Source organism: Marmota flaviventris, chromosome 3 (assembly GCF_047511675.1).
Source record: "Marmota flaviventris isolate mMarFla1 chromosome 3, mMarFla1.hap1, whole genome shotgun sequence".
NCBI classification, from domain to species: Eukaryota; Metazoa; Chordata; class Mammalia; order Rodentia; family Sciuridae; genus Marmota; species Marmota flaviventris.
Window position 1 is genome coordinate 162,844,885 of NC_092500.1, and position 558,777 is coordinate 163,403,661.

Below are 558,777 nucleotides of genomic sequence, written 5' to 3' on the forward strand. Positions count from 1 at the left end.
GACTCCAGATAGAAGCAAACTAGATGGGCCCTGACAAGTTCTGAAGAGGGAGAAAGAAAGGTGCTATGGTAGGGTGGGGAGGGGTGGGGGAGGGTGACCTGGGAAGCAATAACACAGCTATTTCCACCTAGGAAAAAGTTTAATCTTGGGGTAAATCAGAAACCTTAAATACAACACAAATAAAGATCCCTGGTATTTTAATCTGAAGCTTTTAGGTTGTACAAACACAGGGAGATGTTGGTGTGGGCCTGGTACGGGGCCTCAGGCCACTAGGATCTCATCAACACCATGGCTGCTCACAGCAATGCATTTCTGAATGGTGATGATGCTGTCCATAGGTGTAGGGATGGGGAAAAAGACCTAACTTTAAAAAGAGAAAATATTCACTCTTATTACACATGTGGTAAAGTCACTCATTTCATGTACTCTTCTTAGATTTCCTAAGTACAGCAATAATAAAATTACTAAAACAAGACTGATAATGCCATTGAGAACAGAGGGGATGAAGGTGGAGGAAATGGTAGAATTTTTCAAAACAAAGGCTCTCGGGCTCCTAGTTGCACACCAGAAAAAGCTGAAGTCCTTCAGCCATTATTCAAAGTTCCATGGAGAAAATGTTATTTAGAAAGAGTCAAAGATCAAAATTTCTTTAAAGTTCTTATCGTTTCTATAGCTTCCCCAGACACAAATACTAGACCACCTCATTTGTTTAGAAGGTTCCGGAACCACCACCTCATTTGTTTAGAAGGTTCTGGAACCTTTCTCTGGAACATTCTTAAGCATTTTGCAACAATTTAGGATGCTCAGTCCTATTGCTATGGCAATTCTATTCTTTTTTTTTTTCTTTTTTTGTTCCTGGGGGTTGAAACCAGGGGCACTCAACTACTGAGCCACATTCCCAGTCCTTTTTAATATATTATTTAGAGGTGGGGTCTCCCTGAGTTACTTAGGCCCTCATTAAATTACTACAGCTGGGTTTGAATTCATGATCCTCCTGAGCTCCTGGGATTACAGGTGTGCACCACTGTGCCCAGTGCAGTTCTATACTTTAAAGAAGAGGTAAGAACGGACTGCTGAAAATACCTTCCAAGTTTGAATAAATGTATTATTATCATATTCATTTCCCCCCTCTGCCACTCTCAGACTAGTTGATTGTAAATATCAGGGTGGGGCAGGATAAAGGACCTGGGCTGTGAAATCAGGAAAACTTGGATTCAAATCCCATCCCTGCCATTTATCAGCTGGATGACTTAGGCAATTTTACGCACCCCCCGTGAATACTGAGTTCCTCAGTATTCCTAATGAGTTCTTCTTATGAGTCAGGACAGTAAAGGAGAAAGCATATGATTCAGCCAGTCTGGTGCCAGGCCCACAGACGAGGCCAGAGAATGAGGATGACGATGGTCCCCAGGAAAGGTGTCAAAAAAGGAAGAAATGTCAATGGTCTTCTCTACTGTGCAGGGCAGACATGGCCAAAGAACCAGGAGAGGTCAAGGGACATGCTGGGCAAGCGGTGGCACACAGACCCAAAGGGCCACTCACTTCGCAAGCTGCTGGCAAAAGTGAGGGCCACACAAGATGACATCTCTGGGAGGCTATTCTGGCAGTCACATCGTCCTTCTGTGCTGTCCCCGAGCCTCCTCAAGTGTCTCATAACAGGCCAAGCTCCCACCTGGCTCTAAAGCCTGGCCTTCACCCTGCATGCGCTCACAGCCTCGTTGAGGAGCAGGAGGGAAAGACTAAGGTTTGAAGAGCCAGGGTGGAGGTGAAGACCAGGGCCTCAGCCATCTGCACTGAACCAACCTGTTTTCCTGGTGTCCTTTCAGGCAAATCATGACGCCCAGGGCCTGGGAGCTATTCAGGGCATACCTGTAGAAGGGATTCTCTGGTCCCAGGCAGAAGGGTGAGCAGAGACCCTCGCCCTGGGCAACTCTGTGCTTCCTTTTTGTCTGGCCTCCAAGATGGCTGGAGAGGCAGTCTGTGCCCTGGTCCAGCCGCCTACCAGCCGGGGGATCCTGGGCACACAACTTAGCTCTCTGAGGCTTGGTTTGCTCCTCTGTAAAGTGGGGACAATGACTCCATAGAGATATGGAAAGGATTATACACGACATATATATGATATATATATATGCATGCATATGAATGTGTATATATACATGCATATTTGTGTGTGTGTGTGTGTGTGTGTAATCAGTCCGATATATTTATGTTGGCTTCTTCGTATATCCATCCAACCAATTGTGCATTGAAAATATTTGAGAACAAATTCTGTCTATACAGAATATATATGGACTTTTCTTGTCTTTATTTCCTATACAATATAACAACTATTCGCATAGTATTTGCATTGTGTTAGGGTTATAAGTAATCTGGAATGTTTTCGAGTCTATAGGAGAGTGTACCCGGGGTATATGGAAATAATGAGAAATGATGATATCTATCCATCCATCCACCTATCTTAGAGTGCCTAGCAAATAGGAAAAACATAATAAATGCCAACTGTTTTAGTGTCATCTTCATTGTCATGCTATTATTACTATCACTGTCATTCTTGCTTATGCTGATTATTAAATTATTTTAGACCAGTGGCTTCTGGTTTGGGGCTCCCAATCTCAGGGCACTATGATCAGTTCTGAAGACAGAACACCTAGGATGACTGTTCCAAAGCTTCCTCTGTTGTCTCATGAGTGGTTCCAGTGGGTGCTCAGTATGTAGCGTGAAAAGGAGGATCTTTTGGTAGAAGAACGCCCTCTTCAGGAACCTACTCTCCCTACACCATGTCCATTCAAAGTGGCTTCTGTCTCTTGGGACTCCTGGGTCTTTAAGGCCTGAAATTGTACTGAAGCTGCTATGTGTGCTATCCGGGATTTAAAAACATTTTTTGAAAAGGGGCTTCTGTGTGGAACAATTTCTATCTAAATTTTTAGACATGCAAAGTTCATACTCTATTTTCACCCCTAAATTTTAAAATCCTAAAAATACCAAGTGGCCACTTGGAGAGTGACGTAATTAAAGGCTTTTCGTTCTATTTCCTTGTCTTTACAACCCCTGTGCTATTTTTATTACAGACCTACTGTTTAAATTCGAGTATGTGGGGCTGGGGATGTGGCTCAAGCGGTAGCACGCTCACTTGGCATGTGTGTGGCCTGGGTTCGATCCTCAGCACCACATACAAAGATGTTGTGTCCGCCTAAAACTAAAAAATAAATATTAAGAAAAAATTTTCTCTCTCTCTCTCTTTAAAAAAAATAAATTCGAGTATGTACATTGCTATCAGAGTTGAAGACACAAAATGTGCCTCAAATAATGCAAATCATTCTAAACCATTATGAACTTATTCCCTGAGTGAAAGCATGGAGCTGTGTTCTCAGGTGCAGTTGGTAGTATTGCCAGATGGAATACAGGATATGGGTCAAATCTGAGTTTCAGACAAGCAACATTTTTAAATTTTTTTTTGCATAAGTTGTCCCAAATGAGCATGAGAGAGATTTATACTAAAAATCATTCATTGTTTACCTGGAATTTGAATTTAACTGGAGATCCTGTATTTTAATTTGATAAATCTGGTGAGCCTCATTGGGAGATTTCTGAATTCACTTTCATATCGAATTCAATATTCACAAAAGCTTAAGCAACACACATGTGCTCATTTGAAGCTTTCACATGTATTATTAAAATTCAGTAGTAACCACAACAGCTGTTCGGAATTTAAACCATGACAAGAATTTCCCAGGGAACAGTATTTTATTGCTGACATTATTTGGCTGCAGAACAGTGATAACAGAAAGGAACCAAACTTTTAGCTGATTTTATAATTGTCTTAAAATTCTTTACAGACAACGCAAGCTTTTACTGTCTGTATATTGACACACCCACGGTCCTGCATTTGGTGGAACACTGACTGTGCTTACATTAGCAGAAGGCTTTGCAGTTTCTGAAGCCCTCTCTCACACTTACGATTTAATGAGATCCTTGCAACAGCTCTTTGGCTAGACAAACCTGAGGAAAACAGTTCTTTAAATGAGCAAGCTGCCGTGACTAACCTACCCAAAGCCATGCACCTCCTGCCAGGCAGGGCTAGGACCAGCCGCTGTCAGATCCTCTATCACAAGCTCCTTCTCCCTGAACACCTTGGCTCCAGTGCTGGTTTTGTCACAACCTGACCTGAGTCATGCCACTTCATTTTTCTTGGCCTCAGTTTTCTTACCTATGCAAAAGGCCCAGGTGATTTTTCCAGAGAGCCTTCCAGCCCTGAGTTTCCACAGCTCAGTCCTTGGTTGAGGTGCCCTCATCCATTCATTCATTCACCATTGGCTGGGAGCCGGAGAGGAGCCTCAGGACAGGATACAGCAAAGGGGAAGGGAGGGCGGGAGGTGAAGCATCACAAATTTGACCTTTTTCACCATTTGGCCCTGGAGCAGCAAAGTGCCCTGCTGCCAACATACACGGTTTCTCCCTGGGGCCAGACAGTGGAGATGAGGACCTGAGCTAGGAGCACAAGTCTCACAGCTGCACATGTGCACACACACAGCCAGGGGCTGAGACTCTTTCAGGTAATACAAGACACCTCACTGAGGATGCTCCACAGTCCTCACCACAAGCCAGTGGACTAGGAGTCTGTCCACCCAATCCCAGGGTGTACGACTCTATCAGCACACACGTGAATCCCACTACTCAGGGTGTAACACAGAGCTTTACTTATGGCTGCATGCCCTTGCTGTCTCTGCCACTCAGCTATTGCATTTAGTTATTTCCATCATGAAGTGTTACGATACACAGAGGGTGAGCATGCAGATAAGGACTGGAGGGTATGCTGGGCTGGGAGAAGACAGAGGGCAGGCAAGGGGGAACACAGAAAGAGACGTGAAGGGAAAGGATATTGTGGCCCCAGGCACCCTCTTATTGCCTATATTATATATCATTATACAAACATACATACATATATATAAACATGAATATATGTATATACATAGATATGTGTATATATGTGTGTATGCACATATATACACATAATACACATATATGCATTTTAATACCTATAATTCACATACAGCAAGATAGTTGCAGCAAAGGATATATTTCTTAATTGCAAGACTAAATGGAGTAACACATTTTTTTCTTGTTTTCATGTTTTTTCTCATTTTCTGATCAAATACAACTCAGAATCTACAGGGATACTATGAATCATACTATCTTCTACCTCAGTGGTGGCTTTGCAAATCAGTCTGACCATTTGGAAATTCAAGTTGATGACATGTGTGAAGAATCATTAAAAAAAATCAAAGTTGTTTGATCTATAATTCTACCTCTGGGAATCTATCTTAAAGAAATAATGAAAAATGTAAGAAAAACCATATGCTCAAAGATACTCACTGGATACATATAATGATAAAAAAATTGGAAGCAATTTAAATGCTAAGTAATGGAGAATGTTTATGAAAAACCACAGAAGAAATATTTTGCAGATATTAAAATTAGTGCACAGGAAATAATGTTAAGGAACAAAGCACAATATGAAACTATTGTTAGTGCTAGTAAAAAGCATAAAAGCAACTGTTAAAAAATACTACACTTTATGAGTTAGGATAGTAGATGACTTTTTTTCCTGTCTGAATGTTCTGCAATTTTCCTGCTATAATAAAAGTAGACATAATTGAGTTTAAGAAAAAAGTCTATCTTTTTTTGTGACTCACTAACCACATCCAGTGAAATGAAGCTTTGGCCGGCTGAATATTCCTATCACCTGGTAGTTTTTTTCCTTAACTGCAGAACAGTACCTGATGAGAAGAAGAAAAATATTTATTGGAATATTAGTTCTAGAAACCAAACTGACTAAATGACAGCAAACATCACGTCTCTGAGTGACCACTGTGAGAGCAGGCCAGGAGCACAGGCCCTGGGTGATGTCAAGCCACAGAGCCACATGGGCTCCTCTCCTAGGGTGGGTAGGTGGGGACTCAGGGGAAGACAGGGCTCATGAGGACACCTGGCTCATGGAATCTGAGGCTTTGTTGTTCTGGAGAGGATGCTGTGTGGGAAGGCCCCAAAGAAGAAGTATAAGATTGTATTTTCAATCCCTCGCTACAGTATCTCCACCAGGACATTGGTTCAATGTCCAGACGATCTCTGTGTATTTTTAGAAGCCTTCTTGAATTCCTATTGGAGCAAGATGATTGTCTGCATAAATAAAATAGCCAGATTAAAAGAGCAACAGGAAGAAGCTACTCTATACCCCACACCGTGGCATTCTGGTTCAGGAAGTGGTTGGTCAGAACTTTTAGACACGGTGCCCTCCTGAATGGGGCCAAGCGTGTGGTACGGGAGACCTGGGGGTCAGGGGGAATATGTGAATGAGGATATGGACAAAAACAAGAAATGAAGTCTAGAGTTCTACTGGATGAGAGGGAAGATGAAGGTAAGGGAAGAGAAGGGACAAGAAACTGTGGGGCTGGGAGAGATCCCCAGATGGCAAAAGACATACTGAGGAAGACAGGCTGCCTGTGGACCACAGAACATGTTAAGACATATCAGCACCACTAGAAAATAAATTGCATTTTGGTTTGGCTTCATATTCCTGTGCTCTACTTGAGGTGCTAGGAAACCCCATTTCAATTCAAGTGCAAACACGTCTTGTTCATTTTGATTTATCTGAGAAATTTCAATCAAGTCTCTGAGCGCGGCCCAGTACTCAGGCTGTCATTTCTTTGAAAGAGACAGGTGAAGGATGAGGGCAGCTGACTCAGGGTCTTCTGCATGCTGAGCTTTGCTGCCATCCTGCCCTCTCAGGAGCCCATCAATCTTGGCTCTTGGCTCAGTTCAGCCTCTATTGTTAGGTTGCTGAATATGGCTTTGGTCCTGATCAGAAGATTATTCGAAGCCTTAAATTGACGCTGAAATTATTCTGTTTTTCGTTGCTTGAGTGATGAACTAAGAGATGGTTCCTGAAGTGTATAGCCTGAGTTTTCATTACTATGCAGATAAGCTAAGGCTATTTCACTCTGCTGTCAGATTAGAAAGCTGTGCTCTTTCCCAACAATTCACATGATACTGGTATGGGAACATCAATGACTTTTTTTTTTTTTTGGCAGCAAACTGAAGGCCAAATGGGAATTTCTGCATCCATCAATCAGCATCTACTGGGAATCGACCTAATGCGAGGAACTCTGCCAGATAAGGCAAGTTAAAAAGATATATGACATGAGCCTTGCTCTCAGGATGCTCAGAATGAGCACCTCAGAGAGATCAACCAGAACATTTACACAAGAACCGGAGCTCAAAAACAGTGTGACAAGACATCAGGAGCAACTCCATCCTGGAGCAGGAAATTCACCAATAGGAGTTGATTGCAAGCCCCAGCTGGCCTGCACCCAAGCCCCACCCTTAGCTCTTTGGCCTGGTCTCCTCTGGTTCTCCCTTCACTCTGCTGCACTCACACTGGTCACCTCCTGGACCCCAAGCATGTCCTGCACACTGTCATCTACAGGTTCTTCCTGGATGTCTTCACAGCCTGTTCCCTCACTTTCTTTGGGATTTTCTCATATTTCTTGCTCAGAAATATTTCTGGCCACTATATCTATATTTGAGCCCTCCCTTTCTGTCCTACTTCCTGCTTTATTTATTTTTTATTTTTATTTATGTGGTGCTGGGGATTGAACCCAGGGCCTTGTGCATGCCAGGCAGGCACTCTGCCAACTGAGCTATATCCCTAGCCCCTCCTGATTTATTCTTGTATTCAGCACTTACTTCTAATAAATGACTCACCCATATGGTTTATTATCCTACTTCCTGTAGAAAATAAGCTCCATGAGGACAGGAAATTTTGTCTGTGTAGTGCTCCACCCAAGGTCGGCATTCCTAAATATTTACAAATGATGAAGAAATAGCCTCCTGGGTTCCTCTCACCGTGAGAAGGTTGCCTGAGTCACGTATCCATTTGACCACTCTCTGCAACCCCACCAGGCAGACATTATTTGTAGAAAATAAGAATGCTTGTCCTTAAACCCATGATGATATTTTGGAGTCATCAGGAGGGCAAGGCCAATAGGACAGTTCCCAGATCTTTCACAGGGTAAAATCATTGCCTTGGTAAATTGGTCTGGACCAAGGTACTTGGGCCTTGCAGGCTCGGAAACAATTTTTGAAACTGCCAATGTCTTCATTCACAGTGATAGAGAAAACTCCAAGCACTGCCAAATCTCCCTCTGCCCTGGACAGTCCTTGGAGGAAGAGAGCATCCCTCCCCTTGTTCCTTGGCTTCTGTTTTAGTCAGCTTTTTTTTTTTTGCTGCTGTGATTAAAAGACCCACCAGAACAACAGAGGAGGAAAAATTTGAAGGCTCACAGCTTCAGAGGTCCCTGGAAGGCTGGCTCCATTCCTGGGCCTCGAGGTGAAGCAGAGCATCATGGTGGAAGAGTGTGGAGGAGGGTGATGGCTCACATGATAATCAGAGAGCAGAGAAAGAAAGACTCCATTCTCCGGATACAAAATATGTACCCCACAGTCCTGCCCCCAGTAAACTACTTCCTCCAGCCACACTCCACCTGCCTCCATTCGCCACCCAGTTAATCCCATCAGGAATCAATTCACTGATTGGGTTAAGGTTCTCACAGCCCAATCATTTCTCCTCCAAACCTTCTTGCATTGTCTTACACGTGAGCTTTTGGGGGACACCTCACATCCAGACCATGACAGCTTCCTTTCTCCTTCCTTTCTCCCTGCTCTGTGCCACAAGAGTGTGACTTTTATATATCCCCACCCAAGAGTCTGGCCTTTTTATACCCCACTCCACCCCGCTCCCCTGCCCTCTGGCTTCTAGTCAGATGCAACTGGATGCATCAGCAGGACAGGTGATAGAGAAAGAGTCAGGGTATTTTCCCAAACTGCCCACTGCAGGGCCATCAGTTGGCAGTGGCTATTTTTCTCTATAGCCAAGCTCATGTCGGTCCCACATGTCATTGTTCCTCTCTGCAAGCCTCCGGGTGTTGCTGGCTTCTCACGGGTCTAAGTCCCTTGTGGCTTTACCATCTTCTTGTTGGTGTTCAGCCTTATGACACTTTCATAAATAATCTCAACTTAACTCTTCAATTAACAATTAATAGTGTGCCATCTATTCGTGCCAGGATTCAGGCTGATGCAATGTTACTGCCAAAGTTTGACTTGAAGGCTTTCCAGTCGCTGTACTTCAAAGGTTAATCAACTAACCTACTCCTCTTCAAATTAACCAGAGTTTTTGTAGAAGAATATCATCCAGTAGAGTGTTCTGTGGTGATGGAAATGTCCTTGATCAGCTCTGTTTGGCACAGTAGCCACTGGCCACATTGTCCTGTTGAGCACATGAGATGAAACCAGTAAGACAGTGGAGCTGAGTTTTAAATTGTATTTAATTTTAATTAATTTAGATTTAAATAGCCACACATGGCCCCCATATTGAATGGTGCACCTCTAGCCACTTAATGAGTCCAGTTCTGCTGGCCTAGTCATTATTTTTCCTTCAGATGCACTTCTATATCTTATCTCTTAAGGGAGTAATCTTCCTAGTTCCCAAATTTTTGTTGGAAAATTTACCTGAGCCCTCTGGGACTTACAAGCATATTATTCAGAAAGGTTAGACAACTTGCCAAAGTGGGCAGGACAATAGTTAAGAGAGTTTTAAACAAGGGAACCCTGGGCCTCCTGAAGTCAGGGGATGCTTAACAGTGTTAAGGTCCCTGTTTCTGCTCTGTGTCTGTATGAAAGTGGAACAAAATCCAGATAGCCAAGAATTCAGCAACAAGATAATAATACAACAGCAGCAAGTAAATTCACGGAGCAGGTATGACTCCTGGTTGAGAACTGGGGAGGGAACTGGACAGGCCTAGGCCATGCTTCATCCTCCTCCTAGGGCCCCGCTGACCTTGGTTGTGAAGGAAGCATGCATTCTGCTGGCTCCTCCACCAGGGAAGGCTGCCCGGGGGGAGTCTGAACTCACCCAACAGGTATGCATGTCTGATTCTGGGGCTCAGTTTCAGAATGCTTCTCTCAGCAAATATAAATTGTGCCTTAGCCTTTATCTTTTATCTGAGATGCTTGGAAACAGAAGTGTTGCTGATTTTGGATTTCTTTTTTCAGATTTTGGAATAGTTACATATATATATATATATATATATATATATATGTAAAATGAGATGTTGGGAATGAGGCTTGAATCTAAACACGAAATTCATTTATGTTTCTTGCACACCTAGTACATATTGCCTGAAGGTAATTTTATACAACATTTTAAGTAATATGGTGCATAATACAAAGTTTCATGGTGGAAAAGTTTCCATGTGAGGCATTTTGTTTGTGCTCAAAACATTTCAGATTTTGGAGCATTTCTAATTTTAAAGTTTTGCATTTTTAAAAAATATTTTTATTTGTAGAATATATTTGACATTTCATACATACATAGGGTATAATTTTCCATTCTTGTGGTTGTACATGATGTGGGGTAACACTGTAATTCTGAAGTTTTGGATTAGGGATCAACCAATGATAGAAGAGTCATTTAAGTCTCCAGTCTGCCTTCATCTGTCTTTCTTTCTTTCTTTCTTCTTTTGGCACTGGGGATTGAACCCAGAGACACTCAACCACTGAGCCACATTCCCAGCCACTTATTGTCTTTCATTTAGAGACAGGGTCTTGCTGAGTTGTTTAGAGTCTCACTAAGTTGCTGAGGATGGCACTTGCCATCCTCCTGCCTCAGCATCCTGAGCTGCTGGGATTATAGACGTGCGTCACCATGCCTGTCCTTGTCTTATTTCTTGGTTGATTAGACATTGGAGAAGAAAGACTGGGGTTACTTTTTGTGATTCTTAAATCAGTCCAGTTTGGGTTTAGCAAGTTCTGACAATGGCAATGCCATTTGGTTCAGCAGGGAGAGAGAGCTATCTCAGGAATGTTGCAGCCCCAGGAGGAGGCTCAACAAAGGAAGTATGTACAAGAAATGCAAGAGCAAGAGCACAGGACAAGACCTGACATCACTGGGCATCTGTATCGAGCATTGTTTTCATTGTTACTTTATAGCAGAGGTTTGTGGTTGCAGGAGAGAAAGCACTTTGTCCTGCTCTTTGCTGAATCCTTAGCACTCAGACTTCTCTCTGGTACATAGTTGCTTAATAAATAATTTTGAATGAATAAATACAGTACAGTTGTTAGTGGTAGAATCATGGACTTCTTTTGCAGGTGACTATACTAAGGTCAAAGGAAACTGATTCCCATAGAGAATTGCTGATGCATGGCAGAATCCAGTGTCCTTGGTCCCTACTACAATACTCTTTCCATTGCCACAATTTGCCTCTCTCCCCTCCAGATGTCTCCCAACTGCAAGCCCTTGACAAATTACCTCACCTCTCATCTAATTCATCTTAATGCTCTTCAGTCTCCAACCTTAATTTTTTGGGTTAGCTAAGCAAAGTGGGTGCTCTCCTCAAAACGTGACTCGTTTCCTCTCTTAAAAGCTTTCTCACTGCCTAGAACAGGTGTTGACTTCAATGTCCCCCATTTGAACCTCTTCCTGATCACTGGTATTCAGCCTTAACAGTACCATTCAAAGCATTCATTTTACTTACATGAATATCTTTTTGTGTTACATTATTTTAAGTAGAACTTTAGGTTGAACTGAAAAATACTGACAAGGGCACCCAGTTTGTATCCATTTGCTTTTCTCTGGAAGCTGTCATGCTCTGGCCCCCTTCCCACCCCAAAACACAGGGTGGACCCCAACTGCTGAGTTTGTACTCTAAGATCCAATCTACCTGGTCATAGTGATTAATCCGGGTCTGAGCAGCAGAACCAACCTGAGCTAGTTCCAGGAATTTGGAGTTTTGTGACACGGAGTTTTGGAAGGTAGGGAGGGCTTTAGAGTTAATTAATCTTGCACATAGCAACATTCTAGAATGAAAATCCACAAATTCCAGCTGCTGAGCTTTCTGGTTCTTGTGGCTCCAAAAGCCTGTTTTTTTCCACTCCTCCTGGGATTCTACACACTCCAGATCCTTCCAGTACATTCTTGTGTTGTAATAACCAGCTAGAGTTAGTTTCCAAGGATTATCGTCCAACTCCAGCTCATCTGAAGCGAAGAGGCCTGGAGACAGCATGCTCCAAGTAGCTTTCTCCAGGCCTTTAGGGGTAAGTCTGTCCTTTCTCCCCCACTGGCTTCTCACGGGCTTCTTTCCTGTTTGCTTCCTCACCTGTGGTCCTGCATGCTGCCCCTGGCCCCGTGCTTATCTGCTGGTTGTAAGGCACACCTTATCACAGAACCCCATCCCCTTCAGCAAGGTGTGTGCCACATCACTCTTCTCCTCGCCTGCTTTGACACGTGCTGCCTTTGTGGTCCTTTTGCCCTTGTCCTCCCTGTGGCACCCATCACTGCTCATTCATCAAGGTCATGTTCACCAGCCTCCAAATTCAAGTCCAGTTATGTGTAAGGCATGATTTAACAACAGTTGTTGTCACTATGCATGCTATTGGCCATCTATCATAGCAGAGTCTCAAGAATTAAAACCTAGTCTAGGCACAGAGGTGCATTCTGTAATTCGAGCCACTCAGAAGGCTAAGGCAGGAGGATCACAAATTGGAGGTCAACCTGGGCAACCTAGCAAGATCCTGTCTGGAAATGAAAAATAAAAGGGATGGGGTGTAGCTCATTGGCTCTGGGTTCAATCCCCAGTACCCCCCACCAAAGAAAACCTGTGTTCTAGATTCAGTAATAGAAGGTGATTGCTGATACTTCCATATCAGAGGTTTAGAGTTTTCTTGCTGCTTTGCTTCTTTAAAGGACCATGGCAGGACCTGGGTTGTGCTTAGACAACCCTCTGGAAAAGGCATTCAATGCTCCCAGCTCCTCCAAATTTGGGGAGCAATGGCACAACGTGGATGGCAAGAGAACCTGGCTTCTTTATTAATAATAATAAAATAATAAAAATATAACTCCAGAGTATTTTATTTTAAACTATACTGTGAGATGGGACTGCAAATTGGTGCAGCCACTTTGGAAAGCAGTATGGAGATTCCTCAGAAAACTTGGAACGGGACCACCATTTGATCCAGGTATCCCACTCCTGGGTTTATACCCAAAGAACTTAAAATCAGCATACTACAGTGACACAGCCACATCAATATTGATAGCAGCTCAGCTCACAATAGCCAAACTAGGCAACCAACTTAGGTATCCTTCAACAGATGACTGAATAGAGAAAATATGGTATATATACACAAGAGAATATTACTCATCCATAAATAAGAATGAAATTATGGCATCTGCTGGTAAATGGATGGAACTGGAGACTATCATGCTAGGTGAAATAAGCCAGTCCCCCAAAACCAAAGGCCAAATGTTATCTCTGATATGTGGATGCTAATTCACAATAAGGGGGTGGGGGAGGAAGGAATAGAAGTACTTTGGATTAGACAGAGGGGAGTGATGGGAAGGAAGGGGAATGAGAATAGGAAAGACAGTAGGATGAATTAGACATTACATTCCTATGTTCATATGTGAATACATGACCAGTAAAACTCCACATCATGTACAACCACAAGAATGGGATCCTAATTAGAATAAATTATACTCCATGTATGTATAGTGTCAAAATACATTCTACTGTCATGTATAACTAAAAAGAACAAATAAAAAATTATACTGTGAAAAAGCTAGTATATTTGTTTATGTGATTGAATCTGTTTTAGAAACTCATGTTGTTTTGTTATATTTTTAAAGATACCATTTTTGGGGAACCAGTACCAGGGATTGAACTCAGGGACACTCAACCACTGAGCCACATCTCCAGCCCTATTTTGTATTTTATTTAGAGACAGGGTCTCACTGACTTGCTGAGTGCTTCAGCGTTGCTTAAGCTGGCTTTGAACCTGTGATCCTTCTGCCTCAGCCTCTTGAGCGGCTGAGATTACAGGTGTGGGCCACTATGCCTGGCTTAAAGATACCTTTTTAAAATAACTACTTCATTATATTCACAAACATAGGTTGTTTAACTGTAACTTTAAAACGGAAAGCTTACTCCTCTCGGGGAGTAAAAGAGAACATACTCTTTTCCAAAATGAATTTTGCAGTTTTGTTTACCATTTAAGACTTTAGCATTCAATGAAAATTCAGTACCCTTATTTTCTATTCAACTTAGAAACTGTACTCATTGTGCTGATGTCCTTGAGGAGTTTAAAATCTAGATGTACAGACAGGATTTCCACGTGTGAAACAATCCAACAACAGCTTAAGACAGAACACATTTGCATCACGGCGAGGGCAGGAAATCAAGAAATGGAAGGTGAGTAAGTGGTTTTCTGAGAATTATTTCTCTTTCCAAAGCATTAGACTGTTTGCTGACTACTCAGAAATCCAAATTATGAAGTATAATTAAGGAAGGCAGTATGTTCTACAACGACTTAGTAGTCAACCTGCTTCATTAATTACATTTCTAACTATGCAAATCAAAGAAGAATCATTTTCAACACATAATTCATAACCACTTAAATGCCACCATTATTAAGGAAGTTAGAAAAAAATACAGGGACACCTTAAAAATTATTTCCCTGTGTGATGTAAGTTGAAAAGCCAGTTAGACAACTTCACTTGCAGATAGGCGGGCTGGCTGGGAAAGATAGCTCCAGCCACAGGGACAATCACCCATGGGACTTGCTTGCTGCTTTGCAGGAGGCTGGGATGGCAGATGGAAGGTTCTGTGCATGCCAAGCATGCTTTAAGATTGCACTTGCTTGACACAAATCCAGGAGGAATGTGAAACGTGGCGAAGACGACTTCCAGTCTATTTTTCACTCCAGGAAGGCAGGATGTATGGATGGTGAAGGGTACGAAGTTGTGAGTGTGACAACCTGGATCGGAATCCAAGATCTGTGACTCTTAAACTGTGCAGTCTTGGGCAAGGAACTCCTCTGCCTATTTCCTCATCTGTAGCAAAAGGTTTTTTATGGTGGTTAAATGAATTCAAGACTTAGAAATGACACGTGGCCCAGAGTAAACATCAATGGAAGCTGTTTTCCCATCAGAAACGATTTGAATTTTGTCTTAAAGGATAGACCAGTCCACACAGAGCAGTGGTCTCTGAACCCCTCCTTCACAATCACATCCAGTCGTACAAACCAGCCAGAAAAGAGAAAGGGTGAGGAATGACAAACCCCAGGTGACCGGGTGCTGTGTCCACTTGACACAGTCCCTGTCTGCATGTAAACCTGTATTCTGTTGCCCATATGGGCTGCAGGACTCAGAGCCACCAAGTTTGAAGGTTGGAAGCAACAAACTACACTATTCAGTCTACTTTTTTCAATTTCAAAGTTTACATAGGTAGGGAGAAGGTCATTTAAACTTTGGATGATCTTTTTGCCCAAGAAATCCTGGTCTTCGGCTATGGAACCCTGGTGGAAATCTAATGAAATCTTTGCAAGGTCAGTTTGGAGAATGATACCCTTTCCTCCCGCTCTTTTACATGGCCCCCTTTGTAAGCACTGTGTTTATAACATACTGGTGCTCAGCACATGGTTTGTCAACTGCTGAATTAGGTTCCAAGAACTTATAACTAGAATAATTCAAATAGTTCAGGACCACTTGGGTGCCCTTGCATTTGTACCACTTATTTTGGAAATACTGGAGGACCAGCTGGTAACATGCAATGAATATGGAAAGGCTGCCCAAATGTTGAAATCCCCTTAAGGACTGTAGTGTCCAAAGCCTCATGTGCCACCAGTCTCTGACTGGTCACCCTGTATGATGGGAGGTGTATCTGACCTCATTTGACCTTTGGCAGATGGAACCATGGTTTTGATATTCAGCTAGTACATCACTGTGAGAAACACCAAGAGGAACTCTATGTTCTCCCAGATATAAAGGGAGGACAGAAATGTCGTAGTGAGGCTCCTGCAAACTGTCATCATTGTGACACACCTGGGCCATCTGAGTCTGTTATATCAAAACACTTGAGGCTGAGTACTTTATAAAGTAAAGAGGTCTATTTGGCTCATGATTCTGGTGTCTGGCAGATCTTAACAGCATGGCACTGGCATCCTAGTGAGGACCCTTGGGATGTGTCACAATGTGGTAGAGAAAAAAAAAAAGGGAATTAGTCACATGCAGGAAGGGCCAAGCACACACCATAGCTTCTCTTTATAACAACCTGCTCCAGAGAGTACTAATCCATAGACTTGACCCAATCCCAGAGCAATGCATTAATCCCTCTTGAGGGCACAGCCCCATGACCTAATTATCTCCCATTAGGCCCCACCTCTTAAAGGGTCCCTCACCCCCACACTGCCATACTGGGGACCAAGCTTTCAGAATGTGGAACTTTGGGGTTCCACAGAAAATGTTCGATATAACCACCCAAAATGCTAAATATAACTGGCCTGCCTTTAGGTTTCAGATTGACATTTAAGAGAAAAAATAAGTTGAATGATTATAGGAACACAGCTCCAGTCCTACCAACACAACCAGAATTTCTAGTCCTGAGTCATTTCACACTAAAACCTTGAACCATTAGGTACCTGCTTTGTGAGAGAGAAAAGACAGATAGACAACTGGATAAATCTTGTCATGGGCTGGGAGAAAAGCAAGTTATTGGTTTTTTTCAAGATTTTTCCCATTTTTCTTTTTTCTTTTTAAAGAGAGAGTGAGAGAGGGAGGGAGGGAGAGAGAGAGAGAGAGAGAGAGAGAGAGAGAGAGAGAGAATTTTTTAATATTTATTTTTATTTTTTTTATTTTTCGGCAGACACAACATCTTTGTTTGTATGTGGTGCTGAGGATCGAACCCGGGCCGCACGCATGCCAGGTGAGCGCGCTACCGCTTGAGCCACATCCCCAGCCCCCCATTTTTCTTTATTATAAGTAAATACATGTAGATTTCTTGTTGGAATGTAGGAAATTTATTGCCTATGCTTTTAATCATATTTCCTTGGATTCTTAGACCAATTGAGTTGTCTGCTTCTCAAAATGCATGGAATTAGAATTTTTGGACTTTGAGACCCTTTTCACTTTTTAGGGGGGTACCAGGAATTGAACTCAGAGGCACTCGACCCCTGAGCCACCTCCCCAGCCCTATTTTGTGTTTTATTTAGAGACAGGGTGTCACTGAGTTGCTTAGTGCCTTGCTTTTGCTGAGGCTGGCTTTGAACTCAGGATCCTCCTGCCTCAGCCTCCTGAGCTGCTGGGATTACAGGTGTGCACCACCATGCCTGGCCAAGACCCTTTTCTTTTAAGTCTTTCATTATATAGCTAAGGAAACTGGGCTGGAGAGAGGTGTGGCTCTGTCCCGGTCTTGTTTGTTCTGTTGAAGCCAAGAGAAGCCTCAGGGCTGCAGGCCTACTCACCCCTCTTTCTGTTCTTCAGTTGTTCTCTTCTGTTCCATGGGCCTTCTGGACAAGAGAAAAGTGTTCAAGGCAAAAGGATTCATTTCTGGCAGCTTAGTCATGAACCATGTTTTGGTTCATGACTAATTCACGATCCCAAAAGTGGAGCCACAAGAAGTTTCTTTTGACCTCTAAAGAAATTAGTTCCCCACTAAAGAAAGAAATTGAAGAAGACCTTAGAAGATGGAAAGATCTCTCTTGTTCTTGGACAGGCGGAATTAATATTGTCAAAATGACCGTACTAACAAAAGCACTATACTGATTTAATGCAATTCCAATAAAAAAATCTCAATGATATTCCTCATAGAAATAGAAAAAGCAGGCATGAAATTCATCTGGAAAAATAAGAGACCCAGAATGGCTAAAGCAATCCTTAGCAAGAAGAGTGAAGCAGGTGGTATCACTATACCAGACCTTAAACTATACTACAGAGCAATAGTAACAAAAACAGCATGGTATTGGCACCAAAATAGACTGGTAGACCAGTGGTACAGAATAGAAGACACAGAGACTAACCCACATAATTACAGTTATCTCATATTAGGCAAAGGCACCAAAAACATACATTGGAAGAAAGATAGCCTTTTCAACAAATGGTGCTAGGAAAACTGGAAATCCATATGCAACAAAATGAAATTAAACCCCTATCTCTCACCATGAATAAAACTCAACTCAAAGTGGACCAAGGACCTAGGAATTAAACCAGAGACCCTGCACCTAATAGAAAAAAGTAGGCCCAAATCTCTATCATGTTGGATTAGATTCCCAACTTCCTTAATAAGACTCCTATAGTGCACGAATTAAAATCAAGAATCAATAAATGGAATGGATTCAAACTCAAAAGCTTCTTTTCAGCAAAAGAAACACTCAGAGAGCCTACAGAATGGGAACAAATTTTTACCACACGCATATCAGGTAGAGCACTAATCTCTAGGATATATAAAGAATTAAAAAATCTTAACACCCCCCCCCCAAATCCAATCAATAAATGGGCCAGGGAACTGAACAGACGCTTCTCAGAAGATAATATACAATCAATCAAAATATATGAAAAAGTGTTCAACATCTTTAGCCATTAGAGAAATTCAAATCAAAACTACTCTAAGATTTCATCTCACTCCAGTCAGAATGGCAGCTATAAGAATACAAACAATAATAAGTGTTGGCGAGAATGTGGGGGGAAAGGTACACTCTTTCATTGCTGGTGGGGCTGCAAATTGGTGCAGCCAATATGGAAAGCAGTATGGAGATTCCTTAGAAAACTGGGAATGGAACCACCATCTCACCCAGCTTTCCCACTCCTTGGTTTATACCCAAAGGACTTAAAAATAGTATACTACAGGACACAGCCACATCAATGTTTATAGCAGCACAATTCACAATAGCTAAATTGTGGATCCAAACTAGATGCCCTTCAGTAGATGAATGGATAAAGAAAATATGGTATATATACACAATGGAATATTACTCAGCATTAAAATAGAATAAAATCACGGCATTTGCTGGTAAATGGATGGAGTTGGAGAATATAATGCTAAGTAAAGTAAGCCAATCCCCAAAAGCCAAAATACGAATGGTGTGACTCTACTTTGAATACAACCAGAGACATGAAAAACTGTGCTCTGTTTGTGTAATATGAATTGAATTGCTTTCTGCTGTTATATATAACTAATTAGAATAAATAAAATTTAAAAAAAATTTTAAATAGTCACTGTTCTCCACCCCAGCTGCCTGTGCTGTGGGTCCCAGAACCTAACTGGACAATGAAGCAAAAGAAAAAGGGAAAAGATAGGGACATGGTGCAAGAAGCCACAGCAGCATCTGATCCCATTTAGTTTTTGATCAAAATATCTATGAGAGGAAAGGGAGGGGATTGAGGGAGAAAAGCTCTAAAAATACCCCCCAACACATATAAAAAAAAGAAAGAAATTAGTTCCATATCAAAGAACACAGACACTCCAGATGCACGAAAAGGGAAGCCAGGCCCAAGGGTGCCTATTGTCACACTGAGACCCACCAGGAAGGAGGGGAGGCTGGCTTCCTAGCAGGGATGAGTGCAGTACCGCTGTACCCGCCACAGTGGCAGGCAGGGTAACACCTGCAGGCGGTGCAGGGGAGAGGGTGGTGCTCAGGCCACAGCAGCATGTGCAAGCAGGGAGGCAGCTGTTCTATGGGAGTTCCGAAAAGTTCAGCAGAACAGCAGGAGCCAGAGTGTACATCATCGCACAGGATGCCCTAGAAATAGAACTAGGGATCCCCTCATTTACAGGGCCAGTGGATGTAGTCATGGCTCTCGTTGAGAGTGACCTGATGAGCTACACAGCTCATAGATAAGAATAACCCACCCACCCTTTCCATCTTAACAAAGGCCAACTGTATGCTTGCAATTCAGACTTGACCAGATGAATTTCATGACTGCTTTTTCTGTTTCTATGAGGAATGTCATTCGTGTCCAAGAGAGTTATTTTCTGCACTGTAACACAATTTCGTCATCTTTGTTATACTGTCATTCCTATAGGCAGCAGCTATTGAAGGAGACAGTTTCTTAACTAAAGAGAAAAGGTCTTTTTACCTGGTGACACTTGTTCTGAGAGCAGGGATTCCATGAATGAAGGACTTTTTTCCAGGGATCACTTGAGTACAAATGAATAATGAAAACCTCAACCTTTTCTGTAATTAAAAAAAATAAACACACAACTTCCTATGATTCTTGGCTTTTTGGTCATTGCAGGAGTCTGAAAGCATTTATTTTTAATGGCCAGTAAAGTGATCTTCTTGTTCTATTATCAGAGAAGGATGGAGCAATCGGGTCCTTATGAATCCTACTTGCTGTACTGGTATTCTGGTAACTTGCGTAGGATTTCAAAATAACCCCTCAAATAAGGGTTAGGCCATTTAAAGGCTCAGCATGTCAATTCAAGGAAACTAAAAATCTTTAAAAGTTGTGCTTCTGCATTGCCTGCTGTCTGAACTCCCTTTGCTTTTTTGAACGCCAAAAGGAAACATTCACCACAGGTTTGTATTTCTTCTACTCTCCCTTTCTAATGATTCATCCATCATGGAGTTTAACAACTGATCTTTTGAACTCTCACCAGCTCTAATTTCAGCACAAAGATTGCAACACGTTGATATCTGGCTTTTCCTTGGCATGGTCTTCCTTCCTGTTTTGCCTTTCAACCTTGAACGTGCTCTGATGATCTAGTGAGGCCCAGGGGTCAGTGTTAGAGTTGCTTCTTATTTTTCCACAAAGGGTAGTCTTTATTCTGCCAGGCTCCCGACACTGGTGCTACAGGGGTGGGAACAGCTTCTAAAGTGCCACTAAAAATGTGCTATGGAATAGAAGTTCATCAGATTAGACAAAAGAGGAATGAAGGGAGGGGGGGTGGGATTAGGAAAGACAGTGGAAAGCATCGGACATCACTTTCCTTTGTTCCTATATGAATACTTGACCAGTGGAACTCCACATTGTGCACAAGCACAAGAATAGAGTCCTCATTAGGATAAGTTATGCTTCATGTATATATACTATTTCAAAATACACTCTGCTGCCATGTATATCTAAAAGGAACAAATTACAAAAACTAAAAGAAATGTGAGTCAAATAAACCATTTCTCTTTATAAGTTAAAAAGAAAAAGTCAGTCGAGGCTAAAAGTCTGTGATTCTGTCATCATCTAAACCCATATACTTTATTAGTGCATAGAAGTCAACATTCAAATTTATTTAAATTTTAACTGGGTATATGATGACCCTCTGCATACACTGTCAAATCGCTAATTCATCCCTATTTCTGAGTAAATCCATTAGCAAATCTTTAAAGAAAAATGTGCTCCAGTGGCCGTGTAAGTCTTAACCACAAGACTACAAACGGCAGGGCCATTTTCATATGCTAGCAGGGTGGTAACAAGGGACCATGAGATGGTTACTGTCTTGGCACCAACATCTGACTCCAGGGTTTGCAGTGATAGTCGGTTATTTTATTCATCTAGCAGTTACTAGTAAAAAGTGCCATGTGCTTTACTGGAATCTGGTTACAACAAGGAACAAGGCCAATTTTATCTTAAGAGATGTACAGCATTAAAATCTATTATAACCCGCTGTTATAAAATATTGAGCAAGTCCTTCAAAGAGTAGATAAGAGAGGATGTGGGAGAGCTCAGAAGGGCATGCAACTTTATAAGGGAGGAGAGAAGAGGTCAGGAAAAGCTTTGTGGAGGAACCAATCCAAGTTGAGTATAAAGGATGAGAATAGCAAGTTTTTATTTTACATGGAATTGGGGTGGCACTATAGAAAGGAACAAAGGAGGAGAATCCAAGGCAAAAGAGATGCAAGCACAAAGAACAGAGGAGACAAGAATGGCAGGAGGTGCCAGAAACTAGGTAAGCTATTGAGTGTTTCTGAAGCCAAGAGCAGGAGACAGGGTAAGGGATGAGCAGCATAAGGAGACAGGAGCTCTCTTGGGAAGGTAGAGCTCGACTTGATTCCCTTAGCGATAACCTGGGGATGCAACAGAAGAGCTGGCTCATCATTTTTAACATGCCCTTTCTGGGACTATGAAGAACATGGATTTGCTTGTGATCAATGTCATCTTAAAAGGTGACACTCAAAAAAAAAAAAAATCAAACACAATCCTCCAAGTCAATCATATTTAAGGGAACAGGTAGAGTATCTAAGCTTCCTTTTTTACAGGCTGAATTACCTCACTTGAGCTATGAAAAGACCCCACCCTCCCTGTCTGTGTGGCCCTCTTCTCTCCATCCCCTTCCAATGGATTTGTGCCTGAACAGAAATGGGGTTATGGACGGCAAGGAGAGCAGCATGGGTCATGATGGTGTGATGAATAAGCTCAGAGCAAACTGTGGGTGACAGGTGTCTCCTGAGCTATCACTCACAAGGTAGGTGATGAGCAGGGAGCTTGTTTTGTTTTTGTGTCTGTTTTTAACCTGATATATATGTCACACATACATGAGACTTGCTCAGGGACCTGCTAGCCTAATGCCCGTGCTTCCTGGGTTAAACCAGGCAGTGTAATTAATCTAAGTGTCAATGTGGCTTCCAGAGATGCCTAACTGATTCCCACATCATGGCTCATACACTGGGAGCTTCTGACTCATAGAAAAGACAGCCTAAATTCTCACCATCCGTCTCCTGCTTGGCATTCTGGTTTGTTCCATTATGCCCACAGGCTTCATGAAAAACACAGTCTGTAAAAAATGTACCTTGAATTCACTTACAGTTACAAGTTGAGATAGGTTCCATGCCAACTGATTGCCTCTTTTCTGAATAAACAATTCAAATTCTCACCTGTGAGACTATCCTCGTAGTCAGATTGCATGCTAAAACCAGGTAAGCTAAAGTTAATCATAAGAGGTACACATAGGTTGGGGGACATGTCTGGTCACTGCTATCAGATCGGGTTTGAGGCCATTTCTCTTTAGCGTCTCTAATGTTAAGTTAAACATGGTAAAAAATGAAATTATTTTGAAAGTCTTAAGTAATGAGAGATCAACCATAGCATTGAGAAGTAGTGAATGTGTCAAATAAAATTGCTGAAAACATGGAACACTGGACAAGGAGTCCCCAAACATTTAGCTTAAAATAAACAAAGGCACTATACAGTACATGTCCACAGGGCTGAAGAGGAATGCAATGCATTTGTACAAAGTTCGTGAGGGTGACACTTGGGAGAACTAGTCTTTAATGTCCCTGAAGTCTACAAGTATCCAATGAAGGGTTTGGAGGGAATAATCCTAAGAGTCAAATGATTCTGTGAAAAAATGCAATGGGAAGGAAGAAATGGGAGGGAAGAAAACAGAAGGGAGGAGAGGAAGAGAAAGAAGGAACAAGAGAGGTCTTGAGCTAATACCATGGTGGTTTAGTCTAGATAATCACTTATCCAGATCCTTTGCATCTACAGAAGTAGGTCACCCCAGGACCCATGGGAATCAATTCTTATACAGTGTTGGGTCTCCAAGGGCACGTTGGTCATCTTCTGGAGAAATTCATGATGGACCATGTGTTAGAGCATGTGAACTGCAATGACTCACACCTGGTATCTGTGCCTCTGTACATCCCCCAACATTGACCCTGGACTTGGCCATAGGGATTGGCTCAGTCATTAGGATATTAGCACATGTGCAGAGGAGCTTGTCTTCATGAAAAGTTTCCATTTCCATGTGAAGAAGTCAGACTAGACCTCTTGACAACTAATGACCACCTGTAGGGAGAGGCCCTGTCATTCCAGCCTGTCCCAGTTCCAGCTACTCCATAAGAGTGAGCCCAGGAAAGACCATCAGAGCAACCACTCAGCTGTCCTCAGACTCATGAGAAATATTCAATTGTTATTATTTGGAAGATATTTGTTGTTTAGCAAAAGATACAAGAGAAGATCAAATCAGAAGACTAAAAATTTCAAATTAAGAGAATATTTATTAAATCCTAGAGTGTGTGTTCAATTTTACAGACGAGTCCAACTGCCTCTGTGACTCTGCCCCATGAATTTCCACCATTTTCTTACCAGTATGATGTAAGAAGGGAATTTAAAATAAATTTTACGTTAACCATTGGGGTTTGCCCATATATGAGATAAGGGGAACAATACAGAGCAATGTTAGGACAAATTTTGGTGTTCAGGTTAGATTTCCTTCCGGGACATTCCTTGTTTGGAGAGTTGGTTTTGGGGTTGTAGTCAGAGACTCTAAAAGAAGCTGAGCCCAAACAAATATATCTAATTGAGGGCCAAGAACTGCTGAATCTCCATACATGACCGACTCAGTTGGGCCTGGAATCTTCTAAGATTTATGAGGCTGTTCTATGCCTGGACAAGTGAGATGACTGAGTTGGCGGACAACCGAGTCAGGTAATTGCTTAATAAATTTAGCAGTAGCATTGACACAGGGTCACCTCACTTGGTAAGAGGCCCCTAGCATTCCAGAAGGATTTCACAAGCCAAAATTTCACAATTTTTCTTACACAGGCTCACATTGCAGGGATGAAAGATTTATACCATTGCTCGGCATGAATGATATTCATGCAAGAAAAAAAAGAGAAATAATTGTTGGTCACTGGTTAGCTCACATGTATTGCCCTCAAATGCTAGGATAATTTAGTGGTCCTACAATGCAGTTCTGGAACTTTCTACCATATTCACTTAAAGCATGTGGGCTAAAACCGTTCTAGTGTTTTTTTTTTTCTTACACAGGCTCTCCTTCCCCTCTTCTGGCTAGTGCTGAGGCACAGTGATGCCATCCATCAATGTCTTTTGTACTCAACCTCTTCCCTCCATTCCTGCTATCCTAATTGAAGTCCATATTACCTTGATTTGAACTGTTCCCCCCTGGTTTAGACTCTCTCCTTGTCCACCCACTGTCAAATTAATCTTCCTATCACACAGCACTCTCTGCTAAAATCTTGTTAGTAATTAATGGAAAAAAGTCTTTGACTTTGGTCTTTAACGCTTCTAGCTTACCTCCGTCTAGTCCCAAGATAACCCACTGCTGTGGAAACACCATTTGAGGGTGTGCTGCTTACTGCCAAGCATGGCTGAGATATGTGGGATCCCCTTGCTTCCTACTGCTGCTTGTCCACGTCAGAGTCCTTCTTTAAGATTCATCAGAAACACTGTCCACCATGGAAACTACCCATCCCTCCAAGCTGATGTGCAGCTTGGTCTCTGCAGCCTCTGTGGTAGTTATACTTCCCACCCTTCATTAAAGTGACTATAATTCTTTTTATTCACAACATTTCCTCTTTTTTTTAGGTAATATGCTCATTTCCATCAGCATCAGATTCTTTTCATTATGCCCCAGAGATGACCTGCAATTACTATGTGCTCGATGAACAAACAGAAGCAATCATTCATTTCCCTTTCACTTCATCCATGGAAGCTACACACCTGTAGTTTTTAAGTACACTGAACGGATAACAAAGGAAACAGGAAGTTGCTCTCTCAATTCTGTTCTATGTTTATTGCCCTATTAACAAAAAGTTTCATGACAAAACAATTATATACACATATATAATTCTTAGGAAAGACTCTGATGAGTTAGATCAAACAGAATTCCATGCCAGCTACCATACCTGTTAAGTTGGACCAAGAGAAATTAAAAAGAAAATTCTCTCATGAGCATTTTCAAATCATATAAGAGCTGTGTCTCAAGCATGCTGAGCTCTGATTTAATTTGCAATCAGAAATTTGTCTTTAGGCTTCGCTGTTCATTTGTCATGAGAGAGTTAGAAAATAAAGAAGTCACACAGGTCACCATCTAAAGGAATTTATAGTCTAGTTGGGAGAACAAGAACAATGACTGTTGACTAATAATTTAAACTGGTATTTTGCTAAGATCGTAAGACCAATCATGTAAATGATCATTGTTCTGGATCAGAGATCTAGAAATGCTGTATTTCAAAATGCAATATTTACTCAAATGTGTATTACTCACATTGTAGGGATGACAGATTTATACCACTGCTCGACATGAATGATAATTTGAAAAATAATAAAACTTGCAGAAAAAAATAAAAATAGAGGCATGTGATTCTGTGACAGGCTAATAATATAATCTTCATGAGATCACCCCCTCCTTTCATACAGAATAACATCCCATCTTAGAACATTCAAGTTACCTCAGTCACCTGTGGAGTTTAGAAAATTCCACAAAGAATATTTCATTTCTTAAGCTACAAAGCCACTTAGGCTTAATTTCTAAAAATGGGTTCATCCAGACCATTCAGGGAGGCACTGTTTCTTTCTGGGCTAGACCAAATTTAGATTAATTAATTTATTCAACAATGTATTAAGTACTTAGTATACACCAAGTACTGAGCCGGCTCTGGTTATACTACCATAACAAGGCAAATTTCAATCCTTCCTGATACATGCATTCTAATAGCCAGGGATGATGGAGCACAGGATGGTGACAGTTTGGGGCAGCAGAAAGAGCTTTGGACGAATCCCAGATCTGTGCCACCACTGTCCAGGTTACTGAATTGCCTTGTACACAAGAGTTCTCATTTATCAGTTAAGATCAAAAGGACTGAATGAAGTAATAGCTTGAAAATGCTTTGCAAGTTAATCTGTACAGATTTATGGTGTTCTTGTTTATAGTACACTCAGAGGCCTAGAAACCATATCTGACCTTGAAGGGTCTTCTCTTCAGAGTCCAGCTGGGGAATATTATTTAAAAAGAACAGTTGAGATTTGAGTCTTTTATTCTTGGGCATTTAATTTGACTTTTTAAAAAAAAGTCAATCTAGGAAAGCTGTTAACTCTAACCAGCAATAAATTTCATGCTTTAAACCCAGTATTCTTGTTCCTCCATTAAAATTTTTCAAAATAATTTCAGCATCAGGTGGATTCTCCTCTCCGTGTCAGCCACTCCCCTCTGAGAAAGGAGGTTGGATCTGAGACTCCCAGGAATGTACCCTTCAAAGACAAGGTAAAGCTCATTTGAGAAACCAACTATGTTACATATTTATTTGGTTAATTCTCTTTGCTCTCTTGATTTTTCTGGTCCCTTCTGTCCCTTCTCATCTCCCCCTTTCTCTCTCTTCCTCATTACATTTCCTTTCTTGGTCAGAATTTGACCTGAGAAAATACCTGGGTTTGATTGGTTGTCGTGGCCTTCTCTGACTGTCATACTAAAAGGCATCACAAGGCCCAGGCCTGGTTTTCTGCAGCCAGACCCTCTAAGCTGGGTGTGTGACCTGCAGGTCTTTAAATGTGAGCCCACGGCTGTGAGTGCAAGAGATGGCAGTGCAGTCCTGTTCACCTTCAGCTGACCTTGAACCCGCCCATCCTTGCATAGCTCTGGTCTACCTCACCAGGAAAGAAGGGTGCTCTCTGTTCAGAGATAGCCCAGAGAGTGACTGTCCCTACAGTCAGGCAATAAGCTAGTTGACACAGTGTCACGACCATGCCAAGATTGCTTGTCAGGAACCCTTTGAATTCTTTTATTGCTCTGTGGTAGTTAAACTTCCTTCTCCATTTTTTTTTTCAGCTGCAATATAAGTCTAGATGATGTCGAGATTCCTCCTAACCCTAAAACATTGTATAATCGATTGTCTTTTAAATGAGGACTTGTGAAGATATAGTGCTCACTCCTAGTGAGGATTGGCCAATGTGGCCAAAGGGCTCAGAGTCTGCCCTCTCCAAATTTCTCTATTTGTGAAGCATTATTTGTCGTTTATCAGCCATGTCTTTCCGCTAGCAGGAACACTGGATGTTGAATACATTTCCCTGTCCTTTAAATACCCACAAGCCAATAAAACTCAGCTCCAAGTTAAACAAGAGCCCTTACCCTTGAGGCCATCATCTGGTTCTGGCTCACACCTTACACTTAGCATCTTTCTTTGCCCAAAGGTGAAGTCTTCAGGCAAATGTGGGGAAATGCTTTGGTGCAGATGGCTGGGGCTCTAGGAGTAGGATTAGAGATACCCCCAAGAAAGAAAGTAACTGAGGACATCTGGGGCCACTGAGTGTGGTGGGAGGTCACTGGGGCCAGAGAGGAAGCACCTTCCCCCATTAAAGGGCCAGAGGAGAGGTCCGAGTTTCATAAGCAGCAAGCAGCCCAAGGAAGAAAAGTGGCACAATCGACATAGAGGGAGCATCCCAGGCGCCCCATTCCCTTCCTGCCCTATTGAACAACAGGCTGAGCTTGGCCTTCTGGACTAGTTCTGGTCCCTTGAAGAGCAGAACCAAGAAGATGAACACCTAGCCTCATTATATTTTAGAAAAGTCCAGGGCTGCATTATTACCTCCAAATTCCTCCTGACCAGTTAATTTTGCTTCCATGTATTTATTGGTTCTCAACCTTCACCCCACACATTAGGACCTTTTTGGATGCTTTGAGAAAATGATGATATATGTGCACCACTCCATCCCAATCAAATAAGAGCACGTTGGGGGAGTAGACAAATGTTTAAAAGTTATTCCTTAGGTTATTTTAAAATTTGCTCGAGAATGACTGTTGTACTTACTTGTAGTCAACCCATTATAAAAATGACATGACTTTGCATAGATTTTCCATATTAGAGAGCTGTATTTAGGAAATTGAAACTTAGTTCTGAATCTAATCCAAGGAGGAGATGAGACTTTTTTTTTTTTTTTTTGGTACTAGAGATTGAACTCAGGGCTGCAAAACCACTGAACCACATTCCCAGCCATTTTTATTTTTTATTTTGAGACAAGGTCTTGCTAAGTGGCTTAGGGCCTCCCTAAATTGCTGACACTGGCTTTGAACTTGTGATCCTCCTTCCATAGCCTCTGGAATAGAGTCGCTGGGATAATAGGTGTGTGCACCATCCCTGGCTGGAAATGAGACTTTGATAGTATTACCCCTGGTAGACCTACTTGAAGTTACCAGGGAAGATCCAAGAGTCAGAACACTTCGGGGACCTGCTTCTGCTCCTTTCCCAAGGTTTGACCTGGAGGCTATTGAAAGCCTTCTCCTATGCCTTGGAGTAGAAGTTGAGTAATTCCTCCCCTAAGCCTCAGATCAGCAGTTCTTCTGGGCCACAGGGTTTTACCACTCCCTGCAGAAACACAAGAAACTAGAAATGTCTTCCCAGCAGCCCAGAGTGGATTTGGAGAAAATGATTTCAGGAAGGTAATTCCTGGAAAAACGGAGTAATCTCATCGATTCAAAGGTGACTTCTCTTGGTGTATTTATGAACATGAAGAAATAAAGACCCACACACAGAGGAATATAAACAACTCAAAATAAAATCTAGCTGCTGGCAGAAAGCAGAAGACATAGTGGATCCTCAATGCAATTTTTTTTTCATGATTGATGAATTGAATGAGATGTATTTTGAAATCTGATCAGTTTTTGGAAGTTTAAATATTTTTTCTTTCATATCTACCCCACATTCACTATGCAACAAATGTACAAGTTACTTCTTAAAGAGTTAGAGTGTTTTGATGCTGATAATAAAACATGACAGGAAAAATATTGCTTCTTATCCTATTTTCTTTTAGAAAGAGAAAATATGAAGGTAATTTACATTTTCTGGAAAAATTAAACATAAATCGACCTATAATTTGGAAAAGGTGCCAAGTGGCCTCTTTTACCTTCCTGGCCTTGGCTGCTTGCTGTGTGGCACAACTCCAGGAGGTTCTTACACCAGCAATCTCTGGTGCTTGCTCTCCACCCCCAGTTGTACAAATGTATGTTGTGTGACGCTACGTGGCAGCTTTGGGCAGCGGGGCTCCCAAGGAGCATTCCAAAAAGAATGTCAGGGAACACACTCATTAAAATGTGGGTTAAATTCACAATAGCTAAGCTATGGAACCAACCTAGGTGCCCTTCAACAGATAAATGGATAAGAAAATGTGGGACATATACACAATGGAATATTACTCAGCCTTAAAGAGGAAAGAGATAATGGCATTTGCCAGTAAATAGGCAGAACTGGAGACTACCATGCTAAGTGAAATAGGCCAATCCCAAAGAAACAAAGGCCAAATATTCTCTCTGATATGCAGATACTAATATACAACAAGGGTGGGGAGGAAAGAATAGAATTTATTAGATAAGACAAAGGAATGAGGGAAGGGAGGGGGTGGGAATAATGCTTATATATGAGTACATGACCAGCGTAAGTCCACATCATGTACAACCACAAGAATAAGATCATAGTTAGAATAACTTATACTCCATGTTTGTATAATATGTCAAAATACACTCTACTGTCACGCATATCTAAAAAGAACAAATAAAAAATGGTTTCTACTGGGCACGGTGGCGCATGCCCATTATCCCAGTAGCTGGGGAGGCTGAGGCGGGAGGACTGCAAGTTCAAAACCAGCTTCAGCAAAAAAAAAAAAAAAATCAGGTGCTAAACAACCCAGGGAGACCCTGTCTCTAAATAAAATACAAACTAGGGCTGGGGATGTGGTTTGGGGATCGAGTGCCCCTGAGTTCAATCCCTAGTACCCCCTCATAATGGATTCTGCTGTCATATAACTAAAAAGAACAAATAAAGAAAAAAATGTAGGCTCTTTGCTTCATATCCCTTACTACAAATAAATGACAAATTAAGAATCTTTCGTATATAGTAAGTAGATATCTAGTCCTCTCTTTGAACACTAGCAGAGGAGGGCAACGGGGCACCCCTGAACATACGTGCTGGTGACACCAGGCTTCCTTGTCTCTGATTCACCAGTTTCCAGCTCCTCTCAGCAGTCCTACCCGCCTTCTTCCCCACACTGCGTTCTTGATCACAGAGAGGGGGAGTATGTTCTGGCCAAGGGAGGGAAACTTGGTTGAGGCATCTCAAAGAAGTAATAGACCACTTGATTTTTTTTTTTTGCGCAATATAAAACATTCTAGCTGGGTGTGCTGGCACACGCCTGTAATCTCAGCTACTTGGGAAACTGAGGCAGGAGGATCTTGAGTTGGAGACTGGACTGGCAACTTAGTGAGTCCCTGTCTCAAAATATAACAAAATAAAATAAAGGGCTGGAGATACAGCTCTGAGGGTGACACTTGCACTGCATACCCAGAGCCCTGGGTTCAATCCCAGTACTGCAAAAAATAAAAACAAAATAAATAAAACATTCTAATCAAGCCTCCCCACTGAAGAGGAGATAGATAGACAAGAGACAGGGAATGAAAATGTGGTAGAGAAGAAGGGGGGGAGAGAAGTGGAGAGGATGGAGAAAAAGCTACAGAAATACGAGGAACATGGAAGAGACAGGAAAGAGGCACGTGACAAGAAGGGGACGGTGAGGGAAAAGGAGAGAGTCTAGGGTGAAGGACTGCACCATCTATACAGCCGCATTCACCGCATTCACGGGGCTAACCTTCATTCACTGACACTCACTGAGTACCCAGAGGCCTAGCCAAGGCACCGGGTAGGACTCAGATGTGCCTGTAGGGTATAGTCCTTGGCATCGAGGCATTTACAAATTCAAAAGGGGCCTAAAATACACACACAGCAGCAGGGAGCCACGCTGTTGACTCTGCTGTCCCCCAGTCTCATCACGGGGCCTGGCGCCTACCAGGCATTCATTAAAGTGTTCTTGGGTGGGTTCATTGCTAAATTTTGACATTTGGGCTGTAATCAAGGATGAGGTGGGGACAGGAGAGGGAAGCAAGGTTTTTCTAGAGAACGATGATTGAGGGGTAGGTGGGGGTTTTCGTAAGCCAAGCTGTGGGGCACGACATTTTAGACAAAGGGCACCGTGTGAAGCCACAGAGTCTGTGTGGGTTTAGGGCTTGGAAAATACCAGATTATCTGAATGTAGGGTTTGTGTTGGAAAGATGATAAGACCGAGAAAGCTTAGTGTCAGATTGTCCCTGTCCTTGAAAGTCGGCAAGCTGTTTAGTCTTTACTCTTTGCTTATGGGCAGGGATGGGGGTGCAGCAGGATACAGGGTGTTTTAGCAACTGAGTGGTGGTCAGAGGTAATGTTGTAAAAGGTTAATTTAAAAGTTGCATTCAGACATGTCTGACCTGAAAAGCCTGGAAGAGAGTTTCTAAAAGCAAGATCTGCTCCCCCATCTTTGATTCCACCACCTGGAATCCTTATTCAAAATGTAGGTGCTGAGGCTCCACAGATACCAAATTTCTTAGCTCTGGGGTAAGGTCTGAGGTCAGTTTTTAAATATGCTATTCAGGTAATTTTCCTATATGTCAAAGCTAGCTAAACCATACCTGTGCCAGTGAGGAGGTACATTAATTTGCCTATGCCGTGTAACAAATCAGTCCACATTTAATGGCTTGTTACAACAACACTGTACTATCTTGAAGTTGGCTGATGGGGAATTTGAGAATGGTGGAGTTGAGTCCATGTCATGAATTTGCAATGAAGCAACAGGCCAAGGCTGTAGTCGTCTTGCAGCTTGCCTGGGGCTGGACGAGCCACATCCAAGCTGGTTCCTGTGGTAGTGGCTTCAGTGCCTCTCCAAGTAGGTCTCTCCATGTGGGCCTCTCCATGTGGGCTCTCCACAGGACTGTGCATGGGAAGGTAGCTGACTTCTCTCAGAGTGAATGTTCCAAGGGTGTGGGAGAAGTGGAGACAGAGAGAGACAAAAATGGGGCGGGGCGGGGGGGGGGGGGCGCAGAGACTGACAGACCAAAGCAGCAGCTACAGGGTGATTTTTAATCTAATCCCAGAGGTGACATACCCTCACTTCTGCCATTGTTCTATTGGGCACACCTACCAACCCTAATACAAAAAGGAGGGAGCTATTCAAGGAAGTGGCTTCTTAGAGGCTGGGGTGATTGGGGTGGAGCCCAGATAAAAAGGGAGACAAAAACTATAGCCTAGGTTTGAGGTGGTAAAAACGTAAAAATATAGTATGTGGTGTGAAGTGACACGAGCCAATGTGTTTGAACACTTGGTGCATGCCAGGAACGGGAATGAGTTATGCACTGCTACTCTCTCTGAGGTTCAGAGAGGTTAGTAGCACGATGAAAGAGTTGTTATAAAAAAGGGTTTGTAAGAAGATGGAGAGAGAGACTGGGTGTGGAGAAGGGTAATGACCTGTCATCAGTGTCCTGTGGGATTTTTATTGGTTGATGAACCAAACACCTTTTGCAGTTCAACTGTGCCATCCAGGAAGTGCTAGGATTCTCTGTTGGCTGGCCATAGCAGCGGACCAGAGACAAATCACACTCCAGCTGAAACCATCCCACAGGCCAGCATTTAAACACCAGATCTTAGACTAGAAATCTTCACCTGATAGGATTCCTAGAAATGTTCCTATACAGCTGGGTCTCATTTTCTAGTAATGTGAGGACTGATTTCTGTTCCAAGGCTCTCTCCAACTTTGAGCATCTTCTGTGGTCTGGAGGTTCTGGGAACGAGAACATATTTTTTGTTAGCGCAGCAGGTCTGGCTCCTGAATAGATCAGGTAGGCTGTGCAGAGCTACCCCGTCTCCCTGTTTATTATTACTTTTCCTTTCAACACGGCAATCTGGGGCTCCCCAAATCTGCCATTTTTCTAAAACGTCCTCCGACCTTTCCACTCTGCTTCTGCTGGACTGTCCTTCATAAGGTTCTTATGCTGTCAGCTCCTCCGGCCTCTCAGCCCACCACCAGACCTGCTGGAACTGCGATCCACAGGATTCCTTTACCTTCTTCACTTTCCTCCAGTTTTTTTCCGTTGCTCCCCCTCATTCTGTTGCCTTCAGTCTCCAGATGTCCAGTCTTGGTCCTCCTTGATCTTGTCCTGTAAAGCCACGCCTCTATTGACAAAGGTCTCAGAGTTTGATAATTTACTTAGTGTCAACAAAAGTGAGGGAAAAACCCAGCAGAGACGCAGGAGCAGAGCCTGAGAGGTGAGCCAGCTCGGCCTGCAGGACCCAGAGTAACCAAACAAGGCCTGCCCTCCTCCGCAGCTCCGCCTTGCAGGATGCCCAGGGCTCAGAGTTGTTGCAGGGGCTGGGCCGCTGTATCAGTAAGGTCCGCGGGCGAGGAGGGCCTTCGGGACAATCCAGCCCAGCCTGCAGACGCCAGCTCTAATGAACTAAGAGGGGAGGGTGGTGGCAAGGGCCGCCGCGGACCACGACAGCTGTCCCGAGATGCTGCAGGCTGCCAAGCCTTGCCGGCAAGTGGCCCTGGAGCGTCTCCAGGCGCCCGGGTGGGGCCGCGAGCGCGCCCAGCCAGTCACCCGGACTAGTGGGCGCGGCGGGAGGCAAGGGCGGGCCGGGCCAGGGGCTGGACGCCTTTCGCCCTCTCAGCCTGAGTGTTTGTGCAGCCAGCTGCAGGGCTCGCCGAGCCTCGGCCTTCTCTCCTCTTTTCCGACAGCTTCTGGTGGCCCACCTGGACGTGGCGGTGCTCGGGTCACTCTGCCCAGGCGAGCCCAGGGCCCTAAACAGGTGGGTGGGTGCAGGGGTGCTGTAGGGGACCCGGGAGAAGGGCGCGTGTAGAGCGGAAGCGGGTCCTCGAGGGGGAGCGCGGGTGGTGCAGGGACAGGGGCAGGCGGGCGCCAAGGCCTTGGTCCCTGCAGCAGCCGGCCGCCCCTCCTTTTGGTCCCTCCTCCGCCGCGCCGGGGCGGGCTCAGGTGCCTAGCTGAGCCGGCGATCGCGGCCCGGCGGGCGGCGGGTGTCCGGTGTCGGGTGTCCGGTGTCTGGAGCCGCCGGCTGGGTGAGCGGCGGTCCCCGAAGGTGGGGTGCTTTGGATCGAGGCAGGGAGTCTTTAGGGGGAAGATGGGAGGGGACTTCTGTGTCCTTCTGGGAAGTTCTGGGATCCAGGCGGGGATGCGGTGCCGAGGGGTGTGCTCACACGCACGCGGCGCGCGGTTACGCAGGCGGGGAGCAGGGCGCTCCGCGGGGGTCCCGGGGAGGGTCTGGGCTGGTCCAGTTTCTGGACTTGAGCGGTAGCGCCGCGCCGGCGCCCGGGCAGTGGTGGTCTCCCCTGGCTGCTGCGTCCTGGGACCCGCCCTCACGCGGACGCCCAGCGCCTGTGCAGGCAGTTGCTCCCCAAGACCAGCCTCGCACAATCAGTGGGTGAGGCCGAGAGGACCGCCTTTGCCTGGAGACCTGGGCGCAGAGCGCCGGGGACCGGTTTCAGCTTCCGCCGCACTCGCTGGGCACCCTTCCCCGTGCGTCCGCACCCAGGGGCGCCCCCGCGTGGGGCCCTGCTATGTCGCCTCCCTGAGTCCTTGGGACCAGAACGCAACCCCTGTCAGCTGGGCTGTGACCTTCCTCAACCTAGTGAGACCCCTGGGGGCTCCTGACCATAGGTTTATGGGCGACCAAAGGCGTCACAGTTTGCAGTTTTTCCTGAGTGGTCTCCCTTCCTGAGAGTCTCAGAAAAGTAAGCCTAGCACCTGCCTCTTCCTAAACTTAGATTCTCTTCGCCTCCCCAAAGGTTTTCTTGTTAAAAAGAAAATCTTTGATTGCTTGTGTGATAGAACAACTTGGACCCAATATTTGAAAATGGAATTAATTAATGGGGAGCATATTTGGACATAGATTTGGCATGATTGGAGTTTTCTGGGCAAATCTGTAGGTACAGTAATTTGACACTTCTGAAGAATGGTGCCTATTTACAAAATGCCAAATTGCTGTTATCACTCTTAATTCATTTTATCCTCAAAAACAGCCCTTTTGCAGATAGACTGGTAAGATAAACCTGAGTAAGAGAACTGAAAGTCTGAAAACAGACTTGGATATTAAAAATAATTAGAATTAAAATTATAAACTGCCCATTTCACAACGTTTTTATGATTCATGCTGTACCTCAGGCCTTTTTATTTTTATAGTGTAGGTCTCAGAGTCATTGAAAAGACAATGTATTGTAGGATATTGTCTGTGGAAGGTGTGAAAATCAGAACAGATGGATGAGTAGCCTGGAAGACTTAACTATTCCTATGTATGACCCTTTAGAAAGGCGCCTTTAGAAATGGACTTTTGGGATAAAGAGTAGGTGTGGACTTGTTGCTGCTCATTTCTCTTCTTTTAAGAAAAGTGCTGTAGAAGAAGAAAACCGAGTTAGATGAGCCTTTCTTTTTATTGGATCTCCAATAACTGGACATTTGCTACACTGAGTGTATCAGAGAGGGGAAAGTCATTCAGTGTGAATCAGTGTTAGCAACTGCAGCTTGTCCTGGGAGTGAGTGAGAGAAGGGAAATCCCTGGTTTGTTAATTTCCTCATTTCTGTTTCCTGCACCCTGGCTCCACTTATCTTGATAATTTCTCACTAGATTATATTACATAATCCAAAAGTTATGAAGATTCCCCGGTTGAACTGACCTTCTGATTTCACAGGCAGAGAAATGGAGTCCAAGGACCCAAAGTGACAGCCCAAAGCTACCCAGCTCATGAGAGGCAGAGCTGTGCCTCCAGGCTGGAGGGCTGTGGGTTATAGGGGAAACCCTTGGGGTGGGGGGACAGTTAATTTTCACCAGGGCCAATCAACAGCCGCAGAATGGCAGGCATACTCAACAGCCTGACCACCCACAGTTGTCAGCTGGGTTGTCTTCCTGTTCTCTGAGGACAGGAGGAAACCAGGGTCCTCTACGCAAGATTAATTGAGTTCTGGTAGTTAACTGCTACAGGACTATATAGGAGTTCTTCTCACACATGAGGGGCTAGACCCTTTGTGCTGCTCCCAGGGGTCTTTTGGAAGGGCATGTTGGGGAGGCTGAGTACCTGGTAAATAAAGGCCCACACCTGGGCTGATATGGCAGTGCTGACTGAGTGGGATGTTTCCTGTATTTGGCCTTTGCTAAACTTCTCGACAGTTGACCTGGATGAGGCCTCTGTACCATCTTCCTCATCTGTGAAATGGGACCAAACTCAAAGGGTTGTTGTGATGATGAAGGGAGTTAACACATGCAAAGCTCTCAAGAGAGTGCTGGTACTGGGAGTGTTCATTTTGTCATCAGGAGTACTCTGGGCAGGGGTGAGGGAGCAGTGTGAATTTGGCCCTTTCACAGCGTTAGACTTTAACTACTCATCCCACCAGTAAGGATTCACCCTGTGCAAATTGGGGATCAGGGCAGAAACCTCAGACCTCATGGGCCCTTGTTTTCTACCATGTTTTATTTCTGTGGGAGTTGACCATTGCAGTCATGGCTTGTGCCCACATAAGGACATTCCTGGAATGTCAAGGGGTTATTCACTTTGGTTTCTTTCCACTTTATCTTGGAGCCTTGGAGTCAAATGTGCCAGGGAACCAGATTCTTTCTGTGAAGGAAGAGTATCCACTACAAACCTCTCCTTCCGTGTGGACTTAGTTGGTTCCACCCCATGAGAAGCTGCTAGAACCAGAAAGCCAAAAAAATTATTACAAGACATCAACTCTGCACTATGAAAGCCTTTGAAGGTCAACTCAAAGCAAAATCTCTTAGCCAGGGTACTGGGAGGGCATGCCTGGTTGAGTTCTGATTGAGTTAGAGTCAGTGGTAGTGCTTTTGATTCTTTTTTTAAAAAATTCTTTTAATTTTCTATTCCATTTGAATTCTCCATGCTGCAGGAGAATATAGGGTGCAGGTAAGTGAGAACAGTTATAGCTTCAATGAAGGCTCTTGCTATATTAGTGAGTCAGTGCTTTAGATGCAAGGTACTGTAGTATCCACCTGTTGAACATGCTTATCTCAAGCTCTAAGTCAAGTAGCAACTTGGTAAGAAGGAGAAGGATGGGAAGAAGGGGACTCCCAGGAGATGAGAAGAGCATTAAAAAATCCAGCTGTATGAATAACAAAACAAAAGAAATAAGAGGAGCTGAAACCATTGTGGTCATGACATAGCCAAGTGGCCAGTCTCAAGTTTAAGAGTGCTTGGACTTAGTATGGAGAAACAAGATATTTGAGAGGGCAGATGGTGAGATTATTGAGGTACTGTAAGCACCAAATTTGTGGTTTCTTACAATCTAGGTGATTATGAAAAACTGTACAAAGAGTTTTATACTATCTATGACATGGAAACAAATGTCTTTTTTTTTTTTGTTTCAAAAAAGGAAATATATACATGATTTCTTTCTGATGATAAAAGTATAAAGGGCTGGCATTTAAAAAAATTCAATCAAACAGATATGTGTAAAGTAGTTTAAGACCTAGTGGAATTTCTGCTGCCTAGTATTGCCTCTGAAACCAATGTGCATGCATGTTAGAGTCTGACTTCTTTCAAAAGAAGATTTTATAAATCAAAGATCCTTTGTTATAAACCTAGTGACTTCATTGCCCTACTTTACCTGGTCTGTAAATTTAGATTTTATTAAATTAGGTTATCTGGAAAAGGTATGCCTAAAACCTGGTGACCTTCCAGAATGGTCAAGAGTGTTCTCTTTTGCACCTGTACTGTTCTCATGGCTCTAGTAGGTTGTCTGGAAACTAGATTGTCCTTTTGTGATGGCTGAAGTATTTATTTAGTGCTATGTTCAAGGGGAAATGCAAAAATTGCATGTGGTCTAACTTTTATTATTTATTCTTCCTTGAGCACAGCTGTTTTGATTTGGTTTGGGGTGAATCCGTCTGTGTGAAATCTCAAAAGTGGCATTTTCTTTTGAAATAATTTGTTTAGAGAAAGCTTTTTAATTTCTTCCTGTGACTTTTTTTTAAGTTCTTTTTTTTCAGTCATACAATTGGTGGTTTGGCAGCTCTGATGTAACAATATGTTTGCTTAGTTGGGAGAAGGCCAAACCTCTGCTGAATTTTTATTTCTCTGACCTGTATAAAGTTAGTTTTTTTTTCCACACGATATCTTTGGAAATTATGGGGTAAAGGTTACACAAACTCTTAACACAGATACCTCAACTTTCCTTCTCTCCTGGAATGAGAAATGGTACTGTATTTCTTCCAAGCTTTGTTTATAAGCCTGCCACTGCCCCGTCGTCACATTTTAATGCGACCCAATTTGGCTTGTTGCTCTTTGCAGGTTTTTGCTAACAGCTGCGAGGAGACAATTTGCTGAATTCCTGTCCCACTCAGTGGGGATTTCTGGACCTTGTGCATTTCTGAGAGGGTCTGTGGACACCTCTAGGTGCCAGCCTGGTGGAGGTACACCTGTAAGCCATCTGCAGGAACTCTTGCCACAGGTGTAAAAGACTCCCGCACTGCAAAGATGCTGAGACAGATACTGTCAGAGATGTACATAGATCCTGACCTCCTGGCTGAGCTCAGCGAAGAGCAGAAACAGATCCTGTTCTTCAAGATGAGGGAGGAACAGATCCGACGATGGAAAGAAAGAGAAGCAGCCATGGAAAGAAAGGAGTCCTTGCCAGTGAAATCCAGACCAAAGAAAGGTAACCCTGACCTGGCAGCCTCTGCTGCGAACGTGTTAGCTGGGTGTCTGAACGATTCACGCCGTTCAAAAGCTCTCCTGGTGTGAGCTGTAATTTGGTGGGTGGATGCTAAATGTTGAAATTCTGATAGTGTGATTTATCAACTTGAAACCTGCACCCATGTGTGAGCATGTGCACGCACACACACACACACACACACACACACACGTTCACACACACACACAGCACTTACCATGGAATTGTATTGTCGTAAAGCAAGTCTCTTACTGAAACCAGACTGACCTTAAGCTGCCGTTAAAGGTCACTCCTAGGGACTGGAAGTGTTGCTCTGTGGTAGAGCAGAAGGCTAGCATGTACCAGGCTCTGGGTTTTACCCTCAGCACTGAGGAAAAAAAAAAGTCATCCCTATGGTGTGATTTGAGGGTTTTTAAGAAAGGACTCTGTCCCCTGTCCCCCTTGTTGTGACAGAGGCCTAGTATTCTACCATTAGCATACAAAGTACTGGTATCAGCATCTTTGTAATATCTGTGTTTGTACTTCTTAGATCTCAAGAATTTTTTTCTTTGAATTATTTTTCAGGAATGCTTCCTCTTAAAACGTAAGGAATGGCCTTGAGGAAAAAAAATATCATAATACTATATTTTTAATGTGAGTGAATTTTTCAAATGCACTGCTTCATGACCAAGGACTCCCTCACAGTTTGGGAAGTTCTTTTGAGACCTTGGGAGAAGTGATTCTTTGTAAGTTAAGACTTAAAGAGTATACATACGCAGACACAGAGAAGCACACACTGCTGTCACCACACAGATTCTGTCATGCATGAATACCTACTTTATTTAAAAAAGCACAGTTTTCAAGGTGACTTACAGAGGCATTCAAAACCAACTTCTTATCATTTTTTATTAAATTAGAAAAGGTACAGATATAAAAAAAAAAAAAACACTTAGCATTTCAAGCGTTGAGAAAACGAGGCTCCCTTGCATGCCAATAGATGCACAGATTCAAAGTGAAGGTCATTTCAGTGACCTTCACCTTATGCTGCCCTTCACTAACTCTTTTTCAATGAAGGCTTTATACTGATTAGGAAACAAATGCGAGTATCTCATTTGTTATTATGTTAATATAATTAATATAGCACTAAGTAAACAGCATAGTACCAGCTCTTTAACATACATTCTGTCTAATCTTTACAACTTTTTTGCAAAGTTGGCATTAACTGTCCATTTTATAGGTAAGAAACTCAGGACTCAGAAAAGATAAGTAATAGTTGTTAGGTCACCCATTCATAGATGCCCAGCTCTGTGGATTTCACATTGCACTACCCCAAATAGAATTTTTTTTTCCTTCAACAAGTAGCACCGACAAACTGAAGCTTAACCCCTTTGTCTTTCTGAACTGGTTTACACATCTCCTTGCATTCCTTAGCTAGAGTTTAGGATGTACAGCTGGGCTTCTTCTGCACATCATGTCCACTGGGAACATAATTTGTTGGTACAGTGAGTTTGGGCCTGGAGAGAGCTGAAGGGCTCTGACCAGTGGCTGGACCTTTTATTTGGGGCTTCTCATGTTATGGAATGACTCTCCTTGTGATTATTGAAGACAATAGTGTCAGTTTCTTTGCTTTAATTTCTCCTTGTAGAGTTTCAAATCTATCTGTCAGAAAACCTGTGTTATTTTATTAGTTAAATGGCCATGAAAAAGTGTGTTAATAAACACAGTGAACATTGTCAGTATTTCATCTCAAAAGTTTATTACCGCCTTAAATCCTTTGACACTTGGAAAAATGTAGTTGGCTTTAAATCGGTGCCTCTTCTGACTCCAGAAAAGGGAAAAGTTTCTCCCACTTCCCCTAAAAACACAGCAGTTCTCTTTCTTTTTGCTGTGCTTTTGAGAATAAAGCCACAGATGGCCCAAGGCAGTGTCATCGTGCCCAGTGCTGCCTGGAGGTGCTGTCTGAGTTGCAGACCTACTAAGCCTCAGGCCCTTATGTGCTGAGACCACCCTGAGCCCCCCTCCTTCCTATCTGTGCTCCCGGCCTCCTGGACCTGCGTCAGCCCACCTTGCACTGAGTTGAATGCTATTTTTTCTTGGCTGTTTGGAGTCAGGCTTTGGCTTGGTGGAGGCTGCACTTTTCATCACAGATATCCTGTTCCTGCCCCCATTTCATTACATCATTCTGCCCATCAATTAGCAGGCTTTCATTATCATCTGGTCTTTATAAATACACAAAACACACAGCCTGAATTGCGAATCACGGGAACCTGTCTACCACTTAGTAATCCGAAGGCTTAAGTAGAAGGGACTGAAAAATAACCAGAAGTATGGATTCAACCAATAATAGAGCAGATCACTGCTGATTTCTGTAGTGAGAAAACGTGATTCTTATAGCAGGAGAGAGTTGTGGACCTGCTGTGCCTGCTGGAGTATAACTAGATGTCTAGAGGGGTGCTGTGCTGTAGTGTCAACAGAAGCCACATGTGGCTGTTGGTCACAGGGCATGAGTCTGTGCTGTAAGTGCTAACTACCAGATGTTAAAGATTTGGTAGGAAGAAAATAAAAAACACATTAATAGGGCTGGGGCTATAGCCCAGTGGTAAAGTGCTTGCCTCTCTGTGTGAGGCACTGAGTTTGATCCTTAGCACCACAAAAAAATAAAGATACTACGTGTCCATCTATAACTAAAAATATTTTTTAAAAAACACATTAATAATTGTATATTCATTATATATTGAAATCATATTTTGGATATCCTAGATAAAATAAAGTGCATTATTAAAATTAACTTCACCTGCTTTTTTCTTTTATGTAATGAATGAGGCTTGCATTTGGACAGTGTGTCCCTAGACTCTACGAGCAGCCCCAGCCAGCATTTATTAAGTGGCTGCATATGAGACTCTGAGCTGAGTGCTTCAATATATTATCTCATTAAATAATAACAACCAAGCCTGAAGCATGAATTGCTATTTACATTTTATAAATGAGGAAAGTGAAGCTCAGGCCCTTTAACTAACTTGCCCCGGGGCAAACAGCTAAGAAGTGAGAGCTAGAATAGACCTGGGTCTGATTCTCCCCATACTGGTACTATGAACAAATGTGCTTCATGTTAATCTTAACCGGGGCTTAATGACAGTTACTGTTGTTTGAAGGTGCATGTGTCTAAAACATATGCTTGCATTGGGGACCTGCCATGGAGCCTTTTTCCTGTGTGATTTTTTTTCACTATTTATTTATTTATAAGAATTTTTGGAAAACCTGTATTGTAGTGGTATAACTATGATTTTTTAAAATTTATATATGACAGTGGAATGCATTACAATTCTTATTACACATATAGAGCACAATTTTTCATATCTCTGTATACACAGTATATTCACATCAATTTGGGTCTTCCTACCTGTACTTTGGATAATAATAATCATTACATTTCACCATCATTAATAACCCCCATGCCCCCTTCCTTCCCCTCCCACCCCTCTGCCCTATCTAGAGTTTGTCTACTCCTCCCATGCTCCCTCTCCCTATCCCACTGTGAATCAGCCTCTTAATATCAAAGAAAACATTGGGCATTTGGTTTTTTGGGATTGGCTAACTTCACTTAGCATTATCTTCTCTAACTCCACCCATTTACCGGCAAATGCCATGATTTTATTCTCTTTTATTCCTGAGTAATATTCCATTGTGTATATATGCCACATTTTTTAAAATCCATCCACTGAAGGGCATCTAGGTTGGCTCCACAGTTTAGCTATTGTGAATTATGCTGCTATAAACATGGATGTGGCTGTGTCCCTGTAGTATGTTGTTTTAAAGTCCTTTGGGTATAGACCGAGGAGAGGGATAGCTGGGTCAAATTATGGTTCCATTCCCAGATTTCCAAGGAATCTCCATACTGCTTTTCATATTGGCTGCACCAATTTGCAGTCCCACCAGTAGTGTCTGAGTGTACCTTTTTCCCCATATCCTCGCTAACACTTATTGTTGTTTGTTTGCATAATAGTTGTCTTTCTGACTGGAGTGAGATGAAATCTTAGAGTGGTTTTGATTTGCCTTTCTTTAATTGCTAGAGATGATGAGCATTTTTTCATGTATTTGTTGATTGATTGTACATCATCTTCTAGAAGTATCTCCAGTGTGATTCTGTCCAGAAACAAAGAGAAGACATAGTCACTTGGCAGAGGGTTTCCCAGCACTTGTTTGATTGAGTGTCCATCATGAGGGTGGGATCTGGTCATTGCTCATGGTGCAGGAGGGTCTCTCTCATGTGCCCTTGTGACAGATGAGAAAATTCATTTGCCGGATTCTTATTGTTACCAAAGGCAAGTTCCTTTATTCAAAGCCTTCCTTTTTCTGAAATAGCGACAAAGCCATAGGTTTATGCCACCACCACGGGCATTGCCTACTCTTCCCTTCCCTTGGCCCCAGGGTGTTCAGTAAGACTGCAGCGTCCCCCACTGCCAGGTTCAGTTCACTGCTGGGTTCAGCGTCCCCCACTGCTAGGTTCTAACAAATCTAGCAAACAATGGGGAAAGCAACAGTGTTAAGTCATTTCCAGAAGTCCCATAGCAGCTGGCCTTGGCCTTCATTAAAATGAGCACGAGGCTAGATGGAGCATTTTGCATCCCGTCCTGCCCTGCGGGGATAGGAAAGAACAGGATGACCGTGCTCAGCCTGCCTGCAGAATCCTGTTCACATTTGTTATCCTGGTGTCCCTTTTGGGTGGTCCCCTTTTGTCCTCAGGGTTTCCATTTGGACTACACATAACAGGACCGCCCTAAACTCAGGTTTTGCAGTCATGGACTCTGGTTTTTGAATTCTTGTCTCTACACAGTGCCGCTCAAGTTATTCACTTCCCTGAGCTCTGTGCCCTCGTGGTAAAATAGAGTTAATAAGAGTAGGTATTTAATGATGGAGATGGCATGGGTTTCAGCCAGTCAGCAGGGACATGGTCATAGCCCTGGGCCCCCTACCAGCCTTCATGCAGCTTTTGATTTCTGGATCAGTTGCAGGCGGGGCGGGGGCGGGGGGCTACTGGACAGAACCGAGTGATGGAGGATTCTACATGGGACATTGGGGCAGCAGCTTACGGAGGGATCTCAGTATTTCAACAACCTTGTTATTGGTAGGTATTCTGCTCATATTGCCCTGGTAGGGCCCCCCTTGTATTTATAGTCATCCCCCTTAACGGTAGGACCTGAATTTAACCAACTAGGATTGAGAAGATCTTTTAAAAATTACATCTGTACTGACCATGTGAAGACTTTTTTTTGAGTCATGATTCCCTAGACAATACAGTATAACAACTATTTATGCAGTATTTATGCTTTATTAGGTTTTATGAATAATCTAGAGAGGATTTAACATATACCAGAGGGTGCATGGGTTCTATACAAATATTGCACCATTTTATATAAGGGACTTGAGCATCTGTGGGTTTGTCCCTTTTAAACATTTCTTTTATTTTTTCGTAGTGCTGGGGATTGAATCCAGGGTTTCACACATGCTAGGCAAGTGCTCTGAGCTATATTCTTATCCATTTATGATTTTTGTGTCCATAGGGGGTCCTAGAGTCAATCCCCCATGAAATAATGACTGTAATAGTAAATATGTTCCTGGGGCACTATAGGAGGCTGTTGATTCTCTCTGGATTCTGTTCACCCAGTAGCTTGTCTTCCCCCTGGGGAACAGAGGACACAATCCTCTCCCTCTGTCTGTCTTCCTCTCTCCCCTTTCTCTCTCTCACACAGATTCCACGAGGGTCCTCCTGAGCTGCATCTAGTCAGGGTGGAGACCAGGAGCTGACTCCCCGCAGCGCATCCTGCCTTCAGAGGGCCTGAGCTTGGCCTTCGCTGCACACTGATGCCCGAGTCTCTCCCTCCTGCACCCCTGCTAGACCTGCCACATGGGGATAAATCAGACACGAGGGCGTTGTGAGCAGTCTCATGCTGTCATATAGATGGAATATTCCTGGCCACCCCACTTTTATGTCACATTTTGTAACATTGCTTCCTTAGAGGTTTTGTGTGTAGCTCCATCTCTGACTTGAGAGACCATTTCCCTGCAGAATATGGTGTGGATACTTGCCTCTGCTTGGAAGTTCTTTATGGTGTGGTACTGCGCAGGACTGATCCTCTTTTCTAGAAAAGCTGGTTAGAGAAGATGATTTCAGGAACCTCTGAGGTGGCCACATCCCCCTGACTTCCTCCCTGGCCTCCTTACTCTCTTCCTTTCCAAAAACTCGGGGACAACCCCTGCCCATGTTTCCCATGCCCAGAGATCTTTTAGCTGACGCTGCTCCTATGCTGTGCTTTCTGCCCCTTAGTTTGGCAGCGCAGTGCCTACGTGTAGTGACATTAACTGAGCCGAAGGCTGACGTCTCTTCCTCTCCAGTGACAGACTTCTCCAGAGCACACAGCCATGGCCTGCACCAGCTCTCTCCATCCTCCCTCCCGTCTGAGAGGCCTGTCCCCCTCCTGTGGCTCTGAAACTACCTTCTCCCAAGTCAGAGGCTGTTGTGATCCCCTCCTTTCCTCTCTTGGGTACCTGTGGTGGCTTCCCCCAGTCTCCTTCTACGTTACTTAGTTATTTGGGGACCGGAATCCTCTGCCTTTTACGTTTGTTTACATGTAACCAGGGCTCTCTTTCTCCCCCTTTCCTTCTGTTCCTGATGAAGCACAGGCTCTTCCAAGCTTCCCTCTGGACTTCATCCTCTTCGTGAACTCTGCTATGCCAGTGGCTTCCCTGATAGCATCTATAAGGTCATTCTCAAGTTCATGCTGTCTCCCGCCTTCTCAGCTCCAGAGGGAGTCCAGAGATCTACTGGATGTCTCCACAGAAGTTTCTAGTAAAACAAAATGTTATCCTGCATTTCCAAACAGCTCCTTATTTTGTTCCCCAACAGATAAATGTTCTTGATAGCCCTGTTTCTGGCTACCACCCTCCCGGCTGGAGCATCTCAAAGCTCTGGCATTATATTTGAATCCTTCCTTGAATCCAGCCACATGGGCCGCCTGTCCTTTGTAAAATTGTCCAACTAGAATGTGAGTCCCTTGGGGACAGGGACTGGTCTTTCTTGTCATGAGTGCTCACTTGTCTCTTCCTCAGTTCCTGGCGTGTGTAGGTAGGTAATGAAAATTCACTAGGTAAATAGCCTAATCCTGGTCCTTTCCCCCTTAGATTCTAGGTTTCTTGCAGGAAAACAGACTCGTGTGTGGGTTTCCTCCCGGTATCCCCTGCAGCATCTAGCTCTCCTGCTTGTTCATAGTAGGAACCCAGTTTCTGCTACATGGAATGAGTGACCGAGGGCAGCCACCTTGATTGGCATCCCTCATCTTGGTAGGAAGCCGAAGGTGTCGGAGTTGGTTGGACACCCATCCTGCTAGAAGAACTTCCTCACCCTGCAGCAGCTTCAGGGAGTTGAGTGACACCCTGGAAGCGCCTCCAGTCTCTTTGCTTTCTGACCCCATTTCTGAGCCCCTGGAAGTGATGAGTTGGAATAGAGATCACTGTCAGTGCCGCTCTGCTGAGAGCCCAGTTTTGAACATCTGGCAAAATCTAATATTTTACATCTACTTCTCTTCCTTCTTGCTCATGAACCATTACTACTACTACTACTACTACTACTACTATTACTACTACTACTACTACTACTACTACTATTACTACTACTACTACTATTACTATTATTTTTACCATACTCTTAAGACTCCCCTCCTTTTGAAATTCCCAGACTCTAGTCCTCTACTTTGCCTCTCTTCTTTGCCTTCAGTCCCTAGGCACCTTTCCCTGCTCACCTGTGATCCTAGATTTCTTTCTCCCACCTCAGAGCAAGGACTTCTTCCCCATGAGTTGTTGCTTCTGCCTGCAGCCTGTTGTGCTCTCCGGGGGCTGGGTTTGGGGAGAGACTGTGAGGGCTGTCCTAGCTGAGCTGCAGAATCTCTCAGCTCTCCCTCTTGGCCTCTCTTGGCAGACTGCCACTACCCTCTTTGGTTATCTTCTGCTGTCAAAAAAAATATTAGTAGAGAGTTACTTGGGTGAGGGTTGAGATGCGGACATCGTAAAAATATTATTAGTTGCCCCGAGTGGGTGTAATAAAAGGAGTTTTATGAAGTATGACGGCTTTCTAAGGTTAATGAACCATGTGGCATTTCCTGAAGCATCCGGAGTGCTTGGGCTGGCACTCCCCCCCAGGGCACATGGATCCATCTTCCCTCCCTTACCCGGGTACCACCGGCACTGTTGGCTCACTTGTGAAAACAGTGTCAGGGCAGTTTCCTGCTCAATGATACTTTTGAATCCTTTGGTAGAGAAGGGTATAGGAGTCTGTCCTCCACCCTACCAAGCGGCTCTGTTTAGAGCTTTCTTAGACTGCAGGCAGCATCCTTTGCCCCAGGAAGAGTAGAAAGTGCCAAAATAAAGATGGAGTCTGCCTTTGAGTAGCCTGCTTTTCTGAGGTAATGGTACAAAATAAGTCAACAACACAATGAGACTGTAACTGGAAACCTTCTTCCACTGGGTGTAAGAAGACAGTGTGGACTTCTGACCCTCACAGCATGGCTGGGCTCGGTCATGTTTCCGATGGTGCCCTCCCTCACACACTCAACACCACTGAGAAGTTTGGGGTCTTGTCTAAGAACAACTTTGGACCACACTGTGATCCGAGGAGGGCCATAGACTTAGGGACTGTACCTCTTGGCTGGTCTCTAGGGTCATGCCCAGTGTGGGCACATTTCAGGAGCACAGGAACTGGAACATAATACAACCTGTGAGACCAACTGTAAGCAAGGGTTGTTTAAGTCTCTTCATCAAGTGTCACACTGCCTGGTGGTATCATCTTCTCACAAGCTGGTGTGGATCTCGAGGCAGCCGTATTAGTAAATAATAGGCTGGGTGGCAGCATTTAACCTCTATTGAACTCCTATTATGTGGCAGGCACCAGGGGAAGGACTTGGCATCCCCAGCCTGCCTACCTTGCACAGCAATTCTGTATAGTAGATGTTGGTCTCACCATTTGTAAAAGAGGAAATAGAGTCTTCAAGAGATTAGTGTGTCCAAGTCACACAGCTGGTGAGTGGCAGAGCCAGGATTTGAATGCCACTATCTAACACACCAGTGAAACCTATGAAGACACTAGAGGCCCCCAACCCTTGAGCATCTGTGTAATTTGGGGTTATAGGGACTGTACCTCTTGGCTGGTCTCTAGGGTCATGCCCAGTGTGGGCACATACTTAGACTTCGGAGGCTATGGTACCTGACAGCAACTGTTACCCTAAAGGATAAGGCAAACCACAAATGCTTTTTACCATTCCTGCAAAATGGGCATGTGAAAAAACCATGGCCATAATATTTTTAAACAATTGTGACAATGCTGCTACTCTGTCACTCCTGTCATTGCTACCCATGAATGCTGCTTATTCCTGAGCAGGTTGGAAACATTTGCTTTATTTGTCCCCCCCCACACCCCCACAAAACCCTAAATACTTTACTGATTGGGGAATCATAGTGTCCCATGATTCAAGGTATTTATTCAACCCACATTTTGTCTCATTTGCAGAGAATGGCAAATCTGTCCACTGGAAACTGGGAGCGGACAAGGAAGTGTGGGTCTGGGTGATGGGTGAACACCATCTGGATAAGCCCTACGATGTGCTCTGCAGTGAGATCACTGCTGAGAGGGAGCGGCTGAGAACCGAGCAGGAAGCTGAGGAGCTCAGGTAGGAGATCCGCACGCCCGTAAGAGACTGGCTAGGTGTTAAGACGCTGCAATGATGCTTCTTGCTCACAGTGGCTTCTGAAGATTGTAAGCATCACTTTTGATCTTTCTGGAATGTTTCTGTAGATGTTCAGTGGTTCCCTTCATTCCCACAGTGCTGTCAGATCAGGTGCTGCTGATCTGCACGAGGATGTAGGTTCCGAAGCCATCAGCGGAGGCTTCACTGGGGTTGTGGTGGAGCAGTGCGGGCGCTGTGGCTGTGGTTGAGAGGCTGTTCCGATGTCAGGCCTTTGAGGAAGAAGACTGCTCAGTTGCAGGCAGCTGAGTGCTCAGGCCCTTTTGGTCATTCCACTGTACCAGGCACTGGGAATTCAAAGAGGAACAGGGAGCTTCCAGTGTAGGAGGAGGCACAGGCTGACACACCACCACCTGCAGCCGATGCAGGCCACGCTGTGAGCTGTGGTTAAGGCATAAACCAAGAATTAACCAAGCCCAGGGAGGAACCTGTCCTGACCCACAGAGGAGGTGAAATCTGACCGAGCCTTGAAGGATAAGTTGTTTCCAGCTACAGAAGGTCAGGAAGGAAGGTGAAGGTGGAGGGCATAATCAAGATCCCCCACTTGACTTTGAACGGCTCTTTGGGGAATGAGTTCTTCTGAGTGCTTGGGATGTATCTGGGTGAGTAGAGGGAGATGGAGGGCCTTGCTCTAGGGTGCCTCGAAGGCCCCTTGGATCTTCTGTGGAGAGTGAGGCCGTTTTGAACACGCATTGGCACAACCTGGGGAACCCTGAGGCAGGCGGTGATCCCCTCTGCCAGGTGCACAGGGTGGCCTCTGGGAAGCCACCCTCTCTTGGTTGCCTTCCCCTAGCTCCGGGCAGTGGTGTTAATAGCCCAACTGAGTTGGTAAAATGGATGTTGGAATAGACGCGAGGACCTCAGTTCAGCCCCCAAAGGCTGATGACGCCATCTGCCAATCTGTGGGACATTAACACATAAATGCACAAGGGAGTATTTGCCGACTGATCAGAGCAGGGAAGTGTCCTCTTGCAGCCTGACTTCTGACCCAGGAATTGGGCAGACTTAAATTTAAATCCTGGCTATGCCACTATGTAGTCTTGGATGAATTATAAGCTTTCTTTGAGCCTCTTCTAACAAAGCAAGGATAACAATCCTTCCTCCCTGGGTTGGTACAAGGACTTAGTTAATGTCTGTAAAGTATCTAGCAAGAGGTCTGGCAGATTATAAGCACTATAATAAGCAATCTGTTACTGTTTTTCACATAGTCTGAGTGTAGACATCTGCTTCAGACAAGCTGTCCACGTTGAAGGATGCTTTTGATAATTTCACTTTTGCTTCTCTTCAGAAAAACTCAGTCTGAAGAATTCACCAATAACTTGAAAACAAAATCACAGTGCTCTGATCTGCAAACACCAAATAACTGGAAAACACAGAATGCCTGCAAGAAAGTGGCAGAAGAGGAAGAAGTGAGGCAAGAATCCAGATCAGCACGCATCCTGGAAGAAAAGAAAACCCAGGTGAGTCTTGCATGTTACAGATGTGCAGAATTCCCAAACTGGGGGAGATGTAGGTACTGGGGCCACTAAGATAAATGTAGCCATGCATCAGGAACTTAAACTGGCTTTCTTGGGGAAAACACCTCCCACCTTTCAGGTCCTGCTAGTCATTTCACTGGGGGGATTTGTTTAGCTTCTATTTCATGAAGAAGGAATAAAATGAGGTCTTCCAGGGTTTTCTTTCCCTGGTGTCTTCTACAATAGATGTCCTCAATTTTTTTCTGTAGAAGTCCACATACCAAACAATGTAGGCTTTGTGAGCCCAATAAGTGCTGTTGCAACTATACACAAATGAATGAGCATGGCTGTGTTCCAATAAAACTTTATTAACAAAGACAGACAGAGGGCCAGACTTGGTACATTTATGGTTTAAATGGTGTTCTGTTGAGTCTTTCCCTTTTTACTGCAGACTCCAAATCTCAATGCCTCTTTGGCTTCCTTGATTCTGCCTCTGATTTCAGGGATAGTTATTTCCCCAACACAATAGAACTTTTTACTCAGAGCTGGTATGAATTCTCTTATGGCCCAGGTGGTTTAAAAAACTCAAACATAACTTGCTGCTTGGATTATAGTTTGGAAGAACAATAAAACTCAATTTAGGAAGTACTTTCTTCTGCTAGAAGTTTAATTATACTGAACGTTAACAGGGGATTTGCAGTTGTTTGATTTCTATTTAGTCCCTAGCCCTGCTTCACTGTATGCTCTTGAATTCTGTGCCACAGTCAAATGGGGATGTGGCTATCTGTTCTGACTACTTCTGGGTCCTGGTAATACTCTAATAATTAACAGCAGTCATGGGTGGTTATAACTGAGTGTCTCATTGGGTCCTCACAGCAGCAGTCTGAACAGCATATTGCCCATTTTACAGGTGAGGAAACTGAGGCCAGGTGTGGTTCAGCAACCTGTCAAAGGTCTTCTTCACCCCCAGTTCTTCAGGAACCCCAGCTCATTCTGTAACTATTAGCTCGTGTGTTTGATTGTCTCACTAATATGAGGAGCATGATGATGCTTTATAAAGAGCTACAGTTGTGAGGTTCAGAATATTTAGGAGTACAAAATTCTAAAATTTGTGCCTGTCTGCGGGTCAGTTCTGGGCACTTTCCCCACATGCCCAGTGAGGCACTGGAGCCTTTCCAGGCCAGGTTGCTGTCAACATGTTTAACATCAGCCTCCCCTCAGGTAGCTTCCTTTCTGAGACCCACTTGCATGAAGAACAAGAGCAACCACAAAAATCTCCTTCAGGAGCTTAGTGTAGGCCTGCTTAGCTTTATGCTTGAATGACAGCATTTTCCTAGAGATTTTTTCAAAAGATTAAAATATAAACTAAAATAGATACCATGGTTATTATTCTTGAAGCATGTCATAAAAATTACAAGGAAGGGTGGCACTGTCCCATCCCTCAGATATCTGTCAAACTGTCATATAGAAAGAGATGGGGCAGGAGAGAAGGACACACTTGTTAGGCACAAGGAACAGGGAACTAGATGGGTGACAGGTTTTACGTTTCTGTTTTTCATCTTCCCCTGGGTCAGAGAAGATGCTCTTGGGGTCTCTGTGATGTTTTCTAAGTTTGCTCTGACAGTAGCATGCTCGAGGTGGCAGATGAGCTTTATGGCTGGTGTGAGCATTTAAGTGTGGCAGGCCATCTTCCACCAGTGTGCAGTCCACTTAGTAACACACTTATGCCTTTTATAAGCCCTGCCTGTGTTGAATAGTGTCCTCCCCAATTCATGTCCACCCAGAAACTCAGAGTGGGAGCTTATTTAGAAATAGGTCTTTGCAGATGTAATTAAGTTAAGGATCTCAAGATGAGATTGTCCCGGACTCAGGGTGGGCACTAAATCCAGTGGCAGGCGTCCTTATAAAAGAAGTGCAGATGGAGAGTTGAGAGACAGGAACACAGGGAAGAGGCCAAGTGCAGACAGGTGGAGTGCAGGTAGGCTCCACCAAGCCAAGGTCAGATGCTGGAAGAAGCAAGAAGGCTTCCCCTGGAGCACTTAGGAGGAGCGCAGCCCCTGCCGACACCTTCATGTCCCACTTAAGGCTGTGGGAGTGTGAAGAATAAGTATCTGTTGCTTTAAGCCACTAAGTTTATGGTAATTTGTTGCAGCAGCCCTGAGAAGCTAATGCAGTTCCTTTAGTACACCTTCTCAGAAATGTTTCCTCACGCGATCTTAGTTATAAAATAATGAAGCAGCAACCACTTTAGTGAGCCTTTCTGAACTATGAGACACCATTTGATTCTGCATCCTTCATCTACCACCCAGCCTACCTGTTAGGCAGAATAGTGGCACTGACATCCATCCAGACTCCTAGCCCCTGGGGATGCATTGCTTTCCATGAGAAAAGCAACTTTGCCTCTGTGGCCTTAAGATGGGAGATTACCTGGGTTCATTTCAGTGATCCCAACTGGCAGAGTCAGAGGGAGATGTGGCATAGAATAATGGCCAGAGAGATGTGATGTTGCTGGTGTTGATGGTGGAAAAAGGGGTCAAGGAAGTCAGGCAGCTTCTAGAAGATTAAAAAAGCAAGGAATCAGGTTCCCCTTCAGGTCTCCAGAAGGAACACAGCTCTGTTGAAACCTTGGTTTTAGGCTAATGTGAGATTTCCAGCCCACAGAAATGTAAGATCATAAATTTGTGTTGTTTTAAACCACCATATTTAACATAATTTGTACCATGGTCATAGAAGGCTAGTACAATTTGGTATAATTTAATAATGAACAGATGAAACAATAAGTACAAAGCACTTATTTAAATGCCTAAATATCTAATAATATATTAGATATTTAGTTAGCTCACTTTTCTCTCCCCTCTTAATTAAACTTTTACATTTAGGCAGTGAGGAAAGGATCCCAAGATTGATTGACTTGCTCCTTCCTTTAAAAAGTATTTTAAAGCTAGCCACGGTGGCTACAAAATACTTTTTAAAGTATTACAAGCTGTAAATCTAGATACTCAGGAGGCTAGGCAGGAGGATCACACATTTGAGGCCAACCTGAGCAATTTAGTGACACCCTATTTCAAAATAAAATAAAAAGGACTGGGGATGTAGCATAGTGGTGGAGCACCCCTGGGCTCAATCTCCAGTATTTTGAGTCCCCATTGTGTGCTAGGCCTTGAGTTGACAGTGTTGGAGTAAAAACAATTACTGCTTTCATTAACTTTATGACTGGGAGGCAGGGAGATTCTCCATGTGACAGGTTTCAAATGACATAAATGCTCCTTAGAAAGGAATAGATTTTTCAACCAAAACGTACCCTATTCCTTCAGGACTTGGGCATTGCCAGGGGGTCCAGGGTGGCCTTACTGAAGACATAAGCTTGCGATGATGACCAGAGGACCACTGGGGCCAGTGGTTCCACTCCAGTGTGAGAAAAGGCTTTGGAGGAACCATGCAAAGGGGGAGGAGAACATTGGATTAGGTGGGAGGAGGGCGAGACCAGACACAACAGGGACTGGGGACGACTTACATGTTTTAGCCCTTTTTTAAAAAGAATAATTGGAAATTGTCAGTGATTTTTGAGCAAAGGATTGGCCTGATCAGATTTGTATTTTGAACTTCTTTTCCCCCTTCATTTTTGCAGTGGTGGGGATCAAAGGTGGGGCCTCACGCATGCTAGGCTAGCTTCTTCCCCAGGCCCCAGATTTATATTTTGAAAGGAACTGAACTTTCTTGGATCACACTTGGTGTATGGACAAGGCAGCAGGCCCAAATTCCTAAGTCTGGGTCCCTGGGGAGAGGGAGACCAGCAGCCTGAAGAGGAGCCTTTGGAGGAGAAGCTGATGGGGGATGGGGGAGATGAGCTGGTTGGAGCTGCTCAGGTGGTAGTGGTGGATGGAGGCTGATGTTATACATGAGAAAAGAGAAGTCATATTCCACATATGTATTGTGTGTCAAAATGCATTCTACTGTCATGTATAACTAATGAGAACAAATTTAAAAAATAAAATAGAAAGAAAAAAAAAAAAAAAGCACGTTCAATCTGACTCAGAGTTCACAAAGCTTTTTCTCCTGTCATTTCTGCATTTTACATTCATTTCACAACACTCCTGAGAAGCAAACAATGCAAGTATTAGCATTTCTTTTGTACAGATAAAGAGACAGATGTTCAAAGAGATTACATGATTCGCCTCCAAATCACAGACCTGGGTGTCCTGGATTCCACATATCTGCTTCAGTTCCCACTCATCAGAACTTTGACATATTTAAAAACGAGCTCACTGCCTAGCCGAGACCATCTCCTTCAGAGGAGAACTCTGATGAGGAATCCAGGCTCCAGCTTTGAGTCATCTGATACATTTCCAAAATGCAATTCTGGTTCCTCGGTGAGGATTTACAAGTTTCAACTACCGTTTTTTAACTGTAATATCTAAGGAATGTTGTCTGCAGCATTCCAGTGTCATGCAAGACCTAAAACCTATCGTAAAAATCTCCAGTTTCAATTGAACTTAGTGATGACATAACCGTGGCAGGATTTAAAGAGTCATCAGTCTTCCAGGATTATAAAAAAATCTTCAAGGAAAATCAGCCATAGATTTACTAAAGTAGTCTGGTTAGATTTTTGATAAATTTTCCCATGACAGATCATCGCTGGAAATGATCATCGTTGGCCCAGATTCTAATAAAGTACTGCAGACCTGAATCTGAAAGTCCTGTGGAGAGTGGGCAAAAGTTAGATTCAACCCAAACCTCGGTGCACACTCAGCACCGCGGAAGCTTTTGTGGAAGAGTGGGTCACTTAGAGTATGCAGTGCTTTTAGTTAACCTTGGTTCCTTATATTTGTACGGAGACAGAAGAGTCCACTCTGTTCTGATCATCTCATAAAAGGATGGGGGCAGACCTGGAGTCAGGGCCCTCTTTGGCCCATGTAGAGTTGGGGTAAACCCCCCAGTTTCTTCTTCATTGTCCTTCCTCTTTACCCACGGATATTTTTACCTCTTTACCCACGGCAGGCTGTTTGGAGCAGTAGTGGCTAGGGTGAGGAATTGGGCCTTTTAGATACCTATAGCTCTGCACAGCTCTCAAAAGACAGATAGGCATTGTTTCATCTCATGCTGATCATAGGAAGTGTAAAATGGATATTTTGGTCTCTGATTCGGGGAGTCGAGGACAGGGCAAGCCCAAGGTAGGGATGGAGCTGGGACTGCCCCCTTCCTTTCAGGGTCCATTTCCTTGTCTGCCAGGGAAGGACACTGCATCCATGTCTGAGTGGTCACACTGCCACTGCAGGGATCAGTTTAGTTTTGGGCCTTTTTTTTTTTTTTTCACTCTTAGTAGGATGCTTTAGTCCAAGGTGTTCATTGCTTTAAATTAAGCAGAACTTCCTCAGTAGAAAGTCGTGGAGAAAGGGAAAGAAGAAGGCGTGAGGAAGCCATAGAGAAATAGACAGGATTAAGTCTAGCTGCCTGGAGCCGACGGCCAGGCAGATTCACACGGAAGGTGGGTGGTGTTTTTCTCAGGCCACCCTTCTTGCTGGTCAGTTTCTCCCTGCATGTGCCTTGAGTCTTGAGCACAGCCTCCATGTCTGTCTCTAGGGTGAGAGGCCGAGTACACGCTGCAGGGTTTGTTACTGGGGCTAGTGGGGCAAGTCTTAGAACCTTCTGGAGCCTGTTTTCTAGTCCATTGAAATGGAAAATTAAAAATACCTGCCTTGTTTACCTCATGGGTTTTGGGGTAAAAATCACAAGAGGCAATGCATTTGGAAATGCTCTGAAAACTACAAGTCCCAGTACAAATTGGAGGAGTTGTTTTAACCTGGAACTCTGGAGGGTGGCCTCTGCTGCCTTCAGTCTGTTCACATGGGTGAATACTTCACCACCTTGCACCGTCAGGCTGCTGTGGCAGAATCAGTCATTCCCCCAGAGAATGTCGAGGGTCCATACGGGCGATGACAGGTGTTATGGAGGGAGGCATCAGACAAGGTCTTCATCCTTAGGAGTTCAGCCCTCTGGGGAGAAGAGAAGCAGAAGCATTGACTGAGGCAGGGTTTAACCAGGTTCCAGGAGGGGATTGGGCGGCTGGTTAGGGAGGGCAGGATTGGAGAGAGGTGGGCATGTTAGAAAGAGACACCTTGGGGAAAGAATCTTTAGTCCTGGAGAGCAATCTGTCAGTGGCAAAAGTGCAGAAATTATCCTAAATTCTCCCTTAGGATGATCCAGGATAATCCCATTTTTAAGATCCATAGCTTGTAATTATCATATGCAAAATTCCTTTTTCCATGTAAGATAACATGTTCACAGGTTCTGAGGACTCAGGCATGGATATCTTCGGGGGTCTTTCTGCCTACTGTACCCCTGTAGCAATAGGCAGGGGTACAGTACAGGCTTGCCATCTCTTATCCAAAACCTCTGGGCCAAGCTGTGCTTCAGATTTCAAATGATTTCAAATTTTACAAAAGAAATGCTGTGCCTCTACTAGAAAACATATATTGATGAATACTGCAAGAGCTGAAGCAGTATTCCATAATCAAACATTACAAATAGGGTAAATAGCCCCATGTTAGTTTAAGTCCCCCTCCATTTGAGTAATATATTTTCAGAGCTTTTGAGTTTCATAATGTCAATAAAGGATTTTTTTCTTTTTTGAGTTAGTGTGATGTCATGAGAATAAGATTAAGTATAGTCACAAGAGCTCTATTTTCTTCCTGACTCTGTCTCTGCAGGGCTTTATTTTTCTCATTTACAAAATTAGAGATTTTTAAGGTGTGTATGAGCTACAGAGAACAAGTCCAGGAACTCTGTATGCCCCCACCCCAGGCAGACATCACTGATCACAGCACTCTTCAAGAGAGCCAGATGTGGCCTCACATCTCTGTCAGCAGAGTGCTCCAGGCAGCCATACAGAGTCCCAAGAGCTCACTGTTGAGGTGGATCTGATGGCTGAGATGATTTCCTCATAAGTTTCCTTCTAACACTGAACATTCATATCCTAAACCAACACTCATGCCTGCAGAAGAAGAATATTATCTCATATACCACTGGCTGTTAAGTAGGGTTTCTGTCCAATTTCAATGGACAAACCACACCATGAGGTCTAGTCTTGCATATTCAAGCAGCAGTTAGGTAGGGATGCATCGGGCAAGGATGATACATTCTTTTTAAAAAAGTCTTTTGACAAGACTTTTTTAAAAAGTGTTTCTGGGAATGGAGCCCAAATGTTGTATTGTTTGGTCAAGAGGCTATCCGGTCCAGAGCTTCTTTTTGCCACAGCACCCCCATCATCCAACTCAAAAACTGTATCTTTTAGCTCTTTTGGAAAATAGCTGATTTTCTTCTATGGGGGTTCTGAGAAGCTCTTTGATCTCTGCTATGAGATTGAGAAAACTCAAGGTCTAGGCTCAGGGTTCCTTTCCACATACTCAAGATAATCTTGTCAAAAGACTTTTTTAAAAAGAATGTATTTATGTTGGTTTAAAATTTTAATTAGACTAAATAAATATCCAAAATGAAGACTGCCCAATTAAGTACCAGCTACCTGGAAGTCATGCTCCTAGCACATTAGAAGATGCATAGTCTGGGAATGGCAGTTTCAGTCCTTTTAAGCAGCACTGTGACTTGGGGCAGCATGCTGCAAATAATATTCCCTCTACAAAATAAAATTCACATATTAAATTTAGCAGTACTGTTTCTTTATAAAGGAGGCTGAAAACATTTCTGAATATGAGAATGCTTTCCCAGTCTCACTGATGGAAACAGCAAGAATTGTCCCCTGAAGTCCTTCAATTAAAAGATGCTGTTTTATCTTGAGCCCAAGCTTGGTCTTTCTCATTTCTCAGATGATGAGTTGGAGGCAAAAGGAGGCTGGCTGGTTTGTCTACGTTGAGGAGGATGTGGACATTACACCTCCATTGGAACCAAGTGTATGGGTTTTTTTCTGCAGAGCCATTATCCTCTATGAAATACACATCTCGTCCTTGTTTTTGGCAGGGGTGATGCAGCTCAGAAGTCTTGGAAATGATGCTCTGCTTCATATTCCGTGAGAGTGCTGTTGTTCTGGGTGGGCCACCGTGTACAGTGTTACTGGGTGCCTGTCACTGAACCGGAGGTGGCAGTCAGTTGTAGAATTCAGTTAGCATCTAGCAAAGTTCTGAGACATGGAGGTTAGGAAGCAGGTCCCATTCCCAGGTGGAGACAAATGTGATGGGAGTTCATGGGATACAGAGAAGATGGCAGGTGTTGCACCGTGTGAGCAGAATCACCCCTGCCTGGAGGAGTTGGAACCAGGAGTACCCTGCAGCTGTGGAGACGTCCTTAGGGACCCTCCGTGTGTGCATAGACTGAATGTACCCAGTGTTTCTCTCCCTCTCCTGAAAGAGAAGTGCTGAATGTGGCTGGAGAATGGCAGAGAATGCTAATTTAAAGATAAGCCACTTTGTGTTTCTCTCCTTATATGTAATTTGTAGTCCAGGAACTCATTAATCAGGAGACCGACTGTCCTTGCCCCTGAAGGGGACCTTGAATAAAACTGTATCTGCTTACTTTTAGATTTTTATCTCCAGGGAATTATTCCACTGTTTTTTTTTTTTAACAGAAATGGCCTTCAGAGTCGGCCACACAGCAAAACAGGAGATTAAAAGAGTTAGAACACAAACATCTGGGATTCAAAGCATTATGATAAAAAATTAAAAAAAAAAAAAAAGAAAGAAAAAAGACCTTGCTCAGCTGGCAGTTAAAAAGCCCTGAGCAAGAGGCTTCTCTGTCTCATTCTCCTTAACTCAATGGAGTCAGAGATGAGACCTCGGCCTCTCCACCCCGCCATGCACACCCCCGACACAAACACATGCACACCTTTCCACACTTGCCGAGGCTTGGATACTTGCTTTGAAATCTGCTATTTCACTATAACAACTAATGATGTCAAAAACACCCTACTAAAATGTGCAGGTTCATGGTAGACCTGGCATTGAGCCTGTGATAGTTTTCACTTATATTTTTAAGTGTTGGAACTCGGCAGTATGTTCCCATTAGTAGATAGCAGTTAGGGAGCCACCTGGAAAATGATGTTGATAATGAAAATATTCACTTAGTTTTTTTTTTCTTTCATACTTCCCTTCCAAAGCAAACTTAAGCTTGTTATCTACTCTGAAACCAGCAGTCCCCCACAAGTTGATTTTAGTTGTTTGCTTTTAAAAAAGAGGGATTCAGAAGTAAGATCCTAAAATCAGACCATTTTAGTGAAAGAACAGAAAGGAATATGCCAAGTTGTTTTTTTTTTTTTTGGGGGGGGGGGTTAGTTATTCATCTCAAAGTGCTGTTTTGTAGCAACCAAAGTTTGGGTTTCATGCAGCTTGGGCTTCGTTAAAGGGCGAAAAAAACTGTTTATGGTGACTAAGCAGAGGCCAGCCTGAAGCCTGGTGTGGAGCAGGGTGGAGATGCCCTGGGCCTGGGGTCAGTGTGCCCTTTGTGATGTTACTTGGGTCCTTTCTGCAGACGGACATATTGCCAGTCTCTGGGAGGTGGGAGAATCAGGTGCACACTTATTATAAGGAATCCCACTGGAAGCAGAATGAGATGGTTCATTTCTGAAATGCAAGCCAGAATTTTGAGGATTGAGTCAGTTCTGAAGAAAGAAGGGGGTTTAATCCCCCTCCCCCCAAACTAGTGACTGTTTCCTTTGATATATATTCCCTTCCAGTTGGTGTACATGAAGGAAGCATCTCAGTATTGTTTTTATGAGAGAGAAAATATTGGGTATTCCAGGTAAGAACATACAAGGAATAATTGTGCTTATCTTATTAATTCAAGAGTAGAGCTGTAATCAGACTTACATAATTACTTGAGTAGCTTCCATGTCACTGTAATAGAATTTCATGGTAGCTTGTAGAATAAAATTTTAAGTAAGATAGAATCACCAAATGATAGCAGTTTAAAAGCCATTTAATCTGTTGGGCCTTTTTAAAAACAAATAATTAAGCTTAAATAAAAAGCTTAATATCAAGTAAATTAGAAGAGAGAAAACCAGATTTCTGGACTTGAGGATTGTACATGATGAAACTGGGAACTCAGCTTTGTTTGGTTATCAACTTCCTGACACACAGCTACATTGGGAGTGATATTTGCAAAGACTCACCTGTCCAATGAGGGATGGCAAGTGATATTTGCAGTGATTCACTTATCCACCTCATTAGAAGCAGCTTTCGGGGAACAAAGATAAGGAATCCTGAGTCAGGAGACTCTTGAGGTCAAGCTGAACTTTTAGAGGTCATTCATTCAACTCTCTGGGGCTGTTTCTTGACCTATGAAATGGGGATTATAGTAGCTACATGTCATTGGGCTAATGTGAGAATCAAATGAAATAATATATATGAAAGTATTTTACAAAGTATCATGTATGATATGAATATTATTTTCTATTACTATTTGCATTTAGGTTCCTTTGTCCCATTGTATCAAGACATCCTGAATCAATCAGGTTTTTAAGACTCGGAATGCTCTCTTAATGATCCTTTATTACTTTTTACTTACACTTTATAGTTTACAATTCCTTTATTTTCTTGCTTGTCTTTTTTTTCCTTTTTTCTTTTTTGGCACTGGGGATTGAACTCAGGGGCATTCAACCACTGAGCCACATCCCCAGCCCTATTTTGTATTTTATTTAGAGACAGAGTCTCACTGACTTGCTGAGTGCCTCAATGTTGCTGAGGCTCGCTTTGAACTCATGATCCTCCTGCCTCAGCCTCCCAAGCTGCTGGGATTACAGGTGTGAGCCACCATGCCTGGCTATTTTTCTTCTTTTCTATGGATGGGATGTAAGTGGCTTTTCAAAGTTTCTGAAATGCTTTGCCTCAACTTTTCCCAGCTCTGCATTATTGCATTTTCTGGAGAGGTTGCTGTCTAGTTCTATCATTTTGTGCACTGCTTTATGGAGCTGTAGGGGAAGGTGCAATAGAAGTGAACAAATGTTCATCTAATATGACAATTTGATGCTTTAATGTGTTGAAAATAAACTCAGTAAAGACAATATATTATTTAAAGGTATGCCTTTGAATCATGCATCATGTTTGAGTCTGATGTTCTTTTAAGTCAGAGTACCCAGTAGTCTCTGAGCATAGATTTTGCTAGGAACAATACTAGAGAAATGGGGCAAAGATTTCCTCGGGTCTCCATCGTCCTGATTCATGTTTCAGTAACATCACTATAGGGAGCACGTACTGTGTTTTCAGCAAGAAAATGTATTCTCTCACTTCTCATCTTGTTAATCCATTTGCCTTAGGAAAATATTCTCTCTCTCTCTTTCTGTTGTTACTCTTTGTAACTTTATCAAAACACATCATTATTTTACCTCCCCTTATTTTAGAAGAAAAATGCTAGGTCCTGGTGTGCTCAAAAAACAATATTAGAGTCATCATTCAGAAATTTCCTTTTTAGTTTAAGATGGTTGGGAAGAGGATGATCTGATTATGTCAATGACCTGGTTAACAAAAGGAGTGAGTTCTAGATCACTGATTTTCAGAGTACTTGAATTCAGGTTGTCTTGATTAATAGTAGAACTAGATTGAGTATCTGTTAATCATTGAAACGGTGTTCCATGAATTTCACGTGTGTTCATTCATTGAGCAAAATATATTGAGGCCTTACTAAGTGAGGGGCCCTCTTCTGTTTGCTGGGGATCTGGAGGCGGTGAGCGATCTGGCACACTAGCTCCACATGAGGAGGTTACGATTCTAACCACCATTCTATTAAGGAACACCATGGATTTAAGACATGCAGGAGAATAGGCTGAGTAAAAACTTAGTAGTATTTTTCCAAAAATAAATTCTTGATTTTATCCTGTCAATTCATCATTTTCATCTTTAGTGCAGAAATGAAATGCCAAAATTGTTGTGTTTACTGGAGATTCTGGGTTTAGTTGAAGTTAAAGGCACTTGGCATTTGTCTGATTGCTGAACCCTACTTTGAAACAAAGCAAATATTAATTTAAAAGCCAGAATTCATGTTTTTTCAAACCAGTTTAAAAAGTGGATATACTAGGATAATCCTTCTCATAGGACACCTAATCCCTGGGGGGATGTACTTCATAACCATGTAATATGGATATTGTCAGCAGCATCTATTTGTTACTTGATTGTTTGTGTAGATTGAATTGCTGTACTTCCAACAGCATTTTGTAGTTATTTTAAAAAGACTATCTTTTGGCCAATCTGGGTGGACTACACTCCTAATCTAATCGGGATTTTCATTCTTACTTGGTATCTGCAGTAGGTCCATTAGCTTCTGATGTTGTTTGCTTTCAATTTCTCTATTTTTGGGGAGCTTTGCATAAATATTAATGATGGTGTTTATTTTAAACAGAGCAAATCATGCAGACAGGCTTGCTTCAACTGTGCCTGCGTTTCAGCAGCTGCTGAGGTCTCTTTGAGGTAGAAAATGGGAGGTGACTGCAGAGGCTGACGTGCACGAGAGGGCACACATGTTCTCCCTGAGAGACCCATGGGAGGAGCAAGCTTTAGGCATGGAGATGACAGGGACTGCAGTCTTCACCCTCTACCTATGGACAGGCCACCTTACCTCTTTGGAATACTATCTCCTCTGATACCTGATCTGAAGGTCAAATGATGTATTAGATTTGAAAGTGCTTGATAAGCCAAAATTATAGAGGTAGAGTGGCTTTGATTCTTCTTTTCTTTTGTGTAGCAATAACTAATGAGTGTATTCTCTGGAACTCAGCATCCTAAGGAAGCTTTGGAGAGGGCTGGGGCCCTCTCTGAGAAGGCTCTTCATCTTTCTGGGGATGCTGGGAGTGCTTAGAGGTAGTCTCCCTCTGCTCTTTCCATCATAGGCCATCACTTTTGAGTCTATTAATCTATTTTTTTAATAAAGGAAATTTCTTTTGGATGACACTACTTTTAGTCTATTCCACTGTACTGGGTGTGTTTCCTGGATTTGTAGAAAATTAGATTTAGCAGATGAAACTTTTCTATGCAAGTCGTAAGTTCTTCATAGTATTTTAACACTTTGGAATAATGGCAAATCTTACTTCACCTTGAAGAGCTGAATTAAAAAATTTTTTTTTAGTCATAGGTGAACATTGTGCCTTTATTTAAATTTATTTATTTTTTATGTGGTGCTGAGGATCGAACCCAGTGCTTCACATGTGATGGGCAAGCGCTTGACCCCTGAGCCACAACCCCAGCCTGGCCATCAGAGGCCTTTGTGACTAGTAACTGTTTGTAGAATTAGGATTAATTATACCACCAATGATGAATAAAAATCATCTCAGCAGAGAGCTTCAAATGTGCCACCCATAGCTACTGTGGCCAGTTTTATCAGATAAGATAACTAAAATTTTGAAACAAATAGACCCAATACAATGGACAAAACAAAATGGGAAGTTACTTTTCTCTGTTATAACAGTCCGGGCTGCATTGCCACAGTCTGGCTGGGCACAGATGCCACAGTCTGGCTGGGCACACAATCACGAGCCACCACACAGCTTGTAGATTCAAACAGCAACTCTTTATTCCCGAACTCACACCAGCCATCTACAAACACGTTCTGGGGAAATCCACGTTCTCTGCCCAAATCCACCTCCACTGGGCTTCTATCTCCAAAATATACTGTCTGAATCCCCTGAGAACTCAAGGGGAACTTAGGCAGCAGGATACGCCCTATTCCCAGCAGGCATAATCTTAAACCTTAAACCTGGAACCTAAACCAGGAACGCCCTAATCCGCCTTGGTCCTTGAGCAAGGTCACCTACATTCAATGTCACTGCAACATGGGGTACGCTGGCAAGGAAATTGTCATACCTACTTGGCTAATGGCTCCCAGCATCTCCCCCCTTCTGATTAATTAAACAACAAGCAATGTGGCTTAAGGACCGTGCCTGGTAGGTTGTCCAATTCAACATATGGTTCTTACCCGTCATCGGAAAACTGACCTTTAGGCGTCAGCCTCCTGTCTTAGGTTGATACCACTGCAATTGGATCATACCCGTCACTGACTACCGGTCCAGCATACAGCCATTGGCCCCCAAATTTTAGACCATCACTAGCAGAAGGGAGGAGAATACAGAAATGCCACAAGACCAAGCCAATTGACGGCTCCTTGGGAAAAATTGCATCACTGGTGACACCATCAGCAAAGATATGTCAGCACTACCACAATTAACATGGAGTGCGCTGGCAAGGAAATAAAAATTATATCACTGGTTAATCACTGTCGCAGATGTAAGAATGGCCAAGCTGGAGCTCTTGGATATCAGCTGTTATGGATTTGAGTCAAATCATCTTCTTTTCCATCTGTAGAAATTGTTTTAGTTAATCTCTCTGGAATCCAAATCAGCTGCTGTTCTCCCTGTGGAAAAACACAAACAGAGCCCCGACTCCAGACAATCACTGGGTCAGGACCTTTCCATTGTCCTGTTAGAATATCTTTCCAAAGTACCTTAGGCTTATGTACATTTTTTGGATACATGTGCCTTTCCGCAGCACTAAGTCCTGATGAATCCAAATTTAAAAAGTTTAGAGTAAAAAGTGTTATTTTAAGTTTATCTTTGGGGGATATATACCCCTTTCCAATTCCCTCTTTTTGCTTTAATAAGTATGTGTCTGTATCTAATAGTTGTCTTAGCTTTTTGCATTTTCTATCTGAAATACCTTACTTGACATTTTCAACCATTTTCTATCTTATTTCTACCTTCTAGTTTTTTTTTTTCCTAAGGTTTTTATATTTACCCTTAGTTGCTTATTTTCCTCCTAGTTTTTTTTTTTTATTTTGTGTGTTTAAAATTCTTGTCTTCCTACATTTTTTATCTTCCTACATCTTTTCTATCTTTTTTTCTTTTTAACTTTCTATTCTTCTGTCTTTAAAGTTTTTCACTTTAAATTTTTAATCTTCTTCATCTAAATATCTTTTATCCTATTATCTTCCCATTTTTTTTAAGTAATGCCTTTAAGATTAACTAGGCTTCGAATGATGCAATAAAGCAATCTTTTTTCTGCCATGAAGTTATCTCGACCACCTTCAATTTTAACCTTTTAATTATCATCTATACTGTACTTTTAAATGTACTTTTTCACCACCTACAACTTCACTCTTTTAAACGAGGCTTAGATTTTGTTTAAATCGCTTCAATGTTAGTTTACATGGCTGCCCTTCAACCAAAGGCTTTTTTTTTTTTAACTCCATTGAGAAGCTTTGTCTCAATCTGCCATGTACAAATACCTTTTTTCTTCTTTTTTCCTTTCTCAAGCTTATAAAGTAAGTCTAGTTTCCTCAAAATCTCTTTAAATGACATTTTACAACTTTTTACTTTACCACACAGAGATTATCTCATCTAGAAACATTTCTTTCTCCTTTAACCTTTTATATTAAAATATATTTCCACATCTTGAATCTTTTTCTATCTCTTTTTTAACCGTTAACCCTTTTTATTCACATTTTGAAACAACTCTTATAAAATTTCTGATTTAGACAAATTACTCCACTTTAATAAGATGAAAGACTTTCATGTTTTTTATGATACTATGATACTATAATTGAAACCCAACTGAAAATTTTTCTACTCTTTGTATATAAATTACACATAATAGAATCTTAACTCTTAGTAACCTTGTTTTAGCAAAGACACAGACACAAAGCAATATTAAACATTTTTCCATTTACCAATTTATGAAAACACACATAATGTTTAAATATATTACCTTATGGAACTTAATAAGTAAAGAGTGGTTGCTGTTTCAACATTTTAGCTTTGTAAATTAATCAGAACTTTGTAGAAACCAAGATCTTAGACAAGTGTAGCAAACAGAACTAGCCCTCTCTTTCTTGTTGAAGAAAAATCTTTCTACAGGATACCATGATGGTCCCATTGATATACTTAATAACTTGTCTTTAAAAAGCCATGGGCTACATTTTTGTATTGTATCAACATATGCCTTAACTGTTCTTGGTCTCACTGGGGTGCCTCCTTTCTCTAACAATTTCTCTTCCTCGGAGGCGAACAACTTCAAACCTTGAGTCAACCATTTTCCCCAGTTTGCCTGAGAAAGTTCTAGGAACAGGCAACTTGAAATAAAAACAAAATAAATCAAAACAAGAACGCATTGTTTTTTGAATTGGTCACCCATTCTTTCGCTCTTCCTCAGGGGCGAGCAATTTCACTTACCTCCAAGCTTCAGAAGTTCCCAGTACGAGCCGCCAAATGCCGCAGTCTGGCTGGGCACAAATGCCGCAGTCTGGCTGGGCACACAATCACGAGCCACCACACAGCTTGTAGATTCAAACAGCAACTCTTTATTCCCGAACTCACACCAGCCGTCTACAATCACGTTCTGGGGAAATCCACGTTCTCTGCCCAAATCCACCTCCACTGGGCTTCTATCTCCAAAATATACTGTCTGAATCCCCTGAGAACTCAAGGGGAACTCAGGCAGCAGGATACGCCCTATTCCCAGCAGGCATAATCTTAAACCTTAAACCTGGAACCTAAACCGGGAACGCCCTAATCCGCCTTGGTCCTTGAGCAAGGTCACCTACATTCAATGTCACTGCAACATGGGGTACGCTGGCAAGGAAATTGTCATACCTACTTGGCTAATGGCTCCCAGCACTGCATGTTCTGATTCAGGAGGGCTCAGCTCCACACAGTCATTCAGGGCCTCAACCTTCGGGGGTTCTGCTATCTTTAGGGGAAGCATGGCCACTGTTAGCATTCTGGCCCAGAGGAGCAGGTAGTAGCCTGGAGGAGTGTATGAAGAAGATTTTGAGGGCCTGGATGGAAGAGGCAAATGCCAGTTATCACCTGCCTAGAGATCACTTATTTGCCTCGGGACATCTAACTTCTGGGGCAGTTGGGAAATGCAGTGTGGCTGGGTAGCCATATGTCCAGCTGCTGTGAATACAGAACATGATTAGGAGAGCTGGCAGTCTGTGCCACACGGGTTTATTCCATGGCATGGTAATGACCCTGCAGTATCCTTATGAATATCAGCATTGACCTTTTGATGAAAATTTGCTGACAATTTCTAATCTGTGCCAAAATTTAAGAATGAATCCTCAGAAACAAGTCATGTAAGTCACAGTCATGTGGCTTGGGGGGTGGCTGTTTGGGGCAATACAGAGCATGTAGCTACTCATGCTGGGACTTGGCTTGGGCTCTGCACTCAGGCCAGGGACGGGAACAGGGCCATGAGGTCTTAAGAGCAGTCTATTGTGATTTGTCAGCTCACTCACAGTGCCAGAGGGGTCAGCACATGGTGGGCAGGAAAGATGCTGGGGAATTCAAGCAATGGATCTGGAAAGTTGCCTCTTGGGAAATCCATCTAGAGCCCCAGAAACCTAGATACTGGATAACCAGGGCAGGGAAGTGAGGTGGCATGTGAGCCAGGTAGGGCAGTTGGCAGGGCTCCGTGGCAGCAAACTGGTGCTCCCCACACATCTCCGGTCCTGGAGGGGCAAGGCATCCTGCAACTCTGTGCCATGGACAAAGGCACTCCTTTTGTCTGAACTAAAGCAGAGGATGGGATACAGAGATGGAGCAAGAAGAGGATTTAAATTAAGGAGTAAAGTTTTGTCTAGAAATCATCTCTGGTTCCCCAGGGCCAGATGGGAGCAAGACACACCAAACTATCAGCTTCTGGCTCATGGGGCAGGGGGATGCTACGCCCTATGGGGGAGGGGGATGCTAAGGGAGGCCTCCTGTGCTCAGTGCTAGTCAAGATTGGCTCAGAAACTCAGGTGCCACTGGAAGGGAAACTGGTGTCAGGTTGGGGGTTGCATTAGTGAACAATGACACCAGGGACACATTGACAGATTAGCTTCTGAAATTGCATTGCAGCTCTAAATGCTATAAAAATGTATTTCCTTTAATTTTTAGTCATCCTGCAGTTCATCAAGAAATATTCAACAAATGTTGACAGATTCTATCAATCGTATGAAGGCATATGGATTCTACCAGGTAAAAGACTTACATTCTGTCTTCAGGGAGCTCAGCGCATAGCCATTTCCACTAATGTTTCACAAATTAGTTAATTAGTCTCATGCAGGAGTGAAATTAAGCAACAGAATGTGAAATCTGTCTTGAAAGCTGCACACACAGCTATTCATCTTTCCCCCGTTTAATCCCGAATTGGGAACGTGTTGAATGTCATGGAAAGAACAGATGCCAAGATGTATCTGCTGAACCAGTCACCGATGAGCCAAGGCAGAGGCGATATCCTGGGCTGCTGCGAACACAGGAGGGTGGGAGGGGGAGACAGATTTCAGAGCGTGATAAATGGCGCGCCACCCTTGGCAGCAGCAGTGAATTCCAGTGCAGTCACTGGTGTGCTCCTTGTTTCTGTGAGCCTGGCTCTGGAGGAAGAGCAGAGTCTTGTGCTGTCCCTGTTCACTGAGCCAGGAACCCCCGCAGGCACTAGATTACTCCCCATCGTCTAGAAGCGACATTCTCCCTCCTGACCAAATTCCACGTTGCCCATCACGCTTCATTGTGAACAGACCATACATTGCTCAAAATAAATGAGGCGTAGATTGGCATTTGGAAACTGAAGTAGAATTTGACCCACAGATAGTCTGAAAAAGCAGGGTAAGATACCAGTCTATGAAGGAAAGTTACCAAATTGCCCAGGCCTGAGAGATTGGGCTGCGGAGGAGGCTGCCCAGGCCTGTGTTCCTAGGGACTGTGTGATCAGTTCCCTGACCCCTCTACAGGACAGGCATGAACTTGGAGAGCTCAAAGTTTTGAGACTTCAAGAAGTCATGATGAGTGGCTGGGGTTGTGGCTCAGTGGTAGAGCGCTTGCCTACCATGTGTGAGGCACTGGGTTCGATTCTCAGCACTGCATATAAATAAATGAATAAAATAAAGGTCTATTGATGTCTAAGAAAAGTTGTGATGAATTTTTGGAATTCTGATCCCTGCATGCATAACAATGAAGTAATACAATTGGCGCTCTGTATCCATGGGTTCTGCACTTGTGGATTCAACCAACTATGCATCAGAAATATTTGGAAAAAAATTGCATCTTTGTTGAACATATACAGACTGATTTTTTCCCCTCACTATTCCTTAAATAATGCATTATAGCAACTGTTGACATTGCATTAGATATTATAAGAAGTGGTTTAAAGTGTACAGGAGCATGTGTGTAGGTTATATGCGAATACTAGGCTATTTTACATAAGGGACTTAATTATCCAGAGATATTGCTATTCACTGGGAGTTCTGGGATCAGTATCTAGGGGTACTGAGAGATGACTCTGTGCACCCTTGACCTAAACAGCTGCAGTAAAGAAGTTTTCAGTAGCACTGCCCAGATAACATTACATCATCTTAAATGATGACAGTTGAGAAAGGCAAAGAATCCTTGTATTCATTCAACATTTATTGAGTACCTACTGTGTGCTAGGCACTGGTGTGGAAATTGGGGACGCATTCTAGGAACAAATTAGATAAAATCCTTGCCCTTGGGGAACTTGTATTTTGAATGGAGGGCACACATGTTGAATTGCTGATGTCAGGTCACCCTGTGGGTAAGGAAATACCGCAGGATGCAGTCCCTGAGACATGCTGGTGGGGTCAAGCTGTTATTTTTGAGAGGAGGTCAGAGAAGGTGGCACTGGAGCTGAGACCTGAAGGAACAAGGGAGGGCTCGATGTGGGTGAGTGTCTGGGGGAAGCGTGTTCGGGGCAGAGGGAGCTGCAGGGATAAAGGCACTGAGGTCACACTGCACTTGACCTGGCTAAGGAGTGGCAGAGAACTGGAGAGAAAGTGAGCAGGCCCACTTCCCAAGTTTCTCTGGAACAAGGGTAATGAATGGCAGCGTCCTGCTGTTAGAGTAACTCAGATGAGTTTTGAAGTCTTCTGGCTGCTTTGAAGAAATAGAGAGGTCAGGGCCAGACCTCATCTGCTGTTAAGTCTGTGAACTGGCTCATTTTGTCTCCTTCCCCACTGGGCCTGTGTAAGTGTGGTGCAGATAATAAAGGAGACTTACTAAACACAGCATCTCTGTCACCTGAGTGTCACCTATCAACCAAGTGCTACCTGTGCTTATTAGTCACTTAATAATTTTCCTTCAGGGTTCTCATGTCTTTGACTTCTTGCTTATCCTAAGCAACAATATCCGTGACAATCCTGATTGGATGTTGGAATCATGTTTCTAGTTACTTAGAAATAAATACATATGCATGTGAAAGAAGAACAGAGCTCTTCACCTTGGGGTTTTTTTTTTTTCTTCTGTTTGAGTTTGGAAGTGGCTGGCAGCACTTATTTATGTATTTCAGTCTTGTAAACAGCTTCAGTTCAGGATGGCAAATTTTGACAGTCATTGCAAACATCAAAAGCGGTTCCTTGGTTTTTATAATGCATGTATTGGCAAACAAAAGGAGCTTAGCTCGAGGCAGGAAAATAATGTAAGAAAATAAAACAGTAGATGGACAACTTTAGTTACATCTGAAGTGCAGTTTATGAATTGTCACTACATTAACGGTGCTTTATGATTTCCCAGAGTGATCAAAAACAAGTTTCTCAACATCAAGGTTTATGTATATTTTAGTTGTGGAGCAAGAATTTTGCAGCAAGGAGATCTTTTTTCTTTCTAGAATCCACCCCTTGTGATGGAGAAGGAAGCTGGGGAACAGGAGGAGGGAACGGTCCTCTCTGGCCTGTTCAGCCTGCTTTATTACTTAGTTAACTGAAGCTTCATTAGTTCATCAAAGTTGTAAATTCAGTTGTATTATGAGCACTCAGAAGGCCGCATCCAGATAATCAAAATAAAAAAAAAATACTTTCTAGGTCTTAGTGATTTGGTTTGTTCATTTCTCTTTAGTTTAAAATGAATTCCCTTGATGACACATCAGGCCTCGGAATAGCGTACTTAAAAATGGTGAAGAGAGTAAATTTGTCATGTGTGTTTTATCACAATGAAAAAAAATGAATCCCCTTTTTAGAGAAATACTAACATTTATTTTGCGTTTTCCCTTCTCCAAGGATGCTTTTAAAAATATCTGTCTGTTTTTTAAACAACAACAAAAATATTCCTAAAATCACATTTTGGAATGTGGTTCGAGGACAGGTGAAGACCCAGTGAGGTTGCTCCGGGAATGTGCAGTTATTCTGTGGAAACTGTCAGCCACTGTAAAGTGGTGTTTACTGTGGTTTCCATGAAATAGTGTGTTTGTTTTAGGGAAATATATTTGGAGCAACTAAGTGCTATGCCTGAGAGAAAAGACTGTTTATTGAAAGTCTGTATGTGTGTGTGTGTGAGTGTGTGTGTCTGTCTGTCTCTCTCTCTCTCACTGGGGATTGAACACAGTGGTGCTATAGTACTGAGCTACATCCCCATCCCTTTTTATTTTTATTTTTTAATTTTGAGACAGTCTTGCCGAATGGCCCAGACTGGCCTCAAACTTGGGATTCTCCTGCCTTAGTCTCTCCAATAGCTGGGATTATTGGCATGCACTACCATGCTCAGCTTACTGAGTTTTTATGTGTTGTACATTGGACTGCGCAGGCACTTTAAAAAGTTTAACCCTCGGGGCTGGGGATATAGCTCAGTTGTTAGAGTGCTTGCCTCGCATGCACAAAGCCCTGGGTTCCATCCCCAGCACCACCACCAAAAAAAAAAAAAAGTTTAACCCTCATCGCTGAACACAGTGGTGTGTGCCTGTAATCCCAGAGACTTGGGAGGCTGAGGTGGGAGGATAGTAAGATGGAGGCCAGCCTAGACAGCTTAGTGAGATCCTGTCTCAAAATTTAAAAAGGGCTGGGGCTGAAGTTCAGTAGTAGAGTGCTCCTGGGTTCAATCCCCAGTCCCCCCAAATAAATAAATAAATAAATTTAACCTTTACTATAACTCTGTTTTCTCCTTTTTGTTTTTGGGAAAGAGCCTTTGAGAGTTCAGTGACTTGCTTTGGAATTCCACAACCAGGTAGCACTTACACCTGCTGCACGTACCGCGTATACCAAATCGCCTCCCTCGTGGGCCATAGAGGGTTCAACAGAAGTCAGGTGCCTACTGCCCTCTCCTCACAGAGACTGTTGGATTTTTTCACCGATGCTTGTTTCTGTTTCTTTAAACAGAAGAAAGAATTGGTAAAGGAAAAACAAGACGAAGAAATAAAACAAGTGGAGGAAGACAAAACCAAGCAGATTTATAAGAACTGGAAAGAAGATTCCGAGTGGCAGGCCTCCCGTGAGTAGCGAGGCCCCAGTAGCTCCTTTGAGTCCCTCAGCTGCATCTTTCACTTAGTAAAACTATGAGTCCAGGAAGCACTGAAAGTGGGTGGTTGAGAGATGTCGTCAGGCTAAATTGTTACTCAAATGTCATTCCTAAGCGATGACTCAAAGACCTAGGAGAGCTACTTCTGAATTGCAGAATGATTTTTCAATTCTTCTTTATACCATCAAAATGATGAGCTCTCTTGATGATGGGATGGCATGTAGCTATGACAAATGTGCTTTGGAAGAGTGTCTAATGACCTCTTCAGCTCAGAGAAGAAAAAACATAAAATAGTGTGAAAAATATCACTACTTTAGAAAGTCTAAGTTACGAAGGAAAAAACTATAAGATTATTAACATATTAATAGTAGTTTTCTTGAGGAGGTGGGATTTAATTTTCACTTCTTTTATTATTCTTTTGTGAGTTTCCTTTTTCACTCTACATTTTCAACAGTGAATGCATTTTAAAAGTCTCATCTTGCCTGGCACAGTGGTGCACACCTGTAACTCTAGAGACTCTGGAGGCTGAGGCAGTAGGATTGCAAATTTGAGGCCAGCCTCTGCAATTTAGCAAGGCCCTAAGCAACTTTGAGACCCTATCTCAAAATAAAAAAGTAAAAAGGGCTGGGGATTGACTCATTGGTTAAGCACCCCTAGGTTCAATCTCCAGTACCAAAAAAAGCTTTATTCTTTATTGACCCATAACAAGTGTTCTTATGGGGTATAGTGTGCTGTTTCAATGTGACATAACTTTGTAATCTAAAGAACACGGAATAACAGGCTCGATATATTAGTATCCCTCTGACCCAACTCTGACCCCCTTTTGAGCTGGCACTGCCAGAGATAAGCCCCATGGGGAGAAAAATAGCCAATGCAAATGAAGGCCAAGCAGTGGATGCTCAAGGATGAGGATGAGGGAATTCATGTTGGAGAAGGGATCAGGGTTTCCATCTGACATGCACAAAGAAGTCTAAACAGCCAGATCATCCCTTGAGGCAGGCTGAGCAGGAGTGGCAGTATTGGCAAAGTGTTGAGAATCCTAAACTGGTCTGCAGTCCCATTACAACAAATGCCATTAAAATGATAATTTTTGTGAAGAGAAAATATTTGCAAGATCCAGTCAGTAACCACCTTCTGCTGGGCCCTGAAATCCTAGTATAATGAAATATTTTTGGTATCTCTTTGAAGTCAACTATAATAGGATTTGACCAATAAAGCCTGAAGTGTAAATATACTCAATAAAAATTATTCTTTCATCTCATGTTAGAGTCTTTGACATTATGTGGCTGAAACAAAACACTCTCTCTTTTACAAATAATATTAAAAGACAGTATTGGGGTATTTTGACATGTTCTAACATGTTCTACAATTATCTGGAACGTGTGTGTGTGTGCGCGTGCGTGTACACATGGACACACAGCAGTTTTCCTTCAGTATCAGCAGGGGATTGGTTCCAGGACCCCTGGAGAGACCAAAATCTGAGGATGCTCTAGTTCCTTATATTAAATGGTGCACTATTTGCATACGGGCACCTCCTCCTGTATACTTTTAAGTCTTTCCTAAATTACTTATAATACCAAGGGTATTTCTGCCAGGCCAGGCCACATGTGGTTCAGTTCTGGGCAGGCTCTGAGCATGACTTGTGGCAAGCTGTGCTGCTCCTTGCCTCCTCTGTGGCCACATGCCCCCAGGGGTCCTGCCTCCTTGGTCTCCTCTGAGGCTCATCACCTGGTCTTGCCCACTGCAGGGAGTTCTTGCACAAGTTCTCCACCTCTTTTCTCAGCCCTCCCTGCTCCCCAGTGAAAATCCCCCAGCTCCCAGATGAAGAGAGGGAGTGAGCGCTGGGCTAGCCCTAGGAGCTAGGCAAGGGGCATCCCTGTTTCTCAATAGAACCAGGTTGACTAGCTGCTCAGACCCTGCTCTGTGCACCCTGATGTCTCCTCCTGTCTCCGTGGGCTGACGTGGGCCTTTCTCAAACCTCATTCTTTTTTCTAGTAAGAAAATCCAAAGCAGCTGATGAGAAGAGACGCTCCTTGGCTAAACAGGCGCGGGAAGACTACAAGAGGTTATCCCTGGCAGCCCAGAGAGGAAGAAGCGGTGAGGGACTGGGTGTTCCTCAGAAACCCAGAAGGCCTCCCCTTCCACCCAAGCCTCAGTTCCTACCCCCAGCGGGACACCCCCCAAAGCCTCTTGGGTAAGAACCAGCAGGGGCTCTAGGCGCAGCCTTGGGATGGGTTAATCAAAGCTCAGTCATGTGATGGGCGTGGGCGACTGGCTGGAGGCTGGTGGACTCAGCCTCACCTCTAGCCCTGCTTCCTGACCCAGCATTCATCCCTCTCTTATCACAAGACTGTGATGAGGATGGCTGGGAGCAAGAGGACTTCCTGCGCCCCACCCAGCAGCGCAGGAGAGCCAGCACCTGGGTCTCTGGATGCTCAGGATGCCTCTAGTGATAAAAGGACAGTAAAGTAGGACCCTGCGGGCTGGTGGACTTCGATGTCATCACCACCGCTAAGTTTCCACCGCTGGGGATGGATAGCAGTTCTCCTTCTGAGATCCCTGGCTGATTTCATACTTTGGGAATTTGCACATGTTCCTTTTTTGAATAAACACTTTATTTGGTAACAATGAAAACTTTGCCTCCTAGGCTTTGGGGGCAGTAGGAAGAACAATTGTTTTGGAAAAACTCTGAAGAAAAAGGCAATGATACCACAGTAGAAGACCTCTCTCCCTCATGTTTACTGATTACAAAATCACTTTTACCTGGCTATTGACATCGTAGTATTTTTTGATATTCTAATATTTATTTAATTCTGTGGTGCTGGGGATCAAACTTTGGGCCTCATGCATGGTAGGTAAGCTATATTCCTCCCACCCCCGGCCCTAATATTCTAATATTTAGAAAGAAAATGTTTAAAGTTAATTATGGATCGAATGAATCAGAACTGTCTTTAGCCTTGCCTTCTGAAATAAAAGCTAAAAACGCTTCTTTGTTAGGAGGGTGGTGAAATGAAAACCAAACAAAATCTCCCTTGACCTGGAACTGGTCGTTATCATCAAGGTTTTTGTTTTCATTTTGTTCCTTAACAGGGATGATGACCTCAGAGGAAACACAAAGGTGGACCTTTTCCTCTGCTATAATTATCTCTACTTACTCAACTGAAAAGTTCCATTTTGAGATGTGGGGACCAACACTAAATGACCACGTTCTACAAAATGACAGTTGGAGGAATGATCTTTTTTCCTTATGGACAGCAAAACAAGAGATAGATGTCCCCTTAGTTTTGTGATCAGGCTCCCATGTGTAGCCCTGTCCACCATGAGGCTTGTCTGTGTGCACACTGGTCACAGAGCCTGAGGCAGGGCTGTCTGAGTGGCTCACTCCTGTGCTCCAGTGTTTTCCAAGGGTGGCATGGGAGAAGGCCTTGTAATGTGTCCCTTCCCTGCAGTATTTTTAGAGCACAGTGCATTTGATTGGCAGCAACGAAGGTGGACTTTCTAAAAGGGCAGTTCTTGTTGTGAGCTTTGCTCAGCTCATTTTTTCCAACTTAAGGTACTGCTTGAGGTGCCTCTTGCATCAGGCTGGGTGGGGTTGAGCCTGGGGCTCTACACAGTGACCAGAGGTCATCCAGGAGCCAGCCCAGAAGAAGACAGGACCTGTGTCTTTAGAATTTTGCTCCATCTTCAAGGATTTTCTGGAGAAAAAGAACCTCACTTAGAAGCTAGTAAAAGAATATATCATACAATCTCATGTATGTATGGTGGCTTTCCAGTAAAATCAAATCTTATAGCATATTTTTTCTAAAACAGTCTGAAAATCATGAGGAATAATATATACATGTATAAGCAGATATACATGTATGTATGTATATCTAATACACATCACATGTGACTCAGTAATGCACATTATCATAGAAAGCACGAAGAGCCATAAATTAATTTACATTATAGGAAATTCCGGCGGCTCACCAAGATTATTTGTTGTTGTTATTTTTAGGTGAATTCTTCTCAGGATAATTCTGCTATTAAGTAGGATTTTAAAATATATTTATTAATTGCAGCATTGCTTTTTGTATTGGAAACCTGTTTACATACCAGAACTCAAGTCCTACCACTGAATTTATTTCAAAATGATCCAGTTGTTTATTTTTTCTTCCAAATCTTCAAACCATCTTTTTCCTTTTACTTTGTGTTTTTGAGACTGTCTTTTAGTACAACTAAACCTCTTCAAAATAGGGGAGAGAAGAAAGCCAGTCCGGGAGGTTAGTGGAAACAGAGAAAAATCAAATAAAGAAAACATTAGGAAAGAATTTATCTATCACATGTGATTTCTTTTGTATGCAAGTAAATGCTCTCTGGGAAAATAGTGCTGGAAAATAGTGCTTTTCAACTTTTCAAAAAGTTGAAAAGTATATTTCAACTTTTTAATGGTTATTTTCTGAAATTTTAATTGGGAGTTAATGGTCCTTCTAATTCCCATTAAAAATGAATTTAAATCTAGGTTTTAACACAGCAGTAGCTCATACCTATGACTTTCCCTTTGGTACTGGAAGGACAGGCGATGGATTTGTGTTCTTCCCTCTGTCTACCCTTGGGGAGTGTATAATGGTGGTATGCAAGGAGTCCAGCCGCTCATTAGCTCAGCCCATGTAATTAGATGTTGAGATGTATATAGTTGTGTGTGTGTGTGTGTATACACAGATGGCACACACATGCTGTCCCTCAGTATCTGTGGGAGAGTAGTTTCAGGATTCCACAAGATAACCAAGATGCTTAAGTCCCTTATAGGAAATGGTGCAGTATTTAATACAACCTTGGCACAGAGTCTTGTATACTTTAAATCATCTCTGGGTTACTATAATACCTAATGTTACTTGATCCTAGCTCAGAAGTCTGACGGTGGGATGGGTGGGTCCCACATCTAGCCACTTGCCCCAAAAACCAAACAGAAAAGGTAATATTAAATTCAGGAAAAGATTATTTAAGAAGTGCCAAGAAAAATTAGAAAAAGAACTTTAGTCAAGATGTCCATAACTGGAAGGCAAACTGGGATCCAGCATCTCAGCCCCGTCTTTGGAGCGCTGACAGGAGTTTTAGGCTTAGAGGAGGAATTGGGTTGGGGGTGGGGTGGGGGTGGGGAGCTCTGCGTAGTTAAAAGCCCTGGTCAGACTGGTGTGGCTGATTCTGGGGGTGGCTCTGGAGAAATCCTTATCACCTGAGGGAGCAGTTTCCACTTTTTGCTCAGAATGTTAATCAGACCTGCAGTCCTGCGGGGCAATTCAGGTCTCCTGCTCAGGGGTCATCTCACCTCAGGGGTGATGTGCTGCCTCCTGCTTCCTGGAAGGTGTAGGACAAGGACTGAGGACTTCTGGGTGTCACTCCTGGGGTCGGAAACAGTCTGCGGCACATCTTGCCTCAGCCTTGAACGGGAAGGGCATAGGTTAGGTAAACTCAGGGCTAATAAGCCTCATATTGTGAGCTTTTAGATGAACCCTCCTTAAAGGATTAATGCATCTACATGCAGAGCTGAAGAGGGATTGGACCCCAATATTAAGGTAATAAAGGAGACAGATGCAGAGTGAGGCAGGGATGCCCAGCTGGATCCTGCTTTCCTTCACCATTGAGCATCTGCACAGGCCTAAGGAGTTCAGTGCTTTGCCAGGTGGGTGACGCACACCTGTAATCCCAGCAGCTTGGGAGGGTGAGGCAGGACGATCATGAGTTCAAAGCCAGCCTCACCCACTTAGCCAGGGGTTAAGCAACTCAGTGAGACCCTGTCTCTAAAGAAAATACAAAATAGGGCTGGGGATGTGGCTCAGTGTTAAGTACCCCTGGATTCAGTCCCTGGTACAAAAAAAAAAGAGTGCTTTTAGCAAAAGCCAGCATCTCTAGCTTCCTGTTATATAATACATACATACTACATAAATAGTCGTTCTACTGTATTGTTTAAGGAATAAATGACAAAGAACAAAGGTCTGAACCTGTTCATCACAGACAAGATGTTTTTTCTTTGGATATTTTTGATCCTCCACTGATTGAATCCAAGGATGTGTGGAATATTTGGACACGGAGGGTATCACACACACACACACACACACACACACACTCAGGATATATAAAATATTTTTGAGGATATTATTTTCAAATTAGTTGGCTCTAACTTGGAAACTGTTTCACAAATATCAGCAATCAGGGCGTGACCAGGACGGCTTCCAGCTCGGCCCAGGAGGACATCATCCGGTGGTTCAAGGAGGAGCAGCTGCCCTGCCGAGCAGGCTACCAGAAAACCTCAGACAGCATCGCCCCCTGGTTCCATGGTGAGTGAGGAGGAGGTCTTTGAAGGCCCATGGAGCTGTGCTAATCCACCAGGAAGGCAGAAAGAATAAAAGCTTCCTTTCATTTGTGCTGCCCCAAATGCATCTTTCACACCATTTCCACAAAGCGGGTTTTCAGAGGTTGCTCAGCGAGCGGCCTCCTCACGCCTGTTTGGGAAGCAGTCCACATTCAGGGTGACTGTGTGCGCTCCGGTTATTCAGCCCCACACACAGGCGCTGGGGGCGGGTGGGCAGAGCAGGGCTTCCTGCTGGCTCACACGAGGGCACTTGGTTGTGATTCCATCAAATGGCACCGTCCTCCCTGGCCCAAGGGGTCGGGTCGGCAACTGCCGGTGGCCATGCTAGGGTGGGGAATCACAGGGGGAAGGTCAGGCTCTGACCAGCTCCCTTAAGGAGTCCAGGGAATTTATGCAAACTATTGTCTTTCTCTGTATCCGACCAATTTATTGGAGACTCATTTTTCTCATCTTTTAAATGAAGAGATTAAACTGTGTGATCTTTAATTTAAAAATTCTGTGACTTTGATTCCTTGTTTCTGGTGTAGTTAAGGATGCAAGGTGGATTTGTTGGGTCCTGAACAGGTATTAATGAATCAATTGTTCCATATTTGACCCAAGAGTTGTGATTAATTGAAATACCGCCGTCTACTCAGCTTGTGCATGCTTCACTAACCTCTAATTTCTTGGATTTTAAGACCAGGGTGTGGCTTCTAGAAGCCCTTAGTTGGCTTCCATGAGGTCTATGTTTGGGGCTAGGGGCGGGACTCACAGACGAAACCCTTCTGGGTTGGATCCCCAGCACCTCCTAAAACAAAAACAGAAAAACTGTGACCCAGTTGGCTAAATATACAACAAAAAGTGCTTTCATACAAAAATGTTAAAAGCTCTCCCACTTAGCATGCTTGACCTAGTGAGCCTAGTTTGAATTATGTTTAAGTATGTTTAAGGCATCTTTCTAAAAAATAGCTGCCTAACACATAGCATGACAAATCTCCTAAAAAAAAGAACAAATTCTTTGTGACAGACTTTCTCTTAAAGGACTGATTTACAGTCAGAATGTTACAGAACTGTGTGGCGTCAAACACGATTGTCCATTGCTGGAGGAGTCCCCTCCTGCTCCTGGGATTGGGTTGAAAGCCTCCTTCCTTTCTGTGCTGCTTTGAAGATGTTATCAAAGATGAACAGAAAGCACCCTGGCCAACTGCAAATGTGTTCGCTATGGTTATCTCTGCTGTCCTGTGTCACTTTTTTTTTTTTTCCTTATAAGATAAGCGCTGAGGAAATTGGCCACTTTGTAGTAGTTTCTGTGTTCCTGGGCAGAAGATGCTGTTATCCCTAATTACATGGGCGGTGGTCTGTTTCACAGCAGGCAATAAAAAGTTGAAAATGTTGGTTGATGTTTGTCATTAAAACTTCTGGCACTTGACCCACAGTTCCATTTGAAATACTTGCTGAAAGCTGGGAAGACCTAGTTGGTCTAATAATCTAATTCAAGCTTTGGTTAAAAAATAAGACTCAAGTTCTTCTGCATATAACATGTAAATATGCTGTTGTTATTATTATTTATACGAATACTTGTCAGTTATCAGCAAAATCAATAATACAATGACAAATAAATACACAGCCACATAGTTCATATAAATTCTTATCTTCGGCTTTTGGAAAACACATTTCATGTTCCCACTGTAGAGAGATGATGGTCAGGCCCTACATCTTGGAAATACCATTATTGATTCATCAGGAGCCCTGTTCTGAAATCTTGGGGTGGAAGCTCTGTGCTGGCTTACCATCTCCTCTGTCCTTGACTTTGTGAGTCACCCTTCTCAGGACACGTTCTGCCTTCCTAAGTATTGGGTCCTTGTAAGTTCATACTGTCATCCTTTTCTCCTGATGGGGACTGGCGGGGGAGGGGAGGACAGGGAAATGAAGACTACAGGATCTCCGGCTTTTGTGGCTGGGTGGAAGGTAGTCATGATGTCAGCCGAGAGAAGGGACCCAGGGGATACGGACGAGGCTTAGGAAAGTGACAAGAGGGAGGAGAGTGAACTCATGTGGGATATGTTGAGTTTGAAGTGAAACTCGGGGCACTCATGAAAATATCCACTTGGCAGCTGGGTGAACGGATCAGCTGAGGATGAGTCACCAGCATGTGAGTGAAGCCATGGGAAGGGATGTGAGTTTCCAGGGGTGAGTTAGGAAGCATGACAAGAGAAGATGACCAAGGACATCTGATGGCAGAGGAGGCCCCGCAGAGGTGCTGTGAGGACCGACCGGCATCAGGCACCCAAGAGCTTTTGGGCTCAGGCCTTGTTTCCTACTTGGGTTCCTGATGAGGCAGAATAGCATCTGGCCTCCAAATATCCTATGACAGTGTGTGCTCTACACGCAGGGCAAGATGGTCTTGTCTCTGAACTCCTAGATATAGGATTTTGATGAAAATCCAAAGACCAATAGATTCTGGAATGAAGGTCCTAAGCATCTAGATATGTAAAATCTCCTCACATCTACTCTTCTCCCAGCATAAATTTAAGCTTTTTGAATGTACATTCATAGAACCAATAGGTCTCAATTTTTACTGGGCTTTTGGTTCCACAAGGGATGTGCGTAAGAACCCTTAGACCATTTTCTGTTGCTATGACAAAATAGCCAAGGCTGGGTAAATGATAATGAAAAGAGGTTCATTTATTTAACTCACAGTTCTGGAGGTTCGAGAACATGGGGACAACAACTGCTCAGCTTCTGGAGAGGGCCATGTGCTGCTCAACTCATGGTGGAAAAGAAGGAGGGGAATAGGTTGCCTGCAGAAGGGGCCAAGAACATGGAGAGGGGGCCTCACTTAGTTTCAACCGGTTCTTGCAAGAATTATTCCAACATTGAGAGCGAGAATTCACTCTGTCCAGTCCCAGGAGAGAGGCATCAGTCCTCTTAGTGACTTAATCACCTCTGAGAGGTCCCATCTCCCAGTACTGCAGCCCTGAGGGGTTTAGCCTGAATATAGGTTTTGGTGGAAACAAAACTAGATTCAATCCATAGGAGTCTAAAGTTTGTTTTCACTTTCTGTTAGTTTTCCTTAGTGCCCAAACACGCTGGTAGTTTTCACTTGGATTAGTTTGGTGTTGGGGTCCAGATGCAATCAGGCAGGTTGGCTGGCTGTCTTTTGACTGCTTCTCGTCTTCTAAAGGGTCGGGACCAGGGTCCTCATTCTAAGTCATTCCCTGATTCCTTCTCAGGAGGCTTTTCTATCTACCCTTGGAGAGGACTCCCTGCAAATTGGTAGCTTCCCTCCCTACATTGTAGCCACCGAGTCATGAGTACATAAACCTTCAGCCATGTGGCAGACGCCTGAGGAAGGGATTTTACAATTTGTATTTTTCTCATTTAAAAAATATTTTCAAATGTAATTCATTTTAGTTTTGGAAATTTCCTTCCCGCATGGTGCAGAGTAGCCAACCTGCTTCACAGAGTCCACCCATTTAATTATGAATCTCATCCAAAGCAGGGGAAAGACCCATCTTCACAGAAATAGCCATAGTAATTTTTGACTAAATATCTGGGCACCGTGGGCCAGACATGTTGACTCATGTTATGGTTTAAAGATGAGGTGTCCCCTAAAAGCTCACGTGTCAGACAATGCAAGAACCATTAGATTGTGAGAGTCGTAAGGTAACCATTGGATTAATCCACTGATGGATTAACTGGGTGCTAACTGTAGGCAGGTAGGGTGTGGCGGAAGGAAGTGGGTCACTGGGGACATGACTTTGGGGTTTCTATTTGTCCTTGGTGAGCAGAGCTCTCTCTCTCTCTGCTCCCTGGTTGCTGTGTCCTGAGCTGCTTTCCTCTGCCACACCCCTCCACTGTGACCCTCTGCCTCACCTCAGGCGCAGAGCTATGGAGTTGGCCACCATGGGCTGAGACTTCTGAAACCGTGCGCTAAAATAAACTTTTCCTCCTTTAAGTTGTTCTTGTCGGGTCTCTCTGTCACAGCAACACAAAACTGACTAAAACAACCCCTAACATTAATCACTACGGCAGCCTTCTTGGAAGATTTTCTTGGCCTGTGAGAAGTAGACCACATTCATATTAAGAATCAGGCCTGATTTAGATTCTCAGAGTGGAATCAGGCAAAGAATTCTCCAAACCACAAGCATGAAAAAAGACTGTACAAATTTAGTTTTCTTCTTCCTTTCCTCATTTAAAAACTGATGTTTTTTATGAAATCCTTTAAACATAGTACAGAAAAAAAAACACATAAAGAACACCAATGATATAACAAATGTTAGATCTGCTCTCCAGATGAAATGAACGTCAACAGTCACATGTACTTCATGTCTGTTTAAAAATAAATAAATCTTACAGAGAGAACTTAGGGCTCTCTTCTACTCCATTTTTAATTCCATTTCCTTCTGTTCTCTCCTTCTGCAAAGGTAAACCTCTCTCCTAAAGAGGTACTTTCCATTCACATTTTATACTACAAACATCTTTGTTTCTATGAAATATGCAGTATTGTGTCGAACATTTAAAATGGTATCATGTTGCACATATTTTCTATCAACATCGTGTTCTCTAGATTTGCCTTTGTTTATAAATGTAGACTGCTCCCATTGTGGGGTGTTTTATTATATATAGTGTGCACACATGTATCATTGCTCCTTTATGTCTTTTTCTACATTTGGTATAGTTTTCTTTTTTTTTTTTTCTGCTGTTACAGAAATGAGGTAGTACACTCTCCTCTGGTCTCATATCTGAAATGCTCTGAAACTTGAGCTGATGTGTTGCTCAAAAAGTTTCAGATTTTGGAACATTTCAGATTTTCAGAAATCTGGGGAAGTTTATGCTAATATTACAAAATCCAAAAAATTACAAAATCTGAAATAATTCTGGTTCTAAGCATTTCAGAAAAGGGATGCGTCACTTAAACTAAATACAAGTGCCTCCCAGAGTGATTCTGCCCAAACATGTGCTCCTGCAGCCGTACTTGAGGACTGCTGCTTTCCTATTTCCTTTCCAGTGCTGGGTAACGCCAGACTTGATTTTCCATTCATCTCATGGGTACACAGTGGGTTTCCTCCTATTTGAAATCTCATTGATCTGTAAGGCTTACTACATGATTGCTGGCCGGCTGAGTGTCTACCATAATTACATCATAATTACATCTGCATAATTACATCTACTGATCTTTCAGCCATTTTCCCAGTGAGTTGATTTTTTATACTGATTCATAAGATTTTATATATCCCGGATGCAAATCCTTTGTCAATTACAGGGGTTGCACATAGCTTCTTCTGGTCTGTGGTTAGTCTGTGACTGAGTAACTTTCTGGCACATTTTGAAGCACAGAAGTTTTTCATTTCGATGAGATAGAGATTAGTTCTTTTTTCTTTATGGATTTTGCTTGTTGTCATGCACAACCATTTGTAATTTATTTTTTGCATATGATATGAGGTTTGGAGATATTCATTCATTCATTCATTTATTATTGTGTTAAAGTGTACATTATGTGAAATTTTCCATCTTAACCATTTTTAAGTGTAAAGTTCAGTTGTGGTGTTTGTTTTTTTCCAAGTTCATTTATAGTCTGCCTCTATGGCAACCTTCATCTTGAGGTGCAAACTTGTGGTCTTCTTGGGGCTTTTCTGAACCTGTGCCTTTCTTTGGGCTTGTGTGGTTGCTTTTTGATTTTTACAGTATTTGCAGTTGTTTTTTAATGGACCAGTCTTTTGTGTCTAGCTCCCAAAAGGGAAGAAAGAGAAAAATGAATGGGGGTGGGGATGAATTTTAAAGTTTCATAACTAGACCATTGAGACTTGAGTTGTTTTCTTCTCTGTGTAGGAGGGGAACGAGAGTATATGTCATGGGTTGTTTTTACCAAGCAAAACAGCTAATAGGAATGAAGTGCTCTGAACAGAGCCAGGCATGTAGTGATTCTGTGATGACTTCTCAGAACTGAGCAACTTAGAAGGTGCCCACCTTCCTGTCCTTGTGTAGCCCTTCACCACAGTCCTAACCCTGCTGTAGAACGTCATTGTGTTTTGTGGTACTGGGGATTGAACCCACGGATGCTCTACCACTGAGCTACATCTCTTGCCCTTTTTATTTTATTTGTGAGACAGGTCTCAGCTAACTTGTTGAGGCTGGCCTTGAACTTGTGATCCTCCTGCATCAGCCTCCCGAGTTGCTCAGATTAAGGGCGTGTGTCACTGTGTCTGGCTACACAGAATATAATTTTAAGTAGCAGTGTCATATACAAGGAATAAGTGGCACTTCAATAAAACAGATCTTAATTACTGTAAAAACCGTCACCTATGCTATGTTCACAAGTATTTTTTAGGAGCTGTTTGGGAAGTTAGCAGGATCTGTAGATAACCACGGAGCTCGGGGTGCAGGGAGGCACCCGTGAGACCTGGAGTCGCCGAAGCAATGTCTTCTGCTTTCTGGATCGGTACTCTTCTGGACATTGTAAAGTCCATTTGGTTTCATTTCCTTAGGAAGGACTGCTTTCTTCTGTCTTTCTCTCTTCTCCTCCTGTTGTCCTGAACACCAGTTTTCAGTTCAGGACTGTCATGACCCTTATGTACAATCCTTGTTTTTATTAATTTCATTTTTGCATCTGGTGACCATATTATCAGTTAGTCTGTAAGACGGACCTAGTAGTCTATGAGGTCCTGAAGGAATTGATAAATGACAGAAATTCCCTTGGCCAACAGTAGTGTTCTGCTGACTGACAGTTGTCCTACCCTAATCCAGTTCCTGATTGGGATTCTTCAAGGTATGTAGGAATATAATTAATCACACCTACTAACATGCTTTGAAATCTCCTAAAGAAATGGTCAATAAATAAGTAAAATTGAAGTTTGAAGGTCTGCACAGAAACCCACAGGTTAACATCTTCACTCTCTATCAACGCTTCCCCACTCCTCCTATCGGACAGCCATGTGTAGGAGCTTAGAAATTGGCAGGGAAGGGGAGAGGGAAGGTGGGTAGAAAGACAGAAATAAATGTATAACAGATTTCTGGTTAGCACATTTCCAGTTGTTTCTGTTGAGAAGTCACATATTTGCTCTGTGCATCGTGGCTGATCATTATTCCACCAAAGTATAATTAACACTTTCTTTATTCAAATACGGTTTCAGCTAGACTGTTGATGAAGTGGCTCCATCTTTATTTGCTTCTTAATGGATGTCTTTTGCTGTCACGGCCTGTAATTGAGCCTGCCTTCTAAACGCTTTAGTCTTCATAGTATATATTTTAGGCGACTTAAAAAGCAAATCCCTTTCTCTTCAGTGGGATACCAACAGAGCTCACACTGCAGCTCTTTTAATTGCTTTCATTTCTGACACATCCTGCTGTCTCGTTCTCCTTGGGAGGTAAATCCTCTCCATCTCAGTGGACGCAGCTGTCCCCTGGAACCTCTGTTCCTAGAGACCACTGCCAAGGTGGCTGCCTGTGTTCTTTCCCTCCTCCCTGCCTGGCAGTTTGTCCTTCTGCGTGGGCACCAGGTCCACCCCGGCCTGAGCATCCATAACTGAATAGGTCACATTCAGAGAGGCCCGGAGATGCTTACCACGGCGTCTTTCACGCTGAAACCTTAGCGAAACTGTCAATCAATGCCCCTCAGTGATCTTTCTGTCGACTCTCTTTCTGTGGAATAGAGATTTTTAATCACGGGGCCATCAAAATTCTGCCCACCTCTCACGAAGGGGTTTTCAGGCAGCTGCTGTGTTCATCAAGCACAGATTACTGATTTATGTGTCTTCTCAAAGCCTTGTTCCCAAGCTGCAGATGATGGTGCACGTCCGGCCTCATTTACATACAGGATGCACACATTCCAGGGAGCACATAGGCTGTGGTCAGCAGCAAGAATATTCCACCACCTGTGGGTGGCCAGGAAGGGCAACTGGAAGCCCATTCACTGGCAGTCACTTGCGAGGGACCCAGCAGAGCTCCTTTTAGCGTGAAGGCTCTCTTACATTAATGGCTCCAAAGCACTCGTCTGAATCTTTCTCTCCAGGTCTCCTCTGAGACTGCCACGTATTTGTTCAGATTGCTGAAGTAACTGGGGAAGATGAAACAGAAAGAGGCTAAAGCGACGCACATTTATTCCCAGAAGAGCAAAGAGCGAACTTTTCTGCAGAAAATACCACACACGTTGCTTTTTTTTTTTTTTTTTTAATCTGGAAGACTCAGACTTGTTGGATAAATGACTCAGTACAGCAGACTTCTCACAAAAACTGTTACTGATTTACTATGAGTGTTGAGACTGGTAGAGGCTTGTGGAGTGGGTACATTAGAGGCCAAGGAGAGCCTCTCTGCTTTGGGGTGCTCCTTAGAATTTTGTAAGGAAAGGGGGGTTCTACTATTTAGAGTAAGTTTTCTTAAAAGTCACGTTTTTGCCGTCAGACCGTCTTGGTCAGCGGTGCTTTCTTGATGCCTTCTCCACAGCTGGACGGGGTTGGGCACTCTTCCTTTACTCCCTGGGAAGGGAGGCGGCAAAGGGAGTCAGTAGTGGTTGGAGTCCCCAGGCAGCTAGCTGGCTGTGTGGCCAGGGACAAGTCACATGGCTTCTGTACTTGTCTCTGCTTTGCATGGTGCAGATCATGACTGAAGATGGATGAGTCAATGGGAACAAATCACTCCGAACTGAGTGTGGTGCAGAGTAGTTCCCAGGAGTGTCAGCCATGAGGTGGTGAAGGAAGAACAAACCATGCGAGGAGTTCTCATCTCTGAAGGGTTAAGTCAACCTTTTGAGGTGACCAAGGCCTGAGACCTCCACGGTGAGAGCTTGCCATCGTGATTCATCTTCTAGATAGGGCCTCAGGCACGTCCCAGAGCCTCTCCCCGAATACTCCCCTTGATGCAGAAGGAGTTGAAGAAAGCATTGAGTAGAAGGCGCCATTGGTGAAGGCAGCGCTGCCTCCCCCCCCATCCCCCCAGTACAAGACTTCCACTGGATACTCTGTGCACTCGGGGTCCCACAGGCTGCCACTTGGAAGCTTGGTCTTCTAGAAGCCTTTTCTTCCTTTATTCACTCCCTTCTCCAGGCAGGAGGCCGTGTAGGACTTTGAGATCCCTGAGCTGCAGAGCCACGTCCCTTTATGAATGTGGTCTTTTGCCCCTTCTCTTGCCATGTTCTGGGGGTGGCTCAAGAGGCAGGGGATGCAAGACACAGCACAAAAAGAAGGGGAGATGCCAGGGCAAAGTGGGGAGGGGCAGTCCTCAGGCACTGGCAGCTCAGCAGGAGCTATGAGGTGCCACAGCCTGAAGTCTCTGGGTCCTCAAAAAATGAACCCCGAGCTCAGGAGAGCAGGAGAGGGCCCTGGGGCATCATGCCACGCCCATCCAGACCACACAGAAATATCACTGAAAAATGCACACCCTCTTTAAGTCGCCAATGGAAAAATGAACACCTGTGTACCCACATTTTGCCCGTTCCCAGGAAATGGCATGAGCCCAGTGGCTTAGAAACCACTAGAGTGGGAGAGAAGGACCCAGAGCCATTGCTAACTCACCCTGTAACCTTGGGCACCTACCCTTTGTGCATTAGTTTGCTCATCTACAAAGTGAGGATGATGCCAATGGTGAGTGACACTAAGAAGCAACACAGCTCTCCATGACACGGGCTGGCAGGTTTTTTTGAGGATAACAACAGCATCTTGTTGTGGGATTGCCGTAAGGATTAAATGAGGCAATACATATTTTGAGTTATTATTTGTGATCTTTCATTTGATCTTTAAATACACATTTTCCAGGTGCAGGAAGTACATGTTACAGACGTACACCTGGTGGTACTTCAGAGAAAAGTGACACGTGTCCCTTGTTCCCGTGTTAGCAGTTCTCAGACTAGAGACTGTGGCTGCACAGAAGTGTCCTAGAGAAGGAAGCTTTTGATTCAATTGTAAGAAAAGCATCCGTTAGAACTTTTTGGGGGTGTATCTTCCAAGTGGTAGATGCAAAGGGTGTTAAAGAAAATAAAGGTGGTAATCACCTTCTGGGATTCCCAGGGGAGCAGAGTAAGGAGAGAGTCACGGCAGAATGTACAGGGAATCCAAGGACAGAGCTGGCATCATCCAGGTGAGTGCACAGGTGGAGGCAGGAGCCAGGTACATGGCATGCCCAGGGGAAACTGAGTCTTACTCAGATACTTCATGCTGTGGGGTTGAATCTTGGAGAACCAGCAGTTTCCCGGGAGGAGCTGTGGAGAAGGGCACCCCACTGATGTGCCCTCTTCCTGGGTAGCATTACTGTCCCTTGGATTTCCTGCTGGGGTTTCTGAGTTACTTCAAGTCTCTTGGGGTCATAGTGTGAAAATTAGTTCTCCTAGGCCTTTCCTGGGCAAAACCATCACTCCAGAGAGGTCTAGAGCTGCCCAGTTTAGTGCAGTAGCCTCTGACCACTTGGTTTTTTCCTATCAACATTAATTAAAAACAAATAAGATTACAGTTGAGTCCCTAAGTCCCACTAGCCCCATTTCAGGTGCTCAGTAGCTACATGTGGCTGGGGGTTACTATGTGACCAGTACAGATGGCATTCCACCATCGCAGGCGTTGCTGTTGAATGGTACTGTTCTAGGGTGAGCCCTGGTGTCACGCAGAGGGGAGGGAATGGGACATTTCTCTCTGCTCACCCTCAACTCTAGCTGTTATAAGCCTCTGTTCTGGGGTTCAGACCTCCAGGAGCTGGGCCTCCAGCTCTGCCCTAGGCTCTTCAAGGTCAGGTGCTGTCCCTGAGACTTTGCGCCATAGCCCCACCACTCTCTGCCTGGATTCAGCTCTAAATTAGACAGTCTTTTCCTGGGTGAAAATCTGATTCATCACAATGACGAAATAAAAGAAATTTCTCATTTACCCCTTTCCTCTAGCACGGAAATCCCCCGATGACCTTGGGTGGGTTTGGTTCCTGTGACGTGTAAAGAGCTGGTAGAGGGAGGCTGTGGGAGTGCCTTGGCCGTGAGCTTGTAGGATGAATTCCACTGCTTCAGAATTCACAGTCATCCAGGGGGCAAATGAGCGAGCATAAATAGTAACTGCAGGGAGCTCGCCTGCACCCACAGCAATTAAGACCTGACACTGGAGTTGGCATTGCACTTTATAACTCCCAACCTGCTCAGGCATTCGAGTTAGCCACTGCAATACCCTAAATGCACCCACAATTTATGATAAATTGTCCATCAACCTGTGTCTTCAGATGTGCCAACAGAAGGTGCTCCGTAGGAGTAGAAACCCTCTCATAAAGCAAGAGGAACTGAAAGAAGCCCTGCTTGCATCATTCAAAGCCTGGTCCCTGGGGCCACTCACCTTTGAGCTGGCCCTCTCTCCTGTGGTGTACCAGGAAGCTCCTTTCTGACCTGGGATTTGCTGCAAGATTATTTTATTGTGTTCTGGAATCTCGGGAGATTAGATAGTGCCAAGATACTGTGTAACAGGTGATAATTACTGAGATTAGGGGGCTTACGGGCAGTTTGATTTACAGTTACTGTGTGGCCTGATTTTAGGAGGAATTTGACCTTAGCCCAGGCGTGGTTATCATTTTCCAAAATTGCTTTCATTTTAGGAGTCCAAATCCATCTGGATGACATCCAGATGTTATAAATTACGACATCTGCTCCATCTGCCAAAGGAGCTTGGGTCTTCAGAGTTAGCTTGTCAGAACATCCGGGAGGAGAGAGAGAGATGATTTCCAGGGGCTTGTCTGCCCTCTCATCATGGTTTATCAGGTCCTCCATTCTGAAGGGAGTTTTTTTTGTTTTGTTTTGTTTTAATGTCAGTGAAAAATATCCCTGCTCTCTCAATCTAATATGGTGTCTTCAAACCTGTGTCACATGCAGTCCCTGTACAGGCTGGTCACCTGTCACCTAACTTTAACTTATGGTTGTCATTTGTAACTTATCAGTGGAACCAGCTGTTTAGGGAGGTGGAAAGGACCCACAAGAGCAGCAGCTATGCACGTGGGGACTCAGCTGTCATTGGAGCCCCTGAGATGGTGAGCTTCTGAACCAGGAGGCTCACTTGGTGTCAGCGGGGCTGACAGTTCCCAGTGGACCATGTCTCATCAGGAAAAGATATGGGATGGATGGGTCTTGTGCATTGGTGGTCCTGCTGGGAGTCAGTGCCACAGAGCTCAGCCTCTAGAAGAGAGGCCAAGGACCTCCTTTTCAGGGCTCTTTCCTTTTAGGCCTTTCTCCATCCCCAGTTCTTGTCCTGAGCTTTCATGCTGGCTTTGCCTTGGGGACCTTGACCTGTGTCCTCTGGGATGGTGCATGGGAGAAGAGCGGGTGAGAGAAGGGCTGGTGGGTGGTCTTGGTTGGGGGGCAACAGGGAACTCCTGCACCTCTCGTTAAAGGTCAGTGTACAGAAAGGAGAGCAAAGTGGTTTTACTTGACCTTGTTCTCTGGACGATTAGGGTTCACTTCTTAATTAAGTCCACTACTAATCAGATCACCCATTGCTTTTCCACGAGGAGGAGAGGTTTTATTTGGTTTCCTAATAATAAGGGGCTGAGAATCCACAGGGAGCTGACTGTGGAGCAGGAGAAGTCAAAAGCTTCTGTCTCTGAATTGGAAAAGGACACCGGGGAACACTGCTCCTCCCTCCAGAGTCAAAGCTGAGGAGCTCAGCAAGCAGATGTGTTGGCGCTGCTCCTGTGTGTTCTGAACAGATACGACATTATCTGCTCACCGAAGAATTACAGTAGGAATGAGAACTTTGGGATACGAATCAAACCTCATGAGTTTGGACTAGCTGGGGAAAAGATGGGAAAAGAGAGGAATCCATTAGGCATTTAAACTGTTTTTCTCTATAAAACCTCATATATGTGCATACACACATATATCCATACACACACGAACATAGATATATACATATATACACATATAAATGTATATAGAATAGGTTATTCCTTTGGGTATATATATATATATATATATATATATATATATATATATATATATATATATATTAGCAAGCCCTCTTCCGTTAAATGTCAATGGATATGTACATTTAGGAGTGGTGACAGTTTTTTCCCATTTTCATTATTTATTATTATTTTAATTGTATATATTTATATGGCATGTTGTAATAATTCAATATACACATGCAAGGCATGATGATCCAATCAGGCTAAAAGTTTTGCTTAATGTGTAAATATTTATGAGGAACAGCATGACACGTATACAATATGTACTGATCAAATGAGATAATTTTTCTGTCTCCTTATCCTTACTTTGTGTTTGGAATCTTTGAAATATTCTCTTCTAATTACTTAAAAAATATATCATAAGTGGTTGTGAATTATAGTCACTCCGCTGTAGCTTTAGAACACTAGAACTTGTTTCTTCTATCTGTGTTTTTGTACCTGTTATCCCACCTCCCCCATCCCCCTTCCCTATACCCTCTGGTAAATGATTCTTCACTTAAGTCAACATTTTTTAGCATCCACACATGAGAAAAAATGTGTGGTATTTGTGTTTGGATGCTGGACTTATTTTATTTAACATTTAACATATTCCTCCAGTTCCATTCATTTTGCTGTAAATGATAGATACCATTCTTATCATGAATACTGTTTTGAATAATATTCCATTATATTTCGGTTTTTCTGTCCATTCACCCATTGATTGACATTTAGGTTGATTCCATATCTTGTTAACTTGACCAAATTTCAGTTAAGTTTCTCCATTCCCTGAAGGGCGCTGAACTTTGACTTGCCCACAGGTTAAACAAACATTGGAACACAAAACACTCTCCCAGCTAACCTCAAGGAAAGGGACTTTCTGCTGAAAGGCTTGGTCACAGTGCCATACTTGATTCTTTTTTTTTTCTTTTTAATTTTTAGTTGTAGATGGACATAATACCTTTATTTTATTTATTTATGTGATGTGATGCTGAGGATCAAACCCAGAGCCCCACACATGCAAGGCAAATGCTCTACCACTGATTCACAACCCCAGCCCACCATATTTCATTCTTTCTAGACTTGTTAACTACTTTCTATTAGGAAGAATTTCTAGAAGCCGGACATGTGCAGATCTTATGGTCAAGGTGTTCCCCAATTGCAACAATCTTTTTGAGACGTAATGTTAGGTTGGTCGTTTATTTGTTGACTTTTTATTTTTTTAATGAATGAGCTCAGTGCAATGAACTTTCCTCTTAACACTGCCTTCATAGTGTCCCAGAGATTTTGATATGTTGTATCAGAGTTCTCATTTACCTCTAAGAAATATTTTTATCTCCTCCCTGATGTCTTTTGTTATCCATGCGTCATTCAATAGCATTTTATTTAGTTTCCAGGAGTTGGAGTAGATTCTATTTTTTATTTTATCATTGATTTCTAATTTCATTCCATTATTTCTGATAGAATACAGGGTAGTATCTCCTTTTTATTTTTTGTATTTGCTAAGACTTGCTTTGTGGCATAACATATGGTCTATTTTACAGAAGGTTCATGTGCTGCTGAGAGAAAAAAAGTGTATTCACCTGTTGATGGATGAAATATTCTGTATATGTCTGTTAAGTCTAAATTATTGATTGTATTATTGAGTTCTTTGGTTTCTTTGTTTAGTTTTTATTCGGAAGATCTGGCCAGTAGCGAAAGAAGTGTGTTAAAGTCACCTGGTATTATTGTGTTGTGGTCTATTTGATTCTTGAAATTTAGAGGAGTGAGTTTGATATACATGGATGCTCCATTGCTCAGGGCATAGATATTTATGATTTTTATATCTTGTTGATGTATGATTACCTTAAGCAGTATGAAATGACCTTCTTTATCCCTTCAGACTATTTTCGGTTTGAAGTCCACTTTATCTGATATGAGGATGGAAACCTCTGCTTGTTTACTGGATCCATGTGAGTGGTATGTTTTCTCCCATCCTTTCACCTTCATCTGTGGATGTCTTTTCCTGAGTCTCTTGAAGGCAGCAGATTGTTGGTTTTTTTTTTTTTTTTTTAATCCAACCTGCCAGTCTGTGTCTTTTAATTGATGCATTTAGGCCATTAACATTCAGGGTTATTATTGAAACATGGTTTGTATTCCTGGTCATTTTGGTTTATTTTTGGTTTTTAACTTGACTTGGTTTCTTCTTTGATTGGCTTTTCCTTTAGTGTAGTTCCTCCCTTTGCTGATTTTTCATTGTTGTTTTTCGTTTTCTCCTCATAGAATATTTTGCCGAGAATGTTCTGCAGTGCAGGCTTTCTTGCTGTAAATTCTTTTTTTAAAATATTTTATTTTATTTTTTTAGTTTTCGGCGGACACAACATCTTTGTTTGTATGTGGTGCTGAGGATGGAACCCGGGCTGCACGCATGTCAGGCGAGCGCGCTACCACTTGAGCCACATCCCCAGCCCAGCTGTAAATTCTTTTAACTTTTGTTTATCATGGAGGAATTTTATTTTGTCATCAAATCTGAAGCTTAATTTTGCTTCAGATTCTTGGTTGGCACCCATTTTCTTTGGAGCTTGATATATGTTGTTCCAGGATCTACTAGCTTTGAGGGTCTGGGTTGAGAAATCTGCTGAGACCTGAATTGGTTTGCCCTTATATGTAATCTGAAACTTTTCTCTTGAGGCTTTTAAAATTCTATCCTTATTCTGTATGCTAGGCATTGTCATTGTAATGTGACTTGGAGTGGATCTGTTGTACTTTTGTGTATTTGATGTCCTGTAAACCTATTGTATTTGATTTTTCCAATTCATTTTTCATGTTTAGAGAATTTTCGGATATCATTTCAACTGAAGAGACTGTGGTGCATTCCTTTGGTTTATATCTCTGTGCCTTCCTCTATCCTGATAATTCCTAGATTTGGTCTTTTCATGTTATCCCATAATTCTTGGATGTTTTGTTCATGGTTTCTTACCATCTTCATTGTGTGGTCATCTTTATTTTCAAGATTACATATTTTGTCTACATTGCCGTAGGTTCTGTCTTCCAAGTGATCTAATCTGTTGGTGATGTTTTTTATTGAATTTTTCTATTTATTTTGATTTATTGTTCCCTTCATTTCAAGGATTTCTGTTTTTTGTTGTTGCTGTTGTTGTTTGTTTGTTTGTTTAAAGGTACTAGGGATTTAACTCAGGGCATTCAACCACTGAGTCACATCCCCAGCCCTTTTTTATATTTTATTTAGAGACAGGGTCTCCCTGAGCTCCTTAGCACCTCACATTGCTGAGGCTGGCTTTGAACTCTTGAACCTCATGCCTCAGCCTCCTGAGCCACTGAGATTACAGGCATGCACCACTGTGCCCAGCCCTATCTCTTTCTTGAAGTAATATTTGCTACCTGTATTTGCTCTCTTATCTCTTTGTTGGAGTGATCAATTATTGCCTGTAATTGCTCTCTTATATTATTCTATGCTTCACAGATCATTTTAACTTTGTACGTTCTGAACTCCTCTGACATTTCATCTACTGTGCTGTCCATGGATTCTCTTATTGTATCATCTTGGTTTGTTTGGGGCATTTCCTTCCCTTGTTTTTTCATGTTGCTCATGTGTCTTCCTCTTTAGCTGTGTGGGTCTGAGGTATTACAGTTTCTACTCTATAATCTTGTAGTCCCTGAAGGTTATCAATGTCTCACCTCTGGTGTAACCAGGTCTGGAGGGACCTTGGTGATGGTCTTCCTGGTCCTGGCTATTCTGCCTGGACAGAAGCTGGCAGGACAGCCACACGTTGGTAGATTGAGGCACTGTAGGGTGGTTGGTCTCCTTCTCCGCGCATCAGGCTGGGGTTGGTCTGCTCCGCCTCCTCTGCGAGTGGGGCCAGGGAGTGGTGACAGTTTGAAGCACTTACAGATCTGGGCCTTCTGGTTGTGTCTCTAACTTGATGACTCTCCTTGACCAGGCGGTCTCAACCGCAGCACTATTAACACTTTGGGCTGGACAATTCTTTCTAGTGTGAGGCCATCCTGTGCATTATAAGCACCCCTGCCTCTACCCACTGGATGCCTTATAGAACCCCCACCTGTCACAACCAAAAATGTCCTCTCAGACATTGCCAGATGTCACCGTGGTTGAGAACCACTGTTTTAGGTCTATTCAGGTCTGATCACTCCCCAGGCCTCTGAGTCCTCATCAACAGGCTGTGGTGGCCTGAGGAGAGATCTTTAAGTCCCCTCCAGATCTGACACTGCTAGTACAACCATCAAGGTATCCTGCCAGACCCTCACAGGCTGCTATAAGTAAGTCCCTAAATGTGCTTTTCCTAAAGAATGCTCTCATTTATACTGTCCCTTTACCTTATGATGTATCCCTGTCCAGTTACCAAATACCGTATTCCTAAGATGCCCCAAACACACATAAAATGGCTCTGATTTTTATCCAACTAAACTTTATCCACACAGCTGCATTGAATAGGGGAAAGCTTGGGAAATGCTTTGGCTGAAATACCTGCTTCTCTTCCCTCCCACAGGAATTCTCACACTAAAGAAAGCCAACGAACTCCTGAGCACGGGCCTGCCCGGCACTTTTCTGATCCGAGTGAGCGAGAAGATGAAGGGCTATGCCTTGTCCTACCTGTCGGAGGAGGGCTGCAAACACTTCCTGATAGATGCCTCTGCCGACTCCTACAGCTTCCTGGGTGTGGACCAGCTGCAGCATGCCACCCTGGCAGATTTGGTGGAATATCACAAGGTGAAGTGATTCAGAAACTTAATTCGCCTTGTGAATTATCTTCCCGCAGCAGCTCTAACCAAGCAAGGCAATTACCAGGGGAAAAAATGATTGAGACAAGAAACGTGGGGATTAGTCTTTGATAACTCTCATTCTTAATTGCATTTCCTTTATCGTGGAACCAAGTTCCTCCTCAGATACTCGGGGAGACCCCCCTGGGCAGAGAATACAAGAGATGCTAACAAATTGTGCACATATCGATCATATCTCAAGAGTCTTAAGTCAGAATTCAAACCCTAAAGGGAAAGAGTGTGTAGATGAGAAAAATCTCTTTTAAGATCATCATAAACTAATGAAGCTTTGTACAAATCAAGGGCAGAGGGGTGGTGTCCCCTGAGGAGGTAGGAAGGGCATGTACCTCATAGCCCAGCTTAACTCTGTGCCTTTTGATTGACAGGAGGAGCCCATAACTTCCCTGGGGAAAGAACTGCTGCTCTACCCTTGTGGGCAGCAGGATCAGCCACCTGACTACCTGGAGCTCTTTGAGTGACACTGTCCATCTAGGTTATCCTACAGTCTCTGACTGGGCTTTCCTGAACAGACACACTGAAACAGACATTTGTGTGTGAAGCCAACCCCGCAGCAGAGCCAATACCGATCAATGGAACATGTCCCCAGAGTCCTTGTTGAAATCTCTCTTCTGCACAAATGCTGGAGTTTAATGTCAAGGGAAAATTATCTCTGCCTTATCTGCACTCTAAAAGGAACAGGAGATGACGTACCATGAAGGATATGATGTCCATGTCTGTCAGATGAAGTGAACAAAGAAGAAACTGAAACCTTTTAGGAATTAAGGTGTACTTCAAAAAACAGTAGCTCCTATGAACTATTTTGTGACGTCTACATTCTCTCTTTGTATAATCTCAAAAGATCTCAGGGTCTTGTTTAATGAAGTTCCATCTTAGCTTTGGAATGCTGGCCAAAAAGTCCTTACTGATGGCTGAGAAGACAGTCAAAACACATCTCCTTACCATGCACGTTGGAGACTGAATGTAAGAGACAGAAAAATAGGAATTATGAGTGTAAATTGAATAGGAAAATTTAAAATGTAGGATGAGAGACTTAGCATGTATAAAATACATCTGGACTATAGGAAAGTGAGCAAATTTCTGTGAGTTTGTTTCTGTATTCTGGGGACAAGGGACAGCACTTGCTCTGCCTGCTTTGGCTCCGAGAGTGCACTAGAAAGAATGAAGCACAGTCACATCTAAGTTGTCATCTATTGATGGTGCACAGACAAGAACAGAACACGTGAGCTATCTGGATACTACTTGAGGATACTACTCCTTCTAGGTTAAAAGAGAAAAAATTCAAGACGTAAATTTTTACAGTTGCCACCTTCCATAAAGGACTCTTTCCTAATGAACTTGAGTTGGAACATTTGGCCTTCACACATAGCTATATTGGGGCTTCTGCCATTTGGTGCAGGGAAGACACAAAAATTATTTTGGGTTATGTTGGTATATATAGCCAGGGGTCTCTTTACTTTCATTTTTGTCAAGTACACAGTAAATGCTTTCATTGCAGGCTGCAATGCACATGTCTTTCTTAGAACACAAGTTTTCCACAATTGTATCTTTTTTTACAATTGTATCTTTAAACAACACTTCTGTTTGAATTGTGTTGTTCTCTTCCTTAGGAGTAGCTATAAGTCTTACTTAGATTTCTCTTCTTTGCCTTCTGTTTTTGTGACTACTCCTCATTGTTTTTATCTGTCTCTTCTTTCTGGTGCATTTTAGGGGAGCTGATTATCTGTCCTTTCTACGTGAGAGACTGATTTTTCTGCAGTGTTAATTCTGCTGTGTACTGCATCCAGTGTGGATGTTAGTACCAGGACTACATTTCCTGGTTCCTTGCTATCCTTCCCTCTCTCCCTATGCAGGGATCTTTAGACTTTATACCACTGCCCTAGATTGAGAACTATCAAGAGGCTGAAATGATCAAAGTATTCTCATTTTAATGTATGATATAAACATTAGAGAGACCCCAGCAGAATTGGGTTTGGCTCCTGCCTATACCATTAACTAACTGTGTGGAATCTTAAAGCAGAAAATTTACTAAGTCTGGACTTCAGCTTCTTCATTTATAAAATAGATGTTACTAAAGCCACTTGGGTTCTGAGGATTAGAAGAAAAAATATGCTATGTGCCTGGCAGAGAGAAATTGCTGCATAAATGGCAGTTATTCCCAGTGAATTGTGGATTCAACAAAGCCAGCGTCCATGTGCTCCTGGCCTCCCCTACATTAGCTCAGTTTATACCACCAGTGGGCTCTGTATCCTACCATTTCCTGGAGTTTCTAGGGTGATATTAAAGGGGAGAGGGAAACTTAAAGTGTAAGGGATGTCCTGATGATCTATAGAAGACCTTAGCTAGTCGATCTGCAGAGAACGGCTCATACAGTTTGCATCTGCAGTGGCAGGGAGGTGGGGGTGTTTTCTTTCTTTTTTTAAAATTTTGTACCAGAGATTGAACTCAGGGGCACTCGGCCACTGAGCCACCTCCCCAGCCCTATTTTGTATTTTATTTAGAGACAGGGTCTCACTGAGTTGCTTAGTGCCTCACTTTTGCTAAGCCTGGCTTTGAACCTGTGATCCTCCTGTCTCCGCCTCCCCAGAGGCTGGGATTACAGGTGTGAGCTGCTGGCCCAGCAGAAGGGTCGTTTTCTAATGTTTTTGACAAGGCCCAAGTTAGCAGGGACCAGTGTTCACCCCCAAATTGGCCATTAACAAACTGACTCAGTTGCCCAGGGATTCCTGATCACAAACCCCCGAGTGTCTGTCTTCTTTTTGAGCAGGAGGCATTACTTTGGGACTTATTCTTCCTGTCTTCCAACAGTTCAGGCAGTACCAGGGCTAAGTCTAGTGACCAGAAATGGGGCAAGCCCCATCACCTGTCAGCTTTTCTTCAGTTGAAAGGACGTTCCTTTAGGTAGTCTTCCCACCTCGTGAGTTAAGATCCCAGTAACGCTCCCCATCTCTGAGCCTCAAGAACCAGGCAAAATGGCCAATGTCTTTTCTTTGGGGGGCTATCCTCATCATGTGGCCATAGGCCACTCCTACGATTGCTGACAGCCCCACATGCTAAGGGTGGAGTTTTACACAGTTCTGTTTGAGGCTTGTAACTAGAAGAAAGAAATAGTTGTTAAATAAAACTTTCCTTCAGTTTTTGGATTTGAGTGTCTTTCTGGATTTTTTCTTTTTATAATTTTAATTTTTAAAATCCTTTTCAAATAAGCTTTAACACCCTAGCAGGCAGATGATGTTTATTGTTGTTTTTAAACATGGCTGAAGGGTGGGTTTGTAAACTGCAGAAAGTCAGAGCCAAGGTGGAGGGAGCTTCTTGGAGTGTACTTACCTTTTGTGTGTGTGTGTGTGTGTTGGGGATTGAACCCAGGGCCTTGTGTATGAGAGGCAAACACTCTACCAACTGAGCTATGTCCCCAGCCCCTGGAGTATACTTATCTTCTTTCAACCTAAAGTGTCTGGCTGCCAACTTGATGAGGAGTAAGGGCTACATTTAGTTCCCCCAATCACCCACACCAGGTGGAAGGACACTGGGTGAGCCCTGGGCAGAGGCCACTGTGGGTGGCCCGGGCCTCCCAGAATCTAGGCTGACAGCGAAGGAACACAGCCCGCTTCTCTCCCCAGAGTGTCCTCTGCCTTCCATGGCTGTGACTGTCCCCTGGCACCCTCCTTAACCCCTCCCCACGGTCCCTGTCTGCCTTCTTGTTAGAGTTGCCCATAAGCCAGAAACAGCCCAGGGGACCCTGGGTTTGATTCAAAGGCTCAGTAGAGCAAAGACATTTTGAAAGGCACCTCTGCGGACGGGAAGGAACATATTCTGTGTTGGAAAAAAAAATACACACACACACACACACACACACCACCCCAAACCCCCAACCAACTGGCACAGTCCCCACAGTTTTTGGCAGGAACAGCAAAGCCCTAAGCCCTGCCAGGAGAAACAGCTTTGAATTAAAATATAAAGGTAATCAGAATATGGATCACACAAAGCTGCCAGGTATTTGATGTGTGCTGGGAATAAAACACACCTACCCCACTAAAGAGCAGCCCAAGGTCATTATCTCTAATCAGCACCTCTCACAAACAGATCAAGTCTTTTTTTAAAAAAACAGAAGTATTCCCACCTGCTCTCCCCTCTGACTCAAGACCGTCTTCAAATTTCACCTCTTGGAATCCTGCATGAGTGCTTCAGTCCCAAGTGGAGCAGAGATTACTGCAGATAGATGGAGGTGCAGGGGGCTTGGCTACTCAACTGTCCGGACGGCAGATTAACAAGTTTCATTCCTCTCTAGGTTTCTCAGGTGGGGCTGAGGTGCAGGTAAAGGTGGGATGGGCTCTGGACTTGCCCCAGGCCAAAGCTCCTCCCCGTGGAGCTTCAAGCCCTTCTGGAGCTTGAGGTGGGACACCGACAGGGAGTCCTGGAGGCAGCTGGTTTGTGGTGGGGCCTCTGGGGAAATTCCTCCATGTTTCTGAGCCTCAGTTTTCTGCCCCTGGAAGATGGAAGTCATGATCTCCCTTACCTTAGAAGGTTGGTATGATGAACAGAAGGTTCCTGACTGAGCTCCTTGTTTCAGAAACACCAAATGCATCCAAACTGCCCGGGGGGAACAGCAGCTCCAAATCACCCCATGTGGAAGTCGAGGTAGAAAGGATCCATTATATTTTACATTTACATTAACTTTTCTTCACACACATGGATACAGTTTTCACAATGACAAAAACAAAGGACCACAGCATACATGATGTTCTCATCATCCCCAATGCATGGCCTGTAACGTCTTATTACATCCAAGAAGTGCTGGGCATCGCGAAAAGCTTAGCAGACACTTGCCAGATACGCAGTTGTAAATAAGGGGTGTGTGTTGAGTACGAGACCTAAATACCTGCCGTGTGCCTAACAAGTCCTACTGCTTCATCCCTATGGACTCACCAAACTTTACAAATGGATGACATACTCGTGATAGCCTTCATCACCCTGAACGAGGAAACAAGATATGGGAGACTTTGAGTGACTCGCTTAAGATCATGTAAGTTGCAAGTGGAAGAGCTGGTCTTTGAATCCTGGTTATCTAGCTGGAGAAGCCACGATATTAGCTACCACACTGCACTGAATCCTGGTAAGAGTAGATAAAATTAGATAACAGAGGATTTTTCCTGAAACAAAAATTAGTAGTTAGGTTACGTGCAGCTAGGTGCAAGTCCTTCATCTCTGACGTATGGAAACAGTAAAGTTGACCACATTTGTGAATACAAGGGGGCAGGGATGGAAAGTAGAAGGTTGGAGGGAAAACAGCACAAGGAGGTCCAGGTGTCACCCAAAGGCAGTGGTGTTGGTAAATACTTAACAACTGGCTGAGACTGTCATGGAGGGAGGAGCTGAGAAGAGGTACCTACTGGCTCTCTCACGTGGTGCATGGGTACTGTTGCTTGGAGGAGACCCCCCAGCTCAGCGACATGCAGGGCTGGTTACCAGGCAATTGACAGGAAGCAGGAACAGTGGAGATGCAGAGTTGAAAGGGGCCTTCCACCCAGTGCCTCCTGGTTCTGCAGGCCAGTTTCTTGACTGCTTTCCTTTGTTGTGTAAGTTTAAATTCCTGTCTCCTGCTCATGCTCCAATGGGCCCTTCTCCAGCCTTCCTGATCCATGCCTTAGGCAGGCCAGGCGGATAGATCATGCACACAGATTCCTTGGTGGGCCTCTCTTCTTTTATAAAACCGCACTACCTAGCTAAGCTTTAAAAATTGAATATATTTTCTCTTCAGCCATCCTCAGAAACTTTAAAAGCCTAATTCATGAACACTGTCCTGGGCGTCTGCAACATACAGTGTAGTCAAGGATGAAAGTTTGTTTAGCCCACAGAGTGCAGCCTACTCTGCACCACCCGAGGCACTTAAACTTGCTTAATTCCATGACCAAGTATTTGATCACCATCTTTGCTGGAAATGTAACCTCCTGCCCCTGGGAGAATATGGTCAAGAGGATACAGGTCCATCAGCACCCATCTGGCAGGACCACTGCTGAGACAGATGTGTGTGCCCTGAAGTCTCTGGTATCACCACAGTGTGTGAAAATACTCAGGGTGGAAAGGGGCCTTGGAAATAAACTCAAAAGGGCAAGTAAAACATATACAGAATCCAGGCTTTTCAATATATCCTCTTCTCTCTCTAGTCTGGTGGTTCTCAATCAGGGGTGATTCCCAGGGGACATTTGACAATGATTGGAGACACTCTGATTGTCTAAACTGGATGGGAGATATTGGTGGCATCTAGTGGGTAGAATCAGGTAGGGACACTGCCTAATATCCTACAATGCACAAAACCTCCTCCCAACCCAGAAAAGAGTTATGCAGCCCAAAATATCAGCAGTACCAAGGTTGAGAAGCCCTGATCTACATGTACAATTTTCCCCCAAACAAGATATGGTATTTTTACTCCAAGAAAAAAAAATCAAATCCACAAGTTGTGTTTTATTAGCTGTTCAATGCCACCTTCCATTCATATCTTGTGTTTTAATGAAATTTTATGAACTACCAGTACAAATCAATACAATTTTTTTAACACACTAACAGCTTGAATGTTCTTGAAGCCTTTAAACAATGAGTTTACTGTGGGCAAACAGAAGGCAAGGAATCAGAGAGATAATTAGCTCATGCATCTGGTGCTGGCTAATAAATAAATAATTCTCACATGGATGTAGAAACCACTCAATGTTAACTGTATTTATTTTTAAAAAATAGTTTGAAACTGTAATCAAATGCAATTTTCAGAAGCATCTTGGTGATTGGGTAGAACTGCTTAATTTTAAAAATAATTAAGTGACTTCCACCTAGCCCGGGGTGAGTGAACATGTAGCAAAAACGTCCATCTCGCTGGGTTCTGGCAGATGGATTGATCTTTCACAAAATATATATTTCTGTATTTCTTCTTATGGAATCCAGAAACCAGGAAAAGCACCCTGCTTTGAAAAGAGATTGTTTGGTTCATAACTTTGGTTTATTGAAACAGGTAAGAAAGTGGTCCCCATTTCCCCTGTGGAGGAAATGTGTCCTCTGACTTTTAGATATCCCAAGATATCATGAGTCTGAGTGAGTTTCCTTTTCCATTATGGTGAAAGTGTCCTTCAGTTTTCCTCCAGTGTTCAGTTGCTCCTCTTAGGATATACTCTTCAGATAAAATTTATGCCTCTTTCTCTCAGTAGCCCCAGACCAGGCCTTCCCAATGTCTCAAGGCCTGCCGCCCCGTGCCCGACAGGACCCGCATCTGAAGTCCCGGATGTGTTGTCAATCTCTGAACTGAAAAGTTCTCCTAATGCATCTCAAAATATCTTCTCGAAAATGTAACATATGCTACTTTGTGCTTCCTTAGTAAGGCTTGCAAGTCGGTAATTAAATTAGCAGAGTATAACTTGCAAGCAAAAAAAAAGTGCATTTGTAAATAAAATAAACAGAGATGGTTAAAAGGACATCCAAAAGACAAGCAGATTATTTGGGGTTAATCTTGAGGGGAAATGATATGATATTTATGGTTTCTCCTCTGGTTCTTTTGATCTTGCTCACTGTTCTCATAAGGGAGAGCAGAGATCCACATTTCACAAGGTCTCCTCTGCTGCCTTCCAATACTCCAGCCTCCGTAGAAACTAGAGCCTGACTAGTATAATCATTCATACGAGGAGAAATGTGCCTTTCATTCTAATAAACTTTTTACAAAAGTGGGCTTAATTCATGAATATTTCAATGAGCAGAGAAAACAACAGATCTCATTTTGTTGTAAACATCATCAGAACCTCCACACCAGCAGGCTTATCTTCTCATAACCATTCTGCCTTTGTCAGACACTTCTCAGGGTGCATCTGGGCTACATTTGCAGGCAAAGTAGTGATTGGAATTCCTGTTGCATAAAGCCAAATAGAGAGAAATTGGAGGCTTTCTCCTCCGGTCTCTTTTGCTCATCAGATTCTTTCTTTCATCCTTTATGGAAGTCTCTTCCTTGTGCAGCCACTCTTTGGGGGAATTGCAAAAGGAGAAAAGAAAACGTCTCCCACCATCCATCCCTGGAGTTCATGTCTTCTTGCTGCTTGTCTTCTGTTTGCGAAGGTGAGCCTCTATCTCATGCCGGAAGACCAGCATCCCCAGCTGCCCGTGCGACGCCTCGTTCATGGCCTTGGACTGCATGCACATCTTGTACTGCTCGGGGGTCAGCTCGTCCATACAGCGCTTCTCGTGCCAGAGGTGGAAGAGTCCCCGCACGGGCGTCCGCACCACTATGAGGTTGCTGTGGAGATACTTCCGGTACAGGTGCACATCCTCTCCACCCCAGCCTTTGATGTCCAAATCAAATCCACCTGTGGGGAGAGAACACTCTGTTCAGGCATGGGCCGCTCTGATCTATCCCGGCTTCCCTGAGGGGCACAGCCACAGAACTTTGCAAGAAGAGGGGTGTGCTTCACTGCCCCTCCAAGTTACCAGAGCACCCATCTGGGTCAGAGGCCCTGGAAATGCCCAACAGGGAGATGACCTTCATGGCAGACAGCACCAAGCTCTAGAGATAACAAGACCTGCAGCAGAATCTCGAGCATCTGTCGGCTTGGAAGAGCCATCAGCAATACTGATGAGCAGCCAGGATGAAGTGCTTCAGCTTTCCAACTAGAAACCTCCCCTGCCCACACAGGCAAGGTGGAGTGAACCTGGATTGCAGTGTGGAAAAACCAGGCCCACAAAAGCACTCTTCCTTTTCCTGGGTTACGGTGGCCCTGACCTTCCCTGTGATTTCCCCTCACGCTGGGGATGTCAGTCATCTTGAAAGGGCCGGCCTCACAGTTCCCAGTTCTTCTTGAAAATATTGTTTTCACGTATAAGGAATGCCTTTGGCAAAGTCTGCCACTATTGGCCAAAGCCTCACCTTTCTTAACCTATGACCCGCCCCCCATCCCAAGCAGGAAGCACTGGCCTTCTGTCTTGGTTCTTGTCTCACCTGAGAGATTTACTCACCTCAAATCTCACAGCAGAGACGGGATCTCAATATCCCTTCTCAGACATTCTCATGGAGCCTCTTTATTTCCTGTTCAGGGCTATTGCTGGAACCCCAAGGTGGGGCTCAGGTATCAGGTGGGGAGGGTAGGGAGCCACAACCAACCACCCCCTGGCTGTGTTTATGAGTGACTGTGACCCCTCAGTGGGCACAGGCAAAGGAAGGGGACCAATGATGAGTCGGGGGGTCAGAATTTGTGTGCTGATTCTCTTGGAAGCTGCCACTTACCCTCTCGAATTTTAGATTTTTTTATCCTTAAATGAAATAAATATCATAACCAAATAAGCTAGTAATGTAAGGGGCTGGTAGCTACAATTGATTTATTACTATTACTATTATTATTTGTTAAATACTAGGTGCAAAAAAAGACACGGGAAAGTTCAGGAAGCCATCTGTGAAAAATCAGCTTGTAACCAGGGAGATTTTAGGTTTAACCTTGGGAACTATCTGTGGCATTCCCACGCAATAGATTGCCCAAGGCACATGACCCCTATCTTCACTCTGCTAGGAAGACCTCTCATGGTCGCTCTGGGGATGGGTGTTGGGAACTGGACAGCCCACTGTTAGCCATTTTTAGAGAAGAACGTTCTATGGAAGGACTTTGATGTCCCCTGATATAAATAAAGCAGGTGTGGGCTCCATTTTGCCATAGTACAGAAGCTCGATCCCTGTGACCTGCTAGCCCGTCCTGTCCTGCCCCTGCTTTTTGAAATTATTTTCTGTGTCCTGGGGTTTTCTCTTCATTCTATGTTTCCTAGGTTTTATTTCTCATCCAGCCCATTCCACTGAGGGGAGCCCCATTTCCACTGCCCACGCAGGACGTGGGCAGGATGCAAGTAAGTACAAGCTTGCCAGGAATGGGGTCTCACCAGGTCCCACAGGCTCTGAGGTTACAGGGGTGGCTTCCGGAGGAACAGCACCCTCCCCAGCCTGCTGTGCTTCCTGTTTTTCAAGCTCAGTGATGTCCATCTTTAGGAGAATCCAAAATGATAAACATATACTGAGTCCAAATATGAAAGATCCAAGAGGAGAATGCAATATGATAAACGTATTGATATGAATCCAAAATAGATACACACGTGCGTCCACACAATCATCTCTGTATACAGTGCGAGGAAACAGAGTTCCTTGGAATGGAAATCTTTAGCTACATTCCCAAAATATCATTTTGGGGGATTTGAATGGACACAATCAAAAAGACACCAAAGAACACCTGTTGTCAGTTGCTGAGTATCCTCAGCAGCTGCCACTCAGGGACCAGCACCTCTTAGGGGACGTGACTTCAGATGGTTTGGTTTTATCACTTTTTTTTTTTAATGCTAGGGAGGGAACCCAGGACCTGTGCATGCTAGGCAAGTGCTCTACCACCGAGCCCCACCCAGCCCTTCTTTTAAACCTGATGGTTTCTCTGGGTTCTAGGGTCCCTATAGCCCATCAGAATCTGCTCTGAACAAGACAAACCTACAAAACAGGGGCTGCTCCTGTACCTTGGTTTTAAAACAGGAAGCTCTAGGGTTTGGGCCTGAGAGGGAGGAGACTGGGAGGGAGAAAGACAGAGCTCCGGGGAGGACTGGGGGAAGGACCCCAGGGCCAGTTTCTGGCCTGCTCCTTCTTAACCTAGTCATCTGTAACCCACATTCCAGTCCCTCCAGAGGCACATGTGAAAGCACCACTAAGGGGGGGGGGAGGTATTTCCAAGGGGGACAGGACACTCTGTGTCCTCATCCCAGCTACATCCCACTGTGAAACCCCAGGAAGTCCCCTTGCCTCTGGTAACTCTGGTCCGCACAGCTGGAACCTGAGGGCCTTTCCTCTCTGTGCTCTGGAATCCCACAGGTGTGTGTGTGTGTGTGTGTGTGTGTGTGTGTGTGTGTGTGTGTGTACTGTACACATGTGTATGAGCATCTGTGTGACTATGGGCTTGTGAGTCATGTGCAAGTGGACAGCAGCTACACACTCTGTCAGGGTTTGACGTGACATCTGACATCTCTAAGAGTTCAGCAGAGAGAAACCTGGGTCCCTTCTCGCAGGATTTTCCTAACTTTCTGGTTTCCCTCCGGCCCTTACCAGAGGCTCAGGAAGTCAGTAGGAGAGGTGGGGCACTGCGCCCAGAGGCCATGTGGGAGGGGGTGTGGGACAGCCTGCCCCAGGGCTGCTTCTGTGCCACAAGGACAGACAGCCAAGGTGCTGTAGAGACTAAGGGGCCTACGGCTGTCCACCCTCAAGCCTGACTTAGGCTAGCGGGTGAGGACGTGGAGAACACATTGGTTAAGAAAACCACAACACTCTTCATCACCAGCTCCTAGGCTCCCAGACAGGGGCTGTTCCCTCAAGGCCTGTGCGGGCAGTGGCCTCCGGGTGGCAGCAGAGACGCAGCTTTGCCTCACCTATGTTGATGAAGTCTGACCGATACTGACAAGTCATCCCAAATCCGAAGTCTCTCCAAAATCCAGTTTCCTTCTTTATGACCTACAAGGAGAGCACTGTCAGATACGGCCCAGAAAAACAGTCTTCACACGCTCCTGTGAGCAGTGCTGAAGAGGGAGCCCATCCCACCGCCCATAAACAGCCCCAGCCCCAGGGGAGACAGATGGGTCTGATCCTCACAGACAGGAATACAGTAAGCTCACCAGTTCCAAAAAAAACGGGGCCTTGTGATTTTTGGCACCTCTGGGTGGAATGTTTCTAGGGTGTAGGCATGAAAACACACACACACACACACACACACATACACACACACAGGCAGGAGAGCAAGTTTTTGAGCAGTGCCATGGAAAAGCCACCTACGTGTCTGGCCCCATCCCAGTGCCAGAGAGAAGTTGAGGCCTGGGCCTCTCACACAGGCCCCGGGCGGGGAGCCAGCAGAGGGCTCAGAAAGTTGAGAAAAGGGATGGAGAGAACAAGTCGGGATTCAGCCGTCCTGGCGCAGCCCACAAACACCACTCCCTCCGGGAATAAAAAGAAACTTCGCTCTGTTCCAGGCTCCCAGCTCCGAAACCTCTCTCTCGCTGAGGAAAAGGGCGCTCAGAGGCCAGGCCCTGCAGGAAGACGCTGCCCACTCATCCAGGCTGCTCCAGGAAGGCCACCCAGAGGTGCCAGCCTACAGGGCTGCCGAGAGGCCATCCAAGCTGCGACTGTCTAAAAAAAGTGAGACCTGGCTCTGCTCAGTCTCTTGCTTTGCAGTAAATATCCAGGAGATTTGCTGAGGCAGCAAAATGTTTTGAAAAATTTCTCTCTCTCTATATATATATATATAATTTTTTTGAGATCTTTTTTAGATTTGTTTTTAGTTGTAGATGGACACAATACCTTTATTTAATTTATTTATTATCTTTGTGTGGTACTGAGACTCGAACCCAGCACCTCACACATGCCAGGCAAGCGCTCAGTTGAGCCCCAGCCCCAGCCCCTGTTTTTGAGGCCTTCATAGTTGATTTTTATGATTTACTTTTGCAGGACACATAGGTACTTAAGAGGACAGCAGTCCCCTCCCCAAGCCCAAGAGGCAGCAGGTCCCCTTTTGGGACACGTGACTGTGTTGGCCACTAAATAGAAACAGTAAGTGAATGGGGAGGAGTGGCAGGGACTTGTCCCAACCTGACCACTGGACGGCCACCTCAGCTCAGGCAGCTTCCTTCATTTCTTGGGGCCTCTATTTTCTTTTCGATAAGATGACGGTGTTGAACTAATCACCCCTAAGGATTCTTCTAGCTCTCACATCCAAACCTGTATCTTATCACTGTTAGTCCATCTTCCAGAAGCTTCCCAGAGCCTAAATTATATTTGACAAATGGTTTTTAAAGGGATTCATCACATCTTAAAATTCTTTCCCTTGGAACCCATGAGACCATCTTATTTGTACGAGGACCCACCTGTAGGGGTCGTCCACTCCACTACGAACACGTCACAACTGCCTGAGGGAGAGGGGGACCTAGGGAGGTTCTTGGGCAAAAGCTGCCCCCGTTGGATGTTCTTCCAAACCACCTCAGGACCAAGGGCTGCCCTGAAACACCTCCAGACAACAAGGACATTTTATTAACATCAGCTGGAAAGATTTTTTTTTTTTTTTTGCAAGGCAGGAAATTCTGGAAAAATCTCCACTAGGTCATTTTTTAAAAACGGGATTTTGCTCCATCCCTGACACCCCAGGTAGAGATTTCTATTGCAGCTGACGGCTTCATGGCCCCTTTGCTGGCCAGGATGCAGACCGTCCTCTAAGTTTCTGGATAAAAGTGGAGTTGCAGAGAAGAGCCAGTGTCCACACTTCACACATTTGGCTGAGGTCTACGTGGGATTTAGAAGAAAACGCTCCCAATGGGGAAAGCCGTCAGAGTCCATGTAGTGCCCGACAAGGTGGAGCAAGGTGAAGGGCGCCCTTCACCTGGGGACAGCATGACGGGGACAAGCTGATTTACGACCAGACCAGGGGAGTGAGCTGTAGAAACAGTCATTGAGGTCGGCAAGCCACAGAAAGCCACCAAGTGAGGAGCTCAGTGAAATGCAGCCCTTTGTGGAAACCGACTTGGTTGTGCCCACAGCACATAATTCCAGGGCAAGATGGAGTTCACTCATTAGAGGTTCCCCCACCACAGCGGGCTGCGGCAGGGACTGGAAGGGAGCCCTCAAGAGCAGCCTGGTGGGAGGGAGCGAGTGCTCTCCAACACCAATTACACTCCCAGCAAAAACCCTGTAGTATCCCCCCAAAGCAATCAGAAGAGAATCCACGGGAAACCTCTGTCCCTCCACTACCTGGCCTCCCCTGCTTCCCCTCCACCTCTCCTCCCTTCTCCCCGGTACACAGTCCTGCTTCCTGCCCCACAAACATGGATGTCTCAGGCATCCAAGGCTTGGAAACTGCAGTCTTCAACCTGCTCACCCTGCCCTGCTCACCCCTGGGCTCTGCTCCTATCCCATTGCTCAGAGCGGCTGTCCTGACCCTCCTGACTAGTGGAACAGAATGGTGGTGCTTCTTACACCTGAGGAGCCATCATTTCTTATTAGGAAACCCAAGGTAGCATCAGATCTTTCTCCAGTACACCTGCCACCCCGTCACACTCCGTGTCGTCACCCTGGTTCATCTTCTCCATAACACGCCTGACTCTCTGAAATGGTCCGCTGTCACATTCATGCCTCCGTTTGCTGACAGTCGTCACCCACCACCATGGGTGAACCAAAGTCAGGGCCTTGGTCTCATTCAGGGCTATATCTCCAGCACCCAGACACTGTCCAGCACACAGCAGGCACTCCATAGATGCTCCCATGAGTAAGAGGGGCACAATCCTAGGGTAGAGACAGTTCCCAGCAGCCAGTGGAAACAGACACACTCCAGGTGGCAGATACTTGTCAGCAAGTGACTCAGCAAAGGCCTAGGAAGTCCAGTGGTGATGCCACAACCCTGTGACCCAATGGAATATTACTCGTCCATAAAGAATGAAGTTATGGCATTTGCCAGTAAATGGATGGAAATGGAGGCTACCATGCTAAGTGAAATAAGCCAATCCCCCCAAACCAAAGACCAAATATTCTCTTTGTTATTGCAGATGCTAACACACAATAAGGGGGTGGGAGGAGGGAAGAATATAAGTTTTCATTGGATTAAATAAAGGGAGGGGAGGAGGATGGGAATAGGAAAGACAGGAGAACGAATCAGACATAACTTTCCTAAGTTCATATATGAACACACCCCCAGTGAAACGCCACACCATGTCCAACCACAAGAATACTCCATGCATATATAATATGTCAAAATACATTCTACTGTCATGCATAACTAAAAAGAGGAAAATTAAAGAAAAAAAATCCTGTGATCAACAGATAAAAGTGTCTTCCCCCTCCTGGGACCCACAGCGGAGGGCTTGACTGACTTCTCAAAAACTCTCAGACATATGCATCGATGGTGTCTACTGCCCCGGGGGTGGTGGTGGGGAGAGACCCTAACAGTAAACTTCAAAAGAGAAGCCTTTCTTGCATTTCACCATCTGTCTACGCAGCCACCCTCGTTTAACAATGTCTCTCCACGGCTGGCCTCTCATCTCTCCCTGCAGTGCCACCTGTCCCCCCTGAGGGCAGGCTCAGCACCGCAGGCCAACACACCACGCCAGGACGTGGTCAGGCCTGCTCTCCCGCAGGAAGTTCCCAGAGCCGCTGCTCTGTGGGCGATCCACGTGACGGGGTGATTATTTTCTATTAGGACCCAAACACAAAGCAGAAATCAGCATCTCTCCCCAGGCTGGGGAAGGCGGGCGCCCCGCCCCGCAGCTGCATGGGCACCCGCTGGCAGGCAGCGCCTGTCTGGTTTACGGTGCCGCCTTGGACCTCTGCCCACGAAGCAATCTGGACCCAAACATAAAATAAATAACAGATACTCAGGCAGAGTAGCTCCTCCAAATCGAAGAGAGTCTCCCAAGAACCAAAGCTGGTCGCCCAGCCTGGCACTCACCAGGAATGCCTACGGCAGGATGATGGGCATGTGAACCGCTGGGCCCCACACCTGGAAGACCGCGTGCTTGCTGTCGCCATCTTAAGATCCCCAATGCCTTTGGACATGCTCCTGCATTTTCATTTTGCTGCTACTTAGGTAGCAGATTCTTCTCAGTGAGCATGAGACACCCTGAATGGCAGCGGCTTCTAGGACTGGGTTGGATACCCCACCACACATACCCCTTGTGCTGTGTATTCCTTATTATTTGGGGCTCAGGGATCAAATTGCAAAAGATTCCAGGAATGTCCTCGTTTTTGTGGCCTCTGTGTATGGAGGCGGAATGATGTGGCCAAGTTCACTTAGCCTGCGGTAGGCAAGCCCAGAGCAACGCTAGGATTGCTGGGACAATCCCAGTTCCATTGCTGGAGCAATAAGGTATTCTGGAGCCACCACTTTCAAAAAATTCACTTAAGAATGGGCTCCAGTGCCATCTCCTCCCAGGTTTGCACTAACTCCCATTTTCCCACAAGCCTTCTTTAATCAGCATCTGCCCTCCCCCAACCCCTCAAAGAGACTGCCTCTTCCAAGGCCACGTTCTGCCAAGGGATCACCCGGGTTCTCTCAGCTCAGGAACAGGGCTCTTTCCTCTCCTGAAGCACTTTGAGGCCAAAGGATGTGTGCCCTGCCAATGGCACCCTCAGCCCAGCGTGGCACTTGAGTTTCTGCTTTTGTCACTCAGCAGCTGTGGGAGTCTGAGCACGTGTCTTAAATTCCCTGAACCTCAAATTCCTCATCTGCAAAGTGAGAATAATCCTTCTAGAGCATCCCATGAGCTGATTTGGGCACAGCATGGACTTGTGAAATGGTGTCCGCTAATTATTTTTGTTAACTCTGTGAGTGTGTATTTCCCTAATAAATAAAAACACACTGCAAGGATGCACTCGATGTGCTGTGCTCAGCAGGCAATTTTTAAAAGCTAAAGTGTGGGTCTGCATAAAACACTGTTTGAAAGGAGTTAGAGAGGTAGGGGTGTAATCTGAGGGAGGGTGGGGATAGGAGCCAGCCTCCTTCCTGTGCTGAACAGAATGGTACAAAGTCCCTGCATTTAAAATTTGGGAGTGGCTGCACAGCGGGCAGAGAAGCTGCATCTGACACTGAGGACATGAGAAATGGTGAGCAGTTGTGCCATTGGCAGCGCGTCGGCCTGGGTGTTTCTCTTGCTGGTACCAAGTGCCTGATGGCAGGGTTACAGACACACTCTCTGTCATCAGGTTAGAGTCAGTTTGTGGAGGACAATTAATCCCAAGAGGGGGGTCAGTCTTGTAGTGTGCTAGAGCCACTAGGACCAGCTCCCAAGGACTGTGCCGTCCCTTTGCAGATCTCTGTTCATGCGACATCACATTGGTACCCTGAAATAGGCCGCAGTGGGAGTATTTACACATTGGAAATTGGCACACCCCATCATCAGGGCCTTTCCCCCCTTTCCCCCCCTTTTCAGAGAGTGGGTTGTTAAACATTTACCAGCACACCACTGGCTTCATGCCATGAAAGACTTTTTTTTTTTAAAGAAAAAAAAAATGGAATTAATCTGTGTTTTTGAAACACATCCCTGGCAGAGGGTGAAGAAAAGACTAGAGAGTAGGGGAGGGTCAGGATCTAAAGATAGAAGTGGTAGGAGGCTCCTGCAGGAACCTAGGAAAGAAGTAGCAAAGCTCGAGCCAGGAAAGTGGAATGTCTCAAGTGAACATTTATTTAAATGATAGTCATTCCTTTCTCAGCGAGGTGTTTCTACAGGAAAGCATCAGCCCGTTTCATCTCGCGGCCGAAAACTCAAAAAATTAAATATTGGTATAAAATCCTGTGATGTCACTTATTACTTATTCCTAATGGCCTGTGCTCAAAGGTGAAGAAACAAGTCGTCTGAGCACACATGCACCCTCATACATTCAGTTCCTTGCTTTTATCTGCAAGCAAAATAGAAAACGACAGTGGCAACAGTCATGAGGAGTAATAACTGACACATTGACAAACGAGGTCATATTTTCAGGGCTGCTGGGAAAGGTTGACTTGTGTGCATAAGTAACTTTCATTACAGCTGCATTCTGGACCTATGTCCCCCCTGGCCTGTGATACCGAGGTATTCCAGGGAAGGCTATCAAGATTTGTTAATGGATGTGCAACCACTTCTTCCTAGACTGAGCCAAAACGTCCCCTCAGGAGGAGGTCTTTCCTAATTTATCTATCTCCAGTCATTATTTTTTATTTTATACCTCCTCACCACCCACACACTCCATCTCCATTATATTGATTTCCCCCAATTTGATGTTTGCCTTGGGGATTTTTGTCAGCAGCCTACTGCTTTCACACTTTGGCTCTTATCCTGAACCTCAGCAAATCCATTTCCAATGCACTGGAGGAAGGAAATCCTGGCCTGAGGCTCAGCTCTGACACTAGAGGCTGGGCAATCTTGGATCAGTCATTCCACCTCTGCAGGAGGAGCCGGGCGAGATCTCTCACAAACACTTAGGAATACAGGGACCTGCTGCAGTCCTTCTGACTCACCTGGGCCAAGCCCTTGGGCAGCAGCAGGTACTTAAGACATGGCATGTCCAGTAAAGAAGGTGACTTAATTTTTATTTTGGTGGATGGGGAACTTTTGGAGTGTCCTGTTTCCTCAGATTAAATAATCACAAATATTAAACTCCAAAATAGCAGAGTCATGTGCTCTGGGAGAGGTCAAAATGTTTCTGTAATTAAATGTCAAAGGCTTCAGGATATTTCAGCCCTTCTAGCGGTGGACTCAGGAAATCTGAGCTGTTTCTGTCTTGACCACTGCGTCTGAGGTTCTGGGAGACCAGCTTAACTGTGCTGACTGTAACATCGCTCTGTACCTGCTTCTCTGTTGGAATAATAATACAAGGATAAAACCTTTAAATTGCAAAATGAGCAGAACTCCTTTGCAAGCAAATAAGGTCTTTAAGAGTTTGACCTAACGAATTAATCACATTTGAAACTAAAGGAACTTTTATTCTGATTGGCTGAAATAAAATAAACTCTGTGCCCTACTTTTCCCTTAAACCTTATTAGAAGGTTAAAACTCTTCAGGACAGAAAATGAGAAGTTTGTCTTGATGGGGGGAGATTTCACTTGTAAGCAAATGAGAACTGGCTCTTGGGGAGTAAAAATGTATAGTTTGTTTGTATAAAGCATGGTTAAAGGTACTCTACATCAACAGACATACAATGGTGCTAAAGTTTCATGGGGCACTCTCTCTCTTCGTGTGTCTCCTGGCTTGAACCCACGGAAACCACACTAGGACATGGGTGAGAAATCTGTGTCTAGCCTGAAGATCCTCAAAGCTGCCACATTTTGGAAATGATCATACCATCAGCTGCCAGAGGTTAACCGGGGAGGGAGGGAGGGAGGGTGGGTGCAGGGCACAGGATGGGCCTGGAGACAATAGATTTGCTACTTGCAGAAACTAAACACAGAGGTAGTCCTCAAAAGAATTTCACCGCACGCATGTTTTCTATGGAAATTCATTCACTTGCCCTTGCATAGGGGCAGGAGAGACTCTGTCACGTTCATGAACCAGATTTCCTTCCTTCCCCCTCAAGGTTACTCAATGGGAAGAAACTTGCTTTGTCCCAACAGGAGGCGGATCTACATAGGGCAAGGGAGAACAGTACATCCCCTGGTCGGAGCACCCCAAAGATTCAGCCCCAACTAAAATGCAGCTGAGGACAAGATATCTCACCTCTCTGAAGGGAGGATGAGCAACAGTACAAAAGCCACCCCCTCCACCTCTTTTAGTAGGTTCAATACCAGAGCCAATACTAGTCCAAAAACATGAAATGGAAGATTCTAGAAATAAATATGTTTATTATAGCATATTGTCATAATTATTCTATTACTAATTAATTAATCTCTTACTATGATTTATAAATTAAACTTTATCATAGGTGTGTATATATAGGGGAAAACAGTCTGTGTAGGATCTGGTACTACCCATGGTTTCAGGCATCCATTGGGGGTTTTGGAACATGTCCCATGGATCAGAGGAGACTAAAGCAACAGGAAATGCATTCTTGGAGGGGCAGCCTAGGCTCAGTGGAGATCTTCTTCCTGTTTGCCCCCTGCCCCCACCCCATGCCTGTGCTGCTTTTCTGCTGAAGGGACCAGCAGTCTGTCATGACATCTGGCTTCGAGAGTCACTGGCCCATCACCTGTGTAGCCACGATCTTAGCAGAGAGGTCTCTCCACTCCTCCTTCAAAAGCCACCTTGCCAATGACACCTCTGATGCCAATGTCCACCCAGGCCTGCTGATATGTGGGAACTGTCCTGCCATGAGGAAGATCCAGGACTGGGGACCTGGCTCAGCCCTCGTTCCCCAACGGCTAGCCCTGTGCCCCGTGGTGAGCCGCCTCTTTCCAGTGTCTGTTTTCCACCTGACCAATGGAAACATTAATCTCACCTTTGTCATGTGGCAGGATTTTATAATAATACAGAGAAAGTATGCTTCAGTCACCACGCAATAACACTCGTGCCCCAAAATCATAGAAGAAAACTATGAAGGTGTGAAATTACCCTCCTGTAAGGTACCGTTCCTATTTATTTTCCACTTTTAAATACTGCAAACACTTTCAATCAACAAGGCGCTGGGAGCAAAGGCCAGAACATCTGCTCAACTTAAAAACTACTGAGGGAATCCATCCACAGATCCCCACTAGCCTTTCCTCACGGTCAGGCACCCCTGGTAATGAAAGCCACAAAGCAGCCGCACAAAGGGATCCGCGGGGTAATTACTCACCAGCTGCTGTTCCAGGGGAGGGACCGCATCGTGATGGCCGTAGATTATGCCAGGATTGTACTGGCTGAAAAGGACTGGGTAAAATACCTTCTTCCCTGCAAACCAGAAAACAAGCATTTGCTTAAAGGGACAGATTCATTGACATTCAGCCTCTGGGACATCCTGGATATCTGCACCCACTTTTCTTTTTTCTCTTCTCTCAACTTTAAATAGATCTGACAAGCACAGCCCCAGGTAGACCTGTCAATCAGATGCTCAAACATTTCTGCCCTCCCAGAGCAGGGATAATGTTCAAGATCTCCATAGTCTGTGGCTCTAGCACTGGGTACCCACCAAGGAGGTGGGTATGGAAGAAGAGTCCTGGTTCCCCTGCTTGGCAAATATTAACCCTTTGATGGCTGGATCCAGGGCAGTCTCAAGGGTTGCCAGGGAGCCTGAGTGACAGGGCAGCAGCGGGTAGAGAGCTCAGAGTAGTTGCTCTTTACCAAAGTATAGGAAATACAGGAAATCTTCCCCAAAGTAGGAAGAGTTTCTATATTTTAACAACTAATATGCCATGCCAATAATTCTTAGCTGATTATCATTCCTGCCCAAGCAAAGTCTATTGAAATAATTTTCATAATGTGGGTTCCTTCTGCTCACAGCCCCCTCCCCTGGCCTTGGTATCTGCCCACAGATGCCCTTTTCCCTTTGGATTGGAACAGTCCCTGTCCTCCTCATCACACCTTCCCCTGTGATGGCCACTAAGGCTGACCTCCCAGTAGAACATGGATACGGGGTTACACAAACCAACTCTGGACTGAGTCCCAGAATTATGGTGTCTGCCAGGCCTGCCTTGTGGCACCCAAGAAGAGACCAAACCAGATGACTGTCCCTTTCTGTGTCCCTGGGGTAAAATGAGCCTGGTGAGGCAGGACATCAGAGTGAACTGCAGAGCATGACACCTGGGGGAGAGGGCCACACCTGGCTGTGTGTTCAGCCTGCACGTGTTGAGGAATTCAGAGGTGAAGTAGATGTCCACGTCACAGAAGAACAGCAGGACATTGCTTCCCTTCCAGAAGCGGGCTCCCACATCCAGTCCCTTTCCCCGGGAAAACTCGCCATTCAGCTGGATGAAGGTGAAGTTCCTGAAGTTGGCGGCTCTAGACGGGAAGATGAAGAGACAATCAGGGACAGACGTTCCCACGCCCAGTTTCTTCCCAGGCTGACAGAATTCCCAGGGGAAAAAACATGGCCAGGACCATCCACCTCTTGCCCTGTTTCTTCTGTAACCCGAAGGGTGCAGGGAGGGACCACCCAGGCAGGTACAGACTCAGTGGAACCCTTGGGATGGAGAGGACCAAGAACACATAGCAAACTTTTGACTTGATTTTTTTCCTCCTCTTGTGTGTCTGGCAATTTCCCCACGTTGAAAACTGTGCTGTCATCACTACTGACGATTTTTTTTTGTGAAGGAGAAAGCCTGAACCAGCAAAACTACAAACACACCCCATGGGAAATCTCCATGCTTCCTCAGTCACCCAAATGAATCTACTGAGCCGAGGAAATTAAATTACCATGGAATGGGCCCCTCCTGGCATCTTCTCATCTGCATTTAAATCCAGGAGCTAGGCAAAAAAAAATATTCTTGATGTGTATCTGTCCCCAAACGGACTGAAACTTGGATTCCTTCCCCACCCTCAGGTAAAGCAGTAGAGGATGGCGGAAAACAATCCCAGCTTGGAGCCAGAAGACTGGGACGGCCTCAGACCTCCGGCACATGAGCTCTGAGAGGCAGGCAAGCCCATTAATCTTCCTGAACCTCGGTTGCCTCATCTGCAAAGTGGGAATAATAACACCTCCCTTGACTGTCTCACAGAGTTATTAGTTATCAGATAAATTAGTTATCAGACAGCACAAGGCACTCTGGAAGCAGCGCTGTCATTAGCTCCCGAGGATTCCCAGGCCCCGGGTGGGGAAGTCAAGATGGTTCTTCAGTTTGCTGTTCTTATCCAGGCACAGGAGAACCTTTGGAAGAGGCATATGTCGAGCAAAACAGAATTCACCATTCAGCGTAAAGCAGGACAGGGACTGCCTCCCTCCAGGAAGGAGGGGCCCACCTTCCAGTTCCTGTGTGTGCAGGGCCTGGCATTTGGCGGGTCCCCCTCTTCTTGCCAACACCACCCTTCTTTCATAGTGGATTCCCCTTCCCCAACTCCTCACCCTCCCTCCCAGGCCCACCATTCCCCAATTTCTCTCTAATCTTGACAGAGTTAAAAGGTAGGGAAGCCAAGTTCCATTTTTTTAAAAAAGTCTCTATTCGAAGTCACTCTCTTGGTTAAAGGTCAACACAAATACAGAGTCATAAGCGCTTCCGATGCTAAGTTGTACTCATATCTGGTCATCTTATCAGTGAAACCAGTTGTGCTTTTCCTTCTTGGAGTTACCATCTTCTTTCAGATCTGAGCGGGGCTTGGATTTTTATCTGAGGAATCTGTGGGCCCAGCCTTGTCTGAGTCTGATGCCAGACAGGGCATTTCAGATTGAGATCAGGGCAGAAGGCCTCATGGTGGAAAAAGCCCTCCTCTGTGAGTCAGGAAACCTGGAGCCGTGCCTGGTTCCCACCTGACGTTCAACAGACATCTGTGAATAAACGTGTGGGTATATAAATGGTTCTGAGCCCTGATCTGCCTCTAATTTATTAAAGGCCAGTCACTTCGTCTTTCTTTCCTCAGTTTCCTTATAACAAAATCCAGCAGGTGCAGAGCTGCAAGGTCCCTTTAGCCTCCAAGTTTTCTTTTTCCTTAATTCTGCATTCAATTCAGCCCTGCTCTACATTTGAGGGACTCTCCTCCTCTTAGAACTTTATATGTAACCTTTGATCTGGATACGGGACCTCAGTCCATATTTTCTGTGAGTAGCACCGTAGTTGGGCTCCACAGCCTTCTCAGTATTAGGTCTAGCACTGTTAAGGACAGAGCCACATCCCTGTCTCCAAACACACACGGGTGATGTGAAGGTCTGGCAGCCAGCTTCATGTCTGCTGGGGTTTCTACAGCCCTAGCTTCCAGAAGTCAGCACAACCAACTTCCGGGGAAGACTGGATTTTCATCTGTTCATCTAAGAGAGTGTCCAGCCTGGGGCCTGTCTTGCTTTAGCATCCTGTAATAGGTCTTTTTTTTTTTTTTCATTTGTTTCTAAGTTTATGCTCTTTGGAACTTCTGCTCCCTTAATGTCAGGGAGGTCTGGTAGCTAATCTGCAGAGCAGAGAACACTGACATTTTCAAACACAATGAATGAGCTCATAATTCAAATACCTCCTCCAGGAGCATTTATAGAATCTATCACAAGAGATTTCAAATACAAAGAATGCATTTTATTTGAATGATAGCAAGCAACTTTTGCAAAGGCAAGAGGCATGTTGCTCCTTCATATGCTGCATTAGCCCCGTGTGGAGGCGCACACCTGTAATCCCAGCGACTTGAGAAGCTAAGGTAGGAGGATCGCAAGTTCGAGGCCAGCCTTAGCAACTCAGTGAGGCCCTAAACAACTTATTGAGACCCTGTCTCAGAATAAAACAAATAAATAAATGAAAGGGTTGTGATTATAGCTTAGTGGCAAAGCTAAGCTATGGGTTCAGCCTGGGTTCAATCCCTGATATCAACCAATCAATCAATAAATAATTTTTATCAGTTAATCAATCAATAAATAAGCTGCATTAAAAGAACCACAGCATCAGGATTTCCCTCCCTAAACAGTCTACAGTCCATGTGTACCGATGTGTCACATATTTGGGGGAAGTTAAATCACATTAAACAATGAAGACGACAAGGCAGCATTTGAAAATGAGCTCACAGTGCTAAAGATACAACCGGCCCGTGGGTGACAGAGAGGCAAATGAACAGTGGACGGCTGAGTGCCACCAAGTTCAAACAGAGACTGGTGACCTGGTGTATATGCTCACCCAACCCATAAATTAATATGGCTTCTTCTGCACAAAAGTTCCCCAAACTCTGGCTCGAGCTGCTGCTAATAAACGCTGCTCTCTACTCTCTGCTCCATGGAATAGAACCTGGACTTGTAGGACAATCACAATCACAGTGACTGGGAAAGGGGAGGGAGAATTCATGGCACCTAAGATTTGAATGACCTTAATTTGGAAGAACTTTTTTTTTCTTTTTTTTTTAACATCAACCTCTGTGCTTCAATCTACTGCTTCCAGAGAAAGAGAATTCAGGGAAGTGGGTGCTGGGGAGCACTTGCTCTGGCCCAACCAAAAGGCACTTTGCTTCCTTTCTGTCCAGTCCATCTCTCTATGAGGATGAGACAACCCGTGTTATTTTCGTGGCACGGCCCATTCCGAATGTGCATTTTAATCCACTCTCTGGAGCACACATGGCTGCAGCTCCCTCCATCAGGACAGATATGAAATGCGACAGCCCCAGGACAGGCCCCCTCTGTCCCATGAATTGTTTCCCCAGGGACTTGTGAGGTCAGTGTGCACACGGCACTGACAACCTCTGCCCATCCCCTGTGCCCGCAGCGCTCTGTGCCCTGCGGCTCTGCTCGGCTCCCTCAACCACCCCATGCAACGCGGCAGGACGCAGAGTGCCACATGATTGCTGGCTGGCCTGGCAGCCTGGATCCATGCTGGCCCCTGTCTGAAGCCCTGACAACTCACCAAGCCCTGACTGGGAGGCCGGATGAAAGCGTACACAGGAGGCAGGGTGGGGACAGAGTCATCGCTGGCGTGGGAAGCACTGCAAGCCAGTCACAGGTGCTGGAAAGGCCCCTGAGTGCTAGCTCCCTGTGAGCCACACGACTGTCAGGCCATCCAGGCCTCTAGGCCTGACTGGGGATAATGGCACTAGTTTCCCTTGTGCTTCCTCAACCCATGCTGCTTTTAACTAGCCAATAACCTGCAGGAGCCCCTCCTTGCCACTGGGCCAGGCCCCTGATATTTATTAAACACTCTTGAAGAAAGAGGGATGAGCTGGAAACAGAAGGAGAATAATCAGAGCAGCTCAACTTCCTTTCTTTCCCAGAGCAGAGAGATAAATACATCCTCAAACCTTCTGGCCTGGAAGTGGGACCCCTCCCCAAACTTAGCTCCAGCCGTGGGCCTCTGAGACACAGCTGCAACGGGATGGAGAGGAGGTGGCTCCTGCCAATCAGCGGGGCCTGTGATCTTCATCTAGACAGGCTGCTCATCAGGTGGGGGACTGCCTCTCTAGACGAGAGCGCTCCCTGCTCAGCAGGGTATTAACAGGCATGCCAAAGCAGTGACACATTTCAGCTCAAAACACTGATTTTCCCAAGCAAGTGTGGTGGAGTGGGTTTGGGGATGAGCACAACACAGACATGAGGCTACACTCCCAGTGCAGACCGTCATGGTTCAGAGGCAGGCACTGTACCATGGTCTTCTGTTCCCCCAACCACAGGGACCAGTCAGGAGTAGATAGAGGCTCACCATAGACCAGTTGCCAAGGAGTGGGCATGGCTGGGCCTCCTGTCCTTGCTCCGTGTTCCCTCCCCCCAACAGGCTTTTTCACCCACTCCCGTGACAATCACACTCATCTCCAAGGCTCACATCAGGAGTCACCACTTCTCAGACTTCACTGCAAACTGAAGTGCCCTCTCCCGGCCCCCAGGCCTTTTGCCTCTGCCTCTCCCTCATGTCTTGCTGCCTTCTTGTGCCTTTGCTTGTAGGAGAACATCTGGGATGCTCTCAACTCCAAACCCTTCCAGGGCACCAACGGCCTCACTTCCTTTTTTCCCTATCTTCAGAGATTACCCAGCACCATGTAGTTGACGGCACACACAGGGACACGGGGGATGATCCATTAACACTGGGGGAACAAAGAGATGAGCACGAGGAAAATACCAAGGCGCATTTCAGATCTGTCTGGAAGGAGGTGCCTACCTCTTCCCAGGAAAGTGCACACAACTCAGGGGGCCACCAGAGTCCCCTACGTTTTGTACAAGCCCACAATCCACATCAGAAAGATGCTGTGGTCAATGGCTTCTGCAGGACAGGCCCAAACCCTAGCTCTAAGAAGATGGCAAATATGGAAATAACAGAAAAACAGAGCTGAGAAAGCTAAGATGCCATTTGGTTCCAAATATTTAAATTTACTCATAAAGAAATGTCATATTGAGTGACATTCCTATGACAGTTATGGCCTAATGAGAAACGGGCATCTATCATGGTGGACACTACCTTTTATATTATGTAATTTTTCTATTATGAATCTGTGTACAGAGTTTTAAAAGACCTCATGACTTGCTCATAATTATTTCTTCTTTTCTTCTTGAATTACATTATTAACGGATGCAACTCTTGAATGTCCCACGCAATTCCTTTCTTTAATATAATAAAATCTCGTGTGTGGGGACTCCTTGGTTACAGTCATTTTTATGCGGGTTATAATGACTGAGAAAGCTACTGTTTCTACTGGAGATTTAATTTCCCTAATTGACTTGCATTTCCCAGAAATGCTGGGTTAAAAATGATAAAAGATCTTGCTGTCTAATATGATTTACTCAAATACATACTTTTTCCCACAACTGCAAGGAAACTGTCTTAATGTGACAACTTCCCAAAATAGCCCTTAAAATAAAAATAAAAGGCAAATTTTAAAAATGTGCATAGAAACAAGTATTATGTCCAATGTATAATTTTTAATTTTAAATCTTGTAGCTCTAAACATCAAAATGTTTTATGAACTCTACCTACTGAAGACACTTGAATATAGTGAAGAATTTAAAACCAAACATGTTATCACCCAGTTTTTCACAGTAAGCACTTTCGGCAATTAGAATTCCCTAGATCCTGAGCTCATGCATGCCAGTCTTAGCAGGCTTCTTTAGGGAACTCATGTTCGCCTTTCCACTGGCTCTAAAATTTCACAGGCAAATAGGCCACAGTCCATTAGGAAGAGCAAGTGAATGTGCCTGAACCTCATAGTGGCTGCAGTGCAGGCTGCAGCTAATTAGATTCGCCTTCTTTCAGGCCAAATGCTGCCTTTTCTTTTTCACCATATGCATATAATTTTTTGTTTATTTTGTTTGGAATGGGGAAAGCAAAACCAGCTTCGGCAGGTGCCAAACAAATTTGCTGATACCCAGAAAAATAACAAGATTCAAAGGTCTGATAGGAGACCTCTGCCATGGAGTCTTCTTTGAAAAATGGAGGGTGAACGCAACACCAACCTTCGTGCTTCTGCTCCAGGGTGCGGGGAGCAATTGTGAACAGGAGAGAGTGAAGCTTTCTTTCCAATCAGTCGGATTCACCCCCTTCCACGAGGGGCAGTCTCATTGAAGGTGTGGGACAACAATCTCACAGAACCCAGGCTGTAACCTCAGGCTGCAATCTCCAGGAGGACACAATCTTTCATCTCTGCTTCTGGGGCCCTTGAGGGGACCTCAGCTCCTGAAGACACAGTTCCCAGATCTGCAGCCTCTCTTGTGCTCTGCAAGATGTGGATATACAATTCCTCTCTCCTTTCTTGGAGTCTACCCTGATGATGCAGGCTTCCCTGCCCTGCACATCACCGTATGTATACCTGAGCCTGGGTCTTTCCTTGAGCTGCCCAGCACAGCATCTGGCACCCACCGGGCACCATGCTCTTTCCTTTCTGTCCTTATCAGCTGCTGTCCAGCAATATATCCCATTCCATTTTGCAGAGTACAGGAGCGCCTAGCTCTGCTGGGGCATGTAAGGAGTACCAGGGAAGATCGTTCTCTTGGACAGAGCTTGGGAGGGATGGATGCACATGGAGGAGTGAGAGAGGAAGGAGACACCATCTAGACGGCCAGATCAACTGAATGAACTCTGGCAATCAGCTGTGTGAACAGTGTCACAGTCAGATCCTTCTCACATCCAGCACAGAAGGAATAAGAGTCACTGTCTGATCAGAAACCATGTATCTATGTATGTGTGCACACGTGTGTATGTGTGTATGCATGTGAACATTTTATGTATATATTTTATTGAGATGAAATTCAAATGATATGATAATGAACCATTTTCAAGTGTGCAAACTCAGAGACATTCATTACATGTTGTACAACCTTCCAAATGTTCCAACACATTATCACCCCAAAAGGAAAGCCCATACCCGTTAAGCAGTCATTTTCCCTTACCCTGCATCTCCAGTCCCTACAGCTAATACTCTCCTTTCTATTCCTGTGATGATATTTCACATAAATGGAACCATACATTATTGACCTTTTGTGTTTGGCTTCTTTCATTGACTATAATGGTTTTGAGGTTGAGCCACACTGAAGCACGGATCAGCATTTCACTCCTTTTATGGCTGGATAATATTCCATTGTGTGGATCTACCACTGTTTTATCCATTCATCAGATGATGGACACGTGTGTTGTTTCCGCCTTTTGCATACTGTGATTAATGCTGCTGTGAATATTCATGTGCAGTTATTTGTTTGAATATCTTTTTTCAATTAATTTGGGCATTAATTGTATCTGGAAATGGAACTGCGGGGTCAGATGATAATTCTGTTTAACCATTTAAAGTACTGACAAATCATTTCCCAAAGTACATTTATATTCCTACCAGCAATGGACAAGAGTTCTAATTCTTCTACCTCTTTAGCGACTCTTGTGATTGTCTGGGTTTTGGATTTTAGACATCCTAGAGAGTATGATTTACATTGTGACTTGACTTGCATTCCTCTAATGACAAATGATGGTCACCAGCTTCTCACATGCTTCCTGGCCATTTGGATAAATGTCCACTCAAATCTTTTGTGCATTGTTAAAATTGGGTCATTTGACTCTTAACTGTTGAATTATAAATGTTCTCTCTTATATACTGAATATTAGACCCTTATCAGATTATGATTTGCAAACATTTTCAAATAACACTATTGATACTGTTTTTTCACTTGCATAGTTGCACAAAAGTTTTTAATTTTGATAAAGTTCAATTTATCTACTTGCATTTTTACTTGTTTCGGTTCTGTAGATGTCATATCTATGAGAAAAGTGCCTAAAGTGATGAATATTTATACCTGTGCTTTCTTCTAAGAGTTTTACAGATATAGCTTCTTACATTTAGAAATATAATTATTATCCTAATTTAACTTTCAAGTTGTTTATTGCTACTGTATAGAAATACAATCAACTTTTTAATGCCCATCCTGTACATACAACATTGTTGATATTATTAGCTCTAACACATTTTTATGGATTTCTTATAATTTTCTGTATTAGAGAGAGATCATGTACTGTGTGAATAGAGAGAATTTTACTTCTCCCTTTTTGGTCTAAATGTCTTTCTTTTTCTTCCCCAGTTGTTCTGGCTAAACCTTCCAGTAAAACGTTGAACATTAATGAAAGCAGATGTCTTTCCTGGTTTCTGATCTCATACAGAAAGCTTTCAGTTTTTCATTGATGAAACTTTTATAGACAAGTGTTTTTTTTCCATCCCTTTAACAGGTGGGAGAAATTCTCTTTATCATGAAAGAGTGTTAGACTTCCATCAAGTGGTTTTGCCATGTGTACTGAGACAGCCACATAGTTTTTGTCCTTTAGTTTATTTTTATGGAAATCCATCCATTGACAATGGATTTTTTTTTTTTTTTTTAACGCAGTAAGCCAATCTCATGTTAGTGGGATAAACTCACTTGGTCATTGCATATAATCATCTTCGTACATTGCTAAATTCAGTTTGCTAGTATTTTAATTAGAATTTTTACATTTTTATTCACAAAGGATATTGGCTTATAGTTTTCATTTCTTGGGAAGTCTTTGACTGGTTAGGGTTTCAGGATAATTCATGCCTCATAGAATATGTTGGGAAGTGTTCTACATTTTTTTAAAGAGCTTGTGGAGAATTGATGTTAATTCTTTAAACAGTTGGTAGAAATCAGCAGTAAAATAATTTGGACCTTTCTTGTTTTGTAGAAAATTTTAAATTAAATCAATTCATTTACTTGTTACAGGTATAGTCAGGTTCTCTCTCTCTCTCTCTCTCTCTCTCTCTCTTTTTTCCTTGAAAATATGCTTAATTTCACTCAACAGTACACAAGATCCCATTTCCTTCTTCTGGGCTGCTATTGTATTCAAAATTTCATCTTAATTCATTATGTGTCCTTCAATATAAATTATATCATTTTTTACTTTATGAAATAAATGATTTAAATCTTTTCAATCAGCAGAAAAAGAGATACAAAGAAAAAAGACGTTCTATGGCCTTCTATGTTTACCCCATGGTGACTGACAGTGGCGTTCTTTAGTAATTCATGTGGATTTGAATTACTGCCCGTGTCTTTTATTTCAGCCCCAACGACTCTTCTTGGTATTTCTTACAAGGCATGTTCACGAGTGATAGTGTCTAGTTTTTGTTTATGTAGGAATGTCTTAATTTCTCCTTTATGTTTTGAAGGGTGGATCTTTCTAGTAATGAAAGAATTATTGTATGACAGTTTTTTTCCTTCGGGACTTTGGATATGCCACCCCACCTCTGGCTGGAGACATGGTGTCGCCATATCTTCACCGAAATTAACTACTGGTCTGTCTTATCAAGGATCCCTGGTGTGGCCAGTTGCTTCTCTCTTGCTTTCAAGATGCTTTTCCTTTCTGACCTTTCAATAGTTTGATGATGATATGTCCAGTGTGGATTTCTTTGAGTTTATTCGATTTGGAGTTTGTCATGGTTCTCGGATGTATAAAGTAATGCTTTTCATCAATTTTGAAGAAAACATTGGCCATTATTCCTTCAAATATTTGTATGATTTTTTCCCTCTGATTTCCGTGCTTATAGTATCCCATAAGTCTCTGAGATCTGTTCATTTTCTTCATTCTTTTTTCTTTCTGTTTTTCTAGACTGGGCCATCTCATTTGACTTATCTTAATGTTATTGATTTTTTCCTTCTGCTTCTTCAAAACTGCAGTTGAGCACCACCCTGCTTAGTGAATTTTTCATTTTATTTATGGCACTTTTCAACTCTCTCCAGAATTTATTTATATATATATATATATATATAAAATCATTTATACCTCTTTATTGATATCCCCTATTTGGTGAGAAAAGGTACTCTTTTCTTTAGTTCTTTAATGTGATTTCTGTTACTTCTTGGAACACATTTTGTGCATCTGATTGAAAGTATGAAAGTAAGTACAACCCCCCAGCTTTCTCAGGGACAATTCCTAATGACTGAATTTTTCCCCCTGTGCACATGCCCTAGTTTCTTGTATCTCTATATGCCTCATAATTTGTGTTAAAAACTGGACAGTTTAAGTATAATATAGGGGCGACCCTGGCAATCAGAATCTTCCCCTTCCCCCAGGTTTTCTGTTGTTTGTTTGGTTAGTGAGTTTCCTGAACTAATTCTATGATTGGACAAAATGTTCCTTCAATGCTCAGAGCCAACAATTCTCCCAATCTTTGCTGATAAACTCGGTGTACATCTTCAAATTCAGCTCTGTCTGCACAGAGCCCCAAGTTCAGCCCCAAGTGAAAGCCTGGGACCTGCTCAGATCTTTCTGAAGCATAATCCAAAATTCAGAAATGGGGTTGGCCCTTTTCAAAACCCTGGTGGCATCTCATTCCTCAGCTTTACATTTTTGGTTAGTCTGTAGTCCACCACCTCGGGCAGCCACAAAATTAAACACAGTGTTTACAAACACCCCTCACTGTCCACCTGAGAAAAGGCATTTTGTGCTGGAAGATTTCTGAGTGAGTCCAATAAAGACCACCTTGTGAGTGGGGCCTTCCAGGGAGCCCCAGACAGTTCAGATGATGCCGGTTCTCTAGCTGATACTTTAAGGACTCTCCAGCCCCATCTGGACCCCTGCTTCCTGCGCTTGTGGTCTGTTGGATTTCAAGGTCACCGCAGAACTGGAGGAAGGAGATGGGAATGGGGCAATGGAAAGGACCACACAGCTCTCTTTCACCCTGAAATTCAGCCATCTTTCTTGGATAAGCGCTCTCCAGATTGCTGCAAGCTTCAGTTAATTTGCAAAGTTCTGAAAAAGTAGATTTTGACTACTTTTATAAAAACCCATTCAACGTTGCTGTTTATGGAGGAGCATGTTTGTGGAGAGCTTCACTTCTCCGTTCTCTGCCGATTCACCCTTCTTCTTTTAACTGCTCTTTTATAATTCATTGCATAAACTTAATATGCTTGCCTTTTTTTGGTACTTTATTTTACCAAATTTTTATTTGGAAAAATTCTAAACCTTCAGAAAAGTTTCAAGAATATTATAATTAATACCCACTTCCCCTTCCCCTAGATTGACCAAGGGTTCACATTTCACATTTGCTTGCTTTCCTTCTGAACTCTTTGAGAGTTAGTTACAGATACCACGATGACTTCATCTTCAAAGACACATACCTTCCAAGACCCAGGATGCTCTCCTTTATAACATTCTAAAAATATAATAATCACACTTGGAAGATTTAACATTGCCACAATTCTATGATATATATGTCATGCTCAGGTCCTTCAAAGAACAACTGGGAATGCAGGCAGAGATCCATAGAGCTGCTACACCAGGCAGAATCATGACTGGCACCTTCCAGCAGAGCCAGGAGAGCTGACCACAGGCCTGAGATGGTGCCTGAATCAATGCTAACCCCTGCCTGTTTCTCAGAGCCCAGGACTCTGTCTGCTTAGGAGAGATGCACTGTGCAGCTTGTTTCATTTTAGTAGATGATTCTTACCTAAACATTCACTGTTTTAAAAAAACTTCTTAAAAATGATACTGCTCAAATTTTAGTGAGAAAAAAGAAAAAACAAAACTTCTCTTCCAAATTTTCTTCTAGGATGTCTGATGAAATCTTCCTGGGGGTATTTGTCAAATAAGTCACTTCAAAGGGCCTTGCACACTATGTCAAGGTCCCCCAAAACCACAACAAACCAACAGGCTATCATACCCACAATGGCAGAGCAGTGTCTAATTACTAGTACCTCAGTTGTTCACGTGATTCCTCTGGAAGATGCCTTTGCAACCTCATGGCTGGACAAAGATGAACTTGCAATGTGTTAAAGGTCAACCCATGCTAATTTATCTACAAGTTATCATTTTTTAAGAATTTCCTGTTAGCTCCAACCAAATATCCACCTAGCCCAGTCTTTGTATCCCACAGATCACAAAGCATCACACATGGAACCGGTTCAAAGAGTTAGCTCTTGGGTTTCATCTCAAGCCTAGTGACTCAGAATTTCTGGAGTGGGATCCTAGGAATCCACATTTTAAAAAGTAACACCCATTATGCCAAAGTATATGAGAACCAATGAGCTCAGTTTTCATCTGAGATAATCTGAAGATGATAAAAATTCATAGATTAAGAATTGCATACTGAGAACTGATATGTATTATTTTCTATAGAAGAGGCTTATGCACATTTTAGCCACAGTCCTCACATAGGAATACGTCATATATTGTAATGCAGTTCATGCACACACGTGACCACACACACACATACACACACACACAGGACTGTTCACTGAAATCAAAATTCCACGAAACAATATATGTCCTTATGACCTGTGATTCATTCTGATATTTTCTATCATATTCTATTTCACTTTTTAAAAACACTGGACATATCCCACGAAATCAATTTCACAATCCTCTAATGAATTACAAACCAGAGTTTGCAAAACACTCATCTATTGCAATCAACTGAAATGTAGAACTCATTTGAGGAAGTGTAAGCCTAGGAAGAGAGAGAGTCTAAAACACTGCAAATTAGTCATTAAACAAGGTTTTATTTTTAGATATTCTTAAAATGTATGCATTTAGCTGGATTTAGAACAGTTTAATCACAATACCAATCTCCAAATAAAATAAATTTCATTTACTCTGATTACAAATCTTATTACCTTCAACTAATAATTATGGGTTTTAGGAGGGGGCACCTAGGAATGAAAATTTGATTCTATGTAAAGACTGAGAGTCCTGGCCTTTACCGATGAGGTTCAACTCCAGGCTTTCCCACGTGCCAGGGGTGACAGCTGAGTAATAACCTCTGCAAGCCCCAGTCTCCTCACCCACAAAACAGGGCTAATAACAGCATCCATCTTAAAAGGTTGCTGTGAATATTAAATAATTCATGCAACTAATAATGATGCTATTATTATTCAAAAAGAAATTACCATCGAACAAAAATTTTAGCACCCTAAGAGAAATATAAATGTTCTTAAAGCCTCCCATATTAAGTTTACATAAAGATTTCAATTTGTCCAAATTTGCTAATTAACTGACATTCTTCTGCCCTTGAACAAAACATTTTCTATGTGTGGCAATGCACTCAATGTTGGCGTTACCAAGAGGCATGACATGCTATCATTTATTGAGCAGCTTATAATCTAGTTAGGGGAATAAAAAGAAATGTGTTTAGCATCCTATGCCAAGTGCCAAATAGAAGAGGTGCTGAAAGTGAGGATGGTCAGGCAGGAGAGAACTGGGACTTAGGGAAAGTTCTGTGGTGGGGCTTTGGTGGGGATGGCAGCAGGGCAGGGAGTACATGGAAAAGAGGGTGGAGGGAATCTCAAGAGGAAATTAATGGGAGTGAGGATAAAGGGGTGCTCTAGACCCCCCAGTTTGGCTGGAGAGTGCTAAGTGGTAAAGATGAGGTTAAATGCCAGAGCCAATTTGCAAGATTTATCTGGAAGGTGGAGTTTGGTGCAACTGCCCAGAGCTCTGGGGATTCCCATGAAAATCATCTGATCAATCCAACACCATGGGGATGCACCCCAAATCATCTACACTAGACATCAACTATCCACAGAAATAGGATATGAACACAGAAAAATGAGGCTCAAATTAATTTTGCAAAAGTTTGTGTAGTATTCATTACTTTAAAGTACCAATCAACTCTTTCATCCAAAGTTCTTTGTATGGCGTAAATTGATCTCTGGATGTTTTCTAAGGTTTTGGACAAACCATCCCTACCATTCAAATGAATTCACTTCTCTTGTTCTGATTCTGTGCATTCTTTGTTCACCAAGCAACCTTCTGGTTGAGAATTCTGCTTGCTGGGTAACTTGGCACTGAGAAAAATCCCTTGATAAAATTATTTAAGCATTCTAGTCACTGGAAAGGGCATTTCCCATAACGTGTTGAAACGAGCCTTCTACATATTCAACAGACTAAGTGTAACCATCAGAAAATGTCTGAACACTCTTTGATGTGCTGAAAAGGTGCCAGACCTCATAGGACGGAGCTTGTCGTTGCTGGCTGCACTGCAGAGTCACCTTGAGAGCTACTTATAATACACTGGAATGGGGCAGCTGGCTGCAGTGAAGGGCGCGGCCCCAGGTACAGCACTTCCTTCCCCTGGAGTGGTTCCCAGTCAAGGATGCACGTTTGAATCACCTGGGAAACTTAAAAGAACCGATGTCTAGGAATGGATTTTGGCAGAGATGTTGAAACCTAGCTACTGGGCAGAGGACAAGAATTCTATCATTTACGCTCTTCATTCCTAAGCAGAGATGAGAAGGATATTGCAACACATTGGAGTATAGAGATTTCTATTTTACTTTCATATAGGATACTCAATTATTTTTTTCTATTTGATCTCCTTGAAACATGGACCTTACTTAACTTTAGGCTGTTAACTACTTTTATAATCTTAAAAACCCCTGTTGCTTTAGGGGTTAGCAAATTTTTCCTGTAAAGGACCACATAGTAAATGGTTTATGTTTTTTAATAGTTTTGGTTATAACTACTCAATTCTGCCTGCAGTTGTACTGCAAAGCAGCCATAAATAATATGTAAACAAACTGAATGTGCCTGTATTCTTTTAAAACTTCACAAAAACAGGTGGCCAAATTTGACCTTTGAGCTATAGTTGGTGTCCTTTGCTTTAGAATGTTTGAAGAACTTTAATTAGCATTCTGATCTTGTGTCCTTTAATACAAAACCACTAACAAGCATGAAAATCAACACTAAATGCTCTCAATCCTGCAATCTTATCCTTCCATATCCATTATCATGTGACCATTTACCAGTAATAACAGAGGGTCCTGATTATATCTAAGCAAGGTGGACCTATTCAGACTATTTCTGACACTGAGTACTGCTGACCACCCTCAAAGCTTCATGTATTTGTAGAAACTACTTGCACAATCACTCAACTAAGCCCTACAAACCTCGGTGACCAATCAAAGGGGAGCATGGTAGTGCCATTGGTACATGATGGGCCATTTATTTTGTTAGTGAAAAAATCCATTGGTGTGGTTTAGATATGAGGTGTCCCCAAAAGCTCATGTGTGAGACAAAACAAGAAAGTTTGGAGGTGGAATGATTGGGTTATGAGTTTTAACCCAATCAATGCATGAATGTCCTCAAAGGATTCACTGGGAGGTAACTGTGGGCAAGTGGGGTGTGGATGGAGGAGATGGGTCCCTTGGGGGCATGCCTTTGGGGTATATATTTTGTTTCCTTGTGAGAGGAGAAGTCTCTCTCTGCTTCCTGGTGCCATGTCCTGAGCTGCTTTCCTCTGCCACACTCTTCTGCCATGATGTTCTGCCACACCCTAAGCCCACAGCCATGGAGCCAGTCATCTATGGGCTGAGATCTCTGAGACTGTGAGCCCCCAAATAAACTTCCTTGTCTGGTCTTTTGGTCACAGTGGCAAGAAAGCTGACTAAAACATCCATCTGTGCTGCTCTGGAATACAGGTATTCCCCCTCAACTGATCAGCGAAATGTAAATACACAACCTAGGTCTTAAAGTTTTGGTTAAACCATTTCTGTTCGACTGAGTAGGTTTAATAAAAAACCCTGCCATCCCTCTGGCTTCCCCTTAGCATCTCTGAATGCATAAGAAACGGTAGGCAAAAGGGTGAGACCGCTTGCTACACAGGCAAGCTCTGAGCACAGACATCACCGTGGCCTTCTAAGCCAGGGCAGAGACAGAGCTTGGTGCACAGCTGAGCTCTCCCTAAATCCTGCTCTGCACAGTGCAAGTTCTGAATCTGTGGTGCAGAGTGACCACCTCTAGTCATGCTGCAGCTCACAGAAGCCTCTGCTGCCCACTCTGCTGCTCAGTACAGTTCATCTCCTCTGCCAAAATCCTCACCCCTGCCTGATAAAGACCAGTGTCAGACAGGGTGGCCTCCTGGGGAAGGAGGCTCTGGGTTTCCCTATACCTGGCCAGCGACCAGTCTCCCAGTTTGCCCAGTGTTAAGGAAAATAAAACTAAGCAGAAGTTTCAGCGTGGGGTGTGTATTTGTGAGCTCGGTTACCATGACTCCTGGTCCCAGCTCCAGACGGTACTCACTTGGAAGTGTTTTCGAGTATCCCTTTGACTTCATTCATTTCTTCTTTCCCAAAGTAAACAACAGTGAGGTGAATTCTCCCATCCTGCTGGATACACATCTCCCTGGAAGACAAAAGGATGTCTGTTTCCTGTTTTCACATCAACAGGCAAGGCACAAATACTACTTCTTTTTTTTTTTTTTTGTAAAGAACAAAAGGGTTTTGAAGGCGACTAAGTAAACTTCCAGAAGAGAAGGGATGGGAAACCAAGTCAGTTCTAGTTGGCCATCCCATTTCCGGAATTTGCATTTATCTTACTAGGAAAACAAGGAAATTTAAAAATGCAGATCTGACAAATCAAAACTCAGATGCAAAGCATGATAGGTCCAAATTGCCATATGCTTAATCCCACTGGGGCCACACTGTGTCACATGGGGTTCTTAACCCCATAAGAAGTCTACAGAGTAAAAAAGATACGGATTCTGTGTTGCAGACAAAAAGCTAACCTCTAAGAAGACAAGACTAGAATGTTTGTAAACATTCTAGCTTCTTTACTTGTGTGCCTCCACCCAAAAGCTCTTCGGCTGAGGGTTTACTCCATACATACATGTGTGGGTGTAAATGTGTGTATATTTGTATGTATGTGCATATATGTGAATATGTGTGTAAAGAGGTTTCTATATGTACATATGAATAATTTTTCAGGTATTTTCTAGAAGCAAATTCCATAAAGATTCTACCAGCGAGACGGTATTTTGTGATATTCTGATATTTTGCATTGTCCTTACATTTTGTTCTTTTTGTCTCTGTGTTGATCACTTTCCTTAACCCCCTCCCCCAAATAATCTACATCATAAATTTTCAGAAATCTCTGAGCTATAGTTACAGAGGTCAGATTAATCAATGGTTTTTATATTGCCTTCAAGAAGGAGTGAGAACCTTCCTGGAGTTGCTGGTAGAAATCCAAAGCAATAGAAAGGGTGGTTCTTGCCCTCAAAAAACCTACATGGAAAGTAAAAATGAGCTCAAATGAAATAATCGGGCACCTCTGGGCACTGGTAAAAAGAATATGGGATTCAGGAAGCATGGCAAGTCATAGGGGCTGGAACGGCTGGGCCCTGAAGGGCGTCCACTGAAGTTCATAAAGGCAGCGAGAAGGACGGGAATTCAATGGAAGAACTGTCAGGGAAGATGATGCTAAACTGGGCAAGGGGCATGCAGGCCCACCTTGGCGGCAGGCATGGGTCTGACAATTCTGTTTCTTTCCTGTGAAGAAAGGAAGGCGCTGTCTTGGGAATTCAGGATGATGGCAGAGATCTCAAAAGCAGGTGAGGAACTAGGGATAGAGGCCTGGGTGCGACTGTGTGCTTCAAAAGTGAGAGCTCCCTTGTAGCCACGGTCTCTGCTGACTGAATCTTCACCGACCAACAAAAAGTCTCTGTACAAAAAAGATCCCTTTGGCAAATGTGCCAGATAATGCTTGAAGTTCCTTTGCCAGGGTGGAAGAAAGGCGTGCACACAGGGCCAAGCACAGGAAAAACCGTGCTTCAGAATTATGTGTGCAGCTGGAAAACGCCCATCCCAGAATCAGGAGGAGAGTGTCACCCGCTGAATAAAGGCATTCACACAGGGCACAGTGGTGCATGCCCTAATCCCAGCCACTGAGGAGGCTGGGGCAGGAGGACCTCAAGTTCAAGGCCAGCCTGGGCAACTTTGTCTGTCTCAAAAAAAATAAGGACTAAGGATGTAGCTCACTGGTACAGCGCCCTGGGTTCAATCCCCAGATCCCAAAACAAAAACAAACAAAAAAGCCTTCTCAGTTTTCCAGTAACATCTTTGCTGTGTTCCTCTCTGGCATTTTAAAACCCATTCAAGGCACTTCCTGTTTTTAAGAAAAGTGACCTTGACACTTCCTGACCAAGTGAGGCTTTCAGAAAAGGCCAAGCAGAATTTGCTGAGCAGTCTCCCTCCAGGCCATCCCAGCATTCACCTGTTCTTTCCTCCACACACTCAACAACCGTTTGTGGACAACACACCACGCGCCGAACACCCCATCAGGAAATCCTAAAAAATGAGTAAGACGTGTGTGTCCTTCTCAAGTTCTCCACCTACTATGCACAATGAAGCTTGCCACTGGAGAGCAGCGGCCGCCCAGGGAACACAGGCTGGCCCTGAGCAGACAGGGCTCCCTCCCTGTCTGATGCTGTTTTTCAAAACCATTCTCACTCGACTCCATGCCCTAGAAAGATGTGTGTGAGAAAGACAGTGACAGAGAGAGAGAGAGAAGATGGGGTGATGGTATATGTGGGTGTGTCTTTGTTTTGGAGGGAAAGTTAAGTTCAAAAGTTAAGTAGGACAGATGAGAGGAAGGAAAGCGCCATCCACAGCCTAGACAGACTCCTGGCTTTGTGCTGTGCATTATTTTCACCTGGGCACAGGCTGCCTGGATCCCCCTAGGTGACTTCCATGACTCTGTGAGCATGTCTTCCGGGATGCCAGAGCAGAGCTGCATGCAAAGCCTTCAGGACCCTCTCAGGAGCTGCGGCCTCCAGGGCCCCTGTGGGAGGGCTCCATACTGACTTCTGCTTAGGCTCACTCCGCGGCTCCACTGGACATTCCCGTATCTTAACCTGGAAGCTGCACATCTTGTTTCTGTTTCATAAAGACCTTATCTTTTATTTTTTTCTGGAAAATAGCAGTTCTTCTCCCCCAGGATATTTTAGCACAGATTGCTCAGACTAATTAGGATGAATTTTCAGTCAGAACATGTATTGCAGTCACTTATATACACCTATGCTTCTCATTCCCAAGAGGCTCAGAGCACCTCATGCCCCAGAGGAGGGGTGAGGGACCCTCGTTCAGTCCTTCATGTGGAGGTGAGAAACCAGTTCCAAGGACTATGGAGGCAGCTGGAGCATAAGGCAGTTTTCCCAAGGACCAGCCTGGTTCTCATCCGCCCAGGTCACCTTAGCAGTATGAGACATGTGACAGCTCAGGTCTTGCTGTCCAGGACTCCACCGCTAAGCTGAGAGGTTTGTGTGGCCAGATGGAGGGCAGAGGAAGCCTCAATAAAATCCCAAATACAAACTGGGAATTGATGGTTCCACCTGATTCCTGAGATGGAAATCAGTCAGGTGTGACTGGCAGATCTTGGGGACTGGACACCCACTGATCTCAGACCCATTTGGAGTTGTGCCCTTAGGGGACAACTCATCCTAACAGGGGTTTCTCTAACTCAGCACCATGGACAATCTGGTGATTCCCTACTGTGGTTGGGGCTTTCCTGTGCATTACAGGATGTTCCCCCATGTCCCTGGCCCTTGCCAACAGCCTGCCAGTAGCATCACCCCAACCCAGTTGTGACAACTGAAATCTCCAGACCTTGCCAGCAGTCCCAGGTTGGGAGGCTGCAAAATGGCCTCTGTCTGAACCACTATCTTAAGGAGGAATCAGGCTCAGTAACAACATCTCATTAGTCAAAGGGGTAGAGATTGTAGGAATGATGCCCATCCCAGAGCCTGTCCTGCACCCCAGCTCATTCTTGGGAACTCTCATGCGAGTCCTAGGAAGAGATGGAGCTACTAAAATCTCAGACGCTTTCTTTTCAGAACCAAGGGGTGTTGGGAGCCAAAGCCAGGGGAATAAATGCTGGCACAGTGGAGGTGCCGGAGGTAGGTATGGTGGTGGTGGCAGCCTCTGTGGCCTTGGTGAGTGCTAACAACTTTGGCTACCATTGCAAGCAGGGAATGCAGTGTTTGCAGTGATCCCTGGGTAGCAGGGAAGGTGAACTTATGTTTGGACCCTGTCAGGCATCCCAGGGGACACCTAGGAAGACTGCAAAGAGCACAGAAGGTTGGGGATCTGCCATAGCAGGTAAGAGAGAAGGAAAACCGCTGGGGATGTCTGTCCTATAGGAAAACATGGTGCTAGGGTTTGGATGTTGTTTCCAAGGGTTCATGTGGAAGTTAGTTCCGTGTGATGTTGGGAGATGGCAGAACTTTTAAGTGACGAGTAGATGTAAGGAAATTAGGTCACTGGGACTGCTGCCCTTGGAAGGAAACTGATTTTGTTTTGGGTGGACCCTGGTTAGTTCTTGCAAGAGGATTGTTATAAAAGAGCGAGTCTGGCTTCTGATCTCACCATGAGCTCTTTCCCAGCCACTCCTACCACCATGCCATTTGCCACGAGAATCTCATCGGAAGTGGAGCCAGTGCCAGCACCTTGAACCTCTAAAACTGTGACCTACATCTCTTTTCTTTATATAATACTCAGTCTTAGGTATTTTTATAGCAATGGATATTAGACTAAAACACACAAATTCAATAATAAACATTCAGTGAGTCCTTGTGCATAATTCTCATTGAAATAAGATTTAAAAAGGATGATTCTGTGTGGTCTTTGAAGGGGGACAGCCACCTAGGTTTGCTGCTAGAAAATCCCTTGTTCCCAGCAAACTGGGACAACTGGTCACCTTACCTACCTCAGGAGCATCTTAGCTTATCACAGGAATGGACAGCTGAACACTTATAGTTAATCCTGAAGGAGTAACTCAGTAACAGGTATCACAAGGCAGCAGGATGCAGAGGAGGAAAGGTTAATTTCTGGTGAGTGACAGCGGGAGGGCATCAGGAAGAGGGAGCGTCCTGGCTGAGCCTTGACAGGTGAGAAGGCCCCCACAGGTGGGGAGGAACAGAGAAAGGCTTTCACAGCCCAGAAAAGGCACAGCAGCAAGGAAATCACATCGCCGTTCTTTTCAAAGTCAATTTTCGACTCCAATGTGTCAAGTATGAGAAGAAAATCTATCTAGGCTTTAAGGAGTGTCCCTTCAAATGAAATGATAAATACTAGCCCGTCAGTTCCAAACTCTACCTATGGTCTGCTCTGGCAACAGGAGGAAAAGTGCTTGGCCACACAGGGATTGGAAATGAGCAACAGGGACATCGCTGGAGGGGAACAGCAACTGGGGCCTTCTGAAATCTGTTTAAGAAACAAGAAGGAGCATTATCCCTTGGGTTTGTTGTATTCTTCTGCTCTCCTTGTGTCATGATGAATTAATACATTATTATACTCTCCTATTATTTGAGTAGTCTGATCACTGGTAAGAAATGAGAGTGAATTCTGACTCTCAACCAAGCAAATGAGACCTGATTGCCTGTTTTAGAATAGAAAACAAGATAATTTTACAACTGTCCATTTTTTTTAGAGTTGGATAGATGTTTCTATCTGACCTGCGACTTGAATTAAACCAAGACCGACTTCTGTTAAGCCTCCAAAGACAAAGCTTTATCCAAACAAGGTGCATGATCCAGCTCAGTGTTTCTCAAACACAGTAGCTATACAAACTTCCTGGAGCTACACTGGTATATGAATAGCGGGCCCAGTGTATAGGGGTATAACCAGGTATGGGGCCTGGGTAAGGTAGATGGCTGTATCATGCGAAGTCGGTTACTTCCCTTTTACTGGGAACCCACCTTTAGCGCAACTCAATGCTTGATGGCCTGGGGCCTATCACCTAAACTGGCCCAGCCAAATGCTCAAGCCTTATTTGAATCTGAGATTTTACAATTAGTGCTTTACATGTTCCCCCAGAAATTTCCAGAACCATCTTAAAGGTTCTAGGCCAATAAGGGATAAATTCAAGTAAAATACTTTTATAAGATTGCATTAATCTATCATAAAGGCCTTGAGAAGAATGAGAACCCAGACAGAGGGAGAACATGAAAACAAAAATAATCTGCCCAGTCTGAGGAGGAACCCAGCAAAATAAAATAGGTTCTCAGCTGGAAGTAGTCAAAATAAAAAGCGAGCAAAGTTGAAATGAATAAATAAATGTCTTTTTTTTTTTTTTTACAAAATCACAAAGAATATTTTATAGTATAATACTTCTTTTTTATAATCTTGGAGAGGCTCAGATAAAGATCTAAAGAAAATCTATAGCTTTGAGATTATGAGATTCTTCCTGCTATGAAACAAAACACACAATAATGGATCAACTTAAATTCTATCACATGGAAGCTGAGAGAAACCCAGTAGCCAAAAACAAGTGAGACCCTAGTTTTGAAGGCAAAGAGGAGGAGGAAGGGGGAGGGGAAGGTAAAGTAGTGGGAGGGGGAGGGAAAGGAGGAGGAGAAGGAGGAGGAGGAGGAGGAGAAAGAAGAGCAGGGAGGTTTAAGCCAGTACTCCACCGATCAAAATGGCAGCACATACAAACAGGACTTAGATTTGCAGCAAGCCCCACTAGGGGAGCCCATTGCATTCCTGGCCACAGGTAGAGGAGTCCTAGGATCCCAGGTGAGGGCGGTGGGACATTCATGGGAAAGGCAATGGAAGGTGGCATCTGTGTGGTTCCCCCATGGGACAGGAAGACAACAGCGAGGGTGCAGGAGTCTGCTTTAGTGACCAGCCACCTGATCCCCAGGACCAGAGATGGGGCCATACAGTGTGTATGCAGCCTGGGGACACCAGGAGCAAAGTCCTCCTCATTGCTCTCGAGGGGTGCAGCAGGTGGGGTTTTTATTCTTACTCAGGGAGATGGCAATACTGAAGCTTCAGTGTCATGATTTTTGTAAATCCTAGAAATGTCATTCATGCCGTTCATTACCTCTTAAAAATGACCCTTCGGGGGGCCGAGGTTGTGGCTCAGTGGTAGGGAGCTTGCCTAGCATGCGTGAGGCACTGGGTTTGATCCCCAGCACCACATACAAATAGAATAAAGGTATTGTGTCCATCTACAACTAAAATATATATTTTTTTAAAAATGACCCTTCGTTCCATTGCTAAGAAACAAACTTGTCTCACTTAACAACTGTCAGGCTTCTTCTCATTGAGTAAGTACTAAGGGCTGAAGTAAAGTAGCCTTGCTTTTCCTTTGTCTTGTCTGCGGGGAAGTACAAAACCTGCCATTCTGTCAAGTCTTGATGGTTTCCATTAGTTCCCAGGGAAACTTATCCCCTTCCCATTTTGTGATTGAGCCCCTGACCACTGACTTTCATAAAAATGATTTTTAAATTTGTATTTTCATAAATGCAAATAATTTTAAGATCGGTGACCATGATTATAATAAGGCGACAATGAGAATAAATACTTTAGTACTTCATATACCCAGGAATCCATTTTGTCCCCAAGGCACACAGTTCTGGAGCTTGAAAACTTGGCCTTCTGTTCCTGGCAGAGTTCACCCCAGGCAGGCCATCACCCGAGGTGAGCCATTTTTATAGACTCAGCCTTCCCAGGGGCCGTGCTGAATCTCACGACCAGGCCTGCTCTCTGGGAATTCCAGGTTCCACATTCGTTATTTCTGGACAAGAACAAATGCAGACGTGTTGTTCTAAGTCTTAGCCATGTGAGTCTCTTGTAGATGAATGACAAGGGAATTTATGCTGAAGTCAAAGGCCTAAAGCTCCCTGTTGTGCTCAGCAGAGAGCTGCCTGGGGCCCATCTGGGCCAACATTTTCACTTTCTAGAAAGGGCTACAGCTGAGGTGCATGAAGTGACACGAAAGATTCCTCAGCCAAGGGCTGTTGATGCTTGAAAGGTGATACCTAGGAAGGATGATGCTTTAAATAACCAATCTCAAATAGTGGTAACTGCAAGCCATTTGCCAAAATTAGTGGAAAATGTCAAAAATCTGGCCACCAATAAATAACCCAGTGGAAAGGATGCTCTCTTTTGCCACCAAATTTCACAAAGAGGAGGCCAAGGAAGGACATGGAAGGTTCTATTGTAGCCTCCTGTGGCTTCAGCTTCAGGCGCTGCCCCCAGAAGGGGTGTGTGTGAGTGTGACACCCAGGAGGAAGCCTGATGGCTGAGGAGGTGCCAAGGCAGCCCTGGAGCATCAGGGAGACCACAGGAATCCCGATCTCCCACCCCAGGACCCGGGTACCACCAGCAGCAGGAAGAGCCACGGCAGATTCTGGTTTTTTTTTTTTTTTAAACATTGTAAGGAAAGTAAGGGGGCTCTACCTTAGTTATGCGCTGTGAACCAACCCCTGCAAAAATAAGTGGATTTGAGAGAAGCAAAGGAAAAAAAGAGAATTGCATGTACTCAGAATCCTTTGTCAGAGCTGGAAGAGAAGGGCTGGGACACAATGAGAGCCAACTATCTATTTGCTATGTCTCTTCCCCATGCCCCACAGGATCATTCAGAGAAGAGCCCAAACTTTTTTTTTTTTCCTCTTTTTTTGACTTGTAGAAGTGGAGAGCACTATTGAAGACAGAGTGAGAGAAGAGAGGGAAACAAACAGGGCTGACTTTTTCGGAAGTTCCAGCCCTCACCTGAGAGCCTGCTGTGCCAGCCAAACACACCGCACCCCAGGAAAAAGGATGCACCCCCAACCAGACCAGTAAGCCTGGCACAGCTCACATGTCCATCCCAGGGACTCCTCGCCATCACCCACTCATTCCCACCGTGAACAGAACAATATTCTGTCCTCAGAAGGCAACTGGGAGCGGATGCAAACGGCTCTGATCAAGATGAGGAGGGAACCCAGGAGAATCCACTCAAACCATGTCAGAGCAAACAGGAAGCCGGTCGCCCTGCACAGGACTCAGAGGAAAGATGGAAGAAACACCATGGCAACCGCACCCCGGGGGTCCGAACACAATTAAAGGAAAAACCTGAGATTTAAGGAAGAAACAGAACTCAAAGCAAATGAAAGTGTTGCCTTGCAAGAAAACATAACTCAGAAGAAAATTCCTTACAAGTGTTTTACCCTTTTTACAAAAATGTGAATTTGATTTAAAAAAAAGATCAAAGAGGAAATGATAAAAACTAAAAGGCACATTATGTACTCAGGAAATAAATCAATAGCCAAAATAAACAGAAGTATTAAGTTGGAAACAGCAAGGTACAGAATGAATACATCAGAAAATCAAATTACTGACATAAAGGGAGGGCTTAAGTGAACGCAGATAAAAGCCTGAGACATTGAAAATCAGGGAGACGCTAATAAAGGGAGATCTTGAAGTAGGCAATTGTGCCCAGCACAGAACCCAATAAATGAAGAAGTATTTGAAAACAAAACACCGGAAAAGTCTCCCAGAAATGAAGGAACCCACAAAACAACCAAGCCCACTCTATTCCAGGCAAATGGCTAGAATAACTGGAACTGAGATAAGATAGATCCTAATTAACTTATTATGATTCCAGACTACAGAGGGATCTTCAGGCCACCAGGCAAAAGTCAGGCATTTGCAAGAGAGACAAAAGAAAGCTCCAAGTCCCAAGAAAGTGTGCCCTAGGAACTTCCAGTCAGCCAAGCTATCTTTCTCCTACCAAGATCCCAGGCAGAGATCCTGGCTCAGGCACGGGTGACCCTTCTCCAAAAACATCCTTGTCCATGGAACAGAGCTGAATAGGGAGCAGGAATGGAGATGCTATTGTGAGAAGACTGGATGAATACACTAAAGCTACTTAAATACAGAACCCTGCTTTACAAAACAGGATGTGAAGGTTGCAAACTCAGACAAGATCAAAACAATGGATGGCTAACAGAAATTGGAAGATGGAACACAGAGAAAGCATAGATGGTGCTGATTTCCTTTTCTTACTGCAATTTTTTAGACAATCCAGTCTAAAATTAAAATATGTCATAAAAAATACAGTCATGCCAAATTTTCATTTTGTTTTGTCAAATACACAGTCATTCCAAACTTTGGTTTTGTTTTTGATTTGCAAAATCACTTTATTTTTAAACTTTAGAAGGATCACTTAGGTACTAATATCTCTTACTGTAAAGAGATGTTTTCTTAATGTTCAGCAATTTCTTCTGTTATGCTTCAGATTCTCTTCTATAAATTTAAGAAAGGTAAAATTTGATTATTTAATTAGAGATAGAATGTAGAGTATATCTCATGTCACATTAGAGGATTCCTAGCTAGCAAGCTATTGGTCTGTCTATCGAGAAAGAAAGGTGCTTGGAATGGTGTTCAACTAATGTTAATAATAGTTAGTTCTAGACCTGGAGTCACTTTGTAAACAATTTATTCTCTATTGCTTAAACATCTTATACCAGCCAAGGATCACTTCTATAAACTAGAAATTCATGTTTAAATTAAAAAAGCAAAACCAATTTTCATCAAAATGTAAAACCTAGGGAAACTACATAAAAAGTTATAGAACAGATAAAAAAGAAAGAAATGCAGATCATTCACAGTGTCCTCCTCAGCATCAGCCAGTTCATAGTTTCCAATCTCGGGTAGGAAAGGACATCATAAAGACAGGGTCAAATATTTGACAAATAGCCCATTGTCATTTTCTCCCAATAATCCATGATCATGATATCTGCATCTAAATATTTAGTCGATCAGAATTTACTTTGTTTTTTGGTGTGAAATAAGAATTAATTTTTTTTCCTGCTGTTTAGTTAGTTGTCGTAACGCCAGGTCATGAACAATCCCTTCTTCGTGATTCACGATGCCACCTTTGCTAAGTTATTAACTGGAGTTAAACAGCGGCAGGTATTCACCTCCCACATCCCAGTGGACTCAGAAGCCCTGGACTGCAGAGCCAACTCCAGCTTGGCCTCCTGCCCAGTGCCATCTGCTCAGGGAGCCTCTCTAGCCTGAATCCCCAGCAGCCTGTTCTGCCCAGTGGGTTCTACTTTCTGCGAAGACAGTTTCCATATCTGGAATTCCTCTTCTCACCTCTCACATCTGGATAGAGTGTCTGGGACATGTGACAGGTTCTCAAAACATCCTATCTGAGAAACAGTCTTTCCTCCCACCCCTTTGTGCAGCTGAGGACACACGATCAGTAAAAGTCAGGAAATGAGGCCTCGGGTTTTTGTGTGTTTCGTAAACATTCGCTAACATTACAGTTCACTTTGCCATCTCTGTCCTGGAGACCCATAAGTGATTACTTTTACTTTTCTCAATAATACTTCCCTTCTACTTTTCTTCCTATGTTTAATGAGTTGCAATTCTTGTGACATGAAGGAAACAGCTAGGCAGATGTAACCTAGAGAATCCTGCCATTTCAGGTCCCCTGAGGGCTCCACTGAGGAGCAGCTTTGTGTTGAAACTGGTCCTAGGTATGGGCACACCAGCTGCTATGAGTAATGCTACTATTTGATGCCCAGGGCTGACCACAGGGTCACTGGTTCCCAGGACATCATGTTTAATCAGCCAGTGGCACCTGCTATTCCAACACAGAAACACCACAGGAAGGTGGAAAGAAGCTCAAACACATAGACCCCTCAGTCAGAACCAGGAACAAGGAGAACTGCTACACCTGGAGAAGACAAGGGAGGGTGTGGCAGCTTTCTTCAAATGCCTGAAAGGTTGTGATGTTGAAGAGGCAATGGATTTGTTCAGTCATTTCCCCAGATGCTAGAACTAGACTCACTGCGGGGAAATTACAAGGCAGCAGACTTGAGGTCCAAACAATCAAGTGCTTGCTGTCCAGAGCTGGTCTGGACAGAGTCAGCTTGTGAGGTGGTCGTCTGGAACTCACCCTCCAAACCATAGGTTGTGGGTGCTGTCGAAGGATTCTGAATTAAGGAGAATTGGACTAAATGACCTCAAAGGTCTCTTTTAAGAGTATTTTATCCTGATTTTAAATAAATGAGTTAAATATAAATGAATTACCATTTAAATTTTAAAAACCCAGCATATTTACAGATTTTGAGAGGTACCAACCACATTCTCATAGGGAACATGACTGCATTTAACAATGTGACTGTAATGATGAAAGATTAAAAATCAGCTTGATCTTCTGTGATTAGATAATATGATAGATAAAATTATATTCTACCTTTAAAATCAGCAGACTAAATATGTTAGCTGGTTTACCTCAGTCAATCTATGAATTTGGGCCATAAAAGCTTATTAGACCCAGAGTGAAGGGCTTTAAGTCAGACATGAAAACTATCTCAGAGCATCTGAGAACAAAACCTCACTTAGTCTTATTGAGTAGCTATAAAAACGAATGCTTGAAGCCTTCCTGGCTTGGTTCTAAGCTTAATCTCTTAGAGGATAAAGCTTAGAATAAAAAGCAGTTTCTGATTCATCCCCTCCCAGGGGTAGCTAGAGCCAGACAGTAGGACAGTACTGAAGTCAGCCCTCCACTGTGCAAGGGCCTGGGCCAGCAAGGGTTCAGTGTCCACAAAGGCTCTGTCACCAGCCAGCTCCTCCCTGCTCCTTAGGATGTAGAATGTCACCCTCTCGCCTTTGAGAGTCTTATTTCCTGCTGTCCCCAAGCAAGAGCACATACTCCTGTCAGAACTGAACACAAAGGGCACGGGGTCATCTTTGGAGGCGCTGATGAAAACCCGTCCTTCCTAATTTTCACTTCTGAAGGTAAATGTGCTTATCCGGGGATTTTTCTCATTGTGTTGGGGAAACACAAATACCAGTGATAAACTTCATATGAAGAAGACAGAGTTGAACAGCCAGAGAAAGGGGCCTTTGTACCTGGCAGGGGAAACGGAGGGGGTGACAGGACGTGACCTCAGCATTCTGACGCACTGTTCCAGGGGAGATAAACGTGTGCAAACAAACCAACCTGAAGTTCTGCATGAACTGCCGGAACTTGTCCACTCTTTTGGCAAGTGGCACGATGACATTGATGAGCGTGTTGGCCATGTTGAGTTTCTCTTTCTTCACTTTGATGATGGGGCCAAAGGGCCGAAACAAGACCAGTCGTCTGAACTCGTGCTTGCTGTCCCCTCTGAAGGTGAGCTCATACAGCGTGCCTTTGTCCCTTTCTGTCCTGTAGATCCCTGTTAACACAAAGACAAGGAAAGACCGTTTCAAGAATTATTCTTGCTGCTGAGTTCTTTTTTTTTTTTTTTATAACGGAGACCTCACACAAAATGCCTTTAAAAACTAATATTGAATCTCTACAATTATTAGAAAATTTCAAAATGCTCCAAATTATAAATACCAAGAGAAACCCAAATGCCATCAATTCAGAAAACCCAGTTGCAAAGAATTCAGGAAAAACATGGGGAAAAGCGTATAATGCTCTGTACAAAACTATATTTATATTATTCAGAGGCATTCATAAAAGGACTGCTAGGAAATATGCCAGAATAAGACTGACTGTGATGTAGAGTGGGATGTTTTTTTTTTTTTCTGCTATTATTCACATTTTCTGCAATATGATTAGAAGAAGATAAAAATGATTATGTTTATTTAATTTAAAATGTATGTGTTATAATTATCTCTTAGGAATTATGGCCATTTCAAATACATTGACCACAGTGATCTATTCAGGGCATCGTGGAGGAGCTCAGGGCTGGACCTGTGGGCTATGTGGCCCTTTGGAAGCTTCTGGAAGCATCAAAGCAGATTACATATGGGGTACTCAGTATGACCAGCAGACATATCCTATTTAGCTTCACATCTTCCTTCCTGCCCCTGAGCAGCGTGGCTCAAGGCTTCACAGCACATACACTCAAGCCAGAAGTCCTGGGCTCAATCTTAGCCCCACAGATTTCTTGTATAAAATCACAAACTTTCTGTGCCTCATTTTCCCCACAGTTTGCTGCGCAGGGTATGTGCTTTGATACATGTCGACAATGGTGCATGGCACACAGTAGGCCCTCAATAAATGTTGGCTACCATCTTTCCCCTCCCTTCTTCTGCAGCCCTACTGTGGCAGGGCACAATCAGAAGACACAGAAGCAGAAGAGATGGCAGTTTGTGTTCCCTTCAAACTGTGTCCCACCCTAGGCCACCGTGACTGAAACTCCACCAAGTGTGGCTTGTCAGCTCCAATCTCAGGAGGAGCCTCTCTGCAGCCCACATGATACAACTTCCCTGCCCAAAGACCTTAATGTCTAGGTTCCAGTTTCTTCCTAAGATCATCAGTTATGGGAGTTTTCTTAAAGTCAGAAAAAATAAGGAAAACTAGTCACATTAAAAAAATCACCAGAGAGCTTTTATCCTTGACTTACGTCACATCTTCTGCTCCCTGTCTCCTTCTTCCTCTTAATCTCATTGGCTGAGAATGCACCTTCTAGTCTCTGAGTAGCTACAGAAATAAATCTGCAGGGAAAAATGTCTGCCTATGGTGAGTCACTGGTTGTCCCGTGGCTCATCAACCCCTTCTCTTTCCTTCCTCATTCCCCCTCTTCCCTTCTTCGGTGGGAACTATACCTCTTCACAAACGTCGCCAAGTTCTCCTCTCTATTCTTTGCCTCATAGGGGCTTTTCACCCTCCAGCCCTGGTCTTTCAGCTCTTTGATCTTCGTGAGGTTGGGTGAGAAGAGCCAGGTGCTGTGTATGCTCAAGGTGGCTTCCTACCCCACAGCTGTCCCACGGGCCCACCCAAAGACACAGAGGCATAATCCACTGGCTGTCAGCATGGTGATGGAAGGACCCTGGTGCCGAAGGACAAAGACTCAGTCCTCTTTGGAAGCCTTAGCTGGTTCCTTGGGAAACAGGGCACACTGCTCAACTGCCTTCAAAGTCAGGGAGGCTGAGAGGGTTCTACTTGGCTGATGTTGGAAAGGAATTCAGAGTCTTCCAGAGATGGAAGAGAAAAGATTTATTTCTCTGGAAGCTCACAGGACTTCTTTGAAAACATTAAGTGGTTCCCTTCAAAGTCTGTTAATTCTTTCAGGCAATTAGTTCCCATTGAGGAAACAGGCTCTTTCCCCAGCTCTAATGATGACCAGAGCAGCTGGTTAAACCACCAACTCCCAGGAACCAAAGGAGGCTGGGCTGAGTCAGAGGAGTCCCAGCGGGTCACAGAGGGCAGATCTGCACAACTGAAACCGGCCTGCCCAGTCGGGTCTGCACCTTGTCAAGCTTCTCCCACGCCACGTCAGCTGCACGGCTTCTCCTTTCACTAACGACACAGGCAAAGGATGCAGGTGGGCCAGGGTGTTTTTTTCCAACTGACCCCTCTTCTTTCTCAGCATCAGGCAAAGAATCATCAGCTTTTAAAAATCTACATCCACATAATTGAAAACACAGATAGCAGTGTATTCAAATCCGTCTCAAGAGATAGACACCTATTTATAAAGGACCCAGAGAATGCAATAAATGTTATGAATAGCAATTCCTGTAACTGTGGCCTACTAGTGGTCTTTTGAAGCCCCACACATCATCAGCCCAGGGTGACAGTGATCCCAGTCTGCACAGCTGTGGTGACTAGTGGCTCTGAGCGAGGGAGGCCCCCCCCATCAGGATGGCCACAACACCGTTTGAACTGCTTTCTCACTACCTTCCACAAATTGTGCCTTGAAACAGTTGTTACATCAACTTTTGAGTATGTTTCCCCATACTCTAATTATTTTAATTATGTCTTATCAATCTGATTTGAGATTCCCTTAATTGCATCTCTTTTAAAGATAAGTTATTTAAAACAGTCCACCAACGCCCACACACCGCCACCACACCCACACTTACACACTTAGACACCTGCACAGAGAAAGTCCTCCCAGGTGGTCTGCTACGAACACAAAGGACAGCACCTAAAGGAATTCTTTTGCTTCCTGAATCTTTATTTTAGTGGTGGGAACTCAAAGGAACAGAAAGGAAACAGACAGATGCATTAGCATTCGGGGTGGCCTTCTAGTCTTCGAGGTGGCATGCACTCATGGCAAACACAAAGCGGGTCAGCCACGCCAACACTTTCGTAATATTTTATAGGATAATATTATTTTATGCACTAGACAAATGAAAGATCAAAATAAGAACTTTGTAGCAAGCTTGGATCTTCTTCAGACACCCTAACTGGCACCTCTTTTCCTTTCCCTCCCTCCATAGATGCAGTGAGCCTGCGGGGCCACCCTTGGAGAAACTGGAGCCCTGTGCACTGCTGGTGGGAATGTAAAGTGGCTGAGCTACTGTAGAAACAGCCTGGCAGTTAGCTCCTCAAAAAGTTAAACCCACATTCAGAGCCACATTATTCACAAAAGCTAAAAGACAGAAGCAACACGAACTTCCATCAACAGATGAATAGACAAACAAAATGCAGCATATGCATACAATGGAATACTATTCGATCTTAAAAAGAAATGAAATTCTTCTAATTTCTACAAGAATTCATGTCCTTGAAGACACTGTGCTAAGTGAAATAAGCTAGGGGATTAATTAAGCCAGGGGTTGCGGGGAGCAGGGCATGGGAAGCTAGTGTTTAATGAGCGTGGAGGTTTTATGTGGGGAGAGGAAAATGTTCTAGAGATGGATAGGGTGTTGGTAGCACAACAATGTGAAGCTCCCGAACATAACCAAACTCGACACTTAAAAATGGTTAATGGTCAATTTTATGAAAGGCACATTTTCCTCCCTCCGTAACTGCCCTCCTGTGGAAAGGCCTGGCACTTTCTCAGAGACACACATACCCCACTAGTCTCCTTGTCCCCCCTCTGAGACTGCTCTTCCCACTTTGGGAAGATGCCCACAGTAGTCTCAATCCAAAGTGGTCCATCCTCCTCCTGACACTGTGTCTCACAGCATTTAAACTTTTTTTGTCCCAAACCACTGGTTTTGGTACTTGAGAACATCAAAGGACCTTGAATTACCAGACAGGCCCACTGAAATCAGAGAAGCTGTGATTTCCCCACTTCCACCTGCCTGGTTACTGACTGGTGGAACAGTGCCTGGCTCAAGAGTTTACTCCCCAGCATCACCCTTCACATGAAGCACTGAATCCAGAACACAGAAGAGAAGCAGCAACCTGGAAAGAGCTTTTGAGAAGTCAGGATAGACAGAATAAAGTCTGCAGTGAAGCCCGTGGTACTGGGCTTGCTGGCCCACATCTAAGCCTCCCATGGACCTTTACAGCTTTTGCTCTTACTTACTATATAATCTTGACAGTTGTCAAATGAGTTATCTGTAAAATGTTGCAAGTAGTAAATTTTGAAAGGGAGGATTTTCAGGGGAGATGGAGATATTTCCCAAAAGAAAAAGAATATATTTGTCCCTGAGTACCTATGGGGAATTGGTTCCAGGATCCCCCGAGCATCTCTAAATCCAAGGAGGATGCTCACATCGCTTCCATAAATGGCATAGGATTTGCATATAACTTATATACATCCTTCCATATACTTTCAATCCTCTCTAGGTTGCTTACAATAGCTATTACAAGGTAAATTCTATATCAATAGTTGTTATACTCTATTGTTTAGGGAATAATGATGAGAAAAAAGTCTATATGCTTTCAGTACAGATGTAAATGTTTTTGAACATGTTCAATGCAAGGTTGGCTGAATCCTGGATGCAGAACCCATGGATATGGAGGGCTGACTGTCTCTGGGAAAAGAATAACTATAACAAGCAAAAATGCTGATAGAAATAAACCGTGACAGGCAAACTCCTGATAGCAGGACAGGAGGCAGAACATTATTTTAAAAAATTATCTGGGTTCATTTAATATTAAAAACACCCCACTCATGTAAATTGTCCTTGAAGACATCCTTGAAGGAGCACACACCTGCTTGCTCTGTGATTCTGGAAGAGCATATTCTGCTGACCTTTTTTTTCAGGAAGAGAAAGAAGTAAGTATGTGAGAAAGATTTTATTCCCCTCCCCCCCAAAAAAGTACTTTTTTAAAACTATGGTGCTTCAGTTACTTAGAAAGTTTTGCCTAGATTGTTATGTCTGGATCCCAGGCCACCAGATAAATGAGGCATCATTACAGTGCTGTCACTTGCCAGCCAGCTCTGATGTCGCAGATCAATAGTAGACACATGGTATTTGTGAAAGCAATGAACAGACTGCCTTGGATCCCCAGGGTCAGGTGCTAAAAAGTCAACAAGCAATCAAGGAGCCCCACAATGCAGCTTTTGCTTGTTGGCTGGGTCATGGAATGTCCCTTACTCTCAGGCCATATCCTCACTCAAATTTAACCCTGTTTACCATGGAGAATTTCTTTCTTTCTTTTCTTTTTCTTTCTTTCTTTCTTTTTTTTTGTACTGGGGATTGACATCAGGGCACTTAACCACTGAGCCACATCCCTGTCTCTTTTAATTTTTTATTTAGAGTCAGGGTCCCACTAAGTTGCTTGGGGCCTCGCTAAGTTGCTGAGACTGGCTTTGAACTTGCAATCCCCTGCCTCAGCCTCCCAAGCTGCTGGGACTACAGGTGTGCACCATGGCACACAGCTCTGAGAATTTCTTTCACTGGATAAAAAATGGTTGAGCCCACTGTACTTGCTGAGGTGATTCATAAATGATCTTTTCTCACTTCCATAGACTGCATTCGGTGTGTGCTTGTTCCTGTCATTGATCTGAGCAGACAAACCCAATATTTAGTTCTTACTCTGTTAGAAACTTCTACGAACCTCACTTATTTAGAGCTCCTTCTTACTCCATCACTAGTATTAGCAGTCGACTTTCTTTCCCCCACCCCACAAAACTACAACGTACCTATCACCTCACAAAGGCCTCGGGGATATCTAACAATAAGTAGGAACCGAAGGCATGTAGGATTCTGGAGCTGCAGTGGGCTGGGCTCCTCACAGGTGACTTGCCAGCCCCACATCATCCATTTTCAAGTGATGCGATTAGTTTTATCCTTGATATTTCTGGTGGATACCAGTATTAATTCCCGCAGATCACGTTCTATATTAGAGGTGCAGAGATGAACAAGATAAAATAGCGGGGCTTTCAGAATTCACGTTCTAGGGAAGAACACACAAAGGTAAGCAAGACGGCACAAGTAATCTGGTAAGCACCTCCCAGAGTCAGCCCCAGTGAACAGACGGGGAGGCTGCGCTCACCTGGTAGAGGGTCTGGGTGGTTAGGTAGAAGATGTCTCACCAGAACTGAATACTGAGTGGCTGTTTGCGGGGCCTATAAAATCAGAGAGTCCAGGCCAAGGAGGACAATGGCGTGTAAGTGAAGTTGCTGGAAACAACAACAACAAACGAACACCAACCAGCTGGATGGGTTTGGCCGACTTGCAGCAGTGCAGCAGGCTGGGTGCAGTAGGTAGGTGTGGGAGATGAGCCTGAGGTCAGGGGCGGCCATGCCACCTGGGCCAGCTAAGTCATCCTCACAGGTGTGACTTGGTCCCAGCGCACAAGAGCACCAGGTGGTTTAACAGGCAGGATGAGGCGAGAGGAGGATCACATCCCAGCAGGGCAGAGCGTGGGCGGATGACAGGATGTGAGCTCAGAGCAAGGAGGAAGGAGTCACCGGGTGCAGCAGGAAATGACAAGGGCCTGAGCCAGGATGGTAGCAGTGGAGATAAGGGGAAGGGGGAAGAGGCTGGTTAGAGAGCTTGGTCAGAATGTGGTTAGAGACTGGTCGTCAGCAGAGGGAAAGGGAAGGATGTGGGGGTGACTCCAGGGAAAGGGAAGGATGTGGGGGTGACTCCAGCGGCAGGTGAGAAAGGGGATGGGCATCAAGGTCTGCATATGCTGATTTGAGGTTTGCAGTCAGCAGACAGAACTTTTTAAACATAGATTTGGGCATTCCCACCAAACAAATTGGAGCTGTGGGTATGGGTGAGATCCACCAGGGAGGGTCTGTAGACCAAGAAGGAGGCCAGTGCGCTCAAGATCTGTCTGCACTCCCACGTTCACTGGACGTTATTCACAAGAGCCAAGATGTGGAAGCAATCTCAGTGTCCTTCAACAGGATGGATAAAGAAAATGTGGTGTGTACAAACATGGCAGAATACGACTCAGCCTTTAAAAAGGAAGAAATTCTGTCATTTGTGACAGCATGAGTGGAGTTGGAAGCATTATGCTAAATGAAATCAGCTAAACACAGGAAGACCAATATTGCATGGAATCTAAAACAATCGAATTCACAGAAGCAGAGAGTGGAAAGGTAGTTCTCAGGGGCTAGGAGGCTGGGGGGGGATGGGAAAAAGGAAGCTGCTGGTTAAAGGGTATAAAATCTCAGAGAAGAGGAACAATCTAGCAGCATTGTGTGGCGACCACGGTCAACAACAACGCATCATGTATTTCAAAACTGCTATCATAATTTTTTTTAACATTCTCATCACGGGAAAAAAATAAATTGATGAGACGATGGATATGTTGATTTGCTCAATTGAATCTTTACGTTCAACGCTGTGTAGTTTATACAAAGATGAACACATCGCATTATTCACCACAGCATACATAATTTCTATTTGATAGATTGATGGATGCCCAGCTGGGTGATACTTTCTAAGTAAGATGGAAGAGAGTTTGGGTGCAGGCCTGGTTATACCAACCCTCCAGGTACAGAGGGCAAAGGAGACTAAGAAGTCCCAAGGACAGGAGGACTCAGAGACAGAGGACTGCGGTGTCAGGGAGCCCAGTGAGGAACACGGGATTGCTTAACAGTGCCAAGCAGTGAATCACGGCTCAAAAAGATGGGGAGACACTGGCCTGATGGATGGGGCAAGATGCTTCAGGGTCTTCCCAATAAGGCTTCAGAGAAACATCAGGACGCGAGCCAGGCAAGGGCGCATTTGAAAGTGGATGGAGACCAGGCGCAGCCGGCAGCCATGAATTAAGTGCTTCTCTTTCATTTCCTTGCAGCTGTCAAGTTTCTTCTTGCAGAAGGACCTGCCCTTGGCCAGGGGTTTCCCCTGGGTCCTCGCATGGCTGGATCCTTCCCACCAAGTAGGTGGCAACTCAAATGCCACCTCCTCAGAGAGGCCTCTCTACTCTCACTCCTGAACCCCTCACCCCCACCCCAGTCACTTGTCTCCCCTTTCAGGTCACCCCTTTCTAGTCTCCTTAGAGCCCACTATCTGAGTGTGTTTACCTACCGACCTACCCACCTATTATGTTCCCTCCACTGGAAAGTCAGCTCCGTGGAAACCAGAATGTTTATCCTGAGACTCCAATGTGTACTGGCTGCACAGAAGGGAGGGAGGGAGGGAGGGGGGCAGGGAGAAGAAACTGAAGGTGCTGGACGGACGGAAAAGGGAATGGACACCACAGGTTAGAAGGTAAGGAATTCATGGCTGACAGAGTGCGGTCTCTTTTAAAAAACTGGAAGGGGAACCATAACTCCTTTCAATGCTGAGAGGAAGGAACAAACAGAAGTGGTCAATGAGAACTCATGAACGGATGGAAGGAGGGAGTGAGAGGTGGATGGATCTACAGCCCGGGAAGGACTTGGAGTGGACAGGGAGAGTCATCTGGTCCCCAAAACAGCACAGGAGAAGGAGAACAGGGATTCAGAGTTTGAAGCCACAGAGGGAGGGCTTAAGGATGGAATGAGGGGCCTGACAGGAGCACGGGAGGTCTGGGATGGCGGCGGTGGAGAAAGGTAGGTGGACCTGTGGAAGAATGCAGAGAAGCATTGCCAAATAACCCCAGATGAGATGCCCCTGGGCTGGGCCGTCTCCACTGACATCGGCACACTCAGCAGCCCTTCTCCAGCCACTGGAAGAGCTCAGATGAAGGAGGAGACAAGATGGCAGACCAGTGATCCAGGGATGAGCACCACAGGACAGGTGTGGAGGGCAGGGCAGCGTCGCTCCGGAAAGCAAGCAGTGAAGGATGACAGTGTGGGGTCCAGGCTGGAGCAGGGAACCGTGAAGCCCAGGAAAAGGCAGTGATAAAGAAGAAGAGAGGGTCAAAGTGTACCTGCGATGCGAATGAACAAGAGAGAACGAGACTGAGATCAGCCTAACAGAAGGAATGGGGAAAAGATGGATTCTGAGGATGTCTTAAGTTGAACGTGATTCAGGAGGCAAACAGGTCCAGGACATTGGGCCTCTTTGTGCTTTTCCGCTGGAAAATGGGGCTCTTCCCTTTCCCCCTCATTACTGCTCAAGTTTGCCAGACCCAGGCTACAGGCTCCTGAGGACCCCAAGTATGTGGATCTCTTCTTCCCTCTCAGTTCTTATGATTCAAGAATTAGGGGTTTCTTAGGAAGAAAGACAGACCTATCTCTTTCCATCACCTTATTTTAAGAAGCAAAAAATGACTAGAAATTACACAAGCTAGATGTCTACCCTGGACTAAAGAGAGTTGAAGAAATCGGGCAGGACAGGAGAGGTTCCGACAGCGGGAGCTCTTCAGGGAATCCAGCACAAACATCCGAGGCAGGAAAGTCAGGGCAGCCATTATCAGGAAAGTTTCCGAACAGCTGCCAAGACTTCCTCTCAAAACACAGTGGAGCCATTTATCCGGGACGCTGTGGGACAGCAGATACCTTACCATACAGGCAGCAGCAATGAGCAGGAGTTAAGGGGTCAAAGATCGAGTATTGTCCCTGGCCAACCATGACACTTGTCCTCACACAACTGTCAAACTGACTTGCCACCAAAATAGGACATACAGCCTAACTGAAACTGACATTACCTCTGACTCGTATCTCTCTCGACCACATTTACAAATATCATCTTGATTTTAAAGTTATTCTTCCAAAGAAATAAGCCATTCATTACTTCCTGTTATAGATGGAGGCCTTTGGAGAAATTTAAATAAGTAACTTGTTCCAGGTTACCCACGACATGATCAGACTGCTGTGCATGTGACTGGATTTAAGAGCAACATCATGTTTAAGTTCTTCTGGGGCAAATCAACTTCATTAAAATGGATGTTAATCCCTTTTTTCTGTTTTCCTCTTTTCTTTGAAACTGACATTTGAGACAGAAAAACATCATAAAAGATGCTTCAAAAAGTTAATCAACTTTCCAAAGAATATCAGACAAGTCAATCTTAAAACTCATCTTTGAGGAATTGATAATGTAATTTTTATACCTTTATTTTATTTATTTTTATGTAGTGCTGAGGAACAACCCCCAGTGCCTCACACATGCTAGGCAAACACTCTACCACGGAGCCACAACAGCAGCCCAACATATTTTTTAATCAACATTTTATATGCTTTATGGAAATCTGACAAGTACAACAGTTAAATTCAGTGACACCTTACAATGGCATAGTGAACATGCACAGGAACATTTGCATATAACGACCACTCAGGTAATCTGCAGAACACCCTACTGAGAAATTCATTTCATTAGCTAAAACTGATCATTTTTCGAAGTCATCAGCCAGCTCAATCCAAAGACTTCACTGAACAGCAGCTAGATTTCTGATTACATAGAGTGACTGTGCCAAATTCTTAAAATGTCTTCAGGTGTGGTTTTGTCATGTAACGGTCTTTATGCAGATCTCTCTATAAGACAATCCACACCTCTTCAAGCCAGCCAAGAAAACGATCTAAATTTCAATCTGTGCAACCTAAATGATGAACGAAATAGTTACACTACATAAACAGGTTCACAATAAGCAAAACAACCTTCATAGTAAGAGCGTAGGTCCCTGCTACCTGCTATTGTTTTATCACTAATAGTTTTGTATCTTCTGCTGTTTAAGAGGCACAGTACTTTTTTTTTTTTTTTTTTTAATGGACTTTGGTGACAGTCACCAATGTGGAGAGTGAACTGTTTTCCCCTCAGGCCAGTCTTCTTTCTTGACTCCCTTTCAGGTTCCTCAGGGTGGGGGCAGGTAGAGTGCAAAGTCCAGGGAGGAGCTCCACTGCTTCCTAACCCTGAGGAGTACACTCCCAGCCAGCAGCACTCTGGGAGTGGGGTAGACAGCGGGAAGGGGTGGAGAGGCACCCAGCTCCTCAGCACCACTTACCGCCTTCCTCAGATATCTGCCAAGCTGCACAGGGTCCATCCGTGCTAATTCTCTGATGAACCTTTAATTCACCCAACTAATAAATTTATTCAAGCCAAAAGCAAATGAGCGTTTAACACTGGGAAAAAAAGATAACGGCATATTTCAGTCTCACATCTCTTTTGTAGTTGAGCAATGAAATGGGTGACTGTGGAGGCCGACTCTCCCTAGTACATCTTCCCGATGTGGTCAGTTCAGACAACAGCAGCAGCCAGTTCTGCGAGGAAATAGGAGGCTGTGAGCTTGGTCCTGAGTCCTGGGACACTGGCTGAGCTGGGGGCTGTGTGGTCTCCTGTGGCTGCTTGGTGGCAGGAGGGGAGTCAGTCTGCAGCTGGTCTAGAAGCTGACTGAGCTGCTCAGGACTGGCCAGTGTCCTCAGCCGAGTGTCTTCCTGCTCCAGCTGGGAATTTTTCTCCCTTAGTTCTCTGATTGGCTCTTTGAGGACTCCACTTCTTCTCTAACTGCAAACATCAAAAGGCTTTTTACGCGATCTATAGCTTGCTTGATTCTGTTGTTGGCAGCTACCATACTTGAACCAGAGGAGGTTAAAGGGAGTCAGACCCTGTCCCTGGAACAGCCAGTCCTGGCAGCTGCTCAACTGACAACACCTCCTATTTGTGGCCAGAACCATTTGATCTTTGAATGAGGTCTTACAGATTGATTCACTGTTAGCAAAAGAGTGCACCAGATCTGATCTTTGTTTTTCAGATATGGGATTAATAATAACTTCTTCATTACGCTATTGTGAAGGTTAGCCTGGCACACCAGAAGTACTCAGAGATGTTAGAAATAACAATAATAATTGCCATTGCTGTCACCATGTCATCCACTTTGCTCCATTCATCATTTAATGTATTATTGTTCTTGGTCAAATAGGCCAGGACTCAGGGTAAGTGTCTCTACTTGCTGTACTGGCATTTAATATGCTTGAGAGCAGAATACAATTAGTTATTGTTTTTTAAGTTGCCACTGTGGAACTAGAAAAGGTGAAGATTCTTGTTATTCTGGTCAAACACCTTGTGACAGACATATTAGCATATGTAGTATTTGAGTAAAGGTCTTTTTTTTTGGTACAGGGGATTGAACTCAGGAGTACTTAACCACTGAGCAACATCCCCAGCCCTATTTTGAACTTTATTTAGAGACAGGGCCTCACTGAGTTGCTAAGCAACTCGCCATTGCTGAGACTGGCTTTGAACCCACCATCTTCCTTGTCTCAGCCTCCCGAGCTGCTGGGACTACAGGCATGTACCACCAAGTCCGGCAAGTCAAGGTCATTTTTAAGCAATAATGCAATGCCTTTTTTAAGATGCAATACAATTTTTAAAAAAATGTTTTAGTTGTAGTTGGACACAATACCTTTATTTTATTTTATTTATTTTTATGTGGTGCTGAGGATCAAACCCAGCAACTCTCAAGTGCTAGGCAAGTGCTCTACCACTAAGCTACAACCCCAGCCCCGAAGATGCAATACAATTTTTTAAATGTATGATATCAACTAAAAGTTCCAAATCATTGACCCCAACATCCTTCTCATCTATTACAATCTTTTATCTGACTACACCTACCTCTGCTTTCAACCATCCAAACTGGTTAGCAAAACAGTGCACCAGATCTTATCTGCACCATCCTCCACAATGTCTAATATAATTAGAACAGCGTCCTTCCTCTGCCAGACACACTGACTCTCTTGGCTTTTGCATGCAGGCTTCTGTGGTTGGCCAACACCCATGCCAGACACTCCTGGTCTAACCCTGTCTTCACCACCTTAAATAAGACATTCAATGGCTCAGGGTTCCTATTCCTAGTTTTAAGAATAGGACACAGTGTGCATTCAAAGCATCAACATCAACTACTTTGTGCTTTAGAGAAAGTCATGAGATGTGTCTCTTGTAAGCACTGATTTTATTTGAATGATTCATCTAATTAGTCAGTGGTGGGAATTCATTTTAGCTTTTTGCATAGGCTATAATATTGAATCCAAGGGACATTTGAGGAAAATGCATGCATCTTTCTGAGAAACTTCTAGACCACAGATAAACCACAGACTGCCAAAGATCAAGAAAAAATAAATATGTCTATAAAACAGGTTATAATTTTTTTTTTTTTTTTGCCATAACAGGCTTTAGCTGAGCTGCATTCGTCTCTGCCAGTAGAAACTGGTAAGCTTGGGAAATACAGGTTTTTGGACCCCACACCAGAACTGTTAAACCAAGGTCTGAGGACCAGCTTTTGGGAACTACAGGTTTACCCCGAAATGGTACATGTTGAGTCTTAATGAAGAATTAACCATTGTAATAAATAATAACCAATGATGGTCCAAATCAGTGGAGTGTGATTGGTTTTGTCTCTGTTATTCCATGTTGATCACAAAAAGAGAGATGAACTGATGCCCTCATCAGTATAGAAAATCAACATGAAAAGCACACTTACAGACCCAGCTCTCCCCCTCCCCTTCGAAATACCTCCTCAATTAGAGAAAATCTAAAGCTATGGCTCAAACATTGACGGCATGTTTAATGAAATCTGAATAAAGTAGCATTTCTTGCAAATGTTTTAGGACCACAAGGACATTAGGTAAAGCTAAAATGATAATGAGTAGAAGGATATGCTTTTGTTAACCCATGAGTCCAGGAACTCATTCACGTCACGAGGATGGGCCTGTCCCCACACTCCTTGGGATCTGACTATTTTTGATAATAGTCTAGAATATACAAAGAAGAATAAAGCATGCACCTTCCCTGGAGGGGTTGCAAATTGTACAGAAACAGAAATGAGCAGCTACAGCATTGCACTTGGGGGTGGGGGTGCTAGGAGACACTCTCAGCTCTGCTGTGGAGACAGGGAAGTATTTAAATTAAGTTAAGGAGGCGGCGCTGGGCAGCAGGCAAACTCAATATGTATGGGTGAGGAGGACTTTTTGTCTGAGCCAGCCATGGCTGTGTGTGTGAGCTATGGCATTTGAGCGCATGAGGGGACTGGACTGACGTTGCTGCTCTGACTGGGCTGTGTGACGTACGTGTCCCTTTTGCTTGCTCTGCCTATGATCGCCCCACAGCACCTGAGTTGGGTGTGGCTTTCCAAGATGTCAGTCAATCTGCTGACCAGAAGACATTGCCCAGCAACCCCCTGAAACCCAATCCCTTGCCTTATTTGGGTTGAACTTTCTCGAATGTCTTCCCCTCAGTAAATAGGAGGGTTTCAGGCAAGCCCTCTCTCTCTCTTGCCTGCCTCTCTTGCTTGCTTTGTGGGAGCTGAGGTCAAGGAGCCATCACTGAACCTCCCCCCAAAAAGATATTTTCTGTCTCCATGTGGTTATTTAGTAGCCAGCCCAATTCACCTGGAGCCACCCTGACCGATTCAGGGCAACTTTCCAGGCCACGTGACCAGAAAATGTAAGAGTAAATACGGTACATTCAGAAAACTACCCAAGTCCAGGACGGCTGGGAGAGGGGGCAGGTGAAGAATATAAGGCATGGAGCACAAGGGCCAGGTGGGTTCCAGATCAGAGAAGGCTTTGTGAGGATGGCTGAGAGTTCTCACCATTTGCTACCACATAACTGTGATTTTGTTTGAATCTTGGTTTAAGGGTTTTCTTTTACTTTTGGAGAACCTACTATAGACAAAACAGAATCTATAACACTGTGAATCTTGAACTGTAAAGAGAACCATGAAGTCTGGGAGAAAACCCCCTAGAGATTAGCTTTTGGTAGAGGACTGAGTCCTGCACCACTCCTACCGCCACACCCTTAGACACATACAGGGACACAGATGCACCTCCACTGATCACCAAGGGAAAATATGACTCGAAGGAGAAAGCAAAGAATGCTCTTCCTTTGGGGTGAAGAACACACTGGGAAACAACTTGAAAACTGACTGCTGGCAGCTGTGAGGTTTGTCCACCCCTCGGGAACACTCTTTTAAGTGGAACAATCTGCTCAGAATGTCATGCAATGTCTCAGTTGTGCTAAGCCCCTGTGTCGTGCCAAGTCATAAAGTGACACCTTAGGCAACAAAGCCAGGGAAAGTTCTTTCAGAGATGACCTGTGTGGGGAAAAGAGAGACTTGAATTTTCATTCCATTTTACCATTAATTTGCTCTGTGGCTTGGGTGAAGTCCATTCCCAAAGCCTCAGTTTCCACAACTGTACAGAACAGGCACTAAACAATGACAGCCTACCTTGTCCATGATGTAGGAACAGACAAGAAAGAACACCATTGTCATCTCAGGATTATGATAGTCACTGTCTGCACAAAATCCCTATCATGATTTCATTAACTTCTTAACGGACGCATTCTCCTGTGTGCTTCCTGAATTCCTGACCCACGGAATCTGTCAGCATACAAAAATGGTGGTATTAACCCAATCCCCCCGAAATTCTAGGATCATTTATAATGCAGCAATAACTATACTATTAGTATCTGATGGTTATTGGTGGGTAACGGTTTTGATATTGTGTTCTCTGAGAAGCTCACGGCATGTGAGTTTGCAATGTTCCTCATGAAGAGCAGATGCAAACATCACTGTGCTCTCAGTATTTCTGATAACCTCTTATGATACACACAAGACACGAGGCAGAACACGAAACCATCCCTCCCCTGTACCAGGAACTGGGCAATTCAAGTTCCCTGCACAGAACTATGATTTTCCTTGGAGAAAAAAGTCCCAATATGCTAAAGACAGGGATAAGTGGGTAGTTAAGACCCCAAAATCCCATACAATTGAGGCTTGTCTCAAAAAATTTAGCCTAGAGTGAAGCAAATGTTTAGTGAAGTACCCATTGACAGCTATTTCTAATTTCATCTCTAGGTGAATTCTCTAATAAAAATGGACCTTGGTTATATTTCTAGTTAACTTGGGAGAGACATAAATTGTATCATATCAAAAATTATCCTAAGTCTAAATGGTTTAAACATACCAATTAGAAGGAAGAGATTAGCACCGTAGAGTAAAAAAGAAAAAAAAAAAAACCTTTATTTTTATTTATTTTATGTGGTGCTGAGATTGAACCCAGCGCCTCACATGTGCTAGGCAAGCACTCTACCACTGAGCCACAACCCCAGCCCCAGCACAGTAGATTTTTAAAAAGCACAACTCAACTCCTGGCTGTTTATATGAATGTATTTAAAATTCAATGACCTGAATAACTTGTGTGGGAAAAAAGATGGAGGAAGATAGACTATGAAAACCATAATTTTTTTAAAGTAGAGGCTATATCAAATCAGATAAAGCAGATCAAAGAAAATTATTAGAGATAGAGAAGGACATTATAAAATGATAAAAGAATCCATCCACCAGGAATACATGGTCTTATATGTATATGCACTAAACAACAGAGCCTCAAAATACATGAAACAAAAACTGATAGAGCTGAAAGAAGAAAAAGACACATCCACAATCATATTTGGGAATTTTGACACCCCCCTCAATAACTGACAGAACTACTACGTATAAAATCAGAAAGGATATAGAAGTCATAAAATCCAATCAATGAATAAGATTTAATGAACATTTATAGAGTACTCTACCCAGAATTAGCATAATACATATATTTTTCAAGCGATATTGCAACATACATTAGGACAGACTCTCTTGGGTCATAAAACAAACCAACAAATTTTAAAAGAATAGAAATAAATAGAATGTGTTCTCTAACCATAGTAAAATCAAACCAGAAACCGATAATAGAAAGCAAGAAAATCTCTACATATTTGGAAGTTAAACAACATACTTATAAGTAATCTATGGGAAAAAATAGGGAATCTTAGATAAAATTTAAACATACATAAAACTAAATAGCTGACTTGAGGAATTGGATGCAGACGAGTTGGGGTTATAGGATATCTACTGAGAATATTTTGAAACAATTGATTTTAAATCATTTTTCTGAAAGTAAATACACGGGCCTGTCATTGACAAGCACCCCTAATTCATAACAGTAAAGTAAGAGAAAACATGCTTGGATACCTAGAACTCTGCCCAGCACTGCATGGGTGCTCGGTAACTATGTATTGCATGAATCCATGCTTGACTTTCTCTGTGTGTGTGCAAGAGAGAGGGCAGGAAACAGGAACCCATAGCACCGACTCTTGAGAGCCAGGGAGCCTGGGTTCAAGTCCCAACCGAGTGATCCCCATCATGGTACTTAGCTGTTCAACCATATTTCATGATGTTTTGACAAAGAACATCAGCATTTCCAGGGATTCTAGACCTTGGAAAAGTTACAGACATGGGCACTATTAGCTATGAGCCTATTTCACCATTAGGTCTGGAGATCTATAAAGTGGTGGTTCACAACTGTGGCTGCACCATGGAATCCCCTGGGGACCTTTAAAAAGACTGATGCCCTGGCTCCACTCCTACATATTCTGATTTAATTACTTTGTAGTGTGGCCTGGGCTCCCCAAGAGATTGTAATGTGCAGCCAAGGTTGGAAGGCATTGCTTCAGGGAACATGACTTCAACCGTTCATAATCTGGTGATTTCCATATGGAGGCAGTCATTTGCAGGAAGTCTCACGGCACCGGTGCTTGGCCAGTAACATATTGTTACTCTTGAAAGCAAATTTAGGAGTTAAGTTATGACAAAAATAATGTCTCCCCTTTGTCTACTGCAGAATGGCTCCATTACTATAAACTGTGTTAGTAAAGAAGTGTTCATGTTGCTGAGATCTGGGACAGAGATATTTATCCTTCAAAGGCTGATATTCAAATGAAACAGGAGTGAACGACTCTGAAATCAAAAAATGCTTCCAGACCTCTGTGTTCTTCATTCCTCTAAAAAGACTCCTTAAGTGCTTTCTGCATCATTCCCTTGTGTGTAACAGTAATGGTCTCAACGGGCTCTGGTTTTGCCTGTATAATAAATCCTCACCATCTCAGAATAATAATGTTTGGATGGCGGAAATTTCTGTGAGAGGAACATGCAGAGGAAATACAGGGAAATCTTGAAAGTCTGGTGAATGATTTAGGCAATCGTGTTATAGATGTGGGATGCAAAGTCGAAACCTCAAAGGGTGAGAGGTCTTACAACGTGCCTACCATATGTGGGTTGCTATGATGGAAGGAAATGGAACTGGAAGAAATAAGAAAATATTACACTTTGGAGCAGGGATCCATGTGGAAAACTTGTGTAAAATTGTTTTCTGGATTCAGGGCCCTTTCTATCCACATAAATCTTGGAACTCTATCAGCCCACTAACAGCCAAAGGTACTTCAAGGATAGCCAAGATGAAAGAACTAAAAAAGCATCCTCGGTCTCTTTCCCTCCTTTGTGTTCTCAAGGTAACCCAGGGGAAAGGTCTCAAGGACTGAAGACTCAATCCATTGTGAGAATCAGGCTTCTCAAAGTGCCACCCGGGGGGTCAGCATCCACTTGTCCTGCAGGCTGGCCTATGGATTTTATCAGTTTTAACCTGAAACAGCTCAATTTATTGTCTTTCTTCCATTATTAAGTTGTAAACCCTAGATATCACTTCATTTTTCTTTTAATTCTGTCTTATTCTCTTTTGTATATTTATTACATCTTCACTGTAGCTTTGGGGGCCTTCCAGGTAAATACCCAGAATTGAGGGGTTTTGATGAAGATGCAGATAACAAAGACCTGAAATATTGGTATTTCTTACCAGGTGCCTTCAGAAGCTGGGAGATTTAACCTAAAAAGAGAGCCCTATTTCCTGTCTTAAGGAAAGATCCCACTCCATGGATCATATGAATGCCTGTCTTCAGGAGAGAAATTTACACACTGGAACTCTGTTCAAGAACCAGATGTGGTATAAACTGCAGGATGACAGACACCTCTTTGTAGAGTACACAGCCCTAAAAGAATACTTATCAACATAGTATGCTTGTTTTCACAGGCTTGAATTATAAATAACTCCAGCCAAGCATTTTTCAGTTTTCTCCATATTTAAATTCCGAATAGGAAACTGGTAGTACACTTCATACAAACATAGCCAAGAGCACAGGCACAGGAGCATCCCTGGAAATTTCAACTTCTCTGAGGTTCAGGGATTTGGAATATGTTGCACAGAAATAGTAAGATGTATTATCTTTGAGATTAGATCCAACACCAACAATGTGGACGGAAAGAGGTGGAGTCTGTATTTTCAATAAATAGTCACAGACACAACTGCAGGATGGACCATCACAGCCCACCATAGGGCTCCCCTGTGCTGGGTCTCCTAGGCAAGGGAGGGAGTCTACTCCCTGCACATCAGCAAACTCCTGTGTGCATCAGGCCATGTCCCTGCACAAGTGCCTGAAATATGCTCCACTGCTGGAGACATCTCATTGAAAATCTTTTCCAAGATTTAAAGGCTGTCATTAATCAGACAATAGCCTTATAATGTGTGGCTGTTACATTTTATTCCTAATTAAACTTATTGGCCACTATGTCAATCCACTGGGCTCCTTCTTTCCCCCATGAATTCCTGGCACTCTGGGTGTTTATTACCATAGTCACTTACTAAACTCTGTCCTGTTATTACCTTCATATGCTTAAGGTGTCTCATTTTTCCAACTACAGTAGGAATCACATCTTATTTTAAAATCTTTACAATATTCTAGGACTTAATAAATGGGTAGGCACTTAACAGGAGCTCAGTAAGCACTTGTGGATCTTCAGTGTGCCATGTAGTTTAGAATATGAAGGTCCCAGGTCTCTACCTACCTCTGCCTGAGGTCTTCATCAAAGATTACCCAAACTTCCTCTTGTGTACAAGACACACCCAAGCAGAACTAGAACCACCCTGGGGAAGAGAATCCCAAACCGGAAACAAGAAAACATGATTATAGTCGAAATTTTATAGTAAAAATTATGTCATATTAATTTCTATATCCTCAATGCTTAGAATTGTAGTTGGAGCAGGAAAAAGTGCTGATCACATGTTGCTGTGTGAGTGTACAATTAATTGCATTCCTAGAACATTGCTGTCCCAAGAATAATTCAGAATTTAAATCAACAAGCATGAATCAACTCCATTTGGGGGGGGGGGCAAAGCTAGAAATTATGGAGCTAGAGATCAAACAAATTTTCTCTTTTTCAGTTACTTTTAAACACACTTAGAAGTAATTATAATAAAATTTTGAGTTTCAAAGTGCTAGCAGGAATGGAAGAGTCTTTTTTTTTTCTCTATACACTATAGCTTCTTGATATGTCAGCAAACACATGCATACATCCAAGTACGAGCTCTTTCCATCAACTCTAAATATCTTATGTCTCTTTATGAAACACACACACACACACACACACACACACACACAGACACATACACTCCTTAAAAACATGCTCAGAGAGTTCGTCATATCTATTGTTTTATTTCCTTCACTACTAAGCACCTAGCTGAGCACTATCAAACAGAATTTTCTGTGCTGTCAGATAGTCAATGGGCACTTATATTGTGGCTAGGAATACTGAGGACCTGAATTTTTAAATTTTATATGATTTTACTTAATTTTAGTTGTAAATAGCCCCATGTGGTGAGTGGCTACCACGCTGGGCAGTATCGCTTTAGGCTATGCAGTCTATATCTGAGGGCATCACCTCCTTTCCTTCCTTTCCTCGTCCAAATAAAATAATTCCTGCCTCTGTCCCTCCCCAACAACTCAGAGGTCATCAACAGCTTGTTCATGCAAAATCCTGTCAATCAACCATGGGAACCACCTTTATTCAGAATTCAAGATAAATGGCCACTCTCTCTGTCTGAAACTGCTCTCTTTCCTTGGACCATCGAAGGTACCAAGTCCTCCCAATGTTTTTCCTTCCTCTCTGGCTGTTCCCTCATAGTCTTTTTCACATGTGTCTGTCTGTCTGCTTATTCCTTAATTTTGGGTGTCCTTAGAATTCTGATCTCAGATCTCTTTTCACTTTGAACAGTTCCATAGAGAATCTCATGCATCTCCACAACTTAAATTTGTTATCAATACCTTAACAATGTCTATCTCTATTGCTCCAAACTAGACTTCTGTCTTGAGTTCCAAGCCCATGATCCAACCATCTTGGCCATCTCCCTTAAGTGTTTCTGGACACCACACTCCCAAATTGGGCAGATCACTTTCCCTGGTCTACAGAGCTTTATATAAATACTATTATTTTTATCTAATCTTCATTAAGCCCAGCAGTAGCTGGACCTCCTGGGATCATGGCTGAGCATGGTGAACCATCTTCCTAGCTCCCCTGTATGAGCAAGGTGCCCCCATTATCTCTTTCCAAAGGAATTTTTCCTTCTGTGACCTTGAGCCTGTACTGGGTGTTTTCTTGCAAATTCCTGAGGTGGCCTCAAGGCATCTTTCTATTGTTTCCCTCTCTTTTTTAAAACATATATTTTTAGTTGTAGGTGAACACAATACCTTTATTTTTATATGATACTGAGGATTGAACCCAGTGCCTCACATGTGCTAGGTAAGCACTGTACCACTGAGCCACAACCCCAGCTCTCTATTGTCTCTTTGCAAAGTACTTAATATTTCTTTAGTGACCATAGTCTCTTTAAATACCACACCTTTTCTTTAACTGCCACAGCTTTCAGGAAACCCTTCATATGGAAACCATGACAGTACTAAAAACAATTGCTGTTGATGAGTATGTATAGAACAGCCTTTATTTCAATAAATTGTTCATTAACAGACTTATATTTTAATCTGATATAAGCAATGTTATTAACATGCTCATTTCAGGATTTGCCTGGCTGCCAGACAGTCTAATTGTGACACCCCCAAATTCTCAGATAACAAAGATGAATGTTATGAACAGAATTGTGTCTCCCCCTCAATTTTTAAGTTGAAATCCCGACCTTCAGCACCTCAGAGTGTGACTGTGTTTGGCGCCAGGCCTTGAAGGAGGGAATTAAGTAAAAATGAGGCTGTTGGGATGGGCTCTCCCCCAATCTGACTGGTGTTCTTGAGAGAAGAAGAAATTTGGACACCCACAGAGACAGGAGGGATGTGCTCTCACAGAGGAAGGACCCAGTGAAGGCATAGCGACAGGAGGGTCATCTACAAGCCAATGAGAAAGGCATCAAAAGAAATCAAACCCGCTGGCACCTTGATCTTGGAATCCCAGCCTCCAAAATCGTGATAAAATAAATTTTTGTTGTTTATGCCATTCAGTCTGTAGTGCCGAGTTACGGCGGCCCAGGCAAGAAACACAACCAAGAACCATCACATCAGTTAGCCAGGGTCTACCATCCCAGAAGATACAGTGCGTGTTCACACGCGTTTTTATGTTACACGCACGTGCACACATGCACACACACACACACTCTTCCCATGTCAGTCAATAGCGGGGTACTCTTGCAGTTGTTCAAACTATCACCACCAAGCATCTCTCTCTCTCTCTCTCTCTCTCTCTCTCTCTCTCTCTCTCTCTCTCTCATCAATCCATGAACTAACCATGCTGGTTAAAACCAACCAAGCTCTTCCGCTCTCACTGAGGGTAAGAGCTGAAGTCCCTCCACTGGCCTACAGGGCCCACGATGTGTCCCTCCCCTCCTGTTCTCTCACTGCTCCAGCACAGTGACAGACTCCCCGGAGTGTCACAGCAGCTGTCCTCCCATCGGGGACCTCGCCTGCAGGTGTAGGAATGGCTCACTCCCTCACTCTTCAAACTTCTGCTCAGGTGTTATTTTCAGAACGAAACCTGTCTTGTTTACAATTATGATGTCCTGTCAGCCGTCCTACCCCCTCAACCTCCTATACTCCCCCTCGGTGAAGGGAATCACCTTTCTCAAGCTCTGTCCTTTACTTACTTAGGTCTATATTTATTGCCTCCCCAACTAGAATGTAAACTGCACGAGCCAAGTTTTTTGCCCAGGTTTTCACTTCTGGATCGTCAAGGCCTGGGATGATACTTGGCATGCAGTGGGCACCTGATGATAATTGCTGAAGGAATGGTATCGGAGAAGGCTTTCTATTACTTAACGTCTGCATGAATGGATGTCGGGATTTACTACATGTCCTCTTAGAAAGCTGGCAAAGAGAAATCCTTTAACCATTATTTTTGGGGAAGAGAGTTAACCTAGATTCAGATGCCAACTCACACTTTTATACAACGCTTCCCTTTTGAAGAATTACCTCAATGTTTTTCTCCAACAGACAACTCTAAAGAGCTTAAATTTTACTCCTGAAAGCTTTTTCTTGAACATTTACTCATATTCTGCCCCAGAGACTCATCTCTCATGTTAATATCCTAAAACACAGTATTGCTTTGAAAAGAAAATGTTCCTCCATCCACCACCCCAGTGAGAACGTTTCACCTCCCAGCCCCAGCCAGATGTCTGGAAATAAGAGAATAAGTGTCTTTTATGGCTGCTTTTGCTTAGTCAGAGTAGTTCCAGATTTTAAGTGCCCTGGACAGACTGTCTTTGTGACAGGAAGGTCTTGGACACAGACTGGGGAGGAGAAGGGGCCGCCATGTGTAAGGCCATGGTGGAGCCTCCATCTAGAGCAATGGACAGGGCCACTGAGCTCTGAGTTGGAGCTAGAATCTAGCAGTAATTAACAGGACGGATGGAAAGTCAACAAGAATAAGGGGTCAAATTCCAGAGAAGAAAAATGGTTAGGCTTTCAGAGACTCAATTTTGGTAAACCCTAACAGGGGAGAAGCCATATCCTAGGAACTACGCCAGAGGCAGGGGACAGTGAAGGTGCCTGGCCATGTCAGCTATTCACAGTGTCTCAGCACAGAAAAGTCCTTTCACATGCCCCTGGGACATCTTCTATGCCATCCATCTCCTAAGAGAATTCTAATTAGAAAAACACCACAGGGAGCATGAAATAATTGGGCTCTCTCATCAAAGAAGGCCGAGAGTTTTAGAACGGAAACACAGCCATCCAAACAATAAAATGAGAAAACAAAAACCCATGTTCCATGATAGGCTAAAAAAAGTAGATGAACATTAGCATTCACCCTAAATCCCAAATTCTCCATGTTGTAGCCTTCCCAAAAGATACTCTCTTACCCCAATAGATAGTCTATGCAGCAAAAATAAGATGAATATGCCACAGACATTTCAATAATGACCACTGATGATGATAACATTAACACAGGATTAGATCACAGTTCTAATTTCTCAACAAATCTTCACTAAAAAGTGTTTAATTTTGTTTATAACAACATGATATTTTGGAACTGGATACAGAAATGGAAATGAGCCCTCCACTAGTCAATGGTAGGTAACTATAAGAAGAAAATAAGCTAATAAGCTATATTAATAGGTGGATGTGAGAGGCCAGAGAAGGAGCTGCAAGATTTCCAGAGCTATAAAAACTTCCCCCAAAGCCTATCAGTAAATAATCCAAACAGCAATAATTCATAGAATTTATTGTGCCATGCACTGCCCTAAAAGTATTATGTATATTAACCCATATACTGCTTATAACAACTCCAAAAGGTGGGTATTAATGTTATTAACTTCAGCAGAGAGGTGAAGCACCATCTATACAGAACACAGTAGTTAAATAGTTCAGGTGCAATTTAAATCCAAGCAGCCTGCCTCCAAACTTGTGAGGATCAACAGGATCCTATTGTCTAATAAATTTATCTTCCCAGTCCATGATTCAGAGTATAACTGAGGGTTTTTGTTTCATTCAGACCCAGGATTCTTGAAAATTAACTACATGCAGTTACAATTATGTGCAATGATGTAACAATGGCCCCCAATGGAAAGGCGAAGAGTGTATTTCCTGCAGGTAGAAAATGCAGATGAGACAGGTAAATGGGTCACCTCAGAAGAGTTGGAAGTTTCAAAGGGCAGCATGAACATGCAGGGGGATGCATCACTGGGGACACGGGGATGCATGAAGAGAGAGAAGATGAAAAGTGAACCAAGTGAGAGAATCAGAATGATTACTAAAATAGAACACCAAGCCTACAATCAACCTCGCTCTCCACTTTAAAGGGTCAAATTAAAATATATGGAGATCTGCAGGAACAAGATTTTTGGGTGAAATCATTATTGCCCAGCATTTATTACTGCTTAGACTTTAAATTCCCAGTCTTTCTCTCAAAGAGAAAATCAAATAAAGAAAAATTCACTCATCTGCAGAGCCTCAAAAGAGGCATTCTTCTTCCGCCTTTCCAAGCCAGTGCTTCCAAAACTGTGCTCTGGCTTCTATTCCCTCTGAGTTCATTCATTCATTCAATAAACCTTCAATCAAGGTCTATGAACCAGGCACTCTGCTCAGCGTTAGAGCTACCCCGAGTGGTGTGAGGAATGATCCCTCATCTCAGCCTAGCGGGGGACGAAGGTAACAGTTAACAATCACAGGACACAAATGCCAGGGAAAGGAAGTGTGTGGAGTCTTGGGACCATCAAGGGTCCCATATTGTATTTTTACTGACTCCCTTACAGGGCTATCTTTCTCTGGCTCTGTTAAACATAGCATAGGATTCCCAGTTTTAAATGAAAATCGAAAAACTCCCCTTCAACCTTTTTGCTAGGAATCCTTTACTTGGTAGTCAAGCAGAGCTAACATCTGGGCTGCCACCTTTACGCACCTCTTTCTGCCCTGTGCATCATTCTAACCAGTCTCTTCCCACACCTTGAATGGCACAAACAGAAGCACATTTCTGCTCCAAGCCCAGAAAATGACCAACTGCCTCTGTGGGCTAATTACCACATGGGCCAGCTGCCTTCATGGGCCATCTGTTCTCTGGATGTCCCCAAAATATCCCTAACTTCTGGGATCAGAGGATAAGAGCCAGCAGTATTCAGAAGCCAGTCCCCATCAATGGCCTTGCTCTTGCATCTGACTTTCCAGCCCCTTTCTGAATAGCACGCGGAATGCTACTAATTGAGGCATTCTAAATATACGGTGTAGAATACAGACCAGGCTACAGATGGAAGGCTGCAGAGGACAGGCTGCGGCGGCTCAAGCTGGTTTTCACAAACCAACTGCAAAGCATATTTTTGGGAAAGAAGGGAAAGCAGAGAAACAGGCTGCAGAATAATAAAAATAAAAGGCACTGTTGACAGGAGGGTCTTTTTTTTGAAGGGCACGAAGAAGGGGTGTTTTGTTCTCTTTTCCTTTTGCCATTTAAACTCCTCTTCATCTCATAGGATACTGGGAAGGCTGAAAAAATTTAGGAAGCATCCTAAGATGCCACAGGAAAGGGTCTCTGACAGGGACAGCAGAGCTGCTGGTGCTGCCAGACTGCTGTTTAGGGACACAAGGACGCAAAGCCAATGTCCTTGCCGTGCTAACTGGTAAACCCACACCTGCTCAGAGCTCTGCATGCTGAGATTCGTCCAACCAGCTGGAGATCACTTACCTCCAAATAGCTCTTCTGCTCATCCTGACTCCTCCAGTCTTGGTACTCAGGGTAAGGTCAAGGTCAAGACTGAGAAGTGACCTGTGCCCTTGACTTTGCTCTTCTGGACTGTCCATGTGGATGGAGTAGGCAGCGTGATGGCTGTGGGACACCATGGCCTTGAATTCTTTGTCTATTTCTACTACCCCCTTATGTCATATTTAGGGAGTCAAGCACCATTTTCTTTTTAGCCATGCCCACATTATTCAAGCATTGGCATAACTTATTGGAAAGTATAATGACAACAGATTTCCAAAATAGATTAGAAAATGCGGCATCACTCATAATTCTACCACTTAGAAAAAACACTACAAACACTTTACTATAGCATTTCCATTCTTTCTTTCTTTTCTCTTTACATAGTTGCAATTTATGATTAATTTTATAATTAAAAATATATTTTTTTCATTGCAAATCTTTGCCTCATATTATTTAATATTTATTGAATAAATGACATTTAGTTGCAATATCCCACTGTAAAGATACTGCATAATTTTACCAGTCTCCTATTGTTAGTCATCTGGGTTGTTACTAATAATGATTAACATTCTTGATATAAATATGCATGGACGTTTCTGAGAATAAGCTTCCAGAAATTAAAATACTGGGGAAAGAAGTGAACATTTTGGAGGCTTTGATACAAATTCCCTTTCTGAATGGTTGTACCAATTTATACTCTCATTACTAAGTATCAATTTTTATTTCACCCACCCTCCTCAATCCATACATTGCCACTTCTTAAATTGGGGTGAACCAAATTTTGTTTTAATTTTTCTTTCCTTCTCTGTTAGGAAAAATTGAACACTTTCTCATGTGTATAGCAGAGACTTATACTTCTTTGTTTATAATCGGTTCATAACTTTTGTCCGGTTATCTTTCATGAGTTTCTCTGGGTTTAAGTAAAAACTCAAGCTCGCATGCATTTTTAACCAAATGAAGTAAGGTCTTTTTACACTTCATTCTTAACCTTTCATGTATGTCTTGGTGTTAACCAATAAGTTGCAAAAAGTATGGCTGATTCTGAATAATTTTAGCACATAACTGAAGGGCATTATGACATAATTTTTACATTCTGTACACTTTTATAAGAGGCCATAGAGTCTGCAATTTTTCATGAATTCCAGTGCAATTTAGTTTGTGAGTAGAGGTTACAGAGATTAATGATTTCATTAAACATGAGAGAAGGCCAAAGTACACTCTGCACTATGCATAACTGTACTCATTGACCATAAACATCTTCATCACTCAAGGAGGTTCAGCCATGAACTTGAAAATGAGTAGTGTGTTTATACTGTAGCCTTAGAGGAACACTGGCGAATAGTGATCATCTTTTAGAAAATATCTAGAAATTTATGGAACTTATGTAACAAAATACTGTGAGAAACATGAAGGCTCCTTTTTTTTCAGAGATGCACTAATGTATGGTCAAAAGCGCACAGTTCTTGTCCTGAGATGAACCAGCATCCCCTTGCACTAGGCCTGCCATGTAGTAGGATTCAGTGTATGATGGCTGAATAAACAATTATCCCAGGGCAGTAAGACCCTTTGTATCTTCAGGTCCCAGCACACTGCCTCTGCTTTCCTGATTCAGACTCCATCTGATTCCTGTCTCCTAGTGTCTAGTTTGGATCACAAACCAGAAATCAGTGGATGGCCACTTGAAATCTATGCCACCCACCCTGCTGGGGCTGGCCTGAGGCCTGGTGCCAAGCCTTATTCATGTCAGGCCTGATGCCCCCATCTGACTAGGGGTTTGCCCTAAAAGCTTTCAGGATAATGGCAGAGTCCACTTCAACACCAGCTGGAGGCCCAGCTGCATTTTGGTCTTGTAGCTCTTCCCCCCGCCAGCTCATTCCTGGACCTCTGTGCCAATAGACACCCACCAAGCAGGGGCACACGTGCTTCCCATGACTATGCTGGAGGGTTCAACTAGTGACAGCATATTGGGTAAACTACTTTCAAGTTGCAAATTCATCTTTATGGTAATCAGTTGAGGATGATCAGGAGCAATGCAAACAGAAATTTTTCATATTTTTGCTTGTTGAATAATCTTATAGTAAGAGTAAAATTTGGGTCTTCCTTCGTGTAGCCTCTGCCTGCCTCCCCCGCCTGGTGTCTTACAAAAGGGTGTGATTCAACACTTACACAAATGGGAAAGAGACTTGACATCAACACGTACTGTAGCTGCCTTAATTTCTTTTTTGAAAAACCATCATATAAATATGTTCATAATAGCTTAACACTATTGTTGAACACTCTTGAGACATATCTATGGGAAACCCCATGGTTAAATATGAAGAACTGTGATCTCCTGAGCACATTTAGCATCCCTCCTACACGTCCACCCATTCAGGGTCCCTTCAGTCACCTTCGCTGTTTTAAAAAACCTTTCAATCAGTCTCCTCATTTCTACTCTCTTTCTTCTTTTCTTTTTTTTGAGAATGGAGATTGTATATTTTTATTTTAATTAGTTAACTTTCTGAGATAAAATTCAGACACCATATGATTTACCAGCTGAAGTATGCAAACCAATTTTTTAGTAAATTCGTAGAGCTCTATGACCATCACTACAACTGAATTTTAGAGTATTTCATCTCCTCTGGAAGAAATTCTGTAACCATAAGCAGCCCTTCCCACCCCACTTACCTGCCTGGAGCCCTAGCAGCCACTAATCTGTCTCTGTCTCTATAAATTTGTCTATTCTGGACATTTCCTATACATAGAATTCTATAATATGTGGTGTTTTATGTCTAATTTCTTTCACTTAGCACAATGTTTGCAGAGGCGATTTATGTTGCAACATACATTGGAATTCATTTCTTTCTAATGCTGAATAGCTTTTGATATACTATTTTGTTTATCAGTCCTTTATCAATCCACCCACCAATGGGTGTTTGGGCTGTTATAAACAATGCTACTACTAACACTCGTGTACATGTTTTTGAATGAACTTATGTTTTCATTTCCCATACACCTGGGAGTGGAACTGCTGGGTCACATGGTTACTCTGTTTGACATTTCAAGGAGTTGCCAGGCTATCTCCCAAACCTGCCTCCACTCCAATCCACCTAGTATCAGTGTGACCCAGCAAGAAAGTCAATTGAACACATTTAAAACAGTCCATACTTGACATGTCCTTTAGAAGAAATGACAAACACTCAGCATACAAACCCCAATAACCTTGCCCATGCCTAATTCTTCAAGGTTGTCCCCTTGCCATACCCTGTCCTCCCACTCCAACCTATTTTGCTCTTACTTAACCCTCCAGCATGATCTAATACCTGTAGTTCTCCACATATGCCAACCCACTGTACACCTCCATGTTTTGTTCACATTATTCCTGTTGCCTAAAATTCTCCCCTCCCTCACAACACACTCACGCCCCTGGGCCTGAACCCTTCATACTCCTATTTCAAAACCACACTCAAGGGTGATGCCATATCTGGCCATTCCACTCTCCATACAGTGAATTCTCTCTCTCCTCTATACCATTTTGTAAGACTGTGTTGCGGTTACCATCTACTTGGGTGTCCCTTCCTCTAGGCTCTGGAGCTTGGGATGGAGCAGGAACTGCATTCTCCAACTCATCTACCACCAGCACTGACAATACCTAAGGCAGATCTAATGAGTAAAGACCACTGAATATCCAAGTCTTTAAAAATATCAGAGCACACATCTCACTGTATCCCATTATACATCTATTCCTCCATTTTACAAGCTGAGAAGCTTCCAGTAGCACTTAACCTAATTACCTCCTCCTGCAATTTAATTTCCCATGGTTGTTCTCTGAAGTCAGTATCCTCCCTACAAAAAAACCTTTAGATGAAGTCACCTCCTCTCAGAATTGCGTTTCCCATACCAATTGATAAACTGAATAACTTTCCAAGATTGGAAAGGTCTACTTCTTCCCTTTATACCTACGATCAAAACAGGTCACTGAGGGCAGAGGGCAGAGGGTAGGAGTCAGAGGAGTTAGGGGGGGGCACCTCCATCATAGAGCCTCCTTGGTTTACCCTCCATGTACCTCAGCTCCCACAGGCCCTGGAATGGGGACAAAGCCACCTGGGCATGAGCTCAGCAGCCCTTTCCCTAGATGGCGAGGGAAGAAGGATGGACCCTTTCCTTGCTTACAGTTTAAATCATCTCATTACTGCCACTCATAGGCTCCCTTTATCCAGCAAACCAGACAGTGCAGGGAAACATTGGCTGCGGCCAACGCAACCCGTACAGCACCAGGGGGTACAGGGAGGTGGTTCTCTCTGTACGCATGGGCTGCATTCACTCAGAAGGCACAGAAGCACTAGTATCAGTTGTGGTGAGGTCCTCACACCAGCCTGGAAACTTTAACCCGTTGTGTGCCCACGGCACAGCATGTATGGTGCTATATACATCCACCCAAGCATGTACCCAGAGTGAACTCCACTTCCCACTGCCCTGCACAGCTAAGCCAAGGAGCTCTGAGTAACAACAGGTCACAGCAGATAATGCTGGAGCGCTTGTGACAGTGGAACGTTGCACAGGAGAAGGGCCCAGAGACCTTCTCTGAGACTCGGAGAAAAGGCAAAGTTCAGTTCCAGAGCTGAACGGATGGTGCTCAGGCAAGACAACCTGTCCTAGACAAGAGGTTATCACTAAAGACTGGGAGAGTGTGGTGCGCTAGGGGTCACCACCACAGCAATGAACCTGCAGCCTGGCTCTCACCTGGACAGCCCTGGTGCAGGATGGTTTTAAAACTGACACTGTTTTGTGCTCACCAGTGACAAAAGTGCACCCACACCCCACTGTTTCCCCCTTTCAGCACAGCAGTCGATAGATTCCTTGAGACAGCTGACACTTTTTTATAAAATAGACCTTGCGTTAGTTGACCACACAATTTTAGGCTCATGGAAGTGTTTTGAGCATGTTTAAGGGAAGCTAGAATATGCTATGATTTTGACAGACGTATTAAATGCATTTTCAGCTTATAGCATTTTCAATTTTCAGCGGATGGATTTACGGGGACATGACCACACGGTGAGTCCTGAAGCATCTGCAGATGACCACCCCCCTCCATACACACACGCCACACTGAAGGAGCAGCCATTCCCACAGGCAAACACCATTGACCTCAGGCTTCACCATCTACACAAGATGGCTGGCTTTCAACAAGTTATGAGGCTGAGGAAAGGCAAGAAAAAAATCCCAAGACACAAAGCAATCATCAGAACCAGATTTAGATATGAGACAGTCTCTGGAACTACCTACCAGGGAATTCAAAGTACTAGGATTAATATGGAAAAAGTAGAAAATGTGTGCAATCAGATTGGCCACTTGAGAACAGAAATGGAAACTGTTAAGAATCGAATGGGAATGCCAGAAATGAAAAATCCAGTAACAGAGATTAAAAAAAAAATGCCTCTTAATGGGCTCATCAAATCTACCAAGGAGACTTTGTGAGCCTGAGGTAGGTCAATAAAAACGATCCGAACTGAAGGACAGAGAAAAAGAGTAAAAAACAATCAGAACCCTGTTTGACACAAGGTGAAACAGTGTGGCTACTCCTCACTGGGATTCCAGAAGAAGAGAGAAGGAACAGGGCAAGGAGAGCTCTTCAATAGTCCTGCCCCAGATTTTCCCAAAATGAAGGACAGACACCAATATGCAGACTATAAAGTTCAGAGAACACCAAGAAGGATAAACCCAATAACAACACCAAACACAACTTAGGCATAAGTTAGTTCACATTATCGTAAAGGAGTCTCCCTCCTATCCTAGACGGAGACCTTAGTCAACAGCATCAACCCTACATACACTGTTTATTCCTAGACAGACAGACAGACCTGTGGTAAAGTTTGATTTATAAATTAGGAACAGTAAGAAATTAGCACCAGCTAATAATAATAAAATAGAATAATTACAACAATATTACTATAATACAATTTATTTAAAACTTATGAATGATTTGTTCTGGAATTTTCCAGTTAGTATTTTCATACTGCGGTTGACTGTGGGTCACTGAATCTGAGGAAAGCAAAACCACAGAAAAGGAGGGTTTATAATAACTGTATCAATGCTATTCTCCTACTTTTGATCTCTATACCATGATTGTGCAAAATTCTGGCATTAGGGAAAACTGAGTAAAGGGTATAAGAATTCTGTACTATTTTTGCAAGTCTTTTATAATTTTTAAATTATTTCAAAATAAAAATAAAAGGTCATATATATATATATTTTGGTACCAGAGATTGAACTCGGGGGTACTTGGCCACTGAGCCACATCCTCAGTCCTATTTTATATTTTTATTTAGACACAGGGTCTCACTGAGTTGCTTAGCACCTCGCTTTTGCTGAGGCTGGCTTTGAACTAGCGAACACCCTGCCTCAGCCTCCAGAGCTGCTGGGATTACAGGCGGGTGCCACTGCACCTAGCTAAAAGGTCTTTTAAAAGTGATTTAATTATTAGATTCTAGATTGAGAATAAACTAGTCATGCCTAAGAAAAAGAAAATAACTTTCTAAGGATACCCTCCATACTTTCTTGTCCCCAGCCACTTGGCATTTGTATTCTTCAGTTTAGATTTGAAATCAGAGGACCTAAGCCTCAACTCTGGGATTATTTATATGAAAAATGTCCTCCTATCCAAACAACTGATTTCCAGTGGAACTGTAAGAGCCCAGTAGATCAATAATGTGAGCACTGTGTGTACTTTGAATTTCCTATAAACTTTTCTTCCAAAAAGTTTCAGGCAACTTTCTACATCTATATTGATTGTGCTGTGTATACAGTGAGGTTCAGCAGCTGAGAGCTGAGTGAGCCCTGGATCCAGCCCGCAAGGAGGGTACTGCATAGAATGGTGATTAGAGGGTCAGAAGTCCAGGCAGGCAAGTGAGGCTTACAGAACCTCACTTAGCTCAGCTCCAGATGGGATGATATGGATTGCAAAGACTGCCAGGAGATCTTTGCAATCAGTGAAGAGTGAAACCTGCTTTTTCAATTACTGTTGCTAGAAGTTCTCAGCAAAGACTGGTTAAATTTGAATGAAGGACTGTGAAACTAGGTGGGGAAATGAGACGTGCCCTCAAGCACAAGATGCTACTTTGCAAAGAATGAGAGACCTTTCAACTGGAAGAACCGGAAAAGATTTCAGAGAGGAAACAGAATGTAAAACACAGGATGTACAGACAGCCAGGGCATCCCTAGTGAGGCCGGCTACAGAGGAGAATGTCAGGGCACAGGCCAGGAAGAGGCATGATTGACAGGCAGGAGGATGGGGGGGGACAGGCAGTAGGAAATGAGGCTGGAAAGGGAGGTTGGGATCCAATCATGGAGTGCTCCAGGACTGTGGGTTTATATAAAATCCCAAACATACATATAATATTACATTTTGGAGAATATGACAGAAATTTTAACCTTGTCTCTGCCCTCAAGGAACTGACGAGCATGCCAAACAGCTCTTTAAGGGCACACGACGAGGTGTTTTGAATTCAATATTTTCTCCTGACTCTTTCAAGTCCCTTCCTCATTTTTTCCCCCATAATGCAGCAAAGATTCTGAAAGAACCGCAGCTTCTGAGCAGTTTAAATAAAGCTTTTCATGCTAAAGGCTTATAAACACTTGCTGTGGTTTGACTTTCCCCTCTAAAACTCATGCTGAAATTTAATTGCCATTATAAATGTATTAAGGGGCAGAACCTTTAAGAGGTGATAAGGTCAAGAATGGATTAAGGCCTTGTACAGGGCACCACCGGGCACACCTGTAATCCCAGCAGCTCAGGAGGCCAAGACTGGAGGATCACAAGTTCAAAGCCAGCCTCGGCAACTTAGCAAAGAGACCCTGTCTCAAAGTGAAAAATAAAAAGGGCTGGGGATGTGCCTCATTGGTTGAACACCCCTGGGTTCAATCCCTGGTACCAAAAAACAAACAAAAAGGATGGATTATTGCCATTACCTTGCAAGTGGGTTCCTGATACTGGAGGAGTTCCACCTGATTTCTCTCTGTCTTTCACATACTTACCTGCCCTCCTGCCTTCTACCACTTTATGATGGAGCTTGGAGGCCTCATAAGACACGAGCCCCAGGCCCATACCCTTGGACTTCCCAGCCTCTAGAACCATGAGCAATTAAACTTCTACTGTTTATAAATTACCTAGTCTGTGGTATTCTGATAGAGCAGCACAAAAGGACTAAACAATGCTACGTGTTCTTCGGTTGGTGGAGTTAATCAATCTGTCTTAACCATCTTCCTGTGCCTGTTTGTCTTTCCCAAGATCTCATGTTTTTCTTTCTGATCAAAACTTCTTCCCCAGAAAGTTTGTACAACACTGCAGAGTAGGCCTCCTGCAAGGGTGTTTGTATGACTTGGTTATGTTTGTAAGATTTCCTTATATCACTCTGGGACCAGAGAAGAGCATATTTAGTCAGAGGCCTTCAGAGCAGGAGAAGTGGCAAAGTGAAGGGCTGCGTTCTAAGGTTAAGGCAGACACAGGCTTTGGAACCTTGGTCCTGTCAATCATTAGCTGGCAAACCTTAGGGGATGGATGTAACTTAACCTCTTTGAACTTCATATTCCACACTGATAAAATGGAGATAATGAGAGTGTCCACTGTGCTGGTAAAGAGGAGATTAAATAAAACCATGCTTGTGAAATATCAGAAATAGTGCCCATTGCAGATGCACAGACATAAACCCTAAGCAATGGCCTCTCTTACCACTGGGATTGCCAGGATGCTGTTCCAGGACTCTTTCAGGACCCACAGCAAATGTTAAGGGCCCAAGAGCTGGGCTCTCCATCTCCTAGGAAAGGAAGAGCTTCTAATTGTAGCACATTTCTAGATTCAGACCATCTTGTGTCTGGCTCCAAGGCCCTCATGAGCTACATGTCCAATGACTCTCAGGTCCTCTTTGCTGGTAACACTGGTCTTCCTCCTAATCCTACCCCCAATCCTGTTTTCAAGTCGCTCTGTCTTCTGGTACTCTGCCTCTGCTGCCATTCTGTTCCCCACTAACTTCAGGACCAACTTAAGTCCCACCTCCTCCAGTTTCACCCCTGATCATCCACTGGCATCCAGTCACCAATTCTGAAGCCCACAACACTAACGGTGAGTCTCCCCATTGAACCCTCACTCACTCAGAGTTCTGTCTTCCTGCACAGGCAGCCTGACACCTGGCTTATTCTCCTGTCTTAGCCCTCCAAGTGGTGGAGACATTGCACACAGAGCAGGGATTCCACACATACACGCTGATTAAGCCTCTCTGCAGGACTTCATCCACAGCCCTGAGGAGAGGCTGGAGGCCTGATTAGAATACAATTGATCCTTCCCTTCAAATACCACTTCCTGCCCAGGGTGGCAGAGAAAGTTGAAATCTGAATAGTGGCACTTGTCATACAAAGGGTCTGAACCAGTTGTGTGAAGGTGGCCCTGTGCCTTCCTCTTCCCACCCAACATCTACTCACACAGAGCACCATCCCCTTCCAACTAGTGTGAGACCCCAGTTCAGGTCCCCTCTCTTCTCTGAGCCTGAGTCCTTCCTAACTACTTCAGCCAAAGTCAAGTTCCTCCATGTTGGTCACTCCATAGCATCAGAAATTCTGTCTTATAATATATTATTAATATGAAACCTAAACCGGGAAGTGACACCTCAACTAAAAAAAAAAAAAAGAAAGAAAGAAAGAAAAAGAAGAAGAAGGAAGAGGAGGTGGAGGAAGAGGAGGAGGAGAGAAGGCCCCTAGGAAATAAGTCACTTAAATAAAAATAATGAAATCACCAACCACAAAATGATAATACAAACTCAGACTTGCCAGTTTCTCAATCTTGCAACAAAATACTCCATACACAGGTTCCGTCTGTCCCAGCCTGCTGAAGGTCAATGGAGTGGATCCTTGGTAAAGGTGTCAGAACTGTACAATTAACCTTCTAATTCTATTGCCCTTTTCCTTAACTATTTCCTCCTGCCCTCCCCGTCTTGGAGGCAGACTGGCCCCTAGCAGGCAGGTCCCAGTGCAAAATGAAAATGTGGAGTCCTGTATTCAAGAATTATCAAGAATTTCAAAATATTCTTTAATAGAAGAGTATTTATTCTTACAGGGATGCTCCTGCTGGCCAGGCCCTGATGGAGGGCCTGGGGTGCAGATTCCTGTCCACTGGCTGAAACCAAGGCTGGGCTACTTTCTTTCTCATCATCACCATAGAAATACTTTACTCTTGTAAGTGAAATATCAAGCCACTTATTTGCATTTAAGCCTCTTAATTCTAATTTTGGAATAAAAAGCATCTCTCCCTCCTCAAAGGAACTTAAGGCATCAACAAACAAATGGGTAGATGTCAGACAGGGAAAGGGACAGAGCACACAGGCGAGGTGACACAAGAACCATCTATCACACAGGCTTTCTCACTCACTACTTAATGGAAAACCAATTCCACTGAGTTCTGCCACTTTCAATCCCCTGGAGTCACTGGCAGAGAATTTAAGCCCTAAGTCAAGACCTGAACCTCTACTCTTCCTTATTTCCACACCAAGATCTCCCAATGCCCAGAAAAGCATCCAAATACCTGTTTTACCATTTCTACCTCATGCCATAAAGCAGCCGACAGAGAGGTCCGAATGCACACTGAGAAAAGGGTCCATTTCCTGCCCAGGCACATCTCTCACCAATGGATGACTCTAGATTGCTCAAAGCCAGTCCTGGAACTGGATTTGATTTGTCTGGATACGCTTGAGCAAGGAGGTCAGTTACAGAGTGTCCCTTAGAAGTCACTTGGAGATACACAAACAATGGAAGTCCAAAACTCAGCAATATCTCCCTAAGGTTTTGGTTGTGGAGTCCAGAGCTTGGGAACAACCATACAGTCTGCTACTAATTTTTATAGTAATTTCTATATCCTCTTGTCTTAAAGTGTATCTCACCTCTTATGGTATGTTTCGTCTTTTTTGTTTATTTTTAAGATAGGGACTTGCTAAATTGCCGAGGCTGACCTTGAACTTGAGATCTTCCTGCCTCAGCCTCCTGAGTAGTTGGTATTCAGGCATAAACTACCATGCCCAGGTTGTACCCTCTGTCTTAATCCATTGTGTGCTGCTTCAAAAAACAAAAACAAACAAACACACCACCAAAACTGGGTAATTTATAAAGAATAGAAACGTATTTGCGCGCAGTTCTGGTGGTGGGGGGACTACAAGATCAAGGTGCTGATAGGTTTGTTTTTTGTTGAGGGCTGTACCTCCAGAGGGGAGGACCACCGTTTCCTCACCTGGCAGACGGTGGAAGGGCAAGCTACTGAAGGTGGCAGGAAGACTTTTTTATGAGTCTTACTCCCATTCACAGGGAAACGAGCCCTCAGGACCTTTCAAAGGTCCCACCTCTTTTTAATACTGTCACATTGGCAGAACCTGAGTTTTGGAGGGGATATATTCATACTACAGCACTCTCAAAACCTCCATTTCCTTGCAGATCATAGCTTGCCTTCACCTCACTCCAAAAAAAGAGTCTTTGGGCATCTGACCCCCTGTCATCACAGCTCTCCCCCTGGAGGAGGATGAGCTGCACAGGCCGGTGGGTGACATTAGGGCAACCCCATGGAGACAGCAGACCCAAATGCTTGCCCACGAGTCCCACTGTCAGATGTCTGGATTGCAAAAGAGGAATGACTCAGAAGGCTAAATTGTTTTATAAGATGATGTTAAACCAATGTCCAAGAGTTCTACTGAAAAAACATTAAATCAAAGCCAAATGCTGTGCCACTCAGATTTCAATGCCTGGGTGTATATCCCATACCGAAGGAATAACTGAACTATAACATGAAGGAAGGAATTGTCTGTTTCCTTGAGCAGATCAAAAGTGAGGCATCCAAGGCCCAGGTCCTGACCACACTTCCTTTTCCAGATGATTGTAAAATGTTAGTGCAACTATGTAAGAACACAACACAAAAATAAACGCCAATGAAACATCTGGGGAAAGGAGGCAGATATTGCTTCCCCGTGTTTGGAGACTGATAATAATTAAATCATATAGATAACAAAATAGAGAGTCACAGTGTGCCATGCTCTCTGGAAGCTGCACCCGTTGTAGAGTTGCCACAGCCAGACGAGACCTCCTAGGTAATCTGTCTGAATTCATCCTTTTATAGGAGAGTACCCCAAGTGTAGGTGGCTTGTCCTGGGTCACTCAGCAGAGTGGATGATGGAGACTCCTTAGAAAAGATAGCTTGGCAAAGTTGTGAAGAAATGGAGTCCAGGATCTGAGGCTGGGGCTGTAGGGGTCAGGGATGGAGTGCACATGGAGTCTCTTATTCACAGAGGAAGAATCTCAGTCCTGAGGTCTCAGTGCCCCATGCTTGGGCCATCATGCCACCTGCCTCACAGTTACCTTTAAATTTATATATCTATTACCATCTGGAAGCATTGCAGGGGCTTTTATTTATCCCTTTCTTTTTTCACAGAGTCTTGGTAAACTGCTCCAGCTCTTGGACTAAGGAAACCCCATATGCAAAATCACTCTCTTTAAGGTATGTTTGGAAATGCAAATAAGTTACTTTAAAGGTCTATTTCATACTTCCAAGGTCTCATCACTTGCTCCAAGTCACTATAAAAGACAGATCTGAAATCCGACCTTCTCCACTCCCTTCTTTCTCCTTAACTAGGTGTGGATGGAAGACTCATGAGCCAGGATTGAAAAGATACTTCAGTGCAATGCAGTCTGGCCACCAATCTGAGGCAAGACTCATGATTTATAAACTCCTGGCCAAATGATCCCCCACTTAAGAGCAGAATTCTTATAATAACATTAATCCCACTTCTTCTGAAACATTGCTATTTTTCAAAGTTACTACTTATTGAACTTAATTCTACTTCCCTGCTTCCTCTGATTTGTTGAATCTTTCACAATACCCTGCTTCCTAGGTATATAAAAGATTGTCTCCAAATCTTTTGCTATGACTAAGAATTTTAAAAGTTAACCTCTGTTGCTTATAACTGTAAAATCTACGTAAATATATTTTAAGGGTTTAACTTTATTTACACATAGGAATACAGTTGTCTAGACTTTCACCAAATACATGTGGAATGATTTGCATTAAAATATCAGCCATCCTCTGCTCATGAAAACAACACCAGGCAGCTTTTGATGAGAGTGTCTCCTGCAAAAAGTCAGCCAGATCTCAGAGCAGATAAGCATGGGGACAACAGGCTGGTGCCACTGCTGATTGAGAAAGATGGGCCTTACATATTAAGATACTATATACAGAAAAGCAGACAGACTTCAAAAATGAAGGCAGATTGCAAATCACAAGGGCAAACATTCCAAACTGCAGGCATTGATTTGCAATCAAGTTCTTTAGAAATTGCTTTGTATGTGGGCAGCTCTATGTAGCACACTTCAGGGACAGTGGCAACCAGGATTTTGTAAATGATGTTTAATGAGCTTCTCCAGGGATCAGCTAGTAAGATAATATATGTGGAAATGCTTCATAAACTGGAAGGCACCATAAAATGGGAGGCTGCATCACCATTATATTTTGAACTCTTACTGAGTGCTCACCACATGCTTATCATTATACTGGTTCGTGGATGAACACTCCGGGCATTTTTCATATCTCATATAAATGAGAAAAAAAATCTTACGCAAAAAGCTTGATCTTATAAATGATTTCTTTACCTAGGTATATGAAAAATGATGCTACATTAAAACCGCATGAATTTATGGTTCACATATAAAATGGAAAAATCATAAGACAGGAAAGTGCCAAAGAGAACAGGCATAAATAACAGCAGGAGGGTTTCTGACAAAAGGGAGTCTGTCTTGCCTGTAGGCCCGTGAAATGTTGTATAACAAAGCATGGAGTGAGCTTAGGTGGACACAGCTCCATTTCTGGACAAGTCAAAGCAGATTACAATCAGAAATGGGGGGAAGAACTGGATGCCCCTGAAGACACCACTTCCCCCAAATTATTAGTTGATTTTGAACCAGAAATAATTTTTAAATTAATTAAAGGCTACCAGTGAACCTAAAAACCGGACAAGGCACCTGTCTTCTAAAATTAGACACAAACACAGGTTAACACAAGGCTGTCTCCTGCCCATGGAAAAAGTTGAGTCACGTTCTTCATTTCCACCTGCTTTGACGATGTGCACAATAGACCTGGTGATAAAAGGGTAGGAGTTCTGGACTCAGGACTCGCTGCTGGGTTCACATTCTGGCTCTGTCACTTGCTAGCCAAGCAATTCCAGGCACTTAATTAATCTATAGCTCCATTTCCTCCTCCCCTAGTGGGGTCCTTTTGAAGAAAAAGTGAATGGATAAGTGCAAAGTATCTCAGACTGCCTCTGGTACATGTAAGGTTCCCAGGCCTGATACCCAGACCCAGTTCCTAGACATGCCGTATGGGAAGGAATAGAATGAAAACTGCCTATCACAGTCTATTGGACTTCAAGGTTTTATGTCTATATTTTGTTTGCTTTCTTCCTTCTTTAAAGGAAAGTAAGACATTCTACCTTCATCTGCCAAGGGGAAAGTGCACTTAATGATTGTGGTTTCTACCAGAAACTAAGTGGAAACAGATGTTTCTGAAAAATAAAAATCCACGGCACATTCTTTGGTGTCCATCGCATCAAACTTGCCACCAGCCACCCCAGAGCCAACTGCTGACCTCCTGCAGCTGGAACCTGCCTGGTGGCCAACGGGGACCCCAAATGCCTTTTTGCCCACCCACCCCCAGCTCCCATTCACAAACACACCAACCTTCTATGAAATCTGAGGCCGTGTAGGGACGCTGATTTGGGCTGTTCTCTCCAGGGCTGTTCAGGCTCTCCAAGGCCGACTCAATAGCTTCCACCAGTTCGTCGCGCTTGTCTTTCCTCACGGGCTTCTCCTCGGGGTGGCGGGTCAAGCCCGTCTCCAGCTGGTACACTTTCTGGAGGGTGAAACTGTCGAAAGGCACCGCTGCGTACTCGGTGGCCAGCTTGACGCCGCTGTGCACCTCGGCCTTGTCCACTTGGGCACGCAGGAAAGCCAGCAGGTCGGCCTGGGCCTTATGCATGGGACCAGGACCGGGACCGGGACCGGGGCGCAGGCCCGCAGGGTCGCTAGCCTGGTCCTGCCCGCTCCGGAGCTGCTCGCTGCGACCCTGCAGCTCGTCCTTGAGCTGCGCGATCTGCCGCTTGAGGCTGCTCACGTAGTTGCGGTGCTGCTCCTCGCGCTCCTGCAGCACGGCCTGGTAGCCCTCTTTCCCCGTGGGGCCGTTGGCCCTGGGCAGCCCCAGCTGCTCCTCGTCGCCCCTGGGGGTGCAGGCCAACATGTAGAGGACGGAGATGGCGCAGCAGAGCAGCACCAGCAGAACCACCACCCGAGAGATCCACCCCAGCAGCCCGCGGCGGACCATCGTCACTCAGCGGAAGGCCATGCGTCCAGCATGCGCGGCATCCCAGAGCGTCACGGTCCCCTCGGAAGGGCTTCCCGGACTAGACCACGGGAAGCGTGCGTCTGGGCCGCCCTGCGCTGCCGTCGTCCATTTCCGTCTAAAACGTGTCCCGCTCCTTGGAGTCAACAGCCACCGGAGAAAGCTCTCCCACGTCTAACGGAAGATCTTCCAGGCAGAAGCGGTACATTAACGGGATCCTCCAGGCTCTTCCATTCATTCCCATCGTAACCCTCCTGATGCACCACTGAGACCACTGAGACGTGGGGACCTGGGGAGACACAGAGGGCAGGTACACTTAATGAAGACGGTAACACCTTGTTTTCATTCCCTGTGGCCATCAGTGAACGAAACAGGCCTCCTCTGACGTTTATGGAGAGATACCATCGATGGTTAAATATTGGTAAATATTTGTAGATCAGGACACAAAGGTGCCTCTGCAGTGTAACACAGTGACGAACAAAGGACACCGATAAATGATCAGAGGAACACAGGGCAAAATGCAGATAGTCATTTTCTCTGGGTAGAAGGGTTAAGAGCATTTTTTCTCCTTCTCTTCTATTCTATTCTGTTTATTTTTATATCTTGTACATTCTCCACAATGGTACATGTTTTGATGATTTAAAAAGGAAAAAGCAAAACTTAAAAGATATTGAAATTGTGGCCAGGGGTCTTTTCAGCCTGGGCCTGGACAGTAGGTCCAGGGGTTCAATCAGGTGAACCCTGTGTGCTCATCGTGTGCATTCACCCAGGGCAGGCCAGCAAGTTATTAGAATGGATCCCAAGCTTTCTGATAGAACCTGCGACAGCACCTGGAAAGTTCAAATGTGCAAGTAATAAATGTGGATGGTAATACACTCAGAGGGATCAGGACAGTTATTCCCCTTAACTATCCAATCCTGCCTTAAAGACAGAGCAATGAGTTCACCTTAGAAAGGGATGAGGGTGGGAGAAGAGAAACCAGAAATACTGTCATGTTGAGACTCCAGTCCAGACATGTCTCTATTCCATTGTCTGCAAACAATACTGTGTCCTGATTGTTCATAGTGACTCTCAGTCAGATGGCAGCTCTGAACCTCAACTCTAAATCCCTGTAACAAATAAGGAGCCAACCTAACTCAGTGGCTCCCAGTTCCCCACTGGGACATGGTAGATGATATTTCCTTGCACATTTCTTTTTCAGTGTTCTTCTTTCTTTAATGCCCCTTTTATATCTCCCACTACGCAACCAGAAAAAAAAAATAATGATTAATAGAATGTAGATCAAATTAAATTTCTTGTTTAGGGACATTTCTGTAAAAATTTCTTAGCTGCATCTTCCTGTATAATTTCTCTTAAAAATAAGCTCCTAAGGGCCCATGTGTTTTACATTTTGTGAAAACCTGACATTTTAAACAATCCCTGAGATGACTGAATTTTCTTTAGATCCTCTCTATTGCAATCCAGAAAGCCAGATTCTAGGCCACTAATAGTCTCACTGTTTCTGTCCCAGTCACAGATGGGAATCAGGAATTCAGTCCAGCCAATTAGCACCTCCAGGACCCGGGAGGAGATTCCACTGTTATTCTCTCCATACTAAAGCCACAGTAATAATCCTAGGCTCACTGAACTGATTGGAATGTCACCTGCTATGTTCTGCATCCACATAGAAGTTTTCTTTCTATCACCAGGATATGTACCCTTACTGCTACCAATCTACCACCAAAATAGTTTATTTCTCTATTTTCCTTAAATGTTCAACACATAACATTTTCTTTCTAATATTCTCTCTAGTACTTCCTTTGGCCTGAGGAGTCTACTATAATTTAGAACAATACACAGTTATTAGTGCTAAGTTTAAAGTGCATGTTTTGCCCTGGAAGCCTTTTCTGACTGATGAAAATCCATGGATTTGTATAATTACTATAATTCTGTGATTAAAAACATCTCAGCTTTGGTGTTCAGGCACCTTGCTGTTTTTAATGGAATTTCTCAGATGAACTCATTATATCCAAGTATTAAATTACCAGTGAAAACACGCTTTATCACATTATTCTGCCATTTTAAAGACATTTGCTTTCAATAGGTCATCATTAAAGATAAAATAAGCAAATCAAAAACCAAACAAAATGGAACATTTTTGCTGTGGAACCTTAACATATACAATCTTTCTAACTAATTTTTAATGGAATCATTGTCATATTTGCATAATTGAAATCATGTTGGTTAATTGAAGCAATGTATTCAGGCTATGCTTAAAGAAACTTAAAACTGCAGAACATCATTTTGTTCTGTTCTATAAGTCTCTTTAAAGTCTAGTCTGGCTTTTGAAATACACTAGTATACATTTCAAGGTTATTTGGTATTCTACTCTTTGGAGAAAAGGAATAAAAGGAGAAAAAAGCCCTAGATCTTTAGGAAAAATTAACTTTTAAAACGAAACACACACACACACACACACACATACACACACGAAAAAAGAAACAAAACTGTTGCCAAAGAAGCAGTGATAAATTTTTCCTTCTAAATGTCAGGAGCAGAGAATGTATGTCAGAAAGAAAACTCTGCATCCTTTAATAGACAAACTATTTCTAATGATCTCAGCAATCTAATCTGTAATTAAAAATAGTAAGTGGTATACTATAGGTCCTAACGTACTGGAGAGGAATATCTGCTTGCTGAAGTCAGAAGACGCTAATCCTTTGGAGACCTTAGGTCTTTTACTTGGCAGCACAGAAGGTCATTCTGAAGAGTGGGTGCCAGCCGCTCCGCCACCTTCAGGAAAGACACCTGAAGAGACAAAACTAGACCAATGCACGACTGAGTCACAAAGGCACTGTGTAATCTCCCTGTCTAGGCAGAGGGGTTGGACAATTAGAATTAACATTTATAAAGTGTTTACTGACTTGCAGATGGGAAGCACCATGTAATTACCAAGCACTACCACGAGTTAGAGATGACAGTGAAAATATAGCCTTATGTGCCCACAGCAGCATTGTGCCACTATCTAAAAAGCTTAGGAAAAGCACCCAGATATTTAGACTAGCCAGTCTCTTAGGGTGGTTGGGGTACAGGGAAAAAGTGGAGAGTGAGGGAGTTCCCTGGCAGAATCAATTTTAGGACTCTTCAGGGAAGAGATGCATATTTCTGGAGTAACAGAAAATCAGGATTCTTGTCACCTTTAAAAACATTCATCCTTACTGACTGCTCTGCCCAATACTTTTGTATCCCTGACCAAACTCCAAAGAATGAATGGTTCTGCAATGCACCATGTCTGGAACCCTGGATTTATTGATGAGACTGAAGGGGACATTCAAGCACCATGGCTTTACTACCATTCTGGGCAACACCATGATGGTGTGAAAGCTTCTTTATGGTCCTTTCTAATAGATTTTTACTGAAATAATTGTCACATTTGCATAATTGAAATCATATTGCTTAATTGAAGCAACGTATTAAGGCTATGCTTAAAGAAATTGCCCCATGAAGTCAAATCACTGCTATGGGGCACTGTTTTCTGGTGCTCACTCTAGTCTGAGCCCATACAACAGGAATAAAGATTCTCAAACCAAAAAAAACCCACTTCTGTGTGGACAGTGTTCATCATCCACATGTAAGAATAATTCTAGGAGCTTTGGGGCTGGGATATGCAGATAAAGGCTTGCTTAATAAATGTATAGCCCTTCCTGGGCTTTTAAGGCTGGGAATCAGGGAGATACAGTGGACCCATGTCAAAGAGTCCAGTAATGGAAGGTTTTGCAAGACTCCAGGAGAAAACTGGGTTAACAGCCTTGACATCCCCCCCAGACCAGGAAGCATCCTGGACCTCCCCAGATCCCCAACAACATAACAGTAACCCAACATTGGATAAGTCACAGTCCACACCATCTGGGATCCTGTCTTTATTCATCCCTATAACAAATAGGCATTGAGTACCTACTGTGCTCAGTGCACAAATTCCAACCTCAGCTTGTAGAGGAACTCAGATATTCTCAAAGAACTATACCATAATTTGAGCCCCCAAACAATCAATTTGACATTAAATAGATATAAGGTGTGAATGCCATGTTCCTATCTACCATTGTAGAGGTAGGGGGAGGCAGAGGAGAGGGTATAAGAAGTATATAAAATTTAAAAGAACCAATAGAAGATAAATGCTGTGAATCATTAACATTTGTTAAGATATACAAGTGGCCACAGGTGCTGTTTACCATTTCATCCTCAAGTGGAAGCTTCTGGAAGATGCAACAAAGATAGGTCTAAGTTTGGTCCAGAGCTTATGACTCCCCGCTTAGAGGTGGTCAATGGATATCAGAATTTCTATGGCTAGGACAGAAACTGCTATTAGGATAGGTGCTAGCATTTTACTCTACAGATCCCAGTGGACATTTCAGCCACAAGACATGGAACCTGCCAAGATGAGTCTATTAATGTTCACAGGAAGCTCATAAATCACGAAGGACTCCAGGACAAGCCCTACTGATGAAATGCTGTCAGGGTCCGTGGCCTGCAGAAGGGGGGGGTGGCTTCATGGTGAGACCAGGTCAGGCAGCCCTACACACTGCAATCAGGGGCCTTGTGTGTGATAGAGGAAACTTTCCAGGGAGTGGCTAATCCTACAGGCCATCTCTACCTCATGGGCAGGCACAGCTAAGAGAGGACTGCAAGAGGACAGAACCAGCAGTGTTTACTGGGTCTGGAAGTGGTGCACCAAAGCCCTACTGCCACCATGAGAGCCCGCTCCAGTCTGGCACATACAGGCAGCTCTTTGACAGTAAGCAAACAAATGCAGCTTCAGTGAAAGGACTGGCTGTAGTGATAGGACACAGACCGAAGCCACATCTCCTGGATAAACATGTCATCCTGGGTGTCTGTGGAAAGGGCATCCTGCAAGGGTTCTTATTCAGAGAGTTTTCAAACGCTTTCCAAAATGGATATAAAGTGAACACTGTAAACTTTATTTGAACACATGGCTTCATTTAGAATTGCCTCTACTTCAATTTAATTCTTGTGCACAGGGTGTGGTAGTCAGCATCCAAGATGGCCCTCAATGACCTGGCCCCCTGGTATTCATATCCCTGTCTGTTTGCTCAATGCGTGAGCTTGATGTGAGTGACGAACAACATGGCAGAGGAAGTGGTAGCCACTTGTGAGAAAATATGATAAAACGATGGCAGCTTCTTTCTTGAGTGTTTCCCTCTCTTTTTCTCAGCCAGCTGCCATGTTGTGAGCAGCCCTGTGGAGAGGCCCATGTAGGAAGCAACTGATGCCCACCCCCACTGACAGCCATTGGGAACTAAGCCAGCACTACCAGCAACTACCTGAGTGAGCTTGGAAATGGATTCTTCAGCCACAGTCAAGCCTTGAGTTGACCAAGACTAGACAGTTCAATTGCAACCTGTGAGAGCCCAGAGCTGCTCCTGGATTTCTGACCCTGAGATCCCTGGAGACAATAAATGTTAGTAGCTTTAAGCTCTTACATTTTGGGGTTTTGTTTTATGCAAAAACATAACTGATGTATAGGGTTATAGACTTTAGATTTAGGTGAAATACTATACCTACTACCACCCAAACAGCTGAGTACTTTTCATTTCCTAATATGTTTTAACATGTCTTATCTCCTCTGATACAAGAATCTTGTGAGAACAGAAAGATGTCACTATAATCAAATCTCAATTTGGAAAAACTGAGCTTCAGAGAATTTATGTGACTTGCTTCACAACCTAAAAGCTGTAGAACGGGGACTCAAATTTTTCTTTGACTCCATGTTCAATACACTTCCTATAATAGCACATCTCCTCTAAGTTTTTACTCTTGAGCAATACACTCTTTTTTTTTTCTATTAATGTCAAGGACTTTGTGAAAATGGTAAAATTAAGGCAAAAATGTAATTATGTTTTAGGGGAACCCTGTCCAGAGGCCTGGAGCCCATAGTGGATCATTGCTCGGCAAGGTTGACTATCATAAGATGTGGACCACATAACCCAGAACTGGTGAAGCACCAGTTCTGCCTCTCCCCAAGTGGTCTCATGGCAATTAGTGGCACCATGCTCCACCAAGCCACTAAGGTGAGATACAAAAAACATTCCTAAGCCTTCCTGCTCTGCCATTCTTTGCCATTGACCTATCACCAAGCAAACATGGCTCCACTTTGAAATCCATCTCAGGTGAGCTTTCTTATGTGTACCACCAGCCTGGTCAAGGCTCCATCATCTCCTAAAATGATGAAGTGCAAAATATTTTTAGTAATAATTTCTTGTGCTGCTGGGCACCTCCAGGGACTCTGCTTTAGATTCTCAGTAACTGACCTCCTGATGGCATTTCAAATTTCCACAGGATGGAGGTCCTGCCAGGACTGATTCTAGAGCCCTAGTGCCTTTCCTCCATTCCTCAAGGGACCCCAGACTCAGGATAATGTTCTTCCTACTCAGCCTTACTATCTCTATCCAGGACCCCCAATATCCAGGGCCCCAACCATCATCTGGCCTCTGCCAGGAACTCACTTCCCTTCCTTCCTAACTGGGGAAACTAGGACTTGGCTTCAAGGGTCTGCTTGGTGAGGTCCCCCTAATAACCAGGCCCCCATCAACATGTTCTCCCAAGACCAGCACAGATGCAGTCCAGTGGAACAGGCTGATTACTTCTTAGTTGGGGATTTCTTAGCTGGAAGGTACCTTTCAGCCCCTCAACTCCATGCTGGTCTTCTAAAAGAATTATTCTGATGAGCTAGGCATGGTGGCACACACCTGTAATCTCAGCCATTTGTGGGGGCTGAGGCACGAAAATCTCAAGTTAAAAGCAAGCCTCAGCAACTTAGGGAGACCTTGTCTCTAAAGGGCTGGGGACTCGGCTCAGTGGTTAAGCGTCCCTAGGTTCAATCCCCCGTATCAAACAAAAAAGAATCATTCTGATGCTATTTTCCCTAGTTGTATGCAGGAAAAGAGAAATGTGGCAAAAAGGAATCAGGGCTAAATAATTTTGAAAATGAAGACAGAAATTAATCTTTGCTCTTCTCATTTTTTGTTTGTTTTGGTTTTGATTTTGAACTTGCTGGTGGATCGTGGTAGAGAAGCTCTATAGAGGGAGTCTTCCTCTCTGTGCTGTCTCTTCCATTTCTACCCCTCTTTAGGAAACTCTGAAGCTATTAGTCTGCAGAGGTGGCAAGATGGAGCTAGAAGGGTGCAAAGAGAGGGCACTGGCATACAAAGGCACTACCCAAGTAACCCAGGAAGAATCAAGAACCTTCTCCCAGCAGTTGGCCTTTTCAAGCACAGATACAGGCTGAGTCAGCTGCCAAAGCCCTGCAGGGAGACCTGCCTACTCACCGTCTCCCATGAAGCCCTTGGAGACAGGGAGCCACTCTGCATCACCAAGTGAGAGCCCTTAAAACAAGGCTTCCAAACCCTCCCATTGCTCATAATTACAATCACTTAGTGAGCATTTACTTGGGCCAGACTTCAGACTAAGCATCTTACAAACATTATCTCATTTAATCTGCAAAACAATTCTATGAGCTAAGTCTTATTATCCCCATTAAAGATAAGGAAATTGAGGCTTAGAGCAGTGTAATGACATGTCCCAGATGCATAGCCCTGCAAATGGCTCATCCTAGCTCCTAACTCAGCTCTGGCTGACATTGAACCCCTGCTAGGCTAGACTGTCCACCACCCTTTATAATCTGAACTACTTGCTGAGACCTGCTCCTCTTTCTTCCCCTAACCTAGCCAATTTTTCTCCTTTCTGAATTCACAATGAACTTCTTATTTATGAGTTTTACTGGTCCCTTAAATGTGGCAGGAAGCTCTGTTTCTCTAGCTGTAATTTTTTGCTTCTCTGTTTAGCTGCGATTTGCATTTCCACATCTGTCACTAGCTATGCAAACTCACACTCTCCTGACACATGATGTTCGTCGCAGCTGTGCCAGTGTGAGCCCTGCTCTGAACCCATAATTGGGGCAGGACCTTTGCAACATTCTAATCAGAAGCCAGCAGCTTATAGCTACATATTGGGTCTAAACATCTCAACTCAAAGACACCCTGGCTGGTGACATTTTCATCAACTGAGAGATATTTCTTCTTTGGAATGGAGAAAAAGAGAACATCTCTAGGCCAGTCGAAATGATGGCTGGCATTACTAGGGAGTTCTCTCCTGCCAAGCGGTAAGTCCCTTCTTTCCTCCAGAGCACTGCAAAACAGATGCCCATGGCCATGGCCATGCACCGTGTGTCCGACTAGCATCCTTCTGGGCAGCCGCAGTCAGCCTGGCCTTAGTGCAGACTTGGGGAAGGAGCGCCTGGGGAGAGCAAGTCCTGAGGTCATGCGGCACAACTTCCAGGGAAATGCACACTGGCAATTAGCAAGGAGGGCACTAATTAAAAGTGAGCAATGCTCCATGCCTTCTAGCTAAGCAATAAACACAGGGCCCTGAACAGGTTGCAGGCGGAGTTGCTGAACGGTAACTATCAGTTACAAAGGGGAGGTCAGAAGTGTGAATCACACACACTGCACTGTGAGGGACACGGTGGCTCCTGGTGGCCAGGACTCAGCTTCATTTACAGTGAAAAGCAATACAGAGAAGGGAAAAACTGGCTCCTGCCTTCTGATAAAATTATCTATGTTCCTTATTAGCAGACAGGAGAAGGGTCATAGAGGATAAGGGACAATGGTTACCAGAGGCCTCTGATGTCCCTGAACAAAGAAGCTTGGAAAGCCTAATTCATTGACAGATAAAGGGAAAAGTGCTCACTCTGAGTCAGTCAGAGACAGTGGCCCAGGACCCTTTTGGGCAGCCCTAGAGGGGGCTCCACAGAGCGGTGTTGAGGAGTGGCTGGGCCTCCTATAGTAGCTTCCTCCTCCATCCTTAGGATAACCTCAACGGGAGTCATCGATTTCCACTCTGTAAGGCTAGGAAACTGGGGTTCAGGAGGACCAAGGGACCTGCTGCTCTAGTTGGATCTGGAATTGTCCCCCACAGGTCCTTGTGTTAAAGGCTAAGGCCCTACCATGGTGCTATCAGGAAGTGATGGACCCTTTAAGAGGTGTGGTCTAGTAGGAGGTCTCCAGGGCACTGGGGGTGTGTCCTGGAAGGGAACTATAGCTTCTGTTCCCTTCTTCTTTCTCCTCTCTCTCTCTTTTGCATCCTGGACACGAGGGGAGCAGCTTTGCTCCACCATACGCTTCCGCCGTGATGTTCCGTCTCACCACAGGCCAAAGCAATGGGACCAACTGATCATGTATTCAAACCTCCCAAACTGCCAGCCAAAATAAGCCTTTTCTCTCACTAAGATGACCATCCCAGGTATGTTTTATAGTGATGGAAAGCTGGCTGACACACTTGTCCATACAGCCGGGGACCCCCAAATCCTAACCACCAACCACCATGACTGCCTTCAGTCAACCTTACATTTCAGAGAGCAGAGAGTCACTGAGCACACACAGAATAAAGCAAAAGGAGCAAATGGGAAGGCGGTGCTGTGAAACAGGGCAAGAATGAAGAGCAGGGAAGCTGGGGGTCACCTGGAAATGAGCCAGACAAACAGCCTTGGAAGAGAACCTGCCGATGCCAGACTCGAAAAGGGCAAACTCGTGCCTTGAACTGAAAGTGTCAATTGGGGGTGGCACCCCTGACCCATCTCAAGCTCCCCAAGGAAGGACACTCTACCTGGTGCAGTGACAACCTAAAGAGGAAATTCTGTCTTAATGGGTGCCTGTAGCCAACAAAGGGCTGTGTGCTCCTTCTCCAGGAGTGACATTCGGGCCTCCAAATCCCATCCTGGGCATCAGCCAGCAGGATGGGGAGTCTGTCTGCCCCCATTCCCCTGGGGAAGGGGATCCAGCACAGCTGACTGTCATCCTCACTGCACACCCCAAAGAAAGGACCTCTGGGAACATCCTAAGTCAAAGGGGGATGCCCACCCTGGTGAGTGCTCAGATGGGTTTTCTTGGCCACCGGAGGTGAGAGGGGCTAAGAATGAAACTGCCACTTTTAGTCAAGACAAAATAAACAGCCCAACTCCTCTCAGCCCTCCTCCTCCTTCCCACTACAAGGCAGACATCAGCACACAAATGAGGGGCTTTCTTTTAGAAAGCGGTTATTATATAACAGGACTAGGGAAAGCATGTAGTGGGCAGAATTATTTTAGAAACCCCATGAAGCTAGATCAACAAAGCCTTCTCTGTTTGCGCCATCTCTCTGAGTGTGGAAACAAAAGTAAAACTATGGGAAAATTTAATAATTCATTAAGGAATTATTAGCTATTGAGGAAGCCCCCATAACTAACAAGTGCATGATGCATTGTTATTTAAAATAAATAAATAAATATCATAAATATTTAAAAAATAAATATCATAGACAATATTTCTAAGCTTCTGGTTGCAGCCCACCCTTGCAGGGGTATGTCAGCAAACCCCTCTGAGCTTTCCCTACCCTTCCTTGCTTCAGTTTCTTACTCCTGACACCTGGGACCAATCCATGAAGTCAACTCAACCTGCCAAGGGGATGATTATTAAGGCAAAAAGCATTTCAGGATATTATACCTATAAAGAAAACTATATATACTCCCTATTTTCTGATGTCTGTCTCCTAGAAGGCAGGTCCTATTATATCAGCCCTATTTTGCAGATTAAGGACACTGAGACAGAGGCTAGGTCCTTTTCCAGTGACACAGTGTGTTCATCATTTTTTTTTAATCATTGTGACTGAAATACCTGACAAGAACAACTTAGAGGAGGGAAAGCAAATTTTGGCTCATGGTTTTAGAGATTCAGCCAAATCCATTGCTCTGGGCCCAAGGTAAGGTAGGACATCATGGTGGAAGAGCACAGTAGAGGGAAGCTGCTCACCTCATGGCAGATGGGAAGTAGAGAGAGAGAGCGGGGAAGGGCCACAGGGAAGATGCACCCTTCCAGGGCATGCTCCCAGGGACCCACCTCCACCAGCCACACCCCACTTGCCCATAGTGACCACCCAGTAGTCCATTCAAACTGGGCTGGACTGATTAGGTTACAGTTCTCACAATACAATTATTTCACCTCCAAACATTCTTGCATTAACACAGGAGCTTTTGGGGGGACATGTCATATCCAAACCAGAGCACCCATCAACTTGGGTCTTGGGTTCTAGTACTGCCAAGTCCAGGTTTCCAGTCCAGTATGCCTCCCCATTGCCTGTGTTCTTGGTCATTCTGCCATTACTTCTCTGTTGCTGGCTACGTGCTTTAGCAGAGGTGCACTTTGTAAAGGGAAGACAAAGAGGAGGACGAATGAACATGGAAATGCACACAGCCTACTCAAGGAACAGAAGCAGAGTTTAAAGGGGCAAGAGGGAGGTGGTGGGAGAGGTCTTATAGCAAAGACCCTTTATACTGTGGAAGGGAATTTAAACCTTAATTCATAAACAATGGTGAGTTTGCATCTGAGTTTTTAAACAGGAGAGTCCGCGTGATCAGAAGTGAATTTTTAGCAAGTGGGCAGCACTGAGATCGATAGACGGGAGAGGAAAGACTGGCATTAAAGACACCAGATTTGAGGCCACTATAGTGTTAAAAATAAGAGACCAGGAAGACCTGAATCAAGGCCACAGCACTAAAGATAGAGGGGGAGGTGGGATTCAGGAACTGTTGCTTAGATACCATCCCCAAGACTTGAAGGCTTATTATACAAGGAAAGGGAGAGCGGCCGTCCAGAATGGGGCCCTAGTTTTGGCTCATGTGACTCAGAGGATGCAACATGCACAGGAGAAGATTTAGGAGAAAGTCCTGTTTGGTCTTGGACGTACTGACTTTGCACTGCCCGCAGGAATGCCAGATAGAAGGTAGAGCAGCGAGGACTTCGGCAGGAGGCCTCTCCCTGTATTCTTCAGATAGCTGCCCAGGCAAGCCTCGGCTCTGCCAATTCCCGAGCGTCTGTAAGTCTTCCTGCGTGGATTTGCTGTGACTTTCCAAAGAGTTTGCATATCTTATGTTCAACCCCTGACCCTGTCTCCACCCCGCCCCCAACTGCTGGGGATCTACCATGCTAGGCAAGTACTCTACCACTGAACTACACCCTAGCTTTGTATCTCCTTTTATCCTGGTAGTATAGTTCCGTGGCCTAGACCGCAGGTTTGGGGCCAGGCATGGGAGCCCTACATTATTTGGTTTCCTCCAGCCTTCATCTCCCAAACACTGGGAGCACAGCAGGGCCTTCCTTAGAGTTGTTGTATTGAGGAAACGCGACAGTACATGTGAAGTGCTCAGCATAGTGCCTGAGTTAATACCCCATCACTGTGTGCCAAAATAAGGTCTAAACCCAGCAGAGAGACAAGCCCAGCATCGACATCATTTTACTGATGAGACAAGTAAACTACCAAGAAATAGCTGATGTTAATACAAAGTTATGAGCTAAATTAAATTAGTTAGTGCTAGAATCCAAGACCCAAGAATCTGTCTTTTCCTCCAAATTAAACTCTCAAAAGTCTCAATAAAAGCACAGTTGGCTCTCTATATTTGCTGATTCCACATCCATGGATTCAACCAAACATAGATTGAAAACAGTTTTTAAAAACTGATCTGTACTGAACATACACAGATTTTGCTTTTTCTTATCCTTATTCCCAAACGGTGCACTATAGCAACAACTTACACTATAGCAACTACTCTGTACATGGTTGCATTAGGTATTATAAGTAATCTAGAAATGATTTGAAGCATAAGGGAGTACATAGATATGTTATATGTAAATACTAAGCCACTTTATGTAATTGACACGAGCATCCATGGATTTGGGGATCAACTGAGGGCCTGGGACCAATGCCTTATAGGTAGCATAACTCTTTTATATTATTGTTATCTCCCAAAAGCCCAGTTAATTAAGAGACAGAGAGGAGGAGAGGAGAAGAGAGGAGAGAGGTGAGGAGAGGGGAAGAGAAGGGAAAAGGGAAAAGAAAGAAACAAAACAAAAGTATAGTGAATTTGAAAAGTTCTCCCCAAACTACTATTTGAACAGAGTGGCACGGATCTCATTAGGGTGCTAGGAGAGTCCTTGCATGGAAGGGGCAGTTCATGGCTGTAGACATGAGACCACAAGTAGCAAGCAAATTTTCCAGCACCACAGACTTACCAGGAGGACCCCAGGAACGACTCTATGTTCTGACCTGAAGAGTCACTATTATATGGACAGCAGGTGCCACTTGGGAGAACCTCAAGACCTCCTCACATATTTGGGGATTATAATTTTCTAGTAGCTCCCATGATACAATTCCATACATTGCAATTGCAGCTGATGGTATCAGATATATTCCTGGGGTTCAAAAAAAATTTTAAACTACAACAGAAGATGTTTCCCACCTAAGCTTCAAGCATCTTTGGAGAGGAAGGAGTTCCTTGATCCCCTCTTCCAATTGCACATCATTATCCTGTTGGATAACGGGTCTCAGTTCAAAGCCCTTCAGGTGGATATAAAATGCCTCCACCTGAAAGATGAATTGAAATACGATCCTTTTGATTTCGCACGTGAAGCTGCAACAATTGCTGAAATTACTACAACTGCTTTAAAATAATTTCAAGGAACAAAGTAATGAAAGAGTTCTATCTCATGCTACAGAGACCCGCATCGCAGCAGACAGTAGCTTCTGAAACCACCTGCTCATTCCACACCCATCACTTCCCTGGAGAGGCAGCCTGTGGGAAGCATCCAAGGCGTACTATGTAGTACCGCAGTGTAGCTGCTTTGTTATAAATTTTTCTGAAATTTTGTTAATATTACAGAGTCAACGTGAGTTTTATCCAATCATCAAATACGAATCCAATGTCTAGTATCTGGGAGGGACCAAGCCAAGGGGATAAAATAAGAGTCAGCCCAGGACCCTGTCCTCACAAAGGTCATGGGCAGTGGGAGGGACAGATCTAAAAATAACGGTGTCAGGGGAATGTGATCAATCATTGGTGATATAAACAAATGTCACTGCAGATCAGAAAAGAAAAGGACAGTTTCAGGTTAGAGTAATCAGAGAACTTTCAGCAGGTTCTTAAAAGCTACACATTATTTATTAGGTAGAGATGGGGACGCTTGGAAGAACACCTAACTGATCCTGAATAGAGAATATGCAGCAGATCTAACTGAGTGTTCCTTATTTCCATCCTCATTTCACTATTAAGGATGCATACTGTCTTAATAAAAAAAAATAGAGAACTATAAACAGTCACCATGTTATTGACTATACCTATTTTCTTCTGGATTTTTGTATGCTAGCCTGACTCTTTCAGTTTTCAACCTTTTTTTTACATGCCTCGGAAAAAGTGAAAATACAATGTGCCTTGTCATAGTCCTTATTTTATTTTTATTTTTTAAAAAATTATTAGTTCCTTCCATGTAGAAAGAACAGTTGTTGTTTTTTTACTTAAAGCCAAGCTAATGGGTCTCGAGATTGATATAAATGCAATTATCCTGTGGAGAAGTGAATCGAAGGTGGGTTCAGCTTTTAATGCTTTATAGCTATTAAAAACCTTGTAATGAGATACTGTTTTTTAGGAGTTTCCTTAGCTATTGAGGGCTAACATGCTGCTTGCCAATGCTCCTCAGTTCTTTCTTTCCTACCTTCTGGCTCAGTGATATGACTGATGTAAGCAAAAACATAACAAAACTTACTTCTGTCAATCATCCCACAGCCCTAGCTTATGAATCAGTCAGTCGATGTTGCAAAGAATAAGAGGAGACCCTCTCCACTGCAGAAACTTGTGAACCAGCACTCACAGGCTGGGAAGACCCAGCCAATCTAGAAATAGTACAACACAACCTCAGGCATAATTCACTACTTTGCTGCTTCTTTATCTCTAGCATTCAGAAAAGCATGCATGCCTCTTCAGTATGGACACTATGTGTTTTTCCAGTTTATTTGCCAGGCCAAGGTCTCCTTCCAGGGCACAAATCTTAGTTGCAAGGTTGATGAAAAGGTGATGTCAATTTTCTTCAAACAAATGATCTCAGAGTTCAAATCCAGTGTTCACTATGGGTGGCAATGCTGCGGCTTTTATCATCCCCAGGACTAGGAAACTGCAGAAATTGCAAAGGTGTTTAACTTGAGAAAGTCAAATTAGTGGTGCTAATCAGGCAAAAATAAATCCTTGCTTACACAGGAATTTCAGTTTCAAACAATGATATGTTCTCAGACTGGAAGACCAGCCTTCCCCTCCGAGCTCTTCTCTCTACTGCTGGGTCCCTTGGCAGCACCCCTTACACACACTGCCCATCTCCCCTGCTGTGCTGGGTGTACTCTGAGAAGCCTTCCCTGCTTGTGCCCTGCTCAGTGACCCTCGCGGGCCCCAGGTGGCTTTTCTTTGCTACCTTCCCAGGATGACTGTCAGCCCCATTAAAGAGTCTCCATTGCCTACTTCTTACGTATAGCTATAGTACAACATCAAAACCAGGACATTGGCACTGGCGTACTGTGTGTTAGTTCTAATTTTTAATGTGTGTAGGAACATGGAAGCGGGTGAGGGATATATGAGACCAACTCCCTGTGAATCTATAATTATTTCTAAATAAAAAGTTTAAAAATAAAAAAGATGATCAATTCACAAAGACCATAACTGTCAAATCCCATCTTCTCCTCTGCTTCATCCCAAATCACATTTCTCATAAGCTCCCAACTGGGTTCAGGGAAAGAACATGGGATTGGGAGGCAGGAGTCCTGGTTCCCAACCAAGTGCCTTGCATTTCCTTAACTGGGATAATAGGATACCCGTGATTGAGAGATAAAGATGACAGAGAAAATGGATAGTGCTTATTTGACTGATCAAGATATTACTGCAACTATGGAGACAGAACCCAATGGCAATCAATCAGAAATGAAAACAAACCATTTCTGAAAATGACATGTAATTTAAGAGGAAAATGCTTCATACTGTACCAAACTTCAATTTAATAATACTTTTCTGAAACATATCCAGATAAAGTATTTGCCTTACTCTTTCAATACTAAAATGATCAAGTCCCTGGTCATCCTAGGACTGGAAAAATGCTAACAAAAATCCATAGACAACAAACAGTTTAAATGAGTATTTACAGAGCACCTATTATGTCCCAGGGGTCAATCAAGACATGTGATATCTCTATCTGTATATGCATCTCTGTCTACCTACATATCTATAGCTGACTATTGATAGGTAGATCTCCAAAGTCCTGGCCTCCAGGAGTTGAAAGTACAGTGGAGGAGACAGCCCCCCACCAAGGGATAAGTAGACCCATGAGGTAATTGCTATGACCGAGAAACCAAAGTGAGCAAAGGAACACAAGGAAGGGCGTCGTTCAAGCTAGCTTAGAGGGCTCAGGGAAGGCTCTCTGCAGAGACAACACCTTGGTTACTTCTTGGAGGAGACGTTCAGCAGGATAAACATCTGAGAGGATAAAAGAGCTTCTCTGACAGAAATAACTGAGTAGCAGAGGCAGAGATGTTCCTCGAATTCATCCAACCAAAGTCCAACCCGATGTAAGAGGTCTTCTCACCCCCTTTCCTGAGGCACCTCATGATTCTGGGTGGTGAGTTTTACCCTCAGAGCAACAAGCAATAACATGTTTGTCCAACCACGTCCTGGTCCTGCTATTCTTTCACAGAACTGGGATGTGGAAGATAAACGTATTTAGTCCTGAAACCCCATAGGCACAAAGGTTGGGACTGGAGTTATTGCCTGGGAGGGGAGAAGTGGAGTGGGACTGGGCAGGGGAATGGAGCCCTTGTAAATCTACAGGGGAATTGTTGTTCAAGTTAAGAAGATTTTATTTCTCAAGCTGACTGGTGAGTATACGGGGCTGTCATTGTTAATAAAATGTTTAAGCCGTAAGTTTTTAGCAATACGTTTTTTTGCAGGGGTCCTGGGGATTGAACTCAGGGGCACTCAACCACTGAGCCACATCTCCAGACCTATTTTGTATTTTATTTTAGAAACAGGGTCTCACTGAGCTGCTTAGCGCCTTGCTAAGTTGCTGAGGCTGGATTTGAACCCACAATCCTCCTGCCTCAGCCTCCTGAGCTGCTGAGATTACAGGTGTGTGCACGCCCAGCAGCAACACACTTTAAGAAGGTGAGTGCAGTATCCAACAATGTCAGATGTGGCTGAGAAATCAAGTGAGCTAAGAATGAAAGCTGGCCTCTGAGTTGAGCAGCATGGAGACCACCCGGTGACTTAGTGATAAACTCCTGTGGACTGGTGAGGGTGAATTAAAGAGCCAGTGGGAAGGAATCAGACAGAAAATACATGAAACTTTTAATAGAAGCCTAGCTACAAGCCTAGAAGACCGAGGGGAGAAAGAGTAAGTAGGTAATAGCGGGAAAGTCTGGAATGAGGGAGAACCCGGTCCCAACTGCGCAAGTGACCAGACCTGCCGGCCATGGTCATTGCTGGGTAGCAGCTCCTCCCGCTGCCTCCTGAGTCCTGTTCAAGACTGCTGGCAAGTGGGTGGCAGCTAAATCAAGCAGAGGACCTTGTGTTTCATTTGACCTTAGGAGATGGGCTCTTAATAATATACAACTGATCATTACTGCAATCATTACTTTCCCGTTACTAATAAGTTTCAAGAATAAGAAAAAATAAAAAGGGAAAAATAGTGCTTATTTCTACCTCCCATATACATAAACAAATGTGTATATGTGTATGTGTGTGTACACACAAATACATATAGATAGATCATGAATATATCTATGTGTGTATATATATACATATAATTTCATAAATCTGCTCTTTCCTTAACATAGATAAGTAGTAGACTTTGCACTTATGATTCAGTGTCTACTTTTATAAATTACCATCATATGTAAATTTTGCTAAAATGAGTTGCTAAACTCTTGTTTCCCCCCCTCCTCAAAAAAAAAAAAAAATTGTGGAACCAACAGCAAAGCAGGAAAAAGTCAACAGCCTACAGAGTTAGCAAGACTTTCCATCTCACTTCATGCTAATGAAAAAGTGGCTGGTGAGGAGAAAAGAGACACAGAATGAGCAGCAGGAGCAGTTTCGTCCAACACGAATACATCACCATGATCCGGAACCTGAGGAGTTCCCAGCACGTTGTGCTGGGGCCGCAGGCACACTCTATGCCACTCCCCAAAGCCGCTCACGTCACATGCCTACCTGCAGCTGATCTTCAAGCCTGGAACTCCGGCCTGAACTTCTGAGAACCTACATCAGTGGTTAGTTGGTAAAGCTGACATTACCACTACAGGAGAACATGGTGGTGATCAATTTAAAGAGTAAAGCCCCGAGACTAATCTCCAGGGAACTCAAAGTTCTTCACAGAAAAGACTAAATCCTCATTACATCCCACTCTGGGAGGCAGGCATCTCTCATCCTTAACTTTAGAGATTAAAGAAGCAATTAAACCTCCAAAATACCAGCTCTCTAGATGAATATAAAATAATTAACTAATTAGTCTACCAGAAGCTCCACTCCTCCTACACATAATTTATAAAGCAACTGGAGGTCAAATGGAATGGACATTTAGCCATGCTGGTATCCTGGACCAGCTAGAAACTACAGATCAAAGGGCAGAATGCCCAGCTCAGCCTCAGCTATATATGCAGCTTTGAGTGGACTCCTTCATGTACTTAAGTGTTCTCATTTGCAAAAATGCAGTCAAAATTTACAATTCCGTTGTATCTGTATGTCTGGTTTCCAGCATGCAATACTAATGAAATAATCTTGGTAAGACTGGTCCCTTCTGGTCAAGTTTCTCAACTGTTAGTAAAATGGAGGTAAAACCTTCCAACCTTCAGACGGCATCACAGAACATCTCACCTCTCCACCGTGTAGCCCAGGTGAAATTCTATATCAACTAGACTTCTCTGGAAGAAAAGAACTTTATAGTCTACATCTGGAATTACTTGCTCTCACAGTCTGCTTGCAGTAGACCACCCATCCTATCTCATTTTGGCGCAATCTCTGCAATCCAGTGACCCTTTCCACCAGACTCAGCATATCCGTCTCTTTCCAGTCTGGGGCTCAATGTCTTTCCAGCAGAGAGCACCTCTCGTTTCTTCTGCCTGCTCTTCTCATCTCCCCAGATGCACAGGACCCCAAAAGGGACCAGAGGAGCCTGTCCCTTCTGAATCTACCTCCTGCCTCCGGCTTGAGTTTTTCTTTTCCACTGTCGGGAAAAGAGTCCTGATAGCAGATCCTGCATGAGGACCAGAGGGCACATGAACTCTGTGCTAGACTGTCAGCTTCAGCTTGCAGGAAAGGGCGGGCTCTTTGGGGTTTTCTCTCTTAACAAGTCTAGCTTTTGGAAATATAAACCAAGCTTGCTTTCAGATGAGTGCTTCACTCTGGACTGAAAATTCCTGTTTGGTCCTGGAAGCCCAGCCACGAGAGCTTCGCCCAGGCTGCATCTACCCTCCTCCAGAAACGAGCCATCCCAGACCCAGGGGATGGCCAGCTGCAGGGCACTGAGGAACAACTGGGGGTTACTGGGAGTCAGAACTTATGAGTGTGGTATTTTGAAAAGCATTATCCATATTACAAAAGCCTTTTATATCTGCCCTCTCTTTTTCTATTCCCTTAAACATCTCTCTGCTTTAGGCTCTCATGACTACAAAAGAGCTCCCTAACTGGTCTTCCCACTCCAAATCCTCCTCCACACCTGCCATTAATTTTTGCTAAGTCAAAGCTTCAGTCATGGTTTTTAAAAAAAATAAGTAACTGGAAACTCCTCATGCTGATCCCGAAGTCCCTATAATGTGGCCTTCTCCTCTCCTTCCAGCCTTGCCTCCCACCCAGGTATCACCGTGCTCAGATGACAGAAGGTGACTGAAGAGGTGATGAGCTCTCTGTCTCCACAGGTGCACGTGGTCAGGCTGGGTAAGCCCTTGGCAGAGATGGTGTAGAGAGCTAGGTGTCACCCAAAACACCCAGACCCAGCACAAGCTGGCCCTGGGGGGGACAGTATTTACATACTCTCCACTTCTTTTTCCTAAAGCTGAACTAGAAACAAGCTCCCTGTGAATCACAGGACCTTCCGAGGGCCACACCTTCGCTCTCATTATAACTTTTGTCTAAAACAGTCTTTTCTCCCCCCCCCACTTTTTTTTTAAAATTTATCCACTTCTAAATCCTACCCCTTCTCTGAGCTTTATCTTAAATATCAAATTACGTGTGAGGCTTTATTTTCCTACTCTATTTCCATCCAGGCTTCAGGCATTTTGATTTCATCTTTCTCATGAATCATCATCACATATTTTTTTCTTACTTTTGTTGCTGCTGTCTTTTGTGTGAATTGAACCCGGGGCCGTGTGCGCTCAGCACATGCTCCACCACTGAGCTGCATGCTCAGCCTGATTGTACGTTTTCATGTACTTTACACCCTCCTAAAAGCACGTCAGTGCAAACAATGGATCTTACTCGTTTTGTACGTCAACAGTTTAGAGGGTGCCGAGTAAGGCCCAGTCTCGATTTGTTAAGCTTCTGCAATATTCTTATCCTAATGCTCTTTGCTGGGGGTGTATGGAAGAAATTCTTAAAGGTCCTTATCTTCAAGGAATATGCAATCTATTTGGGGAGAAAAGATAAGATACATGGCAAACAAAGCCTAGCCAGAACTTCATCAAAAGGCCCAAATGATAAAGTATTTAAAATCACAAGGAAAAGAAACTCAATCTTCAGTATTCTATCAAAGTTCAGCCTCCTCAAGTTTTTGGTTAAGACCCCCCTTACCTTCTCCTGAAACCAAATCATTTGCTTTGATGTGCTCAGCTGTAGCATTTGTCTTTCTTTTCCAAAGTCTAAATTTAATTTAAAATAATACTGAAAATATATCATGTTCAGAGACATATGAAAGTAGAATAAAGCATGAAAAAATGCTTGATATTAACAATCACATTACTGGAGGTGATATGAATCTGTATCAGAGAATGATGAAGCCAGTTCTTGGGGTACCAAGCACCCATCCTCTGCCCTGCTATAGATGTGGTGTGCAGGTGGGAAAACATACCCATTATGACCCTTCAGCAGCCATTAAGCCAGGAGCCAGAGAAGATTAAATGAATTCCACCAAGAACCATTTCTTGGCAGGACTAAAAGCAGAAGGAATAGAAAATTGAATCAGAAATGGAAAATCCCCCAGTGACCTAAACTCTCTCACACATGTCTAAATTGCACAGGGAATGGCAGTTTAAAGAGGCATAAAAAATGCCTGGGAGAAGTCAAATAATAATCCTAAGGAGTTTATTAGAACTGATCTTGCATTTGGCAGTATTTTTTCCTCTTCAGATCAAGTGCAGGAGTTTGTTATCCAAATAGTCCTGATGATTAGCAATATATTTGGTATATATTTGCGGCACTTCCAATATTTCCTCCCAGGAGAGGCTTCAATTCCCTAAAAGCTGAGGAAAGACACATAGTGGCCAACATAGCCCCAGGGTGCTGCTGGCTTAAAGTGGATGAGAGCATAGAACTAGCAGCCAGGACCAGGGGAGAACTCTCAAGGGAGAGTATCGAAGGCATAATGTAGAACAGCATAAGACCATCTGTGGATAAGGAAAGAATGAGGAAAGAGACAGGTTTCTAAGACATTTTAATATTTTTATCCTACTTCCTAATTATAACCCCTGCACCTATTACTGGCTTATGGACAATGTTAGGGGAAAAAAATAGAAAAGCATCATTGTCTCCCATGTTTAACTTTATGGAATTATTAGTGAAGGTTTTCAGATCTCTAGAGACCTTCAAAAAAAAAAAAAAAGGTGAGGGTGTTCTTCCAAAACCTCAAAGAAGGATTCATCATCCAAGATGCAGATTAAACTATTTCCAAACCAATGGTCCAAGATAACTTAGTAATTTGCAACTCCTGTTCCAATGACAGCAATAAAAAATGAGGTAAAAGTTGATCACAATTTAAAGTGGACTTCCTGAAATGGGTGATTCATCAACTGAGTTCTCTTGATTATAAAGAAGCTTTAGTAAAAATATACAGCTATATACTTTTATTCTCAAAATCACTGGTTCAAGTAAATATCTATCAATACCAACAATAAAATAGTCCATATTTAAAATCACTTAAATAATGATTAATAGAGTCAGATAAGAACTGAAAAATAAGATTTTGTTTCTCATAATGAGGCAAAACACTCCAATTCAATTTCTGAAAAATTTTAAAACTAACATGATTCCAACTGCAAGACAGTGAATCAATTCATGCATTTATTCCAATGTAATACACATATTAACAGGCAACAAAAAAAGTCACAATATGAATTGATGCAAAAGAGCATAAACTGACAAAATTTAATGCTCATGTATAATTGAAAACTGTAGAAATCAGGAATAGAGTGAATTTCCTCAAATTGATATCTATGCAAAACCTACAACTAACATTACACTTACTGCTAAAATACTGAATACCTTCTTCATGATACTGGGGGACAAGCAAGGATGTCCATTCTCTCAACTTCTGTTAGTAAAAGAAATTCTTGTCATTGCAATAGGCAAGAAAAGGAAATAAATGTATAACTATTGTAAATGAAGAAATGAAGATGTTCACATTTGTAGCTGGCATGATTATCTACGTAGACAATCCCACGTAATCTACCCAAAACTTCTAGAACAGATAAGTGAGTCCAGCAAGGACAAAGGATGCACAATTAATATAAAAAAAACAGTTGTGTAATGTACACCATGGGCTATGGGTGAACATGATGTGCCAATGCCGGTTTATCAGCTCTACAAATGCACCACTCTAGTAGGGGATGTTGACATTGGTGGAGGCTATGCATGTGTAGGGTCGGGTTATGTGGGAAATCTCTGTACCTTCTTTCTTTTCTATTTATTTATTTATTATACATGACAGTAGAATTAATGTATTTTGACATATCACATATATCTGAAGTATAATCTCTTGTACCTTCTTAACTTTACTGTGAACCTAAATGTCTATAAATAAAGTTTTTGAAAAACCTAAAATAACTGCATTTACCTTGACTTAAAAACTGAAATATTAAGGTATTAATCTAACAAAATATGTATATCACTTAGGTATTGGAAACTACAAAACACTAAAGAAAGAATTGAAAGATCTAAAGAAATGGATTCAAGAAATGTAAAGTGTATTCACATACTGGAAGAGTCAACACAGGGAATATATAAATTCTCCCCAACTTTGATATACAGATTTAATAGAATTCCTATAAAAAGTCTCAGCAAAATTCATATGAGAAAGCAAAGGAATTAGAACAGCAAAAATAATTTGAAAAAAAATAATGTGGAAAGAATTGGTCTATCCATAAGAATTATATAATCATTGTGAAAGGACTGTGTGGTATTGGTACGTGGATCAGTGACACAGGATAGAGAACCCAGAGTCGACCCAACTAACATGCCCAACTGATGTTTTAGGAAAGTTCAAGAGGAATTCAATGGCAGATGGAGAGTCCTTTCCTGTCCTTTCTGGAGCAATGGAACCTCCAAGTCATAAGCCAAATTTAAATCCACTTTAAGAAAGAGCCTTAACCTAAGTACCAAACCGTATCTAAGAACTGACTCGAAAATGGATCACAGATCTTAATGCAAAATAAAACTTAAAAAATTAAACTTACAAAATAGTTAGAGAAATAGAAATTCTTTGGGACTTAAGACTAGACAGAGTTCTTTAATGTGGCATCAAAAGCGCAACCAATAAAAGGAAAAGTTGATAAATTAGACTTCATCAAATTAAAAACTGTTGTAGTGTAAAATAGTTTGTTAAGAAAATGAAAAGATAAGCATCAGACTGGGGAAAATATTTGCAAACCACATACCCGACAAAGTACTAACATCTAGAATGCATGAAGAACCCTAAAAACTCATCATAACACTCACACACACACATACACACCATCCAATTAGAAAATGTGCAAAAAAACAGGAGCAGACATTTCACCATAGTGGAAAATCAGCCAGGAGACTGAGGGGATGATATAGGCAACAGATAACGGCCCCTGATAGTAATATTACACAACGTTGCACAAGTGCTGAACCATCTCACGGCACCCCACAGGTATGTGTAATTTTCATGTTCTTCTGATCAGTTTAAAAATAAATTTAAATAAAATAAAATGATAAATAAATAAATAGTAATTAAAGATAAAGGTGACTTTAATGAGATGGGGCAGTGCATCTGGAGAGACATGAATGAGCTTGAGTTCTGTGTTGGATGGAGGACTGAGGACTGGAAGTTTGAGTGGGAAAGTGGGGAGGAGGTGTTAAGGGTGACCTGAACCATTATGTGTGTGATGGTTTAATTTCCTGGGCAGAAGGAGCCTGGAGGAGCTATAGCAAAGGAGGAATAAATGGTGAGTTGTGCTTCGGGCAGGGTCTGCTGCAGATGACGGAATATCAGGGGAATGGCAGGGTTTGTCCTCTGTCCTGTCCCTCTGCCTCCTGGATATCCCCAGGCTGACCTGTGGTGTATTCTCTGAGTGCACCAAGCTCACTCTTGCCTCCAGGTTCATGTGTCTTTTCTCTGCCCAGAATATTCTTCCTGAGTTTGGTCTTCCTGACTCTTCTCATTAATTGAGTGTGAATTGAAGTATTTTCCCCTAAAAAACCCTGAGCTGGTCACAAGCAAGAAACCAGAACTTGATCCCCAGGCACTCTCTGTCCTATTTCGTTTCATTTTCTTTCTTAAATTTTCAATTTATATATTCAGGATGTATTACATGATGTTTTGAAATACATAATAAAATGACTATGACAGTCAAACATATAAATAGACCTCACATAGATTTCCCTATGTGTGGTGAGAGCATCCAAAATCCACTTTCTTAGCAAATTTTCAGTATACAATACAATATTACTAACTTAGTCCTCATGTACCTTAGATCTCTACATTTATTTATCCAATATAATTACAGATTTGTACCCTTTGATCTCCACAGAAAAAAATATTCAAAACTATCTCATGATGGATGTTCTTATTTACCATCTGCCTCCATCCCAAGAAAGGTAAGTCTGCTTGAACAGAGAGCATCTGTGACATATTCCTTGCTGAACCTTGGTGCTTGGGACGAGGCCTGCATATGCAAGGCCTTGGGTAACTAGTTGTTGACTGTGAGAGAGGAAGGAAAGGAAGAAGTTTAAACCAAAGGTTCTGTAAGTCATGACCATCAGGACTGTTAGGTGGAAAAAGTGTCTTCTTAATGCTGAGCAATGTGAAGACATGCTGTTCAGGGCACAGGAAGTGGCAGTCCTCCCAAACACCACAGTCAGGCCGGCCAGGAGTAGCCTGATGTACAAGTGAGCCATGTCCATCCACCAAGAAGTGCACCCCCCACCCCTGCTGGCTGTGATAAGACTGTGTCCCTCCTCCAGCCCTGCGGAGGGGACTAGGGACCAGTCTGCACTGTGCCAGTGACACAGCCTTGGAGAGGGGCAGGCAAGCCCCTGTGAGGTGACCTGCAACACAGTTTGGTCTACCCAGTAGTGGACGTGATTGGCCCAGCAGGCCCTGCCCCCTGGAGTGAAGAAATACTGAACACTAGTCAACTGATGGGTGAACTTACATACAGACACGAAGAGGGTAGCGGAGCCACAAAACATGAGCTTATCACCAAGTACCCGGCTTAGCCACATCTCTACAGTTGTCCTCCATCCTGAGAAATGACTACTCCTGGTTCCCATGAGATTCCTGCCTCCTGCATGTGAGTCTTTACAACATCCCAGCTCCTCCTGCTCTTTGAAATTTTACTCCTCGCTAACAATATAGTCTTAACAATCTATGCTGGCCGTGGTGGCACATGCCTGAAATCCCAGCGGCTCTGGAGGCTGAGGCAGTAGGATCACAGGTTCGAAGCCAGCCTGAGGAATTTAGTGAGGCTGTAAGCAACCTAGTGATACCTGTCTGGTTAGGCGCCCTTGGATTCAATCCCTGGTACAAAAAAAAACACACAAAAAACCACCTAAATATGCAACTAGAAAATCAGGTACCATCCAATTAAGCATGTTCCTTCTATCTTTTGAACTATTTAACTATTAAAAGGACTGTCTGGTAAAATGGAAAAATGGTATTTGTGCCTCATGTTACCTGGAGCAGATTATAAAGCAAGTCTTTGGCCTGTCCCCTGGTTCCCTGTACGGACACACTGGCTCACTGTACAGACGCAAAGATGTGAGTCTGGCACATAGTATATGCTTGCAAACACTTCTTTTGAATAAATATTTGCATTGCGATTGCCAAAATGAGATATTCCAAACTTGTCAACCTGGTGGGCAGGATTCTTTGTGAACAGAGCTCTTCCTACTGCCCCGACTTTCAGCCCCAGCTTCTTGGATTCTCTGCTTCAACTGCCCTGACTTGGGCTGAAGGAGCTGCAGGTCTGTTAGTGTGTCTTGCTCCCTTCTCACCCTTAAGGCTTTGCTGATCTGTTCCCTTTGCCTGGGAAGTCTTTCCTTGGAATAATCTTTTCCCCTTTTGCCTGAACAATCCCTATACATCCTCAGCAGATGCTCTCATGTCACCTTCCAAAAAGGCTTGTGTGGGTCGAAGCTAAATGCCCACCAGACCTCCTCATGGTGCATTGCAGCTGCCTGTTCACCAACCCTCTCCATCTCTCCTCTTACCTGTCCCCAGACTGTAGGTCATGTGAAGAACTGTGTCATATTCATGATTGCCTTCCTGTAATTGTATCTAGGGCTCACAGTTCTTTATTAAAGAATTTTTACTGTTATTAGTTCAGCTCTTGTAAGTTTCAAATGTCGATTTTGACAAACATGCATTTAGTAATAAAAATACATCTAATTCTTGAACGTTCCCATCTTCTCTTTCCTTAAAATAAGTGTCAGCAATGGAAGAATGGAGGGCCACCTTGAAAGCAAGCCCCTTTAGGCTTGTGTCAAACATTGCTTTTGACAGTTCGCATTTGAATCTCATAACATTTGACAGAAAAGGTCTCTGGTTAACAACAAATACTGAGACATGTTTATACAAAAGAAGAGGAAACTTTGGCCCAGGTACAAATTATTATGGAAGCTATTCCCTATCCAAGGAGGTTGTCTAGTTTTTGATGGAAGGAACAAGAGTAAATGAGAAGAAATCATCTTCTAAATCTCTCCTCTTGAGCTACTTGGTTTCGACAAGAATTTCATTCCAGGTATCCAAGAAAGAGAGGACAAAACACAAGGACCCCCCCCCACACACACACACAAGCACACCCATGCACACACACACTCACACGAGTTATTGTTTACTGGATCTGATGAGCTAAGCCCAAAGGACAGCCATTTAAATTCCCTGTGAAGAAAGCCTGTCAGTCAAACAAGAGCTGTGTCACTCAAGCCATAACAAGAAGGGAAGAATGTTCATTTCACAGAATATTGAAGCTGGGTTGGTGGCAAAGAGATCATTAAATCTTTCAGTCACAAGGCTCAAGGGTATGGCTCCCGAGGACAGTCTCTCCCAAGTCCCAGATCTCTCAACCTATTTTTCTCCTCTCCTCCACAAAGCTCGCTGTCCTCCCCAGGTTCTGAATGACACCCTGTGAAATCCTAGTGGAGTTACAGAGACAAGAGATGATGATTAATTTGTACAGGGGAGTTTTGAGATGGAAGAGGAACAAAACGCATTTTGGTCTTTCAGGGTAAAGGCGTTCAGGTGGCCACTTCGGCTAGGCCCTTCTTTGCCACCCAGAAATGTTTTGTTTTTTTTTTCCTACTTAAAATCTCTTAACTTATTTGATTTTTAAAAAATAGTTGTTATTCAAAACAAAACAAGAAGAAAACACAATTTATAAATTGTTTTAAAGCCCTTTCCTTGATTCCAGTTTTCTTTCTGGATAAATCAAATTTGATATTCATACTTAGATAATGAAATATCAGAGAGGTCTGAACTATTCCAAGAATATTTACCCTCTTGTTCAGCAAGAGGCAGATAGAACATTCTAGTCTAAGCTACTGGCAGTAAGACCCAATTTAACTGCATGATGTACAAGTCAGAATTTCTAAAGCAGCCATCTACAATGCAAAACGTAACCCAGATTATGACCAAATTGTAATTAAAAATATTTGTCTCATGAGATTTTTATAATAAAAAAATTTATTATATACAGAGTCCTTAAACGTACTCCTCTTAGCTCCAGATATCTTCATCAAATGGTAAGTCTAACCCTGATAGTAGCCCAGAGAAACAATTGCATTTATCACCCCCACCCATCACCATCATTTAAGGATCAGTGTATTTTTGCAAATTATTTACAAAAATGAAATGCAAGTCTCTGCAGGAGTGTGAACCCTGCAAGCCCAAGGCTATTGCAACCTGCAAGGTTGGCCTTGGCTGCCATCTGGGAACTTGGCTGGTAAAAAGTTCCCTACGTGGGTAAGAATGGTTTCCTAACCAATAAGGTTGTTTTACTGTGGCTAGATTGTTTGTGCAAACAATGTGATTTACGGGATGCCTGCTTTCTTTCTAAGAAGCCTGGTACTTAGCAGGGGTGCTAGGCAGAGAACACCTATATGACCAGCTCTCTACTAAAACCCCAAACCTCCAATCTCAAATGGGCTTGTCTGGGCAGAAACACTGCATACAGGTGGCTGCACATTTTGCAGTGGGGGTGGGTGAGCTCTGTCTGACCTTCATGTAAAGGGCACAGGAAGTTGCAGAGGGATTCTCCACCTATAGACTTCACCAGTTCCTTTCCCTGCTGTCTCATTGCAATCATCCTACAGTAAGTGTGACTACATACTGATCCTGAGTCCCCATGAATCACTAAATGCATGAATAGTCTTTCTCTCCCCTCCTAAAGAAGGCCTAAAACACAATGTTAGCTTTTACTGGGTAAACTGTTAATCTTCATGAAGGGGAAAACAGAAAAGCCACCATGAATCCTATTTAAGCTCAGTTTGGAATTTTAAGAAAGAGACATAAAGCTGCTCTCCTTCTTTCTCAAAATACATTATAACCTGTGCTAAATGCAATAATGCAACTTTGTTTTTTTTTTTTTTTAATGGAGAAACAACTGTAACTTTTTTACAAGTTGTTTTGTTGCTATTTAGTTAATGGAAAAAAGAATACTTTGGTGGCCACAAGGACAGAGCTGCCAAACTATAAATTTTAGACAGGGCCCAAATAATAAATCTGCTCCTTGCCAGAGGCAACAAAATAAAGCAGAGGACAGTTGCAATATGTGCTACCACTGTGGAGCCTAAGTCTTATTTCTCTAATTCAATCTTAAGAAAATACAATTTAATAGCACTCATCTCTACTTTTTTAAAAAATGTATAGCTTAATAGATAGTGGGGACAAGTTATCACTGATTAAATTTATTACTGAAACAATGAACATATTAGATGTGAAAATTCAGATGTTTAAAATAATAACATGAAAAAAATAAAATATAACATGAAATATTAAATTTTGTCTTCGGTGGTAAAGGAAAATAACTATACAGCTCTCTGGTTACTCTAGAAGAGGAAAACCCTGTGCTGTTTTTTAACTACTTTAGAAATATATCAACCTAAATCAAAGCTAACTCTAAGTAGATATGCTCTTGATGGAATGTCCTTCTTGCCTTTTTAACCTTTCTGAGGTTGAGAGTTCTAGAGAGGATCTGAAACTGACATACCCAAATGTTTTGTTGCATTTCTTAGAGAAATAGGGAATATGGCCCCACAGGTATGCTGGGGAAATGCCGGGGGTAAATAAATAAGCCTTTAGCCCAAAAGTTCACATGATCCTTGCATAGCGTGTTGATGGTATGTAGGTCAGATCTCCGTTCCTCTTGGGGGGATCCTGCACAGGCATCTCCTCCTCCAAATGGAAATTGTGCTCAAGAAACAAAAACCCACTGAAAAGACAGCAAAGAAGTCGTCTGCAGTTCACGGAAGGAGCTTCCGGCCCCTTTTCTTTCAAAAATAGGAGATTTCAAAGACAAAGGGTGGGAACCAGGGGAGCGGTCTGTCTGTTCTTTCAGAGTCTCCTCTTTTCAGTAACTTAGCTGAGGAGGACAACTACTCAGGGACTCCGGGGAGCAGCTCCCAGGCAGGGCAAAGCCACTCCCATGCCGTCACACACGGTGCTCCCATGAAATGGTTAAGATCCCATTTCTGGACTGGATCAAGTCCCTCCTGGGAAGGGGGCCGCTCCCAGCAGCTGAATGGCAGCCATGGTGGTTGGCATCTCCTGTGCTGCAGCTGGATCTAGAGTGTCCTCTGGGAGGAGCAGAGATGGGTGAGGGCAAGCCCAGAAGGAAGACGTTTCTACGGAACAAGCAACGTTGAAATGAAGACTTCAATTCGTAGGTGAGCTCTTCATGGAGAGGAGCTTGTGAGGACTTCCCCGCAGCCCCTGGCCTGTGCCTTCCTTCTCTGATTTAACCAACTCTGAGAAGCCTCAAATCCCATCAGTGATTTTGCCAGATGAGTGACGGGATGGCAAGCTTCCTGACAGCTGGGACTTTGTCCTATTTATTTTTATTCCTCTTCAATGCCTGGGATAGTGCTTTCAACATGATAAACCCTTGACAAATGTTTCTGTATGAATGAGATGGGCATATTAAAAACATAAGGTGTTCCCATAGGGTAAGGTCTCCAGGTTCGTCCATGTTGTCACATGGTGGTTATATTACATATGAAAACATATTGATTTTTGCATATTTAAAAATTGCTAACAGTAAATTTTACATGTTTCACCACCACAAGTATGCAAGGTGATGGATTTGTTAAATAGCCAGATGTAGTCATTCCATATTATAAATATTGATCAAAATATCACATTGTACCCCTATATAATGATATGATTATTATTTGTCAATTAAAAATAACTTTTAAAAATAAATTCAAAAGTTTTTTTTTTAAATTAAAAAGTAAGGTATTAAAACAATAGAGAAGAAGAAACTCTGAAGAAGGAGATAAGTCAAATTATCAGACTGAACTAGGATACTGTTTTCCTTCCAAAGTCTCCAGAAAGCTAAGGGGGAGAAGATTTTGAGAAGAGCTGGTAAATAAAAGATATGGTAACTATATTTTTCTAAGGAGCAAAACAAAAACACACAAGGAAAGATAAATAAGGTACACAGTCCATACATTTCAAGCACAGTTATTGGGGCTGTGATAGAGTTTGAAACCCAAAGAGAGAGAAAAATCCAGGATATGCAGTTGCTATCACATTCTATCAAGTCTCTAAAGCACTTTTCCCTTAACACACTAAAAAGGATTTACAATGAAAATCTCAACACACTTTACATGTTGAATTCAATTGTACAAATGGGAGTATGCAGATCAATTCAGTAGAGTAGAAGATTTTAGTATGCTTCACCCAATTTCTATATGGGTCAATATTTGAATATCAACATTAAAAATATTTTTCTTTCATCACATTTTGGTAATTGTGCATAACATGGCTTTGATGTAGGGGTTGTGTTTCAATATTAGGGTTTTCATTTTTCCCTTCTCAAAAAAAGGCTTCAAAATGGCCATATGTCCTTCTCATTCCCACTATAACTATCAATTTCTGTGGAAGTTATGGTTACACACCTGTGTTAACCAACATGCTTTCTAGCAGTAGCTCTGCCACTACTCTGCGGAATATTAAGACATTTGTGACCACAGACCTCAAGAGAACTGTTAGAATGTAACCCGTGCCTCCTTCCTCCTCACTGAAATGGGAAAGTATGGTTAAGAATTAAACATGGGTCCTACAGCCAACCAGAGTTTTCTTAACCAAAGATGGCACTATATTATTTAGAAAACAAATATTTGGAAATTGTCCGATGATACATAGTCACAGATTCTCCCAGTTAAAGAGATTCACAAAGTCTTTCCCTACTCCTACCCAATCATTCCTGGAATGCCTGAAATATAAAGTAAGTACTCTTGCTACAGAGTTACTGGAACAGAAAAGCAATGAACAATAACAACAACAACAACAACAAATACCCTTTGGAGACCTCTAGATCCCAGTACTTCCCAAATCCCAGACTGCTGAAGTCCCCCACTGGCCTCTGACTCAGCTATCTGTCTGTTTTCTGGGTGGGGTTACAGGCAGGTCTCGACGTGGACTGACCAGAAACTAAGGGTCGTGGAGACTATTGTCTAAGCCTGGTGTTCTGCTCAAACCTCAAACTTTTAGCAAAAATGGGAAAGAAAATAAAACATAGCTATATGTGATGTTCTTTTTTTTTCTGCTTGTCACCACCTTCTCCCAAGTTTCTACAATCATTTTTTTCCTTGCAGGACAAAGTTACTCCCTTCTTATACTCTCTTCCCAGTGAGACCTGCGACCTGCCTGCATCTTTTACCACAGAGTCCTTCTGAACCCCGTACATTCCTGAATAATAGAGAAGGCAAGTGAAATTCTGTTTTCCTGTCTGTTGGGTTATAAGGGCTTTAAAGAATTAGCTAGAAATTGCTCTTTTGGATTTGATACTTGATTGTCAATAGTCAAACAGGAGGAACAACCAAAATGTCCAATAACAGATGAACAGGTGAACAAAAGGTGGTAGGTACACACAACAGAGTATTATTCACCCATTTGGAAAAAAAAAAAAGGGATGAAATTCTGACACACACGTGTTAAAATATGGATGAACCTCGAGGATAGAATGCTAATGAATAAACCAAATACAAGACAAATATTGTATGATTCCTCTTATAATAGGTGCCTAGAGTGGTTAGAGTCATAGAGTCAGAAAGTAAAGTGGTGGTTTCTAGGAGCTGAAGGGAGTGGCAGAGAGTATTATTAATGAGTAAGAAGCACCAATTTTAAAAGATGAAAAGAGTTCCAAAGATGGATGGTGGTGAAGAGTACACACATGTGGATGTACTTAATGCCAACAGACCATATCCTGAAAAAATGTTACGGGGGCGAATTATATGCTATGTGTTAAAATAAAATGGCTAAAAGTAAGTGACTTTAGAATGGCAACACTTTAGAATGGCAACATTTATTAAACTGTGCAATAGTTTTAAAAAATTTAATGATATAATATTCTAAGAACATTGAATTGTACACTTGAGATGATTTTTATATGAAATGATGCTCAATAAAATTGTTTTTCAAAAAGAAGAAATTGGCCCTCCCAATGTGATAAATTCCCAATTTGATTCAATCAACTGCAACTGAGGTTCCCTGGAGAGATAATGCTGCACTTGATGAGCGAATCCTACTTGATGGTGCAGATGGTTACAGAGTCAAGCTGCTGAGGGACTGGACAGTCTCCATGTTTCTCCTGACCTGACCCTCCATCTATCCTTGTTCATCATGCAATCATTTATACAATCCCGTTAAATCGTAAAAAACCTAATATCTCAAGAGTTGCCTTGCATTTCTCTCCAAACTCAGATGAGAACTAAAAAGCACATACGAGGAACTGGGGATACTGTTCTGTGCAAACGACTTTGAATCTAGACCAAGCTGAGGTCTGACCACTATGACCGAGGTCCCTGGTCAGTGTCACATAAATTCAGGGGTACAGAATTAATCAACTGTCAAGATGCTCTTCCCAGAGTGAGCTGACAGTAGCTGAATCATCAGAAGCCCAGAAATATCTAGTGCTGATTTTCTGGAAACACCTTCTAAGAACTTACCAGTGCCTCAGAGTATTGCTACACTCAAGAATTGACAACAGACATAAAAAGATACCACAATTCTTACTGTGAAGAAAAAGTACTCAGGAGATGAAGGGTTTCATGAAGGATGCCAAAGGATGATGTAACAATAAAATCAGTGGTTTGTTGAAAGTCTGCCCGTCACTTGCTGGTGCTCTGAGGTGTAACCTAACACATACTCTAACAAGGAACAGATGTAAAATCTCACTCCTTATGTTCCATGCCATCACCATTTGGAGTCAGAGATGCACTTAAGTGTTTAATAGAATAGAGTACAGTGTATTCCAGGGAGTTTCACTTGCATCAAGAATAACAATCAAAACCTCCTTAGAAAAAGAGAGATGGGATATCTGATTTGTAAAATCAATTTATGAATGGCATGTAATAACTAAGGCGTGAAGGAAACAGCAAAATTCGGATGAGACAAATACGACTAGACCCTAAAGGACTTGGGTTTGATGCCAGGTGGATGGTGGACATGAAAGGGGAAGGGAGGAGAACAATTAGCATTCTACTAGGCTTCTACCATATTCCAAGCAGTATATTGGAGAAATTTGTATGCATGATCTAACACACTGCTCACACCAGCTCCATGAGGTTGAAAACCTATAAGTGTGCAAAGCTGGAAGTAGAGTCTTACAGGAAGTGTTTCAAATTATATTTGAACATTTTTGAATTATATTTCAAACACTAAGCATTATAATGAGAAGAGGGAAACTACCTGCTTCATTACAACTGTAATTTTCCTCAAGAAAGTCAAACTGGGATTCCAGTGATTCTAGCAACTTTTTCCAATATTTAATAAATATGAAAGAAAAGTTGAATACCACCTGTGTGAATAATAGTGCTATTATGTTCTCACAAATTCCAATTTCAAATATCAAACCAACCATGACTCAATTCACAATTCATACCAAACTAAAACATGTCACCTTTTTGATAAATTTCAAAAACTCATCGCTGTTAGTTATTCTCAGATACATATTAATTAAAAAAATATTTCAGGAGGCTGAGATGGGAGAATTGCAAGTTCAAGGCCAGTCTCAGAAATTTAGTGAAGCCTGAAGCAACTGAGTGAGACCCCGTCTCAAAATTGAAAGATTTTTAAAAAGGATTGGGGATGTAGCTCAATGGTAAAACACCACTGGGTTCAATCCTCAGCACCAAATAAGTAAATAAATAAAAATGTAAATAAATTGTGGAATACATAACAATTTTACATGTGAAAATACACTGTTGTATAAATGTGTTTATTTTACATTTATCAAAATAATACATGCACATAATTTTAAAATCAAATAGTATCATGAGACTGATAAAAATAGCAGTTTTTTTCCTCTCTACTATCCCATTCTTGAGACCAAAGGCAATAACTTTCAACTCTTTCAGGTTTTGTTTAGTATTTACTCTCATATTTCAAATGATACTCTTCAACATCTATCTATTTTTAGCACCTATTGCCTTCCTCCTCATCCTGTCTTCCACCACACTCTCCAAAATTCTCTCAGTCTAACTCTATCACAATTTTGTTTGTAAGAATACTCAGTACTTACACCACATTATATTGTCTATTTGAATACTGTTCATAATTAAGCCCAATGGTATATATGTCTTTCTTATACAACCCTTTGGGTTTTTTCCTGATGTTAATAATTGCCACAGTTTTTCATTTGACTGATGTTTGCCTATCTAACACAATTTTTCTTCATGGCCTAGTGCAGAACTGGAAAACATTTCATCATTCAGAAATACATTAGGTGATCTTTCCCAGTTGTTGCTTTGTTTTGCTTTGGCTTGGTCTTTCCCCCACGCCAACCCTCTTGGTCTCTCCATCCTCCTGTCTCCTGGAGAGGTGGTTCTCCAGCCCAACACGGTGATGTCTAGCTGTCACCCAGAACGTCCCTTTCTCTCCTGTGATGGCTAATTTTAGGTATACCAGATAGCCGGTAAAGTATTATTTCTGGGTACATCTGTGACAGTGTTCCTTCCCGGTGGAAACTGGCATTGGAATCAGTGGGTTTGAGTATGGAAGATTTGTCCTCATCCAAGCTGGGTAGGAACTTGGACTGAGAGTTAGACCATCGGCTTCCCTGGGCTGAAGCTTCTGGACACCTCTCACCAGGGAACTTCCTCCATCTCTCTATATACACTGCATATTTTTTTGGCATATTTTCATTTGGGGACTCACAGGGACTTGCCAAGAATGGGTGCTGGGAGGCCAATTTTTGAGACCCTGCATTCTGTCTGCAAAGATCCTTACTCTACCCTTGGGTCTGGTTGACAGGGCAGCCAGGTATGGGACACCAGGGGGTCCGTGCATTCCCTCCCACTTAAAGGGGTGCACTATTCCTCAAGGTCCAGCTCTGTTTCTTCTAAGTTCCACTGTTGCCGTGGAGACAGCAGTTACCAGCTGGCCTCCTGAGCCTCTGTATGAAAATTACTTTTTTCTCTGTTAAAACTTTTAAGGAAAAAAATATTTTTATTCGCAGACTATCAAATGTGACTTGGAACCGGTCCTGGTTTCATCCATTGTGCTGAGCACTTAATGTGCCTGTTCCATATGGAAATTCAAGTTCAGTTCTTGAAAGGAGTTTTCTATCATTTTCTCTCCTGCATTTTCTTTGTTTTTTTATTGAAATTCTTCTTGAACAGATTTTGGATTTCCTAAAAGGAGCCCCTTCCTTCCTTCCTTCCTTCCTTCCTTCTTTCCTTCCTTCCTTCTTTCTTTCCTTCCTTCCTTCCTTCCTTCCTTCCTTCCTTCCTTTCTTTCTTTCTTTCTCTAGAGATTGAACCCAGAGGCACTTGCCACTAAGCTACATTCCCAGCCATTTATTTTAAGACAAGGTCTCTCTAAATTGCTGAGGCTGGCCTTGAACTTGTGATCCTCCTGGGATTATAGGTGTGTGCCACTACACCTGGCTCTTCTGTGTTCCATCTCCATCTATTCATACTGTTTTCTGGGAAATTTCATCAACATCCAAACTCCTTTTAATTTTTAATTTCTGCTAATACACTTTTTACTTCCCAAGTGCTCCTTCATGGATACAGTATCTTCTCTAATCTCTCAGAGAGTATTAGCTATGGTTAAATTTTTTCTCTTCCCTGGTTTTTCTGTTTCCTCTCAGCCTCCTTTTGTTTGTTTCCTTGTTGGTCCGTTTGTGGTCTCACTCTTTGTGTTGGAGACAGTCCTCCAAAGTGTGGTGACTGGTTGTCTCCATGAGACCTAGAATAGCTGAGCTTATGCGTTATGGCCGGGTGAGGACCCAGTCATTGTATGGGGGGATATTCAAATGTCTCTTATCTTTAATTGATTACCTTCCCAGAAAATAATTCTCTACTCCTGTAATCCAAGGAGGAGGCATATATAGATAATTGTCAGAGTTCCGGGGGCTCAGAAGGAAGAGGGCACTATTCTGTAAACAGAGTTTTCACTTAATGCTCCATTTCTCTTCAAAGTGTCTTACCCAAATTGTCTTGTGATCTGTGTGCTTCGTGAGTGTGTGTGTGTGTTTTGCAAGTCCAAAGCATCTTTGTTCCAATTTTTCTGGAAAATACACCTACCAAGAGAATTTGTCCAGCCCCTGGGGACGGAGTGGGGTGTACCTACGCCTACTGCAGACCTCACACCAAGGCCTTGTCCTTTGTTTCTGTGACCAGGCATAGAGAGTGGTTCCAAGTCTGCAGCCTACCTGGTCTCTGCCGTGGGCTGGCTTCCCTCTCTGCGGGCACGTGGCTTTTACTTTTCTCTCCTTGGTTAGTGCATTTCCCACTTATCCATTTATTTCCCATCTTCCCCAAACCTGTTCACATCTTCCCTCCACAACCCTCAGAGCCCATTTTCTTCATTCACATGGATTCAAATCCTTTAAGAATTTCTAGTCTATCATTTTGAGTAGTCTTAGGAGGAGGCAGAGGAGAAACAAGTGTGTTCCAATGATCACATGGAGCATAAGTCAAAAAATATTTTTATTATGATAATAATTCGGGTAAGAGGTCTCAGCTAGAGAGCTCCCCAGGACGAGTTTCATCCTTAGGCTTAGCTAGAATTGAGCGGACCTTGGCAGAAGTATTACGTTCAATTTTTGAGCTTATAAATCTTAATTTATAAATCACATGAAAGATATTTGAATGGGGTAAAAAAAAAAAACAATAATTAGAAGATTTGGAAACTGGCTTAAGGGAAAGAGATAAAGAAATCAGACAGATCTGATGGAGATTAACAGAGGCCAAGCCCCTCGAGGATGGCCCATCCAATTTTTCCAATTTCCATTTCAAACAGAATGAGAAAATAGACTTAAGACAAAGCATAAGGAAAATCCACTGACGGTGAAGTACATTAAATATTACCAGGAGAGAGTGGAATTTTCTCTTCTGGAATTGCATTAAAAGTGAGAATGGTCTACTTCCTTGAGGTGAAATACTGCACAACAGCCTCCCAAATTCCTTCCAGCTGTATGTTCCAAATGCAGAAAAGAATTACTGCCATCCCAAGCTGCTGCTCCTGATTCTCCTTCTCCTTCTACCTATTTTGCTTTTTCCTAGCAGAAACATTTCTTCTATGAATAAGGAAGATTATTCCTAAAGCAAGTTTGGTTCAATTTCAAGATTCACCCTCCCAAGTTCCAACAACTTTTCAGGAAAATTAAAGGCTGCCTTTCTACACATTGAAAGCATGATGACATTCAAAATGTGGTGACACTTCAATATTGAGACACACAAGGGCTGCTGATGTTTAAAAAATTTCTTTGCATTAAGTAGTGCTTTAAAAATGTATTAGTTTCTTTATGTAAAGAGTTTCATGAAAATAAAGACAAACTCTAACTAAGCAGAATACTGGTGAGATCAGCAAATAAAATATTTTCCCTTTCTCATTCACCTACCTGAGTAAAATGCTAACAGCTGGCTGGGTGTGGTGGTGCATGCCTGTAATCCCAGCAGCTTGGGAGGCTGAGGCATGAGGATTGTGAGTTTGAGGCCAGCCTTAACAATTTAGTGAGGCCCTAGGTAACCCAGTGAGACCCTGTCTCTAAATAAAATATAAAAAGGGGGCTGGGGTGTGGCTCAGTGGTTAAACGTCTCTGGGTTTAATCTCTGGTGCCAAAAAAAAAAAAAAAAATGCACCCACTGAGAGCAGGAGGCAGGTGGTTGATGAGGGGCCACTGAGAAAACCAGAGGTGGAAAAGATCTATGTAGGACAGAGGGGGACACACTGAGAGGACATGGCAAAAGTATCAGCCACAAGAGGTTGCCTGCTTGATTTTTATGTCATTGCTGTTGTTAAAGAAATGCAGCTTTGGTCTACAGAAATTTAAGCCTGACCTCACAATACACACACGAATCACTTCCAGGTAAACTAAAGACCTAGACAAGAGGCTTTTAGAAAAAAGTGCAAGATAAAAGCTCTTTAACTGCTGGTTAGGAAACTATTCCTTAAACAAGACAAAGTACTAAACACAAAGACTGATCAATTACTGGATCATAATAGAATTAAACAAAAACCCTCTTGTTTATTCAGTGATCTTAAAGGAAGTAAGAGACTGATGTCCTATTCTGTGTTCTGTTGCTGTAACAGAATACCTGAGGCTGGGTGACTTAAAAAGGAGAGAGGTTTATTTGGGCTCGCAGTTCTGGAAGCCTAAGAACACAGTGCTAACATCTGCCTAACTTTTGGTGAGGACTTCATGCTGCTTTAAGGGATGGTAGAAAGTGGAAAGGCAAGTGGGCACATGTGGAAGAGAGAAAAGGGGGCCAAACTCCTTGGATAGTTAACACATTCCCACAAGAAAGACATTAATCCATTCACAAAGATTCTACCCCCATGACCTGAAGCCTCTCACAAGGTCCCACCCTCCAACAGTGCCACATTGCAAAATTAAGTTTCCAGAGCACATGAACTTTTGAGGGACACATCGAAGTCACAGCAGCAAGCCAGAGTGACAAAGAATGCACCTCCTTATCACGAATGAACTGAAATTCGGTGAAGTACTCAGTTAGTGGGGAGCTAATACCTGGAAGAAAACCCCAACATTCCAGCATCTAGGAATGCCAAAGTGTAAGGGCTTCCCCCCTCACCCTGCCACACAGCTCCAATCTCTCAAAGGCAAAGATGCCAGGCAAAACCTCCAAGTCATCTATGGACAGCCTCCATCTCCTGCTTCTTTCTTATGAATGAGCAGACAATTAAGGACAATTTAAGGCAGGAATCGGGGATTTTAAATTTCCACATAAAAGACAAAAAATCAAAGAAAGTCCCAAAAGTGATAGAACGTTCAGGAAAAACTAGGAACAAAGTTTTTTTAAATGTCTTTTGTTATTCTCAGAGAGCTTAAAAATTATCGCATCCCTAAAATAATTATAGAATATATATTTTTTTATTTCTTGTTATTTTTTTAATTATTTATTTATTTATTTTTGGTTGTTCAAAACATTACATAGCTCTTGACATATCATATTTCATACATTTGATTCAAGTGGGTTATGAACTCCCATTTTTACCCCGTATACAGATTGCAGAATCACATCGGTTACACATCCACTGTTTTACATATTGCCATACTAGTGACTGTTGTATTCTGCTATCTTTCCTATCTTCTAATATCCCCCCTCCCCTCCCCTCCCATCTTCTCTCTCTACCCCATCTACTGTAATGCATTTCTCTCCCTTGTTTTTTTTTCCCTTTCCCCTCACATCCTCTTATATGTAATTTTGTATAACAATGAGGGTCTCCTTCCATTTCCATGCAATTTCCCTTCTCTCTCCCTTTCCCTCCCACCTCTCGTCCCTGTTTAATGTTAATCTTTTTCTCATGCTCTTCCTCCCTGCTCTGTTTTTAGTTGCTCTCCTTATATCAAAGAAGACATTTGGCATTTGTTTTTTAGGGATTGGCTAGCTTCACTTAGCACAATCTGCTCTAATGCCATCCATTTTCCTGCAAATTCCATGATTTTGACATTTTTTAGTGCTGAGTAATACTCCATTGTGTATAAATGCCACATTTTTTAAATCCATTCATCTATTGAAGGGCATCTAAGTTGGTTCCACAGTCTAGCTATTGTGAATTGTGCTGGTATGAACATCGTTGTAGCAGTATCCCTATAGTACGCTCTTTTAAGGTCTTCAGGGAATAGTCCTAGAAGGGCAATAGCTGGGTCAAATGGTGGTTCCATTCCCAGCTTTCCCAGGAATCTCCACACTGCTTTCCAAATTGGCCGCACCAATCTGCAGTCCCACCAGCAATGTACAAGTGTACCCTTTTCCCCACATCCTCGCCAGCACTTGTTGTTGTTTGACTTCCTAATGGCTGCCAATCTTACTGGAGTGAGATGGTATCTTAGGGTGGTTTTGATTTGCATTTCTCTGACTGCTAGAGATGGTGAACATTTTTTCATGTACTTGTTGGTTGATTGTATGTCCTCCTCTGTGAAGTGTCTGTTCAGGTCCTTGGCCCATTTGTTGATTGGGTTATTTGTTTTCTTATTGTTTAATTTTTTGAGTTCTTTGTATACTCTGTATATTAGGGCTCTATCTGAAGTGTGAGGAGTAAAGATTTGTTCCCAGGATGTAGGCTCCCTATTTACCTCTCTTATTGTTTCTCTTGCTGAGAAAAAACTTTTTAGTTTGAGTAAGTCCCATTTGTTGATTCTTGCTTTTAACTCTGTGCTATGGGTGTCCTATTAAGGAATTCAGAGCCTGACCCCACAATATATAGATTGGAGCCAACTTTTTCTTCTATCAGACGCAGAGACTCTGATTTGATATCAAGCTCCTTGATCCATTTTGAGTTAACTTTTGTGCATGGTGAGAGAAAGGGATTCAGTTTCATTTTGTTGCATATGGATTTCCAGTTTTCCCAGCACCATTTGTTGAAGATGTTATCCTTCCTCCATTGCATGCTTTTAGCCCCTTTATCGAATATAAGATAGTTGTAATTTTGTGGGTTGGTTTCTGTGTCCTCTATTCTGTACCATTGGTCCACCCGCCTGTTTTGGTACCAGTACCATGCTGTTTTTGTTACTATTGCTCTGTAGTACAGTTTGAAATCTGGTATCGCTATACCTCCAGATTCACACTTCCTGCTTAGAATTGCTTTTGTTATTCTGGGTCTTTTATTTTTCCATATGAATTTCATGATTGCTTTATCTATTTCTACAAGAAATGCTGTTGGGATTTTGATTGGCATTGCATTGAACCTATAGAGAACTTTTGGTAATATTGCCATTTTGATGATGTTAGTTCTGCCTATCCATGAACAGGGTATATTTTTCCATCTTCTAAGATCTTCTTCTATTTCTCTCTTTAGGGTCTGTAGTTTTCATTGTATAAATCTTTCACCTCTTTTGTTAGGTTGATTCCCAAGTATTTTATTTTTTTTTGAGGATATTGTGAATGGGGTGGTTTTCCTCATTTCCATTTCAGAAGATTTGTCACTGATATACAGGAATGCTTTTGATTTATGCGTGTTGATTTTATATCCTGCCACTTTGCTGAATTCATTTATTAGCTCTAGTAGTTTCTTTATAGACCCTTTTGTGTCTTCTAGGTATAGGATCATATCATCCGCAAATAGTGATAATTTAAGTTCTTCTTTTCCTATCTTAATGCCTTTAATTTCTTTTGTCTGTCTAATTGCTCTGGCCAGTATTTCGAGAACTATATTGAATAGAAGTGTTGAGACAGGGCATCCCTGTCTTGTTCCAGATTTTAGAAGGAATGCCTTCAGTTTTTCTCCATTTAGAATGATGCTAGCCTGAGGCTTAGCATATATAGCTTTTACAATGTTGAGGTAAGTTCCTGTTATTCCTAGTTTTTCTAGTGTTTTGAACATAAAGGGATGCTGTACTTTGTCAAATGCTTTTTCTGCGTCTATCATATGGTTCTTATCTTTAAGTCTATTGATGTGGTGAATAACATTTATTGATTTCCGTATATTGAATCAGCCTTGCATCCCAGGGATGAATCCTACTTGATCATGGTGCACGATCTTTTTGATATGTTTTTGTATCCGATTTGCCAGAATTTTATTAAGGATTTTTGCATCTAAATTCATTAGGGATATTGGTCTGTAGTTTTCTTTCTTTGAGGCGTCTTTATTTGGTTTGGGAATCAGGGTATATTGGCCTCATAGAATGAATTTGGAAGTTCTCCCTCTTTTTCTATTTCCTGAAATAGATTGTGGAGTAGTGGTATTAGTTCTTCTTTAAAGTTCTTGTAAAACTCTGCTGTATATCCATCCGGTCCTGGGCTTTTCTTGGTTGGTAGTCTTTTGATGGCTTCTTCTATTTCCTCCCTTGATATTGGTCTGTTTAGATTGTTTATATCATCCTGACTCAATCTGGGTAGTTCATATGTCTTAAGGAATTTATTGATGCCTTCACTATCTTCTATTTTATTAGAGTATAGGGTTTCAAAATAATTTCTAATTATCTTCTGTATTTCTGAATTGTCTGTTGTGATGTTGCCTTTTTCATCCCGTAAGCTAGTAATTTGGGTTCTCTCTCTTCTTCTCTTTGTTAGCGTGGCTAGTGGTCTATCAATCTTATTTATTTTTTCAAAGAACCAACTTTTAGTTTTGTCAATTTTTTCGATTGTTTCTTTTGTTTCGATTTCATTGATTTCAGCTCTAATTTTAATTATTTCTTGCCTTATACTGTATTTGCTGCTGATTTGTTCTTCTTTTTCTAATGCTTCGAGGTGTAGTGTGAAGTCATTTATTTGTTGGCTTTTCCTTCTTTTAAGGAATGATCTCCATGAAATGAATTTTCCTGTTAATACTGCTTTCATAGTGTCCCAGAGATTTCGATATGTTGTGTCTGAGTTTTCATTTACCTCTAAGAATTTTTTAATTTCCTCTTTGACGTCTTCTGTAACCCTTTGTTCATTCAGTAGCATATTGTTTAATCTCCTTGTGATGCAGGATTTTTCCTTTCTCATTTTATTATTGATTTCCAATTTCATTCCATTATGATCAGATAAAATGCATGGTAGTATCTCTACTCCTTTGTAATTGCTAAGATTTGCCCTGTGACATAATATATGGTCTATTTTTGAGAAGGATCCATGTGCTGCTGAGAAGAAAGTGTATCCGCTTGATGTTGGGTGGTATATTCTGTATATATCAATAATTATAGAATATTATGGAAAAAACAACCAACGAATAAGGCACACACAAAAAATTTTAAAAATGAATAAAAATTTCAAAGATAAGGTTGAGGAAATCTTCCAGAATATGGGGGGGGGGGGAATAAGAAAATAAAGTCATCTGAAAGATCATTTCTAGTTTACACATTGCTCAACAAGACAAAACAGAGAGATAAAATGGGAGAAAATTAGTCAAACCCAAAGTAAAACTTTTATAAAGCACACACCCGAACACAACATGGAAAAATTTTAGAACCCCAAAGTCAAAGAGTCAAATTCAATGTTGTGTGTCCTTCTCCAAAGAGAAAGAACAGATCCCCTGGAATGGATGGAAGATTGGACGGACATCAGACTTGCCATCAGCAACACTGGATGCCCCAAATCAATGGAGCAATGTCTTTGAAGCTCCGAGGGGAAACCAAGGGATCAATGTGTCAAATACATATAATCAATTTTAGTAACTAGAAACTCAGTATTTATGGCAGAAACAGATGGGGAGAGAAGCTGTAGGAAAGGGTGGGAAGGCCAATATCCTCATCCTCTAAGCCAAGGACCAAGAGATGCCATCCATGTACAGGCAATGAAGCAAAATAAAAAACAGACAAAATAGAGGAACTAAGAATCATGGTGCAGCTGCACTGGGTAAAGGGGGGAGGAGAGAGAGGAGAGAGCCCCAGGAAACCAGTAGATGCTGCCCCAAATTGATAATCAGGAAATAACAGCGTAAACACAGAACTCAGAGATAAGATGATAACTAGCCAAAGAAGTGGTTACGGAGGTGAAAAGTGGTTCCCTTTGGCAGGAAAGAATAGGGGTGGTGAGGGAGGATGGGGAAACCCTTGTTTTTATTAACTAGAAGCCGTTCTGCAGGGTTTGACTTTTTAACCACAGGCATGAGTTGCTGTGATAAAACATTTAAAAGGAGATTTATTATCAAATGTCCGGAAACAAAAATAGGGAGGATTTGGCTGTGGATCTTCTATTGCAGAGAAGATTACGAGGGACTTGATGGATGAGTGGGGCCACCAACCAAGTCAGCACTCAGAGGAAGACCAGGCCGTGGGGCAGGATGAGGAGTGTGGTTTGGAACCGTCAGCGTTCGAGGTGCCCGTGACACATGCAGGTAGAAAAGGTGAACCGGGATGACTCACGATACAAATCAAAAGCTTAAGGCAGACACGTGGGCTGGAGGTGACAGTCTAACAGTCATCTGTCTATTATGAGTGAGACTGTCCAGGAAGAACATGTGGATTAAAGCCGTGAGCTAAGGATGAAACCCTAGAGAACAATCAACACAGAAGGGAGGGAAGAGTTTGCAACAAAGAACAGGAATGTCCAGTGCTATGGAAGCCTAGGGGGTCAAATTTGAAGAAGGAAAAGAGAGAGATTCAGGTGGAACAGTGAGGTCCACTTGGGAGGGACATAACTCCCTAATTTTTCAAGCCGAATACTCTCTGACCTAAGTATCTGAAGTCTATCCAATAAAATGAAGCAGGATTCAACACATCTAGCAAAAAATAAATAAAAAATCAAATAAAACAAGTCCTTGACATTGGCTCAACAGGAAACATCTGTGAGCACTCAAAAGCATCTCTGGAGTTCCAGCGCTGTGCAGGGCTCCAACAGTGCGTTTTAGACTTCACTGAGCATGTCACAGGTGGTTAGGCTCCAAGGGAATTAAGGCCTATCTCTTTTCATATTTGCTACCAAAATGGAATCTATGGCCATCTTGACAGCCTCAGCCTAAACGTATGCTCTATCTGTTTTGCAGGAAACATTCAACCTGGCGAGCAAACCACTTAAAAATGCAACTCGGTGGAAACAACCAGTGCCACACATTCATCCCCTTGGTAACGTGGCCGCCGGGGGAGAGGCTCAGAAACTGCAGAAGTAAAATGCTTGTCTTCATTGGCCTCTGGAGTCCCGTTTTAAAAAGAGCCATCTGGAATGGGTGCTCTGTGGTGTTCTGTTCCCCTGGAAGATAAGAACAGCAGCCGCAGCCCTGGAGGTTGTGACGATCAGCAGGAGCAATGTCCTTCATCAACAATTTACAGGATAAGGAATATTTCGTTACTGAAGAAGATCCTGCTTTAACATGGGCTCCTTTTGTTGGAGAGAGGAAAACCGCGAACGGCAATCAGTACTAATGAAATCCAATGGACTTGCCTTTGGCATCGATGCAGAGTCAATAGTCAGTGTCCCTGTGCCACGGCAACGGGGACTGCTGACCAATCGTGCTGTCCTCCAGGCAGCTGAATGAGCTGGCACAGGCAGAACTCAGCATTATTGGGACTGTTCTGTATGCAAGCTTCCATCTGCTGCAAACAGCCACGAGCTCATAGATTCTCTTTCTTTCTTTCCCCCAACCCAGAATAATTTCTTTAGCACCAACACCCAGAGCTGCCATCGTCTCACTCATGTATCATCTATCTTGAAACAAATCTAGCCTCAAAAAAGCATATTCTGGTCAGTTCAGAAACTAACGTAAAAGACGGTGATATTCCCAGATGTAAATTAACATTGAAGCAGGTGCAGACCGTTTCCAGTTAATCCAATCCAAAGTTAGAGTGGGCAGGGGGCACAGTGAACAAACCCACCACTGAAGATCAGAGGGGTCATGTGCCTGGAAGACTGACTCTTGAACCTGAACTTGAACACCCTTCAGGGAAGAAAAGCAAAATAAAATCCTAGGAAAATATTAGTCAAGTAAGAAGGAATAGACATCGTTGTTGGGTTCCTGGGATTTGCCTTTTATCACCTTCTGTTTCCTCTGAAACCCTTCTTGCCTTCACCTCTAAGACATGACAAGCAGCCAGCAGCTCTCGCCCTCTCTCGGTACCCGAATTCTCCCACCTTGGGTCTCTCTGCATAAAAATGCAATAGCCCCTGACTGCATCCTTCTTCCATTCTTGTCTGTCCTCAGACTACTCAGTCTGACTGAAGTCAGATTGTCTTACTTCCCAGTCCGAAACTCTCCAGGGTCTTCCCATCACAGAAATCCCAGAGTCCTGAGCCTGCCCTGCAGGCACCTTAGTGATCTGGCATCTTGCCTCATCTCCCACCTTGTGACCTACGCTCTCGCCATGTGGACCTCCTTGCTATTCTTGGAGAAGTGCAAAGGCTTGGGGTTTGGGTCAGCTTATTCACTGCTTGACTTAAAGACCCAACCAGAACAACTGTAGAGGAGAAAAAGTTTTTATTTAAGGGCTCAGGGTTTCAGAGGTCTCAGTGCATATACGGCCAGCTCCATCATGGCGGAAGAGCATGGCAGAGGGAAGCAGCTCACGTGATGATCAGAAAGCAGAGAGGAAGACTCCACTCCATATGTACCCCAAAGCCACGCCCCCAATGCCCACCCCCTCCAGCCACACTCCACCTGCCCTCAGTTGCCACTCAATTAATCCCTCAGGTGACTAATTCACTGACTGGGTTAAGGCTTTCATAACCCAATCATTTCTTCTCTGAACCTTCTTGCATTGCCTCACACATGAGCTTTGGGGAGACACCTCATATCCAAACCTTAACACTTGGAAAACATTCTTCTTTGTTCTTTATTCCTAGAACATTCTTCCTCCAAAAATCCATAGGGTTCCCCACCCCCCATTTCATTCAAGTTTTGCACAAAGGTCAACATCTCTTCACTGACCTATTCTTTACCATCCAACCCAGAACAGCACTCCTGGTCATCCCTATTTTCTTCCATTATTTTATTTCCTTCTTGATGCTAGCTATGGTTGGACATGGTTTGCCCCCCAAAGGCTCATGCATTGGAAGCTTGGTCCCTAGTTTGGTGGTATTGAGGGAGCGGAACTTCTAATAGGTTGGGCTTGGTGGAGGACACGACTCTCAGAAGGAATCAATGCTGGTCTCTCCAAATGGGTAAGTTCCCACAAGATTGGGGTGTTATAAAGGGAGTATGGCTTCCTCGATTCCCTCTTACTTCCCGACTCACCACGTGATCTCTCCCTCTCATACGCACTTCTACCATGATGCCATTCACCATGGTGCAATATAGCCAGAAGGCCCTCACCAGAGCTGAAAGAAGTTGGTGTCGTGCTCTTGGACCTCCAAAACTGTTAGCTAAAGAAATATCCTTTTCTGTATAAGTACCCAACTTCAGGTATTTTGTTATAGCAACAAAAAAACATACAAAGACATCACTTGTCAATATGCTCTTTTTTCATTGTGATTCTCCTACTCTTTGTTCATTGTGATTCTCCTACTCTGGAATATAAATCCCATGAGAGAAGGACTTCTTTTGTTCACTACTCTAATCCTAGTATGTAGAACAATATCCCACACATAGCAGATTCTCAATAAACTTGTGTGGAATAAAGAAATAAACAAGTAAATACATGCAGTTCCAACTCTATGTCTTTCTGATCTTAGGGAAATCCCTAGTCTTATCCTTTGGACAAGAAAAGCAGACTGCATGGTTGCTAATGTCTCATCTCCTTCTAAATTCTTAATAAGCTTGTCACACTCACAAAATGCTCAGAAGCTGCCCTTTGAATAGTATATCCCATGTTTATTAGGCTATATTAGTAGGTCAGATGTGCATTGAAATTACCTTTAGCAGAGCATACTTTATGTTAACTTTCTTTTTGTATGGATCATGTTTTTTAACATATTCAATTTGTTTTAATTGTTGGTATCGTGATGTATATATTTATACATACTACACAAGGTAAGGAACCCTTTCTCAGGCTGACCCCTAAGCTCTTTGCCTTTCCCAACATTGACTCAGAAACTTGATCATTATATTTAGGGACCCAAAAGTTCCTGTAGCTAAAAAATTTATACCATGGGGTTTTCCAAGTGATTTCTCAACACTCTTGAAAACAGCATGTTAATATAGAAAGAGAAATATATGTGGACCTAAAATCAATTAATATCATAGATTTGACATTATGTAGCTTTTACCTAGATTTTTACTTCTCTCTAACTTAAGATACTTGTTTTTCCTTTCCAAAGTGAAAACCATTTTTAGAATATACACTACTCAATTACTGAGTCAACACTCAAACTGTCAGTACCACAGGCTATCCAAGACAAGAAAAATTCTTTCCATATGACATTTAATTTAGAGATTGAAATAGAATATTGAATAAGTTTTAAAAATATTGTTGTTTTTAAAATTGTTTCATCAAAGGATGAGGCCACTAGATACATGTCACCAACATTCTTGTGAAGATATCTTGAAAAGGACTCTTTTTTTTTTCCATGAAACAATTGATATAAAGGAATTTTCTCACTATTAGCCAGACTGAAAACATTCTGAATTTGATTTGAATTTTTCCAAAGAAAGAAAGTTTCCAAATATTTGATATTCCTTGAAGCACATGCATTGGTAAATAGTTCTATTTCAAAACTGTGCTTTTAACATTGGAAAAACTTAATTTTTATTCTTCAGGGAACTACAGAATGAAATGAAATACTTCAATGCCCAACTCTGACAACAAAAATGGAATGAAAAAGGAAAATTACAAAGTATTCCTCTTAATGAATATAGATCCTAAAACCCCACTCAAAATTTTAACAAATTAAATCCAGTAATATATACATAGTATCACAACCAAGTAAATTTTCTTAGATACTAAGTTGATAATATGTTGAAATCAGGGATTTCATTTCTCACAATAATAGTTTAAAACAGAAGAATCACGTGATCATCTCAATGAATGCAGAAAATATATTTTATAAAGTATAACATCCATGGCTTAAAATCCTTAGAAAAGTGATAATGGAAGGTCACTTATTTTTCTACTATTAGATTATCTACTCCCTTCTCCAAATATTGTAACAATGTACTTACGGGTTAAATGTTAAAAATTTCCCTTCCAAAGCAGAAGCAAGAGAAGGATGCCTGCCTTTTGCCATCAACATTAAACTGGGGGCTGGCCCAGTACAGGAAGGTACAAGTAAACAAATGGTCGTCAGAATCAGAAAGGCAGAAACAAAGCCATCATTATTCATGAATGACATAATTATGTTTGTAGAATATTCAAAGGTATTTCCAGAGAAGCTGTTATAAAAGGAGAGGATAACAATAGAGAAGGAAGGATCAATTAGCAATGTAGGGAAAAAAAATCATTAGATTTCTGAATAACAGCAAACGGAAAATGAAATTCTAAAAAGGTACCATTTGCAACAGTATCTAAAAGTATGAAGTGTGCTTTGCAATCAATCGAACAAAAGATATGCCAAGTCTCCAAAAGAAAAAACTATAAAGCTTTATAAGACATTTAAAAAGACTTAAATAAAGATTCAATATTGTAAAAATGTCAGTTAGCTCCAAATTAACTTACAGATTCAATGCAATCCCAATCAGAATCCCCAAAATTTAAGCGCCGGGTATGGATACTTGACTAAATTGTTTCTAAAATTTTACATGAAAATGCAAAGGGCCAGGAATAGTCAAGACTCTCTTGAAGACCAAGAATGATTTATCTGATATTAAGGCACATTTACAAAGAAAGATACGGTGACTAAACCAGAGTCCTGACGTAGAATAAATAAATAGAACAGACAAGTATACCCAGAAACAGGCCCACACTTATAAGGATATATCATAAATCACAGAGTATGAAGGACAGTCTTTCTAAGAAATGGAACTGGGACACTACCCATGCAGAAGAAAATTAAGTTGACTTTTTTTAACCTCATACTACATATAAAAATCAATTTGAGATGAACTTTAGACCTCAATGTGAAAGGCTAAACTCTTTAACTTTTAGAATTTAATATCGAAAATTTCTCCATGACCTCAGGGTACAGAAACACTTTATAAATAAAGCACAAAAAGTAGCAATCATAAAGGAAAAGATTGATATGGTTGACTATATCAAAATTCAAATTTTTCTGTTTATAAAGAAACACCAAAAGAGTTACAAGACATGTCACAGAGTGGAAGAAATTAACCATCTGAATAATTAACAGAAGCCTGGACCCAGAAAGTCAAGCAATTCTACAATTTAAAAAAGGTAGATAGCACGATAGAAAACTTATCTGCTTCACAAAAGAGAAACTCCATATGGCTATAAACATTAAAAAAAAAAAAAAACAACTGATCAACCACACTAAAAAATGGAGAGAAAAAAAATGAAACATATCTCTGTTTAGCAAAATCAAAAATAAAAGTGGTAATACTGAGTGTTGCCAAAGATACATGACCATTTGGGAACACAGTAAAGATGAAGAGGGGTCATATCCCATGAGCTATCAACTCCCCTCCTAAGCCGACAGAGATACACATGCTTCTATGCACTGCGATGCAAGTATGGAAAATCTTCACCCTGTAGGATTTGGATTCCTTAAACTGCTAACAAGGCTAATGTGGGGAGGCACCATGTTGCATGTTCATTTGCTGGAATACTATACGGCAGCAAAATGTAACAAATTATAGCTAACCATAGTGAAATAAATGCATCTTACAAGCCTAACAAAACAAAATAAGATGCAAAACAACACGTACAGTCTGAGCCCATTTATAAACAATTCAAAATCAAAACTAAATACTATTTAAAGAGTGGTGGGATTATTTTTAAAGTATATATATATATATATATATATATATATATATATATATATATATATATATATGAGAGAGAGAGAGAGAGAGAGAGTAGTTTCCTGTGGAAGAGGAAGAGAGGGTGGTCAGGAAGGGACCCGTGGAAGGATCTGGCGGGCTGACAGGGCTCGGGATTGCTCAGGTGTTTATGTTCTCATTATTCATTAGTCTACACGTTTATGGAATACTGAGTTTTTTGTACACATGTTGTATTTTGTAATAAAAATGACTAAAGCAAATGGGTACATTTTAGAGTTCCATTTGGGGATATATTGGATAAACGTTTCATTACCATAATCAAGCAGAGCAAAATCAGAGAATGATAAGAAACACACTAAAGGTAACTGTTCCCTATTAGACCCTCTCCGAAGCCTCCATGCTCCTCCCTCGGGAGTCCTCTGGGCTACCCCAGATCCAGTGAAACATTTCAGATCTTGGCGCTGCTTTCCTCTGCTGAAGTTGGCCTCTGTCTGTTGCACTGTAGGCCCGGCGATTAGGAGGTACATTCAGGTCTTGCCTTCTCTTTCAAGGGCAAATAGATAAGTGGAGAAAGGGCAGGGAGCGTGCAGAGAAGGACTCTGTAACCCCCACTTGCCTTGTTACCAGCAACTTGTCACAAGGCCAAGAGCAAAAGGAAAATCTGTGAAGCTATTTCTGTAGGCAGTGAGCCAGGAATGAGGCAGGTCAATGGAAGCAACAGATGGCTTCACGGACAAGAGAAGACAGCGGTGTTCAAGGGCAAAGAGGCCCTGTGTCAATGCAGGGCCCAGATGTGTTGGAGAGGGGTCACTTCTCCCCATGAGGCCCCTTAATTCCCACATTTCTCCTCCTGATCCCCTGCAGTGTTGGGGAGTTCCTACACATTCCACCCCAGGCCTCCACACCCCTGTCCCTCCTTGCTGGAGTCCTCCAGGGCTGCACTTCCCTGACAAATGGGAGTGTTGGGGGAGAGAGCTGTGGCTGCTCTCTGAGGTCTGCCATCACCACTAGCCTCAGTCGTCCCACAGCCAGGTCAGAAGCTGGGACACTGATGAGCTGTAGCCAATAGAGCCCAACTCTAGGATATTCGTGGGACCTTCAACCTTGAAAAGGCCTTTCATGGTCACTGAAAGCATTTTTTTTTCTTATTAGGTCAAATTATTTCATAAAAATTCCTAAGATTCATACCAAAAATTTCATTAAAGTTCCCTTTAAACAGAATAGTAGTGACTTAAAAAAAAAATCTTTTTGGCCTACAGAAGTAAGTAGATGGGCGCAGCTGGCCTGCGGTCACCTGTAAACTGTTCCCACACTGTCAACACACCCTTCAATCTGTGTCGAAAAAGACTAGCCCAACCGTCACCTCCACCTCCCTTAAATCTACTGCCCTCTCTCTCCTATGCCCACCACTACTGCCCTTCCTGCAGGTCCTCACTCATGGGCTGCACTGACTTACCACTGTGGCCTCCTAAGCCATCTCCCTGCCTCTCTCATGTCTTGAATCCACCTGTCAGTCACTTGATCCAGGCTCCTAACCCCAAGTCTGCTCAGATCCTTCTATGCCTCAGAGGTCTTCAGGAACTCCCAGCAGCTCATGAAGAAGGCTAGGCCTCTGTGCATAACACTCAAAGGCCCCAGCCTGCCCTCTCAGGCTCTCCTCCAGCCACTAGCTAGGGTCTTCCTTTCCATCAGCCAAGTTTACCTCCTTAACACAATTCACAGAGTAGCTCATTCTAAACCTGGAAGTCTACTCATCTCCACCGCTTTCCACATCTGATACCTCTTCCTTCAACTGCGACCTCCCTGTGCAAATTTGGTCTTTCCACTCCCAGTGCTCCCATAAGACTTTGGATGAACATTAGTTAAAGCATGAATTTCACTTAACGTATCTACAACTAAACTCTTAATTTTCTGAAAACCACAACCAACTAGGTAACTGGCTCTCGCTCCCTTTCTAACCTCATTTCCCATCACAGGTTCTCAGCCACAACAGTCACAGGAAACCAAAGGACACTTCATGGATTGCTTAATATGTGCGAAGCATTATGAAACATGGTGGAAGAAAGTTCACCTCAAAAAAAAAAAAAAAAGAAAGAAAGAAAGTTCACCTCTATCAAAAGTATTTCTGTTTTTCAAGGAAAGTAAATTTCTTTAACATTTACATTTTAAATAATTAATATATATTCAAGCTCCACTTTGTAGGTCAGGTCTAAGACATGACATTTCATTTTTGTTGATTTGAAATCACTCACGTGATGTCTCTGTAAGGTAGTTCTCCATCTGAAAATATAAGATTAAAATCCTTAACTCCCTTGGAGTAGAAGGGATAATGCAAAAGAGGAAGATATTGGTCTACCCTTCAAAAATCTGTGGAGCCTTAGAGCTAAAACAGGCCACAAAGGGTATTTAGTGCCAAACCTTTATTCTAGGGATGGGAACAGAAAGACTCATAGGGGTGAGGACCTTACCATATGAGATCCAGGAAGAACTCTGGGCATCTTGATTCTGGTTCAGAGCCCTCTGCACAACTTTGTGCTGCTTCCAGAAGGATCAAGATGGTATCCCCAATTAACCCACACTCTGGTTTCTTCCTCTAGTAAAGGGTGAATTAATTTTCATTGGTTCAATGTAAACACTTCATCTTTAGGGCTAATGGCAAAATATACAGTTGGAAAATCAATTGTTTCAACTGAAAAGACTCAATCTTAGACCTGAGGGTGAAGGGGAGATAATAACATGAATACCCCAAATGTACTATGACAATGATGAGCCATTTCTTGCTCAGAACCAGATTTTCATCAGAACAAATAAGGAGACATAGACAATTATAAATGTCAATTCTTCCAGCATCACTTAGCCAGGAAAGAGGGTAAAAGGATCAGCCTGAAACCCAGTCAAAGTAATGACAATTTTAAAAAATATAAAAGATCATGTCTTAATGAGAACAGTTCAGTATTGTTAAGAACAATGTGATAGACAAAGGGTGTGATAGGAATCAGCATCCACTCAGAATAACTAATTCACTTGGAATAGGAGGCAACTTCCTTAACCTAATAACTTGTGACAAGCTGCTAGTAGCAAGGCAAGTGGGGTTAAAGAGTCCTTCTCTGCATGCTCTCTGCCTTTTCTCCATTTATCTATTGGCCCTTGAAAGAGAAAGCAAGACTTGAATGTATATCCTAATCGTCAGGCCTATATTTATAAAAATCCTATAAGAGGTATCAGTGAAATGTTAAAAGTTCCACAGTTGGGATCTGGAACAGTATAAGAATGCCCACTACCACTTCTCTTCAACTTTGCACTTAGAATCTCAGCCTATGCAGTAAGGCAAGAAAAAGAAATAAAAATTGTAAGAAACAGAAACTGACATTATTTACTGAAGCATAATTGTATATGTAGAAAATCCCCCCAAAAAAGCACAGATAAAGTATTAGAATTCATAAGAGAGTTTAACAAGGTTGCTGGACACAAAACTCAATGTAGGAAAATCAATTGCATTTCAGTGTGCCGGCACAAAAAATTATAAAATAAAATATTAAAAAAACATTTCCTATATTATCAAAAATATAAAACACAAAGAAATGAATTTAATGAAAGATGTACAAAACCCATTCTAGGGAAATGATACAAATTTACTGAGTTTTCCAAAGTAACACAGATAGGTTTTATTCACAATAAATGAAATAAAATTGTATTAGATGTAATACAATATCTTCTGAAACACTGTTTGTTTGTTTTTTTTTTTAATACAGAAGTATCCTGATGTGTTACATAAGAATTCTGATTAGATGAGTGGAATGCAAGTTCTGATGGTGGACCAAAATTAATATTATTATTCCATGTTTTAACTAATCATTGAAGGAGAGTTTAAATTTCCATATAAATACTGTGTTAACTTGGAAAAAAACAGACTTTGAATTGTTTAATTTCATAATGAGTATACAGAAAAGTCTGTTATTGTATAAGATCTAAACTGGCGGGCTGCGATGGAGCTCAGGAGTGGAGCTCTCACCCAGCATGCCCTGGGTTTGATTTCTGGCACAAAAAGAAAAAAAAAACAATAACCCTAAACTGGCAATATATATATAAAAGTTAAATTTAAACAGATCTAAGAGTCTACTCAGCCAATCTATTCAGAATTAAATGGTTTGAAACTTCTGTTTTATTTTTCAGCCATTACACTGTTAGAGCTACCTTTAAATGTACGTACAGTAGACAGCTTCTTTTATGGTAACATGTATACATATGACTTCTCAAAATTCTCCATTAGCCTGAAAACAGCAAAAATGCAATCCTCAATTCCTTGGAGCTAAGACATTATGTCTCCTAGAATCCATTATTAAAATGAAAATATTTCTGGGAAGAGGTAACATAAATGAGCCACTACACAGTTTTAACATTACAACTTAATTTACCTGACTCAGAAGCAAGATTTTTGGAATCAGTCCTGATAATCATACAGAAGAGAAAGAGAAATTCCAAGGAGATAAATCTGGAGCACCTACAGCTACCATTAGCCAGATGGGTTGGTGCAGTGAGGTATCCTGGAAAATACAATGCTAATGACATTAGAGTACTAAAGAAAAAGTAAAAAGATGGTAGAGACAAGAATAATGTATTTGACAATGTAATGGAAGACATGGTCCTGCTGTCAAGATGTGTCTTGAGTTAACTGTTGGATACAGCACTTTATTCTACTAACTTGAACCACTAAAGGGCTGTTCTCTATGGCACCCTATGAATTAAGGCAAACTTAGCAAAGCGTAGGTTGTGTTTTATTCTCTTATAGACTCCAAGGCACAACAAAGCACTTTGAACAGAATAGGCACTCAATAATAATAGCACTTGTGATTTAAAAAAAAAAATTATTTTTTAAAAACAAGTGACCGAACTCTAGTGACACAAAAATTGTATTTTTAAATTAGAGTTAGCCATTGTTTAAATGTTAAAAGTTGACTGTTGAAAATACAAGTGTTGGCAAGGATATACATCTACTGGAACTCACATACTTTGTTAGTGGAGTCTAATATGAGACAACCAATTTGAAAAACTATCAGTGTTTTCTAAAGATAAGAACAGACCTATTTTATGACCAAGTAATTCACAAATAGACACGTATACCAGGAAACACATACATGTGTATTCAAAGCTTTATTCAAAATACTAAAAAACTAGAAAACAGGGGCTGGGGTTGTGGCTCAGAGGTAGAGTTCTCGCCTAGCATGCACGAGGCACTGGGTTTGATCCTCAGCACCACATAAATGTAAAATAAAAATATTGTGTCCACCTAAAGCTAAAAAATAAATATTTAAAAAACCCTGGAAAATAAACTATCCATCAGCAGTTGAATGGATAACTAAATTGCAGTATATTTATTCAATGGAACATGGCATCGTAGTAAAAAACAAAAACAAGCTACTGTTTTATGCAGCAACATGGATCAATCTCACAGACACAGGGGAAGAAGCCAGACACAAAGGAGTACATACCTAGTGATGCCATTTGTATGAAACTCAAGAACAGTCAAAATTCATCAGAGATGTTAGATTCTATTAGAAGCCAGAATAGCAGTTATCTTGGAGGGAGGAACTATTAGGTGTGAGGGAGGAGTGGGTAGGGAGCCTTTGGTGCTAGAGTGTTCTCCATCTTGTCTGTGGGGGGATTACATGGGTTTATTCACATATGAAATTTCATTGAGCTGTATGCTTAAGAGATGTGTACTTTGCCTTATGCAAAATCAGACCTCATTAAAAAGATAAATAAGAAAATGAAATGTTGGCTATTTCCCGATGGTTAAAAATTGTTCTGATTGCTTTAGTTATGGAAGCCAGTTTTATTTAAACACATTTTTGTCATTGGCTACAGTGAGTCTGAGCACTGTAAAGGATACTTCAGCTAATCGAATAAGGAGATGTACTCTCTCCCTATACAGGTGCATAAACCATTCCTACTGTCTCAACAGCTTGCTCCTCATTAACATCCAAAGGGAGCCTCAACTCAAATCCAGATGTTAGCAGAGAGCAAGCAATAATGAGGACAGGCACAGAATGAGTGACATCTCCAGTTCCATGAATGAAGGTCTCCAAGGTACTCCAAGTGTGGCCCACACTATCACTAAGTGTTTTTTAGCAATTTAATAAGACATGTATAGAGATGTCTCTGGTTCCTGAAGTTCCAAATCTGATATGCATAAGACACTCATTTGCCAAACCTTCTATTGCATCTGAGCCAGTCTCCAGCTAAGACCTATCACATAGGGAGTCCTTGAAGTCCAGAGTGGGAGACATGTGAAGATTATTACTGAAATAAGTCTGGTGTCCACATGGGGGAAGTCCCAAAGGCAGCTGGGAGCAGCCAAAAATTGGGTCCAGGCAAAGAGCGACTCCCAGCCGCCTCCTCTCTTCTGCAGGGACTAATCTGACTAATAAGGCCATTGCATTAAAAAGGTGCTAACATATTGTAGGTTAATAACTAAAGCAGACAGGAGCTCCTCTGAAAGTAACTCCAAGTAAAAATGACCAATATCTGAGAAAATGTTACTGAAAAGTCACAGAGAACCATGTTACCTTCATTTTTCACAGCCAAAGTCCCTTAAAAGTGGCCTCAGCCATTTCAGTAACTGACTTTTCAGAGGGTGTTAAAGCAAACCTATGATACTCCCAACCCCATAATGAAGCAAAACAGAAACAGAACCCTCTGCCCTCCTTGCTACCAGACAATGGCTACTTGAAAGGCCTCCATCTCCTAAGGGAAGATGCCGTGAGGTTCCTTGGGCCCTACATACTCAAGGAAGATTCATTTCAAAATATTTGGATTACCACTGCCTGCCTCCCATTCACTAACAAACAGGTCATTCTTTTCCAGGGCCCTGACGCTGACTTCCACATGAATGGGAACATTCTTATCATAGGCTATATCGTAATTTCATATTTGCAATGGCTAAATAAAAACACTCACCAGCAAGTGCTTCTCTCCTATTGGAAACAGCAACATCCACCCGTCAGCCAGAAAGATATTGACAACAACCACAACAAAAATTTGAATGCTTTCCCTTAAAATAATAATTATGCTTCCGTAGGCTTTTTAAAATTTTCGAGCTCCATTCCCCCACCCTATAGCATCCCACAGCCACCTCCCCCAGAGACAGACCTAAATGTGTGTGTGTCTATAAAATTTCATCTCCACAGATGAAATGGATGAAACCCTTCAAAATTCATGCCATTTCTTCTCTCGCTTTCTTGTCATTCTTGATGGATATGATGCAGAGAAAGAAGAGTGTCTGAAGATTAACACTGATTCTAAGAGCAAAATCATGGTCGTTTTCAGAATAGGTCAACACAGGAAATCAAGAAACCAAAACACGAGATTCAAGAGTCTCTTCCAGGAAACCCGCCTTCCTGATGGTTAAGCCCTCAATACCAATAAACAGACAAAAGATTTCATCCAGCAAAGGAGTCATTTCATGTGTCTATACTATTCCCAAAGATCAAGTTTTAATTCAGCACATATGCTAAATTATTCCAGTAGTTCAAACTAACTCTATTTACTGAACTACAAATAAAATTACTATTTCACCTTTGGGTGGATAATGTTGCAAGGTATATATGTTTCTTCTCATACCAAAGGAGGAAAACTGTGTAGCAGATGCTAAAAACGGCATTTCATAAAGACTCTCATGTGTTCAACACTTACTGTTAGATTATTTGGAGTCATTTATGATAATTCACATCAAAATCTTTCATAAAACACGAAAGACACTATTTTTAAGCCTTTCCCAGTGAAGACAAATAAACCGTAGCAAGAGATAAGTACTTTCTCCAGAAAATTGACATGCTATTAAGATATCATATTTAAAAAGTGAGAAGAGAGGATGAGGAATCCTGAATCAAAACCGTACTTGTTACATGGGGTGGGGACGACACTAAATGAGAAATACACCAGGACAAAGGATGCAGTGGCCTGAAAGTGAGTTCACACCTCCCACCACAGCTCCTCTAAAGGACACTCCCTCTGGATGCAGTATTCTGATGCTTCCCTTTGAGTTCAAGACATGACAAAGGTGCAGTCAGCTGGATGCATCCTGCCCTCACCTGCCATTCCCACAAGTTGGCCCTCACCAGCTCTTTAGCCCAACCTTAGCGCACTGTCTGGGTGACCAGAAAGCCAAGCAAGCACACCTACTGGACCGTGAGCAAAACACCTTATTTTCCCTCTGCACCATAAAACTCCATCAGAGGGTTCAGGGTGGCCTTCCCTTGCTCTGGATGAAAACGTAGCAGGTGCCAGGACCTTTCTCTTCACTCTGAGGTCACTAAGTCACTTAAAGTCGTAAAATATTCCAGTCCCTCTTAAAACTCAATATTCAGAGTTCCATCTCTCCTTCCAGGGCTCCGTTGGTGTCAGGCCAAGTCCTGGGGAAGGGACTTTCCAGCTGCTAATCCCCTCAGGCGCTGGGATTCCAGGGAGGTTGAAGAAAGGGAAGGAGACAGCTCTTACCAGGACTGGTTCCATCATTAACTGGCTGCCAGTGCTCTGGGCCTGGCAGATGTTTGAAGCTCATTTTGTCCTGGCTGAGCTGCTTGAGAGCAGCTTTAACCTCCCTTACCTTCTACCAGTCAGGTCAAAAAATCATCCTATTATCTTTGTAATAGACAAGGCTATCAGTTACTTCTGCCTCCTGCTCCTGTGTGGTAGTTTCATTATACCTCTTACAGTTATCTGACCCCTAACAGGACAGCCACCTGTGTGGTACCAGTATCAACATGGCAGCCAGCTCAGGAGCCCAGCCCCCCATGCGGTGCTCCTCTGCAGCTCAGAGAGTCATGGAATAGCACTCTGTGGAACCCTGTCCCACCCCAAAAGGTTCCAGATAAGAGGGCAGCCTGCGTCCACAATCTCCTCTTTATAGTCCGTCTCTCCTCCACAGTCTGACCATTTCAGAGCTGTGGGGTTGGTTTTCAAAACTGTCTCATCTGCCAACTCACACATCTATTTAATTTGGATCCCTGGTGGAAAAAGCAATTTAAAAATTCCATTACACCTCTCGCCTATGACCAGAATCGCTGAAGAGGCCCAGATTGTTCAACACAGTGGTTTCATTTTTTCCAGTAACTTTGTCTACTAGCTGCACTCTGGATGTTACCTCTTCCTTGTGGGGAGTGAGCAACCTTGTCGGGAGCCGCTCTGGATAGGAGCTATGTGCGCACCTTTAAGTCCCGAGTAAAGGGGTACTGAACAGTTATTGTGACCCGCAATACAATGGACTTTACCTCTGCTCAGATAAGGAGGTGTGGCTCCAGGAGTGAATGTCACCAGATGGGGTTGAGGTACACCCACCTGTTCCTTTGTAATCCTACCCCTTGCCCTTTTGGGGGTAGAATGTTCCATGGAATAGAGTCCCCAATAAAAGGCAAGCCTCAGAACGTGCCCCCTCTCTCATCAGCCTCTTGCCTCTTCTGTGGGAGACTGAGGCCAGGAGCCGGGGAAGCCATCCTGAAACTCAGAAAAAGGTCTTCTGTGTCTGCGTGGTCTTTTCTTGTCACCTCAAATTCATTTGAGTGACTTTGGTTCAGTAACCTGAGTTGGATAGGGGGTGCACAATCTTAATTCTCAGGCCATCACAAAACATTTTAGTCTTTTTGCTTATTAAAATAACCCAGAATACACAGCACCACTTAGGAAGTATTCTTGTCAAAAAAAAAAAAAAAATTGAACCTGAGTCTAATCAAGCTCCTGAATCTACCCAGCAGCTTATAGGGACTACCAGGGATAGAAAAACAAGTTAAACGACACCATTGGGAAGCAATATTAGTCTATAGGACAGATGACCTGCTACTCCGTCAAATCAGTGTCATAAAAAAGAAAAGAAAGAAAGAAAGAGGGGACAAACTACATAATAAAATAAACTTACAAAACATAGTAATCAAATGAAAAATGTGGACCTTTCTCATAAAAATCTGAAAAGAAACAATTTAAAAGTTACCTTTGAAATAACTGGGGAGAACTGAATATGGATTATATTTTATATATTAAGGAATCAACATTAATTTTGTTAGGAACAAGAATAGTTTTTTAATAAGGTCTCTTCTATGTACTAGAAATGTATACAAATGAATTTACCCATAAGATGGCATAATGCCTGGGATCTGTTGTTAAATTATCCTTACTAAATTTTTTAAAATAAATAAAATAAAAGTTTGGGAGGGACAGATGAAGTAAGATTGCAAAATGTTAATAATCAGTGAAGCTGGGTGTGAGGTCATGAGTGTTCATTATATTCTAATTTTGTGTATAGTTAGTTAAAGATTTAACAATAAAAGGTTTTATAAAAGAAACATATCTAAAGCTCATGCCCGTCTCTAATTCTCCTCCCTTCTACACGGAAGGCCAAACTGATGGTCTAATGGCTCAGATGGGAAGAGGTGGGTGGGCAGAGGGAGAGGAAGAGGTACGGTCTGCCCCCCACATCTCCTCCTTCTTTTCTGTGCTTTCTCCTCTGGCTACAGAACAGAGAATAAGCTGGGTGGTTTCTCCTGAGTAGTTAGTGATCATTTGTTCTATGTGATTGATCACCACCACACAAGTGGTAAGATTGCTGTTGTCTTTCTGTTGGTCATGACAACTGATACAGATGGAGGTCCAACAAGTCTCCTGGGCAGGACCTCATCCTGAGTAGCTCTCCTGGGCACTGAGAGTCTCTTGACAGATCTGGTTGCATCTTCCACTTGACCCCCAGCTGGCAGCACCAAGCCATAATGCGTTGATGTGATAGACCTTCCACCTCCCTATCCCCTTCCTGGTGATAGCCGAAGCTAGTCTCATATCTAGGAACAAGGCTAATACTCGGGCCTGCCCATGAGACAAGTATGATCTTACCTGCATTTCTCTCAGAGGCCATGTATTAGAGGGGGCTGCCTTGCTTCTGCAACTGGTTATACCACCATGATATCTCTCCCTAACTGTGCTCCATTAGTGCTGGGGTGGATGAGTAAGCAAGATGGCTTAGTAGATCTGTTCAATAAGAGCACACGAGCTGTGTTCCCTTCTTAGAGAACCCAAGAATTATAAGACCGTGTTTTTGCCCTCCATTCTTACCTCAGCTCAGAAGCATGGTGTTATGGTTTAGATATGAGGTTTCCCCTAAAAGCTCGTGTGTGAGACAACACAAGAAGGCTTAAGGTGAGATGATTGGGTTATCAGAGCCTTAACCCAATCAGTGCATTAATCCCCTTATAGGGACTAACTGGGTGGTGACTGTAGGTAGGTAGAGCATGGCTGAGGGAGGCAGGTCTTTCAGGGTGTGCCTCTGGGGTGTATATTTTGTCTATGGTGAGGGGAGCTCTCTCTGCTTCCTGGTGCCATGTCCTGAGCCACTTTCCTCCTCTACACTCTTCTGACATGATGATCTGCCTCACCCGGGGCCCTGAGCAATGGAGTCAGCCATCTGTGGACGAAGACCTCTAAAATCATGAGGCTCAAAATAAAATTTCTCCCCTTTAATTATTCCTGTCAGGTCTTTTGCTCACAGTGGCCAAAAAACAAAATGAAACAACAACAACAATAACAACAAATCCTGACTAAAACACGTGGAAACGTCCCAAATCCCTCAGCCTCTGCTCTTCTAGGGGAAAGAGAGAGAAGGTCAACTTTATTCACAAAGATTGTACTCACAAAGAGAAAGTCCAGCTTCTTCTCTATCCCAGGCCTCCTCTTACCTGTCATTAGTGAAAATTGGGCTAATTAGTGCCCCTTCTTGGACCTGGAAGTGGACTGGGAGTTGTATTTGGCTTTGGAGATTTAATAGCTTTGTTCTCAACAGAAATACCACCGCTGCTGTTGGAATTGTTAGTGTGGTGCACAAAGATAGCAGTGAGCATCTCCCACCACTGTGCTGCATCTACTAGGAGGCACGTTTCCATGACAGGCAAAGAAAATACGAAAGTGAGTAAGACTCACTCCCACTAGGCTCAAAATAATAGGAATGGGTGTCGGTCCAGGATCCACCACTTTCTGGTTGTTTGAGTGAATAAAAGGCTGGAGCAGTGTTTGAAGTTAAGATTTTGTAACTTTAACTATAAAATGAGAGAGGTGGCTGAGATGACTCCCAGATCCCCTGGAGCACTTGCAGCCCATGACTGAATGAAGCTCCTGGCATCACCTCACAGGAGAGAGGAGTCCAGCCCCCTGCCACAGCTAATTCAAATGTAAAATAAAGAGCTCCATGGCACCAAGATAAGTGGATGCTGTAGGTGTGGCTGCACTGAATAAAGTGGTGGAAAAAAATGATGGCAGTGCCCTGGCCGGCTTTCACGCCACAGATGGGGCGATGCAGGTTCCAGCTCAGCTACATCCTCCACGGTCCAGGTGCAGGCCGCCGGCACTGGCCATCCCCGAGGCACAAAGCAACACGTGGGCTGCAGATGCCATGGTGAATTCTATTCCCCTAACCTGTCACTGTGCCATTTGCAATTTAGGATAAGAATCTGCCATAATTTCTACATTATCTTTCTCAAAAGCCCAGCCTTCTTATGAGAGCTGGGCCAGCACCGAGCCACAGAGAGGACCACAGGGATAACCTATCACAGCGGACATGTGTTGTGCTCTGGGACTTTGTGTGCATCCTTCCTGTATTGAGGAATCAGCTTCCTGTCCCAAGGAGGAAGGCATTTTTTTCCCAGCCTCTCTAACATTTAGAGTGTACCAACATCTGAGGTCTTTATGTAAAACAACAAAAAATTTTTGAAATCACTGTATGGGGAGTTACTCGGCCTGTGTTCTAATACACAGGCGACATGAACACATTCTGTGATATAGAAATGCAGGTCCTAATATCTCTGTTTATCTATCTATGGACTTTGCACGTGTGTGTGCATGTGTGTGAGAGAAAGAGAGGAGGAGGAAGAGGATGAGGAAGACAGAGGTACTGACTCAGAACTGTGTTGAGCACCTCTTTGGTTTAGTCACATTTCTCAAAACAGTGGGGGATCTAGCTGTCTCCATTTTATCACCAAGCATTCCTCAGACTGACACCCAACTTCTGCCTCCATCTCTCCACTCAAACTGTCCCTGCTAAGGTCACCCCCTGATTTCCACATTTCCAAATCCCAAAGCCAATTTTGCCTCTCCCTCTTACCTGACTTCTAGCCAACCAAGGTCGACACTGCCTAAGACTCCTTCCTCCCTTACACAACACTTTCTCTTGGCTTCTGGAACACCACTGTCACCTGAAGACCTTGGATTCTCAGCCGCTCCTTCACTCTCCTCCACTAGCTTCTTTCAGATGGTTACATGTTGGCAGTTCCCCAAAACTCCCCCCCGTTCTCCTCCTTCTGTCTGGGCAAGCCCACCAACTCTCTTTAGTTCATTCATATCTTCCCTGGACCTAAACCTGCCTACACTTCTTTCTGGCTTTCAAGCACTTTTACCCAACTTCCTACTTGACTCAGATGTTCAACAGGTTTAACAAATCCAAAGCTGAACTTCTGACCCCAGTGCCAAATCCCTCCTCCCCTGTATTCTCCTGATCAGTAAGTGGTACCTGCTGTCACCCAGGTGTTTATGCAGAAACAAGGCCTTGTCCTCAATCCCGCTCTCTCACTCCCTTCCATCTATTCCAGTTCCAGAATCTGCTCACTTGCTCCTTCCTGTCATCACCCTTGTCTAACCCATCACCATCCTTGTCTGAACCACTGCAATAGCTGCCTAACTGGTCCCCACGCCCGCTCTTGACATGTCTAGTGCATTATCCACACAGAAGCCAGAACAATTGTCTTATACAATGAAACTGTCCGAATCCCAGATCATGTAATGGCCTTCAACTGTATTGAGGAGAAATTACAAAACCCTTAGCATGACCTTAAACATCCATCAGGATCTTGTTCCAGCTCCAAATTCATCTCATGTTACTTTCCACTGGAATTTTTTAGATTACATAATGTTACTGCCCACTGCCCACATACCCTCTCCACACTCCTGAAAGGCCAGATAAGACACATTGGCATGCGTTCATCAGTTCCTCAGATGAACTGGGTTCTTGGTTCTCAGGGTCTGCATTTGTGCTGCATATTCTCCTTCCTTGGCTAATTCCTTTTCAGTCTGCGGGTCTGTCATCTCACATCCAAAGGGGCACATTCTCTAAATCCTTCCTCCTATGCTAAATCAAATTACACTTTTACTCTCTTTCAAAATGCTCTTTACCTCTCCTCTGAAGCAGTTACAACATCTTATAATTATATATAGATGTGGATAATAGATGTATATAGAGGTAAGGAGATAGACATACAGGTTATCTGTCTCTGCTACTGCACTATAAGATTCCCAAGGGCAGCAATTATGTCTATGTAATGTTCACGGTAATATCTCCAGTCTCTAGCATGTTCAATAATGAATAAAAAGGTTAATGGACAAATATGAATAGGGTATTTAACCTAAAACAGTTATAATATTTTGCATAACATCTTTTTCCTGAAGTCAATACTACCATACATGCTGCATTCTGGAAATTTTTGGATTACATAAGAATTCCAGTGTGTAATGGACATCTCACTGAGTCTCTCACTGAGAACAACTTCAAAAGCCAGATGAAGAAAAAAAGAGAAAGGAGAAGGAGATGGTCAAGGAGGAGGAGGAAGAGGAGGAAGGCTGCTGCTTGAGGCCCTGGTCTTCAAGAAACACAAGCAGACTTGAGGGGCCGAGGAAAACACAGTGGTATGAGAGCTTCCTTTGCTACCAATTGTTCCTATGGAGACATTCATCAATTCCTGGTCTTCCCACAGCTTAGAGCAGTCTCACTGAGCTGTGGAGACAGGAATTGAATTCAGGACTGCTTGTGTAGTCAGAACTTGGGGCACTAATATCCTGGTGAAAATAGAACCTTCAAGACATGAATCAACCCTTCTTCTCAGCCCTTGTGCCCAAGGCATTTGCTAAACCCAAAGCCGAGAGTTGTAAAAGGAGAGGTAAATAAGCAGAAGGCTGCTGCTAAGGGGCTAAAATGCCAAGCAGAGCTTTGGACAGTGTCACTGTGCTTGGGACTTGAAGTTTAAAATCTACCGTAGGAAAAGAACCCTGGTGAATACCTCAGGCTTTCAGTTGAAGCACCAATGGGCTATGTCCAAGGACATTTAGGTTATTTTTTTCCCCCAGTAGACGGTAGAATATAGTTGTTCACATAGAGCCAATTGACAATTATGTAGACTGGAGTGGAGTTTCAGTCTGATCTCTGTTTCCCCGACTCTTAAATTACTGGGGTCTCAACTGATAGCAGGCAGCAAATCTACAAATTTTCATATATAATGTCAGGAATGTGGTAAAATTACAAAGTACCACAGAAAGAAAGAACAAATGACCAAAAGCCAAGAGAAAGAAATTGATAATACATAGATGAAGAGGTCTTTTAGATACTGCAATGATGGAAAAGAAATTTTACTATAAATACATTAAGAAGACAGATTAAAGATGGATAATTTTACTGGATACCTGGAATGTATGTAAACAAATTAGTGGGAAATATAAATTGAAGTTGAAAACTCAATATATGAATGCAATAGAAGGTTAGATAGCAAAAGAGGGTTTTGCTAAAGTAAAATAAATATAATAGAAAATATCCAATCAGAAGTATAGAGAGAAAAAACGAATTGAGCTTAACTGATATTTGAGGCATGGATAAAAGTACCTGGAATCCTAGAAGAAGAAGAAGACAAAGATAATGACAAAGAAGCAAGAGTATCAGAGCTAGTCACCTAGTTTCCCAAAATTGATAAAGATATCAAACCCCAGATCCAAGAAGCTCCAAGAACTACAATTACAGAAGAGAAAACACACCTAAAGCCCATCACAGGAAAACTATTGCAGATCAGATATAAAGAAAAATCTTAAAATAAGTCAAGATGGGGAGAAATAAGAAGAAGGCAGCAATAGAGGAAATAAATAGCGTATTTAGCCTTGCTCATATGCCGTGCTCAATTATGGAACTATGATAGCTTCTGTCACCCATTTTGCTATTGAGTCAGACTAAGGATAAAATTCAGGTAATTTCCTCTTAAAATCATAAAATCAAAATCTTACATTCACTGAAGGTAAAATTCTGCCAATATCAATTTTGCCATATAAAATCTGTTATTGTTCTAATGTGTTGTAAAAACCTGTCAATTACTCTGTAAAAAGAAAAGGTTTTTTATTGAAGTCTGATACTTCTTTAATTAATAAACTGAACATGAAATATACTTCTGGGGCTGGGGATGTGGCTCAAGCGGTAACATGCTTGCCTGGCATGCACGGGGCGCTGGGTTTGATCCTCAGCACCACATAAAATAAAAATAGAGATGTTGTGTCCACTGAAAACTGAAAAATAAATATTAAAATATTCTCTCTCTCTCTCTAAGAAAAAAATAAATATACTTCTGCTAGTGATATCAACTGCATACTGATTCATATGCATTATTTCACTTTTCAGGGTCCCAGACCCTTAAAGTAGGGGATAAAAATGAGTTATTATCTTGGTGTAGTTAGATGGACCTCTTATCACGTAGACAGAGGTTGCTTTTGTAGATAGTTAAGAATGATGAGCATGGGGCTGGAGCTGTGGCTCAGTGGTAGAGCACCTGCCTTGCATTGGTGAGGCCCTGGGTTCGATTCTCAACACCATATAAATATATATATATATATATATATATATATATATATAAATATATAAATATATATATATATATATATATATATATATTTGAAATTCTGATGAATTTCAAAGGATTTATATGTTTATTCTGATTTTTCCCAACTTGGAAATTTATTTATCTTAGCAAGAAAATAAAGCTTAAAGATAAATTTCTTTAAAGGCAATATCTACCAGTCAAAGCTCTATTTGAATAATCTCTCTAACCCAAATGAGTCCTGGAAGTTCCGGTACAGAAAAATAAGACTTGAAAACAGAAGTGTTCTGCAACTTGTCACTATTCCAAGAAGACCCTGGATGCCACTAGACATGGTGAGTGGCAGTGTGTCCCCATTTAACTGGTATTTTTAGATATCATCCTAGTGAAAAAGAACATGAAGACTATGATTCAAGTTTTCAGTTGATTTAGAGAAAGCAACAGGTGAACTTTATGAGGGAAAAATCAACAATTCCACATAAAGACTAACTCAAATCTACAAGGTGCATTAGTTATGCTATAAGACGCAGCATAAAAAAATGAACTTGTTACTTATTTCCCCTCCAAGTCCTGACATTTGAAAGAGCCTGAAAGCATCTACCTAAAGCCAACATTTCCTATAGCCTTATATGCGAAGGAAATTGTCTGGCATTAGGAATGATACACATAACCAGTGCTCAGCCTCGTTGATCTGAGTCCTCTCAAATTCAAAGTCAGGGCAGGTGGCCAACAGATTTTGGAAGCTTACTTAAATTCTTCAGTCACCTCCCTCCTACCCACAAGTCACAAAGCCTCCATGTTGGGTTTGAAACTACCAACAAACCCAGTCATTTGAGTGTTCAGACCCCTTGACCAGGAACTGGCTTCGAGATGGACCCATGACCCAATCCCAGCCACAGGAGGACAAGTCTTGAACTCCTCTGGGAAGACTGAGACAGAGGTATGCCCACTCTTCAGTTAGACTGAAATTTAGAGGTGTTTTGCCTTTCCCCACAACCTGAAAATGAAGCCAAGGTAAAAATCAAAGCAAAGAGATCTGAGTTCCTAGATCAAGGCATCCCAGAGTCAGATGCCCCTGTATATTTTTATAAGCCACTATATTCCCTGCTTTTCGTGAGCTGTGCTAACAAGAGTCCCAACTCATAGGCTCACTCTGAAAAAAAAGTCATTTTAACAGGTACCATTTTTGAGGTGCCTCGAAAGATTTCCCAGGTAAAAGTCCTGCTGAGTGGGTGGGCCAGTAGCCAGACTACACCTGAAGGGCAAGCCCTGGCCAGGACACACGAGCCCTGGAGAGGGAAAAAATTCTAAGTTGCACTGGATATAGTACCAAGCTATCACCTATTGATGGTATCTGACCAGCCTCCAATATGAAAACAAAAGTAAGGTTATTTGATTTCATTCTAGGGGACCTTGTCCCCAAACTTACCAGGCTACCAAATTTCTTAGCCCACTCTGATAATAATAAACAGGTATAATTCAAACAACATAGCAGCAGAAAACTACATTCAATTTTTATTAAAATTATCAACCGCTATACATTTAGTTGCTTTGATATTAGCCCTTGCTGGGATTATGTTCATTGGCAGCATTCAGTTTCAGCTTACTTAAGTGCTTCGGTCACCTCCCTCCTACCTATGAGCCATAAAGCCTTCATGTTTGGTTTGAAACTGCCAACAAAGAACCGAGCATTAGCCTGCAATCACTGAGCAACTGGAATAATATTTCAAAAGCTTCCCAAATCTGTGGGCCACCTGCTCTGACTTTGAATTTTGAGAGGACTCAGACCAATGAGGCTGAGCACTGACAACTATCACTCTATGCAGCCTGCAGCTTCTGGGGTGTGTTTACGTGGCTCAGTTGTGATTAAATGACACATCAGAAGCACAAACTGGGCCAAACTTAATAGGCTGCTACATTAATAGGCCTGGCTGAAGTGTTTCTTAAAACGACTCCAACTAAAAGCAATACTATCTACAGTGACCAAAGAGAAGAAGCCATGTCTGCCATCCACTAGCCTTGTGAATTGTGAAAGATCACTTGCCTGTTTAGTTTTTTTTTTTTTTTTAATCTGTAGAACATGAATCAAATTAAATGATCGCCTTCCAGAACTAACATTTGAGAAGTTTTGTAATGTCTAAAGCTGGTCGCTTAAGAGTCATGTGCCTCCCAAGCAAAGTTATTTGGTATTTTGCAATTAGGTTATGAAGCCAGTTAATATTACTCATAGGGCACTTTTGCAAGTCTGTGGTGATTTTCCTATTTGAATGTCAAACTGAGCTAAACTACAGTACCTTTTATTTTCTTTTGACAGAGTAAGGCTTAGCTTGGAATCTGAATTAAGAGAAAGCTTAGGGGCTGGGGATGTGGCTCAAGCGGTAGCGCGCTCACCTGGCATGCGCGGGGCGCTGGGTTCGATCTTCAGCACCACATAAAATAAAATAAAAATGTTGTGTCCACCGAAAACTAAAAAATAAATATTAACAAATTCTCTCTCTCTCTTTAAAAAAAAAGAGAGAGAGAGAGAGAAAGCTTAGGCCAGTATTACCCTTGGATTAATATTTATTTTACTAATGTTAGCTAGATCACACAGTGATATTCTATGTCCTCCAGAGAACTGTTTATGCCATTATAAAAATTCTAGTTAACACCACTAAATTCTAGACATAAGACACACTGCTAGTGAACACCATTCACTGCCTATTCAAAAATTCAAAAGAATCAAAAGAAGTGTAACTGAAGTATTCTTGTTGGAAATAAATGTATGGATACTTTGACTTAGCCCCCAGTGTGACTTTTTGCTTTCAGAGTGTATCCTATAATGACTGCTGACAGAAAGCAGCAATAAATAATAAGTCTTAAGACACTGGTTTTAGGCATTTCTTTATTTTTTTAAATTTCTACCAGATTATGAGTTTACTATCTAGATTAACTACAAAGGAGATCTTCTGAAGCAAGACTGATAGCGATACTGACATGACACCAACTGTAGACAGCAGGACAGGGAGGTGGGGACTTCAGGTGGACTTATCACTTATCTCCCTAAGGCTCCACCGCTCATCTTTATTTAAGGAATTAATGAGACGTACACTTTCCAGGACTGTTGAAGAGAACAAAGGAGGAAATTGTACAGGTAAACTGGACCACACAGTTCTTGGGCTACTCTACAGAAATGAGCTTCCTTGGCTGTTAGAGTCTGTAAACAAGTCAAAATAACACCTGGCATTTTGCCAGGGGAATGTTAGAGTTCGTAAACAAGTCTGGATGGTGCCTGGCAAAATGCCAGAGGGAGTGGTTTGAGAAGTAACAAAAGTAAGTCATTAAGTGTGGAGATTGCTGATTGGTTGACTGATGTATCTAGTTTATGCTAATTAGATAAGCTGTGTGGAATGTATAAATACTGCTCTTGTCCTGCAATAAACGGCTCCTACTCCTGCTGTATCAACGTACACAAGTCGTTCGTCACCCCCCGGTTATTTTGCCCAGCCAGCCGGGCTGCGGCAGATGGTGGCCCGTACCGGGAACCCCGGGACACTCGGGGGTAAGTGATGAAAAAAAAAAAAAAAGCTGCCCGTCCATAGATAGGACGGGAGCAAATCTGCTCGTCCCTAGGCAGATAGGGCGAGAGGAAAAATGGCCATTTCGAGAAAATGGAGAAGATTGATACAGTATGTTTGTGTCTTGTTTTGTCTCAGTGTATTGTATTGTCTTTATGATGAAAATATGGAAGGGGTGAGAAGTAAATTACTAAGGGAAGAAGGCACCCCAGTGGAACCAAGAATAGTTAGGGCGTGTGTTGATAGAAGCCCAGGAACTCTAGTCAGAAAGAAACAGAAAGTTCAGAAGAAGAAAGATTATCAGAGGAGGAAGGATTATCAGGAAAAAAGTTGCAGCAAAAGGCTATTACTGAATACTTTTCGTTACCGGAGGGTGCGTGAAGCTGAGAGGCAGCTGCCGAGTGTGCAAGCCGGTCACAGGGCAGCAAGGATTTTCCAAGAGGCGGCGGCGACTGGCCCTTCCCCGCCTCCTGGCCGGGGAGCTGGCTCTTCCACTGCTGCGAGCCCAAATCTAGACCTGACCTGGAGGCACAGTCTCGCAGGCTCTTGCTCCCTGTGCCCAGTAGCAGTTTGAGTCGGGGACACTCCCCAGGGCCATCTGGGGCTGCCCAGGCACTACAGCCAGCAGAAGACGCTACTGGTGTCCCTGATGTTTGGTCATTTTCAATGCCAATAACTAAGCTACAATGGTTCTCCCACACCTGGAAGCTGATGAGTAATGAGCACTATTAATACTTATTTCAAATGCAAAAAAAAAACCTTGAGATAATGTACTAAATTGTTCAGAAGGTTGTTTTCTTAGTAGAATACTACAGGATTTTCTTTAGCCATCCGGAGTTCCTGCCTTTGTCCCATGCCGGTAAAGACCAAGGTGGAAGAATTTCCAGTGTTGCTGAAAACCGGATGAAACTTCGGCTGAGAAACAGAGGAAACTTCGGATCAAGCTAGCTGCCTGCAGAACTTACCTGGACTGTGATTTAAGCTAGCTGCCTGCAGAACTTACCTGGACTGTGATTTACCTAGACTGTGATTTACCTAGACTGTGAGTTAATCTATTGAGACTGCTTTACCTGGACTGAGACAACAAACTGTAATCTATAACAAATTGTAACTCGGTATCTTTGCTAACAGTGTCATTGCTGGTATAATTTTTCCAAGGGCTTCTTGCATGGAGCCATCAATTGGCTTGGTATTGTGGCATTTTGTATCCTTCCTTTCTGTTTGTAACAGGTTATTTATGGTGTTTTTGTAAAAACCACTATGGTCGTTATTTAAATTAAACAAAAGGGGGAAATGTTAGAGTCTGTAAACAAGTCAAAATAACACCTGGCATTTTGCCAGGGGAATGTTAGAGTTCGTAAACAAGTCTGGATGGTGCCTGGCAAAATGCCAGAGGGAGTGGTTTGAGAAGTAACAAAAGCAAGTCATTAAGTGTGGAGATTGCTGATTGGTTGACTGATGTATCTAGTTTATGCTAATTAGATAAGCTGTGTGGAATGTATAAATACTGCTCCTGTCCTGCAATAAATGGCTCCTACTCCTGCTGTATCAATCTACACAAGTTCTTTGTCACGCCGCCCCCCCCCCCCCCCCCCCCCCCCCCCCCCGTTATTTTGCTGCAGCCGGACTGTGGCACTTGGCTTTTCTTCTGGCCCATGTGAAGGCAAAGCACTTCAGAGAAAGTGAATGCAAAAGAAGAATGCAAATCAGCATAGGAATGCAAATCAGCACAAGCAGGAAGAGGACTGCTTTCCTACTGAGCTCACACTCTCTAGTAACTACTGGCATACTGCTGCGGCAAGGACACAACCTTAGCCCATTTTCTGTTGTTCTAACAAAAATATCTGAGACCAGGTAATTTATTAAGAACAGAAGTATTTGGCCCATGGTTCTATAGGCTGAGAAGTCCAAGAACATGGTGCCAGCATCTGCTCTGCGTCTAGGGCCTTCTTGCTGCATCATAACATGACAAAGGGCATTACTGACAAGACAGAGTAGGGGTGTGTGTGTGTGTGTGTTCTTATAAAGCTACCAATACCATCATAGGGGCCCCACCCCATGACCTCATCTAATTCTGTTAACCTCCCAGAGGCTTCACCTTTAAAAACCCTTGACCTGACTTTGGGGGCTAAGTTCTCAACACATTCACTGTTGGGGATCATTCAAACTACAGCAGCCAGTGAGCCACTGTGACTGCAGAAGGCAAAGCAGGACGACTCTCATCAAAGCACCTCTTGGGCCCCTGAGCACATGCTTGATTCTCCAGTCCCTTATGAAACATTTCATTCTGAGCGTTTTCCAAAAGCGATGATAGAACACTTGCAACATGGCTGATGATTCTGACTTGGTGTCATTGTCCTCTGTTTCTACCTGTGTCCTCACTGGGTAAAAAAGACCTACGGCTGGGCCACACCACTTCCCCATACCTGTGTTAGTTCCCTAAGTGGCACTAGAAAGGCTGCCAATCACACTGAGCTACAGCCCGCCTGGCTTCTCACCACATGACACCAAGGAGCAGAGATTCTAGGGGGTGTTGGGCCATGGGATGGAAGATGAGAAGAACCCACAGCAAAGCCCACTTCTCCAAGAGAATGGCCGGCCAGTCTCCAACGTTCCAAGTCATGAGTTGTGTCCACAAAGCTGAGTCCAGTCCAGGGTGGCCTGCTTGGAGGAGCCCCTCAGCAGTGGTCTCCCTCCTGACCACTTCTTTACACCTGCCAGCAGCCTGCCAAGTCCAGACCTGCCAGGGATAGTGTGAAAACCCAGGCTGGAAAGAGCAGGATGGGGCCCAGGGAGCAGAGGACCTTAGTTTCTTTCAACACGAAACAAATCCCCTAGGAAACAGGCAAAATGGAGACACCTATGGTAGCCATATAGAAAAGAAAGAGAGCTTAGAAGCCTCTTCAGATACAGAGATTCTCAGCCTCTAGAACATATATGGGCACCTGCGGTGCTTTTCCAAGATGTAGGTAACTGGCATCACCCTGGCCATACAGAACAGAGACTCTGGGGAGGAGTCTGGGCATCTGTAGCTGTTGACAGATCCCAATGAAAGGGAGGGAAACACAGGCTTAGTCCACTGGCTTAGCAAAGTACAGATCAACTGGGCAATCAGGTTTTCCCAAAAGGCACTGTGGGCAGCTTCTCAAAGGCTAGTGGGTGGAACGCTGTTCTTAAGAAAGCCAAGAAACGTCATGTTGGAAAAGGACCATGTGGAGATGAAAGCTGGGAACCCCAAGGTTAAAGAGAACATATATCCTTACTTTAGAACTCCCACACCCTACCCAGGCCACTTGCCACAAGAAGGGAATTCATTATACAACATTTTCCAAACTTATTTGATCAGAAAAGTCTCCTGGAAAACATCTTACAGCACCAGTTATGTCTGGAACACACTTTAGGAGATGTGGTCTAATATAATTGTCCTTCATTCACCATCTCTAGTTTCCTGGAAGGACAGCATGGTAAAAATCATCATAAAAGCATGATGCGTTCTTGCCCCACGTGTTTTCCTGACTCCTCACTGCTGGAGTCCAAGGAAGAGCAATTGTTGAAAACCAACTTCCCCTGTGGACTAGATTGGAGTCAGGTAATGAGAACCCACTTTCCACATCTCCCCACTTGGGAAGTTAAAGTTACCCCAGACGACTCTGCACTTTCCTAACACAGCCCTCCTACAAACAAGGAGTAAGTAACAACAACCGAGTTGTTGGTGAAGATGAAACTGTGTACACATGAGTCAATTTCTTGGAATAAAGTGGCAGACAGCAGTACTGAACCCCCACAGGTACCTCCTTATGTAAAGATGATGTCACAGAAGCTCTGTATGCCATTGCTGTACTAGTGAATGGTAAGGGCATTCATGGCCCGGTATTCCGACAGAGTGTTCAAGGGACCCTGAGCTCATACTATGTCCCATATTTCCCCCCATCCCTCCCCACTTTGGGAAGTCAGATTTTAAAACAGTCAACCATGTGATAAGCTTCTAGCTATGAGGGGCTTTATATTTGTACTCCCTTTGGGACCAGCATCACAAATATCTAACAATATCAAAAATGCCTTGGGCAGGTTATTCGATTAATGACGACAAAACTACTAATAACATAGTAATACTCTCATACCATATTCTATCTAATGGGAACTCATCGCAGACGTTAATATTTCCATAGATTATTATTTGGTTCTTATGAACTAATAAAATAAAAGTTCATGTAAGCAAACTTAGATTTCAGTAATTGTTTTAAGTCAGCTTTTCCGCTGCTGTGACTAAATGATGTAATCAGCTCAATTGTAGAGGAGAGAAAGTTTATTTGGGGCTCACAGTTTCAGAGGTCTCAATCTACAGACAGCAAGCTCTCTTCCTTGGGGCTTGAGGTGAGGCTGAACATCATGGCCCAAGAGTGTGGCAGAGGGAAGCAGCTCACATGATGATCAGCAAGCAGAGAGAGAAAGATCTCCAATTGCCAGACACAGAATATATACTTCAAAGCCACGCCCCCAATGCCCACCTCCTCCAGCCACACCCCACCTGCCTCCAGTTCCCACCCAGTTAATCCCATCAGAGGATTAATTCACTGATTGGGGTAAGACTCTCCCCATCCAATCATTTCTCCTCTAAACCTTGCATTGCATTGTCTCACACGTGAGCTTCTGGAGGACACCTCACATCCAACCCATTAGTAATTTATGTCTTAAAAGAACACTGATTGCCTAAATGTGAATGTTTTGCATAAAATTACGCATGGATCAAAGCGTGCCCAGGCACTCGGTTGACAAACATGCTGAACGTTTCTGAGACACCAGGAAGTGCACAAGGAGTTGGAAATAAAGCAATGAACAGAGATAAAATCCCTGCCCTTATGAAACGTCATTCTGGGCCTGGGAATCCACATACCTGACACTTGTCATTTCAGTTTTCTTGTGGGGCTTCATCACTATTTGAACTTCTCTATCCCCAAGATCACAAGAATAATGAGCTGCTAAACCTCAAAGCACGTTAGCAGTCCTGTGACATGAGTTCCAGAGAGGTGGGCAGGGAACTTGGGTCCCAGCAGTACTTGTCCATGTGGCCTTAGATGATCACTTTACATTTCTGAGCTTCATTTTCCTCTTTTATTAAACAAGGACTGAATTAGAGTCTCGCTCAATCGACAGAGTTAGAGGGCTCTGGGAACACATGGCGGAAGGAGGACATTCTGGTTGGTGGAACAACTGAGTGGGCCAGGAATGCTGGACATCCTGCATGTCACGGGATCAGCCTAGCCCAGGGTCATGGTGACCTTGAGAGCCAGGATCTGCTGACACTCCGGTGGGGCCTTTTCTGGACATTCTGCCATTCCGTGCTTTCAAGGATTGCCTGGGTGCTATGCAACCTGTTTGCTGTTCATTTGCTCAGGCTTACGAGTGCCTGAGGTGGAAAAGCAATCCACCAAGATCCTCGCTGAGGACATTCCACTGAGTGCAGACTGTAGCTCCTAGTTATCACTCTACAGCTACCAAAATTTTCAACTATCCTGATTCCTTTTAGGAAAGTGTTTTTTTTTTTTTTTTTTTTTTTTTTTTGTAGCTGAAACTCAAATCAATAAAATTAAAATTATCATGTCAACCAGATCTAATTTCTGCTAGGATCTAGCTATTTTGCACAGCTATTGTGTCTTGTTACAAAGAGAAGGAAACCTGATTACAATCCTAGTTTTCACAAGATTTATAGCATTCTTCCAAAGCCTGAGGTGGATCATGCTAAAATATTTTATAAACAAATCATTAATCTAGAAAAAATAGGCAGATTGTGGAGAAAATAACAGGCGAACCAAATCAAAAAGGTTAAGTAAGAAAGTCAACACATAAACAATGTGGTTCAATGGCAATTCTTTTCTTCCCTGGTAAACAGGATGAAATACTGTATTAAAAGACACTAGTCAGGCCTCTCTAGCTGACACACAGCATATGTGAAAGGACTTTTTACCTTCTGCTGGTTAGGTCAAAAATCATCCTCTTATCTCTACAATAGATAATACTATTGGTTACTTCGGCTGCCTGCCCCTTTGTGGTAGTGTTATTATATCTCCTACAGTCATTTGACCCCAACCTGCCCCTAAGATACATATTTGGGTGACTGAAGACAACAGAAAGATGCTAAAACATGCCCAGAAAGATTCTTTTGCCTAAATCAATAGTTCTCAAACTATGCACTGAAGAACCCTGTGGTACCTAAAGGGTGTTCCAAGACATTTCAAATTGTCAAACAAATTTGAAATGGACATCTGCTGCAAAATACTAGGTCAAAGGAGTTCACACTTCCCTCATTAGATGGTGCAACATTTCTCCTGATGTATCACAGCTTTGCAAAACTGCTTTTTCAGCAGTTGCTGTAATAAAAGGCAATTAATCGTGACACAAAATGGGGTGGTGGGGTCCAATTTGATTTCAAGGTTTGCAAGGCTGTGCTGAGCCCAAGAGATGCAGACATATCATTACTCAACTACTGTGGTTACAAAGAATGAGGTAAAACTATTGTTTTCCTTTCACTTTATAGTATTATTATTTTTTTTTCAAATAGCTATGAAGTTGTTAGGACAGAAATAATCAAGCTGCCAAACCTAACTACTTAATTTTAAAAACTGTTAGCTGTTTCTTTGGGTCAAGGGAGTGCTACAAAAAAATTAATGAGATGCTAATGGCACCATGAACTAAAAACACTGAAGAACCTCTGACCTACATCTCTTGGTCAGTCTCCAAAACAAAGCAAAATAATAGGAAGGTTTCTTTTTGAAAGAGCTGACATTTGGAAAAAAAAGAGACCCCTTCCTAGACTCACCCTCGTGGAGTCACAGCGGCAGCAACAGCTGCAGACCCTGCAACCAGCAGAAGGGTCAGGACCACCAGGTGAGCTGCACCCCACCAGGAAGGTCTGCTGCTACTTTTGTTTTGGGGGGACTCAAGGGTGGAAGAAGAACAACTGGCGTGTACACTAAACACTGCTTAAAAGCTAGGGGTACATATTCAGACACTAGATTGCATGTTTTCATTATGAACTTCAAAGGGTGGGCTCTTCAGAATTAATCACCAGGATACAAAACATAGCGTTCTGGAAAACATCAGTGATGGCTACTTTCGCTCCCTGTTAGTCGCTTATTCATGCATCTTCAATTTGTCTACCTGAAGCTCTCATCACAGAGTAAGATTAGGTGGCAGACTCCCTCTGAGCTGACTTTCCAGCTATACAGAAGACACTTTAAGAAGGCTAATTGCACAGTGGGCTCATAATTGACTGACAGGTATCAAAAAGGAAGGGAGAAGAATAAAAGCAACTTCTTATTAGTTTAAGGAAAAAAATAATAACAGTGAAGAAATCGAACATCACTTTGTGTCACCATAACGAGGGACAGATGGACACCAGGTGCTCTAGAGGTGATACTCTGATAAGCACACATCCATCCCCACTCAGGCAGACTTCATGCCAGAAATGTATAACCTGCATCCAATCAAGAAAATTACTCCTCCAGCCCAAAATAAAAGATTCTTTTTTTTTTTGAGATTTAAATGTGAGTTTTATTTGAATGGAATTTTTGCCGTTTTTACTTCCAAGTAGCATTTGATAATAAACCATATTTATTTTTATGCATTGATTCTTTTTTTTTTAATTTTTATTGTTGGTTGTGCAAAACATTATATAGTTATTGATATATCATATTTCATACTTTGATTCAAGTGGGTTATGAACTCCCATTTTTACCCCGTATACAGATTGCAGAATCACATCAGTTACACATCCATTGATTTACATATTGCCATACTAGTGTCTGTTGTATTCTAAAAAATACATTTTTTAGTTGTTGATGGACCTTTATTTTATTCATTTATTTATATGTCATGCTGAGAATCAAACCCAGAGCCTCACATAGGTGAGGCAAGCACTCTACCACTGAGCCACAACCCCAGCCAAAGGATCCTTTTTTTTTTTTAAGTTGTAGGTGGACACAATGCCTTTATTTTTACTTATTTATTTTTGTGTGGTTCTGAGGATCAAACCCAGTGCCTCACCCATGCTAGACGAGCCCTCTACCACTGATCCACAACCCAGCCCCCAGGGATACTTTTTAAAAGAATAGAAGCTTATATTCTTCAAACACATCTTTTTCATGAAAGATAAAGAAAGGCTATGAAAATGTTCAGATTAAAGGAATAAAGAGACATAGTAACTAAATACAGTATCTCATTCTGTGCTGGAGGGAAAATGCTATAAAGGTCATTATGAAATAAATTTATAAGACAAGAATATATACAAGAATATATAAGATAAAATTAAATAGATGCTAAATTTACTGATGTTGATATCTGCACTGTTGTTAGTACATGAGAATATCTTCATGTTTAAGAAATACACACTAAATTTATGATGTATGAACCTGTTCTCAAATAGTTCAGAAAAAATATTATGATATATATTTTTGTATGTGTGTATAAATAGTGTATGTACACATATATATGCATACACACACACACACATATTTTAGAGAGAAAGAGTCAAAGGGAGAAAGAAAGAGCATAAATAAAAAACAAATATTGCAAAACATTAACAATAGGTCAATCTGGGTCAAGGGTGTATGAGTGTTCTTTGCACTATTCTTATTTTTTGCAACTTTCTAATACTTTGACAATATTTCCAAAAAAAAATCAAAAAATAAAATCCTATACAGATGCAAGAAGCCAAGTGCTTAAGTAAACTGGATATTTGCACCACAGATCAAGAAGGTATGTGTCAGAAATACAAGGTCTGGTGACAGGAAGTTCACTACAAATTCACTGTGTGAAGGAACCTTAGGCCTCCGCCTGTGGCAGGTGCTACAGTACAGGACACATAGCAAAGAGGACTGAGGATGTCAAGCAAGAAACAAAGAAGCTAAAAGGAGCCCTGACTGCAGAGGTGTGCCACCTGGGAGTGACATGTTGGCGTCACTGTGTGGCACTCCTGTGGGAGCTGACCACAACACAGAGCTTCCCCAGAGATTCTGTTCTGCAGGTGTGGAGTAGAGCTTGGGGACCCTGAATGTTACGCCAGTGTCCTGCTGCAGGTTGATCCAAAGACCACACTGTGGGCTGCACCTCCCAGCTGACTCTTCCGGTGCTGGGAACCTCCAGCCCCCAGAGCCATACTTTAAGGACAATGGTTTGTTCTTTTAAAGGAGGCTGCAGATTTCTCTACAGGGTATGAATAAGGAGAATAGTTTTCATCTTAAATCAAATGAGCTAGAGACTCACCCCAGAGAAAAAGGATGCCTGGCATCAAAGGGTGTCTGCGGCTCCTCCCATCAGCCTCCCTAATTACTCCACACCCTTCTAGACTTTGGCTCAAGCATCACTCTGGGGGCTGGTTCCTGTACTCCTTCCCTCCAGGAGGGGCCAGAAGCCCCTCTTCCTGCTCCCAAGTCCCTCTTCCTCATGCCTGTTCTCCACCTTGTGCCCAAGATGTCAGTTTCTTCCCTGTTTCTCCCTCCAGGCTGCTCCTTGAAGAAAAGGATTGTGTCATCCCTGCCTGAATCTCCAGCATCTAGAACAAGATCTGCTCATGGTTGATATCCAAACCATGGTTTGTTGTTTAATCAATTAACCCACTAAGAAGCAATTGCAGTTTTCAATTATGTACCCTGGTAAAGGAAAAGGGAGGAAGGAGTTATCAAATATATATATTTTTTCCACTTTAGAGAAGTGCAAGAGTGTATGTCATGTTGTATGTATTGTATTGATAATGACTTACTGAATACCTACTACGTGCCAGGTACTTCATAATCATTCATTTCAATCCTTACAACTTTAAAAGGTAACTTCCACTTCCTTTTCCAGTGGGAAAAGGGCAAGGGGTTGATAACATGAGCTGGCTCACAGAACCGATAAGGGTGTGGCTGAGGTTTCTAGAGCCTTTGTCAAGCCAATGCTTCTCGGCTGGGAGAGCTCTGCCATAACCACACCACCAAGATGCCCAACAACTAGAGGGGAAAAGGGCTGTAGGCACCACATGTGCCCCTAAACTAAAGTAGAAATTCCTAGATGACAGCATGGTCTGCCACCAAGGGAGGAAACTGCATGGGTACATCTCATGAAGACACTGACAGTGCAGACTCACTGGTATCTATGGATTTCTGTTTCTGTTCCCCAAACCGACATGAAACAATTTGATAAGGGAACTAGAAGTGTAACCAACAGGATAACCAAGAGTTACTTCTTTTTTTTTTTTTTTCTGATGCACTTTTTACTCTCTCAACGTGAATTGTTTTCATTCATTCGTGTACATTTTTATCTCCAGTTTCTCCCATGATTTATTTGGGGGAAAAAAAATGAGAGCCTTCCCTTGAGAGGGAAGGCAGACCTGAAGCCAAAGAGGTAAGAAGAACAGACACTGTGGACTGACAGCTCAAGTGGACTGAAGGCTCCAAGCATTTCGCCACCTCCCTTATCAGAAGGAGGTTCTGCTCCCTACCCACACCCTTATCACCTACTTACTGAACATTTGTTGAGTACCTACTGTGTGCCAGACATCATGCTAGGCACTGAGGATGTAAACGGCTGTACCCAATGGGAGCCAGTACACTGAGAAATCCCAGCAGATGGGAAAGAAAAGCAAGAAAACCAAAAGGCCACAGCATCACTGCTAAGTGCCACAAAAGGGGCAAATTAGCCCAGAAAGTCAGCCCAGGGAAAGGGTTCAGGAAGAAGGGCTTCCAAAGCCTGTCTTTGAGAATAAGTAGCAACTGGTCTAGCCAATAGGCTGGAAAAGACAACCCAGGTAGAGGTCACAGCAAAGCCATCAGCTAAAGGGAGAGGGGAGCGGTGTTAGGGAACTGTGTAGATTTCATATCGCTGAACAGCAGAGTAGGGAAGAGGGAGGATGAGTAGCCTTCAAGGTCACCCTGGAGGAGATTCTGACCAGGGAGTGGATGAGCACAGATGCAGTCTTTAAAGGCCATTGTGATGGTGGGGTGGAGGAAGGTGACTGCAGGAAGATTGAGTTCAGGAGAGCATTGTAGAGTCCAAGTGCAAAGTGATGTTAGGGCCTGAACCAACCAGAGATGGTAGCAAAGCAGAAGAGACAAATGGAAAGTAGAAGACAGCACTTGGCAACAGGCTAGGTAAGCATGGTGAATGAAATAAAAAGGGATGTTGAGGACACATCTGGACTTCTGGCTTGTAGATCTAGGTGGGAAGGAAAGTAAGAAACCAGGCAGAGATGTAATGAGTCAGGGACACGTGGTAAACGTGACCCAGAGTCCACAGTTCAGAGAAGTAGTGTGAGCTGGGGGTACAGTAAGCACTTAAGGGATCAGAGTTCACTACTTTGACTAAAAGAAACTATGTAGATGAAATAGATGAGAACAGTCTTGAAGCGCTAGAGAACATCTATAAAGGAGACTACACAGAATAGCCAGAGAAGTAGGAGGAGAACTGCTAAAGGAGCTTATTATCACATTATATAAATAAGCCAAAAAATTGACAGTTTCAAGGACAATGGTCAAGGTGTCAAGCATTGAAGAGGTTGGGGAACACCTAAGATGCATAATCTGTATATCAATCTCAGCTGCTATAGACAAACACCTGAGCCAAAGCACTTGTAGGCACAGGTTTACTTAGTCCAGAGTTCTGGAATTTCAAGGGATGGTGCCAGCATCAGTTCAGATCTGGTGAGGATCTCATGGAGGATGGCACCAGGCAGGAGCACATGCAAGAGGGAGAGATCATACTGCCTCACAGGAAGCCAAAGGGGCCAGAGCATGGCCAACCAAGAACTAATCAAGGAGTCCAAGAAGGATCACTTTAGTTCCTTCCCAAGACACGCCCCCAATGACCTAAAAGCCTCCCCTTAGGTCCCACCTCTTAAAGGTTCCATCGCCTCCAAACATCGCCACATCAAAGACAGAGCTTCCAACACATGAAACTCTGGTGGACAAAGCCATCCAAACCATAGCAATCTGATACCAAATCTAAGTACTCAAAAAATTAGTTAACATGCCTTGAGTCAAATTATGATGAGATGAACAAAAACACTGAGACTGAAACACACAACAAGGACTTTAGGGGAAAAAAAGGTAAATGACCATATAACATAAAAATAACCAAAAGGCCCACATTAACCTAGCAAATCTATACCTAGATATACTCCTCATTTTAATGTAACTAAATTGGGACAGATGTGAATTTTCCAAAGCTATAGGTAAGAGTTTTAATTTGCCTTCCTAAAGAAAAAGTCATCATAAAACTCAAATGTTATAAATCATGTGATGGCATTTAATTTTTACTTAATTTTTTTCTCCACCCATCAAGACCTCTACTCCTTGGCATATAACCTGTACATTGAGACATGGTTGGCTATTCACATGTTTTCTAAAGTTAGAAAACACATTTTATGATTCCAATATCCCTGGCTGCAAATTTTTATTCTGAGATTTTAATTTTCCAGCTTTCCCTTCAATTCTGTGGAAAATACTTCTAATAATTCCTTTTCTGCATAATTTAGACTAGTTGATTTTTGTTTCTTGCAACCAAGAATGCTAAATGACATTTTATTTTGCCAAGAAATATAATTTAAAGCAATCATTAATGTAATTAACAAACCATCCTAAAAGAAATTTTAAATTTCAATAAATAAGAAAAAAAGCCAGAACCTTAAGGTACAAGTTATTCTTTGAAAGGGAACATCAGCTCTTTGAAAACAACACCCTATTTTTCTCACTTGTCTGTGGATGACTGAGACCTTCACCTGAGCCTGGGTTCTAATCCAGTAACTAGAACATGGCAACCACATGGTGCATTTAACACTTGTAAGCCTTGGTATGTTTGCTGAATTGAAAATATGTAGCACTATATTGAAACATTTAGGTGTAAACATTAAGCCCTATTTCTGATTACTGAATATTTTTAAAGAAATTCAGAAAAAGATATAAAGTATCAGCTTGGATTAGATATTTGCCCAGTAGAAGAGATGAGTTTAATTTTTCTCAGGGAGGCTTGCCAACATGATTGTGTTAGTAAAAATGTTTATAAACCTAAGTAACATTTTTATAAACCAGCAGTACATTTGCAGCAGGTACGTTTCCTCTGCCTGCCCTCCTACTCTGTTCACCGCATGCTCAGCCCAGACCTTCCTCCCTCAGGACCTTCTTTCGGCTCCCAGCTCACCTGTCCCTGCCTAGTCCAATTCCAGTTTCATTGTAAATTCTTCAGAAAGATAACAACTGTGGGTCAGAACCTTTGAGTAGAAAGAGAACCTAAAAAGTCAGCTGAACATTTTGAAACTGCACTCTTTCACACATTAGAGGGTTGTACACTTTTAGAGTCATGGTTTTCCATCAGAGAGGTCTGTGAGGGTAATGAGGGGGGAGAAAAACAAAAAAGACGACAGTTGATGGCTTCCATGAGCAATCCAATCAAACTCGGGAGTTTGCCAGGCCCTCGGCTTGTGACAGAACAAAGATTTCTGCTCTTAATCATGAAAGTAATTTTTAAAGTGTCATACAAGTATTTCTGGATGAGCAATAAGATCCTATTATCTTTTTTTGGAGGAAAAAAAAAAACAGTTAGGAAATGAGTAATTCTGAATCAGGTTTTAACTGCCAAAATAGGCAACAATAAGAAAAGGTATAACCAAGGTCTAAAATTAAATTCCAAAGATCTTACCAATATAAATACAGTTTATTTTTATACATAATACATTTAAATTTAAAAACAGATTTATTTGTTTTTCAAATAAAAAGTGATATTTAAAAATATCTGAGCAAAGGAGAAATGGAGCTCAAAGAATAAAAAGTCCCCAAATCAAAGAAATTCTTTTCAACTTTTTTCTCATTTTAAAGGATAATAATGATCCTTATAAAAGCAAGCACTTTGACTTTATATTTAATTGTGGTAAAACATATAAAACATAAAATTTACCATCTTGGCCATTTTTAAGTATACAGTTCAAAAAATTTACCATCTGAATAATTATAAATTCATGGTCCACAGTTCAGTAATCCTAAATACATTCACTATTGTGCAACCAATTTCCAGAACATTTTCATCTTGCTAAACTGAAATTCTTTATCCAACCAACAAATCCACCATTCTCCCCACTCTTGTTCTCCCACCCTATGCTACTTTGTCTCCATAAGTATGACCACTCTAGGTCCCACATGTAAGTGGAAACACAGAATTTTTCCTTTTGTGATTGCTTATTTCACTTAACACAATGTCCTCAAGGTTCACCTACATCATAGCATGTATCAGAATTTCCTTGCTTTTTAATGTTGAATAATATCCCACTGTATGGATAGACCTGTTGTGTCGATCCATTCATTTGAAAATGGTCTCTGGGGTTGCTTCCACCTTCTTTGACTTACTTCCAAAATTTTTATTTAACTAAGCAGGTGTGGCTTGCCAGTGTCAGATTGGCTGGGTTCAAATCCCTCACCTCCACTGTGGCCCAGAAAACACAAGGTTAAAGAGAACGAAGGAGGCAGAGGCAGAGGAAAGGCAGGGACAGAAAATGGGAATGCTGGTATTGCCAGGTGATGAGGAGGGTTTCAGAAACCAAGAGCTCAATCCAGCACTTGTCAGTGAATTCGACTATGGACGGACAAGTGCTTCGTGCTAAAAATTCAGAGACCATGTCTCCTTTGGGGACAATGATGGTCAAAGGCTATCTACAGGTAAATAATTGCAGACAACGGGAGAAGATAAGGCAACAGAGGGGCACAAGGGACCAGCCTAGCACAGGTTGTGGCTCAGGAGAGATGCCCACCTTGGCCCCTGCAGCCCCAGCCTGAGCTGAGTCCCAGGGAAGGAAGGAGAGGTTGAGTGAGGGTAAGGAGAGAGGGAGGCCCTGGATAGGGAAGGCTGAAGCGGAGGCTAGAAGACAAAAATGAACTCAACTTACTCAGACAAAAGTATGAAAAATGTATCTCAATAAGCAGAGCCCTAAACCCGATTAGGAAAGACAAGAAACAAGACCTAATTAAGTATCAATCAATACGAAGAAATGAAAACCTGCCAGAAAGCACACAGAGAAAATACCCATTCTGGTGCCAGCACGATCCTCCTGGGATCGCCCCCACTGCAGAAAACAAACCCGTGGCTCAGGAGTATAAATTAGAATTGAGGCGGTCAAAGCCGACACTCATTAAAAGCTTACAGACTTTATGTCGCACCTCATTCCATCAAATGAAAATATCTTAAAAGTTGAAAACATGTCCAAAAGACGTCCACTTCATAAAAAACAAGCCGCTCTGTTTAATTCTTTGGCTTTTCAAATATAAGCAACTTGCCAAAGAGACTACATTATATTTTTCTATTAGTATAGGCATGCCGTGGCTTTAGGACAGGGACAACTTCTGAGAAATGCATCGTTAGGTGATATCATTCCTATCCAAATATCACAGACTGCACTTATACAAACCGAGAAGCTATGACGTCACTAGGTGATATAATCTTATGGGACCACCATCATCGTTAATGAAAACGTCGTCAAATCGCATATGGCTGTATGTGCTTATAACACCTGTTTTGTTCCCCCCAAAGATTGGATCAGCTACATTTTATGTTATGTGGTAGTCATGTTTCATGAGCTTGTAGAACTGCAAGGACCTACAAGGTTATGTATCCACAAACAAATCTCTACTTCCCAGACGCTACTGGAGGAGCTGGACCACCAAAATGAAAAAGAAGGTCTGCCTGCTGCTCCAGGATGTGTTCAGAAGGCCACCCTGCAAACAGTAGTGACAATGTGATGGCCTGAGCCATGCAGAAGAAACCAGAAGGGGCTGGGGGATATAATAAGAGGCAGCACCTTCAGAAATGAGAGGCACCCCTTTATTCACTTCTCCATTGTTCATCCATCCATCTCCCCATTCATTCCTTTACTTGGCACTTCTCAGGAGCCAGGGGCAGGTTCTCAGGGCTAAGCAGCATCTATGAAGCAACGCCTGCTTCACTATGGGGATTGCTATGGAGGTGAGTTCAAAAGACAAGTTCTGTGGGGAGCCGTAAGGAGAAAGTATTTCAGGTAGAAAGAAGAATGTGGAGACCAACAGAGCTCCATGCAGTCTCCGTGAGTTAGGGAGGAGCAGGAAGGGAAGGGATCATAAGGTAAGGAGATCAGAGCAAGTGAGACCAGAAGTACGGGGAACCGGGTACAGTCCTGAGACAGAAGCACATCTCTCCCTTGACAGGAGGAAGGGAACTAAGGATGTGGGAATGTGGATACCTTTCAAGATAGAGAGAAGAAGGAAACACATTAAGGAGCTGTCACAAGTTACCGAATGAAGATTAACAATAAGGTGAATAGCAATTCACTGAGTAGCAACCATGCTGATACAGTTTCTCTAAAGTATGTGTGCAGGACAGGAAGATACCCCTACTGCAACACTGTTGAGGCCTAGTGCTAGCAAATATTTGAATCAAGCAATGAACTCCTCTTGCTTGGGATTCCATGGTTACCAAACCCGTGCCAGTGTGGTACATCGGTCTACCAGAGGGAGAACACAATCACTCACTAGGTTTTCAATTTACACTTTGATTTCTTGCAGGTCTGGGGGAGGTACACTGCTGAAGAATGTTCGAGACTGGAGTCCATAAAAGTGAGGTGCAGTCCCAGGGAAAAGGATCCCTTTCCAAGCTCACAATGCCCTGGAGTTTTGGCTCCCTGGCAATGTCTCCTGTCTCTGTACTAGGATTCAACAGCCTTATGACTATCGCTCAAATTCAGCCTACGCTGTACAGCCTTGCCTTTCTTCTACCAAATATTGCCCTGTCCTGCTAATCTAAACCTTAACTTCAGACCATAAATATGCTGTAGCTTTGCCTTTTCCCAAGTAGACCTCAATCAGCCCTTGGCTGCTTCTCTAAGTTTACTTTGACTCTTTTCTAATATTATCTCAAGGTTTGGACAATTATGATCTCTAATGACATTGTGCTCTTACACCTTCCAAGTCATTCTCAAAAACATTAAACTTCACAAGATCCAAGAAGAGAACAAACAATTCCACATGCCCCTTGAATCACTTATGCCTCTTGGTCAGTTGACTTGCTACTCAGAAAAGAATTTGTGAAGAACTATTCAGCTATTTTTCCTTATATTTTAACTTTTGGTTACAGTTATTTATATTTTCTCTATTATTAGTAACTCAAAAGCCATCCCCCTTAAAATTGCACACCCTGTCATTTTAGTGGAAGGCATTTCATTAATGCCAAACCAAATGATTTGACTTCTACTCTTTTCTCTTTCTCAGGATAGCAAAACACACAGGACCATGAATAAAAACTCTACAGACATTTGTTCAATGAAGAAGGAAGACAAAGGACACTTTTTGTAGGTATGTGTATGCAGAACACAGCTTGCCTATTTTCATTTTTATGTCTACTGAATTATTTCTAGAGAAAATGAAAAAAAAAAAGTATTGTGCTGCTAAAGTTGAGAACCATCTATACAACTTCCCAATTCAGACTGTTGCATTTCAACACTAATGATGTCCCAAAGGTGTTGGTTTTGTTTTCGTTTTTAAGTTTAGTCCTGCCAGATGCAATAAAATACCTTATTGCAAAAAAAAATACTCTCAAAATTATAAGTTATGAGAGCAGAATTGAAACAATGTTCCAGAAATTTACATTTGTCTTCAGCCAAAAACTCACCATATAACCCATTAGGGGGCTCTTCTCAAAGAGTTCTAGCAAGTATGCCCCTGAGATATTGTAAGTTAGAAAAGAAAAAAAAAGATTACTCTTCAATTTCCTAAACGACTTTCTTTAAATCATTATTTTGTAGCATGGTCAAAATTATGATACCCATATGATTGTAGGTAGGGTAAATATTTTAGAAAGTTTAATACTCTGTCCCAACTTCTAAAAGGAGGGGGAAAATTCTGCTTAAGTGAACTTTAAAAAAAAGAAGAAGAATTATGTAGCTCTTCTAGCTATGTTATTGACTTGCCAGTCTGAGATGAATAACAAAAAAAGTTGGGTAAGTTAAATGTAGATTATATCCTTTACAAAGTGAATTAAAGGATTCAAAGTAAAGTAATTGTGCTACTTGGAAAAAGAAATATTTTGAAATAATGTCTTGCCATTAATCAAGTTATTGAAAATAAATGAAATTTAACACATTTCAAACATATCCAGAATGCTGAATACAACTCTGACCAAACATAGCTTTGCTTTTTAATTCATCTATGTTAAATAGACTCACTTACCTGGAACTATAAGAAAAGGTTAGGATCTACATTATTCCTCCCCTGGGTAAAAATCACTTAGACTTCTCTCCTTGAAATGCAAAAGAGCCTATAAATAAATAAAAAATAAATAAGAAAAGGAGGTAACCCCTGTAAATTTCCATGTCTTAAATTCAGGTGCAATTACAAAATGGTAAAATACTACAGGATTTTGTACACAAAACTCAATTCATCTGAAAGTATTACTCCAAAAAGCAGGATGATATTCCCCACCCCACCCCCCATTTTAATGAGTACAATTCGAATTATTTGTTTTAAAATAAAAACAATCAAGGTTTCAAGAAGTGGAAGCCATGCAGAAGATGATGTTAGTCAAAGCAGAGCATTTTCACCTCAAAAACAACCAACAAAAATAGCTAACCTTGCCAAGGAAGAGCCGCGCACAGCCGCCAACGTGCTGCTCCCGACTCGCACATCTGCTTCTGGTGCTGTGACAGCGCTGGAGTCGCGCTCGGGCTCCCAGGTAGGGGTCCGGAGTGAAAGTGCTGCCCGCCTCTGCAAGGACCGCGTTCAGCGCCGCCACTTAAATAAAAAAAAAAAAAAAATCCAAGGAATGAAATGTTAAAAAAAAAAAATAGAAAATCCTCATATAAGTTTTCCTCGAGGGAAGGAAAGCATCCACACGCCTCGCAGAGGGAGGCAGCGAGGAGCGCCGGCTCCCAGGCAGCCTGCCAGGCGCACGGTGCCGCCCCGGAGGCTGCGCGCCCAGCGGCCGCAGCGCAGCGCCATCTCCCGCGCCTGCAGCCGCCGCTCCCCCGGGAGGGCGCCGCGCCGCGGAGACTGACACGCCGGCCACTGCTGGCGCCGCACGCGCTACAGCGTGCCGCGCGGGCGGGGACACCTCCCTAGGAACAGGGAGTGGGTGAGCTGTGTCCTGCTGGATGCCACGGCTGCCGCGTCCGAGGGCATGAACCCTAGCCCCTGCCAGCCTGCGGCTCTCCACGCTCCCTGTATACCCAGGGAGGCATGGTGTGGGCCCCACACTGTTCCTGCCTCTGAGGAATTTCACCGGAGGAAACAAATGCATCATCTAAAATAAAAGCAGGATGGGAACAAGATACAGGCAAAATACTCCGGATCAAAGATCAGCGAGAAATGTTCTGGAAGAAGTCTGAACCCTGCCTGTTAAATATGTTAATAATGCTGTCTTCCATTAACCAAGGCAGATTTCTTTCCCAAGAGTTTTCATGATTATATTCCATCTGTCCTTATAATTCAATAGTGCTCTGTGTGTGTCTGTACAATTGTTTTCATTTCACTTCCAGGAATTAAAAAAAGAAAAGTCCAACACGACTTATACAAGGCCGAAGGAAAGACTGATAAGCCACTCCGGTCTGCACACTGCGGATCCCCCATGTGTGGGGACCACCTGCTGGTGACTTAAGTCTGAAGGTTTTCTCTGACTCACTGGCATGAACAAAGTCAGCAGATGTGTAAAGAATATTACCATAGAAGTTTAGAGTCTGTTTCCTCTTACCCAAGTTCTCTGCGGGCTTAATGTTGATGTGGGTTGCCAACTGCCTGGGGCCAAGTCCCTGGGACCCCGACTAGAGGCCTGTGCTGCCTGCTGCCTTCTTTGGCTTCTGCTCTCTCAGCCCACTTCCGCCTCTGCCCGACTAATTAATCTATGTCTAAATGGAACTGCAGTTGGCAGGAAGGCAGCAGTGTCAAAGTGGAATAATCACTTGGACCCGAATCTGAGTTGTTTTCCATCCTTGACAACAAATAATGTTACTTCACAGCCTGCAGGCCAAGAGTTGAAATGAGTTTATAATTTGGCTTCCAATCAATCTCTCATTCTCATTCTCCACCACTTAAATTTTCCTTTCTGTCTTTCAGCATGCAGGGGACAGCTCCGGAGGCTCAATCACTGGCATGGTCTTTACTGATATCCTTAATGAATATTCTTTGCCATCCAAGCAAAAAAGGGAGGAAATCTACATAATCCAAAACCACACTTGTTTTAATAATGAAAACAAATAGACTGTCAGCTCATACCTCCCCATGATCATTAATAATCTAACTTGTACTTTTCAGTTCAGCAACTTGAAGAAAAATGTTCACAGTCTTTTCATTTCCACACAGTAATCCGCATTCCTCCAGCTTAGAGAGCTCGGCACTTGCAATGCCAAACTGCAGGATAAGAGGCCCAGGATGGCTCAGCGTCTCCCTCTTGGAGTGAAAGAACTCATTAAAACTCCGCTCCTGGGCTCTGGGAAGTGCATATCTCCTTAGTAGTTCCAAGTCTCCTGTTCCTTCAGAGGGGAGTGTTCTCAAGCCAGTAAGGGAAAAGGAAAAAATACAGGAAGGCAGAATCACTGACAAGGCCCCTTTAGTGATCAGGGTGGAATGGGAATGGCATCATGGAAAATTACAGAAGATGAACCGTGGGCGTGCCTAGGAGAAGGGGTTGTGTTCAACTGGACCTATGCCCAGTAGAAGAAAGGAAGGCACATCAACAGCACACCTACCATGTGCCACACACCTGCTGCTAGATGTGCAGGAACTCATGTGATTCCCACAGAGATGCTGTGGATATGTGCGTTACAAACGGGAAAAATGAGGTGTTAAAAAATCTGCCTGGCTAACATGTGGTAGAGCCAGGATTTTTCTCACTTTCAAAACCAAAACTCTATAAAGAAAGAGAAAAGCAAGTCTTTCCACTCTAGCACATTTGCCTTCCATGCAAGTACTAGTCTGTTTGTGTGTCTCTTTAACAGTGAAGATGGGGCTTGTGGGCCGGTAGCTGCATGTGCCCAAGCTAGGCAGATATGGGGGCAGCAGCCAAAGACTCCCACCAAGGCTTTGGGAACATAGCCCCTTGAGGATCCCCTGCTCTGTCCTCATTTTTTAAAAAAAGAAAATTACAGTAACAGAAATACCCTTTGACCAGCCTTCCTGAGTCTCAGTAAGAATGTGCTAAAAGTAAGAACTCACTCTAGGAAATAACTGCAGTAGGTACAACAGATTAAGTGTCGTGCTCCCTAAGTGACAAGCAAAAACCCTCAGTTTGCACACTAGTGTCTGAGCTGAGTCCACTCCCCTGTTGTCTGAGTCCAGTGTGTCCTTGATAGTTTGGCACAGAGAGGAGATTATGAAGGAGCTTATGTGACTTTACACCTTTAAATTATGGTGCTCAGTGGGCAGATCAAGGCTGGCTGCGCACCAGAATGGCTGGGAGAAGTCTATGGAAACATACATGCTTGGATTGTGGAAGCTTCCAATCAGGATTCTAAAGGTGAGGAAGTCACCCCACCCAAGGTCATAGAGTTAGGCATACCAGTCGTCCTGAACTCGGCCAGCCTTTAATCCTGGTACATGGAGGCTTCCAAAAATGGTTTACAGAAAAGAACGATCCAAAATATTGAACAGGAATAATTGAGAGCAGTAATATTTTAACAATCTGGTCATCATTCTAGTCAAGGTATGCTTAATTTGTGAACGTTCTTCCCATTTGGATTTCCAAAAATCTTCAAAACCACAATTGATGCAATAGCATGAAAATACTACTCCTGCAGCCTCCAGCTCCCAGGCTTCCTCACTCACTGTCATCAACCTAAATCACTACATCTGTCACCCATCTCAACCGTGTGTGTGTCAGACCCACTGAGTCCTGAAATGTGGAAACAAGGAGAGAGGTTTAAGAAGACTCTTTCCCCTAAGCATGCCTAAAATCAATGAAATGCACCAAGCCACAAGATAGGTGTCTATAACACACCCAGTCACAAGGTAGGGGCTCCCCCGGAAGACTGCCTTTGTGCATAGACACATAATCATATGTACTTTAAGAATTGGATGGAAACCCTTTTAATGTATACAATCACTTGCATCTTCTGCATGTTAGTACTGGAAGCCAGAGTCAGGACAGGGTCAGGAACTGTGTAGCCAACTTCTAAAATTATCATCTTTCTCAAGCGCATGTCTCCAAAAAGAAAGCGCCTTGGCCGCTACATGAAAAAAAAATGTGTATTCTTAACCACATTCCTTCCACATTAAATAATTTTTACTGCAAATGGCATGTTTTAGGGTACAAATGACTTTAAAAGGCATGAGGCCTTCCCCACAAAGGGTACTCTCCTGTCCTTCTGTGACTGATAAACAGGAAAATCTCTGTGTCCTGCTCCGGAATGCACAGATTATGTGAGAAGATATTCCACTTTTATTTCTAATCCTTTCAGTGGAGTAAGGCCACTCTTATTTTCTTTTCTGATAAATGGAGGTCATCTCAGATGATAAAATTATGTTATTAATGTATTCAAAATCTCTTTTTAAATGTACAGGTCTATTAGCCTTAAAGAAATCAAATATTTTCCTGATACTCTATAAAGATTTGACAAGTGTCTTCCAAGCTTGGCTTGGGGACCCCCTCACCCCAAGCCCACAGTTTAAACTATCTTCACATAACCAACATGGAAGACACTGACAAGAGAGAAAATGAAATAACTCACATCACAACTACAGGCATAAATAATAAGCTCTTAGAGCATAAAGAAAATGTGACTAATTGAGACCAGAAAGGGTCAGAATTGTAACTAGTTTCTTTTAGAAACTATATTGTTCTGTTTGTGATTGGTTTGAGATGGGGAACACAATCTTTCTTCTAAATCAGTTAAGATACAGATGGCTGAGGAACCCCCATGAAAGAGAGCTGCCCTCTAGCATGCAATCTGAGACCTGCAGTTACGCTCACATACAATTGTTCTTTATATTTGACACCTTCTTCCAGTAAATCCTGGGCTGGCCCTGCCCCTATTAGATACTGCAGCTGCTCAGAGGTGCTCAATACCATCACAGATGTTAACGAGGCATGAACAGTGGTTCAGGGAGATCTGCCACACTTAATCCTGTCCAGAATAAGAGATTTGGCTTTTGCTCTTCAATGAGTGACTATGAGCCTGTAGACAAGCCTAAATGTCTAAGAGTCTCTAGTTGCGGATATATAAAATAAGGGGGGCTGGACTGAACCGGTGATTCTCAGTGAAGGAAGGTGATCCTTAACTGTCTCCCCACCCCGATTGAGAATCCTTGTGCAAGAGGATAAGTTACAGGTAGGAACAAGCTGCGAATGTGTGGTGAGGATTCAGGACAGCGATCTGACCTCGGTGGGAAAACTAGGGAAGAGGCACTTAAAAAGAACTTAAGCTTCTGGATATAAGACTTTCTGGATATAAGACTTCCTGGGTATAAAGACTTTGCCAGACTCATTGATCCAGAGTAATTAGCCAACCAAATTGAAGCACAGGTTTGTCCACTAGCTGAGTGTACCTCTCATTGTGGCCTTTTGGAGCTGCTGGTGGTTAGGCAATCACAGTCCTCCAATCAACAAAGTCATGTCACCCAAAGAAGATGCAGGGATTAAGATGATGCTCATCTAGGATGCACTGTGCCATGCAACAGAGACAGCCCAAGAGAACAAACTGTAGATCCCAACACCTTGCACACCAACACACCAACCCCAACACACAGAAGCCACAGCATGGAGAGGGTGCAGGACTGCGGCTTGGAACATCAGGTCCAGCCCTAGTTCTGTCCCTGGGTGATGGTGTGACCTTGGGAAGTTACTTGCAAAATAGAAGTTTGGAACAGATCATTTCCAAATTACCCGCTAGAACAGAAACTGCACTTACATTTTTATTGTCCTACATAAAATCTATCTGCTACTGGAATTCTTGTAGCATTTTTAAGATCAGTGTATACATCTCCATTACTAGTTCGGTTTTTAAAGTGCTACAAGCCCAGGCTTCTTGGGCAAAGAAAACACTCAGGACAACTGCCCAGAACACGAGTTTGAGATTCAGAATGGGTCAACTTTGTTTTTTCTGGCTCCTTTACGATTCCTTCTGGCTAAATTCTACCCTCTACCAGCTGCCAAGTCTCTGTGCTACTGGCACCAAAGGCTTGATCTATAGTATTCATAGAGCTGGTGACACTGTGATAGATGAAGAAATTAAATCTTTCACCAAACTTGAACAGGCATTTTTATTTTGAATGGCAATTTTCATCTTCTTCCATCCCAGATGCAGAAATGTCAATACTTGAGAGAGAGTCTGATGATGGTTTAAAAAGTCACTGCAAAAATGGACTTGCCTCCCAAATGATCTCCCATTAGCTTGCAAATGTATTGCTTTTGCTGTATCAGTTTTTTAGCTTATTTCATGTTACGCCCCAACTGCAAGGGAATTGAGAACATACTGTCCGTATTTTTGAAAGAAGACTGTGACATTAACGGAATAAACATTTTACCATGAAAATGAAAACCTGGTGTAAATATTTGTATAACTGAATTTAGTCAATCAATCCAATATGGTGAGGGGGGGGGAGGGACAGCTCCTGAGCCACAGGCATGCCAGGGAGACAGGAGAAATTTTAATATTAAAATCCAAATAAGTAAATAAATAGCAATGATGCTCATTGACATCATTTAAAAGAATCTATTCATACAGAATGCAAGTGGGTATTGCCCTCAGGGAAAACAAATTGCCGTATACTATTTACAGGGTATAGTAGATGGCAATAAAATTACAAACAAGAGCAAGAAACACAGATGTTTAATCAAAGAATTAATCATTAAAATATGTTTTCATTCCATATCATATCCAGGTAAGCAAAACAGGGTAAAGAGTGAACAAAGAAAAAGTATTTGAGTACTCAGGAAACTCCTGGAACCCATATTGGCACCGATTATCACTGAGTTGAGAGAAGGGAGCCCAACGAATAGAATGCGTATTGTATGATCCCATTTATGTGAAAGTCCAGCAGGTCAGTGTGCCCCAGAAGATGGGGGTTGGAGTGAGAAGGGCCACAAGGGATCTGGGCGGACGAGTGAGATTATCAAGGAGACATATTATGCACATTATCTTGATTCTGCCAATGGTTTCAGGTTACACTTTTATCAAAACTAATCAAATAACGCAACTTAAATATTACACGTGGTTTTATTATATATCAACTTATACTTCCATAAAGCAATAAGAATATTGAAAGACCATTGTAGAGAAAAAAGTTCTAAAGGCAAGTAGTTAAATCTGTGAGTTATCGAGACAGCGGTTGGATGAAAAGTTACAGAAAAAAAAGTCAAACTAGACATGTAAGAGATTATTGAAGAAAGATTTCTGGTTTTCAGAAGGTTTTTCTAAGTTACGAAGGATTGTGCCTACAAAATACACATCCCCCCCCAAAAAAAATACAGTTCTTATTTTCTTAAGATTTTGATAGAATTAGTTGTAACCATCCTCAGAGGAACAAAAACAATCACTAGCTACTAGCTAGCATTTATTGAGCCCTTGCTAAAAGGCAGGCCCCAATCTAGTGGATTATTTCATGGGATCCTCACCTAAGGAATCTAAGGTGTATATGGTTATGCTCCACTTTACAGATGAAGATACCAAAGTTGAGAGAGGTTATATCACTTGGTTAAGGTCACATGCCATCCCAAGTGATCTGATTTCAGAATTGAATTCTTAAAATTAAACTTCTTACCTCTAGTGGACAAACAGAATTCTGGGAAGCTGAGGATGCAGCTCAGAGGCAGAGCACTTGTCTGGTCATATGCAAGGCTCTGGGTTCAGTCCCCAGCACCACAGGGTTGGGGAGGGAGAGGCAGGAGACTGGAATGACGCTGTAGGTTATGACTTGCTGACTCATGCTTTTGATGGCTTAAAAAGATTCTTTGTGCATTAAATAACTACCAGCTACACTTCTAAGTCTGAAAGCTAATCTTTTGCATGATAGCCGCAGAAAACTGCTATCAGTAGAAAGCAATGCAAGGCAGGGTATACTCTACAGCAAGGTACAGTGGAAAACAAATGGCCAGAAATCCACAGAATTGGTTTTGGCCACATCCATACTGATGGCTGTAAATGTGGGCAAGGATTTCTCTTCCTCAGGTCTGTTTCCTCCAGGGTAAAACTAAGGGTTTGGACTAATGAACCTCTTTTTGTCCCCCCACATTTTTTTATTGGTTGGACTGGTGAAGTTCTAAGACTCTTTCCAGCTCTGTAACTCCACCGATTCTCTTACAGGAATCCTCCCTACATTTGTATTTGGATCAAAAATTTCTCTGGGAATTTCAGATGCAAAGCTTCCTCCATCCCCTGAAACACCTAGACCCCTCCTGTACCTAGCAGGATCCCTCATTATTTACCAAAGGTAGTCAGCTCACAAGAGTACCCCCCCCCCCTGCAGCAGGAAGGCCCAAGGGAAAGGGAGTGCTGCAGGCCCCGTGCACTCCAACCATCTTTTAAATGCTGGTCATACACACTCAAGACTTGACCTGGGCTTTCGGTGGGTGAAGAGGAGGCACCCCTCCGCCCAGCAGATCATTCATTCCATTTTCCCTGTGCGGCCCCTGACATCTGAGATGGGCACAGGTCACATGCTGTGGCTACGGTTGGCAGATTCCATGCGTTCCCATTCCTGTTGGGGCCCTAAAGTGGCTATTCTCTCTTTGCACTAAAAACACATCATTTTCTCTTTTTAAGTGGATAGATTTTGTGACCCTTTGTGGAAACATAAAAAAAATAAGAGCAACTCCACGAGGCAATTTAAAACATCTCAGCATCTAGAAAACCTTCCCCGTTATCATAAAAGAAAGGAAAGAAGGACAGGCAGCTGCGAGAGACAGTACAGTTGACAGGGAGCTCGCTATCTTTAAGAACAACTCCTCTCATGAATTTTCATCTCCCTATTTTGGGGTTTTAGCCGAATTGAAAATTATTTCTGGGAAAAGCATGTCTTATGTGTGATAACTACTCTCACAATGCACTGGTGAGACAGACTCCTAAAATTACAAGGCATCCAAGGTCTATTTTTCTGTAACTCTGCTTCTGCTCTGCATTTTCATCCTGTATTTTACACACTCGTCTATTTTTATAAACACCTTGTTCTATCTCAGAACATATAACTCATGTTTTCACTTTCTTTCTCTTTTAGTAGCAATCATCCTACTATCATGGCCGTGAAATTAAAATAGAGTTCACCCCTCCCAGCATAAAACCAGAGATTTACAAAATTTGCTTCCAACCTTTGTCACTGCAAAGACATAGGTTTTATGTGCTCGCATTCACCACAGGCAGGCTATTTTCTAATTTTTTTCTTGACTTCTCCACGTCGACTTAATCTATGAATCTGTCATTTTGAGTGGAGCAATATTCCGCTGAATTGCTAAAACACGGTTTAATTAGGCATCTTTCAGCTAGTTGTTTCCATACATTATTATAACCTAGTCAAGCATTTTTAATTAAACAAGTTTGTTTATCTTTTTGAGCTATTTTCTTAGGTTATGATCTAAAAAGCCCAGAAAAACTTTAAAAACCATAATCAACTCTGTGACTTTTATTACAAATTGCCAGGTGGCTCTCCCCAAGGCACTGTGACAATCTGCAATGTCTCTAGTAAATATGAGCCTAACTTTTTCTTTTTTTCTTTTTTTTTTTTTTACTTATTTTTTACTTCTTGGAGGACACAACATCTTTGTTTGTATGTGGTGCTGAGGATCGAACCCGGGCCGCACGCATGCCAGGCGAGCGCGTTACCGCTTGAGCCACATCCCCAGCCCCTAACTTTTTTTTGTACTCACTATAACACTGGTATTTATTTATTTGGGGGTGATTCCAAAAGAATGATGTGAGGTCTTTTCATTATTTGCAGTAGTCAAATGTTTTTATAAGACTCTTTCTGCCTCTTTTTAAGAATATGTATTGATCACCTACCACCAGGGCCTCCCTATCCCCGCTAACTCATAGTGCTGCCGACTGCTTCATAAAACAGGTACTATAAGTTTTGCTTCTACTAAGGACACCAGGACTCACATGGTTAAATAATGATTCCAAAGGATTCAATCTCATTGTCTACTTCCTGAGGATTTTCTATTATACTGTCCTGCCTCATAACAGAACCTTAAGCATCTCGCTGGTTTCCTTCTGTTTCTTTTTCTGTTTCTCTGTTTCTGTTCCTTTTTTTGGCTTAGTTTTCTTTCTTTTCCTTTTTTTTTTTGTACTGGTGACTGAACCCAGGGGTGCTTTACCACGGAGCCACATCCCCAGTCCTTCATATATATATATATATATATATATATATATATATATATATATATATATATATGAAAATATATATATATATATTATTTACAAACAGGGTCTCTCTCAGTTGCTTAAGGCCTTACTAAGTTGCTGAGGCTGGCTTTGAACCTGAGATCCTCCTGCCTCAGCCTTCCAAGCCACTGGGATTACAGGTGTGCTCCACCGTGATTGGCAGGTTTGGTCTGTTCTAGATTTCTTATTTGTGGATGTGGAAATACATGAGTGAGTCAAGAGCGTTCACCTTACAGATGCAGCTCAAGACACTTGCACAGACAGTTACACTTGTGTAACACCACATGGATCAGACACAGAATCTTCATCCCTTTTCTTTTAAAACATAGATTGGTTTTGTGCTTCTCATTCTATATAGGGTCTGGCACTGAAGCTACTCAGATAGGTGCTTAGTAAACTCTGATCATAGAGAACTGAAACTGGGAGTGATCTCAGAACTCACGTGTTCCAAACTCTCAAACTTACAGTTCTAAAACTGAAGCCAAGAAGGAACATGATTTATCCAAGATCCAACCGTCCAGAGCAATTTCTACTACACCCTACAGCCCCTGCTGGCTGCTGCCTGGTTACCCCCCACTCCTATGTGAGAGATGCAGAGAGCAGGGAGTGACAGAGAAGGCTGGATTCAAATGGGGACAGAGGTCCACTAAGGATTGTAGAATTGGTATTTCATCTTAGAGTCTTGAAGTACTCACAGGGTCAAACTGGTGGAGAAATGCTCATTAAGATGACCTTAATATTAAAAAAAAAACATTTTTTACATAAAATAACACTTATAAATCAAATAAACATTGCCCTTTAGACAGATTACTTGAGAGGACAGACACTTATTCCAATAATGTTCCATCATTTGTGACTTCTTTTGACCCCTTCTTTGAGGTTAACCTTCAGTGCTAATTTCAGTCAAATAAAACAATTTGTTAAAATTGCAAAATTAGCACCAATGGAATAAATATCAGATGTGGGCCTTTCAAGACCACCAGGAAAAAACAAAAATATAATCTCGATAAGAGAAGTAGCAGAGAATGGCCCCCTGTCCACCCTCCCTACTGCCCTCTCTCCTCCACTTTGTCTCTACTTCTCTCTCCCAACCCCTTTCCCTCCCCTAATAGTCCCTCTTCTACTTTAAGACCTTATTTTTCTTTCTTTCTTTCTTTCTTTTTAAAGCTTCTACACATTTTTTAAAAAGTGATGCTTGTCTTTCTGTGGCTGACTTTTTCACTTAACATGATGACCTCCATTTCCATCCATTTTTTTCTGCAAATGATATGATTCTACTCTTCTTTATGGGTGAATAATATTCCCTTGTGTATACATACCATATTTTGTCTATCAATTCATCTGTTGATAGGCATCTAGGTTGATTCCATAGTATAGCTATTGTGAATAGCGCAGCAGCACAGGGACATGCAGATGTCTCTTTGACATGCTGATATCATTTCTTTTGAACATATACCCAGAAGTGGGAGAGTTGGATCGTATGGTAGCTGTAGTTTTAGTTTTTGGAGGAACCTCTGTATGGTTTTCCACAATGGATATACTAGTTTATTTTGATTTATCTGTTTTGACATGTTAGGATATCTTCAAGCAAAATTGTACTGATTAATGCTAAAATGTCATTTATTTAATATCTTAAAGGAAGAATTATAAATAAGCAAAAGAGGGTCTTAAAAGTTATTATATTCCTATAGGATTAAAATGAAATTTGTATTCATTTTGAGTCCCATGATCAGGAAATAATCAGGAAGTTCTATAGCTCTGTGAGATGTATCCCCTAGTGACTATAACACAGAGAACTATGAACTGTGATCCCTAAGGTTGTAAGCACAGCTCTCGATGAACTTCAGGAACCCCAGTATTGAATTTCCCATTCTCCTAGAAACCACAATCCAAAGAGCGGAAATTCTTTGCTAGCACTTTTTTCCTGGCACACCTGCGCCTGCGACTGTTTTCTAAATTTTTCCCTCCTGTTCCAACTCATCATATAATTATCACCCCACTCATCTTCTTCCATACTGAACTCTTTACCTCTAAAGGAGAATAGGAATTTTTAATAGAGTGGAGGGCAGGTGACCGAACTGTCCCTCATCCAAACTGCCCAGCTATAGGATGGGGCCCCACCCAGTCCCTGTCCGGGCTCACCGATCACGTCCCCACTCTCCAGCTTGGAAGACCATGGGCTCTGAGAAGACCCACACAGGGAAGAGCATCGGATTAGGCTAATCCAATTCGAACCCGGGTCGCATAGGGTAGGTGCAGTGCAGAGAGGGACGGATTGGACACTCTAGGCAGGCAGTACCCATGGACAAAGCCCAGACATAGAAGTACGGCAGGCTCAGCCTGGCCGGAGTCCCAGACGCCCATGGGGAAGTGGAAGGGGGTCCACAGAGAAGGCTGGGAAGCTCCAGAGAGTGAAGGAACCTCGTCCAAAGGGCAACAGAGCCTCTAAAGGAATTAAAGAGAGAAGCTCGTTCTGGGTCTGTGCTGAGATCTGGGCTGCAGAGGCGAAGACTGAAGAAGTGGAACTAACCAGAAGGATCCAGCAGTTAAGACCGAAGGCCTGAACGGAGGGGCTGGTGCCAGATGGGGGCCAAGGTTGAGGACACACTCTAAGCATGGAACCAGGGCTTGGTGGCCATGTGCACAGGGGCTGAGAGAGAGGGGAAGTCAGGGGAGGCTTTTCAAAGTCTGACTTTCTTTTTTATTTTTAAGACACTTCTTGAATCATTAACGGCATTCATGTCACAATAATAAAATGGCCCTGTCCTTGGACTCTAAGTTTCAGAGAATGCTAGCCAAATATTGACACTAAAAAAGAAAGCAGAGGCCACTGAGATTACCTGAGAGAACTGTCACAGGTATTTTGACAACAGGTAGGATAACGTGGTGGACATAGAACAAGATGCACTTGGGCCCAAGTCCTAGTCTGGCTACTTGAGACCTTGGGCAAGTTTTCCTTCTCAGTTTCAGTTCTCTTCTTTCTAAGATCAGGAACGTAAAGGTACTGCTAGAGTTTGGATGTTGAAGGTCCATATGTTAAAGACTCAGTCCCAGGGATGGAGCTAATGAGAAGAGATGAAACCTTCAGAAGTGGAGCCTACTGGGAAGTGTCACTGAAGGTGTGCCCCTGTTTGGCATGCTCTGCCTTGCACTCCCGCCATGATGTGTCCAAAGCAGTGGGGCCAAAAAACCATGGACTGAAACATCCAAAATTGTGAGCCAAAATAAGCCTTTTTTCACAATAAGTTGATTTTTCTCAGGTATTTGTTATAGTGACAGAAAGCCGACTAATACAGAGACCTACCTGAAGAGGCTAATCAGGAGGCTGACATAAGGAGAAAGTACAAAACCCAACATCTGACATACCATAACTAAGCACCGTTATCATATAGTTTAGAAGACTTCCTATGGCTTCCAAAGAATATATTTTTTTAAATTTTAAAATAATATCTTTAATTTTTAAGACACTCTGAATTGAGTCCTGGGCAAGAAGAAAGTATCAACACCCTGGGAGGTGACAATGACTTAAAGCTTTTGTAGATGCGCCTTCTCAGACCCAACCTGGATCATCAGAAGAAGCTAAGGTCCCTCAAATGGGAAGCATGAGTCACTCATTGTCACACCCAGAATCTGTCAGAAGAATGCAGGGAAGGAAAAACTTTAAATGTAACAGAAGAATCTGTTAGGCAAAAGCAGGAAAATTATCTGTTTTGTATTTGGAATAGATAAACAGAGAAATTTAAAACTTTTAAAAGGTGGTAAAAAGTCTGTTAAAAGATCCAGGCATTGGTAGTTTTTATAGAAATGAGGACAGAGGACAACTAGTTTAAGTTCTAGGAAACCCTAAGAGATAAGAAAATTAGAATAAAGAAGCCAATGCTGTATTTAAGACAGTGATGGCTGATAAGTTTCATCCTAGGATTATTAAGAAAGTCAGCAGATGCAATAACAAAACTTCCACCTGCAGTTTTGGAAGAGTGAGGTCAGTAGTGTGTGGACAAACGTTTAACCATCAGCTAGCCAGGAAAAAGGGGCATGCACCCTTACAACTATGTACACATATTCATTATAAATCTTACTGATATAAGGAACCTGTGGCATGTAATCTACAAGTAATAAAATATACAATATGTTTATCATAAATTCCATATAGTCAATGGCTTGGTTCATTTCTGCCAAATCCCACATCTATAGGCAATGTATGGTTGAAATTGATGAACGAGTATAATAGCTCCAACATGAATACTTGCTGACCTTTGAGGTTGAGAGTAAAACAATTCATCATTCACTCAGGATGGCAAGACTAAGTCAGATATTTGTTTTTTAAATACTAGAAGAATAGTTCAAACGTTTTTATTGCTGCTCATGATGTAATGCTACGCAAAGGAGACACCATTAACTTTAATCTTTAATTTTCTTCATCCTTAAGTCTAGACAACAAAGCAATCAATCAAGCCCTGATGTGAAGTCAATATTCCCATGAAGTAAATGGTCCATTGTGGCCAATTTGAAGCTACAGCCTGGGCACCACTAAACTCAGAGTTTGCAAGAAATGCACAGTAGCACAGCCGTACGCAGTACTTCCACTATGAAGACACAGTGCACTTCACTGTTACATTTATAATCTCCCTCTCAGTTCCTCCGTCCACATCATTGATACAGATGTGCCCCTATTTGCTGAACTTGACAAAACATGGCTGTTTCTTTATTGTTTAGAGATCATAAATATTCATGTTTGGATGCTGAGATGTCTGTAATTCCAAGGGTTTTCTTTAAGCTCGGCTGCAGCTCTAACAAATGATCTCATTTGGTGCTGAACTTGAACCAGCTCGTAAAGGTTTGTGAGAAATAATTATTAAATTTTCAGAAATTCTGTAAGCCGAATAATAGTTAATTATAAACATCATTTAAAGTGAATCATACATGCTTATAATTAAATTATATTTCAAAACAGATATTAAATATTCAAGATTCATCACTCCTGCTCAGGTTACTACACTTTACTATTATCTATGCCCCTGAAGTTATTCAAATTAGAACATATAAGTTTGGGTGGAGCATAAATAAAGTACCCCAGGTCCTTGCAGTGCCCAGAAAGTGCTACAAGTTTCTATTAGCCTTTAATAAATCGAAGATGAACGTTGTGGACCAAATGGAATGACTATCTAGCAAGCGATATGAGAGAGGAAAGAAATAGGAAAAGTGAAAAAATAACAAGGAGAAATAAATGAACATGAATAAGTGAGACAAGTAGAAATCAAATAGTAAAAATGTTAGATTAAAATCCGAGTCAGAAAAAAAAAAAAAAGTCAAGGGCTGAGGCTGGGGCTCAGTGGTAGAGCACTTGCCTAGCCTGTGTAAGGAGGCACTAGGTTCGATCCTCAGCACCACATAAAAATAAATAAATAAAATAAAGGCACTGTGATCATCTAAAACTAAAAAATATTAAAATAAAAAAACAATAAATAAATGCCAATTACAACTAAAAATATAACTAAAATAAAATAAAAAACAAGTTCAAGTCAGTAATCACATTACAAGCAAACAGGTAGATACTCCATTTATGAGACAAAGATTGGCAGACTAGATAAAATAATTAAATCTGTGCTGTTTTTAAGATACACAGTTCAAACACAATGATACACAGTGTTTTGACTATGGAAAGATAAAAAAGGATAAACCATGCATATCTTAACCAAAAGGAATGAATCTGGGAGAATCATGTTAATCAAAATGGACTTTAAGAGAAAAACCATTGTCCTAAGACTAATATAATAAATCTAAATTTATATGACTCTAAACACTTGGCCATGAAATAGGTAAGGCAAAAGTAAAATAACTAAAGGGAGAGGTAATTATAATTAATAATCGTAGCTGTAAATATTTTACCACCCTCTCCCTGGAGCTAATAGAATACACAGGAAAATCTGCAAAGACATTAAAGTTTTGAACAAAATGTCTAACCTTTTACTTTTAGCCTCCTATGCATCCTTAACTTAGGAAGTATCTTTAATAAGCAACATAAAAGTGACCTGTCATATTTTAAAATTACCAATCCATATGATTAACATCCACGAACACTTTACCTCACACCTGTAAAATATGCCCTATTTTCAAGAATAAATATGATGTTTACAACCACTGGCTACATGCAGGGTCAGAAAGCAGGTCCCCACACTTCTCTAAAGATTGGATTTATATAGAGCGGGTTCACTGAACTCAGTAAAATTAAGCCAGAAATCAATAACAGAAAGATAACTGGAAATCCCCAGGTGTGCGGCATTAACCAATGAACTTTTAAATAATTCATGAACCAAAAACTACTTAGAACTTAATGATAATAAAAACATAAATCCTTCCAGAAGAGACATCTCTAAGCTAAGAAGGGTCTTTTTCTCCACTCAGTGAAAGTGCTGAAATACCTACCGCCCCCACCCATGATGTACTCACCTGGAATATGGTTCTTCTTTGTTAATGGAACATGTTCCTGAAGGGGTCTCTGCCTGATTCTAGACCTGGGAGGTCATTTGAGGCAAATGGTTAAATATTTTGGATCTGTGCTCTGGGCATCTGCTGTGTGGGACACAGAATTTTCTAGTTTCCAGTGAGAGATAGCACAGTATTCTTTGCTTTAGGTTCTTCCTTTTCCCTTGCAGGACCTAGCTGCAGGAAGCCCACCTACCCCAGTACAGACCCCCCTGAGGTTCTACATGCTGTTCCCTTGCCCGCTGTGGATCCTGATGGTCCTCATTCTGGAGGACTATTATGTCAACCTTTGCCCGGTGAAGAGACCCACTCGGAGGTTTGTGATCACACACATAAAACACACAACCGTCTTCTAGATGAAAACAACCTCTAATCGCCACAAGTGAACATCTCCTCAAGCTACAGCCTTCTATTGAACACTCACACATATTTACGTATTTCCTGTAGCTCGTGTAAATCACAAAGTATTCAGAATATTATCACAAATAGACGACTCGAAAACAATTTTAAACTTTCAAATAGCAACAGATATAAATTGGAGTAATGGACACTAACTGCTAAAATACATCTCCCGAGATCTCGGTGCTTTAAAACAACTAAGGTTTGGTTCTGTTTGAACCACACAGTTAAACATGAGTTAATGGAGTTTGAGGTCTCCTCCAAATGATGACTTGGGGAGTCGGGATGCTTTCATCTTCTGTAGATCCCATCTTCTAGTTTCAGTGCCACCTGGTGACACACAGCCAGCGGAAGCAGAAGAACAAAGAGAAATCAAGTCAAGTGCTCCATCATCTCCGCCCGCCTCATGTTCCACTGGCCAGAAATAGTCACGTAAAACCACATACAAAGTGGGCCTAGGAAACATGGTCAGCCCTCCAAAACCAAGGATCTACATCTGCAGATTCCATGAAGGGTGGGCCAAAATTATTTGGGAAAGTGCGTTTACATTACTGCTGACATGAACTATGTAGCTAGGTCTATGCAGGTTGTGCCTGTACTGAATAGGTGCAGACATTTCCATCATCCCTACATATTATAGTATAACAACTATTTACACAGTGTATATGTTGTAACCAGTGTTCTAAGTAATCTAAACACGGTCAGACGTATACAAGAGGATATATGCAATTACTACCCATTTTTACATGAGACCTGGGCATTTGTGGATTCAGGTAACCATGGAGGGTTCTGGAACTAATCCCCAGCAGAGACTGAAGGATGACAGTGTGATCTTCCCAGTGATCAGGAGGAAAGTGAAATGGTCTGTTCAATAAATCACACAGTCTCAAACAGATATCAAACTTCACAGTCTATTACTTAATGAGGAAGAAAGAAAGGAAACCATGTTTACTGATTTGGGGTAGCAAATTTAATGCTAAGAACTTTACACATACTGTGTTGAAACAGGAAAAAAAAAAAAGTTATGAAGCAGATGTCATTGTCCCGATTCTAAATACACATGAAGGAACTGAAGTGCACAGACAGTAAGCAGATACCAGGTCAGCGGGAGTTGAACCCTAGACCCACATTTCTTCCCTTGTCCTCTCTGGTTCTCAAGATATGGCCCACAGCCCACTTGAGGGGCCTTGTCAGATTGTAGGTCACTGAGCTCCATGGCACTTACTGAATAAGAGGGATCCAGGATTATAACAGAGGAAACAGCACATTTAATGAATTTCCCAGGTGCCTCTCTACCACACACAGTGTCGCTCCCTCTGGAATACAGCAGTGAAATTCCAAATAATCCCTTCAAATAAACTAGAAGATGTAGGGAGAAGATTAACCAGGCTTAAGAGAGGATGTTCTGTGGCAAATTCAAAATCCTACACAACAAGGAGTTAGAGGCATGGCCAGTGGTCCTAAACCAATTAACCTCCTGTGTAACCTGGGGAGTGCACCTAACCTCACTGAATCCAGTCTAAAGGAAGACTATCTTTGATTCACTGTAAAATGTTGGAATCAGGATGATTTTTTTTTTCACTATGGAGGATTGATTTAAAGGATTTTTAAAAGATCTTAAAAAAAAAAGATTTAAGTGTCTCTAAACTGAAACAATATAACAAATAACAGAATGAAGAAAGTAACAGCATTTCAAATAACAGCTAATCCCAACAAGATTTTTTTTTTGTAGTGATATACAAGTGTCTTTCAAAATTTATGTGAAAACACAAAGGAGCTAGAATAGCCAAAAGCAATTTTGAAAAAGAAGAATAAAGTTAGAGGAATCACAATACCCAATTTTAAGACTATCTAACTACAGTAATCAAGACAGTGTGGTATTGGCAGAGGGAGAGACACAAAGATCAATGGAACAGAGTAAAGACCTCGAAATCACTGCATACAGTTGGCCAGCAAATTCTGAACAAAGATACAAAAACAGCTGAATGAAAGAAGGGTACTGTTTTCAAAAAAAAAATGGTGCTAGAATAACTTATGGATATCCATGAGTTAAAAAAAAAAAAGAAATTCCATTGAAACCTCACACCTTTGACAAAAAGTAAATCAAATGATAATGTCAAAATATAAAACTTTTAGGAAATAATGTCAAAAGATAAAACTTTTGGGAAAAAATGCAGGAGAAAATCTTTGTGACTTAGGGTTAGGCAAAGACATCTTAGCCATGACTGCAACAGCATGATGACTGACGCTTTAAAAAATCCAATTAAGCTAAAAACTTGTTCCACAAAAGATTCTGTGAACAGGATGGAAAGACAAAACAACTGAAAGGAGAAATAGATCTGCAAATGACATATTCGACAAAAGGACTTATAATCAGAAGATAGAAAGAACTTTCTAAATTCAATGGTAAAACAATCCAATTTTTAAAACTGGCAAAAGACTTGACCAGACATTCCCTAGAGAGAATAGGGACAGTAAATAAGGACACAAACAGATGTTCAATATCAAGCATTAGGGAATGCAAGTAAAGCCACAAAGAGGTGCCACCACATACTTGTTAGAACAGCAAACATAAAAATGTGGCAACATCAAACTCTGCAAGGGTGTTCTTACATTGCTTGGGGGAGGGGGGATATAAAATGATACAGCAACTAAAAGATAGCTTTAAAAAAAGTCAAAACTGCAGTATTGTTAAATACGGTCATCATACCAGAACATTCCCGCCAACTGTAACATCTTCCATATTGACCAACCACTCCCCATACCCCCCCTACCACCTCTCCCCAGCCTCAGGCAACCACTATTCTGCTCTAAACTTTTATGAGGTCAATTTCTTAAAATTTCACAACTGAATAATGTATTCTGTATTTCAAAATAGTTAAAAGAGGGGATTTTTAAACGCTTTCACCAAAGAGAAATGATAAATATTTGAAGGGAAGAATATGCAAATTACCCTAATTCAATCATTATAATACATGTATGAAAATATCACCTTGTATCTCATAAATATGTACAGTTAGTATGTGTCAATCAAAAATAAAATAAAACTAAAATAAGCTAAACATATAACTAGCATATGACTCAGCAATCACACTGTGGGGTATTTGTCCTCAAGAAATGAAAACATGCTTTCACGAAATATAAATGGAATTTTCATAGCATTTGAAATTTGTATTATTTGTAACAGCTAAAAAATTGACAACAACCCAGATGTCTTTGACCGGTAAGTGGAAAAACTTAACTCTGGTACATCCATGCAATAGAATATTAATCAGCAATAAAAAGGAACAAACTACTGATACACCAACAACTTGCATGGATCTCAAGGTCATTCATTATATTGAATAACAAAATAACCTCAAAAGGTATGATTCCACTTACATGACATTCTGAAAAAGTGAAGGAAAGATCAGTGAAGAACAGATCAAGGGGTCAGGTAGACGGAAGATCTGACTGTAAGTTTAGCAGAGCATAGTAGTTGCTTTGTAGAAATGGAGCAATTCTGTATCCTGACCCTGGTGTTGGCTACACAAATCTAGACAGGTAATAAATTTCCACGCTACTGTACACACACACACACACCACACACACACACACACACAAGCATGAAATAACTGGGAAACTGTGACTATGATCTGCAGTTTAGCTAATAGTGTTAACACAAATGCCAGCATCCTTGCTTGGGTAAGTACTATAATTACAGAAGATGTAATTGGATAAAGCAGGGAGATGGTATCTGGGAACTTTCTGCACTTCTTTTTCAACTTCTTATGACTTTAAAATGATTCCAAAGTAAGAATATTTAAAAGTAGCTAAAATTTGTTGAGTGTTCTCTGAGCGTCTACACTGTGCACAGAACTTCGTATATATCAACATATTAAATCATAAATCTTTTTTTTTAAAGAGAGAGAGAGAGAGGCAGAGAGAGAGAGAGAGAGAGAGAGAGAGAGAGAATTTTTAATATTTATTTTTTAGTTCTTGGTGGACACAACATCTTTGTTTTTTTGTATGTGGTGCTGAGGATCGAACCCGGGCTGCACGCATGCCAGGCAAGTGCGCTACCGCTTGAGCCACATCCCCAGCCCTAAATCATAAATCTTTGCAATAGAAAACTGTGTTCTTGTATTAACAGATGAAGAAACTAAGTTTCTGAAACTTAAAAACATGTGGGCAAGGACACCATTGCTAAGTGATATGAGCAGTATCCACACCCAGGGAGTCCAGTTCCAGAGCCCCTGGTCTGAACAGTACACAGTATTTTTTTTTTTTTTTAAGAAAAATGAAAGACAGGAAAATAAAGAGGTCAGAACAGGAATCAATAACATGGAAAAAAAAGAAAAAAGAATTTTTAAAAAATGAAGTAAAGTGAGCATGCGAAACCCTGAAAAGTGATCTTTCTGGTATATTCTGCATCACTCAGTCCCATAGGAAAGCCAACGGCATGTTACACTCTAAGAGACTGAAGGGGGCTGGAGGGAGGTAAGGAGCATTTTCAAAGGAACAGCACCAGCTCCCATTTGAGCAGGTCAGGGTAATTGGGGTTATTTAATCTAGGGAAAGTCAAGAGGTGGCTTAATTGCCACCTTTTGCAAAGGCTTTCGTGAGCATGTCCAGAGGCTGTGGATAAATGAAAGAGACTGAAACTGAAAAGAGAGACTTTGGTTTGACATTAAAATAAAATGTTTTTCCAACCATCTGAGTATGGATAAAACTAGGACAGATTAGATTCTTTCTTCTGAGACCTTCAAGAAGGAAACTTTTAGTTCATTCTCCTCAAGTTAAATCTTAAGGGAAGTGTTATGGTTTAGATATGAGGTGTCCCCCAAAAGCCCACATGTGAGACAATGCAAGAGGTTTAGGGGTGAAATGATTGAATTACGAGAGCCTTATTCCAATCAGTGAGTTAATCCTCTGATAGCGATGAACTGAGTGGGAACTGAGGGCCGGTCAGGTGTGGCTGGAGGAGGTGGGTCCATCCATTGGGGGCGTAACTTTGGGACATATATATTTTGTCCCTGCTGACTTGAGTCTCTCTCTCTCAGTCTCTCTGCTTTCTGGTGCCACGTCCTGATCACACCCCTCTGCCATGATGTCCTGCCTCACCTAGAACCTGAGGAATGGAGTCAGCTGTCTGTGGACTGAGACCTCTGAAACTGTGACACCCAAACAAACTTTTCCTCCTCTAAAACTGTCCTGTCATGTCTTTTGGTCACAGCGGCGAAAAGGGATAACAGGAAAGTCTGGCGTGTGCTGTGCCAGGCCCCATATGAGGCTAAATGTAGGACAGACACAGCCATTCCCATCTCACAGATATGGAAACCTTGGTACCTGCCTAAGGCCACTCAGCAGCTCAGTGGCGGAGACAGGAGATTCAAATCCCGGTTTATCTGCCTTCTCAGCCCAGATCCTTTCACTATAATCATGCACACAGCGAAACTTGGAGATTTAAGGACTTGGAGAGTCCATGCCTGCGGGTTACACCTGGATCAAATAATCAATTACAGTCCCTTCTAGCTATAAAGGACATCTGTGCTTCCCAATGCTCCTAGTCTGGTTTTACCTCCGCTCCATCTCTGCTCCTCTTGTGGAGGAACTCACCTTGGTCCGGGAAGCTCTATGCTTCTACTCCATCATTCTCCTGAGGGCATCCCTGCAGGGGATGGCCCATGCAGTCAGAAGAAGTGAAAGAGAAGAGTAAGCACATGCCGTCCCATTTTATAGACAAGAAACTCGAGTTGCCCAGTGGGCCAGGGATAGAATCAAAATTGTGCAGGAATGAAGAACAACTCAAGGAAGTGGGGAGTCCAGCCAGTGGAAGCCAGGTGGGAACAAATGTCCCTCTGGGCAGGCCTCATCCAGTCCAGGGCAAAGGAGGTCACTGGCTCCCCAGCCTTTGTCTTCACAGACAAGCATGCATAGCCACAGTTAGGACTCCAGGAAAGGTATGCCACCAAAGTTCTCCAAGTGTGCTCTGTGTATGTGTGTGTGTGTGTGTGTGTTCTAATAAGATTTTATTTGTGGAGATTAAGATTGTATTTCATGTCATTTTTGTTCATTTAAAAAAATAACAGATCTTAATTTTTAGAGAAATTGTAAATTTAAAGAAAAATTCAGCAAAAGCTACAGAGAATTTCCCATATGCTCCCAAGCAGTCCCCCCAGTTTCCCTTACTATTAACATCTTGCACTGGTGTGGCACACTTTCTACAATGGATGAAACAATATGGATTCATTATTATGAACTAGAGACCATACTTTACATTAGGAGTCCCTTTGAGGTGTACAGTTCCCTGGGTTCTGCCAAATGCAGGATGTGTGTCCACAGTTACAGTTAGTCTCACTGTCCTGAATGCCCCCGGACCTCTCCTATACATCCCTCTCCACCCGACCTCCTCCCGTCACTGGTTATTTCCTGGTCCCTCTAGTTGTACTTTTTCTAGAATGTCATATGGTTGGAATCACACAGAACATAGCTTTCTTAGGCTGGTTTCTTTCACTTAATAATATGCAATTAAGTTTCCTTTGTCTCTTTTCATGGTTTGACTGTACTTTTTTTAAAAAATAAAATTACTTATTTTTCTATTTCATGGAATAATTTGAGATGGATTGGTCTAAGTTCTTTGAAGTTCTGGTAGAACTTGGTTGAGAATTCGTCTGGTCCTGGGCTTTTCTTGTTGATAGGCTTTTGGTGGCATATTCAATTTTATTGCTGAAAATTGATCTTTTATATTTTCTATGTCCTCCTGATTCAATTTGGGTAGGTCATATCTCTCTAGAAATTTGTTGATCTCTTCATGATTTCCTATTTTGTTGACGTATAGATTTTCAAAATAGTTTCTGATTATCGTTTGTATTTCAGCAGTGTCTGTGGTGATACTTCCTTTTTCTATCATGAATTTTAGTAATTTGAGCTTTCTCTCTTTCTCTTATTATGGAAATCAATAAAGATAACTCACCACATTAATAGACTTATTTTTAAGAATTACATAATTACTCAATAGATGCAAAAAAAAAGGATTTGACAAAATTTAGTATTCTTTCATGTTCAAAACACTAGAAAAACTAGGGATAGTAGGAATATACTTCAACACTGTAAAAGCTATTCATGATAAACCCAAGGCCAACATCATTCTAAATGGAGAAAAATTGATAGTATTCCCTCTCAAAACTGGAACAAGATAGGGATGCCTTCTTTCACCACTTCTATTTAACATAGTCCTTAAAATCCTCACCAGAGCAATTAAAAAAGAAGGGGGAGTGGGAGGAGGAGGAGGAGGAGGAGGAGGGGGAGGAAAAAGAAGGAAATTAAAGGGATACAAATAGGAAAAGAAGAGATCAAACTATCTCTATTTGCTGAGGACAGGATTCTATATGTAGAAGACCACCCCCCCCCCAAAAAAAAAAAACTCTACCAGAAAGCTTCCAGAACTCATAAATTAAGCCAAGTAGCAGAATACAAAATTAACACCCATAAATCAATTGGGTTCCTACACACCAATGATGAATCAGCTGAAAGAGAAATCAGAAAAACTATCCTATTCACAGTAGCCTCAAAAAATAAAGTAAAATATTTGGGAATCAATCCAACAAAAGAAGTAAAACACCTCTACAATGAAAACTACAGAACACTGAAGAAAAAAAAATTGAAGAAGACCTTAGAAGATGGAAAGATCTTCCATGTTCTTGGATAGAGAGAATCAATATTGTCAAAATGGCCATACTACCAAAAGCACTCTACAGATTTAGTGCAATTCCTATTAAAATTTCATTGATGTTCTTCAGAGAAATAGAAAAAAGTCATGAAATTCATTTGGTAAAATAAGAGGCCCAGAATAATCAAAGAAATACTTAGCTAGAAAAGTAAAGCAGGAGGTATCATAATACCAGACCTTAAATTATACTACAGAGCTATCGTAACAAAAACACCATAATGTTGGCACAAAAACAGACAGGCAGACCAATGGAACAGAATAGAAGAAACAGAGACAAACCCACATAAATACAGTTATCTCATAGAAGACAAAGGCACCATAAACATACATTGGAGAAAAGACAGCCTCTTCAAACAAATGGTGCTGGGAAAACTGGAAATCCACATGTAGAAAAATGAAATTTAACTCCTACCTCTCACCCAGCACAAAACTCAACTCAAAGTAGATTGAGGACCTAGACATTAGATCAGAGACCCTGAGCTACTAGAAGAAAATGTAGGCCCACTCTCCATCCTGTCAGCTTAGGAACTGACTTCCTCAACATGACTCCTAAAGCACAAGAAGTAAACACAAGAATCATAAATGGGATGGCATCAAACTAAAAAGCTTCCTCACAGCAAAGGAAACAATTAAGAATGTAAAAAGAGAGCCTACAGAATGGGAGAAAATATTTGCCACCTGCAACTCAGGGCATTAATCGCCAAGATATATAAAGAACTCAAAAACCTTAACATCAAAATAAATAAATAAATAACCCAATCAATAAATAGGCAAAGGAACTGAACAGGCACTTCACAGAAGAAATATGATCGGTCAACAAATATGTGAAAAAAATGTTCAATATCTCTAGCAATTAGAGGAAATGCAAATTAAAACTACACTGAGATTCTATCTCACTCCACTCAGAATGGCAATTATCAAGAATACAAGTAACAATAAATGCTGGTGAGGATGTGGGGAGAAACGTACACTCATACCTTGCTGGTGGGACTGCAAATGGTGTAACTACTTTGGAAAGCAGTATGAAGATTCCTTAGAAAACTTGATATATCAAAGTGCATAAATGCATTCTGCTGTCATGTATAACTAATTAAAACAAATTAAGAAAATTCAAACCCCTAAAAAAAAAAAAGAAAGAAAATTTGGAATGGAACCACCATTTGACCCAGTTATCCCACTCCTCAATTTATACCCAAAGGAATCAAAATCAGCATACTATTGTGATACAAACACATCAATGTTTACAGCAGTTCAATTCACAATAGGAAAGCTACGGAGCCAACCTAGGCACCCTTCAACAGATGAATGAATAAAGAAAATGTGGTGCATATACACAATGGAATACTACTCAGCCATAAAGAAGAATGAAATTATGGCATTTGTTAGTAAATTTCATGCTAAGTGAAATAAGCCAATCCCTAAAAACCAAAGGCAAATGTTCTCACTGATATGTGGATACCAACAGACAAAAGGGTGGTGGTCATGGATAGAATAGAAATTTATTGTATTAGACAACAGGGAATGAAGGGAAGGAGGAGGGACAGGAATTGGAATGAGCAGAATGAATGGAATATCACTTTCCTATGGTCATATATGAATACACTACTGGTTAAACTCTACATCACATACAATCACAAGAATGGGATCTTAATTAGAATAAGTTAAACTCCATATATGTATAATATGTCAAAATACATTCTGTATTTCTAAAAAGAAAAAATTTTAAATTAAAAATGTGTTTTTTTTTAAAAAAAAAAAAAAGAAAATTTTTGAGTTTGCAGAAAAATTGAGCAGAAAATACAGGGTCCCCACATTGTCCCTTCAATTTCCATCACAGTTTCCCCTGTTATTTATATCTTGCTTTACTGTGCTATATTTGTTATAATCAGTATTGATACATTATTATTAATTAAAGTAAAAAGTCAGTGTTAGGGCTCAAAGGGTTTTACATATGGGGAATTATATGTGTCCATCTATAGCTTATTTCTCGTTATCACTGAGTAAAATTCCACTGTATGGACATACCACAGCTTGTTTATCCATCCACAGATTGAAGGGCATTTGGGTTGCTTCCATTTTTTTTGGCAATTATGAATAAGGTTGCTACAATCATGTATGAGTAGGTCTTTGTATAGACATGTTTTCAACTTATTTGGGAGAAACAAGAGTCACAATTTCTGGCTTGTATGCTAAGAACATGTTTTGTAAGAAACTTCCAAAGTACCTTGTGAAGTGTCTGTATCATTTTGACTTCCCACCAGCAATGAATGAGAGCTCCTGTTGCTGCGATCCTCGCGGGCATCTCATGATGTCAGTGTTCTGGATTCCAGCCGTTCTAATGGCGTGTGGTTGAATCTTGTTTTAACCTAAGTGTGTCTTTTCTTAAGCATGGTGTTCAACTGCTTAGAGTCAAAAGCAAATCTTAAAAATCTTCCAGGATTCAGCCCATAATTGTCATTTTTAGAAGCTCCATCCACTCAAACAGGAGGATTCTCTTAAGAGAACAAGATACTCTAAGACAATTAATTTCTACTGCTGAAGACATAGCTGGTATTTCTTAGTACCTGAAATACATGGAGCTGGAAAATGTCAATCAAAATGAGTCCCTTCTTCACTAACATATAAAATAATGTGAGGATACCTGAAATATAGAGATGAAGTTGTCTTTGATTAATTACTAACTACATAAAGGCATTACCTTTGACTTTTCTGAATTTGCTTTTGTTCTATAAAACTCCTCTCAGATTTAAACAAACACTGTGCAGTCCTAAATTACTTTGTACTCTTCTAGGATATGAAAGGCTGTGTGGTGGGGGTCTGAGGATGGGAGCCTAGAACCTCCCTTCTTCATTGGTTTACCCAGACATTCTCCAACACATTTTATGGAAACTAGAGCAACCGAATAATGGGAAGAAAGATTTTCTGTAGATTGTTACACCTGCTGTGGCTTAAATTTTCAAATAGTAAAAGACATTTTCTTGCTATATTTACCTTGAAGCTGCACTTCACACCTGCATGTTTACATAATGGTTTTGATGGTTGTTTAACTCTACAAAGATTCAGGCAATAAAATGCAAAAAAAAAAAAAAAAAATCTTGGAAAGAAGTCATTCAATTTCATTTTTTTTTTTTTTTACAAATGTGAACTTTCCACTCTTAGAACTCTATGCCCATGAAACTTAACATAATAAAAAGTCACAAAACACATCCACCTTGAAAAATTATTGGCAAGGATCTTAAATTTTTAAATGGTCCATTTTATGTGCCATTCTTAACAAGCAAAGATAAAACTATATCAAACAAGTGCCTTCTCCTCAACAGCTTATCTGCTGCTGATGGAAGCTCCTCCGAAGCCTTGGAAATAGTCCATAATTAGGTGGCAAAGATGCCTGAAAACTTTTCCAAACCAAATGGCAAAGCATTTAAGAGAAGCATCAAGAGGCATTTGCTAGGAATTCGTTTAACATTTGGAATAACTTTTTGTTGTTTTTAATCATTATATTTTGTAGGATATGTTCAATTGCTTCTGTTTTAAACTACTGGCTATATAACAAAGAAGCAGTCCGGTCCTCCCTGTATCTCACATGGCAATGTCCGCATGAAACGTAAGGAGCTTTGAGTGACGCGGTGAAGCTCTCACACCTCTACCATGCTAAGGAAATGCTCCCAATATTTTTCTGCCAATCTAAGCAGAGTTATTACACATTCTCTGCTGAGGGCTTTTTAAAAGGGAATTTGGGACTGGTAAAAGTAAAAATATCATAGTTTGTATATTAAAAAAAACAACTTTCCTGTGGATACTGGATTACTAATTGCTGAACTAAAGACATCTTCACCAATTCAACCTTATATCCCTAATTAATTTACCACGGCGTCCCCAGGACTGGAGAGCAGCAAGTACTGAATGATGTCCTTCCCTTCCCATTCCCTCCCCACTGCTGGAGGCGTGCACTGCACCACACTGAAGATAAACTTCTCTAGCGATCCTGCTACAGGCTGAATGGCATCCTCTCAAAAAAAGAAACAAATGGAAGTCCTAACCCCAGTAGTTGGGAAGGTGGCCATATGGGGATCCAGGGTTGCTGCAGGTGTAATTAGATAAGGTGATGTCCCATGGAGCAGGGTGGGCCACTGTCACTATACATGGCCACTGTCCTCATAGAAAGACCCTGTGAAAACATGACGACAGGGACAGAGACTGTAGAGATGTTGCCATAAGCAAAGGAATGGGAGGGACCCACAAAGGGTAGGAGGGACCAAGGAAGAATTCTGCCGGAAGGTTCCAGAGGGAGCCTGGCTCTGCAACACCTTTCAGTCATCTAGATTTCAGATTCCAGACACCTCCAGAGCCACGAGACAATACAGTTCTGTTATTTTCAGCCACCAGTTGGTGGCCATTTGTTACAGCAGCCCCAGAAAACTTAACACATGCACCCTTGAAAAAGGGGTTCTAGAATTCAGAGGTTCAGGCCTTGGGAGTGGCATTCAAAGCTCCCCGAGACAGGATCCCACACTGGCTGCAGCAACCTCTCCCCAGGGACCCCAGAATCCTGCCTAGACCCAGGGTGGGGGGGGGGGCTTCGTTATTTGTACCCACACTTCTGTTAACAACGTCACAGCCTCCAGGGATACTGCTCAAATGTTCTTGGGGACATATGAGTACATTTTTAGTTTGATTTTTTTTTTAACATACACTGAGAAATTTATAATTTTATCTTAAAACCAAGATACACTTAGGATATTTATGTCATATTTTTAACCTTAAGATTATATTTTATTGCTTTTATACACATGAAATCACTTTAACTTGAAAGCTGTTACTATGGGCTGAATTATGCAACTATCCCCAAGTCAACATGTGGAAGCCCTGACTCCCACTGTCACCGTCCGTGGAGATGGGGTCATTAGAAAGCCATGAGGTTTAAATGAAGTCAGAGAGTGGAATACCCATCATGGGACTAGTGCCTTTGGAAGGAGAGACACCAGAGAAGTCACTCTGTCCCCAGCCATGCAAGTACACAGAGAGAAGGCAGCATCCACAAGCCATGAAGAGAGCCCCTCCCCAGAGCCAGCTGGCCCACGTCTTGATCTCGGGCCTTCAGAGCTGCGAGAAAATCACTGTCAGCTGTTTAAGCCACTCAGTCTATGGCCCTGTGTTTGGGTAGCCCAGGAAGACTAAGCAGTTGTCATATGTAGACAAGAAAGCCACTTAATGAAATGATGAGAACACCTTACACCCAGAGGGGTGATGAGATAGCATTTGGGTGAGGCCTCTCTTCCTGGAAACTGTAGATGTTTTAAGTACAACAAATGTTTCAAGGCCTGTGTTGCAGTTGCTAAGCTCCGTCCCTTTCTGTGACAAGCAAGACTGATTTGCTCAGTTTACCTTGTGTTTCGTGGCACTGTCCTGTGCTCTGGGGTTGGTTGACAGGAGGAGAGCCAGGAGAAGACAGCTGTCCTGTCCTCCCTGGAGCTCGCACAGGTGGAAAAGCCTGTGGGCTGTGTCTGGGCACCTGCCCAAACCTCTCAGCCAGTAGTGCCTGTGCAGGGCGGTGGCCCGTGGGAGTCAAGGGCAGGGGTGGGCCCAGGCTGCTTCTCTGTCCGGCTTCCCTGATGTCTTCTCTTACCTATAAACACCCAATGACATCCATGGCCCCCGCTGCAGATGCCAAGTCCTACTTGCTTGCTGGGATTCTCCTCCATACTTTGTCCCAGATAAAATAGCGCATCTGAAAATAGCTGTTCCGAGACCCCCTTGCTCCACACGTCTTCTTGTTGGAGATAAGGCTGGGGTGAATCCAGGCCGCTTCTCTGTCCAGCATCTCTGCTGGACATCCCATCCCACCAGATGGCCACTGCTCCTCCCGGCACAGCCCCATGCATCTCCATGGCCTTGGCATATTGGGATCACTTCTTAGGAAGGGATGGGGAGAAGGGAGCGGGTGCGAGGCATCTCAGGTAGGGCATGGAGGAAGTCTTTCTGCTTTTCTCTTTACCTGTTCATTCCTTTTAAAAAGGATCCAGCACAACGTTTCAAACTTATGGCCGTTTTCCCATTAACGATAATAAGAAATGCCAAACCCCGAGAGAAAAGAGAACCTACAACGTCCGCAGCAGTTTTTGTATGGTTGGGCTGGCATTTTTCTATCCTATGTTCCTCTGCAAAGTACCAAGAAGTCACATAAGGCACCGATGGCTTATTATTTTTATACACACGGACCTATTTTTCCAAAACTGTCATTCACAGGAGTTGAGGTTTACTCGTGTCCACTGGGTCAATAGCGGCTTACCCACCTGAGTGAGATGTTGGTTAACATCCTTCTAGAATTCTCTGTTCCATACGAATAGCTCCACTCTTCTGTCTCATAGGTTTTGTGGTGCTTCTTGCCTTCATTACTTAATGCCTTATTTTAAGCCGTTGGAATACAGTTGCTTTCATAAGCTTATCAGAATCGTTTCAAATACATCCTTCATTAGAGAGAGCAATGACTTATGTTGTGTCATCTATTTTCATTGCAAAGTCTTAAGGAAATCGTTCTGTCTTATAGGCTCTCCCTTTTGTGGCTGATAGAAGGAAAAAAAAACACACACCACCTCCTTCTTTTCCACACAAAAACCTTTATTCTCTCAGTTTGGAGTTAGTGATTTTAGTATTTAGTAATAGCAGCAATCATTCTTTTTTATTTACCATATGCAGTTGGTAAGATTTTTATTTTACTATTTTTCTTTTCAGTTTATGGTAATGTTCTCTCTCTCTCTCTTTTTTTTTTTTGTATGATAATGTCATAAGCCTAATTTTCCCTTCTGTTAGGTCTTGATTATTCCCCCACAGGCTGATATTTAAAATAAAAGCATTTAAGACTTAATGTTAGCAGAACAGTTGTGTGCTTGCATGCATAGATGGGAAAATAAGCCAACAGATACTGTTAATATTATTCCATGCAAATGAAGCCTAATGCAACTCATCTAGATAGGAGCTTCCCTTCAGGGCTGATCTAATTGTGAAACTGTGCCTACATCTTAAAAAGGTAACAAGTAAGAGGGCAAATAGGAATCAGTCTGTCACTGCCACTGCAGGACTAACTTTTCAATGTCCTTGACATCTGACAGGAAAAACTGCAACTTAATAATTATATCCCTTGTGTGAGAGTCTAAATTAATTTGTGCCGTTTTTCTTTTGCCTTTTTTAATTTCTTGATTGACACCTAATAATTGTTCGTGTTCATGGGGTACAATGTGATAACACTGATTCACGTCCCCCTTTTGTACAATTCGATAGAAAAAAAAAAGTAATCCAATTTTTAAAATAGGCTAAAGGCCTGAATAAACATTTCTTTAAAAATGACATACAAATGGTTAAAGGATATATGAACTTAACATCACTGTTGTGCTTTGAATCTTAGATGTCTTCCAAAGACCTGTATGCTAAAGGCTTGGTCACCAACCTGTGGCACTATCAGGAGTTGGTAGAATATTTAAGAGGCGGGACTAGTGGAAGGAAGTTAGGTTACTGGAGGTGTGTCCTTGAAGGACATATTGGGACCATAGCGCGCACACATATCCCTCTCTCTCTCTCTCTCTCTCTCTCTCTCTCTCAGCTTCTCACCACTATGAGATAAGCACCTTCTCTGACATGCACTCCTGCCATGATATACTTACTGTGCCTCAACAGGCCCAAAGCAACAAGCAATGTAGCCAAACAACCATGGACTAAAGTCGCTGAAACTATGAGTCAAAATAAACCTTTCTTCTTAATAAGTTGATTTGGGAAGGTATTTTGTGACAGTGACAGAAAACTGACAAACACAATCACTACCCATCAGGGAAATACAAAGCGAAATCACAATGAGATATCACCTCATTCCAGGTATCAAAAAGAAAAATTTAAAAAAATAGCAAATGCTAATGAGGATGCTGAAAACAAGAGAATTCTTACTCGTCGGTGGGAATGTAAATTAGTACAGACATTAAAGAAAACAGTATGGAGGCTCCTCAAAAAATTAAAAATAGAACTGCCGCATGATCCATCAACCCCACTATTGGGTATACAGCCAAAGGATCTGAAATCTACACTTCAGAGAGACATAAGCATTCCCATGTTTATTGCAGCACTATTGGTAATAGGAAAGAAATGGAATCAAATTAAGTGTCCCTCAATGAATGAATGAGTAAAGAAAATGTGCTTTATACACACAGTGGAATATGATTCAGCCGCAGAAAGGACAAAATCCTATCATCTGAAGGACATTATGTTGCTACTGATTTTAACAAACGCAGTAGAACTGGCGCCAGTGTAGGCATTAGCTTAAGGTGACAGGAGGATGGGACAAACAGCTTTCTGAAAGGTTATCTGGAGGCAGATCAAAAGTTAAAACAAAGACTTGGTTCAATAGAAGTCAAAGGACAGGGTTACAGGAGGAGGGATCCACCTGAAAGGCTTTTGTCACCTTGTAAGAGGAGGTTTTAAATGAAAGTATAGCAGACACCTTGACAATCAGCCTCAACTGCCAATTCCTTGAGACCAAGGATTGTCTGCATAAGAGTCAGCCTCCAGCTCCCCGCTCATGCGCGGAACTGGGCTCCCTGCCTGAAACTGCCATCTTCACCCCTCAGCACGGCTAAGTCCACCTCACCCTTCAGGTCCCAGTGTAGGGTCAGCTCCTAAGAAAGGTCTCCAGACCAGCCTCCGGGCACACTGTGCCCACTGCTCCAGAAGGCAGCACGAGAATGAAGAAGACAAGGACAACCCGGAGGGAATGTAAAGGACAGGAGCTTGTCCCCAAGGGCAGCCCACACCCCATCAATACCTTCCCATCTTTGGGTTCAACCCAACCTCAGATCTACCCTTTTTTTTCCTGTCCTCCAAGATCTTTAATCTCATTTGTTTCGTTGTCCTCATTAATTATGGCTTCTCAGCAGCATAAAAAATACTAGCAATAAACAAGGTAAAAAGGACCTAGAGGAATTGGAACAGGGAACAATAAGAAAAAAGAACAATAAAGAGGAGAGGACGGGTACTTGAAACACATTATAATTGAATGAAATCTAAACACATAAAAGACTGACCCATCTGGAATTTAAATAGTTTTATGAGGCCTTTGCAAGAAGTGATTATGTCAGTGAACCGGAAAGAAGAGGAATAGAAAGGAGGGGTCACTGTGTGGTCACTTTTACAAGCCAAGAGATACGGTGTCCAGTCACTGCTCACCGTCATAAAAGAGCAGAACAAGGCCTCTGGGAAGATATTTTGTAAATGCAAAAGATCGTCATCATTTTTACAGAGCACATTCTGATGGAAAAGCACATACAAGACTTAGGTAACTTCCAAAGTCAGTTAAAAACCACCGTCTACAGTTTGCCAAAGACTTAATACGATGAATGCCTACCTTTTGTGTTTTTGTTTCTTCTGTGTGTGGGTTTTTGTTTCTTTTTTTAATGGCTCACCAATAGAGAGGTGTGTCATGATACCCTCTTAGCTAATGATTCCTCCCTGTCTCTTTAGAACTCTGAAAAGGAGAAACTAGATGTAAATATAAATGTTTCCCTAGCCTCTCTACAAGAATAAAATTAAAAGGCCCATAACCCAGTAATAAAAAAGTTTTCCTTAAATGAAAATTCATTTTTCCAGTGACCGAACTGCAGAACAATCAACAATAACAGGCTTTATAACCAAAAGGGAAACGGGGAGGGAGCACAGCATGCTTGCCCTGGGTTCAGAAGGGTTGTTCTTAAACAATGAGGAATCAGCATGTCTATGAGACGGGGGTCTGAGAAAAATATGCCAGCGATGTTTTAAATTCTTTTTTATTGTTTAATTATTTTTAAAAGCTTATTCTTGTCTAATCTTATCATTAGAAATGATCATAAGAAATGATCATAAGATCATGATCCTATCATTCACTGCTCTATTAACTGCTGCCAGGGAGAAGCCAAAGGATTGTTAAAATCTATTACATTGCACTTAAAGCAATGTGGAGGCAGAACCAACCCCAAATCAGGGCACCCCAGCGGGCATGGTTCCCTGGTTTCTGCAGGAAGGACGGCTTCTAGGCCAGACCTGGGAAGAGACGTGCTCATAAAATATGGAGCTCAGGAGATGCTCAAAAAATACTGAGAAGTACAGTCTCACACCAAGTGCTGAGACACAGGAATCTGGGGCTGGTGATTTAACACATTTGACGGAAAGGCTTCCCTCTCTCCCCCATCTGCAGGGGAAGAGGACGGCTCTGCTTAATGAGGCTGCAGACAGCATTCAACCGCTCTGACCTGTTCCATGTCACTGTAAAGCAAATGGCAAAATGTTAAAGAGTTTCCTCAATTTCAGGGATACATCTACTTGGATTGTCTAGAAACTCTCTTGGGGATGCTGACTTTAAGGAATATTTCTTTTAATATGATGAAACACAAGGGGAAGGGAAAACAGAAGGTGAGCGCTAATAAATCTACTCGAGACTTAACGCCACTGCAGTCTAATGAAGAGATGAAACCATTCAAGGGAAGCTTTCAATGGCAATGTGTGTAGCACCAGCTTCTGCGTGGAAAACAGCTAAATGAGCCAAGATAATTTAAAGGGTCTACTTATTACATGAGAGGAAACTTTCTTATAAGAATTTTGACGCTGTGAAAAACCCGCACAAGGTCAACCCAGAATCGGATGTCAGTATTAACACTGTCATCTTTTTATATGAACTTGAGGCCTCTTGCAGTGCCATTATAAGCATTACTTTATACTACCATGATAGTAATTATTCCCATGTGGGCACGCCAGCCCTGAAATATAGCTCGGCTACATGTATAAGTGAGCCAGGGTTGGAATCGGTTCTATAAACTAGGTTCCCAAACCCCAACCCAATACTTTTATTATTCTCCCCCTCGTTAAGGTCAAGTTTTCTTAAGAAGGAAATCAATTTCCTTAAGAAATCTTCTTGGTTTGTGAAGAGCATGAGCTTTGGAAACAGACAAATCTAAGTTCCAGACCTTACTTTTCCACATATTCATTGTGTAAGTTTGGACAAGGAATCTTTTGTCTCTGAGCCTCAGTTCAATCATCTATAAAATGGGTCACTGTACAATGAAGCCACAGCAGCCATTATTGTTATCCACTAATTTTTGGTTTTCCTCCCCTCTCCCCAGCACATTGAAGACAGTGCTTCTCAGGGACCTGCCGTGGGGTATACGTCTAGTTCTGATCAGTGAAGCAGAAGCAGGTGCAAAGTGTGTTCCCTCCAGTTCTGGACAATAAACTGCCCCTGCGTGAAGCTCCAACCTCTATCTTAGCAGCCTCAGATTGAGATGGAAGAGTCATCCTGAGGCCAGAGAAGCTTGTAGCTCCTCAAGTCACTTTGCCCTGACTACAGTGGACTTTGCTCTGCCAGGTGAAGCCACCCAAACACTGGGGTGACCATAGCAACACAGTATCAGCCAGCATATGGTGACCAGCATGTTACTCACATGATGTGGAAAAGATTAAATGAAAGTGTGAAAAAAAGTTCTTTTTTTGGAGGGGTGGGTGGGGACCAGGGATTGAACTCAGTCAGGGGCACTCAATCACTGAGCCACATCCCCAGCCCTTTTTGTATTCTGATTTAGTACTTTGTACTAACACCAATTAATGGATGTCAGTCCCTGTTATTTTTATTATTTTACTGTGGCTAAATCTGGGAACTAAGGTCACAATCTTAAAATGCTCAGTGTACAGCCCATCCATTCCCTCCACAAGTGTTTACTGAGTCTCTATAATGTGCAAGGCACAGTGCTGAGAGCTAAATACATAAGGATGAACAAGAGATCATGTTAGCTCATAGGGCACCGAGACCTAAGTGGTCTTTGAAAATTGTCTAGATACCGCTTTCTGAGAGGGTTCGGGTACAATTCTTCATAAACATGCAGGAATATGTTCTAGTGACTTGGGAAGGAATAAAATCCTTCCTGGCAAGGACTTGAGGTATTTATTAGAGTACACATCTTAGACACTCCTGAGGTCTAACTCTGCCCATGCACAGGACTCACTAAATCATCCTACCCACTGACGAGAGCTTCCCATGTTCCATGCACCCACCACCCACTGACGAGAGCTTCCCATGTTCCATGCACCCGGGTGGAAATGATCAAGAATCACAAGGTCTTTAACTTCCAGCAGTGATATTTAGTGAACAGATGGCTTCTCAGCATTAACATCTCACCTCTCATTCTATAGCCCCTGCCAGCTATGGCGAAGTGTAATAGGGAACATTAACATATCTAGCTTACTTTATGAAATATTTACGCATACAGACATTTATGTATAATACAGGTGGATGGAAAATGTCTTTAAAGAAATTTAAAGCATATGATCCCACACATGTCAATCTCCCAAATTTTTAATCTTATTGTTTTCTCCTTGATTCCTGGAACTATACTTTTCCAAAGCAGGAAATTCTCCCAAGACTCCTTGGAGTTCAGTTAATAGAATGTTCTTGACTGAACGTCAAACTGGGTCCAGACACAACGTGATTGCTCTGAGTCCCTTACACCGCCATATTTTCATTTACTTGGGGAAAATGATTACATCTGGAAAATGTACATACTTGAACTCAAAATTCAAAATCAGTATCCCACTGCATCAGAAAAACAATATCAGTTCTAAGCAGATTCCCACAGAACTTAACAGCGAGACACTGTAGCATTTCTCAGTAGTTGATCTGTCACCTTCAAATCCAATTTAAATTTCCAACAACTTTGCCTTAGAAGTTTTCCCATGAAATTTGGTCTTTGCCTGACTTGCCTGCTGTAAATTCTATTAACCAAACTCTGCAAGGCCTTTCACTCCTCTTGAATAATTCTATACTTAGGGGAAAAAAAAAGATCCTGAAACATCTAGCAAACACCTTCTATATTTCAGCAAGTAAACCTATGAGCTCAAGGTTTAAACTTTGGTTATTTTTTTTCCCTCTCAGGTTATCCAAAAGACTGGATTTGATACCTGAGCAATCATATTTTCCAAAGCACAGACAACCTCACAAAATGCATTAGAGTTTGGACCCACTCTGTAAGGCCCAGGCTGTTGGAACACAGAGCAGAATTATTTTCTGGCTCATCTCTCTCGTGTCCCCAAAATGTGGAATCTACCTGCGTCATCGGTAATGGAGGCCTATGAACCTTCTCTCTTTTTCAACCCTTGCAGAAGTCTTCAAGCTCCTTCAAGATTCCAGAAGCCTCTCCACCTCACATTCCCATACCCTACAGACTCCCATTCTGAGAGTCTGGGCTTCCTCCCTTGAAAACAGGATGCTAGTCAGATAATAAACCAGATTAGGTTGAGAAATGCCTCAATCTAGTTAAGAAAATGTCTAGGAACAATCCTGGTCTGTTCTTGGAGCATCATGTAGATGTGGGAGGAGGCTACTTTTGGAGTCCTTCAAATAATTCTGCCTGGATGACTGCTGACCACACTGGCCCTGCAGCATGTGACAGGTCATCAAAGTGAGATGTTGATAGGAGTGGACATGAGCCTCCAAAATGATCTACATTTTTCGTGTACAACACACACTTGTGGCTCTTTTTTTTTTTTTTTAAACATGAAAACATATTTTGAAATATTAGGGAGAAAACAAATGTAGAAAGAAATACAACCTGCAGGTATTCACTTACATCCTCACATAACATTGCCTTAAATGCATTCAACAAACAAAAGCTTCCTAGAGAATGTGCAGAAAGGGAAGAAAAGCCATGTTTCCTAACTAACCTGGGACCTGCAAAGGCCCTTGCACCTGTGCCAGAGCTTTAGGGCACAGTGCTCTCACCAACCTTTTCTGAAAAGGGCCAGAGGATTAAATACGCTAGGCACTGTGGGCTGCGTAAGGTTTCCATCGCATCTTTTTCATCTATTTATTTAGATGAAACGTAAACTGTAAAAACCATTCTTAGCTTGAAGGACATTTGACGGCCACCTCGGTCCTGCGTTTTGTAATCTGCACAGCTCTGCATGCCACATCCTGCTTCCCCCAAAAGCAATGCATGCCAGTCGTCCAACCAAATAAAAAGTATTAAAATACAGAAAACCGAAAAGCTTCTGCTCAAAAGGAAAGTGCCTTGAAAGACAGGCACTAAAATCAAGTTCAATTCTGCCTAAATCATTTTACTGGACTTACAGAATTCCAATAGAAATCCCAATGATGTTTGTGTCTCTTTTTATTTATTTATTTATTTGTTTGTTTGTTTGTTTGTTTTTGGTTTTGTTTTAGGGCAGGAGAAGGAGGCTAGGGGAGATAGGGGATAAAGAATTTGGCAAACGATTCTGATTTATATAAAGAAAATTAGAAAGATTAAAATAACTACATTCTGGGAAATAATTGCCAAAGGAGTAAAATGATCTCTCCAATAAACAAAAGATATGATAAAGCTATAATAATTAAGAGTGTCATTCTCAGGTAAACAACAACAACAACAAAAAATAAAAAATAGCATAGAATCCGACCCTACGATATGTAAGACATGATACGTGAGGAACATTGACAAAAGTCTGTGGAGACACAGGTCTGATTCTGTAAGATGGCTGGTCACCGATTATCTAAAGAGGACAGCCAAGTTGGGGTTTCTTCACAAAATATACTCCAAATTAAAGTCCAAGTAAATCCTAGAGCTTAAAAATTCCATTGGAGGAGCTAGAAGATAATATGATTAAATTATCTTAATTAAATTATTTCTTTCTGTATGAGGAAAACCATTTTAAAACTATGGCAGGAATCACAGACACACAGTCTCAAGATGTAATTGACTTCTCAAAATAAAAATTAATAAATTAAAGTAATAATTTTTATAGTGTAAACTTATACTATATGAAATGTAGTAAACATTTGTAATATATTATAAGCTGTATATTATACTGTAAATTAAAATTCTAAATAAAATTAGTCAATCACCTATGAAAAAATAATCTTAAAAAAACAAAAAGAGGGCTGGGGATGTGGCTCAAGCGGTAGCGCGCTCGCCTGGCATGCGCGGGGCGCTGGGTTCGATCCTCAGCACCACATAAAAATAAAAGATGTTGTGTCCACCAAAAACTAAAAATAAATATTAAAAAATTCTCTCTCTCTCTCTCTCTCTCTCTCTCTCTCTCCCTTTCTCTTTAAAAAAACAAAAAATGAAAAAATATTTTCAACAAATGTAATAGACAAAATGTCAACGTCTTTAATATATTAAGATCCCTTTTAAGCTGAAAGAAAGATACATAACTTCAACAGATAAAAAATCAAAGAGTTTTTTTAAAGCAACAAAAAATTTAATACAGATTAAAAATATTAACTTCACTGGTAATATTGCAAATTGGAGCAATGTATTTGATTTTGCTGATCAAATGAGCCATGCTAACATGCAAAACCTGTTGTGGGTATTGAATCCAGGTTCCAAACCATTGCTAGCTGAAATGGAAATTTGCTCAGTCACTCTAGTAAATAATTTGGCACGTATTACATATTAAGTACCTTTCAAAGTGGTCTTACTTTATGAGCTAGTAATTTTACTTCAAGGAATCAATCTAAACACAACAAACATTAATGCGGACAAATACATATATTTATATACACTAAGAAGTGCATGGAGTCATTATTCATAGAGCTAAAAACCACTTAAAGCCTAACGCTGAGAAATGACTAGCAAGTTATGGCATATACATATTATGAAATACTAAAATACCATGAAAATTATGCTTATAAAGAATTTTTTAAAGAGAGAGAAAATTTTTTAATATTTATTTTTTTAGTTTTCGGTGGACACAACATCTTTATTTTATTTTTATGTGGTGATGAGGATCAAACCCAGCGCCCCCGCGCATGCCAGGCGAGTGGGTTACCGCTTGAGCCACATCCCCAGCCTAAAGAAGAGTTTTTAATAATGAAGAACTTATTATGATCTTTGTTAAACGTGTTAGAATCTCAGGTATATAAAAACACATTCACACCCATACACAAACACACACACAAACACACACACACTGACACACATACAAGATTTAAAGAAATCTGCCAAAATAGCTAATAGTGGATATCACTATAATTCCAGAAGAAGGTAACTATTATTTAATCCTCATATATTTCTATATTTTCTACATTTTCCATAATTAATAATAATTGCTTTCCTAATGAGAAAAAAATAAACCTGAAAGAAAGCCCTCAACTCCTCAAAGTTGATATTCACCCAGTCAGAACTTGTTCTAAACCAGAATTACAGAACAGAAAGTGACTCTGACATCTAATGTAAAATGTTGTATTGCAGATGAAAAATTATCAGTACCTTATGAAATTAAGGCATATCCAAATGGATGAATGTCTCATCCCAACATGGGCAGCTGGGGATAATAATATGCTGGCATAAGCAGCAGGACAGTGTCCTGTGTAGCCAAGTCACGAGTTTAAGAGTAGAAATCTGGTTTTGATACAATGAAAAGACCTGGGGCCGTGCAAAAGTTCTATAAGCAGCCCAACCTTAATTCATTAGAAGAAAAATAATCAATAACCTTGATTCTGATATTATTAGATTGTCAGAGCCCAGCAGTATAATTAATTAGCCTGTTTTGCTGTGGCAGGAAGCTGGGAAACAGGATTCACCAGTTGCTTGATTTTAATACAATGAACAAAGGAAACAACCTACTGGAGTTGTTCATAAATCTAGGAGGGGAAAATGAGTAACTCTAGGGAGCATGATGTAATAGTATTAAGGTACGGCAGGATGGAATACCTAAGACACCCGCTAATTAGGACATGAAGGAGACAGTTCAACTGAATAACCAAAGATGTAAAAATACTCAAGTACCCAATTCATTTGATAGAGAATAGGTTTTGGAGTCACTCCAACAAGGGGTGGAATCCCACTGACGCTTACGATCTGTGCAAGATCCTTAACCTCGCAGAGCACACTCTCCTTGGCTGTCAGCATGGATGATGTATTCACCTGGAAGGGGGAGTATTGGGGTGAACCAGCCTTTGGGTGCCTGGTTCCCAGTCCAGCAATGAACACCACAGCTCGCTAACTACCTGTAACTCCATGATTAAACACTGGGGGCCACAGGGGACACTCAGGGGTCCCTGATGCTGGGGACTCTGTGCTCCCTTTCCCAGCTGACTTGCAGGCCCAGGGAAATGTCTTGCTTGGTGCTGGCAGGAGGCTGGGACAGGTGGAAAGAGAATGATCTGGCAATCGCCCTGGTGACGATGCCGATGGTGTTCCCAGAGCCCGTGCAGGCCTGGGCTCTGTCCGCACCCCAACCCCATACACAAACAGCCTGGAAGAGATCTGGAGATGAAATGCTGAGAAAATTGCAAGAAGAATCTCACCCGAGAAGGAACAATGCAACTGCAGGAGTGTGGGTGCAAGGCATGTTGCCCAGGATGCAATAAGGCTCGTAAGTAAAAGAAAAGTAACAAGAAATAAATTAAGAGTGAGAAATCAACACATCTAGAATGAACCTATCGAAGGGTACTTTAAAAAAGATGTTGAACACAAAAGGGAAAAATTGGCAGTGATGGGAAGAATTAATGAAGACAAAAATCAATATGACTCAGGAGAAAGGGGAAAACACTAGAAATACAAGATAAGTGTGTAAATAGGAAGGCACGCATTGGGATCCTCAGGGGATTAGACAGTGACCTTGCCCGGGTGCGGGGAGCACCAGCCCACCCCAGACACTGATCAGAGAGCCTGGATGGTGTCCCTGATCCCTGAGAAGTTAAAGGGCAATTGTGACACCCTGCCAAGAGTTAAGACTCAACTTTTGGAGTAGTAATAAAGATAATTTAAAGAGAGACTGAAACATTCAAATTGATAGTTAATTACATTAAGGGTAGTTGAACTAGGAGTGATAATGAGCCCTTATTTAGAAGAAACAATTGTGTCTAGCAGACCTGGCAGCCCTTTATCTCCTTAGGGGCACTTTTTTTTTTTTTTTTTTTTAAGCTTCTTTTTTTTTTTTTTTTTTTTAATTGTTGGCTGTTCAAAACATTACATAGTTCTTGATATATCATATTTCACAATTTGATTCAAGTGGGTTATGAGCTCCCATTTTTACCCCGAGGGGAGGGGAGGGGAGGGGTGATAGTAGAGGATAGGAAAGGCAGCAGAATACAACAGACACTAGTAGGGGCACTTTTATTCTCAGCTGGCAGACTAGCAGAATAAGGAAGCACCACCCTCGGAGTGAGAAAGACCCAGGTGTGAGTCGCAGCTGTCCCCTTACTAGTCTGCACATGTCACTCAAACTCTCTAACAGTATTCTTGGGGATATATACTCTTTTTTTCAGACTCATATTCATTTAATAAAGCAGATACCCATTCAAGGGAGAGTGCATACTATAGTAATTGAGGTGTTTTGGGGGGTAAAGTAAGGAATATTACATTCAAGGAAGGAGGCAGGCCACCTTCAGAGGAAGTGCCAGCCTAAATATCTGTCTTGATGATGTTTGCAACCACTAGCAATTAATGGACGAAAGGCCTGACACACACAGTTAAGAGCTACATATGACTTTTGGGATGCTTAATACAGTCTACTGTCTTAAGTGGACTCTTAAAATAGGGAGAGGAGGCACTTCCTCAATGTCTGCAGAGATCCTAAAACATGGTCAGTGCTGTAAGGCTGAGTGATTCAGTTCTCCCCAGGCACCTGGGAACCCCACTTACTGGTCCTCTGAATAACACTAGCTGAGCCAAATGCAAATGCAAAGAGGCCCACAGTGGCAAAGCAGAGCATCATAGTCCACCCTGAAAGTCAGTTTCTGGGATCCTGAAGCAGGAGGAGACTCCTGCAGGTCCGGAGAGCACAGCCAACAGTCTGATGCTTTTCACCTTGACCGGGTGCCATGTTCAACTCCCCTGATATCCAACAAGTATTTCCTGACTGATGCTGGTGACTTCAAATGGCCATGTGTTTATCTGCCTCTAGGAATATTATCTTTTGTTTCTCCTCTTTAAATTCCTCAGCTCATCTGCATATTCCAAAGCAGCCTAGGGATCATTTGCCAAATGGATTAAAAGCACTTATCTCGGTTTGAATCCTAATTCTCACCATGGACTGGAGCTACGTTTCGGGAGAGCAGTGTGCATTACAAGCCCTGTTGAATGCAATGGCTGAATTAATTACTAAATGTAAAACACATAATAAGGGGATTGGAAACCTTTCTCATTGCCCTGAAATCACTCAACAAAGGTCCTATGGTATAGAATGCTAATTGCTGACATAAACGTTAGGTCTTGGGGCTAAGATTGTGGCTCAGGGGTAGAGCACTCGCCTAGCACGTGCAAGGTGCTGGGTTTGATCCTCAGCACCACATAAAATAAATAAATAAAATAAAGATATTGTGTCCAACTACAACTAAAAAATAAATATTAAAAAAAAGTTAGGTCTTATTTACTTCTGGAATTATATTAATATTTGAAAGTATTTTGAGAAACTGTTTTGCCTACACCCTAAACAAAAGCTGTATGGTCAGCTCCGGAGGCAGCAAGAATTTGTACAATGAAATGTTGGAGAGGAAGAAAGAGGCTCTCTGTGTTGTGCCCATCTCAGAAACTGGAAGCAACGAACAGCTCTGCTAACAGGACAAGTCAAGAGGCATTTCAGAGGTCAGGCCCTCGTGCAAACGAAAATGAAAGGCACTGTTGTTCTGTTTTTAAATTTTTTCCCAAAACTCTTAGTTTTGTTTTTGTATCTCAAGAATACTTTGGGAGTTAGGGAATATCATAAAAATGTGTTGCGTGTTTTTCAGTTCCTCTAAAAACACCTCTACATGGTCACTTGTTGCTCTGATAATAACCTCTCGTTGCTCCAACACTTCAGGGTAAATACGTTTCATCTTCTCACCCTGTCACTAACCTGTTCCAAACAATCCACAAACCCTAATCCAATTTCCAAACAAATATGCTTATTTTTATGATTTCTAAATAGAGCTGAATATTTTTTTAAAAAATTAAAATTAAAATATAGCTATCAAAAATAGGCACTCTCATTCTTTGCTGGTAAAGTCTAACATTCTATGAGAAGCAATTCATCAATATCTACCAAAACTAAAATCTGCCCTGTGACCATTACCAGATTCCATTTCTAGAATTTTAATCAACAGACACTTTACCATATGGGCACATGTCAAGTCCTCAGGCTTTTAATGATATCATAAGAATGGAAACACTCAAATGTCCATCAATCGAGGGCTAGATAAATAAATTATATCTATAAAACCAACACTGTAGTGTTCCCCTTAAATAAGGCACATTATCAATACATAATAAAATGAACCAATCTCTACATCATGAAGTGAAAAACCTCACATTGTTAGTTTAAAAGGGCAAGATTTTTAAATATGCACAGTGTGATACTAATCATGTATAGAAAAGATAATGACATAAACAAATTCTCACATAAACTACTGGTAGCTAATATTTGTTGACCGTATTCGGCATGACAAGGATCGTTTTTAGTACTGTACATGAATGATCTCATTTGTTTCTCTCAGCAACTCTAGTATTCCTATTTCATAGATGAGAAAACTGAGGCAAGGAAGTTTAGCAACCTGCCCAAGGTCACAAAGCCAATGGTCAAGGTTCAAACTGTATCTGGCCTGAACCCACCTTTTCAGTCATGACCACACACAAACTCATAGCACATGTACTGTCTCTGAAAATGCCCACGATAAGCTCGTAAGAACAGTGACCCTGGAAGAGGAGACCGTGGGGCTAGAAGGTAGGTGAGAAAGAGATTTCCTTTTCCCTGAATCTTCAGAGTTCTGTACCCAAGCAGGACCTGTCCAAAATTAATAAATCCAGTAAGTTTTAGTATGCCTGCTTGAACTGACAAGGATAACATAAAGAGTGCTGTGTATAAATTATGTATTTTAAAGGAATGCAATTTCATTCCTATATTTGCTTGCATAATTAATCCCTCAGTTTTTTTCAAGTATTTAGGGAAAAAATGAGAAATAAAACTTCATCCTATACAGAATCCACAGTTATGGGTATAAGAAATTTCCAAAGTAATTAAAGAGATATGATAAAACATGCTTGTACTTTCATGGACGGAAAAAAAAAAAACAGCACTAAGCTTATTGTTATGAGCAAGGATTGATGTTGTCCACCTACTACCAATTTTATAAGACTCTTGTCAAATAGTAGAAGCCTAGGAATTTATCTCTACCAAAAGTAAGAATTAAATGCACTCCAAGTAGCAAAAATAATGAAATCATACTTTCTCCCTTAAATGTGATCCATCTTCAACAACAACAGAGAAAAGCAGCAAAATTTTTCTGATTGGGAAAATATTCATCATAAAACATAAAATACAAAAGTGCATCATGATGATATATAAAAATAGACTAACATAAATATCATAATATATAAGATCATCATAATATATAAAATATACAAAATAAACAAAAATATTTCCTGAAACACAAATCAGTAGCCCAGACTGATGCGTCCCAAACTTTAATGTGTATTTCCATCACTGGGGATCCTGTTAAAAAGCAGATTCTGAAAAGCACAGTGGATCTATGTGAATCAAGACAGCATTTCTAACAGGCTCCCAAATGATGCCAATAGCAATGGTGAACTGGCTGCACTTTGAGCAGCAAGGAACTATACAACGCATCCAACTAAATACAACTCTAATTTGAGAAATCAAGTTGTACAACTAAATTGCAGCTATTAAAAGCCCTGGCCCTTTCAGAAGCATTTGAAAACCAGGCAATGAAATAGCTTTGCATTCTCTTAAAAACCAGGAGCAGTATGAAGTAAAGAAAAAAAAAAAATGGTACCCATAAGCCCTTTGCTTTCAAATTTGGTCAATAATTCAAAGTCAATTTTGAAAGATTCAGGAGGGGATCTAATTTCAAGAATGGTTGAGAAGGGCTAGGAATTAACATCTCATTTTATGTGTAAGGGAGCAATTTTGAAGCTCTTAATTTTTTTTCACCTTAAAATTCATCGGGTAAGCGGTAGAATAGGAGATGGTGACAAAGGTGAATGTAGTTCTTGTCCTCCCAGGGGGCCTTTGGTTAGACCTGTCACAGGGGCACTGCTCCAGCACTCTGGAAAGTGCACAAGTGGGTTTGGAGACAATGCAGAGAACTGCTGAGGAAATTTGCAGCCAAGAAACAAAAGCATGTGGAGGCTTTGGTGATGACTTCAGAGAGGAAGTGAATCCTCAATTTGTACCTCCTGGGACATGGAAAGAGCAAGACCTGGCAGCATCATGTCACATACCTGTCCTCAGCTTGTGTCTCTTTGGTGAGTACCAAGACAAAGTTGTGCATCTCCGGTGAGGCCGGGGCAGGTGTGAATTTCATTGCCTATACAACTGTATAGCTGTAGCTCTTGAGAAGGAAAGTATCAGAGAATACTAAGAGATCTCACAGCATCAGAACAATGCCAAGAAAAATGGAGAAGTGGTCTCAGAGCTGGACAGGGGTGCAATGAGGATGCTCCAAGGTCCACGTCTCCTGTGGGCCTTGGTTTTATCAGCTGTACAGAAGTCAGAAGACTTCAGAAAAGGGTCAGATGGTGAATGGTTTAGGTTTTGCTGTTGTACTATGAAAGGAGTTATAGTTTCCATTAAATTTTTATTTACAAACTCCTAGATTTTGCCCAGGTCCCTGAATTATAAAATGAGAATAATAAGGATTTCCACAATGTTAAATATTTCGGGGTTGAGATCAAGGAGGGGAGTTGATGAAACTTTCATGTGACATTGTGTACCAATTAAAATATTCTACATGACTGTCCATATAATCTAGAAATAGCTGCATTCCTCTGGTTCTTATTCCATTCCTGGTAATTCCCTAGATGAAATGTCTCAACCCATTCACCCCCACTACTCTCTTATTCCTTCAATTCTCTTCCCTCCAGTATCTCAACCTCCCTCTCTCCATTGCTTCTTTCAGTAGAACAAAAAATAATGATCTCCATCTCCATAAGCTTTTATATCTACTTTATTGACTCAGCTTCAGAAACAGCATCTGTACCCATTTCTCTACCTCCCTGCTCAATGGCTTAAAATTCCTAATAGTTAACTGAATTTTGATAGTCTTGGCCAAAATCAATAGATGGTTGTCAATCATTAGCTAACGGGACCCCTCTTGTCTAGCAATGGAAAGTGCTGACACTCCTTGAGACCCACTCCCCACCTGGCTTACCACAAGAAGCCAGCACCTACTGTCTACTGTAGCCTTCCAGCCATTTCACATGCCTTTGTCCTCCACCCTCAAATGTTTCCTCTGATCACGTCTCTACCCTGAACCTTCTCTCTATTTATGTAACAATTTATGCAACAGAGGTCTGAGAGTTCGCAACCTTACCATTTTAATGAAAGCCACAGGCATGAATTATGGACTGATGAAAACTGAACTCATTCCCCATCTTCCAACCTGCTCTGCCCTCCCAGATCCACGGTCCCTCTTGATGGAACCGAGCATCCACCTACTCACCCAAACTAGAATACTTGTGTATTCTCTATTTCTCTTCTCTTTCAACCCACATTTCCACTGGGTGGTCATCTCCTGTCAGTGTAGCGTTCTCATATCTTGCAAGTGAAACCAATGAATATGTTTTGATTTTCCTCGGGCCTGCGCTCTCAGGACAGTGACATCATTGAGTACTCCCACAGACAGCAGTCCTCCCTTCTCTGAATTTCAGGGGTGCCACTCTTTCCTCTGCAAGCGCCATTTTTATAACCTGTTGTGTCTCCAAGTCTTGCTTCATCCAGCTACATGGCTTTTAATTACCACTTAAATGCTTTAAGAACCAAATGAGAATCTTCAGTCATACATTCCCCCTGAGCATCTGACCCCTCCACCCAAATATCCACTGGTGTCTCCATGATGGTATCATGAAGCCCAGGACAACAGCCGTAGTTCGGGACTGCCTGCCACACCTCCAGTACCTCTCCTTCCTCTGAAACAGAGCTCCCTTCCCTGTGAGGAAGCCACTCTAGATGATGGGGTGGGGGAAAGGCAAACCCCAGCCTCCACCACGGGACACAGGGCAAAGCCTGGCCAATCACAATCTTGCAACTCGTGGGGTGTGCCCCTCACAGGAAAAGCCGCCTTGTTCAACAATCCCTAAAAACACACCCACTGATGACTCTGGAGTGCTTGAGGACCCCCACACAATGACACAAACCTGAGTCATTAAGTAATAGTCATTCAATGTAATGTTTTCCAGCTGTTTCTCCAAATACAAAGTAAACAAGGGAAACGGGAAAGGCTCAATCACTTCCCTAGAAGGTCATGTCCTGCCAACCTAATAATGAGCCTTGAACTTCAAGCAGAAGGGAAAGATTAAAGCATATTTAATGTTTATTACTTAAAATCTGACCAAATCCTATAATAAAGTTAATCTGTAAATGTGTGGTCCACCAGAAAGAGCAAACCCTTCCAATCAGACGGGCCTAAGTTCAAATCACAAGGGTCCCATCCCTTCATGGTTAAGTGACTAGTTTTCCCATCTTTAAAATGAAAATCTTGAGGGATCTTTAAAGGCATAAATCAGGTGACTTATAAAAAGTGTCCAGGAAAAAGTCAAATTTTTCATCAATATAGAATAAAGCAAAATGGTAGCAAACCAGAGAGTTTAAAGAAAGCATTTTTCTAGTTCTGCTGAAAAAAAAAATCTAAAATCACCTGAAAGTGAAAAAGAGAAAGGAAGAAAAATTGACAACATGCATTCATTCATTTGACAAATAGAGTAAAATAACTAAGTAAGAATCAAACAAATTTTAGGGCAATAATTTTTGTAGAACAGTATGACCTAATCTCTCTTTGAAAAAACAATGACAGTATAAATCAATTTCCTGCAATGGTACAAAGAGTTTCCTCTGTAGCACACATCTCTGACTCTGAGAAGACAGAAGTTTTGCCAATCCTCTCTGCTTGAGGGACAAACACAGCCCAAGGAAAGACCCAAGCCCTTGATGACACAGTGCACCATCACTAGAGAAGGCTTTAGACAAATCTAACAGCCCTTCTGAGCTACACCATGAGACTTGACCATTATGCACCATCCCAATTTCTAATCTTAATGCTCTGCTTGGTAGTTCATGTCCCCTTACCTAATTAAATTCTTCCACCTGATTATTGAATAGAAATATTCCAACTATCTCTTTAAGGCTATGGAATATAGAACACAATGAATAAAACATGCAATCCTGAGCCTGGTAATGGAGATCATTTGAAAAGAAAAAGTAACAAAAAGTAGTACATTTGTGATACATGCACTACTGCTACTGTGCTAATTCAGAGGAAGGGGAATAGCTCCACATTAGCGTAGAGGATCCAGGGTCTTCTCAGAAGATAAAGAATTTGAGTTTGACTCTGAAGGTTGGGCACTATTTGATAGGGCAGAAGAGAGGAGTGACATTTTCAATCTCAAGAGGACAACATTTGCTTCTCACAATTCACTTCACAGGCATCTCGGATTTTAAGGTTATGATGAAACTTTTATGACCAATGACCCTAACAATAAAGTGTCTCAAGACAGGAGCGCCTTTTTCTAATTTGTGCAATGTTATCAACTACCTATGTGGCTGTCTCTCTCCCAGAGACTGAAGAAAATTTGACTACCTTAAACTTTATGAATAAGTGTAGGTGTATGTATGTGTGTGTGGGGGGGTCTTCTCACCCTCATAACAGGACCTCCACACATTTCTCAGTGCCTGCATAGTCTGACAACCTCAAGACAAAATTTTTTTTAATGTGATCCCTCGTTGCTAGTGTCCCAAGAAACCTGGCAGTAGCAAATATAAATTCTCTATGGAGGAATCTACTTCTATCTAGACCATGGGAAGCCCCACAGATAAATACACTAGTAACTAAATTTATACAAAGGCACACAAAACCAAGAACCAGCAAAAAAAGAAAAAGAAAAAGAAACAAGCAGATCAGCGAAGACTTCTGACACTAGAATAGTCAAACTCAAAATACAAAATAATTATTTTTAAATAAAATCAGCGATTTATAAAATTTACGTGGAATATGAAACCATTAAAATAAGGAGATATGTTAAATAACTAAATAGAACTTTTAAAAATAAAAACATAGAAAATAATTGAAATTTAAAACACAATGGACATGTTTATTGACAGACTAGACACAGCTAAAGAGATAATTTATGAATTTGAATACAGAATGTGGAAATTATCTAAAATAAAGTAGAAAAGACACAGATGGAAAATTACATGAGAGGTTAAAAGACAGAGGAGGATGTTGAAAATGTCTAATAGATTCAGTTGGATTTCTATGAGAAAAGAAAAAGTATGAATTAGAGGCACATATGAAGAAATAACAGCTAGGTGCTTTCTAGAACTGAAGGAGACCAATATAAAGGTGCAAAAGATCTAATAAATTCAAAACTGAGACATTAAAGGACCTTCACACCTAATATCTCATAGAGACACTACAGAATGCCAAAGTTAAAGAAATCTTTAAAATAGTCAGGATGAAAAGATAGATACTTTAAAGGAATAAAACCAGTTGGCCTCAAGAGCTATAACAGAACTCAAAATCCAATGGAAAATATCTTCAATGGGATAAGGGAAAATAAATATCAATTCGCCATCAGTACTACCTGAGAAAACATCTTAAAATAAGGGAGAAATAAATGTATCTGAGAAAGGAATGTTCTAGACACTGGGCAGAGTAAAGAGGAGTGCTAGGAGGTGAGAACAGAGAGACACCTGGGAGGCAAATTATGGCTGGCCCTGGTATCCACGGGTTCCACTAACAGTGAACATTTACTGACTTTTTTCTTCTTGTTATTATTCTTTAAACAATACAACTATTTACATGTCATTTGTTAGGAGTAACCTAGAGAAGATGTAAAGTACACGGGAGGCTGTGCATAGGTTACATATACTGCTGCATACATAAGGGTCTTGAGCATATCCACAGATTTGGGTACCCATGGTGGAGGTGGTCTGGAACTAATCCCTCAGAGACACCAAGGATGACTGCACAGGGGGTTTTATAGGCAGTCTTAAGGACCTCAGCTCTTCCACTGGGAAAGTTCAACAGCTGGCTGAGCCCTGTGTTGCTGGGGGTGTCCAGGCACTGGCTAGATGGGCTACTGCACTGACAGCTTGACAGTCTACCTTGCTGTTCTCTAAGACACCGTTCAACCTTGACATCCATATCTGGGCAGAACAGTGGTAGAAAAATATGGTGAGTTATTATTCTGGACTGAATATTTGTGCCCTAGCAAAAAGTTTATACATCAAAGCCTAAAATCCAATATGATGATGTTTGTAGGCAGAGCTTTGGGGAGATAATTTGGATTAGATGAGGGCCTAAAGAGTACCCTTACAAGAAGAGTTATGAGAGAGAGAGAGAGAGAGAGAGAGAGAGAGAGAGAGAGAGACTGACTCTCATGCACATGCACAAAGGAAACTCATGTGAACACAGCCAGAAGGTAGCCATCTACAAGCCCTCACTAAGAGCTAAAGAGGCCAGCCATGATCTTGTACTTCTCAACCTCCAAAGTGTGAGAAAATTATTTTTTGTTTAAACCCCTCTATGGGATTTTATTATGGCAGCCTTAACTGACTGTGTGCTTGGTTGTTCTACCAACTGTGATTTAATAGGATCTGTTTCAAGATAGTAATTGCCAAGGGAAGTCCAGGAGAAGAGGCCCCTGAACAAAGCAGCACTGTGCTTCACTGGGTTTCCAAAAGCTGTGGGTTCACCAAGTTTTAACACCTTTGAAGGAATTTTGAGGCAAGAAAGTAATGCATGCTCTTCACCTTTAAATACGTACCTATAAAAGTTCAAGTTGAATAGATTTTGGGAGTGTGATATTCAAAACTTGGGGTCTGGTGGTTACTTACATTAGATGGAATTGTGAATAACTAGCTTCTTAAATGATTTTTTTCCCCATTAATCTAAGCCATGGAAACATTTGTTCAATTCTCATGGAAAAAGCAAAATTTTTGTTATGTACATTTTTCCGCAAGACATCTTGGTTATTTTAAATGTTTGGTGTACTGTCAGACAGATTTATGTATTTGCAGTAAATTTAACTCATAATCAGAATACCATGGAATATCGCTGCCCATCAGGCTACATCCACACTTGACAGTGGTCTTTGCTTGTATCTCCCATTGCTTCCCAACCACAACCCTCAACTCCAAGCAACTCTTTCTTTGCCCCAAGGATAGCAAACTCCTTTACGAAGGCTCTTGCTCTTGTCCTGGGCCCTACCATGCGCTGCCTTGCATTGACCCCAGGTTTGATTGTCATTGCCAACTCAAACTCTTCTAAAAAGCCTTCCACCACAAATCGTGTGTGCTTCCAACAAAACTGAATGTTCCTCACAAGTACATGATGGGTCATATGAATCCCCCCGGGACTTGTATCTCTGTATTGGTAGTGACTCTAGAAATCTTTGAATTGAATCTGTCTGGACCTTATAAATTACCCAAAAAAGTGTTAGCAAAATTGAATATCAGCTTAAAAGATCATTTTCTCTTTTGCATACTAAGCATATGGAAAGCACATCCTGTTCATTTCGGCCTCAGTTGTGGACTAAAGGCTGACAGGTCATCCAACTTTTCCTGTTATGGGTAACTTAAGGGCACCTGCCTAATAGGCTGCTTGGAGAACTGTCTGCATGCCCTGGCGGGGTGCCTATCAAAGCACAAAACCCTCTAGCAGGGCGTCTCCAAGGGGACAGAGCTGTGTTTCCTTCAACCACAAAGTGCCCACTTACTCTCTTACCTGAAAAGATGGCAGCAAATGATAGCAAAATGAATAATGCTCACATTCACTCAATGCTGATCATATGTTTGACCCTGTTCTGACTGCTCTCTATGTAGTAGTTCAGTTACCAACTCCAAGGTAGGTAGTGTTGTTGTCCTAATCCTAGGGATGGGGAAACTGAGTCACAGCAGCATTAAGTGATCTTGTCCAGACAATAACTGGAATGTGGCCAAATCATGACTTATGCCTGGTTAATCTGTTGAGCTCTGGAGTTCATGTTCTTCTGCACAATTCCATACACACATCTATAAAGGACATGCTGTGTTACCCATATAGCCCACGAAGAGATCTGAAAGAGTAAAAAAAAAAAAAAAACGGGGGGAGGGTCTTTTGCAAAATAAAGAAAAAAGAAAAAAAACACATGAGAGGGTGCAGCAAATGTAAGGGCAGTCTGGGCACCAAATAGGTTGAGTTACAGACCTGGATCTTAAGTGCAACCTCAGGCAAATTGCTTAATCTCCCTAAGCCTCAATTTCTTCATCTATAAATTGGGCATAATTATAAGCTCCCATTACTGCTGATGAGCAGCAGAACTAGGCGCAACCCCATAATCTTTCTGTAACACTGTGGTGCCACATCCTCCACAAGATTACAATCCTTTACAATTGTGGGGGAACACCAATGCTTGCTTGGCTGATGCTTAGTCAACTGTACCCTAAACCAGAATCTCCTGGTCTCGCCACACCTAAAAAGTCTGTTCTGAGATCATCTTTATGTCATCAACTGGACTCACTAGAAAGGCCCTCCTCTTACTAGTGAGCAGCTCAGTGAGCTAAAGGCCGGTCTTCAGAGCCTTCCTCCAAGTGGTCAAGAGAATTAGCAGCCCCAGATGTCAAGGAGTCCTTGGTCCAGAACAGGACACCACTTCTACACCCAGGGAAGCACGAGGTCCTTGTGTAGGGTGTCCCTCCCCCAAGCCTCCTGGAGTCCAGTTCTACAGAGACAGGACCGTTCACTTCTACCACCCAGGAGCTGCAGATCGCTGACAGCCTCACTGCAGCGGCCCTGCGAGGGCCTGGAAACCGGGCAAAGGCTCCGCTCAGAGCATGTGAAGATGAGTCACCCAGTGGGAAGTACCTCCCGCTATCACCCTGCCCAGTTCCTCCGTGGAATGCTGCAAAACACTCCTAACTCCTCACGATGCAGCCCGAGGAAAGCTGTTTATAAAATGAAAGTTAATCAGAATGAAAAACTGCCTAGAATCCAAGGAATGCAACAATCCGACAGTGTCTGTGGGAGGCCTGGAATCATGGCTCTGCCCCTTTCAGGACTCTTCAGATATCCTACCCTTTAGCTCGAGGACGACCAGATAGAGTTTTACAGCTTGGACCGTAAGAGACATGAGGATCTTCATCCCTGGTCTATTTTCGTCACTGTGTCATGCTCCCTATAAAATATGGGATATTTTTATACATTCCATTACTTTTATATTTATCCCAGATGGAATATTCTGTTCACATAGGAAGATATGGTCATCCCTTTCTGTGAAACACTGAACGTCAGGCATCCCTTCACTTCCATTAGAGGATGTGGCTCTGCCACTCACACCTAAGATCACGGGTATGTCTCGCCTTCCCAACTCTTCAATACTAAATTTCTTCAGTATTTGGACCTTTCTGTGGGCAGTGTCTCTTCCTAAGTGGCTTAAATTTATTTTGACCCCAAACTGCCCTTTGTTCTAACATTTCAAGATCTGGTGAGTACACATAATATCCCAGACCATTCATTCCCCTTCCAAATTTTCACTCTTCTGGAATTAGAGGTTAGGTACTTTGAAATCACCCTCCACAGCAGCAACTCCCTTTCCACTATTACTTAACATTGTCCTCTGCATTTCCTCCAATTCCAGACTATCACTGTGATTCAGTAACCCAAACAGTTACAACACAGCCTCTTGTTCTCAGCATGCTTACTGATTTAAAAATCGAAGTGAAAATGGTATAGTAATGTTCAGGTTTAAAAGCTTTGTGTCATACAATAATAGAGGTGACTTAGTTAACAATTAGTAATGGACAGTATTTCCCCTTCATGAGAAAGCCTCCTGTTCTATTATTTCTGTTTTTTCTTAGAGAAAACTTTCAATTCTGAAGTGAAATAGCTGTGTCTGCTAAGTGGCCACTGAGGTGTGTATCTGAAAGTGCTACCTGTCCACTTTCTATCCTGTGGGAACAGTGGCCAACAGCGGTAATTCTCTCCTTTGGTTCCGTGACCATCCACTCTGAGCAAAGCAGAGAGGGTGAGGCCATCCACATGGATTAGCAGAGCTGCTATTATGCTGTGGATATGAGGTGCCCCCCCAAAAAAGCTCAGAAGAAGGAACACTCAGAGGTGAAATGATTAGATAACCAGAGCTGTAACCTCATCAGTCCATCTTAGTTTGAATGGACTGACTGGGTAGTAACTGAAGGAAGGTAGCATGTGGTTTCAGGAGGTGGGGTCTCTGGGGGGGCAGGCCCTGGAAGGATTCATCTCCCCTGCAGCTCTCCCCCCTCCCTCTGCTTCCCAGCTGCCATGAATCGAGTAGCTTTCCTCTACCACACCCTTCCACCATGATGCTCCACCTGACCTCAGGCCCAGGGCAATGGAGCCAGCCAGCCATAGACAGAACCTCTGCAACTGTGAACCCAAAACAAACTTTCCCTCCTCTAAGTTGTTCTTGTCAGGTATTTTGGCACAGTGATGAAAACCTAAGACAGCTGCCATGTTCTCCACCCACACAGGAGGCCGCACCACACAGTCAGCTACTCAACCTCTCCCAGGAGAGAACTTGGCTGTCCCAGAGGCAGAAACCCAAGAATCTGCCTTCAGTGTTGGGCACATCTGTAATGATGAAAGGAAAAGAAAAAGAACAAAAAATTCCAGCTCTTCAAACGCCTGGAAGGGGATGTAAAGAATGAAGTGGGAGGTTCTCTGTCTATGTATCTATTATGTTTCTCATTAATCATGATCATGCTGTCTCTACGATGCCAAAAGTCCCTCCAAACAGTTGGGAAAACATTTCTATGCAACTACATCAACATGTTAAAAGACAACTACTATCCTGCAAATAGATTTTTTTTCCATCTTTCATGTCTTAGACTCAGGCCTGCACTTACTGTATCTTAAGTTTATCTGCTATTATTGTTCAAGGGTAGAATACTATGAAAACTCTTGTTTCCTTTAGGAGATTGTATTTTCCTTTAACCCCAAAATCTAAACACAAAACTTACTGAAAAATCACTCACGGCAAGCTAATGTATTCAGAGAAAATCTTAAATTTAAAAGAGCTATTGACTAAACATCCTACATTTCCCCCCCCCCCCAGGAGGGGTTCCTACAATGGGCTCCCTTCCAAATGGCATGCCATTCTGCTTTCACGGGCTGAAGAGACAATCCTGGAGGCTGCGAAGGCCTTATTGACATGCCAGGCATGCGTGGCAAGAGATGCTGGCATTTCTTTGAGCTTTCACAGCTCCAACCTTGGGCCAAGGTGTACAAAATGGCTACCAATAGGGGATGGGGGAGGGAGACTGGGGGAAAATGTGCATTACCTGAAACAGCTTGGGGAAAGTGTGTACTACGTTTCTGTCGTACAAAAAGTTTCAATTCATCAAGAAGAAATCAGGTATGAGAACCGACAAGAGCCAAGCCATTAATTCAGCCTCCTTCCTCCTCCTCCTCCTCCTGCTCCTCCTCCTCTCCGATACTCCAGTTCTCTTAATGTTCGATGTGGTCCTGAAAGAGCCTTCAGATCTGGGTTTGAGCAGACATTGGCGGTTTTAAAACAATCGTCAAATATCACCAGACTAGAAATGGCACTCTCCTCACAGTGAATTTCCAACTACCAGTACAGGAGCCAAGTCCCAGCTGGCCAGGGCACCTCCACAGCCAGGACACCCTCTGCACCCTGCCTGGAACCTGAACCATCACTCAGACTAGATCCTTGGAAATGGAGCTCTTTTGTTCCCATTACCTCTTCATATTGACATACTCTCTCCAAACGTTCCTCGGACTCACATTTATACTGAAAGCTTTTTTTTCAAAGCTGTAAATCAAAGACCAGAATGAAGGCATTACTGTTTGAACAGGATTGCTGGATAAAGAAATGGCATTTTCTTCGAACCACCCGGATGGATCCATTTGGGAATTAATAGAAATAAAAGACAGACTGTTTGCAAAAAATATTCACTACTGAATGGTGTTGAAGAAACCCATGGTTCTTTCATCCTTTTAATATAGTACTTTAAATAGTTACAAAATGTCTATATACAGACAGTTTGTCTCCTAAGATAACACATAGGAGCCAACCCTCAGCAGAAAGGAGCAAGAGAAGGCGACTGCCTCAGAGGTGCTCAGACTATGAGTGGACATTTGATGGAATGAATGCTCTTTATTCATGGCCTGTGTTGACATCTCCCTGCCTGAGGATGACTCACCACGCCTCTTCCCGACATCCAGCCATGGGAAGACCATTCATCACTGACTCGCAACCCTGGGGCAAAACCACAGTCCACCCGGCACAGAATTTGGTTCTGCCATCAGTACTAAGGATGAACTGGCAAGCCAAGAGGATAGGGTCTCCCCCCCCTGTTAGCCCCGGGAAGGACATGATTTTTGCCTGGTACTCTGTCTTAATACATTATGTCCAGGTGTGTGATCCTTAGATTTGGAATAATGAATATGATTTAGATAGAAAGAGCACATCCTCCATCCATCAAGACCTGAGACTTCCATTTCCCGCCCCTCCCCTCCCACGACAAGGTCAGTGGGCCCATGCTCACCCAACCACATTCTTGATGGTATTCTAGACTTCTTCTCTCTTCATCTTTCATCTTTCCAGTTGAAGTTTCCTTATCTTCTTAGATTTTCTTCATGACAGCTCTCAAATGACAGTCTAGATTAGGTTATTTTAATTCCTTTTGGAGTTGTTTCAAATTGTTTGCTTAGTTTAACTCTGGGCAGCCTTCTAGATCCCTTTAGTTGAAGTGGACAGCACAAAGAGGTGCTCGCTGCCCTCCCAAGTTCAGGGACCAGGTCCCCCATGCTGGAGGAGGAGGGTCAGGTGTTCCATTGAAGGTTCCCCACAGTTCCAAAGCCCAAGTCAGACGACCTCAGCAGGCAGCCCATAAAACATCAGTGCTGTAGGAGCGTTAAAAGGCATCCAGCCATTGCCCTAATGACTAAGGGAATGGGACCCCAAGAAGTTAAATGACATGCCCCAGACCCCACAAGGAAAAACCCATGACTTCTACTACTTCCTGTTTTGGCTACTTCCCCCAAGTTATGGATTAATATTTTCTCCTCAAAACACACATTTCTAGTCCAGCTTAGTACAATAAGTGCAAAGTGATTTAACTGTTAATTCTCACAACAAGGAGAACAGAAATGAATGGCAATGAGAGAGTCCTACTGTGACATCACCTTTGAACAGTCTGATTGATGGATGTATCCAGAGGGAAAGGCCCTTAATGCAACATGACCACAAGATGACAATAAGGTAAAGGTTTCTGAAACTCAAAGCCTAATGTCGCTGCCTCAAATGAGGAGCACTTTCGAAAAGCTGAAAAGATCATTTGCTGCTTCATCAGACAGAATGTGAAAAATCATAGGCCATAAATCACTATAACTTACAGCACAGAGAACAGAATGTAAGATTATACCATCCATATATTTTCATTATGAGAGTATTAAACATTGGTGAGAACTCAAAAATTTGATAAAGCATGTGAAAAAAAAGTACTGAACCCTATGAATGATCATGGAATCCCCTTCAACTAGGTATTTTAAAAGGAAATATAATTAAAACACAGAGCACGACTCCTCTGAAAACGAGGATAGTAAAATTGAACTGAAGAAGCTAAACATTCAAATATTACAAGAGGGTGAAAAAGCATTAAGAAAGTTAAAATCTCACCAGCACATATGCATCTTCTAACTTTTCCAGAGGGAGAGGAAAAAACTTGCCGCAAAACATAAAACATGATAATCTATACAATTAAAAATAGTTTTAACAACAGTTTTTTTTTATTCAAAACTGCAAAGAAGAAGGAGTAAAACTATTCTAATCTCATCGCTTCTTTATAAAGTACTGTGAGAAATGACAGCTCTTTCCTCTATTCCTTCAATGCCACCACTTCTCTGGAGTCACCTTAGGGATGTAGTTTGGGGGCAGTCACTCCTCGGCTGATTTCTGCACTTGCACAACACCATCTCAGGCACACATTCACACAATAAGTCACATACAATTTTACAAAAAGAGGCAAGCACTTGATGTAAATCCTCAATTTGTGTTTTCCTCAATCTATTTTAGAATTAAAAAAAAATTAAAAGTAAGTTGAATCTTTTAAGTAATAAAAAATAATCTCAATTAATTACTTCATAAGTAAACTCAAACCCAAAGAGTTGTAATTGCGTAATTCTAAACTGCTAATCTATTTTAAATTGGAAAATGACAAGAATTATGCAGAGTAGAAATGCCTTCTTGAAATACTATGAAATCTCTTAAAACCATACAAAAATAATTTAGGAATGACCAGTGATCCTGGTTTAGACTTCTCTCCAAAATGTTTGCTTGGAAAATCATGGATGATTATCTATTGACTATGCAACAAATTCTGCACAAAGCAACAGACTGAAATTGCATTAAAATCAGAACACTAAGTGCACATAACATAGCATTGATCATATTGAGAACATTTGGAAAATCTTCACAGGGTCTCAATTTAGAAGACTTCTTAGAAGTCGGATGCATGGATTCTATTAAAAATATTTTGAAAATTTGCCACATATCTTTGAGAAAATAATTTAACCATTTAAAATTTATTACCTCCCTTTCCCTAATAGTAGTTTGAATAAATCTGCAAATGAAGGCTCTAGTCCCATCCAGTGGATCTGCACACAGGAGGGAAAAAAGACAACCCCCCCCCACCGTTTCCAGAAGTAAGTGACTCTACCCTTGGTTTCATGTATCCTGGTTTAATAAACTTCATTCTGAGGCGACGGGCACTATCACAGACACCACAAACATGGAAAGCATATGGGCATTCCTTATTTGTCAAGCCAAATGAAAACTGTAAACCTTTTCTTTCAAAACTTAATTCTAATGTTGTGCACCATCCAAAGGCCCCTTGGGAAGTTGAAAACAGAGCTTCTCGCTGCAGCTTGAAGGTCAGACCTCCATATGTTACCCAAACCTACCTTTTAGCTTCCTCTCCCACCCCTCTCACCTGCATGTTCTCGCAGTCCTACCCACGAACAACATGCTTTCCCTCCAGATGCCTCCTGACCCTTGCCTTCTGACTTTGTTACCCACCCCCAAACACCTGGAATATTTTTCTCTTGTATCTACCATCTCCCCCTACCAACATTTTCATATTTCTGTGCTCATTACTGTGGCTCCTACTCCAAGGATGTTCACCTGCCCCCAGGTCACAGGTAATCACTTCCTCTTTTAAATACTCAATGATGTGTCTTTCCTACTCATCCTGAGACCTGCTTCGGTGCCCATGTTCCCACTTCTGAGAGCTCATGGGCCCTTGTATCTGACCTCTACAGCTCCCTTCAGTGCCTCTGAAGTACCTTATAAAGAGCAGAATCTCAAAATGCATTTTCTGAATTGAATAATCTGTTATGTAATATCCTGTTTCCTAAAAATCAATCTGTATCTCTGAATAAAAATTGTTCAATTTCAATAGCAGAAGGTCATTGCAGTCACGTTATATCCTGAACATTTCACTTTGGTTTATTAGTGTTTTAAATATTAATAAGAAAATGTCATTAAATATATATGTGCATACATATATAATGCCTTCTAAGGCACTTGACTCACTGCCCTATATTATTCTTTTACCATCTCCAAAGCATCAGAAACAGCATTTATTTTATATAGGGAAAATGAAGGATCAATCAACTAATAAGCATGTGATATCAAAGGTAAGACCAGAACTGCTTAGGCCCTATTGAAGAAAAGAGAAGTAGAAAATAGAAATGTTCTTCTCTAACAGCTTGTCATTTACTTGCAGGAAAAAAAAAGATAACACATAAGACAAGGAGAGCATATGTGCTTCAAGTATTTCTATGGTTTCTGACTTAAAATAGATTGCACCAGATTCTGCTTGGCTCCCAGCAGTAGTAGCTTTTGGCCTCTTTGGCTAAGATCGGTGGCAAACATGGCTGCCCAGAAGCCCAGCTGTGCCTGATGAACCGAGGGTGTAGCACACTCCATAGTTGCACAGGAACTCAAGGGGAGGACAGGGCCAGAGCCCCCACAGAAGACCACAGAAAAAAACCAGGACTCAAATTGGCAGTTAAGAAATCACTGAATTTGAAATGTTAACCTGGAAAAATATAACACAGAAAGGAGAGAGCAGATGCAGGGCTAGGGGCCATCCTTAACATGCCCAGTATGGAGTGCATGCAGAATGAGTCTGGCCTGACAGGTGCCGGGGAAAGAAAGAAGGCAGAGATGGTGGGTCAGTAAGTAAGAACTCAAAACTTGATGGTGAGCCAAACCCAGAACTGGCCCACAGGTCCCAAGACCTCTATGGCCAACGTCCTCTGCCTACACCCAGAGGGCTTGACTCCTCCCTCTCCAGTTCTCTGTGCGGTCGTTTCCAAAAACAACTTTGTTAGATCATTTCAGGAACTCATATATGCAACAAAATCTTTTTAAAGCTTTTTTTCCCCTCTTTAATTCCACAGCAAATCCATGTATATCATAGAAAATAGGGAAAATTAAGAAAAGTTTTAAAAAGATAATAATAATGGCCATCCATATTATCACTTAACCATATTTCATTTATTTGGCAAGCAAAGAAAAGTAGTAGTAATAATAATAATAGCCATCCATATTATCACCTAACCATATTTTGTTCATTTGTTTATTTGGCAAGTACCATTTCAGGTCCTGCTATGTATGTACCACAAGTTGTTTGAGATTTTGGGGGCCACCTCAGTAAAAACAAAATAGACAAAAATTCCTGCCCTCTTATAACCTGCATTTCATCAGGAAAAAAATAGTAAGGAATGGTACAAACAAAGATGTTTCATGGCACGTCTGAAGGTGGTCAGCATGAAGTGCTGAGAGGATGCGGGGAAGGGGGTGCAGGAGTGGAGACGGGGTAGCCACAGATTTCACCAGGTGGTGAAGACAGGTCAAGCTGAGTATGTAGCACACTGAGATCAGATGGTTTTATGAGCTTTTTCCCACTGATTATATGATGAGTATGTTCTCAAGCCATAAATGTTCTTTGGCAATCTGACTTTTAATGACCCCAGAGAATTTCGCCTCCTGAAGGCCTCATGTTAATTTAACTGTTCCATTCTGTGGGGCAATTAGATTTTTCTCCTTTTTAAAAAGCTATTACAAATAATGTTTCTATTTTTCTTTAGAGAAATGTGAAGAGGTGGAATTGTGTTGACGTTGGTATACTTAGTGTTAAGGCTCAGGATATACTTGAACTACACACGGCAGCAGTAACTTGAAGCAATGTGCTTAAATTTGTTTTTTTTCTCCCTCTCTTTCTGTCAAGGTTCTAACCACCCACACATGACAATTTTTTCATCAGGCGCACACAACTGCTCTGGCTTTTCCATCTCTTACACTATCAGCCCAGCTGTGTATCAGAAATACTCTATATCAATAGAGAGGAATTCCTCCCCAGACGCCTACCTAGCACAATGACTGGTACAGAGAGGAACATGTAATAAGTACCCATTGGATTAATAAATGAACAAAAAATGAATGAGTACTCATAAAACATTCTGCCTTTCATAGAACCAGGGAGATGCTTGGAACTTTTCCCTCCCACTAAGGCTTCCTTTTACCAAGAGCAATGAGTCATATCTCAGACATATTTAGCATCTTCTTAACAGGGCTGCAAAGTATTTCCCTTAATGTGTTTAGGATGCTGGAAACTGCCATACAACCTGGACAGCTAAAGAATACTACTAACTATCGGGAGTAAGTAACTATCTAAACAGCATGTGGAGACAGCCCCTGAAACATCTGCATTATTTTCCCTCTTTCTAAAATTTAAAGATGGCAGTTATACAATGTCTTACTCTTGAAACACGAATGAGAAATATTTTTAATAGTTCATAAGCCATTATTCATCTTAAATTCCAATCATAACATTATTCAACTGCTGCTCTTATCAAAAAGAAATTTATTTTTATACTGTTACATAAAGAGGGGGAGACCTAAAAATGATTTGTATAAAACTTGGCAAACAAGAAAATACTGTACTCCAAAAATGCAAAACAAGAACAGGATCCATCAGTTCTTTCATCACCTAAACTGGTTCATTATGGGGCTGTGCCATGGAGTGATAATAGTTTCACTGCAGAGGCAACAGGACACTCTGAGTTGTAAGCACTTTACTTCAGTTTATAGTCCCCAAATCCTCCTTCCCCGTGTCAACTTTCAGAAGTTGGCGGTAAAACCAGAAAGCAACTCAAAAGATTTTTTTCTCTCTTGTTTTTTTTTTTTGGTAACAGGGGTTGAACCCAGGGGGTGCTTAACCACTGAGGAACATCCCCAGTCCCCTTTATTTTATTTTTTAATATATTTAATATATTTTAAAATAATTTTTTATTTTTATTTTTAGAGACAGGGTCTCACTGACTTGCTTAGGGTCTCACTAAATTTCTGAGGCTGGCTTTGAACTTGCGATTCTCCTGCCTCAGCCTCCTTAGTCAAAAGATTTCTTAATTTATAATGTAGCCTTAGGAGGAACAAGAAACAACATCCTCTTGGATTCGTCAGGCATGAGAACACCCATCCTGAGAGATAACTATCCTTTCTGTGAATAACCCAGGTGGCCACTAAAAAATGGATTCAGATGCAAGGAATCAAGGGGACCTGGATTCAGAGTCCTTGTGGAGTTTCCCAGTTTAAGCATTTGATCTGCACAATACTGTGTCTTCACCATCACCAATGCCTGGGCTTCAGAGGCGCTGAAAGTGAAGGAGGCGAGGATTTGAGCTAAGCAGTGACTGTTTAAAGCTGCCCCCATTCAGGTAACTCTGTGTGACAGCTCTTCACCCTGTCATTTATGATCATGGGACCTGGTCACAGTATAACAAGGTGACAGGAAGAATGAGGCCAAAGTTGCTGTGTACGAACTGGTCTCTATTGGCTTCCACACTGCTGTGTCCCACTCCTGGGTCTTTAATTTTGAGAGCCACAGCCGAAGGGGCCCCAGCAAACTTCCAGCTGCCAGCTGATGATTGGCTCACAGCGGCCCCAGCAACATCTAGCTGATTGGCTCCTCTGCGGTGATGCTCATTGGGCTGTTTCCCTGCCCTTTCAGACCACAGAGCTGCTCATTGGGGGACTTTTTTGGCTCCGCCCATGTGACCCAGCCAATCAGCCTCAAGAGCAGGAGGATTGTGGGAGGTGGAGAGAGAGAGGCTTGGGTTGGAGAGGGAGGCTTGTGGAAAGCCGGCGGTGGCAGTTGAGGCTCTGAGGGTTTTTCCTGAGAGGCTGTTTTGTTTGGCGTGTGTGGTTCTAAAAATAAAGTTAGTTTCTTTTGACAAGTGGCTCCTGATTGTGCCCAGCCAGACTGCGGCATTTAAGATGTACTATGGGACAGAGGGTGAAAGCTGGGCCTTTCCACCTTTGATTCCCATAGCTAGCCCTACAAATGGTCCAGTGGAAACTAAGCAACCCAGTCCAAGCACGTAAGACTCAGAAATTAATTCATGTGCTTCCACCCATGCACTAAAACTCTATGGCAGAGATGGGCTTTGGGGAACTCACATCCTAGAACACTCACTGCCATAATAATTTCTACATTCCTCTTTTAATATAGTGCTTTATTAAAAAAGAATTAGAAGTAACTTCACCAAATTCTCTTTTGAGAAGAACATATTTGTCTTTCAAATCACTCATTCAATAAATATTTACTAAGTGCCTACCCTATGCTGGGCACTGAAAGTTACCCAAAAATACAATACTGAAGAAGTAAATACAAAGAACGTGTCCTCAAACAGCTTCTGAAAATGTCAGGAAGCACACAAATGTACAATGTGTTCCTTCTGATGAGTGCTATAAATAATGTCCAATAAGAGGGAGTAGAGAGGAAGTGGGGAAGTGGATTTCTGAAAAGGAGATATTTGAGCAAGATGTGAAGGTTGGTGAAAGCAACAGCTCTGCAGATGATAGAGGGGCATGTGAGGCCGAGGCAGAAGAGGGCCAGGACCAAGGCCTGAGCAGGAGACAGGAAGAGAGTTAAAGAACAGGCAAAGCTGGGACCTGTCAGCTGAATAAGGAGAGGAATGGGGAAGAGCAGGAATGAGGGGGCCAGGCAGAGATCACCTGCAACCTTCCCAGTCACTGCGAGGACTTTGTTTTATATAAATAGGGAAAGAATAATCACTGATGGGGGGCAGGGAGTCAACAAAGCTCAAAATGATCTGAACCACTGTGGAGTAAAGAACAGACGAAGGGGAAAGAGTGAAAGCTGGGAGGGCAGGTAGGAAGTGATTACAGCTCTGCAGAAAAAAATGATAACAGACATAAAATTAGAAGATACATATATATATACACACATGTGTATATATAATTTATATACATATGTATATATATTTATATACACATATATATATATATATATATATATATATATATATATAAATATATTTCTCAGATATTTATTTTTTAAAAAATAGCAATCAGGAGTGACTGTCTTCAAGACAGGTGTGAGCAGAGAGGAGTCATGGGTGACAGTAAGGTAGTGCCCACAGTTGAGGTGGGGGAAGACCATGAAAGGAGGTTGAGGTCAGGAGACCATAACTCAGCCTTAGATGTAAGAGGCTGAAACATCTATGTGACATCCAGAAGAAGATGTGGCATTCTGGGAAGAGGTCCAGGCAAGAGATATCAATCTGGGCGTGCCAGAAAGGCATTTAAAGTCATGGAACTATCATGGTGGTCAATGCCCACACAGTCTTCCTCCCTCAGATTACTATTAGAAACTTGACAAAACACCAAAGGCAGCTACCTGTGAACTAGGAAAAGGAAACAAAATCAGGCAGATTGTGGAAAGGAGTCAGAAGTTGGGAAAATGAACTTCAAAGGGGTTAATCTCAATATCTGTCCAGAAAACATGATTAGAACTACAGAGAGCAGAGAGCTAGAGAAAGGGATGTCCTAATTCTGTGTATGACCCCCGCCCCCAATGAGTCTCAGGTTCACCCATGAGTTGCACATGTGCAGTACAGACCCAAAGCAACATAACAGAGATCTGAGAACTGAACTAAGGATTCTAAAGCAAGGTCCAGGTCTCAGACTAATCCCTGATGGTGCAAACGCAAGACAGAGCAAAATGCAAGACAAAGCAGAAATCAGAGACTTTGAAAATTAATTGACACTATGATTTCCACCCATAGAGGGCAAATGCTAACCATGTTGATTATCTGCTTTAAGACAAGGATTACAAAAGGACCTAGCATTTATGCAATACAATTTTCACAAAGTCCATGACATGTAAAATTACTCAATGTACAAAGAACTAGGGAAACGTGATCATTTCCCAAGGGAAAAGATGATCAACAGAGTTCAACCCCAATAAGATCTAGATGCTAGAATTTTCAAGTAAAGTCTTCACAGTAGCTATTAGAGTCATGTTCCTTATGATTAATGCTCTAGGAATGAATGGAAAGTGAGCATTCCCAGCAGAGAAATAGAAACTATTTAAAAAAAAAAAAAAGGAAGGAGAACCAAAAGAAAATTATAGAACTGAAACTAAATTATCCAAAATCAAAACTTCATGAGGTCATCTCAGTAGCAGAATGGAGATGCCAGGAGAGAAAAGTCAGTAAATTTGAAGATCAACAGAATTATCCAATTTGAAGAACAGAGAGAACGAAGAATGAAATATAGTATTTCCAAAAGTTCCTCAGGGACTTGAGGAACCATATACAAAGATCCATACATATGGTTGTATGTAGCATGAGAAGCACAGAAAGAAATTAAGAGCAAAATTAAATATTTAAAGAAATAAATCCCTGATTTAAGAACATCTTTAACTGAAGAGAGGAAAAAGAGGGGACCCAACCACCGAGCCTGGGCTGACCAGTGTTTAGAGACTGGCAAGAGGAGGAGAAACCAACACCACAGAGGAAAAGAACAGAAAGGCTGATTCCAGGAACCAAAGGAAGAAAATCAAGGAGACAGAAGCGAACCTGTGTGTCGTATGCAGCTGCTGAAGAAAATATGAGCACTGGCCCCAACCACTGGATTCAACAATGGAAGAGTTGTTAGTGACCTTGACAAGACCCAACTGTAAAGTGATGGGGTCAAAATCCAAACTAAAATGAATCCAAGGAACAAAGGAGAGGAGTGTGGATAAATGTCTCAAAAGGCTTCTCAGTAAAGGAGAGGAGAAAATGGAGTGGCCACTTAGGCAGAAGTGGGGTCAAAGTGCATATTTTAAATATGAAAGACATTTTTATATGTTACTGGATCTGGTCAAGTGGAAAGGAAAAATTAATGATTCCAGGAGAGAAGGATCAATGTGAGTTGTGAGAGGGGCCCAGATCTAAAGTACAGGAAGGAGGACTGGACTCTGACAGGCAGATGGATAAGAATCTGGATTTTAGCAGAGAGGAAATCAATGTCTAGAAGGACATATGTGGATAGGCTGTAGTTTTATCATTTAATGATTATATACCCATGGTCTTCAAAGTGTCTGTCTTCATCAGTGAAAGATAAAGCAAGGTCACCAGTTGACATGAGGGAAGGAACATGAAATCTTGGAGGTTTGAGAAGAAAGGAAAAGTTACCGTGGAGAGCAACAGTATCTGGACTAGGGAGGTGGAGACATTCAACAGGGATTTGGATATAATGCCTTTGTAAGGAACGTTAAAGTTAACAGATGACTAGGATTTTTGAATTGTCTTGAAAAACATTATAACCCACTACATGCTACTTACTTGCCTGATAAGCACATTTCCTAAATAATTTCAGGTGTTAGGTAGTAGCTAGCAATGAGCAGTGAAATGTATGGCAAGGTCACAGGTTTACTTTAAGTTACTCTTAAAGTTGTCTTTAAGTTCCTGCCAAGGCAGATAAGCAAATAATTTGTAGACAATAACCTAAGGAAAAACATCAGCACACAAACCTGGAGGATAAACGAACAAAAGTAAAAGAGATAATGGGGGAGTGCTTCAAGACAGAAGGATTTGTGGGACTAACTTTGACAGGACCCATAAAGGTCAAGATAAAGCCATGTGCCTCCTACTATCTCAGACAGGAGGACTCTTCAGTGGTGCAAGGGCATTTAGGTAACCTCTGACCTGCTACTGACTCCAATGCCCACATTAACATAGGACTGACTTGTAGATGAAGCCCCCCAGAATAAGATGGCCACCATGACAATTCTGGAGAGGACCAACTAAGGTAAAAAAACTCTACAGCCTACATAAAGGAGGATTTGACACCTGATTGGTAAAGAATGCAGAAGGTGGTCTCCAGTTCTCCTGGTAAACATCAAACAGTAATAAATTTGGAAACAGTATTGTCTCCCTCTGTTGTTCTCTGCTCAGAGATATCTCTCTCACTTACAAAAAAGTTTTCTGGCATGGCTTTTGGTGCCTGACTTTAAATTTTCTTTCACTGTAACACAAGAAACGAGGTTTGGAGTTTCAGTTCCCTGCTTTCTTGGGTCACAGGGACTAATCCCAAATTTTAGGCGATCACTTTAATCTGAGACAAAGGGGTGTGAAAGCAACTTCATGGCCTAAAGAAAATCATAAGGCATGAATTATCACGAAATACCTAGTAAACAAGCAAAGTCAGGAGAGGGAGAGGGGAAGTCCAGATCAGGAATTCTTCAAATAACCAACAACAGAACACAAAAGTATCTCAGAAGAAACAAAGAAGGGCAGCTCAACTTTGGAAAGTTTTCTCATTCTGTCTTCATAGCTGATCAATGACTAGTTCTAGTTGAAGTAAATACAATCAGGAGCCCAACAGAAAAAAAGCAAATAATCCTCAGGAATATTCCTATGTCCCCAACTGATTAAGTAAGCCAATGGTGTTGAGGAACATGTCCAGAAAAAAGCTTCCAGAAAGGACTTGAACATCACCACACCACCAAGAATCAAAACTAGTTCCCCTATGGAACAAATTTTTATAAATCTTTAAAATAAAGGGGTCTGGTTCTTGAACCATGAAGGAAAGAACTTCAGAATGTGAAACAGGTTCTCTGGAGTAATGGAAAACACCTCCAAATTAAAGACGTGGCCCCAGAAAGGACAAGGAAAGGAGCAGACAGAAAGAGACCCCTGGGCAGCGGGGGAGAATTCCTGGTTAGAGTGACAACTCCAATAACAAAAGCCACAGCCTAGGGATCCTTACTCAAGGCCAGGCCCTGGGCTGGGAACTTACATGTCCATTGTCCATCCTGATAGAAGGGTTAGGAAGGGCACATCACGATCCCCACTTCACAGGGAAGGAAGCAGCCTCACAGGTGTACCACAGAAAACAAATTTCATGCAGCTCAAACAGTAGTCATTATTCTATACAGAACTCTTACAGATAAGGAAATTGTTGCAGAGACATAGAAAAAAATTCTAACAGTTTAACTCCAAGAGCAGATCAATCACATTTGAAGGTACAGATGGAGATATCAAAGATGTTGATGCAGTGACCCCTGTAGCCATCATTAAACATTAAGAAGTTCTGTTTCTGACTGTCCTTCAACTATCCCTTCACCCTGCACACACAGGTAGCCCCAGCAGCATGCGCTGTTTGTGGCTTGAGGCCCCTACGCTGCCCCACCTTTCTGTGCTGTTCACCCCCAAATGGAACAGGTGCTGACTCCGAGCATAATGAAATGGCCCTTGCAGGTTCTGAGAGTAATAAATGAGGGCAGGAGCAGGGATCAGAGGCTGGTTCTGGACAAGAATCTGTGTTTGGCTTTCACTCACTTCACATTCTCTGATCTCAGTTTCCTCATCTACAAAATTGAGGAAGGTGGACTAAAAGCATAGATCTTCAGAGATGGAAGAGGCACATCAGCTTAGATTCAATCCACTTTCTAAGTCTCGTGGACTCAGAGGACCCTTCCAGATGCAAAATACTAAAACTGACAACCACAGAGAAGCATGTTTTGTTCTGAAAGTTCACCTGTAAATAGGTGATTAGGAAGAAGAAATACACTTCCCTATAGAAATAGTGTTGCTACAGATAATTGGTTTCCATGTCAACCCACAAAAGCCTTCCTAACTTGTAAAATACCTGAAAACAGTACTATCATTTTAATGTCACCAAAGTTCCTTGGAATGCAAAGAAAGTGTCTCCCACCTCCCCGTAAAGCCCCTGAAAGTGTCTTCCACCTCCCCATTGCCCCTTGAAAAGCCATCTGGAAGAAAAAAGTTCTCAGGCAAGCAAAGGAACAAAAAAATAAAAATGGAAATTAAGAGGCAAGACATACTTGGGTGAGGTGGGAGATAAAGACAAAGAATGAGGACCAGCTCAGCAGATGTGTGAAAGCACAGTCAGGGAGAGGAAGGAGAGAGGATGCCTTCCATCCTCCACATCTCCCTTCCCCTTCCTGCCATCATGGCTGACTCCTGTTACCACCAGCACTAGAACTGGAAGCCTAGGGGACTGAGAAGGAGAGAGGTCAAGGACAGGTGCAGGATTTGCCCACTGGGTCTACATCAGATGAGTGGCAAATATTTAAATACACTGCCCAAATTCAAAATCAATAAAAGGGCATTTCTCTCTTTTATTTTTTTTTTCAATGTTATTTTTGGTGCTAGGAATTGAACCCAGGAGCACTGAACCACATCCCCAATCCCTTTTATAATTTTTATTTTGAGTCAGGGTCTTGCTAAGTTATTGAAGCTGTGATCCTTGAACTTGTGATCCTCCTGCCCCAGTCTCCCAAGACACTGGGATTACAGGCATGTGACACCACACTCTGCCAAAGGGTATTTCTGAAACTACAATTTGGTACATCCCAGGGCCCTTGTGCCTGGGGTGCTGGACCTCACCCTTCTAGCACCTTGTCCCCTTGGATGTAGTTCAAAGCTCCCACCCTCTCTCTCCACCCTTCCCATCTCCAAATCTTAGGCTGGCCAAGAGGTTGTGCTTATGGCCTAGGCATTCTGCACAGAAGCCCCCACTCATACCTCTTCCAGCTGCACCAGGTCTGTGGGACAGTGAGTGCAGAGATCTCCCAGGATGTGCCCATCAGACCTCACCCTATCTTCTGGCCTCACTATAGTTCCTAGGACCTTGGTCCATTCTTTTGAAGATAAACCACTTCACTGGTTTGGACAAGAGAGACTATTTGTAGTGAGTGGAGAAAGAACTGGGACCTATAGTCACAGATGTCTACATATACCTCCAAGGAGAGGCTAGCCAAGAAACCTGAGGCACCCAACAAACCTAAATTTGAATGTAGCTTTCTAGGTTGTGATGAAGGTATGTATCAAGATGGGAGCCTGGAAACAGGTTTATAGACAGCCTGACTTAAAGCTTGGAAATGCACACAGATACATGGTACATGTGTCTCCACTGGTACTCCTGCCCCAGGCCCAGTCAACGTTAGGAGTGAGCCTGCCTCTCCTCTCCCTGCCCCACCAGGCAGTGTGCTGAGAAAGGAATCAGAGGATTTGCTAATGAGTTGGCAAACTACCTTCCCTCCACCTAGGAGCTCTTCTTAATTAGAAATAAAATGCCTGGCAGCACTCCCCCCAACAGAAGGTCCTCCCAGTTTCACACCCATTAGGCAAAACTTCCCTCTTCCACACACCCACACACAGAAAATCAAAAGGAGTGCTCCTGCCATCCTACAGCCCCAGAACTTGCCCTTTCTCTGTTCTCCTTAGCACTCACTCCCACAGTTTCCACCAAAGTACTTACTAAGGCACATGGGGTTTGAGAGCCTACAGAGGATGTTGCTACAATTTGAAACAATATTTAAACAAAAAAGAGTCTAAATCACAGGTGAGCCATAGTTTCTCCATGGGACTCGGGGCCACACTGCAACACAGCCTGAGTTCAGTGGCTGAGCTCCTGGACAAGCCTGTCTGCCTGTGTTGTTTGAGATCTGGTTTTTGGTAGCCTTTCTGGCCAGCACCAGTTAGGAAACACAGTCAGGTTCTGCACTGGGAGGTGGGCACTGCAGGGAGGACACCACATGCCCGTAGCAGATCTCTGCCAACAAACCTTGATGAAGCCCCACATAGATGAGCTTGTCCTGTACACAACAAAAAGCAGGTGAAGTGAGTCTACCCTAAATATAGGATCCTTTTAAACAACTCTGGGGATTATTCTTGCCCCTCAGGCAGGATGGACAGGGTAGCTGGTAAGCAGCTGGCTCTATCACAGGGCTGCAGTTAGATCAGGATATGTGATTGAATCTGTGCCGTGTGATTGACACTTTGGCTTCCGATGCCTTATAATAAATTTATAATAAATTCTACAAGTTCTGTGCATCCTACCTGATTTTGACCAATCACAATTACTATTCAGAGTCACCAGGCCCTCGCCACCTGCAGTTGTTATAGCATTTTACCAAAATTTTATATTCAGAAACCACTCCAAAAATGAGTTTCAAAAAGATAAGCAAGGTGAAAAAAAAAATGTAACAGTTAACAAACTATTAGAATTACTAAAAGAGTTTGGTAAGGTGTCAAGTTCTTTTAAAAAATAGCTTTTCTGCATACCAATGACAGCTAGTTAGAAAAGATTATGAGAGGGTGGCATAAGATCCCTTTCACAACAAAAATAAAAATAACTACCCAGAATGGAACATACAAAAAAAATTTGTCAAAGAGACCAAAAAGCATAGCAAGCACTTAAAAGGAAAATGGGGTAAAGAGATACCATATTTCTAGAAAACATAAATTAATATTAGATATATTTCAAGTCTTTATAAGTTAGTCCAAAATAAAAACTAATCCAATTAAATCCCAACAGAATTTCTTTTTTCTACAGCTTGGAAATAATAATAATAATAATAATAATGAAAATAATAATAATTCTTAAGATCCAGAGCAATAAATATGTGAGAAGAGTCTGGATATTTTTTTTTTAAATAAGAAAGCTATTGAGGGAAGAATCCCCTTTCTACCAAATATAAAACTGTATAACAAAGTTTAATGATGGGGTAATGGCCCAGCAATAGACAGACAGATCGATGCAACTGAACAGAAAATCAAGAGGAGGATCAAAGTAGAAATACATAGTAATTTAAAATCAACAAAAAAACACATGAGTCAGCAGATGGCATTGCAGCAATTGGTTAAGACTTGGAAAAAATGATAATCGATTAGATCTCTACTCCAAAACAATCACCAAATTAAACTATAGGTCTGACAAAGTCAACACAAGAAATGACAAAGTCATAGGAAGAAAATGCCAGTGAATATTTGTAATAGCACCTTGGAGTGGGTCAGGAATTGCTTCACTGCTATTGGGAAGTGATCCTCCACATCTCCAGAAGAGAGAAGAGAAAGGAAGAGATGCCTCCTTCCCTGGACATGCCCGGTGCCCAGTGAGGCTTCAGCAGAGGGCCCCTGGCCCTTGGGAGTGCAGAGCATTATGGGAAGGAAGGGAGAGCCTGTTCTGGTGAGGGAGCCTTTGATGTAAACTCTCCTGGTCAACTGTCTGAAAAGACCTCCAAAGAAAGACAGGGAACTGATTCAGTCATTGCTTGACTCTTCTTTAGATATTTTGAAGTTTCTCCTTGTAAGTAAATATTCATTTATGTACCTAATTTCATATGCATAGTTTTATATTCTTTTTTGTAAAGAGAAACCCAAATTGCCTCAGCTTCATGCTCCATGAGACCTGGATCTCTCCCTGCCCCCACTCTTTGCAGACATGCTGCGCTCACAGATGTTACACACAATCTATGTTACTGCAGCAGGAACACAGTTTGGAAAAGTCACTGCATAACTTCACTTGTATAGCACGCACATTTATGGTGACAGTTAGGAGCAGAACCTTTGAAATCTGAAGTTAAGAAGACCCAGAGAAAAGGTCTAGAAAAATATACATAAAAGTGGTTATTTCCAGTGGCAAGATAATGAGAGGTTTTTTCCTTTGCTTTTTCTTTGTATTTTCTGTCTTATCAGCAATGTGCACATACCGCTTGAGGAGAAAAAAAAAAAAATGGAAAAGGTTATTTGAAGATGATTCTTATTAGGATTAATTTGCTCTTAAATTAGTGTTAAAAGGCTGTTTTAAAAGTGTAATTTCAAAGTAAACTATCTAGAACTGGCAACTTTAATGTGATTTGGGGAGCTGAGCTCTTTGGCTGTCACATGGGGCTGGAAGGGCTGAGGATGGATTCAGACAAGGTGAAATAAAACCGCTGTCACAGCCCCTAAGAATAGGATGCTCCGTGACATATGAAAGGGTTACATCCCAATAAGTCCATTGTGAGTTGAAAACATCACCAATGAAAATTGCATCAACTGCCCCTAATCCACCAAGCACTCTAGCTCAGCAGCACAGTGCCCTGTTTGTTGTTTCCTCCATGATGATCAGGACTGATGGAGCAGCTCACTGCCACCACACAACATCACAAGGGGATCGAACCACATTGCACTAGCTCAGGAAAAGATGCAAATTCAAAAAAGTACAATTTCTACTGACTAAGTATCACTTTCACACCATCATAAAGTCAAGAAATCCCAAGTTGAACCATTTAAACTCAGGCACCATCTGTAGATCATGCTTCTTGGCCTTCTTTGCAGAACTTGGTGTTGTCTCACATGCAGATTAAATGTAAGAATGTTCAACCTTCCCAGCCTTGATCTCCAGGTAATGGAACCGGGCATGAACCACACGTCCCCAGAGAGCTCAGAAGACGTCTGTGGTGGTACCTGCTGCCAGATGGCAACTGTCCTTGCTCAAACATGCTTCCCCTGCGACTCCTCCTCTCAGTTCTTCTGAATCTGGTGGTGGGTGTGATGTTTCAGTAAAGGGTGATTTACTGCAAGCTAACTTCCAAAAAACCAACCCGAACTAGTGGGAAGAGGTGGTTTTGGAGTCCACAGTTTAAGTTCTACTTGAGCTAGTTAATAGCCATATGACCTAGGGCAAGTCACTTAATTTCATTGAGAGTATTTGATCACCTGCAAAAGTGTGGTAATGGGATCTACCAATGCTCATGTATCAAAGTCATCACGTACATACACGCTCTGAGATGAACTATGGAGGGTCCCACAAGTGTAAAACCTTCAGTGATGACAGCCTTTAGAGCAATGACTCCACAACTAATTGTTTTCTCTCGGCTAATGGGAAATGGCAAACATCAATGGTAGGCTTTGCTGTCTACCCAGGACACTGAGGAGGATCCCCTGGAAACAGAACCAAAAGAGTTAGAGACAAGTGGCAATGTAGAGGCTGCATGGGGTGGTCTCTATGTCAGTCAGGAGTCTTGTGATAACAAGGGATAAAACTAATACTAATTAGAATAGCAAAACATCACTACCACTTCATTCACAGGCAGCAGTGCTTTGGAAGGTCACAAAAGCTCACCATGGTTTCGGGAATAACACGGCTGATGCTGCTGCTGCTGCTGCTGCTGCTGCTGCTGCTGCTGCTGATACAAACATATTTTTTCCTCTGCATTGCTTGCTGGAGATCCTCCATTCCAGGGAGATGTATCTGACTGGCTATCCCAGGAGGTGCATCTATGCCTAGCCACAGCAAATGCTTGCCTCTAAGACTACAAATAAAGGAGAGTCCCAGATATGAAATAGCAGCAGAAAATAAAAATATATGTCCACATGCCACACACAGTTCATGCATGAACACTGACCACATCATAACAGCTTAGACAGGGGCTGTCATGGTTTAGAAGTGAAGTGTGCCCCCAAAAGCTCCTGTGTTGACACGGTGATATTCAGAGGTGAAATGATTTGATTATGAGAGCTGTGACCTAGTTGAGCCATTCTAGTTTGATTGACTGGATGGTAACTGTAGGCAGGTGGGGCAGGGCTAGAGGAGGTGTATCACTGGGACATGCCCTGAAAAGGAAATGTGCAGCTTGCAGCTTCCCTGTGGCCCCTTCTCTCTCTCTCTCTCTCTCTCTCTCTCTCTCTCTCTCTCTCTCTCTCTCTCTCTCTCCCTCTTTCCCTGCTTCCTGGCTGCCATGACTAAGCAGCTTTCCTCCACCACACCCTTCCACCACAATGTGCTGCTTCACCTTAGGCTCAAAGCAATGGAGTTGGCTGACCGCAGACTGAACATCTGAAACCGTGAGCCCAAAATAAACGTTTCCTCCTCTAACTTGTTCTTGCCAGGTAACGAAATGCTAAATAATAGGAGCTTTTTGCTCCCTCTCCCTCAAGCCCTACATAGTGTAAGAGAGACAAGACGGCAAGGACATTTCAGGAGAGTAACAACCCCAGAAATGGATAACATCAGCCCAGTAACCACCATGGAAAAATAACAGGGGATATTCCAGGAATAATGGTTGCCAGAACAGACATGGGATTCACGGTGGGTCACGCTCTCTCCCTTCTCTAGCTCCCGTCCCACTTGTTAACATAATGTCCATCTCTCAAACTTGGCACAAAGATTTCTGTCTAGGACAAAATCATATAGAACCTTGAAAGTGGTATACTAGGAAATGCAAACCGATGAAGGTTTATTTTTCAGAAATCCTTCTATATTATTTAAACATTATTATGGTGGCTTGTATATATCATTGTCTTTAGGAACTCTGTATTAAGAATGGCAGAAATGCACACAGGATAATTATGTCTGTTACTTTTGCTCTATCAGAATGCAGCAGATATTATCAAGGGCTCTAAGCTACCAGCGTGCTTTTTTTCCAGATTGGAATCCTAAATGCTCCTTAACAAATTCCTCGGCCAAACATTTAAGCATCAGTCTCTATGTATCATCATGTAGCATACACCCTTCCTCTACTAAGTAGGAGACCACACAAAATTTTCCTCATCCTTTGTTTTACATCATGAGCTTTGCTTTAGAAAAAGGGTAGTTGCTCTGAAAGAGATGCTCTATTGAAAACTCTTAGACACTTGCATATCATGGCAATAATCTAAGTGCATGGTGGTGTCCAGACGTTGTACAAGTTATTGAAAGTTGAAATTAACTAAGCAGAAATTATTTTCATATAGCAGTTAATTAGCACAAATTATAAACTAGATTATATTACTCTCTTCATGTTGTATGCCTCAGACCATTACCACACTAATATGAATAATTCCTGAAATGTCTTCAACCATTTCTCATGTGTCAAAGAAAATTTGGCTTCTAAAGACATGCAGCTTCAGCAATGAAACTCCATTATCTTACTATTTACTCTAGTTAGTGGTTTTTACTCCTGAGAAAGAAAGAAAAAGACTACATTAAGAGAGTACTGTTATTACTGTGTCTATTACAACTGTAGATCACAAAGCAAAAAAAAATTATTGCAATTTTTCAATTGTTGACACTTCCAGGCCAATTTCTTGTATAAGTTAAACAATGGGAAAGTGACTGAAGCAGATACTACATGACCCTCAAAGGAGAAACGAGGTTTCTGAGGAAATGTAAACACCCACACGGGCCCACAGGACTACAAATAATCAGCTCTTTACATTTCTATTGTGCTTTCCAGTTTACAATTTTTAAAGTTTGGAAAGTGCTTTACAAAAGTGATTGATTCACAACCCTCAACTCACAACATCCTCCAAAGTAAATGTTCACTCCTCACTAACAGATGGATAGTTAGTTGTAACTGTGAGAGAAAACAAGTCTGATGAGATCCCTATTTAGTCCTTGAGACCATCGGTGGGACTTTCATGAAGCCTTCAAAGCCTGAGGTCTTTCTGTGGGCTGTTTTGCTTCAAAAGGCAAATAAAATTCTTTGGTACAGTCTCTGAGGTCAGGGTGATGAGAGGAAGTCGTACCTCTATGGAGGTCACTAGGGATGGAAACAGCATCCATCAACACAGGGACACATTCTACAAAACATCTCCTTGCCAAGCAAAGGGTTACACCCTGAAAAAAGGAGGAAATAGGAGGTTGCAGGTAATCCCAGAAACCACATTAGAATTCTCCAGTTGTAAAGCAAATGCTTATCAAATGTCTTGTGTATGCCACTCCACCAGAATGCCTGCACTTAAAAAAAATATGGAATAGAAATTAAGTCACATAGCTGAATAGGAACAGTACCTCCTTATACTTTACTGTATTGTCTCCTTCCCTTCACCCTATAAATTCTCTCATCCTAAAAAACAACAGGAGAAAAAGAAATACGTATGAAAGCTCTCTTGGCCCACTAGTTGCCTCTCTGGTTGTTGCCCCCTCTACTTGTCTCAGCTAAGCATTTTGAAAGCACTGTCGATCTCTGCTATCTCCACATCATCATCATCTTCCAATTATTCCTGGTAGGCCAGAGGGCTGACCTCCAAACCTACACTCCAAAACACTGCCCTTGCCAAGGTTACCCACGTCCACCATGTGCAAATCTGATGAACACTGTTCAGCACTTAACCTAACGGGGCCAAGACTGATTCCATTCAGCTACGTCATTATGGATATCAATGCAGCTTCACCCTATCCACAAGTGATCAAGAGTCTTTCCTTTAGAAGCCACAGTTTGATAAGTTAAATGTCACAGGCTCCTCACGGGGTATGACAGTTTTAAAACATACCATCAAATTCTTTGACAGGTCTTTTATTCTGTCGCCTACCATCCCCTCCCCTTCAATCTGAGCCCACCAATATAGCACAGCAGAAATGATGTCATGTATACTTCCAAGGCAAAGTCACACAAGACTCTATTATAGCTCTGCACCTGCTTCTTTGGGGACAGCCACTCTTAGAACCGGATTATGGGAAAGCCCAGGCAGCCATGGAGCATCTTACATGAAGAGGTCTATTTGGAGAGGAACCAAGACCCCTGGCAATCAGCCCCTGCTGAAACTCCTGGTCTGCAGCTAATGCCAATTCCATAGCCATCTTGGAAATGGATTCTCCAGCACCCTGTTGAGTTACCCCACCTGACACTGAGCAGCAACACAAGACTTTTGTGCCACTCTGTGCCCTGATTACCTATTTTGGAACTTAGTAAGTGACTGTTTGGGGAAGGTTTGCTATGCAGCAATAAGTACGGCTATGTACGGCTATGCAAGCCTCTGATTTCTACATTAAAATTCTAAAAGAATAGTGAGAATTTCAAAGTATTAAACAATTAAATGACACTTAAAAGTCCCAACAGACTAAACCAAAATGGAGTCAATCAGGCCCAAGTTCCATGTCTCCAAACCAAACTAAGTTGTTTTTCTCACCTTCCCTGAAATCAAGAAAGATGACAGCTCAGTCCCCCCCCCCCCAATAAGCCAGTTTTATCCAACACGATAAGGAAATCCCCTCTGCTCTAGGCTTTATAAGGAAATAAAGCTGAAGGGCCCTGATGTTAACCAATCGGCTTGTTGTTTTATGCCATTTCCTTGTTCTTGCTCAGGCAACCTTATAAAAACCAGCTCTTCTGCCATGCCCAATGGGAGCCTCTTCTCAGTCTTGGGATGAGATACTTCCCAACTCATGAATCACGAATACTCAAAGCCAATGGATCTTTAAATTTGTTGAAAATGTGTTTTTCAACAAAACTCATATATAAAACACAATACTGTATTTTTAAAGTCAACTGAAAAATCACAGGCATAAATTTACCAGACTCTTAACAAAACTGTGCTTTAAAGAAGAGGTTACAAGCAGTTATTTCCTTCCAAAAATTGATTAGGCAATTAATATCCTTGGGATCAATTTTTAAAGTCACAGAAAGTGTAAATTTACCTCTTTAACTTTCAGAAGGCAATATTAACTGAATGGATAGCCAAGCAAGTAAAGCTGTTTTTAAATCTTTATTACCTAGATTAATTATGTACATTATTATAAATTCATCAACTCTAATCTAATCCAGGTCTCAGGACATAGATTTCCCTACTTTGAGTCTTTTCTTCCCCCTACTTTGGATCATAATTCTCTGATTCTGCAAAGGTGGTAAGATAGAAGCTTCTGTAAGTATGATATATGGAAGTATTAAACAGTAAAATAGCTCCCATTTCTCCTAACACAAAATTAGGCTACAGTTTAGCAAAATGAAAAGCTAGAAACCATACATAAAACAGATTTTCTCCTCTATAAACAAAGCCCACTGGCAATAAACTACATGAGATATTCAAATTTGCTTGATGGTAACACTGCTGTTTAAAAATACATGACTGAAACTCACATTTGCAGTTTGCAGATGGAACAATAGAGATACTCTAAATTAATAATTAATATATGATTTAAATCCAGTAGGGAAGGAGATGGTGTGTTATACACACTGTACACCCTTTTTATCCTCCATGCCCTAGGTCTTCCTTGTTCCATAGGTAATTTGGGAAATTAGAGATCAGGAATGAGGAAAAGAAATCACTACTCTGTGAAGGTCACTGGCCAAGCAACCATCAGTGTGGGAAACTGGCTCATCTTAAATTTCATTCATTTATTCTGAAACAAAATGCTAAGCAACAGGCTTAGTATTCTTCCTGGTGGGGAAAAATAGAGGCCTGGGTGTGAGGCAAGTGCCCCAGAGTACAGGCACTAGGCTCCAGGTGACCCGCTGGCCCCTGGAAAGGCCCCAGCCAGATCCCTGCCAACTAAGCAAATGGTCTCTTTCTGACTGCCACTGAGCAGGGCTTCACAGTCTCATGGCTTCAGACCTCCCAGCCAGCCTCAGCTAGCGGGGGCATTTGTACCAAAAAGTAACCACAAATTGGACCCAATTTCTTTAAAAATGTAACCCACCCATTCACTTTCACCCAATAATACAATTTAAGACAGACATTCACTAGGGCTATGTAAGACCAAAGTACAAATTCCACGGCTGGTCAGTGGTCTGGTCCACTAAGAGTGGTGGCTATGTTAGTCAGCTATTTCATTGCTGCTGCAACCAAAAGAACTTACAAGAACAATCAGAGGAGAAAAACTGATTCGGGGGCTCATGGTTTCAGAGGTCTCAGTCCCCGGGGACTTGGCCAACTGACCCAAACATCGACCTCCCACTACTGCTTTCTGGCCATGTGGCTATGATTAAGGAACTTGGCCTCTCTGGGCCTCAGCTCTTCAGTTGCAGGATGGAGATAATACCTGCCTTGAACCGTGTGAACAGCAGCATATCAATGCAGTGAGTCTCCAGGTATGTCCTGGACTAGAAGTGCCATGTGGAAACCAGTGAGAAATGCAAATCCCTAGGCCCTACCCTAGACCCACTAAATCTAAATGGACTGGGAGAACTAAAGGGTGAGGACTTGCATTTTAACAGGCCTTCTAGGTGAGTCTGATTCATACTGACCTTTGAGGACCACTGAGCTACTGTCTTAAAGCCTAGTTACCATTGTTGGAAATAGCCTACCTCATCCCTTCTCTGCAATGCAGATAACAATGTTCTACTTACAGTGTGTTCCGTGACTATCATCATGGCAATGAAGATAGTGATAATGATGGGGATAAAAGTGGCAGTTTCTCTATCTAGAGTGACTGGAAGAGGGACAGGGACCAGAAGATGTCCTACTTCATGGCTGAGAATTTATGACTAACTCTGAAGAGTGTTGCTTCTATAGCCATCCGGGACAGAAAGGCATAAAGTGAGGTGTTTTTAATGCAGAACTTTATTCTATATTTGTCATAATGGAATTTTCCATCATTCACCCAGGAAGCTTTAATGATTTAAAGGGTAGTGTTTTGAGAATCCAGCCACTGAGACTTTACGTGGTGGTAGGAAGAATGCCTGGATCCTGAAAAGGACCCTTTGTCTCCACATCTGGCTGAGCTTCCAATAGCCCAAAGAATGAGCAGTCACTTAACCCAAGAAGGGCTCTGAGTAGATAGGGGTACAAGCCCAAGTCTTGGAAGACCCAGGGAATCTCAGGCTCTGGGTTCCTTAACATTTCATGGAAGCGTTCTCTCTCCCACTGGAGGAACCACTAGAACATGGCCTCCAACCAGCACACTTGCCAGGAGTGTCTCCACCCTGACCCTTCCTTGTGCCTATGTATCAAGCATTTGCCTGTTTGCTCTCTGATTCATTCCCTGCCCTTTACTGCAAACTACATTTTCTAGATCACTTTCCAACTAGCTCTAGCTAGGTTTGGGTGGAAGACTGGGGGGTGCAGAGAAAGATGGAGCCTGAGTATCTCTTTCCTTTCCTCCCTCTGCTGTTTATGACCTCCTCAGCAGTGACGCTATGGTTTGAATGTGCCCTCCAAAGTTCAGGTGTTGGAAACTTTCTCCCCAGTGCAAGTGTTGAGGAGCAGGATCTTTAAGAGGTGACGAGGTCATGAGGGTGGAGGAATGGATTAATGCCATGATCATAGGAGTAGGATCATTATTGAGTGAGGGGGTACCTTATAAAGAATGAGTTCATCCTCCTTCCTTCTCTCTCACACCTTCTCACCTTCATCATGGAATGCTAGTCCCTTGGACGTGGGACTTCCCAGTTGCCAAACCATGAGCCAAACAAATTTCTCTTTATCATAAATCATCAAGCTGGGATATTCTGTTACAGCAGCACAAAACAGACTAAGAGACGTGGCTTTGTCTTTTCTTCATGGTTCCAGCTCTGCCAGACAGTCTTCCCTCCACGGTTCCAGATGCTTCTGAGATCCTCCAAATATATCCAGCTCTTGGCTTCTGGTGATACCACCACCTCCTCTCTCTGTTCCACCAGGCTTTGTGTCGTAGTGGCTTCCTGCTATCATGAATCTCTGAGTGAAGTCATCCCTCTTTGGTTTGTTGGATATTTCAAAGATCATCATAACTAAGTCCCTGCATTAAGGTTATTCTGTTTGACCAGGTATTACCTAAGACCTACCCCACTGATTCAGTTCCCTATCTGAGACTTTTCCTGGACCTGTCTTCTTCTCCAGGGAGCCCCTGTTCACTTCTAGATCTTTAATTCTTACCTGTTTGTAAGCAACCAGTTTTGACACCACCCATGTGACTGTGTCCTGACCCAGCGTAAGCCCTGACCACCTAGACTCGATATCCCTCCAATTCCCGCTCTCCTGGGACCAGCCAATCTCCACTGGTATCAGCCATCTGAGACTCCCTGAACTCAGTGTATACCGTTATGCAAACATCTCAGTCAATTCCAGGCAAAGGGACATTTTTAACTTGAAAATAACTACATAACTGGCCTTAAACTCACCTGATATTTTCATAAGTTTCTACTTCCTTTTGGCTACAAAGGCACAACAGATGTACAAACTAGAATCAGAACACAGTGTTCCAGAAAATGATTATGCTCTTGGCAACTACCCACATAAGTGCAGTAAGTACAGTATAATGACAGTCCTCCCTGGATGCTTCTTGTTTTGTAGAGAGATTGATCCCATTTCAAGTCTTGCCTTCCAAAAGGAATCGTTGAACCATCCTTAACAACTAACCTTAGAAAGCTCAACTCTCTTAATTAATGTTTCAAAAAGTTAAAAAAACAAAACAGAGACAACCGCATATAATGAAGACCGTGGTGTTGCTGACTTGGGAGTGGAGCCAGGACTGGCAAACACAGTGACTTTTCTAAGCCTCCAACACTATATTTATCCTGGTTTCATACTGCACTGTGGCTTTGGAAATATGAAATGAGTGCCCATGAGATCTTCTAGAATAGGGAAGGGCATGGGTTTCCTTAACTGTGAAGTGAGCTGCTGCAAGGGATCAACCACCTTAACGTGGGCTTCTGAGCCCTTCTTCATTGCTCAGCTATTCCCAGTTTACCCTTAAGAAAATGCAGGCAGCTATATCAAGGGAAGGAAAGGAAAGATAAAACACAGGCACAGTTTTGCAGGTTGTTTTCTAAAGCAACCCACTGCACAAATGTGCAAAGCACTGCATTAGTTTGTAGCAGGCTTCCCGGGCAGCCCAGACGGTCCACAAAGGCACCATGTCTGTAACTAGCAGCCAAGAACCCTCTCATCCAACAAGCCCTGAGATGACACTCAGGTGCCCACAGGCCAGCACAGCCCCCCCCCCCACCTAAAGCTTGCTGCTCCTCTGCTCGCTTGTATTCGGACACCAAGAGGTTCTAGTAACGTAATAGCACTGTTCATGGTGATGTAGGATCCCAATAAAATCTGCCTATATAAACGTCAATCAAAATACATCGTTTCCTAAAACCACGGGCTTCATTTCAAGTTTCTACAGAATTGGAAATCATTTGAATCACAGGGTTTTAATTTAATTTGAACATCTATTATTTCTTCCCATTCAAGTACCTGGATGGTTTCATCCCTAAAAACCTAAGATGGGGAAACAAACTGGCAAATTTTAGCATTTGAGTTTGGCATTGCTGGTTCCTGTCTCTGCCGCACCATTAACTCACCATATGACAAGAGTGTGTTTCACGGTCTCTCTCTTGGCCTCAGTCTCTTCCTTGTACAATGAGGAGGTCATAAGGTCAAAGATCCCTTCCAGGTCTAAAATGCTCACATTTAATTGGCTATACAAGTGATTCCAGAATAATAACTTAAGAGAGGCAGATTTAATTCAAGGCAAAATTAAAATATGATGGAATTTAAAAAAAAAAAAAAAACACTGGCTTTTAGATTTCTAAAATTATTTTAGAGGAAAGACTGTGAATTTAAAAGGAACAACAATGTCAAGACAAAGGAACATGGGTATTTAGAATCGCCTCCAAAAGTGACTAATGTTTCACATGATGTCATGCACGTGTTAAAAAAAAAAAACAAAAAAACAACTGGAGTCAAAAGCTTCTTCCTTCAGTACAGAAAATTTTGTAATATTTCTAAGTGATCTAGCCTGACAGCCTTTGAGGAAGAAAAAAATCAAGCATTGCGCTGCGTGAGATTTCCTTCTGTCACCAGGCCATTAGAGCTAATGAAAAACGATGGCATTGTTAAGAGTTATTTATAGTTTCTTCTTAATAAAATGAAAAATGAACAGGAAAACACTCTGAATATAAATTTTTAAAGACTTTAAAGACCCAAGACCAGTAGCAAAAATATATGTGTAGACACAGGCCTCCAAACAGCCTTTTATTTATTATTTATTTATTTTTTATGTCTAGGAAGGATTGATGAGGGTAACTGCTGAGCTTTCCTTTCTCCCCAGTATCATGAATAAATAGATGTCCTGTATCCCAAGCCACTGCCATCAGGAATTTGGGAACCTGACAATAAAAAAAAAAAAAAGATTCTATCTCCAACCCATTGTAGTTCCTACAGTTTATACTAAAGAAACACTGGCTGACCCCCATATAATCTAGGGAAGCAAGATGCAGTTGTGTGTCATATATTTAAAGTCACTTAGCTTCAAACCAACCAACTATTCATTCTATTAAACCACATTTAGAAAAAAAAAGAAAGAAAGAAGAAAATAACATAATTTATTAAGCACCTACTGGCCCCAGTGCTTTACAAAGTTTATCCCATTTAATCAGACAAATGTGTCCAAAACATGCTTACAGTTTTAAATTTCCCAGTCTGTCACAGTTTATAATGGTAATAACAGCAATGTTATTATTGAGATAACACCTTGGAGCAGTGGTCAGCCAGCTTTTCTAATACAAGGCCAAACACCAAATATCCCAAGCTTTGTGGGACAAGGAGCAACATTGAAATATTACGTAGGTACTTATACAACACAAGGGCAAACCATAGCCTCAAATTTGATGTCGATAAAATTCAAAATAAGTAACAACAATTCAGTGGAATTTTTTATAATACTGGCCTACTAATGAGGAAGAATGGAATTCTTCTGGGTGAGATAACATTTATATTAATTGGGGTTCAAAGTGAGTGCTCCCTATTATCAGACTGCAAATGTGCATCTGTAATGGTTATTCTTCTCAGGAGCCACATAAAATACAGGCAGCTGGCCAGATGCACTTGTAGCTTGTGGACCTTGCTTTAGACCTTATGAAATTCTTTCACTAGTTTTCCATTCAACTACTATTAATTTTATTCTTTGAGTTATTCCTTTTCAAAACTATTTGATGCATATGTACTATGTGCCAAGTGCTTTCCTGAACCACGTGGTTGCTAAAATGGGCAGGAGGCAGGCCGGTTCCTGTACCAGGGATAGAAATCAGGTCTCTCCTCCAGGGATTCACTGTTTACTAGGAGAAAATGACATTTATCACACAAATGGAACAGAATAGATGGCACACCATGATGAATCCCACAATTTCACTTCTGGGTCTATACCGACAAGTATTGACAGCAGGGTCTCGAAAATATTTGTGGGCTCAGGCTCACAGCTACACTCATCACCAGAGCCGAGAGGTGGAAGCAACCCAAGTGTCCACAAAAGAATGAACGAATGCACACAATGAAATATTAAAGAAAAAAAATTCTGAGACATGCTTCAACATGGGTGAAGCCTGAGGGCAGGATGTGAAGTGAAATAAGCCAGTCACAATAAGGAAAATGCTGTTTGATTCCCCTCGTATGAGGTGCCAGAAATAGGCATATTCACAGGTATGGAAAATAGAATGTGGTTCCCAGGGGTGGCACGGGAAAGTAATTAGTGTCCAATGGGGACAGTTTTCATCTTGTAATTTTAAGAGTTATGGAGATATATGGTGGTGACGGCTGCAAAAAAGAAAAAAAAAATGTGAATGTGGTTAATGACACTAAACTGCACACTTGGTAACTATTAACCTGGTACAATTTTATGTTGTGTGTGTTTCACCACAGTGAACAATAAAGGATAGGCATTATCTAGCATTTTAAAATTAGGAACAAGGCACAGAAAGATTAAGTCCTTTTTCTAATTACATAAATCATTTACTGGGCTCATAGCCTCCACTTCTAGGTGTGTGATCTTCTTAGTGCTGGTGGATTTGCTTTCAACTTTGACCTTTGAACATGAGGTCCTCCAGTCCCAATAACTGTGGCCCTAGTGACCTTCCTGATGTACAAACCCAGGCTGGTGATGTCTCTCCTCCACAGAATTGGGCTAATCACTTTCCTTCTCTGCACCTGGAGTGTTTTATGTTAGTGTCGACCTGTCAGGGGGTGGAAGGAGGAGAAACCGGGCACAGACCAGATGACAAAGCCCTCCTCGGCATCGACCAGACAGCACCCAGAGTACACTGTTAGGCATAAACTAAACTCTCCTTCTCCAACTTTAAAACATCGTATGTCCCCACCTTTCTGTTAATTGTCTCTATCTTCTTAAACTTCTTAAAACCTAAAACTCAACAAATGCTAAAAATTGAATTATTAGACCAGCCGACATTGTCAATTTGGGAGAATATGATCAACTGCTAACTTAGAAAGGTACCAACCGAATTCCTTAAAAAGCTAGAGACAGTCTTCCTAGAGTGAGGTCCCACTGGGGCGTGACCACGCTCCCCTTTTTTCTTAGTCACAAACATTCTATTCTGGAACTGGGCAAACTTCCTTGAAAGAAATTATCTTTCCCAATACCTGCTGAATATAGGGATGGCCCATGAGATGTCAGTGGAAGTCCTAAGGTTGGTTTTTAGAGAAGAATTTGAAAGAGTGCTTACTCAACTTGTGGGTAGCCTTTTGGCATTCCACCCTATCTTCTTCTCCCCCATGGAGACAGATGTAATGGCTGGAGCTGCCACACTCATCTTGAGCTCATGAAGAAAAGGAAACAAGAGAATTTCAGCTATACTGATATCTTCAAGACACCAAAGCAGTGCTGTCAACAGGCCATCTCCAGCCTTCTTATTAAGAAAATAAATCCTTAGGAGTTTAAGACCATGTAGTTGGGGGTCAGTTACTCTCAGGCTTTCCATCTCAGACCCTGTCACACTCCTCTCTGGCTGCCTGGAGGCCCATCTTCTCCCATCCCTCCCCCAGCTCCATCTACCTACCCACACCAGACCTCCTCCTCAAAACCCACTTCAGTGGGTGCTAACTCATAGGTAGATAGGAGAAATGAGTTCAGGTGCTGTGTTGCACAGAAGCGTGACTAATAATAATAATAATAATAATAACCTGTAGTTTTTAAAACAAGAAGAAAATTTTCAAATGTTTCATCACAAAGAAATGAGAAGTGTTTAAGGAGATAGATATGTTTAGCTTATTTGAATATTATACAACATATATATATTGAAACATCACATGGTACCCCATAAATGCGTACACTTTCATGGGTAATTAGAAAACTAAATATATATTTTTAAAAGCTAAAATGAAGAAAAGCAAAAATTTTTGGATTGATATATTAAGGACATGTCATGATTGTACAATGGAATATCTGATCCGAGAGTGGGCATATTCTTCTACTTAACTTTCTATTCAAGCTGTTTTATTAAAATGATTATTCTTTTCATAAAAATGTAATAAAATCTTAAAATGGAATTCATAGGGGCACAAAAAAAAAAGAGCTCAAGACCCACGGCTCGCAGGCCTCATCGACCGCTCCTTCTGGACGACGGCCGTGGATCTACTTTTGGAGGAAATGTCCTGGGCTTCAGGGTGTCCCCAAGGAGAACAGTCCTGAGCAGTCCCCACGTGGACCAGGGCCACGGAATGGATCCTTCACCTCCTACTCCCCATCCCACTTCTAACGTGGTTTCCTTTGTAGGTCGTGGAACCAAACTAACCCCCATGGACATCAAGCTAAAATGACTCCACGAAAGGGACACTTATCACCTAAGGATGCATGACAAAAAGGAGGAAGAGAAGCCGTGAGAAAGTGCTTATCCATGCCTGTGGGGCCACCCAACATGAGGCCACTGCCTCTCTGATCTATTGAACCCCAGCAATCCAAGTCAGACCAATGCAGGAGGTCACCGGCTCCAGGTTGATACCTCTTAAGAAGGGCTTTATCTCTTATTGTTTTTTTTATCACTCCTAACAGGCAGCTGACCAAGATGTGCTTGTAGTTGGTGGACCCTTGCTTTAGACCTTACGAAATTCTTCAGGAAACTGGAGGACTGATTCCTCTGGACGACGGGCACCTTGCACAGGAAAACCCAAGTTCAATCAATACAAAGAATTCCCCCATGACTTAGAGGTCACATGATGGAGACACAGTAACCAGATTCATTTACTCAGAAGGAATTCTCAACCAAGTCATGCACAATATCCAAACCTAGAGCTCCTTAGTCTGGTTAATCTCAGCTCCCCCAAGGGACATTACAACTAACAGTCTTCAGGAAAGTGGCATTCACTTGCTTTTCCCCCTCATCTCACATGCAGTTCAGCATCCTCTCACACGGTCTGCGTGGATACTGGCTGCCCCATCTCTCCTAACAGCTCTCGGCTCCATGAGGGCAGCACCTGTCTCTTAGTTGCTATCTTAGACCTCAGTAAGCCCAATTCACAACACAGCACGAGGGTTGTTGTTTTATCTTTTTTTTTTTTTTACATTTTTGATGAATTAAAGGAGGGGAATGCTCTGAATTAACCCCTTTTAGTGGCTAATTAGGCATTTCAATTGCTCATTCTCACCCTCTTCTCTCCCTCCCTTTCTCTCTCTCCATTTCCCCCAACCTCTGAAAAACAAAGCACTAAAGGAATATGCTGCCTAAGAGCAGAGAAGAAAGTGTTTGAATAACACACTCTCTGGATGCCCTGTTTTATAGTTCTCAATAGAGGAGAAATTTTTAGTGGCATACACTAACGCTAGCTTTTTAATTTAAAAACAGATTTCCACTAAATCAAAACCAGAACAAGAGTACACCTCACATCTGTCATATGATAACAAGTGTGGTTAAGGACCTGGGGAACTGGGAATCGTTATCCATTGCTGGTGGGCATGTAAATTGGTGCAGCCATAATGGAGAACAGTATCAAGCTTCCTCAAAAAGTTAAAAATAGAGCTACCATATGATCCAGTAATCTCATTTCTGGGTATTTATCCAAAGGAAATAAAATCACTTTCTCGAAAAGACATCTGCCCTGCTATGTTCACAATAGCATTGTTTATAATAGCTAAGACATAAAAACAACCTAAGCGTTCCTGGATGGATGGATGGATGGATGGATGGATGGATGGATGGATGGATGGATGGATAAAATATGGTCTGTGCCTACAGTGGGATTCTGAAAAGGGGGCACGTTCATGGCTGCCGTGGAGCATGAACCAGAGTCTGGCTCAGTCCATATCTGTGTTGTCACCAACAGAATTTCCTCTGCATCCTCAAAGGAAGTGTTACTTCCTAAAAGGAAAACAGCAGCGGAGGCCAGCTGAAACCTCGGGGAGCACTCAGGCCACTGCAGTGTGGACGGTCAAGCAGTTGAAAAACGCAGGCACTAAAATCAGAACCTGGAAGACACTGAATCAGGTTTAAAGGAGTCCACAAAACACCCAGAAGCACCTCACTTCAGCCTCCAACCACAAGGAGGGAAGAGGAATCATTTTAATGGGGGAAGAATGTACAGCAGGAATAAATGTCAGCTGCAAGCAGCCGGGGCTTGTAGAGGTCAGGACCCTCCGGAGGTTCAAGCCGCCAGCACCGGGTGGCATGCCCCCACTTCCCTTCCTTGCAACACAGGGACAGTCCTCAGGCTAAAAATATTTCTCAGTAGGAAAACTTACAACCCCAAGGATGTGTGAGAAACAGGAAGGAAGGAGGCCGGGGAAGCTCTTACCAGCACAGCCCACCCATCCTCCCGACTTTCTGATATATTGAGACCCAAATAACCCAAGTCAGGTAAATCCAGAAGGTAGCGCAAGAGAAAAGCGGCAAGAGGTTAAACAGTATTTGAAAACACCCACAGTGTCAATGGAAATACCGGTGCTGGAGCCAGGAAATTCTTGGTTGGTTGACAGATCAAGCAGTTCTGTGTCCCAAAGCACTGTGTAATTAAGCTTAACAAATTACAACGTTTACATCCCAGTGAATAGCTCTGTGAACTCAGGGACCCAATAAAACCATAGTAGCCAACTGATTTACCCCATTATTTCCTTTAACATTGCCCAATTTAAGATAATGGTGCATGTGCAATAGGTCAGAGGTGGTAAGAACGGTAACTCACCGCCTGCAACTAACCATGTCAGAGATGGGAGCCATTTTTATTTAAAGAGTCACTGTTCAAATGGGGAGTTGGGGAGAAGATCATTCTGGAATAGGGGTCTCCTACAATTATCACACAAACCACTACATTGTTGAGCATAAAAGGAGTCCCTATTAATAATTATACTGAGACCACTAATACAAACTGAGACTGTCACGGACAAAGTGCAAGGTATAAAATCACCCTCCTCTGGGGACACACACAAGCAAAATCCAGTGATGGAGAACTAGACAAATACTATATGTTTACCTATCATGCTTTTTTAAATCTGCAAAAAAAAAAAAAAAACTTAAAACTACATTAGAAATAAATAACAAAAATTCACTGTAGCAAAGAGGAGCTAAGCAGGGAAAGAACAAAGGTGCTGAGCAGCGGGAAGGGAGGTGGCACTGGAGGAAAGCAGTTTAGTTTGGCTCTGAGGGCAAGTGTAACAGGTCACGTGACTTGGTTTCATTTATATGTTTGAATGGTTAAAATATGCAAATGGCTTCCTGAATGCATCCAGTTATGAAGCAGCCGTGGTTTGGATGTGGTCTGTCCCCCAGAAAACTCATGTAGAAATCTGCTCCTAATGTGACCATGTTGAGAGGTGATGGGCCTTTAAGAGGAGTCCAGGTCATGTGGCACCACCCTCCTGAAGGGTTAGTGCAGTTCTCCTGGGAGTGAGTTGGCTCACGTGGGAGGGGGTCAGTGACTGCGAGAGCAGTTGTGATAAGTGCAAATTCAGCTTCCTGGGCTCTCTTTTGCTTCCTCCCTGACCATATGACCCCTTCTGCCCTGTCGCCATGTTATGGCTCAGCACCAGTCCCTCAGCATGACCCTAGCAGATACTGGAGCCTTCCTCTGAGATGTCCCAGCCTCTGGAACCATGAGCCAAAATAAACCTCTTTTCTCTACGAATGACCCAGCCTGTGGTATTCAATTATTGCAACAGAAAACGGACTCAGAAGCATCCTAGCAAATCCAGCATCCACAGGCCCCCCACCCCTCATGCACCACCCCCCTGCTTCACCTGGGATGCCCATGGAGGTGAGATATTTTCATCTCTATCAGTCAGATCCTTTGAAACTGATCCACTGATTGATGACATCTCCAGATTTTAGGATCTCTCCCTGAAACTCACACGGGGTCCACCATGATTAGGGTGCATGGCAGCATCTGGAGGGAGGAAGGTCCCCCTCACAAGCCAACCAAGAGAAGTAAAGCCCAACGCTCCAGCTCCTCAGCTAGGAAACCTGCTACCCACTGGCTCACAGCAAGGTAGGGAGGTCCCCAGTAGCAGCAGCGTGTGAACCTTTGCAATCAAAGTACCCAGTGATGATGAGCCAGAGGCCCAGCAGGGAGGCTCAAAAGAGAGGGCAGCGCCTACAAGGCAAGAGGGCAGCAAGACTGCCTCCTCTGCACCTCCCCTTCCCGCCTCCATTGCCACTCGCTGTTCTCTCCCCTCCCTGGGAGTTTTTTAAAAGGAAATCACAGAAGCTCGGGGGGAAAAAAAAAAAAAAAAAAAAAGCATGACTGTCAACACTGAGTGGAACAGCAGGCGAGGAAACTCTCTGGTCCCTCTCAGGGTGTGCCAGAAAAGGTACCAGTTCCAGTCCCATCACGTGCCACGTAAGTGAACATGGATGTGTTGTTAGCTGCTCCGTTTCCTCATCTGTGCAAGGTCAGACCTGACCCCTAGGAAAGATGAGGTCAAAGTGTGGAAATGTACCTGAAGTACCTGAAAGCCGACTGATACACGTTTGCGTTATTATTATATTTGGAGATACCGAGGGCAAGATCAGGAAGCAGTGTCAAGGCTGGATTCAAGGATATGCTTCCCTGCGTTCTGATTACAGGCTTGCAAAGAGTTAGGCCCATGTTTTCAGGAAAGACCTTAAGTCTTCGTTAGGTCTTAGAGGAAGGGCTTCACTTATGCTCGGTGGCCCATCACTGCATCTTGATATTACGACTCATTCTCACTTAACAGATATATGTGCAGTCAGGGGTCCCCTCACGATGGGAATCTGTTCCGAGAAGTGCATCATCGGGCAGTTTTGTCAATGTGTGAACTTCAGAGTGCACTTACACAAACTCAGATGGCTACGACATCACTAGCCGACAAAACCTTAAGAGATCACCATGGTATATGCAGCTGTTGACTGAAACATTGGTATGTGATATAGGACTGTGTACATATGCCAAGCACTGTCCTAGGCACGAGGCATACAGTGATTGGAAAGCAAGGTGCTGCCTTCAAGGGGCCTGGACTCTGGTGAGAGAAGGAGGAGACAATAAGAAAGCAATTTAACAAGTACTTTCAGATGACTCTAATGCTAGGAAGGGAGTAAACGGAGCAGTAATGAAGACAGTTTGAGATGGGCTGCTGAAGACAGGCCGCTCTGAAGGGGTGTGGTCTGAACTAGAGACTCCAGGGTCTGGGAGAGGAAAGCAAGTGCCCTGAGGCTGGGAAGCACCTTCTGAGCCCAAGAACCTAAGAGGCCAGGGAGGGCTGAATGCCGCATATCGGAGCTTCTCAACTGAGTGGTCAGTGCTCTCACCAGGACAATACTGGGACCTGCCTGACTTGAGTGTCCCCCTAGGATTCCAATGCAAATGTCCACCAGGGCAGCCCCAGTGTGAGGAGTTCTCCAGGATGACCGGGTGTTTGATTGCACATCTTACACGTGAGTCTGGGGGTTGGGCTGGGCCTCCCCTTTCCAAAGGTGCCTGAGAACATGGGCTCCAATCAGCAACCAGACCAAACACAGTCAAGACTGGGTTAGGCCCCCGGTAGATGTAAATAACTAATTACCGCTTGTTCTCACTTCACAGCTTGCAAGGAGGCAAGATAATGTGTGTAAAATATTTACTCCCCATAGGCTTGATTTTAATTCCTTAAGGAATAGTTCTAGGAAATATCCTAATTAGCCGGTTTAATCCATATCCCTGGGAATTATCTGTGACTTCTGATTTTAAGTGTTCAAAACAAAAGACTCCAGAAAGTCATAGATTAATTATAATTGTCTCTGTCATTCCATAAAATGCATAATTAAAAATTAACACAGCATGACTATATATGGGGAGCGAATGGGGTTTATCATCCATGTGTCAAGGAGTAATTACCAGCGGAGAGTCAGCTCGGGAAGGTTGCTGCAGTCATCTAGTTTATTTTACAGCACATATCATAAAGCAGTAAAATCGTCTGTAAAAAGGATGGGTCCTCTAAAAGAAGTAGATCACCTTAACGATTATATGCTTGGTGACAGGGAGCACACCAAATTCTCCACAGTGGCTTCTTTGGAGGAGAGAGGAGAAGGAGTCCATTTATCAGAAATATTTCATTCCTTTCACTCAAAAACAATCGGAATTAAACATGACAGAATGTTAATATTGTGTAATTCTAGGAGTGGTACATGCGTGCCTCCTGTGTGATTCTCTGAGCTTCTATGTATGGGCGGGGGGGGAGGACAGAAAAGATAACATGTTCGAAGGGTAAAAATCCTTCATTTAACACTTCTTGCATAATGTGTTAAATTGAGCAGAAACCCTATAATTACTCCTTCCCGTTACTGTTTGCTAGTTTCAGGGACGAAGCGCCTCAATTTATCATTAGCGTTTAGGCTGTTATATTAATGCACAAGAGCTAAGGAGGCAGTTCAATACCTCCCAGACTGTCTATTCCACAGTGCCCACCTTGAATACTCTGAATCACCACCTGAAGCTTCTCTCTGAATTTGTTTCCTAAAAGAACTTCCAGAAAGAAAGATGAATGAGTAAGACAGTCTGCCCCTTCTTGGAGAAAGATTGACGTAGGTTCTTGGCTCCACTGGATCCTTGAGGCTGTTTGAGAAATTTGGGGTCAACCTTTCCATATTTATTCCTTTCTTCAATTACGCTGTCAATATAAGTACGTTTCAGAGGACAATATGACTGTGGGTTCTTATCTGCCTTTAAAGGATAATGCATAGTCCTTGTGGCTGAGTTGGGCCCCTAAGTCAGTCATCATCCAAAGTGAGAGCTGAGTTGTGCTGGGTGGGGGATGGTAACTGCAAGTTTTAACACTGTTTTTCTTTTTTTTAATCTGGAAGTGTTTATCAGTCAATTTTACAGCAGTAGAAAAGATTTCCCTCCTGCAGGAAAGTGGGGAGGGGAAAAACTAGAAATAAAGAGGCAGAGGAAGAGATTCTAACGAGTTTGACAATAAATCTGAGTGAGGAGGGTTCACATTCATGATAGAATATAGCAGGTCTAATCCCAGGTGCTCAGTGGCAGGAAGTGACATATTTCAACACAGTGGCTTCTATTTAAAGGAGCATTGCAAATAAAACCTACCCGTATTTGAAAGCTTTTATAGTGTGAACCCCTAAATCAGCAATATTATCACATTTAAATGTTCAGATTTTTCAGAAGCTTAATTGCCAAATGTGTCATAGGCTATAAAAAGAATGAACATGGAGGAGAAATAAAGCCCAGCACCCTGCAGACTCCTACAGCTGAGGAATGGAGTCCTGAGTTGGCATCTGCCATTGACTGTCCTCTACACGAGTAACCTGGATTCCAGACAGACAGGCGGCATGCCCACCACTTCCCTGCTTTTCTCATGATGTTGATTACTCTTCAAAACTAGACAAGGACCAATTAATAGTGTGTGGCATCTTCAACATATTAGGCACAATCAGGATGGTCACTTCCCAAATATCTTACCACACTGAGTCTTCCCAGTCCTGCAAAGGAAGCACCGTCCCTGTGTACAGATGAGGAAACTGCAGGCCCAGAAGTAATAAAGTGGAGAGTTCTGTGCAAGACCAGAACTTACGCTCCTTCCTGTGTTCTCTTCTCCATCTTCCCAGGAACAGGAAGAGGATGGATGTGCCTAGAGAGTTCAGCTGGCTGAACTAGGGGACCAAGAAAAGGACATAATGACAGCACATAATTATCATGTTCGATTAGCATGTAATAACTGCAATACTTATGGGGTATAGTGTGATGTGTTAACATATACGTACATTTTCTAATGATCAAATAAGGTAATTAGTATGTATCCATCACCTCATACATTCATCATTTCTTTGTGGAGAGAACATTCAAAATCCTTTCTTCCAAAACCGTGAAATATTCAGCCCTTTATCATTAACCACTGTCAGCCTGCTATGCACACCAGAACTTAGCTGTAACCAGAACCTCTGGCCAACCTTGCCCCATCCCCTCCTTTCCAGAGCTCTCCCCAGCCTCTGGTAACCACATTCTACTCTCAGCTTCTATGAGATAGACTTCTTTAGATTCCACACATGAGCAATCAGGCAGTACTTGTCTTTCTGTGCCTGGCTTATTTCATTTAACACAGTGTCCCCCAGGCTCATCCATGTTGCTGCAAATGGCAGGGTTATTCTATTTTATAAATGCACTACATTTTCTTTATCCATTCATCTGCTGATGGACACTGAAGTTGATTCCACACCTGGGCTCTTGTGAATAATACAGCTGTAAACACAAGAGTGCAGATGTCTCTTCAACATACTGATTTCCTTTCCTCTAGTCAACCTACAGGGCTGACCTCTAGTCACCAGTACTTTGTTCCTGAAATTCACTATGCTGGTTCTCCAAGGGCCCAAGTGACCTTGAAGCACTTGCTAGGCTTCTGCCAAACTCAGCACATCCTCAAAACAGTCCTACAGATTCTTCCTCTTCTCTACCAGGTCTCTGCCCTCCAGTGACCACCATCGAGCACAATCATTGCATTTCTTAAAATCGCCTTCCTGGTCCAAAAAGCACCAAAACCAGACCAAATCAAATTGCACAGATGGGCAACTTCACCATCTTACTAAAGACAGGTGACCATATCACTGAGGTGCCTACAGGCATAGACAGTAACACAAAGGGGATATCCAAAACTGCAGAAGACTACAAACCCAATAACTTCCATGAACTAATGTGATGGCTTCTGGTGAACCCTGTGCGGAATGTTCAAAAACACTGCTGCAAGGAAGAAGGGTTACAATACGGTCCTCAAAATATATATATATATATATATATATATATATATATATATATATATATATATATATTCCAAGAAACAGCCTGGAATGTTCTCTTTCCCTATCTCATCTTTTTCAGGAAAGCTGGCCTGATTAGTCTCCGCCCACTCAGATAGCAACTTTATCCTGTTTCCCCTAAATAACCAAATAATGGTTTGTGCTCCATCGAGGGGTTCTAAATCATTTCATAAGGAAATGCCTCTGGGCTCGGGGAAGGGTACAGAGAGCAGCTGGACAATTTCCGCCTTTAGGAAGGTGAGACAAATCAAAACATAACTTATTTGAGGAGCATGAAAGAGGGCATCTGGGGAAGGGAAGGTCATAAAGCCATTGGGGGGAGACAACATCGCAGGGACCTTAGACTACTCCCTGGATTTCTCCAGAAGAAACTTTTGTTAAGAGGCACAAAGACTTGGTAGGTGTTAGGAGATGAATTGTGTCTCACTCATCAGAAAGAAAAAAAAAAAAAGACGATTGAAATCTTGTCCCCCAGTAACTCAGAATGTGACCATGTTTGGAAATTGGATTACATCATTGCAAATGTGATTATGTGATCAGTTAAGATGTCCTACAGAAGCACGGTGAGTTCCTAAACCAATATGACTGATATTCTAATAAGAAGATGACCATGTGGAGAGATAAGGAGAATACCATGTGACAGTGACACTGTGGCTACAGGTCTCAGGGGGTACATGGCCCTGAGGACACCCTGACTTCAATTCTAGCTCCAAAACTTCAAGATAATACATTTGTGTTGTCAGCCACAAAGTTTGTGATACAGGTTGACTATCCCTTTTTTAAATACTTGGGACACAAATGTTTCAGATTTCTGAAGATCTACAGGTTTCACCAGCTGAGCATTGCTAATCTGAAAATCCCAAATACTCCAATGTGTGAGCGTGAAACTCTAAAGGTTTTCTACTTTGGAGCATTCCTGATTTGGGGTTTTCAGGATGGGGATGCTCAACCTGCCCATCGTCATGGTAGCACTAAGAAAATAAGGGAGTAGGGGAATGGAAGAAAGAGAAAAGCCCAATAGGGTGAAAGGAAGCCACAGAATACACTCAGAAAGTGCCTTTCTCTGACCGCTGAGCTCAGAATGAGCTCCCTGCAACTCTCCTCTCCACATCCAAAGGGTTCTCTTGCTTCCCTGCCTTTCTGTTTTCAAAAATATGAGCTGTTTCTCCTTTCACAGGCCAACCTTGCCTCCTACACACTTTATTCGGATTAGTCCCCACTCCTTCAGCATCTTGCCGCAGTAGTTTGTAGCACCTGTTGCCTGTTGGTTCACCCAGGGAAACTTCCCGCAGTTTTGCTTCCTTCCCCGCACCTGCCCCCTGTGGCCCTCTCACCTTTTCGGTTTTGACAGCGGCCTATGCTTCATTCCTCAGCTTTACCATTGCTCACAACGCCACCCTCTGTTCAACTGGCCTCTCCTGACCACTGTGCTGGAATCTTCTAGAAGGATTCTAAATAGACTGCCTGATCATGGACTCTCTGAACACTTTCATAGTCATTCTCCACACGTTCTCGGATTGCTTAGCACATATCCACATTCTTCCTGCTTGAGATGCTCTCTGTGTCTGGTGCTTGGAAGGGTACACCTGCCTAGTTCTCCAACCGCGCCCCTGAGGGCTCTTCCTCCGCTTCCTTTCCTGGCTCAGGATAACTAAGGTGTTCCTGCCTGTGTATCCACTGTACTCCTATAGACCTCTGTTTCAGCAAGTGTTCTTAGTTTTGCCCTGAGATTTACGATATACATCTTGAATTATTCAGACTTTACCTCTGAACATTATTGCAGTGCTCCACATGTACTAAGAACTTTATACTTGTATATTCCCAATTCCTCAGCGGGAATATACCTTTCTGCTAGGTAAGAAATACCTTTTACCTTTAAGTTAGGTAATAAATACACAATGCATTGCAGCTCTTTCTGCTTTGGACAATGTTCTCTTTCATTGTAATTAAAAATAGGGAAAATGGAACTTTGTTTTGCCTTCATTTTTTCCCATTTCCAGTGCTCTTCATGTCTTTGCATAGATTCAAGAATCTGTCTGGTATCATAATTCTGCCTAAGGAATTTCCTTTAATATTCCTCATAGAGTAAATCTATTGGCAATGGATTTTTAGTTTTGTTTGAAAAAATCTTTATTTCTCTTTCATTTTTTAAATAGATTTATTTTTCTACTGGAGACAGAATTCTAGGTTGACGGCTCTCTTCTTTTAGAACATTAAAAAATGTCACTCTGCTGTGTTCTCACTTGTGTGGCTTCTGAAGGAAGGTCTGCCATAATTCTTACTTTTGTTCCTCTGTAATGTGTGGCTTATTTTTTTTCTCTGATTGCCTTTAAGATTCTCTCTTTTTCTTTTGTTTGCAACTATTTAAATATGATATGCCTTATTTGGGGATGTGCTTTGCTTTGTTGTATTTATCCTGCCTGATATTCTCTGGGTTTCTTGAATATGTGATTTAGTGTCTGTCATTAATTTGGGGAATTTGTTCAGCTACTTTCTTCAAAGATTTTTTTATCCCATTCCCTCCCTCTCTCTCTCTCTCCCTCCCTCCCTCCCCACCCCTTTCTCTCTCTCATCTCTTTCTGGTATTCCAATAAAGTGTATGTGAGATGGATATCCCAGAGCTCTTACAAGTTCTGCTTCATTCTTGTTGTCTGCCCCACCCCCAACACAATTCTTTGTGTTTCAGTCTGGGAAATTTCTATTGACCCATCTGACCTTGCATATTGCCCATGTTTTCCATTAAAGCTTTGATTCTATTTAATCATAGTTATGCTAAACTCCCCATCAGATAGTGCCTACATGTCACATGAGTCTGGTTTAAATAATTGCTTTGTCTCCTGGGTTTGGTTTGGTTCTGTTTTAGTACTGGGGATTGATTGAATCCAGGGGCATTCTACCACTGGGTTACATCCCCAGCCCTTTTTATTTTTTATTTTGAGACAAGGTCTCACTAAATTGCTTAGAGTTCTGCTAAGTTCTGAAGCTGGCCTTGAACTTGCAATCCTCCTGCCTTGGCCTCCCAAGTCACTGGGATTACAGGTATCTACCACCATGCTGGGCTCTCTCTTCTTTTCATATGCCTAGCGATTTTTTTTACTGAAATTACAAGAGAGATTAAGGTAAAAAAAAAGAAGGCTTGGAGTTTTTTTTGTTGCCATGGTTACCCTCAGTGTCCTATCGACCTTACAGTCCTCTCATAATCTGGTTGTTCAGGGCCCTGAGTCATATGCAAATAGTCCATTGTCAGAGTCTGTCTGTTTCCATGACTGCTATACCTTCAGCCTTAAGTTTCATACCAGGCCCAGAGAAGCTCTGCCTCTTGCAAATTACTTGCTACTCCATGCTGGTCACCCTGGTTGTGAGGAAGAGAGCTAGAGAGTGTCCCTGGTGCTCTGATTAAGTCTAGGTTTGGGCAGTACTGCACCCTTGGAAGCAGGTGGTGGCTGCCCTTCCCCCACTCCTGCCCTCCTCCCCTGCCTCCAGTAGACTCCTGACAGCTCTTTCTGTCTACCATGTCTCACCCAGAAACCAAAATGCCTCTTCTCTTCACATTTTCATCCTATTCCAGCCAGCGAGAATGACCTTCCTGCTTATCTCCAAGTATCAAAATCCATCTCAAAGATTCCACATGTGTCACTAACACTCCTCACCCCATCCATGTGTCAGCTCCCCTCCCAGCGTGCACAGAGCTCTGTCTCTGCTCACTACTTAGCTCATCCTTTCTGGCAGGTAGTACATTCCTAAATATGTCTTATCTTGCCCAATAGAGTATGAGGTCCTCCAAGGGTGTCAGTCTTGGCTTATTACTATATATTTGTTCTATAATGCTTATCTCACATCTCAAGCAAAACCATTTATTCTATCAAAATGTAGTACAAATATTTTCCTGTTTTCCAAATGCATGTGCCCCTTTTACACTTTCTTATACTCTGTTCCAACCTCTAAGTGCAAAAATAGCACAGAAGGTTAAGGCTCACCCTGTCCCTCTCTGCCATTTGGCAGAACACAGTCGTGATTATATAGGATTAAGAGTCAGGGGTCCTCAGTTCTCTCTGTGGCCTTGGGTAAATCACTTACATGTCCAAGCCTCCCTGAGGGTAAAGAGCAGAAGGACTGATACTTAATTCACAGGATTTCTGTGAAGATTAAATGAGATAATGCATATGATATGCACTATGCAGAGTTTTTTTTAATATATATTATCATTTAGGAAAATAATTGCTTTTGGTGGAGAGGAGTGGGATTAACTTTTACTGAGTCCCAGGCACAATGATCAGTGTGCTTTGTCATTCTCTACCTGATTTCAAACTCACACCTTAAAAGGTATATGTATTGCTATTAACCTTGTGTGACAGGGGAGGCACAAATCTGTCACTGCGGATGGGACCTATACAGCAGTGGATTGTTACTTTCTTCTCTTGACCAGAGAAAATATCTTCTGCGAGGTTAGAGACACTAGAGCTGTACAAAAAGGTTGCTGAGGGAGGTGACAGCTGAGTGACCTTCTGATCCTGCAGCTTCCTGCCAGGCTGGTGTGTGAGCTTTATGGGTTTTGACTAATGTACATGTTATGGATTTACCACTTCAATACGACAAAGAGCAGTTACACTATTCCAAAAGTTCCCTTATGCTGACCCTTCTTAAGATGACACTGAATGGCTAACAGGCCTGACTTAGGTCCCTGGTCCCCAGAACCCAGTTCCTTATGTCCCTGACAGACTCAGTAACAGCCACAGGTTGGCAGTGACAGCGAATGCACACCTTATTCCTGTGTGCTGTTTCCTTTAAACCAGAGACAACTTCTAGTTCCTCCCACTTGACCCCTAGTCTAGTCTCGCCTTGGGCACTGCTGTGAGGCAGTCCCCAAGTATCCCTGGGACCAAGCAGCCCTCCTCGTGCCCATCTGCCCATCTGGCAGCACTACTGCCCACCGCAGGGCTGCAACAGGATAGGTAGAGCCTCCACAGACCTTCCCCTTGGTGTTCAGGTCCAAAACAACCAGCTTTCTATTTCTTAGCCATTTTCCTGTTTATAACATCCAGGCCAAAAGCTGAGGTTAACCCCAATTTGCACAGTTGCTATGTTGCCCCAACAGAACATATGTCACAGCAAGTGCGTTTGGATTTTTTTAGTCATCTAGTTGAACACATTCTCTCCTCTTTTTTTCTTGTTGTCAATGTACTGTTTCTATTTGATATGGGGACAGATAACTATTATAGATGATGTTTTCCCATCAGGAGCACTTAATACTTTCAAAAAACACTGCTTTGCTCATGGGGTTTCTTGGCCCCCACATATTTCACAACGTTCTGTTGTTTACCTGATAAGATCCAGATCATTCAGTCCTCTCCAAATGCACCCCTACTGTCTCCCAGGACTCTTCTTAACCCCACTCTGGCCAAACAGAACTTATTTCCACCCACACTATCCCTGCCTTTTCTGTAAATGTCAATCATCCAGGAACCCCTCCCAGACCTCTGTGTACAGGAATGAACTTCTTGCTCACTCCAGTTCCTCATACCCAAGCCATTCTCAGCTATTTTCAGCCCTTGGCTCTGCCCACAAGATCTCTCTGAGTTGGGAAGAGTGGAGCATGGCTGGAGTCACTGTCTTTGCCCTGTGGACACTGTGCTGGGTCATGGATCCATTCCTTTACCTGCTGGTGGCTGAAAAGCAGAGAGCTAAATTCATAGCTTGCTTCTAGAAGTGCAAAGGACTTCTTGGTACGCATTTTGTACATTAACTTCAATTTTCACCCTGTTCACATCATAGTTTCCTACCTCATTTTCTCTTTGACTCGCTTGTCTTTCTGACGTGTAATATATTTCTCTTGCCATGTTGCATGCATTTTGGGGGGTGGGGGAGAGCTGACAGTGACAGGAAGCTACACTCATTCCTGACCGTGCCTGGCACAGGAAAACCCTGCACTCCCTGCAGGCAAGGTTGACCAGAAGGGCCTTCGCAGGCTAATATTTGTGATTACATTAAGAGGAGCTTGGAAGCAGAAACAGGTTCTCGAGGCTGCCCCTGTCCTAACCAACCAGCACTCAGGAGGTCCTTCGCCCTGGCTGCATCCAAAACAGGGAAGCCCTGCTGCTCACTCTGAAAGCACTTATGAAGTCATTTCTGTGTGGGAGGGTGCCACACAAGGCTGGCTGCCTACACCACATTTTCCTTTCTTCTTTACTGGTAGAACTCCATCTTTGCTTCAGGAGGCAAACAACACCTCACTTCCCCAGCTCCCCTGCAGCTAAGGGTGGTCAGGCAGCATACTTCTGGCCAGTGAGATATGAACAGAAACCTCCCTTACTCTTCTAATAAAGGTGGAGCATCCTTCATTCAAAAGCCTGAACTCTGAAATGCTCCAAAACCCTAAAACATTTTGACCCCTACCATGATGCCACACGAGTGGAAAATTCCACACTTGACTTCACGTGACGGGCTGCATTCAAAACAGTCAGTCACATAATACACAGTTTTTTCAGCATCCCCAAGAGCAAAAAGGAACCCTCCAACCCTGTTCAGCTGCAGTATGTCTTTTCCGCATGCACTCAGACAGATTCCCCTCAAGCAAGCACACCCACAAGGATAATAAAGTGGCACAGGCTGAGGTCAACATACCAAAAAGCTCCCAGAGATGTTTTACACAGGCTCAAGACCTGGGTACAAGACTCTCTGTCTTTTTTTTTTTTTTTTTTTTTGCTTAGTCTCTGTTGAGAATGTCAAAATATGCAAATATTCTAAACTCCAAAAGAATCCCAAATCTGGAATACATCTAGTCCCAAGCATTTCAGATAAGGGACAGACAACCTGTAATAAAGGGAGCACAGGAGGCTGGCCCACCTTGATCTCCTCATCTTCCTTCTTGCCTCTTGTACGGTAGATATAATGGCAGAAGTACAAGAGTCATTTTGAAAACCTAAGAATGATAAAGGAAACAGAGCAGATAATTCAAGGATCCTGGGATGCTGGTGACATCAAAGAGATGGTACATGAATCTGGGCCCTCACCCCTGCTCCTCTTCAAGGCAGGCAAAAAAATGAGCCCTTAAGTTTCCATCTAGTGTTTTAGGTTTTTTTATTACACTCAGCAAACTTCAATCCCGTGTGATCATGGAGGTGATGTGCTTAATCATAAGAGAGATAAATGAGACATGATACCAGCCCTCAGATGGTTATTATCTATAAGGTAAGAAACTCAGGGGATAATCATAATCCCAGATGGAACGTCACAAGCACATGAGCCATGTCAAGACCGTCCAGAAGAAGGAAAAATGGATTCTCGCTAAAAGCATTTAAATTGGGCCACATCACACTAAAGCACCACATTAATCCCACCAGCAAAGACTCTGTTCAGTCCAAGAAAATAAATCTCTATTGGTGGAACTGCACAAAGCACACATCTTAGGGCATTCTGGTAAGCAGCAGCTCTCCTTCCCTGGACGAGGCCAAGGAGTGTGGATGGACCAGATGCAGGCATTGGGATCTCACTCAGATTCCCTCTTTCCTCCATCCACCTTGGAGAGGGTTCTAAATATGTGTTCTCAGCACCCAAAGAGGGATGACTCCCTCCTTCTCCAGGTGATCCTGGTGCTGCTAGCTCATGCCCAAGAGGCCCTGGCAAAGCAGCACCCCAGAAAAGGGCTTTGTTCACAGTTTCTAAGCCATCATGACCCATCTCTCGGTGAGACATCTGAGCCTGCCCCCTGCCCCAAATGGGCCCAGCAAGGTAGTATCAGCAGCCACATGCAGAGGCCTGGAGATCCACTCACCTCTCCTGGAGAAGCTGCATGCAGAACCAGGATGGCCCAGGAAACACACAAAGCACTTTAAAGCAATTCTCCCAGACCGCAGTAGACCTGGGCAGTGAATATGGAGTCACCAGACATAGTCACCAAAGGGTGCAGCTGGCCCCCTTTCTCCCTGTGGGAACTCGGCCGCCCTGAAATGCTCCCTGTTGGGCTCTCCACGCAGGGCTGACGTCAACAACCATGTGGAGGATTCTCTCTCACATCTTCCTCTCTAGTCCTGATCCTTCACCAGCAATCTCCAACACCTGCTCCAAGTGCCCACAAACCCCTTTCCCTCTTGCATTCCAAGTCACAGACTCACAAGGAACCCCAAACGAGAAGCCAAGCTTTGGGCTCCCCTACAGACTACAAAGCAGGCCACCTTGTGCTCTCAGCATCCTCCTGAGATAAGTGCCACTTCCCTCTGGGACCTGGGATGAGATCACCAGGCCAGGCACAGAGGCAATCTGTCGGGTATAATACTCACCCTCCCTTCCAAAGCTGATGACCACCATTGACAGCCTTAGGACCACCTCCCTGTTAATCTTCTGTCGATAGGTCACTTGGTCCACGTTGCGGACAACATCCTGGAGACAGGGAAACTGGTACCCAGATAAACCAGAGAAGCCCGAGTTCCCAGCTACAGCCTCAGGCCCTCTGTCAACCTCGCTATACCTATAGAAGGGTTCTGATCAACAAATTATGGAAATCACTGTTCTAGGAAATCAGTGACTACAAAAACGTTTTACCTAAAATGCATGGGCTATAACTAGTAAGCAGGATTCCATGTTTGTCATCCAAAAGGTTAAATTTGAAAAGACAGCTATGTCTCTTCATCATATCACACAGCCGAAAAGTGACATACTTTACGCTGAAACCACATTTATGTCTAAGGAGGTGGACTATGTATGCAAATTAATACATGCAAATTGGCTTTGGATGTTTCTTTAACATAAAGTCAATATTTCCATGGATCATTAAATGTATTCCTTAGCATATTAATTTCTAAAGAAAAAATAATGGCTAGAAAAACAAACTCCCTGGTACAGCTAATGTAAAAATTCAAATCTAAAATGTTACAAGAGTAAAAATGTCTTCACTTTCTGCTACCAATACCTGGAATTTATTGCAAGAACAAGCAGAAATTTGGTATTGAAATTTTTTTCTGTAGTTTAAAGCTGATTAATTGATTCTGGCTTAAGTTCAGCTCAATGTCAGCATGTTGCTTATATTTCAAATTGGTTTAAAATGAGTATTTATTTATCTATAGGTTTTTTCCCCCTAATTAGATGAGAAAAGAACTAAAACCCAATAAGGCAGCCAGAAGAACTAGGCTCGAGGCTACACTGCCTGCCCTGGTAACTGCTCTCTCCCCAGGAATCCAGAGTATCTGGCAGATAGAGCGCCTTAATCAATATTTTTATATAGATAAATGAATTAATTACTCAATTATCTGCTTGCAGTGTCTTATGATGCTGTTAGCTAATTAACATTGATAGCAGCTAAAATTTCATAGATGCTTACTTACTATGTGCCAGGTGTCCTAAAATGTAAGTATTCTACTCAATTTGCAGATGAGAAAACCAAGGCCCAGCAAGGTTGAGCAATGGGCTCAAGGTCAAGCAGGTATTAGGTGTCTGGCTCAAAACTGCCCTAATGCTACCTGCACGTGGCCTTCCACCCTGGTGTCCGTAGGCGGCCTCTAGAACAATGTGCAGATGGGAGCCTGTGCCCACCAGACACAGGAAGTCCCATGGTCCTGGTGAGTTTGCCTCAGTCCAGAGTCACTGGGGAGCACTGGCCCTGCACACTGAGCAATGCAGGGTCAGGGCTCAGAGAGGCTCAGATGAACCATGCTCACCGGGCTGGGTGCAACAAGTGCACTGATTCTTCTTTTGTCATGAGACGTAACATCACAGGGGCATGTTCTCCCCACTTGCAAGATCTGCAACAGGGAAGCCGAGTAAATATCAGAACGTTGCTGGGGAAACCGGAACGCGGGCGGGTGCAACCATTTCACAGTCCCTTCAGAGCAGAGAGAATATTTAGATCTTATTATTGGCTGTCACTACCTGCCACCAACTTCTACTCTGGGGACAAAGATTAGATGTGCAATTCCAACATCTTTCTGTCTGAAGCTTTTCCTTTTCAGTCACTTCTGCCTTAGAGCAGGCCTCCTCTATTTGCATAGCCCTTTAGTCAGTTACCCTCAAGCCCAAGGCCTGGGATTCCCCGTCTCTAAAGCAAGTGGTGTCGTGAGCTAAAATTTGAGATCAATCTTCTTTCCCTTATTTTCAAGTTCTTATGGTTGGGTGACCTTTTGATATAAACCTAAAAAAACAAAAACAATATCGTGTGTGTGTGTGTGTTTGTGTGTTTAACATTTTAAAGCATGCTCATGGAAAATAAGTGAACCCTTAACAACAAGAAGCAACACCAAAATTCTTTAGGTATGGATCATTATAAAGATGTAATTATTACTTATGTTACTGAAAATGTCATGTCATCTTTAGCCTATTTGAATGCCAGCTACTATTCTGGAAAAAAAAAAAGGAATAAATAAATATTTATCTCAATTCTCAAGAGAAGGTGCCTTTGTTATTTCTCAAGCTAGCAAGAGCAGGCAAGTATTTCTCTGGTCTGAACTCCTAGAATGATCACTAATGAATGGATGCTGTTGGTAAATGGGGAAGAAAACAGGTCACCAATTTGTTTCCCACTACAGAGGTCTTTGCTAGCTCCTCTGACACTGTGACTTTTTTTAAAAAAAAAAAAGTATGTCCTTTGATAAGCTCATGATTAAGTTTAATGATACACATGCACCATTGAATGATACTGTGCATGAGAAAATTCTAAGAACACTCTGGAAAATTCAAGTGGTTGTAGGCCTCATCCTAAATCCAGATGAAATATAAATAGCTGGTTTGAAGTAGAAATCTGCCCCCATAGTCCATTCTTAATCAAAGAGACTTATTTTTAAAGAGTAGAAGATTTTTTGTGTGTGTATCAATGGAAATAGAAATATTTTTGAGGAATGGGGCTTCCATTTCTAAAACCCTTAACAATTCCTGTCTCCTGAATAATATGTGTGCTTAAATTTGCCCCAAAGTAGGGTTCCTACATAAATCCTCCATACTGGTTTTTCAATTTCCAATAATCTGAGCAAGGGTTATCTAGGGAAACAAGGCTGCCACATCCAACAGCATGTTTGTATGAGTTTCCTACAGTTGCTGTAACAAATCACCATCAACTTGGTGATGTAAAATGACACAAAGCTAATAGCTTATATTTCTGAAGATCAGAAATTCAAAATGGGTTCCATTGGGCTAAACTCAAGGCATGAGCAGAGCTGGATTCCTTCTGGGGGCTCAGAGGAGAATGCATTTCTTTGCCTTCTTTCTCAGAGTCAAGAGGTGGCCAGCATCCCTAGGGCTGCGGCTCCACCTCCATCTTCAAAGGCAGCCCCAATGGCCCAGCTTTCCTCAGGTTGCATCACTCTGGTTCTTCGCTTTCCTTGTCACTTCTCTTCCTGACTCTTTAAAGAAGCCTTGTGACTATGGCAGCCCCACCCAGATAACCCAGGATAATGGCCCCAGCTCAAGGTTGCTAACTTCATCTTCTCTTGAAAGAGACCCTTTTGCCATTTCAAGTAACAGCTGACAGATGACAAGGACTGGGATGTGGCCATCTCTGGGAGGCCATTCGTCTGCCTGTCACAACACTCTCAACTAAAAAAAGAGGCGTTCACCAGACACAATGAAGGTGAGTGAGATCCCAGCAAGCCACAAATAAAAATCTGTGCTGCCCAGGTAGGTGGGAGGGAGACAGCACTATGTGCCCTTGGCGCCCCCACATTCCATTCTTCACCTGCTGAGGTACAGCTCTCCAGACCCACCCCAGCATTAGAAGCGGCCCTCGGCATCTCTCTGGTCCCTGCTGCCTCTGATCATGTGTCCCTGGCTTCACTGTGGCAATCTGACTCATGAACACCCACTTCTGCCCACACCTCCATCTATCTACTTCTGATGGCTGCTGTTTATCTTGACCTTGATTTTATCCTTGTCTAATAAGCTATATCAGATCACAAATGAGGTCAGGGTCTTCCTCTGACAGTCTGGGGAATTGCCTACTCATCTTTGGTGCAGAATGCCAAGGCATGAGCTGTGGTGCGCAGGGCAGGCCACCGTACGACTGAGAGAGATGGGTGAGTTCCGAAGTGCACGGCTATCAGCATCAGGGACTGCTGCCTGCCTGAGACACGGGGGACCCCACGGTGGCTCTGGAAGGCAGCTTGATCAGTAAGATAGAGACCAAAAATTGCACCACACAACCTGAATATTTTTAAGATTTTAATTTTGGGGGGCAGTTTTAAGATCACAGCAAAATTGAGAGGAAGATACAGGGATTTCCCATTTTTCCCTTACCCCCACACATGCACCCCTTCCCCATTTCCAATGTCCCCAAGAGTTGCACATTTTTCACAACCAAAGAGGCTACATTGACACCTGATAATCAGCCAAAGTGCATAATTTATATTAAGGTTCAATCTCAGTGTTGCACATTATATGGGTACTATGGTTCAGATAAGTGTTCCCCAAAAGTCTGTATATTAAAGACTGAGTCCCTATGCAATACTATTGAGAAGTGTGGTGTTCTTTTGTAAGTGGGGTATTTGTGGGACATCCTTAGGTTATTGGGGAATGCCCTTGAAGGGGATAGGAGACCCTGGTATGTGTCTCTCTCTCTCTCTCTCTCTCTGCTTCCAGACTGATAAGGTGAAAGGTTTTGCTCCAGCCAACACACCTGCCATCATAGGCTGCCTTGCCTGAGGCAGGGACTGCTTGATCTTGGATTGGAACCTTCAAAACCATGAGTTAGAGAAATCATTTTTTCTTAGAAGTTAATTGCCTCAGGCATTTTGTTATAGGGACAGAAAGTTGACTACTACAATGGGTTTGGACAAATGTACACTGACAGGCATCCATCATTTTAATACCATACAGAGTTATTTCTCTGCCTTAAAAATTCTTTCTTTTTTGAAGACCTAGATTTTTGCAAAAACTCTGCGGCCATATTATCTGGGGAATGTGACCTTGAATTTCCCAACAAAATACTGGTCATTCTGCCTGAACCACTTATATGTCAGAAAACATAGAGGCTCCGTGTATTTGGATTTTTAAAAGGTATTATAAATACAGACTTTCAGTGAAAATTATATTTTTTGCAACCTTCAAGATTTCTTATTGTGACAACAGATATTTTTATCCAGATAACTATGTTCTCCTTTTTTACATACATGGTAGACTGCTGGTAGTTGATTAAAATCTGTCTCCCTTTTCCTAACTCCACAACCAGACTGCATTTCCCATCCTTCCTGGCACACAGCTCGGGCCAAGGTAAGCATAACAAAGTTCTCTCCAGTGGAAAGTGAGCAAAGGAATTGCTCCCACGCCTGGCCTAGGAAGCCCAAGGCAGAGGCAGACCACTCCACTCTCCTCCCGTTCCCTGTGGGTGCAATCTGCTCAAGGCCACCACCCAGCTCCCATGATAGGTGGATAGCCTGAGACAAGGAGCAATGACTTGGAGGAACCTGGGCCCTTCAGACTCCAGAGGCACAAATGCCCTGCCCTGCTGGAGTGACACCCGGGACCACATGAGATAGAGGTCAACTTACACTTCCTCACACCATTGCAATTGTGCTGAGTCTCTCTATTGTAACACCCTGGCCTTGTCCTAGGAGAAAGGAAGCAAGAAATCCTTACAAGGGTATCAGTAGCTCCATGAGCCACGCTCTGAGCAGCTGTGTCACATAGGGATTTAAAGCCCACACTCAGAAGTCAGACATCTGGGCTTAATTAGGCTCCAGCACTTACCAGCGGCGTGGCCTGGGCAAGTACTTTAGCCATTCAGTGTCTCAGTTTCCTCATCTGTAGATGGAGCTCACAGTGGTAGCAATCTCATAGGGCTGCTGGGAGGACTAAGGAGATTCATGTAAGTAAAGCACTGGTGGCTCACGGCACAAGAAGCCTTATTATAATTTCTACATTGTTTCCAAAGAAGTAGTCTCATTTTTTAACAGCTGCAGTTCAGCTATTAGATTTGGAAAAAATGAGCACAACTACAGATCAGCCTGAAAAATAAGTAATGAACAGGGATGAAGGCTCAAATATCAAGAGTTCTCTGTTCGTGCTGCAGAAATTATTAATGCAATCATAAGAATGACCTGTTTGAGAAGAAGCAAGGCCTAAATTCACTGGTAGGAGCTGAAGACAGAATTTCATTGCAAAGTCTTCTGTCTCAGGGTTCTGTGAGTTTAGTTCTGGCTTTTAATCTTATTTGTACAGGCTCCTTCTAATCTGAGCACCCGCGCTCACACACCCTGGTTGACTTAGACGCCACTCGCTCACTCTGCATTTCAACCCACGATTTATGCGGCTGTGGAATAAAGTGCTATTCATTCAATGAAGGGGTACGTTGCTACTGCATAAAAAGGTGGCTTGTTAATTCATTTCTCAAGTTTTAATACGTTCTTACAATTTCTACCGAAAATTCTGGAATGTTTTTAGGTGTGCATTACTGTGTGGGGTGGGGAGGGAGGAATACTAACCCTTTGCTCACCCCCAGAAGACAACTCACCCACCTTTAGCTTGGGCCACTCAAGGTGAAATGAAAGGGAATAAAAATAAAATTGTCCTTTAAGTAAATGGCCTGATTGCTAAGGAGCCATGGGGTACAAATACGTTACTAAACAAGTTTACCAAGGGAAAATTTGAACTGTTCCTCTCTTTTTTAAACTAATGGACTTCCACTTCTGGTTAAATGTAACCTACAAGATAAAACTAAGTGCATGTTGAAATTTCTCACTGTTGCAAAGACGAATAATACTGTCTTTGAAAAGGACTGTACACACTCAGAAGCCTCGGGGCATGTTAAGCCAAAGTCTTCGATGACATCAGGAGTTCAGAGGGACTTAGTTTGCTCTAATATGTATTTATTTGTTTGTCTGCTTGCTTGCTTGTTATATGATCACATGCTTATTTGTTGACAACGTTCACATGCAAACTGGTACCCATCCCTAGTCCTCATTCCTCTAAGGGGAAGAATTTAAGACCAACAGGTGGAAATACCAGAAATCCCATGTGGAACATTTTCGAGTTGAGCCATCCAGATTCAGAAAGGCCTGCCTTGAGAAGTAGTGAGTTTGCTGTCCCCATGAGCATTCAAGCACAGAACAGACAAACTGGGGTATAGCAGGGAGGCTTCAAGTCCTAGAAGGCCAGCTAGACTAGATGCAGATTGCTTTCAACTGGGAAAGCCCAAAACCTTGCAAAAGCATACACTTTCAGCTTTCAGGACATGAGCAGAATCAGAGTGCTGATGTCACCTGCTGTCCACGGTGTGCAGAAGGGGAGATCTGAAGGATACCCGTGGAGCTTACCAAACTGGAGACCCCCCCAGGTAAAAACCTTCAAAATCTTAACTGAAAGAGCCTCAGAATGTTGAGGGATCTCCTGGGGACAGTCACAATTCATCTGCATCCATTATAAAAAGAAGAAGCTCATCCCTTGAGAATTGCAAAGCCCAAGTCACACTACCATCCTCAGGCTTCCATCCTTACCCCCTCACAATCCCATTACTCAATTGCAATGCACTAAATGAACCAGAGGACTGTGAAGGCCAAGATAGAACAACTACTGCAAAATAGACCCGTGGCTCCCAGGCTAGCCCCAGGCTGGCTGAGGAGGGGCTCCCACTAATAGAATTTGCACACTGGAGGACTTCCAATCAAATTGCTAATAAAGAAACTGCTTACGCTAGGTGACTAAAAATGTTCTGCTTTGTTAAACCTGTATTATGTACATGCTGAGGTCGGAATTACAATGTTTAAGCAGACTGCTCTTCTGAATGGATTTTTAAAAGATTGAACTCAAGGATGAGCAAAAAAGTAAAATGTCTAAGGTGAACCCACAGGCAGGAGCAACTAGGTCACCGCTCTCCACTGGTATTCTTGTGTGTAGAGCTGTGGACAGGCATTCACCAGGCAGCCAGGCCCATCCAGAGCAGCCTGGACTCCTCAGTGGGAGTGAAATTGTCCTTGACCCTAGAGCCAATTATCCTTTAATAAGTTGCTAGTATTTCTTGTCAGTAACACCAAATAATTCTCGGGTTCCATCACTCAAAGCATCTTACAAACCAGACTGTACCTGATAGTAGTTAGGGCCAGGACCTCCCACTAACCCCACACCTGAAGTGCTTAGGCAGCCTGAACTCAGCTGTCACTTCCCTGACTTCTCCATGCCACCAGGACAACAGCACCCTGGGTGTTGGGGGACGAATAGGAATTCACTGAGGCATCAAAGAGTAGGGAGCTAAGCCTGCCAAGGATCCCTCTGGGATTAGGGACTGCGAGAAGGATTCCTGAAAGCAAGGGCATCTGAGCCCTCTAAAGATGAGTGGATTTCTTATTTTGATTATTTTTAAACTTTGAAGTTACATTTATTTCACTAGTAGAACTTAAAAGCATAAAAACGGTACACACTAATGGGATAGCTTGATGCTTTTGTATATGTATACAATTACATAACATTAAGACCAGATTAATCATACTTATCATTTCTTTATGGAGAAAACATTCAAAATCCTTCCTTGCAGCTTTTTTGAAATGCACAGTGCATTCGTCATGTACAATCACCCTATCATGCAAAAGCACCCCAAGACTTGGTTCCTGTCTAATTGCAACTCGGTCCCCACGGATGGACCCCTCCCCATCCTGCCCTCTCTGCTGCTTGCTCTCCCAGCCTGACACACCATCATATAACTTAATGACCTGAGGGCCCTGTGATGCCACCTTTCCTCAGGAACTTCATTAGGCTAGCCAGCACACAGCAACTCAAGGTCACTAGTTATCCTGAAGGTGTTCTGCGGTTGGGCGATGGCGGGTGGGGGGTCACGCAACACTGTGGAATGTACTCCACGCCACTGAACCTCATGCTTCAACATTGTCAAGATGGCAAATGTGTGTTATGTACATTTTACCACAATATAAAGAGAAAAAAAATCTCCTGCTTAGGCTTTAATTCTGGATCAACAAATAGCAGGTCTTTACTTATCCACATCCTTTATAATTTTATATTATAAGAACTCTTAAACTGGGGCTGTGGTTAATAATTCAGAAAATAAATTAAAATGCTGAATCAAGTAATAACCAAGTTGCCCAGCTGTGTTGCAAGTCCATTCTGGCATTTCAATTATGTATGGCCCTGGAGTTTTGATCTCCATGCTGCACGGACAACATGCAGGAAACAAGCATTTCTCAAAATGAGCCATTTGTCATATGTTTCTTATAATCAATGCCAGATCTTCCTAGTTAAGAGAAGTGGGTAATGCAAGCTAACATGGAGATCTCAATCAACCCACCTTGAATCAGATCTCTTCTTTTTCCAGAAATGTGCTAAAAAATGGCTCAGTTTCAAATAAACTATCTTGATAGTTAGCTGAATTCCTTCTGCTGTCTCTGACAGATAGTAACTAACAAGAAAAACCTTCACTCAAAAACATCATTTTTAATTTCCTTATACACAGAGGGTAAAGAGTTTCTAATAGTATTTCTACAACAAAATACATCAATTTAAGATCAATAACTGTCTACTATGGTAAACTTCATTTATCAGCTGCTATACAGCATGTACCAGAATTAGTGGCCGTGTTCAAAGACCATCTCTTGCAAACGGAGAACACAAAAACTAATTCTGACTTGCCAATTATTGACCTTTCCCTTGACATTTAGACTTCCCCCATAATGAAATTAGAATGAATAGCTGCCGTGTCATTACGGTTTGGATCTGGAATGCCCCCCCAAATCCCATGTGTTGTTCCCAATGTAGCCATGTTCAGAGGTGGGACTTGTAAGAAGTGATTGAAACATGAGGACTCTGACCTTGGCAGACTAATCCACCAAGTGAATCATATCCAAATGGTCTACTGGGAGATGGTATAAAAAAAAATGTAAGAGGTTGGACCTAGTTGAAGGGAGTGGGGAATGGGTCCTGTGGGTGTGCTCTTAGGGGTTGCATCTTATGCCCAGTTATTCCCAGCTCTCCTTTATCCACCTCTCTCCTTCCCAAGTGCCATGACCTGAATAGCTCTCCTCCATCATGTCCTCTCCACCATGATGCTCTGCCCGACCCCAGGCACAAAGTAAAGAACTGACCCACCATGGCCAGCAGGAAACCTCAGAAACCAGGAGCCGAAGGAAATCATTCCTCCTTTAGGTTGCTTTTCTTGGGCATTGAAAAACTGACATAATAAATACCTAGAAGAGAGAAGAATTTACTAACTTTGGGCAATGGATGAGGTGGCAAAAAAGTTTCACATATGGATCTTTATAGTTATGTCATTCTGAAATCCATCACCCTGCCATATGAATATAGGTGCATTATCTCATATCACTGCATCCTATGAAGGCAGTTTAGTTGTTTGGTTGTTTGGTTCTTTGAAGAATGTGACTAATTTCCTAATTGCAAATTGGTGCAACCATTATGGAAAGCGGTATGAAGATTCCTCAGAATACCTGGAATGAAACCACCATTTGACCCAGCCATCCCACTCTTCTATTTACCCAAAGGACTTAAAATCATCATATTACAGTGATGTTGAATCAAGTAATAACCAATGTTTATAGCAGCTCAACTCACTATAGCTAAACTGTGGAACCAACCTAGGTGCCCTTCAATAGATAAAGGATAAAGAAAATGTGAGATAGATAGATAGATAGATGACAGAATATTATGCTCTTCCAATCAGCCTTAAAGAAGAATGAAATTATGGCATTTTCCAGTAAATAGAAGTAGCTGGAGAGTATCATGCTAAGCAAAATAAGCCAATCTCAAAAAACCAAAGGCCAAACGTTTTCTCTGATATGCGGATGCTAATTCACAATGGAGGAGGGCGAGCACTAGGGAAGAATAGAGAAATTTATTTGATACTTTAGAAAAGGTAGAGGGGAGTGAAGGGAGGAGAGGGCATATGGGGGTAAGAAGAATAGTAAAACGAATCAGACATTATCACCCTATGTATATATATAACTACACAACCCAACCCGTGGGATTGTACATCATGTACAACCAGAAGGAGAAATTATACTGCATCCATGTGTGGTGTATCAAAGGGCATTCTACTGTCACGTATAACTAATTAGAACAAATTAAAAAAATTAAAAGAATGTGACTAATTTCCTAATTTATCTATCTTATAACTTTGATGATATGGATTTGTTATTATTGTTGATTTGTCCTTTTTGAAAGTAAAACATACACACAAACTCAAAATCCATTCTGAAAAAGAAAGGAGATAAAATATAAATCACTAAAAATGTAACACAGTTACTTTCGAGTGATCACACTACTTAATTGTCCCCTTACCCAGAAATATTGGGGAGAGGTGGAGGGTGGAAGTGTGAGCAGCAGTAACTCACTGGACGAAGAGCAGAGCACTGGGCAGATGTGGGGACCGTCTGCATTGACCATACATCCCACACACGTCTTTTGTTCTACACAGTCGGTGCTTCATATGGGAGGCAGCAGTAAATTTGAGTTAAAGGAAAGTAAAATCCTACCCACATATTCCAAGCACACAATTTTATAAAGCACTCTTTTCCACTGGAATGTGTTCCTTGTGGGATGTTACCATTACAAGATCCCATCCAAGGTCCACGCTCTACCAATCGCCAATGTGAAATTCAATTTAAGCATAAAAGAGATTCCATTATTTCCCACTTCAAAAAACCTATACTTTCCATTAGTAAGAATAAATCAATTCCCTGTCCAGGATAACTACTGAATCAAAACCCATTGTCTCAAACCTTCTGATAGGAGCCAGCCGCTGTGTGACACATAAAGTTTTTAGCCAATATGGATTACCACTAAACTTCTACACAATTCCTAAGATAGAATTTTAATCACCGGGTAACAAAGGTGATGCACAATGCACTCTTGTGTGCTGAGCAGTCTATGTCCTTCTGTTGACACAGGGCTGCCCTGTGCTCAATTATTCATGCTTTTCTGTATGCCTGAAATACACCCATATGCACACTGACCTTTTGCAAGCAAGACTGGATGACGTGAGAATTCTACATTTTGCTTCAGCTCAGGTGTGCAAGGAATAAGCTTTATCTGTTGTCACTAATGGTCATCTATTATTATTATTATTATTATTATTATTATTATTATTATTACTACTACTACTATTATTCACCTGGAAATACCAGAGAGGAATCTCTGCTACCTTACCTGGATATGTAAGGGGAAGGAACAGCTTATCTCCACCTTTATATCAACCACAAGAGAATGCATGCCCAAACCCAGAAATGCACACTCAAGCATGGAGGAGACCCAATGTACTCTGAGAAGTGTACTAGCCAGTTCCATGGTGCACCAGAGAGCCAGGGCTGTCTGCCCAGCCCCCACAATCACCTCTTGTACACCTCACTCAAAGGATGGCCTGGGACCACAATAGTGTCAGGCCTACAGCAACCCAGATGACTACTCCCAATCTCAATTTCACTCTGTATCAAGGCTTCTAAACCAAATGGAAAATTTCAAAGTAAACTCTTCCCTACCACCTGAAATCCATACACTCATACCAAGTGTCAAACTAAGTGAAACATGGCCCAAAGCTGCCTCCCAACTGAATCTCTGTGCAGCACCTTGTAACTTAGCAGTATATAAACAAACTGCAACCTAAGAGTAATTCTGGTAACAAATATGTGAGTCACGGATAAGCTTCGGCCAAATACAGGCTGCCAACAGATCAGACCAGGCCCAAATAAGGCAAATACTGAGCTCTAATCATTAATGCTGTTCTTGAATGTCACCTCCTTTCTCTCTGCAAACATTGCCTGTCCACATTGCTGGGTGGAGCTCTCTGAACCTCTGCTGGTTCAGGGTGCTGCCCAATTCATGAATAATTCTCTGCTCAAATAAACTCTGCTAAATTTAACCTGCCTAAAGTTTTTCTTTTAACACAAGAGAGAAAAGACAAATTAAGAAGCACTCCTTTCTTCTTCTAATAGTATTTATTCTTGGCTGGGAGTCTGAGAGGTCAGAGAAATATTTGAGGAAGAAGAAAACACAGACTCCCTTTGTCAGGACTATGGCAGACTTTAGAGCCAAAGAAAAAAACAAAACACTCAAAAATACTACCCCAACTCGCACCCCACACAATACATATACTTATGTGTGCATATTTATATTCTGTGTGGGCATATTATAAATGCATATCTGAATGCATAGTTGAGATGACAGGAAAGTAAAGCTATCTTTGAAGTCCTGAAATTACAGGAAAGCCAGGGATCCAAAGAGGTAAGAAAGATCAGGTTTGCCCTTGAGAACCTGTGTCAATCTGGTAACCAGGAAATCAATTTTAGTGAGCAACACCGAATGGACAGGAGACAAAGCCTGTGACATATACTGGGGCCAGAGGTTACCACTGGGGATCACATATATATAACTGGGTCTTCCAAAATGCAATAGCCTTAGGAAGTAAACTAGTAAAACAAACAAACAAAAAAAAAGATCCCCAAAAGGAAGTGGGGATAGTTGCCTATCTCAGCTTTGGTACTGGACATAAAGAAAAATAGGGTTCCGCTGAGAAAACCTAACTACAAGACTTCCTTCAAATAGTTATGGGTTGAAATTGACCCTGTGTGACCCCAATATTTCTATGCCAAAGATTTCACTTTGAAAAAGCTTGGAATGTATCTTGATCTCTGTTGCTGTGCTAAAATTACCTAAGGCTGGGTTCTTATCAAGGAAAAATGTTTATTTATCTCACTGCTTTGAAGGCTGACAGTCCAAGATTAGATAGGCTCATCTGTTTAGCCTCTGGTGAGGATCCCCTTGGCTAGGTCACAACATGGCAGAAAAATGGAAAGGGAAATAGCTACAGAAAAAAAAGGGGCCAAACATGTGGAATGGCCTTGCTGTCCAACAATCCACTCTCATGAGAACTAGCTCACTATGTGAGATGGTATTAATCCCTTCGAGGGCACACCCCCAATGACCTCATTACCTCCCACTAGGCCCCGCCTCCTAAAGGCTCCAGGACCTCCCAACACTGCCATCCTGGGGCCAGAGGTTACCACAGGGGATCCCAGACATATAACTGGGTCATATAACCCTGGAGACCAGGCTTGTAACACATGAGACTCTGGGAAACAAACTCCAGCCACATCCAAATCCTAGCAGAATGACAGATTCCCATATCTCTCTGGGAGAGACTACTAAGTCCTCTCTGAGCAAACACATTTTAAATTCTCCAAGAAACATTCCAATGACCTGGCACACAAATTAAACACCACAAAGCTCTCAGGGAGAAAAGTTAAACCAGGAGCAGAAAACAAAAAAGAGCTGTGAAATCACATGCACAAAAATTGCAGGTATTGGGCTTATCCTAAAGGATACAAGCATGTTTCATCCTCTATGAATCTAAGAATATGACAAAGACAGAGACTTTTAAAAAAAATGTTGCAGATTGAGAAAGTATTAAATAAACTTCATAGTAAAAAAAGAAAGAAATCAGATCTGACTCTCACTTATCAATCTTATAGGAAAAATCATTAAATGAAAAAATAGATCCAATGGTTTTAATGCAGAAAAAATTGTAGTATGTTCCATACCAATGGAAGACACCCAAACAATATTCACAGGTAGAATAATATACTCATGAACAATGAAAACAAATATGGTACCTAAAAACAATTTGAAAGTGAAAAAAATAGCATAGAAATAATACTAAAGTACGTAAGACGCAATGCAATTGTGGTTTATTGGGGTAATTTGTTTTTTCTTCTTCCTGTACTATTTTCTTTGTCTATCTTCAGTGTTAGGGGATTATGAGATTTTGCACTCAATCTGCATGTAAAAATACTGCAACATAATAAAATGTTTTTAAAGCAAACTAATAATGCTTCAAAACTTTTGGAAATAGTACAATTCTAACAGGCTGAAGAGCTGTTATGAAAGCCATCTCTTTCTCTCTGTTGCTTGCAATGTTTACAAAGCAATTTTTTTATTCATCCAAATATGGAGCAGAATTTAAATTTCCATATCAGGATTCAGAAAGTGGAGCACACCTGTTTTTATAAATATAGGTGTACTGGAATACAGCTCTGCTCATGCATTTACATGTTGTCAATGTCTGCTGCTCCACTATGATGACACAAGCTTGAGTAGGTACAGTACACACTGTGTGGCTCACAAAGCCTAAAATATTCACTGTCTGGTCCTTGGCAGAAAACGTCTCTATGGGAAACTGACACTGGAAACTATTATGTTGAGTCAACTGATGACTGTGTCTTTTCCTAAAATCCTAAATGTCAAAATACCTTTTGTTATAGGGTTTTATTACATGGGTTTGGGACTGAAGAAATCATTAGGCCCCAAAATGAAAAAAGGAGTCACCCAGAAAGTGGGGCTCTTTTTTACAAAAATTCATTAGTCAAACAGTTCTTACACATAGCAAGTCTGCAAATGGAAATTAGAAACCTAATTGATAGTCTATAAATATTGTGTTGGACATGGTGAAAAGAGAGAGTTTGTAAAATAGAAGATAGAGCTAAGGAAATTCCAGAGGAAGAAAAAACATAGAAAATACAAAACAGATTAAAGAATAGAGAGAAAGACATCTGCAGTGTATCACACTGAAATTTCGAAGGAGTCACTAGCAAGATCAAGAGAAATAATGAATGAGAGTTTTCCAGAATTAATGAGAAACAATTAACATTGAGTTCAGGAAGCTCATAAAATCCTAAACATCATAAGTAAAAAGAAATATCTTCATTCACTACATCAAAAAGCACAGAAAATGAAGTAGCTCAGGTAAGGAAGAAAAAGATATTTAAAGCAGCCAGAGGAAAAAAAAGGCACATTTCCATAGGGAATAACAATTAAATTTAAATACTGAAAATTAATAACTTCCAACCAGAATTCCATAACTTTCAAGACTCTTTCAAAAATGAGAATAAAATAAACAAAACTAGGAGAATGGATTTCCATCTTCCAACAGATCCTTGCCATAAGAACTTCTAAGTCATGTTTCTCAGGAAGTATACACATCACAAAAGGAAAGTCTGAGATGCAAGAACAGGATTCAAAGAAACACAGAACTGTAGATAAATCCAAATAAATGCCCATTGTATAATATAATAACAATAATATTAATTTGTCAATTTACAAGACATAAGATAGGGCAAAAATGAAATCAGTTTTCTAATGTCCCACACTGCTTTTAGGAAGAAGGAGTATAAAGATACTGATTATGATAAAATTTAGATTTTGTTAAGTTAAACATATATGGAAAATTTTCTAAGAGAAAAGCTGGGGGGGCATGTTCTGTAGAATATATAACTTCCCAAACTGGTAGAAGACAAAAAAGGAAAGATGAAGGAATTATTTAATTGAAAGGGGGGAAAAAGGCACATAAAAGAAGCTGAACAGATAAGACAGCAGACACACATATCAGTTATCACAATAAATACAAATGGACTAAGGCCCCAAGTTAGAGACTGAGATTATCAAATAGACATTTTTAAAATCTGGCTAACTTTTATTTTCATATTAAAATAAAGGATATACTAAATATTTTGATTCCACTTACATGAGGTACTTAGATTAGTCAAAATCATAGAGACAGAAATGGAATGGCAGTTGCCAGGGGATAAAGAGTAGAGAATGGAGAATTATTGTTTAATGGATACAAAGTTTCAGTTTTACAAAATGGAATGAATCATGTATGTGGATACTGGTGATGGTTACACAGCATTATGACTGTATTTCATATCATTGAACTGAATACTCTAAAATGGTTAAGATAGGAAATTTTGTTATGTGTGGTTAGTTATATACAAAAATAAAAATAGGGGGAAAAGGTCTACAGTAGAATATTATTCAACTTTTAAAAAAGAATGAAATTTAGACAAGATACAACATAGATGATGCTTGAAGACATTATACCAAGAGAAATAACCCAGTCACCAAATGCAAACACTGAACACTGAAAAATTGGTATGATAATGAATTTTATGTTATGTGGACTTTATCAAAATAAAAGCATTTTTAAGAAAAAAAAAGGATATGCAAAATAAAAAGATAAAAGTTTAAAGTTAGGGCTGATTCACTTTTAGCATCTCTAAAAGTAGAACAAGACACTGTACACTGATTGAAGCAAAAAAAGAATTATCCATATGAACTATGAATTATTTTCATTGAAAAGAAAAGAAAAATGAAGTGGAATCTAACTAAACCACCAGATAAAAGTATTTTGTAGAAAATACAGATGATAAAAAATGAGTACATGACAACACTTACAAATGAAAAGACACTTTAAAGACTGACGAATCAAATGATGTGTGGACTGCCTATGAATCATGATTTGAACAAAGAGATACTTTCTGAGATAATTAAGAAAAAAGATACACATCATATGGGTATTGTTAGGTGATTTTTAAAGAGCTTTTTGGGTGTTAAAATGGCATGGTGGGTAAGGATAATGAAGATTTTTACCACTCCGAACTATCTATGCTATTGGGGTTGGGCAAGACGTTCCTTCCCCTCCAGGTTTGGAATACATGCAGACAATAATGGCCACTGGACCACTGGTGCCCTCCAGCATCCATAGTCTCCTCTTCTGGTCAAGAGAATCCCAGTTTTCAGCTCGGCCCATTGCTATCCATCAGAGTTTGTATTTCCTGCTCCCTCTTGGATTTAAGTATAATCAATCACATGACGGAATTCTGAGAGTTAATGAGACACATGCAAAAACTGTTGAGTGTGGCATCCAAAGCTATCCTTAAAAGGAAGGATCTTCCCCTGCCCTTCCCTTCCTCTTGGGCCAGGAACATGATGGGATAGATGTCTGCAGCCTCTGATGGCTCACAGCTCCCTCCGAGGACCACATTCATGGGTTGTAGGAGCAGTCAACTGTGTGGAACCTCCCCACTCCCAAATTACCTACTTACTGGCTTATTTTGCATAGGAGAGAAATAAGCTTCTATTTTGTGTTACCATTGTTCTTCCATTTATATGCAGGCAAACGTCATCCTTATTAGTGCAGATGTCTCCACGCTTTCTGGACCAGCAGATACTGAAGCCAAGATTCCTCTTTTTCATGAGTACTTCTGTGGGTTGTCCAGTGCCCCCCTCCGGGATCCCTCTGACCAAAATTGCTACGATACAGCTGATATATTCAAGTCCTCTGTTTGCCCTGCCACCCACCCCTCTCCCCCAGCCCTGAAATTCACTCCTCTGCTCTGTGGGCTGTGGCTCCTGGGCAGAACGCAAACAGTTCCAGGTTGGCTGTCTGTCCCACACAGACACATCTGGTCCATGTGAAGCACGCGCAGATCCCTCCAACAGACTTGGCAGGGAAACCCTAGCCCAGCTGCTCTCTTTCACTCGGCCACCAAAACATCTCACCAGGGTGGACACCGGTCCACCCCTCTCCCAACCCTGGGAGACACAGAGGATGCTGTCTGAGAGAGCTGCTCTCTCCAGACTTGGGGAGAGGGATGATCACCCATCCCAGCCTCCTCAGGAAAAGAGGAGGATGGCAGAGCCTCCCTGAAACAAATCCCTTAAAAATCCCATATTGATGCTTCTCATACCCTCAGAGGAAGAGGATTTTCAAGAACTGTGAGACGGGTGTTCCAATGTTTCCTCTGGAAAAAATATCTCCATTTTGGTCTTTCTCACGACTTATTTTAGCATCTGCTCTCTAGTGTGTCTCGAGGTGCTAGTCACACTACCCAATTCAACCGTCTGGCACAAAAATAATAAAATACTTCAGGATGCACATCTGTGGTAAAACCCTAAAGAAAAGCAAGGAAATGGTTAATCATACTGGAAAGAACAGTTACTCCTGAGGCGGGGGGGGGGGGGGGGGGGGGGGAGGGAAATATGAGCCAGATGCCCGAGCCAAGGGGTTCAAAGGGAGGGTTCTGGATGCTATGGATAGTTATTCACCCTATTATTATAAGTTAAAATGTGTACAAGTAATATACACATAAGGGTATTCATAATTTATTAATTTAAAAGTGAATAAAGGAACAGACATAAGCTGACAGCTAAATTCCATGGTAGAACAATCTGGAAATAAGATTGCACTGTGAGAACTATGAACTCAACAGCATAGAGGAAGATGGACAATAAGTGACCTTCAGAAGGAGGTTGAAGGACCTCCTGGAAGGAGCAGGTGGTGTTCTCAGGGACTTCTCGGGTGGTAGTTGGCCCTTAACATATCTAACATGCCTGGTCACCTGGAGGGACAGATTGGAGAAAAGCATCACAGAGGGGATCATTGATGCCTCATCTCAAGGTGGAATCCCTGAAACTGGAAAAGGGGTCTTGAACAAAAGACTCTAGGAAACCAGCCTTGAATGCGGCAGACACGCCCCTGGCTCTTGCCACAGCTCTGTGAGACACAGGGACAAGATAGAGTCTTCACAATTCCTCTTGCGGTATTTTTGAAATGGTCAAAGCAAACTTTTGCTTCTGATCTGGACTTGTATGGAGCTAAACTATAGGAAAAGAAAGTGCTGACCATGCATATGGATCTTACTGGTTTTATTACTAAGGCAACATTAAATTTATTATAATTAATCATGATGAAAACTAATATTTCTTTTTATTGATTTTTTTCAAAAAATAAATGACAGCAGAATGCATTATAATTCTTATTACACATATACAGTACAATTTTTCATATCTCTGGTTGTATATAAAGTATGTTGACACGAATTCGTGTCTTCATACATGTACTTTGGATAATGATGTCCATCACATTCCACCATCATTGCCCTGCCCCCTCCCTTTCCCTCCCACCCTTCTGCCCTATCTAGAATTCATCTATTCCTCCCATGCTTCCACTCCCTACCCTACTATAAATCAGCCTCCTTATATCAGAGAAAACATTCAACATTTGTTTTGGGGGGATTGGCTAACTTCACTTAGCATTAACTTCTCCAATGCCATCCATTCCTGCAAATGCCATGACTTTATTCTCTTTTTCTCATGTGATGCCCTGTCTGATCCTCAGAGTAACCTCAATCCTACCAGGAAAGTAATGCCCAGATTCAAATCCTGACTCAACCCTGAATACCTATGATCCTGAACAAGACGCTAAACAGTTTGGGGCCTCAGTTTCCTCACTGTAAAGTGGAGATAATGTAGTCCTGTGTCCTAAGGTGTCACAAGGCACACAGTAAGCACAATATTAATATGTGCTATTGTTCTGATTTCACAGACAAAACAACTAAGGCTCAGAGTGGTTGAGTAACTTGCCTAAATACCATAGCTGATAAACAGCATTTGGTCTAACCTGAGTACCTTAGACTTCAGACCCCATGCACTTAACCACCATTCTGTATAAACCAACAGTTATTTGCAAACATAAGTTAACCCACGTGTCTTCCGGATGCTTTTCAACCTTGGGGCATCTGGGTTAGAAGATCAACTCACGTAACCTTTGCAGGCTGGAGAAAGCAGAACTCCAGGCCTTTGAAATGGATCACCAGGCGACTCTCCAGCTCATCCCTGATTGCCCTGTTGCAGCCAGCCTCCCTAGGAAGGTCCCCTGGTAGCTGTCTGCTGCCTGGTCTGATGTGCTACTCAACTGTGAGTGTCTCAAAGGCTGCCCTGGGACTTTTCATTACTGGGCTCTCCATTTCCAGCAATATACCAATTAAAATATAAGATGTAAATTTTTCTGTAACCTGACAGATTCAGCTGCCCAGAGGCAGCAATCCTACCTTCAAAACCTTTCTGACCACCCAGATTATATACATTATACTCTGAAGGGCCTGTCATCCTCTGCTGAGGGTGTCCACTGTCCTGCAGAAAAGCGCAGGAGAGGGGGCAGGGCTCCAGATCCCTTTCTGCCATTTACACCCATGAGAACTTGGGTGAGCCACACTGCCTCTCCCAGTTTCACTGTCTCCTTTTATGAAAGGGAAAACGTGGACTAGATGACCTATAAATTCCCTTCCATTCTTTGATCTTCATCTCCATATTTTAATTTAGAGCCAAATCTCATTTTGATTTGATCACATTCAAAAACAACTTGAACTAAATTCTCACTTTAGGGAGACACACACACACACACACACACACACACTGATTTCCATAATTCAGAAATGGAAAGCAGTGCTGTTGCTACCTGCAATTCTGCAATTGCAAAGGGAAAAAGGTACTTTCAAAACCCCCACCTGAGCTGCTGAGACCACTGAGAGGGAGAAACCCATTAGCCTGAAAACCATACATTATGTGAAACTTGTGGCTTAAAAGCATTTCTCTCAGAGAATCATAAAGAATAAACTGGCTAGTCCTTACCTGCCTCATGCCAATCAGCCTCAGATTAAAATGCACACGTGTGCACCTGTACATACGCGCGTGCGCATGGCAGGCTGCAGATTTTTTTCAGAAATTTAAATAATAAATGAGAAAGTACTGTGAACACCTCAGAAAAAAAGGGGCAATACTCATAACAGTAATTATCTCAAAAGTAAAGTTGGATAACTAGAATGATTCATAATCTTATTTTTGGCTCTGTACCTGCTACAAAATCAATGATGCAAATGACTTTTTAAAAAAATTAGACTGTAAAGAAATAGTAAAAGTTTAAAAACTCAGTAATAGACCACCACATGGACTTTCAGGTGATACTGGTTTGATAACTAAAAATATTCTTTTTATATAATAGCATATATAAAATGTAACTACTTACAGACTGGCTCTCCCTGCTTTCCAACAGCATAGTAATTTGTACTTGTATCCTTTAAAGCTACATCAGAATGCCTTAACTTAATAAAATTAATGTTATCAAATAACCATGACTAATGTATGTATCTGTTTGAAAGTCTGATTCATGAAAAATGAAAACTATAATAATAAATTAATCCACAAATTTTTAAAACATTTCATAATTTTTACAGCATGATTAGCCCAATAGGGCTGAATCCTTCATCAAAAATGTGTCCAGTATATGTGGTACTCACCAGAAATAGAAAACGCAGGTAATCCCAGAAGCTGAGGTACGACATAGGTAATGACCAGGCTATTACTCTGAATGATAATGCCAGGCTCGCACTGAACACTTTGCCTAATTAGACTTCACATAGGGGGAAAAAATGCTTTAATATTTAACAAGTATAATGGTGCAATCAATGTACACAAATCAGGCCTGATAAGCAGCATTGCTTATTAAAGAGAGAGACAGATGGCTACAGGAAAGGTATAATCATTAAATGTAAAATCTCACAGGCTCCAACTGTGAACACCAGTCATATAGTTTAAAATTACCACTTCATCCACAGAACTCAATGCATTATTTAGTCCTGTCCTCTTGCTCTGTAGATTATAGATACACCCACACTATAGATTTAATAAAACAACTTGGTTCAAATAGATCGTCTTGTTTCTCTCAAAGCTGCCTTTTCCAAGCCACATTGGCGGATGTCAAAATCCCAGAGAGCAAGATGTCCAACATCTCTCTTATAATCATTTCAGTTAGGTAATTAGTCCTCCTTCTTATTACCTTCAAGACTTAATGTGCTGGAAGCCTTCCTGACTCTATTAAACCCAGCCTGCTACAAGATTATGAATACGTAATTTGTTTACAGGTAGCTTTTAAGAAAACACACAGTATGCAGGCATATATTTTAAAACAGGCATGCTTGTGAACTGCAAATTATAGTGAAAGATGTCTAAGGGTGGGTTTACGTTGGTTCCCTCCAAGGTCAGCTTCATGGTCAAATACAGGGATCCTAGAAGGCCATTTGCCTTTGTTGCTGCATTTGTTCATTCTACACATATTTACTGAGAACCTCTTGTGCCTACACCCTGTGCAGTACTTGCTGTAGTCTTTGGAAAACATCAACGAATCGTGAAAACTATGGTCCTATTCCCCAGGACTTCAGAGTTTGTTCCAGTGATGACATAAAAGCAACTAAAATGTCCACCCCTGCATATGGTGTTTTGCTTGGTTTGTGAAGCCACCAGGGCAACCTTGGGAGCAAAAGATTTATAGGCTTTTACTGTCACTGTCATCTGACCTAGGACTTCATCTATTGAAACTCAGTTCCCCAAGTATTTTTGTATGTGTTAAATAAATTCCACAAAGAAAGTGCTTTGAACAGTATTTAGCACACAGTAATTTCTTCCTAAACTTCTGCCATGTCTGCATTAAAATTAAGCTTGTTTTAATTGAGAAACCAATTATTCAACCCTTCCCTTTGCTGCAATGATACATGTATCTACACTTCTCTCTCTTTGGGTACATAACAACCCATTTTAATCTGTGTCCAGGAACAAATTCCTCAGAATTAGTCTTAACCAAATGTTTCCAGAAAATCAAGGATTTGAAACGCAGAGATCAAAGAATTTCACATTTTAATCCACTAGCAGGATATATACAAATGAAGCTGAGATCGTTTAGAATCAATTTGACTCATTTCGATTTCTGATGTTGTAAAATCAACAGGAAACAAAAACTAATCCCCATGTGCTTAAAGTAGGCACTGAGAGCTTCTCGTCCCCAGGGAAGATGCTCCACATGCCACTGCCATGATAATACATTCCTTTCTCTGTAGTATTTTACTTCTCTGCAGCCAGAATGCCCTGTCTGCTCATCTACTTTCTCCCGCACCCAGCACAAAGCCAAGCACACGGTGAGTCCGTGGTAAGATTCTGAACAACTGGAGACCAGGCAATTGTGTAGATGTCACAGTGGTAAGGGCACCTCAAGTTACCTGCTAACCAGCAATGGTACTGAATGACATTGCGCAGCCCAGCAAGAGCCAAGTGACGCAAACAAGGCCCCTGTTTGTGTCATCCCACTAAGTACCTGAGTAACCTTAGATAAGTGACTCTTGGCCTCTCTGGGCCTCCTTCTGTATATTTGCAAAATATAGGGATAGTCTACATCATCTCAAATGATGACAATTAGACTGATGATCTCAAAGTACAGCTATTTCTGGTGATATATTCTTGCTAACCAATGATCCTCTTATCACTTCTAACACCAAAAAGTTGTTGACAAGACTATTTAGTGACATTTACACGTACTCCAGGCATGAAGTGACTCTTTCAAATGCACATTTCGGCCACTTCTAGTTTCAGCTAATTCATATAAATTAGTTGAATGGACATGGCCAACTTTATTTAAAGCGTCTCTACTCATTTCCTGATCCTCGTTCCTTGGAGATGAGCAGCAACATTCCTTGGCCACTTCACCCAGAGCATCATTGACCCCACGGATAATCCAACAATTCTGATGGAGGCTAGAGAAAGGAGTTTAAAAAAGCTGATGCCTCCCATGTGTCTTCACCCCAAGATGAACCATCTCCACAGGCCAAAAAAATACCCTTTCGTGCTTTCAGGCAACCCCACAGTTTTACAAGAACCCATTCCCACCGCCCATCAGCTGAACCCTCGTGAAAAGTGCAAACACTCACAGGTTACCTGGTGACCATCAGTAAAGTTCCCCATCTTGGAAGGATGAAAAAGAACTGTATTCCTGGTACTCAGTGAACAAACAATTCCTAACATGTGAAGTCACTGTCTTAGACGGGAGAGAAACCAAAAAGCTCGTAGTTTCTGCTCTCCTTCTTTCCCAAGTCTATCGAAACACTTGAACATCAAGGTACCAGTTCTTCACAAGGAGTGTAAAAGAGTTATCCTCTGTGGCCTCTATTATAGACACTGATAATGGTCCATGGCAGGTCAGAAACATTTTGGAAGAAAGCGAAAAGCTAATTCCAGTGAGACTGGATAAGTTCCCTTTTATACCCAAGGACATTAACGGGAAAAACCCTCTGGATTTTTAATGATTTCAGTGAATAATAAACTCTCTACAAAGAAAAACTATTTTTGAGAAAACCTCAAACCCAAGGTGTTGGACCAACTTACTTGCTCCAACAGAGTAACTAGTTTTCTGCTCACATTGTGGCTTTGGCCACCATTTGGAATGATAATCAGTTCACAGGCCACAAATTTCATTGCTTTGCATTTGAACAGCACCTGCATCTCACTGATTAAATTCCTGCTTTACAGATTGAGAATTTGCTCGTGGCCACAGAGTGAGTCAGCTCTAGAATCCTATCTCTATAAACCTAAGGTCCTTCTGGAACAACTTGTCTGCAAACTCAGTTTTCTCCCATTAGTCAGGCCCAAGAATCTATAGGCCGTGAGTTTAGTGAGAAGACAACAGGAAGCTCCTAGGCAGAAGCCAGAGCTTGGAAGTCTTAAGTACACCCCTAGAAATACCCCCCCCCCCCGGCAAAATACAAGCTTCTCTCCCTTGTTCCCTATTATATACCATAATTGTATGCAAATAAATCTTCTATGTACATAGGACACCCAAAGGTACTCAGGGTATTCTGACTTGCTTATGTCCATGGAAGTCCAAGAAGTATCTATTCCTATCCACTTACGTAGAGAGAGTGGGTGAGAAAGAAGAAAGGGAAATCTACTGTCATTTGAACAGCTAACTGAAGTAGCCAAGGGACATTAGAAATTCATTGTTTAACAGCATGTCCTAGTCACTGTCCCACTGACCTCAGTCTAAAACTTTCAGCTACATAAGGGTCCTCAAGTGGTTTTCTGGAATTCATTTCTACACCCAAGCACCTTAGCAACATGCGCACAGTAGGAGCCCAAAGACATTTGATTACAACAGTCTAGAATTGAAGACATTTTTAAAAATGCCCAAGAGCGGGACCAGGAGACTCAAAGTCCAGGGCAAATATCCCATTCTCCTTCTAGTCTTCCAAATACTTTCCAAGGGGAAAAAAAATACTTATTTTCCATGTATTAAGTATTTGCCATGTGCTACCCCATTTTCCATGTGTTATCTCAATTAATCACCAAACCACCTAAGGAGATAAACATGACTATCCATTGTATAGACGAGAAACTAGTAGAGCTATGACCTTCTGTGAGTGACTCCAGCTCCCAGGCTACACAGCCAGGGTGCCACTGTCTCCTGCAGAACACCATTCCTTCCTTGTTTCTCACCCATCAGTTCTCTGCAGGCCTTCACTATCCTAGCCTTCCCAAGACACATAGGCACTAACTTGAATTCCAAGGACTCTTCCCACAAAGCTCTTCTATCATTTTTTTTTAAACTTGTTTTTTTTTTTTTTTCCACTTTAACACACTCTATTAATTCTACAAAATGGGTTTTTGGAAATTACAGTAACTTGTTCTAAACAAACTGTTCTCCAATTCGATGCTGTTTTTAAATTTGCTGCATGGTGCTTTAAAAGGCCTGAATCAAGCTTCTCCTGCACCTGGGCAGGTCCTGTTTGCTAGGACACAGAAGGGCCGGTTCATGCCTCTGTGCCCTGGAATAGTAAGCAATGACTCCAGGCTTCCCGCTCCCTGGCTGAGGGAGACCTTCCTGAACTGTAATGATTTTGTAAAACCCACGTTCCCTGGCTGCCACACACAGCATCTACCCTACACACCAAACAAGGAGGCTCATTATCATAAAACCACCAGGAACATCTGGGTAAAAAACCCACCCTGGTCTAACAACACAGCCCACTATACAGGCTGTGCCAGCAGGACTCTACCCAGAGGCCCACAGACCTGGCTCCCAGCTGCAGAGGGAAACAGACCTGGGTGTATTTAGCCAAATCCTCAACTGGCAGAGGAGCAGGGGCTCATTTCTACTGCAATACCAGCTACCCCATGAAATCTCCAGTGGAGATTGGCAGGCCACTAATAATTTTGACTTAGTTACTTGCTGACGGAGGATGTGCCGCCTTCAGAAAATGCCTGCAGTCAGAGCTCAGGGAGTTAGAAGTATATACCAGGCAATGCACCAACTGGGGATGCAGAAGGCTGCAGCTGTCCTCAGAGTTCCTTAGCAGAGGCCATCCGGCCTAGAGCTGCAACTCAGAGCCACCAACCAAACCTCAGGCTGCTCAGAGCCTGGCTTGCTGTCCCCCAAGACCCTGAACCCTTTTGCTAAACCCACCTCAGACTTCCTTTCTGACTTGTTCCAATGTGTATGAGACCTGAGTTCTTGATGGTTCCTTATTCTATGCCACGCACCCACTCCTACCCCACAGGCACCTATCCTGGGCTCCAAGCTGCCACCGTCTGTTGGCTTCAGTGGCTCCGGCCAGCTCCAGTGATAACCAAGCATGATAGGAACCTCAGGCTAGTGCCAACTCACACATCAACCAAGGCAGCTGCCAGATTTGTCCCAGCCCCATGAGGAACAATCAGAAAATAACATTTTCAGGAGACTGATTCCATTCTATCTTGGATTTTTATACCTTTATATCTTTCCTGCTCCATAACTGTTGGGGGCAAAGGGGAGAGAAGTGGGAGGGTGAGAGGAGAGAGATAAGAAAGAAAAAGAAGAAGGATGCTGCTATTGCTTAATACCTGCCACTCCAGGTGGCTGGGCACTATATTGTGCATCCCATTTAATTCTTGAAGCAAGACTGTAAAATGTTACTATCTCCATTATGCACACAAGGAAACAAAGTCTCAGAGATGTTCACTAAGGGGATATGGCCCCTCCAGCAGTAAGTGGTGCAGCTGGGACACAGACCCCAGGAGTACCCTGCTCCAGGGTCTCAAATGCTTCCCTCTTTCCTGCACTATCTTCCTGTCTTTATATTCCCTGTGGTGTCAATGTAGTGCCTTCGTATAGCAGGTGCATATGCAATGTTTGTTCAATGAATGTGTGAATGGTTGACTCAGCCCTTCACACCTTCATATTCCACAACCCACACACTTGACTTTATTCATTTATCATGTTTGTAACATGCCTGCAAAGAGCCTGGATAATAAGTTAAGTGTAGTACAGAGATGCCGTTCTACACTATATTTTGAGCTACTAGAAAATACTACACGTACAAACCCATAAAATAAAACATACTAAAGGAGACCCACTGATCAAAATGCATTTGTTATTGTGCTCCGTCCTGCCCAGAAATGAACACAAATACAAAAATCTAAGGAAAATCAGTGCTTTCATGTTTTTGTTTTAACCCTCAGAACTATAAGATATTTTCCCAGCTGCCAGTTCAATGAGTTTATGCTACAAAAAAGCAGCAGAGAGGCTACGAGCAGAAGCCAAGCAGACCAGACTGAAGACCAGCTCTGTGACTATCACCTAGGTGACGATGGGCAAGTACTGAACCTCCTAAGTCTTGGTTTTCCTATCTGTTGAATGCAGATAATAATAGTGCGTACTGTAAGGTGCCGTGCTGAGTAAAGGAAGAGCCCAGGCCCCACATTTAGCACAGCACCAGCTACCCAGTTAAGTGCTCCATAAATGTAGCCATTTTTATCAAGGGAAGAGAAGAACCGCGGTAGATATGCAATGAGAAAACTTCAATGAATTACTTGCCTCTGCAAATATCATTATAAGTACTAAGTTCACTAAATCATCTGTTCCAGATCACTGTGATTACTAGAATGATCTACCCTGAGAGCAACTCAGATAATAATAATAATAATAATAATAATAATCACCAGCAGTTACACACACACACACACACACACACAATTTACTATGTGCCAGGCACTGTTCCAACCACTTTTACAGACAATGAATGGCCGCACGCACAGCTGTGCAGAACGTGCCACACAAGAGCCCATCAAGGGAGTGAACAGGGCTGAAGTCTAGTCTGCTGTCTGGTAACCCAACTTAAAGCCCTGGTACAGAATGATCCACCACAGAGGAATCAACACCTAGTGGTAATTGTCACAAAGACACTCCATGGGCAGCAACCCTGTTTACATATATTCACTGTTATGGTTTAGATGTGAGGTGTCCTCCAAAAGCTCACATGTGAGAGAGTGCAAGAAGGTTCAGAGGGAAAATAACTGGGTTGTAAGAGTCTTAACCCAGTCAATGAATTAATCCCCTGATAGGGATTAACTGAGTGGTAACTGAAGTGGTAGGGTATGGTTGGAGGAGGTGGGAATTGGGGTGTGGGTGTGGGTATATATTTGTACCTGGTGGGTGTTCTCTCTCTCTCTCTCTCTCTCTCTCTCTCTCTCTCTCTCTCTCTCTCTCCTTCCTGATCACTGTGTGAGCTGGTTCCCTCTGCCATACTCTTCCACGATGATGTGCTACCTCACCTGGAATCCCAAGGAATGGAACCAACCTTCTATCGACTAAGACCTCTGAAACCATGAGCCCTCAGGTAAACTTTTTCTCCTCTACAGTTATTCTGGCCAGGTCTTTTCAGTCACAAGCAGCAAAAAAGCTGACTAAAACATTAACCAACATGTTAACTTGAGCAAGGATTTCACCCGGGAGAGAGAGAAGTAGAAAGACACTTTTGAGGGTACCCAGGACCTAAATCAAACACTGACATTTCAGCAACAGAATAGATGGTATTCACAAAAGCATCAGTGAACAGTCCCTAATATTAAGCTGCACAATGGTGCCCAGGTGCCATGGGAACACAAAAATAAGGCAGGCCCTAGAGTTCAGTATAAATAGACAATTTACAACTACCTCCTCCCCATTTCCTGCTTCCCAACTCAAATGTTCTTTGTATGTGAAAATAAAATAAAGCAGCAGATGTGACCCCAGGATAACCAAATGTTGGGTCTTGCATCACTTAAAAACAACAAAAATTACCTGAGCAACAAAGCAATGTTTGACTAAGTGATAAGCTCAAAATATTTCACTGAAAATTCTAGCCAACAGTTGTCATTTCCATCCAGGTGGTACACCCAAATGCAGGTTCCTAAAAATGACTCCCAGGTGTAAAGACCCTTTCATTTTCTCCCACCTCAGGCTTCCATGATCTCGATCTGTTCAGAGTTCTTACCCAAACTCAACCATGATGTTCTGTGTAAAGGTTTATGCCTATTATCCCAGCTGAGGCTAAGCTTCAGTCTGGGAAGAGGAAGCAGAGGCTAAGAGATGCCATACCCTTCCCTAACTGGGGCTGTGAGGGTAAGAGCAAACCTCCTCCGGTTCTAGAAAAGAACTCATTTGTGCAAACAAGATCTGCTTAACTCTGATATGCACAGGATCCTAAAAGCAATCCAAAAATTTTAGCTTATTCAGAGGGAAAAGATAATAAAAATTATCTAAAGCCTTCACGCGAAAGCTATTCCTTTTACCCTGTTCTGTAACAAGGACTGACCTAGACCTTGATGGGAAAAACAGCAAAAACCAGATTGCCTTGTTTTAAAATTCCACCGTGTTTGACAGTCAGAATTGGATGTCTGATAATTTTCTGAATTCAGATACATTCTGCTAAATAAGATAAGAAGCCCCATGGTAAGATATAAGGCCCACAATAGGCTGATGACCTATCTCCTGCTGTGCTTAATTCTCCTTTACAGATGAAAGGTGTTTTTGTTTGTCATTGTAACTAAATTTCACTAGAAACCTGAAAATATGATGTTTCTCATATTCATCTGCAAACAATATGGCAATATTGTGAGTGTGATGTTTGCTTACACACATATGATTTGCAAATTTCATCTGGCAAATAGAAATACCTTCAAGTTGTTCAATCAATATTCCCAAGCCTGACTCACTTCATTCAAGTTAGAATTTAGAAATAAGAAGGCTTTTCATCAGTTCACACAGAAGACAGGTACCTTTCAATGATGCACGTCTGAAATGTAACAAAAAAATTTTAAAGGTGGAATATAATGTGGCCCACTTTAATAAAAAAATAAAGGAACACCAGGAGTTTTAACTGGCCAGGTAATAAAAGTTCCTCGAGAAACAACCCATATTGTTAGTGCTACAAGTACCCATTTAAGACATAAAGCAATTTTAGATTCACTAAAAAATAAATATCATCAAAGACACACACACACACACACACACACACACACACACAGTGACTAAAACATTAACCAACATATTAACTTGAGCGAGGATTTAACCCAGGAGACATAGAAGTAGAAAGGCACTTTTGAGGGTACTCAGGATCTAAATCAAACACTGCCATTTCAGCAACAGGATAGTATTCAAAAAAGCAGAGAGAAAGAGAAAACTTTAAAATACTAGATTAAAATCATATATTTGATTTTTTCAGTTTAAGAATTTTATATATTTGTATGGTAGGATATGCAAAGTAAAAAGCCCAATTCTTAAATCTCCTTAATTCTTTAACTCTAAAGGTTTGCTCTAACGTTACTCAGAAAACCATACCAAATCCATTATTGGACAACTCTTCATTTATTTTCAGGCCTTTGGTAATGCTAGTCACACAAGGTTACCCTCTTCCCATACAGTATTCTGAGAACCCAGGAAGTCAAATTTCTCTGCTATCTCAAAGGACAGATTAATGGTAACAAATGACAGGCTCTGGTGATCCACTATGCGGAGGAGGCCCCTAGTGGTGAAGCTACCTCTGCGACCTGGCTTAGCACATTTTATAAGACTGCTTCATCATGAGGGCAAAATCAATAGGTAATAAAGTCTACCTGAGCTTTGCCTCCTTAATACCTCTATTAGCCCTAATATATAGGATGGCTGTAATTTACAATCCCAAGGTCCTTGCATCAGGAATATTAAAAAATGGATGTGACTTGAAGAATAACTTCATTACATTCTGAATTTCAAGTCAACTAACATTCATAAGCCCTTTACACCCTGCCAGGCACCAAGTGTGACATGGAGAGACAGGTAAACCAGAGAGATGAGCAGACACACAGAGATTACTGTTATTTCTTTTCAAGATAATAGCATCACATACAGAACAGAACTAGGACAACAGGAAGGTTGGAAAGCTCAATTCATCATCATATGACCTGATGACAGGTTCTAACCAACAGGAAAACCCAGAAGAATTGCCTACCACAACCTCCAAACTGTCAGCTCCTCATTTTTAAACATGCACATAGGGCAGCACTGAGTTTCTTCAATACAAATGGATGGAAGAATGGATGGATAGAAGGAAAATAAGACTACATTTTTTAATAAAAAAAGTATAATTTTAAAAATATATTGAAACATGCCAGAATTAACAATTCCTAAAAATAAAGAAAAACAAGAGATAACATTTACAAAGCCCTGGACCCATAAGTTTCCAGGTGTCATTTAATTCTGCCAAACATCTCTACAAAGAGAGGAGTAATATCAGCATTTTACAAATTAGGGTGCCAATGCTAGACAAGGGTAAATGCCTTTTCCAGAATAATGCAGTTAATAAATGGGAGAAGCAACTTGGAGCCCATGATTCTGAAATAGTGAAGCATATCTCACTTCATTATAATGTATATATGTGAATCCAAAAGTCTATTTTGTTTTGAACCCCATTAACACAGTTTGCAAACAGACATGAGATTCAAAATACAAAGATGGCAGAATTAAAGTATTTCCATATTGCATTCTTTGGAATACATAGAGTACCTGAGTTTCATGCAGAGAAATTATCAAATATTTACCAGGTTCCTACAATAGATGTGATCCATCTCTTGTTTTCCAGGAACAGGCACTTTCTGGGAGCACAACCCACCCATCCCCTATAATATTATGCACTATTGCCTACATTCAAGTCACTTTTTATACCCAGGGCATGAGTCAACCTTATACTTCTACTTCCAAGTCTAAAAGACTTTTCTCCTTCCATTTAGCAAGATAACCACTGCACCAGCCTTATTCGTGTTCACTTTTGCAACACTACGATAATTGTGACTTTCTTGCATGAATAATGTTAACAAAAATCCAAGGAATCCTTTGGAGCCAAGTTTAAATTTCTAGTAAGAAAATATGAAACAACAGTTAATTACCTTTATTATCTAGAGTATCTAAGGACATCTAAGTTTAAAAGGTGCCAAGACGTTGAAAGCAAAATAAAAGTGGAGTTTGCGAAATAAAACCACCGCATCATTTGTTAGTGTTTCCCAGGCTCACTGTTTCGGCATGTAACATGTTTTCCTCTCCCACCATTCTTTCACTGTTCACGATGAAAAGATAAGTTCAGACTCACTGACAGGAGCGCAGGTGCAGGAAGTGTCGCGGAAACAAACAACTTTGCCTTTGCTTGGTAGCGCTTCCCCCTCCTCCAGCCCTCCGAACCCCAGACACCCCAAGACCATGCCCTCGAATAGCTTCCCTGCACCCATCGTGCAAGACGCTTCTGCGGGGTACTGTGGGATCTGATCGCGGTGACCCTCAGTCACAGTCACCATGGCCCTGGTCCAAGGCAGGAGAGCACGCTGCCCACCGGCCACCCTCTCCATCATAGCAAAAAATAAAAGGACAATAACAGCAAAGTAGTCGGCGGGCACGTGTAAAGGCTACTTTTTAGTGAGGTTTCGAGAAAGTAATTAAACAGCCGAGCGCTACGATAAACGGCAGCGAAGCCCAAGTGACCCGGGTCGCCGCGGCCCCTGACCCTCACTAGAAGCCTCCCCGCGTGCTCGCGCGTCCACCTGAAGGCACCGCGCCCTCGGCGGGCCGGGCCGCCCCAGCCCTGCGCTGCGCAGAGCCCCCTCCCGGTGCCAGTCCTCGGGCCCCAGCCGGCCGGCAGCGGCGCAGCGAGGCCCCGCGCAGCACGGTCCTCCCGGCTGGGGAGCCACCCCGAGGTCGCCGGCTGGGGCGCGCGAGAAAGCCGTGCGGAGCTACGCGGATGGACTAGCGGCACCGACGCCCCCGCGCGGCGCGACACACCCCGCCGGCCGGGGAGGGAACCCGACTCACCCCGAGGCGCCCTCCGGGCTGCCCGGCCCGGTTCCCGCTGCGCCCGCCGCCGCCGAACTTTCCCTCCTGCTCGGCGGCCGCGGGCTCGGCTCCACCTCCCGCTCGGCAGCCGCGGAGCCTCCAGGGACCCGGGGGGCGGGGAGTGGCGGCGGCGGCGGCTCGGGCGGGCGGGCTGAACCGCGGCCAAGCCCCAGCGCCCGCCGCCGGGTGGGAGCCGGCCGGGCCCGCGAGCCCGCGCGGCGGCAGCCACCCGGCTGGGATCGCGCTGGCTGCGCCCACCCGCGTCCCCCACAACCCCTCTGCAGTGCGTCCCTGCGCCCGGTCTGAGCGGGGCGCCCTAGCTCAGGCTTGTCATTCTGCAGGGTCCCGAAGGGGGACAGTCTTGCGAGAGACTGGTCACTGAGATCAGGAGAAGTTGAGGGAAGGGGCTAGGATGTTGTGGCGTGCCCCGGGTCCCAGGAGAGAGGTGGATAAGTGTCTAGCCTGCAACTGTGGGGTCCTTCATCTTTCGGTTCCCCAGTCCCCCACTAACCACCTCTGTTTTCCTTTGCCGTTACTGAAATGCCCTAACCCCTGTGGGCCGACCTGCCTAGGAAACTTGGTAAGATTGCACTTCAGAGAAGTAATTCGCGGTCTGTGTTACGCTGGTCAGTATAACGCCTCGGTTAGAGAACTTTCATTTACTGCGAAGGTCAGAAACCCCTTTAACTCTGAGACACCTCCACCGAGAGTTAGTAAAGGCTGCAGGGACCACTGGCGGCCACTGGGAGCCCTCGGAGAGAAGTGGGAGAGGAAGGAGGAAAGGATGGAAAGTGGGCAAGTAGGGTATTAAAAAATAAAAGATACCACCACTGCCCTCAACACACGCACATTCACCTCCACCTGTCACCTGTCATTTGTAACTGCCCCACCCTGACCTGTGCGAGAGGGAGTTGGGAAGTATTATGATCCCCAATTCTCAGTATAATTGAAGGGGCCTCAGGAGGAGTCAGTGATAGCCTGGAAGAGGTGATCTCCACCTCCTGATGCAGCCAGGCAACTCGCAATGGCCCCTTGATGAAGGATGGCAGACCAGAGCTGGAAACAGAATCCTGTGATTCCTGGTGTAGAGCTCCTTCTACTGCCTGACCGTCAGAATGCTCAAAGCCCTCATCCCAGAGATTTCAGGACACCAGATTTTTATGTGGGCACAAAGTAGTGGGTCTGTGAGCAGCTAAATTCCCATTAAGCACCCATCCTTGCAGCAAGTCTGGCTTCTTACCAGGATTCCCCAAGTGACTCTGTCCCCACTCCCACACCTCAAGTGAGCAAATTCAGCCTTGTGACCTGCTGTCATCCCCACAGCAACTCAGTTGAGATTTGGGAAAGAGGGAAGAATCAAGTATTCACCAAATGAATAAAAAATATAATGTCTGTTCTGTTGCTGCCCGCCCCCTAAGCTGCAGGATAATGGAGACAATGAAGAGTTAACACAGGATACATACATCCATATGTAGGTACAAGCCATTGGCCAAGTTCATCCACACATTTTCTCCTAGCAACCTCATAAAGCAAACCATATGACAGTCCCCATTTGCAGAAGGACAGCACCACTTGGAGGTTGGAGTTAGTTGTAAGTTATGTAAAGGTTAGTGCTTTCACAACCAAATACTCTTTTGAGTAGCCAAGTAACCTCTTCAGAGCCTTCTGGCTACCACCAAAACATTCCCACACCTACAAGTTGTGTCAAGTTGTTAAAGTATTGATTTTTTTTCCTCCTGAATTATCTCCCATCTCTCCATTCAGTGATATATCCACAATTATATAAAAACAAAAAGCATGGAATCTGGTTTGAAAACTGGCCAGAAAACCTGAGTATGTGCTTCCTTGACCCATTACAGACATGTGTTGTCAGCTTCAGGTTCTAAACTGTGTGGATCATTCTGGGGAAGTCAAGGGAGGTGCCTTTGTGGCTGCAACTGTCTCTCTCTTCCTCTTATCTTAAAAAGGAAAATGGCTTCAAGATATGATGACATTTCCTTTGGGGACTCAACACACAAAGATACCTGGAGGTACTATTTCCAGCTTCTTTCCCTCTAGATACTAGTTTATCTGCATAGCAGTAGGCATAGCAACATGTATCAAATCAGTATATGTCAATATACATCCAGGCCTAAAATTGATTCTAAGGGTTTAGTGCTTTTCTGGACATTGTGACAATAAAATGTATGAAAAAATAAGGGAGCTGAAAAAGTGATAAAACTATGAAACTAAATAACATCATAATTGAAAAAAGATACATTTTTTTCTGGATGTACTAACCAGAAAGAAAGTAGATCTGTAACAGCCTTTGGATTATCCCATTGGGAGCCACTATTACCAAACTGTGTCAGCGTTGTATTTCATCTCCATCACCAGAAGCAGCAGTGTCTGAGGAGAAAAGAATAAGCAGCATGTCTCTGCAGTTCCCATTTCTTTAAAATGCCCAGCTGAACTGAGCAGCAAAACCAGTAGAAGGATGGGATCCTAAAGACCCCAAAGACCAAGGACCAGAATGACCTATTACAAAGAAAGGAGAAGTTTTCCCCATGGAATTTAACCTAACAGCATTGTATGGTTAAGCATTTTCCATAAATATGATTTAGGAATAAAACTGTGTTATTTGACTTTCCAAGGATATAACAGAGGTGCCTTAATATGGCACTAGTGATATGGTAACAGTAAGGAAATATATAGAAAGTTCTGGAAATAACTGAAGCCATGATACCAGAATGATTTTTATCCCCTGGGGAAAAAAAGGTCGTTTTTTATAAAAATAAATTTTAAAACAATGCATACAATTGGCAAAATTTAACATTTATAAAATGCAAAAATATGCATATTATATTTAATTTCTCCAATGACTTGTTTCAAATAGAGACTACACAACTGTTAAACTTTTAAGTTCAGAAATGTCTCATACAGTTCAAGTTTGGACTTCTCAGCCTCACCCAGATCCTTGAGAACCTTGACCCAGAGCCATTCAGGAGCTGAACCAACAATTGTGAAACATCACTGACCTTACTTTATAATACACACACTCAAGTCCAGGTGGCTCTTCTACTAGTCAGGGTTATCTGATCTCTTGGATAAGTGCAAATGTGCTAGGTAGTCAGAGGCAGGTCTTTAGATGGAAGAGGTCTGTTGTACTCAAGCACAGAGACTGGCCACACAGTGTACTGTGGGTGCCAAGTCACTAAGATAGGACCTAATTATATCCCATGCAATCTGCTTAAGGAAGCTCAAAAATAGGAAATATACTTTTCAAGTAAATTTTCATTTAAAGTAAGTAAAGTAAATAATGTTTGACTCCGAGGAGCTTTGTTTTTCTAGGGAAAAAAAAAATGTGTTCAAGAGCACTGTAAGTCTAATAAGCAAGGGCTCAATGAATATTGGTTTGACTGTGTAAGGATGTCTTACATTAACATCTTTAAATACACACATCAAAGTTAATTAGCCATTTCACACTATTTTCAAATTTACACCCTTATCGTTCATGTCTTTCCAGATCATTTCTGGACAAGAACTGAAATGAAAAAATGTGTTTCTTGCATTGCGCTCCAAGCTCTCTCCACACAACAGGCGACAGGAGCCATTCCCTGTTAAACAGCTCCAGCAGTACAGCTGAGATCCCACATGAAAGCCATCTAGAAGGTCTGGTGCAGCGCAGGTTGGCTTTTCCATTCTCCTATGTACCCAGCCTCCTCAGTCCTTCTATCTATAGGAGAAAAACAGAGGTTTACAGAGGGACCTACAGAAAAACAAGATATGTGAAGCAGCAGAAGTCAATCCACACCAGTTCTACATCCATAAAATCCAGATGTCTAAGCACAGTTATGATCAAAACAGTGTCTTTTCTTACAAAACCATTTGCATGAATACACTGATGCACATATTTAGCTCACCCAGGCCTTTATTTATGAATAGGAATACTGCTTTTGCCATCTGGTAACTCAAGTCTCGATAGGTTAGTTAAGGGGTCCTCAAAATTTCATTTCTGCTTTAACTTTTTTAACTCTGGTAAATAGGATATTTTGTGTTGCTATCATCTTCCTGAGCCTACTAGCAACTTTTTTTTTTTAAAAAAAAAGCATCATTTATTATTTAAGTCAATATCTGCAAAGTCCTGTCCCACTTTCAGATTTCACTTTGTACCCTTTCACTGCTATAAATATTCAGGATGGTAAAGCCTCCATTAATAAAAGAATATGTTTCAATGACACATTATTGTAAGAGTCTTTATTACTGAGAGTAGAAACAGGATACATAAAGATGTACTCAAGGATATTAGAACAGAAGAACTACCGTATAAAATATAGACACTGAACAGTGACAGCATCCTGGGGAGGGGAAGGGAAAATATAGGAGGAATCAGTAGGTCCCCAAATAATAAAAGCCCTAGGAAAGCAACAAGTAAGCCACCCACCCGGAAAAAAAAAAAAAAAAAAAAAAAAAGACGCAGCAAGGCAAAGATACTTCTGTAGAAAGCAAGCTTTGCCATGGCAGAAAAAGGGCATTTCCTTCCCTGTTCATATGTTCTTAGGCCCTGTGTGCAGAGGGATTCCCTGTGCACAGTCAGACACAGGCATCTAAGGGGAAACTCGGCGGCGTTCCTTCCCTAGCACCATAAGACACCCTTGGCTTTGCTGTAAACACAACCAGAGAATGTTTTAGTCAAATCATTACTCATCTCCAACAGTAAGTTAGGCAGTTACTGTGTGCCAGGCACTGTGGGAACAACAAAAATGACTAAGCGAAGTCATTATTAAGGAACCTAAAATCTAGTAGAAAAGACTGAGCCTAGTCTTTTAGGAGTACAAGGGAGAAAGTGAAGGGCAGATCCCTGCATTGCCCAGAGATGGCTTCATGTTAGAAGTGGCTTTTGAGGGAGCTCCTGAAAGGTGAGTAGGATTTTGATGGACAGAAAAGAGCAGGGGTACAGCCCAAGAGGTGATGCCTGACCAGTGAAGCAGAGATGGAATAAGAAAAGAGTGATCCAAAAAGACCAGAATGTAGGGGACATTCAGAGAGAAGGGTAAGACTCTAGAGGGACCTGAGTCTAGATTACTGGGGACCCTGACTGTCAGATGAAGACTATTGTCTGAATTTTAGTGGGATGGGAATGTGTGGATATGGGCAGGTTTTAGTTGAACAATCAGCCTTTCCCTTTTGCAGTGACAGCCCCAACTGTGCTCAGAGCCCATCTCCATGAGGTCTCCCTGAGGCCCTAAAAGAGAGATCAAAGATGCCACCAACTATAGGAGGGGCTAGGAAGATAATTTATGACTGGTTAAGCCAGTAGGAAAATCAACGTGAAAAATAGCTGAGCCTATATCTGTGGGGCACCCCAGAGGCGAAGTCTGGTTATCAATTAGAAAGAGAGTCTTAGAACTTGGGAAAGGCCAGGGCTAGAGAAGTAGAGAGAATCCTCCTTGTACAAAAAAAAAAAAAAAATGTCCTTGTGCAAATAACAAGAATGAAAAGATCAACTGGAAAGAGTATATGCAGTGAAAAAAATAAAAGGTGGAAACTTAGAATTCTCAAGACAGAAAAGAGGATTCGATAGAGGAAGCTGAGAAGGAAGGTGAGAAAGACAGAGAGCTTCAGAAGTGAGGGTGAAAGATGGTCAGAAGCATAACATTTTGCAGAAGTCATTGGGGTGGTCATGAAGTTCCTTCTGCCAGACAGGAACCATTATCAGCACTTCAAAAATCTAATAGAAAGTTTTGTTTGCCCAATAGCAAAAGTTTCACAAGCTATCTAAATATTAAAGAGTTCTCTGGTTTTTACTAGAATCATAAAAATCTGTGTAGTTATGCTGACATTTCACAATGGACCCAAGTTGATTCAGTGTCAAGGCCAAAATGGGACTTTCTGAGTTGTGAAGGGCGACCCTGCCCAGCATACCATCAGTCTCAGCCTCAAAACCACGACACCCAGAATTAAGCAACCAGAAGGAGTGAACAGCACATGAGTAACTGTATATTTAGTTTTTCTGATTGTTTTTAGCATGACAACCATATCAGCAATGTGGTAAATTTATTATATGCCTTTGAGAATGACAAATCTTAGGTTAAAATCTGAATGAAACAGAGATGAAATAGAAAAATTATGTTCATACAAATGGGGGAAAAAACTGCTCTTGGTTCCCTTCCTTTTCCACCTCTGTAGTTACAGATTGTCAACACCCTTCACCTGCAGACGCAAGTCCTGAGTTTGTTTAAACGCCCTGGCCATTGCTGGGAACCACAGCCCCACCGTGAGTGAGGCAGGTGTGCTCAGCCAGTCTGAACATGAGTTGCTCCCCCCTCTAGCACCTTCTTCTCACAGGCACTTGTGATGATTGGCTTGGCCTTCTGCAAGTATGATTTCTTCTCCGGGAGCAACCTGGTTTGAGGCCTTATCCAACTTGGGTTCTGATATGTTCACCAGGCAAAATTAGCATAGTTCTCTGCACCTACCATCTCTGTGCCCAAACTCCTGTTGCCCACTCCCACATCCTCTTAACTCTACAACAGCATCACTCAAGTCAGAGTTTGATGTATCTCTTTAGGCATGGAGGTGAGACTGCTAGTCAACTCCCAGAAAGGCCAACACTACTATCCAGAAAGAAGAAAGGTAGCAGCAGGAGCAGGAGCATCTCTGCTATTAAAGATTTTTGGCTTTGACCATGTCCCAGCCACTGCTCTAAAAAATGTTTATGCTAGCAATTGTGCCACAGCTCTATAAAGAGATTGAGGCTTAAAGAGATCCCATGGCTTTCTCAAGGTCATGTAGCTAGTAAGCTGTGGGACTAAGATTCATACCCCGGCCAACTTCCATTCCCTGTACATACCCCCTGGGCTTCCCCTACCTCGTAGCCAGAGAAAAGGAACTTAGACAACTAATAAAATCTTTCAAAATGTATCTACAGGGCAAAGACAATAAAATAGATTCTTTATGATGGGAACCATTGACCTTCCCAATACTTTCCTCTGACAGCAAAGGTAAATCCAGAAAGGAGATTCAGCCAGCCTGATCCCTATTCTGATGCTCTGCAATACCACATGTGCTCTTTTATGTTCTGAGTAGAACTTGAGTGAAGCTATGGGAAATGAGACAAAGGATGGTTGGTTGACCCTTCTTATAGGTGAGCTCCATGTCCATTTGTTCAACTAATCTCAGATGGAAAATACTTTTTTAAAAAGTGTGTCTGTGCAGAACATTTACAGACTTTCATCACTATTTCCTAAACAATACAACATAACAACGATTTACATAGGATTGACATTGTATTGGGTATCATAAGTCATCTAGAGATGACTTATGTGTCTAGGTTCAATGCAACACTCCACCATTTTCTAAGGGTCTTGAGTACCTTGGGATTTCGGTATCTGTGAGGTGTCCTAGAACCAATCGCCCCACAAATACCAAGGGACCACTGTATTGCAACACAAAGTTAAGCAAGATTTTAATTTTAATTAATGAGTCTGCCTCTTCAAGCGTTTGCTCTCTGCTGCAGTATAGCATCCCATGTTTTGTACTCTGAGGTGATAATCAATGTTGTCAGTACATTCTCAATTTCTTAAGTCAACAGCTAGAGTCATACCAACAGTGTTTACATAACTGGATAGAGAAGCTTTTGTTTCTCTTCTTTTCCGCAGAGCACAGATTTCTCCTTCATAATATTTCTTCTTCCTCTTTTTTTTTTTTTTTTAACTAGCATCTTGGATGACTACCAGTATCAGGATCTATAAACAGGGCTTCCCTTCAGATATAGCTTTTATCTTGATTGGCCAGAGAAAGACAGATTGCTCCTTCACTGATAAAGAGCTTTTTGAAGACTTACATAACTCCTGCCGTAATTTGGAACACAGTGCCTACGAAAAGGGGCCAAATATTGAGCTCTCATTGTTATATGGACAGCTCTGTGCTTTCAGAGTAATATGGTGACAACAGAAAAAATAACAAAATAAATAATTTAATATAGCATACTGCAGACGTATCAAAGAATTGGGCGTGCGTTCATTCACTCTTGGCCTCTTTCCCCAGGGAGGGAAGAGGCTGCTGAAGCCTCCCCATCTCAGAAAGTCCAACCAAAAATTTGCAGAGAGTGCTGGCAGAGTGCTCACTTCCAGTCCTGCCACCAACCAACCCATTCTGCGAAAAATCTGGGCAGTAATGCTGTTTCACGAAGTAATTTAGATGTTCAGAATCTGTCGCACAGACAACGGGAAAAATGTTTTCTAGTCAGGGCTCCCCTGTGCTCAGGTCTTTGTGAATGTCCTGATTCAAGCTCAGAATTTCTAGTTTTAATTAGTTGGAGGTTGACTCTAGCTGTGCTGTTTTAGATCATGGGTTTTGCACAGTGTGTTATGTAATTACAGCAGAGCTAGTGTTAGCTTTTAGATTCTCTTTCTTTAAGAGCACTACTCAGACCCAGAAAAACTGAGGGGCTAGGGAGCCTCTCAGAACAATAATCTATAAAAGAGACCAACCTATCACTAAAATAAATTGGAAATACAGCCTCAGTTAAACAGGGTAAAATATAATTTGTCTCACTATGTTTGGAATAGATATTCTTCAAATAGACATTCTGGATATGGCAAACACACACACACACACACACACACACCCTCTGTTGAGTATTTTGGTAATGTATATATGTATGTGCTAATTAGCAATTAGTTGCTTCCAATTGAAATTCTGAAATAAAGTATAATATGTCGCACAACGCTTACTGAAGTGAATATGCTTTATTATTATTATTATTTACAATGTAATACCCTTTAATATATTTCCTAAGATGCGGTATGGTTCAGAAAATCATGAAAGAAAAAATAAATGCAAACAAGAACTGCAGAAAATGGAAAATAAATTTGAACAAATTCATCATAAGCCAATGAGTAAATGAAGTGACTCTAACTTCATGCAATGGAGGTTAGTGCTATAAAATAGTTTATTCTGAGTTCTATTAAATAATGTTATTTAAGGAATATAAATTGAGGTGTATTGCAACCAGCTTGCTTGGAGTACTCACATGAAAATCTTGAAGCAATATCAGAATCACTCACATTTTCTCACCACCAGGAAGGAAGGGAGGAAGAGAGGGAAGGAGGAAAACAAAAAAAGAAAAAAAATTGATCTCTGCTGCTACAGAAAATAATTTGGCAGTTTCTTAAAAAAAAAAAAACTAAACGTGATATTCAACCACATTATCCAGCCATTCCACTCCTAGATATTAATCTGAGAAAAGAAATAAATATTCATATAAAAATTTATATTAAAATGTTCATAGGAGCATTATTTGCAATAGATAAAAACTGGAAATAAATGGCAGCAACTGAATGAATAAAGAAATCATGGAATATTGGCACATTGCTGGACAAAAGAAAGAAAGAAAGAAATGAACCATTCAGATGCTCAGTAATGTAAATGAATCTCAGAGTGACCATGCTTAGTATAAGAAGCCATACCAGAAAGAATAACCCTGTATAATATCATTTATATAAAATTCTAGAAAATGCAAATGTGACAAAAAGTGTATCAGCAGTTGCTTGGGTGTGGAGTAGTCAGGAAGGGCAGAAGAGAAGAATTACAAGGACATGAGAAAATCTTTAGGGGTAATCAATATGTTCACAATCTGATTTCACAAGGGTACGGTATGTCGAGACTTATCAAGTTGCATATTCTAAATATCTACCATTTATCATATGTTAATTATACTTCTATAAAACATTTTAAGCTTTAATTTTTTTTAGAAATGACCTCTACATTTGAAAGAACACATTCTGTATTTGTTTTCATTAAAGATCAGGAAGAAATCTTTGGAGACTAAATTAGGCAATCCTGATCTTTTTTTTTAGTTATTAAAAAATATATAAATATTTTTATTTTGTTTGTTTATTTTTGTGTCGTGCTGAAGATCAAACCCAGTGCCTCAAATGTGTGAGGCAAGTGCTCTGCCACTGAACCACAACCCCAGCCCAATCCTGATTTTTGCTCAATGTCGTTATTCAAATTCAGGATGTCCAGGAATACCTGGGATGGTCATTTGAAATGACCATTCAAGGGTTTTTCTAGAAAACGTTTACCAGCCAACTAGTCCTTCCCCCCAACAAATGTAGGCATTCTGTATGTTCACAATAACATTATATATTTTGCTAATAAAAGGATTCATAGCACACAATTTACAAATAATAATACATTATCCAATATTCGTTATTATAAATTTCACAAATCTAATGCATTCCAGCAGAATACTTTTATCGTTTTTACCGAACTCTTGTTATCTATGGCTGCAGCAAGCGTGGCCAACTTATGCTAAAATTTGATAAGCAAATGTAGTTTCAAAATGAATAAACAAAGTGAAACATGATGTATGAATCTCATATTATGTACTGATGATCTAAGAGACTTATTTGCTGAATAATAGATTTTGAATATTAGAACAACATTTCCCCAACTTTGTAAAGCTTTTTATAATGTAATAGCCACAAGCATAACACACTTTAAGTTTAATCTACATTATTAACATTTCCTCCACTATTTTTCAGACAAGCAACAAAGCTACAAATCAAGCAAGGTTTGTCTTTGTAAATTTTGTTGGTGTAAACCACCGATGGGGTTGGGGAAAGATACACAATGGTACACCATAGACAGTGTTTCCATCATACAGACAAAATGAACTTGACCTCAACAGCACAAATAACAGGAAAGTGCAGCAAAGTTAGTAAGCAGTGCTGAGCTTTGAATATTTATAACCTTTGTTTTTAATATAATTTATGCAATTATATGTTTATATGATTTAATTTTTAATGATTTTTTTAGTAATTGGCTCAAAAATCCCTTGAAAGGAAATAGTTGGTTCTCAAGAACTGATATAAATTTGTTCCAACGTATTGCTGGCTCCATACCAGCTCTAAGGATTTAGGTCCTCTAGGGTTGGGGCTCAGGAATTCACATTTTTAATATCTCTGACTTAATACACTTGCAGAGAATCGAATTGCAATATTTTTTTCTTTTCAGCTAGTGCTATTGTCTGAACATTTATGTCCACCCAAAAATCATATGTTGAAACAGACCCCAGTGTTATGTATTAATGGGTGGTGATTTATTTGGTCCTGAAGGCCAATCCCTTATGAATGGTATTAGTGCCTTACAAAAGAGGCACAGGACAACCGGGGGGGGGGGGGGGGGGAACTTTTCTACCATGTGAGGACCCAGCTGGAAGATGCCATCTATGAACTAGAAAGCAGACCCTCACCAGACTCCAAATCCACTGGCACCTTGAACTTGCACTTGCACTTCCCAGCTTACACAGCCATGAGAAATAAATTACATCTGTTGTTCATAAGATACCCAGACTCTGGTATTTTGTTATAGTAGCTCAAATGTACTAAGACAGCTAGTAAATAGGTCATTTTCAGAGGCAACATGTTATAGGGAAAGAATATAAGATTAAGTATTGAGAATATTGAAGCTCTCACTCTAATTCTGCTACCAAATCATATGGCCTTGAACAAATCATTAACCCTCTCACTTTTCTAAGCTAGTGGGGAGTCTGTAATACCAAAAAGGATTAGTAGATGTAATTTTTTAAAGGTGTACTTACATACTGAAGTTTTTATGAGTTTAATGATCGGATCAATACATAATTTTCTTTAAAATGTTTCAGGAAATGAAAGGAAAAAAAAAAACACTTGTCTGGGAAGTAAGTAAAATTACATTGGCCAAATGTTTTGGCAATGAAAACACAGAGATTTATTAGGCCATTCCTTTCTCTTTGAGCATGTTTGAAATTTTCCAAAATGCATGTTTCTTAGAAAGTCACTAATAAATAATTTAGAATTCTTTCTGTCTTTAAAAACATATTTCACATCATCCTTGGTTTTCTAAGTGTTTTCATGGAACAAGAGGCCAGGACGCATCTGCTATGTATTTGTTACATTGGAATCTGAATCTACTTCAAAGTCTCAGAGACAGGTGGTGACTGAGCCAGGATCCTAACAGCCTTCTGCACTCTGAATCCTTGTGGGCCATTCCAATTGCACCAAGCAATCTGAGATGTTGCCGTACACCACTGCAGCATCCAACAGGAACAGGGAGAGGCTGATGCAAATCTTCTTAGTCAAGTTTCAATATTTATTCAAAATATTGAATAAATGTAGTGACATTTAATGTCATAAGTATTTAATGACATGCAAAATCAGGGACAAATAGTACTGTAGGTAATTAAAAAGCCAGTCACAAATTATCCTCTAAGCAGATTTCTGAGCTGCTGAAAAACTGAATCACTCCCACTTCTATCTATCATTTCAGAATGAAAATAAGAAAGAGAAAGTGGAATAGTGCAACTAACGGAGTATTTTCTGTGTTTCATCTAAGCTGCATCTGATTCAGAGTTTATCAAATAGTAAACTTTGAGTAAATGTATTTTCCTGAGTCTAACCCTAAACAGTTTCAGCTAATTATGCAATAAATACCTTTTGAGTGCCTCTTGTGTACAAGGCAACATTTAGAACTTTGATATTGTTCACCAATTTAGTATTTTACTATGTCTAATTATTATAAATTATTATCTCAATAATGCTGACAAAACTTTTCAGTTTGGGATATTTTTTTTCGGCACCTTCTGTCTAAATTCCACACGATGAATCTATCTGTATAACCTTCAATTAAAAGAGATTGTTAGAGCTGGGGATATAGCTCAGTTGGTAGAATGCTTGCCTTGCATGCACAAGGCCCTGAGTTCAATCCCCAGCATCTCAAAAAAAAAAAAAAAAAAAGAGAGAGAGAGAGAGAGAAAGAGAGATTGTTAGATTAAAATAATTTTTTAAAAGTCAAGAAACAAATTCTGTCTACAAGAAACTAACATTAAAGACATGGGTAGGTTAAAAGTAAAAGTTTGAGAAAACATATTACACAAACTCAAACCAACAGAAAGCTGGAGTGGCTCTATTAATAGCAGACAAAGTGGGCCTCAGAACAAAGTATATTACTGGAAATACAGAGGGGCATTGCATCTTGATAAAGCGGCAGTTCACCGAAGACATAACAATTCTAAACCTGCGTGTACCAAATAACACACTTTCAAAATACATGAAGCAGAAACAAATAACACTGAAAGGTGAAATAGAAAAACAATCTGCATTCTTTGAGCTTACCATAGGTATGAAAGGTAAATCTCAGATTCACACAGTGAGCTGAATGTTTTAAAGGAATTAAAGTAGCATCCCCTGGCACACACCAGAAGGTAAGACAAATTCTTTTTGAGAAAAGGCTTTTTAATTTAGACTCTCAGAGCTGCTGAAAAGCTGAATCACTCCCACTTCAATAGTTTATTTCAAACTACACAACAGAGCCATAGTAACAAAAACAGAATTCCAAATAAATAAAATCAACCAAATTCAAAAGTTCATGGTACAAGATCATCAAATACACAGGCCACCACAAATAAAATTTCAGAAATAATATATTTAGAAGCCAAAGAACTTTAGCATTGAAATTATCAAATGAAGAGTACAAAATACTTTTCTATATAAGAGAGACACAATCAATAGGCAATCAACAAAGTATATTAGAAATGCTAACAAATTTAGAGGAAAAACAATAGATATTTAAAATATAATCAATTCCTACTAAAGTTTCAATAAATGGATAAAATGTCAGATTAGATATAACCAAAAAGAAAACCTGCACACTTGAAGATAGATTAGAAGAGAAACCTTTGTGACACAGGTTACCACAAAGCAAGACGGAATTAAAGAATGTGTTATATTCCAAGTAGCATGATTTGAAAGAAGTCTATTCTAGATACATTTTGGTGAAACTGAAAAACACAAAATAGAAAAGGATGTCGAAAGTGCTAAGGAAACCATATTATTTACTGTCCAAACTGAACACGTTCTTAAAGTCAGAAAGAGCATTCCTGAAAGTTACAGCAGACTCCCAGGAGACCAAAGCAATCCTGAGCAAAAAGAGCAATACTAGAGGAATCCCCTTCCCTGATTTCAAACTACACAACAGAACCATAGTAACAAAAACAGCATGGAACTGGCATAAAAACAGAGCAATAGAATAGAAGACGTACAGACAGACTTACACAGCAACAGTGCAATTCTCAACACAGATGCCACAGATGCATGTTGGAGAAAAGACAGACTCTTCGACAAAGGGTGCTGGGAAAACGGGATATCTATATGTAAATTAATGACACTAGATCCCTAGCTCTTATCCTGTACAAAAGTCAAATCAAAATGGATCAAAGATATGAAAGTATGCAGAAATGCAACTTCTAGAAGTTGCACAGGCAATAACTTCCTGAATAGCTCAAGAAGTAAAGCAAAGAATCAAAAATAAATAGGATGGCATCAAATTAAACACTTCCACAATGCAAAGGAATCAAAAGCATTAGGAAGCCTAAAGAATGGGAGAAAGTCAATGTCAGTCATTCTTCCAACAGAAAATTAATATCCTGAATATATTTTTTAAAAAATCTCAACACCAAAAAAAAAAAAAAAAAAACAAACAAACAATCTGCTTGATAAATGGTCAAATGAGAACTACCCAGACATTCCTTAAAAGAGGAAGCACAAATGGCCAATAATTACATGAAAAAGTCAAAACTGCATTGAGATTGCACCTCACTCTGGTCAGATTGGAAATCATCAAGAACACAAATAAGGGCTGGGGATGTGGCTCTAGTGGTAGCACGCTCGCCTGGCATGCGTGCGGCCCGGGTTCGATCCTCAGCACCACATACAAACAAAGATGTTGTGTCCGCCGAAAACTAAAACAATAAATAAAAAATTCTAAAAAAGAACACAAATAACAGTAAATGTTCAAAAGGACATCAAGAAAAAGGAATTCCCACTGTCGGTGGGAATGTAAATTGGTACAGTCACATGGAAATTATTATGGAGGTTCCTCAAAAAACTAAAAATGGAACTACCATATGATCCAGCTATACCACTGCTGGATACTTATACAAAAGAATTAAAAGTCAGCATACTTTAGAGATCAGCACAGCTCACAATGGCCAAGTTATAGAATCAGCTGAGGCGCCAGTCAATAGATGAATGGATCAAGAAAATGTGGTTTATGTATACAATGGAGTTTTATTCAGCCAAAAAAGAAAAAATGAAATTGTGCCATTTGCAGGAAAATGGATGGAATTGGAGAGCATCATGTTAAGCAAAATAAGCCAGACTCAGAAAGAAAAGTGGCATTTGTTTTCTCTCATATGTAGAAGCTAGAGAGAAAAAAAGGGGGGGGGGGGAACTGATGTCATAAAACTAGAAGGAAGACCTCGGAGTAAAGGAAGAGGCTATGCAGGAGGGAGGAGGGGAGGGTAAGGGAGGAATTGGGGAGTAAAACTGATCACATCATGTTATATGTATGCACAAATGTGCCACAAAGATACATACTACTCTATAATTAATATGCACCAGTAAATATGAATTAAATAAATAAAAATCGTTTTAGAATTACAACAGACTTGAAATGGATGTCATAATCAAACTCAGGTGCCAAGTCATCCTACTAAAAGCAGTTAGTGAGTCAGGCCTGGTGGGGGACATCTAGCAACTCTGGAGACTGAGGTAGCAGAATTGCAAGTTGGAGGCCAGACCTGGAAACTTAGCAAGACCCTGTCTTAAATAAAATAAAGTAAAATAAAACAAAATGGCTGGGGAAGTAGCTCAGAGGTAGAGTGCCTCTGGGTTCAATCCCCAGTCCTGGGAGAAGGAAAAAAAAAAAAAAGAGCAGCCCATGAGAAAAGAAGATGAGTCACACAGAATGATTGCCTGATTGCCAGAATGCTGACAGGCTTATTGCCAAGGTTTGAGTGTGATTTGTCCCCAAGTTTCCCTCAGTTGGAGCATGAGCTGGCGATGGGGGACGGTATAGAACCTTTCAGAGGTGGGTCCTAGAGGAAAGTCCATTTCCTTGAAAGGGATTTAGTTCTGGCATGACCCCTTGATAGTTCTCACCAGAGATTGTTAAAAGAAGGAGGAGGAAGGAAAGGAGGGAGGGATGGAAGGGGGAGGGACGGAGGGAGGAGAGAGGGAAAAGAGAGAGAGATAAAAGAAAAAAAGAACAGAACAGTAAAGAAAAAGCCTAGCCTGGCCCCACTTAGGTGTCTCTGACTTCCTCTTTCAAGACGTGGCGATTAGCACACTCACTGCCATATGTGAGGCCTTCCTCCATGGGGTCAGCTGTTCTCGGCTTACAGATGGCCACCTTCTTGTTGCATCTTAACATGCTCCTCCCTGCTGTCTCTGTGAATCTAAAGTCCCTCCTCACCCTCACGGCGGCACTCCACCTTAATGACCTCTTTAAAGGCCCTGTCTCCAATCACAGCTGCATGCTGAGGTACAGGGGGTCAGGTCTCCAGCATATGAATTCTGGGATGAACACAAATTAGCCAATACTGAGTCCAAATGTATACATCATATAAGGAAGACATAAACAAATTTTGAAATAATTAATCAAAGGAATATTATTTAGCAATAGCCTGAATGAATTACATGGGATAAGATGGATTGAGTGAAAAATGAATGAATGTCTCCATTATAATGTTTTTTTGGGGGAGTACTAGGGATTGAACTCAGGGGCACTTGACCACTGAGCTACATCCCCAACCCTATTTTGTATTTTTTATTTAGAGACAGGATCTCAGTGAGTTGCTTAATGCCTCACCTTTGCTGAGAGTGCCTTTGAACTTGGCGATCCTCCTGTCCTGCCTCAGCCTCCAGAGCTGGTGGGTTTATAGGTATGCACCTCCACGCCCGGCCTATAATACTATTTTTACATAGGCAAAGAAAAGCAGAACTTTTAGCAAATAATTAGCATATAATTTAGGGATATATGCATTTGATGTCATTATTTTTTAAAGGTAAGAGAATAACAAAAACTCAGATTTAAGAAGGAGTTACTCTTGAGGAGAAGTAGGGGTGGGACTTAAAATGACTTCACAGTATTGAAAATGCTCACATTCATAAATTGGGTGGTGGCTTATGGGTATTCTTCTAACGCATCATTATTTACATATACTATGTCATCATTTGCATAATATTCATATATGTGATACACTTGTGCATAATTATTTGTACATATTTTGTACATATCAAACATAGCCTAATGTCATTAGTTATTTAAAATATTTCTTTCGGAGGGAAGTGGGGAGATGTTGGTTAAAGTGTACAAAGTTTAACTTTGACAGGATGGATAAATTCTGGAGATCAGTATGGTAAATGTAGTCAATAACAATGTGTTGCAAAATTGGAAACTGGTAAGAGATTAGATCTCAAAACATCTTACCCCAACAAGATGGGTATGTGAGGTAGTGGGCATATTAATTAGCTTGATGTATCATTTCATGATGTATACACATATTAAAAACACTGTGAGCACTATAAATGTTTTCATTTGTCAATTATGCTTTAGTAAAGCTTGAGGAGGGAAACATCTCTTGTGATAACACATTTTCATGTAGATATAAGAATTGATGCTAATTTATTTGTACTATTTCATAGTTTTCCTAACTTCTTTTTATATTTTTAGAATAATTAGTGAAAGATGTAGAATTTTACAAAGTGTTTGTAGATAATAGAATACGTATTTGATCTGTATCCATATACCAGTTTCTCTTCCCTTCTTTTGAAGTTCAAATAGAGTGCACTTGTGATTTTACTCTATAAGCACAGCAATAGTTTTGCCAAGATTTACCTATTTCATTTAGAGTCCTTATACTTATCCTTGTAAATTAATAGTTGTGACAGCATAATGTACTTTCTTCAGAACTGGCTTCTCAACCTCAGCACTGTTGGCAATTGGAGTATGCTGATCTTTGCTGTGGGTGGATGCCAGTCCTGAGCCTAAGGCAGGATGTTATCTGCATCCCTGAGCTTCACCACTAGATGTCAGTAGCACACCCCACCCCACCTACAGCTGTGAGAATCAAAAACTTCTCTAGATGTTGCCAAATACCCTTGGAACAGACTGCTCCCACCCCCAGTTGAGAATCAACTATTCTATTTATTTATTTATTTTTATGTGGTGCTGAGGATCGAACCCAGTGCCTTGTATATGCAAGGCAAGCACTTTGCCACTGAGCCACAATCCCAGCCCTGAGAATCAACTGTTCTAGAGCATTCCTGATGCAAATAACACCTAGGGACTGCACACTCAAATTATTTTTTCAGATCTCATTCCACTTTCTCACCTTGAAAAAGAAATACTTGTTTTATTCCTTAATTTAAGATCTTAGTTTGCCAACAAAACAATGTTGACCACATTATACCCTAGTGATACAGAAGTTGATTTTTCTCCCCTAATGTCTTACTTCACAAAAGTAAGCTATAGTCAAAAGAAGGCCCGTGAACTCCTCTGTTTTGACCTTACAACAAACTTCAACTTGAGTCTTTTACATCTGTGGACAAACCTGTGCTTTTACTTGAAATTTCCACATTATATCATGGAGATCACAAAATGCTATACAGAAATCTTTCTATTTTTTCATATAAAGCTGTTTATTTATTGAAAATTATTTCTTAGAGTGGATTTATCAATAATAAAATTATTTTCTTGAGATAATGAATGTATTGCAAAATTGCTTTATCAAAGAATTATACTAATTGATATCACCACTATCTTTAGTTCGAAACAATATCATCGACTCTTCTAAACTCTACTAAAAAGAAAAGTTTTTTCTGAAGGATACTGGCTTTCTTATTTCTTTGGAATGCTTTCTAGTTTATTGATCAAACTCTCATATGAATACTGATCTGAAAATTTTCAATAAAATAATCATAAACTAAATTCGGCAGCTATTAATAGAATTACATCTTATAAGCATGGATTCATCCCTAGAATACAAGGACACTTCAACATATGAAAATCAATCAATGAAATATACAACACTAATCAAATAAAGCATAACCATCTCAATAGATGCAGAAATGCAACATATGCTCACGATAAAACCTGCTCAACAAATCAGAAATACAAGTAAACTTCCCAATATGATAAAGGCAATATGCAAAAAAATCCATAGCTAATATTATACTTAATGGTGAAAGACTGAAAGCTTTTTCTTCAATTAGGAATATGCCAAGTTTTCCACTTTATAGTCTAAAAAGTCCTAGCCAGAGCAATTAGGCAAAATAAATAAATAAATGTATTAAATTTAAAAAAAGGAACAAAATGATTGGTTGCAAATAATACGACCTTACATATTGAAAACCCTAAATATCCTACACACACACACACACACACACACACACACAGAATTAAAAAGAAAAAAAAATCAACAAAGATGCAAAATACAAAACCAACACACAAGTATCAGTTCAATTTCTAAATCTGAGCATAAACAAACAAAAAAGGAAATTAAGGAAACAATTTCATTTATAACAACACCAAAAAAGAACAAATATGTGGGAAGAAATTTGATTAAGGAGACTTATTAAACACTGAAGCTACAAAACATTGCTAAAAGGAAGGCGTGAAAGAATGGAAAGATAGCCCATGATCATGGAGTGGAAAACGCTATTGCTAAGAGGATAACACTATCTAAAGGGATATAAAGGTGAAATGTGATCTCTACCAAAATCCCAAAATCTTTTTTGAAATAGAAAGTCCATTTGAAATTCATATGGAATCTTAAGGAATGGCAAAGAGGCAAAACAACCTTAAAAAGAACAAAGTTGGAATTCCCATACTTTGTGATTTCAAAACTTACTATGAATCGTGACTATTAGAGCAGTGAGGTAATGGTATAGATATACCATATAAACCAAGGGGAAACGCAGAAACGTTTGTATGCAGGGAGAGCTGCTCTTTCAAAGTATGATACCTATATTATGTGACAGTTTAAAAAAACAAAATTGACACAGAAATAAATTAAGCAAGATAGACCAGACAGACACCCTCTGATACTTCAGAATTTAAGACATCATAACAGAGGTGGTGCAGTGCAGGAGATGAAACTTATACAGCCCATGGCTTGAGGAGACCTGGTTTACAATATAATTGGAAATAAATTTGTTTTTAGGTTATTATCTCACAATGTATACAGAAATCACTTTCTTGAAAAAAACACAAAAATTATCTTAAATCATCGCTTTGCAATACATATGAAAACTTTAAAAAGGCAGAAAACAGAACTTTTTATTCAGAGTGTCTTTAGATTTAAAAAAAAAAAAGCCTTGGCTAAGCTAAAAAACATTTTTTCAAGCATAAAATAAAATGATCAGCAAATTTGATAGGAAGAATAAAATAACAAAACAAACTAACAACAAATAGGAGATATATGCAATAAAAATATGATTTAAATATATATAATATAAAAATATAATTGATATTATTATATAATATATATAATTATGTATTTATACTACATAGAATAAATATGATATAATTTCTAAAAGCAAGTACAAGTGACAAATGTGAATAGCTTTTAAAACCACTCAACACATCAGGAATAGAAGTACATTTCTTGTAAACCCACATCAAACCCATTTCCCCCACCACCAAAATTTTAAAAGGGGGGAAATGGGCATAACTCCTAATGTTAGAGAAAGGCCTGGAGATGTACAGACGTACACACCAGACCACTGCTATGGGAGTGATTAAGGAGATACTGCAAAAGAGGGAAATTTCTGTTTTATTATGTGCATTTTATGTTTTAATTTTACAAAAAGCATGTATTCTGCTTGTGGTTTAAAAAACATGCCTTTTTTTTTGAGGAAACAACGCAGCATCACTACGGATAAACAGTTGATTTAAAAAGGAAATAATGCTATAAACTTGGGCAGATGATTAAATTCAGTCATCATCAAAGAAAGCATGCATTCAGTTGGTGTGGCCTCAGTGTGCAGGGTTATAACGTCTACAGCAGGGCACAGTCACTTCCTATGTGTCCTCGTTCACCTCCCCCCGCCCCCTCCCTGACTGACTCACCGGGGTAACTTCCAGTCCTGCAGGTAAGTGCCCTCTACAGGCAGGCCACCTTTTTGTCTTTTATACTGTACCTTTTCTATGTTCTGACATGTTTGGATACACAATACCACTGTGTGACAATCACCTAGGTGTTCAGTATAGTGATGGGCTCTGCAGGTTCATAGCTCAGGAGCAGCAGGCTATGCCAACTAGCCTAGCTATGTGGTGGGCTGAACTACCTAGGTTTGTTTAAGTACTACGATGGTCACACAGTGACAAAGTCACCTAACAACACATGGTTCAGAATGTGTCCTCATTAGTTGATCTTCATCTGTGTATGCAAAAAGCAAAAATAATAAATGTTCAACATGGAAATTATGGAATGGATTATATATACTAATTGAATGAAATATTAGACAACACATAAAAGAGTATTTTTAAAGAATTATTTGATGATATACTATTAAAATGATATCAAAGAATATATAAGACTACAGAAAAATATTTATGGAAAAATCAGAGATCAAAACTGTCTTTCTTATAGCCAGGCACAGCGGTGCATGCCTGTAATCCCAGCGGCTCAGGAGGCAGAGGCAGGAGGATCATGAGTTCAAAGCCAGCCTCAGCAACTTAGCGAGGCCTTAAGCAACTCAGTGAGACCTTGTCTCTAGATAAAATATTTAAAAAAGGGCTGGGGATGTGGCTCAGTGGTTAAGCACTCCTGGATTCAATCCCTGGTATAAAAAAACTACTTTATTATACAATTATAACTATATACGTCTTGAAATACCTATATGCAGAAGGAAAGAAAGGATTAGAAAGTACTATGCCAAATGTTAACCAAAAAAGCATTGTGTTTTCTTTCATGTATGTGCACTCTTACCATAGGACTGGAAATGTCAATAAAGAGTAATCATAAAAAAAAAGAGTAGCCATCATCATTGTTTTGCTATTATCATTATTAATGGCACTAAGTATTTTTTCTATTCTTTTATTATTTTGTTTAATGAACATGTATGATTTTAAAATAAAAGCTAATCCTTTTGAAAGCATTAATGCTAACTATTAATGGTGGTGACCTCTGGATGTTAGAATTATGGGTAATTTATGTCTTCTTTTTGACTTGTCTTTTTTGTGAATTTCATACAAGAAACACGTTTTTCTATAATTTTAGAGGGTTTTTATGCTTTTTAACTTTTAACGTGCATCTCTAACGTGTTTTTTGTTGATCTGAATACACAGTTTGTCTTAAATTCACTCTAAGCCCATTTACTAGAATCATATTCACTATAATACGTTGATATGGAGATTAGGGTCCTAGAAAGTAAGACCTGTGCTTTTTACACTATACATTTTGCAAAGTTTTAATATCCCGGTATAGAACATGTAGAAATGTATTACCCAAGTAGTTTTTAAAGATTTGAAAAGAAAACCTAAAGAAAAAAAAAACTGCTTTGTTGTGAATCTACAATCAGGGCACATTAATACTTTTGCTAAATTCTTCACACAATAATCATCAACTCGTAACCTCAGTCAGACACAAAGTTTTGAGGACAAAGAATACTGCATTTGGAAGGTATTGAGAAAAAGGAAAAAAAAATAAAGTAGCCAGCTACGTGGTGGTTTTGTTGTGTTGGTAACTGAGGCAGCTGTATAACTGTTTTCTATTATTTTCCAATCCTGTCACGGAAAGAAAATTTTCAAATGGGAAAGCAGATGTGCCAAGGGTATAATTAATCTCCCTGAAAATGGATCATTAAAATAATGTCCGTGGACATAAAGAAGGAAAAGAATGCACACAAAAGAACCAGAAAAATAAAAACCTAATGCCAAAGGCTGTTGCCTGTTGGGTTCCCTCTATACAGTCATACGAAAGATTTTGCAACGGGGCCCTAAATCTCTGCAGCTGGAATCTAAGGGGGCCCAGGCAAGTGTGGTTTGTTCAAAAACCAGTCAAGAGTGGGAAAAAGCTTCAGGGTGCCAAAATCACTATTACAAAGGAATAAAACTTCACTGGAGAAAGCTCCGAAAAACGAAGAGTACGAATTCTTGGGAGAAATCCTTCTAAAAGGAGTCTGTTTTGACAGTCATGCGTAAAATGTGAAGTTGATCCTAAGTGACCCCATCAAGAAATTACAGATATGGAATAACTGTTCACAGGAACGTTACAGAGATGTGTTATAATAATAGCATTTCACCAAGCATTTGCATGTACTTCCTGAAACCATTTGGTCACAGTCAACCACCTATATTCTACCAATTCCAATTCTAGGAACTAGATATTTAAATAGATATAGCTCAGTTTTGGATGGATTAGCTATTATGCTAGTTTCAGGGAAATGTTAATAATATTTTTATTAGATTCTGAGAGTGTGAAAGAGACCAGGAGACTTGTCTCTGTCTTTTTCCCCCTCCACTCACCACATTGTCCATCACAGGTGAATGATTTTTAGTGAATCCATAAGCCAGTTAGGACAATTAGTTCTAATTTGCAATATTAGTTAGCAATGGAAAAAAGATTGAACCTCAGATTCAAGCAATTAACAAATAAAATAACCAGCATTCTTTTCTGGATAGCCTGGCTTCAAAAAAACATTTTTTTTTTAAAGTTAAAAGAAAAACTCAGGTCATCCTAAGAACTGCACTATTGAATTACTCTCCACACAGGAAGGGGGAAAAAATGGCTTTAATTATAGACCTTGCTTTTTATATTTAAAAATACAGTTTCTACTTAGTTTTCTTATTATCAAAACAAATTGTGCTCATTAGTATCTACTCTCCAAAAATGGGGAGGAACACAAAGAGGAGATGAAGGAGGAAAAAAAAAATTGAGACGAGCAAAAAAGGAAAAGAAAATGAGCCCATGACCCAGCATCCCAGTGAGAGCCACTGTGGACAGTCTAGGCATGGCATGTCCAGAGTTCCTTTGCATGTACAAATTTTGCCCAAAATGCATTTTTTATGGTTTCTTCACTTAAAAATGTACATTATGTTTTCCTTGCTGCCTTTGTCTTCTGCTTTTTCCTTCTTTCCATTATGAATAATTTGTCCTAGAATCACTAGGTCATGGGGTGACACCTAGCAAGATAGCATCCAGGTGTGTTGGAGATGAGGCCGGGGCAGAGAAGTCTGGAGCCCAGGGAGCAGGATCAGGATCTGCACAGAGCCAGGAGGGGTGGAGGGAAGGACCCCAATATCCACAGGCCCCTGTAAACTGTCAAAATCCAAGTGGCTGAGTCAGCATGAGGGACAGCCTGATGTCCAGTGGCCCCTCCTGGGTGACCAGACATCCAGAGGAAGCAGGTCTACACACAAATGGGCCAATATATTGAGGGTAAAGGGAATGAGGCTTCCCACTGTTAGAGAAGGAAGATACTAATACAGGAAAGGAGAAGACAAGAAGGAAACTTGTGAATGGGGATTGAAATTCGAGAAATTAGTTAGAAAGTAGAAATTCATAAAAAATATATTATTTATAGCATATATTATGCCACATCCCAGAGCTAGGAATGAAAAAGATTTTTTTTTCCGTTGATAGTAAGTGCCCTATATAGTATAACCATTTTATAACTTTTATAACATATTTGTACTTTACCTTTCCTGTGTTTAGATACACAAATACCACTGTGTTACAACTGCGTACAGCATTCAGTATAATAACATTCAATAGAGGTTAGGAGCCAAGGAACAACAGGCCACACCAGGTAGCCTAGGTGTGTAGTAGGCTCTAGTGTTCAGATTTGTGTAAGAATATTCTGTGACACTAACAAAATAATGAAATCGCCTAAGGACACATTTCTCAGAACAATGTGGTCATCAATAAATGATGCATGACTGTGTATGAGAAACTAGAAATAGTAAATGTTTCACCAAATGGAAATGATTGCGTGAATTACATATATTCAATGTAATATCAGGCAACCAGTAGGAATGAATAAAAACACACATTCTTTTAAAAATTTTTTTAGTTGTGGATGGACACAATACCTTTATTTTATTTATTTATGTTTATGTGGTGCTGAGGTTCGAACCCAGGGCCTCACACATGCTAGGCAAGCACTCTAGTACTGAGCTACAACTCCAGGCCTAAAATATGCATATTCTTTATTCTTTCTTTCCTTCTACTTCCCCCACTCCCTTGTTTTTTTAATTAAAAAAAAAAGAAAACTTGTTGTAGATGGACACAATATCTTTATTTGTTTATATTTTTATGTGGTGCTGAGAATCGAACCCAGTGCCTCATGCATGCTAGGCAAGCACTCTACCACTGAGCCACAACCACGGCCCCTCCCTCACTCTTATTTCTTTAACAAAAATTTCTAGAAGTCCTTCTAATTTGGGTTCAGTCAGGAATTGGTGCATCAAAGGTATTCATTTAAATTTTTTGCCAAACTGCCTTTGGAGACACCAAATCCCCTTACCACCCACAAACTTTGGCCATTGTATAAGTAAAATGATTTATAGCTCCTCAAATGCCCCCTGGGACTCACATTCGGGATTACAGCCCCAACTTCTCTTTCCCACCTTAAATTCCTCTCTTTGTTTGATAGTTGCTTCCAGGAGAGCCCCATGGTACTGATATTTACTGCCCTTCAAAGTGCAGACCACAAATGTAACCTGAGAATGGGCTTTGAGTCAGACTTATATCTGACTTCCAGCTCCACCAGTAACTAGCTCTTTTGCTTTGAAAAAACTGCTTACCTGGAACATAGTTTTAACCATAGCTTACATTTTTTATTAAATTCTAAGAGTGAAAGGATTTTTAAGATATGGAATTACAAAGTCTATGGGTTAGTTCAGGTTCCCTAAGAAGAGGACACAAACATGGTATTAGGATTCAAGGACTGTATGAGAGAAAATAGGGATCTCAGCACACTCAGCCGTGGACTGGGAACAGCCTATGGGAAAATGACCTTGAGGGAATGCAGCAGTGGGTACGGAGCCCAGCAGCTCAGGCCCTGGAACAGGAGTTCCCAGGAGCCAGCCAGCCACAAGGTTTATTCCCCACCTCTGCAGGCTCCCACTGGGCGGCACTTGACTCTTACCCCATGGGGAGTCAGTCAGCCCATCCTCTCCAACCAGTCCCACCACTTAGAAGAAGATCAGGGATTATAATTTTTTAATCGAGAAGAGATTTAGAGGATTTATAGGAAAAAATTGAGTCTTCACTGGAATCCAAGAGATGACTAGAATCAATGAAGAAATACATTATTTTCCTGAATGGAAAAGTTCCTGTTATGAAAAAATGTCATTTTTCACTACATCATCTCTCATTCCAGTCACACCCTTGGGGCAGATGAAATTATTCTCATACTTACCTTGAAGAATAAACAGAAAGGAATGGGAGAGAAAATGTCAAAAAGGAGAAATAAAGGGAAGAGTCTTGCCCTTGCCAGCTATGGAAGAAGATCAAGTGGGGTTACTGAGACAGTGTGATATGGTCGTAGACTGACAGAAATGACTGGAGAGATTAGCAATAGACTGCTGTGAAGAGGAATTAGTCCATGATGAAGGAGACCTCTTATGTTGGTTTGGAAATCATTGGATAAATGGTTTCAGAAATGGTTATTTAGAAAACTGAAAGCTGACTCCTAAATCCCACCAAACTCCAGAATAAAATACAGATGGATTCCATCTTTTAGGGTATAGAAAATCAAACCCAATAAAGTGTTTAAAAATAATAGAGACATTACCCTGCGTTTAGAACGAAGGAAGCCCGTCTAAGCATATGAGCAGATGCATAAAAATATAACATTAAAGATTAATAAATCTGACTGCATTAAAATTTAAGACTCTGTAGGTGTCAAAAAAAAAAAAAAAAAAACCACCATAAAAGATTCTGAGAAGATGGTGGTGGCAGAAAGGACACAGAGTTTAGTATTTCCTAAATCATCGTGGAACAAGAGAGAAACTCTGAGTGAAAACCGCTGGTATCCCCACAAACCCCAAAGTACACAAAGCCCGGAAGAAACCACCAGCTGCCACCATAGGGATCTGGTCTTAGCATCTGCAGCGGAGGAAGCAGAGGGAAGAGGCACAGGCCTGATGGACCAGCGGCATCATAAAACATGACAGACAGCACTGTAGCCCACAGCAGACCGTCCCCAGGACAGAAGCTGAGACTGGAAGGGATTTCCCACAGACGAGCACAAAGTGAAACAGAAACAAACGAACAAAGAAGAAAGGTTTATTGAGGCAAAGGGAAAACAGGTCCAAAACAGAAGATGTAGAAGATGGCCCGGGTCCATCTTGTTACCCCATGTGAAAAAGAAGCCGTGGAAGGCCTCTGTGCAGTCAGCCCCCAGCGCACTCCACTAGCCCAAGGTGGCACCATTAACTCCCAGAAAGGTAATAACTGCAGTGGGTTGAAATCCATCAAATACAATTCCATCCAAGAATTCACGATAAATGTCATATTTTAAAATGAAATTAATCACTTTCCGAGTTTGACAGGAAACCAGTTAATTATCTTTAAAAAACTAGTTAATCAAGGAAATAGAGCATTTATTTTATTTTTCCCCTCTAGTGTGAACCATACCCTATAATATATATATATATATATATATATATATATATATATATATATATATATATATATATAACCATAAGGTAACCAAAATTATATTTATAAAATATTCTGGCCAACAAATGAAAGAGAAGTGCTAGAATTTGAACATCATCATTCTGCAGCCCCAGTGAATTCATGGATCTAGGCATGAAGAATCAACAGCTGCAAACATCCCAGTAAAAGACACCATCAGACATCATGTGCCTCTAGATGAAAGAACATGTCCCAGCGTTCCCACTCTTGCCAAATGTATCCAACCCAGTGTGATCCAGTCCCAGGATATAGCTGCCAATTTGCAGAAATGAGATGACATTTTAAACTTCATCATGAATAAACCCAAATTGTGGGGGGAAATCTAAAGATCAACCACCCTGGTTTCTTCAATAGACTAATTGTTAGGGGAAAATGGGGAGGGGGATTGGGCAGGGGGCACTGTAAAATAAAAGAGTCTTAAAAGACAAATCAATGCCACAAAGGCTGGCAAGGAAATTGGAAGGCGTACATTGCTGGTGGGAATGTAAAATGGTGCAGCTGCCGTGGAAAACATGTTGGCAGTTCCTCAAGAAGTTAACCAGAGAACTGCTATATGATCCAGCAATCCTCCTCCCAAGGATAGACCCAGAGGAACTGAAACATATGTTCACACAAAACCTTGTATAAAAATGTTAGTGGCAGCATTATTTATACTAGTTGAAATGGAAAAAAATAACACAAGTCCCGAGCAATTGATGAATGGGTAGACAAAATGTGGCATATACATAAAGTGGAATATTACTTAACCATAAAAAGAAACTAAATACTCATACATGCTATACAACACGGTGAGCTTTGAAACAATATATTAAGTACAATGAGTCAGACCAAAAAGTCTATATGACTCCATTTATATGAAATGCCCTAACTAGGCAAATCCACAGGAACAGAAATTAGATAAGTGGTTCCCAGGGATGGAGTGAAAGGAGAACAGGAAGTGAGTGCTAATTGGTACAGGGTCTCTCTTGGGGATGATGAAAAAGTTTTGGAATAAAATAGTGATCATGGTTGCAGAACTGTCAGAACGTAATAAAAACCACTGAATTTGTATACTTTATAAGAGTGAACTTTATGGCATGTGAATCATATTTCAATTTTAAAATAACAAACAAAGGGTCCATATTAATTTTTAATGGATGATACTAAGCTACAATGTCTAGGGATGCACAGTTGGGTCATAAAACTCTGTGGATTCACAGGAAGGTTTTATTTCTATTTATTCATTTATTGCAGTACTGGGAATTGAAACTAGGGGCGCTCTACCACCGAGTTTCATCCCAGTCCTTTTTCTTTTTTGTTTTGAGACAGGGTCTTGCTGAGTTGCCAAGACTGGCCCCCAACTTGCACTTCCTATCTTCCTGTCCCAACCTCCCGAGTCACTGGCTTGTGCCACCACACCTGGCACACAGAAACTTATTTTATAAATCAGGATAGTGAGTACTTCTTGAGGAAGGGAGGAAATAGGGGTGAACATAGGAAGGGACTTCTGGGGAGACGGAAACTTCTATTTCATCATCAGGGAAGTAGGTACAAGGATAGGTGCCTTAGGATTATGCTTTATGTGGTTTTCTATATCCTGTTCTGTCTCACAATAAGAACACCATTTTTTAATTCATTAGAAGATTATAAGGAATTCTGAGCAGAAGATCAATAATTTTGTTTTCTAATAATATTTTTAAATTAACAAGAAAACATAAGTGTAAATTTAAGTTTTAAATCTAGATTTACAGGGTTTTTTTTTAATGAGCAAAGATACTTTCCAGAAAATCCACAATTGCCAACAAACGTATTTTAAAATGTTCTACCTTGACCATAGTTAAATAAATGCCTATTTAAGCAAGGGGAAAAAAAAAACAATGTGTTTGATCACATTGGAAAAGATTAATCAAATGATAATACCTGTTGTAGAGGATGGATAGAGTTGGCAATCTTCTACAATGCAGATGGGAACCCAGTTTGCCATAACTTGTTTGGATAGTCATTGGGCAGCTTTTAACCTTAGTAAACAATAAATAAATGAATAATGCTATCATGAACATTCCTCTATATGGCTTTTATTGCACAGGAGCTTACCATTCTGTTGTGTAAATATTTACAAGGAGAATTGCTAGGTGAAATGTGCAGATCTTCAGCTTGAATAGTTAATGTCCATTTTCCAAATTGTCTGTAACTATTTGTCACTCTCAAACTGTGAGTTTCCATTGTTTTACATGGTGAATAGTACCAATTATTGTTATTCTATTTAATTCTAATAGTTGTATGGCTATGTAGATGTTATCTTTTTGACATCTTAATTTATATTTTCCTTTTTTCTAAATAACTGATAATTAGTTATTTAGAAATAGTCTTTATGAAGTACCTATTCTTGCCCATTTTTTCCCTATTGGATTGCTTGTATTTCTCCTTAAAAATATAGAATGTAAGTGGAGAAAAAGATTTTTTTAAAGGACTGTATGGATATTCTATAATGGTAAAAGTGGTAATGTCTTAATGATGGAATTATGAGTAATTTATATTTGTTTTCTTGGGCTTTTCTGCACTTTTCTAATTCCCTATAATGATTATGTATCACTTCAAGAAAGTTAAGTGCTGCACAATTCTAATGAATAAAAGCAATGGGTTTTTGCAAAAGATACTGTATAGGGAATAAAGTTTGAATGCTGAACTGTTAAATTTATGGGATATTTGGATGATTTATGGTAGTGATTCTCAAACTATTACAAGGTGTTCTACAGTTAACATTGAATAATAGTGTCCTTTTCCAATTTGAAATCGTTTCATTTGTTTCGTTTAATGACTTAGAACCAAATTTAAAACATCAAGCTATCAACCTGTATACATGCTAATGAATTATTAATATACCAAATAGGATCCAGTAAAAATAAAAGTAATGAGAGAATTTGGAGCCCAATCTAGGAAAATATTACTCCTGTCTATCAAGAAGAATTTTGCTTTCATTCCCACCAGAACTCTTATTAATGTTGCATCTTCAAAAATAAAAGTATTTCCATCCTGATGAGTTACAAGTTAAAAGGGGTTAGGTTTCTCATGCCCTGAATAATTACTAAATATACATGAATAACAATTGTACCCATAAGTGTATGACATAAAAAAGGCATTAAAATATGATTGTTGACCTCAAAGAAATTGCTATTTGATTGGAAAACTGCCATGGTTTGGATTTGGTTTGTCCCCAAAAGTTTCATGTGCTGGAAGCTTGTTCTTCAACAGTGATAATGAAAGACGTGTGGGACCCTTGAGAGAGGCAGCCTAGTAGAAGGTAATTAAATTATAGGGACTCAACTATTAAGAATTGATTAATGCTGTCTCCCAAGAACTTGCCTGGTATTGTGGGACAGGATTAGTACCCCCACAATCCCTGCCAAAAAAGGGTTGTTTCTTCTTCTGGTCATGTAAGCCAACCTAATAAATTCCCTTTTTATTAAAAAAAAAAAAAAAAGGTTGTTTCTTGCTTTCTCTCTCACATGATCTCTTCTGCACACTTGAGCACATGCTACTGGTATGTGATGCCATCTGCCATGTTGTAATACAAAGGGCTCCTGCCAGATGCCAGCACAATGCTGTTGGGACTTTCTGGCCACCAGAATACTGTGCTTCATAAACCTACTTTCTCTATACATTACTCAACATCAGGTATTTTTTTATAGACCCATAAAAAAATCCATGATCATGTATAAATGATGCAAGGAGACAAAAAGTTAATTTAAAACTAGGATAAAGCCATAAAAGAAGGCCTAACACAAGAGGAAAATAACATTTGAGTACTTTTCCCTCATTATGAGGACTCATCCAGAGCATTCTGTCCCGGTGATAGATGCCACTTTACAATCATGTAAAATTTTTTTAATCTAAATTTATGCCACCTTCTCATTTTCATCATAGTGTCAAATCCATGGTTTTAGGATGATCTTAAAGCTATAATTCTCCAGGAACACAATCTTTTCTCTACTGGTCTGCTATCGCTACCTCTTATTTATACACACAATCATGCTTTCTTTTGACCTTGCATAATCTGAGAAATAACCCAAAGAAGCCCATAAATGTTATTAAAAATTAATTTCCACCTATGACTCTCAATGATTCTAAATTCCAACTTGCAATCAGTTTTCATAAATGTTAAATTAGAATGTTGACACTGAACATTTAAAATGAGCTGTACCAAAATGTCAGGCTAAAGTGTCAGAGAAGGTATCTGTCTCTCTCAGGACAAGTGTATAGGCAAAATCTGTCTTATGCAAGGATTTCAAATTCTGTAGTATATTCAAAAGGTTTGAGCTTCCAGGGAAAGTGGCCGGTAAATTATGGTTGCTTTTGATTAGTGTCAGATTAGTGCACAATCATGTGTCCTCCCACCCCCATGCCTATGGCATGCAGGGATAGTGCCTCTAGAGTGGCTTGCAGGAACTGGGGGAGACAATAAGGACTTTGTTCTCCAAATGTTGGGGGTCTGTGTTCTGATCGTGGGTGCTCTGATGGCAGAGGAGCAGAGTCATAAAGTCACTGCTGAAATTCCCACCTCAACACCACTGAAGTTTATACCCCTCTAGCTAGAGCAGCTACCAAGGGATTGAAAGAGGTAGTTTTAAAAATTACAATGCAATTAGTTTAAAAATATAACTGGCTTTTATATGAGATTCTAATGTTGGATAGCACTTCATCCTATAAAGTAGAATGAGGCTGGGTGCAGTGGTGCAGGCCTGAAATCCCAGTGGCTCAGGAGGCTGAGGCAGGAGGATTGTGAGTTCAAAGCCAGCTTCAGCAAAAGCAAGGTGCTGAGCAACACAGTGAGATACTGTTGCTAAATAAAATACAAAATAGGGCTCAGTGGTTGAGTGCCCTTGAGTTTAATCCCCAGTACCAAAAATATAAATATATATATAATGAGTATTCTAATGAGCTGCACAAAGGACATTTGACTTTATAGAAATGAAGGAGCTGAAGAAAGCAGAAACAGAGAACAAAAAGTGGACTGGTCATGTCAAAGTTATTTACCTCAGTGCTAAAACAGGGAACTTTCTTAAGCTGGTAAGAAAGGTAAACTAGGCTTTTTGTTTTTTTAATGCTGTGAATCTCCTAGTTTTGGGGGAAAATGGTTCTTTTGATTTGAGATAAACAAAATCACTATGTTGTTTTTAACAATGTCTGCCCTCAGGAGAAGTTATTTAACCTGAACTAAGCTTCTGGGGTTTTATCAAAACCTAGCTTACTTGGGGGAAGAAAATACACAGCTCCAGTCAGACCTTGCCTTCCACGTGGGAGAAGGGAAATACTCATTCCCAGCCCACTCTTGCTTTCCTGTCACCTAGGGGAGAGAAAAACAGGGAAGCATTGTGAGTTCCACTGTCCTGAGGTACAGATTCACTAAAAGACCAAGTCCTAAATATAGGACTATGGGCTGTTTCCCCTCCCCTAACACCCTACCACACAATACTAAAGTAAAGTCCTTTTGATAGAAGTTTCTTGGACCTTGTATACCATGTACAAGTACCAAGAAAAAATTATGAAGCACACTAAAAGGAAAAAAAAAATAATTCAGTTTGAAGAGACAGAGGAAGCATCAGAATCAGATGTGGATGGCAAGAATGTTGAAGTTAAGCAACTATGATTATTAATTTGTAAGGGTCCTCTCTAATAACATAGCATGCAAGAACAGATGGGCAATGTAAGTATAAGTGGAAATTCTGAGAGAGAACTGAAAAGAAATGTTAGAAATAAAAAAGCACTAACAGAAGTGAAGAATGCCATTGATGGATCTACTAGTCGACTGGTTATGGCTGAGGAAAAAAATCTCTGACTTTAAGGATCTATTGGTAGAAACACCAGAACTGAAAAGCAAGGAGCATAAAGACTGAAAATCAGCAGAATATCCAAGGTTTGTGGGGCAATGACCAAAGGTGTAACATGCATAATGGGAATATTGGAAGGAGAAGAAAGAAAGAGAGGAACTGAAGAAATATTTGAAACAATAACAACTAAGAATGTTCACAAATGATTGTGAGATACCAGGCCACAGATCCAGGAGGATCAGAAAGCATGAAGCAAGAACAAGGACAAAAAAAAACAAACAAACAGAAAAGTTAGAGGAAAAAAAAAACCCTACATGCAAGCAGATTATTTTCAAACTACAGAAAACCAAAGGTGAATTTTAAAAATACTAAAAAGTCAGAGAAAAAAATACACTATGGCTATAGAGCAAAGATAAGAATTGCATCTGACTTCTCCTCAAAAACCATAAAAACAAAAAGGGACTAGAGAGAAATATTAAAAATGTTGAGAGAAATAAGTCACCAACCTAGATTTTGGTATGCTGTGAAATTATCCTTCAAAGTGAAGGAGAGAGAAAGAAACTCTAAACAAAATTGAGGGAATTTGTTGCCTGATTTATATGAAATACTATGCAAAGTTTTTTAGGGTTGGGGAAAAGCACGTAAGTCAGAAACATGAATCTATGTAAAAAAGGAAGAACCCAGAAGATTGAGTAAATGAAAGTAAAGTGAAAACTTCTGTTGTTCTTATTCTTAACTGATCTAGCAGATGACAGTTTGTTCAAAATAATAAAGCATCTATGTACCCTATTATGAGTGTTTATGCTTATGTAAGTAAAACTAATGAGAGTAGCTATACCAGGAACAAGAGGGAGGAATTAGAATTATTGTTATTTTAAGGGACCCACACTACTGACGAAATGATACAGTGAATCTGTGAATGTGGGCTTGGGTTAATTGTAAACATATTATGAAACCACTACATCAACCACTGAAAAGGAGGAGGAGGAAGAGGAGGAAGAGGAGGAGGAAGAAGAAAGCAGATATGGGTTGGATGTATCCCACATTATGTTGAAAAATCAATCCTCATGCAACCATGTTGGGAGGCAGGGACTTTGAGAGGTGACTAGGTCACCAGGGCTCTACCCTCACAAATGGATTCATGCTGCTATTGTGGGAGTGGGTTGCTTATGAAGAGATGAGTCTGGTCCTGCCCCTCTCTGTCTCTCTTCTGACTTCTGAATCACAGTGTTTCTGGCCTTGAGTAACCATAACATGGCTGGTTACCACTAACTACACACTACCACTAACTACACACTACACACTAACAACATAGCAGAGTCTGCCGGAAGTCTTGGCAAGGAACCCTAACTAACAGGCATTTGGGGCCTGTCCCAATAACCATGAAAACATTTAAAAAATTCGAAGTCACCCATCATATATTTAGGACCATCTATACCTTTGTTTCCTCTTGGGATTCTGCCTAATAGAATAAATGGTATGAACAGTGGTGCTAGGGTTTGAATGTATCTCCTCCACAATTTCTATAAGAAACTTAGCCTCCAATGCAACAGTACCGGGAAACGGGGCCTTTCAGGAGGAGTGTTTAAGCAGAGGGCTCCTCATGAATGGAAGAACGTCTCCTGCAGGTGCGAGTCCTCTCTTCTGTGGGTCTGCCATGTGAGGCTTTGGCATTTGTCTTTTTTTTGCCCTTCTACTTTCTGCCACATGAGGATATAGGAAGAAGACCCTCATCAGATGCCAGCACCTTTTCTTCAGATTCCCCAGCCAGAACCCTCCCCTGTGGTACTGTCACAGCAGCACTAAATGGACTAAGGCATGTGGTGATGGAAAAAAACTCTGAGCTCCCCATACATGGATATACCGGGAAAATGAAAACACTGGAAATCCATGGCATGCCACAGAATTCAAATCACCCAAATTATGACCTCAGCTATGTCCGGAATCCTGAGGATTCACCGAGGCACCTCCTGTAATAACTATGGTCTTAGGCTGGGTTATCTAGAGGTGCCCGAGACAGGGACTTGGGAGCACATGATTTACTGAGTGCTGCAGTCTGGCTGGGCACAAAATCACGAGCCACTCAAGCAGGAACAAACTTTATTTCCAAAACTCCCACGAATGCCATGCACGCGGCCTTCTCCCGGGACACACTACACCAACAGGAAATCCCTCCACCCTCCTCCGGAATTCCCTCCTACCACACTTCCCCAACCAATGGGAACTCTCCAGGAGTCCCGAGAGAGCTCCAAAGTAGCAGGCCAAGGTGGACACCAGGGGTCTAATCTCCAATTGAATGCACATCTTAACATAATCATTATCATCTCAATGGCTTGCTGGCGTCACCTTTCAACCAAAAATGCCATGCGTCATTCCTACTTGGCTATGGCTCAAACCCATGGTGGAGGACAGAGGTGCAGGGTGAAGAAAAGGAGAAAGCTGGGCATGGATGTGGTCTCAGACAAATCCAGCCTTGGACCTGATCCATCAGAGGAGGACCCTGAAACATAATTATGCTAATACTTTTGCCATCCGTACCCCTTGAGGGAAGGGCACTAAACTTATTTAAACTTATCACCCCCATGGCTAACTTCTCAAGGAAACTTGAAATTGGGTGATTTTTCAAGAAAAGAAATATATTTTCTCAACAGTTCTAGAGGCTGGGGAGTCCAAGATCAAGTCACTGGAATTTGGTGATGGTCTTCTTGCTGCATTATGACATGGCGGTAGGTATCACATGGGACCGGGGATGCAGTGTGTTGCGGGGTGGTAGGTTACAGAGCTGGGACCTTCCAAGAAACTGAGGCAGCATGAAGATCCCCCGCCTTCAAACCCTGATTTTTGTGACTAAGTCAGAATGATTTCAGACATGTCACTCAGAGTAATAAGCATGAGTTTATTGAAGGGACAGGCAAAGGGAAAAGGGAGAGAATGGGGCCTCTCAGAGAGGAGAAGGACCATGTGCCTCTCTTGCACTCCAGTTTAATTCGGGATCCCAGAGAAGTTTCCAGAGTCCCTCCCAGGTCCACCTCTTGACTTGATGACAGCAGAATAACATCAGATTTTCAAGTCCCCACTGCCATGACAACTCTAGGTCACCCTGACCCATGCTGACCAATTCTAATTGGATTCTTAACCATTCAGTCTTACAGGTTTTATTGTTAGTATGAATTAGCCTTATCACAGGTCTATGAAAAAGGGGCATAAGAGTGTCCCCCTTCAGGGTAACTTGAGTTCCTCTTATAGACATTATTTTGGGCCTACATTTCTTCTGCATATAACAGATAGTTTGCTGAGGAATGTAACATATCCTGTCCACTTGGGGCAGGCAAGGCTGCAGGTCAACTGCTTCTTGGAAAAGAAAGCATGTGGGGGTCAGCACAGTGTGCCCATTTTATAGAATTATTCCTATAACCTCACATCCCCACCACTTCCATCTGTCTATCCCCCTCATCAGTAGGAGGTCATACTCTCCAGATCAGCATGAATCCATTAATGAGAGTGCTTATGACCTAAATACCTACAGCCCCAAATAGTTGCATTAGAGATTAGGTTTCCAATGCATAATTTGCGGGGAGCACATTCAAACCGTAGCACACAGCATCTACTGTAATCCATGGGAAACTAAGCAACCCAATAAAACACATCAACTATTAGAAGAAACCAGGAAAATGTATTGAAGCTATAGATGTGGGATCAACAGATAAGGCAGAGTCTTTGAGTATAAGATTCTGAGCTCAGGTGACGATTTTGGCTTTGAATGAAAAAAATCTTTTTTGTCTTCAAAATTAGACAGAATTAAATCTGTATAAAATTAGAAATTTTGTGCAAATGTGTAAGCAAAAAGTCAAAGAATTCAAATTCACTTGAATTTTATTGCTAGCCTATTATTAATATATACCTGGCATGTCCTTGGGGCTGAGGAAGTAACAGCATAAAGATAGATAAAATCGATAATCTGATGGAATTTCCTCTGGTAAACTATCAGTTACAAAACAGTATAAGGATCGTAGAGCCGGGTGTGGTGGTGCACGCCTGTAATCCCAGCCGCTCAGGAGGCTGAGGCAGGAGGATCAAGAGTTCAAAGCAATTTAGTGAGACCCTGTATCTATATAAAATATAAAGGGCTGGGGATGTGGCTCAATGGTTAAGTGCCCCTGGTTCAATCCTCAATACCAAAAAAAACAACAACAAAAAACAAACATGATTGGAACAAGGAGAAGTGGGGTGAGGGAAGATTTCCTGCCAATGAAGCTAGTAGGGTATGTTTTAGGCACAGGAGAAGTGACAGTGAAGACAATAAAAACATACTACCCTGAAGAACTAAAAGGAGTTCTGGGTTCAGAGGGTAGCAAATGAATGCATATGTGATCAGGTATATGGTCTTAAAAGAAGAATAGGGTATGGTGTCTATTTTAGTCAGCTTTTTCATTGCTGTGACCAAAGACAAGAACAATTTTAGAGGAGAAAAAGTTTATTTGGTGCCCATAGTTTCGGAGGTCTCAGTCCATAGACAACGGATTCTGTTACTTTGAGCCTGAGCTGAGGCAGAACTTATCACAAAAGGGTGTGAAGCAGAGAAGCAGCTCAGGAGATGGCAATCATGAAGGGGAGAGAGAGAGAGAGAGAGAGAGAGAGAGAGAGAGAGAGAGAGAGAGAGAGCGCTTTGTTCACTAGCAACAAAATACAAACCCCAAAGTCACTCCCCCAGTGACCTACCTCCTCCAGCCACACCCTGCCTGCCTAGAGTAATCACCCAGTTAATCTCTATCAGTGGATTAACCCACTGATTATATCACAAATCATAATCTAATCTTCTCACTTCTGGAAAAATCCTGCATTCTTATACATGAGCTTTTTGGGAATACCTAATATCTAAACAAAACAGTCTCCAAAATTAAGGCTTGATGGCTTCAACCTTTCTAGTAAAAGCCAAGGTCATCTGCTCGAGGTTCAGCCATGATAATGGCTTGGAATAGTTGTTGAAAGCCTAAATTGATACCCAAATTTTGAATCTCTTACAGCATCAGTGTGTACAATGTATGTTATACTCACCTCCCCACATGTATTTATTAAAGCAAAAATTTCAAGCCAGTCTCAACACCCAGGAAGGATCTAGGATGATATTTTGAAGAGTCCATACAGCAAGCAAAGCTGCTCCCCGGTTGTCATTGGGAAGCTAGGAGTAGAGTAGTGGAAGGGCCTGGGGATGTGATATAGTCTCCAAAGGGATACTTCCAAAGACCCACTCCTTTCACTAGGTTCCATCTTCTATAGTTTCTACCACCTCCCAACAGTCTATTCAAATTATAAATCCATAAGGGATTAATCCACTGATGACATCAGAGCCTCACGATCTGATCACTTTTCCCAAGCCCTATCTCTGAACATTGCTGCATTGGGGACCAAACCTTCAACATGTGAGCTTTTAGGGTACGTTCCAGATCCAAACCTTAACATATCACAGAGAACTTGAGCTAGGTGCCCAGATTTTCACATGAGGCTTCAAGACACAACGGAACAAGCCAGAAGAAGTGGACTTCCTGTGTGGGGGACCACCCTTCTGTACTGTGAGATGCCAACATGAACTCAAGAGAAATGTTTAGCTGGAGGCCACAATAAATTAAGAAGCTGGCTAAAAAATAGCCACAAATCTTACTGTTTTCTGGCAAAAAATCAAAATACATCCAGAGTTCCCTGATTTATCCCCTAAATTAAAATTGTTCATTTACAATGTACATTCAATAGAAGATCCAGGAACAAGTGTACAGCTTTGTTTTTGTTTCTTCAATTTTAAGATGAAAACCTGAAAGTTCAATGACCCACATCTGTCATTTCTGCCATTTGAAAATTCTGACGTGACACTTTTTGTTGGTTGGCTTTTCATTACCATGACCAAACTGTCTCACAAAAACAATTTAGAGAAGTAGTTTATTTTGGCTCATGGTTTCAGAGGTTCAGTCCATAGTTGGCTGACTCCATCACTCTGGGCCCAAGTGAGGTGGGACATCATGGCAGCAGGGCCCTGCAGAAGAAGGTTGCTCACCTCACTGCTGACAGGATGCAGGGTGAGGGGGACAGCCATGAGCCAGGATAAAACAAAAATCCTGAGGTTACGCCTCTAGTGACCTACTTCCTCCAGACCCGCCTCACCTGCCTACAGTTACCCACCAGTAATGCATTCACATAATTAATCTCCCAAATGGGTTAATTCACCAATTAGGTTACAGATCTCACAATCTAATTACTTCACCTCCTGCATTAACACAGGAGCTTTGGGGGGACACCTCCTATCCAAAGCATAATATACCTTATTTATTAAAACCAGTGAAATAATGAAAACATATTTAACTACAATCTGTTTGTATGACCTACACTTTCTAAAGTAAAAAATATCCCGACTGCTGTTTAAATTCAATTTTCTACCTTCTCCTATTCTACAAAGCCCAAAATATTTCATTGTTGAGTAGAATCAAATCCACATTGAGTGGCCTACAAATCACACATTTAGGGTGTTCCTGGCACCAAGAGGGAAAATAAAAAGCGTGCTTAGAACCACAAAGCTTCCTGGAGTGCTAATATCATAATGGGTTCATAGTGACAGGATGAGGTTAATGCAGAAAACTTAGCCAAACTTTGCCATTATTGAGGATACTAATGAAACAGAATCAAGTTTTTTAAAAAATGTGATAAAGGGGAAGTCTTAGAGATTTCCATAACTTCACTGGTTGGGTGGCTCACACCTATAATCCCAGCAACTTGGGAGGCTAAGGCAGGAGGATCACAAGTTAGAGGCCTGCCTCAGCAATTTAGTGAGACTCTTGTCTCCAAAAAAACAAGAAGGGGTAGAGTTTGCTGGAGATGTAGCTCAGTGGTAGAGCACTCCTGGGTTTAATTCCCAGTACTCCCCCCCCCCAAAAAAAATCCATGTCTTAAACAATAACAAAATAAAAGAGCTTAGATATTAATGGATTTGACAGCACTGGTGCTTTACACGATATATGCTCTTCTATGTCTGCACTTTTTGATACTTATGTCTAAATTATACACTAATTCACCACAAACAGAATTATTTATTTGTAAATTACTAGAATTAGTAAATAGATATTTTACATATTACAATAAATAGTAATATATTTATTAAAAATATTTATCTTTGCATGTAAGTACACAGCAATTTCCATTTTCTACTAAACACTTTTTTTCATGTAAGTACACAGCAATTTCCATTTTCTATTAAGCAAATCAGTTTGGAATTCTTTCTCTTGGTTTCCCGTGGCAGTCAGTGACAACAGAAGTTGATGCAATTTTGTACATGAAACTTGGATCAAAAATCTAATATTCAGAACTCACTTTTTGGGCACATTCTTCCTATTCACCAAATGAATACCGCTTTCTCATCAGAGCACATAAATTAATATTTTTCCTTCTCTCAAATGTAAAGGTTTGGTGAAAGTGACATTGATTTTGTTCCAGGGGTCATAGGCCAGAAATCTGCCTCTTGGGTTCCCAACTAATCATGTCAGTCCATTCCAAAAACCAAACAGAAAAAGTAATGGTGGGAAACATGAAAGGAACTTTAATCAGTATAGCTATACTTGGAAGACAAAGGGCTGTTTCCAGCCCTATCTTCAGGGATACTGACATAAACTTCCAGATTGCACAGACAAAAGGAACCAGAAATACCCAGTCCCAGCAGCCCTGTTAAAATAACGTCTAGTTGATCATTATCTCAGGATCCATCAGGCAGGTGATAAGAAAGTTGCTGTTGCCAGGGAGTGATTTCAGCTCACCACAAGACTTTTATGGACCCGACCTGCAGTTCCTGAAATCCCATGGTGACTCAAAAGTAAAGCAGACAGACACAAATGTTCACATTTGCAGACTCATGTGAAGTCAAGAGTTTTTTGGTCTTGTTTTGTTTTCTAAATTAGTAAAAACAACCTGTAAATCTTGGTTGGAATTCTGGCTAGAGAAGATAATTTAAATCGTGTCACTACTTTTCCCTTGATCTCGCACATCTTCGTAGCTCTCACAAGCACCCAAGAAAAACACTTTCCAAATGTCAGCTGTTCAATAAATGCATGGGTGAATCAGAGAATAAAGGTGAAAAAAGTCTCAAAACGTGGATGGATTTAGGAAATATAAAGAAGCACCAGACCAAACGCTCCCAACGCTCCTCCCCTCCACCCAGTCGAGCCCCAGGCTTTTGCACGGCTAAGCCGGGAAAATAATTCACGGCTCCGGGGTCCGGGGAGGCTGCAGCACCGGCTTGGGCTCAGAAGCTCCTGCGCAGTCCCGCTCCTTCCCGCCTCTCCGAACACCCCCCGCGTGTCCTCTCAAACTTCTTCCCAGTCTAATCCCCGGATTTTAGGCCTCAGAGGACACCTAGTCACCTCCCATCCCTTGTCTGCTGGTCCCCCGACTCCAGCCGATGACCGCGGAAGAAACGCGGAGGAAGCCCAAAGCCAAGTAGCTCCAAGTTGCGGGCCCGGCTGCCGCGCATGCTCCCTGACTGGACCAGGGTCAAGCTGGAATCCCCAAGAATGAAATCCACTTCTCCATATTTTGAAGGTAACCCTGCAGAGTCGGTGACCAGACTCCAGTTTCACGGGAGAGTAAACCTGGCCGTCCCGGAGAGCCGACCTCAGGCGGCTGCTCGCAAAGCCCGGAACACGCTCCCGCTCCACTCCGCGCGCCTCCCTGCGTCTCCGGACATGCGCAGTGGCTCCCCGCGGCGGCGGCGGCTGTAGCCAAGTCTCCGGGCCGGAAGGTCCGGCGGTGTTAGGCCGAGGGCTCGCTCGCTCCTGGGTCATGTCGGCCCAGAGTGACAGTGAGTTCCTGGTGCAGCGAGCTCGGGAGCTGGTGCCGCAGGACCTGTGGGCCGCGAAGGCGTGGCTGATCACTGCCCGCAGCCTCTACCCCGCCGACTTTAACATCCAGGTGAGGTCTGGGCCCGCGCGGCCGTCCGCGCGGCCGCCCGCGTGGAGGTGTGAGCTCCGCGCCCGGCCGCCCCGCCCGTCGCACTCCTCCCCACCTCCCGCTCAGCGGTCCGCTCGGTCCACACCCCTCCGCGGCGGAGCCCTCTGGAGGTCGGGCTGGTTGGGTCGCCGGGCGGTGTGGTGTTGCTCTGAGGCTGCACAGCACGGTTTCGCCCCTGGAAGGCCACTCTCCCATTCATTCATCCCAGTGGCAGCCATTTGCTCAGCGTCCCTTACTTTCGAAACGTTATCCCAGTGAGTCCTGGGAGCTGGACGGGTGGAAGTGAGCCCAGGGTCACGCTGCTCAGCCCTGGGCAGGGCTGCCACAAGTGTGGTCCCGTGTCACCAGGTGATGCTTTGCTCTCGGGCCCTCCGTTGTCCCGGAGGGGACTCCTTGAAGGCCCACCAGGGAGGCTGGAGGTGATGTGGAACCTGCCCCGGCACTGGGTGGTGACGGGGGCCTGCTGTGTGTTGCAGTATGAGATGTACACGATCGAGCGGAATGCCGAGAGGACTGCCACCGCCGGGAGGCTGCTGTACGAAATGTGAGTGAGCATCACTTACTGAGCGTTTGTTTGTGTGTGTGAAGTGGGAGTTGGGGAAGATTACTTAAAGTTCGTCTACATCGCTGGTACCCAGAGCTTACTTAGGAGTCTTTCCCTATTGCTGACATGCCTTCTGCAGAGAAGTCATTTTATTCGTGTTAAAAAACTTCTAGCCACTAATTTATTTTGGGAATAAATTATGAATAATATATAATAAACATGTTCATTGCAAAAGTTCAAACAAAACTTAAGTGATAGAGAATAAAAAGTGAAGTCTCTCCTAACTCAACCAGAGTTAAGTTTTGTGTGTGTATCTGTACACCTAGACATAATACATATAAATGTTTTGGGGAGGGAGAGGTTACAAAAGTGAGGTTAAACTATTCAAATTCTGCAGCTCGCTTTCTTCTTGCATTATGGATGGAGCCCTTTCTATGACAGTATGTCAGGATTCTCTTTATTGTTTTTTGTGCCTGTGGAGTATCTCATAACCACTCCTTTCTTCTTAGACATTTAGATAGTTTCAAGTTATTTGAAATTTTGTTCAGAATATCAGTAAGTAATTTCGTATTCATTGGAAGAGGATTCTAAGACATATTTTCATAGTTAGAAGGCATGTATATTTAAAATTTTAATCCATTACCAAATTGCTCTCCAAAAGGACTATCCCAGTTTTTATTTCCACAGATGTATAAAAGTGCCAGTTTTCCCACATCCTTGCCAACAGTGGCTATTATTAATCTCTCTCTCTTTCTCTCTTGTTTTCTGTCTTCTTCCTTTTTTTTCATATCTTTATTTTTGTTTGTTTTGCCATATCTAAGTATTCTTCTCAAATAAAGAAAAATGTAAAGTTAATATTCTTACTTATTTTTTGGATACTGTATAAAATCTGACATTTTAATTTAATGTACATATTTTAAAAACAGGTTTGTGAGTTTCCCAGACCAGCCGGTGGTATGGAGAGAAATCAGCATTATTACATCAGCATTAAGGAATGATTCACAGGATAAACAAACCCAATTTTTAAGAAGTAAGAATGGAGTAATATTTTAATAAGTTATCATTTATGGAATACCAAATCATATGTAGGCATTTCACTAGAAAGTCACATCTGTAGTATTGGTATAAAACACATATGTTTTACTTTTGGCAACTAAAGTCTGTAATGTCACTCAGTCCCTTGAATATTTTTAGATCTCTTTAAGTTTAGTATGTGGAGCTATAAGTGAGACAAGGAAATTTATATTTTTAACACATTTTATAGTAACCAGAAAGTATTTGTAGACCTATGCAAAACAAGAGAGGAACTTTTCATAACTTGAAATTAAAAAAAAAAAAAATTCCGTATTACTATAGCCAATCAAAGATTTCAAATTCAAGATAAAATATAAAGTAGGTGTTGAGGTCATTTTAACTGAAACAAGTGCATATTCTTTGTCTCAACCTGCAACAAGCACTGTTGTGACTGTCCACACATACCATTCTTGTGCTCTGGATTGAGTAAAGCCTCCAAATGTTTTATCATATTTCAGTAAACCTCTTGTTCTAAATACTGTGGAGTTCCAAAGCCTACCAGGTTGTAAGTGAAACCTGACTATTTGTTCAGTACAAGAAATTGCCTTACTTGGCTATTGTTCAGTACAAGAAATTGCCTTACTTAACATATTTTGCTTCAGTATTTTCTCTCTGGAAGACATTTTAAAGGTAAATTTGTTGTACCCAGGTTTATTTGAAACCCTTCCTGGTCGGGTCCAGTGTGAAATGTTACTAAAGGTTACGGAACAATGCTTCAACACATTGGAACGATCAGAAATGTTGCTCCTTCTTTTGAGGCGCTTCCCTGAAACAGTAGTGCAACATGGGGTAAGATTAATTCTTTCCTTTTTCTTAAGAGAAAATAGAACTGATTATTGACAGATAAGTCAGTATATTTAGGAGCTACACTGTGTATTATACTAACGCAGAGAATCCCAGGAGCTCTGGATAAGGTAGACTTAAATCAAGAGTTTCTTTGTAAGTAAAGCTAAAAGGCCATCACTGTTGGCAAACGTTAGTTACACATTTTTAGGAGTTGTCTTATCAGTGTAAGGAAATAGACACCACATTCTGACAGTAGTATTTACTTATAATATTTACAGTGTTTGAATTTAAGTGAGAGCCATAATTCCTGGTCTTAACAGAGATGTTTTTCATGTGTTTCTGCCCTATTCTTGCCACATCTGTGATAATTATTGAGTGCTATTGGAGGCATTGGTTAAGTGCTAGGATTTCCTGAAGAAACCAAATCTTAAATGTTTCAGTAACTTCCCACAGCCCGTGAGTAATCAGGATTCAAACCCTTCATTCTGGTCATTCAAACTCTATTGGTTTGTCCTTCCAATGCCGTCTTTCTGGTTTCTGCCCCTGGTTAACCTTTTGCATACTTCCTTGTATTTGATTCTAGGGCTGCCATTATAAAGTAGAAATGGGGTGTCTTAAAACTCAGAAATTCTCCCACAATTCTGGAACCTGGAAGTCCAAAAGCAAGATGTTAATGGGCCATGTTTGCCCTAAAGATTCCAGGGAAGAGTCCTTACTTCTGATGGTGTCAGAGATCTTTCTCATGCCTCAGCTAGCAGTTGCATCACTCTCCTTTCTGCCTCCATTGTCATGTGGGCTTTCCCTGCTCTTCTGTGTCTTTCTCGTAAGAACACCAGTCACTGGAGTTCTTGCCTATATGATCAGTATGACCACATCTTATTTCATTATAATTACAAAGACACTATTTTCTTTAAAGGTAAAACATATAACCATGCACCTCATAATGATATTTTGATCAGTAATGGACTGAATATATAATAGTGGTCCATAAGATTATACTACCTAGTGACTATATAGCCGTCTTAGGTTGTATAAATACAATCCGTGATGTTCACACAGTGATGAATTTGCCTAATGATGCACCTCTCAGGCCATATCCCATCAGTAGGTGATGTCTGACTATATAAGGTCATATTCTGAGGCTGCGGGTGGATATGAGTTTGGGGGATACTATTCAAATCATTCTACTCCCTGATCATGACTCTAACTTTTAACCTTCTGTGTAGTTTAATATTTTGCATTATTCCACTTCTACCATAGAGCATTCCAGTATGGTTGCAAGAAAGATAATGCAAAGATCTTGGTGGATTTTGATAAAGGACTCTATTATACTTGGGCAGCGGTGATGGAAAGATGGCCTTAAAACTCAGACATTTCTGTCTAATCTTGCCCATTCTGAATGACTGGCTTCTCCACCAAACTCTTGAGAATGATGATTTTTGTCCTTCTCATGTATCTGGATATAGAAAATAAAGTTAGTTTCTACAATTCTTAGACAATCTGTTCATCTAGCCAGGCATGGAGGCAGATGGATCCCAAGTTTGAGGCCAACATTGGCAACTTAGCAAGACCCTTAGTAACTTAATGAGACCATCTTGAAAATAAAAAATAAAAAAGAGCGGGGATGTAATTCAGTGGTAGAGCACTCTTGTGTTCAATTCCCAGTGCAAAAACAGAAAATCTATCTGTATTATTCTAACTCCAGTTCCAGTGCTTCCCTAAAGTTTCTTTAAACAATCTATTAACATTTTAATTTTGCTAGTTTAGTGGGGAATAACTGAGACCAGAGTGGTGAAGTAATCAGTTTAACTTGGCCTTCTGGGTTGTGTTGCAAATGTATCAGAGAAGTTTAACTATATAAACTGTGTAATAAAATACATACTTTTTTTTTTTTTTTTTTTTTTTTTTTGTGGTGCTGGGGATTGAACCCAGGGCCTTGTGCATGTGAGGAAAGCACTCTACTGACTGCGCTATATCCCCAACCCCCATACTATTTGTTCATGTAATTCTGACATCTTAAACTGCACACATTTAAATGGTTAATTTTATTTTGAAACAGTTTGGCCTTGGGGAGGTACTTTTAGAAGCTGAAACTATTGAAGAACAAGAATCTCCTGTTAACTGCTTTAGAAAATTATTCGGTAAGAAATATTGTATTTTGTATTACTTCCTTGGGGTGAGTAGAGTATGGTGGGATAGGTCATTTATGGAATGCAGAGGAACTCTTTGTATTATTAAATTCAAGTCTTAAGTTTTTTTTTTTTCAATCCAGAAAGCATTTTAAACAACTTTTAGACTTTTAGTTTGTAATATTTGAACTTCTGAAAGAATATGTGCAGCCTTACATATAAGTGAGAAGCAAGATCATAGCTATCTGAGTCCACCACCACCCAGTGTGAGTGCTGAACCTTTTCCCACAACTTTGGATCTGCTTGGGCATTTTTTCACTGCCTCCTTTCACTAGTATCCCTTTGCATGGCGATTTTTAAGTAAGTGTGCCATAGGGGTTTTCCCATATGTTTTAGATGCTACATTAAATGAGCTCTAATGTGGATTTTGTTATTGCCAGAACCCTAAGGTAACTAACAACCTGATCAGTTTTTTCTTATTTTTCCCCTTCCACAGTTTGTGATGTCCTTCCTCTAATAATTAACAATCATGATGTTCGGTTGCCTGCCAATTTATTATATAAATACTTGAACAAAGCAGCTGAATTTTATATCAACTATGTCACTAGGTCTACTCAAATAGAAAATCAGCATCAAGGTAAGTGGGACTATCCTGCAATTTTATTTAGACAGGATTTAGTAACATTGCAACTTCAGAAATCCCTTATCAATTCGACTCCTGACCTATGAATGCATATAGTTTGACAGTTTTTCTAAAGGATGTTATCAAGAAAACAAAATATTACATTAAGAAATGACATGTTTCAAGAACCATTTCTATCCCTTGATCAAAACATTCTAGTTGCTGACCTGTAACATTAATGCACTTAACTCTTATAGGTACCACAGCTCAAAATTCACTTCCTTCTTAGACCAGAGGCCAGTTGAGATTCACATACACAGTCATGCATTGCTTAGTGATGGGAATGCCTTCTGAGAAATGTGTTGTTAGGAGATTTCATGATGCAGACATCAGAGAGTGTATGTGCATGAACCTAGGGGGCACGGCCTGCGACACACCTAGGCTGTAGAGTTGAGCCTGTTGCTTCTGGGTGCTAACCCTGTGCGGTGTGTTACCACACTGAATACTGCAGGCCAGTGTAGCACAATGGGAAATATTTGTCTAAATAGATCTAAATGTAGAGAAGATCCAGGGACAGGACTGTACACTACTGTAGACTTTATAACACTGTACACTTAGGTTACACTAAACTTATAAAAATTTATAAATTTATAAAAAATGTATTACTGAAGTAATAAATTAACGTTAGTTTACCAAAAAAAAATTTTGTGTGTGTGTGTAGTACTGGGGATTAAACCTAGAAGGTCTCTACTATTGAGCCACATCCCAGACCCCTGTTTTTCATCTTTATAAGCTTTTTTCTGTTAATTAAAAAAAAATTTTTGCTACACGGGCTGGTGCACACCTGTAATCCTAGCAACTCAGGAGAATAAGGCAGGAGGAAAAGGCACCCTCAGCAACGGTGAGGCACTAAGCAACATGGTGAGACCCTGTCTCTAAATAAAATAAAAAGTAGGCCTGGGGGTGTTGCTCAGTGGTTGAGTGCCCCTGAATTCCAATACCTGGTACCTCCTCCCCAGTTTTTTTTACTATGCCACACACACATACTAGCCATGGCTACGCAGAGTCAGGATCATCCATATCACTATTTTGTACGTCCACATCTTGAGCCACAGGAAGGTCTTCTAGGGCAGTAGCATACATGGAGCTCCCAGCTCCTACAGTAGCGATGCCAGTGTTATTTTGGAGTCCTTTCTGAGGGACCTGCTGGAAGCTCTCAAGGAGTTGTCACTCTTTTCAGAAATATGTCCATGGTACTTTGCTTATTTTTTCCCCCCATTAGATTTCCTTTTAAGTAGAAATCACACCATGATCTTTTCTCTCCATTAATGAAACCCTTTGGGTATTGGTACCCATGTTTTCAAGCCTGTTAGGGAACTTGTTGAGGTCTACAAAAGCTGCTAAACCTTTCATTGTGAATTTTATTGGGGGTTCTTGCAATTTCCTTTTTTCTTATGTCTTCTTCAGCTCATGTTCACTAGGTAATAGGAGTTTTTCAGCTCCATTTAATCCTGCGGGACTGCTGTTGGGTGAGCAGTCCATCACTGACCGAAGGTGACTGTGATGTGTTGGGGTTCTGCACTCTGTTCTTTTGAATGAGGAGTTAGACCTTTCTTTATGAAGTTACTGTTTATTACATAAATAGTAAGTAGTAATGTTAATTGTAGGCTACTTTTTTTCCTCACATCTCAGGTGCCCAAGATACGTCTGATTTAATGTCACCTAGCAAACGTAGCTCTCAGAAGTATGTAATAGAAGGGCTCACTGAAAAGTCATCCCAGATTGTGGACCCTTGGGAGAGGCTGTTTAAAATTTTGAATGTCGTTGGAATGAGATGTGAATGGCAGATGGATAAAGGAAGACGGTAATAATTTATTTCTGAAATTGCCTATCAAATTTTTTGATTGTGTAATCTTGGGATCCTTGTTAAAAAAAATTACTTTTCTTTTTTAATTCCTTTATTTATTTAATGTGGTGCTGAGGATTGAACCCAGTGCCTCACATACCATGGCTCAAACCTAGAGCTTCATGCATGCTAGGCAAGCACTCTACCATTGAGCTACAGCCCCAGCCCTCAAAAATACTTTTTAAAAACTAATATAATGCATAGGTACACTTATTTGGGGGAAGATTTTGTAATATTTAATATTTATGCAAAGAGTGTGGTTTTTCACTTTATTAAATGACTCCTAGTTGAAATATAGACTCATAAAGAGATATTGAGTTTGAAGCTTTCCATGATAGTTCAGAGAAAAGAAAAGTTACTTGACATGTGTCTGTCATGAAACCTTGGTCTGATTGTTGCCCTAATTCAAAAGCAGACATTTTCAGACTACAAAAAATAATTTTAATATGAATAAGACACTTCTTAAAAGAAGAAATTCAGATGGACATCAAATTTGTGAAAAAATGCTGAACTTCATTAGCCAGCAGGAAAATGCAAATCAAAACCATAATGAGCTATCACCCCAGTTAGAATGGCTCTTATGAAAAAGATAAAAAATAACAAATTCTCATTAAGATGTGGAGAAAAAGGAGTCTTATACACTGTTGGTGGGAATGTAAATTAGTGTAGCCACTATGGAGAACAGTGTGGAGATTCTCCCGGAAGACTGAAGGTAGGAATGCTGCATTGATCCATCTCTTCCATTTCTGGATATTTTATCCTAAGAAAATGAAATGAGCATGTCAGAGACAACTGCAATGTCCAAGTTCATTGCTTCACTATTCACAATAGCTAAAATGTAGAATTTACCTAGGTGCCCAGCAGATGAATTTGTATAAAGAAATTGTGTTATTTATATGTCATAGAAGATTATTCAGCTTTAAAGAAGAATGATATCACTTGTGGCAAGGGATAGAATTGGAGGACTAAGTGAAATAAGTCAGATACAAAAAGACAAATTTCACATATTTTCTCACATTTGGGTGTTGAGAAAAATCAATTAGAATGTATAACAGTGATTACTAGAAGGTAGGAAGGGTAGAAGAAAAGGATAGTAAGAGGTTAGATTACAGCTTCCCAAACACAGTTAGATAGAATTAAAAAGTATTCTACTGAATAGTGGAAGCACAGTAGTTTACAACAAGGTTTTCTTTCTTTCTTTCCTTTTTTTTCGCGGGGTGGGGTGCCGGGCAAGTATCTTATTGCTGAGCAGTGTTATCCCTAACCCCACAACAACTTCTTATATATTTTATGAATAACTAGAATAGAGAAATACAAAGGCTCCGAACCCACTTGGTTATAAAGGAGTTGGAAACTAAATTATCCTGCTTTGATCAGGACAGATTATACAGATGTATTGATACATACCTATAGGAGATGCCTTAAATATGTATATTAAAAAAAATAACTTAAACAGTTGCATTTGGTAAATGTAGATTCTATCAGAGCCTTTCTTTAGACCTTTTGCTGAGGAGTTCAGATAACTGATACATTTTATCATCCTCTGTCTTTCAGAAGCTATAGTGACATATTGCATAGAATGAAGGATCTCTGCAGATACATGAACAACTTTGATAATGAAGCACATGCAAAATATAAAAACCAAGTGGTTTATTCTACTATGTTAGTCTTCTTTAAGAATGCATTCCAGTATGTCAACAGCATACAGCCATCTCTCTTCCAAGGTTGGTTTACCATCTTTTTTTTTAGAGTTTTCTAAAATACTTGTTTAGTAGGGATGGTGAGGAGGACACAGCTGTTTACTTTCACCTTTGTTTTTGGATCCAGAAACTGTAGAGTAGTACTTGTGCTCTTTGTGGCTGGTGATTTATTTTGACTTAGTTTGGCTTAAGTTGGTAGTTTTTAATGTAATGTTTTATTTAAAATTCCTATGTCAAGGATTATAGTGGTACTTGTAAAACTAAATAACAAATCACATGTCACTATTTTGAAAAAAGAGCAGATGTAGCAAAGAATTCAAGCAGAGTGGATCTCCCTGGGAGTAATGTTACCCTCCAGAGGACATTTGGCAATGTCTAGAGACATTATTTATTGCCACAGCTGGGTAGGGAGGAGTTGCATCCATTTACCTATTAGCATCCAATAGGTAGAGGCCAGGGATGGTACCAAACATCCTCCAGGTCACAGGACAGCCCAAAAGGTTAATAGTGACAAGGTTGAGAAACCCTGGTGTAAGTTATTTGTCCATATTTTGACTGAATGGTGTGGATTAAATTTACAAAACAAAGTTTACAAAAATTTACAAAGACATTACCATAGGCAAAGATTTAAGTGAGATGTTAAATAATGTGAATTAGTTCTAGAAAGTTTGAAAAATAGAAATAAGAAGGTAAAGTCACCCACAATAATTTTACTTTTGTGTATTGCCTTATAGTTTTTCATGTTCTTATTTTGTTTGGAGTTTATAACCATATGTGTAGTTTTGTTATCTTTTTATAGTAATTTTATGACTCATGCTTATTGTAAAAAAAAAAAAAAAGTTAAGAAACAAAACAAATACAAAGAGGAGTGACCACTTGCTTTCATCAGTGAGAGAGAACATTTATCAACCATTTAGTTTTTTCCTACCTATATATACTTGTTTGTTCACCTATTCAGGATCACAGTGAACAAGTTTTATTTTGTTTTTTGTTTGTTTATTCATTTTAAGAAATGATACTTTTTAAAATATGTTCTAATTAGTTTTACATGACAGTAGAATGCCCATGATACGGCATACATAAATGGAGTATGACATATGTACATGCATGACTATATGATGTAGAATCCCACCATCATATAGTCATGCATGTACATAGGGTAATAATGTCTGATAAATTCTAATGGGCTTTGTTTTGTGTGATGATTGCCACACTTCAGCTAATATTAAGTATCGTTTTTCTTGGATGTTTTTTACATTTGGTGTTTTCCGCCACCCATAGGTCCCAATGCTCCAAGCCAAGTTCCCCTGGTTCTTCTTGAAGATGTATCAAATGTGTATGGTGATGTAGAAATTGATCGCAATAAACACATACATAAAAAGAGGAAACTGGCTGAGGGAAGAGAAAAACCCATGGTAAATCCTTTTAGATACAATTAACAGTATGTGTTTATGGTTTGCTAGACATGAATTTTGTAAAATATGGTTTCAGAACTCAATTGATAAAGCTTATTTGTTCTTTTAATTATACAGTATAATCATAGTATAAATGGGGGGTCTCACTGGAGACAATCTTATTTCCAAGAAACATTTGGCAATATCTAGAGACATTTTTAATTGTCACAGCTATGCTCTGGTTGGGGAAAGGTTGTTAATTAGTTATCATCTAGTAAGTAGAGGCCAAGGATGGTGCCAAACATCCTCTAGCTCAGAGGACAATCCAAAAGATTAATAGTGACAAGGTTGAGAAACCCTGTTATAAGTTATTTGTCCATATTTTGACTGGATGGCATGATTTTAATTTGTGAAACAAAGCCAAGATGACATTGCACTTGGAGCAGGGTGCTATAGTGGGTACTGGCCTCAGAAGGGCAAGGGCCAAGGTGTAGGAGTACTCTGAACAACTCACATGCAATCTAGGAAGGCTTTCATGGAGGAGCAGCATTGAAATCTGCCTGTAAGGGTGTAGGATTTTGTCACCTGGAATTGGGAGGTAGATTTTGTTGAGAGAGGACCATGTGCACAAAGACACAAGAGGCCAGAGAATGTGAATTTTCCATCTTCTAACCTAGCTAGGCGGCAAGCCTATGCAGGACAGCGGTTTCCTTTTCTTAACGATAAAGTCACTAGTGAAGGCCAGTGTGTACAGGAAAGTGGAGAGGCCCTAGTTCAGGAGTCAGCACACTTCTCTCAGTGGTCAGGTAATAAATATTTTCAGCTCTGTTGTTATAGTGCAAAAACATCGATAGACAATGCATGAACAACCACCATGGTTATGTTCCAATAAAACTTTATTTACAAAACAGGATTGGTCTCACAGATGGCAGTTTATTAATCCCTGCTGTCGTCAAAATGCCCAAAGGGAACCAGGAGCCTCACCTATTTTTTTCATTCCTCTTCCCATATTTTCAATTTCTTGACTCACATTTCTTAGTCCTTGAGTAGCGCTTTTGAGGATCCTGGGTATGATGAGAAATGTGCATTAAGGTTCCATTAATTCAAAGTCTCTAAAGGCTCTGTAATAAGAGGGTGGATTGGAGCCAGGAAGACATAAAACTCTTCTGAATTCTCACAGGTTAATAACCTTTGTTATATTTCCTCTCAGAAATATACAAACAGTTCTGCAGATTATTTGAGGTCTGACCATGAGCCCCAAGTTGACAACTCTTCTTACCAGGTTCTCTCAGATGCCCTGTGTCTGCTCTTTCTTTCTTGCCTGACATTCCTGGGTGGGGAGATCTCGTCAGTGCTCCTTGATGCCTTATCTAGTGCTTCATGAAGACTTCACACATCCCTTTCTCTCATGTAGGAACAGGTTTTATTACTGGTGTTAAGTAAAAGTAACGACTTGTCTCCATATAATTCAGTATTTAACAGCCCCAAACCATCATTTTCTCTCCTTTCTTGCCATTCGCTGTTCTGGTTCAAACCAACAAAATTTCTGTGCTAGACAATCAGTGGTCATTCTGTCTCCCATCTTGCACCCTTGCTCCCCACAGCCTCTTCTCTACCCTGCAACCAGGAATCTTTTGAAACATGAATCAGATATCACACTCCTGCTTTACAACCTCTGACAGCTTCCTGTGGCACTGAGACTAAAGCCAGAGCTTGCAAAGCCCTCCTGAGCGGGCTCTTCCTTCTGCAGCTGCACCTACAGTACGTACTGGGTGCCCTCACACCTGACCTGCCTCCCAGCCTCATCCCTTGTCCAGGCTGTGCTCTGTGATTTTCTCTCAGTTCCAGGCTGGAGCCTTGTCACTAAGCCCCAGCCCAAATGTTTCTCCCTCTAAAGCCTCCCCTGAGCACTCATCTTAAGGAACTGCCCAGTGGTTTCTTTTTTATTAACTACTATCTATTCTTATTTATTTATTTTTTGATTTCCTAGCTGTGTCCCTTCACTACAGCACAAGTTCCATGGGGCCAGGGACTTTGTCTGGTCCACTAGCGCCCTGGTGGGCATCAGTGGATGTGTGGTGAAAGAGTAAATTCACATAGATTTGGGCAGTGCTCCCCACCTGGTACACGCTTGAGTATGTCCCCTGCAGTTAGGAGAACTGCTGCTTCAGCACATCCCCTTAGAGCTTCAGAGGGTGCTTATCATCTCTAAAGTAATTTCTCAAGATTTTACAAACTATTTGGAATTCCATATAATTCCCCCAACATCTGGAGTCCTCCACAAATTCCTGGTCTCATTTGGAGTCAGAAATGTTTTTTATAAGTTGCAACAGTTAAAAAATACACAGCATTCATGATGTTGATATTAGATTGTCACTGCTTGGGAATAAACAGGACCCTGAAGAAACAGTATACCTGAGAGAGAGGTTTGACTTGTGGAAGGACACATGTCAGTCCTGAGGGAGAGCACAACTGGCTGTTCCCAGGGTACTGGTGACCATTGCATTCTCTGCAGCCCATTCTCTTCTTTGGCTTTATAAGCCTTGAGATGAAGAGCAAAAGAAGTAGAACTCCGACTTGTAAATCACAAGGATGTTACTGGATAAGCATATACAAATTTCTGACCGAACACCTTCTACGGGAGAGTGGAGGTAACCAGGGTGGCCCTGGAGAGGAGTTATGAGTGGCGCGTTTCTCGGACAGAATGTCTTTGGGGGCTTGGATTTTGAATTTTTTCATACTACATGACTGTTATTTAGGAAGCAAATTAAATAATGTCACATATTTAGGGGGAAAAGTGAATCATGAAGCAAGTACTATTTAAGCCATGTCTCTAAATTGAAGAATCCAATTTTTTGGCTTTTATAAAACTGGTGTTTTGAAATTATTGGAAAATAAGACTTTATCATCAAAAAAATTTAATTTTAAGTCAAAGCTGAATATGGGCTGGGGATGTGGCTCAAGCGGTAGCGCGCTTGTCTGGCATGCGTGCGGCCCAGGTTCAATCCTCAGCACCACATACAAACAAAGATGTTGTGTCCGCCGAAAACTAAACATAAATAAATAAATAAATAAATATTTTTTTAAAAAAAAGCTGAATGTAAGAATATAAAGATGACATTTTTAAAATAAAGCTGTATTGTTAAATTTAAAAGATTTTATTATACTCATAGAATATTCTTTTTTTAAATGAGAGAGAGAGAATTTTTTAATATTTATTTTTCAGTTTTTCGGTGAACACAACATCTTTTTTTTTTTTAAGTGGTGCTGAGGATTGAACCCAGTGCCCCGCGCATGCCAGGCGAGCGCGTTACCGCTTGAGCCACATCCCCAGCCCGAATATTCTTTTTTTTAATATTTATGTTTTAGTTATAAGTGGACATAATACCTTTATTTTATTTTTATGTGGTGCTGAGGATCAAATCCAGTGCCTCACACATGCTAGACAAGTACTCTACCTCTGAGCCACAACCTATTCTTTGATATAAAATCCATGGAGGCAGAATTAGCAACAATAAATATAATGTTGTGGCATGTGTCTACTCATAACTTTGAATTTATTATGTTCACATTTTCAAAGCAGAGTTCAGATGATGAAGAATGTTCGACAAAAGGAAGAAATCGTCACATTGTAGTTAACAAAGCAGAACTTCCAAACTCCATTGAAGTGTTAGAAAGCTTTAAATTGGCCCGGGAGAGCTGGGAGCTTCTCTATTCCCTAGAGTTCCTTGACAAAGGTGAGAATGTGCTTGTGATATTGGTGGTGTTTAATTTTTTTATATAAAATCATGCTAGAAAATCATGTTACTTGAAATGTTAAGTGTATTATGGCTAATTAAACTAATTACAGAAGCTCACATATTTTATAGAATTCTTTTTTGAGCAGCATATCTTTTTAGTTAACATTTAAACAACTGTTGACTTCTGAGCTTCCACTCAAAGGGTCTGTTATAATAAGATTGGGGTGGGCTTGAGGGAGTTTCAGTCTTTCTTTTTCTTCAGTATTTGTGTTGCTGGATTCCTATTTTTGTTTGTGTTTCTGGCTGGGTTTCTTTGAGTTGTTCTTTCTTGTTGTTTTGAGTCTTCTTCAGCTGTATGTGTCTAAGAATACAAAAGCTATTTCAGTTTTTATCTACACCAACTCTGTTGCCTGGAACACTCATCCAAAAGCTGTATAAAAAGCATTTTTTAAAAAGTATGGACATAAGATTAGAGGGGTTTTTATTTGCATAACATTTAAGTCTTTGAACATTACGTAGAGTTCACTAGCTCTTTGCTGACCAAGCATCATTACTGTACTTTGGAATCAAGGCCTGATGCTTTCCTTGTAGCAGTGGACACTCCTCCCAGCCTCCTGTCACATGCAAAGACAGAGCCTGTGGGCAGGTGTGTCGTGTCATGTTTCCTAGGTCAGTGAAGCATCAAGCAGTTTCTCTTTGTTGCATCTAAAGTAGGAATACATATGTGACTATTTGAAGGAGATTTTTCCCATAATTATAAACTTATTTTTTAAAAACTTCTTGGTATCATTATATGTTTATTGTTTTAACTGGGTGAAAATGAAGTGGACCTTTTCAGTGGAGAGTAAAGTAATTTGGAAGATAAATGAGGTGATACAAGAAGAGCACAGCTCTTGGCACATAAAGTGTGTTTGCACATGTTGGTGTCTCATAAAAAATGCTGCTTGTGTATCACTGATAAGAGTTATGTTCTAACTTTACTTTCCAACTGAAGCTCTGGAATGTGGTTTTAGAAATTAGTCCGAAGTTTCTGTGCAGCTCTTGGTAATTTATCTGTTGTTCCTACTTGCTGGGTTTGTTAGTTTCATTTCCCTTCTATGTTACATGTTTTTGGTGAATTTGCTTTTGAATTCTCACTTAGAATTTACAAGAATTTGTTTGGCATGGAAGACGGATACGTGGCTATGGCTAAGAATCTTCCTCACGGATATGATCATCTACCAGGTAGAGCGGTATGCGGGTTCCCGTATCTGCACACGATGATGATTGTCTCAATCAGACTTTAACCTACAAGGCGCATTGTGTTCCCCCATGGGCTGCGTTGTTGCTCATTCACAAGGCTCAGTTTTCAGTGGCTAAGGGATTACGATCCACTTTCACCTCCAAGTACCTCCAGAATGACCAGGCCATCCCTTCCCATGTTGCCCTTGGGGTGTCCAGGCACAGTGGAAGTACAATTTTTAGTTTCAATAGAAGATGAGTACTTCTCAGCCCTTCTTCCCTCTGCTCTGGTGGAATCCAGCCTGCCCTTCACCAGCTTCTTAGGCCTAGAATAGTGAACATAGACAATTTGCTAATGAGATGTAGAAATGGAGAGGTTGCTGCAGCCAACCTTCGTAAAGGACAAATGGCATTAGTAGTAAAATATTTCTGTCAAGAGCTTGTGTTACTCTCTCTAGTTTTAAGACTTAAGACCAGGAAGGAAAGTCTTTGTATAGTCAGCTTCCATATCTGAGTATTCTGCATCCACTGATTCGACCCACTGTGGATAAAAATGTTTGGAAAACAGATCATGTCCGTACTGAACCCACAGACTGTTTTTCTTGTCATTAGTCCCTGAACAATATCAACTATATGTGTAATACCTACATTGTATTAGGTATTGTGAGCAATCAAGAGATGATTTAAAGTGTGAAGGAAGAAGTATGTAGGCTATATGCCAGTACTACATGGTTTTATGCAAGGGCCTTAAGCATCTACAGATGGAACCAATCCCCTGAGGATTCCCGGGGATGACTGTATTATAAAATACTTCCATAATGAACTTCATCTAGCTTTAAGTAAGTCAATTAGGTTCTGTTGCTGTCTCCTTTTGTTCTACTTAGCTGATGCTACAGAGGTCACTTATTTGTAGTTGTTTCCTGGTAGCTGTATTTACTCTGGGAGCTTTGGGTATTTGTTGGGTATTAATGGCATTGTTTATTCCTCCTGCTGCTCTCTCTCTCTTAGGGTCAATATAAAAAGGCGATAGCCAGCCTCCATCATTTAGCAGCTCTCCAGGGATCACTCTCTCAGCCACAGATCACAGGACAGGGGACTTTGGAGCATCAGAGGGCACTCATCCAGCTGGCGACCTGTCACTTTGCCCTGGGGGAGTACAGAGTAAGTGCTGGGCACCTTGCGTGGAGCCCGAGGTATTCCAGACCACCCTGTGCTTTCTCTTCCCTAGAATGGCTTTTTAATACAGAGCATGTTTTTCTGCATTTGATCTTTCTGCCTGGATTTAATGCTTAATCTGTTGGCAGAAACCACAGTGATTTCATTTTACTTAATTTTCTCTTTACCATAACTTCCCTGAAATTAGTTCAGTACAGTTCAAATTTCTTATTCATGGTTCAATTTTGTTGGAAGGCAATTTAAAATTTTTTTGCCTGGTGTCTCTTTATTTTTCTTATTTATTTATTTTTCAGCGTCACATGTCTTTAAAGTGTAATCAGTTCTGTTGGGCTTAGAAAGAAGAGGCCTTCACTAATGGGAAATGGAGGATTGATATTTAGCTCATCCAGACCTCAGGTTCTATTTTGGGGTGTTGAGGACACCATAGGGTATTGCAGGAGCAGGTTTGTGAATGGATCTGTTTGCTCCCAGAGGCTGAGTCCTGCTGCAGGGTGGGGACCACAGTTTTTACCTTTGAATTTCTTATAACAGCTACCACAGTGATTTGCACAGCAAGAATACACAATAAACTTTTTAATTCAATTAAAATAAGATTGTTTTTATGTATGTAGCGTACTGTATAAATTCAAGGCCACTATTTAACACACAGATTCTTATTTCTTTTCATGTCTATGTTAAATTTGTTACTTTGTGATTAAAGTCCCTAATTTTTTAACTTGAACTCTGAAATGATTTATAATTGCTGTGATGATTTTTGCAGAAATAATTTGGTAATATGTAAACTTGTACATTTAAAATTGAAGATGCTTTTCCATTATTACTCATGCAATTATCAGGTACTTAATTCTAAGTTTCAGTTAATTCCTTTTGAGAACTTGAAAGAGCACAATTTATCCTCAGGTATATGTATATGAATACACACACGCACGTATACATGCATACATATATAAAAATATATGCCACATAGAATTACCAAGACATGGCGTACTGCTCTTCATTGTACTAAGGTATATAACATAAGTTTATAGATGTTATTAGGCCAGGGCTTCAGGTTCCACTTCTGAGCTGACCACCCTCAGGCCTCTATTGCAGTGGCTAACTTACCAGATCTCCTGAATCTCTGGATGCCTCTTTTCAGCTCAGACTCCATCCATCCAGGTGTGAGTTTTCTTAATTCTCTGGCTGTTTTAGTCTACTTAGGCAGCTGTAAAAATATAGCCATAGCCTGAGTAGCTCATAAAAACAGAAATGTACTTCTCACAGTTCTACACAGGTGAAGTCCCAGGTCAAGGTGTGAGCAGAGTCAGTGTCTAGTAAGAACCTGCTTTCTGGTTTATAGGAGGGACAGGGGAGCTCTCTGGGGTCCCTTTTGTAAGACCCTCATGACCTACTCACCTCCCATAGGCCCTACCCTCCTGGTACTCTGACATTGGATGCTTGTTTTAATATATGAGTTGGGGGGGGGGGCGGGGGATGGAAGGGGGAGTGCGCACCATAGACATTTAAACCACAGTAGCGACCCTTAGATGTGGAACTCTGAAGTCATAGTTCACTCTTGATCAAGCCAGTCTTTCTAATTCTTCCAGTATGATATTAAACTATTTTCATTGTCCCCACCCAAATCTCTGCTTTTCAACTGAGGATAGTCTTTTTTCCAAACTTATAAAATCATGGTCATTGTGTCTAAGATAACTGCTTTCCTCATTCCACTTAACTGAAGTGTTAGCTTTCTACGAGCTCAGTGTTGGACCAGGCTTTGTGGTGGGGTGTATGGGATCCTTGCATCCAGAGGTGGCACAATTGGAGTTGGAGAGAAAAGTATGAATGTTTATCTAGGTTAAAATAAAATATTGTTATGCCCAGACATTTGCACAGTAGACATTTGGGAAAGGCACTCCATGTACTGGCTCTGGGATGCTGGGCCAGTTGCCTCCCTTGGACTGACTACCTCTTAACCACCAAGCTACCTATCTCTAAGCTAGAGTTTCACGATCCCATGGCGACTGAAGGGTCCCAGATGTGCTAAGACAGGGATTGATTCCTCAGCCCTCAGGGCAGTCGGCAGTGGCCTAGGGCAGCTAGAACTGCCTAGGGTCAGTGGCTGCCAACTTGGAGCAGCCACGCAAACATTGTTTTCTGGGTTTGCCAAGCCATGAGGAAGGCTGGGAAGCATGGGTTAAAGCTCCTCTCCTCATGGGCAACATGGAGATAATAAAGGGTTGCTCCCTGCACAGAAGGTGCTCACTAAAGGGAATCTGACCACTGGCATTAGAATTGGAATAGACAGAAAGCTGGTGAGCAGCAGTGCCACTCCCCTGGGGATCCAGCCTGCTCCCAGGCATTCCCTGCTTCTCTCACCTTAGAGTCTGCATCTGTATGGTCCCTATCCTCTCCTCTCAAGTAAACCACCCAAACCAAGATGCGGCTCTTCCTCACATCTCCGTCTCCTGCTTTCACAGCCTCTTTTTCTCTTAGAGAATCCCCCCTCCCCCCGTAAAGCTGAGATCAGGATGACCTCTCTGCCCAGAGCTTTTCCTGCTGGTCTGGCCAGAGTGTTTCTGTTATTTTTCTAGCCTGCGAGTGCATGGCTATGAGGCAGGGCCACCCTTCTACTAGATCCTGCTGTGCTGTCGAACACTTGGTGATTTTGTTAATACTTGGTTAATTTTTAAGTTTTGTCCTCTTGTTTTCTAATAGCAAAGAATGGATTCTCGTCCCCTCTAGTGTGTAGATTAAATCTTGCTGTGAGCCAGTGGTGGGCTCCCTGGGAGACCATGGTGTTAAGGCAGAATCTCGGTGCCTGGTTATTTGCTAGAAATATTAGTCGTTCTGTTTATTTGTTTCAGTTCAGAAAGCTCATTGGGTTCATTCTTTTTGGTTTTATGTTCCTCAGATGACGTGTGAGAAAGTCCTTGACCTGATGTGCTACATGGTACTCCCCATTCAAGATGGAGGCAAATCACAGGAGGAGCCCTCAAAAGTGAAGCCCAAATTTAGAAAAGGTACAGTGACAAGTCTTACTATTCTTTGGTAAAAATAGCTGTAGGATGTAAGGCTGAGGTGTGCTTTACAGTTCCTGGTGAGACGACGTGATTGCAGGGCTCCCCAAACTGGATTTTCTGGAAAGCTAATGCCTTTCCAGATTGTCCTTCACAGAGCAGCTGTCAGCCCATCTTCCAAAGCCCCCACTTCCTTGGTGTATATCTCTGAAGAATATCAGTGAACTCTTTCCTACTGTGGCCAATTCTAGGAAAACTGTAGATGACTGATTAGGAAGTCTGTCTCCGCACAGCCCTTGAGGGCCATTTTGGGCTTTACGTCAACTTTCATGTTGCTTGAAAAACTAAATTTATAAGTAAATTTCTACCTTAAAATTAGAACAAGATAAGCAAATTAAGCCTTTTTTCTTTGAAAAGCACAACTTACCAAAACTGACAGAAAATAATGTAGAAAAAAATGAATGTCCTTATAGCTAAAAATTTAAGTTTGTCATCCAAAACCTTCCCACAAAGAAAATAGTAGGTCCAAATGACTTTACTGATGAATTTTATCAATTTAAGAAGATATATCACCAATCCAATTCAATTTCTTTCAGAAAATAGACGAAGATTACTTGCTCATTTTTTAAGGCCGGCATAACCCAATAGCAAAATCAAATAAGCGTTTACAAAAAAAAGAACATTAAAGGCCAGTCTCTACATGCATGCAGATGCACATACTTGAAATATTAGCAAATGGAATATAGCAATGTGTGAGAAGGATAATACATAGGACCAATGTGCCAGGAATGTGAAGGCAGTTTAACACACCAAACAATGTAGTTCGTCACGAAGCAATTAAAGGAGAAAAATCATTCTGATTCTTAATGGACACAGAAAATAGTACCTATTTGTGATAAAAATAATCCTAGCAATCTAGAAAAAGAAGGAAATGTTCTCAAAATCTGTGTGTGTGTGTGTGTGTATGTATGTGTGTGTGTTTTTGGTACTAGAGATTGAATTCAGGGGCACTCAGCCACTGAGCCACATCCCTGGCCCTATTTTGTATCTTATTTAGAGGTGAAGTCTCACACTGAATTGCGCCTCGCTTTTCCTGAGGCAGGCTTTGAGCCCGCGCTCCTCCTTCCTCAGCTTCCCAAGCCGCTGGGAATCATGTCTAACATAAAATATTGAATCTTTCCTCTAATACAGAGACATCTGCTCTCACCACTCCTGTTCAACATTCTGGAGATTATAGCCAGTGTAGTAAGGCTAAGAAATAGGAATAAATGCTTTAAAGATTTAAAAAGACTATTCATAGGTGTGACATCACAGTCACATACTTGGCTACGTAGGAAAGCCTGTGGAATCTTCAAAAAGCTACTAAAACTCATGGGGAGAGCCAAAGATGTATCACAGGGGCAGAGAGCTTGCCTGTCATGCATGAGACCTTGGGTTTGATCCTCAGCATTGCAAAAACAAAACAAAAAAGGTAAAATTTCCAAGACACTTCAATGCAAAAGAGTAAATTCAATTCATACATGCTAGTAATAAGCAATCGAAAAATGAAATTTTTTTGTTTCTGTTTATAATAACCTAAAAAATAAGGCATACAGGAACAAATTCAATAAAAGACATGTAATACCTCCACTTTGTATATTATGAAACATTTCTGAGAGAAATTAAAGTTGAACTTTGACAGTGGATAGATCACATTTACAAAGTTGGAAGATTCAGTTTTGTTAAGGTATCATTTCTTCCTAGATTTGTCCATAGATTGAATGTAATCCCAGCAAAACCCCAGCAGACTTTTTTTAAGGGACAAGCTGAGTATAAAATCTATATGTAAATATAATCCAGAGTTATGAACACAGTTTCAAAAAAGACAAAATTGGATGACTTAGGCTACATGATAAGTACTAAGTATAAAAATGCAGCTGTCAGAATGGTATAGGTGTAACAGTAGAGAATCCAGGCATAGAGCCACACAGATATGGTCAGATGATTTCTGACAAAAGTATCAAAGTAATTCAGTAAGGAAAGGAAGCCTTTTAACAAATGGTGCTGGACAAGTTGTTTTATGGTTGGTTGAAGTTTTCTATAAGAAAGGTTTTTAAGGTAATCAATTCAACCCAGACTTCTTAAAAAATCAAGTATCCATGCAAAACAGAAGCAGATCAGGTGGATCAGATGATCGAGTCTTGACCAGTGGAATAGCAGAGAAAACTGAGGGGTTCAGGGGTAGTTCATTGGTAGTTCTATCCCCACGCTGCAAAAATGAAACCCCAAATTAAAAAAAAAAAAAAAAAAAAGTGACATTACAATTCAGTAAGGAAAGAATGCAATTATCCAGTAAATGATACTGAGACAGGTAATTGTTCAGTTGTAAAAAAATGGGATTCCTCTTTCACACTACACAAAAATCTTTTAAATTTTAAGATTTAAATGTGAGAATTAAAATTTTTAAACTTTTAAAAGAAATTTTTTTATGCTTCTAAGTAGGTTGGTCTACAAGGAGCACACACTATGGAGGAAAAAAATGAGTAAATTTGTCAGATTAAATTTAAATGCCAACAAAAGATATTATGAGTAAAGTGAAAAGATAAGCCATAGAATGCCAGGAAATTGTCTAACACATAAAATCAACAAAACTTAATATCCAGTTCAGATCAATGAGAATAATGAACCAACCTCACATCATAAAATAAGCAAAGGATATGAAGAACAGAGTAATCGAGGCAGAAATCCAAATTACCAAAAGCTATTTAAAAAGGTTCTCCTCCTGTTAGTACCATGGGAGATTCAAATTAAAACAAGGCACTGAAATTTTATACTCTTAAGAATTCAAAAATAAAAAAGTGGCAATACTTATTTCTTAGGACAGAAGGTGTGTAGAATTGTACAGCCATTTTGGAAACTATTTGAGCATTACCAAATTGAATATATCATTACCTAGTTATTTACCTCATCTCCTTGTTGTGTACTTTAGATTGGTGTTTTTCAAACTGTGGGTCCTCACCCACTGGATCATGAGTTTCAAACAGTAATTTTCTTTTTTTTTTTTTGGTATAAGGATTGAACCCAGGGGCATTTAATCACTGATCCACATCCCTAACCCCTTTTTATATTTTATTTTGAGACAGATATCAAAAGTTGCTTAGGGCCTTGCCAAATTGCTGAGGTTGGCTTTAAACTTGCGATCCTCTTGCCCCAGCCTCCTGAGCTGCTGGAATTACAGGTGTGCAGCACCGTGCCTGGAGGAATTTTCTTTCTTAATAAAATAGAATATTTTTCAATGTCTGCAGCTAAGTATTATTTATAAATATTATTTCATAAATCTTTTGTTTTGGATATAAAACAAGTGTTAAGTTTGTAGAGGATCCCCAGGTAAAAAATGTATCAGGGACAGCAAAAATAAAGGATTGATTTCTTGCTACTCTTGCCTCTGGGTAGAGAAGGCTGTTGTACATAAAGAACACAGACCATAAATGAAGAGATTGGGATCTTTGTTTAAAAGCCAATGCTTGTGTTTTTTTTTTCTATAGGTGTACAAGAAAACATATATAAGAATATTTATTTAAAAAAAAAGAATATTTATTTCAGCATTGTTAGAAACCTCAATATCTACCATAAAGAAAACAAATCCATTGTGATATATGTAAATATCAGAATACTGTAAAACAATGAAAATGAGTGAACTGTAGCTACATGGATCATTATTGATAAATCTGAAACACATGAGATTGAGTTAAAAAAAAGCAACTTGTGAAAGGATTCATAGAGTATGCCACCATTTCATATAGTATGCCAAAAATGTGCAAAACATCCCTCTAGCTTTTATGAATGCAGACTGATGAGGAAGAGTTTGCAGTATGTATGGGAATGACAGCCACTAGGCTGAGAACCGTGACTACCTCTGGGGAGGACAGAAGAGAATGGTATCAGAAAGATATACAAGAAGCTTCAACTGACTTTGTAATACTTGGTATTAAAATCTTTTAAAATTAAGCAAAATATTAATGTTTTATAAAACTGTGTAATGAACACAGTGTTTACAATATTCTCTTTCAGTTTCTGAATATAGTTGAGATGTTTAAAATCAAATCTTTATGTGAGTTTAGGAAAGAAAAAAAAGATTGCAAAATGAAGCTAGAAACCATTAGAAACCAGTTTCACCATCCCAGAGTATAAACTGTGGTTTAACAGTACTAGGAACCATGTGACTGTTGCTTATCCTTTTTATTGTTAGAAGGAAAGCTTTTTGAGCATTTGCTTTTTCAAAGCTGTTTTCTTGGATTATAGCATTCATTAACATTGTGGACTCTTGTTAGGTTCTGATCTGAAGCTTCTGCCGTGTACCAGTAAGGCTATTATGCCATACTGCCTGCATTTGATGTTAGCCTGTTTTAAGGTAAGCCTTAAGTTGATTAGCATAAAAAACATTTAATTTGCAATAATGTCTTGATGACTTGGAATGACTTGAATTGAGAACCTTATTAACGATTGTTAGTTTAGTACTTCCAAAGGGCAGGTTGATATAGAGGGAAAAACACAGGGGCTAGGAATTAACAAATATTAAATAAAAACTGTAGTTGATAAAGATGAATAGGGAAGTTTACAAATAATAGTGGAACAGATTTGCAAATAACCTTGCCTATAGTAAGGCTCAGTAAATATTTTGTAAGTTAATATACAGGTCAGACTATATTTAGCTATAGGAGAAAGGAACATAAATGCCACTTGAGTTTGTAGAGGGATGATAAGTTTATTATAAAGATATAGAGGATAAAGGCATTTTATTTTTTTTAGTTGTAGAAGAACATAATACCTTTATTTTATTTATTTATTTTATATGGTGCTGAGGATCCAACCCAGTACCTCCCACATGCAGGCAAGCGCTCTACCACTGAGCCACAACCCCAGCCCTGGTAGAAGCATTTTAGACATGAGAATGAACACCAGCAAAGACCCAGTAGTGTTGGAAAGGTTCAAGGATTTTTGAAAGGACACCAGCGCCCTGGCTGTAGGTAGAACGGAGCCTTAGATTGGAGTAGAGGTTTGTGGGTAAGGCAGTAATGTTATTGGTTCTCCACTGAAGAACATCCGTTCCCTAACTTAGCTCTGAACCACTTGGAGCAACAGAAGGATCTGAAGTATGATTTTATGCTGGCCATTTAAAGCAGAAAGTCCTTTGGCTGTTTCTCTAGTTCATATTTCCTTCTTACTCACTGCCTTTCTTTCTGTCTAGTCCCATATTCTCCTCAAACCCTTCTCTCTTAGATAGATGGCCTCTTGCCCATCTTTTCCACTCACCCCTTAGGTCTCCAGAATCTTTCCTCTGTTATTCCGGATGACTTAACTTTATGTAGCCATGGTTCAAAATCAAAAGTTTCCAGGTCACACATGAATGTCCAACTCCCAGTTAAATACCTTGCCAGCAACTGTCAGCTTTGCAGAGGGAGCCTCCAGCTTCTCTGATTAAGATCTACCCTCCTTAGAAGGCAGTTATTTTCTACTCTGTTCCTTTCTTTTTCTAATGATCATCATCAAACATTTGTATATGCAGCATTTTTTTAGGAGGTAATATTTGGTGCATTTTAGATTACCCTGTGATTTCTTTCTGGTTTAAATCTTTGTCTTGCAGCTTAGAGCTTTCACAGACAACAGAGACGACATGGCTTTGGGGCATGTGATTGTATTGCTTCAGCAGGAGTGGCCACGAGGAGAGAATCTTTTCTTGAAGGCTGTTAATAAGATTTGTCAACAAGGAAATTTCCAATATGAGAATTTTTTTAATTATGTTACAAGTATCCTTTTTCTTGTTAAAGCGCCAACAGGTTCTAATTTCTTAGAAAATGAATGAACCACTCTGGGTAAAAATACTGGTTCTTTTGGGGAAAAAGGGAAAGAATGGTGATTAAAAGTGGGGCTGTAACAATTGGTTTCATAAAAGTCTTAAAAGGCTTCAAAGATGTAATTCAGGGCATCAGGAGTATCAAAAACCATGTTCATTTTTCTCTTCTAACTGACCTCTAAGAAGGTGTCCAAGATGCCTGAAGTAATAACTTACAGGTTGTGGACAAGCCCAGGCTGGCTGGTTTAGCCATAGAAAATGATAGTACCCTGGCCTTCGTCTAGCCAAAGAGTACCCCCCTCTCCTTTCCTGGGACATTGACTGTCCCCTGAGATTGCTTATTAGTACATCATGCCACACTGTCACAGCTACCAATGAGCACCCACCAAAGGTTCTGGTATCAGTAATGGGCAGTGCTTTATTTCACAGTTAGGGAAAGACCTTTGAATTGAAGGTTATACACCAGTTTGGGTGTTTTTATTTCATTGCTTAACACATTATTTTGAGTTATAAGATGTATTCGGTCTTTGTCCAAGTACTCAGAGCAATGAGTTAAAAACTGTTAGATGCCTTTTGAGAATCTAATGAAAGTCGTATAGCTTTTCACCAGAAAAATGTGTATGTGAATGTCATCAACATTTTGCATGAAATTTCCAAGTTTCTCAGATCCTTCTTTCCCTGAAGCATCTAAGAATCCTTGCCACACTAGGTATTTTATGATTTATGTTCTATAACACAAAACAGTCCATCCCACACCAAACACCTCTTTGATTTCTTATTAAGAAAAAAATTGTTTTTGCTCTTATGAGCATGTAGACTCTGCTAAATTATCACTGGAAAAAACACATTTTCCTAATATTCTTCAGCCAGGCACATCGGAAGCCAGAACTCTCTTTATGAGGCCGCTGGGTTGATCTAAGAATCATAAGTTTTGGAATCCGATAGACCTGGATTTCAGATACTCTGCAATCATTAGTGGGATTCGAAGGGCAAGTCTGTCAACTGCTGGGAGCCAGTCCCACCTGAGAGCACTGAGACCTTGTCTTTACGTGTGGTTAACCTGAATATGGCTGCAGACATTGATATGCTGGAGGAGTTTGCCTACTTGAGAACTCAGGAAGGTGGGAAGATTCATCTGGAATTACTCCCCAATCAAGGAATGCTGATCAAGTAAGTAGACTCTCTTTTGCTCTTCTCAGCCAAGTGCTCATCTTTTGTGTACTTACATGAACTATATTGTAAATTTCAGTACCTTTTCAAAGTGTAATAGAAAGGAAGCCAAACCTTGTTTCTGTTTTTAAAGGTCAGTTTGATTCTGGGTATCTTTTGAAAGACTTGTGTTTTCTTAACTAAAGGATATTTTGAAAAAAATATTTAAATTGGAGTATTTCTGTCAAACTTCTTCACTAGATAGAAGGTTCCTTTTCTTTCCAAAATATACACTGATTTTGTAAATTTCTGATGAGACAAAGGGTTTTTAACAAAGAGCAACCATATTTAAAGATGTTCTGGGTTAGGAAAATTTATTAGGAAAAACTACAGATTTTATTTATAAAACTATACTTGAAGCCCTCATTGTTTATATTGCACAAAGTGGAACAGCTCATTGTAGTACCTCCAGAAAGAAGCCACCTGTCCCCAGGTGAAGGTGGGGGTGCTGGCTCTCAGGCCTGCCCCCTATACCACAGGATGTTACCTAAATTTCGGGTTGGCTCAGATGAAAATGTGAAGTTAGTGACCATTTATGATTTTTAAATAGCTCATAATTTTGCTTCTCTCCTCAATCTTCATTGTAGTTTGGGTAATATCTCCTCCCTGCTGTGAGTGCCACGTGCAGTTTTATTTTCATACTTCTCCTTTGCTTCCTGCATACTCAGTGTGTCTGCAAGTCAGTGTTAGAGGTACTGCAAGGGACTGACCCCGAGTGGGAAGAAAGTACCTCAGTGTGGAATAAAAGAATTTCTAGTTGTTGAAAGCAAAAATCCACATCTTGCTCTGTCTTTGGAGAGTCTTAGAAATGTTGAGGAAGGGAAATAAGAAACATTTATTCTGGATTTCTACAACCTCAGTAATTTGACACATAGCAAACATTTCTGTTTATGTTCTAGCAAACAATAGCGTCTTGTGGAATCCATTCTAAAGAATGGAGAGATGAACTGGTTTTTTTTTTTTTTTTTTTGTCCCCTTCATCTTGTAAATGATACTGAATATTCTAAACACTTAAAACAAAAGGACAAATGCTCTTTTTTTGAAAACCTGAAACCCTTATGCATGAAGGTGGCTTAGGCAAGATGGACTGGCATGCTCATCTTCCCTTCTCCCCTCAGTTTCCTAAGATGGTGAATCAAAACTATGGGAAAAATAAATAATGGCATGGTTCACTCCTGATATTGTGTGGAAATAGATCACTTTTTGATATGAGAGCCCAGGGAATCCCTTTTGTGTTAGGATTCCTAGGTTTTGAAACAGAATATACAAATATACCTTTAATAAAGCTAAAAATTAACTAAAAAGTTAATCAATAATCCTCATACAAATGGTCCTAACATAGAAGGATCCTCAGCTAGAACCAGACTCCACCTACATGGGTTAAACATGCAGAGGATGATCACATCATCTAGATCCTGCTTCACTGTTGGGGGATGAGTGAGAGAATGGGCTGTCAGACACAGTGGAACCTCAGTCCTCCTTGTTCTGAGCTTCTCTTCTCTTCTTGAACTGAACAGTACCATGGGCACATGCAGGCAATCCCTAGGACAAGGAATTAAAGCAAAGAAGCATCAAATACCCCAACAGTGTCACTAGGAGGGGTTGTTTGTATAAAGGGCACCCAGCCTGCATTCCCAGGCTTTGGGGGCAGTTCTAGGCTCTCCCATGTTGACCTGTCTAACACTTAATTTCTTCAAGCGTCCTGTAGAAGACAAGCCTCTTGGGAAACCTGAAGTTTCATTGGTTTGGAAAACAGGAATAGGGATTGTTACCTAGTGATCTGACCTTGTAGGAATTTGCTGGGTCTTCTCTCTGTGGGTCTCAAAGTAAAGTTGAAGCCTATATTTCAGATAGCGTATACCTAAGCTACAGAGGAGAAGCAAACTGCGTAAGACAGTGAGCTTTTACTAACTGAGGTGTTATTAGACTCTTGAATAAAACTATCTATATTCCTTTTCCCTTTGGGTTCCAAACAAATTCTCTGAAGCCATTGCAGACCTTGTGGGTGGTCCCTCCAGATGAGTGGCAGAGATGTTGTGAACAGTGTACAGCTCCTCCCCTTGGGTAAGGTTGTGAGTCGTCCTAGTTGTGGCATCTCCGATGCAAGCAGGTACAGTACAAACCCCAAGGGCACCTGGTGTCTGACCTAAAGGAGAGATAAGCTCTTCATCTGTTACGTGAAGTGTTTTAACGTAGAGAAATGTTTCTATGCTGATATTTGCAGTATCTTAGTTGTATTAGACTGGGTTAAAATGGAAAACGATATGTTGAATGAGGTGAATACCAGCTAATATGCTAAATCTTTGTTGTTACAGAATTCTGCAAAGCCATGGGTCCCAGACTCATTTTCCCCCATCAGTTGCTTTTCTCAATACTTGGTTGGACTTCAAACTCACGCTTTATCCAAAACATTGCCAGCCCCTCTAGTCCTGTTGGAAGGCCCTTTCAGTCTGGGGTTTCAATCCTGTCCCTGGTGGTCACACAAAGTCACCAGGTGTATTTCTGGGACTTTTGTGGGCATGAGAAGAGTACAGAGTGAAGGAGGCTGGATTTGAACTCATGTCTTCTCAAATGCTGACCCCTCCCCTCTACTACCCAGTCACTGCATCATCCTCTTCCTCACTGATGGCTTTTAATACCAAATCTCACATGGGCTGAGCTCTGGGACCAGGAACCAAGATGCCTCTGGACTCGCACCAGCAGCGGGTGCAGTGAGGGCTCACTAGCTTCTCCCCAGTCTCCCCGAAAACACTCCGTGGCCAGGGGCTTGTCCAGGTTACAGTTTCTGTACAGTCCGCTTCCAGTCTTGTGTACCTTCTCCGGAGTGTTGTTTTTGCAGTGCAGGGTGCGTTGGTGTGGGTGTTTGAATGCTGCTGTTTGCTGTTTTTTAAAGGCCTTCTAGCCCTCCCATGGGGTTACTGCAGCAGGAATTCTTACCTGTGCTTCAGCCCAGCATACAGACTGCTGACAGGTACCAAGTGGAAAACACCTGCTCATAGTGTGCTGTGTGTCAACATGTTTTACTGCCCATGGTTTCCAGCTCTTTGTTCCTCAGTGCTCTTTTTCATGCTTTATTTAATTTTTTTAATTTGTTCCGCATTCCTTGGCAAACCATCTGGTTGTAATATTGTAACATTTCTTATTTATTTTCCATAAGTTGCCAGTGTGTTTGTGTCGAATTTAAAAATCATTATGGATCTGGAAAAAATACTTATATAAAGCTATATTAGATTAAGCGCTAAATTATGATTCACTTTTGATAAAACATGAAGCTTTCAGTCATAAGTATTTAAGAATGCTGAAGTTTAAGTAAATTTTTATTTGTGGATTTTAATATTAGTGACCATACTGTCTGTGGTGTAAATAAGCATTAGCACAGCTTTCTCCTGACACTGATGCTAGTTTTTCAGACCTTGTCTTTCTGAATCGAAAATATTTGATAGGCTAAATGATGCCATATTTATTATCTAGTTTATCCTTCTCTTACCCATAAAAGCAACTACAGTCATCTGTCATCTACTGATGGGGATGAGTTCTAAGAAGTTCCTCATTAGGCAATTTCTGCATCATGTGACCATCACAGAGGGGACTTACACAAAAGGAGGTGATATGACTAACGCACACCTAGGTTTAATGGGACCCGCGTGGCCCATCATTGACTGAAACATCTTTCCTCAGTACATGACTGTAATTCCCATGTTCATCCAAACTTGCTAAAGGGCTAGAGGCTCCACTAGAACTATCATCATGTGGGGCTACTCTTTATTTATGGAAACAATACCACTGGACCTCGCTTAGCAGAATGGAGCATTTAATTACATTTTGATTGTATTAAGGGGAGATTTTGCCCCTCAACTTGCCTGCAAATATATACTAGTTACTTCCGCTTGAGCAGAGGATCGCCTCCAATGTGAGGTTGCAGCCTGGGACCCAGCAGAGCAGGATCAAGGTTGCATCTAATAGTCTGCATCTGCTCCCAATGGAACCCAGAGCCTCCACCCCGCTGACACCATGTCCCAGCTCCTGAGTTCACTAGCCAGACTGGGTTAGGACAGTCCACAAAGAGCTGTGTGTTTTCCCCACAGCCCGATGTTTCACTGCATAGTTCTTTTAAACATCCATGGGTGTGGTAGAATGTTCTGTAATATCTTTACTAGTCTAACAAAGCCTGATTTTTTTTCTTCTATTGCATTGCAATTTTATGCCCCTGATGCACTTATTTTATATAGTTCATACAAGTTTTAAAAACAAACGTTTTAGAATGATCAGTAGTTTTGTTTGCACACTACATGAAAATCTCACTTTCCAGCTTGTCTAAAGAGAGTTAGGCGGTAGGGGCAGGGAACAATGGTGGCTTTTGTCTGTCTCAGTCTACCACTTATTACCAAACTAGTAACCAGAATCCTTTCCTCTTAATCGAGTCCACTGATTTTTGATGGATTTTTCTTTTCCTCTCTGCATTTTGTGGTCTTAAGTTTTCCAGGATTTCATTTGTGATTTCCTTTTCTAATACACAACTTTTGGGACACAGGGAGCACTTTGCTTGTGTTCCCACCGACCCTTCCACGCAGGGCCCTCCAAGTCTCCTGGACAGATCTGGTCTTTCTAGGACTTTGCAGGCCTCTGTCAGTGATTCTGCCTCTCTCCCAACCTGTGCCACATTCTTGTCTCAGGACCCTCCAGTCCCCCTGCTTTCTCTCAAACAGATGAGAGTCTGGATGGGCGCAGTGCTCAGAGGAGCTTCCCTTTTCTGGCACTCTGGGAGAGGGACAGCAGGGACCCCAACGGCTGTGTTGAGGCCCAGGCCTTTCCAAGCCTTCAGGGAGCACCAGCCGCAGGGGCCCCGGTGGAAACTGTCCTCAGTGATTGGTGCACTCTGGGTTCCCTCCTCTCTGCTGCTGCCTCTCTAGAGCCTGCTGTCCCGGCTGGACACAGAGCTTTGTGGCCAGTGTGGGTAGCAACCATTCTGCCCCAAGTAACCAAAATGTGTGCAGGCCAGAGGTGGGGATGCATACTGCCAGAGCTCCAGGAGTTCAAAAGCAAAGCAGGTGGCAATTCAAGAACATTCAGCTGTTTAAAATAACTTGGTTTAGGGCGGGAAAGTGCCTCTAGCTTTCTGAGAAGAACAGGCAGGAGTGGTTGGCTGGTTGCAGCTTTTCTTTCTTTTCATTTTAAAAATGTGATTAGAACGTTTTACTTTTTATGCTTAGAAACGAGGCAGGCTTTGCTCCTACCAGGTAGCACTGGGCAGTGGTGCCGCTGCTAACGCCTGCTCTCCATCTGTCTCCCTGTCCGCTGCCTCAGGCACCACACTGTCACTCGCGGCATCACCAAGGGCGTGAAGGAGGACTTCCGCCTGGCCATGGAGCGCCAGGTCTCCCGCTGTGGTGAGAATTTGATGGTGGTGCTGCACAGGTTCTGCATAAACGAGAAGATCCTGCTCCTTCAGACTCTGACCTGAGCCGGGGCCTCTGCTCCAGAGGCCGCAGGAGCGGCGATGAGCGCGGCTGTCCACAGCCCTCGAAAAGAAGGACCCGGGGTCCAGCTCCTCCTCGATCGCTTAACCGTAGTTCCCAAGAGCTAAGAAGCTACTTCTATTTTCAAGAGTCACTTTTTGTAATTTTTGTAAAACAAGAGAACCCATCTGTTTTGTAAATAAAAATCATCCTAAAATTTGAGGTTTTTAAAAATTTAGTTCTTGTGAATATCTAAACCAGGGCGCAACTTCTATGCATTATGTAGATTCTTAAAAAGACATCTGCCTTCCTTGATCTCAAGGTTTTATTTCCTGTAATGAAGCCTTGGTAAGTATTACATACTAACATAACGTTCGGCCTCTTCCAGTTGCACCAGGGTGAGTGGTTTGTCCACACACCCGCCTCTGAAAAATGATGGCTACAGAAGGACATGTCAGTTCCTTCCTTCCTTCCTTCCTTCCTAATATTTTTAGTTGTAGATGGACACAATTACTTTATTTTATTTATTTATTTATTTTATGTGGTGCTAAGGATTGAACCCAGTGCTTCACACAAGCTAGGCAAAAGTGAGCCACACCCCAGCCCACATGTCTGTTTTTTAACCAGGACTCAAAAGTTAACTGGCACATCCATTATCAAGTACCTTGCTTGTCAAGGAAAGCAGTGCCGTTGGAACTAACCGACCTTTCCAGGGCACTATCAACAGCCACTGTCATTCTCAGGGCCTAGAGTCTGACCTCTGTGGCTCTGCTGCTGTGTTCTGTGATATTCTTCAGCTGCATGTGCTTGAAAAGCCCACAGGATAGCTTAAGAGTCGGCAAGAGAGAGCTCACTTTGCAGTTCCTAAGCAGCTAATCAGGGGTTATGGTTTCTATTTTTGTAATGTGAAATAAAGTACCAACCCAGAGTTGGGTGGAATCTTGGAAGTGCTAAGAAGGGATCTCTTTTTCTAAAAATAAGTCAAACTACAGACAAACAATGATACTAAGCAGAGAGAATAGTAATACAGCCCTGAAGCCAGATGCTCCTTGGCCCTGTGACATTTATGTCTGTACATTTCATCTGCCTTCTGTTGTCCACTGCGGAATTTTGCAAAGAGGAAAAAGTTTTCCAAAGAGGAAAAAGCAATTGAGCAATAAAGCCTTCATGAAGAGTTGATGGTGTATATAACGGGAGGGGAGGATCAACAAGATGCCCAAAGTAAGGAACGCAGACGTCCAGGCTTGACCTTGCTGTTTTGAAGGGCTCGTTTTTTGGCCCTGCTGCCAAAAAGGGGACTTCTCTCTCACTCATCTCTTTTTGAGTGGTAAGAACACAATGTGAGATCCAGTCTTTTAAATTTTATTATTTGTCTTCCATAACCAAAGCTTACATCCATTGAGATCCTCAACTCACAGCCCCTGGCAACCACCGTTCTCTGCTTCTTTGAAGTTGATGAATGAATGAATAAAGTGTGATATACAGTAAAATAAAAGTGCAAAGAACTACATTTGGGGGGAGACAAAAATTCAAGAAAGAGAAAGGAGTCATAGAAGCCACATAAGAGAAGGTGCCTTATACAAGTAGAATCATGCAGTGTTTGTCTTTATTTCTGCTTTAATAATGGAAAATTATTCAGCCTTCAAAAAAGAAGGAAATCCTGCTGTATGCAACAACAGGGAAGAACCTGGAGGCTGTGCTAAATGAAATGAGCCAGAAACAAATGCCACACGATCCCGCTGGCGGGAGATACCTCGTTCTCTAGTATAGCTTCTATGGCTCCTTTTCCTTTATTTCTTTTTAAAAAATATTTATTTATTTGTTAGTTGTAGTTGGACACAATACCTTTAGTTTATTTATTTATTTTTATGTGGTGCTGAGGATCTAACCCAGGGCCTCCCACGTGTGAGGTGAGCACTCTACTGCTGAGCCACAACCCCAGCCCCCTGGCTCCTTTTTCTCCTGAATTTTTGTTTCTCCCCAAATTTAATTGTTTATGCTTTTATTAACTCTAAGTTAAGCTCTTGAACTTTCAGTTGTTCACCTAAAGCCACAGTAGGAGTCAGTAAAAGGAACTGATTGACAGGAACCACCCATCTTGGAAGTGACTTAAGATTGTAAATTGGAAAACAACTTGTTATAGATTCAGCATTGCAGTAATGGCGGTCTATGATATTTTCTGCTAAACTTGGCACTCAAGATAATATCAAGCAGTACCTCAGCAATCCTTAAACAATAATCAAGGATGCAAGGTTTGGCCTGGTGTATTGGCACCCCCTTTCTCCACAGAAAAGTCTTAACTGGACTTCTCCAGAAATCTGCACTATGGCTGATTTTAGGATTGTCAGCAAAAGAGTCTCTGCAAAAGAGTTCAATGTAGATAAACTTCTATTTTCATGCTGCCCTGTTTTACTTGGCCACTGTTGAAGAAATCAGCACTCCAGGTGCTGGACACCCCCTTACTAGTTTTTCACAAATGTATCCAGTATAGTAGTTTGTAGAAATGTACAAACAAGGCCTCTGGCCTTGAGCTGGGATTTACAGAGATGTCTACTTTTTTTAAGATAAGAGAAGTTACCAACTGGGCTCCATGGTAACAGCTGGCAGAGGGAGGAAGGGAAGGGGAGAAGAAGCTCTCCCCTTCTCAGGTGTTCCTTGAAGGGTTAAGTTGCCCGGAACAGTGAAAGAAAAATCACCTTTTATGTGAACTTCAGACTGTGAACTTCTGATCCCCTCCCCTTACTTGCTGGGTATAAAACTCTGAAACTACCTGAACTTGGGGTTCAGGGGATTGATTGATTATAGCAAAAGCTGTGCCCTCTGAACCTGGCTGCAGCCAAATAAAACTGTTTCCTATTATCTTCAGTGCCTTGTCTCGTCTGTCTCTACAACACTGGATGGCCTTTTCCAGTGCCACCCACTGTTCCTCTTCCACTTGCAAGCCCTGAACAGGCTTCTTCCTGTGACACACTTAACTGAAGAGTCTCAGGATTCTGCCAGAGTGGCTCTTTTCTGCAAATTAGCAACCAAAGAGAGAGGAGCCCAGGCTAAGATCAGTTCACAGAAACATAAGTGACCAACTTGATTCCAACACACCAAATTGTGTAGAGGGCAACATGAATTCTGATTGGTCCATATATTAATTAAATAATGTCTAACATTTACTGATCACTAGTTATCTGCCAGGCTTCAGGCAAAGGGTTTCAGTTGTATTTTCTCATTTGTAATAACCCCATGAGGCCAATTACATGTGGATGAAGAGGCTGAGGCTTTAAGGAGTCCAGTCTCTGTCCTGAGGTCATCAAAATGTAGCCCATGGAGCTTGACTCTGCTTGAGAGGTTGGAATCTAGACCACCCACTGTGTGATACTCCTCCTGAGCTTCCATATTTTTTGCTGTGGTGTTGGACTCTGAAGATGAGATAACTAAAGATAGAAAAATAAAACTAAGGGCATGTTTTCTACCTCCAGGAAGTTGGCAAATAGGAGACCCACATACAGCTATTTGGACTGTAGGCCTGTTAGTGGTGTGAAGATGACACTGGGAGACAGGCACAGAGGAAGAGGAGGAGGATGAAACAATTTTACTAGAACTTAAAATATGAAGATCTTTATGAGATTGAGAGGCATCCTGGAAATTTGATGACATTTAAAAGCAAACAAATCCTGTTGAGTACTAGTCAGTAGAACGTGTGAACCAGGTGCTGGAGGTGAACACACGAACAAGAGAGGCTCCATCCCAGCGTCCACTGGACCACAGCCTGAAGATGGCCCCATCTCCATGGGCTCTGAGTTCCCTTTTGGGCACCACTATCCTTCCCTCCCAGGAGCTTGTTCCCTCTCATCATTTCATCTTTAGTCATAGCCTAGAGCTCACTCCAGTTCCACCTGTTAAAGGAATTCACATACATCTCTGTGAAAGATGTATATTTTACCTCTCCCAAGACTACTGACCACTGGTCCTGATGGTGAAATTTCAAACACCATGCTTGCCTCCCTAAGACGAGTTTTCTGAACAGTGCTCTCACAATTTTAATCTTTTTTTAAAAATCCTCATGAACTCTCGCTTTCTTGTAATCTCATCTTTTTTAACCACTTCTGCACAAATTGTTCAGGCTCTTAGGTATTAGTTTCCTGGGGCTGTTGTAACAAAGTGCAATAAACCTGGTGGCCTAAAAGAAAGAGAAATTTATTATCTCACAGTTAAAGAGGTTACAAATCCAAAATTGAGATGTCATCAAGGCCATGCTCCTCTGAAACTCCGGGTGGAACACTCTTTCCCCTCACCAGCTTGCAGTGGTGGCCGCACTGCTGACATTCTTGGCTTGTAGATGCACCATTCTGATCTCTTCTGTCATTGTGGGGGTCTTCAGTGTGTCTCTTCAGGTCATTTCCCTCTTCTTACAAGGACACCAGTCATACTGGAGGTATAGCCCTACCTCCAGTGTGACCCCATATAAACCAGTTGCATGTGCATGGACCCCACTTTCAAGTAAGGTCAGATTCTAAGGTGCTGGGGTTAGAACCTTAACATTTATGTTGAGTTGTCACGATTCGATCAATCATACTTTGGGAACCATATTTTGGGGTTTTTGTTTTGTTGTTGTTTGTTTATATAATCTTAGAGAATAATATCAATTCCCCTGTTCCTCATAAAGCTATCCCAAGTTTTTGCACCTTTTACAACCCAGGGCTTCCCTCTTCCGCATGAAGCAGAGGTGAGACAAAGCAAGGGCATGGTTTGCAGTTAAGGAAATGATGCATTGGATGTCTTCCTTTAATGGGCAATACTGGAATATAGGATTCTCTCTGGGCTCTCCTTCATTGTGCTCCAACAGACAGACAATGTGTAGGAGGGGAGGATGTAATTTTAGAGCGCTGTATTAATCACTTTCCCTCAAGGGCATCTGCCAGGGGTGAAGACAAAGGTATAAAGTATTTCTGGTTCATAATTAAAAGTCAAGCCATTATGCATGTCTAGGAGGAGAAGTTCTTTATAAATGGATCACCACTTGTTTATTATAAAAACTTCAGAGACGTAACTGTCTCAAGGAGATAGAAAGGGGAAGGAATATGATGGAGTTTAGTGGTTTTTCTCATGAGTTGTAGCTTATATTTAAACATCTTGATTCACCCTATTTGGTTTGCAGTTGAAGCAAAATTCTAATGTCTAAATGGATGTGTTAGAAAAAAAAAATCTAGCAGACAATTCATTAGGCACATGTTCATCAGTGGAAGACCTAGTCACTGAAAGACTTTTAAGGAAAGGTCATGTTTTATTATGTAGGGGATTTGAAAGGAGGTCAGATGACTGACAGTAATTTAAGCTTACACCTTGTTATGTATAACAGCTGAATAATTTAAAATGTTTACTTGCCTTGATATTTAAAAGTTTATAAATACACATGCTTTTATTATAGCTACATATATACACACATATATTTTAATGTATTATGTATTATATGTGTGTATATACATATATACATATAAACATATACCTGGTAGGAATTTGAATTTGACATGGAGAAGCTAATACCAAGAAGTTAAGTCAGGGGTTATATCAAGAGCTCATGCAGAGCAGAAATAAGAAACTGGGCTTCTCAACTCCTGTGTTAGATTGTTTCATCAACAGCCATAATGGGATGCAGGCCTAACACCTTTACTTAATTTCTTATTTATTTATTTATTCATTTTAATTTCCACATTTTTTTATTGGTGCATGTAGCTGTACTTACTGATGGGATTTGTTGTCACACATTCACACATGCACACAATAATTTGACTGATATCCCTCTCCAACAACTCCCCCCACCTTCCTTGTCTCCTCCCCTTGGTCCCTTTCCCTTTCTCATCTCCCTTTGATTTCCATGAGATTCTCTCCCCCTGCCCACACACACTTTCTTTTCCTTTTTCCTCTGTAGCTTTCACAGATGAGACAAAACACAGAACTCTTGACCTGCATTTAACCGATTTCACTTAAGTTCTATCCATGTTTCAGCAAATGACATAATTTAGTTTTTCCTTAAGACGGAATAAAACACCATTGTGTACATATACCACATTTTATTTATTAATTCATCTAGTGATGGACACTGAAACTGGTTCCATAGTTTGGTTATTCTGAGTCGTGCTGCTAAAACATGGATATGCATGTATCGCTGTAGTCTAATGACTTTAATTCTTTACAATAAATATAGAGGAGTGGTAAAACTAGGTCTTATGGTGTTTCTGTGCCTTGTCTTTTGAGGACCCTCCATACTGATTTCCATAGTGGCTGTACTAATTTACACTCCCAACAGTGTAAAGGGTTCCTTTTCCTCCATATCCTCTCCAGCATTTGTTATTGCTTGTATTCTTGATGGCTACCATTCTAAATGGTGTGAGATGAAATCTCAGATGTAGTTTTGATTTGCATTTCCCTAATTGCTAATGATGTTGAACACTTTTTCATATATTCATTGGTCATTTGTCCTTCTTCCTTTGAGAAGTGTCTGTTAAGCACATATATCCATTTATTAATTGGATTATTTGGGGTTTTGGTATTTTCTGAGTTCCTTATATATTCTAGATATTAATCCTATTAGAAAAGTGGCTAGCAAACAATTTTGTAGGTTTTCTCCTCCCCTTCCTAATTATTTCCTTTGCTGTGTAGAACCTTTTTAATTTGATGCCAACCCATTTATTAACTCTAGTTTCCTAAGTCTTAGGGGTCCTATTGAGAAAGTCGTTGCCTGAGTCTATATGCTGGAGTGTTGACCCTATGTTTTCTTCTAGGAGTTTTATAGTTTCCGGCTTAATTCCTAGGCCTCTGATCCATTTTAAGTTGATTTTTGTGCAGAGTGAACGATAAGAGTCTAGTCTTATCCCTCTATAGATGATTAACCAGTTTCCCCAGCACCATTTGTTTAAAAAGTTGTATTCTCCCCAGTGTATGTTTTTGGCACCTTTATTAAGGATTTCCATACCAATTTTTGTTACTAAAGCTCTGAAGCATAATTTGAAGTCAGGTATTCATGCCGCCAGCATTGCTTTTTTGGTTAGAATTGCTTTGGCTATTCTCAGTCTTTAACTCTTCCAAATGAATTTTAAAACTGAAACTGAATTTTCATTCTATGAAATGTGTCATTGGCATTTTGATGGGGATTGCATTGAATCTGGACATTGCTTTTGGTAATATGGCCGTTTTAACAATATAAATTCTGTTTATCCATGAATATGGTAGGTCTTCCATTTTCTGAAGTCTTCTTTAATTTTTTTTTCAATATTCTCTAGTTTTCATTGTACAGGTCTTTCACCTCCTTGCTTATTAGATTTATTCCTAGGTATTTTTTGAGGCTATTTTGAATGGAATAGTTGTCCTGATTTCTTTCACAGCACATTGATTGTTAATATAAAGGAAATCTATTGACTTTTGTATGTTGATTTTGTCACCTGCTACTTTCCTGAATTTGTCTATTTGCTCTAGCAATCTTTTGGTGGAGTTTTTCAGATCTTCTGAGTATAGGATCATATCATCTGCAAACAGTGATAATTTGACTTCTTCCTTTCCTATTTTCAATCCCTTTTATTTCTTTCTCTTGCCTAATTGCTCTGGCTTGAATTTCTAGCACTATATATAACTAGGAGTAGTGAGAGTGGACATTTTTTTCTTGTTCTAGATTTTAAAGGAAATGCCTTTGGTTTCTCCCCATTTACTATGGGGTTTGCTTTGTGTTTTCATGTATAGCCTTTATGATGTTGAGGTAGATTCCTTCTGTCCCTCATTTCAAAAATGAACTTTTCAAAAATCAACTTTTTTTTTAATCATGAATGGGAGCTGAATTTTATGAAAGACTCATTTATTTACTTTTGACAGGGGAAGCTGGGGGAAGTAGTTGCTCTCAGTAAGCATTATCCCTTTACAGCCACTGTCTACTGTGTCAAACAGAAACCAAATGTCTGTATTACCAATGAAAAGAAGACTTTGGTCTGTAATTGAACACAGGACTGGAAGAACAATAATCCCTTGCCCAAAACAAGGTCTGGAGGGGATTTTAAATGTCCCTTGGCTGATCCAAGTTCTTCATCAATGTTTAAATCTACAACTGTCTTCTTTACCACAGTCGCTACTGGGAACATACTGGTGACCACTGAGTAGGTGAAATAAAGCCAGTCCAATCTGAAGTGTGCTCTAAATGTAAAATGTATACCAGATTTACAAGTCATAGCATGAAGAAAATGATTGACGCTACATCAATCATTTTATATTAATTATATGCTAAGATGATAACATTTAGATATGTTAAAGAAAATATATCATTAATATCAGTGCTATCTATTCTTTCCCTGTTTTTTTTTTTTTTTGGGGGGGGGTGCTGGTACAGGGGTTGAACTCAGGGGCACTCAACCACTGAGCCACATCCCCAGTCCTATTTTGTATTTTATTTAGAGACAGTGTTGCTTATTGTTGCTTAGTGCCTCGCTTTTTGCTTAGGTTGACTTTGAACTTGTGATCCTCCTGTCTCAGTCTCCTGAGCCTCTGGAATTACAGGGGTGTGCCACCATGCCTGGCTCTTTCCCTGTTTTTAAACATTATTTTATTCATTTTTTTATGTGAGGCAGAGGATCAAACCCAGGGCCTCACCTGTGCTAGGCAAGTTTTCTATCACTGAGCCACAACCCCAGCCCTCTTTCCCTGTTTTTAATGTGCCTATTTGAAATTTTTAAGTTACATAATGGCTGTTTGTGACTCCCATTACATAGCTCTATTGAGCTGTCTATTGAGCTACAGCATTCTCTCTAGGGATTGTTCAGTTTATACCTGGACACCTGTGAACACAGGGACCATGCCATTGGTAGAGGACAACAGTAGATCTGAATCCTGGGTGGGTGGTTAGGGTGACTTACCCAACTTCTTCCCAAGGCCAAATAACAGCCTTGTATTTCTGACTAGAGCTGTTCAGGGGCAGCAAAATCACAGACAAATTGAATTTCATAGCCCAATATTACAGAATTCAGCTCTAATTCAGATCTGGTCAAATAAAAAAAAAATTGTTCCAGAAGACGAAGGTGGTTGGTGGGTGGTAGTGTCCACACATGGTCAAGTACTCACGGGATGACCAGATGTTCACTTGTTCATGGATTTTTGCTATCCCATTCACCTGGATAGGATTGGCTTCATGGGTGTGCAATCTGTATATGGGCCCAACTTCAGAAGGGCCTGGCGCTTGGTTCAATGTTTCACTGTCACCATCTTCAAATTCTTATTAAATTCTTATGACACGATCATCTTTGATCTTGTATGTTGTAAGTAAAACCTTCCAGTGGGACAAAGGAGCCTTCACTAAGAGAGAAGACACCATGACAGGAGTGCCCTCTGTTCCTTGTTACCCCGTTTGCCCAAGCAGCACAGAATTCCAGAGCACCCACAAGCCACAGGATCGCAGTGATGAGTCACAGAAGAAACCCTGTAAAGGAAAGAGCAGCAGCTTCAAGACACCCCAAATTGATTCATTTTGTGTCTTGACCATGCTCCAGCCCTTTGCTGACTGGAGCTTGGCAATAGCATAGTAATCATCATCCTGAAGCCCCAGACTTGCTTCTGAAATAGTTCTGGTCCCCCCTAGAAGGAAGAAATTCCCAAAGAGTTTAAGATCCAAAAAAGCTTTCTGATGAGACTCCCAAATGAGCAGCTCTAGTTGGGTTTTGTAAATGATGCGGAGTTATGCATTTAAAGAGCTGACCACCTTTATTTAAAATACAGGAAAGGTAAAGAAACAAATATTTGCTGAGACCTTACTACGAGCCTACTAACCACTAGTATCTTGCTTAACCACTTAGGAGTTAAATAATGCACAGGATGCAATCTCCCTCTTTCATAGTTCAAGAAACTGAGGCTCAGAGCAGTGAAATAATTCACCATAAGTTGCCACAGCTACAAAGAAGCGAGGCTGGAGCTCACAGGTATTTCTCCCATAGCAAACCAACTCCCAGACTTCAAAGAATACTGTTAAGTAAATCTCATGATTCATATCCTATATTAAAATTTTCAGGCCCATTACCTAGGCAAGCATTTATTATACTAAATATAAATGATGTATTTCAGTGCTTGCTGAGATAATTGCTACCTTCTATGCTCTATGATGGAATAATAAATAATCTGTGGAAATAAACACACAGCACCATCAAACTCTGATGACACATTAGGATGCCCCTCGTGGTATGACCTGGGGAGATTCCGAGGCCCAGACTTCTGGGTTGGATGATCCATGCCAATTAAGCTGCTTGCTGCTAAACAGCCGATTTAGTGTGCCTCATATTTTCAACATCCTGGGACGCCTGTGGCTGGACGGCTGCATGTCAAAATAGAACCCTTTTTCAGAGTCCTCATGGGATCTAAACTTCTTCCACTGCACACACTGATTCATAACCTACCTCTCATCAGCTGCGCTCTCTCCCTGAAACACTTCTCTAGTTCTTCTACTATTGAAATCCTGTCCACTGTCCAAGGCCAAGTCCCTTCCAGGAGGGGTTCCACTGAGAGCCTCTGCATCCCCCAAAGCATCTGTCTCTGTATATCCAAAGATAAAAATTGTTTAGAGATGGCACAGACCGAACAGAACTCTGGTACATTTTAGCCCAAGACACGCTTGCATAAATTGGACTTCAATACTTGTTAGTTTTCAACTCCTCCCAGACACTAAGGGACAGGTGTGTTCCTAATTTGCAGCATCCACTTTGTAAATACGCACTGACAGGAAGGCCCTTATAATAAAGTTTCCCCGGGGCTGTTTCTCTAACCTGTCAGCCTGATTCCCGTTTTAGTCAGTTTTTGCATCACTGTGCCCAATATTCCTGACCAGAAAAATTACAGGAAGAAACGTTTCTTTTGGCTCCTGGTTTCAGAGGTTCAGTTCATGACGGGCTTTGCACCCAAGGTGAGGCAGAACTTCACGGTAGAAAGGCTCGGTGGAGGAGAGAAGCCCAGGACATGACAGCCAGAAGCAGAGAGAGAGAACTCCATTCACCTGGGACAACATAAAATCCCAAAGGCACACCCCCAGTGACCTACCACCTCTTCCAGCCATACCCTGCCTGAACTACAGTCATGGCCCAGCTAATACACTTGAATGGATCAATCCACCAATTAGGCTACACTCCTTAGAATCTGATCATGTCACCTCTGAACATTCCTGCATGTGTCACACATGAGCCCTTGGAGGACACCACATACCTAAACCATAAGCCATAACTCAGTGTCTTTCTGATCTGGAAACATCAAACACCCTCCCATCCCCTGGCTACATCTGGTTATTTAACTTTTAACTGACAATCAAAATTGCTTAGCCTGAAGCATGACAGAAAACATTTGTGTAACATGAGATCAAACCAAAAGGACCTCAGAGACAAACAGAGAAGGGACAAAGGCATAAGCACGACACCTCCGAATTTCTCTCTCCACTGTGTTCAAAATAATCTTCACACTTGCTTACCCATAAGCAATATTAAATAGAGCCCCGATTGAACTTGTGTACCTATCAAAAGTCAGAGAAACAGGGAAATTATAATGAAATGGCACTTAGGTGAGAAATCATTGAAATTACCTGAAACTCGTTTATTTGGGAGTTCCAAGTATGCCGACTTGTAAGACCCACCCTTACTATTTTGTGGTTTTTATTTCCTCTAGAGAACTTACCCTATTATGAAGCAATCCACATCACTTACTCTGTTCACCTGTGTGGAGTGGTGACCTCCTTCACTCTCGTGGATATTCCCATCCTTACTCACCTTCAAACAGAAGCTCACCAACTTCTGTGCCAGAGACTCAAGCAGGCAGAGACCTTCCTCTTCTCTGTACTTCTGTCTTTGCAAGGATGAGGTAAACAGCCCGTCCACCTTCATGGTTAACAGAGATACTTCCAGCTCTGGGGTATATTCATTTAAAAAGAACAAAACTACCTCCATAGTTAATGGAACAGGACAAATATTTACTGAGCAACTTCTATGTGCCAGCCAGACTGACAAGTGTTGGAAAAGAAACAGAAAGATCCCAAAGAATTTTCAGAATACTCAGAGAGAGAAAGAGAAAGAGGCAACAGAGAATTTTATAGGAAATTTCTGAGCAACAACAGGTAATTGCTTCAGGCTGGTCCTTCCTTCTGTGGATGTTAATTGGAAATAAGAGCAGCTATGGGGTGAGGGGAGGGTAGGACACCGCAAAGGTGAAGGGTGTTGGGGTTGGGAGGACATATTGACCCTACACCAGTGGGTGTAAGATGTTTCATGATGAACCTTACTTCTTTTCAAAGGACTTCTCATCCTTTGTCAGACCATGAATCTTGGATAAGATACTTCTCTTTGTTTACTTGCAGGACTTATTAGACTTGACTACCTTTAGATTCAAGACTGAAATAGAAACTGTGACGAGGCCACAGGATGGCGGTGATGTCCACCAGCACCACCACCTCATTCCAAGTTTTGCAAAAGGGAACGTTTTCTTTAGCATTCCTTTCCATTACCCAACAACCTTTCCCAGGTCAAGAGCTCACAGAACTTCCTGATAGTTCCCATAACAAGGATATTGTCCACCACTTGGAGGTCAAGGAATTCAAAATTTTAATTCCTTGTCATTTGTCAGAAAATCAAAGAAACCGTGACATTTAGGAGTCCAAGAGAACGCATGGGAACCTGGTCCTGGACACAATGACAGAAGCGACCATTTATCCACCACTCACTATAATATATTTAACTTTTACTATGACCTGAGTGTGTTGAGTTGTCCCCCAAGGGTTCGTGTGCTGGAAGCTTGGTCCCAGTTCAGAGGTGGGCCTAGAGGAAGGTCACGGGTGCACCACCCTTGGAAGGGGTTAGAGCAGGTCTCATAGAACTGGAATGAGTTGTTATAAATTGAGTATGGCTCTCTGGGCTTTGTCTCTCTTGCCTCTGTTCTCTTTGTGCCATCTTTTCTGCACATGTCTGCCATTGTGATGCCTTCTGTCAGGTGGTCCTCCCCAGAATCAAGCAGGTGCCGGTGCCATGCTCTTCAGCCTCCAGAACTATAAGCTGAATAAACCTCTTTTCTCTCTAAAGTATCCCAGTTTCCAGTATTTTATTGTAGCAACAGAAAATGAGTGAAGACAATCCTTTTATTTTACAAAGGACAAACTTGAAGCACAAATAAATAATTGTCCTGGTCAATGAGATTATAAGTCGTACAGATGGGACTCAAATCCAGACAACATTATCTTGGAATTCAGTCTTGTAACTTCCCCCACTATACAGCTACCTAGTTATTTAAATCTCAATTTCCTTACCTGGGAAATGATAAAGCTATTACATTACATCTTTAAAAATTTTATTATATTACCTGATATATTATAACCATAACAAATAAGTATTTTGAAATTTGTAGGCTCCATTTATTCTAGATGTCACAAAAAGGCAATAGCTGTGTGTTGTCACAACTTTTAGTATAAGTGGCCAGGTTTACTTATGTGACAATTGTTAACACATCTTATTTAGTAAACATTTTACAAGATTAATTTTTAATTGTTGAGAAGTGGCTTTTCCAAAGTGTTAACCTCCTTTTCCTTACCTAGCATCTAACTCTAGCATCATTGTGAGTGGATATGTGAGTCATTCAGTCCTACTTCATGAAATATATGATGAGGTGACAAAAACATATTTTACATATTTTCAAAAAGAAGTGTTATATACATAAGTGAAACCACACTAAAAATGAAGACTGTGGAACAGTTAAGGAGAGGCTCAGAAGAAAAGTTAATAAAGAAACGCTTCAAAGAAAAAAGAAGAGTTAGGAAGGATTGAGTGCAAACAAGGGAGGAAAGTAACAAGGAATTTGAAGGACAAATGTTTTCTTCCTTTTACTGATATAGGAAAGCCGTTTGCCAAGCTTATGGGGAGTTAAGCCTTTTTTTTTTTTTGGTACCAGGGATTGTATCCAGGGGTGCTTTACCACTGAGCCACATCCCCAGCCCATCTTATATTTTATTTTGAGACAGGGTCTCACTGAGTTGCTTAGGAGCTTACTAAATCGCTGAGGCTGGCTTTGAACTCTCCATCCTCCTGCCTCAGCCTCCCTAGCCACTGGGATTACAGGCGTGCGCCACTGTCCCTGGCTTAAGCCACTTTCTGAATGCTACAACTTGGGAAACATTCAAACCTTAATTTTATATAAATTTAACCTCCCAACATATTCAAAATCTATTTGTGTGAGTGTATAGTCTTGCTTATACCGCACGGACTCACTGGAAAGAATGATTACATTATCATAGATGTGTTGAGGTTTTAGACATTGCAATACTCTTTATATTAGAAGTGCCTTGGGCTATTAGTTTATTCATATTATTTTAATAACCTCAAAGAATTACAGAGCTTTCTGAAATGATATGTTTTTCTTTCCTGTAATAGATTTATACACCTAATACCCCTAATACAAGAAAAAAATAAATAAATCATACAGAGGAAAGAAAATACTCCCGGGAAATCTAAACTCTTGATATTTAATTATAGGCCTTTTATGCAATTTCTCTCTATTTTTTTTAACTGCAGAAGAGATTTTATTGCCCTAGTTTAGAAAGTGAGTTTTTAAAGTAAACTCAAAATATAAAAACTGTACACATCATGGGTATATAGCACAAGAAATTTTCAAATTTAACCCAACTATATAATCAATGTTCACTTCACAAGTGGACGCTTACTGGCTTCTCCGAAATCCTCTGCACACCCCATAGAATCCCTGTCTTATTCTGAAGGTACCCAAGGTTTCACTGCTAACACCAGAGAGTAGCTTTAAGCATTTGTAAATGTTATGTAGGCGTCTCTCATTCAACGTTTTGTTTTGTTCATGTTGTATGTGTAGTATATTTTTTTTTATAAATGTCTAGGTACTAAATATTTTAGTCTTTGAGGGCACAAGTTTCAGCCTTTGTTTAAATGTACAGAGATAATCTGTAACTGAATGAGCAAAACTTTATTACAAGAGGCAAGAGGTCATATTTGTGAATATAATCTTCAACTGGATTAGGGGATCACAGTTGATTCTGCCTCCTGTTGATGGGCATGTGGATATTTCCAACTCAGGGCTATTGGAATAGTCGTATACATATTTTAGGGGGCACAAGTGTGCAGGGGACAAGGGTATCTGGGCCAAGCAGTTTTCCAATGTTGTGCCATTTTATATTCTCACCAGGATAGGAGAGTTTCAGTGGAACTTTCTGGTGGGTGAGTTGCACTATCATGTTATGGTTTTAATTTATGTGTCTTTAAGAACTAATGACTTCAGTATGTCCCCTGGTGGGTATTCTGTTTTATAAAGTTCCTGTTGTATGCTTTTGCTCATTTCCTGTTGAGTTGTTTGGTCCTTCCTGTTCGCTTATTGAAATTCAGTAGTCTAGGAAAAATCACTTAGAATTAGGTATTATGAATATATTTTCCCAATCTAGATTTGATATTTTATTGCATTTATTATAGATATTTTATTTATTCAATTAGCGATGTTTTTCAGAAACAAAAATGTTTAAAAAAAAAAGAAACTTTTTTTTTTTTTCCTGTTGTGTTTCAGACATCATTTCCTATGCCAAAGTCATGAAGATACTCTTTTGTTTTTTTCCTGGAAAAAAAAAATATGGTTTTACTTTTCTCCTTAAAATCTATAATCCACTTAAGAATTGATTTTTGCATATCAAAGAGGAAAGGAGTCATGATTCTTTGATTTCCCCCTTGGGGCCTCTTTTATTCAGCATGTTTTGTTAAAAAGCCCATCTTAGCAGGTCCTCTTTGTGTTAACTCAGCTAGCTGTGTCTGCGTTATCTGGATCTTTCTTCTGTTCTGTGGATCTGTTTGTCATTGTTGCACCAGTTCCACCCTGACTTAATAACTCTAGCATCATTGGGGGTGGATATGTGACAGTTAAGCTATTCTTCTTTGCTTATTTTCAAGATGGTTGTCTGTTTTCTTGGCAAGATGAACACAGGTTTCCATACTGAAGCATTCAATTATTATAAGGTGCAATTTCTTTTTAACAACAACAACAAAAAAATAGCAATGGCTTTTTAATTATCCTTTAGGCTTTTGTTCTTTTCTGCTTTAAAACTATGCTGCCTGTTGATGATTTGGAGACATTACTTACCTGACACGTGTTGAAAAATGGCAAGACAGATTTTATTCAAGACTATTGCAACAGGGGCGAGACTGAACTCACAACTGGATTCACAGCCTGGAAAATAACCAAGAGGAACTTTGATGAGATATCAAGGGTAGTAGAGGGAAGGAGAAATTGATCAAGTATCAGAAGTGATGAGGACAATTTTGACTAGATGTCAATGGGGAGAGATTCTTTGGTAACCTGGCTTAGTAGAATTCTTTACTGACACTTAACTCAGCAAGCCTAGAAGAGAGGGAGCTCAAGGGAAGTTGACTAAAGTTTGGTCAAGGATGATGCTTTTATCAACTTCCAAAAGAAAATACACTAACTATGCACTGATAATATGACTAATTATTTTTAGTGAACATTATTGTTAAGTAACATATGTTGTTTTTGCCATATATAATTGATTGTAATGTAACAATCCATTTGGATGGAGTCTGTCCTAAAGAGAACTCTCACCAGCGTTCTGCGCAGACTATGGAAATGGGGTTCCCCTTGGTGGAATGGGTTGGCTGAGAAATGAAAGGTAGGAAAAATAGAACAATAAAAAAAAAACACCGGACACAGAAAATAATTTCAAAAAGCCGGGGTGGGATGGGCCAGCCGATGATACAGATTGAGCTTCTATACTCTTCGAGGGCATAAATGAAGCCCTCTCTTGCTTTATTTATATCAGGGGACATCAAAGGCAGGGATACAGTTTCAAGGGCAGAGTTTTCTTCATGGTGTCTTTCAGTCAGCAGGTTGATTGACGTCCTGGCAGGTCACATCCATCTCAGGTGCTGTGGGGGATCTCTGGCAGAGGTTGAGGGGGAAGTTTACCTGCATCAGACGATCAGTCCCTATGGGGGTGCCACAGGAGGTTCCCAATGCCAGTCTCATCCCCTCATTCAGCTACTATGCACAACACAGTCCACACAGCCCACGAATGGCTCGTGAAAGAGAACATTCTAGTGTGATGCTGAGGACTTAGAATGGAATCTGCTTTGCATTATTAGCAATGGTGACATGTTTTTGTCCCATGGATTAGGCAGATATCCCTTTATGAAACAAGTCAAGGTTTTTTAAGCTCTGACAGTTTCAGGCAATGTGCTTCCCAGTGAAAAATGTCTAACTTAGACCCACCAGGATGAAGATGCAGGCCTAACAACAAGATTCATCATTTTTTAAAACATCTGTATTAGTGGCATCTAGAATCCTGTGGGTAGGAAAGCAGAAACCTATGGATGTGGGAGGAGTGTTTGGGATGAGCACACACAGAAAGGACTGTCGAACTGATCTTTGAAGGCAGGTAAAACTCGCCAAATCTTGGAAGGAAATCCCTGTCACTCTCAGAATGAAATCCAAACGCATCATGCAGCAGGCCCCCAGTGAACTGGCCCTTGGCTACTGATCCAGTCCCCGTTCCTGCCACCCTCCCCTTGCCACCGCATTCCAGCCTCAGCAGCCACCTCTCTGCTGCTAGAACAGCCTGGGCTTTTATATGTTTATCAGCCATTTGGAGATTCTATTTTGTGAAGTTCTTGCTCCAGGCTTTTGCTCATTTATGTTAAGTTGTCCAGTCTTCCCCTGTTTGTTGATTGGAATTTGTAAAATAATCTAGAATTTGTAAGATAATCTAGAGAAAAGCACTCCCCTGTGCCTGAGTGCCTCAGCCTGCTCCCTGCAAGGCTGTTCCCAGAGCTCTGCAGCTATCAGCCTAGGTCACCAATCAGGTGACTCTCCCCACTAAACCACTAAACCCTGCCACCCTCTCCTGCAGTTCCTCCCTCTATTCTTACTCAGCTTTATATATATATATATATAATTCCTCTCCCTTAGGGCTAGGAATATAGCTCAGTTGGTAGAGTGCTTGCCTCACATGCACAAGGCCCTGGGTTCAATCCCCAGCAACCACACCAAAAAAAAAAAAAAAAAAAAATCCTCTCACTCTTTGAAATTGTGCCTCGTATCTGCTTCCTGCTGTAGATTCCATTGCCTTCAGCACCCTCCCCCTACAAACTCCAGAGCATGGCTCTGAGGGCAGGGCTTCCATCTGTCCAGTCCATGGCTGTGTCCCGCCTATGAGAACAATCGCTGGCACAACAGTAAAGGCTAAAATGTTCTCATGTGGGGATGTGTCTTAGGCAGAAATGGGCCCCCTCTGCCTTAGTCCTTAGACCCCCACACCCTTTTGATGATGTGGCAGGCAGCACCATGAAGCCAAAGACACTCCTACTGACCTGAGTGTGAGTAGGAGGCTGTCCATCTGACCAATGCCCTGGGCTCCAGATCGCATGTTTAGAGTGATTGGTTTGGATTGATGGCTTTCTTTCATTTTTTTTTCTTTATTTCACTACAGAACTCCCCCCACACACACACACACAGAGAAATTCAGCTTGTAATACAGATAAATATGGAGTCATTTAGACTAAACTGGGGGGAGAGGCCAGAATACTGGTCACTGCTGTACCCACTCCCTGACACACCTGTCAGCATCTCGATAGCATCTCCATGAAGTCTCTGGATCTCCAAGGGGTAGAGTTTGAAAATGACTGGACTGGCTTGTCTCTAAGGACACTTTCATTTCTAAGATGCTAGTAGCAGATTTTTAAAAGCCTAAGATGAGGCTAGAGAGGGAGGCAGGAGGGCTCTTGGCCAACTGAATGCAAAACCACTGAAATGTTCTAAATGGGAAGGGATGGATTGGACTGAGTTTAGGAAATGGTCTAGTTAAACTTGGTGAGTGGATACACAAATGACTTGTCCATTACTGACTTGCCCACAAATGACAATAGATTCAGGTATAGAAACAGAGACAAAGGTCGAGAAGTAGAGATAGAGATAACCCCGCAAAAGCACAGGCAGAGGGAGAGAATACATAGAAAAGGACAAGTGTGGGGAGCCATCTCACTACTTGAGGGTCTTCACTTGGTATCAGCCATGGAGATTTAAGTTTTTCCTTGGGAACTATCCAAGGCTCCCCCACAAGCATTAGATTGCCCAAGGCACATGACCCCTATCTCCACCCTCTTGTGGCTCCGGAGTTGGGCATAACCCGTTGGGGACTGGACAGCCCACCTCCTACCTTATTTGGCAAAGAACATTCCATGGAAAACCTTTGATGTTTCCTGATATCAATAAAGCAAGTTCCACCGGGAGGAACTCCATTCCCACTGCCCGTGCAGGACACGGGAGGGAGATAAGAGGTTTTGTTTTTAAAATTCTTTTGTAGTTATAGACCGACAGCATGCCTTTATTTTACTTGATTATTTTTATGTGGTGCTGAGGATCAAACCCAGTGCTACACAAAAGAGAGATGTAGATGGAAATGTGGTGGTTGACTATGCTGAGCAGAAGAGGCTCTGACTTAAGCAATGCATCTCTAAGTGGGAAAACCCAGAGTAGTGGCCTTATGTGGCTTATTGGCCTATGAAAATCTCAGACTTGGAGACCTGGTACCAAGAAGGCAGGATGAGGCTCTGGATAAAAACGGAAGATTGATGGAAAAGGTGGCTTAGGAGCAGTTGCCCCCTCCACCCTGCCCCACACTCCCCCAAGCCTTCCATTTGCAGGAGGCAGGAAGTCACTGGAAAAAAAGGAGGCAGGCTCCGTGAGAGGTGGGGACAGAGAGCTCAGAACAACAGGACTAAATGCAGCCTTCGTATGGCACTAGTGACATTTCCCGGATCTCTTGTTCTGTCCTGATCCAGGAAGGGCAGCTGCTTGAGTTTGTCTTCAGAGAAACTGAGTGGCCAAGAGACAAGACTGAGAGATGTTGACATTTAGGAGTTCTCCAGTGAAACAGCCCCTCACTGCCTAGTGACCCTCCAGAGAAATTTAAAATTTACTAAGAACAGCTAATACAGGACTTGGAAGAAAGCATCCAAGAAACACTGATCTCCTCAAACAAATGTCAAGGCATACTGTAGCCATTAAGTATAAAGAGCATGCTATCAAGAGAGGATCTGGAGGAGAATAGAGATCTTAGAAATTGAAAATATACATGGTAGCCAAGGTTTTTTAAAAAAGTATAAATTTAAAATATAATGATTTAGAACCTTTCCAGAAAAAATAAACAATAGAATATAGAAATGGAAAACTGGAGACCGGATGTGGTGATGCACGCCTGTAATCCCAGCAGCTCAGGAGGCTGAGGAAGAGGATCACAAGTTCAAAGCCAGCCTCAGCAACTTGGTGAGGCCCTAAGCAACTCAGTGAGACCCTGTCTCTAAATAAAATACAAAATAGGGGTGGGGATGTGGCTCAGTGCTTGAGTGTCCCTGAGTTCAATCCCTGATACCAAAATAAATAAATAAGTTTAAAAAGAAATGGAAAACTAGAAAAAGAAGAGAACATTTGATGATCAGTGCAGGAGATGTAACATCCTATCCACAGGAGTCCCAAAAAGAAGGTGCAAGGAAAACGTAGGAATAAAATTAGTAAACAAACAGTACAAAGAAAATGTGCACAACTGATGAGTGTGAGTCTTCAGATCCAAAGGACTCACCCAGTGCTTAGCACAATCAATGACAAAAGACCCAAAGCATAGAAAATCAAACCGATTTCAGAACATGGGGACAGAGGTGCTTAAGAACATCCAGAGAAGGGGGGGGGGAGAGAGAGAGAGAGAGAGAGAGAGAGAGAGATTGAGAGAAATCATTTTCAAAGCTTCAGGAAACAGAAAGCCAGTGACAATAGTGTCACAGATGGGAAAGAATGGTGTGAACCCTTCAAAATTCTGGGGAGATTTTTTTTCAAGTAATAATTCTATACTCAGCAAAATATTATTCAAGTGCGAGGGTGGGAGTGAGTGCATAGTCACTCCTAGGACTAAAAAAATCCTCACATTTCATGTTTTTTCAAGAAGTGATTAGAGGCTGTGCTCCAAAGAGGAAGAAGCTACCAAAAAGTATTCAAGAGGGATTCCAAGATGGCCAAGAGCAGCAGGTCCCAACTTGAGCCCGCGAAGGAGAGCTCCCGCAGGGCAGACGCTAGGAAAGAGGGAACTGATGAAATACCTAATGTGTGGGAGCGCCATGGAGATGAGTGACGAGCAGACACATTATGGTGCCGATCAGAAAAAAGAAACAGGAAATTATAGGAGTAAACAACGCCCCCCAAAGCAGCAATCCAGGAAAAGCAAGAGTGTACGATAGGCTGGGGAGGCTGAGGCAGGAGGATCGCAAGTTCAAAGCCAGCCTCAGCAAAAGCAAGGCGCTAAGCAACTCGGTGAGTCCCTGTCTCTAAATAAAATATAAAATAAGGCTGGGGTTGTGGCTCAGTGGTTGAGTGCCCCTGAGTTCAATCCAGGTACAAAAAAAAAAAAAAAAGAGCGACAACTCGATGTTACATTGGGAGGTTCAAAAGGAAAGAGCAATGTAGCACTTTAATGTTATAATGTAAACCTGGCTAGATTTAAACAATTACAAAGTGAATATTTAGTCTGATGTGGTTAGGAGAGAAGGAAAACTAAACAGTCATTTACAGTAACATGAAATCAACAGACAATGTCTAAAAGTGTCAGATCAAAAGCAGCAGTTTAAGTCTTTACAAAAATTATGTATATAATAGCTAAAAAGGTTGAAAGAGCTTCTTACCTCTGTGGATCAGGAGGCAGGAGGAGGAAGTGAGACTGTAGATTATGGATTTGATTTTTTGTTACTTTTTTTTATTATACTTGATTTTAAAACATGCGCCATGTTTTAATTGTAATAATAAGTCTTAAAAAAGTCCATACACGCCCCCTTTGTAAAAAGAGAATTGCTGCATGATTACCAGCAGGTGACACTGTTCGCTACTGCAGAAGGAGAGCATCCTAAATCCTGATTCCTCAGCTTTTGACACTCTTCATTACACTGAATTGTGTAGCATTTTCCTCCCAAGAAATAAGAAGCTCAAACTGATTGATATTTACTGAGAAAATTGCTTGTTTCTGTAGATATTAGGCAGCCACATAGTGACTAAGCTAAATGAAAATTAGCAAACTATGTAATTAGAGTACATTTTTTTCCTGCTATGTTTCTTTTGTAAAGCAGAGATGAAGTCATTAAACTCTTCTCTTTTTCAAAAATATTTACCTTCAAGAAAACCAGCAAATTTTTCACAGAGCCTGCTTATTTATTTACCTACTCCTGAGAGTTCATTAAAAGGTATCAAATTATTGAAAGCACAGATTCTATTGGTTATAAAAGTACCATTTGGAATCTAAATAGATGCTGATTAAAAGGAGCAAGATAAGGGATTTCATCAATTTGACCTAATTCCATCTCCACCGGCTCCTCTGGAGGCTGATATCGGAATAACAGTCATGAGTCATTTCCAGAGAGATTTCTGATGCCACCCACCTGTGGTGGTCTTGCAAAACCTGTCCTGCGGGCCCTCAGAACTGTGCTGATCTCACCCCGCCCCCGCCCCCACTTGCTCTTCCAATCTTGGCTCTGCTCTGGTCACCTGGAGACCTGTCTGTTCCCCCACCCCCTGACAGCCTGCACCCACTCACATTCCACCTTTGCTTCACCCACTCTTGTCTTCCTTTGGCAGACTATTTTCCCAAAATTGTGTATTCCTCTTGAAAAGCAGTCTTTTTTTTCTTTTTCCTGGGCTGGTAATTGTGTCTTGGTCTCTCTGTCTCTGAATCAGCGCCAGGGGCAGGGTTTTCGGTGTGCCTTTCCTTTGGGGTTCCTCTCCCAGCTATGGTACTCATTCTCTCTTGCAGCACCTGGGATATTCTCTGGGGCTTTGGGGACAAACAGCCTAGGGCTAAACAAATGAAAATCAAATCCCTGCAGCGCTTCCAACAGGTGAGTTGAGAAACCAAATGCAACCCAAACTGGTGTGAACTCTCTAATATTGAATAATTTGGCATTGGTCCATGGAGGGGGTATTTTTGTCTCTATTTTCAAATGAGATTCGGAAGGGATGAGACCTGGCTGAAAACCAACCACGAGGATTAAATTAGAACAGAGAAGTGCCAAAGGACCTCCCTGTCCTCACCATAAACAGCTCTTTTAAACAGCTCTTTTAAGCTCAATTTCTCTAAAAGACACACAATAATATACACACCTGAAGCCGGGTCCCCTGCCCAGGGGGATCTTGATTTCCTGTCTGCTTCTAAGATCTGTGATTCTGCGGTGCTCTTATCACTCCCTGAAGTTGGCACACAGGAAGAGCTTCTGTGATGAAATGGACTCAATAAAATATTTGATCAGTGATTAAAGGGTTGTTATATATCAAGGAGGGAACTGGGGAATTTGGCTCCATGATATGGTGATAAAGAGCAGAAGAACTTCGTACTCTCCTAGACAACGACACTGTCTTTGGCTCAGACCTGCTTCCTAAAGTGGGTCTGGTCCATAGCAGGGTTTGGAATCGTTCCCTCTCTCCCCTGGTCATTTGGTGGGGTCAATAAGTTACTCCACTAGCCAAGAGAACTTTTTTATTCATTCAGACAAACATCTGTACTCTTAGGATAGGTAGGTGCTTTGCTCGCTTTTGATAATTTCTTGAGACTTAAAGCAGAGAAGGGTTTTACAAACTGGCATTGAGTAAGAGCCTTAAAAACTAGAAATGGGGGATGGTGTGGGGTTTTTACCATTAAGACCTAACATAGCATTCAATTATTGCACTAGCCATGTCTGATCTACTTATATATTTTGCTTTTTGTTTCTTTTGCTCGAGGAAAGGAAATCGTTTTTGAGACATTTGCTTTAATAATACCAATATTATGTATCATGTGGACTAAAATGTATTCAGTCATTCGGCGTGTTTATTGAGCATCTACTATGTGCCAAGTATTGTTCTGGGTGCCAGGATGCAGCAGAGAAACAGGCAGTCAGAATAACTCAGCAGGAGCTTATTACATTCTGGGAAGCAGAGATAATGAGTTAACCAACCAACACATAAATAAGCCAGTAAGAAAGTGAGCACAGATAGACAATGACTAGATGGCTACTTTGTGTAGGTGTTTAAGGGGACATTTTCAGTTGTGATTTAAATGATAAGAAGAATGATAATACTAGTGAGATATGGGGATAGAAATCAGACTGCAAAGATGAAGTAAGCCACTCTACAAGTTTTGATGCTAATATTTTTGATGTTGGTACAAGTGCAGGCAAAAACCAGTGCATTACCGATGTTCCCAGGCTGCAGCAATATAAGATGCCTCCTGACTTCAGAGTTGTTAAAACATAAAAAGTATGCCCTTGAATTAATAAAATATAGTGCTTTAGAGGGGTTGCAAAAATGTTCTTTGTAAGTGAATGTTCTAAATCATTTTAATGGAACATGATAATAAACTGTCTCTGTTCCATCTTTTGTAAAGTGGACAATCACTTTCCTGTTTCTCTTTGCTATAAATCCAGGTACTTAGAATGAAGCTCAAATACATTCTGAACACTTGCCCAGCATGACAGATAGATTTTCAGAGTAATTGAAGCCCACCAAACCAAGTTGAAATTATTGGAACTGAAATTGAACAAAGTAAGATGAGATGCTCAGAAAAGCTTCTAACCAAGTCACTTTAGGGTGGGAAGATAAATCTTTCTCAATGACTCCATTACAACTTTATCAATAGCTATAGAAATCTAGATAAGATGCCTATATGCTCAGTATTAGACGTGATAGGCTTATTTCTTTAAAAAATTTTAAAAATGTAAATTAGCATGGCTAGTTCAGAATAAGAATCAAGACTTTGTCAATAAGAATCTTGAAGAGCTAATTGATTTGTTCTTTCTTTTCCAATTCCTCTCCCACATCAGAAGGCAGAGAGAGAAATAGGCAAGCCAGTGTTAGGCTGAAAAGTTTCTAGATAATTCAGAAAGATGACAAACTTGGAAATACAGGTAATTAACTCAATATCACCTTTTCCCAGTTACCTTTCTATTTAAATATTGGCAAGCAACACTAGGCCATGAATGATGATGATTTTGTTTCGTGAATGCACTGTAACACTACAGTATAATTGCTAGTGCGATGTTTAGGTGTAAAGTGAACTCAGAGGCTTGAAGTGGCTTTGTAATCAGTTAGGTTCACGGAAGGATGATGAGGCCAACAGGTGTTTAGGAATTTTGAGCTCCAGGTTTGACAAAGTCTCACCAGCACAGCAGAAGTACTAGGAGCCGTGGTCCTGCCCTGCACAGACCTCCTTCCTTCCTGAGCCTCAGACCGCACCCTGGAGGATTTTAGTTTAATATTATCTCATTTTAAATGCTCACCTCACAGGACCTTGGCCTACTTCTGCTTTCAGGGTCAGCTTTCTAGTTCTTCCTGGGCAAGCTCAGCCCTCACCCTTGGAGAGAGAGCTCCTGACTTTTGTCCTTTGCTGCAGGGCCTCCCCCTCCCCAACTTTGGACAGGCCTGGCCTCAGAGATACTGGGGCAATTCAGCTCCCCTAGCTGAGAGCACAAGGGGGGCTGAGCCAGACCCCGTCAGCAGGCAGAGGCTGGAGTCTGGTGGTTCTGCTTGGCGGTCCTGGATGGCATTCTCAGGAGATCCAAGAAGAATCCAGCTCTGCTGGTCCCAGTCCCAGCCGCCCATAAAGCTCTTAGACCTTGGCTTTCCTCTTTCCCTCTTCACTTTCCTCGTTCCCACTTCCTGGGCCCCTCCTGTCTTAGAGTTTTATTGTTGCATGACAAATTACTGCCAATAATCCCCAGCACATTTATTACCTGTAATAAACGTAGACCCTGCTCCATAGGTCGGAGGTCTGGTGGGTCTCAGGGCTTGTTCAGTGGATGTCAGTCTGAATCCATTTCTGGCAGCTGCAGGAGGTAAGTCGCAGGACACTGACAGTCACCCAGCCTCATTCTCTGCTCCTACAGGCTGCTGGCTCCTGTCTCCCTCCATTTTCAAAGCTTGGGATGCGTGTCATCCCTTGCACCTGGAACCTCTCTGATGTGCCCTTCTGCAACCAGAAGTAACTTGAATAAAAGTCACTTTTGATGAACTCAAAGCCAACTGATTTTTTGCCTTCCCTTTGCCAGGTAATAGTAACCCATTGTGTCCCAGCATCCTAGATGTGGGACACTTATGAAAACTTAAATATAGCATTTAATACATGATATCATATAATTACATGATATAAGAACATAAATATATTTAATCATGTTAATCAATATTAATATAATAGTACATGAGCTCTAAATCTTGATTTCCAACCCATTTTCATGTGCCTGTGACAATTTCATTGAGAAATTTGCCAAAATGAACATTTGGGACTTAATGGGTTAATATAATCCCAATCTTGGTATCTCTGGTCACAGTCACAGTCCCAGGAATCAGGGTGGGAAGTCTTGGGGGTTTATTGCATCTCCCATACTACTTGCACCAGCTTTCAAAACCCCAGGTAAGATATTCTAGTTGAACTTTCTGCCATTCCAACTAAATTAAAGATTTCAGAGAGACTTACTAACTCAGTTGTCATTTTCAGGACTGGAAATTTGCGAGAGAAATAAGGGTAATAATTACACCATTCTTCAAGCTTCCTTAAGAAAGCTGCTCCAAGCACTTCTCCTCTGCTGGTGAGGCTATTTGAACCTAAGGAAGGCTGACAGCTCCTTGTCTTTGGATCTGATTTTACAGTACTTTGGGTTTCATATTCTTGCTTATCTAATCTAAGAGATTTACTACATTTATCTCATTTACTCTTTCAAGAAGCTTGAAAAGTTTTAGTATCCTGATTTTATAGACAGAAAGTGGGCTCAGCGATTCAGGAAATTTCTCAGGGTCATCAGGCAATGGCAGAAATTGTTGGAAAATCCAGGTCTGTCTGATGCCAGATCCTTATCCTTGCTGGCCCCTCTACAATCAAGCAAATAAGCAGAAAACCTGAGAGAAGGAGGTTTGCATGGATAGAGGGACACTCGGGGTAGGTGAGTTAGAGAAATGGACAATACTCAATTTCAGGGTGCAGAATTATCCTAGATCACAGTCCTGATTTCTTTGGCAGGCAGGCTCCTCCTTCCAGAAAATTCATCAAACCTCAGAGAACTCAAAATAGCCCTGGGAGAGTTTCGAGGGCTTCTTCCATGTTTATTCAGTCAACAGCAATCTATTATCTTTGGAATAAATAAAACGAATCATCATCAAACTGAGGAACAAATGTTTCCCCGAAGACACCTCCTTCCAGAAAATTTTATGTGCTATTCTTTTTGCAGGAAATCTAGAAAGTATTAACTACACAAAAGTAAAAGCCAACTCTTTGAAATTTCTTTGATTTAAAAAAATATGGCATGAGACAACTAACAGGACATTTAACTTTGAAAAAGAACTTAAGAGCAGAAAATAGATTGAATTTGAATATAAATACTTGCTTTGGAAATTGTTTCTGCTTTAGTGAACTTTTGTTTTCTAAATGAGACTTATCTCATCAAGAATTGAGGTCATTTGAGGGGGAGTAGGATTTTCTCTAGAAAGAAAGAAAAAGAAGGGAGGGAGGGAAGGAAGGAGTAAGAGAGGGAAAGGGAGGGAGGGAAGGAAGAAAGGAAGGATTAAAAAAAGAGGATGACAGGGAGGGAGGAAAAGAGAAGGGATGGGGAAGGGAGAGAAGAGGGAAGGGAAGAAAACAGAGAGGAGGAAATGATAGGAAGAGTAGATATTCTTGTTTATGAGTAAAGCAGAATGATGGGTGACTTGCTTTAAACCTTGGGCTGGCTTTATTGTGTCCTTATTTTTGTTTAGGGGGTAGGCATGTGCATACACAGGTAGTGGTAGAAACACGGTGCTTTGAGAAGCAAACTATTCCGATAGAACTGAAGATCTCAGTTGGTTATCCTCATTTATCTTTGCAAAGAAGGGGAATGTGCACGGTGTGTTCACAGTATGGTGCTGTCTGGCATTCGTTGGTATGTTTCATGAGGAATGTTCTAAGACCCCGAGGTTCAGGAGTTGGGAGGGTGCAGAGACCAAGGTATCTATCTCTAATTGCTCAGACACTTCTGGAATATTTCCTCTCCTCTGGGGTTCCTTACACCCAGGTGAATCTGTTGCACTGGAGCTGGGATGTGGCTAATGTTTAATGAAAACATCCTGGGACTCTTGACATTTCCCCTGTCCCTCATCTTGGCTCCTCAGCTTTTCTGCTTAACCCCTACCCTGCCAGTGCGCCCAAGATGCCTCTGTATGTCCCACACAGACGTGTCCTAAATGTATTTGCCAAGACAACCAAGACTTAGAGGTTAAACTCCTCAGTAGTTGTTGGATGATCGTGTCCTCAGACTTCACAGACTGAGATCCTACTTGCCCCCCTAAGAGGTGATACTAGGAATTGGAACCTTTGCGAGGTGTTACGGTTTGGATGTCGAGACAATGCAAGAGGGTTCAGAGGAGAAAGATTGGGTTATGAGAGCTTTAACCTAATCAGTGGATTAGTCACCTGATGGGGTTAATTGAGTGGTAATTGAAGGCTGGTAGGGTGTGGCTGGAGGAAGTGGGGCATTGGGGGGGCGTGACTTTGGGTAAATATTTGTATCTGATAAGTGGAGATCTCTCTCTCTCTCTCTCTCTCTCTCTCTCTCTCTCTCTCTCTCTCTCTCCCTCTCTCTCCTTCTCTCCCCTTCCTGATCACCATGTGAGCTGCTTCCCTCTACTACACTCTCCTGCCATGATGTTCTACATCATCTGGAGCTCCAAGAAATGGAGCCAGAATTCTACAGACTGAGAGCTCTACAACTGTGAGCCCCCAAATAAACTTTCTCTCCTCTATAGTTGTTCTGGTCTCTTAGTCACAGAAGCGAACAAGCTGACTAAACAGGAGGCGACTAGGTCGTGGAGATGAAGGCGACTAGATGACTGGGATCAGTGCCATTATAGAAGGAGCCCCAGGGAGCTCTCACATCCTCTTTCTGACACATGAGGATTCAGAGAAGCCGGTCATCAATGAACCAAGAAGGGGACCCTCATGATGCACCAGATCTGCTGGCGCCTTGATACTGGGCTTCCCAGCCCCCAGAGCTTGGAAAAATGGATGTTTACTGTTGAACAGCCAAAGCAAGATCTTCCCAACATCCTTAATTCTGATTCCCCAAGGATTCCATCTGTCCTCCCATCTATGCAGTCAGACTTCTTTTACTTTCTTACTCCATTTTCTGTTGCTAAAAACATAATACCACAAAGTGGGTAAATTAGAAAGGCAAGAGTTTTATTTTGGCTCACAATTCTGGTCCAAGGTCAAGGGGCCACATCTGGAGATGACCATCAGGGAGCACATGAGAAACCTACCCAAACTGGCTTCTATAGGTATAAGGTCCTTGCTTAGCATCTGGACGGCCATCTTAAGTGACAGCTGACATTTTAAGGAAAAAGTTTTATTTTCCTGCCCAAGGGCCTTTCTGAGAAAGGCTCACCACTCCCTCATACCAACCCAACCCCTAACCACCTGCCTTATGACCTACCTGGCTCTGATTCCTGAGCCCGCCCCCCATAAAGGTCCCAGAACTCAAGCCTGTTTTGCCTCTCTCCACTATAGAGAGATGGCCTTTATTTGTCAGCTCTGACAAATGAACTCTCGTGTGTATCTCTGCCTGGTGTCCATCTGTCATTTCTCACTTACCCATCTCTTGTTCTTCACTTTCCCTTCAAATGCAAACCACTATACTTGCTTATCAAGCCTCTCATGAGTAAATAATGACATAAATGAGTGAATGAGAAGAAGGTAAGTGCTGCTTGGCTCTTAGAAATTTCCAGACATACTGGTTAAGTGTACTGGTCCACTCCTCTTCCCCACCTCTGTGCATTCAGCTTCAGCCATTTGCCTTTCTTGGTGGCCAGCACAGTCCTAGGAGTGGCTCATGTTGTTGGTATGATCAGAAAACACTGACCAGGAGAGATCACCACATCTCTATCTGGTGGGACAGAGCCATGAGTAGCTGGAAATTCCAGCAGAAGCTTAACCTGAGATGGGGTGGGGGGGAGGAGAGAGTAACAACCCTGAAGTGGGCGTGGCTAGTGTGGGTCAGGAAGACTTTGACCAATGGGGGAGGGAAATGGGAAGGAAACCGCACCCCCTTGCTGGCTTCTCCTTGTCCCACGGACTGGGTGCTCTGGGATGCAGTAATCCTTTATCATTCTCAGGGGACATCCTGCAAGACCAGCTTGTCCAGTTCCAACTGCACTCGCTTGGGCTTGCTTGTCCTCCTTCCTGCCCCACTTTTTCTTCTTCCTCTCATGCTTATCTCCCTGAACTTTACCACCACCCTCATCAAAGTAATGGCATGTAAGTTTTCGTCTCAAGCATGATTTTCTGGGGAGCCCAGGCAAAATCATCAGGGAACTAATTTACCTGCCTCCATAGGTACAGACGTTAGGGATTTTATATTCAATTTGTAAAGCGGAGCTTTCATTTTCTTGGTTTTCCTCCTCCTAAATCTCAACTATTGACAGAAATAGTGCAAACATTTGAGACTTGAATTCTGTTTCTAGCCTATTTCTTCTAGTAATACAGAGATTATTAAAAGGCATTGTTTGTGATGAGTTATTAAATCTATAGCTTTGTGAGGGAAGTCCTCTGCATTTTTCTATGAGTTTGTTATTGTTGTTGTTTTTGTTTTTAAGCATTTAATTCCAATAGAGCTGTATGTGGGACAGTATTCTTTCACTGAATTTCCTGAATGCTTAAGAGGAAGTATCCATGCTGGATAGTTATCAAGATAAACAAATTTCCTCCTGTTCAAGCACGAATTCAACTGAAGCAAACAATCTTTAAAAAATGTTGATTGTGGCATGTTCTGTAAGCGGGAGAAGAATGCAAAGGATAGAATTAGCCATTTAAGTAGGCTGTTGTCAACTCCAAATCTCTAGCATTGTCTAAAGAGATTGAGTAGTAGGAGCAGCTGGAGAATGATATATTGGCTCAATGTGGGCTGATTCACAAGAGTGGTTTCGTTTAAATTGAGCTTTTCACATATAAACTTAATTAGTACAAGTTTAATGTGAAGTGCAGATATAAAGGGATCTACTTTCTGTCATTGAAACAAGTTGAGATAAGCCAGTAACAGTGATAAGTCGCATCCACCACTGAGACCATGCAAGTTAGATCTGGACGTCATAATGCAATCAGACCTAATTGTTGTTGTTGTTGTTGTTGCACATTTCTTTCTTTTACAAACCAATCCCTGTATTATATTTAATTGTTCTTATTTTTGACCAACGAGACTCTCTACTTCTACCACCCCAGTATAGGTCCATATTTGAAGGTAGGATAAGCCCTCATTCTTGATCTAGAAATCAACATTGGACCCTTATCTAGCCAATAAGTGTATCCCATACTGTGGTTGGAGTGTTATTTTCAGGATTGGACCCATTATTCAATAAAACCAATGATCATTGGGTCTAAATGACTGACCCAAAGAGAAGCATTGCCTGAACAACCCCAACGCAAAGGTAAACTGAACCAATAAATGCCCAGAGCCAAAGACCCAGGTTCCTTCTTTAGCCCCCCAAACTGGTTATGGATTTATCAATTTGGCAAGCTCCATGTATAATTGATAGCAAATCTATATTGATAAAAAATCAATGTTGACTTTATCAATTAATGAACTTCATTTTGTTGCTATTAGAGACACTTTGAGCTAGGTTTTTCCAACTTGCATTTCAAAGAGTCCTAATATAAATTTGTCTTGGAATTGAAAGCTGCAAAATAAACTGTAGATGATGATGAGTTTATATACTACAAAGGAGAGCAACCATCCATCTCTTTTTATTGGGCATAAAGTTGGCAATTCTTAGCATAGGGATAGAAAGGCAGTTATTTAAACTATAGCATGTGTCTCTCTGGGCTCAAGTACATTCCTACCAAGTCTGGAATCCTAGGGAATATGACAGAAAAGAGTCAGGTCATTGGATACCCTTGGAAAGTTTCTTCAATAAAGACAAATCACAGAGCTGGGGATGTAGCTCAGTTGGTGGAGTGCCTGCCTCACATGCACAAGGCCATCTGTTGGATCCCCAGCATCACAAAAGAAAGAAAGAAAAACCACACTTGAAGCTAGGATATTTAAAAGGAGAGAGGTGGGGGAGAAGGAAGGAAGGGAGAAAGATAGAGAGAGAGAGAGAGAGAGAGAGAGAGAGAGAGAGAGAGAGAGAGAGAGAGAGAAGAGAGACATATTTGTTAAGGGAGGAATTTTCTACCCAGCGTCAGCATTTCAAAATGGGAAATCCTTGTTGTTAGGTTGAAAAAGCCAAAATCTTTACTCACATTTGACAGCATCAAGGATGTGAAGGCTGTGTTAAAACTGACAGGTGCAAACAGGGTCTAGAAGGAGTTGGAAACTCAAAAGCACTTCAGCAATTACAGTAACAGCTATTTACAATCGTGAAGAGACACCTACTGGAGTACTTTCTGTAGCAAAGGGCAAATTAAGTTTGTCCCACAATTTCAAATGGAAGACAAGATGAAAGCAAGCCGAGGAGCTTGGCAAGGAACTGAAGATCATTCATGAGAATGAATATCCCCAGAATGAAAAGTAGATTCTAGAATTTAATTTTTTTGAGACATAAAGTAGAGCTGAGCAAGTTGGGTATAGCATAATAAAATCTGCAGTGGATTTGAGCAGGATGAAGGGACAGTCTTTGTAGGAGGCAAGCCTAATATAGGTATTTGGAGTTTATGGTGGAGAAGTTGTCAATACAACCTTATGTAAGTGATTAATGAACTATTGGGGAAAATATGAATCATATGTCTCCTGGTAGGATGCAATGAGAGTGAGATTCACTTCAATGACATTTCTATCTTAGGTTTTCTATTAATTTGATCTTGTTCCAATTTTTAAAAATTGAAATAGAATAAGGTCTTGAAAACATCTCTATATTGGTAATTACATTCCTAATGCAAACAAAGCTAAAGGCTACTAAGGAGATTTAATTGACCATCTAATGGGGAAAAGTGGTCTTTTCAACAAATTTTGCTAGAATGACTGGATAGTTACATAGGGATTTCATTGTCACAGCCTGCTTCACTGCTCAGCACCTAAAGTGATCCCTGACTCCATGGCACTGTCAGTAATGAGAGTGGACTGTTGAACTGGCACAGCCCCTAGATGGGATTTACTTCCAGTGTCTACCTCAGATGTATCTGAGAGAACACTGTATAAAAGAGATCCACTCCAAAGCATTTGGATTGGAAACCTAAAACTAAACTTTGAGATGGCATGACCTTGTATAGCAAATAGTAAGGAGCCCACTGGGAAAAACTATTGAAATTAACCAATGAGTTCAGCAAGTGTAATGATCAGTTTGAATGGATTAAGAGACGTCCTTGATTGAGAGGCTTATGGGTGTGTCAATGTGGGTGTGTCTAGGAATGATTGGCATGTGGGATAGCCAACTGAAATGGAGACCCTCCCTAAGCATGGGCAGCACCATCCCGTAGGATGATGGCTTGGATGAAATAAGAGTTGGAAGAAAAGAAAGCACCATCAGATTCTTCTTTAATGAGTTCTTGATTGCTGCTGTGACCATCTGAGGATATCAGACTCTCACTTCTTCACTCTTCCAAAGCGGATTCTCCAGAAGCCTTCTGTCTCAGACTGGGGTAGCACCATTGGTCACTCTTGTTCTGGGGCTTCAGCCTCTTGGATGCGCAGCTACTGGTTCTTCCAGCTCTCCAGCCTGCAGATGGCCACTGTGCACTACCCAGCTTCTGGTCCTGTAAGCCAACCTAATAAGTCCCCCTTTATAATTATATTTCGTATTGATTCTGTTCCTCTAGAGAACCCTAATACAGCAAGGTTGCAGGATGCAAGGTTAAGAAACAAAAATAAGTTGTATTTCTAAAAACTTTCAATGAACATTATTAAGAAAATAATCCCATTATAATAATACCAAGAAGAATAAAACACTCAGGAATAAATTTATCAAAAGAAGTACAAAACTTGAACTCTGAAAGCTACAAAACATTGAAAGAAATGTAATAAAATCTAAATAATTGGAAATATAATCCATGCTTATGCTTTGGAAGATTTAATATTGTTGGAACAATATCCCCCAAACTGGGCTACAGATTTAATGCCATTCCTATAAGAATCCTAACTGACCTATTTGTAGAACTTGGCAAACTGGTTCTAAAATTTATAGGAAATCATAAAGAACCAGAATAGCCAAATCCTTAAAAAAAAAAAAAAAAGAATCCTTAAAGAAGGATAGTACAGGAGGACCACACTTCCTGATTTCAAAACTTACTATAATTCAACCTCAGTCAAGGCAGTGTGGTTTTGCCAAAAGGACAGAGGCACAGATAAATGGAATGACATTTAGTCCACAAACCAACCCCCATGCTTGATCCATCCCCATCAACAAGGGTGCTGAGACTATCCAGTGGGCAAAGAATGTTTTTTTCAACAAATTTTGCTAGAATAACTGTATCGTTACATAGGAAAGATTCAAATTGGACCCTTATCTCACATTACATACAAAAACTAGCTCAAAATGAATTGCAGATGTAAATGTTAGTGCTAAAACTATTCAACTCTTAGAAAAAATAAGAGTAAATCTTTATGACCTTGGATTTGACAAAGCTTTCTTAGATAAGACACAAAAGTGTGAGGAACCACAAAGAAACCAACAAATCAAAGTTTATCAAAATTGTGTACATCAAAGGACATGTGTACATCAAAGGACACTCTCAAGAAAGGGACAATAAAACAGATGGTATGGGAGAAGATGTTTTCAAATATACCCAATAAAAAATTCAGACCAAGATTCTATAAAGAACTTAGGAAACTCAGTTAAGCATGGGCAACAATCCAAGAAGATATACAGATAGCCAATAAATACATGAAAATGTGCTTCACATCAGTGATCAAGGAAATGCATATAAAAACCCCAATAAGATTTCACTTCATACCCACGAGGATGTAGCCATTTCAGAAGTTTTTTGAAAGGCAGATAATAACAAGTGTTGGTGAGGATGCTAAGAAACTGGAACTTTGGTTAGCAGAAGTATAAAAGGATGCTCTCACTTAGAAAAATAGTCTGACATTTCGTCAAATGAGTAAACACAGTTACCACATGACCCACCAATTTCACTCATAGATATGTACCTGGCAGAAGTGAAAACATACATCTACACAGAAACTGGTACATAAATGTTTATAGCAGTGTTATTCATAATATCCAAGAAGTGGAACACTCCACAATCCCATCAAGGGATGAAGGTGTAAATAAAACGAAGTATATCATAGGATGGAATAGTATTCAGCCATAAAAAGTAACAGAGTACTGATACATACCACAAATGGATGAACATTTTAAACCATCCGTTAAGTGAAAGAAGCCAGTCATAAAGACCACTGTATAATTTCATGTAGATAGAATGTCCAAAACACACAAATCTAAAGACACAGAAACTGGGGAGTGGCTGGAGGGGAAGAGCTATGAAGAGTGCAGGCACAGGGACAGGGTTTTTTTCTGGGGTAAGGAGCATGTTCTAATGTCGACTGTGGTGATGGTTACAGATATCTGCAGATATGCTAAAAGCCATTGAGTTGTACACTCCGAGTGCATAGATTGTATGGTAGGTGAGTCGTGCCTCACTCGGTAAAGCTGCTCAGAAACAACATAGAGCTCCTCTGAAAGAGTAGAACTTTGGATCACAGACCAGCCAACCCTGGGATTCCCTCCTCTGCTGACCAGAGCTCTTGTTGGCATGTCAAGCAGTGCATGTGTATGTCATGCCAGGGGACACTGCCGAGCGTCCATTCTACCCTCTTCTAAAACACAAATTTCTTTTTTTAAATTATTTGTTCTAATTAGTTATATCTGATAGTAGAACGCATTTTGACACATCATACATAAAAGGAATACAACTTCTCTTTTGTCTGGTTGTATATGATGTAGAACTCACAGGTCATGTAATCGTATACATACGTAGGGTAATAATGTCCGATTCATTCTACTATCGTTCCTACCCCGTGCCCCCTCTCCTCCCTTCACTCACTTTTGTCTAATCTAAAATACCTCTATTCCCCACCCTCCCTTATTGTGAATTAGCACCCGCATATCAGAGAAAAGATTTGGCCTTTGGTTCTTTGGGATTGGTTTATTTCACTTGGCATAATATTCTCCAGGTCCATTCATTTACCAGCAAATGCCATAATTTCATTCTTCTTTAAAGCTGAGTAATATTTGCATATATACCACAGTTTCTTTATCCACTCATCTGTTGAGGGGCACCTGAGTTGGTTTCATAGCTCAGCTATTGTGAATTGTGCTGCTATAAACATCGATGTGGCTGCATCACTGTAGCACACTGATTTTCAGTCCTTTGGATATGAACCTCGGAGTGGGATGACTGGGACAAATGGTGGTTCCATTCCAGGTTTTCTGAGCAATCTCCATACTTCTTTCCAGAGTGGTTGCACCAATTTGCAGTCCCACCAACAATGTATGAGTGTACGTTTCTCCCCACATCCTTGCATTCTTGATGATTGCCATTCTGGCTAGAGTGAGATGGAAACTCAGTGTAGTTTTGATTTGCCTTTCTCTAATTGCTAGAGATGTTGAACATTTTTCAATACATTTATTGATTGATTGTATTTCTTCTTCTGTAAAGTGTCTGTTCAGTTTCTTTGCCCATTTATTGGTTGGGTTATTTGGTTTTGTGGTGTTAAATTTTTTGAGTTCTTCATATATATATCCTAGAAATTAATGCTCCATGTGAGGTCTGAGGTGTGTGTGGTAAAGCTAAATAACAAGTTTCAATGCAATTTTCTATTTTTCTCTTACACAAAGATCAGGTATTGTGTGTGTGTGGATGTGCACACAGAATGAGTGCAGATGATTAAATGTATCCTTCACTCACAGGCTGCCAGGCCATGGGGACCCAGCTGGATATAGCAAAGCATGCCTATCATCCAGGACAGCCAGACCTGGGAGCTGGGCATGATCCAGGTGAGACCCTGGCTCTCCTTGGAGAGGATGGTGCATTTCCTGTTGTGTTGTTTTAGGTGGGGCATCTCCAAGACCTATTTAATACTACTTTTTAATCTCTTTTTACTTGCAAAGTCCCTCCATCTCTTAAATGATTCCTGTTAACAACTTTTCTCAATTTCTTAAGGTTCCTGTGCCTACCTGCCCTCTGGTTAGGGTCTCAATTTACATTTATCTGCTTCAGAAGGTGAGAAACAAAATGAGGGTTTTAAGGATATATACTGGGTGAATCCAGTAGCACCACTATTTATATATCCTGCCTGGAAGCCCTATGCTCTCTGCACTAGTGGAATATCTCTAGTGGAAGAACAGGGAATTCAGAGTGCCAGGTGATTTTCTTATTTTTTCTATTTAGGATGCTGAAGAATCTAGATGAAAGGGGTAAAATTCTGTCACTGATTTTTTTTTTTACTTATATTTTATGTGTATATAAGGACATTGGAGAGCTCAACCTGGGGCTGGACAGGTGTTGTACTGCTCATTCTGCCTTGTTTGTTTTTCCTTTGTGAACGAGCCAGGAACATAAACAATTCAAACCCTAAATTCCTAGAATGATCTCACATAGCTGGAGGTTGAGTCCTTGAGAGCAAGATTACACTGCATTTCTAAATCTCATCTTTTATTTCTTAGTCTTAGATATTTTGGGGGGTGCTTGACCATCTCCTTAGATGAACATCTCAATCATCCTAAACAAGAGAGAAAATTCTCATCTTCAGATCTACTTGTTGGGATGTTCTATACAGTTTGATATACATGAGTATATACAGTTTGGTATACATGAGTAGTCAGTATTACCTAAGTAAAATATCCTTAGCTTATTGTCTTAGACACTTGAAATCTCATCATGGACCATATCACCAAGAATGCAAGAATGTGGTCCTCAGTAACTATTTTCTGATAATTTTGAATGAAAATCAAAGGAAATTAAAGGAAAAAAATGTTACAATTTGCCTTTAGAGATGTAGTCTGACATTAGTTGTATTTTGTGGAAACTGAAAGTGACAGAAGTCAAAATCAGGGTGGTCGCTATCATTATTATTAATATTATGGTAATAAAAAGGAGATACTGTGAGCAATTGCTATCTGGCACTTCCAGGAAGGTGAGGTTTACATAAGCTCTTTCTATTGCCATTGTAGACTGGGGGTTGGCAATTTATTTAACCATCCTAAACCTCTCCATTTCTTCATCTGCAAAAAAAAAAAGGATAATGAGATCTATCCTGCCTACCTCCCCGGGGTGTTTCCAAATCAAATATGGTCCTTTTTTATAAGAATTTGCAAAATAAAGAATACTATATAAATGTCAGTAATTTGCGATTATTAGTAACATTCTAACGATGCTGCTTCCAACTAAGGTATGATAAAGTAGTATCATGAAATCTTCTCTTGCTTCCAAAAAAGCAAGCCTTCAAGGTTAGTGTTCACCAGTAGTGACAAAGAAATAAGTTGCACATCACATTGACTCAAACTGGTTGCGTTTCTGAAACTGGGCTGACGTCTGAGGAGAAAGCGTATTTCACTCAGAACCTCTCTTGGCTCGGTTTCTACTGTGGCAACATGTAAAAAGGTTTCCAAATAGTCAGGGTTTGACCCTTGAAAAATCAGTCCTGGGAAGTGCACCAGGAAATGGCACTGGAACCCAGAGCCCAGAGGCCATTTCTCTGTATGGGGACTTTCCCACAGACATGCAGGGACAATGCATTCTGTGTGGCCCTTGCCAACCACCCCAGGTCCTTAAATGGGTGATTGCTATGTCATGAGTTTCCTGGAGCCTGCTGTTTTACAGGAGAGCTGTCTCTTGCGCTCTGCTCTGCTTCTGCATCGTTTTATAAGGGTCCATCAGGACAGAAGCCTGCTTAGCTTCTCATTGACATTTTCTTGAAGATGCTCCAAAGCCATCTACTTATATGATGTTTGAAAATACAGAGACTTTGGGAGGAATTGACAATCAGTTGGAGGCCTCTGATCTTCATCCCTTCGTTTTCTTGGCAACTCATCTTCTAATGCCCGGTGGTCTGGGTCATGGGGACAGGTGGTAACGGCTGGACTGACCCCTAGACCAGGACATTGGAGAGCTCAACCTGGGGCTGGACAGGTGTTGTACTGCTCATTCTGCCTTGTTTGTTTTTCCTTTGTGAACGAGCCAGGAACATAAACAATTCAAACCCTAAATTCCTAGAATGATTTCACATAGCTGGAGGTTGTTCCTTGAGAGCAAGATTACACTGCATTTCTAAATCTCATCTTTTATTTCTCAGTCTTAGATATTTTTGGGGGTGCTTGACCATCTCCTTAGATGAACATCTCAATCATCCTAAACAAGAGAGAAAAGTCTCATCTTCAGATCTACTTGTTGGGAAAGGAGAAGTTAATTTTTGCCTAATTTGTTGTTTTTCTCCATTATAAAATAGGGTCATTGTTAAAAGAATAACTGTATTAAATGAAAAGTGGGTTCTTAAATGTGTTTTATTTTTATAAAGCAGAACCGATGTTGAATGTAGATTTGTTTAGTGAGGTTGTCAAGGGTTTTTTGCTGTTGGTTGTGGTTTTGATTTACAGTCTTTTGAATTCTTCAAGAATTACTCACATGTGGTTGTTGTTGTTTTTTCTGTGACTATGGGATCATTTTGTGCTTTGAAATGTTTTATTGTGAAAATGTTTGCCATGGGATAGTTAATCAAACAGGATTCATTTTTTCCCAAATACTACAAATTTGAGTTGTATTCTTAATGGTTGGAATTTTTCACTGAAAATGTTGCTAACAACCCATGAGGTTTTGACTTAGATAGGAGACTGGACCAATAAACTGTTACAGTCTCTAGAACTTGGTACTACTCAATGGGGCTCTGTCTTGTTTGAGTAAGACATTCTGGAGAGAGAGAGAGAGAGAGAGAAAATGATCTTTTACAATATATTTGACTTCCTAGATGTCAGTAAGAGGAGATACCAATTTTATGGCATTGGTTTGTTTTTTCAGTTAGGAGTTAAAATAATTTTGCAGGAGCCCACCCCCTTACGAGTTGTCGTTTGTCTTCCTTGCTCTGGACTATAGAGAAGTCATTCAGGTTAGTTGTCTACATGGCACCAAATCCTGGAGATCTGCCAGCCTTCTGATAGCTTTGCAACCCCAAATCTTTGCAACCAAGTCTTTGGTCTAGACATGAAGTCCAGTGTAGGAACCTGAGGTTAAGAATCCTGATGCATGATGGGAATTCACTTCACAGCAGAGACGTGCCCTCACACGCTTTGAATTCTGCACGACTAAAGGACATATACACATGACCACTGTTTGCATCATCATTACACAATTACCACTGAGGTCTCAATGTATATCTGGAGGAAGTTTTCTCATAACCAGAAGCAGGCAATTAAATGAATCAATGCTGACTGAATTCCAGTTTCAGTTTTCTGAGATGTCCTCCATATTCCACCCCGAGATCCAGTTACTTTACCAAGTGCCTATTTTCCAGCCAAGATGATGAAGAAAACATATGAGGAGGAAGCTGTCACTATTTGAAGATTCCAAAAGGCTTTGACCCCTTGTCTCCGTCCCCACTACCTAAGGGAAGGGCTGCCTTCTCTTTGATACTTAAGGGGAATTTAGAAGTTTGAATCAGTGTTCAGAAACCTGTGGGATGGCCTCCTTTTCCACAACTTCTCTTCCATCCAAATCCCTGTTTAATTACTTTTGTGATTGGCCACTCAGAAATAGTGAGTAACCTGCTCCAGGGACAGGCACATGCCGGTACATTGCTGGGTGGCCACAGAGCTGAGGTGGTAAGGACAGACACACATAGTGGCATGAGGGCTTGATGATCAGGGAGGAACAAACATGAGGTTCTCTCTAGGTCTCATCTTAGAAGATACTTTTTATATTAGAAACAGTTTGTCTCTCAGAAAAGTCAGGGATCAGAGAAACAAAATAACATAAAAGAATCTTCATCAGCATTTGACAGTTATAAATATACTCTCTTCTTCGTGGGGGTTGGGGCGGTTACTGGGAATTTAACTCAGGGGCACTCGACCACTGAGCCACATCCCCAGCCCTATTTTGTAGATTATTTAGAGACAGGGTCTCGCTGAGTTGCTTAGCGCCTCGCTTTTGCTGAGGCTGGCTTTGAACTCACAATCCTCCTGTCTCAGCCTCCCGAGCTGCTGGGATTACAGTCATGCACCACCAATCCCAGCCTGCTCTCTTTTTTTTAAAATGTAATAACCACTTACAATTTCTGAACATGGGAGTGTGGCCTGTTAGAGACCTGATATAAAGGAAGGGCATCCATATTTAGCATCCTACTTGCCTGGGCAGGGGACAGACCCTGTAGAGGTGAGCTCCTCCTCAGCTAACCCTGTGGGAGCATCCCCTCTCAGAAGGCTCATGTGCCAAGCATATAAAAGCAGAGTTCAGTATCCAAATTCTTAAGCAGAGTAGAGGACACCTGAGCCTAAAGTTGCTGTAAACCAACCTGGGGGAGCCACATCTCCCTGTCCAGGAGTGTACAAGCAGCCTTTTTACAGGGCAAATTTTTACCCTTGCTCCCCTTTAGCCTGGTGTTTGAATCACTCTTTAGAGTTCATAAAACACTCCATGTTCATCCTGATTCTTCTCACAATATCCTCAAGAACAGATAGGGCAAGCAAGAGCACCTTCATTTTACATGTAAGGAGAATGAGGGTCACTGATGTTCAGGACTCGCTGAAAGTCAGGATGGGTGGACGAACCCATCTCCTCCATCACTGGGGCTCCCTGAACCAGTACTTTTACAGGGGAATCCTCCAAAGAACCCAATAAGGGATGAGAACTTTCTTAGTCTTTTGTGTTGCTATAACAGAACACCCGAGACTGATGATTCATAAAGGAAAGAAGTTTATACTGGCTGATGGTCCTGAAATCCAAGAGCATGGTGGTGGCATCTACTTGACTCCTGGTGAGTACCTCATCCTGCCCCATACCTGGTGGAAAGGTAAAAGGGTAAGCAGGCACATGTGAAAGAGAAGCACTTGCTCAAGAGAGACTAAGTCGTGTGCCAGCTCAGGAACACACACTGTTCTCACAGTCACTAATCCAGCCACAGAGACCCAACTCACTCTCATGAGACTTGACTCACTCCTACAAGACTTAATCCAGCCTCAAGGGAACTAAGCCAGACTCTCAAGAAAAATAAGTCCACTGTTGAGGGTGGACCCCTCATGACCTCAATGCCTTAAAGACTGCATCCCCTCTCAACACAGTCACGTGGGGGACCAAGCCTCCACAGGAGTTTTGATGGGGACAAATCACAGCAGAAGCCAACCTCCATGATGCTGTGAGGGCTGTGCTTGGTACTTCGTATGCAGTGCCTCATTTCATCCCTCACACCCTGGAAAGAATCATTATCCATTTTCTACCTCTGAGGAAACCAGGACTCAGAGAGGTTTAGTAACTTGTCTAATTTCACACAACTAGGAAGTGCTGAGTGAAGGTTCTTCCTTCCAGGAGCCTGTGGTGGCAGAGACGCCTGTAATCCCAGGGAACCAGGAGGCTGAAGCAGGAGGATCACAAGCCCAATGCTGGCCTGGGAAATGTGCCAAGAACCTGTCTCAAAATTAAAAAAAATAAAAATAAAAATGGCTGGGTGTGTGGCTCAGTGGGTAGAGTACCCCTGGGTTCAATACCCAGTACCAAAAAAAAAAAAAAAAAAAAAAGCCTGTAACGTTTGGATCATGCTATCCTGATGCACCAGTACCTTCTGAGGCCAGAGGGGAATGCCAAGGCCCAATGTTGCAGCCCCATGACTGTGCAGATCTGGAAACCGAGGCACTGGTGTGTGGCACAGGTAATGGCTGTGCTGTCCTGAAGCTTAGATCTGCTGACTCTTAATCTATTGCTCCTTTCACTGCACTTCTGCAGAGGTACCTGGAGCTTTGAACAGGAAAACAGGGGTTTCCCATTCCAGGGTCTGGCCTGGACCCACCACCACGTGCTCATCCTGTGGGGATGGAGGCAGTGTTCCAGCCTTTTCTCTGGTTTGGCTTCCATCTTCCCGGTCCATCTTTATGGCTGGCTAGCACCACATCTCTCCCCCTGACACCTTCCTCTTCTTTTCTCCTTTCCCCACACTCATCTCAGATTTGAGAAGCTCTGATTGCATATGGCGAGCACAGAACTTGGCATGGCAGAGTTCAAGACCGGCACACCTCGCTTCATCATGCCCCCTTGTTAGCAAGGGCTTCCTCCAACTCTTGCATTTTCCCTTTATCTAACCCCCGCATTATCAGTGGAGAGTAGCCAGACTTGCTTCATCCCTTGGACCACAGGAGGCCCTGAGATTCACGTGATTGAATGCAAAAATACCCCAGCTGCACTTATATAATAATGTCTCTTATGTAACACGCTCACACCATAAATCTAATTCTGCAGACATTTTACATATAGAAGTCCCAGTTAGGACTTTAGGGGCTACAGGAGCTAGAAGCTGGGCCAGGACCTCTTGACAGGAGCCTTTGAAAGCCACTCCTTTATCCTCCCTTCTGACATTTGAACAGGTCCAACTTCCCCACCTGCTACAAATAAATGCAGTGGTCATGGAGAACTTGCCCATTTTCCTCTCTCCTCTCCCAGACAACAAAGTCCTGGGGCTTTACTTTACTTTTTCATTTTAGGACTTTCTGGGTTTAAAGAGTTGTCTTAAGTGGCTGCCACTCTTGTGTTTTGGAGGGGAGTATGTATTAGGCAATTTGTCCCTTTTATTTAACCTTTTCTACCACTATTGGGCAATTAAATGAAATTGTTCTCTGATATTTCTGTCTTCGCAGTGACACAAGTTCTATGGAGCAAGATTTTTCTATTTTAAAATAAGTCTTTATCTTACTCAACTCTCATGGGTTGCTGTTTGCCTGATTGGCTAGACATTGGAAGGCTGTGACAAACGTTTTCACAATGGGTGACATTTCAAACTCCATGCAAACATAGAAAACTGGGAAATTTCCAGACACAATGTCAGAGGAAAATGTAATTTAAAATATTTAAGAGGCTAACTATTGAGATATTACCAGGTTTGTCCTGAAATCTACTCCAGAAATCCTGTGTGTCTCATGTTGCCGATGAGAAATGGAAGCCAGAGACACACAGAGGCTTAAGATCACGCACGGGTGGGAGGAGAAGCCAGGTGCCCCTGCCTGACTTTCCCAGAGTCATGCAACCTGGCTTGCAGTGATCTGGGCATCTTTGGCCACAGAGAGCCACCAACCCTGAATCCTGTGGGAATCCCGTGCTCCATCTTTGAACACAGGTCTAATTACACTCTCTCAGGGCTTTTGGTGCTTAGGGATTTCAGCATCCTGCCGTCACGCTGGCTCTGAATGGCAGGGAACAGAGTGACCTGGCCATCTGATATACATGTAAAGAAGATCGAAGTTTCACTTTTTGCTTTTTTCAACTTTGACAACTTAGGGGGGTTTCTCTCTTATCACCCTCCTTTCCACCCACCGTAACCTGAAGTGAATACTCATCGCCGTATGTTGTTTTGACTCAAAACAACTTTCAGTGGGAATAAAACCAGTGATCTGGAAAATATCTTTAGGCATGTTAACTATTAAAAAATGCCTCATTTATAAAATTGATGACTCCTAGTGGCTTCATTCATCAATGGCCTCAAAATCTTGCCATTAAGGCACCCCCAGTAGGAATCTCATGTCCACAAAAGGAAGTGGGTACAGAAGGAGGACAGCCGGAGACGGAGCAAAGCCAGGTGCCCCCCTCTTATGGCTCGTAATAATATTGTAAAAAAAAAAAAAAATGACCTTTTCCAAAGATGAAAAAGCTAGAAATTTCTCAAATGGTTAAGATCCTGGTTTAGATCTCCAGCTATTTAGCCAACCTCCGCCGCCCCACCCCCTGCCCCCTGCACACTCCCCGGACTTCAGAGAAATCGCTGAGCACTTTTTATTTGAGAATTTTGATAAATTCCACTAAGGGAGCCTTGGGAAATGCTTCACTATCAGTAACCACTGTTACTCTAGTGGGCACCTGGTCCACCTCCAAGCAGCAGTGACTCTCTGTCCTGTTCCCTTAGGCTGAAATCCAAATCTCAGTTTTTCCATGTTATTTGTTGAAGAAAAGAATCGTTTCTCAAGTGGTTAAGATCCTGGTTTAGATCTCCAGCTGTTAAGCCAACCCCCTGCCACACACACACATACACTCCATGTTATGCTCAGTGTCTGGAAATTTCCCAGTTTTCTTACAGTAAAGATGCAGAAAAATATCTTTGCTTTCAAGTTCATCAAAGTGCAGCCAGTGTGAAAATTATGAAAAAAAGTAGTAAATGAAGACATGAAAAACAGTGTCCAGTACAGCAGAGAGTGATGAAAATTATCATGACACCAAAGGCCCCATATTGTACTGGTCACGTGGACCATGCTCCTGAGCCACACACCGCTGCTGCAAATGCGGCACTTGACCGAGTTACAGGCCCAGGTGAGGAGTGAATAATCTCAGACGCCAAACTAGCAGATATCTCAATCCCACAAGGGCATGAACTACCTTCCCGAATAAGGCAAGATTTTTAAAGTTAGGCTTCTGAGATATAATTTATGTTGTAAAATTTATCTTTTGTAATTTGAGTCCTGACAAATGTGCCCAACCATGTGGATTCCATCGTGACATAAATCAGTGGCAGCGTCCCCAAAACCTCTCTCATGCTCATCATCAGCCCTCCGTCACTGCCAGTCCCTGACCACCACCACTCTGCTCTTGATCACTGTAATTTGAAGATAGGGTTCTGAATCTTTGTAAGCCTTAATTTTCTCATTCATCAGATGAGAATATAAACAATATCATCTATATCTCAGGGCTATCAAAAGGGTTAAATCAGGTAAAATATGTGGACGGCTTGGTAAAATGTGAACACTAAATAAATGCTAGCAATTGTTGTTATTGTCATCCTCATCACCTAATAACGATGAGTACTAAGTTGTAGCCCAGAAAGCCCAACAGCATAGTAAGTAAACAAGTTTGTAAAACATAGTCTTCCATGTAATATGGAGTCATCTGCTCTAGTGCCCGACAGAGGGTCATTAAGTCTCAATTAGAATGCTTCAGGGCCAGGAACAGTGGCACACCTGCAATTTCAGCCACTCAAAAGGCTGAGGCAGGAGGATCCAAAGTTTGAGGCCAGTCTCAGCAATTTAGCGAGGACCTAAGCAACTTAGCAAAACCCTGTCTCAAAATAAAAAACAAAAAGGCCTGGGGAGGGCTGGGGATGTGGTTCAAGCAGTAACGCGCTCGCCTGGCATGTGGCATGCGTGAGGCCCAGGTTCGATCCTCAGCACCACATACAAACAAAGATGTTGTATCCACCGAAAACTAAAAAATAAATATTAAAAAAATTCTCTCTCTCTTTAAAAAAAAAAAAGAAAAGGCCTGGGGATGTGGCTCAGTCAATAAGTGCCTTTGGGTTCAATCTCCAGCACCAAAAAAAAAAAAAAAAAAAAAAGAAAAAACAAAAAGGAATAAGGACTTAAGACCTTTCCAGGAAATTTATTGTGTTGCTGGGCAGTAGTAATTATTTAAATGTTCTTTTGCTTTTCCATAACTTATTTTCTCATAGATCACAATGGCCTTAGAACACATAATTTCTCTTTTGTGCACTACGAATTGAAATGAGCACCCTCACCTGAGTTCCACCCCTCAGCTTTTCCCCTACTAAAGAAGGCCAAGAGAGAGAGATCTAGTAGCATCAGTGGGTCTTCAAGGCAGTAGATTTGACTCTCAAGTGATTTAGCTCCTGGTTGAAGAATCTCTTATCAGAAATGTTGCAGAAAGATTCTGAATATTATATGAACAGTTGGACCCCATAATTGCTAATTCTTTCTAGACTGAGAGGTATGACTCTACATACCTTTGTTCCTTCTGCGATATCTCTATGCAAGGGTTAGTTTTGTGTCAGCTTGCCTGGGCCGTGTGGTTCCATGTTTCTGTGAAGGTGTTTCTCATGAAGTTAACATTCACATCAGTAGACTCAGCTGAGCTGATTGGCCTGCCTAATGTGAGTGGGTTTCATCCAGTCAGCTGGAGGCCTGTCTGCGGAGAAGAAGGAAAAGGCAACCAACCCAGAGGGAGAAAGAATTCTTCTGCCTGGAACATCAGCCTTTTTTCTGTCTTCAGACTCAAAGTTGAACACTGGGGCTTTGTGGGTCACTAGCCTGCCGTTCTTCAAACTACAACTACACCATCTGCTCTCTGGGTTCCCAGACTTTTGGACTCCAACTGGAACTTACCCGTCAGCTCCCCTGGGATTGAGTTTGCTGACTCACCCTGTAGATTTGAGGATTTGCCAGTCTTCATAACTGCAAGAGCCAAATTCCTTACAATAAATCTCTTTTGCCCCATAAGTACATCTTTTTGGTTATGTTTCTCTGGAGAACCCGATGCACTCTAAAACACTTGATCTGTGATTTCAGAGAGTCACAGGAATCACCCTGACTGCATAGAGATGTTCCTTGCCTTGTGTTTAAATTCCATTTATCTTCCTTTACTAGTTTAATCAAATTCATCTCAAGTTTTTGTCAACCTATTTGGATAAGAGAAAATGTATAATAGAATTTCTTTAAAAACTTCAAAATTTATACAGTATGTAATATGCTGTAAGACTTTAGACAGAATCCTTGAATAGTGCCTCAAATTTTTATTTGAACTATTTTTAGGGGATATTTGTATAAATTACCTTTATGCTATGATTATAGCTTTTCACTGCTAAACGTTTAAGTGCCTTTTTGGATTTATTTATTTTTGTTTTATTTTTATTATTATATTTATTTTTATTTTATATTATTTTGTTCAATTTGGTGCATGACATACCATTATTGTTAAGAATATCAATGGTATACTGAATTGTAATACAAGAAGACTCTCAGGGCAAGAAGATGAATCTTTGCCTCTGTATAAAATGGTCCCAAACTACTCTACTGGTGTGTATGTGTGTGTGTGTGTGTGTGTGTGTGTGTGTAGGATTTCTACTTTTAAACTACATCCTTCATTGCAAATAGCAGTCATAGTTGTTTTTCTTCTCAAATTTATTATGACTTGGGAAATCAGATATCAAAGCTTATTCAAATAAAGTGTCAAGCAAGAGGACATAAATTCTGAGGGACTAAAGTGTAAAATTTATCAACTCTCCCACGTAGTGCTCATTTTTTGCAGTTCAAAGTACTTTAAAAATTAACACAGTTTCTCTTGTATGGTGAAGAGCAGGTTGAGATAATAATTTAAGATAATATGTAATTTAAGATAATATGAAATTTAGAGTTTACTTCTTCATTATTAACTAAATGCAATCTCTCACCTTCTTGCCCAGGATTAGCAATGGCGGTAGTTTCTGCCCCAGCCCCTCTGTAGGGGAATCCATAGGTGAGCAGAGAGCAGCGTTCTTTTGGTATCAAGATAGAAGCCAGGACACAGCAAGGATCTTATGTCAGATTATCTTGGCTACCTTTACTAGGCTTTGATAATCATCTCGTTCAGTGAGTATTATTTCAGGAAAAATCTGCTAAGAATGCCAAACTCAAGCTGGGCACCGTGGCTTGCAATCCCAGATGGATAGGAGGATGGAGGATTGTGAGTTCAAAGCCAGCCTCAGCAGAAGTGAGGCACTAAGCAACTCAGTGAGACCCTGTCTCTAAATAAAATACAAAAAAGGGCTGGGGATGTGGCTCAGTGGTCGGGTGCCCCTGAGTTCAATCCCCAGTAAATGCCTCCCCTCAAAAAGAAAACAAGGAATGCTAAACTCAAAATCAGAAAGAAGCCGAGGACAGAATCTATCCCAGTAACATTCCCCTTTGGAAGGACAGAATGGAGAACTGTGAAGCCAGAGAAGGGACAGAAGGATATTTGTAGGAAGAGCAAATCTCCAAGAGGCAGGAAGGACCATGAGGCCCGTTTCCCTTGAGTTCATTAGTCGCTAGCTTCTACTTTCCCAGGAGGTATCTGTGGTTCTTTTGTTGCTGGTGAAAGACGTCCCTGGATCTTGCACTGGGGCACCATTCCAGGTGTAGCATCAGGAGGAAGCTCTGAGGCTAATGACGTCAATGATTTAAAAAAAAAAGGGGGGGGCTTCCTTGAATCTGCTGGACCTTCTCCATCACTCTTGTCAGGCAGGACTTGTACCCTCAGGCTGCCAGGAACTGTGCTCCCAAGCTCTGAACTGAGAGCCCAAAAGCTCTTCTCCGCCCTCCCACCCAAGTGAGTGCTTCTAAGTCAGGCAAATCATTTGGGAACCTCATTGAATTACAGATTCTGACTGTAATGGTGAGTGGGGGGGTGGGGGGTGGTACTGAGATTCCTAACAGCTTCTTAGTGACATCCAAGTGATTGTCCAAGGGCCACTCCTTGAGTAGCAGTGTGTTTGATTATTTTAACTCTGGTTGGATTAACTAGGAGTCTTGAGGGGGAAGAGAACAGATAGTTGTCGAAATAAGTGTGAACTTCAAAATGTTAGTGCTAAAGGAACAGAGAGAACAGCCAACGGGGGTCCCAGAGAACTGCCTCTCCACAAGACCCATCTGCAGGGAGTGAGGACAGGGCCAGGCCCAGAGCCAGGCCTCTCAGTTTACTGAGTGTGACCTTCTGCTCCTCATGAGAGGTGTGTCTGGAAATCACTGGAAGAGAGGAGGGCCTGGGGCTGAAGAGGGAGAAGAACTAGAAGTACAGGGAGAGTGCAAAGCAGGCAGGGAGCAAGGGGACAAGTCATGGTGCCAGGGCTTGGACATGTGGTGGGACCCTCCAAAACTCGATTGGAATTTAATCCCCATTATCAGATACTAAGAAGTGGGAGCAGGTGGGACCTTTAAGAGGTCTCTAGGACCCCACCTTCACGAGCAATTGTGGGTTGTATTGATAATGGGTCTCCTATTGAAGGGAAAGCGAGGAACGAGAGAGGAGTAAGCAAGAAAGACACCAGGCAGAGATACACACAAAGTTTATTTGTCAGAGCTGATAAATAAAGGCCACCTCTCTACAGTGAAGAGAGGCAAAACAGGCGTGGGTTCTGGGACCTTTGTGGGGCAGGCTCAGGAATCAGAGCTGGGCGGGTCCTAATGCAGGTGGTTAGGGGTTGGGTTGGTATGAGGGAGTGGTGAGCCTTTCTCAGAAAGGCCCTTGGGCAGGAAAGTGAAACTTTTTCCTTAAAATGGCAGTTGTCACTCCAGATGCTAAGCAAGGACCTTATAGCATTCCCAGTCCCTTCCAATATTTTGCTAAACATAGAAGATTTGTTCTAAGTTTATGTACATTTCTCATCACTAGTAGATGGTCAATAAATAACTGATTTCGAAAGTCACACAGTTAAGCATAAAAACATGTCACTACAGGGTTCATTTGTTTTGGTTCTGTGTGCACACTTGATGGAGGAAAATTAGGAGAGGAACAGTGGTACACTTTATGCTTTTGAATAGAGCCCTTGCCTCTCTGCCACTGCAACTTATTTTTATAATGGATGTGTTTCTCTTCCTCTCCCCCTGCTCCTCCCTAATTTCTCCCTCTTCCTAATCTCAGGAGAAAAAGGATTACCATTCTTCCCCTTCCTAAACAGGTATCTGTCCTTGACTACACACCCACCATAGGAATAAAGTAATCTAGACTTTGGGGATGGTACTAGAAGATCTCAGAAAAGACTCTCTCAGAAATTAACAAGTGAATTACAACTCCTACAGAAAACACCGTGCAGCCTACCTGTGGGACCTGTAGCCTTTGAATCACCTCTTTAAAAGGCCGTGTTCCTGCTGATGGGCAGAATCATAGCGTGTGGGACAGGAGTCCTGCTGAGAGCCATTGCCAAGTAGGAATGACGTATCGCAATTTCTTTGTCAGCCTACTCCATGTTGCTTAGAGGAAGGACTCTCCATGGTGGACCCAGGTTTTGCAGTGACTTTGCATGAAAGGTGACCTTGCTCAAGGACCAGGGCGGATCCGGGTAGATCAGGGTTTAGGGCGGATCGGGATGTAGGGCGGTTCCAGGTTTAAGGTGTACCCTGCTGGGAATAGGGCGTATCCTGCTGCCTCAGGCAAGGCCGCTCCTTGAGTTCCCATTGAGTTCTCGCGGGATTCAGAGAGTATTTTGGGATTCAGAGCCCGGTGGAGAGTGTGGATTTGGCCCAGAACGTGTTTGTAGAGTGCCGGTGTGAGTTCGGGAATAAAGAGTTGCTGTTTGAATCTACAAGGTGTGTGGTGGCTCATGATTTTGTGCCCAGCCAGACTGCGGCAGAGTCCCCTGTATTTCTCCTTTGCTAGCAAAGCAATAAAACCTTCTTCTCAAAACTGTTCTTGTTACTGGTCTGGCATTGGGAACAAGAATCCAGCTTTTGGTAACTCTCTAGAGAGTAAAAGTGAGTGTAAGAGAGATAGGAAATAGAGAGAAGACAAAACTAATTGTGTGGATGTAACAGGGGTTCACTTGATGCTTTGACTATATCTCTTGTGACTTTGAAACTTGCATGTTTTTTTCTTTTTCCCAATCTTTTCCCTAAACTTCTCCGTTCTCACCTTTCCTCCCTAATCTTATTTTCTCTGAATCACCTCTATTAAAACCCTCTGTTCCTGCTGATGGGCAGAAATCACAGACTTTGGAACAGGAGTCCTCTGTGTTTCTCCTTTGCTAGCAAAGCAATAAATCCTCTTTTTTTTTTTTTCTTTCTCAAAACCATGTCCTTGTTATTGGATTGGCATCAGGGACAAGGACCAAACTTTCAGCAACATGAAGACAACTAAGTCACACTTAATTGTTTTCTAGAATGAATATTAATGAGTTCTGTCAAGTTCATTAAAATTTTTTTAAAAAATCAAAACTTCACAGATTTCATCTGACTCCAGTCAGAATGGTAAGCATCAAGAACACAATAATAATAAATTCTGATTAGGATGTGAGGAAAAAGGTGGGACTGCAAATTAGTACAAGTACTCTGGAAAGCAGTATGGAGATTCCTCAAAAACTAGGAATGGCAGGGCTGGGATTGTGGCTCAGAGGTAGAGCACTCGCCTGGCACAGGCGGGACCGGGTTCGATCCTCAGCACCACATAAAAATAAAGGCATTGTGTTGTGTCCATCTACACCTAAAAAATAAATATTAAAAAAAAAAAACTAGGAATGGAACTGCCATATGACCCAGCTATCCTAGTCCACGGTATTTATCCAAAAAATCTAAAATCAGCATATTATACTGATATAGCCACCTCAATGTTTATAGCACTGTAACTCATAATAGTCAAGATATGGAACCAGCCCAGATAAATGGATTAAGAAAATGTGACACACACACACACACACACACACACACTCACTCACTCATCCATAAAGAAAAATGAAATTGCAGCATTGCTGGTAAATGTATAGAACTGGAGAACATCATGCTAAGTGAAGTATGTCAGATTCAGAAAGTCAAAGGTAAATTTTTTTTCTCTCATATGGGGAAGTAAGAGGAAAGTGAGAGAAAAAAGGGGGAAGGTTTGATATTGTAAAGATATAGGGAAGATCAGTGGAGTAGAAGAAAGAAATTGAGGAGGGGGGATGGAAAAGAGGAGAAAATTAGGAATGAATTTGACAAAATTACCCTATGTGCATATATAAATACACCATAGTAAATTCCACCTTTATGTATCTATAAAGCACCAATTAAAAAATAAATAAATGAGAAAAAATGTAAAAAAATTAGAGAAAATATTTATGGTATAAGTAGATATGAAAGGATTCTAAGAAATTAACTGGAAAAAAAATAAAAGGAAGAATGTGGGTTATTATTCACATGGATAGTAAGAATTAGAAGACAGAAAGAAATTTTAAAATATCAGGCTTTTAATCCATCAATTTATATATGCTTTCTGAGGTGAGGAACTGTGTTGTTTGAAGCACCTCTTATACCATTTAACTGCAACTGTGTTCCTCTGTCTCAGGAGGTGCCACCAGGGGAAGGTTCAGTGCTGAGGTCAGCGAAGCAGTCCCAGGAAGGGCCAGACACTGGGTATTTCAGCCTCTGCCAGGCCCTGTACAGCCTCTAATTTTCATCTCACAGAAGAAAATAAAGCCTGTTAGGGATGCTTAATACCTTTAGTTTCTATGGCTCTTCTCTAAAAAGGTCCTGCATACAGTTTAAAAATGCAAGACTCCCAAGAAGCAGCAATGTGTGATTAGAATCAAGAGATAAAAACGTACAATAAAAGTACAGAAATACAGATGACCCAGAAGTCAGCAATTAGATACAACTGAAGCCCTTCCTTTATGCCCGCCCTAATTCTAAAATTAGCCAATCGCGTAGATCATAAGCACAAACTCCTCCAATCAGAGTGAAGGCAGCTCTGCATTAGGTTAGAGTTCTAAGCAAGCAGCCAGGCGCTCTTGCTAGCCAAGTGCTGGTAGCCCGCCCTCCTGCCAGGAGTAGTTCGTCTCTCCCACCCACTTTCCAGCACCTGCTTGATTTCCTGTGGTCCCTCGTTATTTCTAACTCTGGGTAGAGAATTCTAGATTGCAGGCTCATCTCTGCGTGCCTCTTTCCCCCCTCTCTCTGCCTTTCTTAGTTGCATCAGCACTTTAAAGTTGTCTTTTTAATTTTTCTTTCTAATTTCCATAATTCCTGTTGAAAAATCCAGCCATTAGTCTTATAAATGCTTTTTCTTCTGGCTGCATCTAAGTTGTCCTCTTTGTCTTTAGCGTTTAGCAATTTGATGTGATGTGCCCACCTATGCTTTTCTTTCTATGACACTGCCGTGGAGTTCTCAAACTTATTGAATCTCTGGTATTATAAAGTGTAGGTTTTATTTATTATTTTTATTCTGACAACAGTGAAACCAACATTAGGAGACAACTGCTGCTGAAGACAGTTTGTCACAGTTCCCAGTAGGAGAGGGACACATAGAGACCACGTGGGAAGGCACCAGAGTTGGTCCAGAGGCAGAGGGAGTGGGGACAATATGGATAACAGCTTTTATTTTGGCTTTCATGGAAAGGAATGGGTGAGGCAGGGTAAGCAGGCTTAGGATTGGGAATAACTTTGTCCCCTCTCTCTGGGACAAAGGGGTTGTCCCTAGTTGTCTGGAACTTCACCTGATTAGGGCAGGTGAATAGTGGCCTGAAGTGTGAGAATCTGGTGGAGGAGGTTGTGGGGTGTGCACTCTGGGTTGGGTGGTTTGTATGTAAAAGGCATACTTGTTGGAATGCTCCTATTTCTAGGAACTGGCTAACTCATGAGGGACATCCTTGACAGGGTCAGCCAGGCCTCAGATGTCAAAACACAGAAATACAAAGAATTTTAAAAGGATTGATTTTTTAATACGCAAATTGATATGTTTCATTGGTTTTGGAAATTACATCCATTATTTCTTCAAATATTGCTTTTGTCCATATTTTTCTCTTTTCCCCTGGGACCTCAATTACTTGACTCACAGACCTTTAAAACAACCCTCTTAAAAACACAAAAACCACCCTTAGCTCCCAAGCTGCACGAAAGCATATCTGGTATGTACTGATGTTTTTATTATTTTTTTTTCTTTCTATGTCTCAGCATGAATATTTTCTCTTGTCCTGAATTCAAATTCACTAATTTTGTTATCTGCTGTATTGATCTGCTCTTCAACCATCCAATGAGTTATTATTATTTGAAGTTCTAAAGTGTACATTAGATTCTTTAAAAATTTTTTTTAGTTGTAGATGGACATAATATCTTTATTTATTTTTATGTGGTACTGAGGATTGAACCCGTTACCTCACATGTATAAGGCAGGCGCTCTACCACTGAGCTACAGCCCCACCCCCTGATTCTTTTTATAGCCTATAATCCTCTGTTAAATTATATAGCTTTTCATGTTTTATCCAGTTTTTCCCACTGATCTCTCTAACATATTCATATTGGCTACGGTGAAGTCTTCATCTGTTAGCACTGACTTCTGGGTCATCTGTGCATCTGTACTTTATTGTATGTTTTCATCTCTTGATTCTGATCATACATTGCTGGTTCTGGGAGTCTCACATTTTTTAACTATGTGCAGGACATTTCTATAAAAGAGCCTTAGAAACTAAAGGTAACAATCATCCCTAACAGGTTTTATTTTCTTCTGTTCTAATCAGAAATTGCTTTAGGTTGAGGCAGCATATGGTTTTAGTTAAACCCAGTCTTCCCTGGTTTGTGCATGTACTTGAGGCATTGCCCTTGAAGGCTGTGAGATGCGTGTACGTGCACTTATATTTCAAGAATGAATATTTCCTCCATTTCTTCCATTTTTATTTTTATTTGAATTGACATACAATATTTACACATTTCAAGTTTTTAATTGAGTATATGGCATATTTCTGTCTCCTCTGGCCTTACACACTGTAGGTGATTCCATTTTTTCTTGGAGGCTTGAGTTTAGCTCTTTGGACTTCTTGCCCAGGCAGCGTCAAACTTCAGCAGGTGCTGGAGGGAGAGATCAGCCTCTTTGGTGGTGTTCCATGCACAGCATTTGGCTTCCTTTATCCAGGCTTTTTTTTTTTTTTTTTAATTGCTGGGCTGCACTCTTTTCTCCCAGACATGCTTTTTCTTGCCCCCTCCCTGGACAGGTGGTGAATTCTTCCCTTTTAATTATTTAAATAATTTTAATTATTTATTCCACCTATAGATCATGCCATTGCTCCCAAATCCTGCCTCACGAGGTTAAAAGTAACCAAACATTGGCCTGAATGCTTTGGTGTTTAGAAATTTCATCCACTAGTTTTTCATCATTCTTAAAATTGGTCTTGCACGGGCACGTACAAAATTCACCTAAATTTTTAGCTTCTTCATAACAAGAATTTTTTTTTCTCCAATTTCTAATCTTAGTCTTGTCCTTTGAGTCCTCACCAGAATCATCCATAATGTTCTATTTTCAGCAATAAAGTTCTTTTTCAGTCTGCTTCTCTAAATTCTTCTAACCTCTTCCCGTTACCTAGTTCCATACGACTAAGCTATGGTAATTAAAGCAGTGTGATACTAGTATAAAACCAGATTCATAGACCAATGCAACTGAAGAGAAAGCCTAGAAATAAATCTTCACAATTTATGGTCAACTGGTCTTCAACAAGAGCAATGAAATATACAAAGAAGAAAATATAGTCTTTTCAATAAATGTCATTGGAAAAATTAGATAGGTATACGCAGAATAATGAAATTACACGCCAATCTCACACCATCCATAAAAATCAATTCCAAATGGATTAAGGACTTCATCGTAAGACCCAAACTATGAAAGTATTTGAAGAAAATAGGGAAATCATGCATTGAAGTTGATCTTGGCAAAGATTTGTTGGCCATAACCCATAAAGCACAGGCAACAGAAGCAAACACATACAGTGGTCTTGTATCCAACTAAAAAGGTTCTGCATAGTGAAGAGAACAACAGAGGAAAAGACAACCCGTGGAATAAAAGGGAATCCATGTAAATCATGAATATGGTGAGGAGTTAATATCCACAATAAATAAGGAACGTGTACAACCCAATAGCAAAAGCAAACAAAACAAAATCCATTATTTAAAAAAGGCAACGAACCTGAACAGATACTTGTCAAGAGAAAACTCACAAATGGCCAACACATTGTACTCAGCCCCACTAATAAGCAGGAAAATGCAAATAAAATTGTAATGAGCTTTACCACCTCACTCCTGTTAGAATGGCTACTGCTGGGAAAAAAGATGAAAACTGTCAACAAAGATGTAAAGAAAAGGGAATCTTAATGAGTAATGATGGTGGGAGTGTAACTTGGTATAACCATTATGGAAAATAGTGTGGAGGTTTTAAAAAAGATTAAAAATGGAAATACTGTATATCACAACCATATCATTTCTGAGTACACATCCAAAGGAAATAAAAATCATCATCTTAAAAAAGAGATCTGCAGTCACATATTCACTGCAGCATAATACCAAGATCTAGGCACAATCTAAATGTCCATCAAAGAATGAATAGATAAAACATATCCAAAAATTATGTTTATAGATAAAATATACATTTGAATGTATGCAGATAATAGATCAAAATGCATTTTTGTGCATGTGTGTGTGTGTGTATATATATATATATATTCTATAGTCTTAAAAAAAGGAAATTATTCCATTTGTGACAATATGGATGCACTTGGAGGACATTATTCTAAAATAAGCCAGATACTGAGAGACAGCCTATAGAATGATCTCACTTACATGTGGGGTGAAAAATAACCAGATCACAGCAGCAGAGAGTAGGGTGCTGGTTGCCAGGGGTGAAGGTAGGAAATAGGGAGAAGTTGGCCACAGGGAAGAGCTTCAGCTACACATGATAAACAGTTCTGGGGTGATGTAAGGTGGAACATGACGACTTCAGTTAACAATGATCACTGTATTCTAGAAATTTGTTAAATTGGTATCCATCTCCTGTGTTTTCACAACAACAACAAAAAATGGTAACTATGTGAGGCACTAGGTAAGTTAATTAGCTTGATTATGGTGATTACTTCACAATGTGAAGATATATTCAAACATTAAGTTGATACCTTAAATATATATTTAAAAAATTTTTTAGTTGTAGATGGACACAATACCTTTATTTTATTTATTTATTTTTATGTGGTGCTGAGAATCAAACCCAGTGTCTCACGCATGCTAGGCAAGCACTCTACCACTGAGCTACACCCTCAAACCTGAATATACCTTAAATATATTTAATTATTATTTGTCAATTATACTTGGAACATGAGGCCCTGCTTCCATGTTCCTACTGCAGATACAGGTATGACATTGTTATGATTCTTATGCTACATGCTTTTCAAGATTGCCTAGAATTCTCACTGTCCTACCCATCAGTGCATAGATAAACCTCCATGGGTCCTGTTGTTGAACTATGTGGGTGATAGCTGGTGTTGTCCTTATAACTGACTGATGGATCTGTTTGTGAGAAATTACATTTTTTGGAGACCTGAAAGAAAAATGTGTAGCAAAGAAGCTGAATTGGCACTTCATGGACAAAGAGATCAGAATGGTCAACAAATATATGAAAACTTTTTCCATATCTCTAACATTTAGAGAAATGCAAATTAAAACCACACCAGGATTCCATCTCACTCCAGTCAGAATGGCAATTATCGAGAATACAAATAACAATAAATGTTGGTGAGGATGTGGGGAGAAAGGTACACTTACTGGTGGGACTGCAAGTTGGTGCAACCACTTTGGAAAGCAGTATGGAGATTCCTCAGAAAACTTGGAGCAGAACCATCATTTGACCCACTTACTCCACTCCCTAGCATATACCCAAAGGTCTTAAAAGCAGTATATTACAGTGATGCAGCCACATTAATATTTATAGCAGATCAATTCACAATAGCTAAGCTATAGAACCAAACTAGGTGCCCTTCAACAGATGAATAGATAAATGTGGCATATATTCACAGTGGAATATTACTTGCCATAAAGAAGAATGAAATTATGGCATTTGCCTGTAATTGAATAGAAATGGAGACTATTATGCTAAGTGAAATAAGCCAATCCCAAAGATCCAAAGACTGAATGTTCTTTCTGACATGAAGATGATAACACACATAAGTGGAGGGAGGGAATCAAAGTTCACTGGATTAGACAAAGGGAAATGAAGGGAAGGAAGGGGAGATGGGGATAGGAAAGACAGTAGAATGAATTGGACATAACTTTCCTATGTTCGTAAATAAGTACACAACCAGTGTAACTCCACATCACGTACAACCACAGAATGGGAAATAATACTCCACATTGTATAATATGTCAAAACACACTGCAGTCATGTATATCTAAAAAGAACAAAATTTTAAAAGTGAAAAAAAAAAACTAAGAAAACTGTGCTGCAGTGTAAGATGATCTTGTCATATAGCCATGTCCTGCTTGATTATAGCTATGGTTATGCTTGGTTTAATATACAGCTATTAAATCAAAAGATAATGGATTTCAAGATGTCCATTTTATGAGTCTAAATGTATTTGCTCAGAAAAAAAAAGACTTTTGAAGGAAATATAGCCAGAATTTATCAATATTTATGTCTGGTGGTAAGATGATGTTTGGTTAGCCTTTCACTTTTCTGGTTTTACAAGTTATGTATAATAAAAACGTATGTATGCCTGAGTATTGCAAAAATAAACTACATAATGCTATGGAAGGAAGGAAAGAAAGGGGGAAGAGAGAAAAAAGGGAGGAGGAGAGGGAGGAAGGAACGGGAATGTAGAGAATCCAGACATATCAGGTCAGTTGGTTTTCAACAAAAATGTTAAGTATTTCAAAGGGGAAAAGTGTAGTCTTTTCAACCTATGGTGTTGAAACAATGCAATATTAGTTTTCAGGTAAATGTAAATCAAAACTCTGATGAGATACCATTCCTCATTGGCTAGGGTGTCTATAATCAAAAGACAGATGATAGCAAGTGTTTGTGAGGATGTAGTGAAGTCAGAACTCTGAAACACTGATGGTGGAAATGGAAAGGGTGCAGCCACTTTGGAAAGCAGTCTGGTACTTCCTCACATGACCACACATAAGCTTACCACATGACTCAGCTTATCATGTTCCACACCTAGGTGAAAAACACACGTCCCCGCAAAAACCTGTAAACGTGAAAATTGGTACAACCACTATGGAAATCAGTATGGAGGTTCCTCAAAAGACTAGGCATGGAACCACCATATGGCTCAACAATACCACTCCTCAGTATTAATTCTAAAGAGTTAAAGTCAGCATGCTATAAGCATGCTATAGTGATACATGCATGCCCATGTTTATAACAGAAGCACATTCCACAATCACCAAACTCTGGAACCAGCCTAGGTATCCAACAGTGGATGAATGGACAAAGAAAATGTGGTATAGACACACAATTCAGCTTTATTCACCATAAAGAAGAATGAAATTATATCATTTGTGGGAAAATGGATGGAACTTGGAAACATTGTTAAGCCAAATAAACCAATCTCAGGAAGCAAAGTTTTCTCTCATCTGTGCAAGCTACAGAGGAAAAAAGGAAAAGAAAGGTTTGTGGGAGTGGATCTCATTACAATCAAAGGAAGATGAATAGAGTTAAGGAAAGGGACTGAAGGAGGGAAAGGGAAAATGCCAGGGGAATCCTATTGCCAAGATCACTTTTAATGACATGAGCTTTACAATCATTGTCAAGAGGTCACGCGAGCCTTTCTGTGCAGGAAGAAGAGAAGAATTAGAAGCGCATCCTGGTGCATTCCGCTGCTGAGAGTCTGTTTTAGTCTTAATGAATAAGGCTCCAGATTCATGCCTGAGTTTCTCAGCCTTAGCACAAGGACATTGGGGGCTGGATTCTTCTTATTCTTTGTGTGGGGTGATGATGTTTAGCAGCATCTCTGATCACTAGATGGCAGCAGCATCCCCCCACCCCACCCCCAACAATTTTGACAGCCAGTTTTATGTCTCTGTACATTGCCAAATGCCACCTGAGTGCCAGAATTACTTCTGGTTAAGAACCACTGCTTTGTATCAAGGTTTTATAAGTAGGGATCAGTGGTTTGCTTGTAAATATTTAATAGCCAGCTCTCTTCAGGGTCAAAAGCCCTTTCTTGCACTGATTTCTGTTGTGTAAATGCTCACTCTAGTTTATTTCCAGCTACCAGTGCTGTGGACCTGCTTGCAAAATTCACGGATATTTAATAGTCAAATTTCACCAGCTGCTCTCAGCCAGCTGTAGTCCATTACATATAGGGATTTACAATACTTGAATGAGAAGGACATTCTCCCTTAGGATATCTGAGACTGTGGAGGTCAAAGTGATCCCTGGAGGCAGGAGCCTGGCCACCAGAAATAGGCCCAGAGCTCGGGGCTCTGGGGTATCCTTGCTGCCTATTGTCAGTCCTCCCCTCTATTGAGTTCTACTGAGATTTAGTTTCTTGGAGATTTTCTCCCCTGGAGCTTCCAGAGCTGAAGTGTAAGGTAGAAAAGACTCCCTCATTCAGGCAGGACTGAGCTAGTGAGACTGTCTCATCTCTCCAGGCCAGTCACGCAGACAGACGGGTTCAGGGCCTCTAGAGAAAGCCCTTAACAATGCAGGCTCAAGGTCCTGGCAGATTTCTAACCTCTTACATTGGTATTAAGTAACAAATCCACTGGGTTGACCTTCTGTAACATGAAATGATCCAAAGAGTAGGTCCAGGAGAGAGTGTGCACTAGGCGTGGGATGGCTGTGCAGTAGTCTGGACATGGGTCAGTCCACTCCCTCTGTCCTGAGAGGAAAATGGGTTTGTGTACTAATTTTCCCTGGTGGTTGAGAGTCAAGGTCAGGCCCAGGCAGATATTCAGTTCTGCTCTTACTGCCTGCACCTTGGCATCTGTGAAGCCTGTCCATAAGCACAAGTGTATTGTTACTAGACCATTTAAATACCTTGAGATAAAGGTTTTGGAACTGAGACTAAACAATATAGAAAGAATTTTTTTTTTTTTTTATAAAACAGTACTCTACCAGTGATGACAAAAACATTCATAAACATTCAGAAAAATGACAGTTAGTTTTACACTGATGCGTCATTTCAAGTAGGAGACAAAAGGAACCCATGAAATTTTATTAGTTGCTGTAACTTATCCAAGTCACGTAAAGGAAGTCAAAAACACTACCACACAATCACAGATGTTTACAACCATTAAAAGATCAGCTCTAGGCCCGCTTTTATTGGTTCTGAGGGCTTCCGTTGACTTCATTTATGAATAGGACCATGCTGTGTGTTTGTTCACATATCAACTTCTTTAAGGCGACAAAGAGTTCTGTTTATCCTTCCAATCCTAGCTTTTATTTAACCATCTTGCCAAGGAAACTAGACAATGATCTGGAAGATAAATTAAATATATATCTGTTTTCACCTTTCAAACCTTTACGTCTTTCCTCTATTTAAGCTTTGTTGACATCAGTGTTTGAGTCCCTTACTCTGGTATCTACCTCTGTTTGGCGATAAAGATGTGAAGACTGAATGAAATTTCATTCTCAATTTTTGAGAGACTATGATTTCATGCAATAGACAGATATAAAATAACATTATGCTTTAAATACAATGATCAAGACATCAACACTACTTTTCAACAAAATTTGTTTTACCACTAACAAATTATTAGAGGGAAAATCTAGAAAATTCAATGGGAGAAAGATACCCAAAGTTTGGCAGTTCCTCAAAAACTTAGTTACCATATTACCAAGCAATCTCACTCCATATATATATACTCAAAGAGAATTGCAAATATATTGTTCATACAAGAGCTTGTACAGCATTATTCAAATAGCCCAATTGGAACCAACCCAAATGTCCATCAGGTGATAAATGAATAAATAAAACGTAGTAGATGGATTCAATAATACAATATTACTTGGTAACAAAAAGGAATGAAGTACTGATACATGTTTCAACATGGGTAAACTCAAAAATAATGTGCTAAGTGAAATAAGTCTATTTCAAAACCACACGTTATATGATTCTTGCATAGAAAATGTCTAGAATAGGCAAATCTGCAGAGACAGAAAGCAGATTATGGCTGCAGGGTTGAAGTGCATGGGTGGTTTGGAGTGACAGCTATGATATAGAGCTTCTCTGGGGGTGACTAAAGTGTTCCAAATTGCTGATGGCTGCACATCCCGCGAATATAACAAAAACCACTTGATTGTATAATTTAAATGGATGAATTGAATGTATGAATTATGTTTTAGTATATGAAACTATTATATATTAAATTAGTTCATATATGTAAAGCTCTTGGAACAACAGCTAGTACATAGTAAGTGCTATATGAGGGTTACTATTATTGCTGATATATAAAATATATAAGACCATTTTCTTATATATATACTGCATAGGAAATGTCTCTTTTAATCTAGCAAATATATAATTTGCTAGATTGAAAGAGATTAAATAGTTCAGTAATACACAGTAATGGACAGAATGTCTATAATCACTCTCTTGCACAGTAGATGGAAATGTAGACTCGTGCAGTTTCATGGGAGGCCAAGCGGTTTTATTTATTATAATGATAAAAATTCATATTTTTAATTCAATAATTTCAAAGAAATTGTCTTGCCCATTTTAGCATAGCTTATATTACCAAAGACATCTATGAATAGGTGTCTGATTAATTCAATTATGGTAAAACTATCATTTAAAAATACATATATTATTTTAGTTGTCAATGGATATGTATGTAGGTGTGTATTTATTTATTTATATGTGGTGCTGAAAATCGAACCCAGTGCCTCACACATACCAGGCAAGCACTGTACCACTGAACCACAATCCCAGCCCAAGAACCATCATTCTTATGTGACTGTAAAAAGAAAGAAAAAAGGGATCTTTTTAAATGAGTTTATCTCTAAGACATTATTGACTTAAAAAACCAAATTGCAAAACAGGGCTTATGATGTGCTTACATTACTGTAAAAAAAAAAGTAATATATGTGTGGATGAATGGAGAGGGACATGCACACTTTTCCATACATATTGATGCTTGTATTTGCATAGACTTTTATGGAAGGATACACAAAGGAACTACTACTATCCAGTGGGAAGAATAAGGGATTGGAAATCAGAGGTCAAAGAAAGACTTTTGTTTGATTGTATTCACATTTGTGCTGATTGAAATTTTGTTATTTTATTTTTGATAAATAATTTTATTACTTTTTAAACTCAAGAGTTAATTAGAACAAAGAAGATAAAGAATTGAGGCTAGCAAAGTGCCCAATCAAATGAAGTTGGCCTCCCTTCTCTAACCCAGATTTGGCCTACATAGATTAGATTATAGCAAGGTGTGTGTGTGTGTGTGTGTGTGTGTACATGTGTGTATAGTTGAAGTTTTATAATTAAAAAATCTATGCGGGACGTCATGGCACAAGCCTGTAATGCTAATGGCTGGTGGGCTGAGACAGAAGGATCGAGAGTTCAAAGCCAGCAGAAGTGAGGCGCTAAGCAACTCAGTGAGACCCTGTCTTTAAATAAAATACAAAATAGGCCTGGGGATATGTCTCAGTGGTCAAGTGACCCTGAGTTCAATCCTCAGTACCACCCGCCCCCCCAAAATAAATAAATAAATAAATAAATAAATAAATCTAGTGGAAAATTAAAATTTATAATCCTGTTTTCCCCCCATGTTAATGTCCCACCCATTGACCAAGTATCTCCTAATTCCCAGCACCATTAGGTGCTCTGGGAGGAAGCCTGGGGCTGGGGAGAGCAATGTGTTCTACCATATTACAAAAGGAACAGGAAACCTCAGTAACAGTGCTAGAGTTTACTAATCCTGTCAATTCTTTCAAGCTCTTAAAATGGCTTTTTAGAGATGTGACAGTAGCTCTAAGAAGTCACCAGGGGGCACCTCCAACACATCCTCTGCTCAGCCAGGCTGAGGCCAAGCTTGACTTCAGACCACTAAGGGTAAAACTCAGCAAAATGCTCTCATGCCTTCTTTTATCTCCTACATGTACGTAAGTTGTTCTGTTTTGCGTTTTATTTTTTGGCAAAAAAAAAAAAAGAATTTGCTGATAAATGAACATGGGCATTAAATTTATTGTGTTATTTGTGGGACATTCTTTTTAGATTTTGTGGGCTGTGTCTTAACAAAAAGCCTATATCCTTCTGCCTCTTGGTCCCATAGTTCCTCTGTGACAGTGTCTGTCTGGTATCTTCTGTCCTCTCCCATTCACCACAAAGCCTTCTTTTGGACATACCATTGTAATATGTTGCCTTTTGGGTTTTAAAAATTCTTTTCTAAAAAACTATCATTGCTTTCTCTTCTTAACTTTATTCAGATAAATGTTTTAATGCTGATATTAAATATGGCTTCATATATACATATATGCTATTGTTGGCTTTTGATTATTTTTAAAAGGAATTGTATAAGTATTCCCAACTCGAGAAAAATAAAAGACTTAAAGCCTATCTAGATTATTTTACACCATGACCCTATTTTACACCACAACCCTCCCCTGGCCCCAAGCAAACAAAATTACCCTGATCCCTTATCTCAGTCCTGGTGGGGGAAGGCGTTAGTAGGAAATTGACTAAATATAATATTTATTTGTACTTATAACTTTTTCAGATCATGGCACCCAACTTTGGCAAAGGAATTGAATTCTGTCTGAGATTCACTTTCCAGAAATAAGCTATTTGGGATTCTTCAGCATAGCTTTGTTGGGCAATGGATTAAAAGGATCTGTAAGACCTGTGTCTCTACTGCTCAGTAAGAAAGCTTCATTCTCAGATACCATATCCAGAGCTGTTCACCTCTGCTTTATCACCTCTGTTTGATCAGTTTGTGGCATCTCCCATAATGTGGGTGAGTACTGAAGGAAAAGTCCTTAGACAAAGTCCTTAGTTTTAGTAAACATCTTAGTTTTTTTTCTTATTTTAAAAGTCAATAGACTTCAAAATACTTTTGTACTTGTAAATATTATTTGTATTAGCCATGTTTTCTTCCTACATGAGATATATTTCTTTGTAATAGAAACCAGATCCACTTCAAAACCAGCTTGTTAGAGCCTACATAGACATGTCATCATATTTTAGCTTAGCAAAAACACCACAATAAAATATGCATTAAAATATGCATGTACAAAAGCATCGGCTTCCCAGCCTTCTCTGGTTTGCAATTACAGCAACATCAAAATTTAACACACCAAATACATTTTCTTTCTCTCCTGGGATTATCAAAGAAAAAACACTGTATGATTTGTGGTTACTGTAATTTTATCTTTTTTTTAAATCTACCCTCATTTGTCCAATGGAAATATTATTCAATTATAGGCACTTTTGTCATGGTTAAATGCAGAAAGGAATGAAGAGTGCCCAGCTTGTGAAAATGGCAGGCAGTCAATCAAAACAATAGATGGTAAGTAGGTAGCTAGGTAGGTAGATAATGATTATTTACATCTGGGATGTCAGTTGTTTCATTAGCTATAAACATTTAACTTTCCTTACATCGTTTTTAATGTACCTAGCACAAGTGTCCTGCCTCAAAAGTACTGTTTTGTGAAACGTTTATAAAGCGCTTAGTTGTTATGGCCTAAAGCTTTTTGAGTCTGTTATAAAGGAAACATCAATTTTGGAAAAAGCCAAGCCTCAAGCTATCCTTGGCCAAATAACCTTGTTGAAATTTGGCGCTTCCCTAAAGCACCAGCAATCCTGACCTGGTGCTCTTGTGAGTCTCTGCGTGAGAACTCAGGCACCCGTTCGCTCCCAGCATAGCCAATCAGGAGAGTGCGTTGCCGCCACACCCACCTGCCCACCGCTTAGGCCCGGGAGAGGAGCCAGCCCGTCTGCTCCTTAACAGGCTGAGTTGCTTTGAATTAGTTCTTCCTGGAAATCTCTGCAACGCTAATGAACATTGCAGTGTAACAGCACAGGCCACTCCAAAACCGGTTTCATATGTAAAAACAAAAAAATGTGCTCCAACTCTTAAGTGCTTTGACTTTCTCTTAACCTGTGTGTTTTAAAAATACACTATAAGCACCAGACTTCCCTTTAGAAATCGTGTAAAATCTTGCACTCCTCTGAAAGACGCAATGTGGTTTGGTTATCCTCTGGAAGGATATTTATGCATGGAAATAGACTACATGAGTGCTCTGTATAGAATAGTAGGCATTTCTGCACTTCTGTTTATGTCTTTTACACCTGGAGCACATCCCATGCAATTCGACTCATCCTGGGACCTTTTTTGAAATTAGTTTACTATGTAATTTGGAGGATGGTTACATCATAGTTATCCATTCATTTGACTGTTGTCACTTCTAAAGTTGTTCTGTGGGGTTTAATTCTTGGCAGGTTTCAAGATTCTCTACGTGCTTTATAAAATAAAAATAATATGGACAGTATATTATTTCATAACTGCAATAAAAGACAACACACAGCGTTATGCTATTGAATAAATTAACTTAAGGAGAACACTATTCCACAGAACAGCAAACTTTGAATTATTGGGGCATTATTAGCTTTTATTTTATTTTTGAAAGAAAAACTTTAAAACTCTAGTTTAAATTATATAGTCTTTCATCCTCTACTTCACAGATGTACATTGTATGCTATGAAAGGAGACACGGGAAGGACACATTAAAGATAATCAGACCAGTAAAGAGCCAATTGAAGGTTCTGGTTTTACAAGATAGTTTCTTAACTGCAAGGTGAGGAGCGTAGTGTTAATTGTCCTTCCTAGCTAGTGTAAATTATTTTCATTTAAAAAGATGTTTGAAGGTATCCTGAGCATTTTGGCAGAAAGGTACAGTATCCAATATGATTTTATTTTTCTTGCTTTATGCACATGCCCCAATCTACTTTTGAAAATAGCTTAATGCTCACCCATTTAATGTGCACAATTCAACAGTTTTTAGTGCATTTACAGAATTGTGCACCCATTACCATAATGTAATTTTAGAACATTTGCATCACCCCAGCCAAGCTCCTCAAACTTCTTAGGTTTTCTTTAGCCATAGGCAACCACTAATTTACTTTCTGTCTCTGTAGATTTGGAACCACAAACTAGCTTCCTTCCTTTATAACTTGGTATAGTTTTAAATTATTTGATCGTGGTGTTCTGCCTCTGAAGGTAAAATGTTATTCTTGCATTCTTCGACAAATTTGAGGATTGAATATAATTTGCCTGTGGCAAAAAAATTAGAAACTAGTTAGATCAACTGAGCTTTTCTCCACCCCATAAACTAATGCATCCTGCCAAAGCTAAAATATCAGATTGTAGAAGCACAATCTGGCGAGCAGTGTTTGTGTCTCTGGATCCCTACATTGACTCTTTGAG

The 558,777-nt window shown here is 41.7% G+C and overlaps 3 protein-coding genes, 2 long non-coding RNA genes and 1 pseudogene across 20 annotated transcripts; 3 read left to right on the top strand and 3 right to left on the bottom strand.

The window, feature by feature from the left end:
* Positions 1-33,779: 33,779 nt before the first annotated feature.
* On the top strand, positions 33,780-99,688 carry Sh2d4a (SH2 domain containing 4A). Of its 5 annotated transcripts, none has more exons than XM_027927235.2 (10): positions 33,780-34,212; positions 38,717-39,083; positions 48,634-48,793; positions 50,157-50,328; positions 68,189-68,269; positions 72,391-72,502; positions 74,525-74,723; positions 78,716-78,846; positions 96,257-96,477; positions 96,914-99,688. In XM_027927235.2, the coding sequence occupies exons 2-10, from the start codon at positions 38,903-38,905 to the stop codon at positions 97,004-97,006; spliced, it is 1,350 nt and encodes a 449-aa protein (XP_027783036.2). In that variant the 5' UTR covers positions 33,780-34,212; positions 38,717-38,902; the 3' UTR covers positions 97,007-99,688. The 5 variants fall into 5 exon arrangements, with proteins under 5 accessions (XP_027783036.2, XP_071466653.1, XP_027783037.2 ...); XM_071610552.1 differs by having other exon boundaries at positions 33,780-34,190; XM_071610550.1 differs by lacking the exon at positions 33,780-34,212 and adding an exon at positions 34,390-34,480.
* A 3,299-nt stretch (positions 99,689-102,987) lies between these two features.
* On the bottom strand, positions 102,988-416,943 carry Csgalnact1 (chondroitin sulfate N-acetylgalactosaminyltransferase 1). Its single transcript, XM_027927004.3, has 10 exons — positions 416,853-416,943; positions 278,265-278,425; positions 277,865-277,952; positions 187,577-188,523; positions 146,519-146,735; positions 134,039-134,140; positions 117,763-117,941; positions 116,800-116,894; positions 107,955-108,036; positions 102,988-104,881 (listed from the first exon to the last, which is right to left on the bottom strand). Exons 4-10 carry the CDS (start codon positions 188,214-188,216, stop codon positions 104,598-104,600), a joined length of 1,599 nt encoding a protein of 532 aa, XP_027782805.1. The 5' UTR covers positions 188,217-188,523; positions 277,865-277,952; positions 278,265-278,425; positions 416,853-416,943; the 3' UTR covers positions 102,988-104,597.
* LOC114085822 (TSC22 domain family protein 1 pseudogene) lies at positions 157,629-158,092 on the bottom strand (annotated as a pseudogene).
* Positions 416,944-421,679: 4,736 nt separating the features above from the next.
* LOC114085654 (uncharacterized) lies at positions 421,680-429,345 on the top strand. Of its 2 annotated transcripts, XR_004618587.1 has the most exons (4): positions 421,680-421,771; positions 423,852-423,999; positions 425,656-425,789; positions 429,171-429,345. It is a non-coding gene; the product is annotated as an uncharacterized lncRNA (long non-coding RNA). The 2 variants fall into 2 exon arrangements; XR_003581520.2 differs by lacking the exons at positions 425,656-425,789; positions 429,171-429,345 and adding an exon at positions 424,573-425,643.
* Positions 429,346-458,936: 29,591 nt separating this feature from the next.
* Positions 458,937-491,205, top strand: Ints10 (integrator complex subunit 10). 7 transcript variants are annotated; one of them, XM_027926904.2, is made up of 19 exons: positions 458,937-459,143; positions 459,659-459,726; positions 460,653-460,756; positions 461,450-461,589; positions 463,646-463,727; positions 464,212-464,352; positions 466,030-466,201; positions 467,798-467,967; positions 469,225-469,358; positions 472,921-473,074; positions 474,219-474,301; positions 475,307-475,459; positions 478,368-478,476; positions 482,784-482,863; positions 484,097-484,259; positions 485,383-485,476; positions 487,503-487,579; positions 488,408-488,486; positions 490,820-491,205. In XM_027926904.2, exons 1-19 carry the CDS (start codon positions 459,015-459,017, stop codon positions 490,974-490,976), a joined length of 2,289 nt encoding a protein of 762 aa, XP_027782705.1. In that variant the 5' UTR covers positions 458,937-459,014; the 3' UTR covers positions 490,977-491,205. The 7 variants fall into 7 exon arrangements, with proteins under 7 accessions (XP_027782705.1, XP_027782698.1, XP_071466654.1 ...); XM_027926897.2 differs by lacking the exon at positions 488,408-488,486 and having other exon boundaries at positions 472,918-473,074; positions 487,503-487,625; XM_071610553.1 differs by lacking the exon at positions 487,503-487,579 and having other exon boundaries at positions 472,918-473,074; positions 488,409-488,486.
* A 5,687-nt stretch (positions 491,206-496,892) lies between these two features.
* Positions 496,893-538,210, bottom strand: LOC139705270 (uncharacterized). 5 transcript variants are annotated; one of them, XR_011707182.1, is made up of 5 exons: positions 537,897-538,210; positions 516,765-516,857; positions 507,100-507,186; positions 501,384-506,580; positions 496,893-500,416 (listed from the first exon to the last, which is right to left on the bottom strand). It is a non-coding gene; the product is annotated as an uncharacterized lncRNA (long non-coding RNA). The 5 variants fall into 5 exon arrangements; XR_011707177.1 differs by having other exon boundaries at positions 501,384-507,186; XR_011707181.1 differs by lacking the exon at positions 516,765-516,857 and adding an exon at positions 524,506-524,737 and having other exon boundaries at positions 501,384-507,186.
* Between the last annotated feature and the right edge of the window lie 20,567 nt (positions 538,211-558,777).

Excerpts from the sequence above, each read along its gene's own strand:
- Sh2d4a (XM_027927235.2), top strand. The coding sequence starts at position 38,903 with ATGCTGAGACAGATACTGTCAGAGATGTACATAGATCCTGACCTCCTG. Across the intron at positions 48,794-50,156 it reads CAGGAAGCTGAGGAGCTCAG|AAAAACTCAGTCTGAAGAAT; the intron begins GTAGGAGATCCG and ends GCTTCTCTTCAG. Across the intron at positions 96,478-96,913 it reads ATTTGGTGGAATATCACAAG|GAGGAGCCCATAACTTCCCT; the intron begins GTGAAGTGATTC and ends TTTGATTGACAG.
- Csgalnact1 (XM_027927004.3), bottom strand. The coding sequence starts at position 188,216 with ATGGTCCGCCGCGGGCTGCTGGGGTGGATCTCTCGGGTGGTGGTTCTG. Across the intron at positions 134,141-146,518 it reads CAGTTCATGCAGAACTTCAG|GGAGATGTGTATCCAGCAGG; the intron begins GTTGGTTTGTTT and ends TTTGTCTTCCAG. Across the intron at positions 108,037-116,799 it reads CTCCCCTGGAACAGCAGCTG|GTCATAAAGAAGGAAACTGG; the intron begins GTGAGTAATTAC and ends CTCTCCTTGTAG.
- Ints10 (XM_027926896.3), top strand. The coding sequence starts at position 459,015 with ATGTCGGCCCAGAGTGACAGTGAGTTCCTGGTGCAGCGAGCTCGGGAG. Across the intron at positions 463,728-464,211 it reads CTGCTTTAGAAAATTATTCG|TTTGTGATGTCCTTCCTCTA; the intron begins GTAAGAAATATT and ends CCCCTTCCACAG. Across the intron at positions 474,302-475,306 it reads CGGATATGATCATCTACCAG|GGTCAATATAAAAAGGCGAT; the intron begins GTAGAGCGGTAT and ends TCTCTCTCTTAG.